A 576716-nucleotide genomic window follows, 5' to 3' on the forward strand; every position below is an offset into this window, starting at 1 on the left:
ACTAAAAGTCACTGCATTGTACACTTAAACATTTTAATTTTATGGTATGTGAATTTTACCTCAATAAAAAATATTTAAAGGATCCTTTGGGCTGCTGTGTGGAGAATAGACTGAATTGAGGCCAAGGCAAAAACAGGAGAGCAGTGAGGATTCCTGCAACAGTGCAGGTGAAAGATGATGGTAACTTGAACAGGCTGATAGTGGTGGAGGTGATGGGATGCAGGAGGATTCTGGATATACAATTTTTGTTTTTGTTTTTTTTTTGAGATGAAGTCTCGCTGTATTGTAGTGCAGTGGCACGATCTTGGTTCACTGCAACCTCCACCTCCTGGGTTCAAGCAATTGTCCTGCCTCAGCCTCCTGAGTATTGGGACTACAGGTGTGTGCCACCACAACTGGCTATTTTTTGTAATTTTTTTTAGTAGAGATGAGGTTTTGCCATGTTGGCCAGGCTGGTCTCAGACTCCTGACCTCAGGTGATCCACCCTCCTCAGCCTCCCAAAGTTCTGGGATTACAGGCATGAGCCACTGCACCTGGCCTGGATATATAATTTAAAAGAGAAGTTCCTCAATATCCTCTCTGAGGGACCCTGTGGGCTGTAGACCATCTGAAGCCCTGGTAGTTCTGGCTTCTTTCACTTAACATGTGTTTGAGTTTCACCCATGTTACAGCATGCATGAGGATATAATTGCTTTTTAAGGCTGCATAATATGCTATTGTGTGGATGTACCACATTTTGTTTATCCATTTGTTGATTAATGGACATTTGATTGTTTCCACCTTTTGACTTTCAGCTCTGAGTGAGACTAGATTTAGGAAACTTAGGTGTTCCCCACCTAAAGGCAACCACTGAGCTCAAGGATGGGCACAATGAATAAAGTGCTATGTGCCATAGAGACATTTTGTCAGACACAGCGTGTTGGTAGTCACATTCTCCTCAATGAAGGATTACACTCCACTTAAGAGCGGATAGAGTGTTAAATCTCTATATAAACTGTTTTCTTCCCCTCCAACAATAAACATTGCTTTGAGAGACAGCCAAATACACTTATAGATCTTAATTGTTCAGAACAGTGACTAAGCCCCACTTGGTCAAGCTTTTCTTGACTTAGCAGCTGTCTGGAAAGTGACAAATTTATGATTTGAGAGCAATTTCATTTTTCTGCCTGAACCACACAATAATTTGTGGGAATTAGCTACCTGATAAGATAAGGGCCGGGGGTGGGGAGATGTGGAGGGGAGGGGAAGGGGCATTCAATGCCCCTCAGTGTTCCAGGGAGGGCGTTGGAATTTTTGGAGCAGCCCTGGACACACTGCAGGGACCATTAAAGGATTAGCCAGGCCTGACGGAGCGACTGCACAGCGGTGAGGTTAGTAAATCATGGGCGGCTGGGTCATTATCCTGGGAATTAGCTCAAGTTGTATCCGCAGAGACACCAGCTATCAATAGGCGTCTCCAAGGAGAACGCCAAAACCCGACGCTGAACTCTAGCACTTGAAGGGCTGAGACTTCCAGGTCACAGGCTGCAGGCTTGTTCTCCATTTTTGGCACAGACCTTCTCCAAAATCTCAAATCCTGCCTTCATTATCAGCACATTTTTGTGGGGGCAATCCACTGCAAGTTTATTTCTCTCCCCCAAATTGTATTAACTGTGGCGTTAGTTCCTTTAGGGAAACAAATGTGCCAGAACGCAATTACAAGCACTTACTGGAAGAAAAGAAAGCTTTTTCCATGGCATTTGTCAACACAGAGATTTAGGTTTTTGCCTTTTCTTTTTCTTTTTATGTGGAGAAAAATTACTTGGTGGAGATGAGAAGGGAGAGTGTTATTTCATTGAAACACAGAACTACTAAAAAAAAACTCTGACTAATCCATCTGGCCTATGGAATATGAAGGTACTTGACAAAGGCAATAAGTGGAAATAAAAAATGTATATGAATTGCTTGTGTTTCGCTCCCCAGATGCCCAGCAAAACGGCAGCAAATCTTTTCCCCTGACCCTCTTCAAGACATTTATTAATTACGCTGCCGAGTGAGGCTCTGTCTGAGGAATCTGTCTCTGCGTCCTCATGGAGTCTGACCGCCATCTGAAAGAGCAATTTTGCAGAAATAGGCGATTTTGTGTTGCTGGTTTAAGGGATCTTAGGCCCCTAATGTGCCATGGCTGAAGGGGTGTTAACAGATGAGGTGGAACTATTCAGCCTGATGCAGTCAAGTAACCTGCTACCAAGCGAAGGTCTTGAGGGCGTCAGGATCAGTGGTGGGTTGCTTGATAAATAAATGGTGAACAGGCCCACTGGGAGAAGGGGACACGTGGTGGTTAGCAGTCCAGACCTCCGCAGTCCCAGGGCCTGGATGTAATCCCAGCACTGTCACTTTTTTTCTGTGATTGTGGACAAGTTACTTGATATCTCTGAGTCTCAGTTTCCTCATTTATAACGTGAAGAAAATAATGGTGACTTCTACTTGGTAGTTGTAAGGATCAGGAGGGGACATAGCTGTGAAGTGTTTAGAGCAGTACCTGGCAGAACATAAGAACTGAGAACATGCTTACTGACTATGGTTATCTTTGCTTTGGGGGGTAAAGGAGTCTTTTTTTTTTTTTTTTTTTTTTTTTTTTGCTATGCCCAGGACAAACACAGCTCATGCTCAGGGATAGTTTCTGGTTCAATGCTGGACTGTGCTTTGTTTGTGGCCACTTTTCTGATCTCAGCCAGGGGAAAGAGGGGAAAGAGCATTGCACTCGGGGTCAGAAAACCTGGTTCCAAGTATCTTCTCCTCCACCAATGAGGTGAGCAGACTTGGGAGAAATTTCTTACCTGCTCCAAGCCTCAGTTTCCTAATTTGTCAAGTGGGGACACTCATCTGGACCTCATTGATGTATTGTGAGGGTCACATTAGGTAAGTAATTCACAACACATGTGGCTGTGCTGTGTAGGCTGGAAAGTACTGTATGAATAGAAGGTGGCAGCAGTCATAGCTGGTAATAATGACATCATGGACTATCAACATCATAGACTGTCCCTCTGACAGCCTTGGTCCCAAGGAGAGACTGGGAATGGAAGATAGGAAAGATCAGAATGATTTTAACCCCATAAATGCCTTTACTCCCTGGCAGTGAGACAAAAGCATCACCCTTGCCCATAGAAGTCAGTTAGATCTTCGCAGAGAGAATCTCCCTCTTGCAGCAGCTCTATCTGCAACGCTGAAATCACACCAATCATAGTGAACCTGATCGCTTCATTCTCCTGCCTCCTCTGGAATAGCCATTTTGAAGTGCGTTGAATAAACCCCTGTCCGGCTCCAGTTTCAAAGGATGGGCCACGTGCACAGCAGGTGGAGTGATGCCAGTAAATGTCACTGGCCTCCGTCCCCCAGGTCCAGGCAGAAATGGAGCAGAAGCTGGCCCAGGCCTGCTCTCCACAGCTCATGGTTTCATGGTGAGAGGAAAGCAACAAAGACAGGCCGGACTTAGTTCAGAGGAATGCCCAGTCTCTTTTTTCCTTGCATGGCTGAACCCCCTTTAATACACTGTGTGATGTGTTAAGCTGTATGGTTTTGTAAAAACCCACCCCTAAAGCAGTGTATGATTTCTGAATGCAAAGTGCCCTATTTAGAACTTTCACAAGGTCTACTGCCTCCTTAGCAGGAACTAGCTCTGGGTCAGATGGGAAGAGGGTCATGATTTGGAACATGATATATCTGATTTCTATACCTTCCTACTAAGAATCATGCATGTGGGATCAAATACCTGCAAACCTAAGACTTCCTGGAACTGTACCTAGCCATGGAAGTTGGAAGATGGTTTATTGCTACCCTTTCCTGTTTCAGCTCTATTCCTCTCTTATGAGGACCCACCCACTATGGACTATGATCTCTGAAAACAGAGATCTTGGATAAAAATGCATTATGTTATAACACAGGTTCCAAGTTAACCTCAAGTGATCTAAGGAGGCCATTCTACATGGCCAATTTGGTCTTTCTTTATTTCAGACATATTTTGTCAGAAATACGTTTCCAAATTATTCCACTGCCACCTACTTGAACTCTTCTAAATCCAGCAACCCTGTATCTGAAACATCCTGAGCTAGACCTCCCAGATGACCTCATATTCTGCCCCTTATATTCTAACCCACACAGGCTCTCAATCCAGTACTGGTTCTCAATCCAGATCAATTGCCCAGGTATGGCAACCATATCGTCTGATTCAGACATGGCCATGATTTTAACTTCATTTTTAAAAAAACTACTATAAAAATAATGTGATTGGGCCAGGTGCGGTGACTCACGCCTGTAATTCCAGCACTTTGGGAGGCCGAGGCGGGTGGATCACCTGAGGTCGGGAGTTTGAGACCAGCCTGACCAATATGGAGAAACCCCGTCTCTACTAAAATATAAAATTAGCTGGGCATAGTGGCGCATGCCTGTAATCCCAGCTACTTGGGAAGCTGAGGCAGGAGAATCGCTTGAACCCAGAAGGCGGAGGTTTCAGTGAGCCAAGATTGCACCATTACACTCCAGCCTGGGCAACAAGAGTGAAACTCTGTCTCAAAAAAAAAAAAAAAAAAAAAAAAAAAAAGAAAACAAAAAAAGAAAAAAAAAAGTGTTTGCTAGATAAAATAATCCTAAATGAAGTCTATAGAATACAAGGTAAAAGTAATCCTTTCAGTTGATCCTCTACCCTCAGACACTGAATGCTCGTATATATAAGATTTAAAAGAAAAATGGAATCTTGTTGTATGTACTGTCTGTAATTAATTTTCTTCACTTAAAATATCTTGGGTATCTTTTCACAAATATAAATTTTAGAGCAGGAAACTGGGGTACATGAATCCCCAGGGGAACCCATGGATGGACTTCAGGAGTTCATGGACCCTGAAATTTTATGTGAATGCACATGTGTGCATTTTCCAGGGTTCACGGCATTCCACAGGTCTCAGAGGACTCACCCCCAAAATGTATAAGCAAAAACACCCCAACCATGTGCACAAGGCTTTTTTATACTGGCTGCTCAATTACAGCTAATACTTTTAGACATCATTGTTGAATTGCTATTGTGATATATTAGTCTAATGATGACTTTTATGAAATTGCCTTTAAATGCTAAGTAAGTTCAAGCACAGGAACTCATGTTAACTCAGTAACTTGCTCAGTAGACCACACTGTACCTCTCTTTGCTCTGTAAATTTTGTAGCAGCTTTGGGCCAAAAGCAATAAAATCTGACCTGGACAAATCTCTGTAGTAACAACTGTGCTATTATTGGGATCACTGTGCTGTAAGTCTGCATGATGTTCCATCCAAACAAAATGGAGCAAAAATAGAGCGAAAAATAATCCTTAGTTAGGATGATTTTAGAAGAGGAAGGACAAGAAGAACTTAAAATCTGTATTGCAGATCAGTTTCTAATTCCTTTCTTCCTCCAACCATAGTAAAGGCCAATGAGTTTAAAACACTCCTAGCAAGTACCTCCAGCCCTGCTTTATCACAACTGGAAATTATCGTGTTAATTTGTATGTTTCCTTGTTTGTTACTTGTAATCACAGGCATCCCTCAGAATGTAAGCTCTATCATTGGTCCTGGTTGTTGCTGTATCTTCTGTTGCCTAACAGGTGTGTGGCAAATAGTACTTAATCAAATTCAGTTAAATGAATGAATGAATGAATGAATGAATGAATGAATGGAAAGAATGTTGTCCTGAACACCAAACTCAGATAAGAGTTTGCCCATGCTTTCTGATCTCCAAAAGCTGTATCTTACCATGAGCCACAGTCCCAAGTTTATAAAGAAGGACAAACATAGAAAGATGCCAAATTGGAAGTTGCAACTCAGGACTGCAGCATCTCAGCCCTAAGTGAACCATTAAGTCCACTTGTTAAGGGGATAACAATGACAAACATCTTTTCCATTCCCTAACTGTGGAATGGGAGAATGCTGCTTTTTTATTTTTAACCTCATCCTGGGTTTTAGGATGACAAAATGCACCAGGGTGTACCATGCAGTGATTTCACCATGTGACACAGTGGGAAAGGTTTCGTGGAGACATGAAGCAGCTGCTATGCTGTTCATTGGTACCCTGACCCTGTTACCCAAAGCAGTCAGCAGCCTGTCCTCTTGGCCTGACCTGCAGCCTGAAGCTAGGTAAGGCAGCCAAGGCTCCCGAGGGAGAAGTGCTGCCCCACCCCCAGCTCCTACCCCGCCCCCTCTCTAGCACAGCCATGTCATTACTTGGACTCATAAATTCTGAACCAGTATTTGATCCCACAAAGCAAGATTGTGGTTATCTGGGTGGATAGGCCTGTCACGGGGCCTGTAGACAAACCACAGCCAGGCTGGGCCGGACTGGATCATTAGTCACCAGGACAGAAGTTCTGCACCGGGTCAACCCTAGGGCCAGTCCAGCTCTGGCCTCAGACAGGGCCTCAGGAGGACAGCTCATTATTGTTCTCAGGAACCCAAAGTCAAGCCTTCCATTCTTTTCAGAGGTGAGGGGGGAGGTAGGTGAATAAATACATCTCTTGCATCTGTCTGCAGTGCTTTTCAAACTCTGGTGTGCCTAAGAATGATCCGGAGAGCAAGTTACAAATGCAGATGATCAGACTCCATCGGCAGAGATTCTGATTCATGGATCTTGTTCCAAGATGACGCTTCAAACACCTGCAGGCTGTCTGTGCCACATCTCAAAGACTTGTTTCATGCTATCTAGCCATTGGTACCCTCACCTCCACCCATCTACCCAGCCCCTGTGTAGGAGAATGGAGAATGGTGAGAATTTAGGGTGTCTCTGGAATTCTGGCACAACTGAGTACACAACTTTCCGCTTTAGGGGACGGATGATAAGTGCATGAGCAGGACTGGGACCTAAGAGCCAAGAGGGCAGAGCCTGGAACTCCTGGGGCTGCCACTGAAAAATGGGTTAGCTTCTCTGATAATAATAATAGTGACGATTCATTGACTACTTCTGCCAGCCAGATACTGTGCTCAGTGGTTTCTGTGTATTATTTCCTAAGGAAACAACCCTGCTTGATAGGATCATTGTTATTCTCGTTTTTCAGATGAGGTACCGAGAGGCGAAATGACTTTCTTTCTTTCTCTTTCTTTCTTTCTTCTTTCTTTCTCTCTCTTTCTTTCTTTCTTTCTTTCTTTCTTTCTTTCTTTCTTTCTTTCTTTCTTTCTTTCTTTCTTTCTTTCTTTCTTTCTTTCTCTCTCTCTTTCTTTTTCTTTCTTTCTTCCTTTCTCTCTCTCTCTTTCTTTTTCTTTCTTTCTTCCTTTCTCTCTCTCTCTCTTTTCTTTTTTTTTTTTTCAGTCTTGCTCTGTCGCCCAGGCTGGAGTGCAGTGGTGAGATCTCAGCTCACTGCAACCTCTGCCTCCCGGGTTCAAGCAATTTTCCTGCCTCAACCTCCTGAGTAGCTGGGATTACAGGCGTACACCACCATGCCCGGCTAATTTTTGCGTTTTTGGTAGAGACAGGGTTTCACCATGTGGCTGGTCTCGAATTCTTGACCTCAGGTGATCTGCCCACCTCGGCCTCCCACAGTGCTGGGATTATAGGCATGAGCCACTGCCCCCAGCCTGGCTAAATGACGTTCTAGCAAGTGTCAGTGCCTTTACTCCAACCTCAACAGGATTATTTTGGACACTGTATTCTAAACCCTTCTCTCTCCAGACAGCCCAGATGTGGGCTAAGGACTAGCAGCAATGGTATCTGTGATGATTTTAAACATATGTCCATACATTTGTTGATTTTCTTCCTTTCAAGGGATGGGGCTTAGTTTCTCTCCCCTTCAGTGTGGGCTGGAGTTCATGACTCCCTTCTGATGAATAGAATGTAGTGGAAGTGATAACCGTCGCTTCAGGGATTATGTGTAAAAAGGCTACAGCTTCCATCTTAGCAAGAGCCATGATATGGGCAGCCCTTTGGAGAGGCCCACACAGCGAGGAGCTCCAGCCTACTGCCAACAGCAGTGGAGGGAGACTGGAGAGTGCAGCCCCTTCAGAGCCCATGGCCTGGCTGACAGCTTGCCTGTCATGTCCCAAGAAAGGCCGAGCCAGAATCATCCAGACAAACTGCTTCCAGATTCCCGACCCTCAGAAACTGTGTGATAGAATAAATGTTTGTTGTTTATGCTGCTAAGCTTTGCGGGTAATTTGTTATGCAGCAGTAGACAATGAACATGGCATAATTTTGGGGGCTTTTTAGAAATGCAGACCTCAAGCCTCAACCCAGATGTACTGGGTGGGAGGGAGCATTGGAGCCAGCCACCTGCCCCACCGGTGACTCACGTGCATGTTAAGTTTGGGAAGCACTGCTCTAGGCCACTCCAACCTCAGTCAAGCACAAAGAGAGAAACTCATATGTACCTCCCAGGGTAAGTCTTGAAGCCAGCTCATCTGTCTTTCCTCTTTCCCCCATTGCTCTCACTCTGTAAGGGAAGCCAGCAGCCTCTGTCCAGTAGCCCCTTCCTGGCTGCTCCTTTTTGCTTGGCTTACTAAGCATCCTACTCCTCCACCCCCGGACCCAGCAAGTGACAAATGCCTCCTTGTACGAAAATCTCAGTAATGATTTGCTGGAAACAACTCAAGGGAGTGCTTTAGATGAGAACCTGGGAGTGGGTATTCATGGATGCCAGATGACACACACCCGGGAATCACCCGAAGGATATGATGCCATGATATAAATGTGCATTTGATTCTTTTCCTTGATTTGAGGCAAGACCACTTCTAGGGTCTCCCACTCGTGGGGATTTCTGATTTCGAAGACCAAGTCAACATATTGGAGAGGGGAGTAGGGAGAAAGGGGAGTAGGGAGAGAGTGGAAGGGAGTGTTTTGGTTTTAAGTTATGAACAAATTGGGATGATTGTTTCTTTTTTATGTTGCTGTTTACAATGTATGCCTCCTCTAGGTTTTTGGGCACAGATACTTTCTGGAGGACTGAAACTAGTTAAATCGGCCTTCAGACTGGTGAAGCAGCCTTGTCCACAGTAGGAATTTGGGAGGAAGCTCTGCTGTTTCTCAGCTCCAAGGTGTGGAACACATGGCATGGTGCTGTTACCATGTCAAACAATTCTTCCTTTGCCATTTTTCTTGAGCCACTAGCCAGTATCCTTGGGAGTGTTTTGGGAATACTGCAGAATAGTTGAGCAGGTAGGTGATACATGGCTCCAGCCAACTTTTTTAGCTGTGTTTCTGGCCAGTCCCCACTGTCCACTGTGTACTTTTTTATGATAGCCAAATGGAGCATTTTTTTTTTTTTTTTTCGAGATAGAGTCTTGCTCTGTCACCCAGGCTAGAGTGCTGTGCTATGATCTTGGCTCACTGCAATCTTCACCTCTTGAGTTGCAGTGATTCTCCTGCCTCAGCTTCCCGAGTAGCTGGGATTATAGGCATCCACCACCACACCTGGCTAAGTTTCGTATTTTCGGTAGAGATGGGGTTTCACCATATTAGTCAGGCTGGTCTCAAATTCCTGACCTTGGGTGATCTGCCTGCCTCAGCCTCCCAAAATGCTGGGATTATAGGCATGAGCTACCATGCCAGGCCAAATGGAGCTACATTTTATTTTGCAAAAATATCGTGGGTTTCATACCTAGACCTCTGGGCATACTACTCCCTCTGCTTGTGGTCTCCTCCTCCCCTTGCATATAGCTGACGAATCACCTTAATTTTCGGCTTAAGAATCACTTCCTCTGGGAAGTCACCCTAGATTGGGTCTCGTGTCCCTCCTCTGTGCTTTGATGGCACCTTGTGACTCTTCCCTTATTCTTTTCATCACTCTGTAAGTGCTGATTTATTTTTCTCCCCTACTTGACTAGCAACGCCATTGAAGGGCTGTGGTTCGCTCATTGTTTCATTTATCAGAGGGTCTAGCACAGAGTAAGTGCTCAAAATTTATTTTTTGAACAGATTCATGAGTGATCATTCCCTGTAACTGGAATAGTGCTTGGCCCTGGTCTATGTTCAATAAAAGTTTATGGAACAAATTGTTGTCTGCCACTCATTTCTCTGGAGAGGTTAGAAAATGATGAAGCTCTTGAAGAACGGGGGAGACCTGGGGAAGGAAGGCCTTGAACATCTCTGGAAGCCCCTGGAAACCTGGAGACAGTCTGCCTCGGTCCCTCCCTCTTAACACTGGAGCTGACTGGAGACTCTGCGAGTGCCCTGCTTTCATCATGCTTGTTGCTTCTCTCACTTCTCTTGACTTGATAAACAGAACTGAACTTTCTGGTCTGAAAGGTGCTGCCTTATTGATTCAAAGGCTGGCAACAGTGACCCCAGCCTAGAAACATTTCCTGGGGATCAAATAACCAGCTCCTCTCAGCACTCATCAATCTGCAGCCTGGCTAAATGTCCACTTACTCTAGGACTTACTACCTGAACCCTAACCCTAAGTGCCCTAGGCCAGGGGATGGCCTGCATAATTTACTGTCATCTTTATTTCCCAGGGTTGTAATTTAGAAGGGCTTGCTGTTTGAGGCAAAACAAAGTAATACTTTGGTTCACCGAAGGTTCTGAGTGGTGCCGCTTTCATGGAATAAAAATAATAAGCCCCTATCAAAAATGCTTTTACATACATTTTCTTATCTAGCTTACATAAAAATCTGGAGATAACCATTAACATTGCCAAGTTGTTAATAAGGAAATAGCTCCAAAAAGCTGTACAACATCCTGCAGATTGTTCTCTACTCAGGGATGCAATGCTCCACTAGATGCTAATAATAAATATAATAGGAATACTTGTTATTACTAATTGTTGACATTAGTTCTTAGTTATTATTTATAATTCTAATTGTTATATTAATAATATAAATCATTGTATTACTAATTGTTCATATTGTTAAATGAGTTGTTTCTTTAGTGTTTATCATATATCAGGAACTATATTTAGTACTTTACATAGGTAATCTGATGACATTGTCACATCAACTTTGTAGGTCATACTAGTATGAGGATAATGGGAATACATAACTGCAACCATACTTGCAGATATTGAATCTTACAGAAGTTAAGTAACTTGCCCAGGATTACGAAGGAAGTCAGTGGTCGTGCCCATAGTCTAACCCTAGTCAGCTCGACTCCTGAATTGGCATCCCTACTTGCTAATCTGTGAACTCCACTGGGGTTGGGACCAGAGCCATGGAACCCACCACTCTTTCCTCATGGCCTGGCACAGACCTAGCATATGATAGGAACTCAGTGAATCATTGTAAGATGAAAGCGTGGTCCTGTTTCCAAACTTGATATTCTTTCTAATTTTCCATTCTGCCTCCAACACGAAGAAAGTAGCTCTGAGCTACGGGTCTGGAGGCCAGTTGGACCCATTTCCTACTCATCACTGAAGCTTTTCCTTCCCCACTGAACCTCTCAGTCAGCTCATGGTCAAAATGGTCACAAGGGTTTATGCCTGTGATCCCAGCACTTTGGGAGGCCGAGATGGGAGGATTGCTTGAGGCCAGGAGTTTGAGAGCAGCCTGGGTAACATAACAAGACCCTGTCTCTTTTAAAAAAGAGAGGGAGAGAGAGAATGGTCATAAGCCAGGCTGCCATTTAACAGGTACAAACGACATGTGCAGTACTATTCCAGGCACTGTGTGGGCATGAGTCGGATCTTCCACATGACCCTGCAAGGGAGGCCTTATTATCTCTGGTTTTCAGAGAAGGCAGCTGCAATTCACAATGTTTAAGTAACTTGGCTAAGTTCATACAGCAAGTAAGTGGCAGAATTCAAATGGGAACCCACATCTAATGCGGAAGTTAGGCTCTAGATAGTCTCTCTCTCTCAACAGCTTTAATGAGCCATAAGAAACCACACAATTCATCCATTTAATGTTTCCAAGTCAGTGGTTTTTAGTGTATTCACAGAATTGTACAGCCATCACCGTTGTAAAATCAACTTTAGAACATTTTTTTATTACCTGAAAAAAGAAACCCCTTCCACTTTGGCTATCTCCAACCACACTCCCTCAGCCCTAGAAGACCACCAATCTAATTACCATCTTTTTTTTTTTTTTTTTTTTTTTTTTTGAGGCAGAGTTTCATTCTTGTTGCCCAGGCTGGAATGCAATGGTGCGATCTCCACTCACCGCAACCTCCACCTCCAGGGTTCAAGCAATTTTCCTGCCTCAGCCTCCCGAGTAGCTGGGATTACAGGCATGTGCCACCACACCCGGCTAATTTTTGTATTTTTAGTAGAGACAGGGTTTCTCCATGTTGGTCAGGTTGGTCTCAAACTCCCAACCTCAGGTGATCTGCCCGCCTCGCCCTCCCAAAGTGCTGGGATTACAGGCGTGAGCCACCACACCCGACCAGTACTTCATTCTTTTTCATTGCATAATAACAGTCCACTGTATGGATGTCCCACGTTTTATTTATCCATTCCTCAGTTGACAGACGGTTGGGTTGTTTCTGGTGCTACTCCTCTTATCCATTCTATTTGCCTCCTAGGGATGTTCTGAAGACCAAACAGGAATGAGACAAGAAAGCATTTTCAAACTACGAAACTCTCTACAAGCAGGAGGTAGCATTTTTTATTGAGCTGGTGGAAACAAAAGAGGGTAAGTTGGCTTATGTTTGTTTATTTGTTTCCAGTGAGCATAGGCATCCCAAAGCAGTAGTTGGAAGTGTAGTGCTGGCATAAGAGCTGTTTGTGTTGGCCAGGCGTGGTGGTTCATGCCTATAATCCCAGCACTTTGGGAGGCCGAGGCGGGTGGATCACTTGAGGTCAGGAGTTCAAGACCAGCATGACCAGCATGGAGAAACCCCATCTGTACTAAAAATACAAAATTAACCAGGAGTGGTGGCACACATCTCTACTAAAAATACGAAATTAGCCGGGCATGGTGGCACATGCCTGTAATCCCAGCTACTCGGGAGGCTGAGGCAGGAGAATTGCTTGAACCCAGGAGGCAGAGGTTGCGGTGACCCGAGATTGCACCATTGCACTCCAGCCTGGGCAACAAGAGCAAAACTCTGTCTCAAAAACAAAAAAAGGAGCTGTTTGTGTTTTTATCACCACTCACGCCTCTTCAGCATACCATTCTGTGATAATAGTTTCTATCTCAACCTTTATATTTTGCTGTAAAACAAATGATAGCAAGTGGCTCTTTAAGGAAATGATTTTCCTTTGGAATGATTCAAAAGTCTGGCATTTAACTTTTATGGAAAACAGATCTATCTTCTACCACTAAACTAGAGAATTGTTGACTGGAAGTAATCTTACTAAACCAATTAAAAAACTCTTCATGGATCTTCCTCATCAGCAGTTCAGCAATTCATATATCTTTCAGATATCAGAAGAGGCTAATCTTGTGTGTGTTACTAAGGAGTCCACTGTGTATGTTTTGTAAACACACGTAGACAAATCCAAGAAGAAAACCAGGACAGTGAGGAAGCTTGCATCCTCTCTTCTTCCTTTTATCCTGGAGTGAAATGAAACAGAAGTGGAAGATTATGTTCTTTTCCCCATCTTAATTTACAAACTAGGAATTGTTTCAACTGAGTCCTATAAAGATTGCATATGCTGCACAAATATTTCCCATATATAACAGACTTTGGGGTTAGGTTTTTCAGCAGCGAGTCTGAAGGCAGTGCAAAAATATCCCTGTAAAATCTTTCCTGTTTCATCTAAAGGTTGCTTTCACCATTTTCAAAGGGGCCTCTACACAGTTCAACAGATGTATTGGGTATTGACTATCTGTCAAAGCACACAGGGACTGGCATAGAGAGGGGTACCAGTCACAGCATGAGGAAGGTGGTCATCAAGACAGGAAAAAAGGATGTGAGTGGGCAGGGCCAGAGTAGAGAGAGAGTCTGCATTGGGACAGCAAGTAGAAAAGTCACTTGTGGCCCAGGCTCAGTGGCTCACCTATAACCCCAGCACATCTGGAGGCAGAGGTGGCCAGATCCCTTGATCCCTTGAGCCCAGGAGTTTGAGACCAGCCTGGGAAACATGGTGAAACCCCATCTCTACAAAAAAAAAAAAAATTAGCTGGGAGTTGTGGTGTGCAACTCTAGTCCCAGCTACTTAAGAGGCTGAGGTGGGAGGATCGACTAAGCCTTGGAGTTTAAGGCTGTAGTAAGGCATGATCACACCACTGCACTCCAGCCTGGGTGACTGAGTAAGATCCTGTTTCAATTACAAAAAAAAAAAAGGAAAGTCATTTGTGCAGAAAACACTAGTAGCCAGTTACTAATAGCTAACATTTTGTATGCATTTGCTGTTTGCTAGACACTTTACATACTTTGTCATTGATTTATCACAACTGTAAGGTGTGGATACTGTTATTAAACTCTCTTTTAAGATGGGACTTCCTTGCCCAAAGCACACCTTTGGTAAATGATGGCATTAAGGCCTAAAATTCAGACAGACCCCAAATCCCAACTTCCTAACCACTGCCCTGACCCATCTCTTAATCAAGCAGAAACCCGTCTACTCAGGATGCTCTATATCTGAAAGTAGAAATGATCTTGTAAAGGAAAATGAAGTCTAATTTTCCCACTGCAAATTAGATAATTCAGCTCTGAAATCCGGGTGTTGGATATGAAGAGATCAGAATCTTACATTTTTCTCATTTGAATATCCCTGGGATGGCCATGTTATTTCAGTGGCCTTCAGTGAGGCTGGGAAGAGAGGGACTTTGATCTGTGACACTTCCACACCCTACCCCTTCTGCACTGTTTAGGGCTGCTACCATTTTCGTTACCATTCCAAGTTGCTATTTGATTTCTCTATCACTCCTGAGCTGCCTCATGTCCTAGACGTGATCTGTTTCTTAGTATTAGAGGAAGCAGGCACTAGAGCTGGAAGGGACTACAAGACATTATCTCGTCTAACACTCCCATTTTGCAGATGAGAGAAACTGAGTTCCAGAGAAGTAAATCATCCCAACTCACAGAGCTGGATAACAAGTCCCCGATGAATTGCTCCTTTTTGTGTGTAATAGTGGTGTTTTTCAAGAAAACATGAAAGGGGCCCCCAGAATTCCCCAAAGCCTGAGATAACCACTGGTGGTTCTCAAGATGATTTAGGTGATGTTCAATAGCATTTAACTTCTCTGTCAATCCTTCTAGCATGGGTCAAAGAGGTAATCTCCATTTGGCCCTGTTTTTCACACTTAACACTTGGTAATCTCTCTTTTTAACAAAGCTCAGGCTCAGAGTCTTTGACAGTCAGCGAAGCAGCCAGAGTCTAATAACCTTGTTTTCTTTTTATTGTTTTTATTATTATGCCTCTATTTATGGCACATGATACTGGCTTTTAATGTATAGTACTGATTTAAAGTTTCTTGTAAAATATCTCTATTTATGTTTTTAAAAATTGATCTAAACTGTTAAGGAAATAATAGTGCAGCTGGTTCATAATTGTGACAAGCATCTTGATAATGGCAAGCAAATGACTAAAAGCAGGAGGTATGGCAGTGAACCATTTAAGTGGCAAAGAGTTCAATGATTTGGGGCTCCATACAGGCCCCTGAGGTAGGCATGTCTCAAATCACACTGCTTGGGCCCCTGCCTACTTTGAGAAGGGTCTCTTTTGCATAAGAATTCGGGATGAATTCATATTGACCAATCACTTAGTGCCATCCATCCCTTGCCCCACAGTTCTACCACTACCACTGTCTGGCTTCTCATGGTGTGACCGTGGGAAGCACCCCACCCACAGCCCTTCCAGTCCCCAAATGACCTCCAAGTTCTCTTCTCTTCTCCCCGTGGATTCTGACACTAAAGATGCCCGGTAACTCCTAGAGTATTCCTTCACACCGAAGGTTGGTGACTCACTGTGGCCCCTGTGACCAGGCTTGGGTGGGAGAAATAATGCTGCGTGTGGCAGGGGAGCCATGCTGGTGTGGGGGTTCCCTGGGCCTGCCATCTGGGAACCCAATGGGCCTGGTGCGAGTGACAAATGCTTCTCTAGGGCCCCGTTTCCTCATCTTTGCAATAACTGTCACATTTGGCCTTGGACTCCAAGTTCAAATCATTCTGTCCTGGCTTGATCTCATCTCTCTGCCCACAGGGAAGGTGGCCTGAAGAAGGCAGGCGGAAGGGGAAAGGAAATGGCCAGGGAAACGGGAGTTTTCCCATTTGTGAAATGAGAGAGGTGTGTAGTGGATTAGCGTCCCAGATTCACAGGGCTGTTGTGAGGATGAGTTAATTAAGATAACATCTGAGAAATGTCTCAACACAATACCCAGCACATAGTAGGTGCCCAGACGTGCCAGCTGGTCTCACCATCATGAAGCTGCTGGAGGGGCGAGCCAGCCTCTAAGACAGTGCAGGGCTCTGAGAGGTTGCAGCTTCACCCAGGGTCCTTGTTGGTGGAGCCGTTCCACAGCCCAGACCAGCCTCTCCCAAGCCTGCACTGGAGAATGGGCTGATTCCCTGCCCCTGAGTCTGACCAGGGACAGAGGGCACAGTCAGAAAAATCACATCAGGAAGAGAGTGATGGGATTGGGGGCCCTTGTGTGGAAGAAAAAAAAAAAAATGACAACGAAGCAGTCAAAGGTCAGAAAATCAATTTTTTTCTCCTTACAGATCTATAAGTTGAGAGGCTTGTAAAGGTCAACGTTGTCCTTTTAAAGTACCTCTAGGATTTACATCCTGAGTAACACTTGGTTTCCTCCATGGTAAACATGAAGATCCAATTAGTTTTCCCTATAATTCAAGGAGATCCAAGAAACAGGGATTTTTCCGGTTGGGAGTCAGTTTGGCTATAAAGTTTCTTGCTACACTATTCTGAGGATGAACTTAAATCCGTATCTTACCTCCTGCTTGAAAATGAACATCCCTTCTCTTCTTATCATAATGTTTCTGCTTTCTTTTTCACTTCCCCCCCTTTCCTTTGGAGCCTTGGCCATATTCCTTTTGGCAATTAGAATAAATTCTTCCTACTCAGTTATTTGCTGCACTCAGTTACCTTAAGAATTTTTCTCCCTGACTTGACTCCAGGAGACATTTTAAGGTCCTGTCAAATCAGAATGTTGCTGGAACCCAAGCCTGCTGGGCCCTGTTTCTGTCTTTTACAGTGATATGAACTGGTGATCACTGAATATTTCTCTTTTTTATGGCATCCTTAAGCAAGGATGAAATCACCAATGCAGCCGTTCCATGAACCCTGTTTACAGAGGCTGCTTCTCTGTCTCCTGGTTTCTCCCTCTCCCTCTGGGCTTACCAATCCATCCTGTTCTTTCCTGGGGGATGAAGGGGTGAAGTGGGCAATAGCCCAAGATGAAACACCCCCCAGGGTAGGCTGTCTTCTCTTGCTGGGCTGTGGGGCTGTTGTGCTGTCAAGAACAGGGTCAGTTCTGGATTCCTGGGGTGAGGGGATTGGGAGGTGTCTTTCGCTTCCCGTCACAGAGGGTGAGAATCAGTCACATTGTAAGTACTCCAGGCCTTCCGAAAGGCAGGACTGAGCTGGGAAGAGATGTGTGTGTGACTCAAGGAGTGGTGGGTCCTTGGTGGAAATCTGGAAGGATCTTATTTTGCTCACTTTTGACCAAAAGAAGAGTGAACTAACTCTTCAGTAGCAAGAGGATACCCAGTACAAAGACCATTTGGAAGATTTGGCAGGGGACACTGGACCTGTCTGACTCAATCCCTAGTTGACTGGGGATTCCTGATAATCAGAATAACCAGCATTGATGGAGTGTAAATTATCAAAGGCCCAGTTAGAAACACTTTTCGTGCATTATCTCCTTTAACCTCAGAGCTTTCCTATGACACAGGTGCTATTAATATCTTCATTTCACAGATACACAAACCAAGGCTCAGACAGGTTAAGTTTCTTGCCCCAAGTCCAAGTGAGTAAGGATGAGGAACATTACATGTAATAGTTTGACACATCATTTTTTTTTTTCTCCAGCTTTGATGAGTGAAGGAAACAGTGGCTAACCACAGACCTACCTAATATGGTTGAGCTATGGAGGGGTATTTTAATGTTTGGTTCTTAAAAGATTCCTATTTGGTTTTCCTCTTTGCCTGTTGCCTAACAGTCCAGATAGGAAGTATATCAAATCAGAATGCCTTCTGAAGTTGCAAAGAACAGTTCAAAGAAATTCAACTCAAATTGACTTTAATAAAGGAGATTTATTAGCTCATATAACTGCATGTCCAAAACCAGGGTGATCTAGTACCTCGATGACATTATCATGGACTTAGCTTCTTTCTGTTCTTCTGTTTGCCCTTCTGTGGTGTCAGCTTCCTCCAAAGGCTGACTTGCCTCAGGGTGGCAAGATGGCTACAGCAGTTCCAGCCTTCACATTTGTGTAGTCAAAAAGGTGAGAGCATTTCTTTTGTCCCACATTCCAGGCAAGAATCCATTTACTCTGGTTGGACAACTTAAGTGGCAGCTAACCCTTGAATCAATCCCCATTCAGGGCCAGGCGAGTGGAATTTATTGACTGACTTAATCTAACCAGTGATCATCTGTGGAAATGGGGGTGGAATTCCATCAGCTACATAAGGTATATCAGGAAAATGACTATCCAGATAAAAATCTGGACAGTCAAGGAGAGAACATAGAATGGTTACTGGGAAATACTTTGTATCTTTGTGTTACTTAAAAATAAAACATATCTGTAATCCCAGTACTTTGGGAGGCTGAGACGGGCAGATAATGAGGTCAGGAGATGGAGACCATCCTGGCTAACATGATGAAACCCCATCTCTACTAAAAATACAAAAATTAGCCAGGCGTGGTGGTGGGCGCTTGTAGTCCCAGCTACTTGGGAGGCTGAGGCAGGAGAATGGTGTGAACCCTGGAGGCGGAGCTTGCAGTGAGCCAAGATCCCGCCACTGCACCCCAGGCTGGGTGACACAGCAAGACTCCATCTGAAAAACAAACAAACAAACAAACAAACAAACAAACCTCATATCTTTGGTCAAAAGTGATAGAATGCCCAATGGCTGAAATGCAGGACTTTATTAATCTCACTTAACATGAAATATGAAGGCAGGCCATTCCATTTAGTGTAGTGGCCCAGTGATGTTCTCAATGACCTGGACTCTTGCTGCTTTGTGAGACTCCGTGTTTCAGCAATGGTCGCAAATGGCTGCTAGAGCTCCAGGCATTACATTCTCAAATGTGACCCAAACAGAGAGGAGGCAGGAGGAAACAAAAGGGCTCTCTACCCATGCATCTGGACTTCTACTGGGGTGGGATAATTTTTCCCAGAAATCCTCCAGCCATCTCTCTCCTCCATCCATTGGCCTGAACTGGATCATATGACCCTTGCTAGCTACAGAGGATGCTGGGAAAGTGAATGCCTGGAGTTCTTCAGTCTGTAGTGGAAGTTAAGGAAAAAGTGAATTGAGAAAGGCCTTGGGTAGTCATTCAATAATGTCATGTTTTGGTAATTCTGTGCTAAAGAACTGGAGGCCACGTCCTAAGGACTTTTTTTTTTTTTTTTTTAAGCGTCAATTTAGAGAATGCTACCAGGATGTGACGTAAGCTCTCTTAGCAAAACTCAGGCTCACAAGCAGTTAGCTTTCAGCCACACTATCTTCAAATATGATGTGCAGTGTAGCAGTAAGTATTCAAGTGCTGACATCAGTGAGAAGTTTATCAGAAGCGAGTTTAGGCATCAGCCTACTTCACACTGTCAGCACTAAATGAACACCTCACACCTAATTAAAAATCAGAGGCCTAAAGTAGGCTTATAAAAATGAGAAATTCCAATATAGACTTTTAATTAATCTGAAGTTATTTTTTTTCTAAATGGCAAAAATATTTCCCTACTAATTAATTGCCTAGTCTTCAGGGCTCTAAGTTCAGTCTCAAAGTACCTTACAAATATTCTATCACTCAATAAATTGCGGCTAGTATCAGCAAAATATTTTGGCTTATTTGAAGATTGGAGCAACGGGGCCAAGAAAGTGACTCAATAGATTAGAGGAACAGTAGAGTGAAGGATGCTGAGAACAATCTGATTACACACACGCATTTATCAATTATGTTTTCAGTTTTGAGCTCTCCAACTTTGGATATTTTTTTTTTCTTCTGACTTCCTTTGAAAAATGACAAGAGCAAATTTTTCGCTGCAGTTGGAAGCAGACTCTGTTAGAAGACAGAGGCCAATTGGGGGGAAACTGTGACAAATGAATCTGCTAGGAGGAAAGAAAAACTTAAACCATTCGGAGAGTGAGGGATCCGGGAGTAATTGCAGTTTGGCTAGGCAGGGCCAATGCAGACTTACATTTTAGTACTGACTCACAACCAACATTTCATGGTGCTTTAGCATTTATGAGGCATTTTTACGTACATTGCCAATTGGCCCAGGCTGTAATAAATCTTCACTAGAGCATATTTGGTATGTACAATTACAGTGGGATGTAATAGGTATTATTTTTGGCAGTCCAGCAGTTTATCCCCCATCTTCTCTTTTGTGGTAGTTGACTCAGGCCTGGCCAATCATAGCACCCAACCACCTGAACCCATGGAGGACCAGTCAGGGTCTTCCCCTGGGATTTTAGTATATAGTCAAGTAGTTACCCATCTACTCCGTGCTGTAAAACTGGGAGAAAAAACTGGGGCCGTAGAGGAGAACAGTGGAGATGGAGAGAACTTAGCAACACTTTTGGGCCCAGGTTCAATCTGCCTGAACAAAGACCTTAGTGATGTCCTAGTTAAGTGAGCCAATAAATTCTGTTTCTGGCTTAGCTACTGTGAGCTAAGTATCTGTCACTTGCATGGAAGAGTCTGCTGACTGATATCACCATTGATGCAAGTTACAATCCATCTTTCCAGGTTCAGCTTAAACTGAGTCCCCTGATGAAGTTTTCCCTGTTGACCCTTCCTTTTTCCAATAGCTATATCACTCACTGACTGTAGCAAACAGTACAATGTTGGATGCAATCGCAATATTCTCTTATTTTTTAGATGTCTTTTCAGCTGGAAAGTCCTATGGGAATGGATAATAGGGTCCTCAACTAATAAACAGGAGGCATTCTGAAGATTTATTTTTGGAACTTTTTGGTTAGAACTTGAAATACATTTCTCCACGGAAGTAAGGTAAGCAATGGTTTAGTGCCCAGACTAGCTCACAAAAGCCTATTTTACGGAAGTGTCTGTACAATGGCAAAGAATAATAGAGGCGTCATGCAGAAATCTAGTGCTTGAAAAATAAAGTAAGTTTGACTTAAGAAAACAAGAAGGTCGAGGCAGATTTTTCTGGACTATTAGAAGGAAATTTAGAATTGTATTGTTCATTTTTTTAAGCATTGGTTTTGATTTTTACCAAACTTACACATCCATGTGGTTTAAAGACTCAAATAGTTCTACAAGATTTATCAGAAAAAGTAGCAGTTTCAGAAACACCCGCCTTCTCAACTTCCTGCTTCTTGAAGGCAACTGCCTTTAAAATTTTTAACTATTTATTTTGATAGTTAACACATAGGTCTTATTCACTTCCCGATTTTTTCTCTTGTAGGTTTTATCTATTAATTCCCATTAAGGAATATAAGAATTTAAGAATCTGGCTTTCATCCTTGCCTGCCCACTCCTCCACACCCTCCCCCGCATCCAGCAAGAACACACTGCTCATACACTATCTTCTTGATGTAGTTTTATCATGAATTTGGTTTAATATTTAATATTCTTGTTACTATGACTAGATATATACAATTCACTGCTGAGTCATGTAGTATCAAAGAGTACCAGGATTATTTTCCTTCAAGTTTTCCCAGGAATAATCTTACATTTTGCTTACTTGCTGAGATTTTAAAGTAATTATTAATTTAACCTCAAATTTACACCCAGCTGGTCTCATGTCTTTTCTATATGGCCAATACCCATTATGTTTTCTATCAATTTCATCTTTTTGGAGACATGGCTCTCAGAACCTTCTGACCTGCTCAATTTGGAATCACTGTTCTCTAGTAGCTTTTAAAGAAAAGTGTATGAGGTATATATATATATATACACACACACATATATATATATTAGAACATTCATATCTCAAAATGTCTTTATCTTCTCTTTAATGATAACTTGGCTGCATACATAATTCCAGGTGGAATGTATTTTTCCCTTTGAATTTTGAAGTCACTGTGCCATTATGATGCACCAATTACCATGGACTCTGGAGCTAGACTATCTGGTCCAAATCTCAGCTCTACTGTTATTACACGTCATATTGCAAAAGTTACTTTGCTCCTTTCTACCTCAGATGTGTCTTCTGTAAAATGGAGATAATGGTAGTAGCTCCCTCATAGGGTTACTGTGAGGATGAATTGTAAAGCACTTAAAATAGTGCATGGCATATAGTTCAAGACTACCCTAAATATTAGCTTTATTGTCTTCCAACTTCTGCTGCTGTTGAGAAGTCTGTTCTGATTCTTGATTTTTTTTTCTAGGTAACATTATTTGTCTTTAGAAGTAGTTAAAATCTTCAGAATGATGAAATTTCAGAATGATGTTCCTTTGTGTAGGTTCTGATCATTCCAACAACTCAAACTTGTTCTGGGTACTCAACAGGTCTTTTTTTTGTTTTTGTTTTTGAGATGGAGTCTCACTCTATTGCCAGGCTGTAGAGCAGTGGTGCAATCTTGGCTCACTACAACCTCTGCCTCACGGGTTCAACTGATTCTTCTGCCTCAGCCTCCCAAGTAGCTGGGACTATAGGCGCCAGATACCACGCCCAGCTAATTTTTGTATTTTTAGTTTCATCATATTGGACAGGCTGGTCTCGAACTCCTAACCTCATTATTCGACTGCCTTGGCCTCTCAAAATGCTGGGATTATAGGCATGAGCCATTGTGCCCGACCTCAACAGGTCTTTTCAATCAGGAGACTCATGTCCTTGAAATTGGGAAAATCCTATTGATTAATGAGCTAATTTTTTTTTTTTTTTGAGATGGAGTCTTGCTCTGTTGCCCAGGCTGGAGTGCAGCGGCATGATCTCAGCTCACTGCAACCTCCGCCTCCCGAATTCAAGCTATTCTCCTGCCTCAGCCTCCTGAGTAGCTGGAATTACAGGCATATGCCACCACGCCTGGCTAATTTTTGTATTTTTATTAGAGACGGGGTTTTACCATATTGGTCAGGCTGATCTTGAACTCCTGACTTCGTGATTCACCCGCCTTGGCCTCCAAAAGTGCTGGGATTACAAGTGAGAGCCACCTCGCTGGCCAATTAGCTAATTTTAATCTAATTGCTGGGCGTGGTGGCTCACCCCTGTAATCCCAGCACTTTGGGAGGCCTAGATGGGTAGATCATTTGAGGCCAGAAGTTTAAGACCAGCCTGGCCAACATGGAGAAACCCCTTCTCTACCAAAAACACAAAAATTAGCCAGGTGTGGTGGCAGACGCCTGTAATCCCAGCTTCTCGGGAGGCTGAGGCAGGAGAATCACTTAAACCTGGGAAGCAAATGTTTCAGTGAGCCGAGATCGTGCCACTGCACTCCAGCCTGGGTGAGAGTGAGACTCCATCTCAAAAAAAAAAAAAAAAAGAAAACAATTATTAATCTAATGATAGCCTCACTTCTATTTTTTCTGTCCTCTCTTTCTGGAACTTCTGTCATTTAGTTGGTCTGATCTGCCCTTTATTTTTATATATTTTTACCTACATTTTTTATCCGTTAGTCTTTTTGTCACATACCTAATGTTCAAGAACTCTGCCCTATTCTAATTTCCTTTTTCAAAAGACCAAACGAAACCAAACCAAAACGACAGCCTGTTCTTGTTTCATGGATGCATCTTTGTTGTCTCAAATAATTTTTTTTTTTTTTTTGAGATGGAGTCTCGCTCTGTCACCCAGGCTGGAGTGCAGTGGCCGGATCTCAGCTCACTGCAAGCTCCGCCTCTTGGGTTCACGCCATTCTCCTGCCTCAGCCTCCCGAGCAGCTGGGACTACAGGTGCCCGCCACCACGCCCGGCTAATTTTTTGTATTTTTTAGTAGAGACGGGGTTTCACCGTGTTAGCCAGGATGGTCTCGATCTCCTGACCTCGTGATCCACCTGCATTGGCCTCCCAAAGTGCTGAGATTACAGGCGTGAGCCACCGTGCCAGGCCAATTCTTTTGTTTAAATACATTTACCCTCTCCAGTGATTAAACCTTCAGTGTTTTGCTGGGTAAGGGGCTGTCACCCAGCTGCAATAACTTGGAGAGGCTATCTAAATGTTTCTTCAACAGACTTCCAATCAAAGCTCTGTTTTCTCCTTTGTTTCCTAGTTCTGCAGTGCAAACTGGGATTCTTCTCAGTGTTCACCATCATCAGTTTAGGATTCTGCTTCCATGGCTCTTCTGTCAGTTACCACTAGCCTTAAAAAAAAAAAAAAAAAAAAAAAAAGGAAACAATTGTTCATGTCACAGTTTTCAATTTACTCATCAAGAACATCTTTTCATGTCAATAAATATTCTCTAATAGATAATTGTGCATAGTTGTCTTGTATTCCTTCATATTTATGTATCATGATTTATTTAAACAACTTTCTACTGTGGGACAAATTTTGGTTCTTTCCAAACTCTTTATATTATAAGCAACAGTGAGTTGAACATTTTTGTTGCAAAAACTCTGTTTACACTGTTATTTCCTCAAATTCAACTCAGTGCTACTTTTGACAGTTCTACTTTTGGTTGCTTGTAATCCCATGCTTCGTGAGATAAAGTCTCTACCAATCTATATGTTTGGGAATGCTACAATTCTATACGGGTCTGGAAACCAATTTTAAAAGCGCCACACATTTCTTCTGTTGTACAGTTCAGTTTGGAAGTCATCATGGTTGTAGACTCAGCTGCCATGTACCTAAGGAAAGCTGTGCCGATAGAGGCCGGAGTGAAGCAGTAGAAGAAAAATTGGCAGGGCAGGGGATGTCTGGCTTAGAATGACAAACAGCCCAAGATTAGTAGAAAGCACATGACATAATCCACCTACTTAGCACCTGGATGTGCTTAGAGCTCTATACAGTGGGAAGTATTGCTTTAGGCAGGATTTCATTAAAAATACTCATGACTCCACTGAAATAAGGCACATTGATTTGGAAGCAAAACTTAAGTGTGGGTTTTTTTTTTTTTTTTTTTTTTTTAAATAAAAACAGTGTTTTACACTGCTGAGATTTTTGAGTGAGGGCTCCAGAAAACAAGTACCATTTCAGCAAAGTCAAATAAAAGAGTCTAGTAATTCTTAAACCAGTGAGCAGAAACCTCAGAAGGCAAGCTTGCTACAATGCAAGTTTCTGGTTTCTGGACTTCGTCACTTTTTTTTTTTTTTTTGAGACAGGGTCTTGCTATGTTGCCCAGGCTGGACTGCAGTGGCATGATCATGGCTCACTGCAGCCTCGACCTCCTGGGCTCAATCGATCCTCCAACCTCAGCTGCCCAAGTAACTGGGACCACACGCATGCACCATGATGGCCAGCTAATTTTAAAATTTTTTTTGTAGAGACAGGGTCTCATTATGTTGCCCAGGCTGGTCTCAAACTCCTGGCCTCCAGCAATCCTCCTGCTTTAGCCTCCCCAAATTCTGGGATTACATGCCTGAGCCACCCTGCACAGCTCATTCTGATAGGGATAGGAAGCAGCCAAACACCTAGATAGACAGGGGCGGGTACCCGGTGAAACCCCACCTCCAAACTGAAGACAATTTAAAGCTGAAAAGCCAAACTACAAGTTAAATCCTCCCACCAGATTGAGAACTTGTCTTCCTGTTTGGCGTGCTTTCCCGATTGGTCACCACCCTTCACCTATTTTACAAGTACCTACCCTTTCCTAATTGGTTTTCTACACTGTCATACTCACCTTTGAGTGGTGTCTTTGCTTTAACCTTTTTAGCATACTCACAAACCAATCAGCACACACTCCCCATTCTGAGTTCATAAAGGCCCCAGACCCAGTCACACAGGGGAAATTTCCCGCCTTTGGGTAGGGGGACCAACCCCACATCTCCTCTTTGCTGAAAGCCATTTTCATGGCTCAGTAAAATCTCCACCGTCACCACCCTCAACAGTCCATGTGACCTCATTCTTCTTGGACCTGGACAAGAGCTTGGGACTCACCGCGTGTGGGTACCCAGAAAAGGCTGTCACACTGGCCCTTGCCGGTAGAGGGCAGCTGCCCCAAGCCACCATGAGGCGAGAGGCCAACAGAGCTGCTAACTCACCGCCCTCCATGTATCTGCCAATGGAGGAACTGAAGGCGCACTGTAACACCCTCTCTGGGGCTTCGGGGCCATGTCCCCGCACAGAGCTTGCTCCTGTTTTGTGCCTGGAGCAGCCAGCTGGGTTCTGCTGGGTTCTCACTTGTTCATGTGCTCCCTCCTGCAAGGGGTTGAGCCTGGCAGGCCTGCCGAGTAGAAGGGGTGCCCCCGCTGGCAGGGGGGCCGAGAAAAATCCTGCATCAATTCCTCATAGTCTAACACATCAGCTATAGTGTCGGCCCTAAGTCCTGAACCTGTAACAAGGGCCTCCAAGGAATCTGATGTCAGTGGTCCATGGATCACAGTTTGGGAAACTGACTTAAGACTGTTTTGTCAGAAATCACCAGAGTTGCTTGAATCTGGAAACTTCTCTGGAATTCCCTTGTTACCTGTCACAGGATTTTAGGCTTAAGGCTGAGAAGAGTTTTTAACACCAAACAGGGCACAACCCTAGGTTGACCCACTTCAAAGCGGCTTTTAAGGAGCCAGTGTCAAGCAAATGTTTGGGATGGTAGGGTTTCCTTTTCTTTTCTTTTCTTTTTTGGAGACAGAGTCTTGCTCTGTCGCCCAGGCTGGAGTGCAGGGGTGCGATCTCAGCTCATTGCAAGCTCCGCCTCCCGGGTTCACGCCATTCTCCTGCCTCAGCCTCCTGAGTAGCTGGAACTACAGGCGCCCGCCACCGGGCCCGGCTAATTTTTCGTATTTTTAGTAGAGACGGGGTTTCACCGTGGTCTCGATCTCCTGACCTTGTGATCCGCCCGCCTCGGCCTCCCAAAGTGCTGGTATTACAGGCGTGAGCCACCGCTCCCGGCCGGGAAGGTAGGGTTTTCCAACCTTGTTCCGGCAGCTGTCTCTTTGCTAGGGGTACTTAAAATTCAGCAGTCCCTTCAGAAAGCAAGGGATTCTGTCAGGCCGGAAGGCTGTATAGAGCTTGGTAATGGGCTTTGAAAGCGGTAATCAGGGAAACTGAAAAATCAGGCCGGCTTGCTTTTTGGCCTCAGGAATAGGAAATGGCCACTTATACAATTTGGAAGCCCATTTTTTGAGGTTACTGTTCCTCTCTGCGCCCTTTTCGCCCTTTTCGTGTTCTAACAACGCCTCTCGTCCTTCTGAGGCCTGTCGCTCTACTTCGAATAATTCTAGAGTTCAATTAAAGACGCAAACACTCGAATGTTCGACCCTAACAAGTAGTCAACGCTCTCAACGTAGAGAGTCGGGCTGGGGCCTGGCGGTGTGAAGCTCTCGCAGCTCTCAGGAGTTAATTATTGGGAGTTCCATGAGGGAACGTCGTTTTCGCTGCAGAGGGGCCCAAATACGCTCCCACTTCGGTCCCTCCGGACCACAGGCTGCAGCGCAGGGCCTCTAGGGTCAAAGGTTGCGGGCGGCGAAGCCCACAGGGGCTGACTGGGCCGTCGCGTCACTCGCGACCTGTCCCCGCCGGACCCGCCCCAGCCCTGAGGCACCAGTGACTCCTGCTGCAGAGGGTAAGCGCTGCGGGGCCCCCGGACGTCCTGAACAGGGCGCCGGGTCGCGGGCGAGCCCCGAGATCTGCAGACTCCCGCCACCTCCTCCGCGCGCCCTGAGCGCGGGCCGGGGCGTCCAGTCCACCCGGAATTCAAGTTAAGATCCGCGGCGGCCTGGCTGCTTCTCTTCCGCCTGGATAGAGCTGTGGGTCCCGGGGGCCTTTCAGTGGTGCAGACACCGCTCCTGCGTGGCGGGGGGCAGCAGTGTCCATTGTCCCCAGCCGTGTACTCCCTCAGCCTCCCCTGCTGCCCTTGAACGCTTTGTCCTTGCGCAGGCGGGGCCGAGGTCTGTTTGCAAACCTCCCGCGTCTCCCGGGTCAGGAGAAGCCGCCTGCTAGCTCCTCCGCTCTGCTCACGAATTCCCTCTAGAAAACACGCCGAAAGGGGGAGCTTTGGGTCAAACGAAAGCTTTTCTGTTCCGCCTTCTGCGCACCTGGTTTTAATAAGAGCCTAGGGAGAAATACGGCCGGGGTGGGGGTGGGGGCTGAAGGATCCCCAAGAAATTCTGTCCAGAGAGAGAAAGAAGGGTGCACGTGGACTGTACGTGCGCAGACGCACTCACTGTACAAGGCTTTGTAAAGACCTTGTGCACTTTTCAACTTTAATTGTAGCCTGGAGAGGATGTAGGTTGTAGTGATGTTAGAAATGGGATGTAAACCGCAGTTAAAAACACATTTATTAACATCGAGGACAAGGAGACTGCGCAGTTGTGCACAATGTATTTTTTTCTTCCCAGTTTTCATAACAAAAAAGGAATATTGAAAAACAACCGCCGCCCCTTCCTATACTCCCACCTTCCTGATCCTCGTGCACACTTGTTTTTACATAGTTGCAATTAGAGGTACGCGGCATTCTTAGTTCAAATTCTGGCACAAGGGAGGTAAATTACATTCCAGCAGAGCGGAAGTCTTCATTAATTCTAAGAAAAAGATCTCCCAATACATGAACTGGAAGTTAAAGATGATATCATGCTTTCAACCTATATTATAAAAGTTTAAAGGATAAAGGACATGAAAGGCTTTTAAAAAAGACCTTTGTCAGACGTATAAATGTAAATATGTCTGCCCAGATTATTATTGCATGTTCTTTTAAAGCCAGGGGAAAGTTCTTTCCAGCAAAGGACTTTGATCTTTACACTCTTAAGAGGATATCTCTTTTCCTGCCTTGTACTAAGTTTTGAGAATACTAAATTTCCATGAAACATTTCTATCTTTCTTTCTTTTTTTTTTTGAGATGAAGTTTCACTCTGTCGCCCAGGCTGGAGTGCAATGGTGCAATCTCAGCTCACTGCAACCTCTGCCTCCTGGGTTCAAGCGACTCTCCTGCCTCAGCCTCCTGAGGAGCTGGGATTACAGGTACCCGCCATCTTCCCTGGCTAATTTTTGTATTTTTGTAGAGAGGGGGGTTTCATCATGTTGGCCAGGCTGGTCTTGAATTCCTGACCTCAGGTGATCCACCCACCTCAGCCTCCCAAAATGCTGGGATTACAGTCGTGAGTCACTGTGCCTGGTCTCCAAGAAACATTTCTTAAACTCCTAATCAGCATTTAATCAGAGCCCTCAGGGTCTTGTAATTCTGTTCCCTCTATCTAGAATGCTTTTCCCCTTCCTTTGTGTTGCTAGCTCCGCCTTATTCCGATCCCAGCTGACATAGCTGCATACCCCATGCAACATCGAGATTTTATGTACTTCAAAGCACTAACCACAATCTGAAATGGTTTCACTAGTTTCATTATTGCCTGTCTCCCATTCCCTGAATGATATAAGCTACACAAAAGTAGACACCTTGATGTTTTGTTTGCTGTTGTATTCTAGAACCCTATCCCCCCCAACACTACCAGCATCTACCAGGACTGGTATCTAGTAAATACTAAAAAATAAATAAATAAAAAGTTTGCAGTATGGAGTGAAGCCAGGAGAGCACTTGCTAAGAGATTGTGCCCCTTGAGGAAGCATCTTTGGTCCCCTGTCCCCCACCCTTGCCTTTCTCCTGGGTGGCTTAGGTGTAGTTGCTCACAGTTGCTGTCTGACTCGCTGGCCCTTCTTAGGATCCAACCTGCAGGGTCCCAGACCAGCTCCAGGAAATAAGACTTGGAGGCAAGCAGGGGCCTCGGGCAGTTTCTTCTGGGTCTGGATTTTGGACTGGAGAACAACTGGGACTCTCCCCCAGAGGCCTGGGAACTGCTGGCCCCACGAACCCTCTGACCCTTTAGCACTTCCCAGTGCTTGGCTGCGTGTGTGAGGTTCCGAGGTTCGTGCATGGTGGGAGCTGCTCATGAAAGATGCTGTGTTTATTTTGGACTCCAGGCACAGGGAATAATGAGGGGAGTGAGCTGCTGCTAAAGTTGAGGTCTTTCCTTGTGGGCTGGGCCATGAGGCTGCTGTCTGGCCTGCTTGCTGGCAAAGGCCATGGATTCCTGTGGATTCTTGCATGGTTCTCAAGAACCACGTCTCTGAGAAAACCTTCACGAGGAAGAGGCTGGGAGTGGCGTCAAGAAAGTTTGGACTTTTCCAAACTTTTGGACGATTCTTTGGGGATTGGTGATTGTTGAGCACCCCCTGGGCAATACTAAAGTGGAGTGTCTGGGCCTGCTTGTCCTTTCTCAAGGCTGCACAGAGATCCCAGGGTCTTACAGGCGCCCCTGCCTCCCCCTGCCGCTGGGGCCTGCATGTCCAGTGGGTGGAGTTCAAAGACCACAGCTGTGGAAGGAACTGGATATTCTGGGAACTGCCAGTTGCCAGGTAGGGAGCAGCTTTTCCTTAAGCTTCACAGTGCCCGGCACAATGCCTGGCACACAGTGGGTGTTTAATAAATGTTCATGCAAGTATGAAGCATGGGAGTGCCCTTCAAACTGGGTTTCTCGTTCAGCTGTGTCAGATTTTTTGCAAAAGTAATAGATTCAGTGAAGGTAAACCCAGGGGGCCAACTGCCTGTGTTCAATTCTGACCACTCCACTTACAAGCAGGAGATAATAATGTTATCCACTTCATGGGATTGTTATGAGGACTAGAAGTGAGAAATTTTGTAAAGCACTGAGAACAGAGTCTGACACATAGTAAGTAACAGGGTACGTGCTAAAACAAATTTAGAATAGAATGTGGAGAAGGTAAGAATTACCTCAGGAAGGAAAGGGGATGGAGTCAGGGAGGGGCATACTGGATATTTCAAAAGTAGGTCATTTTCTTATTTTTAAACTGGGTGAATATATTGATCTTGTTATATTGTGATTCTTTATCCTTCACACATCTTTTGTAAATGTTTTGGTATCTGCTCAAGATATGATACAAAATTTAAAACAGCAGACTCTGATGTGTCATATTGTTCATTTTAATGCACTGAAGACCTTGAGGCATTAACTTGTGTGACCTGTCTTGTTCTTTCACAACATTTTGAGGGAAATACTATTATTAATATTAAGATTTCCAATGCTTAAGGTCTGGACTATTAAATACTGGAGCCAGGATTTAAATCAGAGTCTGTGTTCTTAGTTGCTATGTATGGCATTTCTTATGTGTCATTGATATAGCAGGTTGTATCTGAGCTTTACCAAAATGAAATCCATTACCTGCCAGTGTACACTGACATGAAATTGCACATATGACTCATCTGTGTGAATTCGGATTTTTCTCAATGCATGAAACCAAGTTGAAAAGCAGAAATAAACTGGATACAGGAATGACTGACTGTAAATGGACACCCCTAATCTTCTATTTCTATTTAGCAAAACAGCCTACTATTCTCAGTAGTTCACTTGATGATAATAAGAAGTGCTATACATTTTCATTTAAAGTAAATATACAGACAGCCTCCCTAAAGTTATGATTATTCAACTTCACAATGATGTGAAAGCAATATGCTGTGCTTTGAATTTTATCTTTTCTGGAGCTAGTGATGTGTGGCAGGATACTGTCTTGCCATGCTGTTGTAGCTACAGGGAGCTATGACGTGTTTAATAAGGTAGGCTAAGCTAGGCTAAGCCATGATGTTCAGTAGGTCAGATGTGTGAACAAAAGTTCTTTGAAAAATAATTTAGAGGAAAGAGACTTTATTCCAGTAAACTGTTTGCAAACTGGGGAGAGGCAGCCTGTGATATAAAATTAAAGTACATTCTAGAAAACGCAGGGTGTGTTTTTTGTTTTGTTTGTTTGTTTTTTGACAGTCTCACTCTGTCGCCAGGCTGCAGTGCAATGGCGCGATCTTGGCTCACTGCAACCTCTGACTCCCTGGTTCATGTGATTCTCCTGCTTCCACCTCCAAGTAGCTGGGATTACAGGCATGTGCCACTACACACAGCTAATTTTTTGTATTTTTAGTAGAGACGAGGTTGCACCATGTTGGCCAGAATGGAAGTGGTTTCATTTATTTTTATTTATTATTATTTTTTGCCACGTAGTTTTGCTCTTGTTGGCCAGGCTGGAGTACAATGGCGCCATCTCTGCTCACTACAACCTCCGCTCCCCCATTCTCCTGCCTCAGCCTCCCAAGTAGCTGGGATTCCAGGCATGTGCCACCACACCTGGCTAATTTTGTATTTTTAGTAGAGACAGGATTTCACCATGTTGGTCAGGCTGGTCTCGAACTCCTGACCTTAGGTGATCCGCCCACCTCAGCCTCCCAAAGTGCTGGGATTACAGGCATGAGCCACTGTGCCTGGCAGTTTTTATCTTTTTTTTTTTTTTTTTCCTGAGATGGAATCTTGCTCTGTCACCCAGGCTGGAGTGCAGTGGTTCAATCTTGGCTCACAGCACCACCTCCACCTTGGTTCAAGTGATTCTCCTCCAAGTAGCTGGGACAATAGGCACGTGCCACCATGCCTGGGTAATTTTTTTTATTTTTAGTAGAGATAGAGTTTCACCGGGTTAGCCAGGATGGTCTCGATCTCTTATAGAGAACATTTCAGTCCAGGTTGCCATTCAGATCTGCTTATGCAAACGAAGGATTCAAGCTTGCTTAGTTCTGATTGGTTGGTGTTTGTTGGGCTCTGATTGGTCAATGGAGATAGCAGTTTATTGGTTGGTTCAGGTGGGATAAATATCAACATGTGGCTATGAAAGTACCAAAGTTAAGCAGAAGTGCAGGTTTTCTGGAAACTCAGAGTAGGTGTGTAATGTCTAGTCAGCAAATGGCCACTTGGCTCTAATCTAAATTTAGGCCCCATTTAGCCACTCTGGATTCATCCTCAGGGATGATTCATCTTTAGGCTTTTTCAGGGTTCACAAGTGTATTTAATGTATTTTTGACTTAATATTTTCAATGTACAATGGATTTATTGGGTTATAACCCAATCATAAATCAAGGAACATCTGTATATAAAATGAGATGCCACTTATATTTGTTTTAATCTGTAAATAAAACATATAAAGTCATCAGAAAAAAGGGTCTAGGGTGCAGGAAAAAGAATAAATGAAAATTTGCTATCACTGGCTTAAGAATATATTGAAGTTTGGGAATTCAATGGTGTGTGAAGTAGGACTAAATGTTATTCCTTAATTCAACAGACATGCATTAAATGCTTCTTATATCTAAAGCACTGTGTTAGCACTCAGGTAAAATACAGAGATGAATAAGACTTTAATATTTAAGGCTGTTTGCAGTCCTTTAATAAAGTAACACATTAATGTACAACTGACTGTATTGAAACATGACACTAAATACAAGCTGATTGTATTAAGAACTAAGAGATTTCAACAGTTGAAGAATTTTGAGGAGTTCAAAGCAAAGACTTATGACTTCACAAAGACTCAGCATTTGAGCTGGACTTGGAAGTTGGGTAGAGAAGAAGAGGAGGGAGAGAGCTCAAATCTGACAGAGGATGAGTAGATGTGCGGTGGCAGGAAACCTTGATATCTATTTGGGAAATGGGAAACAGCTGAGTTGACTAGACCATGAGGTTCCCTGAGATGGGAAATGAAGCTGGTTGAGGGGGTTGAAGCGACAAGTACGAAAAAATCTCACATGCTAGCTGAAGGGTCTGGCTTTCCTTATTTCGTGGGCCATGGGGAGCCACTTGGAGTGTCCAAGTATAGTTGCGGCATGCTCAGCATTGTGCTCTGGAAGCATTCTTCTGTTGGTGGTTAAGATATTATCAGAGGGAAGAGAGCTGAGGGATATGGAAACTCATGAGGAGGCTATTGGGATAGTCTAGTGGGGAGAGTCATGAAGACTTCAACTAATACGGCAGCAGAGAAGATAGGAAGAAAGGAGATTCATGGAAAAGGTATGGCTGGAGCCGAATTTACAGATTGATCAGTGATGGAATGTGTTGACAGAAGAGGAAATCAGAAAAGACTATGGTTTTGAGATTGGGTGCCACTGACAAAATAGAGATGTCAAGAAAGGAACTGCTGAGCACATAAAAAAGGGGAGATCAGTGGGTGTGAAGCTGAGAAGTGAGAAAATGGGACGTCAAATTTCTACACTGTAGGACTTCTCCGATTTTTTAGACAGAATGCATCATCTGGCATTTCCCAGGCTGACCTTAGAAAATTCTCTTTCCTCCTTCCCAAACATTTCTCAGAAGAGTTTGGAAATGTGTTTACAGGCCAGGCCTACAAGTAAGGAGAAAGCCAGGTGCTTTGGATTTTCAGGCTGTCGTCTTTAACAGTGTCAGGCCTACATTAGATAAAGAAAACACCTCACTGTAAGCCTGACGCCCAGGATGCTGGGTTCTGGAACCCAGATCAGCCTGCATTTGTCCTTGTCTTCTAGCTGCTATTCTAGGCCCTATTTCATCATGCCTCGGATCTATAGCATCTGGGGGAGTACAGTATCCTCTTTGAAAGAAAGTGAGTGAGAATTTCACACTCATGCCTGAAAGGCTGGGAATTTACTGAGAAAATTTGAATTTTCTTAAGAACACTGAAGGCCTGGAAGAGGTGGAGGCTGTCTTTCTATTATTGGTGCTTGGCTGCTGCTCTTGTTTAGACATTGTTCCCTTTAGATCAGGGCCCTTGGGTTTTGGGTTTTGAAACATCATGTATGTTATTTAACACTAGATCATCTAAACTGACTCATCTCTAGGTCGGCTGCAAGCTGTCCAAGTGATTTAAGGATGTAATTCCAGTTAAATCAAAGCCTCCCTTTACCAGAAAGTCATCCCTGTGATTTAAAAAAAAATGTGGTAAAATAAAATATATACAACATCAAATGTACCATGTAAACCATTTTTAGGTGTACATTTCATGGCATTAAGGACATTCACAATGTTGTGCAGCCATCAACACCATCTATCTCTAGGACTCTTTTCATCTTGAAAAATTGGAACTCTATACTAATTAACAATAATTCCCCATTTCCTATTCCTCCCAGCCCTGGCAACTAACATTCTATTTTTTTTTTTTTTTTTTTTTGAGACGGCGTCTCACTCTGTCACCCGGGCTGGAGTGCAGTGGCACGATTTCTGCTCACTGCAACCTCCACCTCCTAGGTTCAAGCGATTCTCCTGCCTCAGCCTCCTGAGTAGCTGGGATTACAGGCACCCACCACTACACCCAGCTAATGTTTTGTATTTTTAGTAGAGACAGGGTTTTACCATGTTGGCCAGGCTGGTCTTGAACTCCTGACCTCCTGATTCACCTGCCTCAGACTCCCAAAGTGCTGGGATTACACGTGTGAGCCACTACGCCTGGCCTACCATTCTATTTTCTATGAATTTGACCACTCTAGGTATCTCATATAAGTGGAGCCACACACTATTTGTTCTTTTGTATCTGCCTTATTTCATTTAGCATATTGTCTTCAAGGCTTATCTATGTTGTAGCATGTGTCAGAATTTCCTTCCTTTTTTAAGGCTGAATAATATTCCATTGTAGAGATACACCACATTTTGTTTATTCACCCATCTGTCCTTAGACATTTGGGTTGCTTCTATCTCCCTGTAACCTTAAGTTCTTTTTTGTTTTTTGAGATGGAGTCTCTCTCTGTCGCCCAGGCTGGAGTGCAGTGGCGCCATCTCAGCTCACTGCAAGCTCCGCCTCCCGGGTTCACGCCATTCTCCTGCCTCAGCCTCCTGAGTAGACTACAGGCGCCTGCCAACACGCCCTGCTAATTTTTTGTATTTTTAGTAGAGACGGGGTTTCACCGTGCTAGCCAGGATGGTCTCGATCTCCTGACCTTATGATCCACCCTCCTCAGCCTCCCAGAGTGATAGGATGACAGGCATGAGCCACCGTGCCTGGCCCAACCTTAAATTCTTTAAGTACTTCCCGCCACACAAGTTGGTGAAGCCTTTTGGGTGTGTTTTAATTACGTTTTAATTACGTTTGTGTTATTAATAGAAAATTAATAGACAATCACATCTCACTAACTCAAGATGTGAAATTGCACATCAAACTTTAGAGAAAAACTTTAGAGAAGAAACCACTTTTTAATCTCCATTTGAAGCGGATTTGAATAGAAGCAGTTCTGTACTTGACTGGAAGTCGTGGTCCCAGAAGCTAACCAGTGATTCCTGGCAGGAGAAGTAAATGCCTTTTAGTTCGGGAATTGGTTGTCTTACCAGGAAGCAGTTCAACATTGGGGCCCTTTGTGCTTCCCAGACCTTGAAAAGGCCATGGGCATTTGGAGAGAGAGGTGGAAAAGTCAGTAGGTAGGTCGGAAATCCAGTCCCAGACTCGTGCAGGAACGTGGGTGTTTCCCGGGAACTTGCTACTTTGGGAGCTGCTTGCTGGTTTAGTTTTGAGTGGGAGAGAAGAACAGAAGTAGAAGCGAAGAGCAGATTGGTGGAATGGAGGGAGATGGAAACCAGAGTCCTTTCCTCAGCCCACCTTCCCACACCATCCTTCTTTCCTCTTTCCCAGCGGAATTTGGCTCAGAGAAAACAAAACAAATTTTGAGCTATTAGGTGTGGCATATTTTCAAGGCTAGTTGGGAAGTAGACACTTGATGAGGTTTGTTTGTTTTTTGTTTTTTCCCTCTTGCCAGCCTCACAGGGAACCAGATTTTTTGTTTGTTTGTTTTGTTTTAAGACGGAGTCTCGCTCTGTTGCCCAGGCTGGAGTGCAGTGGCGCAGTGGTGCGATCTCGGCTCACTGCAACTTCCGCTTCCCGGGTTCAAGCGATTCCCCTGCCCCCAGCCTCCGGAGTAGCTGGGATTACAAGAGCCTGCCATCACGCCCGGCTAATTTTTTGTATTTTTAGTAGAGACGGGGTTTCACCGTATTAGCCAGGATGCTCTCGATCTCCTGACCTCGTGATCCGCCCACCGCGGCCTCCCAAAGTGTTGGGATTACAGGCGTGGGCCACCGCGCCGGCCACAGGGAACCAGATTTATCATTTGAATCCGCTAGTTCTCCAACTATGCCCTAAAGCACCTTGAGGCGCTACAGTAAACCCACAGAGATTCTGTGAGATATTTTTAAGTTTTTGAGGAAAACACAATTATTTTATCTTATTTATTAATTTTTTGAGATGGAGTCTCGCTCTGTCACCAGCCTGGAGTGCAGTGGTGTGATCTCAGCTCCCTGCAACCTCTGCCTCCCGGGTTCAAGCGATTCTCCTGCCTCAGCCTCCTGAGTAGGTGGGACTACAGGCGTGCGCCACCACGCCAAGCTAATTTTTGGATTTTTAGTAGAGATGGGGTTTCACCATGTTGGCCAGGATGGTCTCGATCTGCTGACCTCGTGATCCAGCCGCCTGGGCCTCCCAAAGTGCTGGGATTACAGGAGTGAGCCACCGTTCCTAGCCGGAAAACACAATTATATTCAGTATTTGCATGGGGATACGTGTGAACTACTAGCTTGAGGCGTTCATAGATTCAGAATTAGATCGTGCTCCATTCCTTTCAATAATATAATTTCTTTTTGAAGCTGGGATTTTGGTAGTTGCTGTGATAAAAATTGAATACCACATGAAAAGCAGGGTGGAATAGAAAATCAGGGTAGCAGTCAGTGTTCAATCTTATTCCAGAGTTTAAGAAATTTCCAAAATGACCAATGGGTTTACACATTCAATCAGTAAGTGATTGTGTTTAGTTAAGAATGGAATAAAAACTTTTTTTCAATGTGTGTGTATTAACCTTTCAAATGGCTACTCAATTGTTAGGACATAAATGCTTTTTAAGTCGTTTGGACTTCACCACTTAACAAATGGAACTGTTAGGTATTCCTTTCCTCCCTGGGGTACCATGAAAAATTACCAAGACCTTAAGGGCACTGTGTACCAAGAGAATTTGGGAATATCTGCTTTAATCTCTCAGAAAATACCCCAAATTGTATATTTGCTTTTAAATACATTAAACATGGAATTGGAGATGAGATGGCAAGAAAAATAAAATAAATATTTTGCCATAAAATGAAGATATTTCTAAAGTAAATACCTTTATTTTTCTGATTATGAAATTAGTATGTATAGGTTATTTTTAAAAATCCAGAAAAGTGCAAAATGGGAATTAAAACCTTCATATTCCCAACTCCCTGAGATATAACAGCTGCCAACTTCCAGGTTCCTCTTCCAGGCCTTTTTCTATCTGTATTTAAGATACGTATTTTACAAAAATTGAATCATATACATTCTACTATTTATTGTTTTTTTTAAAATTAACTTGTAACAGTCATCTTTCTGTGTTAACATGTATATATTTGTAATCATACGTAAGGCATATACGTTTACTTTAAACAGACTTACACTTTCAAGGGAGAAAAACCTCTCAATTCTAAAACCTTTATTACTAATTGTAGGCTGAGTCTACTATTAAGTGTAGCTCAACTGTGCCCCCTTGTGGCTTGATGCAATATTTAACATTTTTCTTCAAATGTATTTGCGTAAAGGCCCTGTATTATGTATGACATGAAGGATATAAAGATGAATGAAATAAGATCTACTCTAGGAGCTCATAGTCTACCAGGGGAGATTACACATATAATTAAATAACTATGACAGAAAATAAAAAGTATTTGGGAGGCCAAGGAGAGTGGATCACCTGAGGTCAGGAGTTCCAGACCAGCCTGGCCAATATGGTGAAACCCTGTCTCTACTAAAAAAAAAAAAAAAAAAAAGAGTTAGCCGGGCGTGGTGGCGGGCGCCTGTAATCCCAGCTACTAGGGAGGCTGAGGCAGGAGAATTGCTTGAGCCCGCGAGATGGAGGTTGCAGTGAGTCGAGATTGCGCCACTGCACTCCAGTCTGGGAGACAAAGCAAGACTCTCTCAAAAAAAAAAAAAAAAAAAAAAGAAAAAAAGAAAGAAAAACAAAAGAAAAAGTACTTAAGTATCATAAGAAAGCTATTGTTAAAATCCCATAATCCATCTATGAAGATTAAAGACTTCATGACACACTCACAACAGAGGCAGCAACAACAATAACAGGACGTTTACTGAGTGCTTATGATCTAGGAACTACTTTTTTAAATTTTTTTATTTTTTATTTTTTTGGAGACGGAGTCTTGCTCCGTCGCCCAGACTGGAGTGCAGTGGCGTAGTCTCAGCTCATTGCAGCCTCTGCCTCTAGGGCTCAAGCAATTCTCCTGCCTCAGCCTCCTGAGTAGCTGAGATTACAGGTGCACGCCACCATACCCGGCTAATTTTTGTATGTTTTTAGTAGAGACGGGGTTTCACTGTGTTGGCCAGGCTGATCTCAAACACCTGACTTTGTGATCTGCCGCCTCAGCCTTCCTTCCAAAGTGCTGGGATTACAGGCATGAGCCGCCGCGCCCGGCCCAGGAACTACTTTTTTGTGTTTTTCATATTTCATCTTTTGAAAGGTGGAATATTTCTGATCTAGGGCTTTAAACATGGATAGGAATCCCAGGCTAAGGAATGTGACCCTAATTCTGTTGACAGACGTAAGAACCAGTGATGCACATTTTTGATGGGGAGGTAATTTGATCAGAGCTGGAGAGATTAACCTTTCAGCAATGTGAAGGATGAGAGACTCAGAGCAGAGGGAACAGTTAGGAGGCTACTGCAGTGGTCCAGGGAGGATCTAATGCCGCTCTGAAGAGGTACCACAGAAAATGGAGAGGAGGGAATGAACTTGGGCTTTAATAGAACGTCAGCAATGACAGAATCTCTTTCTTGAGTTTCACATTTCATTCTGGTAAAGCCACAGTAACATTTGGTGAACTTTGAATGGAAGTGTTCATACTCAATGGGCTTGCTTTATGAGAACTAAGTCGATCGATTCACCAGTGTTCACATGCAGATTTCCCCCGTACTCCCTTCTCTAAGAAAATAGTTTAAGGATGGTCTCGATCTCCTGACCTCGTGATCCACCCGTCTCGGCCTCCCAAAGTGCTGGGATTACAGGCCATCCTGGCTAACACGGTGAAACCCCGTCTCTACTAAAAAAAAATACAAAAAACTAGCCGGGCGAGGTGGCGGGCGCCTGTAGTCCCAGCTACTCGGGAGGCTGAGGCAGGAGAATGGCGTAAACCCGGGAGGCGGAGCTTGCAGTGAGCTGAGATCCGGCCACTGCACTCCAGCCTGGGCGACAGAGCGAGACTCCGTCTCAAAAAAAAAAAAAAAAAAGAAAATAGTTTAAGGACACCAGCTGGTTTGGTGGCCTCAGCTGTTTGGTCTCAGCTCTGGTAATTTTGCCAGAGACCAAGTCCTATGTTAGGGCACACTATTCCTAGCTAGTCTCTAAATTTGCCATGGTAGCATGGTGTTTGGAGAATGACATTACAATATGTTTATTTTTTTCCCATTGGATAAAAAAACAGAGGAAATTTACTGAATTGGGGCAAATGGGATTTGGATGAGACCTGAAGAACTGATTTTGGGGGTGAGAGGTACTGGCACTGCATGATCAAGGGGGCTTCAGCATGCTGTTTTATGGCCATTTTATTTTATTTATTTAGTTCTGCTTCCCTTGCCCAGGCTGGAGTGCAATGGTGTGATCGTGGCTCATTGCAGTCTTGAACTTTTGGGCTCAAGGGATCCTCCTGCCTCAGCTTCCCATGGAGCTGGGATTACTGGCTCTTGCCACCGTGCCCAGCTAATTTTTTTTTTCTTTTTTGGTGCCCAGGCTGAAGTGCAGCGGCGCTATTGTGGCTCACTGCAACCTCCGCCTCCCAGGTTCAAGTGATTCTCCTGCTTCAGCCTCCCAAGTAGTTAGGACTACAGACGTACACCACCATGCCTGGCTAATTTTTTTGTATTTTTAGTAGAGATGGGGTTTCACCGTGTTAGCCAGGCTGGTCTCAAACTCCTGACCTCAGGTGATCTGCCTGCCTTGGCCTCCCGAAGTGCTGGGATTACAGGTGTGAGCCACTGTGCCTGGCCAATCCAACTAGTTTTTAATTTTATTTTATTTTATTTTTTTTTTTGGTAGAGACAAGGGCTTGCCATTTTGCCCAGGCTGGTCTTGAACTCCTACTCTCAAGCAATCCTCCCACCTTGACCTCCCAAAGTGCTGGGAGTATAGGCATGAGCCACTGTGCCCAGCCTGTGGCTATTTTAAAAGATGAGACAGTTCATTGAGATGATTGGAGTTTACTTTGTCTTCCAAAACAATCAAATTTTTATCTAATTTATGAATACTTATAAAAGAAATCCTGCCTTTAATATTATAAGCACCTACAGCAGTGATGATCAAAACAAGATCTGCAGTTCATTGGTGATCCATCAGAATATTCTTGATGGGCTCGAGCCTAACCCTAAAATATATAGGGCTTTATTTTTATAATAAAAGTTGGGTGTGTAAGCTTCCATTTGTCTCTGATAAAGCTAGTACAAAATGGTTCAGATGTCTTCCTCCCAGTTCTTTGTTACCTCCAGCTTTGTTACTTCAGTTCTGTCTTACCTTCCATGCCTATGTGACCATGTCACATAGGGGCACAGATGTGGAGAGAAGTGGTTATATTGATGTCTTTTTGTGCATTTCCCCAGTAACTAGTGAACTTCTTTGCACTTTAGGTAAGGGTCCTCTTAAATATTGTTCCCTAGAAACTACCTTGAGTTCTAACACCTTTTAAACATAAGTAAATTGAATGGGGAAAATTAAGTGAGGCATTTCTAGGGCATCCAGGACCTAGAATTGAAGAGGATTTACATGGCTTTCTCTTTCTCTGAATGTTAGAGAATATGCTTTTGCTCCTGGGCAAAGAGGTGTGACTGAATATAATATATAATGCAGTTCCTGAGTTTTGGATCACTAATTAACATGCTTGAGCTATTTCAAACTTTACTGGAATCATAATTCAAAACTGATTTGTCATTGGTATAGAGCAGTATCATATTTCAAACCCTATCAGATTAGAATTATGTACTTTATCACTTTTTAACCGTTCAAATTACATTTCTGTTAATAGGATCTGTGTTTTAACATCAACAGGCGGATGGTTGGATTGCATGGTTCATGTCTAGTTGAGTTTTTATGGCTAATTGGGCACATATGTACTAAAACCCCCTCTATTTAGAAATGACGGATTTTACTAAAAATGAGCAGATTTTTATAACAGGCAGCTTATTTTCATCTACTTAAGTAGCCTTTTAAACATGAACCATTTTTTAGTACAACTGTATCTTAATGTGTTAACTTTTTTAAAACACGGATTTCTTTCACTAGCTTAATGGGAATTCACAGAAATCATAGCCTTTTAATTAAAGCCAATATGTTTCAGTGCCAGATATTCTGAAGAATTCCAATGAACCAAAAAAGAACGCATTTCTGAACTGGAAGTGTGCATATGGGGCCCTTCAGAAGCCTGACAGAAATGCCTGATGGAAGCTTTGAAACTAGAAAAAGATTAATAAAAAGAACATTAGGGTGGTTTTCAGAATAGCTTAAATAATGTGTGTAGTGAAATCATTTTCTACACCAAAGGATGATGGATTGAAAAATTGAGACTCTTGCCTAGCCTTGATACTATAAAGTCTAAATTGGACTTCAGTCCATTTGAAATAATAAAGATGGTCTATGATAGTTGTATTTTTTGAACCTAAAACTAATATGAGTGACTGTATTTTCTTTTTCTTTTTTTTTTTTTTTTTTGAGATGGAGTTTCACTTGGTCGTCAGGCTGGAGTGCGATGGCACAATCTTGGCTCACAGCAACCTCTGCCTCCCGGGTTCAAGCGATTCTACTGCCTCAGCCTCCTGAGTAGCTGGGACTACAGGCACCCGCCACCATGCCCAGCTACTTTTTGTATTTTTAGTAGAGACGCGGTTTCACCATGTTGGGCATGCCGGTCTCAAACTCCTGACCTCAAGTGATCTGCCCACCTCGGCCTCCCAAAGTGCTGGGATTACAAATGTTAGCTACTGCACTGGGCCGAGTGACTGTATTTTCAAAATTAGTACAAGTGGTCTGACAAGGAAAATCTGGAAGGCAAGGGAACAGAGTATTAGAAATTGAATGAAACCTTGAAAATGTGGGATGTAGAGCCATTGTAATGGCAGATACAAGGAAGTCGCAGATTCATTTTGTTATGGTTTGGCCAAACAGAAACAGTCTGGGACCAGCAGATGATTTAAATTTTAATCATTGCCCTGCGCTTATCTAGCTGTGGGACTAGGCAAGTCACTTAACCTTGACCTGTTTCTGTTTCTCAGTTCTAAAATGGTGATTATATGTACCCTGGCCATCTTATGAGATTGTTGTTAGGATCCTAATGAGCTATGGGATACGAAAGTTTCTTGTTATACCAGTGGAATTATTTCTGTGGTTCTGAATAATAATGGCCAGAGACCATGCTTTATTCTCTATTGCCTCACTCAAGTGCTTAGCACCTGCCTGTACAAGGAATGGCTCGTGGACAGTGTGCATAAATGAATGAGTGACTGGTTCTCTTTGCTTCAGTTTTATTTTCTCCCTCAGAGGCTTAGGCCAAAAAATAAAACTAAACATGTGGTTTGGGATTCTTCAGAGTTTTACACAGGTGCACTGTGCTGGTACCCATCCAAGTCTGAGCCACATGCATAAACATGAACATATTCTGATAGACATCCTAGTATTACATGTGTACAGGCTGTTTGGTGGGATTTTTCCTGTGGTATTGGATTTGGCAACTAGAGCCCCAGCTGCAATGCAACATTTTAAAGAAAGCCAATGGCAGTTGTGGTCTCTGCCCCTTCCCTTCTTCACTCCTCTACTGGCCAGTCTACTATGGGCAGCCCACTCAGACCTCCTAGCTCTGGCTGTTGACTCAGTCGCCTCTTAACCTGAAGGCCTTTTGCAAAGGTGCTGGTGGGAGGCAAAGAGGGAGAGAGTTCTCATGGTTGCTCCCTTTTAGGGGAATAGTGTTCATGGTTTTCTCCTCTTTCCAAAGGGAGGGAATGACGATGGGCAGGGGAATTCCTGCAACAAATTAAATGAGGGGAGATATTTCTTCTTACTTGCAAGAAGGGAAAACTGGCTTTAGGTTTACCGTTGGACATGTGCTTGGTCGGAGGGCTTGTAGATCTGTCCCTTGGCCGCCTGGTGCAGAGAAGAGAACTGGAGACAGACGGCAAGGTGCAGAGAGGGCTGGCCCTGGGGCAGCCTGCACAGCACTGGTTGATGTGGTAAGGATGCCTGAGTGTGTCATGGTCAGGAGCATACTGGTGCAGAGCTCTCAGGTTTGAGTCTCCTGCTTGTTCTCCCACTCAAGGGGGTGACCCACGCGGTGAAGATGCACCCCAAAGAGTCACACTTCCAGCTCCAGTGCCCTGCCAGGGAGCGAGGGGATGAGACTTAAACTGAGTCACGATTGACAAAAACTGAACTAACTAGCAGTAAGTGACAGGGACCAAGAAGTGATGGAACTTGCCTGAGATCCACTACTCAAGGAGGGAAGGGAGATTTGACAGCACATAGCTGAAAGCAGTGATGAGAAGATCAAAACACAGAAAACAAAGCAAAACCCTGTTTCATGTCTGTAAGGCACTAAGCAGAAACTCTTCCATAAAATGATTATGCTGATTAGAAACTGCCTTCATGTGGTTTGACTCCAGCCTACTTAAGCACTGAAGCCATAGTCTGAGCAGAAAAGACCTTAGTGAGAATTCCTTCAGACTAGTAGATTTCAAATGCTATTCCAGAAGTCCAGGGTGGGCATGGCAGCCCACAGAGGTTGCTCAGGACCTCCTGGGGGAAGGAAAAGAATGAGGTTTAGGTGGTGGGAGTGTGGAGGAAGGTAAAATGCAGAGGACGTAGGACTTCTGGTCTCCCTCCCTTTATCCAGAAGTAAATTTGTTTTTACCTGCTTTTATATATCATGCTTCCTTGTGAGATGACTCTTGGACAAAAAAAGAGAAAAGGGCTTCCTCATAATCCATCCCCTTTATTTCTGAGATAAATAAACTGAAGTTTAGCCTGGGGAAGTGACAAGCCACAGCCCACAGAACCTTGAGTGGCAGGATCTGGACCCAGGTCATTCGGTTCTGTATCCCGTCCCACACAGGAGGGTAGAGTTAGCCTCATGAATTCAAGGTGCATTTATTGAGCACCTACTAGGTAGAGTCACACAACGTTTTTTTTTTTCTTTTCTCTTTTTCCTAAAAGATTAATGCAGTTATTGCATCCATTTGGTGCCTTTACTGCCGGAAAAATAACAGCCAGCAGGGGCTTTCTTGGGTTACCACGGTAAGAGATCTCTGCAAGTCAAACACTATTAACTTTAATGAAGCGGCTTTGATGGTGGGGAAGAGACAGCTGACACCCTATTTCCCTAACAATAAACCACTCTGACAGATAAAAACAAACAGGCTCAAGATAACATATAGCATTTTGGAGAACTGGGCCTATAATGAATGCAGACGGATGTGAGCCATACTTTCCTCTAAAGCTGTGTTTCTCCATCTGTTGTGGAAACTTCTAAAAGGCAGACCAGGATGACCTAATCTGGCTTTTACAGAAACCACCGCTTGGTGGTTATAATATAACCACCAACCAATAAAAAAGATTACAATTATTATAAGGATGGCCTGGGGAGGAATTTTTAAATAAACCTAGTTCTCCTGAGGTTTCTTTCTGAAGACCCTCTTTGCTCTGCATTAGCCGTGGGGTCTGAGCGCTGATGGTTTGTTTATCCAATTCTGGAAACCCGGGTAATACACTCCTCCGCCTTCCCTGCCGTGGGGTGACCTAACCTGCTGATATCCTTGCTATGGGAAGAGCTTCCTAGCCCCCAGAAACAATCCTGTTATCACTTATCATTGCACATGGAGCTGCCAGGGCTTATTCCGTCTTGGCAAATCCAATGGATAACTTGGCCTAAAACAAAATACAAACATAACTCCCCATGGTTAGACTAGGTTTGGCGCTAAAGCCTGTTGGAGGCCATGGAGATGGAAATGGTGTGCAATTTGGGGGCTCTGACATAATTTGGTCATTAGTCAGTAGACTCAGATTTCAGTTTCACTATGAGGAGTGACAAATACTAGCTTAAAAATGTTTATTTCAGTTCTTTGCCAGGCTGTGTCACTTAATGAAACACCCCATGTTATGTCTTTTCATTGGGGGCTATTTTTGTGTGTGAGGTAGGAGAAGGATCATTATAATTGCACTTTTGATTTTGTGAGTAATTTTTTACATGTATTTTCTCATTTGACCTTCACAACCTCCCCACTGAGGTAGTTTTTTCTGTAGTCCCATTGATTTGACTGGGATCATGGAGGAGTAAATGTCAGAGCCAGGATTAAATGGATTTCAAGGCTTATTCCACTCTGATGAAAAGCTCTGAGAGTTCTCCAATGCTCTTTCCTCTGGATTATCTTTCCTCTACTTAAGCAATGAACAAGTTGCACAAGTATATCTGCTTTCATAAAGATTATAATTATGTTAATATAATTATTATATAATCATATTATATAATGGACATAATATAAAAATATATAATATATAATATAAATGTATATGGGTCTTGCCTGTAACTATATAGTTATGCAAATACTTAATTTTATCTTCACAATTTGCATCAGTCCTAGTGGTAGTCTTATGATCTTCAGGGTGTAGATGTGGAAACTGAGGCTGAGAGACATTGAATAACTTTCCCAAGGTCACACAGCTGGTAACTGTCTGGCTGTTAGCCTGTGCTTGTCCTACTGTGCCACATCCTGCTTGGGTTTCATTATGAAAATGTGGTCAAAGGTGAATAGCAGGAGGGACAGGGGCCCTGAATTGACCAAACTTTACATTATCACTACTGCTACTACTACTAAAACCAATAATAACGTAATTACCATACCTGCCAGCCCCTATGCTCATATTTTTGCAAATCATCTCACTCACTTTGACAACAACCCTACCAGGTAAGGAGAGAGGGGTTCTCATGCCAGCTCCATTGCCAACTTATGGTGTGGTTTAGGAACAGCTGCTTGACTCCTCTAGGCTTCAGTTTCCTTGCCTGCAATATGGTGAGAATAACATCTCCTTCACAAGGAGGTTGTGAAGATGAATGCGATAATGCGTACAAAGCTCCTGGCACAGTGTCTGGTCTACAGGGAAGACTCTGTGAAATTAGTATTATGATGAGGTGGGCGTTATTGCTCTCTTTGTTTTACAGAAAAGGAAACTGAGGCCAAGAGAAGTTAGGTCACATGGCTGAGACCACATAGAAAATGGAGAAACTGGACTCACTCTGATCCCTCTGACCTGAAAGGCCAAGTTTTTTGCCTCTGTGTCCTTTTGGCACAATAGAGCCTCCCCTCACCCATCATTGTGTCTACCCCTGGATTCTTGGTTCTTAGCTTTGCGTGGAAAAATCTCCTCCCTCTTTCGTTATTTGGTCATGAAAAGAAATGAGATGTTAGAAGCATATAGCTTTGCCCTGGATACGCCCGCTCCCCTGCCATGTAGAGATGACTTAAAACTGGGAGAGGAGCAGATTCCATTCATGACCAAGCAGAGATTCAGCATGGTCTTACCAGACTGGAGCACTGCACTGAGACATCCAAGAAGAAAAATATCAAAATCCTCTTAAAGGACAGACATTCTGTTGGGGGTGATGAAGGCCTGTTTTAGGGATAGCTCTGGTGAGAAAGGTCTGGGGTTTTAAGTGTCCACAAGCTTAAGATGAGCCAGCCATGTCATAGGTCATGGGTCATGGCTGCAAAAGTGGTAGATGAAATCCTAGACATCATTTTGGATCATGGATTGTCCTGGAGCCCTAAGGGAATTTAGGAATGGTGTTGCTGCTTTGTTATTTTACAGATGAAGAAGCTGAGTATCTTTTTATGAGATCACAAGATGAGTATGGAGTCATTTTTAGGTGATGGGCAGAATGGACTTGCTTCTACTGAGGCCACAGCCCTTTATGTCCTAGTCTTTGGTGGGAAAGCTGGCCACCCCAGGAGATGGCAGCCTCCTCCCCCTGGAGATTTGCAGTTACAGACTGAAAAGTAACCAGCACTCAGGGCTTTACAAAGACTACCGCATTATCTCAGTCCAGCCTCTTAGTGATTCATCAGAGCTAATCCTACTCTCTCCTTTTAACAGGTTAGGAAACTGAGGCTTAGAGCAGTTCATCAGAGGCTGCCTGGAAGAAATTTTTTTTTTTTTTTTGAGACAGAGTCTCGCTCTGTCGCTCAGGCTGGAGTGCAGTGGTGCCATCTTGGCTCACTGCAACCTCCACCTCCCAGGTTCAAGTGATTCTCCTGCCTCAGCCTCCCAAGTAGCTGGGACTACAGGTGCCTGCCACTATGCCTGGCTATTTTTGTATTTTTAGTAGAAACGGGTTTTCACCATATTGGTCAGGCTGGTCTTGAACTCCTGATCTTGTGATCTGCCTGCCTTGGCCTCCCAAAGTGCTAGGATTACAGGCATGAGCCTGGATGAACGTTTTAGTCATAGGTGGCCTAAAACTCTAACTCCAAGTTTAAAAGAAGGGAGAAAATTCCTATTGCCCCTTCCCACACCCTTGGCTGAGATCAGATTTCTCTCTGCTAGACATGCTGGAAGGACTTGGGTAACAGGAGGGAGGTAATAGTCCTGATTTCCTGTCCTTTCTCACCCAACATTTTTATATGCAGATGAACCACAGTAAAAGGAACATCAGGGGTGTGGAGAAGGTGGGAAAGATTGCAGGAGAAGCAGACTCAGGTGTGTGAAGGGAGTGAACCCTGTCTGCCTAGGGGAAGCCCCTCCCCAGGGGCGAGTGCTGGGGCTGGTTCCACATCTCAGAGCCTCTGCTTCTCTTGATCCCTTTCTGCATGGAGGACCCCACTGTGGGCTGCCCTTTGTCAGGCAGTGATTGTGCCCCTGGCTGCCATAGCCTTGGTTTCCTTTGCCTAAGAGGATGATAGGGCCCTTCAGAGGTCTTGGCTGTTTCGCTTTATGTGGACATTGGCCTAGGGGATACAGTCACCGTCTTTCTTGTGATGACTCCTGGTGGTGGCTGCGATGACTCCTGGGCTGGTTGAGCAATTATTAATTTCAAAACATCACAAAGCTCTGCCCTCTAGTGGTTATTTGGGAAACATTCATATTCTCGGTGCGGGGTAGGGGTAGGAAAGAGAACTTTTAATGCAAACTGGGTTGAAACAGAACAGCCAGAGAGCAGGATGACTTAGAGAGAGCTGAATCCTGTGTTCGGGAGTCCGGGAATTCACAGCCGAACATCCCTTTCTGTCTCAATCGCTTCTTCCTGGCCATTGATAAGCTTGAGAACTGTCCAGTCCAATTTAGACTATTTTAATTAAAAAAAAAAAAAAAAATGAAACAGCCGGGCGCCGTGGCTCACGCCTGTAATCCCAGCACTTTGAGAGGCTGAGATGGGCGGATCACGAGGTCAGGAGATCGAGACCATCCTGGCTAACACGGTGAAACCCTGTCTCTATTAAAAATACAAAAATTAGCCGGGCGAGGTGGCGGGCGCCTGTAGTACCAGCTACTGGGGAGGCTGAGGCAGGAGAATGGCGGGAACCCAGGAGGCGGAGCTTGCAGTGAGCTGAGATCGCGCCACTGCACTCCAGCCTGGGCGACAGAGTGAGACTCTGTCTCAAATAAATAAATAAATAAATAATAAAACACCACATCCCTAAAAACAAAATTCAGTTTGGATTCCTTGCTTTTCCTCAGGGCAGTGCCTCTAAAGCCCTTTAACTTGTAACTGTTGTTTGTTCACATTACTGATAACACAGTTGATTCATGGATTGCATCAACCCTCCTCTTTATTTTCCTTATGAAACATCCCTTCGGCATTTCTCATCCCTTATAAAAGTATTCCTACTTTCTTGCTTGTTGATAAGAAAACGGCTTTAGTAACATACCCACCTTAATATTTGACTTTTTTCATTTCTTCAAAGTGAAGACAGATCTTAATTTAATATGGCAAGATGAACTGTGTGCTCCCTTCCTCAAGTTTTTAACTTTACCCTTAAGTTGACTCTTGCCTACTCAGTGACCTCGCACCCTAATTTTTCCGTTTACTTCCTGTACTGCATTTGAAGTGCCTATAAATCACTTCTTAGGTCAGCCCTTTGCTTAACATGAATAATATTTGTATTCTCGCTGTGCAATACAATTTTACAACAATGCCAATTAATTTTTTTGGCAGCCCGGACTTTCATTCTTTTTCTTTCCTCTTCTTTTTCTTTTTCAAAGTCCTATTACATTGCAAGCCTGTCTTTTAGTGTTTACAGTGATGACTGCTTTGAAGCACAAACTTTGCATTTTTCGAGGCATATCTGGAAAATGTCACATGTGATGTTCTAGGTGGGGTGACCCAGTTTGCTGTGGGTTCAGAGCAGAACTGGGCCCAGTCAGGGGCTGGAATGTGGTGGCAGAACCAGAAGAAGGGATTGGTGAGACAGAGACCATGCTAAGTAGATTCTCACCTGCTACTTGGGTTGGCCACTAACAGACTTACTGCCCCCCGCCCCGCCCCACCACATAGGACCCTCCTTAAATTAAAATAACACACTTTGATGATCTTGTATTCATTGGTTTGGTTCCAGAAGCTATCAAGTTGCATGTTGAAAAGCCAGTGAGGCAGAAAGAAGATCCTCTGACCTCATCTCCCAAGCCAGGAGAGAGGGAAATTCAGCATTTGGCATCGGAAGGGTAAAAACAGATAGATTTTTTATTTCAGTCATATCCTCTGAGAGCTTAGCTTCTTATGATAAACTCTGGCCAGTTCCCATCATACCATTCTTTCCCCTTGTGAAAACTCATTCAACTGTAGTTTGTATGCATCATTTGCTGGTGTCCTTGTGAGCTCTGAGTGTGTTGAATGTTCTCAGTTGGAGGGCTTGGAATTCCACTTATTTGTGTCCTTACATGTCACAAAATTCATCCAGCACTTGCCTGGGCAGTCAGCAGTATTCACAAGTTTATGGGAGCTCATAACTTGAAAGCATCATACCACTCATGAAATGGTGAGGGTGTGGCCCAATTTGCTTTTTGGGTAGGTGTAGGAGAATGACTGAAGGAAGTCCCTGCAGTCAGATGGCTTCCCTGTGTGGCCATGGGCACGTTACTTATCCTTTCTAAGCCTTGTTTTTGTTTTTGTGGTTTTTTTTACATCTGCAAAATGGGAATAAGAACAACATAGGGTGAGGATTAAATGAGGTGATGCATATAAAGTTCTTAGCACATAGTGTTTGATAAATATTCGTTATTATAGTTGTGGGGATGGAAGATCCATTCTAGGGGATCAGCTTGTGTGGTGTAAACTTGGAGTGTTGGATCAGAAATATAAGTGGATGGGCTGGGCACGGTGGCTCATGCCTGTAATCCTAGCACTTTGGGAGGCTGAGGTGGGCAGATCACGAGGTCAGGAGTTCAAGACCATCCTGGCTGAGACGGTGAAACCCCGTCTCTACTAAAAATACAAAAATTAGCTGGATGTGGTGGTGGGCGCCTGTAATCCCAGCTACTTGGGAAGCTGAGGAAGGAGAATTGCTTGAACCTGGGAGGCAGAGGTTGCAGTGAACCGAGATCGCGCCATTGCACTCCAGCCTGGTGACAGAGCAAGACTCTGTCAAAAAAAAAAAAAAAAAAAGGTAGAAGTGGATACTAAGCTCGGACCCCTGATTCATATGTATTGGTTCAGTGACTCTGGAAACCACCTGAGCTCCCCGTTGGGGTTATTGTAAGGCTCATAGAAGATATAGGATGTGCCATGCTTGGCACATAGAACTCCTTAACCAAATGTTGGCTGATTCCAGGTCTCCAGCCTTCCCAAGATGACTTACTGGGTATTGGCTCCAGTAGGCATTTCAACTGTAGTTTTACTTGACATGACTCAGACATAAAGAAAAGGAGACCCTTTAGATCAACAGCCTCCAAGTTAAAAACAACAATTTAACACTTCCTTTCAGACATCTTCAAAAAGCCAGGCACCTTTGGCTCCATTATTTAAAATATTAAGTTAAGTGAAACAAAAATTGCTGTTTTGTTAAAATTAAATGAATGCATGTATTGTTCTGAAACAATGAATTAAAGTTTCTCCTAATCATTCTCTTGTAGAACAAACACCCTGATTCGGTAGTGGTACACAGTGCCACAAAAGTTCTTCGGGACGCCAAGTGCTCTGAATGTTAACAGCTTGGCTGGAAAGATGCCATTGCTGTGTACTTTCCCCTGCATCTTATTCTCCTGGTTTGTACCATGCATCTTATGCTTGTTGGTTTGTACCTAGCATACTTCTGGGCAGAATTATTGCTTGAGTGCCCCAGAGGCCTTTTTTCTTTTGTAAATAAAGTCTTAAGCCTGCTGATTATATATTATTATATATAATCAGTGCTTTCTGGAGGCTGGAGAGGTGAGAGCAGGGGCTTCCATGGCATGGCAGCGATATGAAAACTTTCTGCTCTGCTCATACCTGGGGGCCTGCCTGCTCCGTGGGCAGGTCCGTGAGAAATAGTGACACCAGCTCTCAGCGTGAGCAGTCTGTTTTCTGCTTACATACACACACTTGATTTATAATCGCAGTCCGGACAGCATCTGAGTTTAATTACCTGGGTATATGAAAGTTCAGGAGATCTCAACTAAGTTAGCAATTCAGGGATGCGCTTTACCAGAAGCAGATGGAAAAAATAAAACACTTTAGTTTATGACTATTTTTCTATACGGGGGAAGGAGAGAGAACAAAAAGAGTTGCCAAATTGATCCTTGTCAAGCACTAATTAAATATTATTCATGATTAATTCTGATGTTGATGTATTCAGCGTTTTAGCCGTGTCATAAATATCTCAAAGAATGGAATAACTCACTTTGTGTAGCTATAATAAATCATGCATACTGCAGTCCCCACGTGGCCTCCTGAGCTAGCCTCTTATTATTATTATTATTTAATACATAAACTTCTTTTTTACTTTTCTGGAATGTTATTAGGGAGGTGAGGAAATGACTTCCTAATCATGCTTTGCTGTTGCCATTTCATCCAATTAAAAACAAATGCTTTAAAAATTATAAAAAATTAAGTTTCTATGATTTGTAGATAAACACTGATATATTTACAGATGAAATGACATAATATCTGGGACCTGCTTAAACAACATCCAGATTGGCTGAGAGAGGGGTCAATAGGTGGGGACATAGATGAGACAAGGTTAGCCATGAATTGATAATTCTTGAAGTTTGTTGATGGGTCCTTGGGAGTTCATTACAATAGTGTCTATTTTTGTATATTTTTGGAATTTTTCTATAATAAAAGATGTAAATGATATTTCCTTGAGAAGGAGCTCAAGTTTATTCCTTAAGAAAAATTATGGTAATAGGCCGGGCGCGGTGGCTCAAGCCTGTAATCCCAGCACTTTGGGAGGCCGAGACGGGCGGATCACAAGGTCAGGAGATCAAGACCATCCTGGCTAACATGGTGAAACCCCGTCTCTACTAAAAATATAAAAAAACTAGCCGGGCGAGGTGGCGGGCGCCTGTAGTCCCAGCTACTCGGGAGGCTGAGGCAGGAGAATGGCGTAAACCCGGGAGGCGGAGCTTGCAGTGAGCTGAGATCCGGCCACTGCACTCCAGCCTGAGCGACAGAGCGAGACTCCGTCTCAAAAAAAAAAAAAAAAAAAAAAAGAAAAATTATGGTAATCAGTTTTGCATGTAAGCATATGTTTAAGTTACAAATCATGGGTTAGAACATGTTAATCCAGGTTGGGATTGACAGACTGATGATGATGATGAAAATACCAATAGTAGCTTCTACTTAACTGAATATCAACAGTTTGCCAGATACTCTATTATACTAGGTGCTTTTACATACTTATTTTATCCTGAAGATGCCCATCGTGGCAGACATTGATCATCGACTGTGGCACTCCCCCACACCTTCTCAGAATCCCACTCAACATAGTGCCCAAGTCAGCTCAACTGGATCATAGTTGGCATTCATATGGAAGCCTATTCATCATGTCTCATCCATCTCACTACCATAACAGATGAGAAAGTGAGGCCTAGAGAGAATCAGGACTCACTTAAGGTCACACAGCTAATGGGTGACAAAGTACTCATTCCTACTGACATAAGTCCAGGGCTCTTTCCATCTCAATAGCTAAGTCTCCTTCCAGATGAAACTTTCTGTGATTCTGTATGTACATGTGTTAATACCCAGAAACTACTTAGAATAGTGCCTGGTACATGATAAGTACTAGATCAATGTTAGCGATTATTATTATAAGAAGGGGAGACTTAAAAATACACCAACTCTGAGATATAAGAACTGTGATAAACTTAGGTCAGTTTGCAAAATTATCTGCTAGTTTCCTAAAATGGCAACAGAACCCTGGGCAAAGTTAGCCTAAGAGCTGCAGCCTTAGGCCTTAGGGCCTCCAGTAGCACAGGCTCTGAGGCCTGCGGTCCCTGTCACTGCTCCTCAGGAATGTGCGTGGAAGGCTCCACTCTGTCCAGTCTAGATGGATGATGTCAAGCAGGCAACATTAGCATCCCCTTGTGTGACACCAGCAGTGACCCACCAGCCTCTCCTTGTCCGTGCCTGGCAGACCCATAAACCACTCAGTCAACTTGCAGAGCTCTGATACGGCATCCAGATTCGGGCTTCTCTCTTAGTCTCAGGTCTTCTTCTCTTCCTCTGAAGATTTTGAATCCTTGGACAACTTTGAGCAACATGATTTCCACCATTCGAAGGAGAATTTTCCTACCTACAGACAATGTGCTGTTCCTGAAAGCCTTTAATTCTTTGGTGCTTTTGTGGGTTGGTTCTGACTTCTGTAGGAGATCCAGGAATGATGTAGGTATTGTGAGTGGAATTTGTTTTTTTTCAAAATCTGCGAATTAAGCAGCTAATAGGAACCCATGTAATTTGTGTGACAAGTGACAGCTTGTGTGAAAATAGCCTACCCATATCCTGTTACACATTTGCATCCATTATGCTCCGGAAAGCCGTCTGTCACTGGTAGACCATTAAGACGTACTCACCAGTGTTTTCCTAGGTGAAAGGGTAATTATTTTTGCTGTTTGTTCGTAATTTATTAATAGTCAGTGAAGAACATTAAGGTAAGGGATTATTTCAAACAAAGTGACAGATCAGATATGTGGAAGGCATAGTGATCTAGTGGTTGATAAGAAAAGCTATTATTGTAAGGATAAGCTTTAGTTTGGGATCTGAATATGCTACTACTGATTGGCATTTCACATAAATAAGGTGCACGCAGAAGATGGAATAGACACCAGGGAGGATACCAGTAACTAGTTTTGCTTCGGAGGGAATCACCAGGCTCTGGAGTAAAAGCACAATATCCCGTAATGTTACATGCATGCTAGTAGTGATATGCAGAATGTTAAGTGGTATGTGAACATTTAAAAAATGGTTATATATTCATCTTAAATGTGTTAGGGAAAAAGTATAAAAAGATACTAAACCCGTGATTTCTTGGATTATTGTTTATTTATTTCACTTAGGCTGAGGTTAAATTAGATATTTATGTTTCTAAAAAGTGAGTTGGCTGGGCACTGTGGCTCAAGCCTGTAGTCCCAGCACTTTGGGAGGCCCAGGTGGGAGGAGCACTTGAGCCCAAAAGTTCAAGACCAGCCTGGGCAACATGACGAAACCCTGTCTCTACAAAAAATACAAAAATTGGCTGCATGGCGTGGTGCATGCCTGCAGTCCCAGCTACTCAGGAGGCCGAGGTGGGAGGATGGCTTGAGCCTGGGAGGTAGAGGTTGCAGTTAGCTGAGACTGCCACTGCACTCTAGCCTGGGCAACAGAGCAAGACCCTGTCTCAAAAAAAAAAAAAAGTGAGTTAAAGGAAAAAAAGAAGTAAATAATAGTAAAGTTGGTATTTCAGACATGACAAAAATGGAAACGATGATGTGCACACGAATGATGTTTAGGGAACATTGGACTAAAGACTGGTTCCCTTGGAAGCTTGAAATTAGCTTTTGTTAACTGGGGATAGCCCATGTCTTCACGTATCTTGTGATGAAACCATCTGGAGCTCTTACAACATTCTACCTTTTCCTTAAAATTTCAACATAATATTATTCTTTAGCTTGTGAAGCAAAAACCAAAAAAAAAAAAAAAAAAAGGAATGCAAGTCAAAGCAGCTACTGGGAGGAATTGCCTTGATTCTTCTGAGAGGAAAGGATTAAAGTTTTGAGTGAGTTTACAGATGAGCTGAGGTCTCAGCTGAACTCTGCCACCAGTTTCCTATTTGATTTCTGGGATGACCTCAACTTTCCCTGGACCTCCGTTTCCACATCTGTAAAAGGAGGAGTTGAGATATTTCCAACGTGCCTTCCAGACCTGATTTTTGATTCAATCAGAATGCTGGGAGACAGAAAAGATGATACCACCTTAGTGGCAGGATGTTCTGGGAAATTTTACACATTTCTGTGTCTCCCAAGAGGATTACTAACACCAGAAACTCATCTGATCTGTTAAGATGGACTAAATGACTTCTTTAAAGGGGGCAACACTTATTTGGAATGTAAATTCGTATGTGCTTTTTGTTTGTTTGTTTGTTTGTTTTGTTTTGTTTTTTGAGACGAAGTCTTGCTCAGCCTCCCAGGCTGGAGTGCGAGATCATGGCTCACGGCAACCACTGTCTCCCGTGTTCAAGCGATTTTCCCGTCTCAGCCTCCTGAATAGCTGGGATTACAGGCACCTGCCATCATGCCCGGCTAATTTTTGTATTTTAGTAGAAATGGGGTTTCACCATGTTGGCAAGGCTGGTCTTAAAACTCCTGACCTCAGGTGATCTGCCCCCCTCAGCCTCCCAAAGTGCTAGGATTACTGGCATGAGCCACCACACCCGGCCTGTATGTGCTTGTTAAAGCAAAACCAGGTCCCATTTCTTTTCCATCACACCCACAGTCTTTTTGGTAACTGGTGTCACTAACTCAGATCAGGGAGAGGGTCAAAGATGATTTCCCAAGGGAAGAGAACTCTAAAGCCGATTCTTGTAAAAAGGAGGAAGTTAGTGAAATGGAAAAAAACAATTCAATCAGAGAAAGTAGCTTGAACCAAGACCCACAGATGAAAATAAACATAGTTCATTTAGGGAAATGTAAGTATTCACTGATGTAGCAAATGATCATTGTGTTGCCTACCTTTGCCAGGCACTGTGAGGATACAACAGTGATCAATACAGACAGTTGTTGGGGCAGGCTGCAATGCTAGAGGTGGGGTGGGGATGGGGGAGAGGGGAGAGATTATTGAGTGAGGCTGGCTCATGAAGGGCCTCATAGACCTTGCCGGTCGTGTTGGACTTCTAGCAAGACACAATCCACTGTAGAGAGGCAAGTGGCTAGGAGAGCTTTGAGATCAGGAGAATTGTGGGAAAGACAGAAGAGGCTTTGGAATGTGCTCACCCTTATTTAAAGGGATGGTCTTCTAGATGTCTAACATTTCAGTCTACTCTGGGGGTTTTCCTTGAGGGAGCCTTTCTGAATTAGATGACTGGAAGGCCTTCTAGCCTGTATTTATAAACACCCTTGGCCCCCTGGCTCTGGGAGTGAGGGATGACTGTACCTAGCAGGTGTTTCTGTTGGGACTTCAGATGCTGATTCACAGTCAGATTTGGTGAAAGCTAACTCTTTTCTTTGAGCTTTTCTCCTTGGACAAGGAAGCTCTTGTTCCAGAAGATATTTCTGTAGATGGAAAAACATGGGCATGCTTGCCCTTGCAAAAATTCTTTATTTGTAGCTAATTTGCACAGACCACATACGGTATCATTCTAGAGGCAAGCTGCTTGTTCTTTCTGATTATTTTAGACACAAGCAGCCTGTTCCTTCTTATCAAGCAGATCTGGATAAGCTGGTTGCCAATTTGATGAAAGTGCAACATTGCAGTACATGAGACAGTGCTGAACGAGGAAGCCAGAGATGGGGACGAGCTTTCTAGAAGAAGTTAGCTACATTATGGGAGCGAGGATAAAAGAAACCTTGGAACACAGCATCTTCTAATGATTCACACAGCTATTTAAAACTGCAGTAGAGATCCTGCCACCGCCCCCCACCAGAAAAAAGCCCAAACATAAAAAAGTGTCCCACCACCACTATTTGTTTTAAGCTTTGTATTTGATATTCCTCCATTTGAGGAGTTAAAAAACAAAGGAAGATTGCTTGTCTGGTGGGATTGTTGGACTTAACCAAGTTCAAAATGTAGCTCTGCTGCTTACTAGCTTTGTGGCCCTGTGCAAATGGCTGAATATCTCTGAACCTGCCTTTTTTATATCTTCTTTAAAGGATTTTGGGGAGGAGTAAATTTAAAGAACTTGGCAAAGCTCTTAATAATGTTCAATGAATTAGCTATTGTTATTATCCAGCGGACATTTTTGGGTAGTAGCAATCATTCACCCCTCAACCGCAAGCAATATAGTAATGATAACAGCTTACATACATAAAGTATAGAATTAAGCAATAGAAACATATTTTTGTACAAATGTGAGCTCAACTGGGATGGGAAGGGAAGTAAGGTAACTGTTCCTTCCACTTTACAGGAGTGTAAATGAGAATTAGTTTACTGAAATGAGAGCAGTTAACTGATTTGACTAAGTACTTGGAGTGAATAGGAGATAGAACTGGCACACAAACGTTTGTTTGTTTGTTTGTTTGTTTGTTTATTTATTTATTTATGGAGACAGATTCTCATTCTGTTGCCCAGGCCAGAGTGCAGTAGCATGATCTCAGCTCACTGCAACCTCTGCCTCCTGGGTTCAAGCAATTCTCCTGCCTCAGCTTCCTGAGTAGCTGGGATTACAGGCATGCGCTAACATGCCCAGCTAATTTTTTTTTTTCAAATAGAGATGGGGTTTCACCATGTTGGCCAGGCTGGTCTCGAACTCCTGGGCTCAAGTGATAGTGATCCACCTGCCTCAGCCTCCCAAAGTACTGGGATTACAGGCGTGAGCCACAGTGCCCAGGCTGCTGCACAAACTTTAATCTTTTGCAGTACAATACTGTTTGCCTGAGATAAAACTTGAAAATCCAAAACCCAGTATTCTGTTTTATTTGAGCTTCTTGCAGTGTTGGAAAGGTTGTGTGCAAGTTAATATTGCTTGGAAAGTGAGTGTGATTAAATCTTTGCAGAGACAGCACACAGCTGTGGTGACATCCCCCAACAACCTTCTGCATCATCAACAGTGGATGTAAGGGTTGGACCTTGCATCTTTCTCAGAAGGCTCCTACTCAAGTCTGTATCTTCAACTTTGTTTTTTGTTGGTTCACTGTGGTTTATGGGGCTAGGTAACCTGTACATTGTAGATTCTAGTCTGGTGACCTTCAGGTTCCTTCTTGTTACAATGGGTCTAAAATTCTATGGTTTAAGTCATAGCTTAAATGCCATTCCTTCATATCTGCAGAGATTGATTTTTCTGCAGCTGAAGACCTCCAGCATAAGCTATTCTTGCAGAATGTCATATTACACAGCAGAAAGAGGACTGGATGGACTGTGGGCACACCTAACTGGGTTCTAATCCTGCAGCAAGATATTTCATCTCCGTGGGTGACATTTCCTCTTGTCTATTATGAGGGAGCTGAAGTCAGTAATATCCAACACGCTTTCAGCTTTTAAATTCTATGATATTTAAGAAGTAGTTTAGGAACAATTTTTAAAAATTGAAAGGAACACCTGACTGAAACTGTGAATTGGTACATTGTGGAGATGTAAATGTTTTTACCTTTTAAAAGTTTGTTTTGTAGCTATACCAGAGATCATAAAAGCATGTTATTAAGCAGTTTCTGTGTATTCGCCTTGCTTGAAAGTGAAAAGTTTTTTTGTTTTTTTGTTTTTTTTTTAATTCAAAAAGGCCTTTTATTCTTATTTTCTTCAACAATATTTTAAAATGAGTTGTCATCTGGTCCAGAAGTTCCTACACCTGGTTTATGGTCAGAAAGATGTAGAGATCTTTAGAAGGTATAGGATTCCTGGGTATCTCTTGGATCTATGGACTCAGAATGTCTGCATTGTGGGGTTCAGCAGTCTATGTTAAAAATCCAAACAGATAGTCAAATGAACTCCCTGGGTGAGTCTGATGAACAGCCAGCTTTGGGAGATCACTGCTAAGTTAGCTTGAGTTCTGTGATTTTGATGGGGTCAGTTTCTGATCACTGGCTCTGCCTTCCTCATTCCAATAGTTTCCCAGTGTCTGCAGACTTTTCCCCCATGGGAATAATCTGGGAGATGGATTATTTAACTGTAAAATGCTGGTATGTGTATATGAGAGGAAGCCCAGGCCTGTGTCAAGGTCTGGGGATGGCTTTTCCAGTTTGTACAGGATGACTGTTTGGGTGCAAATCAAACCCTGTCTTGGTGCCCTGCAATCTCACTTTGCCATCCTCTTCTCACTTGGATTCTGCCTTCTCACATGTTGAGAGAGCTGCCAGGGTTTATCCACATTGTAGCATGTGTCAGTGCATGCCTTCTTCATATAAGTCAGAAGTTCCATCATATTCAGATGGCATCCTTCTATTTTGGGGGTAACAACTTCATTGAGATATGATTCACATACCATAGTATTCACCCACTAAAATGTTCAACCCACTGGTTTTTAGTATATTCACAAATATATGCAACCATCTCCACAGTCAATTTTAGAATATTTTCATCACCCTGCAGAGAACCCTGTACTCTTAGCTATCATTCCCTTGGCCCTCCATTCTCCTGGCCCTAGGTGACCACTGATCTGCTTTCTCTCCTTGTAGATTTGCCTGTTTCTAGACGTTTCATATAAACTAGAAGTTTCATATAAATGAAATCATACAATGTGTGGTCTTTTGTGACTGCTTCTTTCACTTAGTATAATGTTGCCAGAGTTTATGCACACTGTAGCATGTGTCAGTACAGATTCTGTTTATGGTCAAATAATATTCCATTGTGTGGATATCCCACATTTTATTTATCCATTTATCCATTGATAAGACATTTGGGTTGTTTCCACTTTCTGGCTACTACGAATAATGCTGCTGTGAACATTTGGGTAAGAACTTTTGGATGGCCGCGTTCTTATTTCTCTGGGGTATACACCTATGAGTAGAATTGTTGTGGGCCATATGGCAACTTTATGTCTAACATTTTGAGGAACTCCCAGACTGTTTTCCAAAGTGGCTGCACCATTTTGCGTTCCCATCAGCAGTGTTGGAGGGTTCCAATTTCTCCATGTCCTTGTCAACACTAGCTATTTACCCTTTTTTGTTTTTTCAAATGATAAACATCCTAATGAATCTGGAGTGATAGCTCATTGTGGTTTGCTTTCTTCCATTTTTAAGTGGTTCCCACCGAAGGTAATGAATGTACTTAATTCTACCAGGGAATGTCTTTTTAAGATTAAAATAAACTCTTAGACCGGCCGGGCGCGGTGGCTCAAGCCTGTAATCCCAGCACTTTGGGAGGCCGAGACGGGTGGATCACGAGGTCAGGAGATCGAGACAATCCTGGTGAACACAGTGAAACCCCGTCTCTACTAAAACTACAAAAAACTAGCTGGGCGAGGTGGCGGGCGCCTGTAGTCCCAGCTACTCGGGAGGCTGAGGCAGGAGAATGGCGTGAACCCGGGAGGCGGAGCTTGCAGTGAGCTGAGATCAGGCCACTGCACTCCAGCCTGGGCGACAGAGCGAGACTCCGTCTCAAAATAAATAAATAAATAAATAAATAAATAAATAAATAAATAAACTCTTAGTTGTTCATTGTAGATAGACTAGAAAATAACAGACAAAAAAGTCCAAAACTCAAATCACCCACACTTGTACCATCTAGGGAAAACCAGTGTTACACTGTGGACTGCCTCTTTTTAGAATCCTCTCCTATGTAATAGTCACTTTTTAAAAGAGAACTTTTTAGATCCATTGAAATCAATTGGTAGAATTATGTAGCAGATATTTTTGAGCAAGAGGAACCCTACTCCCCATCTGAGATGAATCTGGGGTTGGGCCTCTCTACTATTCATACCTGCAAAGACTCTGACCTGGGCAGTAAATACTTTAAGAATTGCCTTTTAAAAATCGACCCGAAAATGTTGGGTCAGTCATCAGAGACGATGTTATGACATGCATTCGTCTTTGCATCATCTAATGAATCTAATATGATAAATATTTAAAAATAAAAATGTGAAAAAAACCCCACAAAACCATATGCCTCTCCCAGCACCATGTCAAAGGTTTTTTAGGTTCAGGATATGAGGGAATGTAGGTCACCTCCAACCTTCACTTCAAGGCCATATTCAATGTCTAAGTGGCATCAGAAATTTTCGTTTAGTGACAGGAAAACAAGATTGAAGAAGAAAGGTTTGCTTCTCTGGACTGCCTGAGCTGTGAGACATGTGAGTGCCTCCCCACCTCCCACTCGGAGGTCCCTTGTGTTTTCTGTTAGACATCACACATTGGCCGGCCTCAGGTCAGGGTCCCTCTCTCCTGCCCCTACCATTTGGAAAGAGGTTTAGAGTTAAGTGAGACCAACCTCTCCTGCAGGGGGCATCAGTATAACAGTAGCACTTTTGCTATTAATAATTATTCATTTTTCCTGTGAACGCCTTGGAAGAGTGTGAGGGAAGCTAGGATTGTTTTAACTCTCTTTTCTTGATCTCTCTCCTCCTCTGTCTCTCCCACCCCCACCCCAGCTACAAAGTCATGAAGGGATTTAAGAGCTGTGGGGAAAAAGAAAGCATAGCAATGTCATGGGGGCCCTGGGAGAGTGGGGCAGTGAACCCCTTCAGAAGATCAGGAGGAGGAAGCGTGGACCTGTGAGAGGTCCAGGATGGTGGCAGAGAAGTGTTTACTGCCAGCCCCTGATAAGCCAGTGTATTAGTCTGTTTTCATGCTGCTATAAAGAACTGCCCAAGACTGCGTAATTTACAAAGGAAAGAGGTTTAATTGCCTCACAGTTCAACATGGCTGGGGAGGCCTCAGGAAACTTACAATCATGGTGAAAGGGGAAGGAAACACATTCTTCTTCACATGGCAGCAGGACGGAGAAGTGCTGAGCAAAATGGGGAAATGCCCCTTATGAAATCATCAGATCTTGTGGGAACTCACTCACTATCACAAGAACAGCAGCACGGGGGCACCCTCCCCATGATCCAATTACCTCCCACCGGGTCCCTCCCAGGACACATAGGGATTATGGGAACCTACAATTCAAGATGAGATTTGGGTGGGGACACAGTCAGACCATATCAGCCAGGCACCGTGCTGTGCCCTCTTACATCACAAGCACTCTTGTCGCAAATAGCTAAGAAATATTTTATTCAGACTACTGTTCAGTGAAATAGGTGTTATTAGCTGCCTTAAAGCCTTTTTGGAACAAGGCTGTGTGTAAACAGTTAAACTGCCATCCGTATTTAATGGATGCATTTGAAGGCTCAGAGAGGTGAGATGACTTGTCTGATATCACACAATACACAACAGAGCCTAGGGTTGCTGTTCTGCCTTGATTCCAAAGTCTTGTGAGAATGTCTGTTTAATTTATTTTCTGTAGCTTAGTATTCTAGGTCCAGTGCTCTCTTTGCAGCCATGCAGTGGAGTCGGATGAGCAGGCTGCTGGCCTGCCTGGTAGAAAGGAGGCCGTGATCCCAGCCAGGGTGTTTGGAACCTTAGAAGAGGATCTGGCTGGGGAATGGTGTTCCTACCAAGCCCCCTCCTTGCTCAGCCCCAGAGGCAAGTGAATGCTGTGATTGCTGACTTTATGTCCCACCTTTTGCCCCCAAAATAACTGGAGTGAAAGAGGGGAGAGGTTTAAGCAATGTTTCCAAAGCTTTTACAAAGCCTTTTGTGGTTAGGGATTCGGGTTTAGAGTCAGGTCTGGGTTGGAGTTCAGACCCCTCAACCTACTGGCTTGTGACCTCAGGCTGCTTATAGCAACTCCATTTGCCTTCATTTATGGGGGATAATGCCATCCATTTTGTAGGACTGTTGGAAGGATAATGCCTGGCAAATAGTGAATGCTCAAGGAATATTCTTTATGACTCTTATCCCCCATCCCCACCCCCCGCCATAGCCTTTCTTCCTTCCCTCACTTTCTCATATACCTCTGGAAGGCCCTCCCTGCTACCCTTTGCCATCTACCCCCATGGAGACCCAGTAGACTCAGCTATTTTATGGAAACTTATCCAGGAAGTTCATTGATTCACCTTTTGTTTGGGGTTTCATGGTTGGCTGGGGGCTTTTAGGCTCTGGGAGACTCATTTGCTGAACACATTCTCCCAAGGCTGTGTGTAGCTTCCCCCTTGACACCTATCTGGGGCCAGAGCTGATCTATCAATTCTTTATTAAGACCAGTTATTTTTTATTTATGATGCTTGTGGGTTCATTAAAAATGGCACTCCCTGTTGGGGATAGCAGCAAGGCTTTTAGCCAGTTTTTATCAGGTTGTTAGAGTAGATATGAATATTTTAATAGAAAGAAAGAGCAAAGCCTTCAACAAACTTAATTTGTTCTAGAATCTAAGTGACAGGCTTAACAGGGGTGCCAAGTAATTCAGTATAATCAGCTCAGATAGTGGAATAAGGAACACAATTAAATGGACCAGGGAGCTTTTCCAGAGGGGCCACAGGGGTTTTTACCCCCCTGAGCAGCTGTAAATCACTATATCCCTGGATCCTTTTAGGCCATGTAAGATCTAGCATAGCCACAGGCAGCTTCTAGGCCCTGTTACGTTCCCAAGGAAGCCAGGAGAGTGTTTTTGCAGATTCCATTTTAACATTTATAGAATTCTTTTCCCAAGATGCTGAACTTATTAAATTATGTACAAAATGATGGATAAGCCAGGCCACTGCTGTCCGTCAAAAGCATATTTGAGGCCTCCATCTTGATTGCAATCAGAGAGATTCTGGCGTTTCTTCATGTAGTTTAAAAAAGTATCCACTTGGGGGAGCTTTATGATTGAATTTTAATATCCATATCAGATTTTATGTGCAACGTGAGATCCAGATGACTGCCCCCCAACACCCACTGCACTGACAAGCTAGTGAAGCAAGCAATGGTTGCAGAAATACAATGATAAATCAGTGTGAGTGGCTTTACTTTATTGGCAATTCCTCCCTCTGGATTTTGAAGTTATTCTTGATTTTTTAAAAGCTTTCCCTTCAAACTAAAATAGTTTAATAAAGACACAATAAAGAATAGCAGTACTTTCTGTTGTTTCCTGGACGAGTATTCTGCATATATATTCAGACATCAAATGCACACTTAAGTAAGTGCATGTCTCAGTTAAATAGCCAGAGCACTAGAAAAATCTCCTTTGAAGTTTTATGAAGATGGCCAATTGCAAGGAAGATAAAATCATAAAACCAAATGTCTGAGCAGGGAATGCTATTTTCTAGTGTATCCACCATGTAACTCTCCATCACCCTTTCTCTCTCTCAAATAGGTGGGGCATGGAGAGGTCTAATGAAGGGCAATCCACTGCTGCCCGGGCATAAGTCCAGGTTCCAGATGGTCTTTAGGGTCTACCCAGATTTGGACAGTTTTGAAATAATGGAAAGCGAGTTAGGGTTCCTAATTAGGACATTTACTAGAGAATGTTTTCACAATATGGACGCACAATTAACCTATTTTACTATGGACTAAAATGAAACCAATTAGAAAACCACATATACAAGTGTGCCTCTATGTGTCCACCTGCCCACATAGAGGGAGCTGGAAAGTGTTTCTTAGAGGGGGATGGCTTGGTTATTGTATAAATCTCAGTCTCACTCTGTTCTCTTCTCTTTCTCCTTTGTCCTCTTCTTTTGAGTTGCTGGAGCATTATATAGTCTCCTGTCATTTGCTTGATGTCCAGTGATTATGTTCATATGGCTTTGCTATCTTGACAAAGCCTCTTTATTATTTTTCCTGCTCTCTTTCTGGAAGAGGAAAGGAAGAGTCCATCTGGGCCACTTTTCAGCCTTTTGTCCTGTTGATGAACTTCCTGGCATCTGAGCAGCTCCTATTTCTTTCTACATTTGCTTCCTTTGATGCCATTCCCTCCCACTTCAGGGGACTCAGTCTCACCTTGCTGCATCTCTGTCTGTCTTATTGGACAGCCTGATTGTCTCCACACAAGCATCACACTCTCTGTTGTCATATGCCCTATGAGGATAAGCCTCAGATACCTGCTCCTGCGAAGATCAACCACCTGCCCTACCCACTTGCTCACTATCTTCATTGGTCACATTGAGCTTTCATTGTCTGCTCAATGGAGAAGAAATGTCATTTCCTCAGGAACCCTATGCTTCCTACCAGGAAGACATTTCTTCAAGAAAACAACAACAACAACAACAAAAAAGCCCCACATTCCTGTTTTCATGGTATTTTCTGGCCTTTTTGCTTAATGCATTGGTTTTCAAGCTTTCTCTTTTTTTTTTTTTTTTTTTTTTTTTGAGACGGAGTCTCGCTCTGCCGCCCAGGCTGGAGTGCAGTGGCCGGATCTCAGCTCACTGCAAGCTCCGCCTCCCGGGTTCCCGCCATTCTCCTGCCTCAGCCTCCCCAGTAGCTGGGACTACAGGCGCCCGCCACCTCGCCCGGCTAGTTTTTTGTATTTTTAGTAGAGACGGGGTTTCACCATGTTAGCCAGGATGGTCTCGATCTCCCGACCTCGTGATCCGCCCGTCTCGGCCTCCCAAAGTGCTGGGATTACAGGCTTGAGCCACCGCGCCCGGCCCAAGCTTTCTCTTTTTAACCACAGACTCTATGATTTAACTCTTATAACTAAATCATATGCAAAAGCCCAGCCCAGTCTGCACCTGTCTTCAAAGGGCACTGTGGCAGCTCATTTCCTAAAAGACAGCTGCACCAGCTCCTGCCAGACCCCTTTGCAATGAGATTCTGCTGCTTTTCCCATCAAGGTGGAGCCTGTTTCCCCTCTTCTTGATCTGGTGGCCTTGTAACTTGCTTTGACCAACAGAATGTGGTGGAAGCAATGCTATGCAAGTCAGGAGGTGTTGCAGCTTCCACTTCAGTCCTTTTGGGTTCTTGCCCTGAGCACCATGTGAAGAAACTGCTCTAGCTTATTAGAGGATGAGCGGAGACATGGAGAAGAACTGAGGCCACCCAACCAACATCCAGCACCGGGTGCCAGACGCTTGAGAGAGGAGGCATCTTGGACTTCCCACTGATTGTCGCAGGATGAGCAAGCTCTAGGGAAGGCATCAGAGGAACTGCCCTGCAAAGTGCAGAAACTGGAGAAATGGCCAATTCTTATTATTTTAAGCCACTCAATTTTGTGGTGTTTTGCTATGTAGAAATAGATAACTGAAACAGATGCCATTCAGGAAGACCCTACATTAATAAGTCTCTCTCTCTCTCTCTCTCTGTGTGTGTGTGTGTGTCTAAATCAGCTTAATTTAAATTGTAAAGTGAGTTAGTGGGTTTCTGCATGCTAACAATGTAAACACAGGCTGCTTCATGTTGCTGCCTCCTGTCCCCACTCCCCTGCCTTATAATGCCATACTACATTATGGCTGAGTTTACTGTGTATGTTCACATACCATGAACGTTTTATAGATGCTTTGTGGAAAGCTTATATAAAATCAGATTTATATTCAGTAAGTCTTACATCACTTAATGTCAGCTAAGAACGACCTGTATTTAAAAGCACAGAAAGGCTGATCGGCTCTGAAGACTGCAGTGGTGCTCCCTTGAGGCATTCTAATGAACCCCAGGACTGTGGATGGGAAGGCTGATCCTTTAACGCATCCCAGTGCCTGTTGGAAAATGTACAGTCATCAGGATCAGCCAAACTGAATAGGTATATTTAATGTGTGATATGGTTTTGCTGTGTCCCCACCTAAATCTCATCTTGAATTGTAGTTCCCATAATCCCTATGTGTCATGGGAGGGACCTGGTGGGAGGTAATTTGAATCATGGGGGTGACAGTTTTATGAGGGGCTTTTCCCCCTTTTGCTTGGCTCGCATTCTTTCTCCTGCCTCCCTGTTAGGAGGTGCCTTCCACCATGATTTTAAGTTCCCTGAGGCCTCCCCAGCCATGCAGAACTGTGAATCAATTAAACCTTTTTCTCTGTAAATTACCCAGTCTCAGGTGTTCATAGCAGTGTGAGAACAGACTAATACAATGTACATATGTTACTTTTCTCCTGAAAGTAGGTTGTTTTTAAAAGTTCTGTTTACACAATGCTAAGGAGACAGCTCCTAGGGCTGTTATTGCAATTAACCTGTTCCTGAAGGTTAGACTCAGTGTCCATTTTCCAAATACTACCTTGGTCATAATTGCCGTATTCTTACTCCGTACTATATGTCAGGCTCTATGCATACATTTAGTCTTCTGAAAGACCCTGCGAAGCAAAATGATTGGCATTGTTTTACAGATAAAGAAATGAGGACTCAGAGAGTTAAGACATTTGTCCATTAGAGCTATGGCACTGTACAACTCCAGGGGGTGCCATTCACATTGTTGTCTATGTCACACGATATCCCTGCTTAAGATAAAAATCTAGGGAATGGTGATGCTTTAATAACCTCTGACTTCCCCAACCTACTTTATTTCCTCTGTCTTTGTCTATCTATATATTTGACTAATGATCTATCAAATCATTGATTCATCTGTCCATCTATCCAATGATCCCTCCCTCCATCCCTCTCTCCCCCTCTATCCACCTACTTGCCTACTCATCCATTTGGTGGAATCAATGAAGGTGTTGAATATCCTATAAAAGGCCCGGGCTGGGCATGGCGGCTCATGCCTTTAATCGCAGCACTTTGGGAGGCTGAGATGGGAGGATTGCTTGAGCCCAGGAGTTCAAGACCTGCTGGGTAACATGGTGAGACCCCTTCCCTACAGTAAATAAATAAATAAATAAAACGTGTGGTGGCATGTGCTTGGAGTCATAGCTACTTGGGAGGCTGAGGTGGGAGAATCACTTGAGCCCAGGTTCAAGTTGGCAGTGAGCCATGATCATGCCATTGCACTCAGCCTGGGCAAAATGTACCTGGAAACATTAATTCTCTGCTGCCTGTTCTTATTTTCAAGTTCATTTGAGATAAAAATTTTAATTATGGAGTATTTAAAATATTTAGAAAAGAAAATAATTTTCCAGAAACCCATGCACCCACAACGCAAATTTCATATTGTACCAAATTTGCTTCAAATGTCCTTTGTCTCCCTTTTAAAGAAAGAGAGTAGAACAGAGTGAGAGCCCTGCCCCTCCCTTTCACTTCTTTCCCTAGCCTAAAGAGGGCATGTCATATCCCTGTCACATTCCCATGCGTGATCTTATACTTTTACTAAATCTGTATGCATCCATAAATAATATTTAGTATTGTTCCAAGTTTTTGTAGTTTGCATCAATATGTATACTATCAATATACTTTTACAACTTGCTTTTGACCTTTAACATTATATTTTTGAGATTGATTCATTTTGACACATATATATCTACTGATAGTTACATTTTTACTTCTTTTATGATTACAAATAATGCTGTGACAAACATCCTGGAACATATTTCCTTGTTCACATCTGCATGAGCTTCTGTAGGGAAAACACCAGGAGTGGAATTGCACATCCTCAGTTTTCCTTGCCAAAATACTTTCTAAAGTGGTTGTACCGGTTTACACCCACCAGTACTATATGAGTGCTTCTGTTTTCCCACATGCTCAGCTACATTCCATGTTATCTATCTTGCATCAAATGGTATCTCATTTTTGATTCCATTTCCCTGAGCATTTTTTTTTTTTTGGGCGTAGGTTTGTTGTACAGTTTTGTTTATTTGTTTTTTGTTTTGTTTTTTTTGAGATGGAGTCTCACTCTGTTGCCAGGCTGGAGTGCAGTGGCGCATCTCAGCTCACTGCAACTTCCGCCTCCCAGGTTCAAGCAATCCTTCTGCCTCAGCCTCCCAAGTAGCTGAGACTACAGGCGAGTGCCACCATACCCAGCTAATTTTTTGTGTTTTTAGTAGAGAGGGGGCTTCACCATGTTGGCCAGGATAGTCTCAATGTCTTGACTTAGTGATCCGCCTGCCTTGGCCTCCCAAAGTGCTGGGATTACAGGCATGAGCTGTTTGTTTTTTGAGACAGGGTCTCACTCTATCACTCAGGCTGCAGTGCAGTGGCACAATCTCAGTTCACTTCAACCTCCACCTCTGGGGCTCAAGCAATCCCCCCACTGCAGCCTCCCATGTAGCTGGGATTATAGGCACATGCCACCATGCCTGGCTGGGGTTTTGCCATGGTGCCCAGGCTGGTCTCAAACTCTTGGGCTCGAGCAATCTGCCCACCTTGGCCTTCCAAAATGTTGGAATTGCAGGCATACAGGCATGAGCCACTGTGCCTGTCTATGTTGCATAGTTTTATAGGTCATCCAGGTTTCCTCTTTTGTGAAATGCTTATTCATAATTAATATTGCTTACCTTTTTTTCTACTGGGTAGTCTCACCTTATTGATTCATAGGCGGTTTTCTTGTTTTTGTTTTATTTTTAAAGTCTTTTCTGGAAACAGGTCCTTTGTCAGTTAATTGCATTGTAAGTACCTTCCCCAGTACTTGCTTTTTTAAAAATACTTGGTTCTGCTTATTTCTTTTTTTTTCTTATCTTTTCTTTGTTCTTTTTTCTTTTCTTTTTTCTTTCTTTCTTTCTTTCTTTTTTTTTTTTTTTTTGAGACAAGATCTCATTTTGTCGCCAGGCTGGAGTGCAGTGGCGCAATCTTGGCTCACTGCAACCTCTGCCTCCTGGGTTCAGGCAATTCTCCTCCCCTCAGCCTCCCGGGTAGCTGGGATCACAGGCATGTGGGGCACCATGCTTGGCTACTTCTTGTGCTTTTAATAGAGAGGGGTTCACCATCTTGGCCAGGCTGGTCTCAAACTCCTGACCTCAGGTGATCCAACCGCCTCGGTCTTCCAAATTGTTGGGATTACAGATGTGAGCCACTGTGCATGTCCCAGAAGAGACTTTTAGAAAGACATTTATGGAACTCCTATTATGGGCTGTGCACTATGCTAAGCACTTCACGTGTATTGACCAATCCTTTAAAATTTTTTAATTAAAACATTTTTATTGTATAAATTTAAGAGGCACAAGTGCAATTCCGTTATGTGAATATACTGTGTAGTAATGAAGTCTAGGCTTTTAGAGAATCCGTCACTCAGATAATGCACACTGGTACCCATTAAGTAATTTCTCATTATCCACCCCCTTGGCAATCCCCTCTCACTCTCCCGAGTCTCCAATGTCTAACACTCCATCCTCTATGTCTATGTGTACACATTATTTAGCTCCCATTTACAAGAGAGAAGATGTGATATTTGTCTTTGTGAGTTGTTTCACTTAATGACCTCCAGTTCCATCCATATATCTGCAAATGACATAATTTCATTCTTTTTTATGGATGAACAGTATTTTGTTGTGTATATGTACCACAGTTTCTTTCTTTCCCTTTTTTTTTTTTTTTTTTTTTGAGATAGGGTCTCACTCTGTTGCCCAGGCTGGAGTGCAGTGGTGTGATCATGGCTCACTGAAGCCTTGAACTCCTGGGCTGAAGTGATCTTGAGTAGCTGTGACTACAGGCACATGCTACCATGCCTGGCTTTGTGTTTTTTTTTTTTTTTTTTGTAGTGATGGGATCTCAATATGTTGCCCAGAATGGTACCACATTTTCTTTATTCAGTCATCTGTTGATAGATACTTAGGTTGATAACAGCACAATGAGATAGGTGCAGTTATTGTCCCCATTTTAATGATGAGCAAACTAAGGCTTAGAGAGACTAAGTTATTGCCCCAAATTATGCAGCAATCAAGAAATGGTTTCAGAAGAACCAAGAAATTAGTCTCCAGGAAGTTAGTTCCAAGATTTGTGTAATCACTAAAAAGAAGTGCTTCTCAATGCCACAGTTCCTAAGCCTCAGGGCTCACTGGAAGAGAGACACATGTAAACAGGTCCAATCACACAGTGATCAAGCCTAGGAAAACGCATATTGCCCTAGGGGACTGGAGAGGGCTTCATGGAAGAAATGGCCTTTGAGCTGAGTGAATGAGAATGAGATGTTTGTGCTAGGAGCTAGGCAGACAAAGGGAATATTGTGTGTATGTGCGTGTGCATGTGAACATGCACTGTGAACATGCACTCTTTATGTGGGGAGGGAAAGGACATTCCAGGCAGAGGAAGCATGTGCAGAGGCCTGGAGGCTAGAGAGAGTACAGCATGTTCTATGCATTGTAAGCAGCTCGGTATATTTGGAAGGTGGAATTTAGGGGTGGAGTGATTAGAAATGAGGCCAGGAACAGTGCCTGGCACTTGGCTGTCATTATTATTTGTTGAATAAATGAATAAATAAAAGCTTTTAGTGTTACAAATGCAATCATGAGGCAAGCCCTTAATTAACTTGAATGTTCAAGGCATTGTCCCTTATAATTAACAGGGCTTCTCAAAAACTTTCTTCCTGAACTTATGAGGAAATGTCTGAGTCTTATTTCCCTATATTGAGAAGCACAGTTTAGCAAGTCCAATTCAGTCTTTTGTCACTAAGACTCGTTCAAGTCTCCTAAGCAAAAATTCAGAATGTTGTAGGTCATTACTTAAGACTGGAGCTGTTGATGCAGCTTGTTTAGAAGATTGAGTTAAATGAAACTATTCCCTCTAAGTTCATTCCCACAAGTGTTGCAATGTGGGTTATTTGCGTTATTTATGCTTAGGATGGGTTTGTTTTCAGGTAAGATAGACCTATTATTGAGCACGAACTCACTAATTAACCAGAGGATGGCACCAAGACAGTCATGAGGGATCCACCTCCCTGACCTAGATACTTCCTATTAGGCTTTGCCTCTAACATTGGGGATCACGTTTCAACATGAGGTTTAGAGAGATAAGCATCCAAACTATAGCAATGCTATACTTCTATAAAAGGCAGTATTTTTCAGACTATGTTTTTTCTTGCAGTGCAGCCTTTCTTTCACACACATATACAAGGAAGCACAATATATATATATAACAGCCTAATGCAGAACTGTTTGGGTTGAATGGGGATTGGGCCTTACAGGCTGAGTCTGGGTCCTTGAAATTCACTTTCCTCTTGGGATTGCTTCATTAATCACTGCTGTTACCACCCCTTCTGTCCTGAGGGGTCGCTGTACTCCTTACAGCTCCTTTGCAAGAGGGGATACACAGCTCTATGGTCAGTTCTCCAGAGGCCAGGTGGGTAACAGAAGGGAATAAACTTAGCAATGGGAAAAAGGAAAACTATTAATTTTTGAAAACTGGTCTATCCATCAGTGTAGGCTGGCTACATAAGAGTCACTCTGGAAATTGTTAAAAACCTGGGGTTATTCCTCAGAATTGCAGTTCAGTGACCCTAGGATGGGCCATGGAATCTGTACATTGAAAAGCTCCTGCGGAGGATTCTGATCTGTTGCTGTATTTGGAAATCTCTGAACTGGGTCATGTGGCTTTCTGAACACCACTTGGCCTTCAGCTGTTGGCTACCGCCTCTAGCAGGGGCATCTTCTTCTAACACAGGGCAGGAGGCAGATCTAGACAAGGGAAGAGAATACAAAGGAGAGAGAGGAGTTTCACATGGGCTTCTCATCTGAAAACTTGTCTCATTCCCATTAATTGCCAGTAGGAGTTTTTATAATCTTCTCTACATAAGGCTTTAGCCTCACCCTCAGGGCCTAATGAAATAAGTACAACAGAATCCAGTACTACACTTCCTCCGCTTCATCTCCCCCAGAGTGAAACCACGGTGAGGGTGGAAGGGATTTTTTTCTTATAACTAACCTGGGAGCTGCTAGATAATTTTTTCTTTTTGGGAAAGTGTGCTGTAAGTCTAAATGATCCATATAAAGGAACAGTCACAGCCACTAAACCTCTTGGATTAGAACCCTTAAGGTTGCATGTAACTCTGTCAAAGTAATCCTTCAGATTAATGAAATGTTCGTTCATTGTTATTAATTAAAATAGTAGGTTCCAGATCCTGAAGAAGGAAACAGAGGCTATTGATGGAAGAAATGGGAAAGAACCAAGAACTGGAGAGAAAGAAGACAGATTTAGAAGGATTAAGTATGTGGGTGAGTGGGATTTTGGGGTCCTAGGTGAGTGAAGAACATACTGGTTAATAATCATAATTATAGCTAATGCTGTGCTGAGTACTTTACAGAGTTCATTTCATTTGATCCTCACAGTAACCTCATAATAACCCAAGAAAGTAGATGCCATCCTTACCCCTAATAAACAGAAGGGGAACCTAAGGCATTATGAACTTAAGTAATTTACCTTAGGTCATATAGCTAGTTAAGTGTTGGACCAAAATTGGAACCACTCAGTTAAGTTATTGCAGAACCTACGCTCGTCTGTGCACATGTGTGTTGTTTTTATGGTTGTGATTGTGACTGAAGTATTTAAGGCAAATCCCAATCCTTATGTCACTTCACTCCTAAATACTTCATTCTGCATTTCTAGAAAATATTAATATTTTCTTATATAATGTTTATGTGCCATTATGATGCCTAACTAAATACTTCATTATGCATTTCTAGAAAGTATGGATATTTTCTTATATAACTTTTATGTGCCATTATGATACCTAACAAAACTAGCAATAATTATTTGATGTTACATATAATCCAGTCATATTCACATTTCTCTGATTATACCAAAAATGTCTTCAAAAATCTTAATTCATACACATTACGCTGCAAATAATGATATGTACATTGCAACATTTGCTACATCACTTAACCTTATTTTAATCTAGAGCAGACTTACCTTTTTAAAAAATGTCATGAACTTGTTGAGGAAACTTGGTCAGTTGTTCCATTGAAGTCCCCAATTTAGATTTGCCTGTTTGCTTCTCCATGGTCTCATTTAACTTGCAAAACCTATTTATTTTATCTTATTTTTATTTTTACTTTTATTTTAGTTGAAGGGGTACATGTAAAGGTTTGTTATACAGGTAAATTCCATGTTGTGAGGGTTTGGTGTACCAGTTATTTTGTCACCCAGCTAATAAGCATAGTACTGTATAGGTCTATTGTTCCTTTCTTTGTGTCCATATGCATTAAGTGTTTAGCTTCCACTTATAAGTTAGGACATGCAGTATTTGGTTTTCTGTTCCTGCATTAATTCCCTTAGGATAATGGCTTCCAGCTCTATCCATGTTGCTGCAAAGTACATGATATCATTCTTTTTTATGGCTGTGTAGTATTCCATTGTGTATATGTACGACATTTTCTTTCTACTGTTGATGGACATCTAGGTTGATTCTGTGCCTTTGTCTATTGTGAATGGTTCTGCAATAAACATATGCATACATGTGTCTTTATGGTGCAATGATTTATTTTCCTTTGGGTATATACCCAATAATGGGATTACTGGGTTGAATGGTAGTTCTCTTTTAAGTTCTTTGAGAAATCTCCAAACTGCTTTCCACAGTGACTGAACTAATTTATATTCCCACTGGCAGTGTATAAGCACTCCCTTTTCTTTGCAACCTCTCTAGCATCTGTTATTTTTTGACTTTTCAATAATAGTCATTCTCACTGGTGTGAGATGGTGTCTCGTTTTGATTTGCATCTCTCTAGTGATTAGTGATGTTGAGCATTTTTTTCATATGCTTGCTGGCTGCATGGTATGTCTTCTACTGAAAAGTGTCTGTTCATGTCTTCGTATACTTTTTAATAGGGTTGTTTGTTTTACGCTTGTTAATTTGTTTAAGTTCCTTATAGATTCTAGATATTAGACCTTTGTCAGATGCATCATTTACAAATACTTTATCTCATTTGGTAGGTTGTCTGTTTACACTGTTGATAGTTTTTTGTGTTGTGCAAAAGCTGTTTGGTTTAATTAGGCTCCATTGTCAATTTTTGTTTTTGTCGCAATTGCTTTTTGTGTTTTTGTCTGAAATCTTTGCCATGACCCATGTCCAGAGTGGTATTCCCTAGATTTTCTTTGAGGATTTTTACAGTTTTAGGTTTTACATTTAAGTCTTTAATCCATCTTGAGTTGGTTTTTGTTTATGGTATAAGAAAGGGGTCTAGTTTCAATCTTCTGCATATGGCTAGCCAGTTATCCCAGCACCATTTATTGAATAGGGAGTCCTTTCCCCATTGCTTGTTTTTGTCAGCTTTTTGAAGATCAGATGGTTGTACGTGTACAGCTTTATTTTGGGCTATTTTGTTCATTGACCTGTGTGTCTGTTTTTGTACCAGTAGCATGATGCTTTGATTACCACATCCTTCTAGTGTAATTTTAAGTTGGGTAATGTGATACCTCCAGCTTTGTTCTTTTTGCTTAGGATTGCTTTGGCTATTTAGGATCTTTTATGGTTCTATATGAATTTTAGAATAGTTTTTTTTCTAATTCTGTGAAGAATGTCATTGGTGGTTTGATAGGAATAGCATTGAATCTTTAAAAGCTTTGGGCAGTATGGCCATTCTGACAATACTGATTCTTCCTATCCATGAGCATGGATGTTTTCCTATTTGTGTCATCTCTGATTTTTTTGAGCAGTGTTTTGTAATTTTCATTGTAGAGGTCTTTCACCACCATGGTTAGCTGTATTCCTAGGTATTTTATTTTATAATGGCTATTGTGAATGGGATTGGGTTTCTGATTTGGTACTCAGCTTGAATGTTGTTGGTGTATAGAAATCCTGCTGATTTTTGTACATTGATTTTATATCTTGAAACTTTGCTGAAGTTGTTTATCAGATCTAGGAGCTTTTGAGCAGAGACTATGGTATTTTTTAGGTATGAAATCGTATAATCTGAAAACAGTTTGACTTCTTCTTTTCCTATTTGGATGCCTTTTATTTCTTTCTCTTTATTGATTGTTCTGGCTAGGACTTCCAGCACCACATTGAGTAGGAGTGGAATTACTGGACATCCTTGTCCTGTTTTGATTCTCAAGGGGAATGCTTCCAGCTTTTGCCCATTCAGTATGATGTTGGCTATGCATTTTTCATGGATGACTCTTATTATTTGGAGGTATATTGCTTGAATGCTTTGAATGTTTGCCCATTCAGTACGATGTTGGCTATGCATTTTTCATGGATGACTCTTATTACTTGGAGGTATATTGCTTGAATGCTTGAATCTTGAGGGTTTTTAACATGAAGAGATATTGAATTTTGTTGAAAGCCTTTTCTGCATCTATTGAGATGATCATGTGGTTTTTGTGTTTAGTTCTCTTTATGTGATGAATCACATTTATTGATTTGCATATGTTGAACCAACTTCACGTTCCAGGGATAAAGCCTGCTTGATTGTAGTGGATTAGCTTTTTGATATGCTGCTGGATTTGGTCTGATAGTATTTTATTGAGAATTTTTGAAGCTATGTCCATCAAGGATATTGGCCTTAAGTTTTCTTTTTTTATTGTGCCAGGTTTTGGTAGCAGAATGATGCTGGCCCCACAGAAGGAGTTAGGGAGGAGTCCATCCTCTTCAATTTTTGGAATAGTTTTAGTAAGAATGATATCAGCTCTTTATATGTCTGGTAGAATGTGGCTGTGAATTCATTTGGTCCTCGGCTTTTTCTGGTTGACGTTTTATTTTCTGGTTCATGGGCTTTTTATTACTGATTTAATTTTGGAAGTCATTATTGATCTGTTCAGGGTTTCATTTTCTTCTTGGTTCAATCTTGAGCACTTGTATGTTTCCAGGAAGTTATCTATTTCTTGTGGGTTTTCTAGTTTGTGTGCATAGAAGTGTTCATAGTTGTCTCTGTTCATAGTAGTTTTTTTGTATTTCTATGGGGTCAGTGGGAGTAATGTCTCCTTTGTAATTTCTTTCTGAGATGGAGTCTCGCTCTGTCACCTAGGCAGGAGCCTGGAGTGCAGTGGTGCGATCTCAGCTCACTGCAACCTCCGCCTCACAGGTTCAAGCAATTCTCCTGTCTCAGCCTCCTGAGTAACTAGGACTACAGGCGTAAGCCACCACACCTGGTTAATTTTTGTATTTTTAGTAGAGACAGGGTTTCACCATATTGGCCAAGCTGGTCTCGAACTCCTGACCTCAAGTGATCTGCCCACCTCAGCCTCTCAAAGTGCTGGGATTACAGTCGTGAGCCACCACACCTGGCCTGTAATTTCTTATTGTATTTATTTAGTCTTCTCTCTTTTTTCTTTATCAGTCTAGCTAGCAATCTATCAATCATATTTATTCTTTTAAAAAACCAACTGCTGATTTTGTTCATCTTTTATATGTTTTTTTACATCTGAATTTCAGTTCAGCTCTGATTTTGGCTATTTCTTGTCTTCTGCTAGCTTTGGAGTTGTGAGTGCTTAGTGCTATAAATTTTCCTCTTAACACTGCTTTAGCTGTGTCCCAGCGGTATATCTGTTACATCTTTAGAACCTGTTTGTTTAATCCCTACACTGTATGTTGCCTCTTTGGGACACGCGGTTCTGGGTCATGAACTACAAATCTCCTTTGTCATCTCTTTGAAGGCATCAGGAAAGATTTAACTTAATTTTCAATGCTTTCTCTTTGAAATTTTTGATTTATTTTTAAATATCAGCCTTATATTTTCTTTAGGGGTGAACCATCATTTATTTAGTATTATTTTCTCTACTGTTTCATATTTTGTTTCTTTACAGCATTTTTTGTTTTTAAAATATGCTTCCTTGGATATCTTTGCCAATGTAATAGTTTTTATTACCGAGATGTGGAGTGTCATAAGTTATGATCACTTTAGTGGATATTGAAATATAAAAAAAATTACGTTTTACAGGAATGCTTTTTTTTTTTTTGAGACAGGATCTCACTCCCATTGCTCAGGTTGGAGTGCAGTGGTCCTCCCACCTCAGCCTCCCTAGTAGCTGGGACCACAGGTGTGCACCACCACACCCAGCTAATTTTTGTACTTTTTGTAGAGACAGGGTTTTACCATGTTGCCCAGCCTAGTCTTGAACTCTTGATATCAAGTAATCCTCCCACCTCGGCCTCCCAAAGTTCTGAGAATACAGGCATGAGCCACTGTGCCTGGCTTAGGAGTGCATTTTATTTTTTTTTCACTAAAAAATTAGAAGTTTCTCAGATTCAGTTGGAAGAACCAGGGATTCTTTCATTAACCAGAGACTGAAGAGTGAATATATAACTGAAGAATTGTTCCTACAATGTTTTCTTCAAATAGAAGATAAAGGAGATTTGCATTGCATAACCCAAAAACACACACCCAAGAGAGGCAACATACAGTGTAGGGATTAAATGAAGGTGACTGAAGTCATGCCCAGACATACTGATGTAGAATGTCACAATATTATGTTTTGGGCTCACTTCAGTACACTTGTTTTAGAGGGGATTTTGCGTTGGTATATCTTAATGAATTTTAGCTGTGTCATTCTAATGCATTCTACTAAGAGCCAATTTATTTATTTATTTATTTTTTATTTGTTTTTTTGAGACGGAGTCTCTCTCTGTTGCCCAGGCTGGAGTGCAGTGGTGCGATCTCGGCTCATTGCAAGCTCCGCCTCCTGGGTTCACGCCATTCTCCTGCCTCAGCTTCCCGAGTAGCTGGGACTACAGGCGCCCGCCCCCACACCCAGCTAATTTTTTGTATTTTTAGTAGAGACAGGGTTTCACCGTGTTAGCCAGGATGGTATTGATCTCCTGAACTCGTGATCCGCCCGCCTCAGCCTCCTAAAGTGCTAGGATTACAGGTGTGAACCACCATGCCCGGCCAGATAGTTGTTTTTTGTTTGCTTTTTTCAGTTAGATGATGTTTTATAGGTGACTTTTGTGTAGAATACTTTATCATCTTTTGGAGTGAATAATGTATTACAATGGTGATTTCATAGAAAGGAAACAGTAATTAGAATATTAGTGTTACTGGTTCCCTTATGAACACACACCTGCTTTCTTCCACATTACCTAAGTCTGTAGTTTTTTCTTCCTCACTCATGAGATAGTACTTGTTGGCTGTGTTAGAGTTTGGCTAAGCTGCTGTAACAAAGATTCCCTAAGAGTACAGTGGCTTAAATAACGTAGAAATTTATTTTTCTCTCATATAAAGTTCCAAGGTGTGTGGTCTAGGTATATGGAGCAGCTCTGTTCCATGTAGCCATTCAGGAACTCAGGCTTCTGTACTTTTTTTTGTTTTTTTTTTTTCGAGACAGAGTCTTGCTCTGTCAGCCAGGTTGGAGTGCAGTGGCATGATTTCAGCTCACTGCAACCTCTGTCTCCTGGGCTCAAGCAATTCTCTTGTCTCAGCCTTCCGAGTAGCTGGGATTACAGGCGTGTGCCACCACACCCAGCTAATTTTTGTATTTTTAGTAGAAATGGGGTTTTACCATGCTGGCCAGGCTGGTCTCGAACGCCTGACGTCAAGTGATCCACCCGCCTCGGCCCCCCAAAGTGCTGGGATTACAGGTGTGAGCCACCGCACCTGGCCTCCTCTACTTTTTAAAATCTGTCATCCCTTAGGATATAGTCATTGTCTATAATGAAGAAATGCCTTGGCCATTCTGAATTCCAGTTCATGGGAAAGAGAAAGAGAGGAAGTCTGGGCAAAGAATTTCCTCTTGATTCAGAAGTTGCACATACTTCTACTTATATTCCTTTAGAGAAGACTTAATTAAATAGACATACCTCACTGTAAAGAAGACTTAGATTTGTAGTTGTAGCTTGGCAGCCTTGTTTCCAGGAAGAAGGGGTGAATTTTGGTGGGTGAGTAGCAGTCTGTGCCACATTATGATACTAGTTCTAGAGTCACAGACATAAATTCCAATCTTGGCTCTGCCACTAGAGTCAAGAACAAATGATTTACCTTCTCAATTTTCTATCAGAAAAATGGAAGTAATTTCTATTATGGGAATGCTATAAGAAGTAAATTAAATGTGCAAATACATGCAAAATGCTTAAGAAAAAAGCATTAATGGTTAAGCACAGAGCACAGGGAATCAGACTGATTGAGTTAAACTCCTGGCTCTGCCTTTGCTAGCTATGTGCCTTTAGATAAGTTACACAGAATTCTCTGAGATCTACTTTCCTCTCTTATAAAATGGAGATATTACTAGTGACTACCTCATAGAGTTGTAGAAAGGATTCAACAACGTCCTCTATGCTGGACTTATTAAAATTATTTATCCATGCATGGTAAATAATGATGGTCTTCTCATATTTATTATTTGTTTGTCAATTCCTGAGTTTATCTGCAAAAAAGAAGTAGTAAAATTGAATTGTGTCAAGTTACACCTGTCATGAGTTGCTGCATTCTTTCATACCCCTTATTACTGTTTCCTTCTACATTCTGATAACATGTTTGTTCATGTATCTTTAGTTTGTGTTCTAGTTCCTCTTTCATTTCTTGGGTAACCATCTACTGATGGCTTTATATATATACACATATATATGTGTGTGTGTGTATATATATACACATATATATATATATATTTTGAGACTGAGTCTCGCTCTGTCGCCCAGGCTGGAGTGCAGTGGTGCTATCTTGGCTCACTGCAAGCACCGCCTCCCGGGTTCATGCCATTCTCCTGCGTCAGCCTCCCAAGTAGCTGGGACTACAGGTGCCCGCCACCGTACCCGGCTAATTTTTTGTATTTTTAGTAGAGACAGGGATTCACCGTGGTCTCGATCGCCTGACCTCGTGATCCACCTGCCTCGGCCTCCCAAAGTGCTGGGATTACAGGCGTAAGCCACCATGCCTGGCCTGATGACTTTATATTCTAAGTCACATAGATGAAGCTATTTAGTGTGAATTCCACAGCCTGTCTCAGATGTTGAGTACATTTTTTTTCATAATGGCCTCAATCTCATGCAACCATTTCAAATGGCTTAAGCTGGCCAAAAATCTCTCTTTGGATAGCTAAGCAATGTAGTAAACACGGGAGATACAAGAAATGATACACAGCTGCCTATCCTCAGGGTTTACATCTTAGATCATTGCAATGACTCTGGATTACATTTTTCAGGTCAGATTTGGGGATTTATTTGCCGAACTTTACTTATCTGGTTTTATACAAATAACCTGAAACTCCTTGATTGTTCCTCTTCACCTTAGGGACCCTTCCACAAGTCCCACATGACTGCAGGTACACATTACCCATCTTGTCACCCACTACTTACAGAGCTGACATGCTGCCGCGTTGCCCCATTGTACTATCCTGAGTACTGTGGCATTCATCCTGGCTCCAATGATGTAAAATGAGGGGGTATGAATGCCTTTTTCAAACTCAAGACTAGCAAAAGACAAAACCCTCTTTTGTTTGAAGCCACTGGAAATATAGTCTTAGTTGTTGCTCTTTTAGAGAAACTATGGGGTGGGCCATTATATCCCCTATACCCTCACCCACTGGCAGCTGTAGTTTTACATGGAGTAATTGAGCAAATGAATATCCAACATATAAAAGGTAGCATTATCAAAGTGAATGAACGAATGCTTACCTAGCAGAACTGTAAGACATGGAAAAATAGGAAGACAAGTTAATGATCTAGAAATTGTATAGCTTTGCTGTCTTAGAATCATGGCAAATGGAACATATGGCATTGGGTCATTTTTTGCATTGATTTGAAAAGAAAATGAGTTTATTTTATAAATAAATGGAGTTTGTGTTTCTGTTTGCTATTCATGACTGTAATGTTTACTTCTCTTGAAATAGAAATATGTCACCTAAATATTAAATATAGAGAAAGATTTTTTTCAGCTATTAATGAAGAACTTTTCTTTACATGCCGTGCCTTCATCCACTTCAATAAACATTTTATGCTTTTCCCTTTGTTTGCTATTATTTTGTCTGATGAGGTTGTCTGTGAACAGAGGCATCTTAAGAGAAAAAAAGGAATTGGTGAAAAGATAGACATGTTAAAATTGTTATTTGCCTGAGCATTAGAATTTTAGATTAAGGCCTAGAATCAAATTCAGTTTATTTTCTCATAGATTTTATGATACATGTTGTTTTCATTTCCTATTTTGAGATTTAGGATAGGTCCAGAATTGTAATAAAGTTGCCATTTAAAAACCTACCATTCATTGTTGTCATCCTAGTAGACATTTAGTATTTTTCTCTTCCAAACATCCTGTATTTCAGATAACAGAAGGCCTCTTTTCACGTAGAAATGGTCCTTGCCCTGTTCTTAGTTTGTGTGATACAAGCCTAGTCATACAAAGTCTATAGTAATTGAGTTAATTATAGGTTTGTGTCTGAAGCTAGGTTAGTCTAAGTCGATTAAGAAACTTTTGAGAAAAATGGAGTTCTCTGCCCATTGAAATTGCTAGGCTAGAGAAGGAATTATGAAACTGACAGAGGTGGGCTTGGCTTCCACGTGGTGAGAGTCTGCCTGAGACTGAAGCCAGCTGAGGAAAAACTGACCCAAGAGATGCAGAAAGATTTCTGGCCATATTGTTTGAGCATCCACACTGGAAGTAAGATTTATTCCTGCCATTGCTTTTTTTATTTTTCCCCATCAAACTCTCGAATTGAATTTCTTTCTCTTGCAATTGAAAGAGTTCTGGTCAATACAAGCATCATCATTTTTCTCAGAGAGCATTTGTTCGATGCCTGGGTTATTGTGTGTTAACCACTTAAAAATAGTTTCACATGTAACAGGAAAATACAGTATTAATACAATGTTAGAATTGGAAGGGTGGCTGGGCACAGTGGCTCAAGCCTGTAATCCCAGCACTTTGGGAGGCCAAGGTGGGTGGACCACCTGAGGTCAGGAGTTTGAGACCAGCCTGACCAATGTGACAACACCCTGTCTCTACTAAAAATACAATAATTAGCCGGGCGTGGTGGCACACACCTGTAATTCTAGCTACTCCGGAGGCTGAGGCAGGAGAATTGCTTGAACCCAGGAGGCAGAGGTTGCAGTGAGGTGAGATCATGCCACTGCACTCCCGCCTGGGCAACAGAGTGAGACTCCATCACACACACACACACACACACACACACACACACACACACACAACCAAAACAACAACAACAACAAAACAAAACAAACAAACAAAAAACTGGAAAGGCTACCTAGTCCAGTCTCCCACTTAATGCAGAATTCCTCTTAATCTCCTTCACTTATAGGTAGCCTAGAATCAAAATCACTTTAATTTTCCAAGGATTTCAAGATACAACAATGCTTTTATTTTCTATTCTTAGTTTCAGAATAGGCCCTGAATATCATTATGGTCTTTTCTAAAAAATAAATTCACGACCATGTCAAGTAACTCACTCCCTTAGAAACTAGTGCATTCCAATTCTGGAAAGTTCTGATTCTCAGGAAAGTTTTCTCTTTTATTGAGTTAAAATATGTTTTATTTTACTTCAGTCATTGGTCCTAATTCTGCTTGGAACCATCCAAAATAAAGTGATGGCACGTCAGATAAGTGAAATACCAGTCACATTTCTACTGTGTCTTCTTTGCTGTCAGCTACAGAAGCCAAGTTCCTTCTCCCATCCTTCACAGAATGGGGATATCTAGACCAACTTGTTTGCCCTCACCTCAATTTCTTTCTTTTTGTTAAATGTGCCTTTTAACATGGGACCAAAACTGAGCTAACGCTTCCTTTGTTTTGCTCTAGACATTTACATGAGTACAGCCTTATACTAAATTACATTTTAGGGCTTCTGTTTTGTAAGAGTTTGCTGTGAACTAGTACCCTCTTTACATCCTCTCATTTCCCTTCCAACCAAACAACTCTGAAACCAGGTCTGTGTTTGAGTTTTGACTATTTGAATCTGTATTAGGACTTTGCAAACGACCATAAGCTTTGTTCCTCTAAATATCCAACACTGTGGGGAGGGTATTTTTTTTCCCATGGGTCTCTGCTTTATTGGTACTTTTACTGCCTAGAAGGATGTAAGACTGTGGTGAAAGAGTCAATCTGTTACTTGGGCCACCAAAATAGCCCACTGACCAGATAAGTGTATTCATTTTATCTATTAGGAACTGTATCCATGTGTGGGTAAGAAAGACCCTGAAAGAGTGGCCTAATCGAGACCATCCTGGCCAACACGGTGAAACCCCGTCTCTACTAAATATACAAAAAATTATCTGGGCGTGGTGGTGCTAATCTGTAGTCCCAGCTACTTGGGAGGCTAAGGCAGGAGAATGGCGTGAACCTGGGAGGTGGAGTTTGCAGTGAGCTGAGATCGCGCCACTGCACTCTAGCCTGGGCAACAGAGCAAGAAAAGGAAAAAAAAAAAAAAAAAGAGTGGCTTAAATATACATCGTAAAAGAAGTGTGGAAAGAGGCAGCCAGAGCTGGTATGACGTTTCCATACATCCATGAAGGACTAAGCCTCCTTCTGTATTTGTCTTCTACTATCCCAGGACCTGGCTTCCATGGCGTCATGGTCTAAGAGGGCTCTTTCTAATGTTTTGTCCACGTTCCAGACAGTAGTAGGGAAGAAGGTTGCTTCTCCGAACTGTCAGCTCCTTTTAAGGTGCTGTCCACAAGTCCCCACAATCTTTTCGTTTATATCTCATGGGGCAGTAGTTAATCATATGGACACAACTAACTACAAGGAAGGCTGGGAAATACGGCCTTTTGTTCTGGGCAGCTGCATAACTAGCCAAAATTTGGGGTTCTACAGCTACAAAAGAAGTGAAAATGGATCTTCAGAGACCACCAGCCACATTCATGGAAAATGATATTGAAGTATTTTCCTTCTTGCCTTGGAAATAAAGAGTGATAAAAGATCTACTTAATTTGGACAAATCTCTCCCCACTTTTAGATGAACTTTAGGTTTGGTTATGCCCTGTTTTCCTTTCCAGGAATTTCCCTCTAGCCCTATGTGAAAGGTTAAAATATAGCTGTTTTCAGTCCTTCTTTCTCCTCTCATTGCTGCCTAGTTAGCATTAATACAGGGACAATGATGAAAATTGTTGGAGCTGAGTGCACATTTGAATTAAATTGAATCCCTTCTTTCATGCACCAAGTATGAGGTCTAGTCTTTCCTTCCTTAATAACAACTGGCAATAGTTAAACCATATATAATGTTTAATATAGGCAGTTCTTGTTTTGTATAGTTCTGATATACACAAATTTCACTTATTACAGTTTAATTAAATAACACCAGTCCCTCAACAATATGACTCATATTTTAGTTACCACATATATTAGCTGTGAGCAATTGCATGAAGTACAGACTTTGCTGCTAGCTCTTTAGTTCCACCAAGTCACTATATAAGTAACAGATGTGCATCATGATTGGTAACTAATCCGTCACTTCTTTCAAAGTCTTTCAGTGATTGGTCACTGTGCATCTGTTGTTTAGTTCACAAACAGACAAGGAAGTGTGCAGTTTATTATCTTGTTTCTTAGTGATAAACCTGAGCAACATTGTACAAATGTGGAAAATTGAAAGAGGGAATTGGCCAAAAGAAAAAAAGAAGATGCAAAAAAGAAACGAAAAAATGGGGCTGGGCGTGGTGGCTCAAGCCTGTAATCCCAGCACTTTCGGAGGCTGGGAGGATCACAAGGTCGGAAGATCAAGATCATCTTGGTCAACATGGTGAAAACCCATCTCTACTAAAATACAAAAAATTAGCTGGGCGTGGTGGCCTGTGCCTGTAATCCCAGCTACTTGGGAGGCTGAGGCAGGGGAATCGCTTGAACCTGGGAGGCGGAGGTTGTGGTGAGCTGAGATTGTGCCATTGCACTCCAGCCTGGTGACAGAGCAAGACTCCGTCTAAAAAAAAAAAAAAAAGAAATGAAAAAATGGTAACACTGGAAATGAAGTTTGAATCAAACATAAATGTAGTTACAGAGGAAATAGCTGATCATGGGAATGTCAACACTACTGCCTTTTGAGAGACATGCAATCAGAAGAATCTGTTCAAGGCAAAGTTATTGACATAAATGAGGAAGGTGATTGTAATGAAGGGATCAACATATCCCAGAGGAAATGATTCTGGAAAAAATCTTCACATTAAAGGAACCCTTGGAGATATTTTGTGGCATTGAAAGTGTAAGGGATAAAATGTTGGAAGCTGACCCAAACTTTGAAAGGAGTATGACAATTTGCCAAGGCATAGGAAAGATGCTCACTCCATACTGTAAATTATATGATGATAAAAAGGCAAGCATTATTCAAACGAATATTGATAAGCTTTTTACAAATAAATCAAGCATTTTATTCTCAATGTTACTAATGCTTTAAATCAACATACTAAACAAACATTAGTTTTACTATTTCTTCCATTTTTCTTCATATTTATAACCAATAGAGAGAGAGTTTTTTAATGTTTTGACAACATTTTTAAAGGTCAAGGAAATATTATAATTTTTCCTGTTCATTGGCACAGTTTCAACTTGCATGGCCATTTTTATGATCCTGCACTACAGTGCAAAGTGAGGATTGCCTGAAGTTCACAGAGTTTCACTATTTAATATTCACAACAATTCTGCAACTCAGGGCAGACATTGTCACTCCCCTTTTGATTTTGAATGAAAATCACAGAGATTAAGTAAGTTCAAAATTACACAGCTAAGTAACCTGCAGGTCTGGAACCAAGGCACTTTCACTTTAAATTTTGTGCTTCTTATACCCTCATTACCACGACACCCACATTCTTTCCAATTAATCCCATTAAGATATGAGGTATAAACAAAGAGAATGTCCCAGATGTTAAGGCCTCAACGATCTAATGTGTTTTGTGTCACATTACACCGATTGTGGATCAGTTAGTGTCTTTATGTCACAAGCAACAAACACCAAGCCCAACATGGTAGATTACTTACAGTAAGAGTCCCCAGTGATTCATTTTTTCTTGTATCCACTTTTCTTGGAAAGGTTTCTTGATCACTTCTCCAATTAAGGTGGAATCTATTCTCCTATCCCTTGAATCGGGCTGATTTAAAAATTATATTTGACCAATAGAATGTAGCAAAAGGGAAGTGCAGTTTTTCCTTTCATCCTCTCAGAACATTTCTCCATCATGCAAAGAAGCCTTGTTTAATTTACTGGAGGATGAGCGGACACATGGAGAACTAAGGTGCTCCAGCCGGCACTTCATTTGGTTTCTACAAAGTGAGCGAGTGAGGCCATTTGGGATCAGTCAGCCCCCAGCCGATCTGCCCACTGACTACAGATGCTTAAGTGAATCCAGCTGACACCACATGGAGTGGCGATATACCATCCCAGCTGAGCCCTATCCTAATTGCCAATTCATAGAATGGTGAGTAAATAAATGATTATTATCTTAAGCTGTTAAGTTTTGGAATGGATTCTTATGTGGCAAACCACTAAAGTAAAAAAGGTAATTTACTGGAAGGATATGAGGTTGTTTGTAGGACTGAAGGGAAAGCTGAAGAACAGAAAACTTTGTAGAAGAAATTACTGCTTCTAGAGGGAATGAATGCTAGCTGTTTGTTTTGCTAGAGAATGCTACCTGTGTTGTTCTGCTAGAGAAGTCTTGGGGGAGAAAAGTTGGTAGGTCACATGTCCATCCTATGGATGTATTGATTTATGAAGGGAGAGTCTGGAAGAAGAAACTTTCTGGTTCTTCTTAAGCTTTGTAGTTTGGGGAGGCAAACACTTAGATTTATCCCCTCAAATTGAATGCAGAGACTTCTAAAAGAAATCAGGTGTTGTAAAGGAGGAGGAATGGATGCTGGACATCTTCAGAATGACAACTGTCCATTACAGTAACTTCTCTTCTCTGATGAGGGTTTAAAAACATTTTTTTTTTTTTCTGAGACAGAGTCTCCTCTGTCACCCAGGCTGGAGTGCATTGGCACAATCTCAGCTCACTGCAACCTCTGCTTCCCGGGTTCAAGCGATTCTCCTGACCCAGCCTCCTGAGTAGCTGGAATTACAGGTGTGCACCACCGCACCTGGCTAATTTTTGTATTTTTAGTACAGACAGGGTTTCACCATGTTAACCAGGATGGTCTCAAACTCCTGACCTCGTGATCTGCCCGTCTCGGCCTCCCAAAGTGCTGAGATTACAGGTGTGAGCCACTGCGTCTGGCCCTTAAAAACATTTAAAAGTCTACACAGTTTGTTATTTCATGGCAAATAAATTGTGGGAAATTGAAGCAATTTTATACCCACATAGTAGGCTTATAATTTAATATATGAAGAGAAATTGCATCTTAGACTCACAGAAAATTAAATGTATAAAGGACTTTAGAGCTCAGTGAGGCCAAGCCCCTCAATTTATAGATGAAGAAACTGATTCAAATGTGATTAGGTGAAGGGTAAATTAAGGTCATGGCAAAACCAGTACTAGAACCTGATTAAAAAAATAGCCTTAGTGGGATTTGGGAAGGAAAAGAAAATGCATGTGGTATGTTTGAAATTTGCATTACCTTTCTGTTTTGCTATTCTCAGAGTCCAGACTCTTTTGAAAGCCTCCCCTGACTATGTGTGGTGCTCTCCTATCCTCCCTTCTGACCCTCCCACTACCCATCATTTCTTTCCCATTCCCAAACTCATTCAAGAGTGTGTTTCAGACAAATATTGCTCTGGGACAATCTAACCCCGAAAAATCAGATAAGGTTGACTGACATTCAACAGCCAAGTCAGCTGGCACTTGAATTGGGGTAACATTGTCCTGTCAAGATTCAAACATTCTTAAAACTTCAGCTTGGTGGCAGCTTCACTGTATTTTCCATTTTTTTGAACCTCCTAGCTTTTTGAAGGATATTTTCATAAAAATGGCATTTTCGGCTAGGTGCAGTTGGTCACGCCTGTAATCCTAGCACTTTGGGAGGCCAAGGTGGGTGGATCACCAGGTTAGGTGTTTGAGACCAGCCTGACCAACATAGTGAAACCCCATCTCTACTAAAAATACAAACAAAATTAGTTGGGCGTGGTGACAGGCCCCTGTAGTCCCAACTACTCAGGAGGCTGAGTCAGGAGAATCACTTGAACCTGGGAGGTGGAGGTCGCAGTGAGCCAAGATCATGCCACTACACTCCAGCTGGGGTGACAATGCGAGACTCCATCTCAAAAAAAAAAGAAAAAAAAAAAAGCATCTTCACACTCTTGTCAGTTCCTGAGGAGTACTGTTCCGTGAGGCATGCTGATTAGACTGTATCAAGGGAGATTATGGCATCTGAGAAGAAATAGCTGGTTGGAGAAGCTGAAACTCTGTACGAACATAGACCTATCCAGGAAAAAACACTCTGATTGTTATTAATGAAAACCATTATAAGAAGAGGGTAATGGGAAAGAACATATAGATGGAAAAACATTACAAAATTGAGTTTAAAGAGTATTTGGATCTAAGATCTGGAAGAATAATAAGAAATCAGTAACAGTGGTTGCCTCTGGGAAGGAGAACCAGTGGCTGGAGATCTGGATAGGAGAGGTACTTTTCAATTGTGAACATGTCTCTAAATGTATTGCCTGCTCAAAAGGAAATCAATGAAGTAAGTATGAAGTGCTGCAAATAGTTACTTCACCAAAAGCAAGTATTCGGATTTGAGAACTTCCATTGTGTTCGTTAACATTTCAAGCAAGTTTCGTAAATGGCTTTGGGGAAGGCGTTTTAAAAGCATCTCATTTAGCTTTGTTCTCTTGACTAATTATTAAGTAATATGGTGTCTCCGTTTGTTTTGTGCGGCTATAACAGAATACCACAGACTGGGTAATTGATAAAGAACAGAAGTTTATTTCTCACAGTTCTGAAGGTGGGAGGTCTAAGGTCGGGGGGCCAGCATCTGAAGAGGACCTTCTTGCTGCATCATCCCATTGTGGAAGGTGGAAGGGCAAGAGTGTGGTAGTAAGGAAGGGGAAGGAAGGGGGCCAAACCACTCCCTTCCTCGATAACAAGTCACCTCTTAAATGTCCCACCTCTCAACACTGTTGCATTGGGAATTGTTTCTAACACATGAACTTTGGGGGACACATTAAAATAATAGCATATGGGGTTTTCTTTGCCTAAACATTTGATTGTTGCTACCCCTAAGGGTTTTCTTTTTTCTCTCAACAGATCATTTCAGCATTTTCTACTTTGGCATTAATCGATTTTTTAGCCCTCTTGAAGATTCCAACAAATAAATAAAATCCCATTTTCCATCTCTGTAGTCTTCTTGCACACTATTGGATAATTTAAAAATACTTCCCAACCCCCCCCTTTTTAAAAATTATATCTCCCTTCTCCTCTTAAAATGTGGTATTTTTATGTAATGGACCAGTTGTTCTCATGCTAAGGTAGATTATTTTGCCATTTATTGACTGTTTCAATGTGTAATGAGTTAAATCAAAGTTTGTGACTCTAAAGGTTCCACACTGGCAAATATGGAGATAGCAGTTCTCAGTGGGTTCAGCTTAATGGAGATTTTTGAATTTTGAAAGACATGATCTTTGATGTTTTTACCATGCTTTTCCTCCTCTAGAAATAATACCAGGGTTGCCTTTATTTCTGATAGGAGAGGGTCTATAGAAAGAAAGGATGTTGGCTTCAAGGTACGGGTTTTGGCAGATTCAGTGCCATCTCATTGGTTACAAAGCCTTCCTGGAAAGCATGCAATTATCCAGCTTGCACAGCACAATTAAGTAAACAATTCATTTAGTCTCTCTATTGATACTCCATTGCAGAGGGACTGGGGTGGCTTGGGAGATTGGAAATGGGAGCTGTAGCCTTTTCTTTTGACGTAGGTGATTTGGATCTGTTAGCGTAGGGACCACATAGTGTTTCCATCTGATGGCTGTGCGGCGACCCATGTAAAACAGACTGGTGGTTTCAGGCCCTTGGAGAGGCGGTCACATCTCAACATCCAGGATCCCAGCTGGCAGAAATATGTGAGGATTATACCGACATGATTCTATTCAGTTTGTGCCTTAGTGAAATTCGTATCTTGAAAATCCTACTTTAATCAAAGTGAGCTTTAGTGTATCTTCTTAAAGCTCTGAGCGAAGGTCTCAGCCTTCTACGTTTGTTGTATGATTAGCACACTTGGCCTATTTACTTTGGCTTAGAGGCTTTAGGAATCTTCAGGTTTTTAAGATTTCTTCCAGTTCTCTCCAACATTTGTGATGCCAGGGATAATATATTTACTCACAGTTAGGACAAACTGCTTGAAGAAACATAATATTTGGATATAGGATTCTGTTTTCAACTTGTAGTAAATCATGGCACATCTTGGTAGTTTTAGGCTGAATAAGGCTTCTTGTAAACTAAAAAGAGAGGCTTACAAACTGGAAAGTGCCATTAGGACCTAGGATATTCCTTAAACTGGCCTGGAAGGCCACATTATTTGATCCACTGGTTTTCCCTAGCATTTTTGTTTTCCAACCTTAGTATTTAACAGTCCTCTACCACCCAGTGCCCTCCCCCGCCACACAGACACACACACATGCACTTACTAATTCTATTGCTTTTTCTAGTTGGAAGAAGGAATTCATATCTAGGCCTCAGAGAGCATTTCAAAACTGAATGAGATACTTATACTAGGCATATATGTGTGTGTGCGTGTGTGTGTGTGTGCGCAAAATCTCGGGGTGCCATAGTTACCAATGACATCTGCAATATGCCATAATTTTTTTATTTTATTTTTTCCTGGTTTTAATTAATTATTAAATCTTTCCACTAATTTTTAAATTAAAATTTTTTTTGACGTTTAGTTTAGGCTCAGGAGTTACATGTGCGGGTTTGTTACATGGGTAAATTGCATGTTGCTGTGGTTTGGTGTACAAAGGATTCCATCACCCAGGCAGTGAGCATAGTACCTGATAGGTAGTTTTTCAGCCCACATCCTCCTCCCACCCTCCCACCTCAAGTAGTACCCAGTGTCTGTTATTCCCATCTTTATGTCCATGTGTATTCAGTGTTTAGCTCCCGCTTGTAAGTTAGAGCATGTGGTATTTGCTTTTCTGTTATTGTGTTACTTTGCTTAGGATAATGGCCTTCAGCTGCATCCATGTTGCTGCAAAAGAAATGATCTCATTCTTTTTAAGGCTGCATAGTATTCCATGGGGGTGTATGTGCCACATTTTCTTTCTTTCTTTTCTTTTCCCTTCCTTCCTTCCTTCCTTCCTTCCTTCCTTCCTTCCTTCCTTCCTTCCTTCCTTCCTTCCTTCCTTCCTTCCTTCCTCCCTCCCTCCCTCCCTCCCTCCCTCCCTGCCTCCCTCCCTCCCTCCCTTCCTTCCTTCCTTCCTTCCCTCCCTCCCTCTCCTCTCTTCTCCTTTTTTTTTTTCAGGATCTCTCTCTGTTGCCCAGGCAGGAGTGCAGTGGCGCAATTATGCATTACTGTAGCCTTGACCTCCTGAGCTCAGGTGATCCTCCCATCTCTGCAAGCACATGCCACCATGCCCAGCAAATTTTTTTTTTTTTTGTATTTTTGTACAGATGGGGTTTCTCCATGTTGCCCAGGTCAGTCTTGAACTCCTGAGATCAAGTGATCCACCTGCATCGGCCTTCTACTAAAGTGCTGGGATTACCGGCATGAGCCACTGTGCTGGCTGCACCACATTTTCTTTATCCAGTCCCTCGCTGATGGGCATGCTGTGATATTTTAGATAGTCACAATTTGCCTAAGGATTCTTTGAAGACACACAACAGGCACTGCAGTGTTGGGCAGAAATCTTAATAAAATATGGATAATAAAATCTTCTTAGAGCCTAAGAGGATGCCACAGCCTTATTCCCTGGACTGTCTAGGCCCTTCTTTTCCACCAACCCATCCATCCCTAATATTTTTGTCGTGGTCTAAAGGCTTTCCTAAGGATTGGATGTCTCTGGATGTGAACACCAAATGGGTCTGAGATTTCTGAATTGCGACTTGTCAATGTCATGCATCCTGTTTCAGAAAAACATGCTCCTCCCCTTCTCTCCTGGTAAACCCCACCCCCTTTCCTCTTCCTTTTCCATGCATGCAGCTGCCTGGCAGCCCACCTGGTAGGTGATAAGTGGAACTGATGGAGAAGTCCACACGTGAGCTAATTAGCCCTGTGGAAGTTGAGAGCATAGTGACGCATCCGCTGTGGTTCTGGGAAGCTATGTGTGGGGTGGGGGAATGGAAAGCAGGGGCAGGAAACAACCCTTCTCCAGAGTGGTCTGTGATTGGCTGCATGCCAGACCGTTTTCAACTAGAGGCTTCTTAGCAAATGAGATCAGTAGGCACCCACCAGTTCCTGTCTGGTGTCACCATGGGGCTATGAAGGTGGTGGGTGGGGTGGAAGGGAGTGCTGGGGGGAGGGAAAATGGAGTGGGTGGTTGGCCCTTAAGTGGTAAATGCGGCAATAAATGCATGTCTCTGTGAAAGGGGCATTCACCTAGTTGTCGCTAGTGGGCGTATTTATTTCTTTAATTTGTTAATTAATTCATTCATTCTGGGACAGGTTCTCACTCCATCACCCAGGTTGGAGTGCTATGGTGCTATCATAGCTCACTGCAGCCTTATAACTCACTGCAGCTTATAGTTCACTGCAACTCCTGGGCTCACGCAATCCTCCCGCTTTAGCCTCCCTAGTAGCTAGGACTAGAGGCTCACATCACCGTGTCTGGTTACTTCTTAAATTTTTTTGGTAGGCAGGGTCTTACTATGTCTCCCTCAGGTCTTGAACTCCTAGCCTCAAGCGATCCTCCTGCCTTGGCCTCTCAAAGTGCTTTATGGTATTTCTTTATTTTGAAGATGATCTTGGACTGTTATTTTCTTATGGGTCTCTGTGAATAGTAGACTGCTATGTTGAAAATATTTTTAAAACTCCTTTGCTTTCTTTTTTAGAGAAAAATTGACCAGGCTAAAGAAAGGCATGGATAAAATAGTAGGCTTGGATGTTTTTCCTTTCCCTTTTCTGCCCAGCCTGAAGGCATTGGAGGCCCATGATTCCCTTGGCTATGGACCGAGTCCTCACACATAGGTCCTGAGATAGTTTGGGGATATGGTGGGGTTGAATTTGTGACAGTTCCCTTTGTTTCTGACATAATGAAATGCCCAGGGTTGCCTTGTTTCATTACTTGATTAAGGTTTATTATTTAAACTGCAAGGTGTCACTTAAATACAAAACTGAATAGAAAGAGAGTTAAGTTGGATCTTTCTGTTGACAAGAAAATTATCAACTCTCATAAATTTATCAGTGAATCACAAAAACAAAGTGGGATGTTTCTTCAACTGCTTTGGTGAAGGCTGTACTAATTCCTTTTGCAAATTATGTGAGAAGAATCTTGTGGGAGGTTATAGAACTAATTCACTGGTTTGCAGGAAGACTGATTTGACTTTTATCTCTTGAGGCTGGCGGTAAGAGCAGAAAGGCTTTATCACCTCCTCTTTTCCATGACTCATAACTTTCTGAGCAGTCACATTGTGCTTTACAACGAGGGGTGCAGTGAGTGTTTGGGGGAAAGTGTTATCTAAATCAAGCCAGCCATTTTGAGTCTGAGAGCATGAAATAGAGGAAGAGAAACAATTGATCTTTCCAAACTTCACATTTGCAACGTACTCAGGCCCTAAGAACTAACTTTCCTGTTAAGAGGAAAGAAATCTGGTGAATATCTTAAAATTAATTCTAGCTTTAAAGCTTTGAAATAGACATTTTCAACTTGCACAGGCTACCCATAATTTTAGGAAAAGTGAGTAGCTTTAGGCTAGATTGTTTCTCTGTTGGTGAGTGCAAATATGTATGAAAGCTATTTGTTTCTCATGTAAAATTGAATCAGTTAACATAAGCATATTTTTTTAAAGCCTGGAGACGGAAGTCTACATGAAAAACTTTACTCAGTTGTCTCTTCCTGAGAACGGGAATTTAGTCAAACATGTTACTGTGAGATGAGGCACAATCTGAAAGAAATGTTTTACATTCATTTCTCTCTGAATTTGTATCAGAATGGGTTTGTAAAGCAGAGTTAGAAGTAAATGTCAGTAAATTGAGGAGTGAGAAGCCTCTCATGTTGAAATGTCATTTGGGAAGGGAATACTAGAGCTAAAATCATGATAATTTTGTGTTTTGTTTCTTCTCTTTGCATCTGTTGCCTCCTTCTGAATCCACAATCTGTTCCTCTTTTCACATTGAAAAAGAACTAGAATTGGGCCAGTAAGAAAATGTAGAAAGTTGAAAAATTACCTCCTTAGACTTAAGACATTGAAATAATAAAGTTTTCATATAGATTTCATTATCATTTATAGCCTAGAAAAGCAAAGGAGGAACCAGGGTGAACTAAAATAATGGTATTTTTTGAGTTCTGAATTAAGGTTCATACAGGGTCCAAATTTGTTTGTTTTCAACAACATAATTTGAGGTTAAAAATTCTTCCCTTCCTCTCCTTAAGTAACGTTTAGAGTTTTGCAGTTTAGTGTCCCATAGCATGTGTAGCAAGCTGTCTTCAAAAATTAGTGCAAAATTGTACCCTTCAATTTGCATTCAAATGCCATACCTCTTTCCCCAATGATCGGAGGAGGGAGGAAAGAAAAATACAAATATATAGCTATTAAGTACATGTAATTATTGTACCCATTTATAATGCTGCTACGTTCATATTTGTTCAATCAGAAGAATGGATTCTAGCCTTGGTTCTGCCATTGACTGGCTGCTTAATTTTGGTCATGACTCCTTAATCTGAGTCACATTTTTCTTATCTATTAACATGGTTGGAACAGGTGATCAATAAAGACCTTTTCTTAATTCCATACATATTCTACTTCCTGAGGCCTCTTTCTGGGAACATTTTAGTTTGTTTTCTGTCTGATTTCCTAATTAATGGAGGATTTCATCCATGGCTGGCAAGATGAAAAGAAGCAGGAATTAGGTTCTGCAGACTTTTTCTCAAGGCAACTGGAAAGCTGTTCTCTGAAAGCAAGATGGGTCAAGTTGAAGTGCACTGCTCACCAGGTTGTTAATCCAAACACATGGAAGTCATCCAAGTAGAAGTTATTTCCCTGTTGCCCTCCCTTCATCTTTCCCTCTCTTCACCTCTTTCTCGCCACTCCCATCCAATCACACCTGTCATTTCTATTTATAGTATCCTGACCAGGCCACCATAATCTCTTACCTAAACAACAACAGCAGCCTCATAAGTTCAGTCCTATTCTCTCCATTTTCATACAGTAGCCAGTGCTATCTCATTTTATTCCACTCTCCGATTCACCCATCTGCTTCTTTAGCAGCCTCCTTTTGGTTCCTATGGAATGCCAAGTTCCTTCTCTGATGAGAAAACACACTTCTACCTGGAGTACTTTTTCTACTTTTTTTTCTACCTTTTTCTACTTTTTCCATGCCTGGAACTTTCCCTTCCAGCATATCTCAGCTTCAATATTAACTCTTTAGAAAGATAATCCTTGACAAAGCAGTTCTCTATCACTGTCTCTCTCTCACTTTACAGGTTGTGCTACAGTTTGAATGTGTCCTCCAAAAAGCAGGTGTTGGAAACTTAATCCCCAGTGCAACAGTATTAAGAGGTGGGAACTTTAAGAGGTGATTAATGGCTCCATCTTCATGAATGAATTAATGCCATTATTCAGGAATGCGTCTGTTACTGAGGGAGTAGTTTCCTTATAAAAGGATGAAGTTGACCCCCTACTGCTCTCTCTCTTCTCTTGCCCTTTCATCTTCTGCCATGAGATTGTTAATACAAAATCCAAACTCTGTAAAATATTTTAAAGAGGTTTATTCTGAGCCAATATGAGTGTGATGTTCGCCCAGGGGAAAACACAAGCCCAAGAAGCCTTTAATAAGTGGTCCTCAGGCAGTTAGGTCACAACTCTGTTTTTTGAAATATACATTTTAGGGAAATAGAAATTACAGGCAAAGTCATAAACCAATATATGGAGGTTATAGGTTGCTTTGGCCCTAAAAGATGGTTCTCTTCAAGGAGGGGCTTACAGGTCATAGGTGGGTTCAGAGGTTCTTTAATTTGCAGTTGGTTAAAGGAATAAAGCTCTGTTTTACATGTGAGAGTCAACAGAAAGAAACTATCATGCATGTCCTTGTGAAGAGACCACCAAACAGGTTTTGTGTGAGCAATAAAACTTTTTAATCACCTGGGTGCAGGTGGGCTGAGTCTGAAAAGAGAGTCAGCGAAGGGAGATAAGGGTGGGGCCGTTTTATAGGATTTCGGTAGGTAAAGGAAAATTACAGTCAAAGGGGGGTTGTTCTCTGGCGGGCAGGAGTGGGGGTCACAAGGTGCTCAGTGGGGGAAATTTTTGAGCCAGGATGAGCCAGGAAAAGGAATTTCACAAGGTAATGTCATCACTTAAGGCAAGGACCGGCCATTTTCACTTCTTTTGTGGTGGAATGTCATCAGTTAAGGCAGGGGCAGGGCATTTTTACTTCTTTTGTGATTCTCCAGTTACTTCAGGCCATGTGGGCATATACGTGCAAGTCACAGGAGATGTGATGGCTTGGCTTCGGCTCAGAGGCCTGACATTCCTGCCTTGTTATATTAATAAGAAAAATAAAACAAAATAGTGTTGAAGTGTTGGGGCAGTGAAAATTTTTGGGGGGTGATATGGAGAGACAATGGGCAATGTTTCTCAGGGCTGCTTCAAGCGGGATTAGGGGCGGCGTAGGAACCTGGAGTGGGAGAGATTAAGCTGAAGGAAGATTTTGTGGTAAGGGGTGATATTGTGGGGTTGTTAGAAGAAACATTTGTCGTATAGAATGATTGGTGATGGCCTGGATGTGGTTTTGTATGAATTGGAAAACTAAATGGAAGACACAAGGTCTGAGTAAGAGAAGGAGAAAAAACAGGTATTAAAGGACTAAGAATTGGGAGAACCTAGGACATCTAATTAGAGAGAGCCTAAGGGGGTTCAGCATAATTACTTGCTTGGTTGGTGAGTTTTTAGGCTCTAAGTTTTTGGGGTGCAGTTCAAGTTGGTCTGGTATCAAGAATGAGACTGGTGCTTACTAGAAAGGAGTGTCCACACAGGAGCTCAAATGGGCTGTAACCTGTAGCATTCTGAGGACAGGCCTGAATTGTCAGGCCTCTGAGCCCAAGCCAAGCCATCGCATCCCCTGTGACTTGCACGTATATGCCCAGATGGCCTGAAGTAACTGAAGAATCACAAAAGAAGTGAAAATGCCCTGCCCCGCCTTAACTGATGACATTCCACCACAAAAGAAGTGAAAATGGCCGGTCCTTGCCTTAAGTGATGACATTACCTTGTGAAATTCCTTTTCCTGGCTCATCCTGGCTCAAAAATTTCCCCCACTGAGCACCTTGTGACCCCCACTCTTGCCCGCCAGAGAACAATCCCCTTTTGACTGTAATTTTCCTTTATCTACCCAAATCCTATAAAACAGTCCCACCCTTATCTCCCTTCGCTGACTCTCTTTTCAGACTCAGCCCACCTGCACCCAGGTGATTAAAAAGCTTTATCGCTCACACAAAGCCTGTTTGGTGATCTCCTCTCATGGATGCGAATGACATGAATTCTGAGACAGGAAAGTGGTAAAAGTATTGTCTAGTCCTTTTTAAGTTGGTGAGTGAGTTTGGTGAGGTGTGTTTTTAAAAGACCCTTAGTCCCTTCTACCTTTCCTGAAGATTGAGGACGGTAAAGGATATAAAGGTTTCACTGAATACCAATAGCCTGAAAAACTGCTTGGGTGATTTGACTAATAAAGACTGGTCTGATATCAGACTGTATAGAGGTAGGAAGGTCAAACCGAGGAATTATGTCTGACAGAAGGGAAGAAATGACTGCAGTGCCCTTCTCAGACCCTGTGGGAAAGGCCTCTACCTATGCAGTGAAAGTGTCTACCCAGACCAAGAGGTATTTTAGTTTTCTGACTCGGGGCATGTGAGTAAAGTCAATTTGCCCATCCTGGGAGGGGGCAAAACCTCGAGCTTGACGTTTAGGGAAGGGTGGGGGCCTGGGAAATTCCTGAGGAGTAGCAGAATAGCAGATGGAACACTGAGAAGTGATTTCCTTGAGGATAGATTTCTAGAATGGAAAGAAAATGAGAGGTTCTAAGAGACAGGCTAGCGGTTTGTAACCTAGATGGAAGAGGTTATGAAATGATGACAGAATAGAATGGGCCTGTGAGGCTGAGGAGATATTTTCCTTGGTCTAAGAACCATTTGCCTTGTGTGGGAAGAGATTGATAGGTGGAAGTTTCAGCGGGGGAGTAGGTAGGAGTGGCCGATGTGAAGGAGGAAAACTGCCGTGAGGGATAGAAGTTGGAACGCTAGCTGCTTTTTTAGCTAACTTATCAGCATGAGCATTGTCCTGAGAGATGGGATCTGATGCCTTTTGATGGCTGCTTTTTTAGCTACCTTATCAGCATAAGCGTTGTCTTGAGCAATGGTTGGGGGAAGAAAATAGATTTTGGAAGTTATGAGAACTGTAGAGAGTTGAGCATAGTTTGTGATGTGTAGGGCCTCTAACAGTATTAAAGCAGCGGCAGCCGCTGCACGCAGACATGAGGGCTAGGCTAAAACAGTAAGGTCAAGTTGTTTGGACAGAAAGGCTACAGGATGCGGCCCCGGCTCTTGTGTAAGAATTCTGACCGCACTAACCATGCCTAGGAATAAAAGGAGTTGTTTTGTAGAAGGGATTGGGGTTCGGGAGATTAGCCGGACACGATCAGCAGGGAGAACGTGTGTGTTTTTATGAGAATTATGCCGAGATAGGTAACAGATGAGGAAGAAATTTGGGCTTGACTGAAGTAATGGGGGCTGTCTGTGAAGCTTTGTGGCAGGACAGCCTAGGTAATTTGCTGAGTCTGATGGGTGTCAGGGTCAGTCCAAGTGAAAGCGAAGAGAGGCTGGGATGAAGGGTGCAAAGGAATCGTAAAGAAAGTATGTTTGAGATATAGAACAGAATAATGGGTTGTGGAGGGAGGTATTGAGGATAGGAGAGTATATGGGTTTGGCACTACGGGGTGGATAGGCAAGACAATTTGGTTGACAAGGCGCAGATCTTGAACTAACCTGTAAGCCTTGTCTGGTTTTAGGACAGGTAAAATGGGGGAATTGTCAGGGGAGTTTACAGGCTTTAAAAGGCCATGCTGTAGCAGGTGAGTGATAACAGGCTTTAATCCTTTTAACACGTACTGCGGGATGGGATATTGGCGTTGAGTGGGGTAAGGGTGATAGGGGTGCATGATCAGTCACCAAGGAGGAAGTAGAGGTATCCTATACTTATGGGTTAAGGTGGGGGGATACGAGAGGAAGACGCAAAGGAGGCTTTGGGTTGGGGAGAAGGGCGGCAATGAGATGTGGCTGTAGTCCAGGAATAGTCAGGGAAGCAGATAATTTGGTTAAAATATCTCGGCCTAATAAGGGAACTGGGCAGGTGGGGATAACTAAAAAGGAGTGCATAAAAGAATGTTGTCCAAGTTGGCACCAGAGTAGGGGAGTTTTAAGAGGTTTAGAAGCCTGGCTGTCAATACCCACAACAGTTGTGGAGGCAAGGGAAACAGGCCTTTGAAAAGAAGGTAATATGGAGTGGGTAGCCTCCGTATTGATTAAGAAGGGGACGGACTTACCCTCCACTGTAAGAGTTACCCAAAGCGTCTGTGATGGTCCAGGAGGCTTCCGAGGCGATGGGGCAGCGTCAGTCTTCAGCCGCTAAGCCAAGAAGGTCTGGGAAGGAGTCAGTCGGAGAGCCTTGGGCCAGAACTCCAGGGGCTCTGGGAGTGGCTGCTGGGCGAGTTGCACATTCTGATTTCCCGTGGGGTCCCGCACAGATGGGACACGGCTTAGGAGGAATCCCAGGCTGCGGGCATTCCTTTTTCCGGCACTTGTAGCAAGCTCCTGGGGGAGGAGGTTCTGGAGGAACCCCTGGCAGCTGCGGTTCAGGCATTTGGAGTTGTGTGCTGGAGATGTGGCTGGGGTTTGTCTCACAGTGGAGGCAAGGAATTGCAAGTCAGAAATAAGTTGCTACTTGGCTGCCTCTACTGTATTATTGTGTACCTTGAAGGTGAGGTTCATTAAGTCCGGTTATGGGGTTTGAGGGCTGGAATTTAATTGTTGGAGCTTTATTTAATGTCCAGAGCGGATTGGGTAATAAAATGTATATTGAGAATAAGATAACCTTTTGACCTCTTAGGGTCTAGGGCTGTAAGGTGTCTCAGGGTTGCTGCCAAACGAGCCATGAACTGGGCTAGGTTTTTAATATTTGATGAAAAAGACCCTAAATGCTAACTGATTTGGGAGAGGTCGGATAAAGAAAAGGGAGCATTAACCTTGATTATGCCTTTAGCTCTAGCTACTTTTTTAAGAGGAAATTGCTGGGCAGGTGGGGAAGGGGTAGTTGAGGAACGAAACTGTAAGCCAGACCGGGTGTGAGGAGGGGAGGTGATAAAAGGATTATTGGGTAGGGGAGTGGAGGCTGAGGAAAATTGGGACCTAGCTTGGCCTGGTGAGGAGGGAAGAGGTCAGATGGGTCTGTAGAAAAGGAAGATTAGAAGGACTCAGCGATGCTTGGGGTTGGGACTGAGGGGACAGGCGGGGAAAAGAAGGAAGATTTGGGAGGAGTTGCATTGGGAACAGAGACTAAGGAGGGACCGATGTGTAAAAGAATGCCTGGACGTCAGGCACCTCAGACTGTTTGCCCATTTTACGACAAGAATTATTTAGGTCTTGTAGGATGGAAAAATCGAAAGTGCCGTTTTCTGACTATTTGGAACTACTGTCGAGTTTGCATTGGAGTCAAACGGCATTGTAGAAGAAAATAAGGCATTTAGGTTTTAGGTTAGATGTGAGTTGAAGTTTTAAGTTCTCGAGAACACAGGCTAAGGGAGAAGAAAGAGGAATGAAGGGCGGAATGTTGCCCATAGTGAAGGAGGCAAGCCCAGAGAAAAGAGAGAGTAGAGACACAGAGAGAAGGGGTTCAGGGGTTCTTACCCTCCAGAAAAGTGGGAAAGCGGTTGGGACACAGAGATAAGGTGTTGGGGTGCAGAGATAAGGGGTCGGGGCATGGAGATAAGGGGTCAGGAGGTTCTTGCTCCCCAGAAAAGCGGAGAAGGAGTCGGGGGTTCTTGCCTCCCAACAGAAAAGCAGAGAAGGGGTAGAGACAGGGAGAGAAGGGGTTGGGGGTGCTTGCCCGCCCCCCAAGAAAAGAGGTACTTGCCGCTAAGGGTAAAGGACCAAGGCAGGCGTCCCTGCGTGGTCAGATACCTCTGAAACGTAGGTGAGTAATTGGGCAGGCGTCCCCGTGTGATTAAATCACCAAGGGAAGACTGTCTTCCCAAGTCCATGACCAGCGCCAGAGTTTTGGGTCCATGGATAAAATGTGTCTCCTTTGTCTCTACCAGAAGAGGAAAGGAACTGAAATTAAGAGAAGGGAAAGATTGAAGTGTGGCATCAAGACTGAAAGGAGAAAGAGGTTGAGGGATAGTGAGAGAGGTTGGAGAAGAGAGTAAAAAGAGAGTCCGCTTACCAGATTTAAAATTGGTGAGATGTTCCTTGGGCTTGTTGGTCTGAGGACCAGAGGCTGTAGGTGGATCTTTCTCATGGAGCAAAGAGCAGAAGGACAGGGGATTGATCTCCCAAGGGAGATCCCCCGATCCGAGTCACGGCACCAAAATGACATGCATGTCCATGTGAAGAGACCACCAAACAGGGTTTGTGTGAGCAATAAAGCTTTTTAATCACCTGGGTGCAGGTGGGCTGAGTCCAAAAAGAGAGTCAGCAAAGGGAGATAAGGGTGGTACTGTTTTATAGGATTTGGGTAGGTAAAGGAAAATTACAGTCAAAGGGGGATTGTTCTGTGGCGGGCAAGAGTAGGGGTCACAAGATGCTCAGTGCAGGGGGATTTTTGAGCCAGGATGAGCCAGGAAAAGGACTTTCACAAGGTAATGTCATCACTTAAGGCAAGGACCAGCCATTTTCACTTCTTTTGTGGTGGAATGTCATCAGTTAAGGCGGGGCAGGGCATTTTTACTTCTTTTGTGATTCTTCAGTTACTTCAGGCCATCTGGACATATAAGTGCAAGTCACAGGGGATGTGATAGCTTGGCTTTGGCTCAGAGGCCTGACAGAAATGTTTTAAGTTAAGGTAAGGATGCTACCAGGCAAAACTGATTGCCCGCAGGCATGAGTTAACCTTTGCCTTGTATGGCCTTAGGTCTTGTTTGTAGTTTGGTGTCTTATTGCCACAGTCTGTTTTGTCAGTCTTGTGAGTTCTATTTTAACATTAATGTTGGTCATTTGTTGTGCCTAAACTCCTAAAGGGAGGAGGTATAATTAAGTATTTCTAACCTTTCTTCCCATCATGGCCAGGAATTCAGTTTTTAAGGTTTTTCTGGGGTTCCCTTGACCACTGACAGGTCTGTTCAGTTGGTGGGGGGCTTAGGTTTTTATTTTTAGTTTACAGCATAATGCAGCAAAAAGGCCCTTGCCAGATGCTGACCCCTTGATCTTGGACTTCCCAACCTCCAGAACTGTGAGAAATACATTTCTACTTTTTATAAATTACCTAGTCTCAGGTATTCTTTTATTGCAGCACAAAGTGGACTAAGACAGAAAGTGGGTGCCAAGAAGTGAGCCTGCTGCTATCACAATAAATGAAAATGCAGAAGCAGCTTTGGAACTGGATAATGGGTAGAGGCTGGAACAGTTTTGAAGTGAATGCTGGAAAAAGCCTAGACTTCCATGAGTAGGGAGTTGAGGGAAATTCTGATGAGAGCTCAGAAGTGGAGGATAGCGGGAGGGAAAGTCTGAAACTTCTTAGAGGTTACTTAAGTGGTCATTTTCAGAATGTTGGTAGAAATATGGATGGTAAAAGCAAGTCTAATGAGGTCTCAGATGGAAATGATGAATGAGATATTGGAAACTGGAGTAAAGGCCATCCTTGTTATAAATTAGCAAAGAACATGGCTGAATTGTGTCCATGCCCCTAAGGGCTTTATGGAAGGCAGAATTTAAGAGCAATGGATTAGAGTATCTGGCAGAAGAAATTTCTAAGCAAAATATTGAAGGATCTGTGTGACTTCTTTTAACTGTGTACGGTAAAATGAGAGAAGAAATAAATGATTTTAAAATGGAATTTATAGTTAAAAGGGAAATAGAACTTAAGGATTTGAAGTATTCACAGCCTGGACAAGTAAGAAACAAGGAAGCATGCAGGGGTTCAGCTAAGAAACCCTTTGATGAAAGGATTAGCATGTATAGAAGGAAGCCAGGTGCTATTCCTCAGTGGGAGAATGACCCTGAAGGCACTTCAAAGATCTTCAAAGTAGCCCCAAAGGAACTGCCATGGTGCCTGCAGGAAGGTAGCCTTTGCTGCCTGCACTGCCTCAAGTTTCTGCTCCCTGCATTCCTATGCAATGCCCCTCAGCCTCCCTAGTGATTACCCCTCAGCTTCTGTAGCCAGTACCCCTCAAACTCCCCAGCCATGGCTCAGATAGGCCCATATGCAGCTTGTGCCACCACCCTGGAGGGCACAACTGGTAAAGCTGGTGAACTTGGCAGTATCTATGTGGTGCTAATTCTACAGGCACATGGAGTGCACAGGTTGTGGGGCTGTGGCAGCTTCCACTTAGATTTCAAAAGATGCATTGGACATACTGAAGGCCCAGGTAAAAATCTGCAGGAGCAGAACCACTGCAGAGAGTTCCCACTAGGACAATGCCTAGTGGAGCCCCAGGAGTGGGACCATAAAGACCCCAGAACTATAGAGCTACCAGTGTACAGTACCAGCCAGAGAAAGTTACCGGCATAAAACTCCAACTTGTGAGAGTTCTTCATGAGAAGAGCCCAGCAAGGCTATGGGGGCAGGGAGGCCTGAGGCTTTGGGGGCCCAACCCTTCTGGGTGTGTCCAGAAGATGGCACATGGAGTCAAAGATTATTTTAGACTTTTAAGATTTGTTGTTGTTCACCCTGTCAGTTTTGGACTACCATGAGACCAGTTACCTTTTTGTTCTTGCCTATTTCTCCTTTTTGGAATGGGTATGTCTATACTATGCCTGTTTCACCATTATATTTTGGAAGTAGATAACCCATTTAATTTTACAGGCTTGCAGCTGAGGGGGAATTTACCTCAGGTTGCACCATACCTTGAATCTCACCCATATATTTAGATGAGGCTTTAAACTTTTGAGTTGATGATGGAGGAGTTAAAACTTTTGGGGCTATTGGGATTGAATGAATGTATTTTGCATATGAGAAGGACATGAATTTTGGGAGCCAGGGATGGAATGCTATGGTTTGAATGTGTCCCCAGAAAGCATGTGTTGGAAATGTAATTCCCAGATGTATGAGTTAAGAGGTGGGCCCCTCCCTCATGAATGGATCAACACTCTTGTTTTGGGAGTGTTCCTTGTAAAAGGATGAGTCCAACTTCCTCTTGCTCTCTCTCTCAGTTTCTCTTGCCCTTCTGCCTTCTGCTGTGGGATGATGTGACGAGAAAGCCCTTGCAAGATGCTGGCCCCTCAGTGTTGGACTTCATAGCCTCCGGAACTGTGAGAAATAATTTTTGTTATCATAAAGTACCCAGACTCAAGTATTCTGTTATAGCAGCACAAGGTAGACTAAGACAGGTTGCAAAGCATTTATTTGCTTGTGTGATTAGTATAAATCTTTACAAAATTTAGTTGTGCAAAAATGGAATGTTATTTCTTTATAACTGAACCAACTTCAGCTCATGAGTTCCCAGTTTTATTGACTGATGACAATTAACAAAATCTTATTAATTCAAGGTAAATTGAGATTATTCTGGAGTTTCTCAGTTTTTTTTTTTTTTTTTTTTTAATAAATGCCCTATTAATTAAGAATGGTTTTCTTTCACTCTTCTTCTTTGCTTTTTCCTTAAGGCAATTACAATTCTGGAGGATGTTATATTTTTTCTTAGCTTCAGGGGTGCCATCTTCTGTCATCGATGGTCCCCAGTTGAAATATACAGAGTCTGAGTACCCCTCTTCCTCTCTCAAATTCTGATGAATTGAGATACAAGACAAAAGACAAAACTATACTTGCAAAGGCATATGTAGGCTGAAATAGCCCTATTATTATTATTAAAGCTAATATTAAAGAAGTTTTTTTTTTTTTTTTTTTTTTGAGACGGAGTCTCGCTCTGTCGCCCAGGCTGGATGGAGTGCAGTGGCGCGATCTCGGCTCACTGCAAGCTCCGCCTCCCGGGTTCATGCCATTCTCCTGCCTCAGCCTCCCGAGTAGCTGGGACTACAGGCGCCCACAACCGCGCCCGGCTAATTTTTTGTATTTTTTTTTAGTAGAGACGGGGTTTCACCGTGGTCTCGATCTCCTGACCTTGTGATCCGCCCGCCTCGGCCTCCCAAAGTGCTGGGATTACAGGCGTGAGCCACCGCGTCCGTCCTAAAGAAGTTTTATATCTGTAGGCAAGTAGATTTGCTCATCACTGCTTTAGCCTGAGGAAACATTTTGAAAAATAGTCTGTAACAGTAAATGCTGAGGTTATTTCAATTTGAAAAGAACAATGGTTGTCTTAAACTTTATTCTCCATGTGTCTCTGCTTGCAGGAGAAGAGCTTGGCTATAGTCTTGGTGAAAGTTTCCAACACAATTTTAGTTATTTCTTTCTTTTATAAAAAGTTTTAGAACAGAGTTTAATTCTATTATGTACTCTGTAAGTATTTGTTGAATGAATGAAAGCATTTAGTATACACAGGCATTTTACTTAATGCATACATTTAACTTTAAAGGAAAAATGTTGGAAACAAGAATTATTTTGTAGATGTTCATTTGTGTATGTGCGTGTGTCTGTGTGAGTATGCATGCATCCCTTTAGAAGCACAAAATGCAGCACTGCTGACTTTCTATGGTAGATAACGTCTAAGATGGCCCCCTGCCTTCTGGTATTTACATCTTGGGTAATTCCTTCCCCTTGAATGCAGACTGGACCTGGTGACTCACTTCTAACAAATAGAATATGGAAAAAGTGATAGACTTCACTTGTGGCATTAGATTACATAAATACTGTGGCTTCTATCTTGGAATCTCTCTCTCTCTCTTTCTCTTTCTGTCTCTGAAGGAAGCCAGCTGCCATACTGTGAGAGCAGCCCTGTGGAGAGGCCTATGTGTCAGGGAACTGAGAGAGGGCTCTGGCCAACAGCCAGCAAGAAACTGAAGCCTGTAACTGAACAGCTCTTAAGGAACTAGATCTTGCCAACAGCCACATAAGTGAGTTTGAAAGTGGAGTCTCCCTCATTTGAGTCTTCAGATGAGGCTACAGCTCCAGCTGATAGTTTGGCTGTAATTTCATGATAGAGATCTTGATCCAGAGACACCCAACTGAGCTGTGCCTAGATTTCTTACCCACAGAAACGGTGACATAATGTTTGTTGTTTTGAGCTGCAAAATTTTGGGGTCATTTGTTACACTATAAAAACTTAAGTAATACGTTGTCTACATGAAGTAGGAATAACAGAACATATCCTATCCAGCACCTAGTAGCAGAGAAAGAGCACTCAGGAGGTGCTCAATACGTGCTTATTAATGTTTACAAGTGGTAGACAACCAAAACATTTATTGAATTGTTCTAGGAATTACAATTTTCATGTTGCCTTAAAAGAAAATTAGGTCTTTTGGAGTGAAAGCAGACATACATAGAGAGATATTTATTTATCTTTCATCTGGATTGTTAAATGCAGGTGCCTGTATTTTTTTATTCTGAAGGGAGGGAGGGACAGAGGGGGACCTAAACAATTATTGCGCATCAGGTTGGGTGAGGTGGCACATGCTTGTAATGCCAGCATTTTGGGAGGCTGAGGCGGGCAGATCGCTTGAGCTCAAGAGTTCAAGACCAGCCTGGGCAACATGGTGAAACCTCATCTCTACAAAAAAAAGTAAAAATTAGCCAGATATAGTGGCACTCACTTGTAGTCCCAGCTACTCAAGAGTCTGAGGCAGGAGGATCGCTTGAACCCCAGAGGATGAGGCTGCAACAAGCTGAGATGTCTCAAAAAACAAAACAAAACAAAAAACAAAAAAAATTACAGCACATCACATTAGGTAGAATATTGAAAACTATACTTGCAAAGGTAACTCACATTGAATTGTGGATCAGAAGATCTGTTAGAGGAGGACAGCTAAGCCAATTTAGACAGACTTAATATTTTGATGGGGTTAAGTTCAAGGGTAGTCTTTATAACCTTTAGTCATAACAATTTGCTGCCATTGCCATATATTTGGAGTATTAATGCAAAATATTTTCATCATGTTCCTTTCCATTTTGGAGGGGCTGAGAGGATGCTGACATCATTGTATCTATCCTCTGAAATAAGATCATACACATAAGAGGTGGGAAAGCATAGTGGTTGACATAGGTTCTGGAGTCAGATGGGTAGGATGCTAATCTTGGCTTCATCATTCCACTTACTCATTTTGGGACCTTTGGCATATTGCTTAACCTATCTGAGCTCCAGTTTCTTCCTAATTACAGCACCTAGTGGGAGGAATACACATACCATATAAAGGTATATCACAGTATTTGGCACTTAACTGAATGCTAGCTGTCATTAATTAGTCTTATTATTATTACAAGTACTGAACATTGTGCCTGGCACATAGTAGCAATAAATGTTTCCTGCCTTTCTTTTTTTCCCGGTTTCCTAAAATCTAGCCCATAATATTTTCTGAGTTCTATTTTTTGATTGTATATATTTCTTCCAATTCAAGAAACATTTTGGTGCAGGAAATTTTTTTAATACGCTGCTTGTTTCAGCGTTCTCTAATTTCTCTTCTTATTCCTGAGGGTTTTAATGTTGGTGAAGTCTTCTGAGAGCTTTCAACATAACGCTTCAAGCAGTAGTTTGGATTCACCAGGTAACAGTAGATTTTTTTTCTGTAAGTTTAGAAATTCTTAGTAGCCAAATGAGCTAAAGGGGAGATTTTTATTCTCTAGTTATTCTAGTTATGTAGGATTGAGTGCCATTTTGCATGTTCTCCATGAGTATCAAATTAGCAGGAAGGGCTATAGTTGTCTCAAATTGTGAGAGAAAGACTAGTGACATCAGTGCTTATCAACAGGATGGAATATTGAAGGACATTGACATAAGGGAAAGCAATGGGGAATTGTTTTCAACAAAATGCTGTGGGGCTAACCTACATTAAAATAGTCTTTAATTTTTCCTATTACCTTAAATGAAACTAATTTCAGTTTAACACGTTTAACATTGCAATTATTTAAAAACTCAAAATAATTCTGCCTTTGTTAGCTTTTGCACTTAAAATAATTCAGTTAAAGGAGTAATTTTTCCCCTCACCAGTTCAATGCCTATGATCAAATTGAATTCATTACCCCATTTCTAGGAAAAGATTAAGCATATTGATGACACACAAATTAGAGTGTTGCCAAGGATTTGAGAAGTGTAAAAATTCTGCAAGATCAGGTTTTCACGAAAGGGAATGGAGAGATTGTTTAGGACATTTAGCAGTTGAGAGTTTAAATGCAGAATAAAGCTAACATAGGGAAATAGCACCTTGGGAGTTTCAATAGAATATAGGCGAATAGAACCTTGAACGTGAAACCCTCGAAATTCAGTATTTTATTTAAGTACCTTCAATTCTTCCCTAGTATGGACATGTTTTTGTTCATTTTTTAAAAATACAAATCTTATCAGTGGTCAGATTCAGGTGCCCAAAGATTATTCCTAAGCAAAGCCATTGGGAGTTCACGTCTTTGTTAATTTATTCATTCATGCAACAAGTATTAATGAGTACCGCTATCTGCCATGCCCTGTATTAGGCCCTGGGATATAAAACAAGCTTGGGTTTTGGAAAGTGGTGCCTTTTATATTGAATCCCATTCCCCTTCTGTAGGAATATTTACAATGTCTATTTGCACATTAAAGGCTCAGAGAAGGCCTGCAGGAAAGAAACCTATTTACCCTTTCTTGACGTATTTCCCAAACTTATTGAGGACAGAATGCTTTTTTCATGAGACACCTTTTACATCCTCAAGGGATTTTGTAAAAAATATATACTATGGGAAATCTAGGTTAAGATGAAATTAGCTGCCTAGAAGGACAGAATGACATTGAATAGAAAGGTTAGTGTAACACTGCTTTAATTCATACTCATTGATTGCAGGGACTCCACTCAACAAAGAGGGAGCACGTTACTGCCATGGTTTTGTCCAAGACCCTTTCCATTCTGTATGTTTGCAATAGTCACATTTTTCCAGCTTGGGAAATAATACACGTTTAATATGACCAGGAAAATTTTCAGTTCGTTAAAAGTGGCTACTAGCTGTTTTCCACCTCCTTACCCTTCATGGCCCTCCATTTTATAGAAATAGATAAAAATGTTGAATGTGTGATTCCATAGGGTTCTTTTAAAAACATTCCAACAAATCTAAGTGATCTCAAAGAAGAGATACTCAGCCTTTTTTGTGAATTCCATGTCTTCATAAGGCTAAAATACCTGTCAGAAGTACATTAGTGCACTGCAAAAATTAATACATGCAAAATAGTGTAAGCACATGGTACTTTTAATTTTTTCAGTGGTCCAGGGCACTGTTATCTGCTCTTTTCTGGGAAATCACTCATCATGTAGCTGTTGGGGAAAGGGAGCACTTCGACCCCTTTTCTGGGAGCAATCCAATGCAGTATGGATATTAATTAAATTTATTAAACAAATAACACAGCGACTCGGGGAAGCAGGGGTCCATCTGCCAGCTCTGCAGACAGATCTCTGCAGAGACGCGAGCTGAATGGTAGTTAAAGCGAAGTTGCCGAGCTCAGCAGATGGGCTCTTGTCTCCAGTGGGGGAGATTTGGTGGCGGTCCAGCAACTCTCTTCCCCCTCCAGGTTTTTGTTCCTTGCAACTGTGATTGAAGAAGCCCTTTTCTGTCTTTTCCCAGCCTTGTCTCTCTCTCTCTTCCACCCCACCCCCCTTTGTTTATGTGAGCAATGTTTAAATCTGAGTGATTTGTTAGAGAGGCAAGTCCCGGCTGATCTCATTTTGTGTATGTGCTGTAAAGCTCAAGCAGAAAATAATTAGGAAAATGTAATCCCATTGACTTTACACCCCACTTGTGTACATTGCAGCAGCTCAGCCTCATGCCCTGGAATAAAGTCTCTGAACAGATTTGAATTTAATCGGCATTCCCATTCACTGCACTAGGAAGTTTATATTATTCTGATGTTTAGAGACTTATTATTCATTGAATTATTCCTTAGATTGCTTTTAAACTTTTAAACTATGCAATTTAAGGATGCTTGTTTTGTTCATTTCTCCCTAACATCTTCACATTCTGTTGGCAAGTGTCTAGGTACCTTAAATCCCAGTGTCTCCTTCAGTTGCCTTCAGGGATGAGATGTCATTTACAATGTTAGATCAGCATATTTGTGATTTGCTGTGTCTTTTAGAAACCTGGTTCCCCACCTCCCAATACACTTCTACCCCAAAAGGTGGTGAATTTGAAATCTTTTGGTAATGATGGACCAGTTTGCTTTCAGTTGATTATTGCTTCTCAGCATTTGGTGTAATTTTCACAAAAGCCCACTTGGATAGAATTTAATGCTAGGATGGTACAGTTATGGAAACACCCTGCCCCCCACCTATTCTCCCTACTTGAAGCTTTGCAAAAATCATTTTGTGGAAGGACCTCTCATCTCTGGCTACGTACCCTCACTGGAGACTGATGCCTTTCCCAAGGGGAGCCACACAACCCTGCTAGGCAGATTGTGCGCTCTATTGATGGCAAAGTTTTGGACTAAATAGATACCACCTTGGGCTGAGTCCTGAAATGCCCTTGCCTTGGAGAGATAGGTCTGGTTCCAGCCAACCTGACAGTGGAACATATTTGCAGAGATAAAGGCTCCTCTGTGGAATAGAAACTCCTCCAATCCCAATGTATTCTCCACCTCCCCACAAAACCCACCATTCTCCGCCAGCAGAGGTCTCGGCTGGTTACAGAACCCAAAGAGAAGAGTGGATGAATCTGGGGTTATGATTCTCCCAAGGTGTATTTAATTTTATGGAAATGTGGAGGTCAGAGCTTTAATCTAGTTTGTAAGAAGAACCAACAAATGGATTAGTTTATTGAAGCACAAGGAAATCTTAGCCGCAAGCCTCTGTCCATCTGGAATGGTCGGTTCATTTCTGCTGCACATGAAGGTGTTCAGCCAAGTGCTTCCCAGATATTGGTCCTTGTTTGTGCTTTTGGAACGCAACTTGAAACCCGACTCTCATGGGGTTTAACCAGGAGATGAAATATTTTAGCTGCTGTCAGTCCCTGCCCCTCTCTGAGGTTCTAGTTCTCCCTCGGGCCACACTAATATTAATAATATAAAGGTTTTTGTTGTTATGGCAAATGGTTGGAATTAGGAGTAGATTTTTGTTTTTCATTAGAGCCCTGCCAAGGGTTATTGTGAACTTCAGAATTATCATTACACCCAATCCTTTATGGAACTGCAAAAGGCTCCATTCAAAAGACGGTCATGAAGTGGCTGGTGAAAAATGTTTGTTTATCAGCGAATCGTAGGTGAACTGCCAATTTATTTCTCTAATTTGTTGGAAGTGAAAATCTGCTGGGGTTGGGGGGAAGACTGCATTTTGAATTCATACGTGATTTACCATGGTGTCTGCTCTGCCTTTCCTTCCACCCCGGTGTACCTGGACTAATTTTGTTCTCTGATTTAAATCGCAGTCTAGTTGCTCTGGCATCTCAATTTAAGGGAAAATTGGACGTTGTTTTTCAAAGGGAATTGCAAGTGTTCTACTCTTGTCTGAAAACAGATTGTGGCTTCTTTCCCAAGGAGAAGCTTAGAAATTACATACAAGTCTCAGGATTTTATTCGTAGCAAAATGTTTTGTACCCTTTTGTCCACACATTAGTATAAATGAATAAAACAGAGAAAAATCCAGAAAACACCCCGACAGACAGTGTGTGCCTATTTCTGATCAGCTTCCTGAGCCTGCCATTCTGCTGAACACATTTTGTTTACTCTAGGGCTTCCAATTGCTTTATTGCAGATTTTGTGGGCAGTGTGACAATTTGAGACTAAATGCATAAAAAGGCTTTTGATTGGGAGTAAAAGTTAACACTCATCTGTAAGGAACTGAAAGTAGCTTTAAAAATAACAGTTTATTTTATTTTTATTCTTTTTATTTTTACTTTTAAAATACAGACAGGGTCTTGTTTTGTCACCCAGGCTGGAGTGCAGTGACCCAATCATAACTCACTATAGCTTCCAACTCCTAGGCTCAGGTGATCTATTTCAGCCTCCCAAGTAGCTAGGACTGTAGGTGCACTACCACACCTGGCTAATTAAAAACATTTTTTTTTTTTTTTTTTGTAGAAACAGGGTCTCGCTATGTTGCTCAGGTTGTTCTCAAACTCCCGTCCTCAAGCAATTCTCCCACCTCGGCCTCCCAAAGTGCTGGGATTACAGGCATGAACCATCATGCCTGGCCAGTTTATTTTTGAATTGTCTGATAAGGACAGGCATCTTTCACACATTGTTTTTATTTATTTGGCTTTGATGTCTCTTTCTTCTAGGATCTCAAATGCAAATGTTAAAAATATTCAGTCCAGGGCTTCCTCTGTTGCTCCTAGTTCTCTCCTTTTTCTGATGAGCATTTTGCAAGGCTCCCATGTTTGGGAATACCATCCCTACCGCTATGCTGCAGCTGTCCAGAAGTAAATGTGTGACTCCTCAAAATATGTACTGTATTGTCTAGGAGAGGGACTGAAGAATGTGGTGTCTCTGAGTAAATTCAAGTGAGACCCAGGCCTGTCCGTTTTTGACTGACAATATTGATGTTTGACCTGTGCCTAAGGGAACACAGCCCAGCTGCTGAGATAAAAGGAAGGTTCATGGTCATTGTCATCTTTGAGGATCTCACACAGTCTGTTTCTAATGCTTCAGTCTGATTTCTGGGACCAAGTCTGGTATCTACTTTACATTACACCATGGGGCTTTGCACAATTCCGGATAAGATAAACATTGATTGATTGTCGATTAGATTTACATTTGTTTTCCAGGAGCCAAGCAAAATAATCCAGCACTCTGTGTCTTGGCCTCTGGCCATCTGAGTCTTCCCTGGTCCAGGAATTCCTAATCTTTGCAGTGCTTCAGAGAACTGTCTTCAGTTCTGCTAATCCAGCCTTCTGAGGTCAAGCTGACTGGAGGGCCTTCCAGAGGCCAGCGTGATTCTTTTGTTCTCATTCTATAGCAGATTTGAATTCAAATTCAGAGTCTTGCAGTGAGAAAAGAATTATTTCTAAGCCACATAGTCCAACTCCCTCCCAGTCATAATGGGGGACTATTCTGCTTGTCCACTTGTGGACAATAGAGTTCACCCCACATTATTGAAGTTGTAAATTTTGTGAATTTTTCATTTTAGATGTTAGAAATGTATTTCTGATATTAATGAGAAAAATTTCAATCTAAGGAAACCCACAGTTTGTTGCTAGAGGTGATGATGATAAAATCACAATTCAGCTGGGTGTGGTGGCTCACGTCTGTAATCCCAGCACTTTGGGAGGCCACGGTGGGCAGATCACTTGAGGTCAGGAGTTTGAGATCAGCCTGGCCAACATGGTGAAACCCCATTTCTACTAAAACAAAAAAAAATTAGCCAGGCCTGGTGATACATGTCTATAGTCCCAGCCACTCAGGAGGCTGAGGCAGGAGAATCACCTGAACCCGGGAGGCAGAGGTTGCAGTGAGCTGAGATTGTGCTCCAGCCTGGGTGACAGAGCAAGACTCCATCTCAAAATAAATAAATAAATAAATAAATAAATAAATAAATAAATAAATCACAATTCAGCTCACTTCTGTCACTATTTCCTTTGCTATACTATATATCTTCAAATATACATGGATTTAATGAGAACTAGCTACTTACTATGTGCTGGCCCCTGTGCTAAGCATTTGGCATATGCTATGCCCCTTAATCTTCACAACATATTGGTGTTCTCAAAGATGAAGAAATTGATGTTAGAAGATGTTATATAATTTGCCCAAAGTCTGATCTAATAAATCTAAACTAAAGTCATATCCAATCACCAGATCTGGATTTGAAGTCAAGATAGCTAACTCTAAAACCCCTGCATTTAACCGCTCTGCTATATTGATGCCCTATAATATACTCATTTCTAATTTATAACTTATTTAGAGCCAAAAGGAAGTTGAGGTCTTCTCAAATAAAAGTGCACATAAAATAACATAGTTGAAAACTAAACTAAAAAGCTAAATCATATAGGAGCCCTTCACATTTTTGGAAACAAGAATCCTATCTCCTCTAAGTTTGTACTTTCTAAGTCAACATTGTTGGTTTCTTTAACTTTCTATCTATTGTTGGAAGAAGGCTGGGTTCGAGACCATGAACTCTTTGGGGGAAGTAGCCTTGTCTTATCACTGTAGCATTTCCAGTGCCTACTGGATGGTGTTAAGTAAATACTGAAGAAATGAGCCAGAGAAGATGAAGCTAAACACGTAGATTTGACTCGGGCTGCCATTGCTGAAGCAGGCCCACTCAGAGCAGATTCTGGGTGAAACTGAATGGTAGCTGTGACTTGGGAACCCCAGACAAAAAGGGGCAGGGGAAGGAGAAGAGGTAGAATAAGAGAATATTTCTCCTTCTTGTTTCTTCTCTACTGTGCACTATTTTCATTGTGTACATCACTGTAAGCCACCTTGAATCTCTTTTATTTATTATTTATTTATTTTTTTGAGATGGGGTCTCACTATGTTGCCCAGGCTGGAGTATAGTGGCTATTCTCATATGTGATCAAAGCACACTACAGCAGCCACAAACTCCTGGCCTCAAGTGATCCTCCTGCCTCAGCCTCCCAAGTAGCTGGGATTACAAGTGCACACCACTATGTCCACCTCTTGAATCCCTTTTAGAATGAGCAGAATATAAATAAATGCTTATATATTTATACAGAAAAACAGACATACATGTAAAATAGACCAAACTGACCTGTTGGTGAAGTCCTTTGTTGTCTGCTGAGATAGGTAGAGGAAGGGCGGTTTCACAATTAGGAAAAGGCTACTGATCGTCAGACTCACAGAAAAGGTAAAGAGGTACGAGCCAAGATGGTTGGGAAGGATGCACCTGCTGCTACTGTGGGAGCCATTCCTGCTGATCTCAAACCATGATCATCCAGATACCACAGTTTTTTGGCCTTTGCCATTCTGATCATTTTCCTCTGTAACTTCAGATAGTTTCCCTTAAGACCATAATGCTGTATCTCAAAAACATGCAGAAAGGATAGAACTGTTTCTGTCTTATTTATTGTAAACAGTTTTATATATGTTATTAATGCATCGGAGACTGTGTTTTTTTAACAACCACATACATCAGTCTGTGCATCATACTGACCTTGTAATCATCTAAAACCCCTGGTTCTCTTCAGAGATTCCCCAACCCATGTTTGTGCAGTTGACATTTTGCACCAAAATTTGGGACTTTATGTTAATCACTTCCATTTTATAGATGGAGAAGCAGGTTCAGGGAGGCTAAGAACCCTTCCCTCTCTTCACTCCTACCTTTTATCTACCTCCCTTGTGACCCTGTCATTTTTTATTTGTTTGCATCCAGTCCTCTGAGTTGTGCCTCTTCCTATGCTGGCTGATTTCTCTGTGGTCTTGACCAGATGGTACCAGGGCACTGAATGGTGGGGTTAAGGGGAATTTTCACAATGGTCTTCTCAGTGGTAATGTCTCCAAAATATGATAAACCATCCAGCGGTTGTCTCCCATATGATCATTATGCTAAAATGATTGTCATCCTCTGCCATCTTCATATGCTGTTTTCATTCCCAGGAGAAGGGGAGAAGGCAGGAGAAACTCTACAGTTTCATCAGAACCCGGCAGCCCAGTCATCACTGGGTGCCTTGGTATATGCTTGTTTTGTTCTCCTCAGGGAACATTTGAGGACGAGCTTAGTGGGTGGGCCGCTACCACAGCGTGGCATTGGCTCCCATCTCTAACCACCAACCCTGCTTGGGCACAGTCAGGATGCCCAAGTCGAGTGGTGGGGTTTTGTGATGTTAGAAAGGTTTACTGCAGAGGGGAGGGTGCAAATCACTTGTGTTCCAGCAGGAGACAGGGTTGGCTTACAGAGGGTTCTCTCTGCTCTCAGTCAGGCTTCTGCATCCGAGAAGTCTCCCAGGTATCAGAACCTTCTGTTTATGAAGACGGAAACAGAGATAAGGAGGAGCCTGATGAAAAGGCTTCTTTCTTTGAACAGGTCACAGCACAAAGAAGAAATATTTCTTGCCGTTTCCTATAATCCCATGGAGACCAAGGCTGCTGTTCCTTTGCTGGGAATAAGCATTTGCTGTTCCTCAGGGAACAAGAAGGTCTTGACCCGAATCATGGGTACCTGGTACTTTTCTGTCTCTGACAACTCTGTCCTTCTAGCCCTTAGCAGAGGTCACTGAGGTACAAAGACAAGTTTTGGTTCAGTTCCTCAGAACTTCACTGCTTTTATTTATTTATGATCTATTTATTTAAACCGACAAGTAAAAATTGTGCATCTTTATTTGTACAACATGTTGTTTTGAAATCAGAACTTCATTATTTCTAATACTCAACAATATTCATTCATTCATTAATCAAATATTTGTTGAGTGCCTGCCAGGATCAGGGCATATCATAAAACAAAAACAAGGACAATGGGTCCCTGCCCTTGGAGAATCCTTGTCTGGAAAATAAGACAAATATTATACAAACACACTGACAAATATATAATTACAAAAGGTGGTAAGTGATGAGGGAGAGGATGGACAGGGAGCCCTCAGCTAGTCTGGTGGTTACATAGAAATCCAAGTAATCCCACCCCTGAATGTGGACATCTAGATGTGGGATGGGGATTGGGGTGGAGTGAGGTATCAATGTGGGTGGACAGTAGGGAACAAGCCATTGAATCACGTGGTAATGACTATTTGTAAAGATAACCTTTGAAGAGATGAAGTTTTTATTTAATGATCGTCTATAGTGCTCGAATATTTTACCAAGTGCATATATCACTTTTACAATAAAGAGATTTTACAATAAAAGTGAAGAAGATAATGGGTTGTACTGTCTTGCTCCTGTCAGAAAGGTCATCAGTTGGTTGACTCTTTTGAGATGCCTCTCTTTATCTATACCTCATCATAAAGTTTATGGGACAAAGGAAATATCCTTGTGGTCTTTCCATTAAAAAAATGTAGATGTGGGCCGGGCGCGGTGGCTCCCGCCTGTAATCCCAGCACTATGGGAGGCCGAGGCAGGCGGATCACGAGGTCAGGAGATCAAGACCATCTTGGCTAACATGATGAAACCCCGTCTCTACTAAAAATACAAAAAAAAATTAGCCAGGCGTGGTGGCGGGTGCCTGTAGTCTCAGCTACTTGGGAGGCTGAGGCAGGAGAATGGTGTGAACCTGGGAGGTGGAGATTGCAGTGAGCCGAGATTGTGCCACTGCACTCTAGCCTGGGCGACAGTGCGAGACTCCCCTCAAAAAAAAAAAAAAAAAAAAAAAGTAGATGTGGAATGGAAAAAATATGCAAATGTTTGTGGAATGTTGAATGATCAGTCGGTATATCATCTAACGGTGTTTATAGAATAGAAAAAGGCATTTTAGGCAGTTGCCATGTTGTTTTCTGCATATAATTTCAGCCATTTGGAAAGCAGCAGGAAGAACATGTTTCCCACTGATATGTGGCCTTTGTCATTTGCTGTTAAATTATAAACCTCAAAAGAATATTGTGTTTTCTGGGTGTAGCGGCTTACTCTTGTAATCCTAGCACTCTGGGAGTTCAAGGAGGGCGGATAGCCTGAGCTCAGAAGTTCGAGCCCAGTCTGGGCAACATGGTGAAGTCCCATTTAAAAAATATCGCCAGGCATGGTGGCATGTGCCTGTCGTTCCATCTCCTCAATCACTTGAGCCCGGGAAGTGGAGTTGCAGTGAGTGGTGATAGCACCATTGTACTCCAGCCTGGGCAACAGAGCAAGATTCTGCCAAAAAAAAAAAAAAAAAAAAAAAAAGGAAGGAAGGAAGGAAAGAAGGAAAGAAGGAAAGAACAAAAAGGATATTGTGTTTGGCTGCATGTAACAGACACTTGACTTCAGTGGCTAGATTGAATAGAGTCTACTTTTTCCCACAGCCAGGGCTCGTCCTGGATGGTTCCAGACCCTTTCTATCTTTCTTCTTTTCCTTTTCATATGATGTTGCCTTCATGCCTGTTGCTTCATAGTCACAAGATGGTTGCTCTTGGTCTCACCTCAGAATTCCCGACCAGCAAAGGAGGGAGGGGTGTGGCCTATATTGGTAAAGCAAAAGCTGTCCCTGAAATCCCCAGCAGATTTTTACTTGCTTTTCATTGTCAAATAGGCATTGTTATCATAGGACACGTCAGCTCCATGAGGATTATTGCCCCTGAAGACCTTCTGGGGGATAAGATGGTGAAGGTGGTGATAGGTGGTGAAGACAGTGATACTGATGATCTTGACCCTGTGTAGGCCAAGGCTCATGTGTGTGTTTGTGTCTTCATTTTTTATAAAAAACTTCAAAAAGTTAAAAAAAATTAGGTAGCAATAAGGATATAGTCCTTATTCTTTTTGTACAGTTGTACAGTGTGTTTGTGTTTTAAGCTAAGTGCTATTACAAAAGAGTCAAAAAGTTTAAAAACGTTAAAAAGTTTATACAATAAAAAATTACAATAAGCTAAGGTTAATTTATTGTTGAAGAAATTCATACTTAAATGTTTAAAAATATATTTAGCATAGTGTAAGTGTATAGTTTTCTAAAGGCTGCAGTAGTGTACAGCGATGTCCTAGACCTTCACTTTCACTCACCACTCACTCACTGACTCGCCCAGAGCAACTTCCAGTCCTGCAAACTTCATGGTAAGTGCCCCATACAGCTGTACCATTTTAAATCTTTTATACCATGTCTTAACTGTACCTTTAAAATCTTTAGATAAGTTTAGATACATACATCCTTACCATTGTGTTACAATTGCCTACAGTATTCAGTACAGTAACATGTTATACAGGTTTGTAGCCCAGGAGCAATAGAGAGCCTATGTGTGTTTTAGGCTACACCATCTAGGTTTGTGTAAGTACATTCTATGATGTTCACATAACACTGAAATTGCCTAATGGTGCATTTCTTAGCACGTACCCCCACCATTAAGTGGCACATGACTGTTACCTTCAATCTGTGGCTTTTAAAAATGGCATCATTTAAAAGGCACTGGTCTAGGCTGGGCTCAGTGGCTTATGCCTGTAATCTCCACACTTTGGGAGGCTGAGGTGGAAGGACTGCTTGAGGCTAGGAGTTTGAGACCAAATGGGCAACATAGTGAGACCTCTGTCTCTACAAAAAAAAAAAATAGAAAAATAAAAAATTAACCAGGTGTGATGACGTGTGCCTGTATGTGCCTATAGTCCTAGCTACTTGGGAAACTGAGGCAGGAAGATCCCTCGAGCCCGGGAGGTTGAGGCTGCATTGAGCTATGATTGGACATTGCACTCCAGCCTGGGCAACAGAATGACACCCTGTCTGTAAAAATAAATAAATAATAAAACCACTGGTTTATATGTTTAGGAGTAGATAATAAACAATGTATGATCTGTTTATCAAGAGCCGCCCTGTCCAAGTGGGGATGCTACTGTCTAGAGAGAATGCCTCCCTTCCCTTAGGATATCCCAGGTGTCACTGTGAGAGTGTCAATTAAGCCATAGGTTATATTCTATTAACAATTTCTCTCTTAGTTTTGATACTAAAAAAATCAGCCTGAGTAGAAGTTCTAGTATTTCCTTCTTTCCTCCCATGCTTCTCATCAAGGGCTTGTTCTGTGTGGCTCCTTGATGTACATCACACACTTTAAAGATCACTGTTGAGAGAACAGGAAGATTATTTGGGGACCTGGGGATAGTTATTACATATTAAAGGTAAACAAAGTAAAGCACCGTTAAAAATGTTGGGGCAGGAGAAGTGACTGATTCTTCAACTATGGAGACTGTGAAGAGTTTCTTCCATTTGTTCATTCATGAATTGAGCAGTTCCTGCCAGGTGCTGTACTACATACTGGAAACAAAATGATAACTCCCTTAGTCCCTGCCCATGGGGAGCACCCAGCTTAACGAGGAAGACTGAAATGAAAATGAGAAATTGCAAAATGGTATGTGGGGAGAGGTAGTACGAAACGTTCAGAGGCCCTCACCTTCTGCATGTCTTTGTCACTTAATTGGATTAAATCCAACCCCTGCTTTTAATTACTACTCTTCCCAAACCACTCCCACTCACTCCCCAGTCTTACTGCAGTCTTTTTTTTCATACCCTTATCGATGTATAACATTCTATATAATCTAGTTTTTAAAATATTTATTTGTACTATCTTCACCCACAAAAATGTCAGCTTCCTATAAGGGAAGGGATATTTGTGCCTGTTTTGTTCACTGATGTGTCCCAACCCCAGGAGCAGTTTGCTTAAAGAATGAATGAAGGAGAGCAGTCATCTATCTCTGTCTGATTATTAGAGGTTGTAGACAGAGAGGGGAGAATGATCAGGGAGCATGTGACTAAGAAGGTGACATTTGAGCTGGGTCTTACAGGGCGAGTTGAAATTTTAAGAGGGAAAGGCATGCTGTGCAGAAGGCTCAGCACATGCAAAGCATGGAGGTAAGAAGAAGCCCCATTTGTTCAACCTAAGTGTAAAATGTGCCTTCTTCAGCCTGGGTTCGTAACCTCCAAGCTATGCATTGTTGCTTCAGGGTGCAGGTCTACTGTGCTTATATCTTTGTTAGTGAAGCATAGCTATTTTCTTAACACAGGTAAGACCAATTTGAATTCCTGAAAGACACAAGATGTGTGTTTTTTCTTAGTCTCCAGTGCCTAATGACTAATTTAAGCTAGGAAAATCATTTATGAAGGTGACTCAGCCATCCGTCTAATGAGCTCAGTAGTAGACTGTTCTCTTGTTATTTTGTTTGTTCATTCAAATGAACCTTAAAAAGGCCTACATGTACTCATTTAAATACTGAAGTCATACAGAGGGTAGGAAAAAGTGACATTTAATTTAATTTTAGTTACTCCTCTTTGTGATGGCAGTTTAGGTACAATAGGCATAATTTATGTATCACAGATCTAAAATAATTTTTAAAATTTCTAGCTTCAGATAAATATATAAATTTTATAATAAAAATGAATTGTAAAATCAATGAAATGATCATTTGAGTCATACCTCCATTTGAGATATCCCAAGCCAGATGCGTTAAAATTCTTTCTGGAGCTTAAATCAAGCATTTTGGGAAACGGCATCAATTTTTTTCAGGCTCATTCAGGATAATGTTACAGCAGATTAATACTCTGTGATCCAAAAAGCCCAAACCATCTGATATTCCTAAAAGTACTGGGCATAAGCCTGGGCGGCTATAAGTAAGCTTGATTCTTACATCTCTCCCTTTGCTTCACACAATTCCCTGGTTCTAGCCTGGCTCCAACCCTAACTAGATCTTATTTACATGTTGACTTTTGGTCTCACAATGGACTGAGTGAAATAAGACAAATTGTTTATGCAAATTCATCACTGCTTCCAAAAAAGAAAGCATGTCCCCCACCTCCCATGTAAACACATACCCCTTTGGTGACAAATTCACCAACTGTTCTTAGAGAGGAATTAACATCAGAAAATTTGAAAATTCATATCATGTGCTAGACTTTGACCTTTGTTTACTTAAACATTGTTCAACCTAAGGGTAAAACATACTGCTGGGACCCTTTTACTTTTTTTTTTTGTTAGATTTTTAATTCAACTATAAAGACAATTCAAGTGAGAAACTTCAGTACGTCGATTTTGTTCTTTGAGTCATTGCACTGTAATTAGCTGAGTTGAGTTTTAAATGCAGCGCAAGAACATCTTTCTTGTCTGTTTATGTCAGAAAAAAATGGCTAATGAGTACTTATCAAAAAGATGAACACTTTTTCATTAGATTAAGTAAAATCAAAACAGATTTATAATGTACTATTATGTTTCAGCTTGGAATAAATTGAGTAAAATAGCTAATATCTTCACAGCTTCCTGAGAATTTCTTTGCATGGCAGGATCCACCTCCCCCGCCCCTTCCCTCACACACTTAGACTTCAGGAAAGTGTCCATTTGTGGCAATTTTCTTTGTGGCATCAAGGCACAATTCCCAAAGGGTTTGGAATGGCTTTAATATTATTTGTAAAATCTGAATATCTATGAAGCAGATGTCAACATTGATTTTCCTTGGGTTTTGCCAGTGTGCTTTGGACAGTTCTTTAAAATAGTTTTAAAAAATGACTTCCTTCTACTTCCTCATGGTGATGTGTCAAAATGCCACCTGGTACTCAGTGTCATGTAGAACTTTCTTTATTTTGAAATTTTTACATGTGTTCAAGTGGATGAACATTAGCTTATGTGTTACCAAAAGATAAAGATGATGAAGGCTGATTCCTTAGGAAAGTTTATGGTAAAAATAGACATTTAAGAAGCTTCTCATTTCAAGTGTCACTTGGATGGCAAGTTATTTTCAGGTCATCAAGGACTCTTACTTCCTCTTCCACTGTGTGAAAGTTAAAGTCCATCTTCATCCCAGTGTCTGCTTATACTTATATAAATATGTGCACATCCACAAAGCAACTGGTACGACAAGGCTTTATGTGGGTAAAGAAGAATCTTGTGTGTAAGTTTTTTGAGTTTGCAGTAGAGTGAATGAATAAGAAATAAATTTCCTGTATATAAAAAATGAAAAGTAAACTGCTCTGGACACTAGAGACTTAACTCAGTGTAATCATATTACTTTTGTCCACATATCAGATTTTTGGGGAAAACATTTTCATTGAAGTATAACACGTTCATACACGTAAGAAGCTTGATGAATTTGAACAAATTTTGCAATGCAACATGCCTATGTAACATCCCCCAATGTAGAATATTAAATGTACTACAGAAGTCTTTATGTCCCTTTTAATCATTATCCCTCACTCAAAAGTAATCAACATTCTGATTTCCATCACTATAGATTACTTCTGATGTTTGGAACTTAATGTAAATGGAATCATATAGCGGGTATTTTTTTTTGTGGGTATTTTTTTTGCATTTAGCTCCTTTCCCTCAAAATTTTGTCTGTGAGATTTATTAGTGTGATTCTTTGAGGCAGAAAGTCATTATTTTTCATTGTTGTATAGTATTCTATTGTATGATTACAACACTATTTATTCATTCTACTAATAATGAATGTTTGTATTGCTTCCAGTCTGGGGCAATTATAAACAATGCTGCTGTGGGTATTCTTGTATGTGTCTTTTAGTACACATATGTATGTATTTCTGTTGTTTCTATATCAAGGAGTGGAATTGATGAGTCATAGGCTATGCATTTGTACAATTTTAGTAGATAACTGCCAAATAGGATTCTAAATCGTAGATACCAACTCATATTTCCACCAACACAGTGTTGAAGTTCTAGTTGCTCTGTATCCTCACCAACACTTAATAACATTTTACTCATTCTGAGGGGATTAAAAACTTAGTAATTGTGGTTTTAATTTGCATTATTTTGATGACTAATGATGTTTATCACCTTTTATTGTATTTATTGATCATTTGAATATCCTCTTTCATTCAAGCACCTATTCAAGTCTTTTGCTTGTTTCTTTTAAAGTTGGGTTGCCTTTCATTTTTCTCATTGATTTGTAGGAGTTTTCTATACATTTTGGATATGAGCTCTTTGTTTCACATTTGTATTTCATAGCTTTATAGTATCTTTTGATAAATATAAATTCTTAATTTTAAAGAAGTAAGATTTATTAATCTTTTATGGTAAGCCATTTTTAAAAATTGACAAATACAAATTGTATTTATTTATGTTGTACAACATGATGTTTTGAAATATGTATACGTTGTAGAATGACTACCTTGAGCTAATTAACATATGTATTACTTCAGATACTTATTCTTTTGTAGTGAGAAGCACAAAATGAGGCTTCATATTTTTTCAATTTTTTAATTTCAAAATTCATTTCAATTTTTTTGTTGTGAGAACCACTTAAAATCTCTCTTAGCAATTTTAATAATATAATACATTGTTATTAAGTGTAGTCATCATGTTGTACATTAGATCTCTTGAACTTATTCTTACTATCTAACTGCAATTTTATGTCCTTTGACCAACATCTCCCAACCCCTCTACTGTGATTTTTGTGTCTTATATTAAGAGATTACTTTGCTCACTTCAATGTTAAGAATATGTCCTGTGTTACTTTTGAAAGCTATGTTGTTTTTCCTTTTACATTTAGGCCTATAATGCATGTAGAATTTTTTTTTTTTGCATACTTTGAGGTGTGATAAAATTTCATTAAAATATTAATTATTAAAAATATAGTATTTTCCACCACTGCATTCTAACGGCACTTGTTTCATAAATTAGGGAGTCTTATATGAATGAGTCTGTTTACTAGACTCTCTATTCTGTTTCATTGATATGTTTTTCTATAATGTGCCAATATCACTATTTTAATTGTCCTGCATTTTATAATAAATCTTGATATTTGGTAATGTAAGTTCTTTAACTTTGTTTTTTTTTCATTTTTGTTTTGACTATTCTAAGTCTTTTGCCTTTCCATGTAAAATTTAGGATACGTTTATTAACTTTTATAGATACTAGCTGGGATTTTGATAGGGATTACATTGAACCTGTAAATCAATAGGGGAGAACCAGCATCTTCACACTACTTAGTCTTCCAATCCTTGGACATGGTATATTCTTTCATCTATGTAGATCTTCTTTAATTTCTCTCAGCAGTGTTTTGTAGTTTTTAGTACAGCTCCTGCACATTTTTTGCTTTATTTCTAGGTATCTGGTGTTTTGATGCTAAATATTCTTAGATATTATTACTTTGCATTGTCCTAATGCAAATGGTTTTGTTTTAAAATGTCATTTTCCAGTTTTTTCGTGTTAGCATATATAAATACAGTTGATTTTTAACTATGATGTCTGTATCCAGTGACCTTGATAAATTCACTTCTTAATTATTTTATTTTATTTTATTTTATATTATTTTATTTTATTTTATTTTATTTTTGAGTTAGAGTCTTGCTCTTGTTGCCCAGGCTGGAGTGCAATGGCGCCATCTCAGCTCACCGCAACCTCGCATGCTATTCTGTGATAGCAGTTTCTGTCTCAACCTTTATATTTTGCTATAAAACAAATGATAGCAAGTGGCCCTTTAAGGAATGATTTTCATTTGGAGTGATTCAAATATATTTAAAGGGCATCCAATAATTTGGATTTTCCATTTTTGTGTGTGTCAGTTTTGTTAAGTTAGTATTTTGAAAAACAAATTTGTCCATCTCATGTAAATTGTACAATTTATTGTCTGAAGTTATTCATGATATCTCTTACTTTTTTTTTTTTTTTTTGAGACAGGAACTCACTCTGTCACCCAGGCTGGAATGCAGTGGCAGGATCACGGCTCACTGCAGCCTTAACCTCCCGGGCTCAAGTGATCTTCCCACTTCAGCCTCCTGAGTAGCTGGGACTACAGGAGTGCACCTGGCTAATTTTTGTATTTTTTAAATTATACTTTAAGTTCTAGGGTACATGTGCACAACGTGCAGGTTTGTTACATATGTATACCTGTGCCATGTTGGTTTGTTGCACACTTTAACTTGTCTTTTACATTAGGTATTTCTCCTAATGCTATTCCTCCCTCATCCCCCATCCTACACCAGGCTAATTTTTGTATTTTCTGTGGAGACAGGGTCTCCCTGTGTTGCCCAGGCTGGTCTTGAACTCCTGGGCTCAAGTGATCCACCTGCTTTGTGAGGCCTCCCAAAGTGCTGGGACTACAGGCATGAGCCACTTCGTCCAGCCTTTTATTTTTCTAATGCCTTTAATATCATTATTATTGTCTTATGTTAATAAAGATATCTTATATATATTTCTTATATATTTTTATATTAGTAAGTTGTGCCCTTTGTTTTTTTCTTTATAGTGTTACTGGACTTTTATCAATTCTATTCATTTTTGTTCAAAGGACCAACTTTTGGCTTTGCTATATTCCTCATTAGAGATTGGCAATATATGGCTAATGAGTCAAATCTAATCCACAATCTGTTTTTGTAAATATAGTTTTATTGGCACATAGCCACATCCATTCATATATGTTTTATCTGTGCCTGTTTTGCACTACAGTGGCAGAGTTGAATAGTGGTGACAGATTTTATGATCAACAAAGTCTAAAATATTTACCATTTGTCTCTTTACAGAAAAAGTTTGCCTACTTCTGCTCTATTATATGTATTTTTTCTATTTCAGTGATTTTTGTCCTGATCCTTATCATTGCTCTTTTATACTTCCTTTGAGTTTAATTTGCTATTCTTTTTCAGGCTTCTTGCTTGAGATAGATCCTTATATCATTGATTTCCATCCTTAGATTTTTATTCAACCATTATGTGTTCTCTGAGCACAGATTAACTACATTCTATAAGTTTTTATATTCATATTTTCATTATCATTGTTTAATTTTTTTCTTATTTTCATTTTAATTTCTTATTTAGTTCATAGATTGTTTACAACTTGTCTTCATCTGTTTGTGTTGCTGTAAAGGAATACCTGAAGTAGGTAATTTGTAAAGAAAAGAGGTTTATTTGGTTCATGGATCGCAGGCTATACAAGAAGCGTGGAGCCAGCAAGTGCTTTTGGTGAGGGCCACAGGCTACTTCCACTCATGGCAGAAAGGGAAGGGGAGCTGGTGTGTGCAGAGATCACTTGGTGAGAGAGCAAGAGAGAGAGGGGAGGGAGGTGTCAGGCTCTTTTTAACAACCAGCTCTAGAGGGAACAAATAGAGTGCTAATAGAACAAGAACTCACTCATTATCTCAAGGAGGGCACCAAGCCATTCATGAGGGATCTGACCACATGACCCGAACACCTCCCATTAGGCTCCACCTCCAACACTGGGGATCAAATTTCAACGTGAGATTTGGAGGGGACAAACAAACCAAAGTATAGCATGGCTATATTGATTGATTTTCAGGCATTTGGGGATTAAGTTTTTTTTGATACTGATTTTTAGGTTAATTCCACTGTGGGAACATACTGTATTTGATTTTAATTCTTTGAAATTTGTTTAGACTTGCTTTTGGCCCAATATATGTTTTATTATGGTAACTGTTCTAAATGTGATGGAAAATAATGCATATTCCACAACTGTTGGATATTGTGTTATATTGTTCTATATTTTATTTTCTGCACGTTCTTTCAGCTGAGAGAGGTGTGTTAAAGCTGCCCACTGTGACTGGGAATTCATCTATTATACCTTTTATTTTTGTTAGTTTTTGTTTCACACATATTTTCTGCTATGTTATAAGAACTTCATGTTGAACTGATCATTTATCTTGATTAACAGTCTCTCTTTTAGATGTAGTAATATTTTTTGCCTTAACATCTATTTTGTCTTCCATTAGTATATCTACACCAGCCTTTTTTCTTGCTAATGTTTGTGTGGTTTCCACCCTTTTACTCCCAACTTTTCTGCATCCTTATATTTAATAAGCTGTGGTCTCTTGTAAGTGGCACATAGTTGGTTTAAAAAAATTCTTTTCTGACAATCTTTGCCTTTTATTTGGAATATTTGATAATAATTAATGGAATTATTGCTATATTTATTCAAATTCTCTATCTTACAATTTGTTTTATGTTTGTGTCATGTTTTTGCTCCATTCACCTCACATATTGCCTTCTTTGGGATTGAAAAATTTTTTTATTACTTTGTTCTCCCTCTGTTAATTATACGTTCTTTTTACATTATTTTGGTGACTATCCTAGAGGTTACAACATGCATCCTTGATTTGACTTAGTCAACCTTAAATTAAGATTGTTATTACTGGCTGAAAATTCAAGGACCCTACAACATTGTAACTGAATTTACCGTCCTGTTTTTTCTGCTACTCTTGAGGGATATTTTAATTCTCTCTGTATTTTAAACCCCATAAGACATTATCATTATTGCTTTAAACTGTCAATATTAATTTAAATTTACCCACTTGCCCACCTTTTCCATTGTTCTTCATTCTTTTCTGCATTACGATTCTTTCATTAAGGATCATTTTCCTTCTGCCTAAAGAGCTCCCTTCGGCATTTCCTTTAGCATAGTTCTGCTTGAGATGAATTCATTTTTTTCAGGTTTTTCATTCATCTGAAAATAACCGCTTTGCTTTAATTTTTGAAGGCTATTTTTCTCTGCATGTGGAATTCTAGCTTTGCAAGTATTTCAGCACTTTAAAGATGCCATTCTGTGGTTTTCTGTCTTCCGTTGTTTCCATTGAATAAGTCAGATTCTTGTTATTGCTTTGAAGGGTTTTTCTTTTTACTTTGCTTAATTCAATTTTTTTTTTTTTTTTTTTTTTGTCTTTGGTTTTTAGCTGTTTTGTTATCTTTGGATTTTTCTTTCTTTTTTTTCTGGGCAGTGGTCTCGCTCTGTCACCCGGGCTGGAGTGTAGTGGTGTGATCATAGCTCATTGCAGCCTCAACCTCCTGGACTCAAGCGATTCTCTCACCTCAGCTTCCTGAGTAGCTAGAACGACAGGCATGTGCCAGCATTCCTGGCTTTTTTTTTTTTTTTTTTTTTTAATTTTTTTAACAGAGAAGGGCTTTTACTATGTTGCACAGGTTGGTCTCAAACTCCTAGTCTCAGGCGATCTTCCTGCCTTTGCCTCCCAAAGTTCTGGGATTTCAGACATGAGCCACTGTGCCTGGCCATGTTTGGTTTTCTTTAGTTTGTCCAGCTTGGGTTCATAATGATTCTTAGATCTGTGGTTTTATGTCTTGGGAAGAATTTTTGTGTCAAGTTTTGGGAAATTCTCTGCCAATATCGCTTCAAACATTGTTTCTTACCTATGATTTCTCTTCTGTCTATCCAGAACTTTATTTACACCGATTATGTTGTATTTTCTAAAGTGGTTTCCTGTGTGTGTCTTATGCTTTATTTTGTATTTTAAAATTTTTAATCTCTCTGTGCTTCACTGTGAATATTTAGACAGACTTCTAGTTAATTCTGTCTTCGACTGTGACTGATCTACTCTGTAAAACTGTCTTTTAATCTAATATAATGATTGTATTTCATAGATTCCAGTGCTCTGGTAAAATTATCAAATGTTTGTTTTCTTAAACACATTAGTGGCAGCTTTTGGGGGTAACTTTTAATACTTTTGTACTTTCAATGTTAAGAAAACTTGTAGGAATGGTAGAAACAATTACTGTCTATCTACTGCTTAGATTCACCAATTTTTAATGTTTTTCCTCATTTGCTCAATTATCCCCCGCTCCACGCACAGGTATTCCTCTCTCCATTATTTCTTTCTGAACCATTTGACAGGATATTGTAGATATCATGCCTTTTTATTCCTAAATTCTTCAGTTTTCATTTACTAAAAACAATACATTTCTTTCATTATAACCACAGTACAACTATCAAAATTAGGAAGTTTAATATTGATACTGAAGGGGAGTATATATAAATTTTTCTCCATCCTCATAAGTTCATAGTTGGGACAAACTCTTGTAACAAAAGATTAACAAAAGAAAAATCAGCAAGTTCATTAACCCATGCAGTGCACACCATGTGGGAGAAAAGTACTCAAAAGTGGTGGCTTAGAGTCCTGGCTTATATAAGATTTTCAACAGACAGTGATAAATTTTAGGTGACAAGACAAGGGGGAAAGTAGTCCCAGGCTTTCAAAGGCAGAAAACCTGTGGGAAGCAGTAAAGTTTGCTCCCAAATTCTCCTGCCACCATCTCTGACCTGGTAAGTGTTATCTGTATTAAAGGAAAATTTATGTCCAGTCTTTGGGTGGGAAAGGGGTCGGCGGGGGGAAGTGTAGAAGACCTTTTTGTCTTTGTGTATCTGTGTCCTGCTTTCAGCTGAACAGAGAGAAGGCAAAGAGCTCACCTGCATCTTAATTGTCTTCAGCTCAATGATCCTTCATATTTTGGGGAAAAATAGTCTGATTTCCCTTAATATAATACTATCATCTGATCTATATTCTAAATTCAAATTTTATCAGCTATTCCAATAATCTTCCTTATAGCTACATATTTCCAGTATGTAGTCCAGGATTATGCATGCATTTAGTTGTCATATCTGTTTAGTCACTCTTAGTTGGGACAGTTCTTCAGCCTTTATTTGTCTTTCATCATCTTGGTATTTTTGAAGAGTACAGAACAGTTAGAATGCAGAATGTTCCTCAGTTTTCATTTGCCTGATTTTTTTCATCCTAATTAGATTCGGATGCATTTTTGGCAGGAATAACACAGAAGTGGTGTCCTCTTCAGTCCATCATATCGGGAGGCACATGATATTCATATGATAAGTTATTGGTGATATCAACCTTGACAACTTGGGCAAGGAAGTACCTGCCAGTGTGCTCCGCCATAAAGTTACTAATATTCATTTGTAATGAGTAAATAATTTGTGGAGAGATACTTTGAGACAGTTTAAGTACTGCGTTTCTCACAAAACTTTTACCCGCTGTATTTTAGCATCCATTGATGATTCCTGACTGAATCAATTATTACTCTGATGTTTGCAAAATGAAGATTTTCTAACTCCATGATCCCTTCTACATCTATTACTTGGCATGATGATGTAAATAATAACTTTTCTTTAATCCCATTTTTTTTTTTTTTTTTTTTTTGAGACGGAGTCTCACACTGTTGCCCAGGCTGGAGTGCAGTGGCGCGATCTCGGCTCACTGCAAGCTCCGCCTCCCGGGTTCCCGCCATTCTCCTGCCTCAGCCTCCTGAGTAGCTGGGACTACAGGCGCCCGCCACCGCGCCCGGCTAATTTTTTGTATTTTTAGTAGAGACGGGGTTTCACTGTGGTCTCGATCTCCTGACCTTGTGATCCGCCCGCCTCGGCCTCCCAAAGTGCTGGGATTACAGGCTTGAGCCACCGCGCCCGGCCTTTAATCCCATTTTTTAATTTTAGCAAGACATAGGAATTCTTATTTTATTCAAAGGGTTTTAATTAACTGATCTCATTCTTAAGTTTGATGTTCAAATATTCCAGATGTAGCCATTGGGAGCCTACATTTAGTAGGCTCCTGTGAAATTTTGGCATGCCCCATTGTTCTCTGAGCATTTCTTCACTTTCTGGCATGATATGATATTCCAGGATCATCTTTTGCTTTATCTGCTCCAACACTGGAGCAAGTTATTTCTTCAAGAAGTCCTGATTCCTTTTTGTGAAGAATGGTATTTAGAAATTAAAATCTGGTCATTAAGTGTGCTTGTTTTGCTACTGAAGTGCCATTGTGTCTAGGCTCAACAAGGCTAGGAAACCTCTCTGTGTCTCTCTATCTCTCTTTAATCCATGAGTTCATATTGAAATTACCAAATCCAATCTAACACCAGAAGGTTCATTTCAGTCTTTCTACTTTCTATACTTGTAAGTACCTTCTCCAGGTGAGAAACCTGGCTCACACTATCCTCATTGTATTTACTTATTTGCCCAGGCTTAGATTCAGATTTAGATCATATGCCGGGCGTGGTGGCTCAAGCCTGTAATCCCAGCACTTTGGGAGGCCGAGGCGGGCGGATCACGAGGTCAGGAGATCGAGACCATCCTGACTAACACGTTGAAACCCCGTCTCTACTAAAAAATACAAAAAAACTAGCCGGGCGAGGTGGCAGGCGCCTGTAGTCCCAGCTACTAGGGAGGCTGAGGCAGGAGAATGGCGTAAACCTGGGAGACAGAGCTTGCAGTGAGCTGAGATCTGGCCACTGCACTCCAGCCTGGGCGACAGAGCGAGACTCCGTCTCAAAAAAAAAAAAACAAAACAGATTTAGATCATATGAGAAAACAGATTTAGAATTGCTAATCCTGTCACAATTAAAAAAAAAATCCACCTATCTACTAACCTGTGTTCAATATTTGTTAACACATCTTTTTGACTTGAGGCTAAGGGAATATAGTTTTCAATAGTTATTTTCTTCCCTTCAGTGTGATTATGGTGTTCATTTGAAAACAGTTATATGTCTCTTTATATTCTATTTTAGATTTCTCCCTTCCCATTGTTATTAATTTAACATCATCATCATCATCATCATCATTTTGTGGATGTAAAATGTTAACATGGTTCCAAAACCCCAAATCACCCACAAAGGTACATTCAGAGGAGTGTTACTCTCCCTTCTTCATCACATCCATTTTGTTAACATACCTTCATTAGTTTCATGTTTAATCTTCCTGATTTTCTTTTTGTAAATATAAATAAATACATTTATATTATCTTCTTTTGTTTCTTACAAAAAGATAGCATACTATATATGCTCTTTTGCAGTTTTATTTTTTAGCTTGGCAACAAATACATTCTGGAAATCATATCATATCTTTTTAAGTTTTTATTTTTAGCTGCTTAGTCCTCCATTGTGTGAATGAAACATAGTCTATTCAACCAATCTCCTATGTATGTTTGTTCCCAATATTTTTTCATCAGAAAGAGGCATGCACCTTGTCCATTGGTATTCTTGTATTGCTGCAGGTATATCTCCAAGGTAAATTCTTAGATGTGAGTCAGGGGGTAAACTCACTTGTGGTTTTGTTAGATATTATCTGATTTCCATTTTCCCCCTTAATGGTGGGGACATTCCATTCCTACCAACAATGCATGATATGAGTGTCTCTTTTTTTTTTTTTTTTTGAGATAAGATTTCACCTCTGTCTTCCAGGCTGGAGTGCAGTGGTGTGATCATGGCTCACTGCAGCCTCTACCTCCTGGGCTTAGGCAATCCTCCCACGTCAGCCTCCCTGGTAGCTGGGACCTCAGGCACCACACATGGCTAAATATTTTGTATTTCTTGTAGATACAAGGTCTTCAAGTTATCCACCTGTCTCAGCCTCCTAAAATGCTGAGATTACAGGTGTGAGCCACTGCGCCTGGCCAGGCTTTATAATTTTTACCCAATCTGTTAATTGAGAAATTATATCTCAGCATAGTTATAATTTGTGTTTCTCTTACTGTGAGTGAAGTTGTCTATATGTTTAAAGAGCATGTTAAAATCTTTCTTTGTGAATTATGTGTTCGTGACTTTTATTTTTCAACTGGAATTTTGGTCTTTTCCTCCCTGTTTTAGAGTTATTTATATATCCAGAATGGATATCAGGCCTTTATCTGAGATGCATTTTGATCATTGTTATTTTGAAGTCTGAGTGTTTGGGACTATTTTTATTGTCTTTTTAAAAAATTCTTTTGGGTTTTGGTCATTTGTACCAATTTCCTGGTAAGTCTTAGTGGTTTTTTTTGTTGTTGTTGTTAGAGTCAAGGCTTTGCTCTCTTGCCTGTGCTGGAGTGCAGTGGTACAGTGACAGCTCACTGCAACCTCAAACTCCCAGGTTCAAGTGATCCTCCTGCCACAGCCTCCTGAGTAGCTAGGACTACATGCACATGCCACCATGCCTGGCTAATTAAAATATAATTTTTTCTTTTGTAGAGACAGGTTCTTGCTATGTTGCTTAGGCTGGTCTTGAATTCTTGACTTGAAGCAGTCCTCCTGCCTTGGCCTCGCAAAGCCCTGGGATCACAGATGCTAGCCACCGCGTTCAGTCTGACCTTGTAGTTTTCGATTGAATGCCAGGCTCTGTATATTAAATGTCACAGAGGCTTTAAAAATGTTATTTTCCTCTGGAGATAATTTGGCTGACAGGTGATATGGGTAGATAACCTTACTCAAGGCTGGTCAATGTCAGGTCTGTCCTCACTCCAAGGGAGTAGTGCTTCTCAGGTCACAACTGAAAGTCTGAGGTTTTGGCCCTCCTCCTCTGCAGCACTGAAAGCTATTTTTTTTTTTTTTTTAAATCCTCAGCACCCTAAGACTCCTATTTTCTTCTTAGGCTTTTGCCTTGTTGCAGTTGCTTTCTGTTGGTTTCTCTGTCCCATTCAGAGCAGGTGCAGCTGAGGAGTCAGCAGATGCCTTGAGGGGAAGTTGCATTATTAGGCTCACTTCTCTGCAACTCATTCTTCTCCGGGATGTTGACCATTCAATCTTTTCTTCTCTCCCAGCACAGCAAGACCACCACAAGCTCTAAGTTCCTGCTGTCTCTTCAGCCTTTATTCCTTATGTGGTGAATTGACAAATACCCCGAGGAGACAGAGCAGAGGCAAATGCAAAGCTCACCTTTGGGTGTCACTATCCCCAGGGTTGCAGCCTGTAAAGTCCTGCTGCCTTGATTATTTCCTTTAGAAATAATTCCTTCCAACAGCACTTCTTTTACATTTACCCTCCAACAGCACTTTTTACATTTTATCCAGCTTTTAGAGTTGTTCTCAAACAAAGAGGTTATTCTGATACTAGTTATTCCATCATAGCTAGTAGTGTCAGTCATCTTTTCACTTAGCACATTTTATTAAATTTCTATGGAAATGAGAGAACACAGTCAAATTGACAAAGCATTTTAAAATTGACAAGGAAATTGGCTTGCTCGTACATTGGTGGGGAGGGGATACATTGGTACCACCTTTCTGGAAGGCATTCATTTATATCAAAAGCCGTAACAATTCATTTGCCCTTTGACTCAGCAATTCTGCTGCTAGGAATTTACCCTAAGAAAATAATGGTGAATATATGTGAATATATGTTTATAAAGATTTCCATCCTATGACCAAAATTAGAATAAAAACCTTAAATATGCAACAACTGGGGACTTAATAACTTGTGGCGCTTCAATGCAATGGAATATAACAAAATTCAATGTTGCAAATAATGTAGAAGAATATTTCAATATATTAGTGATCCATTGTTAAGTAAAGAGATTATAAAACAACACATGCAGTACGACCCCATTTAAAAATATATATACAGACTAGAACAATGCACATGAAAGTGTTAATAATGGGTATTGTTTGGTTGTTGGATTTTCTTCCTTGTGTTTATGCATATTTAAAACTTTCCTAGGCCAGGCACGGTGGCTTACACCTACAATCCCAGCACTTTGGGAGGCCAAGGAGGGCGGATCACCTGAGGTCGGGTGTTCTAGACCAGCCTGACCAACATGGAGAAACCCCATCTCTACTAAAAATGCAAAACTAGCCAGTTGTGGTGGTGCATGCCTGTAGTCCCAGCTACTTGGGAGGCTGAGGTAGGAGAATTGCTTGAACCTGGGAGGCAGATGTTGTGGTGAGCTAAGATCACGCCACTGCACTCCAGCCTGGGCAATAAGAGCAAAACTCTGTCTCAAACAAACAAACAAACAAAAAAACCCAAAACTTTTCTATAGGGAATGACTTTTTTCCTAAAAAAAATTAATATGCACACACGCACGCACACACACACACACACACGCAAAACATATAGTCGGTAGGCCCCATTGATGTTTACTGGCAAACATTTTTTTTATACTGGTGGCCTGAGTCTATTTTTATACTCTTAGTAGTTTTACAGATTTCATCAGAAATAGTACTCTCCTTGAAAATACTTTGTGGGCCAGGCATGCATGGCATAAGCCTGTATTCTCAGCTACTTGGGAGGCTGAGGTGGGTGGATCAACTGAACCTGGAAAGCTACAGTGAGCCGAGATCACACTGCTGCATTACAGCCGGGATGAGAGTGAGACCCTGCTTCAAAAATAAATAAATACAAATTAAAAATAAAAAGTAAAATACTTTGTGGAATAAAAGACCTCCATACAAATGTACTTTACTTCTCCACTAGTCAGATTCAAACAAAGACTTCCCCTGTGTCTGGCAGTGTGTAGCAATACCTTTTTAGGAAAGAGTCATTTTAGAAAGTAAGTTTATGACAAGGTCTTAGATTATAAAGGAAGATTTGCTTCCTAGGAAAAAAAGAATTTGCTTTTGAAGCCAGTAGCCAACATTTAATGCAGTTGCTTTTGTTAGACTAAAATCAAGATTTCAGAAGAACATTCTTATCCGTTGTTGCTTTTTCCCTTGAATGTATTTTCCAAAGCTGCAATCACTACGACCTCTTGGGATCTAAAACTGCTTCCTAAGAATGCCCGTTCCTTGGTTACATCATCAAAGGACCAGACAGTTGAGGCCTACCATCGGGACCATGAGGCCTATGGGTACTTTGTGCCCATCCAGATGAGGTGGCAGGACAATGACCAGCATGGCCACATGAACAATGACGTGTACTGCAACTACTTCAACACCATTATCAACCTCTACCTCATCAGGTTGCTTGAGTTCTGCAGCTCCAGCCCCTCTCTTTGGCTCTCTGACATGCCCTTGGTTGGGAGTGCATGTAGGGAATTCTGGGAAGAAGTTCCTCCAGTTTTCCTCTGCTAGTGCACCTCTTTTGTTGAGCCATGTGAATATCAGACTCTCCAGAGGAGAACAGCAGAACTGACATGTGAGTGAGAAACGTGCCACCCTGTTGCTCCTGCAGTCTCAGGTGTTCATATGTCTTGGTCCTTTGCACTAAATTGCAAATGTGTAGACTTTGAATCTCAAATAAGCACCTACCAATAGACCACATAATGTTCAGCCCCTGTGCAACTTGAGCAGACATTAACATTAACCCTCAAGGCCTTTTTGTGGGAAAAGCAGCTGCTTCCGCCACAGAGGGCACACACACAAGGGGGAGGACAGAAAGCAAAGATGTAAAGATGTTTGTTATATCCTCTGGATGCCATGATGACATGATTGCCATTTTATAGGTATGTTTGCAAGGCTGGTTAGTGTATATCTGGTCAATATAATTCTGTATATGAAAGACTGTGTCATATAGAGATTGTGTAAATCCTAGCTCTACCCTGCATTAACTGGAAAGTTTTGATCAAATTGTTTAACCTTATAGAGTGTTCTGTAAAAATAACTCACATTTATTGAGAGCTTTCTCTGTGTCTAACACTGATGCATTTTACATGCGCTTTCTTCTTTTATCCCAAGACAACTCAATGTGAGAGTGGCAGAGCCTGTCAGTGCAAGGAACCTATTTTGCCTTTTTGCCTGTACTCTTTTGGGGGCACGCTGGCCTGTCAACTGCCATTAGCAACATTTCTTTGCCTAAGGACTTTCTCTGGCTACCAGAACTCCTTTTATAGGCAGAACAGAAGTTCCGAGGAATGAATGCCCCTAGAAGCAGTTTTCGACTACTGACTGATGAGAGCTGGTGTATAAATACCCCACCTTCCTTCCCTCTTGGGGGAGATGATTCTAAGGTGCATACTTTACACAGGCTCCCAGGTTTCCCTGGTGGGATTCAGCTCAAGTTAACCAGACTGATAGTTTTTATTTGAGATAAAATTTATATAGCATAAAATCCAGCATTTTCACTATTTTGAAGTATACAGTTCAGTGGTTTTTAGTATATTCACAATACTGTACAACTATCGCCACAATCTAATGCTAAAACATTTCTATCACCACTCTTCTCCCCAGCAAAAACACCCTTGTCTATTAGCAGCCACTGTCAATTCCCCTCTCCTCCCTTCCCCTGGCAATCACTAATCTAATTTCTATATGTTTGGATTTGCTGATTTTGGACATTTCACATAAATGGAAGAATATAATATGTAGTGTTTTGTATCTGGCTTATTTTACTTGGCATGAAGTTTTTAGGGTTCATCCATGTTGCAGCGTGTATCAGTACCTTATTCTTTTATATGACTGAATAATATTCCATTGTATGAATATGCCACGTTTTGCTTATTCATTTATCAGTTGATGGGTATTTGGGTTGTTTCACTTTTGGGCTAGTCTGAGTAATGCTGCTGTGAACATTTCATGTACAAGTTTCTTTTTTTTTTTTTTTTTTGAGGCGGAGTCTCGCTCTGTCGCCCAGGCTGGAGTGCAGGGACCCGATCTCGGCTCACTGCAAGCTCCGCCTCCCGGGTTCACGCCATTCTCCTGCCTCAGCCTCCTGAGTAGCTGGGACTACAGGCACCTGCCACCACGCCCGGCATTTTTTTGGATTTTTAGTAGAGACGGGGTTTCACCGTGTTAGCGAGGATGGTCTCGATCTCTTGACCTTGTGATCCGCCCACCTCGGCCTCCCAAAGTGCTGGGATTACAGGCGTGAGCCACCGCACCCAGCCTCATGTACAAGTTTCTATCTGGACATGTTTTCAATTTTGGGTGTAAAGGTAGAATTACTGGGTCATACGTTAAACTCTTTGTTGAACTTTCTGAAGAATTGTCAAACTGTTTTCTACTGTAGTTGTGTGTATTAGTCTGTTTTTGCACTGCTGATAAAGACATACCTGGTACTGGGTAATTTATAAAGAAACAGAGGTTTAATGGGCACAGTTCCACGTGGCTGGGGAGGCCTCACAATCATAGTGGAAGGTGAAAGGCACTTCTTACATGGCAGCGGCAAGACAAAATGAAAATCAAGCAAAAAGGGTTTTCCCTTATAAAACCATCAGATCTTGTGAGACTTACTCACTACCATGAGAACAGTATGGGGGAAACAGTCCCCATGATTCAAATATCTCCTATCTGGTCCCTCCCACAACACATGGGAATATGGGAGCTACAATTCAAGATGAGATTTGGTTGGGGACATAGCCAAACCATATCACTGTGCCATTTATATTCCCACCAGCAATGTGTGAGGGTCCCAGTTTCTCCACATCTTCACCAAGACTGGTTGTCATCTTTTTGATTATAGCCATTCTGTTGTCTGTGAAGTAATATTTCCCTGATGACTGATGATGGTGAGCATCTTTTCATGTGCTTATTGGACTTCAGTGTATCTTCTTTTTTATTATTATTATACTTTAAGTTCTAGGGTACATGTGCACAATGTGCAGGTTTGTTACATATGTATACATGTGCCATGTTGGTGTGCTGCACCCATTAACTCGTCATTTACATTAGGTATATCTCCTAATGCTATCCCTCCCCCTTCCCCCTCCCCACAATAGGCCCTGGTGTGTGATGTTCCCCTTCCTGTGTCTGAGTGATCTCATTGTTCAGTTCCCACCTATGAGTGAGAACATGCGGTGTTTGGTTTTCTGTTCTTGTGATAGTTTGCTGAGAACGATAGTTTCCAGCTGCATCCATGTCCCTACAAAGGACACGAACTCATCCTTTTTTATGGCTGCATAGTCTTCCATGGTGTATATGTGCCACATTTTCTTAATCCAGTCTGTCACTGATGGACATTTGGGTTGATTTCAAGTCTTTGCTGTTGTGAATAGTGCTGAAATAAACATACGTGTGCATGTGTCTTTATAGCAGCATGATTTATAATCCTTTGTGTATATACTCAGTAATGGGATGGCTGGGTCAAATGGTATTTCTAGTTCTAGATCCTTGAGGAATCGCCACACTGTTTTCCACAGTGGTTGGACTAGTTTACAGTTCCACCAACAGTGTAAAAGCGTTCCTATTTCTCCACATCCACTCCAGCACCTGTTGTTTCCTGATTTTTTAATGATTGCCGTTCTAACTGGTGTGAGATGGTATCTCATTGTGGTTTTGATTTGCATTTCTCTGATGGCGAGTGATGATGAGCATTTTTTCATGTGTCTGTTGGCTATATGAGTGTCTTCTTTTGAGAAATGTCTGTTCATATCCTTTGCCCACTTTTTGATGGGGTTGTTTGTTTTCTTCTTGTAAATTTGTTTGAGTTCTTTGTAGGTTCTGGATAGTAGCCCTTTGTCAGATGAGTAGATTGCAAAAATTTTCTCCCATTCTGTAAGTTGCCTGTTTACTCTGATGGTAGTTTCTTTTGCTGTGCAGAAGCTCTTTAGTTTAATTAGATCTCATTTGTAAATTTTGGCTTTTGTTGCCATTGCTTTTGGTGTTTTAGACATGAAATCCTTGCCCATGCCTATGTCCTGAATGGTATTACCTAGGTTTTCTTCTAGGGTTTTTATGGTTTTAGGTCTAACATTTAAGTCTCTAATCCATCTTGAGTTAATTTTCATATAAGGAGTAAGGAAAGGATCCAGTTTCAGCTTTCTACTTATGGCTAGCCAATTTTCCCAGCACCATTTATTAAATAGGGAATCCTTTCCCCATTTCTTGTTTTTGTCAGGTTTGTCAAAGATCAGATGGCTGTAGATGTGTGGTATTATTTCTGAGGCCTCTGTTCTGTTCCATTGGTCTGTATCTCTGTTTTGGTACCAGTACCATGCTGTTTTGGTTACTGTAGCCTTGTAGTATAGTTTGAAGTCAGGTAGCGTGATGCCTCCAGCTTTGTCCTTTTGGCTTAGGATTGTCTTGGCATTGCAGGCTCTTTTTTGGTTCCATATGAACTTTAAAGCAGTTTTTTCCAATTCTGTGAAGAAAGTCATTGGTAGCTTAATGGGGATGGCATTGAATCTATAAATTACCTTGGGCAGTATGGCCATTTTCACAATATTGATTCTTCCTATCCATGAGCATGGTATGTTCTTCCACTTATTTGTGTCCTCTTTTATTTCACTGAGCAGTGGTTTGTAGTTCTCCTTGAAGAGGTCCTTTACATCCCTTGTAAGTTGGATTCCTAGGTATTTTATTCTCTTTGAAACTATTGTGAATGAGATACATTTGGTGTATCTTCTTTGGAAAAATATCTATTCAAATCCTTTGCCTATTTAAAAAAAATTTTTTTAATTGTTCGGTTGTAAGAGTTCTTTATATTCTGGCTACTAGGCCCTTATCATATATATGATTTATAAATATTTTCTCCCATTTTGTGTTCACTTTCTTGCTATTGTCTTTTGACACACAAGAGTTTTTTATTTGGATGACAGAGTGGTGACTTTTAAAATAACAAACGCATTAGCCAGATGTGGTGGCTAACACCTGTAATCCCAGCACTTTGGGAGGCCGAGGCAGGCTGATCACCTGAGGTCAAGAGACCAGCCTGGCCAACATAGGGAAACCCCATCTCTACTAAAAATACAAAAAATTAGCCAGGTGTGGTGGAGGACTCCTGTAATCCCAGCTACTCTAGAGGCTGAGGCAGGAGAATTGCTTTAACCCAGGAGATGGAGGTTGCAGTGAGCTGAGATCGTGCCACTGCACTCCAGCCTGGGTGACAGGAATGAAACTCTATCTCAAAACAAAAACAAATGCATTATTGATTATTTTCCCTTCTCGTTTCTTCCTCCCTTCCACAGGAGTGCTTCATCTACAAAAAGTACCTTATAATTCTTACTCAAATTACAGATTTGCTATGTTAAGCAATAAACTCTTTTTTTTTCTAAAGGATAGGTATAAAACCACTTTAACTTTGAAAGTCCCTGTTTCTCTCTTGTCCTGAATCTTCACACTAATTTTACTTTACCTGCACCTGCCTGTAATTTCTGTAGAAGTAGCTTGCACTTGCTTACTTATGAATAATAGAGTATCTTTTTCAGCACTCATTTTAGCTTTTAGGAGAATGTATGCTTTCTACTTCGAAATCCACAGCAGGAGGTAAAAACAGCATTTGAGGTTATTTATAATTTCTCATCATTTGTCACATTGGGAAACTTGACAGTGAATTTTCCAACTCGCTCAGGGCTACCCACTCTCTCTTAGGAAGGACCAGCCTTGTAGCTTCTTTGAGTTGACTCCTCAATACAAGTGAGACCTAGTGCCATTTGGCTATTGTGGCTGTCAAATGTCTCCTATTCACGAAGGGGCTTGTGGAGAGACAATGTGCAGTTAATAATGGTTGAGGCCTTTATTCAGTGGAGAGCATGTCTGTGTGATCCCGTACTATAAACTGCTTCACCCAAGGTCAGCTTCTGCCAGTTTTGGGAGTAGAGATGGGGCTTGGCGGCAGGTAAGGAAGAATTCCTAATGGAATAATGCTGTGTCACAGGTAGAAGTCTCCAGGTGTTACACACTGACTCTTAAATTGTGAAAATACCCAGATTGTTGTGCCCAGGGACTTTGTAGTCATGATTTCATAAAGAAAATGGATTTACCTTTAAATGTTTTCTATGAGATCTGCAGACTGTTTAATAGGTTGTTCATGGACTGTTGGAAGCAAGCCTAGCACCCCATGCTCAGGTGTGAGAGCATGGAAAGAGCAGGTGAGGAGTGGCGAATTGCCTCATTTCAGGCAATGAGAGGAAGAGGAGGCTCGGGCCACAGTGATGGATCACAGCCTGCGTTGTCCTGTAGCCTCCTTTTCTCCTGGCATTCTAAGGGTGGCCAAACACCCATGGGGTAATCAATGAGCCACATCATTCCCTAGAACATTCCTTTTTTGGGGGGGGGGTTTGTCCAGGAGGGGGTGCCAGGGGGATGTGGAGGACTGGGCGGGGAGGGGAGAAAGATGGTGGAACCGGCCACAGCCTGCCCCAAGTTCCCATCACTTTGACACGCGGAAGGGGTTAAGTCATTCTTGAACAGTTTATCGCTCATCAATTGTAATTAAATATGTTTATATTAAATTATGTTCTGTAATTAATGTAAAATCCTTTAGCCTGTGCTGTTATTAGAACCAGATGCTGAAGTACCAACAATATTTCAACATGACTGTGCTGCCTCGCCAGCTGTCTAACTGTAATTACTTTAATCTCAGCTTGTTATCTAATTATCACCTTTGTAAAGGGAAAAGTACTCTCTAATGCTTCCTGATTGTTTCAGATGATGATGAAGAGCGGGGAACAGCTGTCAGAGATCGTCCGCCCTGCTTATCACAACGAAGGAACTTATCCTGAAGTGTATTCAGGGCCAAACTGCTAAAAAAATTAAAAAAAGCTCTGCCAGGCAGGAACGGGGGACTAGCCAGTGAGGGGAGACAGGTGGTGTGGTGGTGAAGGGTGCAGCCCCCACGGATAAACTATCAGGTGACACCTGCCTTCTCCAGCAATGCCTGGAAACAAGTTTCTTAATCTGCCTAAGACTCAGTTGCCTCATCTGTAACATGGAAACGGTAAGAATTCTAGACTCTACCTCACTGGATTGTTATGAGGATCAAACGGGATAAGGCACCCGAAGCTCTAAGTGCAGTGCTTGACAAAATGTGCAGGCTTAGTCATTGTTAACTCTTCTCCCTTAAAAGAAATCAATGTTAGTTTTCTCCATGTCCATCTTAGCCTTGATAGCCAAATCTGAAACAATGAAAATGGGCATCTAGATGCCAGCAACTTGGCGTCATCAGTTTGTTTTACAAATTATGTTTAAGTTTTCTTAGTTAGGGACTGATATTTAGCTTTGCATTACTTATTCTAAAATAGTTCACCAAATGAGCCCACAGTACACATAAATATTGTCAGGCAAATCTTGAAACTCCTAAGGAGGATAGACTGTTTTGGAATATTCACTGGTATGTATGTATGTATCTGCATGTCATGTGGTAACTGCAGTTTTTTCCTAAATAACCATTAAAGCAGATTTTTCATATTCTCTCATGCTTTACCTCTCAGGGCCTGCAACCCTATCAGGGGAGAGTTGGCACCAGATCTCCCTGCTGTGCAAATAGTGGAAGGCTAGACCACTTTTGGAGAAGGATCTACAAGTAGGAGGGGGCAGGGCTAAGGGGGGACTGAGCCAATGAGAAAAGACTAGGCCATGGGAGTTACTGGGATAAGCCTAGACTACTAGCAAGGTCTGAGAGAGTAGAAAATAATCCCCATCTTCAGGTACCAAGTAGTCAGAACTTAGTCCCTTTGAGGGTAGGAAGTAAGGGGCCTCTTAAAAGATAAACATTGTACTCAGGTATAGAGAGAAAGGAATAGGAGACAAAAAAAAAAAAAAGACGTAGGAAAGCACAGATCAAAGAGCCCAGAACAGACCTTTGCAAAAGAGATAAGAGAGAAGGCAGGAGAGTAGAGTGAAGTGCTTGGGCTACTTCAGAGGTGCCTCTGTTCGTATGTCGACTCATTCTCTTTGATAGCCATGTGATCTTAGCCTTAAGGTGTTTGTTTGGTTTTTTTTTTTTGTATTTTTTTTTTTTTTTTTTTGAGACAGAGTCTTGCTGTGTCACCAGGAGTGCAGTGGCATGATCGTGGCTCACTGCAACCTCCACCTCCTGGGTTCAAGCAATTCTCCTGCCCAGCTAATTTTTGTATTTTTAGTAGAGACTGGGTTTTACCATGTTGGCCAGGATGGTCTCGATCTCCTGACTTCATGATCTGCCCACCTCAGCCTCCCAAAGTGTTGGGATTACAGGCATGAGCCACCGTGCCCGGCCAGCCTCAGGGTGTTTAATTAATTTCTTTAAAATATTGCATTGCTTGGCCGGGTGCGGTGGCTCAAGCCTGTAATCCCAGCACTTTGGGAAGCCGAGACGGGCGGATCACGAGGTCAGGAGATCGAGACCATCCTGGCTAACACGGTGAAACCCCGTCTCTAGTAAAAAATACAAAAAACTAGCCGGGCGAGGTGGCGGGCGCCTGTAGTCCCAACTACTCGGGAGGCTGAAGCAGGAGAATGGCGTGAACCTGGGAGGTGGAGCTTGCAGTGAGCTGAGATCCGGTCACTGCACCCCAGCCTGGGCGACACAGCGAGACTCCATCTCAAAAAAAAAAAAAAAAAAAATTGCATAGCTCCCTGTGGTAGGCATGATGACTAAGTGTAATCATATTTGCAAAGTACATAATAAGTGGTCAGTAAACTGTGGGCTTTATTACTAGGTAGGACCAAAGCTAGGGGAGTATGCCCCAAACAGGACAATCAGGATGGTGAGGAGGAGTCAGTGAAAGTCCTGGAAATAGCTTTTCTAACAATTATGGACATACACATGGAGCATGTCAACTGGGGTCCAGTCAGGAAAACAGAAACTTCTCTAGGTCTTTCGAACAGGAGTTGAATACAGAGATTTGGCAACACGGTTATTGGAAGAATTCAAAGAGCAAACAAAAAGACAGTGATATAATACAGAGATTGGCAACTGCATAAAACCTTACTTTCAGTGCTGGGGGAACAACAGAGAGAACATAATATTACAAGAACCCAGAACTTCAGAGAACGGGATCCTGGGTGGGTGCTGGGACCCTGGAGGAAGGGCTGTGCTGAGTCAGTGCCGGGAATGAGGAGGGGATGCTAAGTGCTGGGGCTGGGATGGAGGAGGCCGTTATGAGCTGCGGGGGAAGCTGGTGCCTGTAGCTGACTGCTGCTGGAGGATTTCTGACACAGCTAGAATAAGGAAGGGTCCTTTCTTCCCCTCGTCCTGCCTTCCAAACTTCCCCAGTGTCTCCCACTGCTAGGACCAAATCGGAAGCCAGCTAGCAAGGGGGTTGGGGGGGATCCTAGTGCCCTTAAAATAAAAGCAGATCATGGAGGAGTAGGACTGGAACTGAGAGCAAGCAGGCAGATGACCTTCCTGTGGAGGGAGGCTGCGTGGTGTCCTGTCCGTTTCTCTGCAGCAGCTCCTCATACCATCCCTGCCCAATGTCCTTCAGTCGCTGGAAGAAGGAACACGAATTTGTCTTACGTGATTAACTCGTGGCTCTTACTAGACTTTCCAGGCCTGCCACTACCTACAGCCATTCTAGGGTGACTCAGGACAGGCTTACTCTAGGTCTCTCTTCATCCCACTAGCCCAATCTGGCATTTTGGAAGGAGGGCAGGTAGGCCGTTATTGATTTAATTAAGAGTTGTCTTAAAAAATTCTTTTCAAATGAAAAGCAAGGATTAGATCTATATTTTATTTTCCCATGGCAGCAAAGAGCAAGTCTGCTTTTAAATAAGTAAAAGCAACTCAGCTTTTTATTATTATTATTATTATTATTATTATTATTATTTTTTTTTTTTTTTTTGAGACGGAGCCTCGCTCTGTCACCCAGGCTGGAGTGCAGTGGCGCAATCTCGGCTCACTGCAAGCTCCGCCTCCCGGGTTCACGCCATTCTCCGGCCTCAGCCTCCCGAGTAGCTGGGACTACAGGCGCCCGCCACTGCGCCCGGCTAATTTTTTTCTGTTTTTAGTAGAGACGGGGTTTCACCATGGTCTCGATCTCCTGACCTTGTGATCCGCCCGCCTCGGCCTTCCAAAGTGCTGGGATTACAGGCGTGAGCCACCGCGCCCGGCCTATTATTATTATTATTATTATTATTATTTTTTTTTTTTTTTTGAGACGGACTCTCGCTCTGTCGCCCAGGCTGGAGTGCAGTGGCGCGATCTCGGCTCACTGCAAGCTCCGCCTCCCGGGTTCACGCCATTCTCCTGCCTCAGCCTCCCGAGTAGCTGGGACTACAGGCGCCCACAACCGCGCCCGGCTAATTTTTTGTATTTTTAGTAGAGACGGGGTTTCACCGTGGTCTGGATCTCCTGACCTTGTGATCCGCCCGCCTCGGCCTCCCAAAGTGCTGGGATTACAGGCGTGAGCCACCGCGCCCGGCCCTATTATTATTTTTTAATCTGTAGGAGGTAGCACCACTTAGCTGTTAAGGAGCATGGGCTGAAACTAGAAAGATGTATCTGGTCCCTGCTCTATAACTAGTGTGAACCAAGGTATTTATCCTTTCTCTGCCTCAGTTTCCTCATTTGTTTAAAGGAATGAATGAGTCTTTCCTTGTGAGGTCTAACTGGGATAATGTTTATAAATCTCTTAACACAGTGCCTGACAATCAAAGAATGATGGCCATTATATTAATGTAATTTTTTTCCTTTAGAGACAGGGTCTCACAGTGTTGTCCAGGCTGGAGTGCAGTGGTACAATTATAGCCCACTGTAACTTCAAACTCCTGGGCTCAAGTGATCCTCCCACCTCAGCCTCCTGAGTAGTGAGGACTACAGGTGCAAGCCACCATGCCCTGCTAAATGTAAAATTTTTTTATGTTGCCCAGGCTGATGTTGAACTCCTGGCCTCAAGTGATCCTCCCACCTTGGCCTCCCAAAGTGCTGGAAATAGAGGCCTGAGCCACTGCACCCAGCCCATTATAAACTGATATGATTCCTATGTCATCTACTGGATTACCTTCTCCATCCTCTTGGAGCTAGTCAACAAGTTTTTAGAGAGCGCCAGAGAGGAGCAACGCCTTATAACTGAATTCTGCAGCATCATGCTCTAAAGCAATACGCATATAGAAAACAAGAAACCCTCATTGGAGAAGCAGCATGACCTCTCTGACTCCAGAGGAAGCCAAAGCTCCAGAGGAAGCCAAAGCTTGCAGAGGGTGGGTGCTGACCTCCTTCATCAGGAGCAAGCAGCCTGGCCTCGTGTAGATGTTTAGATCCATTTTATTGGTTTTGTCTACATATGGGCAAAAGAAAAAGTGAGCTTATCTGAAATCAGTCAACCAGAAAGCTCTACTAACTGTTGTTTCTTCACTTATCAGTGCAGTAATAACTGATGTTTGTGGCAATGAACCTGGAGCCCCATGAGATGCTAAAATATGTTCCAGCTTAAGGCATTTGAGTGCCTTACAGTTCTTTGAAAATCAGACAGATGTGTAGTGGAAGTCAGGTCATGCTCAGGTGAGCAAACCATCATTCCAAGCATTTCCCCAGGTGAGACGCGTGATTCACAGCTTCTCGGCTTTGCACGTGCCAGGACTGCGCTGCCCCCAGGGCCTTCTGGGGAAGCCAGTTGAGCATCTTCTCTTCCCGCTTTCCCTGACCTTCCCACAGGCAGAGCCGTTTCCTTTCCTCACCCCATCGCGTGACCCAAGGAGTCATAGGGCAGCATTTCCCACTCTGGGGTGTGGGTTACGTTGCAGGTCGATCTCCCCCAGTAGACTGTGAGCCCCTCGAGGGAGGATAGTATCTTGATCAGTATATTACCTTGCCTGGCATATATTTTGGCCTGAGTAAATGTTCCTTGAAAGAACTAAACAAAGTAACTCACTGTTGACCTTGCTGGATCACCCAGGCCACGTTTTTCCAATGGTATAAAGAAGTGTGTTCACTGGGCTGTGCAGCAAGTCTTCCATGATTGTTCTTGCCACACATTACTGGATCCTCAGACCCGGAAACCACAAGGCAGGCCAACCAGGGAGACCTCATTAGAGCACCCAGTGGGGTCTCACTGCCATGGCCACAACTCAGCTGTGGCTGGTTTAGCAGCAGCAGGAGCAGAAGACAGGAGCTGGCATACCCCAGGCAGGCAAAGGGGTGGCTCTTTCATGTCAGGAATGCCCAGGTGCAAAGAGGGTGGCTTTAGGAGCAGGGGCTCCCACTGCTCATCAGAAGAACGTAAATGAGACAAACTTCACATAAACTCCCTTCAGTAAAAGGTACATACCAGGCTCTGGGGATATTCTTTGTTATAGCATCTTTGGCTATTGAAGGAAATATCCTAAAATGTGAGAAATAACCCAGCATCAGAGAACTTAAAGAAACCTCTGCCTGGAGCCTCATGTGCCATCACTTCCAGTGTAGTTTCTTCCTCTCCTGCAAGAGTAAACTGCCTGTGACCACCTGCTTCTCACCTCTCTGCCTTTGGTTAAACCATTGCCTCTAGCTGGAATATTCTTTCTCCTGTTCATCTACAGTCTCTTTTTACCTTTGTCTGATTATACCAACCACCACCCCTCAAACAGGATTGGGCCCATATCCTGTTTTCCACAGGACTCTGAATTTTCTATATCAGGAGTCCACAAACTTGTTTTATGTTTGGTTTGTTTTTGTTTCTTTCTTTCTTTTTTTTTTTTTTTTGTTGAGACATAGTCTTGCTGTGTTGCCCAGGCTGGAGTGCAGTGGCATGATCTCGGCTCAGTGCAACCTCTGCCTCCTGGGTTCAAGCAATTCTCATGCCTCAGCCTCCTGAGTAGCTGGGATTATAGGCATGTGCCACCACATGGCTAATTTTTTTGTATTTTAGTAGAGATGGGGATTTCGCCTTGTTGGCCAGGCTGGTCTCAAATTCCTGACCTCAAATGATCCTCCTGCCTCAGCCTCCCAATGTGCTGGCCCACACATGAGCCCCAGTGCCTGGCCGACAAACTTTTTCCATAAACAGTCAGATAGTAAATATTTTAAGCTTTGTGGGCCATACATAGGTCTCTGTTGCACATACTCAATTCTGTTTTTGTAATAGGAAAACAGCCATAGGCAACATGTAAATGAATAACATGGCCATGTTCCAATAAAATTTTATTGTAGGCTGGCATGGTGGCTCATGCCTGTAATCCTAGCACTTTGGGAGGCTGAGGTGGGTGGATCACTTGAGCCCAGGGGTTTGACACCAGCCTGGGCAACATGGTGAAACCCCATGTCTTCGAAAAATACAAAAATTAGCCAGGTGTGGTGGCAGGCACCTGTAGTCCCAGCTACTCAGGAGGCTGACATGGGAGGATCACCTGGGCCCAGGAGGTCAAGGTTGCAGTAAGCTGTGATCGTGCCACTGTACTCCAGTAGGCTATGATTGTGCCACTGCATTCCAGGCTGGGTGACAGAGTGAGACCCTGTCTAAAAAAAAAAAGAAAAATTGTTGTAGCTTCGTACAATAATTTCTGCGTTCTCTTCTCTTCACTCTTGTATTTTCATAGCTTCAGTTGATCTTTTAGCTACTTAATCATAAATTCTTATGCACTGTTACTGAATTTTTTCCCTTGTAATAATGGGTTACCCTAATCTGAACTCCTCAAACAAGGAACTGTAGTGTCTTAACCTTGATTTACCCCTAAAGCAGAGCTGAGCTAAGATCTTGCATAAAGGTTGTTTTTTAGAAATTGATTTCAAGGAAAAAGAGTGAGGGGCCAAGAAAAGTGAATGAGATGGATGAGGACTAACCTAGCACTCCTGAGCCAATGAACAGTGTGGGCCCCAGGGGCTAAATCCTGCTAGGATCTCTGAGGAGCTGTGTAGAACCGGCCTGAGAATTCTCTGCTCACAGAACAGAAATGGGGAACATTTATCTACTGGCTCCATCTTCCACTGGCCAAGGCTTGCCTCGTGGGTGTGAGCTCCCTCTCTCTTCCAAATGTGTGAACATGTCAGAATCATTGAGCAGATTCTGCCAGGCTCCCATGAAGGTTGGGAGGGAGACTCCCCAGTGGGGAAAGCCAAAGATTCTCCATATTGCCATGGCTGGGTGCTGGCAGGTCATACCTGAGCTGGCTGGTCGCTGCACCAATGGTTGGAGTGTAAAGTGGGGCTCAGAGGACGCCAGGCAGCTGGCGAGGCATCAAGTACGTGTCACTTACATGTTTTACTGCCTAGCCCGGTACATTGCATATGTTGAGGGGCAGTGGGTAAGAGGGCAGCCTTTGTGTCAGACTACCCCTTTAGTCCTGGTTCTACTCCTTACTGAATGTGCCATCTTGGGCAAACTACTTAGCTTTTCCATTGCCTCATTTCCTTATCTTTAAAGTGGGGATAGTACTAGTGCTTACGTCAGGGGGCTATTGTGAGACATGAAGTAATTAGGAAAGGACCCATGCCACGTGCTGACCGGAGGGCAGTTATTAATTAGGCACCTAGTAAACACTAAGGATTTGTTTGAGACAGTCTCTCGCTCTGTTGCCCAGGCTGGTGTGCAATGGTGTGATGTCAACTCACTGCAGCGTCCACCTCCTGGGCTCATGCATCCTCCCACCTCAGCCTCCTGAGGAACTGGGACTACAGGCGCAAACCATCATGCTTGGCTAGTTAAAAAAAAAAAAAAAAAGGCCGAGCACAGTGGCTCATGCCTGTAATCCTAGCACTTTGGGAGGCCAAGGCAGGTGGATCACCTGAGGTGAGGAGTTTGAGACCAGCCTGACCAACATGGAGAAACCCTGTCTCTACTAAAAATACAAAATTAGCCAGGTGTGGCCTGTAATCCCAGCTAATTTAGGAGGCTGGGGCAGGAGAATCGCTTGAACCTGGGAGGCGGAGGTTGCAGTGAGCTGAGATCGTGCCATTGCACTCCAGCCTGGGCAACAAGAGCAAAACCCCATTTCAAAAAACAAAATTTTTTTAGAGATGAGGTTTCGCTGTATTGCCCAGGCTGGTCTCAAACTCCTGCTCAAGCAGTCTTCCCGCCTCAGCCTCCCAAAATGTTGGGATTACAGGCATGAGCCACTAAAGGAATTTTAACAGTGGCTTTTTGTAAGTCAATGCTTCTATTTTGGCACATTTTAAAAAATAAAATATATTATTTTCAAATTGAACTTGAAGTGTTTTGTTAAATGATGCATTTAAATAAAGCTTTTCCACTTTATTGGAAAAAAAAATAAGGAAATAGCAAATAAGAAGGAAAATAGGTCCCAAATCCTAACTTAATGCAGCTACTGCCTGACATTCATCTCTGAGCTTCCAGGCACCCAAGAAAACAAGGGGAACAAGATGAGATGAGCTGCATAATTCTCATTATCAAATGAAAGAAAACAGTTTTTCTTCCAGAGAAACAGACTTTTTCTCCCTACCTCATATTAAATTCTAAAAGAAATTTACCAAGAAGTTTTGAGCAATAAAACCAGAAGAATGGAAGGAGCCTGGAACTAGGCTTTGTCTGTTTTGGGCCCGAGCAGCGCCTGGCACATGTGGGCACTCAATGAATGAATGAGGAGTGTTTTCAGTAGCAGATTTTCCTAAGAGCCAGTATCCTGCCTCCAATGACTAACATGAAAGAGTGGCTCCAATTGTAAGGTTTAGAGCCTGCCTGGAGGACAGAGGTGAGCTGGGTCTGCTCCTAGGGGGATGTTCTGGGGCGGTGGGGACAGGCAGTAGGTCTCCTGCACCCCTGCTTGCTCAGAGTGCTGGCCTGACCCCCGCCAGCCTCAACTGCTTTGCTTTTTGAGACAGAGTCTCTCTCTGTCGCCCAGGCTGGAGTGCAGTGGCGCCATCTTGGCTCATTGCAACCTCCGCCTCTCGGGCTCAAGTGATTCTCCTGCCTCAGCCTCCCGAATAGCTGGGATTACAGGCGCCTGCCACTGCTCCCAGCTAATTTTTGTATTTTTAATAGAGACAGAGTTTCACCATGTTGGCTAGCTGGTCTTGAACTCCTAAACCCAGGCGATCCACCCGCTCGGTCTCCCAAAGTGCTGGAATGACAGGCATGAGCCACCGCGCCTGGTCCTCCACTGCCTTTTCTTTCCAGCAGTCTCTTTTCTTGTCCCCCCATTTTAGACGTAATGAGCAGATTCTTCTGCAACCTCTTCAAGGGAACAGGTGAGAGCCAGGGAGTCTTCCCGTGGCCCTCACCCTGTGGGGGTGGCCCTGACCCGTCCCAGTTAGGCATACATCTCACAGGGTTCCATTTTCAGTTCTCCTGCTGAGCTTCGTCTTTGAGACCCTCGACAGGGCTTCACTCCCTCTTTGATGCATTTGTGTTTCAGGGCTTGAGTAAATGTATGGATGCTCTGTCAGTCTGAAGGCCTCAGTTAAAATATTATGATCTGTCTCCTTGAGCCCAAGGAAATCTCATTATAAATAAAGTAATCTCATTTGCGGTTGTGCTCTATAACCCACAGGCTCAGAAATATACGGATGCAGTGTGCCTGGGAAGTCGGGCTGTCAGATTAATACATTGTGTGAAAATTGGGGCCAGAGGTCACCAGTCTCCTGATACACAAATCTCCCTCTGAGAATCTCATTTCATTCAGACTATCAGTTAGATTAGAAATACCCTAATTATCCCACTGAAATTAAATTACTTTATGTTAGGGTGATATAATGAACAACCATAAAGAGGATATATACAACCAATCATCTTATTAGTCACAGCAAGACCGGCCCATACACTAAAAGGACCTTGTTGATTATTGTCAGCGAGGCCCTGTCACACAAAAAAAGGGGTGAGGGAGAGAGGAAGAAGACGGGGGTTAGTACTGACGCTGCCTCTGGCTGTTCTTGTGTTTCTCCTGGGTAGGTGTGGGGTTCCGGTTGTGTTCTTGGGCTGAGTTGCTAAGTTTTTTCCTAAAGGTGCTGCCTCCGGTCATGAAGAGTGAAAGAGCCCTGAACCCCCCGCCCCACACACCCTTGGCCTTTTTACCTCCATTGCCTTGTGGGCCTTGTGACTGAAGGACAGGGCCAGGCCTCCATTGCCCTTCACTTCTTTATTCCAGAAGCCTTCACTGTACCTGCCAAGTGAGGCAGCTGTTGCTAAGGGCAGGCTTGTCCTCCATGGAAAGATTAACCCCTGGTGATTGTGTTTGCTAAAGTAAATAATGCTAGCTGCTATAATGAATTATCCCTGAATCTCAGCAACTTAACACAGTGAAAGTTTATTTCTTATTGAAATTCCTAGCTCATACAGGTCAGTGTGTGTGTATGCGTGTGTGTGTGCCTACGTGTGATGTGTGTGCATGTATGTGTGTGCACGGGTGTGTGTGTGTGTGCATGCATGCGGGTGCGGCACTCTGCTCCAGGCAGTCATTCAGGAACCCACCTAGTGGCTCTGCCCCCTCTAGTTTGGTGTTCTCGATAGCAGTGCTGTTGACATTTGGGGGCTGGATGATTCTTTGCTGTGGGAGCTGTCCTGTGCACTGTAGGATGTTTAGCCACATCCCTGGCCTCAACCCACTAGATGCCAGTAGGACGTGCTTCTAGTTGTGTCAATGCAAAATGTCTCTAGACATTGCCAAATGCCCCTGGAGGAAGGGACAAAATAGCCCCTGGTTGAACTGAGAACTGCTGCTCTAAGTCAATGGAGGCTTCTCCATTTGTCAGGAGGGTGGGGGGATCGAGCAAGGAGGATTGTGCCGGAACTTTTTATGGGCCAGGCCTGGCACACATCACTTCTACTTACACTCTATTGGGTGGAAGTCACATGGTCTCACCTATCTGAAAGAGTAGATGGAATTGTCATGTAGGCATGTTCCCAGAAGGAAAAGGAAATAGGGTTTGCTGAGTATGTGTTTTTCCCTGCCACACCGATAAGCCAAGGGTAAGCCAAAGGTATACCAGATCTGGTACCTCCCATTCCTGGCACTTGATGCCTTTGAGTCTGCTAGTTGCCACTACAGGTACCCCTGGGTCTGCCTTTTTGTCTCTCTACCCTCATTTGTCTCCCAATCAAGGCTCATCTGTCTTCCCTTTCATTTGTGCAGATCCCTGATTTCTAAAATAATTGAATCTGTGCTGATACGGTCAAAGGATGCTGATGAGCTCAGGAGCACCTCCTTCTGGGTAGCATAATTATGAATTTTTAACAGAAACAATGGGAGAGTGGGCACATAAGTCACTCTGGCTGACAGGGCAGAGGGGGAAGGGGCAGGGTGTCTGGGTGGACTGTGTCTGTGTAGAATGGTTACAACACAATTGTTATAAATAGAAAAACAGAGTGATAACAGTTTAAACATTTATAATAACATTACCTTAAGTAGATATTTTAATTAAATGATTAGCAAGTGAGAAATAATTTAACAGAATGAGCACAATGTACTTTAACTCTTGAGCAAATAAATCACCACGAAAGTTGAGCCATAGTTCCTGTTCCTGGAATGTGTTCAGACAGCTTGGTCCTTTCGGTAACCTGCTTTCTTCCTCAACACAATACATAAGCACATAGGTAATGACTGGAGGTTAAAATTTTAAAATTATTATTATCATTTTTAAGAGCACACACTTAAATATCTCTCCTATGCAGGGGGTATGTAGATAGAGATAGCTGGAAAAGAGACTACCAGGTTGGTGGTGATGACCCCAGTATTGGGCTTGGTACTTGAAAGCTGATTATTGTCAGTGCTGTTACCTGTGTCAGGGGTTGCTTCCCAGAGAGGTGAAAGGATGTGCTGCCTGGTTTACCAACTTATTGCCCAGGTGATAACATGACATCTTGAAAATTATGCTACTACTAGGCAATGCTGTAGTAGAAGGAGCTCTGCGGTAGGAGACTGGTGCCCTGAATACCTGAGCTGGCTGTGTGATTGACGTTGTGATTCTGGGTGAATCAGTTCACCATCAGGGCAGGGAAGACTTTAAACATCTATTTCCTTCATGGGTTTTTGGCAAGCAGCTTATGAGCCCCAACCCAATACGACCTCCATGCTGCAACGAGAGAGACATTTTCCAATTGGATGAGGCCACCTTTCTGCCCTCACCTCCATTCAAAACTTTTCCATGCCATGCAATTTACATTGTAAACAAAGACAGACCTCCTTTGGGTGTCCTGTGGAACCCTGCGGGGTCTGCTGCTTCTGCAGGCTCCCCTCGCTCACTAAGCTTAATGCATGTGGGCTCTGTTTCCAGTCCTTACCATGCCCCTGCCACTCTACGGCTTTGCCCACACTGTGTCCTCTGCCTCAATGCTTTCCTCTTCTTTCTCCATTTGGTTAGCTCTTCCTTACCTTTTAGTTTCAGTTCAAGGGTCACTTTCTTAGGGCTGACTTGGTCTAATTAGACCCTGACCAGGTCTAATTCCCCTCTCCTGGGCTCTCTCAGGATTTCAATTATTGTCACAGGGGCTTTCAATTATTGTCGTAATTGCCATTTTACATGCGTCATATTATTTGAATACATCCTGTCTCCATCATTTGACTGTGACACCATGAGAACTGTGACTGATAGCCCCGCTTCCTGTTGTAACTTAGGACCTGACATGGTGCCTGGCACATAGTAGAAGTTAATACATTTTTTGTGCATAAATGTATTAAACATTTGGGCTGTTTGAAAATATTAGTCAATCAGATTTGACACTGAAATGCAACCTGCTTTGGTTGATAAGCTGCCAACAATTTGGAAAGATGAGTCTCACAGAGTACCCCAAGAAAGCAAAGGTGGTCGGTGAAAACAGTGTGGCATTCAGTATATATCTTTGTCAGCTTGACTTTATAATTTCTATTGGAAATCTTACTAGACCCCCAAATCCCATAGCTTTTCAAAGCCTTTTACTTAAAATGCATGTACCTGGGCAATCTGTTTGCAGCTAGCAACCCCTAGGAGCCTGACTGTGGTACAAAGCACAGTTTGCAAGTAAGTAGCCTGAGTTGGGGAAGAGAAGATTACTAACCATGCAGCAGGGACTCCAGTGCTCTGAGATGAGTAATTCCCTTCCTAGGTTAAGGGATGGGGGTGAGTTGTCTGCGAGCATCTAGATGTTGAAGTCAGAGGATGGTTCGGCAGCCCCACGAGAGCCTCAGCCTCTTATGATTCATGGCATGTGGCCACCTCTCAGCTCTGAACAGAGTGAGGTATGAAGTCATTTCCAAAGCAGCGTCTATGAAATTCCATTACACGGTGCTTTTCAATTTAAGGGGAAAGACCTTTGCTGAAACTAATTTGCAGTTGCTTTAATCACGGAGCTCAAAGATGGCAGCTTCCCCATTGCTGTGGCTAAAAAGGCTCACACTGGCTTTGCAGATTGGGTGCTATCCCTTTTCACCTCAGCTCCTGAATTCCTTCTGTGGTTGTTGTACATCCCCTAATTTTTGCAATTTTTGAGACAAAAAGGAAGTAATTACATTCAGTACTCCTGGTGAATGTAAATGTTTTGGAATCAGAACCCATTTGAAAACATTCAGAGTTAAGTCACAGAAAATCGAATGTTCCTAAAGAGGGGGATCATTCCTGGTTTGTTTATTCTCCCCTGCCAGCCTCCCAAGGACTTTCTCCTAGGTTCCTTTGTTCCTTTATTCACAACACCACTGGGATTTTCTCTACCTTAAAAAGGGCATAAAGAGCACTTGGCCAGGAATCAAGACACTGGGTCTAGTTTTAGTCTTATTATTGTTATTATTTTTTAGAGACAGGGTCTTGCTCTGTTGCCCAGGCTGTAGTGCAGTGATACAATCATAGCTCATTGCAGCCTTGAACTCCTGGGCTCAAGCAATCCTCTCGCTCAGCTTCTCAGATAGCTGGGACTACAGTCACACACCACCATGCCTGGCTATTTTAAAAAATATTTTGGGCCGGGCGCAGTGGCTCACGCCTGTAATTCCAGCACTTTGGGAGGCTGAGGCGGGCGGATCACGAAGTCAGGATATCGAGACCATCCTGGCTAACACTGTGAAACCCCGTCTCTACTAAAAAGTACAAAAAATTAGCCGGGCGCGGTGGCGGGCGCCTATAGTCCTAGCTACTCGGGAGGCTGAGGCAGGAGAATGGCGTGAACCCGGGAGGCGGAGCTTGCAGTGAGCCGAGATCGCGCCACTGCACTCCAGCCTGGGCGACAGAGCGAGACTCCGTCTCAAAAAAAAAAAAAAAAAAAAAAAAATTAGCCGGGCGTGGTGGCGGGTGCCTGTAGTCCCAAGCTGAGGCAGGAGAATGGCGTGAACCCGGGAGGCGGAGCTTGCAGTGAGCCAAGATCGCGCCACTGCACTCCAGCCTGGGCGACAGAGTGAGACTCTGTCTCAAAAACAAAACAAAACAAAACAAAAAATATATTTTGGCTGGGCACAGTGGCGCATGCCTGTAATCCCAGCACTTTGGGAGGCCAAGGTGGGTAGATTGCCTGAGCTCAGGAGTTTGTGACCGGCCTGGGCAACATGGTGAAACCCCGTCTCTACTAAAATACAAAAAATAAAAATAAAAAAAATTATGAATATTAGCTGGGCATGGCGGCATGCACCTGTAGTCCCAGCTACTTGGGAGGCTGAGGCAGGAGAATTGCTTGAACCCAGGAAGCAGAGGTTGCAGTGAGCTGAGATCATGCCACTGCACTCTGGCCTGGGTGACAGAGTGAGACTCCATTTCAAAAAAAATATGTGTATATATATATATATATATGTGTGTGTGTGTGTGTGTGTGTGTGTGTGTGTGTGTGTATTGTAGAGACTGGAGTCTTGCTATGTTGCCAAGGATGGTCTCGAACTCTGGACTCAAACGATCCTCCTGCCTTGGCCTCCCAAAGTGCTGGGATTATAGGTGTGAGCCTCCATATCTGGCCTAGTCTTACTTCTGTTTACCAAATTTAGTCCCTTGGGAAGTTCATTAAGCCTTTCTGGACATCTCATTTATCAACTGAAGATGATAACACCCTGAAGATTACATGGGGCTTAGGGGGAAGATCAGGTGAGATAAAGCGTGTGAAAGTATGTAAGATGTGCTCAAACCTATGGAGTTGACAAGGAGTTGGTGACATCAATTTAGCCAAGGTTATTTACTGAGTAGCAGTTGTGTCAGTCAAAAGACCTCCCTGTTGACCAAAAACTCCCTGAGGTAAATTTCACAGCTGCTTGAAATCCCTTTGGGTGGAAGTTCTGTGACTCCTGGAATCTTCTGTGAACACAGGAAGATGTAGAAAAGAATCAGACACCAACTAGAGCATTTTCAGTCATCCATAGTTAGCACACGTTTATCAGATAGCCATTAGTTCCTTGAGGAAAAAAATAAAAAGAGAGACTGGGATGTGGGGGCAGGTAGGTTTTATTGGGAAGTTCTGTTGCTGGGGGAAAGAGGGGGATGGTTATGAATATTTTTACAACGTGATCTTCTTTTTTTTTCTTGAGATGGAGTTTCGCCCTGTCGCCCAGGCTGGAGTGCAGTGGCATGATCTTGGCTCACTGCAACCTTCGCCTCCTGGGTTCAAGCAATTCTCGTGCCTCAGCCTCCCGAGTACCTGAGACTGCAGGCGCCTGCCACCGCGCCCAGCTAATTTTTGTATTTTTAGTAGAGATGGGTTTTCACCATGTTGGGCAGGCTGGTCTTCAACTCCTGACCTCAGGTGATCCACCCGCCTCAGCCTCCCAAAGTGCTGGGATTACAGGTGTGAGCCACTGCACCCGGCCTTTTTTTTTTTTTTAGAGACAAAGTCTTGCTCTGTTGCCCAGGCTGGAATGCAGTGGTACAGTCATAGCTCACTGCAGAGTCCAACTCCTGGGCTCAAACCATCCTCCTGCCTCAGCCTCCCGGGTAGCTAGGATCACAGGTACACACCACCATGCCTGGCCATTTTTGTTGTTGTTGTTGTTGTTATATTGCCTAGGCTTGTCTCGCACTCCTGGCCTCAAGCAATCCCCCTCCTCTTCTTCCCAAACTGTTGGAATTACAGGTATGAGCCACTAAGCCGGCCTGATGGTCTCAACACAGACTTGGGTAAAGTATAATGGTGAAGGATAACATATCGAGTACTGGGATAAATATTCCATTGTTTAGTGAATCTTAGTCATTCTCTTCGGCTGTTGGTAGCTGAACACACTTCCTCTGACTATAGGATACTCCTCACCAATGCGCACAGTCCAGAAGCTGAATATACCAGATAAGTTGCTTTCCCCATTTCCTTTGCAGCTAGGATGCTGGCATGAGACCCAGACTCTGCCTGTGGACCCACCCCAGGCTGTGAATCAGCAGCTGCTGATGGACCAAGGCTGCGACTGCTCAGGGTCTGTTCTGGCGAGGGAGAGGGGCCTATGGCAGTGACATCCCACTTGTGATGGCAGCCGTCACCGCTGCTCTGGAGCCAGTGAACAGTGTGTCTGGGGACAGCAGCCGTGGCTTGGCAGAAGTTTCTTCAGGGGACTAGCTCTGTGATGTGATTTTGGGTGTTATTCCTGGCAACATAGTATTCAAACCTGTTCTCCAGCCTTCCTGGAGATCTGGGGTCTCCAAAATCCTTTTAACAAGTCTCTTTTCTTCCCAAATTAGCCAGAGTTCATTTCTATGGATTGCAACTAGAAAGCCTGATAAAGACACATATATGCTTTAATCCTCACGACAACCCTATGAGGTAGCATATCCATTGCTTGCATTTTATGATCAATGAAACTGAAGTGCAGGAGTCAGGGGTCATGCCAGGCTGAGTAGCAGAGCAAAGTAAGGCTGTTGGACTCCAGCATCTGGGATCTGTACCTCTCAGGGCAAGGAAAGCATGAGGGTGTTCGGAATTAACCTGCTGAGAGGATGGGGGGTGGCCTGACTAAAGGGGTACGAGAGAAAGGAGCATGGTGACAAAGCCCCTCCTGCAGGCACTCCTCCAGTAATCCATACACAGTTCTTTGTGTACTATGGAGGAGGCTATAGAAATGTGCCATGCTAGTGTGTGATCAAGGAAGGTCTTAGTATTTTATTATTATTATTATTATTAAGATGGGAAAGACATCAACCTGTTAAAATACTGACCTAGTCACAGTCAAGACAGAGGGAGAGGCTGAATGATAAAAGAGAAGGGATGGTTGATAATGAGATTACCCTGAAGGGCAGGAAGGGATAGGACCCAAAGCCCAGATGGAAATCCTGGCTATGATAGGAAGAGGGATACTCCCATGGAGTTCCAGCAGGGATGGGAGGAGCAGGTATGTGCAGATGTCACCTAAAAAGGTTAAGTGGTTGAAGCTGAGTGTTCCCACATGCTGGCTTCTCTTTTCTTTCTGAAATAGAAGATCAGATCATATCATCTCCTGAGAGTGGGGTTAAGTGGACAGGACAAGTCAGAGATTCAAGGAGAGTGGGAAAAGTTTAAATATTGAGTGCAGAAACCAAGAGCATTAGTTAGAATGTCACTTAGGCTGCTGTAATAGAAGACACCCGAATATAGTGGCTTAAACAAGATAGTTTATTTCCCTCTCACATCGCAGTCCAGGGAGAAGATCTGGGACCAGCAGAGGAGCTCACCTGTGCTGGGTCCCCTTACCCTTTTCTTCCTGTAGCTCTGCTGTCCTTGGAGTGCTGTTCTCGCCCGTGTGGCTGCAGAGGATGTGCCATCACAGCCAGGCTTCCCTGAGAGGAGGGGGAAGAAAGAAGAGGGAAAGCTCCTGAAATTGCACGTTTCACTCACGTCCCATTGGCCAGAATCTCACCCTGTCATCACACCCAGCTGCAAGGGAGTCTCAGAATTGTAGTCTTTAGTGGGACAGCCATGAGTCCGAAAGGAGAAAATGGATACTGCGGGGTCGGTGCCAGGCTCTGCCACACCAGGATAGAGAAAAGCTGTTAGGTGCTCTGTGACCTGTATTTGCTGGACAAGGGATTCGCCTTCTGCTTCTGCTCTTTCTTCTCCCGCTTCTTCCCTCTCCTCTCCCTTTCCCCCTTCCCTCCCCTCCCTCCTTTTTTTTTTTTTTTTTTTTTTCCTTTCTTGGAAATCAATAATTGTTTCTTGCTTATTTGGTTTGCGATCGCACTGTTGCTCTGGATTGATTTGTCTTTGTTCTTCCTAGGCCATCCTGTTTGGGCCTTGCTTGGGCTCTTGACACATTCTTTGCTCAACCTCCCACCATATATAGCTAAGTCAAGTAAACATTAGACAAGCGTGACAAGTTGGTGGGCAAAACGCTAGAGATGTGTCCCCATGGGAACAGGGTGAGCATCAGCGCCGGCACAGCCCATCATGTCCTTTGTCTTCCAGAGTAAACACAGGATGCTGAGTCTGAACTGCCTGTGCCTCTTTTCCATGATGGAACTTGCCAACTCTTCTCTAGGTGATGATCTTTCCTTAAATATTGCTTTACCTGTGCACCATGGGGGCCAAATCTTTAGTTCTAGAGAAGTCATAGTTTCTGTGCTAGGGGCTTTGAGAATCTGGGCTAGCAGGTTTGAGGAGTCTGTGGGGGAACCAGAAATATTCTGAGTTTAGGGAATGAAAAGTAGGAAAAACTGAAAGCTCCCAATTCTCTTTCTACCACTGGAGGACATACCAAGAGACCAGGACTAAATTATGTGTCTTCTCTGTACCTCCTACAAGTTACACATCTCTTCATTAGAGAGTAGAATACAAAGCAAAACAGCTGGATTTCAGTGTTTGCTATATCCCTAACCAGCTGTGATATCTTGGACAAGGGGCCTTATCTTCCTAACCTATGAAATGTGGTTGGAGCAATGGCAGCTGAGGTGCATTCCAACATGAGAGTGAGCCTGAGAATATTAGTTGGAAGATGTTTTTCTTTCTTTTCTTTTCTTTTTGAGGGTGAGTGGTGTGATGCTGCATAAAGATAATGGCATGCTGGGGGCAGTGGCTCCCGCCATTAATCCCAGCACTTTGGGAGGCCAAGCCAGGAGGATCACTTGAGGCCAAGAGTTTGAAATGAACTTGGGCAACATAGTGAGTCCTTGTCTCTACCAAAAAATAAAAAATAAATATACTCCAAGATGGTGGCACGACTGTGGTCCCAGCTACTCAGGAGGCTGAAAGGGGAGAATGGCTGGAGCCTGGGAGATCGAGACTGCAGTGAGCTGTGATTACATGACTGCACTCCAGCCTGGGTCATAGAGCAAGACCCTGTCTCAAAAAAAAAAAAAGAAAAGAAAAGAAAAGAAAAAGGCAGATACTTAGGACTGAAAAGAAGTAGAAAATGACATTTTTCTGATAATTCTTGCTTAATTAGTTTGGGTCAAAGAACCCATCACGTATTATATTGTAAAACAGGGCAAGGGGATGCAACCTGGAGAATTGGGCGTGCATTTGACAGTGTTCATTGAGTGGCCTCAGTGGCGAGGTGCTATCTTACCTGCTAAGACAAGGGTGAGCGCCGGACGACGTCCCCGTCCTCACAGAGCTCCTCCTCTAGTTGGTGAGACAGGTAATAACGTATACAGACACAATGAAAGATCAGGTAGTGATAAATGCTGTGAAAGAAAATAAAGCAGGCTCAGTGGTCAGAGAGTGGAGGGGCTGAAGGGTGCATTTGGGCAAGGTACCTGAATACAGTGAGCCACGTGAATACCCAAGGACAGGCATTCCAGGCAGTGGGAAGAGTGAGGGCAAAGCCTCTGAACATGCTTGGGCAGGTCAGTGTGGGGAGAATGGTATAGATGAGGGCACTTGGAATAGAAAAGGTAAAGGGAGAGCCAGAGTCAGATCATGCAGGGTCCTGTTTGCCAGGAGGAGGGCTTTGGATTTTGTTCTAAGTGTGACGGAAGGCATTGGAGGGGATCTAGAGAAGGCAGTAGGTGGGCATCACAAAGGGAGTTGGAGAGGGTGCCGAGGAACCCATGTCTCACTAATGTCCTGAAAGCTGGGAGAGTCTGGTGAAGTGAAAAGGGATGGAGGGTCCCACACCTTTGCCCTGTGACTACAAGGGAGCTGTGGGCACTCGCCTGCATATCCCCAAGTGTTGCCTGTTAGCGGAGAGAGAGAGAGGAGAGAATTTGACTTCTGTCTGTGTCCTGAAGTTCTTGCTTCTTGGAGAGTTAATTGCTCAAGGTGTCTTACTTTTTATGTTAAGTAATCTACACACACACACACACACACACACAGAGAGAGAGAGAGAGAGAGAGAGAGAGAGATTAGGGGGCACAGGCCTCAGAATCAAGACTCAGATTTCAACCCCAGCTACTGTCCTTACTAGCTCATGTCCTTTGGGAAGAGAATTAACCTTTCAGAGCCTCCATTTTCTCCTCTGTAAAATGGTAGCATGAACAGAATACTGGTCAAAGAGTTGTTGTGAAGATCAAATTAGAGAGTACATGTGAAGCACAGTTCTTGGTATGTAGTAAGTGCTCAATAAATTGCAGCAATCATTATTAGGCTTAATAAGTAGCAGTATCATCATCATCATTATCATCATCATCATCATCATCATAATCTACCTTTTTCAAAAGATGTTCTTTATTGAAACAAAATGCCAAACAATTCGCAAGTTCCATTTGCACTTCGAAAAATGTCTCTATTTTGCGCCAACATGTCTTTTCCTTTCCAGGCCTGACCAGGCAGCCTGGAGCCTAGAGGGGAAATTAAGGGTGATGCTTTTGGATGGGAAACCACCTGTTCACCCTTTTATATTCTCCTCAGATAAATCTGTTGTCCTGGGAAGTTTTTTCTTTGGATGGCAATTTAGCCGCTAAAATGGAGCTGGGCTTTTTTGTGTCTGATCGCACACTGGTTCCAAGGCTCAGCAAGGGGGTGGAACAGCTTGTGTTCAGCAGGTGATGGTGAAGTGTCCTGCTGGCAGCCCCTTCTCCTCCCAGAGCCATAGGAAATCTGTGCCGTCTGTTAATGATCACGTTCATGTGTGTGTCTGTGTGTGTGTGTGTGTGCATGCACACCTGTGCACATTTGTATGTGTGGTGTTCCTGATGAACTTTCCCAAGGATCTGGTCTTAATTTTGTCTCCCACTCTGAGATGCTGTGTGGCTGTGTGTCACAGATATAGACAGCATCACCTCCTGTCTGAGCCACCTTCCAAGAGGTTAGGACATTTTGGTTTCCTCTGAGACTGTAAGATAGCTACAGATGAGGAGTTTCAAAGACTCAGGGACTCACACCTGCAGGATGTGGGGTACCCTGGCCAGGAGGCTATTCAGTGTGGAGAGTAAATGTTCAGATTTCTGAATCAGACATTATCAGGTTTGAATTCAGTTCTAAACCTTGGTAGCTGTCTAACTTTCGACAACTCACTTATCTGAGCCTGTTTCCGTTTCTATAAAATAAATCCTGGCAGATAGTAAGTGCTCAACAAACGCAAGTCATTGCTAAGACAGGGGTTCTTGGTTGTGTAGTTTGCTAGCTAAGTGGACTTACCTATGTGGTTTCACCTTGATGCTCTGCTGGTTAAAAAGAGCAGGGGCTTGAGAATCCTTTCGAGCTCTGGGGTTCTGTGATTCTACCCAGGGCTTCTCCAGAGGTCTTGGTTCCTTTGCCTGTTCCTCTTGAACTACTACCTCTCCCTCTCCTGTGGATCATTCTTGCCAGTGTAGACTCTCCCATCTTTGAAACAAATCACGCTTTGCCATATGTCTGTTGTCTTTCCCAAGAAATACCCTGAACACTTTATATACACACTTCTTTAGTGTCATAGGAGCAGAGATTCTAGGGAAAGCAGAAAAAAATGAATCGGGTCAAGAATGGAAGCCGTGAGGCAATCTGACTTCCTCCAAGGTCTTGGCCCAAGAGACGCCTTGAGATAACACCAGCTTTGTTTTCCTCCCTGCTTGTGATGGTCAATTTTATCTGTTAATTCGGTTGAGCCACGATGCCTGGATATTTAAAATGATTTCTGTGAGGGTGTTTTGGATGAGATTATGTTTAAATCAGTGGACTTTGAGTAAAGGCAATTGCCCTCCGTTATGTGGGTGGGCCTCACCCAATCAGTTGAAGGCCTGACTAGGACAAAAGGCTGACCACCCCGAGCAACGGGAATTCTGCACTAGATGGCACTTCAGACTTGCACTGTGACATTGGCTCTTTCTGGGTCTCCAGCTTAATGACCTTTGGACTTGAACTGCAACTCTTTCCTCAGTCTCCAGCATGCCGGCCTCTGCCCCCTCCAACATCCTGTTGGCTTTGTTTCTGGAGAACCCTGTCTAATATACTCCTCTAGGCCAGGCGCAGTGGTTCATGCCTGTAATTCCAGCACTTTGGGAGACCGAGGCAGATGGCTTACTTGAGGTCAGGAGTTGGAGACCAGCCTGGCTGACATGGTGAAACCCCATCCCTACGAAAAAAAATATAAAAATTAGCTGGGCATGGTAGTTTGCACCTATAATCCCAGCTACTAGGGAAGCTGAGACATAAGAATCACTTGAACCCGGGAGGCAGAGGTTGCAGTGAGCCGGGATCACGCCACTGCACTCCAGCCTGGGTGACAGAGTGAGACTGTCGCAAAAAAAAAAAAAAAAAAAAGAAAAGAAAAGAAAAAAAATACACTGCTCTACCTCAGCCTGCTAATGTGTGTCCTTCCCCCTCATTCTAGTTTCTTCTCTTCTGATAGGATTTATTTCCTAATGGCCATATAATTCGGGAGAAAAGGGACCTGATAAACTCAGTCATACCAAGGCATTAGAGACAGCTATGTGTTCCCTCCCATGTGGGGTCAGCCATACAAAAGGAAGAGGGCCACGCTTTACACAAAACTCTCCAAGAATGAACACTTAGGGATCAATGGGAATGTTGCCTCATTTTCCCAGAAAGCTAGATCAGTTAACAGTCATAGAGCTAGAAGGAGCAAGCCTGCAATGAGAAAGAGAACAAAGCCTCACCTGCCTAGTCCAGCCTGCTGGAGTGATGTCAGGGAAGAAGCATGGGCTTTGGCATCTGATGGACTCAGGCTTAAATCCTTTGTCTTTGGGCAAATCGCTGGACTTCTCTGAGCCTCAGTTTCCTCATCTAGAAATTGCAGTTTTCATGCTGCAGAGGATTGATGTGAAGAGTAATGCATACATATAAACTTCCCAGCACATGATAGGAGCTAAAACAATGCTAGCTTCTTTATCCTCTTAAGAGAGAAATTTATTTGAAGGTAGGCAGGGGCAGTGAGACTTAAACATGTATGTGAAGTTGCAGTGACCATGGTACAAAGTGTGTCCTTCCCTGATGGCATCCATCATTCTGGGTTTACAGAATTTATTTATTTATTTATTTATTTATTTATTTATTTAAGACAGAGTTTCGCTCTTGCTGCCCAGGCTGGAGTGCAGTGGCACCATCTTGGCTCATTGCAACCTCTGCCTTTCGGGTTCAAGCAATTCTCCTGCCTCAGCCTTCTGAGTAGCTGGGACTACAGGTGCGTGCCACCACACCCAGCTAATTTTTGTGTTTTTTTTAGTAGAGACGATGTTTCACCATGTTGGCCAGGATGATCTCGATCTCTTGACCTTGTGATCCATCAGCCTTGGCCTCCCAAACTGCTGGGATTACAGGCATGAGCCACCGTGCCCAGCCCAGAATTTATTTATTTTTAACCATTTGTGCATTTATTTATTTTTGAGACATGGCCTTGCTCTGTTGCTCAGGCTGGAGTGCAGTGGCATGATCATGTCTCACTGTAGCCTTGACTCCCCTGGGCTCAAGCCATCCTCCCACTTGAGTAGCTGGGACCACAGGCATGCACCACCATGACTGGCTTTTTTTTTTTTGTAGACATGGAGCTGTCCTTGTGTTGTTGAAGCTGTTCTGGAATTCCTGGGCTCAAGTGATCCTCCTGCTCAGCCTCCTAAAGTGCTAGGATTACAGGTATGAGCCACGTGCCTGGCCCAGATATGCATTTAACTGCAGGAGCAGCAAACCTATAATGAGAGCTGCTCATTTTTTTTTTTTTTTTTTTTTGAGATGGAGTCTCGCTCAGTCTCACAGGTTGGAGTGCAGTGGTACATTCTCAGTTCACTGCCACCTCTGCCTCCCGGGTTCCAGTGATTCTTCCACCTCAGCCTCCTGAGTAGCTGAGACTACAGGCGCCCACAACCAAGTCTGCCTAATTTTTTGTATTTTTAGTAGAGATGGGGTTTCACTATGTTGACCAGGCTGGTCTCAAACCCCTGACCTCAAGTGATCCACTTGCCTTGGCCTCCCAAACTGCTGGGATTACAGGTGTGAGCCGCTGCACCGGCCCTGCTCATCTTTGAAAAGTGGCCTGTAAGAGCTCCCCCTCTCACTCTGCGCCTACAGTTGCTTCAGGACACAGATTGGGAGCACGTTCGTCATCCCTTGTCGGCTTCGAGGGAGACTTTTTCCTCTTTTTGCTCTGTCATGGATCCCTGAGTCCACCTGATGACCTTTGCATTGATCTGAGTAAAAATGGCTCCAAAGTTCCCTTCCTTCTGTGGTTCCCTTGGAAAAATGGCATAGACATTATGAGAATGAAGAGTCAACAAAGGGGCCAGGTGCGGTAGCTCACGCTTGTAATCCCAGCAAGCTTTGGGAGGCTGAGACAAGAGGATTGCTTGAGCCCAGGAGTTTGAGACCAGCCTGGGCAACATAGCGAGACTCCGTCTCTACAAAAAATTTAAAAATTGGCTGGGCCTGGTGGCACACGATTGTAGTCCTAGCTACTTGGTAGACTGAGGCAGGAGGATTGCTTGAGCCCTGGAGTTGGAGGCTGCAGTGAGCTATGATCATGCCACTCTGGCCTGGGTGACACAGCAAGATCCTGTCTCAAAAAAAAAAAAAAAAAAAAAGTTAACAAAAGCCTCAGGAACAAAGAGAAAGGTATTTAATCTTACTCTTCTGCTAAACTAAAAGACACTTCAGTTTCTGGATAGATTTCAACCATGGCACCTCATGACCAGGTGGCTACATAAACTATCATCAGTAGTGGTGCACTTTCAAGAGTGAAGTGTTGCTATTAATAATTGCATCAGGACAGCAGAGATAAACTGAGCAATATGCTTACTTAGTGTTAAGTATTGTATTAAGTATTAATACTTAGTATTATGCATGCTTTTCTTATAGAACTTAGTGTTAAGAGCTCACTTAGCATGAAGAGCCATTTAGATGCTTAATAAGTCTGAATAAGGTTAATGAATGATGGCCTTGTACTGGTCAGGGTTCTTCAGAGAAACAGAACCAATAATATGTAGTTAGACATAGACATAGGTATAAATATGGATATATGGAATTGGTTCATGCAGTTGTGGAAGCTGAGAATTCCCAAGATATGCATCTTCAAGCTGGAGAACCAGGGAAGTCAGTGGTATTGTTCAGTCTGAGTTCAAAGGCCTGGAAACCATGTGCGGAGCTGGTACAGGTGCTGGAGTCTGAAGACCTGAGAACCTGGAATTCCCATGTTCAAGAGCAGGAGAAGATGACTGTGCCAGCTCTTGAAGACAGAGTGAATTCACCTTTCCCCTGCTTTTTGGTTCAATCTGGGCCCTCAATGAATTGGATGGCGCCCAGCCCCACTGGGTGAAGGTGGATCTTCCTGACTCTGTCCGCCGATTCAAATGCCAGTCTCTTCTGGAAACATCCTCATAGACACACCCAGAAATAATGCCTTACCAGCTATCTGGACATCCCTTAATCTAGTCTAGTTGACTTATAAAATTAACATCACAGACCTGATCTCTCTCTCTCCTCCTCTCTCTCTCTTTCATAAACATTCACTCATTTGGGTTGAAACTTGTCAAAAGTGATATTTTTCTCTACTTTTGCCAATTAGAAAGACAAGTCGGGGTGATGTGGAGTCACGAACCTAGGATTTGATCTAAACATTGGGCCGATCAGCATATGGACAAACTTCCATCAATACCTGTCACAACATGACGTGTTCTGGGCTAGACTGCAGCTGAGTTGGAATAAATTGTTCCTCAGCACTGCCATGGCTTAGAACAGTGGGCCTAGAATGAGGATGATTAAAAACAGCGGCGAGCTTTTGCTGAGCTCAGTGAGGGAAGAAACTTTCTGTGTTCATATGTTCTAGGAGAACTGAGCAGCTGGACCCCACTCTAAACTTAACCAGCCAAAATTTCCAAGAAGTTCAAGGAGGCCATAAGCTCAAGATATGTGTAGTGAATGGCTGGGCACTTCTCCCCCATTTTTGGATAACAGTTTTTATAAGTGACATTTTTGTTTCAAAGTCTTGTCCATCCATCAATCCTTGTCCATCCTTCTGTTGCCTTCCCAAGTCAGCAGTGCCCCTTCCCAGCCCACCTGGCACCAGACGTTCCGTCAGCCACCACTGTGTGTCCCGCATCCCTCCACGAGGCGGAATGCGAAATCTCAGGCGACAGTCACCTGGAAGCGCTTAGCCCTCAACAGCTGCAGCCCCTTGATTACCTTGCCCGCCTCGGCAGCTCCGTGCCGCCACCGTATCAATTGCTTGTCAATTCGGTTTAGCGATGACTTTGACTGACTGGAATGAGGGGAGTGGAAGTGGGGTGTAGGCGAATGGTTAAAATTAATTGCTACATAAGAAAAAATTGAAAGATAATTATTCCTGCTTTCCTGTCAGTGCTCGAGGGTAGATGACCTCATTAACTTGCAGCTTGTACACAATTCAATTACTAGGAGATGGAAAATACATTTTTAATTACCTCAGTGGCCTGCGTACCATTCATCTCCGTTTGCACAGAGGTTTTTTTTCTTTTCTTTTCTTTTCTTTTCTTTTCTTTTCTTTTCTTTTTTTTTTTTTTTTTAACTGTTGTGCTCTGAAGCACCATCTTAGGAAGGTTGCCCAGAAGCCAGTTTCCTGTTTCTATTATTTCTGTTTATAGTGGGATCAAAAATGTGTGAGATTAACCCCTAGATACCAGGTGAACTGCAAGGCAACGCTTGCTGTAGTAATGCCTTTTTAATTAGCTTGTTATGTCAGAAAATTCCCAGCTCTGAGTGAGACAGAATTAAGGAGGAGAAAATTGTGTATTTGGTTTTCAGTCATGGAAAGAAGAAATTAAAAGCTGTGGAAAGCATGGAAATCAGGAAGGTGGGCCAATACCAGTATCCATATGGATCCTGAAGGAGAATTCTGGGCCTATTTTCATGTCTATTTTTTCACTGATTGAGTTAAATGATGACTTAATTATCTTAAATGTATCTTTTGGCTTTTTCTTTTTTTAAATTCCAGGCACAATTTAGAAAACTCTGTATGCTGTGATGGTTTTGTAGCAATTCCTGTGTGTGTGTGTTGGCTTTTATTGCTGTCAGTATCAATTCTGAGAGTAGCTGTTGCCCTCTCTGCAATTGTCTCCCATTCCCAAAGTGCCCTGGCCTTAGATCCCTCAAATACTCCGAAACAAGGTAGATACAACACTCTCTAGATAAAAATCATTCATATAGCACCTGCCCCTACAATGCACAGCCACATGACCAAGGGTAGCTTGTTCTTCCCTCTATTCTGTAAGTACAGAACATAAAAAGCGGCATGTTTCTAGATCATACTTGTAAAGTATCTTTTTTTTTTTTTTTGAGACGGAGTCTTGCTCTGTCGCCCGAGCTGGAGTGCAGTGGCTGGATCTCAGCTCACTGCAAGCTCCGCCTCCCGGGTTTACGCCATTCTCCTGCCTCAGCCTCCCGAGTAGCTGGGACTACAGGCGCCCGCCACCTCGCCCGGCTAGTTTTTTGTATTTTTTGTAGAGACGGGGTTTCACCGGGTTAGCCAGGATGGTCTCGATCTCCTGACCTCGTGATCTGCCCGTCTCGGCCTCCCAAAGTGCTGGGATTACAGGCTTGAGCCACCGCGCCTGGCCGTAAAGTATCTTTAGCCCATATATATTTGGGGATTTGGGGGTCCTATTTGCAAAGGCAACTTATTTGTATGGATGAACCCCATGGTTATTGTTCACTAATCATGATGGTTGTGTGCTTTAGTAAGAGTAACAATTATATGTAGTCCATTTAGAAAAATCTAGGTGATCTTGTCAGTTGACTTGCTATTGTACATATATTTGGATATAGAATCACAATAAAGGTATTGCTCTTGAGCCATACAGGAAACACCTAAATAACACAATGAGATGATGCTAATTCTGCCAATGCCAGATTTGTAAGGAGATCCTGCCCCTCTCTCTCTTCTTTTTATTCTGTTATTGTTGAGACAGGGTCTTGCTCTGTTGCCCAGGCAGGAGTGCAGTGGTGCAATCAGCTCACTACATCTTCCAACTCCTGGGCTCAAGCAATCCTCCTGCTTCAGCTTCCCCAGTAGCTAGGGCTACAGTTGCGTACCACCATGCCTGGCTAATTTTTTTTTTTTTTTTTTTTGTTACAGATAAGGTCTTACTATGTTGTCCAGACTGATCTCAAACTCCTTGCCTCAAGTGATGCTCCTGCCTCAGTCTCCCAAGTAGCTGGGACTACAGGCATATACCACCATGCCCAGCTAATTTTTAGTTTGTCTTTTCATAGAGACAGGGATCTCGCTGTGTTACCCAGGCTAGTCTTAAACTCCTGGGCTCAAGCAGTCCTCCTCCCTCAGCCTCCCAAAGTGCTGGGATTATAGGTATGAGCCACTCTGCTGGGCCTCAATCCTCCACTCTTTTGTCATTCATACATGAGCTCAGGAACATGGGCTGAACTCTGGCTGGGCAAGGAAAGAATAAGAGATACTTGTGTTTTCATGGCGCCCGTGGTCAACACGGAAGATTAACATATAAGTTAGTAATTGACAATGTTGCATGACGGATACAGCAATGAAGTACTCACATGAAGAGAATGTGATTAATATTTTCCAAGGTTTCCAGGAATGCTTTCTGTTGCAGAAACCTTGTTTTGTTTGCAACTTGTGTTGCAAAGGAGGGTTTCTAATTCTATTGAGTGGTCTGTGGTTAGTTCTCTGAAAGATGGGCCCAGACTTCCAGTGATACTTAAGAAGTTGGGAATTGGGACAGCTGTAGTTGAGAAAGGACTAGGTCGGAAATGTCACTCACCCAGGGGTTCCTTGGGAATCACTGAAGACCTTGTCTATAGCTCTGAGAATTTCTGAGAATTTGTTGCTAAAAGAATCACGTAGGGTGTCCATGGTTCTATCCAGTGGTGTGCTTTTGATGTTTAACAGCTGACTCTCTGGGAAAAAAAGAAGTTTATTATAAAATTTACTGATATAAAAGATGCAGAGCTCACAGTTTACAAATAATGTTAACATATACAGCATGGATTTCCAAGGACAGGGAAAATAAAATATGAAATAAAAAGTTAAAAAATACAACATATTGTATTGTAAATCTCACACAGTCAACTAATTATCACAGGATTCTTCCACTGATTTTGACTGAACTCAAGTATCAATAGCCAACCTGTGGTTGCAATTCAACTATAGTTTGACAAAGTCAGCTATAAATATGTGCTTGATTACAGTCTGGTTCAACACAGAGGTTGCTCACATCATTGGTGAAGGAGTACAGTTTCAATATGAAGGACACATCAAAGACATATCAGAACTTCACTCATTTGTCAGTAATATAAGATAATTCTTTAGAGAGGCAGATAATAGTTTTCAAATACTAGAAGTATATCTCAATGTTGTGTGCTATTCACAATGTAAGAGCTACAAAGATGACACAGTTTAGGTGTAATCCACATTATTAACATTTTCTTTGTCACTTTCTTAAATCTGAACAATCAACAAAACAATCAGTTGAGCGCTGATTGGTAGTGTTTGCTGCTTTCCTTGGTGTAAATACTCGCACTATAGCCAATTTCAAGCCATAATGAGATGTTGTGAAACATGGAAATGGGAAGAGGGGTGTAGTAGAACACTATTAGATAGCATCTCCACCACACAGGTATAAAAGCATAGTTAGCAGTAAAATGAAGTCAATTAATTAGGAAGCAATGAGTTCTGAGTACTATATTTACTATCTTGTTTTTAATTTAAATTTAAATGTCTAGCTTTATTGGGATATAATTAACAAATAAAAAATTGTGTATATTTACAGTGTACAATGTGATGCTTTGATATTTGTGTATGCTGTTAAATGATTACCATAATCAAGCTAATTAGCATACCCATCACCTCACATAGATAGCTTACCTTTGTTTTTTAATATAATTTATTTGGTTTTCATAGTTGTCATCTATTACCTCATATCTGGTCACTTCCTACATGGAGGTTTTCATTTCAGTCCTAAGTCATTTGGAAAACCTCTTTTAACACATATGCATTCTCTATAAATATTAACAAATCAGGCCTTTAGAAGGACAGAATTGTATAGACATAAAGATTGAAGACTTTGAAGACTTTGGAACCAGACAGACTGCAATTTAAAGCCTGGCTCTTTCACTAACTGGTCATGAATGACTGGATGAATGGCTTATATCTCTTAGCCTCTGTTCCTTGTCTGTAAAATGGGAATAATGATACCTAACTTCCACAGTTGTGGAAGGGTTGAGTGAGATAATTGGAAGGTGTTTAGCATAGAGTCCTGCATGCAGGCAGTGCATAATAAGTGTTGCTCTTAATGCTAATAATAACCTACAAAACTAGATATGAATTGAACTCAAATGCTTTTTTCCCCAATTAAATGAAATAGTGATGACGGCATGGAGAGCTTGGGAGGTGTATGTTCCAGTGGGCAGGGGGCCATTGAGTATTCAGTATCTACTTCTGATACCCACCCTTAAATTCTGTGCCTAGGAATGATCTGGGTCACAGAAACAGGAATCAGGGATCACAGCCACACACCTGTCCCTGATCTTTGAATCTGGGGGGGAAGAACATTAAACAATGACTGCTTGGTTTTCTTCATGTTTCAAAAGTGATAAATGTCTATTGTAGAACCTTTAGAAAATATACATAAGTCAGAATTTCCAGTAATTCCACAGTCTTCAATAATCACATAACCTCTATAAACACTTTGGTGTTTTTCTCCATACATAATTTTTTTTTCCTTTTGCAAGGATCGAATAATACCATAACACTATTGCATAATTTACCACACTTGCCTTGGACTGTTCAGTGCTGTTGATGGTAGGAAGGGTGATCAGTGCTGGGTCTTGATGTCTGGTTTGTTTTCGTAATATCACTGCTGGCTCAGGGAACCTTGCACACAGTCAATCATTACTAGATGTTTATTTAGTGGAATTGATTGATGATTGGAGGAAGATAGGAACCAGATGTGGTATGGTATTGTGTTTTTGAATTCTTTTTATAAATTAAATTTGAGATTTTTAAGCAGTGGAACTCTTTTATTCTAACAAATCCTCACCTGGAGCTGTGTGTTATAAAACAGATGAAAATGGAGCACTGGCTGACTTGAGGTTGCAACCACAGCCTTGCCCCTAAGTCTCTGCTCTTCACCCAGGCACACCCATAGAACCCAGGGATTCCTGGACTTGAATCAGGAGACCTGGCTTTCAATCCTTGCCCTGCTACTGTGTCCTTGCACAAGTGTCATCTGTAAATCAGGTCTAGTAAGTCCCACCTCATGGGGTGGTTGCGAGGACTAAGTAATGCTACTCACCAAAACACATAGCATGGTACCTGGTGCAGAGTAAGCACTCAGAAAATGTGCTTTTCTGGTTTATTTCCCTTTCTCACTCGCTTTTTTTTTTTTTTTTTTTTTTTTTTGAGACGGCTCTGTCACCCAGGCTGGAGTGCAGTGGCAGTGGCACGATCTTGGCTCACTGCAACCTCTGCCTCCCGGGTTCAAGCGATTCTCCTGCCTCAGCCTCCTGAGTAGCTGGGACTACAGGCGCCCGCCACCACACCCAGCTAATTTTTTGTATTTTTAGTAGAGACGGGGTTTCACCGTGTTAATCAGGATGGTCTCGATCTCCTGACCTTATGATCCGCCCGCCTTGGCCTCCCAAAATGCTGGGATTACAGGCGTGAGCCACCACACCCGGCCCACTCACTCTTATTCTCCCACCTCCTTCCTCACTTCGCTCTCTCCTATTACCTTTTGCTTGGCTAACAGAAGTTTTTAGCCTAGGTTTATAGGTGGAATGGGCCCAACAAATTCAGGTGCTGCTGCTGTCCGACCTCCTCTTCTGCCTCTGCTGCAGGGAATCCCACCTCCCACTGTGACACTGTCCTCTTTCTGGTGCTGAGACTCTTCTGTGTCTGATTGAGGGGTTGAAGTGCCAGGTGGAGGCATGCGGCTTCCAATCCCCCTTGGGATACGTCTCTGACCCTTTCTGCTTTTATTCGAAAGGCTTAAGTGTCCCTTCTGACTTAGAAATCAAAGCCTCCATTAGGGGCTTGTGTACCAACTGCTATTTCTTTTGGGAGACATGAAGCGGCTCTTCTTACTGGCAGTTTGGTGTAGTAGTTAAAGATGGAAGATTTGGGATTTAAAACCCTGGGTTCAGACTGTGAACACCCCTCTTCGATCTGTGTCTTTGGGCAAGTCTCCGGACACTCCATGTCTCGATTTCTTCATCTTTAAAACAGGAATTATAATAGCAATAGTGCCAACCTCACCAGGTTGTTTTGGGACTAAAATGAGAACAAGTGTGTAGTATTTAAAAAAATTAACATTTTAAACATTGTAATGTCTTTAAATATTTTAAAATTTAATCATATTTCAAATGTACTCGTATACATTCCTTTTCAAACCAGAAGAGAGCCTTCACCTAACCAGTGGAAAACAGGGGTGGGATAAGTGCACCCATGTGGCTAGGAGGAGGTAGGACCACGCCAAGGTGTGCTTAGAACAGTACCTTGCACACAATCAGTGCCAGCTATTATTATTCTGCAAATATCTATTAAGAACTTGATAAATAATTATATAGTACAATACAATGCAATGAATATACACTACAATAATTATATATATTCAAGTGTATTTAATATGATGTAAATAATTATATTGTATAGCATTGTACAATAAACAGTCGTATAATTGCATTCACTAAAAGATGCTCTAACTCACTGGTAATAAAAATGGGATTAAAATATATCTTTTTTTGTCCTTTCATTTTGGCCAAGATTAAAAAGATGAATAGTGCTAATATTGGTAAGGACCCAGGGAAATAGACAGTCTTTTGCACTGTTACTGGGCATAACTAAAACCTACATGAAGTATATACCCTTTTGAACAAGCATACTACTTTTAAGAATTTATCCTAAAGAAATGATCATTTGTCTAAGCTGTAATTTCAAGGATTTTCATTGTAGCATTGTTTGTGATTATAAAAAACCTGAAACAATGTAAGGGTCCAACAGTGTAAATTTTGATATTTTAATACTATACTGCCATAAAAAATTATACTTTACATTTACACTTCTTTACAAGGAAGATTGTATGATTAAGTGAAAAGAGCAGGTTACAAAACAACATGTTATGGCCTGATTCTTATCTGTTTAAAAATATCTCTGGGGTATACGTATGTGTATGTGCATGTGTGTGCCCGTGTGTATGCATATAGTAAAAATTCTGGAAATGATACACCAAAAAATTAATAGTGGGGGAGTTTTAGAAGATTTACGTTACTCTTAAAACATTTTTATAGAATCTGGATTTTTTATAATAAATATGTACTGTTTTATAATCAGGAGAAAAGCGCTCATTAAAGAAAAAAGGAACTTACTGTTTATAAAGCAAAGTGCTGTGTGTGGATGATCACGAGAAGGAGTTGGCCTCAGGGATGGAGGAAAGCTATGAGATACACACATGGATGGGGAGCTAAGTGATGAGAGATTTATTCCAACTCTGCATGTATGGTGGGGAGGTTCAAGGAGGAAGTGACATTTGAACTTGACCTTGAAGGATGAGAATCAGCGGGACATGGAAAAAGCATCTGAATTGATAAGGCCAATGGTGATAAACTGCTTATAGTCTGAAGTTAACGGGATGGGTTTTCCCCCAAAATCTGCCTCTCAATAAAGAAAGAGTTGCCTTATATTCAAGTCCTTCAAGTTCCCCCACACTAGGAGATTCACTTTCAATTTTTTTACTTTGTAAAACTATATTAGCCTGAAATCACCTAAATCAACGTTAGTTTTCGATGCTTATACAGGTTCCCAGTACTGATTTAGGGATTATTTCTTTGAGCACGGCTTCACAATGGCAAGTGTTAGATTCTGTTATAAATGCACTTTTTAGAAATCATGTTACAAAGCAATAGAGTACGTGGTTACGAGTGAAGATCATGAATATATATACATATAAGTATGGAAGAAAGAAAGATACAACAGTTATAATGGTATGTGAAAATAATATTTGCAGCTTCGGATAAAATTTTTGTGTTATCATACACAGATTCAAAAGTGCTGCATCTCAAACGATTTAGATGGAAATGAAGATGAAGTTCTCTGGAAAACTGACTCAGAAAAGGTTCTGGTGATGAAAAAACAGATGTTAAAATAAAATTGCTTCATGAAATATGAATATAGTTTCTAAAGCAATATGTGATTTTTGTATACCATGTAATTCTACATGTGTATAGGCACCTAAGTTCAATTAAATATAATATGTTTCCATTTGGCTATTTCTATATCTAAAAGGATTTTTTCTCTGATTTTCTCATTGACAAAAAGGTGAACTGGCATTTAGGGTGTTGCCTTATATTCAGACAATATGATATTTCCTGTGTCTAACATACACATTTCTGATATTTATGTTATATTCAACTTGTGATACTCTAATAATTAATAATAGCGACAGTTACCAACTTTGCCACCTCCTATGAACTGTGGAATGTGTTTTTTACATCTTTTAAACTTTATTTTTATTCCTTATGATAACCCTGCAAGGCAGATGTATTAGTTTTTCTGAGTTGCCATAACAAAGTGCCACAGACTGAGTGGCTTAAAAACAACAGAAATTTATTTTCTCACAGTTCTGCAGGCTAAAAGTCTGAGGTCAGGGTGTTGACCAGGTTGTTTTTTGCTGAGGGCTGTGAGGAACAATCTGTTCCAGGTCTGTTCTCTGGATTCCAGGGGTTCGTTAGCAATCTGTGGTGTTCTTGTCTTATAGAAGCATCACTGCAATCTCGCCTTCATTTGCACTTGGCATTCTTCCTGTGTGCATGTCTGTCTCCAAATTTCCCCTTTAAATAAGGACACCAGTCCTGTAGGAGTAGGGCCCTGATCATCTTGTTTAAACTTGACTACCTCTGTAAAGACCCTGTCTCCAAATAAGGTTTCATTCTGAGGCACCAGGCCTTAGGATGTCAACATATGAATTTTGGAAGATACATAATTCAGCCAGTAACAGCAGGTATGCTGTTGTCCCTTTATGGGTGAGAAAATTAAGACTTGAGCCAGGCATGGTAGCTTACACCTGTAATCCCAAAACTTTGGGAGGCTGAGGTGGGAGGATTGCTTGAGCCCAGGATTTCGAGACCAGCCAGGGCAACATAGTGAGACCCCGTCTCTACAAGGAAATTTAAAAATTAGCCAGACATGGTATTATGTGACTGTAGTCTCAGTTACTTGGGAGAATGAGGTGGGAGGACTGCTTGAGTCCAAGAGTTGAAGGCTGCAGTAAGCTATGATCACGCCACTGCGCTTCCAGCCTGAAACCTGAGTGGAAAAAGAAAAGAAAAGAAGAAAAAGAAAATAGAGATTTGAAACTGCACAACTATAAAATGCTGGAGCCAGGGTCTGAACCCAGTGTGGTCTGAAGCCAGCGTATTGCCTGCTGTCTGCCATCCTGACTTCCCAGATCTGTTGTGTCCTGATGGATACTACCTTAGGGAAATGCTCTCAGCAGCCATGGGGTCTGCAAGGTTTTATGTGAAGAGTCGATGCCACAGTTAATCTCTTTCATTCTGATAGCTTTATGTTTAAATGTGAACCAGAGTAAAAGTAGATAATCATGTCATATTTACATAACTAGACTTCACTCTTAGAAAACCCAGTAGCTAAAACCTAAATTTGTTCCTTTGTTTGTTTACTATTTATTATATTAGGTACCTGTAACAGGTAGAAAATTCTGAGAAAACCTAAAAAGACAGGATACTTGCCCTCATCCATTCCTTTTGCTAGACTCAGATGTACATAATCAAATGAAAATTTAAAATAGGAAGCCCATATATGAGCACAAACTTGTTGTACAGTACAGTACAAATCCCGGCAGATTTCTGATTTTTAATTAGTTTCAGAAAAATGAACCCACCCCATTCTCCGTGCTTCAGAACTTCCTCTGCCTTGATAGTGCTTCTTTGAAGAACAGAGGATTAGGGTAGAAAATCATGGTACCTCTCAGGATTCTGAAAGAGCCACAGACTTGTGCTAGTTGTGAAAATGGAGATTGCAGCCACTTACTGAGCTGTGTGTCTGGTTCTGGGCTGTCAGCTTGATATGCGTGGTCTAATTTCATTTCATTCTTGCAATAACCTGATGTCCTAGGTGCTATTTTCTCTGTCTTATAGAGAAGAAAACTAAGGCTTACTGAGGTGAAACAGAGAAAGAGTGCTGCGTTCATTCATTCCCCAGGTTCTTCCTGAGCACCCTCTCTTTCCAGGCACTGAATGTGCAGTGGCTGATGGAACAAACCCTCCCAGAACTGAGAGTACAATCTGGCTATGGCCACCTCCAAAGCCTATGCTCTTAACCAGCATGAAGGCAGAAACACCATTCCGGTTAAAAAAAAAAGGCTGAATAGGATGTCAATGCAGCCCCACAGACTGGATTAAAAACGGTCAGACTGGGCCGGGCGCAGTGGCTCACACCTGTAATCCCAACACTTTGGGAGGCCAAGGTGGGCAGATCACGAGGTCAGGAGATTGAGACCATCCTGGCTAACATGGTGAAACCCTGTCTCTACTAAAAATACAAAAAATTAGCTGGGTGAGGTGGCGGGCGCCTGTAGTCCCAGCTACTCTGGAGGCTGAGGCAGGAGAATGGTGTGAACCCGGGAGGCGGAGCTTGCAGTGAGCTGAGATTGCGCCACTGCACTCTAGCCTGGGCGACAGAGTGAGACTTCAAAAAAAAAAAAAAAAAAAAAAAAGGTCAGACTGGCCAGAATGGCATTAGCTTGCTCATGGTCTCCACCAGCACTGTGGCAGGATGCTCAAATGCTGCTGTCATACCATCAGTGGGTCCAAACAACTCCGCCCCGTAAAATAAGGGGCCACATTATTGCCAAGGAGAGGTGAATGGAAGGCTGGGGTGTTTGCTGCCAGTTGTTGATCATGTTATATCCAAATCAGCATTAATATGGGGCTTGGGATGGGAGTTCACTAAAGTATATCTAAAATCCTGAGCAGCACTCAGAGAAATACAGTTCAACCGTTCTACTTCTAAGAATGTGTTGTTATTGTAATTGTATTACCCAAATCTTATTTCTTTTAAGTTTGTCTACAACTCTAGCACTGAGTCTCTCAACCTCCGCACTATTGGCATTTGGGGCCTGATAATTTGTGGTTGTGGAGGGCTGGCGCATGCACTGTAGAACATTTAGCCTATCCCTGCGCTGTGCCCACCAGGTGCCACTGGCACATTCCCTGCCCTCAATTGTGACAACCAAAAATGGCTCCAGACATTGCCAAATATTCCATGGGGAGCAGAATTGCCTCCTGAGGCTTGGGGTTAAGAACTACTGCTCTATAGAACTTGAGAAACAAAAAATAAAAATAAAGGATAAAATAAAAAGAACGACTGCTCTAGGTCTATTGTATTATAGGCCTATGGTATTATACTTCATATTATCAGGCCAGTTGGCCAGCTAGCATTTATTGAGTATGTGCTAGAAGGCACTGGGGTCACAATGCTATTGGAGTTATGTTGGGAGGTGTCTCCATCGGCAGAGGGTGAGTGTGGCTGGGCCTTGAAGGGTTGGGGTGGGGAGGAGGAGTGAGCAGGCATGCGCATGGCCTGTTTGGGGCCCAGGAGCATTATGTGTGGAGCAGGAGTAGAAGAGAAGGCAGGGCAGGTGGGTTGGGATTGGAGAGTCTTGAATGGCTGCACGCAGCCAAGGCAGAGACTCAGGGGATAGGGGTTTCTTGTCAGGCTGTGGGGGCTGTAGATGAGTAGGGATCCCATGGGATTCTTTCTCATCCTGGGTCTGAGGTCTCTTCCTCAGCCCCTGGGGTGTGAGCTCCTCACCTCTGTCCTCTGCCGACCGTGCAGATGCTGCTCCTCCTGTGTCCTCTGCATCTTGATGCTTTCTTACTCCTGCGCCTGGTTTCTGTTGGTTGGCTTCTCTCTGAAGCTCTCTGTTTACACGCTAGAGGGCGACTTTGAGTCCGTTTGGTGTAACAAGTTACCATTATCTCCTTGGGCAGAGTTTTTGCACTGGCTACATCCTAGGTCATGGTTAGCCTAGCGTTGGGCGGCTGTGAGGTCAGGTGCTCAGCTGTGGTCCAGTTCTCAGCTGTCTTGCTTGTGGATCTGATTTGGGCTGCTTTCCACATGACAGAGTGTGACGATGAACGGCACGGCACCATGGTTGACGTGTCTGGAATGACAACCTAAGGGGTTGAGATTCTAATTCTGTAGACATTGAGCAGGGTCTCTAGGGTTCTGAGGTAGTGAAAGCTAAGCCCCTCCCCTCTCCAGGGGCTCCATTTTGGAGAGGGATAGTCCTGAGGTTAAACCTGGGCTGGGTTCAAACCCTAGCCTGTTCACTGTTCACTTACTTCAGGCAGATTTAACCACTGGAAGCCTCAGTTTAGAGGCTGATGATGATGATAATAGTATCTACATCTCCAGCGGGCAGGGACTTTGTCTTTTTGCTGCTGGATCCCAAGCTCCTAGCACAGTGCCTGGCACATAGTAGGTGCCGAGTACCTATTTATTAGATAGGAATAGAGGCATTTATTGAGAATTAACAACACCCCAAGTGCTGTTCTAAGCATTTTACATGCATCAACTCATTACTTCTCACGCTGGTGGGAAGGGGTAGAAACTGTTACTAACCTCTTTTTACAGATGAGGAAACTGAGATCTGGAAAAGTTAAGTCACATAATGGAGGCACCTACAAAAATATTCAGACAGCCTGGCTCCAGCACCCAAGCTCTTTGCTACTATGTTGTGTTTTTTTTGAATCCAAGATTCACTGATATAATCTAGAAAAAGAGTAAGCCCTTAACAGATAGTAGTCACTTAAAAAAAAAGAAGACACTTCCCATTAAAGAGTAGATCCTGAAAACACAAGAAGGAAAGAGCAGTACCTCAATACTAGGTATTATGCAAGTGCTTATCAGCCGGACAGTCTCTCTGACCCTCTGTCTCTCTAGAACATAGGTATAGTTAAAAACAATTCTTAGTGATGGCCAGGCGCAGTGGCTCAGGCCTGTAATCCTAGCACTTTTGGAGGCCGAGGCGGGTGTATTGCCTGCGCTTGGGAGTTCGAGGCCAGCCTGGGCAACCTGGTGAACCCTGTCTCTGCTAAAATACAAAAAATTAGCCAGGCGTGGTGGCACATGCCTGTAGTCTCAGCTACTCAGGAGACTGAGGCACGAGAATCACTTGAACCCAGGAGGCAGAGGTCACAGTGAGTCAAGATTGCACCACTGCACTGCAGCCTGGGCAACAGAGCGAGACCCTGTCTCAAAAAAAATTTATAATAGTAATAATCCTCAGTGATGATGCAGTGTTTACTGTGTTCTAAGCCCTTTTTGTATATTAATTCTTCTACAGATCGAATGAGGCAGGCATTTGGTATTCTGTGCATTTACAAGAGAAACAAAAAGAGGCACAGAGAAGTTAAATAACTGCTCAGTCACACAGCTAGGAAATAGTGATGCTGGGATTTGAACCCAGGTGGTCTGGCTCATAACCAGTAGGCTATGCTGCCTGGGGAGACTCCCCTGGGTGGACTGATGATGATGATACAGTCTACCAGTCACGTGCAGCAATATTAAGACTTTTCAGAGTCTCTGTTCCTCCAAGCAAAGGTGAAGGTATTTTAAATCTCAAATGTGTGATTCGGAGTCAGGGCAGGAAAATCCCTCTGTGTGTGCTGCATCAGTTGTGTGCAATCTCTGCTTCATTTGGCATGCATGCTTGGAGAACATTATTTTTCTTTCTATTGCTTGGTGGCTTTTTAGTGTCTGGACATTCACCTATATTATCTCAAATACACTGTGAATTTCTTAAGAGCCATTTTCTCATCCAGAACTGCTTCATACCATGATCCTGACCACAATGGCCTCCAAACCCATATGGACCTATTTAAACACAATGCAAAACTTCTTTGATTCACTTGTCTCATTTGCAGTTAATGGAAATACGCTGAGTGTGTGTCACGCCCAGGGCAACATGGAGGATTACAAAGGTGGATAAGGCAGGCTTCCTGTTTTTGAGAGTTTGCAGTCTGCAGGGCCAGTTTGCTATGAAAACAGCCACATATAATGACGGGCAGAATAAAGGAGTGCTCACTTAAGATATAAGCTGTGTGTTGTGGAGATGCTGTGAACGGAAGAATTAATTTTGCTTGGAGAGAATGGAATATTTTATCTGGACTGAAAGGAGCAGGGATCATTCTGTTGGGAAGGAGGGCAAGGTGCTTGCAGCCAGGTGAGGTGATAAAAGTCAGTTGGGACTACATTGTTGGAGGATCCAAGTGGCAATGGAAGGAGTTTGAACATTATTCTGTAGGCAGTGGGGAGCCATTGAAGGAATTTGAGCAGCAGAGTGACATAATCAGCTTGTATTTTAGGAAGACAACTGGCTCAATGTGAAGGCCAGACAGGGGAAGGAGAGACTGGCTGCTGGGAGGTCATCTCCTAGGAGGTCACTTCAGTAGTCCAGGTGAAGGATGAAGGGGCCCTCGCTAAGTGGAAGTAGAAATGAGTAGGGGGAGATGGATATTCTTGACTGTGGAAGTGAGTTGACATGACCCAGTTACTTATCAGCCATCAGAGGCAATGGAAATGAAGGAACTGAAGTTAATGAGTTTGGTTTCCATCAAGATGAGTTTGTAGAGACAGAGGAGCCACTGAGTGGGCCAGATCCTCTCCTCCTTTCCCCTAACCCACAGCACTGCGCAGTAACAGCCTGATGCCACACACCTGCACAGGAGGTATTTGTCCTGTCTTTTGAATTATATCTGATAGAGAAAGATCCCAGGCCTTTTCTTCTGAAAGTTAAGTACTCAGAGGCCTGATGTAGGCCAAGGTCATTTATACCAGCACCAAATCCACAGCTAGGAAGCAATTGGGAATGGAGGCCATCTGAGGAGGTCAGGGTGAAGAAGATGTTTGAGGAAACTAATTCGGAAATGGAGAGGCGTGACTCAGGATTGTGAGAGATCTGGCCCAAGGGAAGTGGGAAGGCTCTGAAGTTAAAGCTTACCGAGGAGACTTGTCATTCCCCAAAGACCTGTCTCTGGCAGAGGACTCCTACCTGAGGACCACAAGGGTTTTTCTGGATGTCTCAGGTGAGTTTTCCTCCTTTGCCTGAGCCTGGCTCCCAGGTTAGTATCTGTGCATACAGTCTCCTCTTCTCCATTATTGCCATTCATTTCTCAAAGCTGTCTGACGCAAAATAGGACAGGTGCCTTATTTGGTGCTGGGGACAAAAAGGATGAATTTACACCCAGGCTCTCGACTCAAAGACCTCATAATCCCGTAAAGGAGGCAATTAAGGAAATTGGAATCAAAACATTAGAAAGGAATTAAACGTTACAGAATTCAAAGGAGGGAGTGATTCATTCAGCCTGGAGTAGGTGGAGGACATGATGTTGATTTGGATTTTGAAGAATGAGGAGCAAACCAAACAAGAATGTGGCAAACACACTTTAGGCCGGGCAACAACACAAACCCACTGAAAGTGTCCATGGAGATGGTCCTCAAAGGGATTGAGTGGAAGAGGAAGTCAGGGAAGGAACTGTCAAGATGCTGAAGAGGAGGGAAAAGTGGATTTGGTCTGGATTGTGGTTCTGAGGAGCTGGGTAGTGGGAGAGACATGATCACACTGTGCTTCAAGGCTGCAGCATGGAGGAGGGATGATAAGGGGAGAGGTGGGAAGCTGTTGTAGTAACACAGACCAGAGATGTTGAAGGCTGGCATTCTAATGCCAGGCACACAGAAGAGGCTGCAAAGCAGCTATTGCGGACACGGAGTTTGCAGAGCTTGGTGACTACGGATGTCAGGGGTAAGAAAGGAGAAACACCAAGGAGGTGATGGGCCTCTGTGTCCCCAATCTACCTCGTTCCTCTTTGCTGGGAAGACGGATGATGGTCCTGCGCTATGTCCATTGTGGGGCCGGAGAGCTGTCCCCAAACACACAGCCTTAACAAAAGCAGCCTCGTTACACTGCCAGAGAAAAGGGGATTTCGTTTTCTTTTCACAAATGAAACTTGCAGTTTCAAGAAGGCTAGATTTTAGCCTGTGGTTAACTGAGGAGTCAGGGATAGCTTTTGTAACAAGAAGAGGGGAGCTGTTCAGGACTGGCCCCATCCGGCCCCTCACAAGGCCACATGGGGAGGCTTTTAAGAGGATGCTTTTTTGGAGAAAAAAAAAAAATGAAGTGGAGGGTGGGGTGGGGGAGATGTCAAAAATCAGGAACAAAAAAGCTCAGGCACCCCTCCAAGCCTGGCTGAGCAGTTGCCAGGAGGCCAGGTGCTGCTGCTGGAAACCATGCTTCCCACTTGGCATGGCTGCCTATCATGGCGACCATTTCCTGAGCCTGGGCTGGGAGGGCTGTCTCCCTGCTGGTGTGGGCTCGCCAAGATGGTTTCAGAGAGGGAGATAGAGAGGGAAAGAGAGAGAGAGAGAGAGAGAGAAACAGACAGAGAGACACCAGAAGGCCCTCGTGGAGTAGTTCTGTCTGGAGACCCAAGGGACAGGCCTGCCTTTTTCATTGGTCCTGATAATTCACTTTCCTGCCTGGTTCTGTCTGGTTCTTTCTAGGGCAGGAATGCTTCAGTGTGAGGCTGAGGAAATTTTTTATTGGTTGAGCCCTTTCTGTTTCCAGCCCAAGCCGAATTGTCCCTCGGAGTGTCCAGAGCCTCTTGAAGGCCACCCTCTAAATCCAGTTCAGAGCTTGGAGCCATTGTCCTCTAGAATCAGAGCACAGGGCTGGCCAGCCTCCAGTTGCTGTTCCTTCCACGTTTTCAAGCCACTGTTGGTTCTATTTCATCTCTGTGAAGAATCATGAGGAAAAAATATGAATCTCTTTCCAACCACGTATCCCCCAGCAGTAAGGATGCACCTTGAAATGGTTGAAATGGGCTTCCTTCCTCAGCTGTGGGTTGTGTTCCTGGTAAACAGACTCCAGTTTAACCATATCTCTCTGGGGCTGCGTCTTCCAAGCATGGAGACTAATTCTCACTCTCATCTGGTAATTTTTAACCCAAGTCTGTGTAGTGGGATAGGAATGAATGATGCTGGACCAGGCACTTATTCAGCTGGCGTTTATTGAGTTCCTGCTGGATGCTGGGCACTGGAAAAGATGGGAAGTACACAGTCTATAAAGAGACTGTCCTAGTTTACAAAATAGTGTGACTTGGCCTCTAGGGCCAGATGACCTGGGTTTGAATTGTTGCATCATCTTTTACCAACTACAAGGCAGAGGACAAGTTGTTAGCTTCTCTCAGCCTCAGTATCCTCATTCATTTGAGGATCCCTGTTCCTTCCTCACAGGACTCTTACGAGGGTTATGAGATAGTCCCCACAAAGCACTGATGAGCACAGTGCCTCGTGCATAACATGGAGTCGATAGGTGGTAGCTCTTGTTATGAATGAGGTTAGCAGTAGGTCATTTGGGAATGCCAGAGACGACCCCAAAGATTGGGCTTTGCCTGGAGGAGGGGACACCAGACCTGAAGAGGGTAAGCAGGAAAGAGGCAACAGAGAGGTAGCAGAAAGCTTCAGTTTGGGGAAGGTGTAGTTAAAAAGCCATCTGGAAGCCTGGTCCAACATCAGTGTTACACTCACTGACTAGGTTTGAGAAGTGCATGATTAAACATTCTCCAAAAGGTCTTAGGAGGTAAGCTTTGCCTTTTGAGAACTGCAGCATTTATAAAATAATGAAAGGACTAAACTGGCACAAAACAGTAAGCTTTGTGGTGGTATTCTGGCTTGTAATTTGCTTTAGACATAATTACATTTCCTAAACATAAAAGGAAATATTTGTGATCTGCAGAGAGGGGGCTCAAACACACAAAGGCAGGTCTCTCTTGGTTCCCTGACCCATTAAGTGACAATTATGGTACCTGTGTTAAACATCTTCTAAGTGAAATAACTTGCCTAGTAGCTCTGTGCTACTAATGCATTTCCTCCCTCAGTTGCATAAATGCCAGCATTTGTGATTTTAAATAATAGCACATAAAAGCCTAGAAGGAATCTCTGAAGTATTTGCTGGCTTTCTTTGCTACCACAATTTAGAATTTCAAGTTCCTTTCTTCCTTTATTTTTCCCTCCAGAGTAACTGTTGACCCCACTGTAGCACAGAGGAATAGGAATGGCCATGTATAGCAGAAAATCTAGAATAACAGGGACTTAAGATTGCAATTTTTTTCATGCAAAAGAAGTCCAGAGGGCAGACATGGCTGGGATGACAGGCATCTAGGCTTCTGTCTTTCCACTCCACCTAGGCTTCCATCCTAAAGTCACCCATGATTTAGGAAGGTTGCTGGGAGGGCAGGAGGAAGGAGCAAGTGGGGGAGGACAGGTGGACAAAACTTCCAGCTGAGTCAGCTCTCCCGGAGAGCTTTTCTGGAACCCCACTTAATACTTACATACAACTCATTGGGCAGCACTTGGTCCCTTGACCACACTATCTGCAAGGGAGGCTGGAAGATGTAGTCTGTTAGTTGAGTGCATTGGCACCTGGGCTAATACTGGGGTTCTGTTAGCAAAGAAGGAAAGAATGGACACTGGATGGCAGTCACAGTCTTGTCCATGCTGTCTTCTTTGAGGTATTTTCATCTACACCAGCAGCCTGTAATTTTACATGTACCTTGCTCATGAAAATGTGGTGTTCTTTTCAGTGAAGTGACTTTTTTTGTCCCCATCTCTGGTCTGGCCCCATCAGGTATCTCAAAGACTTTCTACAGCCTGGAGAAAAATGCCAAGGCTTGCTTCAAAGGAATGTGAGGATGGATACCCAGCACTTCCTGTCTTGAATCTCAACTCTTAGAGATCTGTTCTTGGCTTCGTTATCTAAACTGCCTTCCTTTCAGCCTGTTACTTCTTCTGATTTAAGCAACTGCCTTGACTCTTTCTGTTTGATGAACCTACTGGCTGAGTCCACTACCCCAACTCTGCTTTCTTAACTGCTGGACTCCCTTGTCTCTAAAGCAGAGAAATCCCATGGGTGGTCCTTTAGGTGATGACTCCAAAAGCCCCCCTTACCTGTGCCCTGTTTTCAAGTTGGATTCCCCGGGAAAAACTGAACCCTAAGGGGGTACTCAGACATTCAAAATGACGGGGAAGGGTCAAGGTTATCAGAGCAGCTGATGGCCACTGGGGTATGGGATGAGGAGAGGGCAATTATGTGGGGCAAATCATCTTAGCTGAGAAAGGAAACTCAAGTAAGATAGCAGTTCCATAAAATCCAGAGATTAGACCGGGTGTGGTGGCTCACACCTGTAATCCCAGCACTTTGGGAGGCCAAGGCAGGCAGATCACTTGAGGTCAGGAGTTTGAGATCAGCCTGGTCAACATTGTGAAACCCTGTCTCTACTAAAAACAAACAAACAAACAAAAAACAAATAAACAGCAACAACAACAAAACAAAAATTAGCCAGGCGTGGTGGTGGGCACCTGTAATCCCAGCTACTTGGGAGGCTGAGGCAGGAGAATTGCTTGAACCTGAGAGGCAGAGGTTGCAATGAGCTCAGATTGTACCACTGCACTCCAGCCTGGGCAACAGAGTGAGACTGTGTTAAAAAAAAATCCAGAAATCATATTTATAATAAAGAGCAGGGTATCCCACGGTTGCATGGTCAGGTTTTTAAAGAAATCGTTAAAAATAACTCCTGTTGCCTTTTTCGTTTTACAAAAGCAGCACAACTCTATTGTTAGAAATTTTAGAATTGCAGATTAGCAGAAACATTGCAACTGAAAAGCACCGTGATTCCATTATATAACAGTAACTGCTATGAAGAGCATGGTAACTATCCTTCCAGACCTTTCTCTGTACATTCACATACATATATATATATACAGTTATGCATTGCTTGAGGATGGGGATCCCTTCTAAGAAATGTGTTGATGGGTTATTTTGTCATTGTGCAAACACCATAGAGTGGACTTATTCAAATCTAGATGGAATAGGCTACTACACACCTAAGATACACGGTATAGCCTGTTGCTCCTAGGTTACAAACCTGTACAGCATCTTACTGTGCTGAATATAGGCAATTGTAACACAATGGTAAGCATTTGCATATCTAAACATGGGTAGAGGTACCATAAAAATATAGTATTTTAATCTTATGGAATAACCGTCATGTATGCAGTCTGTCACTGACTGAAATGTCATTTTTCATGCATAAATTTATCTTTAAATAAAATGGGATTACACTGTAGTTACTATTTTATTCTATGCTGTTTTGATTTAATAATGTAGAATGAACACTTTTTCTCTCTGTCCAAAAATATTAATCTACTTCAGACTGCTGGTGTTCCACTGAATGGGAACCATCATTTCATTAAGGAATCAATCTACGGTTAAGCATGTTTCCAGCTTTTCACTAAACAGTCCTGGGAAGACTATCTATACAACTAAACCTTTGAACCTATCCACACTTATTTATTTGGCCTAAATTCCTAAATTGAGAGTCCTAAGAATGCATACATTTTTAAAGACTTTTGGCTAATATGCCAAATTTCCCCCAGAGAGTTTCTCCTCAGCGGTGTCGGTGTTGGGCACTGCCCTTTGGGTGGAGGGTCATCTACCCAGGGTGATGAAGAGCTGACATCTTTGGTAGCTTTGTAACTGCTCCAGCCCCAAACCACACGTTCTGCCCAAAGGCAGTACAATGTACATGTGCTTATTCTGCAGTAAAGGAGTGCAGTGAAGAGGGGCAGGGAGGGACCAGAGTACGAACCGCCAAAGCAAGACAGGATAGGATTGGCCACGTCTGTCAGGTTGTTTGGGGAAGTCATGTGCCCAATGAAATGAACCCAGCAGACAGACAGAAGCCAGAATTCAATGTGTGCGTATGAGAAGCTTTTGCTCACGTTCCCCTCAGCCAGTAGCAGAGAAACTTTCCTAGGAACATATTTGGCTTGAAGTGTCTGCATCTACTGAATCCTGTGGAAAAAGAGTGGACACCAGGCCAGATGCAGTGGCTCGAGCTTGTAATCCCAGTACTTTCAGAGGCCCAGGCGGGTGGATCACCTGAGGTCAGGAGTTTGAGACCAACATAGTGACATAGTGAAACCCCGTCTCTACTAAAGATACAAAAATTAGCTGGGTGTGGTGACACGTGCCTGTAGTCCCAGCTACTCGAGAGGCTAAGACAGGAGAATCACCTGAACCCAGGAGGTGGAGGTTGCAGTGAGCCAAGATCACGCCATTGCACTCTAGCCTGGGTGACAGAGCGAGATTCCGTCTCAAAAAAAAAAAAAGAAGTGGATGCCAAATGGTTAATGGAGAACAAGAGTCAGGAGGAGGAGAGGCAGGCCAGAGTTGTGGGGACAACAACTTGCCGACGATGTAGTCGAGCCTGGTCCCAGCCTGTGAGGCCACCGTGAAGTGTCCCCTGCCTTGCTAGTCTGCCCCAAGCGATCCTGACACAGCCTCAGTTCCCAGACCCTCGGCGCTTCTGCTTGGAGTTCCAACCCTGTCTCCTGCACTGGAGCCAACCGGATCCCTGTCTCCATCACTTTGACATGAGCCTGGTAGAGTCACCTGAGTCACCTGGTTTGCTTGTTTGGCTAAAGGACCAGGCTTTTGACCCTGGGCCTTCTCTGGCTGCAAGTGACCGGAGGCTGTTAGGGTCAAGGCATCTCTGAGGGAAGAGACTTTGTCATTTATGTTATCTGAGTTCTCTCCATCAGTCTCTTTTTCTGTAGCTAGTCCCATGGACCTGGTTTCCCTGTATCTCTTTGCTAGGCTTTTTTTTTTTTTTTTTTTTTTTTGGCAAATAAAAGCCATCGACAGACCTGATAAGGGATTGGAGAGGGGGTAGCCAGGTGGACAGACACAGAGAAGGAAAGGTTCTTCCTACAACAGCAGGCAGCTTAGGAGGCACACAAAGGCGCACAGAGAAGTGGCACCCTGGCACCCTCACCCTGGCATCTTGGCACACAGGCACTGTGAGCCTGGTGGGGGTGCTGCTGGTGGAGGAGTACCCGGTGATGTAGTTCTATGGCATCTGTGCAGTCCTATTAAGTGCCAGGCACCAGCAGCCACAGGAGATTTAAGAAAAGAAAAAGTGACTAAAACAGCCCACCTGCTACCAAGGAGCTGGCAGGGGAGAAGCTGACTTCAACATTCACAGGAAGCTGTGACTGCTTAGGGAAGAGGTGTGTGCAGGGGGCTTTGGGAGCAGAGGGCAGAAGGAGCCTCACTCTGACAGCACACAGCTTCCCAGAAGTCTAAGGTGCACTGAGTCTTGGGAAGGAGTTTGCCAGGTTGAAAGCAGAGGCTAGACAGTAAAGCGGACGGGCAGGCAAAGGACAGAGCGTGGAGAGCTGAACATCGGTGGAGATCTGGGGAAAAGGGGGAGTTCCACAGCCTGGAGGGCCTGGTTACTGTGTTAAGGAGGAGGAACATGACCTTGTAGGTGGTTTAAAAGCTATTTCTCAGGAGCAACAAAAAGGTTATTGAGACAGGAAAATTCGTCTTTGAGGAGAATGGGAAAGGTTTGGAGGAAGAAGAAGGATTTGAAGAAGTGGAAAAGCAGAGGAAAAGCAGGTCAGGGTGGGACGCGGGGGGGGGGTGGGCATGAGCAATGGAGGTGATATTAAACAAGGCTTGTGGAGGGCATGAGGAAAGACCCACATGGTTGGCTGCAGGGTGTGTCAGGGGTGTTGGGAGATGAGGCTGAAAATAGATCATGGGGAGAGAGGAGGCACTGGAGGATCTTTGAGCAAATACAGGGACATTAAAGTAAATGTTACAGGAGGATTCACTTCTTGGCCGTGTATAGATGGTTTGGACAGGGGGAGAGACGGAAGGCAATCAGGCCAGTTATGAGGTTCTTGTACAAATCCTGTAAATTCCATCTTGAGAACAAGTCCTCTTTGCTTCCTGGTTGTCTGGGTCCTAAAGTTACCATTACCAGAGAGATTGAAGAAGGATTATCAGAAAACATATATCTAGACTGTATTATTTTACCTCCCTACAGAAATGGCTTTCTTGAGTTTCAATTTGAAGCTCTGTGCTTGCCAGTTATGGAGTGCTAACAAAAGAATCTCTGAAGAACATTTCTGTATATTTTGCTAAGCTGTCATTAAACACACTGACAGGGGCGGGTGTGGTGGCTCACACCTGTAATCCCAGCACTTTGGGAGGCCAAGATGGGCGGATCACTTGAAGCCAGGAGTTCAAGACCAGCCTGGCCAACATAACGAAACCCCATATCTATTAAAAATACAAAAATTAGCTGGGCATAGTGGCAGACACCTGTAGTCCCAGCTACCTGGAAAGCTGAGGCATGAGAACTGCTTAAACCTGAGAGGCGGAGGCTGCAGTGACCTGAGATCACGCCACTGCCCTCCAGCCTGGGTGACAGAGCGAGACCCTGTTCGAGAATAAACAAACAAACAAACACATTGATAGTACTCTTACTCAGTGACCTTTCTGTAAGTAACTATACAATCAGTTCGTCTCAAATTTAGCATGAGGAAGGAAACATGTCTATGCAGTCAAACTTACACATCCCATTAAGGGCAACAGGTTATGAGAACCATATATCCTAGTGCACTTGGCACTTTTTCCTTGGCTGCCAGGAAGCTCAGAACTAAATTTGCTTTGTGAATGTGTTAACTGCCTTACTCTGTTGCTCTTTGTTCTTTTTCATTGACTATCTTTAAAAAAAAAACAAAACAATTCTTTTAAAAATGTATTCTTTTTAGTGTGTTTAAATAACATAATCTGCCTTAGATACTTCTGGGAAATAGACTGTATGTATAATATGATTACATATTAAATGAAATAATTTCCTCCTCCCTGGGCAGGCAGCCCTTACTGTGCTTTTCCAGGCAGCCAGAAAGCCTCTCTCTGGTCCTGTTGGCCCTGGCTCATGTCGACTCAGGATGCCCAGCCTGCCTCTCCATCAGTTCATCCCGGCCAACCTCCTTAGTGAGATACACTCGCTCTGAGCCCATCCGCCTCTGTTCGCTGGCCTTTTTGGCTTGAGATGTTTTCTATCTTTTCTATATTTCAAAGCTTTGTGGTAAATAATCAATTCAAACCAGCACCGAGTCTCTCTTTCTGTAATTCTAAAAACCCATTAAATTATATTGTTGGGAGAAAACAATAGCTGTGCTAATCATGCCCTGTGCATGCGCATCTTAATTTCCCCAGAGGCCTGAATATGAATTTTTACTAACATGTTAATTTTGTGTGTTAATCAGTAGCTGTAGGCCGAATGAATGGATTGACTATGTAAAACTGTTTGATATTGAAACAACTCCTTTTGACCCCCTCAAATTGGCTTCATTCCCCTAAAGACGGTTAAAGTTAATTAAGCACTCAATAGGTTTATGGTGTTTAAATTAAAATATATTACTCCTCATTGTGTAGTCATCAAGTGAGAAAGACATCCTCCTCCTGGCTGCCTGGCTGGCTAATGGGCTTATCAAAATTCATGATGTAATAAGAAGGCCGACAAGTGCATGAGAGACTCTGGCTGTCACTCAAGGAAAAACATGGACCACCTTTGTCCACTAGAGGGCACAAGAGAGCCATGGATGCCCATAGCTTGGCGGGTTGGTTTTGGGGATGGAAGTAGGAAAGGCCGTTTGTAGGCCAATTTCTGTCACTTGTAAAGAAAACAATTGATTCTTTTTTTTTTTTTTTTCCTTAATAAATGTGGAGCTCTCTTTATTTCTCTAATTCCCTTATTTCTTTCCTTCCTGTTTATATTTTATGCCCCTCTCCTGGCTTCTTAGATTTATTTGTGACTCCGTTCCTGACAGTAGTATGCGGTAGAAAATAGCCCACATGGCTTTCGGAAAAAACAAACAACAAAACGTTGCCATCCTTCCTCTGGATAACTCTTCCATGAAATTTTCATTGTATGTGGGCGGGGGAGCAGGAGCCTTGTACTTCCCGAGAAAATCACTGACAGGGTACAGAGAAAAATATATAAAATAACACTTAACTCCTCTTTCCAGAAAGACACATGAAAGCTGTAATTGTGCCTGCTGACTTTCCCTCTGGGCCTCTCAGGAGCTGGGGGTAGGGACTGTGGCTTTGCAACCTGCCGTACAGTTAGCATTTAGATGGGGAAGAATTGCCTAATGAAACCGGCAGAGTGAAGGGGGAGGTAGTAGGGAATCCTGCAGGAATACCAGCTCTCACTGAAAACAGGACCTAGCCCCTGAGAGCTGATCAGAGTGCTGCAACTCATGTCAGAGCCAAACCTGCCAGCAAATTCCATTCTTGATGATGAGGACATTAGTCAGCTGGGGACAATTGTCTGTGGTCATTTTTGGCAATGTGACTGGCGGTAGAGATTGTTGGGAGATTCAAAAGGATTCTTACCAGTGCATCTGTAGCTCATTTTTTTTAGAATGGTTTCAAGAAACTTGTACTTTTAGGTAGCTCTTAATTGTGTGTATGTGTGCACGCATATTAGTGTGTGTAGGGGTGAGTCACGAAATGGACATAAGATACCTCTTTTAAAGATAAGTAGCCATGAGTATCAGACAAGGAGAAAGCAGGTGACATGATAAATGAAATAGGAATCATTGCAAGGAAAACTTAAAGGATACTAGATTGCAAAAAAAAAATTGTGTTTAAAGAGGTGGGATCAGGGCCAGGCATGGTGGCTTATGTCTGTAATCCCAGCACTTTGGGATGCCAAGGTGGGCAGATTGCTTGAGCCCAGGAGTTTGAGATCAGCCTGGGCAACATGGTGAAACCCTGTTTCTATAGAAAATACAAAAAATTAGCTGGGCATAGTGGGACGTACCTGTAGTCCCAGCTACCCGGGAGACTGAGTTAGGAGAAGAATCGCCTGAGCTAAGGCAGTCAGGCTGCTGTGAACCACAGTTGTACTCCAGCCTGGGTGATGGAATGAGGCCCTGTCTCAAAAAGAAAAAAGAAAAAAAGAAAAGAAAAGAAAAAAGAAAAAGGGCCGGGCGTGGTGGCTTACGCCTGTAATCCCAGCACTTTTGGAGGCTGAGATGGGCAGATCATGAGGTCAGGAGATCGAGACCATCCTGGCTAACACAGTGAAACCCCGTCTTTACTAAAAATACAAAAAACTAGCTAGGCATGGTGGCGGGCGCCTGTAGTCCCAGCTACTTGGGAGGTTGAGGCAAGAGAATGGCATGAACCCGGGAGGCAGAGCTTGCAGTGAGCTGAGATAGTGCCTCTGCACTCCAGCCTAGGCAGAAGAGCAAGACTCCGTCTCAAAAAAAAAAAAAAAAGAAAAAAGAAAAAGAGGTTGGGAGACATTTGAAAGGCATTGTTTGGCTATCTTCTAATCTTCTATTCATGTTTTCAGTATTAGCATGGGACTTTATTTTCAAAACACTTTTGACTTCCAATGGTTAATAGTGAATATTCCTCAAGGGCAGTGGTTTTCCAGCAATGAGGTAGGGACCAGAACCTAGAGGGTATGGCCAAGGAGCTGGGAGCTCTGCCCCTGCTTCTACCAGAACCCTCTGACTTTCCTATCTTACATTTTGGGGCTCCACTTAAGATCTAATTTGGAAAAGAGGGCTCCACTGCTAAAAGAGTAAAAGAGATAGGGGCAAATTTAAAACCTCTGGTTTAAGGCTGGGTGGTGGCTCATGCCTGTAATCTCAACAGTTTGGGATGATGAAGCAGGAAGATCTCTCAAGCCCAGGAGTTTGAGACCAGCCTGGGCAACACAGGGAGATCCTGTCTCTACAGAAAAAAAAAAAAAATTAAAAATTCGCTGGGTATGGCGGTAATCTCTTGTAGTCCCAGCTACTCAGGAGGCTGAAGTGGGAGGATTGCTTGAGCCCTGGAGGTTGAGGCTGCTGGGAGCTGTGATCATACCACTGCACCCAGCCTGGGCAATAGAGTAAGACCCTGTCTCAATAAATAATAAGTAAATAATAACATAAAACCTGTGGTTGACTGCCTTCTGGTTTACAGAGTTTTCCCGCGATCTCACTTGGACCTCACACAAACTTCATCCTCCCCGATCTCTGTTTTCAGAAGAGGAAGCAAAGTTCAGCAAGGTGAAGAAATGTATTCCTTGTCACACAGTGAGTGGCAGAGCTTGGACTTGAACCTGAGCCTTCCAAATCCAAATTCAGGACTCCTCCCTTACAGCAGGATAGAGTAGAGTAAGAACCTAAGATCAGACTTGAAGAGGGACCCGGCGTGTGATGGCACCCTGGGTAACACAAGGAGAAGTCTCCAGGGAGAGATGGGTGGTGATTAGCCGGGTGGAAGGAGAAACCTGAGATTTAATAGGCAGGACAGCAGGAGGCAGCAGTGCCCCAGAAAGAGAAGAAGGCACCGGAGCCTCCACAGTCCTGATTGCCGGCCACAGCCCTCCTAGCCAGTCCTAGCCTCTGCATCTGGAGGGACAAGGGATCCTGCCACTGGGCATCTCCTTTCATTTTGGGATCGTCAGCCTCATTCCAGTCCTTCAGCAGGTGGGAAACTGAGTCACTGGGTACCTAAGCTGGCCAGGAATCAGTCCCGCAAATCTAAGGGCCCAGCCCACCGAGGCTCCCATGGCTTTCTGGGGAAACGATTGACTTTATGGGAGTGAAATGGGAACAACTGTGGCCCATCAGCCCTGTTGTGTTTAGGGACAGCCCCTCTGGGTAGCCTCCTTTCCCGAATCTCCCATGGATCCTTTGACCACAAAGCCGTGCACACGGTCATTTCATTTGCTATTAACGTGCGCCCTTCCCCTGGCGTGGCCAGCTCTTTCTTAAAGTTAACCAGTAACTGGTCTTTTTGTTATCCAATTTCAGTGAGAGGAGCCCTGCCAACAATTCTCACCGAGGGAGCACTTCTGATTTTTGTTTCCTTTCTCTTTCGGGTCTGCGGAAAACCTTTCATGTCCCTTTGTGTCCTAGAGAACGGCACACCGCCACCCAGAATGTGGCAGCCTGCTTGGCTTTTCTCAGCACTGCTGACGGCGCTCTCAACTATTCCCCTAGCATCACATTCCTGACGATCAAACAGGCCAGGGAGATTTAGAGCTCCTCGAATAAGTGGTACTTTTTGGAGATTCTCTTGGGAAGGAGTGACAGGCACAGAACAAGAATAATTACACTGGAAGTTTGTTATTTGTGTGCAGAGTTTTCTTCCTTTGTGTGGAGTTTATTCCCGGAAGCCCAAAGAGGGGCTTGATAAACAGTAGAAAGCCTACGGAGCCAATTGGCTGGAAAAGAAATGACAATAAAAGTCGCACAGAATGAAGTCTTCTGTCAGCACCCATTTAAGTTAAACAGGTTTACAAGTCGCAGCAGAGAATTAACTGTTTGATTTGCTAGAAACCAAGAGAATTTTCAGCACTTGGAGTGAGAAAAAAAAAAAAAAAAAGATTTTACTTTTAATTTAGGTCTTCACACCTCCCTCCCCTCCAAAACCAGGACCTAATTGCAATGATTTTCCCATATGGATCAAAGGGATCATTGGAAAGTCCAAAGGCAAGGCCCTCAGCCCTAAGGATCTGTAGTTTGCAGCTTAGGAGTACACTCTGTGATAGAAACCTCTCCATGTCATCTCTCCTAATTTGTGCGTGTAATTGACAGCTTGTTAACAGTTCATTAGGAACACTGAAACCCATGTGGCAAAAACAAATCTATCTAGCAGAGAGGATGTAGTCTCTTCTTCTGAAAGCCTGTTTATTAAAATTTTTGCCAGAAACAAAATAGCGTGGCAGGAAATAACCCACTGCATCCTTTCAAAACAAGGACTTTCAGTCCCTCTCTGTTAAACTTCTCGTTTCCTGGGACACAGTGTTGTCTGGCTGGGCTTTGATCAGGCAGAACGGGAACCTGTGGGCCTGTGATGGGGACATACTCGAAGGTCCTCAGGGCAGCAAAGGGAAGATTCATCCATCCATGAACACAGATCGGCCACTCTTTAAGGCTCAGAGGATTGGGACTTAACAATCCTGTGATCCTCCTGCCCTCCTACTCACTATTTCTCTGGGTCTCTGGAGGTCTTAAATATTGTCTCGGTGGAAGCTTCTGGTAAAACAAATTGCAATCTAATATAATATAATTTTTTATATTTCTCCCTGATTCCCCTGGGGAAAATTAATTGCCCCTTCCTCTCTGTACCCTAGCACTTCACACTTCCTTTCGTTATGTGTGGCCACATGTGCTCTTGCTACTTAGATGTCTCTCTTGCCCAGAGCATCAATGACCTCTTGTATTTTCTCCACCTCTGAATCCTCTGCACTGGGCATTGTTGCTTTTAGGCCATCTTTTAGCATCCCATTCATTCTCAACCACTCCCTCACCACCAACCCCTCACCTCAGTCCCAACCATCTAGGGGATTTATAGAGGAACACATGGACGAGTCTTCAGGCTGAGCTGTGTTGAAATAGGCAGGCTTCTACAAAATGCATTCAATCTCATTTTCCTTTCACTGCATCAGATATTTAAAGAGCACCTACTGTGTTCTAGGACTTGGGTACATAATGGTGAGCAGAATGGACCCAGACCTTATGGATGTCCTGATTGTTAACTACAGTAATTGCTACAGATGATAAACTTGGTAGGAACATTCCATCTTTCAAATGACTGTGGTATTTTAAAGCCCTATGGAGCAGAAACATACCAGGGAACACTCTAGTATTGAGAATGATTCTTTTTCAAAGTGCATTCCTTACTTTTTTAGCCTCAGATTCCCTGATACACATGGTGCAGTCTTATCCATAGAAAGAGCTTAAGAAAAAATTATTTGAAAACCCTTTCATAGAAATTTGACAGCACAAATTTCCTTGAGTCATGTTATTAGATCTTATTAGAAGATTTGCCAGCCTCACATTTGACATGGCTTTGTAAGGTACTAACAGAATACTCGTGCTTTGTTCCCAAAATCTTTCTGTAATTTTTAACTCTTAAGAGGTATCTGTGTCTTCATATCCCTGGATTATATTCAGGCTTTAAATGGAGCAGTCTGAGGATATCCCACCCAGGTCGGGAGGCTTGTTTTCTGAAAAGCATTGTGCTAAGGAGATTTTTCTCTAGCCAAAGGAGTCTAGTAGTTATGACAGTTCTCTGGAGGGATTGAAATTAATTCCATGTGACATAGTTGAAGTTACCAGAGAATTCAGCAATTCCCCAGTTGAATACCCACACATCAGGCAAGATAAAGTAACAAGTTTGGACATATTATGTTGATTGTGGTGGACATTTGTTGGGGCTTCTTCAATATCTACTCTTAGCTTCTCACACTAAGGGACCTTGAGTTTTTTCTTTGGTAATTCATCCCTCTCCATTTTCAGCCTACAGTTTGGGTGGGATTAACCCCTCTTCAACTCCTGTGGTGGGCCTCAATTGGTCTAACCAGTTAGGAAAGCCAGCAACCACTTGCACTGATTGGTTTGGAGGTGGACATGTGACTCAGTTCTGGCCAATGGCAAAGAGTGAATCCTAGGATTTGTGGAGAGCTAGCAGAAGGGGCACTTTCTCCTCTGCTGGGTGTGAGACCTGCCGTAGTTGAAGACACTCTGAGATCTCAAGTGATTTTCTGGAGCTGCAGGAGAGCACCGTGTGAAGCTGAGAGATTGTGCTGATGCAGAGGAACGCATAGTGGGAAGAGCATGAAATCAGATCCTTGGTGACGTCTAGTTACGTGGGCTGCTAAAGCATTCACATCCTCTGCCTATTGTTTGAGTTAATTTGAATTGGTTTTTCTGTCACTTGCAACTGAAGAGTTCCTAAGTGATAACTATTAATATCAAAGTGTCTAATACATTAAAATCAGTCACTTAGGCATCAATAATGGAATAGAATTTAACCAAAGACAACAACTGTGAAAGCCTTTGGGTAGGGTAGCTCAGCTGTGGGAACATCAACAGACCCTTTTTACCCTTTATACAATGCAGCTATAGCAGGAATCCAAGGATGGGGATGTGTTCAGGGTCGGGTAGTCTGAGATGCTGGTGATGCCTTGCACAGCTCACGCATGTTCCACTCTTTTGGGTCTGTTCCATTGCTTGGCATAGAGCAGTTTATCTGTGTGTGTTAAAGGGTAGCCTAAGGAAATTTGCCTGGAAAAGTCCTGGGCCATCCTCCCCTGGGTAAGGGAGGGGTCTGAATATCACTTTACATGGAGAGGTAATTAGAGATAATGGGAGCATCCTCTAGCTCCACTAACTGGAAGCCTCTAGAACTGTGCTGTCCAATACAGTAGCCAGAAGCCACCAGTGGTGATGTGCTGTAAGTGTAAAATCTACCAGGAATATGTAAGACTTTGTACAAAACAAAAGAGTAAAATTTTCATTTACATATTGAAGTGAAAATATGTGGATATATTGGGTTAAATAAATATATTATTCACATTAATTTCACCTGATTCTTTTTACTTTTATTAATGTGGCTACTAATATGGAAAATGTAACATTGCATACATGACTCATATTCTGTTTCGACTGCATAGTGCTCCTCTAGAAATTGAGATCACATTTTATTTGCTTTGCATGCTAATGGCCCAGAGACAGTTTTCCATGTTGTTTTTTGAGTGAATGAATCATGACTGACAGCTGCCGTTGAGAGCACCAGTCAGCAAGTACCCACAGCCTGTGCCTCTGCTGTGTGTGAGGGGCCTTTCTGTAGATGTTATATCCTGATGTGGTGAGTCTAAGGAAGGCCACACCCTTGAGAATAAAAGGCAATGTCTCCCCTGTAGAAAGTGACACTCCTAGAGTCGAAGTCCAGGAAATAGGTGCCCTCAGACAGGAAAGAGGGCCTTGGAAGGGAGGCCTTGGTAGGTTGGAGAGTGGAATCCCACCCATCTGTCCCTGAACTTCATCCCTTTGGACCTGGACAAAGAGGATTCTAGAGATGGCTGAGGACACTTCTAGAGTGGGAATAGGGAATGTGGTTTCTGCTACACAGAGGCAGGCCGGAAGCAGGTAGAGAAAAGATCTTAGGCATGAGACAGCACTGAGCCTCACAGTCTGGATTTGCTTCTGTGCATGTTACTCTGTGTTAATGTCCTCAAGCAAAGCCTGATCTACCTGGTATGACCTGGCCTTCGTTGGGTGGGGACTTCTAGTCCAGGCTGGGTTGAGCCAAGGTGGTCACAGCAGCAGAGCTTAGTGAGACCAGCTGCCCTCTGTGCATGCTTGCTGCATGCACAACCTCCAAAGATCAGGCTGTGATGCTGATCAGGGTTGTTTTTCAATCAAATATTTCTGAGATATGTCTGGCAGGACCACCCCAAACTGGAGGTGGAACCTAAAAGTGATCAGATGGTAAGAAAGACATCCTCCAGCCTGGGATCGCTCAGCCGGCCTTGCTGAATGACCTCCAGAACTTCCCTGCTCCCAGACTTCCACAGCCCAAATCCATGAATCCCTTCTAGGGTGTCTCCTGACCCCATCTCATCGGACAGAGGGGGTGTCTCCTATACCATGTGTCTACTGCAATTATTGCATCTATTATTTGCTCATGCATTTGTTAGTGCCCCTTTTCCCTGTACAAGATTGTACTTCTTAAGGGGAGGGTTCATTATTCTTGGCCCTGGCATAATGTCTGACACACAGCAGGCATTCAAGTAATATTTTTAAAAGAAGGCAAGTAGATGGTTAAGGACATGAACTTATATGTGTAAACATATATAAATGCACAGCTATGCCTGGGTTCGAATTCTAGCCTTACTCCTTTCTAGCTAGGGGACCTTTGTTAACCTTTCTCAGCCTCATTATACATGGGCATGATGATACCCACAGAGCTTTATTTCATTCATTCATTCATTCAACAAATATTTATTGAGCACCTTCTATATGCCAGGCTCTATGCTAGGCACTGGGATCAAAGGAAGTAGATAAAGTGCTTAGCACAGTGTGTGGCAGAAAGCAAACACATATATACATCCACATCTACTTAGCTGCATTGATGGCCACATTGTCCTTAATGTGCTGGGTCCTGTGTTCAATTCTTATTGAAAAAATACTGCCTTACTCCCTCATTGGGATAGACTGAGGAGACCCTGTATGTAAACATATTTGCTTTGCCTAGATCTAAAATAAAGATGATGAGTAGCTGAATTCAGGATTCTTTGACTTGGAATAGAGTGTTGGTTGAGGATGGAATTGTGGTTGAGCACTAACAGGAGCTTTACTTTCTGGCTTATCTGAACCCATCCACATTTTAAAGCTTGGTGTAGACAAGTGACTTGGGTCATTGCATAATCTTGGGAGCTGTGAAATCAAAGAATTCCCTATATTTTGTCCCTGAAGGAACAGTCAGGTTTGAATCCTTTTGCTGGCTTCTCCACAGTCCCAAAGGAGCTCAAGTGGACAGATGACACAGGAATTATCCATTAGGGAGAAATGATTCAAACAAAGTTACTGATTTTATCAAGGCCTTAATAAATTTCCAGCTTGCCAGGATGGCTGTTCCCACAATTTTCTGGAGAGAAAAATGCAGCCCCGAGGAAGCTTATAGGTTTGCGTTGTCTGGGGGCTCAGGAAAGCCAATACCAGCTCTTTATTTTGAAAATATTTTTCAAAATTAGACATTTTCTGCAAATTATTCATGAAGTAAACAATTCAATGTAGTTTCTTAGGAATATCTGCGGTGTTGTTGATGTCTTAATCAGTATCAGGGTGGTGCTAACGGCACCAGAAACACCAGAAACTCTGAGTGGAGCCTGGTGTTTACTTTTTGAGGAGAACTGTTGAAACTTGTAACGTTCTGGTTCACTGGTACATTCATCGAATCAAGATCTTTAGGAATGACACTAAGAAAGATTGACAGTTTAATAAGGAATTGGCATTGATTCTCAAGATCAAATCGAGTGCTGCTGTTGTTCTTTATCGATGCCAAAAGACTGAAAATCAACCCATACCCCAAATTCATTTTTGAGGCCCATTCTTCTCCTGCCAAAGACTGTCCATCTTCCTTGATTTGGTGTTTTAGCCTGTGTCCTTTTTCTCATTCAATCTGTCAGTGCCTTGTAACTGGGTGGGCCCTTTTCCATCTCCACCGAATCCCATTGTGATAACTCAACCACATCACATTCTGGAATAAATGACCTTGTTTTCTGATTTCTGATTTACAGCCTCAGAATCCTTAACTTACCTCCAAACTGTTACGATCTTGATCCTATCCTGATACTTTCTTCTCTTCTCTTTGAAGTATGTTGTCTGGTGCTAAATGTGGAATGGAACGTGGTAAGCTCAGTGTCTTTTATAAAGAATTTCCCCAGCTTTTTGGTCTCAGTTTTTGCTTAAGAGTCCTCTTTCTTTCTTAAATCTCAAGCCTTAAGCATACTTTCTAGGATGTAAGACTGAGTAACCTTGATCACTTTTTAGCTGTAGCCCAAGAATTTTGGCACTCTTTTTTTTTTTTTTTAAAGAATATTGTATTATCTTCACCCTGTAACTTCACAATTTGTTTGTTATGCTACTAATAATGCATGACCAGAATTGGAAAATGTTTACTCTGTATATAGTCTTTACCTTTCACTCTTCTTTGTCCTGGATAAGCTCTCATCTCCTGTGAACCCCCATCTTCTTTATTTTGAAGTTTTCAAACTACATATATATATATATTGGGGTTCAAGCGATTCTCCTGCCTCAGCCTCCTGAGTAGCTGGGATTACGTGCGCCTGCCACCAGGCCAGGCTACTTTTTTAATAGACACAGGGTTTCACCATGTTGGCCAGGCTGGTCTGAAACTCCTGACCTCAAGTGATCCACCCACCTTGGTCTCCCAAAGTGTTGGCATTACAGGCATGAGCCACCACGCCCAGCCAAACTACATACACTTATTTTTGAGAACTACAAACTGGTGACGAATTCTGCACTTTTTTTAGTGATTCTCCTCATATGTACTGTGAGAATGGTTATTTGTGTATTTAAATGTTTAGTTGTCTAGTGTAAATAGAATTGATTGGACTTCACACTTGTTTTGTTACTAGTTAGTTACACGACCTGACTTGGGCCACTTATTTTGCCTCTCTGAGATTCTGTTTCCATAGCTATAAAATGAAGATAATGGTATTTACCTCCTAGAATTATTCTGAGATTTACATTAGCATCATATTAGCAAATACCTGGGCCAGGTGATCAATAAGATTAGATCTATTCACCCATTTCCTTAATGTTGTATTCATAAGAAGCTTTAAGATGAAATAGATAATGGTAAGACAAACTCCAGACAGTCTTTAGATAATGAATTACTTTGTGAAATCTATAAACTCTTGATTACTTAGTGGAAAGAAAATAAAAACCAGGCCAGATATTTTAGATATTTTTATGGAATTTGCAAGCCATTTTGGATTGAGCTGTGCTACATAAATTAAAAATTTTAAAAATTTTTCAAATGTTCAGACAAAAAGCCAAACTGTACCATTTTGCAAGCCTGATTTCTTTTAAAGGCCTACTAACTTACTGAAAGTTGGTTGGAATCCTTGTTTGGGAACACTCAGGTTCATTTCACAGGTATCTGCAAATTTGCATTGCATATGAAAAACAAGGGCTAGTAAAGTATTGCCAACATACTTCTTTTTTAAAAAAGAAAATTCATCTCAAACTATCTTATACTACAGTATCTGCCTGCATCGCGCAAGGAAAATCACCCACTAACACTGTCACTCAGAGTGTCATCCGCTTACCACCCAGTCTCATGATGCCAGGCATTCGTGCAGTTGGTGAGAAATGTTGTGAAGGGACTTAGCAGGGCTGGCATTTTGCTATCCATGACCTGGCTCAGATGCCAGCCAAGGTTTATCTTGTCTACCAAGGAGCAGTTCGGGATGCATTTGAGAGGACCTATTTATTTAAAAAAAAAAAAAGACAAAATTACAAAGACAAAATTAGGTCTAGGACCTTGAAAAGGGCTTGAGCCATTGAAGGGCACTGCAGCTTAGGTTTCAATAGCCTCACATAAATCTCGTTCTTCTGATAATCATCCTGATACGTGCAAGGAGCTGAAATCCTAGAGACTGTGGGCAAGTTAAGTTTAAGGCTGGTAACATTTGATTGTCCCTCATCTCCAGTGCCTGAGCAGTTGTCAGATAACTGGGAACTGCAAAAGGTGAATTCAAGAATGAACACCAGGATGTTTCTAATTATAATTTGTGTTTCATTACACTGCGCAAAATGTCAATGCTAAAATCATTTTTAAACTAATAAAAATGCCAAGAATTACTACATAATTTGTTTTCTATGTTCTATTTGTCATTCGTTTGTAGAAGCATTTTAGTGCCATATGTGGTCTTTTAAAATAACTTGCAAACTATGCATGGAATATTAGAATATTGCACCACAGATCATGATTTGGGGGCTCACTGTTATTTCTAAGCTACTGGAAATGTCTTTGTAGAGGGTGGAGCATAACTTTCCTGTAAATTCTGATATTAGCATAAATATCAGAGGGCTGATTTGTGAAGTTTCTTTTCAGACGAGATCAGGTGCATTCAGGGTGGTATGGCTGTAGATGTAAAGTTTCTTTTCAAACTCAGCTTTGGAAATTTATTATTTGGCTAATTTAATCTTCTTGCTTAAATTGGTATTTCAACTATCATCCAAATCTTTTGACTGCTTTTATAACTTAAATTGTATATTTCCCTTTTTTAACATTCCTTGGATACAGTCACATATGGATTCTGGCATCTGAAGATATAGGATTTTAGATATAGGATTTAAGATATAGGATTTAGGGGTAACACTGATTTTTCTCTTTTACAGATTTTCTTGATGGAACAATTTGCTAAATATCCTGAAACAGTTAATTTGGTCCTGGGGCAGCACAGGGTCCTATTTTCTCTGAACGCCAAGATAAAGTTACCCTCTTTTTTCTTTTTGGTGTTTCTTCCTCTGGCCCTTCCCTTGCCTGGACCCTAAATAGCGGCTGTTCCAAACCCCACACTCTCCTGTTTGGCTCCCAGCTGCCTGCTTACAACCATTGTGATGTACAATTAGCACTGAAGCACACGCAGATAATAAGAGAATCATCATAAAAGCACTAAACAGAGCAAATAACATTTCAGGCTGGATTTAATCCCAAATACCTGGTGTTCTGAAGCAAGGAGGCAAGAAACCCCGAAGCCAAGACAGCACTCCAGTTAGGGGTGGAGGATTGGAATTATATATAAATGGCATACATACACTCTACCACGATGGTCGAATTCAGGCATTAATCAGGGCTGCATGCAGAGTGAGTAAATATGGTAAAATCAAAGCTTAAAAGGGCTTTTTTTTAAAAGTGATTTTTTAAAGTATGCTTTTTAGGTTTAACGTAGCATTCAGATCGTTCTCCTGGCCTAAGGATGACAAGGGAGACACTCGGATTATGTAGAAAGAGTAAAACTGTCATGAGGATGAGACCCTGGGGTCTTGGACAGAGTTTTACACCATGGACTGGAGTTACCATCTTGACTTTGGCATGGCCATTTACATCTCTATGCATCACTTTTCTCATTTAAAAAAAACAAAACAAAACTGTGACTAAAAGTACTTGCAGATGTTTCCCGGGTTTTCAGCTAAAAACTTCATAGTAATAACTAAGAGTTAAGTGGTTACTCTGAAGTGCAACTGAGGTTTAGAGAGGTTAAGTTAGTTTCCTAAATTTCACACAGCCAGAAAGAGCCTGAGTTTGAATCTGTTCAGTCTGATTCCAACTTAAGAATGCTTTGCTCCCCCAGGGACCGGAACTGGTAGCTGCTCCAGCCCCCCCACCCCCACCCTCCACCCTCCACCCTGCTCCAGGTCTCCTCCTCCTCTGGGATTTCTTGAGGTTGTTATCTCAGAAGGGTGCCTTTCCTTAGGCCCCGGAGGCCCCTTGAGGTATTTCTGTTCTTCAGCCTTCCCTTCCTAGCTTCAGGAGAATAAGGTAGGTCCAGGCTTGCAGATTAGATTGTTAGAAAGAGCAGGGCATTCTATGCATCAGAGGAGAGGGATGAGTTTCCCCATGAAAATCTGAGCACCTGTTTTCCTAGAGATCCAGGGGTACTTTAGAAGACACACGTGGCAGAGCTAGGGGCTGATATGTAATAAATAGATCTTAGATTTCCCTTCTCTTTCTTGTACGCTCTACAAGGCAGCGTGCAGAGCCGAGAACCAATGATTTATTAATTACGTTTTCCAGATGGAATGGCAGCCTAAGGGGTGGTTCTCTGCCTAAAATAGAACCGAAAATGCAGAGATGCTCAAGATCTGGTAACTGACCTTAATGTTTTCTTCATTGCAGCTAAGCTTCATTGCAGCTGCTGAGTTGGAGGGAACCGTTTCCTTTTCGGAGAGGTTGGTTTTACACTATGGATGAAATAGTTCTTTATGAACCATTTCCAGCTTCAAAACTTTAACTTTTACAGAATTTAATCAGCAGTCTAAGTTTTATTACCAACTTACTATTGCATGTATATCACAAGGGCTTTCCAGTTAATTTTTAGAGTTCAGTAAGAGTGAGGTGAAGATGGAGTCCTTTGTTTTAGTAGAAAAAATGATTTGAAATTCTGCATGGTATTTGCCCAGAGGGACATTTTTGCCCAGACAGCTTCTTCCCACCTGTAAGCTGGATCTGACTTCAGCACATGGTGTTTTTATACCCAGAGTAAATGGGAATCTTACAAAGCTTAAGTGTGTGGTTTTTATTTTTATTTTTGCATCATTTGAAATCTTCTAATAAAGCTTCTGAACTACAGAAAACAAATCACTGGTCTCCAAAGGATACTTGAAGTTATTAGTTTTGTTTGTTCAACGTGAACATAGCTAATCCTCCAACATGTCACATTGTGTGTGTTTTTTTCCCTCATGACATTAGGGTATTACTCCTCAGCACAATATATACTTATCAGCTCTTTTTCCACTTTGCATGGTGTGTATTTTAATAGCAGAAAGGGATTTGCTGATGATTAAGAAGGAAAATAGAAGTAGAAAAATTCTTATTACATAAAATGATGCTTTGCTTACATAAAGAGGATTCTCTCAGGCTTAATTGGAAAAAAGACAAACAGGAGATAAGTGGCCTAGATGTTTACAGGTTAAACATTCCATCAGTGGCTCTGAAATCAACCCTTCCCTGGCAGCCTCAGCAGCCTGGAGGTGGCTAATTGCTGGAGCATTGAAACCATTTGAGCGACTTCATTTTCCCCCGGGATCGACACTCACAACAGGGTAATGCTTACCCTGATAGAGGTGTCACAGTGGGGACTCGGCATAATTTGCTGATATGATATCAAAAATAGCATTAGCGTAATTACATTTCACACTTGTAATATTTCACAGGCAATAATACAGTAGAAAATTACATTTTTTTTTGGTAACCTGGTCATTTAAAACTTTTTTTTTAATGGAGCTGCAATGAAGCTGATGTATTTGATGGGTTGTTGTTTCTTAAATGTGTGATGAATTGATAAATGCATAAATGCAGTCATTAGTCCAACCATTTGACAAGGGTTAAAAGACAGAACTGTTTCAATGGCTATCAGAAAAGGTGTCTTTTTTAATTGCAGTAGCAAAGCCATGAGGAAGGATAAGAACCTCCTTGGCCAGGCGCAGCTTGTTATAGTGGAAACACTGCCTTGAGAGCCAAAGACTTGAGATCGAGGCTCCATTGTCCCACCCTTGCTGTGTGACCTCACGTGAGTTATCGAAACTCTAAGCTACTGCTTCCAAGGATAGTGCTGAATAGACTGATCTCTTGCAGGCCATCCCAGTTGAAATATCTATATATAAACTTAAAATAAAATCCTGAGCACCCCCTACTGACTGAATGGACCCCCTTGTGGCCAGTGGGACCCCAGAAAAACCTTAGCACTGAGTTCCTAGCCATGTCAGGCGGGAGGTCAGACACACATTATTATACCCTATCCTTTCTGGAGTTTAGACACAATCATTGACCAGCATTAATGTTAAAATAGAGATCCTAAGACGGAACAGACTCTTTGTGGTAGTAAAATACCAAATCATAAACAGGATTGAAGGCCATGGCGGGCAAGGTTTAAGTCACACATCAGCCCTATCCCCAACAATTAAGAATAAGCTATGTTCTACCTGCTGCAAGAGTTTTCTTTTTCTCTACGAGCTAAACAAGCACTGGCCTTGAGATTAGCAATATTAAAATAATTCAAACTCATCCAGCTCATAGACACTGACTCACTGAATCCCTGTTCCACCAGCCAGAACTACAGCTTTGATTGGACAAGAGACTGACTTCGGTAACATTCCTCCAGATAAGACCACCAACCACGGCCTGATTCTGGCTGGTTTACAGAGGATGCACACTTGCATGCCTTTGTATTCTGAAAAGACCTTTTGATGAATAGGGCCCAACTGTAATACATTTAAATGTTAAGTCTCCACCCCAAAGGAAACGTTATATACCTGTTTGTTCAATATGCATGTGTTAGAACTTTCATGAATATTCCTGGATTCTCCTATAACCCGTTGAATGTGTATGTTTAGCCAACCCGGTCAGCATAAAGCTCTAACCCTAATCACTACTCCTTTGAAGAGCCTGTCTCTGGTTTTGACCAGAGGCTGTGCTTCTTAGCCTGCAGGGTGGTCACCTTGCAGGCTATAACCATTTATAAAAAATAAATTCTCCTTCTCCTTTTCTAAATTTATAGATTTTTTTTTTTTTTTTTTGACAGAATCTTGCTCTGTCCCCTAAGCTGGAGTGCAGTGGCATGATCTTGGCTCACCGCAACCTCTGCCTCTTGGGTTCAAGCAATTCTCCTGCCTCAGCCTCCTGAGTAGCTGGGATTACAGGTGCCCACCACCACGTCCAGCTAATTTTTGTATTTTTAATAGAGACAGGGTTTCACCATGTTGGCCAGGCTGGTCTTGAACTCCTAACCTCAAGTGACCCCCTCATCATCCCAGAGTGCTGTGATTACAGGTATGAGCCACCATGCTTGGCTGAGATGTTGGGGTTTTTTTTTTTTTTTGTTGTTGTTGTTTTTAGTTAATATATCATTCCAGCAAGAATTCCAAATTTTAGCTTTGCTACACATTTTTTTTGGTCATTTTAAAAAATCCTACATTTTATTTCACCACTGACGTAAATTTTCTTTTCACCAAGGGAGCATCGTAAGCTTCTGAAAATTGAGGCTTACACTGTATTTTCTTATTGGAATTTTACCAATGTGTTCTGGTGAAAAATGTTACTGGTTTAATTTCACCCTCATCTTTCTTGGAAAAATTGTGCCGGATGGACTTGGTGAGGAATCTCAAATACTGGCACTTTCTTAAACCACTCATTTCACAAGTTTCTCATCCATTCATTTATTTGGCAAATCTTCACTGAGCAACTACTATGTGTGGATACTGTGCTAGGCTCTGAGCATACAATAGTACATGAGAACAAGCTTAATCACAACAGCATATTTTTGCAAAGAACAGAAATCCACTCACTAAAGCTAATTTAAGCAGTGGGGAATTTATTATAAGGACACGAGAACATTTCCCACAAGCCATAGGTAGGAAGTGGAGCTGGGTGTTTGCAGGGACTAGAACAAAGGGTTCAGTAGCTTTGAGGACTACAGGTAACTCTTTCCTCCATCTCTCTTGTTATTCCTCCCTGGGGCTACTCGTCTTGCATCCAGGCTGCCCATTTTCTTCATTCTTGTCTCTATAGGCCATCTCTGCACACTCATCTACTTGCACACAGGTTCCACTGCTAGCCCATGTGACACCTTTGTGCAAATTAGAAGAAGGTGTCCACTCCAGGGCACACAGTTTGGCAAGCTGAGTTTCCATGCTCACTTGCTTCTCAGTTGGATGCCCTTGTACATGGTGGTCCTGCTTGCACACGGCCTTCTTCTGGCAACCCCAAAATGGTATCCTCAGCCTCCAATTCCACATGACCTTCCAGCTAGGCTCTCCACAGGTAAATGACTATGTCTTCATTACCCAAATTCAACTTCCTCAGAGACAGAAGTTAATTAGGCCAGGTGTCCATCTTTCATCCAATCAAGTGAGCCTGAGGTGAGCCAGGAGCAGCCCCATGATAAACAGGGCTCTGGAAGGAGACTCTAGGAACCGTACCTCTGCTGGGCTAGGGCAGTCCCTAGAGGGGAGACATTGCAGGGGATGCATGGCATCTGAATTAGATGGAACCTAGTCCTGGTCTTGCCCGTGAAACACTCAGACCCAGTGGGCTTGGAAAAGCAAAATGTTGGATGTTGACGACAGCTGTGCTTTATCCAGTGTCAGAGGATTTTAGGGTCTTCTGTGGTTCTGATTTTCCACATCCTGCTCCTCTAATCTCATTTGAGACTGAGACGTCTGCCTTGGGCATTTCCATATATAGCAGTTCCCACTGGGTCACCAAGACTCAAGGAAGCAGGGGCACAGGTCACAGGGAAAGGAAACTGCATCCATTGAAATACAACCTTCAAAAACCTCCACCTTGCACCCCAGCATCCTTTAAATATGGGAGAAGCTCCAGTGAAATGTGCCAGGATCCATCAGGGTCTCCATTTCCTCCTGTCAGCTGCAAGGCTTCTAGATCTTTTCAAAGACCCCTTTGAGCTGTTCCCTTGAAAATACTTCTGAGAAAATTCAACCTAGAAAGTACTCTCATTATACAGTGAGTTGTGGGAAAGCATATTGCAAAACATCTGATATTTTTATCTAAAAAAAAATCTAAGAAATAATAAAACAAAGGAAAAAGAAATGGTTGAATTATGTAGACTCTGCTTATTAAGCATTTGGCTTGAGTGAAGGTGGACAGTGAGTTCATGTTTTGACTCAATATCTTTGCTTCAAACATATAGAGGTGAGAGATTAAATGTGAAAGTAGAAAACCAAAAAGGTATAAGAGGCATGGCTCAGGAATAAGGTAAGTCCATGAACCAGAAATGCAACATGAATGGGGCTTCCTCATTGGGTCTGTTGATTCTGGGTCTAGAAGCTCACAATGGTGACTAGGAGATCCACCTCTGAGGGATCTCAGCAATTAACAATGCTCACCAGACCAATATTAACAGGCCACATTCACTGCTTAAAGCTGCTTAAAGCTGAGAGCTGGAGTGTAGCTCCCTTAGTTGTGAAAGGAAACTGAAAAGGCTGATCACTACCTGGGGCTATGGCAGAGTTTCTTACCCTAAGGGCTGTTGACATATTGGGCCACATAATTCTGTGTAGTAGAGTTGTTCTATGCATTGTAGAATGTTTAGCACGGTCCCTGGCCTCTACCCATTAAATGCCAGTAACAACAACCCACCCCCTTCAGTTGTGACAACCAAAAGTGTCTACAGACATTGCCCAATGTCCCTTGTGGAAAAATTCAGAATCTGGGCTATGGCTGTAAGAATGATGGGAACCTATAGAGGCTGGAGAACTCAGAGCTTTTTAAGTAAGAATTCAACTAAATTGGCCACTGCCTCATGATTGGATCTATGATTTTGCCAACAACACATGGGACAGGAGCCCTGAAATACCATTAGCAGATCTGACTGGGGGTGATCTTTGTGGAGGTAATTGCAAAGCTGTCAAATAAGGAAGTCAGGCAGGCAATAAAAGGTAAAATAAACCAACAAATGAAATAAGAACTAATTAGAAATCTTGAAAATAAAAAATATAGTCACCAAACCAGAAAGGCAATAGTATAAACTTTAGAGTAAATGTAGTTGGAGAAAGAATTAGTGAACTGGAAGATAGCACTGAGTTAACATGTGCTTTAGTTAGTAGCATGCAGCACTAATAGAGAGGACATTTTAAAAAACAAAACAATAATTTTTTTTAAGTTAAGAGATATAATGTATAGATCAAGAACTCCAATGTAAGGAATAGCAGAGAATCAGTATCTGACAAGAAATTGAAGAAAGGCATGATCACCTTATGTATAGTGAATTCCAAGCAGTACATATGAAGAAAAATTCACAGCTAAACACATCATAGTAAAACTGAAATACATAAAGTATAATTTCTTACAGGCAACAGTAAAGGCCAACAGACACTGAAGGAATATGTTCAAAGTGTTGAAAAAAATAACTGTCAGCCTATAATTTTTCCACCTCACTAAACTATTATTCTAGAGGAGGGGCCTGCAAACTTTTTCTTAAAGGGCCAGAGAGTAAATATTTTAGGCTTCAGGGCCATATGACCATGTTTGCTCACTAAGATTTATGTCACATTTGGGAGGAAGATAGAAACAATGAGCAATTTGAGACTTCGTTGTACAAATGTAGAATTAAGTAGGTAGGTTAAAATACTAAGGATGGCAGGATGTGGTGGCTCACACCTGTAATCTCAGCACTGTGGGAGGCTGAAGCAGGAAGATGACTTAAGCACATGAGTTTGAGACCAACCTGGGCAACATAGTGAGATTCTGGCTCTACCAAAATTTTTTTTAAAAATTAGCTCAGTGTAGTGGCATGTAGCTGTAGCCCCAGCTTCTCAGGAGGCTGAGGAGGGAGGATTGCTTGAGCCTGGGAGGTCAAAGCTACAGTGAGCCATGATCACGCCACTGCACTCCAGCCTGGGCAACAGAGCAAGACACTGTCTCATTTTTCTGACATCTCAAAAAAAGAAAAAAGAAAAAAGATTAAGGATGGCCCCTAGAAGACTAGAAATATACTCTATAACTTCCAAAATAACAATGTAAACAAGAACAATTATAGAAAACTTTGTCAATCTAAAAGAAGCCAGAAAATGAGGGGAAAGAAGTCAAGAAGTGGATAGCCAACAGAAATACACAAAATAAGATGGCAGAAATAATTCAGTATCTCAAGAAATGTAACTAATCAATTAAATGACAGAGACTATCAAATTGAATCAAAGCAAACTAAGAAATAAAATGCGACAAAGTCCAACTAGATATTGGCCCAGAACTCTCCTAAAGGGCTGTCTACCACAATTGCATTAGAAGCGAAAGATCTTCAGGTTATTCCCTTGCTCCACCTAATGTCCGGTTCCTACAGAAGATTTAGTACCTTGTGGTTAGATAAATTTACTTAGTCCCTTCCATGAAATGATAGCTTAAATGTGAGTGAATTGGTTTGGAAGATATCCAAGGTCTTTTAAACTCTAAAATGCCAAGACATAGTGATTCCCCTGGATAGGCAGAGCTTTGTGCCTGCATTCAGGAGCATCAAGGACACTGTGGTTACCACCGACCATGTGATGGAGGCTGGCCTTGGCACTTGGGCAGTGAGCATTTGCAGTGCAATCTTGGTTTGCATGTTGTCATTGGCCTGTATTAAGAGTCTTTTGCAGATGGACAGACGCTTGTGATTACCATCGTGTATGGGCAACATGGAGATTGGCCTGTAAGAGGAAGGAGAGGGCTTTTTGCTCCTAATGTGTTATGAAAGTTTGATCAGAGTGGGAATTTTCTGTCATGGGTGATTAGTATCATCTCCTATTAATATTCACTTTCCCTAATTCAGTATGAAAAGTGCCAACATAAAAACACTTTGCTGTGCGAGGGAAAGAGGATGCAGAATGATGCCACATACAGGTTCTAATGTCTCCTTTCTTTAAGATGAGTAGTTCCTCCCAACCCCACTGCCACCCCGTTTATTCTTTTCCATGAGAGTTTAGCCTCTTTTTTCCCCACCCTCACAGTAATTCCTGAATTCATTGGGCTATCTATCCCAAGTCAGGGAGGAATGTCAGAGTTCCTCCATGAGTCCAATGACAAATACATAATAATAATAACAACAGCAATAACGTTGATACATAACTATTGTGCATTGAGTGCTTACTGTGTGTCAGGCATTGGGCTAAGTTCTTTATGGCTATTAATTCATTAAATTCCCTCCAACAGCCCTAGTGTCCCATTTTATATTTGTGGAAACTAAGACTTAGAGGGATTGTGGCTTGCCTGAGTTCCCGCAGCCAGTAAGCAGCCGTGTAAGGCTCCAACTCAGTGGGTGTGACTGGGATTCAACTATGTGGAACAGTGTCACCCATGCTGTGGAGGAGAAGACCATAACTTATTTTATTATTATTATTTTTTGAGGATTTCTTAGGCTCTGAACCAGAATTTCTCAGCCTTGGCCATTTGACATTTTGGGCTGGAGAAGTCTTTGTTGTGGGGACTGTCTTATGCTTTGTAGGATGTTTAGCCGCATCTTTGGTCTCTATCCATTAGATGCCAGTAGCAGCCCTACTCCTCACCTCCAAGTTGTGAAAATTAAAACTGTCTCCAGAAGTGTCCAAGTGTCCCTAGGGGGCAAAATCACCCCTGATTAAGAACAACTGCTGTGGACCAAGCTCTTCAACCCTCTGCCGCAGTGTCACATGGGAAGGAAGCCCTACTTCCTTCCTGCCCTCACACATTTGGCAGGAGCTGCTGTTTGCAGAGATGGGAGTAGTTCTGAGTTTTGTTTCAGGTGATAGTGAGTTTCCTGAGTGCTGAGCTTCTGCTCTCTTAAAGGCATCTGGTCTTCCACTAGTCCAGTAAAAATGCAAGACTCCTTTGAGTCTCACGGCAGTCACACTGGGTGACTTGCCTAGCTCCTGTTCCCTGGGAATGGCTCAGTGTGCTCAGGGGGCAGCCATGTGTCTAGCCAGAGCTGATGGGCCCAGGGTAGATTCTTAATCCACTTGAGGCAATGAGTTTTGTCTTCCAGGAAGCTGAGAGTGGGACCAGGTTGAGTCTCTCTTGGTGGCTATGACTGTGACCTGCAAATATGGCAGCTCCATTGACCTTCTTCCCGCCCTGTACACTAGCTGGTACAGAGAAATGGTTCTCAAATTTGGTGCCCACATCAGTAGCAGTTAGCATCACTGGGAGCTGGTCAGAAACACACATTCTCAGTTCCCATCCCAGACCTACAGATTCAGAAACTCAGAGGAGGTGTCCAGCAACCTGCAGGTTACCAAGCCCTCTGGGGGATTCTGATGTTCACTAAGATTTGCATAGAGGGTAAGAGAGACTCAAGGAAATATGATCTATGGAATAGAGAGAGGAAACTCCTGTTCCCAGTTCCAGTTCTTCCTGCTGCCCAGCCACATTCCTGTCCTTGGGTTTATGAGATGCTTTTATGTCCTAATTACAAAATCTACCTCTGACTTTCCCCCTGCCCTTAAGCTGACTGAAGTCAGTTTCTGTTGCTTGCAACTGAAAAATTCTTACTCATTCATCTCACAATACAATTCACATGGAGAGGAAATTATATGGAGCAATGTCACCCCAGTTGCTCAGGAAAATACTGTAATTTTATCAAGTGCTCTTGGAAATATTTAAAAGCTCCAGAGAAAATACCCCATGTTTATTTTCTTATTATCAAGAGCAAGAATTGTGTATTTGTGTGTCTATTTAAAGAAGCTTATGTACTGACCGCCTCTACCCCTTATCTTTCTTTGTATGTTTTATTCTTCAGTGCTAAAGGCTTGGTGTTTTCTTAACTCTGCCCTCACTTTTTTCTCCCGATTTAAACCTGGAATTAAGATAGATCTCAATCAGCCAACAAATATTTATTCAAGGCCTACAATATGCCATGTGTTTGGAGGGTTGGTTGGTCATGATTCCTACATAGTCTCCCCTCAAAAGACTGATAGCTTTGTAGGAGAGAATGCAATCATCCTACTCCTGTGACAGTAAGACGCACAGTGTGGTAAGTCCAGGATTAGGTCTGTGTTTAAGGTTCAGAGGAAACCCGAAAGACAGAATGATGAGCCACTAGGATGGGGGAAGTTCTGGGAAAAGAGCAAGGAAGGGTGGTAATCAGGGAAAGCTTCCTAGAGGAAGTTCCACCTAAATTAGACCTGCAACTACGACTAAATGTCTACCAGGCAGAAAAGGCAAGGGAAGGAGAATGTTCAGTTTGTGGTTCACAAGCCCCAGAGAGAAGAATTTGATGCTTTATTGCTTATCTCCTTGATCTGGCTGACTTGGATGGCTACAGTATCATATACATATTGACAATAAGGTAAGGACTTTTTGAAATTTCTCAAAGCCTCTAGAAACTATCTTTTATAGCACTGGCAGTGCCTCTTTTTGGACATAATTTATTAGCTGGACTTTCAGTGTGACATGGCTGAACATCACTGGCCTTTAAAGTCATCCTTGTAAGGAGAATAGGCTGTCTGTTGGTTTATCTCAACTAGAAGAAAAATAAAGAGTATGAAGGGGAAGAAAATTCCCTATTAAGTTTTATAATTATAATATGAAAATTCAGTTAATTTCTTTTATCGTAGTGAGTCATTAAAGACTGAAGTAGGTTCCCAGCCTTTTGTTTCCCGAACAATCCCCCAGAGGCTGAGCGCTCTGTCATTCAAATGGGCCTGATTAAAGCAAGGAGCCTCTATCTTCAGATTACTGCTCTTTGTCATTACCATTACGTTATCTTGCTCTTCAGACTGATTTTTAATTTTTATGCTTGCAATTATAAATGATTTACAGGGACATTCATCGCCCGACCTGTCCTGAGTCATTAAATTCACCTAGGTTGAATAGCACGATGTGCACCTGAAATTAACCAAATCAGTGACATTATCTTGCTGGATTTTTCAGAGGCTTTAGAAATAGGGAAGGGACTCCATTCTCTCTCTCAACTCCTCGCCTTAATGGGAAAATATTTTTAATTGATAAAAGAGGTAATTAGGCAAGGCTAAGAGGTACGCACTAATTATGCAGTATATCTCACACAGTTTGACCATGGTTTTTGGAATAGAAGAGTAGAAGGAAAGTGATTCAAATACACACTTGGCTGCAGTCACATGGGGCTAGTTTGAGTGTGTTTTATCCTCAATCAAGTCTAGGAAGAGAACTGTGAGGATTTTTATTGAGCACCTACTATGTGCCAGGAAGATAACTCTCCCAATGGTCTTTTTGCCCCCTCTGTGTTTTACGTTGCATTGTTCTGACATAAGGAATGGAAACTTCCTCAGGCTGGCTCAGATGAAATGGAGACTGTGACCTCACACAAGCTAAGGAAGAAGGAACCAATGGCAGGCTCTTTCATGCTCTTTCTCTGTTATTCAGGAGCCACATTACTGTTCTCATTCTGCTTCTCTCTCTCTGGTATCTGTTTTCCTCCCAGCTCTCTTTTTTCTTCACTGGCTTTCTCTACTCATTTATTTTGTGCTTGAACTCAAATAGCCCTTCCAACCCCCTTCACCCAGGACCTTGCACCTGAAGTGTCTACCACTGGCTGGTGGACTCTCCACTCCTTAATTGATGCTCCCTATACAATGTCAGTGGTTTCTTATTAGCCAGTGGGTTTTCTGCCCTCGAGTCAGGAATATGTCCCTGGTCTGCTGTGGCCAGAAGGGACAGGAATTGTGGGTGGAACAAGTAGAATGGGGATAAAAATATCTGTTTGGTGCATCTTTAAAAGAGGTATGATTTTCCCATTTTACAGAAGAGGAAACTGAGGCTAATGGAGGTTAAGTTACTTGTTAGAGGACAACTGACAGGTATCAAAGGCAGGAATTAGGGACAAGGTAAGACAGATTCCATCCTCTTGCTTCCACTTGATGTGCTGACTGCAACATCCATGCTATTTGTTGCATAAGATGTGTGAACAGGGGACACTCAACATCCAGGCTGAATGGTGGTTAATGTGGTTGGAGATCCAGTGACTCTTTGGGCAGTGTAAACAACACTAGATTCTGCCCCATTCCCATACCTTTTTCTGTGTCTGTCCAGGGACATTGAAATAGCACATCCTGCCCTCCAAAAATCAGAGATGAAAGGGAAGATATGTTGCTTCATTTGAGCTTTGGAAAGCATCCAAAGAAAATCTGGTTGAAGGGTCATGAAAACATTTTTAAGGCTTTGACAGTGAGGTATGCTAAGTGAGGGCACCTGAAATTAACCCTTTCCTCCCTGTTGGAGGATGGAGACCTGTGCCTCCCTCTACCAGCTCTAATATTTTCTAGCTGTATGACTTTGGGCAAATTACTTAACTGTCCTGACTGTCTATTTCTTCATCTGTAAAATGAGGATGATATAGTTTCAAAATTAGACCAAGCGGTGTGTACCAACAAGGAGAGGCCCTTAGAAACAGCAGTCATCTTGTGACTGTTCATTCTCCCTTTTTCCCTTTGCAGAGCCTGGCCCCTTCATAATGGTAGCCTTGGAGTTAGCTATTGCTCTGGGTCTGAGAATCCCCTGGAAAATCCTACTGATCAAGGAACTCTACCTTTCATTTTTCCAGCATCTCTTTCCTCTGTAAGGACCAAGGGAAACTTTCCCTTCACCCTCTGAAGGTTTGCTGAAAAAAATCAACTCAAAAAAGACAGATTAATTGGAAAAAAAGCATATAAACTTATTAACGGGTGCATGGGGAAATCACACTGGTTGCCTGTTCTTCAGCAGGTTCAGAAACTTATATGCCATCCTGGCAACACAGGTTATGAGAGTGGGGTGGAGAAGAGGGGCAATAAAGGATTATTAGGGAGAATGAGTGGATCCCTAGTAATCCACTCATTAGTGGATCAAAAACTCACTTGTAGATAGTTCTCTTTGACAGTGAAAGGGTCTGTTCAGGTATGGTTACATTCTTGGTGTTTCAGGGAAGGGAAAAAAAACAATTGTTCTCCTTGGTCGGTCTGGATCCTAGGGAGATAAAGGAATGTCATATTCTTTGGGAGAGATTATGAAGTTTGGGGCGAAGGTCAGAAAGACCTTGAAGCTTCTTCAGTTGATGATGTCAAAGTATCATTTTTGGGGGTTTGGTTTCCGATCCCCAACACCTCCATTACATAAAACAGCACCCCCTTACTTGGAGGGCAGTGCCGTTTTCTTCCAGTGTGGTCCTGACAAGGCTGCCAATTCAGTACCACCCCAGGCCTGGGCAATGATAAATGCCATCTGCCTGGCCTCCTTGATTGGGCCAGAGATGGGGACATGACTGAAGGTGTTACCCAAAAAATACCAAGGTGGCGGACTAGTCACCAGGCAGGCATGTCCTGAGGTCCTTCTCCTATTTCCCTTTTGGCAACACACGTGAGTTAGCCCAAGTGTGCTTCCTCAGCTCACTGCCTCACCCGTCAGCAGCCTATAAGGGATGCTAGCTCAGTCTACAGTCCCACCCGGCTTTGTCCCACCTGGCTTTACCAGATTTGTTACCTGAAAAATACCAGGGTTTCTTACCTGGTGAATAACAAACAACTCTCCACGAGTATACAGGTTTTGATCGATAGGAATTTTATTACTTGGCACAAGTAAGGATGACACTGGGAGTATTCTCCAAAGCAGCATCTCTCCGAGGGAAAGTGACAGTAGGGTTTTATGGGGTCGGGGAGAGGGAAGACAGGGGGTCATTGCATGTCGAGGAGGGGTCCTAGTTGCGTAGATGCAGTGAGTCATCATGTCAACACATAGGTTGCATGTTATGGTAATGAAGCTACAGCTCCGCCCAGGGTGGAGACTTTAGCATGGTCATGAGAAAGTTCATAAGAGTTCATCTGTGTTGCTGCATGTCTGTTGAGGAGCTGGTTTAAACCAACAAGGTGACTACATTCCAGCTAGGGTTTGGGGAAGAACAGGCTGCAGGGCAGGAGGCGGTAAGCCAAGCTGATGGGTGGTTGATTAAATCCCTGTTGTTCCTAGAGACCCTCCCTGTCTGCTTATAAATCTTCCCCCTAGAGATGTCATCCTCATTCTTCAGGGGTCTGAGTCAGAGGTCATTCTTCTGTAACTTCCTCATGCTGACCAGGGCTGCCTGTAACAACTGTAATATTTGTTTTGCATGCTTAATCTACTTATTGCCTGCAGTCAGGAGGCCTCTTTCTTTCCAAATTGCCCCATGGGCGTGGAGTACATAGAGGGCATAAATGACGTGGTTTGGCTGTGTCCCCACCCAAATCTCATCTTGAACTGTAGTTCCCATAATTCCCATCTGTCGTGGGAGGGATCCAGTGGAAGGTAATTGAATCTTGGGGACGGTTACCTCCATGATGCTCTCATGATAGTGGGTGAGTTATCATGAGAGCTGATGGTTTTATAAGGGGATTTACCCCTCTTCACTCTGCACTTCTCCTTGCTGCTGCCATGTGAAGAAGGATGTGTTTGCTTCCCTTTCTGCCATGATTGTAAGTTTCCTGAGACCTTCCCAGCCCTGTGGAACTGTGAGTCCACTAAATCTCTTTTCTTTACAAATTACCCAGTCTCAGGTATGTCCTTATAGCAGCATGAGAACAGGCTAATACACTTAGAGTCTGTGTAGAGGGTGATGGCCTTGCCGAGCCCTAAGGACAAGACTTCAGTCAGGGTTATTATTTCAGCCTTCTGGGCCAATGTCCTGGGAGGTAGGCTGTTAGCCTCCTTTAGCCTAAGTAAGCACATCACTGCACACACTGCTTTTTGCTGGCACATTGTTGTGAAACTACTCCCATCTACAAACCAGACCTTTTAGAGTTTTGAAGGGGTTCACTTTCTAGGCCCTTTCCACTGGAATATATTTTATCAGTAGTGGTTGAGCATTCATGTAGGAGGGGCTGGGAGGTGGGCAGAAGCATGGCAGGGTGAAAGATCTGGCACACCTTGATATGGATACTGGGGCTTCTCCAGGCAGGTTGTAGCCACTGCCCTGAGACATAAGGACCATTCCCTGGTGTTTCAAATAAATAAGCCACCACTCTTCTCAGTGGTCCTAGCATTTGGGTAAGCACACCCACAGCCATTTCCTGCCCTTCATGGACAAATAAGCAAAAAAGGTTTAGCCAAGTTAGGCAGGGCTAAAGCGGGAGCAGTGGTCAGTGCTTCTTTTAGTTTGTTGAAGACCCGCTTACATTGCCCACCTCATTCAAAAGGGTCTCACTCTGGCCCTTGTAGCTTTTCATGTAAGGGCTTTGATGAGACACCAAAATTGGAAATCCATATTCTACAGAATCCTACCGTTCCCAAGAATCCATGTAACTGCTTTTGGTTCTGAGGAGGAGGCATTTGACACATAGCCATTTTCCTGTCCTGGGGAAGACTTCTCTGTCCCTGAGAAATTAAGTAGCCCAGTATTTAACCTGATCTCTTGAAATCTGTGTTTTCTTTTTAGATACCTTATAGCTACTTTCAGCTAGAAAGTTTAGGGTAATGACAGTATTTCTACCAGATTCCTCTTTAGAGAGGCTACCGACCAAGGTATCATACACATATTGTAAGATAGTTCCCTTTCCTTTTTTTACACACCTTTTTTCCTTTTTTTATGGAGACAGAGTCTCTCTCTGTTTCCCAGGCTGGTCTCGAACTCCTGAGCTCAAGTGATCCTCCTGATCTGGCCTCCCAAAGTACTAGGATTACAGGTGTGAGCCGCTGCACTCAGCACCCTTTTCCAAATGTAAATATCTCAAGTCTTTCCTTAACACACTATCCAAAATAGGGGGAGAGTTCTTGAATCCCTGAGGCAAGGCTGTCCAGCAATATTGTTTCCTTTGATGGGACTCAGGATCTTCCCATTCAAAGGCAAACAACTCCTGGGATTCTGGGCTCAGGGGGACACAGAAAAAGGTATCCTGAAGATCTAGCATGGTATACAATTTGCTTTCTCCTGGAAGGTTAATCATAATGGTATAAGGATTGGGTACAACTGGGTGAATATCTTGAACAAACCAATATTCTTTAGTTCTTGGCTTTTTGACTGGCAAGATATAGGGCAACTGGCAAGCGTGGATTACACCTTGCTCTAGGAGGTGATGGAGCACCAGTAGAATGCCTCTCAGTGCCTCAGACCTCAGTGGGTATTGCTTAGCCCTGGGTCTCCCTTCTGGTTCCTTCAATTGTACTGATACCACTGGCCTGGCCGTTTTTGCTCCTCTGACCTCTCCCTGAGCTTACACCACAGGGTTAACCAAGTTAACCTTTTCTTAAATTGAAAAGATTCTCAATTTCTAAAGGAATCTCCTCTGGGTCCAGAACTTCCCCATGAACCAGGGCCAGCATGGTGGCTCCATGGGCCCAGAGAAACTCCACCGTGTCCTGTCCTGATTTAGAGCAACTGTAGCCCCAAACTTAGTCAGAAGGACCTCTCCCAAAAGGAGAATGGGGCATTCAGGGACATAGAGGAAGAAATGAGTCAAGGTCTTAGATCCCCTTCACAGACCAGATACTCCAGGAATCTTAGAATTTCTTTTAGCAGACATACTTTTATATTATATTCCCTCTTGGATAGGGGTTCCCTTTTAGTGAAACATAAAAAATGTAGCCCCAGCATCAAGAACTCAACTGGCTGTTCCCCTACTTCTAGGGTTACCCAGGGATTCTTGAGGGAGATATGGAGCTTGATGATCTAGGCGAGGAGCCCCAGCACCCCATTAGTTAGTTTTCTCTCCAGTTAGAGGGAACTGGTGCTCGGATTCGTCCTCTGTTTTCCCCCTCTGGGGAGAATCTGGACACTTCCTTTTCTGGTGTCCCTCCTGTTTGCAGTAAGCACATTGTTTGGGTCCCAGCTTAGGCAGCCTCTGAGTCCCATGGCGGGGTTTCTGCTTACTCACTCATGCTTTCTTCTTCCTTCCTCCTGGGTTACCTGGAGTAGTCTGTAGGGCTACTGCCAGAAAATGAGCCTGTCTCTCCATCTTCTTGTCCTCCCTTTTGTCAGATGCCACATCTCTATTCTTGTTGACCTTGAAGACAATGTCTGTTAGTTGGGAAGGGAGAGTGCCTGGATTTATCGCCAATTTTGGAGTTTCCTCTGAATATCTGGGGCACTCTGAGAGATGAAGTGGGAGCCAAGCACTACTCGGCTTTCAGGGTCATCTGGGTTCCAAAGGGTGTAATCCTGGAGCCATTCTCATAGTCTCTTTAGGAATACTGATGGATTTTCTTTAGGGCCTTGCTCTATTTCCCAGAGTTTTCCCCAACTGACCAGGGGCTGGCTAACGTAAGCAGCATGTTCCTATAATAATCTAGCTGCTTTTGATCCCTATTACCACTGGGGGCTCTGTGAGGATTGGCTGTTGGGACTGACACCTTAGCAGCCCAGTAGATTTTGTGACCATGGTTATCAGCACACATCTTGTCTGCCTCCTCCTTGGCTTTGGCCATGATGGCAGATTTCCCTTCTCCCATGCAAGGTTGCCATTAAGGTCTGCATGTCTGGCCACGTGGGGGTTATGTGTGGAGAATATTGCCCTTATGAGAGTTGTGAACTCTTCTGGGCTCACCCATAAGACCTTAGTATGGAATTTCCAGTTGTACAAGTCAGCAGCTGTAAAAGGCACATAGACCCATGCAAAACCTCCATGTCCATCTGCCTGAGGGGGAACAGCTCCCTTTAGGGTTATATGTATTCCCACTATGAGTGGTGCTCCCAGGCAGGGAGGGGTACAGTGGAGGAGGGCTTCTCTTGCCATAGTGGGAGCTACAGTCAACTCCTTAGAGTTTGGAGGGCCCAGCAAGTGATACGGTTTGGCTGTGCCCCCACCTAAATCTCATCTTGAATTGAAGTTCTCATAATTCCCATGTGTTGTAGGAGGGACCCAGTGGGAGGGATCCGGTGCTTTACCTGAGACTGGTAAATTACCTGGGGTTGGTAAAATACCCAAGACTGGGTAATTTATAAAGAAAAGAGGTTTAATTGGCTCACAGTTGTGCATGGCTGGAAAAGAGAGACTCAGCTTCCCCTAGTCAGGTACCTAGATGAGGCATGGTTCAGGTCCCAGTGATGACCCCTTCCAGCCAGAGCCATTCAGCCATTGGAGATCATAAAAGGCTCCTTGGAAGAGTGGTACTGCCACAGTGATGCCCCTTGCTACTGATCTTCCAGAAAGTAGGCATGAGCCTTGAGGCCCTTACACTCTCTTCTATCCTCACGTCCTAAGCTGTAACATTAGCAAAAATGCAGTGCACCTTATGATCAACTAGCACCATTCCCAGCCATGGCTCAGCACCTGCTATTAATCTCTGACTGCATACTGCTTGAAAAGCATGCCTCATTTCCTATCACAAAACCATTTAATTGGATTATAGATGCTTGCACTCACAATTTCTTCATGAGTGTAAACCATCATTGATGAAGTGAAATGTGCTTACTGTTGCAGCCCTGACACGAGAAGTCCCACATCTCCACCCCCATGCCCGCATGTTTGTTCTCATCCACATCTGTCATCTGTACCTGTGGGTGTGCCCCAGGGCAGCTTCCCCTTCCCTTAGGCCTGTGGGGCCTTCACCTGGGTGTTGACTCCTCTGGAATTTCTCCAAGCCTCCTCTTGCTGATTTCCAAGGTGAGCCTCACTAACAGCTTCCCTGTATTCTTCTGAATGGTTTCTAATGAGGCAACCTCAAGGGATTGACTTTGGAGTCAAATAGACTTATGTTTGGATTTCAGTACTATTAATAACTAGTTATACAATTCTGGATACGCCTCAGTTTTCTTTCTGTAAAATGGAGATGTCCTAGGATTCTCAGGCAGTGTGGGAGGAGATATTTGGCAACAGCTTCCTCCCCTTGGATCCATTTGCATCTGTTAAGTTGCATCAGAAACAGGTGCCTTCTGTTCGAAGGTATGCGGGTAAAAGTTTTTAACCACCAGCATATATGTACATACATAAGTTCATTATGCATTTACTGATAAAAAAAAAGATGCTTGGCACACAATTTACAAATTATAATGAAATATACAATCTTCTTTATTATAAACTCTTTATGGCCAGTTGGTTCTCACAAAATGTCTTTATTGATTTTTGGCTGAATTCTTCTATCCTTAGCCAACTTTTAGCTGCAACTAACAAACAATTGTACTCCTGGCATGAATGTTTGTTGATACTTTTGTGTGCATGTTAATGAGTAAGAAGTATGTTGTGAGCTAAAGATAATAGTTTTTGAATACTTAAAAATATTTCCTTGGGCTGAGCACAGTGGTTCACACCTGTGATCCCAGCACTTTGGGAGGCTGAGACAGGCAGATTGCTTGAGCCCAGGAGTTTGAAACTAGCCTGGGCAACATGGTGAAATCCCATCTCTATAAAAAATAAATAAAAATTAGTCGAGTGTGGTGGAGCACACCTGTAGTCCTAGCTATTTGGGAGGCTGAGATGGGATGATCACCTGAGGCAGGGAGGTCAAGGCTGCAGTGAGCCGTGATCGCACCACTGCATTCCATCCTGGGTGATGGAGTGAGACCCTGTCTCAAAAAAGATAATGATACTAAAAAAAACTTTCTTAATTTTTGGTGCTGTTTACACTGAAGACATGATGCACTTTTAAACTTAATCTGCATTTTTAATATGTTCTTTTTTTTTTTCTTTTTTTTAAATTTATTTATTATTATTATACTTTAAGTTCTAGGGTACATGTGCATAACGTGCAGGTTTGTTACATATGTATACTTGTGCCATGTTGCTGTGCTGCACCCATCAACTCGTCAGCACCCATCAACTCGTCATTTACATCAGGTATAACTCCCAATGCAATCCCTCCCCCCTCCCCCCTCCCCATGATAGGCCCCGGTGTGTGATGTTCCCCTTCCCGAGTCCAAGTGATCTCATTGTTCAGTTCCCACCTATGAGTGAGAACATGCGGTGTTTGGTTTTCTGTTCTTGTGATAGTTTGCTAAGAATGATGGTTTCCAGCTGCATCCATGTCCCTACAAAGGACACAAACTCATCCTTTTTTATGGCTGCATAGTATTTCATGGTGTATAGGTGCCACATTTTCTTAATCCAATCTGTCACTGATGGACATTTGGGTTGATTCCAAGTCTTTGCTATTGTGAATAGTGCCGCAATAAACATACCTGTGCATGTGTCTTTATAGCAGCATAATTTATAATCCTTTGGGTATATACCCAGTAATGGGATGGCTGGGTCATATGGTACATCTAGTTCTAGATCCTTGAGGAATCGCCATACTGTTTTCCAGAATGGTTGAACTAGTTTACAGTCCCACCAACAGTGTAAAAGTGTTCCTATTTCTCCACATCCTCTCCAGCACCTGTTGTTTCCTGACTTTTTAATGATCGCCATTCTAACTGGTGTGAGATGGTATCTCATTGTGGTTTTGATTTGCATTTCTCTGATGGCCAGTGATGATGAGCATTTTTTCATGTGTCTGTTGGCTGTATGAATGTCTTCTTTTGAGAAATGTCTGTTCATATCCTTTGCCCACTTTTTGATGGGGTTGTTTGTTTTTTTCTTGTAAATTTGTTTGAGTTCTTTGTAGGTTCTGGATATTAGCCCTTTGTCAGATGAGTAGATTGCAAAAATTTTCTCCCATTCTGCAGGTTGCCTGTTCACTCTGATGGTAGTTTCTTTTGCTGTGCAGAAGCTCTTTAGTTTAATGAGATCCCATTTGTCAATTTTGGCTTTTGCTGCCGTTGCTTTTGGTGTTTTAGACATGAAGTCTTTGCCCATGCCTATGTCCTGAATGGTACTACCTAGGTTTTCCTCTAGGATTTTTATGGTATTAGGTCTAACATTTAAGTCTCTAATCCATCTTGAATTAATTTTCGTATAAGGAGTAAGGAAAGGATCCAGTTTCAGCTTTCTACTTATGGCTAGCCAATTTTCCCAGCACCATTTATTAAATAGGGAATCCTTTCCCCATTTCTTGTTTCTCTCAGGTTTGTCAAAGATCAGATGGCTATAGATGTGTGGTATTATTTCTGAGGACTCTGTTCTGTTCCATTGGTCTATATCTCTGTTTTGGTACCAGTACCATGCTGTTTTGGTTACTGTAGCCTTGTAGTATAGTTTGAAGTCAGGTAGCGTGATGCCTCCAGCTTTGTTCTTTTGACTTAGGATTGTCTTGGAGATGCGGGTTCTTTTTTGGTTCCATATGAACTTTAAAGCAGTTTTTTCCAATTCTGTGAAGAAACTCATTGGTAGCTTGATGGGGATGGCATTGAATCTATAAATTACCTTGGGCAGTATGGCCATTTTCACGATATTGATTCTTCCTATCCATGAGCATGGTATGTTCTTCCACTTGTTTGTGTCCTCTTTTATTTCACTGAGCAGTGGTTTGTAGTTCTCCTTGAAGAGGTCCTTTACATCCCTTGTAAGTTGGATTCCTAGGTATTTTATTCTCTTTGAAGCAATTGTGAATGGAAGTTCATTCCTGATTTGGCTCTCTGTTTGTCTGTTACTGGTGTATAAGAATGCTTGTGATTTTTGCACATTAATTTTGTATCCTGAGACTTTGCTGAAGTTGCTTATCAGCTTAAGGAGATTTTGGGCTGAGACAATGGGGTTTTCTAAATATACAATCATGTTATCTGCAAACAGGGACAATTTGACTTCTTCTTTTCCTAACTGAATACCCTTGATTTCTTTCTCTTGCCTAATTGCCCTAGCCAGAACTTCCAACACTATGTTGAATAGGAGTGGTGAGAGAGGGCATCCCTGTCTTGTGCCAGTTTTCAAAGGGAATTTTTCCAGTTTTTGCCCATTCAGTATGATATTGGCTGTGGGTTTGTCATAAATAGCTCTTATTATTTTGAGGTACGTTCCATCAATACTGAATTTATTGAGCGTTTTTAGCATGAAGGGCTGTTGAATTTTGTCAAAAGCCTTTTCTGCATCTATTGAGATAATCATGTGGTTCTTGTCTTTGGTTCTGTTTATATGCTGGATTATGTTTATTGATTTGTGAATGTTGAACCAGCCTTGCATCCCAGGGATGAAGCCCACTTGATCATGGTGGATAAGCTTTTTGATGTGTTGCTGAATCCGGTTTGCCAGTATTTTATTGAGGATTTTTGCATCGATGTTCATCAGGGATATTGGTCTAAAATTCTCTTTTTTTGTTGTGTCTCTGCCAGGCTTTGGTATCAGGATGATGTTGGCCTCATAAAATGAGTTAGGGACGATTCCCTCTTTTTCTATTGATTGGAATAGTTTCAGAAGGAATGGTACCAACTCCTCCTTGTACCTCTGGTAGAATTCAGCTGTGAATCCATCTGGTCCTGGACTTTTTTTGGTTGGTAGGCTATTAATTATTGCCTCAATTTCAGAGCCTGCTATTGGTCTATTCAGGGATTCAACTTCTTCCTGGTTTAGTCTTGGAAGAGTGTAAGTGTCCAGGAAATTATCCATTTCTTCTAGATTTTCCAGTTTATTTGTGTAGAGGTGTTTATAGTATTCTCTGATGGTAGTTTGTATTTCTGTGGGGTCGGTGGTGATATCCCCTTTATCATTTTTAATTGCGTCGATTTGATTCTTCTCTCTTCTTTATTAGTCTTGCTAGTGGTCTGTCAATTTTGTTGATCTTTTCGAAAAACCAACTCCTGGATTCATTGATTTTTTGGAGGGTTTTTTGTGTCTCTATCTCCTTCAGTTCTGCTCTGATCTTAGTTATTTCTTGCCTTCTGCTAGCTTTCGAATGTGTTTGCTCTTGCTTCTCTAGTTCTTTTAATTGCGATGTTAGAGTGTCAATTTTAGATCTTTCCTGCTTTCTCTTGTGGGCATTTAGTGCTATAAATTTCCCTCTACACACTGCTTTAAATGTGTCCCAGAGATTCTGGTATGTTGTATCTTTGTTCTCATTGGTTTCAAAGAACATCTTTATTTCTGCCTTCATTTCGTTATGTACCCAGTAGTCATTCAGGAGCAGGTTGTTCAGTTTCCATGTAGTTGAGCGGTTTTCATTGAGTTTCTTAGTCCTGAGTTCTAGTTTGATTGCACTGTGGTCTGAGAGACAGTTTGTTATAATTTCTGTTCTTGTACATTTGCTGAGGAGTGCTTTACTTCCAATTACGTGGTCAATTTTGGAGTAAGTACGATGTGGTGCTGAGAAGAATGTATATTCTGTTGATTTGGGGTGGAGAGTTCTATAGATGTCTATTAGGTCTGCTTGCTGCAGAGATGAGTTCAATTCCTGGATATCCTTGTTAACTTTCTGTCTTGTTGTTCTGTCTGATGTTGACAGTGGAGTGTTGAAGTCTCCCATTATTATTGTATGGGAGTCTAAGTCTCTTTGTAAGTCTCTAAGGACTTGCTTTATGAATCTGGGTGCTCCTGTATTGGGTGCATATATATTTAGGATAGTTAGCTCTTCCTGTTGAATTGATCCCTTTACCATTATGTAATGGCCTTCTTTGTCTCTTTTGATCTTTGATGGTTTAAAGTCTGTTTTATCAGAGACTAGTATTGCAACCCCTGCTTTTTTTTGTTCTCCATTTGCTCGGTAAATCTTCCTCCATCCCTTTATTTTGAGCCTATGTATGTCTCTGCGTGTGAGATGGGTCTCCTGAATACAGCAGACTGATGGGTCTTGACTCTTTATCCAGTTTGCCAGTCTATGTCTTTTAATTGGAGCATTTAGTCCATTTACATTTAAGGTTAATATTGTTATGTGTGAACTTGATCCTGCCATTATGATATTAACTGGTTATTTTGCTCGTTAGTTGATGCAGTTTCTTCCTAGCCTCGATGGTCTTTACATTTTGGCATGTTTTTGCAATGGCTGGTACCGGTTGTTCCTTTCCATGTTTAGTGCTTCCTTCAGGGTCTCTTGTAAGGCAGGCCTAGTGGTGACAAAATCTCTAAGCATTTGCTTATCTGTAAAGGATTGTATTTCTCCTTCACTTATGAAACTTAGTTTGGCTGGATATGAAATTCTGGGTTTAAAATTCTTTTCTTTAAGAATGTTGAATATTGGCCCCCACTCTCTTCTGGCTTGGAGAGTTTCTGCCGAGAGATCTGCTGTTAGTCTGATGGGCTTCCCTTTGTGGGTAACCCGACCTTTCTCTCTGGCTGCCCTTAAGATTTTTTCCTTCATTTCAACTTTGGTGAATCTGGCAATTATGTGTCTTGGAGTTGCTCTTCTCGAGGAGTATCTTTGTGGCGTTCTCTGTATTTCCTGGATTTGAATGTTGGCCTGCCCTACTAGGTTGGGGAAGTTCTCCTGGATGATATCCTGAAGAGTGTTTTCCAACTTGGTTCCATTTTCCCCCTCACTTTCAGGCACCCCAATCAGACGTAGATTTGGTCTTTTTACATAATCCCATACTTCTTGCAGGCTTTGTTCATTTCTTTTTCTTCTTTTTTCTTTTGGTTTCTCTTCTCGCTTCATTTCATTCATTTGATCCTCAATCGCTGATACTCTTTCTTCCAGTTGATCGATCGGTTACTGAAGCTTGTGCATTTGTCACGTATTTCTCGTGTCATGGTTTTCATCTCTTTCATTTCGTTTATGACCTTCTCTGCATTAATTACTCTAGCCATCAATTCTTCCACTTTTTTTTCAAGATTTTTAGTTTCTTTGCGCTGGGTACGTAATTCCTCCTTTAGCTCTGAGAAATTTGATGGACTGAAGCCTTCTTCTCTCATCTCGTCAAAGTCATTCTCCGTCCAGCTTTGATCCGTTGCTGGCGATGAGCTGCGCTCCTTTGCCGGGGGAGATGCGCTCTTATTTTTTGAATTTCCAGCTTTTCTGCCCTGCTTTTTCCCCATCTTTGTGGTTTTATCTGCCTCTGGTCTTTGATGATGGTGATGTACTGATGGGGTTTTGGTGTAGGTGTCCTTCCTGTTTGATAGTTTTCCTTCTAACAGTCAGGACCCTCAGCTGTAGGTCTGTTGGAGATTGCTTGAGGTCCACTCCAGACCCTGTTTGCCTCAGTTGAAAATGCAGAAATCACCGGTCTTCTGTGTCGCTCGCGCTGGGAGTTGGAGACTGGAGCTGTTCCTATTCAGCCATCTTGCTCCGCCCCCCCTTAATATGTTCTTAAGTCTTTAGTCTGTCTCAGGAATCAACAAATTATGGCCCTTGGTCAAATCTGGCCCACTGCCTATTTTTGTAAATAAAGTTTATTGGAACACAGCCACGTCCATTCCTTTAGGTATTGTCTGTGGCTGCTTTCATGCTACAAGAGCAGAGTTTGGTGGCTGCGACAGAGACCAGATGGCCCACAAAGCCTAGAAGATTTACTATCTGGCCCTTTAACAGGAAAAGTTTGCTTACCCTCCTTCCCTGTCCCTACAACCAATAAAATAATACATTCAATCAATAAATCAAAACAATAAATCAGCAGTGTTTGCTGATTTTCTTGGTATTAATAGTCCCACCATGTTAAATTTCAAGTTCTAACTCTATGTCACTGAATACAGAGTGAGAAGGAGATTGACAGAATATAATATTCTCACTGCAGAGAAAGAGTAGATGTAAATAAGCTAAAGAGCATAGATAATAGTAAAATGTCATAAAATAATTAGGGATGGTAAGTTTTGAGTATTACTTTGTTTTAACATAATTTCTTTAATTGTAAATCTATATTGTTTAATTTTTAATAATGACCATCTTTAACCAACTCATAAAAAGTTCTGAGAATATAACAATTGGCTGTCATGAGCTGGTACACACCAGCTCCCTGCCCCTGGGGAAAAATGGGAACTGTTTCTATGCTGAGGTTAGAATATACAAAGGGTGATTTAGTTAGAGATGGGGTGGGCAAGGGGAAGGGCAGAGGTCAACAGCAGGCAAACGGCAAAGGAGCAGAGTAGACCCCTCTAAAGAGAATTCTTCCTGAAGAGCAAGTGTCTGATTCCATTCCAGAGTCTGAGAACCAGAGGAGATAAGCCAGGGTCCCCACGCAGCTGTTGCTTTAATCCACCCAATCCAGTTTTTCTGGTGGAAGTTGCATGCCTGACTAGGAAGGGAGCTATGAGTAAACCTAAAAGAGCTGAAATATCTCTGGATACATCAACTTTGCTGGGGGACCCCCCCCAAGTCAATGGGTCTCAGATAAATACAAAGCACTTCTGTACCCATGGTGCAGCTGGCAAAGGAGCACTGTTATCTGGGGTAGAATGGCAATGGTGGCCACCCAGACACTGGTTCAAGTGGAGCATTGCTTGGTTGCCAGAGCCATTCTGGTTACAGAGGTAATAATACCTCCTCACAGGGTGTTTTTGAGTTGAAAGTGAGATAATAACATGCCAGGCATCTAGCACAGCATAGATCCTAAGCTTCTGTCCTGTCTGCTGCTTGTTTTCCCCCTCTCTACTATTCCAAGACAGCTACCTCAACTTTATTATCTTGGTCCCTGATATAATTAGGTTTTGTGTCCCCACACAGAATTGTAATCCCCATAATCCCTGTGTGTCAAGAGAGAGACCAGGTGGAGGTAATTGAATCATGGAGGGCAGTTTCCTCCATGCTATTCTTGTGATAGTGAGTGAGTTCTCACATGATCTGAGGGTTTTATAAGAGGCTCTTCCCACTTCGGTTAGCACTTCTCTTTCCTACCACCTTGTGAAGAAGGTGCCTTACTTCCCCTTTGCCTTCCACCACGATTGTAAGTTTCCTGAGGCCTCCCTAGCCATGGTGAACTGTGAGTCAATTAAATCTCTTTCCTTTATAAATTATTCAGTCTCAGGTAGTACCTTTACAGCAGTGTGAGAATGGACTAATACTGTCCCTAAGTAACTTGCCTTGCCTTCCAGATGCACAAAAGGCATCCAGCCCGGGTAACTCACTAAGCATTGTTCGGCATGAAGCCTATATTTCAGTCAGCTCCTGCTGTGCAACAATTCTTCTCAAAATCCATGAAGATTCACAAAAACAATAATGATTAATGCTTGCTCATGAGTCTTTGATCTTTACTAGATAGTTCTTTTAGTCAGAGCTGGGCTTGCTCTGCACCTGTGGTCAGTTAGGTATCTTTATTGATCTTGGTTGTACTCTTTCACATGCTAGGTCTTGGCTGGGACAAGTGGGGTGACTTGGCACTGTTTCATGTGCTCTCATGCTGCAACAGGTTAGCCTGGGCTTATGCTCATGGCAGAAGAAAGATCTAAGAGAGCAAATACAAACACTGCAAGCCCTCTTGAAGCCTAGACTCGGAATTTGCACATCATTTACACTATATTCGATTGGCCAAAGCAAGTCAAAGGCCTGGCCAGAGTCATAGTGGGTGGGGACAATGAAATTACAGGTAAGGAGCATGAATACAGGAGGTCATTAATCAGGGCCAGCAATGAATCAATTCTTCACAAAGCCAAAGTGTTTGGTACCACCTGCATGACACTTTCCCATGTGGGTACACACAGGGATCCCGAACGGGGCTGCTTAAGGCTCTGCTTTGCTCTCAGGCTCCCTGCCTCTCCAGGCCTCAGAGGCCACCATTCTGGGCCCTTGGGGTTTCCTTTTCAGGAGATTATAATTTTGGCTTATTTTCTTATAAATGGCCTTTCTGAACATGAAATATTCAAGGAAAGTCCTTGCTATATTAAAAAAAAAAACTGTGGGAACTGGATATGTATAGATTTAGAATTTTATTACTTTTAAGGGTATGTGACTTACTTCTCAAGTATTTTCAGTGGAGTCCCAGCTCCTCTCTAATTTTCTTTTTCCTTGCTCCAAGGAAATAATTTATCCTGGTTTTACGCCCATCTCCAGACCTCTTGGTCTCATTCTCCCTGGAGCATCCTTCTTTGTGCACTCTTGAGTTCTCCCAGAAGCAGATGTTGAAACTAAGATTTGAGTGTGAGTGATCTATCTGGGAGGTGACCATAGGGCACACCAGCAGAGCCACAGAGAAGTGAGACAGGGAAGTGAAAGATGCAAGTACAGGGTATAGTAATGAGGAGGTAACTGCTGTGAGCAAGTGGGGCTTGATTCCACCAGGACCTCTGTGAGATGGTGTGGAACACATTTGAGTTGTCCCACAAGAGTCCCATCAACATTAGCTGAGGGCTGTTTACCCTGGCATTTCTGGCCTGCACCATGCTTAACTTAAGAGAAAGCCCTTGGATGGAGTTGCGGTAGGATGCCATTGGCATGCTTGGAAACAGTGAGTGCTGAGCAGATTAGGCAGGGCACTGAGGCTTCTGTCACAACCCATAAATGCAGGTTTTGCCCTCTATTCTCTTTTCTGCCTGACTCAGTGCTCTCTGTGTGCAATCTCATACACTTCATGGCTTCAATATGAATCCACATAACAATTTTTGCCAAATGTCTGTCCCTAGCCATACTCTCTTTCTCAGGTTTTAAGCTTCTATTTTCCACCACGTAATGGAATTCTCCACTTGAATGTCCAACAGGCATCTTGAAGGAAACACGTCAGAAGCTAAACTTACCACCCTTTTCTTCCTACCCACCTCCGGACCACACATTCCTTTCATAATCTCATTCTTAGTGGATGACATCACCATCTTCTCATCTTCCTAAACTAGAAATTTGAATCATCTTTTTGCAACATCTCTATGATTAGTCTTCCTGCTATCATATTTTCCTGCTCCAACCTATCCAATATTTAGCAGCCAGAACGATTTTCATACAGTGTGCTCATACCACTCTCCTGAAAGCATGTCTATCATTGGTTGTAAAAGACACCGTTTGAGATATCTGCCTTGCTCCTAATGGCCCCTGTAACTTACCTTTATATTCACAGAGATGGGTCTGTTGCAACCGTATTACCTTTAAGACTATCCTCATCTCCACCATCACAGTTAATTGTATGAGCTTCACTAGTCAGAGTCTCCCAGGGACTTCTAATTGGAGGTAAACGTTCTTGAATAGAGAGAAAGTAAAACTTGAGCTGGGAATAGCAATATTTCTTCTGCCATACTGACTGAAAACACAGAAAACTGGTCCGTAGAGAAAGAAGGAAGAAGCTGTGATGGACATGTTTTGACTGTCCATTATCTCTATGAGAAACCACCCTTTTCACTCTTAGTCCAAGGTTCATGTGGGTCTAGGCCCATCAGGGAGGCATGGCCAGATAACTCTGCTCCCTTGACTACAGTGATTGGCTTGAGGCTGAACACATGACTCATGCTTGACCAATCAGTGTACTCTGCTTTCTGGCTACAGTGATTGGTTCAGGAGTGGGTTTCTGGCCCAGCACCAGGCCAATCAGCCATTCCCAGAGCTTTAGCTGGAACTGTTAGGCAAGACTCTCTTTTGGCGGCAGTCATGAGGTCTACAGATGATTTAAGATGAGGGTGGCCATCTTTGCCACCAAATAAAGAGATTCTTCTTGAAAATGAAGCAAATAAAGAGGAAAGAACAAAATAGTGACAAGATGCACTTGAACTGTTGCATCTAACAGTGCCTGGAGTTGTATTTATTATACTTCCGGACACCTCACTTAAAATAAATTATGGTAACCTATACAAAACATTTACCATTTTAACCATTTTTAAGTGTAAAGTTCTGTGGCATTAGGTATCTTCACATTATTGTGCAGTTGTCACCACCATCCATCTGTGGAACATTTTCATCTTCCAACACTTCCCAGTTCCTCCTTGGCCCCAGCCTCTGGCAACCACCCTTTTACTTTTTGTCTCTATGAACGTACTATAGGTACCCCACAGAAGTAGAGTCATACAATATTTGTCATTTTGTGACTAGCTTATTTCGCATAGCAAAATGTCCTCAAAGTTAACCCCTGTTATAGCATGTGCCTAGACTTCCCATTTTTGAGAGTAAACAAATTCCCTTTCTGGCTTAAACTATTTTGAGTTATATTTCTGTCACTTATGACCAAAAGAACGGGTTAATAGAAAATAGATGTGGAGGGGTGGTGGGAAAAACAAGATAAAAGATAGAGGAGATCACACCTGTAATCCCAGCACTTTGGGAGGCCGAGGCGGGTGGATTGCTTTAGGTCAGGAGTTCAAGATCAGCCTGACCAGCACGGCAAAACCCCGTCTCAATTAAAAGTACAAAAAATTAGCCAGGTGTGGTGTTGCATACCTGTAGTCCCAGCTACTCAGGAGGCTGAGGCAGGAGAATCACTTGAACCTAGGAGGCAGAGGTTGCAGTGAGCCGAGATGACGCCACTGCACTCCAGCCTGGGTGACAGAAGGAGAACTTGTCTCAAAAAAAAAAAAAGAGAGAGGAGGAGGAGGAGGAGAGTTTCTTTGGCTTTCCAGTTCCCAATTTCAGCCTCTTTTTAGGTCTGACTACATAAAGCCCTTGAGTTCTCTGAACACTGAAGGTCATCTTTCTCACTTTTAGGCCAGTTCATTTGGTTAAAAGCAGAGTTGTAACCAACACACCACCAACACACTTCCTCATTTTATCTAGGATAAAGCCTGAACTTCTCCAGCATGGATAAAGAGCTTCCATATGCTTTAGGGCCTGTCCCCCCAAGGTGAATCCTATTCTAAATCCTCACAGAAGCTCTTGCCATTTACCAAATAATCTCCCTTTCTCCTGCCTCTCTGTCCCATGCTGTCTTCTCTGCCAGAATGTCTCTCTTTTCCTAACCAGAAAACTCCTACATAGCCTTCAAGACCCTGCTCAAATGTTACCTTCTCTTTGTAGGCTTCTCTGACTTCCTTTCCACTCTCCCAAGCTAAGGACACCTTGTATTGCAACTGTTTGTAGGTTTATCAGTCATTAGACTAAGAGCTCCATGAGGTCATCGGTTGTGTTTGCTTCTTTGTGTCCCAGGACCTGGCACAATTGCTGCCACTTAGTGAGTTTTTCTTGAATAAATTAATATAAAAATTACCTGATAATTTTCAATATTTGATATCCAAATAATGCACTGAAGGCTTTAAAAATATTTTATCATCTAAATGGGTTAAGTATGTCTCTGAAAGCTTTTTAAAACTTACTACTTCCACTACTAATAAAAAATTCAGAGTGAGCCTTCAGCCCAGTGCACACAGATTTAACAAACATTTCCAAGAGTGGAAACCCAGATTCATGAGACTTGACCATATTTAGTCAGATGGAGAACAGCATTTTCTGTGGACTGGCTTGTTCTTTGCAGTATTTATTCTTTTTAAGGACATATGATGCCAGTCACTTTCTAGTTATATTGGATTGTTCTTTAATCCTTAGATTCTTGGGTGAACTCCAGAACTGATGAGTCCTGACATCATGAAAAAATTCCACCTTCCTTTCCTGCCTAGCACTGTCTCTTTCTTTTTCTTTTTTGTTGCAATTGTTTCTCACCGATGTATTTTAAGGATATTTGAGGTAGAAAGCTCAACCAAATGATGCATTTTGCTAATATGATACCTTCTCCATAGATTTCTTTAGATTTATATATGTTCCTGTGTAACTTCTCATAGTGCCTCCTGGTTTACCATGGCTTTTGAAAGAATAGAGGATCTTTGTCATTTGAAAAGTTTCATGTCTTTGATTTTTTTTCACCCACTGTTTTTTTTTTTTTTTTTTTTTTTGAGATAGATTCTCTCTCTGTTGCCCAGGCTGGAGTGCAGTGACCGGATCTCAGCTCACTGCAAGCTCCGCCTCCTGGGTTTATGCCATTCTCCTGCCTCAGCCTCCCGAGGAGCTGGGACTACAGGCGTCTGCCACCTTGCCCGGCTAGTTTTTTGTATTTTTTAGTAGAGACGGGGTTTCACCGTGTTAGCCAGGATGGTCTCGATCTCCTGACCTCATGATCGGCCCGTCTCGGCCTCCCAAAGTGCTGGGATTACAGGCTTGAGCCACCGCGCCCGGCCTACCCACTGGTATTAAGATTCACAAGTACAGACTATTTTCTTCAAATTTCTCTGTTCACCTAATTCTTTTTTTCTCCAAAAAAGTAGTTTGTATGATTTTGATATTATTACATGTTCATTTGGAAACTTGGAAAAGGATAAAGAAGAAAAGAATCATTAATAATCTCACGGACACTAATTTTGTTAAGATATTGGTATATTTGCTACTTGCTAAGATACTGCTATATTCCTCTCCACTCTGTTCTTTCTTTAAAATAACTATACTGAGGTATAGCTGACATAAAATAAGATGCACATATTTAAAGTGTGCAATTTGATGAGTGTTAGCATATTTACAAACTTGTGAAACCATCACTACAATCAAGATCATGAACATCACTACCACTGCCCCCAAGTTTCCTGGTGCCCCCTTTGTAATCCCTCTCTTCTGCTCTACCCCCAGGTAACCATGCATCTGCTTTCTTTCACTAGAGATTAGTTTGACTTTTCTAGAAATTTATATAATTGGAACCATACATTATGCATTCTTTCTTTTTTTTTTTTTTTGGTCTGGTTTTTTTTGCTCAGCATAATTATTCTGAAATTTTACATGCTGTTGTGTGTTCATTCCTTTTTATTGATGAGTAGTATTCTATTGTATGGATATGCCACAGTTTGTTTATGAGCCTGTAGACCAACATTTGGTTGTTTCCAGATATTACAAAAAAAAAAAAAAACCTACTGTAAATTAAAATCACAGTGAAATACCACCTTACTCCTACAAGAACGGCCATAATTAAAAAGTCAAAAAACAATAGATGTTGGTGTGTGGTCAAAAGGTGACAGTTTTATTGCTGGTGGGAATATAAGTTAGTACAACCAATATGGAAAACAGTATGGAGATTCCTTGGGGAATTAAAAGTAAAACTACCATTCGATCCAGCAATTTCACTACTGAGTATCTACCCAGAAGAAAATAAGTCATTATGGCCGGGTGCGGTGGCTCAAGCCTGTAATCTCAGCACTTTGGGAGGCCGAGACAGGCGGATCATGAGGTCAGGAGATCAAGACCATCCTGGCTAACATGGTGAAACCCTGTCTCTACTAAAAAATACAAAAAACTAGCCGGGCGAGGTGGCGGGTGCCTGTAGTCCCAGCTACTGGGGAGGCTGAGGCAGGAGAATGGCGTGAACCCGGGAGGTGGAGCTTGCAGTGAGCTGAGATCTGGCCACTGCACTCCAGCCTGGGCAACAGAGTGAGACTCTGTCTCAAAAAAAATAAAAATAAATAAAAGAAAATAAGTCATTATATGAAAAAGACACATGCATGTTTATAGCAACAGAATTCACAATTGCAAAAATATGGAACCAACCTAAATGCCCTTCAACTGAGTGGATAAAGAAAATGTGGTGTGTATACACCATGGAACACTACTCAGTCATAAAAAGGAATGAAATAATGTCTTCTGCAGCAACTTGGATGGAGCTGGAGGACATTATTCTAAGTGAAGTAACTCAGGAATGGAAAACCAAATATCGTATGTTCTCACTTATAAGTGGGAGCTAAGCTATGAGGACACAGAAGCATAGGAATAACATAATAGACTTTGAGGACTCAGAGGGGAAGTTTGGGAGGGGGTGATGGATACAAGACTACATATTGGGTGCAGTGTACACTTCTCAGGTGATGGGTGCACTAAAATCGCAGAAATCACCACCAAAAATCTTATCCATGTAACCAGAAACCACTTGTACCCCCAAAACTATTGAAATAAAAATAAATAAATAATGAAAAAAGCTACTGTGAATACTCCTGTACAGGCCATTGTGTAGACATACGCTTTCATTTCTATTGGATAAATAACGAAGAGTAGAATGGCTGGGTCATATGGTAAATGTATTTTTTACTTTTTTAGGAAACTGCCAAAGTAGTTTCTCAAGCAGTTGTGTAATTTTACATTCTCATCAGCAGGATGTGCGAGTTCTAATCCTCCACATCTGTATTAGACCATTCTCATGCTGCTAATAAAGAAAGACATACCCGAGATTGGGTAATTTATAAAGGAAAGAGGTTCAATGGAGTCACAGTTCCACGTGGCTGGGGAGGCTTCACAATCATGGTGGAAGACTAAGGAAGAGCAAAGGGACATCTTACATGGCAGCAGGCAAGAGAATGTGTGCAGCAGAACTCCCCTTTATAAAACTATCAGATCTCATGAGACTTACTCACTATCACGAGAACAGCATGGGAAAGACCTGCTCCCATGATTCAGTTATCTCCCACTAGGTCCCTCCCATGACACGTGGGAATTATGGGAGCTACAATTCAAGATGAGATTTGGGTGGGGAGACAGCCAAATCATATTATTAACTTCCTTGTCAATACTTGATATATTCCACCTTCTTAAATTTTTTTTTTTTTTTTTTTTTTTTTTGAGCTTCATTTCCAGTTCCACTTCTTTCTTTTCAACTTTTAGTTGAGGTTCAGTGGGTACATGTGCAGGTTTGTTACATGGGTAAATTTCATGTCACTGGGGTTTGGTATGCAAATGATCCCATCACCCAGGTAGCACACACAGTACAAGACAGTTTTACAACCCTCACTGCCCCCCACCCCAAGATGTCCCCCAGTAGTCCCCAGTGTCTATTGTTTTCATCTCCATGTCCTTGGGTATTCAATGTTTAGTTCCCATGTATAAGTAAGAACATGTAGTATTTGGTTCTCTGTTCCTGCACTAACTTGCTTAGGATAATGGCCTCTAGCTGCATCCATGTGGGTTTAAAGGACATTACTTCATTCTTTCTATGGCTGCATACTCTTCCATAGTGTACATATATATCACATTTTCTTTATTCAGTCTGTTGTTGATGGGCATCTAGGATAATTCCATGTCTTTGGTATTGTGAATAGTGCTGGGATGAACATACGAGTACATGTGTGTTTGTGGCAGGATGATTTATTTGCTTTCGAATATATACCCAGTAGTGGGCTTGCTGGGTCAAATGGTAGTTCTGCTTTAAGTTCTTTGAGAAATCTCCAAACTGCTTTCCATAGTGGCTGAACTAATTTATATTCCCACCAACAGTGTATAAACCTTTCCTTTTCTCTGCAACCTCTCCAGCATCTGTTATTTTCTGACTTTTTAATAATAGCCATTCTGACCAGTGTAAGATGATATCTCATTGTGGTTTCGATTGGCATTTCCCTGATGATTAGTGATGTTGAGCATTTTTTCATACATTTGTTCACTGTATATATGTCTTCTTTTGAGAAGTGTCTATTTATGTAGTTTGGTCATTTTTAATAGGGCTATAGGTTGTCTGATTACTCTGTTAATAGTTTCTGCTGTGCAGAAGCTTTTTAGCTTAATGAAGTCCCACTTGTCAATTTTTTGTTTTGTTGCAATTGCTTTTGGGGACTTAGTCATCAATTATTTGCAATGGCCAATGTTCAGCATGGTGTTTCCTAGGTTATCTTCTAGGATTTTAATAGTTTTAGATCTTACATTTAAGTCTTTAATCCATCTTGAGTTTGTTTTTTGTATATGGTGAAAGGTAGGATTCTAGTCTCAATCTTCTGCATGTGGCTGCCTTGTAATCCCAGCACCATTTATTGAATAGGGAGTCTTTTCCCCATTGCTTGTTTTTGTCAACTTCGTTGTAGGCATGTGGATTTATTTCTGGGCTCTCTCTTCTGTTCCATTGGCCTATGTGACTGTTTTTATGCCAATACTGTGTCGTTTTGGTAGTGTGATGCCACTGACTTTGTCTTTTTGTTGTTGCTTAGGATTGTCTTACTATTCGGGCTCCTTTTATTGGTTATATATTAATTTTAGAATAGTTTTTTTCTAATTATGTGAAAAATGACTGTTAGTAGTTTGACAGGAATACCATTGAATCTGTAAATTGCTGTGGGCAGTATGACCATCTTAACAATATTGATTCTTTCTATCCATGAGAATGCAATGTTTTTCCATTTGTTTGTGTCATCTCTGATTTCTTTCAGCAGTGTTTTGTAATTCTCATTGTAGACATCTTTCACTTCCTTGGTTAGCTGTAGTCCAAGGGGTCTTATTCTTTTTGTGGCTATTATAAATGGGATTGCATTCTTTATTTGGTTCTTAGCTTGAACATTATTGGCATATAGAAATGTTATTAATTTTTGCACATTGATTTTCTATTATGAAACTTTACCAAAGTTCTAGGAGCCTTCAGAGTCTTTAAGGCTTTCTAGGTATAATGTCATATCGTCTGTGAAGAGAGAGAATTTCACTTCCTCTCTTCATATTTGGATGTCTTTAATTTCTTTCTCTTACTTGATTGCTCTGGCTGGGACTTCCAGTACTATGTTGATTAGGAGTGGTGAGAATAGGCATCCTTGTCTTGTTCTGGTTCTCAAGGGGAATGCTTTTGGTTTTTGCCTGTTCAGTATGATGTTGGCTGGGGGTTTGTCATAGATGGCTCTTATTATTTTGAGGTATGTTTCTTTGATGCCTTCATTGAGGATTTTTAACATGAGGGATGTTAAATTTTATCCAAAGCTTTTTCTATGTCTATTGAGATGATCATATAGTTTATGTTTTTAATTTTGTTTATGTGGTGAATCACACTTTTCTTGATTGGTAGTTTTGTTTATTACTGATTCAATTTTGGAACTCATTATTGGTCTGTTCAGGGTTTTAATTTCTTCTTGCTTCAATTTTAGGAGGTTGTTTGTTTCCAGGAATGTATCAGTTTCTTCTAGGTTTTCTAGCTTGTGTGAATAAAGGTGTTCATAATAGTCTCAGAGGACTTTTTGTATTTCTGTGGGGTCAGTTGTAACATCACCTTTCATAGTCCTTTCACAGTCATTTCTGATTGTGCTTATTTGGATCTTCTCTCTTTTTTCCTTTGTTAGTCTAGCTAATGTTCTATCAATCTTGTTTATTCTTTCAAAGAACAATCTTTTGGTGTCATTGATCTTTTTTGTATGGAATATCACATCTCAATTTCTTTCAGTTTTGCTCTGATTTTTATTATTTCTTTTTTTCTGGTAACTTTGAGATTGGTTTGCTTTTGTTTTTCTAGTTCTTCCAGATGCAATGTTAGGTTGTTAATTTGAGATCTTTCTGAATTATTGATGTAGGTGTTTAGCACTATAAACTTTCCTCTTAACATTACTTTAGTTGTGTCCCAAAAATTCTGGTGTATTGTGTCTCTGTTTTCATCAGTTTTAAAGAATTTTTTGATTTTTTTGAATTTTGAATTTTTGATTTCTGCCTTAATTTCATTCTTTACCCAAAACTCATTCAGAAGCAAGTTATTTAATTTCTATGTAATTGTATAGTTTTGAGAGATCTTCTTGGTATTGATTTAAATTTTTATTGTACTGTGATCTGAGAGTGTGGTTGGTGTGATTTCATTTTTTTTAAATTTGTTGAGACTTGCTTTGTAGCTGAGCATGTGGTCAGTCTTAGAGTAAGTGCTGTTTACAGATGAGAAGAATGTAGATTCTGTTGTTGGATGGAGTATTCTGTAGATGTCTATTAGGTCCAATTGGTCAAGTGTCAATTGACCAATTGGTCAATTGACACTTATTTAGGTCCAGAATATCTTTGTTAGCTTTCAGCTTTGATGATTTGTCTAACACTGTCAGTGGGGTGTTGAAGTCTCCCACTATTATCGGGTGGTTATCTAAGTCTCTTCTTGGGTCTCTAAGAACTTGTTTATGAGTCTAGGTGCTCCAATATTGGGTGTATATATATTTAGGATAGTTAAGTCTTTTTGTTAAATTGAACCCCTTATCATTGTGTAATGCCCTTCTTTGTCCTTTTTGATAATTATTGATTTAAAGTCTGTTTTACATGACACAAGAATAGCAACTCCTGCTCTTTTTTGTTTGCCATTTGCATGATAGATCTTTCTCCATCCCTTTACTTTGAGCTGTTACATGTGAGATGGATATCTTGAAGACAGCAAACAGCTGGGTCTTGCTTCTTTATCCACCTTGCCACTCTATGCCTTTTAAGTGAGGTGTTTAGCCCATTTGCATTCAATTAATATTGAAGTGTGAGGATTTGATCCTGTCATCATGTTGTTAGCTGGTTGTTATTTAGATTTGATTGTGTAGTTGCTTTATAGTGATAGTGGCTATGTATTTAAGTGTGTTTTTTTATGGTGACAGGTATCTTTCTTTCATTTCCATGTTTAGAATTCCCTTAACGACCTCTGGCAGGTCTAGTGGTAACAAATTCCCTTAGCATTTGCCTGTCTGAAAAGGATTTTATTTTTTCCTTTGCTTATGAAACTTAGTTTGGCGGGATAAGAAATTTTTTTTTGGAATTTATTTTCTTTAAGAATGCTGAAAATATGCCCCCAATCTCATCTGGCTTGTAAGATTTCTGCTGAAAGGTCCACTGTTAGCCTGATGGGGTTCCCTTTGCAAGTGACCTGCCCTTTCTCTCTAGCTGCATTAAATTTTTTCTTTTGTATTATCTTGGAGAATCTGATGACCATGTGTCTTGGGAATGGTTGTCTTGCATAGTGTCTTGCAGGGGTTCTATGAATTCCTTAAATTTACATGTTAACCTCTTTAGCAAGATTGGGGAAATTTTGTGAACTATATCCTCAAATATGCTTTCTAAGTTGTTTACTCTTTTCTCCTTCTCTTTGAGAAATGTCAGTAGGTTTGGTCTCTACTTAGTCCCATATTTCTTAGAGGTTTTTGTTCCTTTTTAAAAATCCTTTTTTTTTCTTTGTTTTTGTCTGCTTACATTGATTCAAAGGAGTCTTCAAGTTCTGAGATTCTTCCCTCAGCTTGATCTATTCTGTTGTTAATACTTCCATTTGTATTATGAAATTCCTGTGGTGATTTTTCAATTCTAGAAATTCAGTTTGGTTTTTTCTTAAGGTGGCTATGCCATCTTTCAATGGTTGGATCATTTCACTGTTTTCTTGGAATGAGTTTCAACTTTCTCCTGTGTTTCATTGAGCTTCCTTGCCATCCAAATTCTGAATTCTGTGTTTGTCATTTCAGCCATTTCAATCTGTTAAAAAAATCATTGCTGGGAAACTAGTGTGGTCATTTGAAGGTAAGAAGACACTCTGGCTTTTAAAGTTGCCAGAGTCCTTGTGCTGGTTCTTTCTCATCTGTGAGAGCTGGTGTTCCTTTATCCTTTGAAGTTGCTGTCCTTTGGAGAGGGCTTTTTGTTTTTATGTTATTTACCTGGAAGGTTTGACTGTGGAATAAGTTGGGTATAGTTGATTGGCTCCATTTCTGGATGCTTTCAGAGGACCAAGGCTCAGCTTGGCACTCCTGGGCTATGTGCTCTAACCCAGCAGGGCTGGGACCAGGCCCACAGCTTTGTCTTCTCGTTTCTCGAAATTGAGCACTGGCTGAGTTTGGGGGGTTGGGGGAGACAAGGTGCTTCCAAGCTGCTAGCAAAAGTGCTCCATTGGGAGTAGTGGCAAAAGTGCCCCATTGGGATGGCAGTGGCTGCTGGTGAAAGTGTTCTAGCAGGGCAGTTGGGGGAGCCAGTGAAAGTGCTCTGGCAGAGCAGTGGAGGCTGTGCTGTGTGCCTGCTCCCATGGCAGTGGTCAGGCAGGGACCCTGGGAGGTGCTGGTGGATGGGAAGTGCACAGGTCAGACTCGCCCCAGTCCTGTGGGAAAGATGGCCTTGCTGTCTTCAGGTCCAACAAATAACAAAGGTCAGAGGCACTTAAAGGAATAAGGAGAGCCTTGGGGGATGGGCACCTCTGGCTGTGTTCCTTTGCCTCTGTCCCCATGCCAAACTCCCTGGACTCCGAAGAGACTCAGGACCTATTTCTGCCAACACTGCAGGCAACCCCCATGCCAACTTAAATGTCCGTGATGATGTGGGATCTACTGCAGCTAGGACTCTGCAGGTGTGTGGTGAGAGTGGGCTGTCCTGCAATTATTTCACTTACTGTTTCCTTAGGAGCCATTTAGTGCCAGGAACAAGCCCCAGCACTCAGCAACCCTGTGCAGAGTTCTCAGCTTCCTCCCACTTCAGCCCCATTGTCTTCATCATCTCTTCATCTGCTCTCAGTGCTTCCTCTCAGAAAATCTGTTCAGAGTATGCTTGTCTGCTTGATAATCTGATCTCTCTCAGCAGGAGAAGCTCTTCCTGGCTGTATTTAGTCAGCCATCTTGTCTACCTTCTTAATTTTAGATGTTCTAGTGGATGTACAATGGATATCTCATTGTGGTTTTAATTTGCATATCCTTATTGACTAATGACATTGAACACACTTTTATATCCTTATTGCCATCCATATGTATTCTTTGATAAAATACCTATTCAAGTCTTTTGCACATTTTAAAATTCTACTGTATGTCTTATTATTGAGTTGTGAGTGTACTTTATATATTCTAGATCCTAGTGTTTTCTCAGATATGTTTGGCTACTATTTTCTCCCAGTGTGTTGCTTGTCTTTTCATTTTTGCAATAGTGGGTTTTGAAGAGTGTCTTTGTCTGTTTGGGATGCCATAACAAAATGCCTTAGATTGGGTAATTTATAAACAAGAGACATTTATTTTTCACAGTTCTGGAGGCCAAAATCAAGGTGCCAGGAGATTTGGTATCTGGTGAGGGCTCTCTCTGTGCTTCATAGATGGCATCTTCTTGCTGCATCCTCAGAGGGCAAAAGGGGCAAGGCAGCTCCCTGGGCCCTTTTTTTCTTTTTCATCCAAAGAATTATGTGAGGAGGGCCTTTTTCATAAGGGCACTAATCCCCACTCATGAGAGCTCCACCCTCATGACCTAATGACTTCCCAAAGGCCCACCTTCTAATCCCAATTACCAAGGTGGTAATTGGTAACATATAAATTTGGGGGGACATAGATATTCATTCAGACTATAGCAAAGAGAAAAGGCTGTTAATTTTGGTGGAGTCTAATGTGTTGATTTTTCCCTTTATTGCTTTTACTATTGTGTGTCCTATTTAAGAATGTTTGCTAAATCCAAAGCAACTAAGAATTTCTCCTATATTTTCTTCGATACATTTTTAAAGTTTTAGCTCTTAAATGTTGATGTATGATCCATTTTGAGTTAATTTTACATACGATGTGAGGTACGGATCTGATTTCATTTTTTAAGTGTGGTTCTCTAGTTGTGGCATTTTGAATAGTTTTGTATCATCCATTAGTACTCATACTAGGATGAACTTGCTATCTCTGTTGTGCCATTGACTAATTGTGCGAACTTTGACAAGTCACTTTGACTTTCTGAATCTCAATTTAAAAATCTGTAAAATAGGGATTATAGCTATTGGCTCTATTTATCTGACAGAGTCGTTACAAAGATCAATTTGAGATAAGTAATATCATATATGATTTTTTTTCTCTGAAGAGTTGGAAACTTGGGAGTTAACTCCTCCCTTCCCATCACCCCCACACTCAGGCACCTCTTAGAGATGTCTTGGATCTTTTGTCTCCTCACTGCTTCTACTCCCACTGTCCTGGTTCAGAGCAGACTCTTCTCTCACCCAGACTGTTGCAAAATCCTACTAACTTATTTGCTGCTTCCAGGGTCTTGTTGTCTTCAGACCTAACCTCTCTGATGACCCCAGGGTGATCCATCAAACTTTATTGGTCATGTTCTCTTCAGCTTACCCTGTATCACCTGCAGGGTCAAGTCCAAGCTCTAGATCTTGTGTCCAGGCCATTCATGCTCTAGCTCTGCCTCACCTCCAGCCTCATCTCTCACTGCTCTCAGCATGGCATTTTACCTGCCAAAACACACTCCTTCCACAATCCCTGAGCATGCCCGCATGCGCACACACACACACACACACATGTACGCACAAGCACACACTCGTGCTATTGTTCACCTCTATCAATCTTGACTCTAACTATGAGATTTGCTACTTCTCTATGTTCCCAATGTTCTATGGGCCTTCCTTCATGCCCACAGCACCACGTTGCCTTTACCACACTGCATTATAAGTGCATACTTGTGTCTCTCACAATAGAATGTAAGTGGCTCAAGAGGAGGACTATTGTTTTATTCATTTTTAATTCTTTACATCCAACATAGAGTCCTGCTCAGAGTAGAACCAAGAGTTGTTTGAAGATCTAAACATGAGACCAGGAAAGGAATGACTATTATTATTAAGAATTATAGCAGTTTGGTGCAGAAATGGCTTAGAAATCATTTAGTGGTATGGTTATGGAACTCCCCTTGCTCTTTGAAATACACACTGAAATATTTAGGAGAAAGTGGCATGACATGCACAACCTACTCTCAAATAGTTCAAAAATAATCAAAGTTAATAATAAAGCACATGTGACAAAATGTTAAAAATGGATGATTCTGTGTAAAAGATACCCAGGAGTCCACTGTACTGTTCTTGTAAGCCTTTCTGTCAGTTTGAAAGTATTTTAAAACAGAATCCGGCCAGGCATGGTGGCTCACACCTGTAATCCCAGAACTTTGGGAGGCCAAGGTGGATGGATTGCTTAAGCCAGGAGTTTGAGACCAGCCTGGACAACATGGAAAAAAACCATCTCTACAAAAAATACAAGAATTAGCCAGATATGATGGTGTGTGCCTATGGTCCCAGCTACTCAGGAGGCTGAGGTGGGAGGATCACCTGAGCCCAGAAGGTTGAGGCTTCAGTGAGACATGATCACACCACCACACTCCAGCCTGGGTGACAGAGTGAGACCTTGTCTCAACAAAATACAAAAAACACATAAATAAAAATAAAATTATTTTTAAAATTGCCTTTGGATTCATTAAATAAATGACGCTCTGCCCATACAAGGGCATATTCGGCAGTCATGGTAAGAAATATGTTTACTGGTATGGAAATGAATTCATGATATGTAATTGACTGAAGAAAGCAAGTTTCAGTATGATCTCGGTTTCATTAGAACAAAACAAAAATCTCCTGTCCTAAAAAAGTCTGGAAAGAGGTACACCAAAATGTTAATTCTGGTTATTTCTGACTTATGGAAAGGGTGACTTAAATTTTCTTCTTTTTACCTATACTTTCTACTTTTCTACAGTGTGCATGCATTAATTATGTAATAAAAGTTAATCATTTAAAAAACATGAAGAAACAAATGACAAACAAGCTTTAAAGCCACCCAAATGCTTGGACTGATGTTGGGATCCTCTTAGCTGGGGTACTTGACTTATTTAGTAACCTCTTTCTGGGGCAGAGATCCAAGTTCTTTCAACTTCCCAAATCACACTGTGGTGATTTCAAGAAAGAAAAACTCTTCATGCTCTATCCTCTGTCTCCTCCAATTTTGCCTTCTTCAGAGAGTTATTTCTAGCATATTTGGTATTCTAAATTGTTCTCCAGGGATTTTAAGTATTTTCTGACACTGGTGATTTGAAAGACAGTTTTACATTGCTGCTGTGCACATTCTCTTGGACTTGTCCATAACTAATTGCAAGATGCTGGACTTTGGGGACTTCACTGAGTTCTGTGGGTGTGGGAAGCATCACCACACTCTTCTGAGCTTCTGTTCTCACGGATTCACAACAGGTGCCCAGGAATGATTACTGTATCCCTAACCTGCTTAATTTTGAGGCTTGAAATATCCAGTAATCATTTTTCAGAGATGCTTTCTTAGAAATCTGTTGCTGAGAGGGCAACTCTAGCAAAGGCAAAAAGCACAACAGTTATGATATCATTAGTATGTAGATTCAATTTTTATCTAATCTAGTCTCTCTTTCAGAGCCATCTTTAATCGTTGATTCCACTTCTTGATGTCTGAAAAAGCAGATCATTATCTACCACATTTACCCTTTAAGACTGTATTTTCCTGTTAATTGAGCATAATGTCATGGTCTTCTTATTTTTACTCAAAATGTTTTAATGAATTTGTTTCATATCCATCATTTTTTTGTCTTGAATTTTTCATTAGCTCCTTTAACGTTCAATTTCTGAACACAGATTTAGAATTCTTTGCTTGTTATATATTGTGCCTCTTGAGACATGTTGGATTTTCTTGTCATTTTGACACTGATTTACCAGAATGAACTTCCTGTGAGAACACTGTGGCAAAGAAATTGTTCTTTCTGACAGTAGATGATTTTCATTATTTTTATTTTCCTCACTTTGGGAGCCCAATGCATGCACACTGAAATGTGAAGTAGCAGTGATCTGCAGCCAAGTGGGTCTAGCCCTTTTCCTAATGTGAACTCTTGCCAACTCGTTATATTAGCTTCTCAGATTTAGAGCTAGGTAACTTGGTTTGGAAATATTTTTAATATCAGCATATTGCCAAGTGGCAAGATAAACATAGCATGGGGTAAAGGCTTATTTTGATATTTGCTCAGCCTCACATCTTGCTAGAGTTGAGTTCTGAGAAATTTTTCTTATTACCTATATCATTTGTCCTTTAAAATAAAGCCAAATATACTAAAAAGCAGCATAAAGCTAAACAAAGGAAAAACACAGCATTCTCCAGGTCATGGCTCTTCAAACTATGAGATTGTCAGAAAACATCCCTTCCTGTTTTTGTCTTAATGGCCTCCAATATTTTTGGAAGCAAAACAGTTTATATGTTTCAAATAAATTTATTTATCTATGGGATCATCTCCTCTAGGTTTGGAAGTACTTGAGAAACCTAGACTTAAATTATACTCAAATAGAAAATGGGACAAGTTCACAGGTATAGCCATGCAGAATAATAGGCAACTGAGGCAGAAATCTACTTAGGGAGTGTGGTGTTTCTTTATAGTGAAGAACCCTAAGTTTCATCAATAACCTCAAAGCCTGGAAGGAGTTGGTGGAGGCACCTGGTTTTGCTGGAGGTGCCATTGCTACCAAATACTGACCTTGGTGAGCGCTGGAAACCAGTGAGCCCAGGAAAGGTCCAAGTATCTGTCCTTTAAGCCCTTCCCTGAATATCTCTGGAAGCCACAACTTTCATTTCCACTGTGGCCACTCAGCCCAGTTCTTAATATCTCAATAGTCTCCTAACTGGTGTCTCTGCCCCTACACTTGACTTCACTAATTCATTTCCTAGAGTGCTGATCTTGAAATAAAAAGATGGTCATGCCACTCCCTCCCCACAACAGAATAGCTTCCCATTCTCTTGGGATAAAATCCAGTTCCTATGTGATGTGGCCCAGCCACCTACTCCTGCCTCATCTGCTACCTTGCTCCCTTCCAGTCCTGTGGTCCAGCCACAGGGCCTCACTGGTTTTGGTTTCTCAGAAGCTCTTTGCTCCCACCTGCCTCTGTCTAGCTTAGGCTCTTTTGTTATTGCATTTCATACAACCATATACAGTTGTCCCTTACTTTCAGCAGGGGGTTGTTTCCAGGATGCCCTGCAGATACCAAAATCCAAGGACGCTCAAGTGCCGGATATAAAATGCCATAGTATTTGCATATAACCTATGCAGATCCTCGTGTATATTTTAAATCATCCCTAGGTTACTTATCGTACCTAATATAATGTAAATGCTGTGTAAATAATTATACTGTTTTTTAAAATTTGTATTATTTTAATTTTTTTCTTCTATTTTTTTTTTCCTGGATATTTTCTATTTGAAGTGGGTTGAATCTGAAGTAGCAGAACTGGCAGATACGGAGAGCCAAATGTATATAAACTTCCTGCAGAACACTCACATTTAATTTGTGATGAAGTATTCAATATCGTCTTTCTTTGATTAGTGTAGGGTCAAGAGAAGAGAACCTTTTATCATGTTGGTATCACCAGCACCAAACCCAAGGATAATGTTAATGTATTAGTCCATTTTGCATTGCTCTAAAGTAATACCTGAGACTGGGTAATTTTTTAAATAAAAGAGGTTTATTTGGCTCATGGTTTTGCAGGCTGTACAAGAAGCATGGTGCCAGCATCTCCTTCTGTTGAGGATCTCAGGAAACTTTCATTCATGGTGGAAGGTGAAGAGGAAGCAGGCATCACATGGCAAGAGAGGAAGCAAGAAGAGAGAGCAAGAGGTGCCAGGCTCCTTAAACAACCAGCTTTCATGTGAACTAATAGACTGAGAACTCATTCATTACTGTGGGAAATTCATGAGGGATCTGCCTCATGACCCAGACACTTCCCACTAAGCCCAATCTCCAACTGTCAGGGTTCCATTTCAGCATGGTATTTGGAGGGGACAAACGTCCAAACTACATCAGTTAAATTGGTAAAACTTAAGCCGAAGTCTAGATTGATTTACCAGTTTCTGTTGAGGAGTTGAGGAGATCTTAGCTCCACAAATTGATTATGCTTGAATCATTGCCACCAAGAGACCAAGCAAGTCTTCTGTTGTACCTCTTGAGCAAATTCCTGCTATGACAATGCAGTAAAAATTAGTTACGTTCTATAATGTTTACTATGCAAATTTCATTGTCTTAATATTCCTCTGGCTCAATGGCTGAACGGGTCCCCTCTCCCCTTTGAAGCATCCCTCAGCTTTTCCTGGAGGTTTCTAAAGTGTAACAGTTGCCACCCCCATCTCTCTGGCTCTTTCCCTCTTGCCCGCTCCCTGGTTTTGATGTCCGTGACACTAGACACCACCTGAAGGAACAACACAGTGGCCTTCATTGACAATCACCACTATCTACACCCTAGCTGGTTACCAGGGTCCTGATGCAAGCAGTCTTCTTAAATAAGGGAAAAGTCTGGCCCAAAGGTAAATGTAAGTCTCCACCCATAGAGACCAAAATCATTCGCAAATTTTGAAAAAAAAGCAAACAACAACTACCACAAAAATCTTTAGGGTCCAGAAATTAGCCAGGACATAAAAAATATGCATTGTCTTATTTAATTGCCACAAAATCTGATCAAGACTGTGTTATTATTTCCATTTTTAAAGATGAGAAAAACTGGCTGAGCACGGTGGCTCAAGCCTGTAATCCTAGCACTTTGGGAGGCTGAGGCAGGTTGATCACCTGAGGTCAGGAGTTTGAGACCAGCCAGGCCAATGTAGTGAAACCTTGTCTCTACTAAAAATACAAAGATTAGCCAGGCATGGTGGTGGGTGTCTGTAATCCCAGCTACTTGGGAGGCTCAGGCAGAAGAATCACTTGAAGCCAAGGGGTGGAGGTTAGAGTGAGCCGAGATCATGCCACTCTACTCCAGCCTGGGCAAAAGAGCAAAACTCCATCTCAAAAAAAAAAAAAAAAAAAAAAGAAAGAAAGAAAGAAAGAAAGAAAAACTGAGGCTCTGGGACATTGAGTGACTTGTTGAGATCACACAGCAGCAGGGCCATGAATCAAATTCAGATCTAATGACCTTAAGCTTTTAGCCAGTATTCTGTACTGCATGATAACAGTAATATAAATGGCTGATATGTCATTTATTTCTATTAGTCTTCCTGGGCCCTATATACCTGAATAATTCTGTAATGACAATATTAAAATAAGCTTGATTGAAGATAAACTATTTTCATAAAGACACACAGAGTACATTCTTAAGTGCTAGTTTCATCTTAATCTTTTAACGTTATACATGTTTCCATTTAAGGTATATTCTATTTCTTTTAATTTTTTGTCTTTAAAGAACTTTTTTTAGAGACAGTGTCTCACTGTGTCATCCAGGCTTGAGTGCAGTGACACAGTCACGACTCACTGCAGCCTTGAACTCCTGGGCTCAAGTGAGCCTCCCACCTCAGCCTCTCAAAGCGCTGGGATTACAGGCATGAGCCACCACACCCAGCCTCTATTCCTTAATGTGGGTATTTCTCCTTGTAACCACATAATCTTCTACCACCACACAGTCAGAGGCTTCTTTGTGTGGGGTCCCAAGGCCTGAATTGCCCTTCAGCTGCCCGTGCGATGCTTCTTGAGGACTCAGCAGAGTCTCAGGTTCATGCTGCCAAGCCTGTGTTTATTCTGATGTGAGGGAAGTGTGGGAGTGGACTTCCTGCCAGAATCCTGCCCTGATATTCCAGGTAACTGACAACAAGCCGCGGCCCATTCTATGCTATTTACAGTGAGTGACAAAAATAGGCTCACCCCTCTGAAAGGCATACCTGTGCCATCTGCCCACTGGCCTCCTACAACCTGACAGGCGCTTTCTCTCCCGACCTCAGGAGGAGGCAAGACTGTGTCCTCACACAGACCCAGGAGCACTGGGTCCCTCAGGTGCATGCCTTCTGCTCCAGAAGGACCCAGGGCTTCAGAAGACACCAAAGCAGGGCTTCAGCACAGGGGTCCAGGCAGAACCTAGTTATGGATGCAAGGAAAGAGGCAGGAACTTGGGGAAAGGGGAGAAGATAAGACCAAGCCCCATTGTTGGAGCTAGATACAAAGTCAGGCTGGGATCATGGGCACTGCTGGTCTGATTCTGAGCCATCGTTGCCTCGGAGATTCATTGTTCCTCAAGTTTGGGCTGGGGCTGATTCTCGGGGTGGGGAGGTTAATGAACCCAGCTGAAGGGGCTGGAGGGAAGTCCAGAGCATAGACTTCACTTGTCTTTCTCTCTTTCTCTTTCTTTTTTGTTTTTTCTCTCCTTCCTTCCCTCCCTCCCTTCCTCCCTCCCTCCTTCCCTCCCTCCCTCCCTCCCTCCCTTCCTTCCCTCCTTCCCTCAACAGAGTCTTGCTTAGTCACCCTGGCTAGAGCACAGTGGGGTGATCATAGCTTACAGCAACCTTCAACTCCTGGGCTCAAGTGATCCTCCTGCCTTGGCCTCCTGAGTAGTTGGGACTACAGGCACATGCTAGGCTAATTTTTAAATTTTTTTGTGGAGATGGGGTCTCGCCCTGTTGCCCAGGCTGGTCTCAGACTCCTGGGCTCAAGCTATTCTCCCACCATGGCCTACCAAAGTGCTGGGATTATAGATGTGAATCACTGTGGTGGGCCCCAATCTTGCCCCTTTCTGGCAGCGTGACTGTGAGCAACTGATTTCATCTCTCTAAGCTGTTTCCCTATCTGAGGGGTAGCGCTAGACAAGAATGTCTTATGCTCAGGTGTGTACATCAGAATCACCTGGGGAGCTGGTAAAAATAAAGATGCCTGGACCCTTCTGTGTAGGTTGATTCGGAAGGCCTGGCAGGATGATGCTGGGATCTGTAGGTTTGTTTCCCTAGGAGATTCTGACCCACATCAGTGTAGAAAGCCCCTGTCCCAGATGATCCCCAAGGCATCTGTCTTTCACATCTAACATTCCCTTATTCTAGCATATACTAAATCAGGGATAAGAAAGCATGAAGATAGGAATTCACCTCCTATGACAATTAGGCAGCATCAGAATCAGACACTTTATCAGTCACTTGTTACATCCCAGGAAACCCATTGGGAACTTATATTCAGAGCCAATTTTCTGTGTGGAAGGTTGAAACTCTGGGCTCAAGTTCATCATCCCCTCCTATCTTCTCTCCTGGGCAGTGTCTCTCTCCCTCATGGTTTGATGGCCGTCTGTCCCAGATGTCACGAACTGGAGGCCCACAAGGCAAACCAAGGCAGGCCATGCTGAGTTTTATTCACTCTGCCCAGTATTTTTTTAAAGTCTGAATTTGTCTGGTGTCAGACTGGTATTTGCTGGCCAGTGCACCACAGGCCCACCACAACTGGGTCACACCCAGCCAGCTTCAACTCTTTACATTGCCTTTCCGGACCCTGAGTTTAGACCTAATTTAGTCTCTCAACTCCTGTCTCCAGCCCAAAACTCTCTTCTGAGCTTCAGGCCCATCTATTCAGTTACCTCCTGGTGAGATCATCCAGTTTGTGTGCTTAAAGGAAGGCCTGGCCTGTAGTACATGTAGTACAGGGCTAAATAAATGTGAGTTAGTGACATTATTATTCCCGATGCTCACCTCTTCTTAGAATCTCACAGGCACCCAGCTCAACCTCTTCAAAATGTCACTTCATTTTTTTTTTTTTTTGAGACAGGGTCTCTCTGTCTCACCTAGGCTGGAGTACAGTGGCACAATCACAGCTCACTGCCTCCTTGACCTCCCAGGCTCAATTGATTCTCCTACCTCAGCCTCCCAAGTAACTGGGACTACCTGGCTAATTTCTGTTTCTTTTTGTTGTTGTTGTTTTTTGTAGAGACAGATCTTGTCATGTTGTCCAGGCTGGTCTCGAACTCCTGGGCTCAAGCCATCTGCCCAAAGTGCTAGAGTTATAGGTGCAAGCCAATGTGCAAAGCCGAAAGTTCAGTTCAACCTGTCACTTTCCCCCCTCATCTTCACCCCAAGCCTCCCTTCCGCCAATGAAATCATCAGCAAGATGCCTGAGACCGGAAGTCATCCTGGGCTCCTTCCTCTCCTTCATTCCAGTGTATCCCCAGACCTTCTGTAAAATCTCTCCTGAATCCATCCAGTTTTTTCCATCTCCTCTGTCAACACCTAGTCCAAGCCACCATTGTCTTTGGCAGGACTGTGGTAGAGGCCTAACTGCTGTCCCTGCAGATATTGCTGTTTCTATTGTAACCCACTCTTCAATTTGAAACCACAGATCTTTTTACTAAAATTAATCATTTAGTTTACTAAACAGACCATTTTACTAAACTGGATCTTGCTCTCCCACGCATACGACCCATTTATTGACTTCCCATTGCCCCAGGATAAAAATCCAAATTCTTTAACAGATCCTTCCCAGCCTGGCTCCCGCCTCCTCCCCAGCCTCCCCTGGCAGTGTGTGTTCCAGCCATCTGGGACTTCTGTTATCTCTGGGATGTGCCATACTCTTTCTGGCCTCCAAGCCATTGCATGCATTTCTCTTCCAGGAAGACTGTTCCCCCTACTATTCACTGGGATAGCTCCTACATGCTCGTCCTGTCTCAGCTTAGCTGTCCCTTCTCAGAAGGTCTGCCTGGACTTCCTACGCCAAGTCAGGCCCCTGCTAGATCCTGCAGAATCCCTGTGCTTTACCCAGCATTGCATTCATCACAACGCATCATAATCACATCCATCCATAATCGCATAATGCTTCCTCTCTAGACGAAGGCTACACGTGGGCAGAGACCTTTACCACCTAGCTTGTTCACTGCTGTCTCTTCCATGCCCACCACAAGCTTGGAATGTAGTAGGTGCACAATAAATGTTTGTGGAGAAAAGGAAGAAAAGGAGAGGAGAAAAAGAAGAAGGAAAGAGTGGAAGGGGGCAGCCCAACTTTTCTTTCCTCTGCAAGCAGAAAGTAACACAGCTAGCATCTACTTCTTGCCAGAGGAGAAAATGGGAGCTGATGCTACCCACACCCTTTATTGAGAACTCCCGAGGAAAGGCATTTTCCCTTGCCCAAAGATGTATCCTCAGCGTTTAACTAAGGGCAGGTGTGCAATAGAGATTTTTGAATGAATTCACTCCTTCTAAGAACTTACTGACCTAGACTATAACCAAACGTACAACTAGCCAGAAAAGTGGTGTTTTGTTTTTTTTTTTTTGTAAGAAGACTTGAACAACTATTTGACTTTTTAAAAGCAGGCACATATACATAAACTTTAATAAAAATTGAAACCTAAAAGAAAAGAATCAGGGGGGAACATTCTCACTCAGGAGCCTATTGTTACTGCCAACCAAATCAGGGCATGAACTTGCAAACACGGGGCATGTTGCCTAAATGCGATGACACTGTTTCAAAGTCCCAGAACCACTTAAAGAAAATGCAGTTCATCCAACTAGACTGAAATGTAGATTTTGTTTTCGCCATCTAGAGATCCAGAATGGGGGAGAAAATGAGAACTTTGCATCAAGAGAGCCCAAATTTGGGTCCAAGTCCACCACTTACTGCATGCATGCCTTTGGGAAACTTATTCCACCTCTTTGCTTTATTTTCTTCCCTGTAGAATGGGGAAACTGAGACCTGCTTTGCAGGGTTGTTTTGAAAGCTGAGTATAAAATGTAAAGCACCTAGCACTGCCCTGACACATACCAGGTGTTTAGTAGACTGCACTGTTTAAATGCAATTCAATTATTTAAAAATATAATTGGGCTCACACAGAAAACAGGGTGCTCATGAAATATTGCTCTCCTAGTGGGAAGAAGCATGATTTTTTTTTACTGTCCAAGAGGAAAACAGTGGCAGAGAATAGAAAAGAAAGGTAAGGGAAATAAAAGCAAGTGATTTTGATTTTCACTGGATCTTAGAGTCACGCTGAAAATTAAGCAAGGCTTTTCTTTTCACGTTTCTCCTTTCCCTCTGCTATAGACTAAATGTTTGTCCACACTCCCCATTCGTAGTTGAAACCTCATCTTCAAAGGTGAGTCCTTTGGGAGGTGATTAGGTTCTGAGGACAGAGCTTTTATAAGTAGAATTATTAGGTTGGTGCAAAAGTAATTGCAGTCTTTGCCATTAAAAGTAATGTATGATGAGCTGATGAGCCCAGCTTCCGTGTGAATTAAAAGTAATGGCAAAAACCACAATTACTTTTGCACCAACCTAATAGCACCTTTATAAGAGACCCCAGAAAGCTCTCTCACCTTCTTCTGCCATGTGAGCATTCAGTGAAAAGACAGCCATCTATGAACCAGGAGGCAGGCACACCCCAGACACCCACCTGCTGGCGCCTTGATCTTGGACTTCCCGGTCTCCAGAACTGCGGGAAATAAACTTCTGTTGTTGATAAGCATCCCCTGGGCTATGGTATTTTGTTATAGCAGCACTCTCGCAGTGCTCATGAGGAAGCCTTCTAAGGCAGGGAAGTGGGGGCAGGACCTTGGCAGAAGGAAGAAGGAGCCTCATTTATCCCACTGCTCATCCCTCTAGTGCTTCTTTAAAAAGAAATGATAAATAAATTTACACTCAGCCATTGAAAAAATAACATGTTCTCTTATTTCAAAGGCACATTATGTTCATTTGGGAAGATTCAAGTAAGCAAAAAGGAGAAAAAAATTATCCACAATTCCACTGCTAGATAACTACTGAAAACATTTTGCCGTCTAGCTTTTCAACGTTTTTTCTAGGCAATATGTACATAAACCAACACGTTCTTGTATAATGAGTGAGATCATGTGGGGTAGTACATGCTGTTCTCTAACCTGATCTTTTCCATTGAACATCTTTCCATGTTAGTCAGTGGACGTATCTCACAGCACTGTGGATGACTGTGGTGTACCCTGACGGGGGCTGGCTATGTGACACTCTTGGTGGGTGCCCTCCCTGAGCGGAGACTTGTAGCTTGTTTCTCTTTCCCTTCCACAAACAATGCATCAATGAATAACTTTGTAGTCAAATTTTATACAACCCGTAATTCTTCCTTCACAATGAACTCTCAGAGTCAATGTTAATTTTTGTCAAGAGAAGAAGACAGTAAGACTGTGTTTAAAATGTTTAAATCATCTGTGGGCCTCTTTGGTACAGAGGAGAGGGGGCTGTAACCCAGCTTGATGCTTTTTATTTCCGATTCTGTTCAGCCTCCAAATTTTATCTCAAGTGTCACCTTGTTCCTATTAGACAAACTTAAAAAGTGAACAAGACACAGCCCCTGTTCTTTGAGATTAATATCTAGCAGCAGAAATAAGAGACACAATAACTTATTATCACTAATAAATGAGTTTTCCTTCTCATTTAGCATAAAAGCACCTGACTTTTCATCATGAGAAGCAAGAGAACAAAGATGGACATAAGTATTAGGTTGGTGCAAAAGTCATTGTGGTTTTTGCTATTAAAAGGAATGGCATAAATTAATAATAGCCAATGTTTAAGAAGAACTTACCCTGTCTAGGAACAGTTAATATATTAAATGGTGTACGTTCATCGTTTAATTCTCACAGTCAGCCTATGAGGTAGGTTATGATGTTAGATTGTTGTAGAGACTGAGATAGAGTCTATTTTAAGGGATCATTCTATAGTTCATTACTAGAGATTTCTCTGAACATGAAGAGCACTGTATATTAAAAAGGAAAATAAAAAGAAACAGAGGTACAGGGAAGTTAAGTAATTTGCCAAAGGTAATTTGCTTAAGTGGCAGAGCTGGGATTTGAACCAAGGCCCTTGGAGGCAGAGCCCTTTGCCACTGAAACAGGCTGCCTTTGGGTTGGGAGACAGCATCATGGTGACCCAGAATAAGCATTGTGATTTAATCTTCCAGGTACTGTGGCCTGAAAACCAGCTTGCAGTCATCCTCCACGCTGGGGTTCATGGTGGCCAATCGGTGTACCTACCACACACCTATCGGGTTTCCTCAGATTCCAGTGGCTACCTTGACTGTGGAAAAAGCGAGTCACTCCAGTGTGCATTACCTCCTTGCTCTATTTCCACCTAAGCCCACTGCAGAACTGCCCTCTGTAAATCACCGTGACCTTGGTGATGGCTTTTTCTTTGGCCACCCTATGTTGGCACAGTTTGATGCTCTGGCCTGGTTCAAGTCTTTGTGAATCCAGCCACCGGCAAGCCAACAAGCCTTCCAGAAGACTTCCGGAGGGGCCTCCTGCCGCTGATGAGGCCCGCGTCCGTGTGAATCATACATACTGTACATGGAATTGTGCGTGTCGTAAAATAAACTTCAGATTATTCTCTAGACAATTTCTGTTGCTTTTTTTGCATATAATTTTGCCCTTAAAATGTCAATTCATTAATACTTTTTATAACAGAGTCATCTAGCTCCACTGATCAAGTGCCTTCTTGCATCAGGGCTCGGGGCTAAGGGCTTTCTTCTCTGAGCCCTTGCAGCCACCTTATGAGGTAGGTACTCTTCAGACCTCCCTTTTACAGAAGATGTAAACTTTGGTGCAGTAAAGCCAGCTTTCTTTATATGTTTAAAACAACAAACCAATAAACCTTTGACACTTTTCTGTTAAATCCATGACCTCAGTTGGTCACTCATGCCATAGATTGCAGTCTAGAAGAACCTATGAATAAAGTAAATCTTTGATGCTGAAATACATAAGGACCCTACTAAAATATGGTCCTTATGTATTTATCATAATAAAAATATCACAATAAAAATGGCTGCCATTTTCTCAATGCCAAAGACACAAAATGCTTTACAGTCATTGCTTCAATCGATCATCATGACTGTTCTATACAGCAGGTGTTATTATCACCATTTTCCAGATGAGAAAGTTGAGATTTTAAAAAAGACAACTGAGTCTGGTTCCAGTCCAAGGTCTGTCTCCACCTCAGTGCCACAGGGAAAACCACGGGTTTAATCTCTCTGGGCCTCAGTTTCCTGATTTGGAAAACGTAATCTCCAGTGACCATTTCCATCTGGATTCTTGAATGCTTTTTGCATGTATGGAGACTCTCCATCTGCTGTGGAATTGAGTTCCAAACCCCTGCCACGTATAAATATCTTTGGAATACCCTCACCATGATAAAAACAATTGCCAAGTGCTATTCCTTTGTCATTGAGGCCATTCAGTTCAACCTAGTGATAGATGGATTTTGAGGTTTTAAAAATGCTTCACATGAGTAATTCTAAAGCATGAAAAGATGATTAAACAGCACCCTGGTGTTTGCAGGCATTGATTACCTGAACTCTGGCACTTGACCTGCTCAGGAGGGTCAACAGGGAGCAATCCTTTTATGTGTGTGTCACTCCCCAGTCCTCAAGCTCCTTGCGCATACATTATCTCACCTTATCTGCACAGCTACTCTAGAAGCTAGATATTATGATGATGATCCCCACTGTACAACCGAACAGGCTCTTGAAGAGGAGGGTAACCTGCCGAGATCACAGCACTCCTGAGTGGCAGAGTTAGAACTCAAATTCAACCAGGACTTTGGACCTGTCTTTCCATGCTACCAACTCTACATCTCATCACAGTAGTCCTGAATTTTCAAATGACACCATGCTCTCCCACCAGTTTTCAAAATTGTGGTGATAGCCCTGTTGGTTCCACTAAGAGGCTCCTGAATCAGAGGCAGTATAGTGGAGTGATTAACAGACTAGGGTCTATATTAGAGAGACCTGTAGTTGTATCCTTTATCTGCCATTTATTTTATTTTATTTTATTTTATTTTATTTTATTTTATTTTATTTTATTTTATTTTTGAGACAGAGTCTCGCACTATCGCCCGCTTGGGCTGGAGTGCAGTGCCGTGATCTCGGCTCACTGCAACCTCCACCTCCTGGGTTCAAGTGATTCTCCTGCCTCAGCCTCCTGAGTAGCTGGTGATGTGTGCCATCACCCCTGGCTAATTTTTTGTATCTTTAATAGAGATGGGGTTTCACCATGTTGGTCAGGCTGGTCTTGAACTCCTGACCTCATGATCCGCCCACCTTAGCCTCCCAAAGTGTTGGGATTACAGGCTTGAGCTACCGCGCCTAGCCTTATCTGCCATTTCTAAGTAGGGGAACCACATGTCTCTGTTTACCCAAGACAGTCCTGGTTGCCCCAGCATCATGGCAGGCCACCCCTAATACTTGTGGGCCCCATTATGGGAATAAAAAAATGGAGGTCACTCAATTATTGTTCTTCCTACCAATGGGCTCCATGTAGGTGTGTGTGTTAGTCTGTTTTTGTTGCTGTAACAAAATACCTTAGACTGGGTCATTTATAAAGAATAGAAATTTATTTCTCACAGTTCTGTAGGCTAGGAAGTCCAAGATCAGAGCCCTGATAGGTTTGGTATCTGGTGAAGGCTGCTGTCTGCTTCCAAGATGGTGCCTTGTTGCTGGGTCCCCACATGGCAGAAGGGCAAAAAGGAGGCCTAGTTAGTTCTCTTGAGCCCTTTTATAGAGGCACTAATCCTATTTATGAGGGCCCTGCCCTCATGAACTAATCACCTCCTAAAAGCCCCACCTCTTAATACTGAGAGGAAAATAAAAACTTGGGATCCCAATTTGTTCTGCCACAAGGAAAAGTTAAGCTGAAAGCTGAGTCATGCAAGAGGCTGCCTTTCCTTTTGCTCCTGAGCAGATGCCTACCGATAAAGGTTAAATATTTCCACAGGTAGCTACTCTATATTCCCCTTACTGTATGTAAAATACCGATTTACTGAGCAGGAGAGGAAGACATAATTCACTATTCCCCTACCTGCTCTTTTTTCCTTGCAACCTGTGGATTTCCATATCCTCTCTCTCTCTTTCCCCTGCAGCCTATTTTTCCCTTTAAATATTGAAGACCTTGAAATCATCCTTAGAGAAAGGCACAGACCACAAGCTGTTTCTGTGATTCTGTGTTTTGTTTTGTTTTTTCCTCCCAGGCACGTCCTTAACCTTGGCAAAATAAACTTGTAAATTGATTGAGATCTGATGAATACTTTTTTGTTTACAGTATCATCGTCTTGGGTCTTAGGTTTCAGCATATGAATTTTGGGGTGATTCATAGATTCAAACCATAGCAGTGTGTGTGAACACCCCAGCCTGCAGGTTTACATCAAGTCCACCTCCCAACATTTGCCCATTGGCCATCGTTTGGGACTAGAGGTGGGTATACCTGCCACATTGCTTGCCCTTTGGAAGATATACCTGGGGAAGAGGCTGACCCAGGCTTTGGAAGAGACTTGGGGTCATTTGGGCAGAGAGTTCTGGAGTCATATGGAGACTTGGAGCATGGTCTGGAAGCAGGAGGCACTGGCTCTGAAAGGGCAAAATCCTTTGGCCCATGGACTTCTCAACCCTTAGGGAGGAACATAGCGAGAGGAGGAGTGGAATGGGTCTTTACTAGTCCCAAAGTGGGTAGGGCAGGTTGTCCAGGATTCAGGGAGATATTGATTAAAACTCCTCCCTTTCATTGGCAAAGGTGTCCTTGTCTGGACAATCAATTACACAGTCATCTCATTTGTGAGTTGTGTGGCTTTGGGCATTACTTCCCTTTCTAGTTCCCTGATTTGTAAGATGGGAAATCCACTGTGGTAACCACAGATGCTGCTCACCAGTCCTTTCAGCAGTAGGATCACATTCTCCTGTTCCCTTGAAGTTAGATGTGGCCACATGACTTGCTTTGACTGACCAATGTCAGTGAGCATGAGTGATAGGGGCCACTTTTAGGTGGCAGCATTGGATTGCCTGTGTGGGGTCTTCAGTGGATATGGGTGCTTGTGGAGATGCCTTGCTGAGCTCCCACGCCACAGACAACTGGCCAGGCCACAGCTGGCTTTGCAAAAGCAAAGACTATACCTCTGTTGCTTTAAACCACTGAGATGTTAGGGTTGTCTGTTACTGCAATATAACCTGGCTTCTCCTCTTTCCTACAGGTACCAATCTCAAGGGCTGCCATGAGGGTTACATGAGAAAGAAATGTATGTATGTGCTTGGCATAGTACCTGGTACAGAGCTATCAGTGTTTATCCTAGGAGCAATGAAATGTGTAAGTGCTCACTGCACAGACACCTTTGAGGTAGAAGGGAGCCAGTCCTTACAGCTATTTTCTTTGACAGACTTCTGTGGGAGAATTAGACTCTATTTTCTATTTTACGTGAGAAAAATTATAGAGGTACTAAAAGCACATGGGGTGGTGGGACGCATTACACCGAGGGTTTGTGTCCCCAGCCGCAGACCCTGGGACTGACCAGAATTGAGGATGGGGATGGCTTCTTTGGAAATAGCCCCAAGTTCATGTAAATCTCACGAGTTTACTGATGACACAAGCTTTCCAGCCAGTGCTGAGACTTAATACTTCAGTGTGAGCCAAAGTGGTGAACATTATAGCACTCATTGGTTTTTAGTGGGAATTCTATTGCTATAAACTCATTTCAGTACTTCAGAGACAGTCAAATCTCAATTGCATGTTCTTAGAGAAACCTGAGATTTTATTACGAAAGCAACAAAATAAATCTAGAAGGAAAAAAAAAAATCCCGTCAGCCACTCACTACCTCATTCCAGGAGACATTTTAGCTGAGCTGCTAACAAGCAGCCACACAGCAACTGTTTGCTGGGCACTTCTGAAAAGATACAACTCACGTGTTTGTTAACAAGGGAACAACTACCATATTCCAAGCAGGTGAAGAAAACCTTCAGGTATTGCAGATTTTCTAACTACATTTTTGTGACACTTGAATTCATTCGAAAACCTACAGTAAGAGACGAGGGGTGTAAAATGTGTGTTCATGTTTTGCTTGGACAGACTATGGCTCCTAGCAATTAATGCTTTCAGTCACATTAAGCATTAAATAATGCTTTGTGACATTACAGTATTTCCCATTACAGATCAATTTTGTAGCATTTGCTCATAATCAGACTTGAAATGTTACCTAGAAACAAAATATGTTTTCCTTGAAACAGTCAGACCTTATTAGAAATCTAAGGTTTTACAAATCACCATGTTAACAGTTATGTCCCCTAGCTAAGGTTTTCTTTCTTTAAATAGTGTTAAATTCAGCCCCAGAAGCTCTAGTATCTTTCAGGGTTAGTCTTCCAATGTGCACTGACTTGAAAGGAAAAAGTTAATGCTCCAAATATATTTAATGTCTTACTACATATAATAATAAATCAACTATATTCCTTTTTGGAGGTGAAAAATAATGTCATCACCTTTTAAGTTGTTGTGCTTATAATTAGGTTACACAATATTATTTTCTCATTTTTTAAAAAACAGCTTCTCATTACTTAAAAAAAAAAAAGCCATCAGCTTATTTATAGTAAAGCGGAGTTCTTCTCATTTCCTTACCACATTATCATATGCTGTGGGTGAGCAAAGAAAGATAAAACATGAAATTCTGAGATTTGGAGCAGCACAACTTAAAGCTAAATGGAAGAGAACTTCGGAGCCAGGAACGCCTGGAGTTGATGTCTTACCTTGCCATTTAATCATCGTGGAATCTTGGGCAAATCTCTCAAATTCCCATTTAGCAATTGTTAGCTATTTTAATATTTTTTACAGAATTATTTTCCTCTGCGGGATATTCCCTTTGATTAAAGCCATCAGCCTCTCACTCATTCAGCAAATAATTCCTGAGCATTTACTGCTGCTAGACTCTACTATTCTACGTCCTGGGAAGCAGCAGTAAATCAGAACTAACGAGACTGTTGGTCTCACGGTTTATATTCTAGCTTGGGAGAGACAAGCAATGTCCAAACAATATAATGTCAAGTGGTGTAGTAGGTTAGCTTGAATGGCGGCCCCCACCCCTGCAAAAGACATATTCACCTGCTAACTCCTGGAAACTGTGAATGTGATTCTACTTGGAAAAAGGGATGATATAATTAAGGACCTCAAGATGAGATCATCTTGGATAATCCAAGTAGGCTCTAAATCAAATGACAAGTGTCCTATAAGAGACACACCAAGGAGAGACACAGAGAAAGGAAAGGCCTTGTGAAGACAGAGACAGAGATGACGCAGTGGAGTGATGTAGTCACAAGCTAAGGAACTCCAAGGAGTCACCAGAAGCTGGAAGAAACAAGGAGGCACTTTCCCTAGCGCTTTCAGAGGCAGAGCAGCCCTGCTGACACCTGGACTTCAGACCCTGGCCTCCAGAACCGTGTAAGTTTCTGTCACTGTAAATCTTTGCGGCAATTTGGACAGAAGGCATGGAAATGAATATAAACGGTAATGCATGACAATAATAAAATGGGGAGGTTAAACCAGGATTCAAGTTGGGATTACTTTAAATAGTGGGGTCTGGAAGGCCCCCCTGAGGAAGCATCATGTTACCCGAGGGTGTGAGAGATGGGTATTCTGAAGGTGAGGGGGCAGCAAGTGCAAAGGGCCCAACCTGGGCATGACCTCGGTGTGTCTGAGGACTAGAAAGTCTGTGAAGCCAGAATATAGGGGATGTGAAAGGGAGAGAGGTGAGGAGATGATGATACTGCTGGTAGGGGCCAGATCCCTTAGACCTCCTCCTGCAGGGCCTTGTAGGCCCAGGGAAGAAGTCTGGATTTTCCAGTTGAAACCTTTTTCAGGAAGATTTTATAGTTAAAATGACCTACAGAAGAAAGGGCATTAAGCATATTATTAAATTAGTAAATACGAGTCTATTCTGAACATTCTAGTAACTGGATAAAAAAAACAGAACCTTTATAATCTTATTCACGGAATCCAACCCCACCGTTCTATACTATACGAATAATAATGTCACAAATAGCATCTGTGAAGTCAAACACCACAGGACACAGTAGAGAATCCTTAGGGGGATCCTTTATTTCATTCACTTTCTCCTTACAAGGTGAAATTTCAATCTGTACAGGTTGTGTCTGCCAGTTCAGTCCACAGCTCAGAATATCACCTTGTCCTCATTCCATGGTATAAGCTGTTCTGTGGGGACAGGTCCGAGGGTCGTGGATTCACTGGACTGGATGGGACATGATCCAGAACTCCGCTCTGTTTGGCTTCCCAAGGATCCCACCACCTCATTCTAATCAGTGATCATTGAGGAAATGCATTGTATTCCTATTCACTATTTCAAAGATCAGGCCTACCTCACTGGCATATCAAGAAAGTTTTCTCAAGTATATTTAGTGTTCATCATTTTACTATAGTTTTTCAAATGTCTGACATTCATCTTTTCTCTACCTCTAAATTCCTTTCTTTTTTCACATTATCTTTCTTGATTGCTTTTTAATAGAAAAACAAACAAAGACATGGATTTATTGTGCATATTAGCAGATTCATACTGGAAAATGCATGGAGGTTTCATACACACCACTTACAGTAAGGAACAGCTCAGAGTATAAAGTCGAGAAGAAAGAATCTGAAATATTAGACTTGTTCTGAAATAAGCTTACCTAGGATGATACCACTTTTGCTTAATCAGAATTTCCCCTTTCCAACTATTTAACAGTGGCAAATATAAAAAAATCTGGTAGTGAAAATACATAGCAGTCACTTCGTATCACTGCCTCCCCCAACCCACTCAACTTCTGAAGAACAGGGGTTTTTCAAGTTTTCTTCCCCTTTAAGTTTTAATGGGGGGAAAAAAAAAAACAAAACTTTTAAAAAGTCATGTTGTACCAAGATATCCCCAGAGAGAACTGCAATTTACCAAGGTTTTCATGTGTTTTGAGAGAAATCTTACTGAAAGAATAGTGATGTCCATTTTCCAGTAAATACTGAGCGAAAAACAATTTTTATACCCCAATCCGAGGTACAAACTTGCTTTTTGTGGGAACACAACTGCTGTAAATTAGACAATTGTAGCAACAATCCAAGACAATAACAGAATGCCTATGACAGTCTGCCATATTCTGGTGAGTGTCTATCAAAGCTCATCATGATTTTTTGTGAGATCTTCCCCATAATTGGTAGCTTGGCTTCCAACGAACATGTTCCAATTCTCCAATATTTCCTCTTTAGTTAGCTTCTCATCCTATAGAAGAGATGAAAGAGCTCTGTCACGGAAGCTCTGATAACTGTACTAGTTTAGCATGATGTTCATGTCATTTCATTGATTTGCAATGTTTAAAATACTATATTTAGTAATTCAGAAGCTACTGGGCACCTCCTTCATCTACCATGACTGCACTGCAAAACTCCAAACTGGAACAGCCTCTTGCTATGAAAACTGTGCTAACATGCGTCAGGGAAGTCCCTGAGTAATTCAGAAGCTAGAATCCATTCGTGTCCACAAGCAGTGTTGGTCTTCCCAAAATAGGCCCTCAAGAATGCCACTTCCCTCTTATGGCCTCACTGCCTAACCTAACTATTGGCATAACCTGAGAATTTGGGGGCAATCAGCAAAGCGGGGAATAGGCAGGAAATTTTTCTAAATTTATTGATTTGTTTATTTGAATGTTTATCAATAGATACCGAAGTACTAGGCATTAGAGCCAGAAACCTGAGTTTGCCTGAGGATGTCTGGGCTTTAATGGGATGGGCTTCCTTGTTCCTGACACATCACAGATGTTTGATAAATATCTGGTGACAATGAATGGATAAATAAGCTGATCCTAGGGCAACACGGGGTATACTTCTTAAATCGTGTCCTGCCCACAAAGTTCTGCAGTCCTAGCAAGTGTGACTTAATGTAAGTCTGTGGCTCATAGCTGACTTTCCAGGAAAGTTCGGGCCTAATAACTTTACTGTGGGTTATCATGGTATTAGCTCAAGTTTACAGGCCTCCACAAGAAGGAAAAGTCAATAAAGACATGGTGACATGGGTCAACGCTATCGCCGAGAAAAAAAACCAAACCAATCTTATGTAAACTGTCTCCCTTCAATCAGTGATTCCAGAAGAATGGGAAATACCTTGTTTTTGTCTGACTCATATACCAGATGCCTGGCCTCAGCCTGTGCATGATCATAATCTTGAGGGAGGATCCAGTGGCGAATCTCATCTTTGTCCAACTTCCCGTCCTTGTTCAGATCCCGGAATTCGTTAAACTGCTCCCGTTCTGATAAAACCCAGTCTGGCTCAGGGCCATTCTCCTCGTGGGAAAACATATCCGCTAGAAGGGAAGGTTGTTGTTGGTTACAAAGGAAAGTGGGAAGGTAAATCGCCCCTCCCCGCAAAAAAACTTGACCTCCTGAGCTTTAGGAAAGGCGATGACCAATCCAGAGACCTAACTCAAACAGCTGGTAGGCAGTTTCTTGGGGATAACGATGCAATAATTTATTCATGATGAAGGCCACGTGGTGGAGTAGAAAGAACCGAGTTTAGAAGCCGAAAGATAAATCCCGGCTTTTGACTTAGTTCAGTGACTGAGCCTGAAGTTTCCTTGTCTGTAAAATGGAGACGATAATTTATAAATCACGGGGCTATTATGATCAAATATGCCATTTTGACGTAAAAGCCCTCTACAATCCAAACTGGCACTACATAAGCGAAAACTAATAATAATGACTAACAGTGAACACTGTGGTCCAGATACTGTATAAAGTGCTCTACAGACATTTTTCATTTGATTTTCACACAACAACCTTACGAAGTGAGTGCTGTTATAATTCCCATTTTACAGATGAAAACAATGAGGTAAAGTCTTACCCAATGACCCACAGCTCATATGAGCTGGAGGCTGCACAGGAACATGGCCACTCTGCTTTCAACCCAGAGTCTCAGCCACTGTGTTTAGTACGATTGTTCATATCATTTCCAAAGGGCTTTCACTTGTCATTTTATTTCATTCTCATAACAATTCTACAAGATGGGTCATTATCCCCATTTTACAAAATGGCAAGGAAAAGAAAAAGGAAACGTTTTTGCATTGTGTGTGTGTCAGTAGCTCTTGGAAAAGAGAGATACTCTGCAGGCAGTTTCTCTGTAATGGAAGCAGAGCTTGGAAATGTCAGGTGGTGAAGGGAGCAGGTTGTAAGAGAAGGAAAAAAAGAGACAAGACCCTTGACTACACGGTAGACCCCTAACTGACATGTCTACATTGTTTTTGAGAAAGAGTTTAATATGTATTAGCTAATTCAAGCTTCATCGAATCCTGCAAGAATGGGCTAACTTTTTTTTCCCATTTTACAGATGAGGAAGCTGAGGTTTAAAGCCATTACATGATTATCCCAGGGTCACACAGCTAATTGGTTGAGAAGCTAGGGCTCCTAATTCCAGTGCCCTTCCTACTACACCCCCCACCACCCACTTTCCACTTGTCGCCTCCCCAAGAAGTGAAATGACGAGTCAATACATTGGGTTCCTCTGCCTGTGAGTCAGTACGTATTTGATTTTCAAGCGCAACGCCTCCACCTCCCTCTCTCTATTCAGTGTAAAGAATGGGATGCTGCTTCTAGGCAAAGCCACTCAAAGAGTTCTGCCCCTGACTTTGCACCACTTCAATGTACAGTTCCGGAGGGCTGGGCAGAGCACACACTTTCAATCAAAAGCACTACATTGTTTGTTTTAACCATGCAGTCTTTGCTGTCAGTCTCATTTCATCCCCAGTGCCATGGTGAAAGGTCTGCGCCTCTGAACGTGACCTCGCATGTGGACCCAGCAAGAGGAAGGCACTACTGCTTCCTCTGATGAGGGAGCTGTCAGCATATGTCATTCTATCAGGGTAGTGCCACCAACATCACTTTAATTACTGTGGCGAGAGTTACGTTGTCTGTTACCAATGACACACGAGGAACAGTGTTCGGCTCACGATCAAACATAATTTCTAATGATTAGAGGAAACTCTGCTCTTCATTGCTGAAGGCACTTGTTCTTGTGTCTGGGGTGGCAAAGTAATACAACCACAAAACCAGAGACAGACAGCAACTCGGGCTCTGGGTTTTACATTTAAAGGTAATTAATGGCTTCGATTAAAAATCTGTACAAAAATTATACATATTTCATTCCTCTTGTCATAGGTCAACACCTAAATCAAATGATTTTCCAGATTTTACTTTATCGAGACTTGGGAAAAGAGCTGCCATGAGAAGGGAGCCTGCAGCTGGAGCCATGTGCCATAGCAGGTGGTAAGGATCAAATGGAATTGCCCTTGTTGCCTGCTCTGGTCCTTTCCAGCAGGGGTTGGACTGGGGGGATTTGGAGCTACCAGGAAGCGCTCTAAACAGCAATGGTGGGTTCAGACCCAAATATATTAATTTGACTCTATGGGACTCCCATCCTTCGGTTGGGAAACGAGGGGCACAAAATGACAATATTATTGGGCAATTGTGCACTCTGTAAAACATTTATCTCTCTAAGAAGAATGCCTTTCTGCAAAGAGCTCAGACACATAAACAGTTCTGTTAATCACAGCTGCATCTACTCACACCTTTTAGGCCCCATTGAGCCCGTCCAATTTTAGAGTTTTTGCCCTGACACTGTCTCTTCTATCTTCACTGTAAATCTATGGGATCTCCAATGCCCTTTTGCAAAGGTAAAACCAGGCAGTGTGACGAAGGGCACCTCTCAGAGGCCTGGGGCCAACTGTTGGCCAGCCTTGTGTAGGGCCAGCCTTTTCCACTGAATAAGGTCTAATAATACTTCCCTGATACTACACCACTAGGGTTGATGGGACAAGCAGGCTGGAAGTTCACAGGAGTGACTTACAGACTTGCAGCTGTTGCTAAAAGAGACGTCTGGGGAAAGTAGCCAGACGTGTGGGTGGGGGGGCATGTGGCCCAGTCGGGAAGCTGAGCAAGACTCTAGGTCAGCACTCACCAATATACTCATCCTGATCCACAAACCCATCCCCGTTCTTGTCGATGTCCTCCAGGGTTTCCTAGGAAGCAAAGGGTGAAACAGAATGCAAGATGGCCATGTGCTCTAAGGAAGTCTGAGAATTCTATTGTCCTCCTTTATCCAGCTTTTACGGCTGAATGCTTGGTGACTTCTGGCTCATCTCCTTACTTCCCTGGGAACTAGTTTCTTATTTGTAAAAAACAGGCAATAGTTTCTGTTCCTAATCCCCCACCCCAATTTCAAGAGCAGAACACTTTCTTCAAAGCAAGATGTACCTGTAACCCCAGAGGTACTCTGATGATATCAGGCCCTGCCAGGCCAACCAACTCCACCATCCAACCAAAACACCCACTGGGGAACATGCGAGAAAACCAGTTTGAGAACCACTGGATTACATGACCTCAAGAATAGACTCCAGTGCTAACAGGACTATGAATACTGAGTTGGTGTCAGAGAAATGTGAAACAGTGGTCAACTCAAAAATAAAAGTATAACTGATTTTTTAATGTATTATGCTCTGTATTTAGTATACTTGACCTCTTATTTACATTTTTTGGATTGGGTCAATAATTAAATGAGTTTACTGTTCATTGGCACAGCAACTCAGAGGCATCCTGGGCCAAACCAAAGAGAAAACCTGAGAGCAGAGAGCCACTCCCAAAGGCTCGTCATCCACTGTGGATCATTCCCCACCTGCACTGTCCTCTGCCACATTAGCTATCACTACCTGGATGGTGAGTGGTAGAGGAATGATTCCTGGAGCCACCGCCCAGTCCTTACAGTCATGGCGATCACGAGGATGAAGCATGAGCTGACCCTTCCACCACCTGGATAACTAAAACCATCTACAGCTCGTGTAAACAAAAGCTCTAGCCATCTGTTTCCCAGGATTGAAACAGTTGGAACTGGCTTGGTGCATCTGCCCAGGAAAACAGGTGATGGCATTTATTTAATTGTCATGGAAAATGAAGACATTTGGGACCCAACAAGACACTATGGAAAGCAACTACATTCTGAGGCCTTACAAGCAGAGTCACTCCTCAAAGCCTAGGGCCTGATCCACCCACCCTCCAAAGACCTACCCCCTAAGGGTAGCATCCCTTCCAGCCATAATTTTTACTTTACATTTCCACACAGTTTTAACAATCCAATTCATCCCATTTCTTACTCTTTTCCCAAGTCCCTTAAAACTGAAAAATGGGGCAGAGACTAGCTAGTTGCTCACTTAAGCCATTTGCTCTTTCCTTTTTTTTTTTTTTTGAGACAGAATCTCACCCTGTCGCCCAGGCTGGAGTGCAATGGCACGATCTCGGCTCACTGCAACCTCCGCCTCCCGGGTTCAAGCGATTCTCCTGCCTCAGTCTCCCGAGTAGCTGGGATTACAGCTGCGTGCCGCCATGCCCAGCTAATTTCTTTTCTATCTTTAGTAGAGACAGAGTTTCACCATGTGGGCCAGGCTGTTTTAAACTCCTGACCTCATGATCCACCTCCTTGGCCTCCCAAAGTGCTGGGATTACAGGCATGAGCCATTGTGCCTGGCCCCTATTTGCTCTTTCTAGGCACATATCTAAACTGTATTTCCCAGCCTCTTCATATCTAGGAGGGACTAGTGTAACATAAGAGAAGGGGATGTGTCATTCCCTGGGCAGAACAGTAAACAAAGACTCTATCTTCTCATTTCCTCTCTTTTCCTTTGTCAGCCAGTTGGGTGTTGCCAGGATGACTTTGAAGCTACAAGATGGCAGAGCACAAGCAGGAGTGCTTAGAGGAGAACTGGGTACCCAACTGTGCTCAGAGAATAGCCTGGGAGGTCCATCTGACTGGAACAAACTTTGCTACTGTTAAATGGCTATAACTGGGGGCTATTTGTTACAGCAGCCAGCCTGACTTGACTAATTTACTGGGTAGACAGGTATTCCAACAAACTCTACTTTGGAATCCTTCTCCAATTCCCTTCAGGCTGAAAAATGTTCTCTCTTTGGAAGAGACAAGATTTGGAGGCAGTTTTCTCCCTGGTCTTTTCCCAGCCCAGGCCCTTCACTTATCTTACCAAAACCACAATTTCCTTCATGTGTTCAAACTCTTCAGGATGCAGAAAGGCAGTGAACTCCTCCCGCGTAGCTGTCAGGTCACCATCGAGGTCTGCAGCTTTGAATCTTCTCTCGTCACGTGGCAGCATCTTTTTAAAGGTGTGATGATCTGAAGAATCATGAAACTCCGCGGGGTTTCCTGCAGGATGTATATATGCAGAAACGTTTTTCAACTGTGCTGCCAAGAAAGGCGTTTCCTGCCAGATCACTCATCCTTCATGCTCAAATGGTACACACAGGGAAAAAAGGTCCCGACCTACTGAGTTCTTTAAAACATTTTATGTCAGAATGCCTCTAATATCAGTTCCCTCAAGCCACCCCGTAATCTAGGCCTCAGGGCATATTAGGGGAATTATTGCAAGTGGTTAAGAGTGCGGGCTTTAGACTATATCACTGCCATACTTCTCTTTGCAGAACTCTGCTTTCATCATCTCATTCTTTGATCTAGAACATACAGAGGTTCTTTGGTACCCAAAACATCTTGTCTCAACACTGTGCCTGGCTTTCAAGATCTCCCCGATTCTGGCCGCGTGCGTGCATCTTTGGTTCTCCTCGGGCCTGTTTCTTGGCCATCCTCACCATGCACCCAGCAGGTCTGCACCCCGTACCTCTGTAATCTCACTTCTTCATTCTCCCGGTCTTGTTCGTCTTGGATCCAAGCCCTTCCCATTACTGCATGCATTGCTGCATCTTTGCCCCTCCAGTTGACCCACCTTCTCCAAATATAAATCCATTCTCCAAGGCCCCAGTTTCCAAACCACCCATACCAGGAAGCCTTTCCTGACTGCTCCGGCCCGCTCAATCCTTGCTATCTGGAATTAGGCAGCATTTTGAAAGTGTACCACAGACACACTTCCCTTCTGCTTTCTTCTCCGTGTGTGCCTCTGAGATGAAGTTGAGATGGGGTCGCAATCTAAGGGATTCTTTTTATTAGCCCTCATGGTCCTTCCCTCCCACCTGTAACTTCACTCAGTGTAAGGAACTCAGTACATTCCGAGTTTGCAGAGGAGGGTGTTATACAAGCATGTTCTACTTAGGAGGCTGTGACATCTCCCTGAAGGGAGTGGATACGATGAGAGAGGAGAGAGTCTACAAAAAGCTTGTGACCCGGGCCCCCGCTGTGTCATCGCTCCTGCAGCACCTCTTACCCAGGTAGTAACCATAGGTGGCTTGTTTGTATTCTTCCCAGGAAATTTTATCATCCTTGTCCCTATCATAATCCTTCCAGACTTTGGCGACATTATCGAAGATGTATCTTTTCTGCACCCGTTTGATCCAGGTTTTCAGCTCCTCAGTAGTGACAAAGCCATCCCCATCATTGTCGATTCGATCAACAATCTTTCTGCAGTACAAAAAAAAAGAAAAAGAAAAAGAAAAGAAACCTACACACATGCACAAGGCTATTATTAAGGCTTTGTGTGATGCTGGTCCAGCAAAAGATCAAACACCTGCACAATCTAAAATGCACAAACAACTACAACAGAATCAATGATCTAAGGAGGCTGGAAGGAATCTTCAAGTTTAGGCTTTCACAGTTGATGTGCTTTCCCCCGACCAGTGCCGATGGCAGACACTGCTAATGGATTGTACCCCTCTGTCCTGATAAAACTAGAGGTGCTCTCAGAATTCTCAGCACTGTGCTCTGGTGATGGCCACTACCAATGCATCAGAGCTGATCTGTAAGATGAAACCTATTAATCTTCCCTGCTGTAGTCCAACAGCCTCATTTTGGAGTAATGGAAACTGAGGCCCAGAGAAATGGAATAACTTTTCTAAGATTACACAACCAGTATTTGGCAAAACTGGGGTGAGAATTCGTGTCTTCTGGCTTAGGTTCAATGCAAAAAGTGGAAAATTGTATGTAAATCAAAAGATAAGTGGGTTTTGTTTTGTTTTTTTAAATCCCACCACGGTGGACGCAAAAACTTGACACTTAAAGCAAGAGGACACCAGATGGTGGACACAGCACAAATGTCAGGGCTGAAGGAGCCTTGACATCATGGAATCTACTCACGAAACTTGACCAGCTGATCCGCTCTAGGAACCTTAAACCCTTTGCTCTTAGGGTAAAGACTCCTATACCAGCTCCACGGCTGGCCTAGGTTTCAGGAACTTCCCACTGAACTCCACTGAGGTACCCTAAATGCTAGCCCAGAGCAAACTTCAGGCTGGGAACTCACTTTTGTCATCTCTAGATCAGACGGTCCCAAACCAGGATAGCATTCCGGTAGGGAACTTCAAAAGCACCCCCAGGCTATTCCCAGTGTTTAAAAAAGTTTCACCCTTGTAGTCCATTTACCTGGGAGGAGGTCATACAGGCTAACTCTAGATTTCGTTCTTTGGGGCTGGAATTCTATCAGCTTCAGTGGCAAAACTTTCTCACTTTTCAACAGACCTTCTGATTGGCAATTAAGCTTTGATTAATAAAAAGTGGGAAACAAATTCATCAGTAGTTTGACAGAGAAAATCTCCTATAACTTTTTTTTAGGTGGGGGGAGGGTGTACACGAGACGGGGAGGAGTGAATAATCAATGTCTCCACCTCCTACCTGAACCCAAGAGCCCAAGCTCCTCTTTCTCAGGAAGGTGTAAACATCACTAACAGCTTGAAAGTGCCCCTTCATTTGCACGTTTAACAGGCCTCATTCCTAAAAGATAGGCTGGACATGTGATCCCAATGCTTCAGAAGGCTGAGGTGGGAGGACTGAGGTAGAAGGCCAAGAGTTTGAGAGCAGCCTGGGCAACATAGTAAGATCCTGACACCACAAAAAATTTAAAAATTAGCCAGGCACGGTGACACATGCCTGTAGCCCCAACTACTCAGGAGGCTGAGGTGGGAGGACTGCCTGAGCCCAGGAGGTCAAGGCTGCAGTGAGCTATGATTGCACCGCTGTGCATCATAGCCTGGGCAACAAATCAAGAACGTGTCTTAAAAAAAAAAAAGACTAAACCACTAAACTTCAAGCGTCTTCAGGCTTCTTCCCCCAGGAAATCATAGTCAGACACAGCAGAATTATTTTAACATTGTGCGGTGTTGAGCCCAGGTATGTGCCAAGCACTGCTCCAATCCTGGGGACACAGTGGAGACATGCCAACAGGTTACCCAAAGCCAACTGGGAAACAGAATCTCAGGCTAACGACATCAGACTACAATCCTCTTTTGTGGAAAGGATAGCATCTAGTCTATGCCAAATAAACATCTAGGACGTAGCTCAGCCTGACACATAGTAAGCACTCAATAAATATTTGTTGTAAGAATAAATAAGATCTTAACCTTCTCTTTAACAATCTCAAATGAGATCCTGGGAAAGGCAGCTAGGGTGGAGATGAAGCCCAGCACTTCCATCAGAACACCTGGATCCCCGTCCTCCCTCTGGTCCCCATTATCTGCGTGATCTTGGGCAAGTGTATTGACTCCCTGAGTTTCTCCATGTGTAAACTGAACACCTACTTCACAAGGAATGTTGTGTGGAATAAAGGAGAAAATGCATGCCTTTCCTCACTAAAGATGATAATCTAGATCAGTGGCGGATGGTAGCTGCTACACAGAAGCCATTCAAATGTTTGTTGCATGAATAAATTAATGAAATCAAGGTGTTGATACAAGGAGCAAACCCAGACCAACTCCATCATCATTTGTTCTCAACACCAACAGGTAACAGAATGAGAAAAACCTCTCAATAGGACCTATTGCCACTTGGAGATACCCTGCTAGCCGCCAAACAGGGCTGACCAACTCTGCTGCAGAGGATGACTGACACATGGGAATAAAGGTGTCAAGAGAAGCCAGATATGGGGGTCTGTATGTGAAATCATTCAAACTTTAAATGTGGGCAAGTAATTTACACTGTGTGGCATATTTGTGAATGCATGCAGCCTACGGGTTCCCACTTTGCAAACCTCTGGCCCAGGTGTCTTTAGGGGCCTTAGAGCTGTCACATTTTCAAGACTGACAGGTAATGGTGACAAAGTTGCCTAGATCCAGCCACACTCATTCCTCCTCAGCCCAATCATGGAGGGGACCACTGAAACAAGCTGTGGACAGAGGGGCAGCTTCTCACACACAGCCCCATCCCAAACTGGACCCATAATTTCCAGCACCTCCTACCCCGCCTCTACCCCAGATTTAACCTACAAGCGAATGGTGCATCCATCACTCATCTGGTGGCTCAGGCCAGAGACCCAGATGTCCCCTTGATTCCTACCTCCCTCCTCTCCCCCTTGCTGAGTCAAGAGCAAGAGCTGCCAGTTCTACCTCCCACTGGTGTATAGATACATCGCCTCCTGGAATCCGAAGAGACCAAGCCCCTTTGGCATTTACCCCCTCTCCCCTGCCACTGGTCTAGTCTATACCTCGATTATGTTCTTTGCGTACTGCCTCCTGCCAGCCTGACTTTCCCAGTGAATTTTGGGGATTATGACATTTTGACAACGTACAGGATAACATATCTCCATCTCACCAAGGTCCTTCCTGCTCTGTCCTTGGTTTCCCCTCCATTCCCACCTCTCATTTCCCTTCCCTGCCCCTTTGCAGACTCACCACCCCTCAGGCCCCAGAACACTTTTCAAACCCTTTAGAAATGGGCTGTTTTCTCTTCAGGAAGGCCTTCCCCTGCTGTACACCTGGCAACCTCCAAGTCATCCTACAAACTGATCAGGTGACAGCCCTAATCCCCTCTCTCTAACCTGCAGCCCTGGTGGCTCCTTCTCCTGGATGTGCTCACCATAGGTTTTATAGGCCATCATTGCAGCAATTGTGCATAATGGCTAGTTTGTGCTTCTCTCCTCCACATTTGCTTATAAGCACTTTGATGCCTAGAGCATAAGGTTTCATCTTTGTATCTTCCAGTTGTCTAAACTGGGGCCTGGTACACAGTAGCCATTCAAATGTTTGTTGCATGAATAAATGAATGAAGTCAAGGTGTTGATACAAGGATCAAATCCAGACCAACCCCACTGTCACTTGTTCTCACTATAGGCTGAACTGTCATGATGAAGGCATTAACTGGAAGCTGTAGGACCACACCTTATAAAGTTTTCCAAATCCCAAAACCTCTCCCTGCCTCCTCTCCAGTGACAATGTGGCTACCACTCAGGGCTCCAGAATAAATCAGTCTCCAAGTGCCTCAAAGCAATACAATTGACTGAACTCATCAATGGCCCCCATTGTTAAGTCCTAACCGAGAAGAGAAAGTACTGTGCAAGATAAAAGGTAATTGTTTGGAGGTGACTTTGAAGTTCAAAGGTCTTGTTATCAGAGCAGGCAGATGGTGCACCTACACAATAGGTATAATTATCCTCATATTCCAATGAAACACTTTGGCCTTTGGAGGGCCCCAGGAGCACAGGGATGGCTGTGTTCTCTTTCATGTGGCAGAACGTGAAGATCCTCCACCCCCAGGAATCAGGTTCAGGGAGATCTGAGACCTGGTGCCCAGTGGACAGGACTGCTGGTTTCTTCCCCAGCCCTGCCTCCATCTGGGACCAGGCTGCCTGCTGGGTCCTCTGAGCAAGGACCAGCAGATATCTCCACACAATGCCCAAGTGTCTCCTCAGGGGGACCCGGGGAGGGTGTACTGAAATGTGCCAAAGTTTTGTTTCCCGGGTTTGGTTCCTGACTCAACTGCCTTTAACAGCCCAAGTGAAAATCCTCCACCACCAAGAGCACCCTCCAGCTTTTTGCCCCCAACAAATCAGTTGCCAAAGAACTGAGTGCTTATGCAGACATCTGCTGCCAACAGAAACGTTTCAGGCCACCCGTTTCCATTCCTGCTCCTTCGTGTTTCCAATCGGAAACTGCGTGTCCCCGGATTTTTGTATCCCTACACTAGATTTTATTTTTTATTATTTTTGAGATGGAGTCTCACTCTAGCCTTGGCTGGAGTGCAGTGGCGCAATCTCGGTTCACTGCTACCTCCACCTCCCGGGTTCAAGCGATTCTCCTGCCTCAGCCTCCCAAGTAGCTGGGATTACAGGCGTGTGCCACGACGCCCGGCTAATTTTTGTATTTTTAGTAGAGACGGGGTTTCCCTATGTTGGTCAGGCTGGTCTCGAACCCTTGACCTCAGGTGATCCCTCCGCCTCGGCCTCTCAAAGTGCTGGGATTACAGGAGTGAGCCACCGCGCCCAGCCTCCTTACGATAGATTTACAGGGCGATTAGGCAAAAGGCAAGACCACCTGGCCGAGACTAGGAAGCAAGCCTGTCACTCGCCTGCCCCTTCATCTTTTATCCATTCATGTTCATCCCTGAGACCTTCTTAACGAGTGTCTCAAGCCCTTCTCGCCGGAAGTGGGGGATCAGAGAGAAACTGCGAGAGGGTAGGGAGGAACTCATGTCACTAACAGGCCACTGTGGACAAACTCTTCTTTTGTGCACTCTCTCCCTTCCCTTCTGATGCAACCCGGGGGAGGGGGCGGGCCCTCGCCGTCCTGGCTACCGCGGCCGCTGCCACGTTCTCGCCTCCCCGCGAGAAACCACCCAGGCCGGGGCGCGGCGGCGATCTCCACGCTGGGGTCCCGGGGCCCTCCGGCAACTCAGCCTGAGCCCCGGCGCCGAGTCGGGCAGGCCCCCGCCCTCGGCGCCGCGCGCGCGATTTCGCTTTCGCTTTGGCGGTGGTATCCCGCGTGGCTCCCGCCCAGACGGCCCCTGGACACCTGCGCCGCCCCCCGGGGGGACCTGGCCGCGGCCTCACCCCAGCCTCTCCTTGCTCTCGTCCGGGGTGAGCTGGTCGAAGGTCTTGGAGTCCTCCTTGCCCAGGAAGGCCTCGTGGTCGTACTGGAAGCTCTGGTTGTCCTCAGGGGGCCGCTCGCCCAGCTCCGAATCGGGCCGCACCACGCGCTCCTTGCGCACCGTGGGCTTGGCCCGCAGAACCCGCGGCGCCAGCACCAGCGCCAGCAGCAGTCCCAAGGCGAACCCCAGGCGGCGGCCACGGCCACCGCGCGCCATCGTCCGGAGGAGAGGGCGGCCGGGAGGGAGGCGCTGAGCAAGCGACAACAGCGGCAGCTCGGGAATGGGGGCTTGGAGCGCGGCGACGGCGGCGGGGCTGGGGCCGGGGCCGGCGCGGAGGAGGGGACGGCCCAGTCCCTCCGCCAGTGCCCGCCCCGAGCCGGAGCAGAGAGGCGCGTCGGGGCCTCGGGCTGGGAAGCTGCGGGCGGTCCCGCTCACGCGCCCATTGGTCGCTGCGCTGCCGGGGGAGGCCGGGGCCGCGGAGCCACGTCGCCAGCCGGGGTGGTGGGCGCGGGGCTAATGTTTCGCCTCGGCCCCTCCCCGCGATCTCGTTGCTAGGGGCGGGCCCGGGCGAACTGGGCTGGGGACTGGAGAGCTCGGAGGAGGACTGGGAAGAACTTCTTTGTCAAGCAACAGATGTTCAGGATAAAATTCTCTCTGACTTCCTACAGTTCCGGAAAACTGTAAGGAAGGAGGCACTGCCCCTCCTCAACTTCCAACTGACCCCTAGACCCTGCTCTAAAATGTGCTCTCAAACCCAGTTTAACCCCATTTAGCAAAATTTGGAGTCTGGTTACAAACGCGAGCCTGGAAGGAGACCAAGACGGCTAAGTCCCCTGGAAACGAGGGTCCCACTGTCAGTCGTCAAGGAGGGTCAAGCGGGAAACTTCTATATGACCGAGAGTCCCTCTAAAGGGAGCAGTACCGTGCGTTCCAGCTGCCAGGGGAACGCAGGCCCCACGCTGGTAGATAGTCCTGTTTCCCAAATGAAATCAGGATTTTAGATTTTTATGTTTTATTTCTAAATGTTGGCAACTCATTTTACAAAAGCACTAGTTGGATCCAATCTTACCTGTATTCAGGTGGTAATGCTACCAATACAGATATCTGTCCCATCAGACTTTCTGCAGTGATGGAAGTGTACTCTATCTGGTCTGTCCTGTAGGTCGTGGCTGTTGAGCACTTGATGTGTAGCTTAGTGTAAGTAAGGCACTGAAATTTTAATTTAAATCTAAACTTAAATTGCCACACCGGACTAATGGCTACCCTTTGGACAGTGCAGGTCTCCAGCAGTCTCAGCCTTTTGAAACTCATTGAAAGCCATGATCCTCTTCCAGAAAAATGCACATACAGCTACTGACACCGGTGCTTGATTAAACAGTCGGAGGATTCATGGATCTTTTGAAGCCCCACCTATGAGCCCCAGGTTAAGAATCCCTAGAAGGCTGGGCGCGGTGGTGTCTCATGCCTGTAATTCCAGCACTTTGGAAGGCGGAGCCAGGTAGACCACCTAAGGTCAGGAGTTCGAGACCAGCCTGGCCAATATGGTGAAACCCTGTCTCTACTAAAAATACAAAAATTAGCCGGCCGAGGTGGCAGGCGCCTGCAATCCCAGCTACTCGGAGGCTGGCGCAGGAGAATCGCTTGAACTTGGGAGTGGAAGGTTGCAGTGAGCCGAGATCATGCCGTTGCACTCCAACCTGGGAAACAAGAGAGAAACTCCGTCTCCAAAAAAAAAAAAAGAAAGAAAAGAAAAAGAAACCCTAGAAAATTGAAACCATAGTTGAACCATGACAGCTAGATAGCTGTACTCCCAGAAATTTCCTCCATCTTGCCCTGCCTCCCACCTCCATCCCTGATGTTTTCAAAAAGGTCTGGGATGTGCTTCTTGCCCTTGCAATAAAGATGTCGTTGCAGCATAGATGCAAGTCCCTTTCTTGTGACGCCCTCTTTCAGTCAATTAATGAATCATTACTCTCTTCCTACTCCAGCCTAAGCACTGGACTGGGTGCTGAGGATACAATGGGGAACAAGATAGTCATGGTGTCTGTGTATATGAACAGATGTTTGTTCGTTCATTCGTTCCATAAACAGCACCTGCTAAATATCAGGCTATGCTGGATTCTGGCTAACTGAGATCCGTGGATCATAAGTCAGCATGACAAGGTCCTGTATGAGCTAGCAGAGGACAGCTCCACATTTGAGGCAATGTCTTTGTGACCCTGTACATCCCCACTGGCTGGCAGTGAGAGCTGGGAATCCAGTCTTTGAATCCCCGCTTCCCTTCCTAGTCCCCTTCTTTTCCTTGGATCCCCCGCCCCGCTTCCCACCAGCTGACTTTGCATGGGACAAGAAGTACTGTGCCTGAGACCAGACATGCTTCCCACAGCCAGCCTCGAAGCCTGAATTTCTAGCAATAGAGGAGCATTACCTTGGGCGTGTAAGAGCTCCCTGCTGAAATGCAAGTGTCCTAAGGTAGGCGGCTTAGTACTTTCTGTGCTCATCAGGCAAGCAGGATATGAATTGTTGAGTGAGTGATGGAGAAGGAGGAGTGGGAGGAGGAGCAGGGAGAAAAAGATCGGGGCTAGAAAAAGAAGGGGACTAGGAAGGGAACGGGAAAGGGAGTGGAGACTGGTGACAGTTTTTGCATATTCACAACTTTGGCCACAGGCTGGCCTGGGTCCCTGGGATTGGTCCAGACTCTCCGAAACGGCATATCTTTTGCCCTTGTTATAGTTGGCTTCCTGCCAGACACTGGTGGTTTCCAACAGTTAGACTGTTTCAGAGGTAGTCTTGGCTCCTGTGGGAATTACCAGAGAATTTTAGCACTGCTGTGAATCCGGAAGAATTTACATAATTTCCCGTGGGCTTGCCTACACTTTTTTCCTTTATGTTTATTTTCATCTCTCCACCCTACCATAAGAGTTTAAGTCCTCCCAACCAAAGGACCAGGAAGGGTGATAGGACAGAATAGTCAAGGTATTGCATTGTGTAATTGCTTTCTTTCATTTTCAAAGTTGTTTTGCATCTCCCCCCATGTGTATGTTTGGAAAGAGTGACTAAGTGCATTGTCATGTCTTAGGTCTTAGGTTAACCTCCATTCTTGATGAAGCAGAGGAACCAGAACAAGAGAAGTAACATTTAGCAGAGGGTTGAATCAGTGAAAAGGAAAAGCGAGTTTCTAATGGGTAAACTGATCAGCTTAGGGTATGCTGGTCTCCTGCATCTGGCTGAAAGTAGCGCCATCAACTACAACAAAAATCCAACCAGAAGTTACTGAAACAAGAAGAAAACTTTAGCATCTCATGTAACAAGAAGTCATGACTTATATCAGTTTTAGATTCATTAATGCCAGTGGTTTCAGGACATCATCAAGGAATCAGGTGTTTTTGTTTCTCTCTCAGAAACAGTGGGGGAAAGGAATGTTCTCTCCCTTTCTTTGAAAAATAAACTTTCCCAGCAGACTTTCTGTCATATCTCATTGCCCAGAATTGTGTCATGTGCCTATGCCGGATCCAATGACAGGCAAAGGGAATATAAATTCCATGATTGATTTCACCAAATCAAGACTCACTCCTAGGGACCGGAAAGTACTGTATACAGCATCCTCTGAAGCACATGATTAGAGTTTTGTGGGCGAGGAAGAACAAGCCACATAGCTGTGTCTGCCACATGTTTAAAAGCAGTTTGAGGCCGGGAGCGGTGGCCCACGCCTGTAATCCCAGCACTTTGGGAGGCCGAGGGGGGCAGATCACGAAGTCAGGAGATTGAGATCATCCTGGCTAACACGGTGAAACCCCGTCTCTACTAAAAATACAAAAAATTAGCCGGGCGTGGTGGCAGACGCCTATAGGCTCAGCTGCTTGGGAGGCTGAGGCAGGAGAATGGCGTGAACCCGGGAGGCGGAGCTTGCAGTGAGCCGAGATCGCGCCACTGCACTCCAGCCTGGAAGACAGCGAGACTCCGTCTCAAAAAAAGAAAGAAAGAAAGAAAGAAAAGCACTTCGAGCATCTCTACCTCCCTCCTGCTTCTCCACCATTCAAAATTACATGAACTTTTCACGTCCTAACTCAAATGTCACCTTCTCCATGAAGTTTTCCCTTATGCCTTAAATCAGAATTAATTATTTCTTCATCAATATGCCCAGAGCCTTTGTATCTCACATACTTTTCACAGTCAGCTTTGTATTAATTTTTCTTCCCTCCTAATTCTGAATTCCTTGGGAGAAGTGATCACAGCTGATTCATGTCTATGTTCATCAATCCAGGGCCTAGCATGTTTACTGCTTTCTGGCAAAAGTGGATCGCCATAAGACAGATTTGTTATGAGGCCAAGACCATATTCTTTTGGCTCACCACTGTATACTCAACCTAGCATAGTGCCTGGCTCATAGTAGGTGCCCCTAAATTATCCTGAATGAATGATAATAATAGCTACTAACTTCTGCTTCTGGTCAAGATGGAGTGAAGGAGGGACTGGATTTATCCTCCCATTTGAAACAAACAAACAAACAAACAAAATATATGAAACAACAGTTTTCAAGACACTGGACACCAGGCAATGAACGACATTAGAAACAAACTAGTTGAGTCCTAGGATTACCCCAGAATTACCTTGGCAGAGTTGCCAGGTCACTGTGCAGAGAGAGAGAACTAACATGGATTCAGGCCGACTCCTGAAGCTGAAAAGACAGAGTTGAGTGTCCACAGAGACCAAGTCAGCCATGGTTCTACAGAGAGAGTTCCAGAGAGAAGACGGCTGCTCAGAGAGAGAATCCCAGAGCTCCACAGAGGATCCCCTTGGCCATTCAGCAAAGTGGCGAACAGTGCATGCATGTGAGGCTGAAGAATGAGCCATCTGAAAGGATTAGAAGGAACAGTGGGTGCCAGGCATGGTACCTGTTCCTACCAGTCAAACTGGAAAAACTTATCATTCATGGGGCACTGGGTACTTAGTAAGGTCTTGCCTCAGTGGTTGGGAATAATTAACCCTGGACTGAGCACTGCTCCAGAAAATGCCTCTCAGAGCACAAAGGCAAGACCTGAAAAGCTAAAAAAAAAAACATACAGGGGAAAAAAAAAAAATTCCAGCACCCAATAAGGTGAAATTCACAATTTGTATTATCCAATCAAAGACACAACAAGGCAGAAAAACACAGCAAGGAGAATAATCGGTCTGTAAAAACTGACCCAGAACTGACACAGATGTTAGAATTAACAGAGAAGAACATTAAAACAATTATTGTAATTGTGTTAAATGTTTTAAAAGTTCAGAAGAGCCAGAGAAAATACAAAAAAGACACAAATTGAAAGCCTAGATATCAAAACTTTGAAATCTGGGATGAAAAATGCACCATATAAGATTAGCAGAAAGTTAGACATTGCAGAAGACACTATCTTTTTACTAATTAAATAGTTTATTGAATAAATATAATAGCAAAGAATGCATTCAGCTGCTTTCTAAAAAATCAATTTTAAAGGCCTTTCTATTCAGGCTAATGATAAAGGCAGTAAAGGCAGATGTGCTAGTTTAACATAATTGGCTTATTTCATACAGCACTTTTATCTTTTAGTCCACAAGTATATTATTAAATGATAGAGAACATCTAATGCAACCATTTCCATGGGAGTAGGAAATACATTTCTAAGAAAGAAAGATGTTACAGATCCCATCTTTTATACCCACACCCACAGTCTAACTCTAAAGAAGATAAAAACCAATGACTTTCTTCACAAGAGCTCACAAATAATGTCACTTTGCTATCAAAATCTGTATCTCTGATCCATTTTGAGCATTGAGACAAGATTCAAATATTCCCAAAGAAAGAAACACAAGGCATATTGGGATCATGTATTCAGCAACAGCGAGCACTGCATCCAAAACTATCTCACTTAGGAATGAAATAAGGTCAGTCACACGCGTGGACATCTCTTCTGCTGTAGTATCATAGAAAGTCTCAGTGTCATGAACACTCTATTTGTCTTCTTCAGTAACAGTTTATATCCACACCTTTCCTCCCAAGTTAACCCCCTCTGCCAATTCTTCATTCTAATTGTGTGCTGTCTCACTTATGATTCCACATCCTAAAGTATGTCAATGCCATTTCTGAGTGCCATCTTGCCATCAACTGCTGCTGTCGACTCCTGTGAATACAGTTTTCACAATTGGTAGGTAGATCGCAGTTTGTAACCAAAGACACTCATTGTTCATCCATCCCACGAGCTGACAAGTCATTAGTGATCAGAAGACAGCTTGACCCTGATCAGAAATCCCTCATGCTAACATCTTTTTCCTTCTAGTCCATATCATCATGCAGAGCAGGAACTGTGAAGTCCCTGGCGTGCGTTTTCTCAGTGAGCCTGCTCACCTTGCATCTTGCACTGATAAAAATCACAGCCTGTGTAGTGGTCAGGGTTTCGTGGAAGTCACAAAGCATATCTAACTTTCATTCTTACAGTATTTCAAAGAGAAAGGTAACAGTCATTTAGTTTTCAACTTTCTTTTGTTAGACATTCATTCTGTTAAGCCTACTGATATATTGCACCAAATCTTAAGACAAAGATCACTTAAGAAAGAGATCCCCCAGTCTTTACAATCAGAAGAAAACATTAATGAACTCGGAGGCAGAGCAAGAGAAACTGGCCTAGGTAAAAGACTCAGATAAGAATGAATTTTAAAAATAAAAGAGCATTAGTTATCTCTGGGACAAACTGAAATTTCTGTCTTCCTTGAGTTGCTGTGCCTACTGCAGGAGGGAGGGGCTGAAGATGTGTTGGTAAATAGAGTCTCCAGGGAGGTAGGACTATCCCACTGAACCCAGGAAGTGGGATGTACCACCTGGAATTATATATATAATTAGACTCTGTGAAGGGGAAGCAAAAAATATACATATTTGAAAAAATGATGTGAAAAAATCTCCAAACTTTATGAAAATTATAATCTGCCGATCCAAGAAGCTCAATAAACTCCAAGTTCAAGAAACATGAAGAAAACTCCACTAAGGCATCTCATAATCAAATTGCTTAAAACCAGTGATAAAGGGAAAATCTTAAAAGCAGCCAGAGAAAAAAGATAAGTTAGGAATCTATTGTCAGTGTAACAAAGATAGCAACTTTGATATCTTAAAACAAGTTATTTTTATTTCTGGTGCTATTGACTGAACTGTGTCGCCCCAAGTTTCATATGTTGAAGTGTTAACACTCCCTCTCCTCTGTCCTCTGTGACTGTATTTGGAGACAGAGTCTTTAGTAATTAAGGTTAAATGAGCGGGCACGACAGCTCATGTCTGTAATCCCAGCACTTTGGGAGGCTGAGGCAGGAGGATCGCTTGAGCCGCCTGGGCAACATGGAGAAACCCTGTTTCTTTTTTTTTTTTTTTTTTTTTTTGAGACGGAGTCTCACGCTGTTGCCCAGGCTGGAGTGCAGTGGCGCGATCTCGGCTCACTGCAAGCTCCGCCTCCCGGGTTCCCGCCATTCTCCTGCCTCAGCCTCCTGAGTAGCTGGGACTACAGGCGCCCGCCACCGCGCCCGGCTAATTTTTTGTATTTTTAGTAGAGACGGGGTTTCACTGTGGTCTCGATCTCCTGACCTTGTGATCCGCCCGCCTCGGCCTCCCAAAGTGCTGGGATTACAGGCTTGAGCCACCGCGCCGGGCTGAGAAACCCTGTTTCTACAAAAAAAAAAAAAAAAAAAAATTACAGGCATGGTGATGCACACCTGTGGTCCCAGCTAGTCGTGAGGCTGAGGTGGGAGGATTGCATGACAGCATGTGAGGAAATTGTGAGAAAGTGGCTATCTGCAAGCCAGGAAGAGAACTGTCACCAAAAGCCAACCATGCTGGCACCTTGGTCTCAAACTTTCGGCCTCCAGAACTGTGAGAAAATACATTTCTGCTGTTTAAGCCACCCTGCCTGTGGTATTTTGTTATGCCAAACAGAGCAGACTAATACACCTGGTAATTATATTTCACAGTTGTCCATGGCCCTGGTACACCCAGGTTATGTGTAGATGGAGAAGTGGATACCAGTTGAAAGGGAGGGAGCCTAAAAATGCAAGAAAGAGAGGGTAACTGATAAAGCACTGTCCTAGATCTGTAGAGCCCTTTGGAAATTAAAAGAAAACTAGGGACTCTCACCTAAAAATTGACATAAAGATTCTGCATTGCTTTCTGAATATTTGTGGATCACCTGCAGGGCCTCATGGACTCCTCATGATCCCCTGGATCTGAACTGAAATAATCACTGTCCTAGGGAAAACCAGTTGGGTTAGGATCGAGAGCCTGGCCGGAGATGGGGGGTGAGGAGGGTGATACACTGGAAATAAACAGCAGGGAGACATTTAGAGGTAGATGCAAGGGCAGTTGTTGGGCATGTTCTGAGTCAATGCCTCCACAGAGTATGAGGAGGGTAGGGCAGGAGTGCTGGGGCATAAAAGTGTTGAAAAGATTAAGATCTACTCGAATTCGGGGAAAGGATAAGGAAGTAGGAATGAAGAAAAGAAGTGAGTGTTTTAGGGACAGCAAGCTGGGATCAGATTATATGATTCCATGAGACCCCATCAGCCTGATGGGTAATTTTCACCGGCTCTCTGAGGAGAGTTTTAGCAACAGCAGCAGTAGTGGCAGAAAAAAAAAAAAAAAAAAGTATTTGGGATTGATTGCAAATTGAGAACTGGTAAGGAGAGTGCAGGGATGGATCTACTTGCTTTAAACTAGGATTTATTTTAGGTAAAAGGCTAACTGCAAATGATGGATAAGAAAGGAAGGAAAGAGGAATAATGAGAGAGAGAAAAAGAAAGAAAGAGAAAAATAGAGAGAGCAAGGAAGGAGGAAATGCAGGCAGGCAGGAAGTCCTTTCATCCTTTATAAGGATTAAGGTGGTAGTTATCCTTGTCCTGCCCTGGGGCATTGAATTTCTTACTCTGAATATATGAAATTTGACTTCCTGTTAGTAGGAAACTTTAAAAGGTGTCTTTTGTTTTCCCAAGGGTCATAACTAACCTCTGTCGGCAGGAAGTTACTGGGAAGGCTCTACTCTGCTGTTAGGACAGTAGGGATCCACAGTGACCCCAACCCTTGCCTCCTCCGAGGTACAGGAGCTTTAAGGCTTCCGTGGCTCTGTGTGGGCTGGAAAGATGAAGCCACTGCCATCCACAGAGCTCGGGGTTGCCAGTGGGATCAGATAGGTGGGTTCTGCTACCTGCAATCCTTAGTGAATCCTGGACGAGCTGATGTTACCAAGTCTCCTGCACAGGATGCTACAAGAGCTGATAATGACTTTATCCACAAAAAATACTTGAAACACACTCAGGGTTGTTATGGATAAGCTAAAAGATTTTAAGTTTTTTAAATGCTGTACTCTATGGAAAAGAATTTTTTCTCCCCTTTGAAAATTGTACAAGTGACACATGTTCCTATAGGATAACTCGAAAACACAGACAAACAACAAATGAAAATTACCCCAAATCCTACCATTTGGAAATAACCATTTTCAGCATCTTGTGTATCAGACCCAACTCATTCATATGCAAATGTATAAACATATGTTTTATGAAAGTGGTGTCATATTACATACATTTTTTGCAACCTGCTTCCCATTCCTCCTACAATTTCTCAGTCTATGGTGAACATTTCTAGTCAATATACATCTGCATCAGAATTCTTTTTTTTTTTTAACCACCCAAACTGCATCCTCTCCTTATTCTCCTGGAAGAGAACAGTCACCAGTGAAAAATGGCTGTTTTAGTGATGCAATACCAAGAGCCGGCTTCAGGCTCAAGGAATAATGTTGTGCCTCCTCCTTGTGGTGTCCTGTGCTCTACATGTTCAGATAAACTTCTTTAGTAATGAACTATAGAAATGATCCCTGAAAGTATAGTCTTTGTATCAGCTTTCTTAATTGCTGCAAGGTATTGCACCATTCCTCAGTTGCTGGATGTTTAAACCGCATTTGTTTCCAGTTATCCATTGACATACTGATTCCTTGTAATGAACAACCTCAATAATTTGATTGGCGTGCAAGAATAAACTGTGTCATTTACAAGTGTGCTGGGTTTTAGCTGACCTGGGCTCAGCTTGGCTGATCTCTGCTGGGCTGGGCTCGCTCATGCCTCTGCAGTCAGCTGCCATTGGCTGGGCAGTCTTCCTCGTTTTCACTGTGCTCTCTTACAAGCTTGGGACTGGTTGGCTATTGGCTCTGCTAGGATGGCCACAGCTGGGATAACTAGGACAATTTGGCTGCCCCAGGTGAGTTATACTCCAGGAGGCTAGCCCAGGCATGTGCTCATGGCCACTCAGCAGAGCAAGGCCGAAGCAGAAATGTGCAAGTGCTTTTGTGAAGATCTGCTGTGTCACATTTGCTCACATCCTGTTGGCCAAAGCAAGCCATGTGCTAGTGACAGAGTGGACTTATGGGGCAAACAATGTGAACACAGGGAGGGGTGGAGAATGATGTATTAGGGTTCTCTGGAGGGACAGAACTAATAGGATAGAGGTATATATGAAAGGGAGTTTACTAAGGAGTATTGACTCACACGATCACGAGGTGAAGTCCCACAATAGGCTGTCTTCAAGCTGAGGGGCAGGGAAGCCAGTCTAAGTCCCCAAACCTCAAAGGTGGGGAAGCCGACAGTGTAGCCTTCAGTCAGTGGCTGAAGGCTCTAGAGCCCCTGGCAAGCCACTGGTGTAGGTCCAAGAGTCCAAAAGCTGCAGAACTTGGAGTTCAGTGTTCAAGGGCAGGAAGCATCCAGCATGGGAAAAAGATGAAGGCCAGGAGACTCAGCAAGTCTAGTCCTTCCATGTTCTTCTGTCTGCTTTTATTCTAGCGGCTTTTCCTCCCAGACAAAAGGGTGAGTTGGATTTCCCTAGGGGAAGACATTTAGCTGAGATTGGAAGTGAAAGAAACTAGAATATGTCATCCCAAAATATGCTTCTTTGACGTAAATATTTTTGAGCAAAAGGCAATTAAGAAGCAGCAAACAGAGGGAGAGCTCTTTCTATCCTCCTCCGCTTTTCCACCTAAAGACAGGATAAAAATTCTCCTTTACTGGGAACAGCTGTTGTCCACTCAGATATGGCACAGGAGTAATCTGGAAACAAACTTTACTCCATTACTTTACTCCCATATATTTGCTTTCCCACAGTTTCCCACCTCTGGAAACCTACAACTGCTTTCCTTTGTCTTGTCACTTTTCTAAAATGTATTGTTCTTTGTTGAAGATGCTGTATAAGCCAGAGTTCTAAGCCACTGCTTGGAGTTACCTTTGTGAACAGAAAATTTCAGGACCTTCAAAATTGATTATGCCAAAGGGAAAAGTTAAACCTTGGAAATGGAGTCATATAACATGCTTGTTTTTCTTCTCTGATGCATGGCTGTTTCTTCCTGACTTTTGTGTTGAGAGTTATATTTTACTAGACTTTCTGTTCTTCATTCAAACCTAGACTAAATGACTTTGGAGACAGAGACCCTTGTGACTGTTACCTCTTCTCAATAGAATGTTAAGCAAACTCCTTAGAGCATAATTAAGAGTAGCCAATCAATCTTATATTTCTATGTTAGCCTTTGGATGGAAAATATTGTAGTTCTGTTCAGTGCCTCCAGTTTTGTCTGTATAAATGATCTTCACCTTTCCCCACACCGAGAATAGAGGTCACTATTCTTTGGTGTCCATGTGTCCTGGGATGGCCAAACTCACACTTTTTACTTAAATCAATTCATTTGAACTGGATCCTGAGCCTTGTGGTTACGTTAGGTTGACACCTTGTATTGAAGTTTCTCCCTTGTGATGTGCACTGCACATGTTAATAAACTTGCTTGTTTTTCCCTTGTTAATCTGTTGTCCCAAGTACGAATTTATAAGGGTTAAAGAGAGATTAAATTTCCTCCCAGACAGATGGATGAGTTGGATTTCCCTAGGAGAAGGCATTCTTCAGGCAGGGCAAGCGTGTGCAAGGACTGTGACAGAAGGAAGCAGGTGCAGACAAGGATGTGAAGACTGCTGCAGCTGCAGTGGAGAGAGTTCAGAGAAGCTGGAGTGAGATCACCTGGAGAGGTATAAGGTGGGGGACACTGGACATGCCTCCCTAGCAGTGCCTACCCCCTTCTTCCTTCCAACAGAATCACTGTTTTGTTCAGGAATCCATGCGTCCCCTAACACAGCTTTCTGCATCCGGTGATGCTAACTTCACTCCCAGTTCCAGGTAGTAATTCCTCTCCCAGTTTATTAGTCCATTTCCACCTGCTGATAAAGACATACCTGAGGCTGGGTAATTTATAAAGAAAAAGAGGTTTAATGGACTCACAGTTTCACATGGCAGAGGAGGCCTCACAATCATGGTGGAAGAGCAAGGGATGTCTTACACGGTGGCAGGCAAGAGAAGAGCTTGTACAGGGGAACTCACCTTTATAAAACCATCAGATCTCACGAGATTTATTCACTATCATGAGAACAGCATGGGAAAGATCCACCTGCATGATTCAATTATCTCCCACAACATGTGGGAATCGTGGAAGCTACAATCCAAGATAAAATTTGGGTGGGGACAGAGCCAAACCATATCACTCAGTGATTGGTTTAGTTATAAGGGTGGGCCCCAATTCTGGCAAAAGAGAAATTAAGGAAAGTTTCACAGGGGACTTCCAAAAAACCTTTCCTTGCTCTCAAGAGCAAGTCACAAAAAAAGATGGCCCCTATGTGTTCCCCTGAGTGTTGTGAAATCTGGATGTGAAGCCTGGGCCTGCTGCAGCTATCTTCCCCTCTCAGGAGGAAGCCAGCACCGAGGATGGCAGAATAGCCATATGGAAAGAATCTTTCTCCTTGATAAAGGTTGGGTTGCTGAATCAGTCTGCCCTAAAGGCCACCCTACCTCAGGACTTCTGTTCTATGAGATATTAGAATTCCTTATTGTTCAAGCAAGATTGAGTTTGAGTTTCTGTTACTTGCATCAAAATGCTGTAAGAGGACAGACTGAGTTCCTGATACGGTTTGACTGTGTCCCCACCCAAATCTCATCTTGAATTATAGCTCCCATAATTCCCACATGTTGTGGGAGGGACCCGGTGGGAGATAATTGAGTCATGGGAGCTGTTTCTCCCATACTGTTCTTGTGGGAGTGAATAAGTCTCATGAGATCTGATATTTTGTAAGGGGAAACCCCTTTCACTTGGCTCTCATTCTCTGTCTTGCCTGCTGCCATGTGAGACATGCCTTTCGCCTTCCACCATGATTGTGAGGCCTCCCCAGCCATGTGGAACTGTAAGCCATTAAACCTCTTTTTCCTTATAAGTTACCCAGTCTTGGGTATGTCTTTATAAGCAGTGTGAAAACTGTCTAATACAGTTTCCTATTTATGTTGTAAGCTATGTTAAGGGTTTTTCTTTTTCTTTTTTTTTTTTTATCCCAAAATCAATGAAAAGTCATGAGAGAGTTTTAAGCAGAGGACGTAATTCACATTTTCACTCTTGCTGCTGTGTGGACAGCAGTTCTAGGAGGCAAGAGTGGATGAACGGAGACCTGTTAGCAGACATTTCCTTTAGGAAGAGAATATGGAGTATCTACCTTGGGCCCCACACTTGAGGTGAGAGGCTGCAAAATGCATCTCTTTTTAATGAACCATCATTAAAATTCAATTTTGAGTTTCTGTTTTTACCAGTATCTCCCAGAGCCAATAAAAGATGCCAGTGCCAGTACAGAGTAGCTCCCTTTTAAGGGCCAGTACTTTGGATAAACTCTGCACTGGCTTGAGTTGCCATGGGTACCATATTCTTCTAGGGATAGCCCCAGAGGGTGGCCTAGATAGAGGGTGACAGCAGTGGAGGTGGGGAAGAGTGGGCAGAAACATTTTAGAAGTAATATTTTGGTGATAGAATTAATAGACTCAGTCAGAGAGAGAGAGAAAGAGATGACCCTCAAGTTTCTGTGTAAGTGGAGGCAGTGAGGATGCCATTAGGTGAAATGAAGAAATCTGTAAGGGGCCCAATTTGGGTCAGGGGTCGATTCTGAGTTTAGTTGAACATGTTAATATGCCTTTGGAATATTCAAGAAGAGGTTTCTAGATGGTGGGATATGGTGCTCAGAGGACAGTTTTGGGTTGGAGTGAATAATAGTTTAGTCATGCCCATTTTAGGAATTAATTGAAATCATGGACCTCCATGTGAAAGGGCTTTGGGAGAGAAGAGGCTTGGAAGAGAAGAAATCTAGGACCAGGCCTGGAGGACTGGGCAGAGGAAGATGGGGCCTATGAAGACCACTGAGAGGTTTTTGTCAGAGAGGTAGAAAAGGAACAGAAAAGTGACTTGTTATGGGAGTAAGGGGTCAGAGTATTTCAAAAATCAGATAATTCACTGAGGTGCTGATAATTGTTGAAAAGTCAAAGGAGAAGTGTGATAGTCTCCAAAGATGGCCCCAGGGAACTATGCCTGCTGAAATTCATACCTTCGTGTAGTGCCCCCAACACTGAAGTGGGGCAGGACCTGTTCGTTCAATCACTAGACTGAAGCAGAGGGGACACTACGTGACTATCAAGGTCACAGAAATCCTTGCAACATCCACCGTGGTCTCTTGAAATACTTTCTCAGTGCGGTGCCAGCCCCCATGTAAGAGGTCTGTTTACCCGTAAACCCCCATGCTGTGAGGAAGCCCAAACGACCATGTGAAGGTGAAGGTACCCTATGTAAGGGCAAGGAGAGCGAGGGAGAGATCCCAGGCCCCAGTTGTTCCTGAGATCCAACCTGGATAGCAGCCTTGTGAAGAAAATGAAGCCTTCAGATGATGCCAGCTCCTTAAGAGGCCCCAAGTGAAAACTCCTCAGCTGATTCCAGTCAATCCATGGAACTATGAGAGACAAAATAAATTCCTGCCTTAAGCTATTGAATTCTGTAACTGGAATAAGATGGAAATTGATCAAAGAAATATCTGCTTGATTTGAAGGAATGGAGGTCATTACTGTTTCTGGGTGTGACAGGAGCAGAAGCCAGATCTGAAGAGAGGGTGAAAGCTGAAGAAATTAAGAAAGCAAACACAGCAGCTTTCTGGAGCCTCATTCAGCTATGGATGGGGAGGAGGAAAGTTGGAGCTGGAAGAGGATGTGAGGATGAGGGACAGATTTTCTGAAAGTGGTCTCCACCATGGGAGTATGTTTAAAAGTACTGCCTATGAAGTACTCTTGATTAAAAAAAAAAAAGGCAGAAATATGGGGGATAGAGACAAAAGTTATCAGTGCTTTAAGGATGTGATCAGCCAAATCAAGAGTTTGGGACACTCTATGTAACAAATGGCCCCAAAAAATCAATGGCATTTAAAAAACATAAAGGCAGGGAGACTATTAGAGGACAAAAATAACTTAAGAGACAAAACAATGAGATACAGTATGAGAACCTTGCTCGATCTTGATTTGAACACCCCAACTATAAAAAGACATTCTGGAAACAACTGGGAAAATAAAATATGGACTGAGAATTAGGTGATATTAAGGAATCACAGTTATTTAGCTGTGATAATGGCCTGGAGGTTATGTTTTATAAAATTGGCCCTTATCAATTAGAGATGCATAATGGGATGGCCCAATATATAGAATTTTCTTTAAAATATGGCCAGGCACAGTGGCTCATGCGTGTAATCCCAGCACTTTGGGAGGTGGAGGAAGGTGGACCACCTGAGGTCAGGAGTTCAAGACCAGCCTGGCCAATGTGGTGAAATCCCATCTCTATTAAAATACAAAAATTAGCCGGGCATAGTGGTGCATGCCTGTAATCCCAGCTACTTGGGAGGCTGAGGCAGGAGAATCTTAGAGCCTGGGAGGCAGAGGTTGCAGTGAGCCGAGATTGTGCCACTGCACTCCCACTTGTGCAACAGAGCAAAATTCTTTCTCCAAAATAAAATAAAATAAATAAAATACATACATTGATAAAATGGTGACAATTGTTGAGGCTGGCTGATGGGTAAGTAGGAGTTTATTTTACTAGTTTCTCTATTTTTGAATGTATTTGAAAATGTTTATAATTTTTATAATAAAAAGTTTAAATTTTTTATAATAAAAAGTTTTTAAAACTATATTGAAACACATTATTATTATTTAAAAAAGGATTTAAAGGTAACAATCAGGTTAACATTCTATTGTGGTAGCCAGGTATGTAGTATGTCTTCATTGATGTAATGATTCTCCTCCTGGGATATTGGAGAGAATACTCACACTAATTGCCACTAATGATACTCTACAAAGCCAAAAAGAGCCAAGGGGAAGGATTGATTGAAAGGAGGTGACTGAACACCAGGAAGACAGGAGGCATGTTGATAGTGTAAGGTTCCAAGAAGGAGTTGGGGTGGGATCCTGAGTCAAGGTGAAGGAAGGGGCCCATGGAGACAGGGTTACATGTGCTGGTGTCTGAAAGAGGAGAGACATCTCATTTGGTAGCCTCAGAATCTCAGAGAATTAGAAGTCAGGTCAAGTGCAAGAAGATTGGAGGATCGGCAATTAGGAAATTTTAGTTTGAAGAGATTTGACAAAGTTATTGAGGGGGATGGGGAGTGTGTTTACTGGAGGAACACACTAGAATTGCAAGGAAGTTTACAATATTTGCAAGATTTATTATTGAAACAATGGACCAAGGACCTTAAGCTGGATATGTTGAGAACAATTGAAGGAAAATGCCCATGGACTAAGAGGAAAAAGAGGTGTTGTTAGTGTGGCTACCCTGATGATGCTGACGACTAGAACTACCTCTGGCTGGGCTGACATGTTGACTCATGCCTGTAATCTCAGCATTTTGGGGGGCCGAGGTGGGCGGATAACCTGAGGTCGGGAGTTTGAGACCAGCCTGACCCACATGGAGAAACCCTGTCTCTACTAAAAATACAAAATTAGCTGGATGTGGTGACACATGCCTGTAATCCCAGCTACTTGGGAGGCTGAGGCAGGAGAATCACTTGAACCCGGGAGGGAGAGCTTGCGGTGAGCCAAGATTGTGCCATTGCACTCCAGCCTGGGCAACAAGAGCGAAACTCCATCTCAAAAAAAAAAAAAAAAAAAAAAAAAAAAGAACAACCTCCAGAGATTTGGACTTGGTAATGTGGAATGGGTATCATTCATCTGTGTGTTTAACAAGGAGTCCAGGTGATACTAATGCAGGTGCACGTGGTTCTTAGACCATACCTTGAGAAACGCTTCCCTGGTGGTTGGATGGACAGTGAAGCTGGCTTGGGGCTGGAGGCCTGTCATTTCCAATGGGAAGTATGCAGGATAGACAAGAGAACATGGATCTATTCGTTATTTTTGGTGGCTCTGTAGCTTTCTTGACCTGATGGATTGCAATTTGGGGGCCCAGTTTGTCCAAATGGGCACCTTTGCCAGGGTCCCGGGTGGGCTCAAGCACAAAGGTAGGTGGCCCTGAAAGGAACCCCATCTGTGTTCTTCCTAGGGACTTCTCATTCAAGGACTTTAACCACTGGGGGTTTTGTTGTTTGTTGTTTGTTTTTGCAATTTTTGATTCTAGAAATAAAATTGAGCTTTCAAAATCAACCAGCCAATCAACACTGTTGAGGCTGGCACATTTGGGCTAATTGTTTTCCTTTTCATTTAGACTTATTACCCACTGCGTGTGAGGTAGCACTTTCAAGTAAATCTTTGGTAATTCCCAGGAATAAAGCAATTGCCTTCATTTCCCAGCAGGGCATACTAAAGTGGGCTCATTTGCAGAGAGAACAGGAATAGCAGTTTTTATAGCTTAAGGCCTGGAAGAAACTGCTTTTTTTCTGACAATCATAATCCACTCATGCTTTAAAAACATGTTTCAAAATCAAAAGGACTCCAAGAGTCTGGGATATGCTAGAAGGATATATTAAGACATAGCTTGTTTGCCAATTCATCTCTAATCTAGATAAATTTACCTCCTATTTCTCCTCTCTTGCAGCTTCCACAGCCACAAACCCGATGAGTTGCCTGGATGTCAAAGAACTAAGCCTGCCTTGAATTAGTAGAAGCAACAGGAATCCAGAGGGAATTGACCTTTTTTCTTTTTTCCCTGGTCTCCACTGTGATTCTCTGATTCAAATTTGCGGTGGCAGAATGAAAGAAAGGCGGGCGCTCCTGGAAGGGAGCACTACCCCAGCAGAGCCCCTGAGGGGAGCAGGTCACGTGGCTGATGTCCCGAAGGCCTGACTGAAGCAGAGCAGAAGCAAGGCTGCCTGGGTTTGGGGAGTGCTGAGCAGAGGGGCTTTGAGTGGTGTCTGGGGAAATCCGAGCCATTTAAATGAGCCATTTAAATCTGACAGACAAATTGGTGTTTTAAGAAGATTTACCAGGCAGTGATGTGCAGGATGAGGTGGGGGTGGGGCCGAGGCGGGGTTAGGGGAGTGCGATGTTAACAGGGGTAGGAGGAGAATGAAGCTAGGAGAATAAAGATTCTGCTTTGAGTCAACAAACACTTACTAAGCACCTACTGTGTACCTTGCCTTGCACCAGGCACCACCTTCAGGCATGCGCCCTCTCAGTGAATAGAATCAGCATCTGCCCTTTTATCTAAGCCAGAACCTAGTTTCCTTGGTGATGCCTTCCTCTCCCTTTTCTCCCCAATGGATGGAGTCCTCCTGTAATGCCGCCTTTTACCTCTGCCTCCTCTCTCCTACGAGCCACTGACATCTCTCAGCGGATCCCAAGCCTCCAGTCTGCCCTCTGTAACTGCTCCACCTGGAACTTATTGGGGTGGGCTGGTGGGGGTGGCCTGAAACATATGGAGGCAGGCTGCCATCCCCAACAGGAGCCTTTCAGTGGGCTCCCCACTGTCCTCAGGGAGAAGTCCAAACTCTTTAGCAGAACCTGGAGGCCCTTGATATCTGGGTCCTACTTAGCTCTCCTTTGTTTTCAGGGCTCTTGCCCTGAATCTCGCCCTACCTTGAATCTTGTGACTCAGCTGTGCAAAAATACTGTCAGTACTTCCTCTGAAGGGTCACATTCTCTGTCCTCTCCCCTGTGGTGATAATATTCTCCTTTGTACTCCTCCCCTCTGACTTATTCTGCAGAATACATTTAGAGACCCCTTCCTCCCACAATTCTTCCTGGTTCACAGGTCCCTCCCAGTGACTTCAGGAACTCTCTCTGCCGCTCTCCTGGGGCTTACGACATCACATTGTCACTGACTATTCTCCTCTATATGTGAGTTTCCAGAAGGCAGGGACTGCCTCTTCCTCCTCACCCAGCGCCCTCCTGACACATAAAATGTGCTTAGCAAATATTCACCAAATGTGAATGAATAACTTTACCAGAATCTGGGGTGGAGGCAGGAGGGAGGTGTTGGTCCCAATTTACAGATAAAGAAAGTGAGATTCAGAGAGTGATTTAACCATTGTTCAAGGCCTCTCAGCTTCAAAGCTCAGAATCCACTTCAGGGTGCTGATTTCCTGACCAGGGCTTTTTCTTCCTCTTTGCAGCCACAGAAATGGAGGTCATTAAAGAAAAGAGTCCCGCACAGTGCATTCCAGTCTGGCTGGTCGTTCAGCAAGCTTCCTGTAGGGCCCACTGAGGGAATGAATGCAACAATAGGTGGAGAGTCTTTGATATATTAGGAAGGGAGTTCATAAACTGGAGTATTATTCGGGTTAGAGCTTGGAAGGGGCTAGGAGTCCAAATGAACCATTTTCCAACATAATTTGAACATTTATTTCACTATGTATCATTCAAAACACAAGCCCTCTCTGTTTCTGAAAGCTGAAGGATCTGGTTGCATGTGTTCATTACTCTTTTTTTTTTTCTTCACTCCTATAAATGCTCTTTGCCTACCTTTTTTTTTTTTTTTTTTTTGATTGACTGGAAGAACCACATTGCAGAATGATGGATATTGTTCATTTAACGCCAACATTTGCTTCTCCCCTAAACTGGCATTCTGTTTATGATTGATCAGACTTCTCCCCCATTTAGCACCCATGTAAAACATTGCAAAAGATTGGGTCTGCAGCTCGGATAACATTTTTGCAGCGATCTATTCAAGCCACAGCAGGCTTGCCGAGTGGCATGGAAGCTCTTAATGAAACGTCGGCGGATATTAGGGTTTTATGGACTGGAAAACAGTACAAATCAAAGCACTTTGCTTACTGTTTATCTGTTTAGAACATTTTTATTTTCTAAACCTAGCAATGTTCATCTTTTTCATCCAGCATTTTGGTTTGTTTCTTCACATATTGATTTTCCTGTTCACTGGCATGCCCTGATGAAGTCAGAGTACTCAGGTGTGCTGCCTATATGAGCATGGGACAGGAACAAGGGCAGTGGGGAGCATTCTCTGCCCTGAGACCCCTTAACTCCAAGGATAGGAGAGAGCAGTGCTCACTGTATTTTTTAAAAAGAAAACTTGTCTTTCTCCTGTGTGGTTTTCCCTTGAGCCATCAGGATAGCTAGGCCGATCATTTTAGTATCATCCCAACCTTCACATACAAATCCTACAGCAAAAGCTGTGTTCTCACCTTACATTTTATAAGGAGATGTAATAGTCAGGGTCCCAGCATGAAACCAAATCCATCAGGTGGTTTACCCAGGGGTTGGCAAATGTTTTCCATAAAGGGCCAGATAGTAAATACTTTTGGCTTTGCAGGCCACATACAGTTTCAGTCGCAGGTATGTTTAGACATACCTAAACAATGTACGTGGCTGTGTTCCAGTAAAACTTTCTTTGCAAAAGGAGACTGGGAGGGTGGTATTTGGCTTGTGGGCTAAAGTTTGCTAACTCCTGGTTTAAATGAAAAGACTTAAAGGAAAACATACAGATACCTGGTCAGGGTCAAAGGAACAAACATGGGATGCTGAGATGTCTAGAGACTAGCAGCAGCAGGAGACTATTACTCCCTCAAAGGCTGATAGCCACAGCGTGACCAGCACCCAGAGGGAGTGGGTTCTGGGGAGGCACTAAGACAAAGAGGATGCAGGGAAGAAATACCCCAACCTCTTCCTCCTCCCTCCTTCAGATCTCCTGCTGGTGCCTCCCATTGTCTAACTCAGTCAGGGGCCAGCCAGCAAGGGGCTTGGTGTTGGAGTCCTCCGGGGTCAGCATCTAGGAGCACAGAGCAGGTGGAGCCGAGTGGAGAACAGATCAGGGAGGGTGAACGCAAAAGGAGGCAGAGCCGCATGGAGGTCTATTTGGGGACTAATTTCTTAGACCCACTCCTTTTTGAAGTGAAATTCAGCGTGACTGGCAGCATCCCTTGACCCTGGCCATGCACCATGACTTTATTCCAAAGAACTAACCGTCCGCCTCAGGTGATAGGTAGATGATCCAATTCGGGCCAATGAGACACAGGCAGAGAACTTTTTGAGCTGTTGGGAAGTAATCGCTCCATCCAAGGTTTGAACTTTGGCAGCCAACTGAACACGTGGTGGGGCCCTCACCAGGGAAGAGCCTGTGGTCATTATATACAAGTGAAGGCAGAGTGCATGGGGGTGGGAGGAGCCCCGGTCCTGATACTGTCTGTCCCTGAACCCCTGGATCAAGTTGTACGTGAAATGGACACCTCATTTCTTAAATATGTGAGGCAATGCATTTCCCCCATCCCATCCCCATCTTTTTATATTTTTCTTTTGTTTTGTTTTCTTTCTTTCTTTTTTTTTTTTTAACCCAGACCAGTTCTCTGTTTCCAGTAACTGAAGGGATCCTGCCTAAGAGAGAAAATCTAAATCTGTCTCTGGAACCAAGGTCTGCCCATTCCACAGCTGTGTGAACTTCAGATGAGGTACATCTAATCACCAACACATGCAAGAAATAATGATTCTCCTGTGTGCATAAATATTTTCATGTGTGTGTGCAGCTGCGTTCAAGCAATGATATTTATTGCTAGCATGTTCATTTCTGAAACACATAAAAAATCTTTCTGAATATCTATGTGGTAGGAACCTCATGTGTCACAAAGCTAATACATAGGTATGGTGAGATAACCATAGCAACTCAGCAGGTTCTGCGAGATCATGTCATGTGAATCACTGCAGCTCAGGGACACTGCTGGTACCTGCCTAGGTCTATATCGTTTGGGTGACTTTTCCTTTGCTTGAACAGAAAGCTTCTTACCATGCCACACCTCCCATCAATCAGTAATTCATTCCCCAAATTTTGAATTTTGTGGACCAGTAAAATGTCCAAAATAGAGAACCGGAAGAAAGTTGTCAACTTTTTATTTTCCTAAGTGAGGACATTTAACAAAAGAGATAAAACAAGCAACTACCATCTACTCTCACCCTCATTTTGTGAAAGAAAAGACACTTTCAGTCTGAAATTACAGAATAAAAGAGAAGCCCTTAAACAGAACCCGTTTATCTTTAAGAAAAATGCACGACTTCAGGGATGCTGTCTGGATGGACGCTTTTGCACAGCTGGCACACCTGGATGAGGGGCACGCAGGGCCCAAATCCAGTTCTCTGCTTGCCAAGCCATGCTCCCTGCATGGGCTGTGTCCACTCGGATGAAGAGGCTTGCTTTTCTTTACACAAAAGGTCTCCCTGCTTGCCAAGCCATGTGCTGACAGGACTGTGTTTGCCCAGAAAGGGCAACCTTCTCTAATCTGTGCAAAACACTTTCAGAGCTGGCAGCGGCCCTGCACTACATTGTTCTGCCTTAAAAAATTTCACGGGGGCTGTGCTCTGACCAGTGCCTGGAGCTTAGTAGGTGCTCAATAAATATGTGCTTAATGGATGTTGAATGGCCAACGGGAACTCCATCAAGGACCTATCCTGGTCTGCAAGTTGACATTAGGGGCCATGGTGGTAGTATGCAGTGAAGCTATGGGAGTCAACTTCACATAACTTTCTTATCTCATCAGTGTTGAAATGGAAGGGAGTGGAGAGAAAGATAAGAGAAGCCCCTTCTGCTTCTTCACTCTTTGAGTGGACCATAAGGAAACCAGCCTTGTGCTTGCTATGTTCCTGTTATCTTATTTAACACATTTGGCAGCTCAGGCAACTGAGCCTTTGAAGGGTTAAATAACCTGCTCCAGATCACCCAGTGGCAAAGTGAGATTTTGACTGCAAAGTCACAAATATGGCTGGGATTTGCACAGAGAGTTACCCCAGGCTCTTGCATTCAAGGAGTGTATCTGTGGACGTCTGCCCTGTGTCCCTAGGAAATTGCTCAGCTGTGGTGTTCGTGGTCAGTGTCTCCCCATCTCACTTTTCACCACCTCGGTCACTGGCCACCCCTATCAGCTCCCTGTCCCATCCCATCTGGAGTCATGGATACCATGACCCAGAGAGGGTGTACTAGTTTCTTAGGATACTGTAGCAAATTCCCATGCACTTGGTAGCTTAAAACGATTTAAGTTTGTTCTCTCACAGTTCTGGAGGCCAGAAGTCCAATATGAGCTTCACCGGACTGAAATCAAGATGTCGGCACGACTGTACCCCCCAGTGTTTAGGGGGAAATCTGTGCTTCTTCCAGTTTCTGGAGCTACATTCTTTGGCCCGTGGCCCCTTCCTGCATCTCCAGAGCTAACAGTGTGGCATCTTGAGATCTCTCTCTGCTTCCGTCATCACTGCACCTTCTGATGTAGTGAGCCCGATACCCTGTCTCTCCTTTTTTAGGGACATGTGATGGCGTTCAGGGCCCATCCAGATAAGTCAGGAGAACCCCTTCATCTAAAATCTTTAATTTAATAATATCTGCAAAAACCTAACTGTGTAAAGTAACATTCACCACTTCCAGGGATTGGGACTTGATACCTTTGGTCATTATTTAGCCGACTACAGAGGGTAAGGACCTGCCCAAGGTCATACAGCAAGTGTGGGGTTCAAGCCCAGGCAGACTCCCTCCAACCTTGACCACCCAGCTGTCCTGCTAAAGGGATAACAGACCAAACCACGGTTCATATCAAGGAAGGGATGATTTAACATCCAGACATGGCTATTTGCATGAAGCTATTAAATTGCCTTGCATATTTTTGGAAGTGAAAACTAAATTAACCAACTCACCCCTCTGTGCAGCTAGGCCAGGTCTCTGTCATTTTTTTTTAATGGACTTGTGAAGAAACACAAGTTTGTTCTGCTGTTTGTAGCTCAGTCATTGGACTTGGGACTATTAATACATTTGGAATATCTGCTTAAGGGCCAGAGAGGGGAAAGGGAGGAAGGCACTTAAGGAGGGGGCAACATTAAATGCCCATGAAACTGGGTTTCTTCTCAGCCATAAGCCTGTCCTCCAAGCTGAAACCAGTGGAATCTGGTGTCTGCTAGGAGGACCCGAAGGCTGATGAGTGCAGAGGTTGAACAGAGGTGCCTGATTGTCTATTCACTGGTTGGCCAGCCTAAAAACTCTCCTCTATCTGACACTTTTCCTGCTTTGTCCTGTGTTTGCTAGTCATGGAACTGAGTGAAAAGAGTGAGCAGATGGTGTGAAATCTCAATGATCTAATGATTCCGATCTCAAAAGACCAGGGAATAGGTGAACAAATCCACGCTTAACATTTATTAAGAATCTACTACGTGCCAGACACATTACATAGTATTAATCTTCCTTAACCCCATTTATAGATGAAAGAACTAAGGCATAGAAAGGTTAAGTGACTTGTCCAAAATAAGACAGTAAAGCAAGAATCTGAACCCAGGTCTGTGTGGCTGCAAAAGTCATGCCCCATGTGACTGGTTTTAGAAGACCTGAATTCTCCCATTCTTTCTTCACCTGCTCTTTAATGTGGAGAAAGCTTACTCAACCTATGGCCCAACACGACTTTGAATGAAGCCCAACACAAATTCATAAAATTTCTTAAAACATTATGAGATTTTTGTGTGTGTGATTTTTTTTTTTTTTTTAGCTCGTCAGCTATCACTAGTGTTAGTGTATTTTATGTGTGGCCCAAGACAATTATTCTTCCAGTGTGGCTCAGGGGAGCCAAAAGATTGGACATCCCTGGTAGAGGTTTAAGATCTGGCCTCTGGAGGCAGAATACAGGGGTTCAAACTCTGATTCACCTCCAGGCTCTGTAAACTTTGCCAAGTAACCCAACCTCTCTGTGACTCTAGGACGTTGAGATTCATAGCACCTACTTCAATGGAGTTCTTATAAAAAAGTAATGGATTATTACAAATAAAGTGCATGGAACAGTAACTGGCTCATTGCAAGTTTAGCTGTTACTATTATTATTACTATTGGCACATCCAGTAACTTAGGCAAGAGAGATAGTTTATCATCAGGATGTCACTAAAGGTCATTGACGTCAAGCCAGAATTGAGTACAACTACTAGGTAATAAACAGGACAAAAATCCATCTCTTTACCTGGTAAAAGGCATGCAGTTAATACAAATAAACAAGAAACCCAGAAGCTGGAAGAACTGAGTAGTACAATAATTATAATACAACTCTGTTTTCTTTACTTTCTTGCAGATTTTAACTGAGAAACACCCCCTTAGTATCTGTGACGTGTTTTCCAGAACTCAGGGTCTCAGCAGTACCACAGTACAGGACCTGCACAAAAACAGTTCCCGAGTTATCAGCATGATTGAATGTCTATGCGACAGAGGCAGATTCTCAGTCACTTCCCCATTCGCTGTGACGGGAGCAGACCTCACCAACCACCTTGCACAGCCTGTGCATCAGAAACAGTCAAGAGGCTTCTCTGTGCCTAATGCTGGCCTGGGTGCTGCCAGGGAGGCAGAAAGCAAATAAAGCATTGTCCCCATCCTCCAAGGTGACTTGTAGAGTCAAATCATCACACATGAAGTCAGACAACAGTGTGAGCTCCAAGCGTTAGCACAGGGATGTAGGCAGGGTATGGCTATGGGTTGGCTGCAGAGGTGTGAATGTGCCCCATAGGAGGTGGGAACTGAGCTTGACATTTGAAGAATAGTTGGGATTTGGATAAGGAAAGGGAAAAGGGAAGGGCGTGCCATCAGAAGGGACTAGAATCAGCAAAAGTGCTGATGGGGAGAAACTCCCATTGAACGATCACCTGCTGATCCTGCGCACTGCACATCATCTCTTCGTTCAACCCCTTCCTCAGTGTTTCCCATCGGAAGCCTATGGTGGCGATCACAGAAGAAACCTTCTCAGACTGGTCTCAATGTAAAGATTTATTGTTTGGAGCTCAGATATGGGACTGCTGGCACACGTGGTCAGGCATCCGGCAGTGGAGTTGGGTTCAGGTTCTTTGGAGGAGGAGAATGAAGAAGGCTAGGATAATGGAGAAGTAAATTATGAAGGCATAGAGCTTGTTGAAGAATACAGAGGCCGAGAGTGAAATGGAGAATTTAAATAAGAAGACAATGAATAAGTGGAGTGACCCATTTTGCAAAAATCTTACTGTGGCTTGACTGCTTTTGCCTGGTGACTCTCTGTCCTCTCACCTGAGTGGAGAAATTTAGTTCCTTCATCCATTCCCTTTGGAGTCTACCTGTCTGTAGAGAGCATGTGCTTGACTCGGCTCTTGGCTGCAAGGTAAACGTGAGAGTAAAGGCTTTGCCCTCGTGCTCGGGAGGAAGCCTGTAGCTTTTCTAGTGATGCCTGTTCTAGGGGAACACATCTGATTAGCTTTGGAGTTCAATGCTGGGGGCCTGTGGTCAGAGAGCTAACACGTGGCCAATGACAGTTGAGCAGAGGTGATGGGTCACTTCTAAGTGGAAGTTCTGAGAGTCAATGTGGGGCTCACTATACTTATGCTTCCCTCTCCTCCATGATAATTGACAATGTTCCAGATAGTGTCTGTTCCAATTGCTGTGACTCCAAGTTAAGGTGCCATAGAACAGATCCTCAGCTGGGCCGCAGTGGATCCGTAATGTCATAGAGAACTAAACTTTTGTTTTTAGCCAACAAGACTCCTGGGCGGTTTGTTACCTCCCCTGCCTAACACGAGACCTACGGTTGCTCCTACACATCTAAGCAACTTTCTGCAGTAGCCCTATTAGTAGCAGATTGACATTTGCATCTCCATCTGCCCTACTTTTTTTTTTCCTTTTCTTGAGCTCTGTTGGGATAGAGGTTGTTATTATTTGGATTCCCTCATACTCTAATAAGTGCCCAGTCTGTGAACTCCAGGTAAAAATTAATCTTGCATCTCACTCTACAAAAAGGAAAGTTGGAAGCATCAACAGAAAATGTATTGGTGAGTTTTGATGCTGTGAAGTGAGTGGAAGATTATTTAGATAAATGAATTAATCTGATTGAAATGGTTCCCAGAAGTAAATGTCAATGACCCAGACGTGGTAATTTCTTGCTCATGAAGTACTGTTAGTATGCAAGTGACTTGAAGTTTATGTTAAAACACAAGTACCGAATTACCTCTTGGGGCATGGATGGTGTAGACAGGGCAAGTGGCCACCATGAATGGAAACTGTTTGTGTCAAATACAGTTAGCTCAGGCAGGATGATGGGCCAGACTCAAGGTTCCTAGAATTTAGTCGTGAATCATAAACAATAAGGCAAGGCCAGAAATACATCTTTTATGTAGAAATTAACATCAAGCTGTCTGTAAACATCTGCTAAGCAACATCCAAGTGGCTTCTGTGTGCTGGCGGCTTCGCTTCAGTGCTTCAGAATAACAAGTGTTGCCTTCAGAGGGAACAATTGCTCTCTTAAAATATGTGTGGGAATCTTAGGACATAGTTACCCAGTCATATACACATTTCCAAAAATGGGTTGCTGTTAAAATGTGTGCCTGAAAAAGGGATTAAACAAACAAAATATCAAGAAAATGCTGAGTTAAAGTTTTTATGTTTTGTTTTGGATTTTGTTTGTTTGTTTGTTTTACTGTAGAATCTTCTCAGAGGCTCTCCAGAAGGGGTTATGTATTAGTAGGAAGCAACTTCTTGAAATTTTTTAACCACAGAACAATCGAGCAGTCAATCAATCAACTGATAGATAGATAGATAGATAGGTAGATAAACAGATGGAGGAATGGAAGGATGAAGGGATGGATATGGGCATAGGTAAATAGAAATATTTGTCATTTTATTTGACTATTTGTAAATAACAAAGAGTATTAAGTGAATTTATATAATAAGTATACCTTTGACTAGATAAATAGACTTCCATTGATGTGAGCTCTTACAGTGAAAATTTAATCAACTGATCAATTAGGATGCTTTTGGGCACACAAAACAAATTTCCATATACAAGGGATTAAACAATAAGGTTATCCGTTATCTCACATAAGAAGTCTGGAGGCAGAGTGGCTTCAGAATTGGTTAATTCAGCAGCTCTACAATATTATTTGAATTTAAATGTTTTCTTTCTTTCTGCCACTGCTTTCCGAAGCGTGAAGGGAATCTCTCCCTGTTAGTTGCAAGATGTTGCTGCAGTTTCTGATTCCCACACAAAGCAAACACAATCTTCCACAAAGTTAGAGGGAGGGATTTCCTCCTGTGTGGCTTTTTTTTTTATGGAGTCTTCCTCTGTCACCAGGCTGGAGTGCAGCGGCGTCATCTCAGCTCACTGCAACCTCTGCCTCCTGGATTCAAGCAATTCCCCTGCCTCAGCCTCCTGAGTAGCTGGGATTACAGGCACATGCCACCATGCCTGGCCAATTTTTTGTATTTTAGTAGAGACAGGGTTTCACCGTGTTGGCCAAGAGGGTCTCGATCTCCTGACCTCGTGATCTGCCCATCTCGGCCTCCCAAAGTGTTGGGTTTACAGGCGTGAGCCACCGCACCCATCTTTTTTTTCTTTTCTTCTTCTTTTTTTTTTTTTTTTTTAGGAAAGAAACTCTTTCCCAATAGCCCCCAGCAAACTCCCCTTAAATCCACATGGCAAGGTTGGGGGTGCACATCTGTGCCCTGAATGCAGTAAAAGCTGGGAAGGGAAGTATTTTACATTTAAGGTCTACAGAGTAGAGGATGAGTCCTACCAGCAGGGGGGAGTGCGATGTCTCATAATTGTTGGTAGGCAAGCAGCCAGTAGTGTCTATTATACAACTGCACCAGCTTAGTGTATTAGTCTAGGTTGTCAGAGAAACAGAACAAATATGATATATATCTCTATCTGTCTGTCTATGTATCTAGCCATCCACCATCCATCCATCCATTTATCTATATATCATCTGGACATCCACTCATCTATCCATCCGTCTATCTATTATCTATCTAATATATCTATTTATCATATATCCTCTTGCTGTTTTCTGTCTATCTTTCATAAAGAATTGGCTCACAAGGTTATAGAGGCTGAGAAGTCCTGAGATCTGCAGTCATCAAACTGGGAACTCAGGAAAGCAGATGGTATAGTAACAGTCTGAGTCCAGAGGTTGGAGAAGCTCAATCAATATTTCAGCTTAAAGATAGAGAGAGCAAATTTTCTCTCACTCCACCTTTTTGTTCTGTTTAGGCCTTCAAGCGATAGGATGAGGTTCATTCACACTGGGAAAGGCCATCTTTTCTACTTTTTGTACTGATTCAAATGTTAATCTCATCCAGAAACCCTCTCATCAAAATACCTAGAATAATGTTTAACCAAATATTAGGGCACCCAGTACAGCAGTCAAATTGACACATAAAATTAACCATCACACTTAGGCAAGTTACCTCTTCAAACCTTAGTCACCTCATTGTAAAATGAGATACCTAATTGGTTGTTGTGAGAATTAAATAAAATAATGTATTTACTTAGCATAGCATCTAGCACAAAATTTGCTTTCAAAACAGATTTTTAAGCACAAAATTGAACTCATTGTAATAATACCAGAAATTTCGTCAACTCTCTCTCTCTTATGCTGCCTCAGGGCCTCAGCACCTTACACATGCTGAGTTAGTCATGTCAAGGAGTCCCAAAGGGATATCACACATAAACTTGGAAATCAGCCTATCCTCTACAATTGCTACACAGCCATGGTATTTTTCTCTTACCCTGGCTCATTGCAGATGTCAATTGCCTGCAAATCCACTTAAGATGAGAATACTAATGTCCACGCCACACATGGACAGTACTGATCCCGAGATGGTCCCCTTGAGGATTCCAGAGTTCAGCAAAGGTTGGGGGAAAAGCCCTCCAAGTTGCATAGAATCCTCCGTGAAAACCACTTCTGCTTCTTCCACAGCTCTTCTCTGTATAGCTCACTCGTTCAACAAATATTTATCAAGAATCTACTATGTTCCAGCACTGTGCTAGAGAGTGGCTCACAGGTGGTCGGTAGGTGAGCTGAACCAAAGGTGTCTATTCAGTTGGCAGTGAAAAGTTGAAGAGTTGGGGAAAAGAATCTGCATCTTTCTCAGACCAAGGATGCCAAGAGGTCACAGGGCTTGTGCCCTCCCTGAATCCTTGGCAGTTAAAGGGGTGGATGAGGGTGGGGAGAAGCATAAGAATTTTGCATCTATGGTCTTTGAGAGTAAAGACTATTGCTTCTCATTTTGTCTGATGTTTACGTCAGGTTTTCTGTAACTGGCCTGGCCAGGGTGCCATTTTGGAATGGGAGTAGACAAAGACAAATAGAGCTTCTCTGTCTTTCCTGGTTTGTTTGTTTTTGTTGTTATCATTACTCTCTTTTGGGATTTGTAAAATCCATGCCTGAAACTGAAAACACCAGAGAATAGGGAGCTGAATTTTCTTCTTCCTTCTACCCCAACAAGGGTGTGTGTTTTGAAGGCAAATTGAGGTTCCAATATTGGTCAACATTGCCAGTGGTGTCATAGGTTAAGCAGGTTGGATTCTAAGTCAGTCAAGGAATATAAATTGTTCTGTTTACAAACACACAATGCATGCATATGTTCATTGCAGTACTATTCACAATAGCAAAGACATGGAATCAACCTAAATGCCCATCAATAATAAACTGGATAAAGAAAATGTACATATATACCATGCAATATTCTGAAGCCATAAAAAGTAGTGAGATCATGTCCTTTGCAGAAACATGGATGGAACTGAAGGCCATTATTCTTTCTTTCTTTCTTTCTTTTATTTTATTTTATTCAAGACGGAGTCTTGCTCTGTCGCTTAGGCTGGAGTGCAATGGTATGATCTCAGCTCACTGCAACCTTTGCCTCCTGGGTTCAAGTGATTCTCCTGCTTCAGCCTCCGGAGTAGCTGGGATTACAGGCACTCACCACTACGCCTGGCTAATTTTTGTATTTTTAGTAGAGACAGGGTTTCACCATGTTGGTCAGGCTGGTCTCAAACTCCTGACCTCATGATCTGCCCGTCTTGGCCTCCCAAAGTACTGGAATTACAGGCGTGAACCACCGCGCCTGGCCAAAGGCCATTATTCTTAGGAAGCGAACACAGGAGTAGAAAACCAAATACTGCATGTTCTCACTTATAAGTGGGAGCTAAAGGATAAGAATGCATGGACACATAGAGGGGAACAATACACAATGGGGCCTATTGGAGGGTGGAGGGTGAGAGGAGGGAGAGGATCGGGAAATATAACTAATGGATACTAGGCTTAATACCTGGGTGATGAAATAATCTGTACAACAAACCCCTGTGACACATTTACCTATATAATGAACCTGCACATGTACCCCTGAACTTAAAATAAAAGTTAAACAAAAATAAATAAAGACAGTGAGCATAGTAAAAATTGCCTAACATTAAAATAACCCTTGAGAATTCGAAGTCCCATAGATATGGCTTTGTGGATCCCAAGCTAGAGCTTAGTATGTCTAACACAGATGCTTTTCTCTCAACATGCGAACAGATTGCTGCGCCTGTGTTTGAGCACCAGATGAGGTATTTGGCTTGTGTTCAGGGATTATGATGAATGCAAAAATGGTTTTGAGTTGTTTGTTTTATGTTGGTTAAGTGTGAATAGTTTGCATATATTTAAATAAGTGTATAAATGAGGGAAAATTGCTGGAGAGGACACTGCTAGTACATAGTGTGCTGGCCAATTCTATTAATTCAACACAAAAATGATTCAAACGATTTTTATATTTTTTATTTTTGAAAATTTCAAACCTAGAGAAGAGTTAAAAGAATAGTATAACGATAATGAATGCTTACATACCCAGCACCTAGCTAGTTTCATCAACTGTTAATATTTTACCATACTAATACTCTCTCTCCTTCTCTAACACACAGACACACACACACACACACACACACACACATAGAGTGTATTAGTTATAATGAGGTTTCACAAACTGAGTATGCACTTGTAACCAGCACTCAGATCAAGAAGCAGAACATCATTAGCACTCCTGGAATTCCCTCTTGGGTGCCCTTTCTGACATCACCTCCCAGGGATATCCATTAGTCTGGCTTCTAATGACTAAATTGGTTTTGTGTGTTTTTTAACTTGATGTAAATGAAATCACATTTTATATGCTCTTTTTAGAGTCTGGCTTCTTTTGCTCAACATTATGTTGGCCAGGTTCATCCAAGTTTTTCTGTGCAGTTCTCTTTTTCTGTTTAGCTCTGTCTTTGTGGCTGTTGCTATTCAAGGCACTGACTTTTTTGAAGCATCCAGGCAAGTTGTCTTATAGAATGCTCTGGGATCTGGATTTGTCTGATATTTCCCTTGGTTAGGTTCAGTGTAAGCATTTTGGTAAGAATCCAACAAAGGTAAAATTGTGTGCTTCCCACTGCATCCCATGACAGGGCACATAGCATCAGTTTGTCCCATTATTGAAGATGCTAACCTTGATTGCTTGGATAAGCCAGCATCTGACAGATCTCATTACTTGTTTGTAATTAACAAGTAATCTTTGGAAGGATACTTTGAGATCATGTAAATATCCTTTATCTGACCAACTTTTTACTCAGTCATTTTAGCATCTATTGATGATCTTTGCTTGAATCCATTGTTTTGTTGGAAATGAAATACTTATGAAATTCTCTTGTAAAACTAAGACACTCTCGACTACTAATGTTTCCTAACCTCCAGCCTCTGCAAAGATACAAGATAAACACATAGGCTATTCCCTTTTTTTCTACCGCATTCCGCTTTCTACTTTATCTGTTCTATTTTGTACCCTGAGAGGGTGATGCTGAACCTAGCACTATCCACATTCCCCTGCAGTCAGGTTTCTGGTTGGGTGTCACCCGTGAGAGCCTGCTACAGGCAAGACTTCCAAGGGCAGGAAGAGAGAGTAGTCGGGGGACCCTCCTGGCTTCCAACTTCAGCCCTTCCAGCCTTAGGAATAGTAATAGCTTCCTGCTCTTCCAGTCTCTGGGTGCCTTGATATTTCTTTGTTCACTTAACCCTGTCCACACCTTTATAAATAGTCATTTCATTTAAAAAAATATCTTTTTTAACCCATCTGAAAACTTCTGCTTCTGGCCAGGACTCTAGCTGATTCAGTAAGTTTCACTCCAAATCTCTAGTTTTGATGTGAAGGGTGGGGTTTGTACTGTATTTCTGTCCATCAATCAGTCAGGGTTTTTGGATAGAGGAATGAGTTACAAAGGGGAGGGCAAGCTGCAGGGAAAAGACAAGAAAGGAGTGTGTAGTACCTCAGGATTGGTAATACTGGGCACCATGACCACTCTGGATCTGAAGGGGCAGTGAGAGGGACCATGACTTTTGGGTAAGGGACATAGCAGACTCATGGCAACCCTGCAGTGAGAAAACCAGTAAACACTGACACTGCTGGCTTCTCTACCTCCTCTCTCCTGCTGTTGCTCCCACTGACCAGACTTGACACATCCACCCAGTTCCTCCCTCCTGGAACAGAGCATGGTGGAGAAGTGGGGGAGCGGGATCTGAGAATATCCAAAATGTGCCTTAGTTCTCCTTAGTTCCTGGCCCAAAATATGCCATTACACCCAAACACACCAAATCCTAAGTGCACTACAAGATCGAGAAGGCTCAGCCTGGTGTTTAAGAACCATTTTTGAGAGGTACTAAGTATTATGATGAAGAACGAGGTTTTCAATTTCAGCTGCATGCTTGGACCAGTAACTTGACCCATGCAAGCCTTATCTGTAAAAGAGGATATGAACAGTACCTGCCTCTAGTTGTGTTTGAGGATTAACCGAGATGATTAATACCTGTAAGGTGCTTAGCACCTTGCTAGGTACATACTGAGAGTTTCATCATGGTTTGCTTTTACTAGCATTGTTACTATCTTTGCACTTAGCTCTAGAAGACCTCAAGATGGATCAAATTTGTCCCCAGAAAATATCTTGATGCAGAAAGGGTACTGATTTTGAAGCCTGAACTCTTGGGTTCAAATCCTGCCACAAGATTCTCTTCTTCAATGTGGCCTTAAGTTCTCCGAGCCTCGGTTTCCTTGCTATAAAATGGAGCACAAACACCCACTTCACAGACTTAGATGAAGACCAAAGCAAATGAGATAAACGTACACGAAAAGTTTTTCTAAAGTGGAACGGCACTCTGCTAATGTTCGGCACTATAATTAATCAGCCAGCGAAGAGCGTTCTGTGGCAAGCATTTTTCTGATGATCTTCATTGCTACTCTCTTGTTGACTCAGGACATGTCAACAGATGACTTCCGTTCAACCTAAATGTCCCTTGCCCAAGCTAATTGCTAATTTAGACTTAAACTGTGCCCAACTCACCATTAGAATTCAAACCTTGGAACTCCATTAGGGATGCATAATGCTACATTTTCCTTCACTGAAATTAATCAGCTGCAAATGATTAAATTACTATATATAGTGTGAAACACAACAAAGCTGTAATTTTTATATAAATTCCAGAATGTTACATTATTTCCCTTCAGCACTGACATCAGAATAATTCCTCCACAATCATTGCTTTGTCTTCTGTAAAATAAAATTTTAAAAACCCATTGCTCTTCAAGCGTACCAAAGTCTGCGTTCAATATTTAATATGATTAATGTTTACTGTATTTGTTGTGGGGTTGTCTGCTAATTGTGGCGTTAAACCGCACCCCCTTCATCATCTTCGGGGGCTGAGGGATGTTGGTTCAGAACCACTGTTTGAGAAAGTATCAATTAAAATTCAGCTCCATTGAACACATGAATCCTTTTTGTTGTTTGTTTGTGGTGCCCGGCATATCTGGTGGCAACACTCTCCTTCACTCCCCTTCTCCTAACTACAAGAACAGATGGAGATTCCAGGCAGCTTCTGAGGAAGGATGTGGTGAAGCCACAGGCTTGCTCAACAGGCAAATGGGGGCCAGAGATATCCAGGGTACAATGCCAGCAATAGGCTTCTCTGGTGAAGTCCTCAATGCTGGAGCAGAACGAGAGTGATAATTAAAGCAAAGCCTGGATGTTGGCACTTCATGACCCAAGATTGTGTGTGTCTTTAAATTTGGTGTCCTTGTCACTTCACTCTTAAGGACCTGGCCTCTTTATGTTTTGTACCCCAGGCACCTTGTCTGCCTCTGTTTCCCCCTCTGATTGAGTACTGAATTGACAGAAAACATGGAATGATGACCCAGTGTGAATAGGCTCTGCCATGATGAACCTTGGGTAAGTCCCTTTACCTCTCTGGGAGTTGGTTTTCTTATCTACACAACAGGAATAATTATCTCTGCTGGGAAGAGTTAGGAATGAGACCTTGCTTTATAAATTGCAGGATGCTTTCCAGATATGGGGGTCGTTGCCACTGAGTGACAGATGTTCCTCTAGCCTACCTCCCTACTGTGGCAGGTCTTCCAGTTCCCTCCTCAAAGCCCTGCAACCCTTTTGGGAAAAACCCTGGGGAAAGTCTTGGAAATGACACCAAACAAGGACTCTCAGCCCTTGTGCGGCCTCCAAAGCCCAGTGAATGTCTCCCAAGTCTGCTGCTGCTGTCAGCTGCTAGGGCTCCATTCTGCTGCTGGCTTTGAGGCCACACTGTGTCAGCTATACTGAGGCCACCTAGCAGTGATGGAGTGATCTCTCCCATCACCCTCTCCCATTCTCATCAGTTCTGAAGGACAACTGCCTTACTCTCCCAGGGTCTCCTGAGGAATGTGTGGGCAAACCGTTCTTCCAGCTTCTCTTGGCAGCCCCTTTCTGTTGAAAGTCCATACATGAAACCATGGAGACTGGCTTCCAGGTCTCCTCTCTCCATGCCCTGAGCACCTGCAGATTTGTTTTAGCATTTTAATAACCTGTATGGACATGCTGGCGCACCCTGAAAAATATCAGCTCTAGGTCAAGATATGAGTTTCAGCCAGGCATGGCGGCTCTTGCATGTAATCCCAGCACTTTAGGAGGCTGAGGAGGGCAGATCACTTGAGGTCAGGAGTTCCTTCCTCTCATCTTCCTCACCCCTGTGAACCAAGCCCACCTCAGCAGATCCCTGTGTGTTAGTGGGTGATCCTTTCATCCTCACTAGAAACAGCTCTCTCCTGGACTCTCAGTATCTAGAAGGCGGGGTTCTGAATACTTAAGCCCCCACCAGCTACCCAAGAATAGGAAGCAACCATGTACCATTTTGACATTGAGTTGTCCTTCCAGAATTAGGGAGAGATTTCTTTCTACTGAATCAATTCGAACCTTCTCTTTCTTGCTGTGTCATCCCTGGTCCATCTCTAATGGACTAAGAAATGCTCAGGTCAGGGTGGGATTAAAATGCATTTTTTTTTTTTTTTTTGAGATGAAGTCTCACTCTGTTGCTCAGTCTGGAATGTGGTGATACGATCTTGGCTGTCTGCAACCTCGTCCTCCTGAGTTCAAGTGATTCCCCTGCCTCAGCCTCCCGAGTAGCTGGGACTACAGGCGCATGCCACCACACCCAGCTGATTTTTGTATTTTTAGTAGAGATAGTGTTTTACCATGTTGGCTAGGCTGGTCTCAAACTCCTGACCTTAAGTGATCCACCCACCTCGGCCTCCCAAAGTGCTGAGATTACAGGCATGAACCACTGCTCCTGGATGAACTCATATCTTGACCTAGAGCTGACGTTTAGCCAGGATGCACCAGCATGTTCATGCAGGTTATTAAAATACAGAAATATATCTGTATCAGCTGGTTAGTAGTCACTGCCAAATGCCCATCTGTGTCACTGCTGCCCATCCTCTTCTCTGGGTCCCCTGGACTTCCCGGAATCCAAGAGAAGGGGCTTGGCACCCCAGGGATGTCTAGGAGGCTGCTTTGGCTCTAGAGCCAGGGTTCTTTCTGATTGACTGGTTCTTGGGCCACATTGATTCATTAGTTTGAAGATCACCTGATGCTTTCAGCTAATTAATTACACTGCTTTTTACAGATAGCCACTTCAGACACCTGTGGGAAGAATGTTTTGGGTTCTATTTTAAAGCATACTGAAGCTCCTTGTAAAATGATTTCAGTGCCAAACAGTCTTGTCACTGGACATCACTGCCCTTGATAAAATTTCCTTTCCATCAACAAATTCCAGCCTGGCAATCCCTAACTGCCCATTTATCAATATGCTTTCAGAAAACAGCAATAGCCAATATGTACTGAGTGCTGGTCACAGCCAGGCACTGCACCAAGGGCTCTATATGCAAGATCTCATTGAACCCTGTCTGTAACAGTGTGACTTGTAGCCATTATTATCGCTATCATTTAACAGATGTACAGACTAAGATTCAAAGAGTTTGGGTAGTTTGTTCAAGATGTTCCACTAGAAGGCAGCAGAGCTGGCTTTAAACTCAGGCCAAGGGTGTCCAAAGTGCTTAACATTTAAGTTAAACTGGCTATAGTCTTGTATGTGTTCATTTTCTTGTTGCTGTTGTTATTGTGTGACATCTTAGTCTATTTTGTGTGGCTGTAACAGAATGCCACAAACCGGATAATTTATAAAGAGAAGAAATATATTTCTCACGGTTCTAGGGGTGGGAAAGTCCAATATCAAGGTGCTAGCATCTGAGGACTTTCTTGCTGCATCACCCCATGGTGAAGGGCAAGAGGGTGAGACAGGGAGAGGGAGAGAAAGCACAAGAAAGGGACAAATTCACTTTTATAACAAACCACTCTCTTGATAGCAAATCTACTCCTATGAAAGTGACATTAGTCCAGTAGGAGAGCAGCATCCTCATGACCTAATCAGGTGGCGTTACACAGGTTCATTGAAGATACTTTAGGAAGTGCACAGAAGTAAAAGGTCTTAAAGGTCCCCACACCCCCTACACTGCAGTGCCCTGGGGATTAAGTTTCCAACACATAAACCTTGGGGACAAATTTAAACCATAGCATGCATTCCCTACCACTGTAGCACCCCAGGGAATGTATGTGTGTGTGTGTGTGTGTGTGTGTGTGTGTGCATGCACGCATGTATGTCTGTGTGTGTGTGTGTGTGTCTGAGAGAAAGAGTTAAAATGAGTATCTGTAGGATGAAGGGAGAGGCACATGTAGTTACTGCCAGATCCCCGTTCCCTGTCATTGTATGTGATTCCTTCTGATCATCTGGATTGTCTGAAATAGAAACCTCCTGTATGTCAAGGGCTTTGATTGACTTTTCTCAAAACCTAGGGGAGTGCCCCATGCAAGCAGGTCCTCTGTGACGGCATCTAGATCACAATGGGGATGAATCAGTCAGTGAAAACTTCTGGGGAAGGAGGGAGGAGTCTGCTAGTTTCTTTCTGCCAAAATGAGCTGCGATTGTCCTTTTCCTCCCTCCCCTCCTTTCTTTCTTCCCTCATTTCTTTTCTTTTTGTCCCCTTCCATGTCATTACGGAGAAGGGCACTGGAGGCTTACTGAAGAGCTATGAGAAATAGCAGTGAAGGCCCAGAGCATTCCTTGTTTCCAGATGGTATGTGTACCTGTGGATCTGGGGGAAATGTGGACCATTTTGGTGGACTCTGGTGGCTTTTCCCCTGCTGGATTGTCTTTGGAGTGGTTTTCTTGGGAGTGGGCAAATTTAAGATTTAAAACAAAATTCAAAATGATGGAGTGCAGCTGACTTCTCTGAGGGTTTCTCCGCTTCCAGATCAAGCTAAGGCTGTACCCTGGCTATGAATAGCGCAGCCTCCTGGGGTGTCCAAGCCTGGAGAGATTCTGTCTCATTCACTCCTCGTAGACTTGTTAGCCTGGCTGAAGGCTCCCTTTGCCTTCAGCACTCCCCAACAGCTTATGGTTGGCCAGTGTATCCACCATCTTCATGCACAATGTGTACTCTACATTAAAGATCCTCTGACCAGACAGCATTGTGGATAAGATGACTATCTGCTTTTTTTCTTCATCTTTGAGCCCAAACTCTCACTTATCATGAGGGCTTGAATGAGCTGCAAATCCAATGCAATCTAGAAATGCCCACCAAAAAGACTAATTTGAACTTTGCCTAGGGCCAAATTACAGGGGATAGGGAGGGTAAAGGAGGAAGAGAAAATGTACTTCTTCTGCCTATGTCATAGCATTTACCCCAAAACCTTGTCTGTCCTACTGAGGGAAGAACTGAGCCATAGGGCCAGCAATCTGAGTGTGAGCAGCTTCTGGGTTTGAGTGTTTTCTTTCAAGTTCCCCCTCCCCGCCAGAGAACAAGCCCTCTGCTCCATGGCTGGTGTGAGCTGAGATCTGAGATTCTAATTGTGGAGTGAAATTCTCCCAATGAGGCAGACATTGCCATTGCGCCACCTGCTGGAAGATTGAAAAAGAATTTGAAACTCAGGGTTCAGCCATCCAACTAGTAGCTTCACAATCAAAATGATTATTTTTCATAATTCCCATTTTGTCTTATTACATAAGTTACACAGGTTCATTGAAGACAATTTAGGAAGTTCACAGAAGTAAAACAAAACAAAAGTCATCCATAATTCTGTCACCCAGCGATAACCATTGTTTATATTTTGTTGGCTTTCCTTCCAGTCTTTTTTCTAGTTGGATATATGTAAATTCATATACGCTATTGGTATCACTCAATATATGTTATTTTATAGTTTGCTTTTTGAACTTAACAATAAATCTTAAATATCTTTACTTATTATTAATTATAACCTGCAATGTGAGACTTGCTTAGTAGTTTTTTAATATTCCTGCACCATACACCTAGAGTCTGTTCCTATATATTAATTACAATGTTTCTATGCTTTGATTTTTACTGAGTCTAGTTTCTCCCCTCCTTTTTCCTCCTCTTCTTTCTTTCCTTCTCCTTTCTTCCTGCTTTACTTTCTTCTTTTTCCCTTTACTTATTTATTTCTCTCCCCTAACAAACATCTGCCATAGATGTTGTTTGGGGCAGTTCCTTGGGTCTATCTGCCTCACTCCATCATAGAAGGAGCTCCAGAGACTTTCACTTGGGCCCTAGAGCTCTCTTCCAGGTGGGCTCTGCTGTCTTGCCATGAAAATAGAACATTCTGCACTCTGAATAGAGACAGACAAGAAAGATGGAATCCCAATCTAGTGCCTCCTCCAGTGCCTAGTGAAAAACAGGAGGCTAGCAATTTGCTGATTGTGCACTCTGTACAAGCTGGACTCCATTCTAAGAACTTGATATGAATTATCACACATAAGTATCACAAAACCCTTACAAGATATAGTCTTTCCTTCCTTCCTTCCTTCCTTCCTTCCTTCCTTCCTTCCTTCCTTCCTTCCTTCCTTCCTTCCTTCCTTCCTCCCTCCCTCCCTCCATCCCTCCCTCCCTCTCTTCCTTCTTTTAAGCTTAGGACACCAAGCTTAATAAAAGCACACAAACTTGCCCAAGATCACCAGCCAGTAAAGCCTTAAACCTCAGTGTGCAATGACTACCTATTAAAACAAAACAAAACAAACCAAAATAATATTTCCAGCCTTTCTTGACAAATCGGAAGATTTGACAACACAGGTTTGCATTCCCCTGTAACAACCATTAGCTGGAGCTGAGTAGTGGTGCCCATATTCCATCAGCACAGGCTCTCCAGTTGCACTTTCTCCACTTCTCATACATTCTCCTCATGGTAGAAAAGGACTCCCTACTGCCAACGGCACAATGGGATGGACTGACTTCGACTAATAGAACAAGAGAGTTTACAGAAAGAAAACGACAGGCTCAGAGCTGTATATTCCTGGCTCTGTCTGAGAACCAGGATGTGTCTACGGCTGCCCTAATAAAATCATCTTTCTCTCCTATCCATGGGTGTGGAAATGGATGTGGAGGATGCTAGACCATGGAGGGAGGAACATAATTACAGTTCAGACTGAAGTCGTTGCTATGGGTGCCACTTCCAGAGCTACTAGATTAAGTACGCACATGGGCGGCTGGGAGCAGTTGTTAGCTTCATTGGCTGATGGTGGCCTGTGCTAAGTGAAATTGATATAATATAGAACAGGAACTGGAAAAACTTTTTCTGAAAAAAGACAGGCATAAAAGTTTTGGGCTTTGTGAGCCATGAGATCTCTGCTGTAACTAAACTCCACCGTTGGAAATGCTAGGGCAGCCACAGACAGTATGTACATGAATGGTGTGGCTGTGTTCCAATCAAGCTTTGCCTACAAAAACAGGTGGCAGCGTTATTTACAAAAGCAGGCCATAGTTTGCCAACTCCAACATAGAAGAAGGAATCTAAAGATTTAAGAATAGGGCTGTTGGAGTGGATTTAGCCTCTGCAAACGATTCCCTGTTTAAACTAGTTGGATTTTATTTTCCAGGGTAGATTCTGTTTTCTTCAACTGAGCCCTCACCCATACAGCATTTCCCCACTTTCCGTGACTTTTGAAAATGGTCAAAATAAGAAATTTCCCTGCATACAATTAGGGATTGGGGATGGGAATTCAGATTTGGATTCTCTGACTTGGGTTATTTTCTAAATTGTGTTAGAGATTGGGTTCCCAGCAGACCAGAACCCACATGAAGGCTCCTCTTTGGACCCAGAACTTCATAGGCTAATGGAGACAGCAGAGGCAGAATCACGCCAAATGGGATTGGACCTGTGGGGAGGTCACCGTCCTCAAAACGCATCCTTCAAAGACCGGGCTGACAATGTCATTTAACACAGCAATTTCCAGTCCCTGAGAAGAGATTTGAGTCAGAACGAGAGGGAAGTAAAAACAATTTAAAAAGAGAAGCTTGAGAAGTCTAGGCATCTCTCATAAGTCTGCAGTCTCTGGATGCAAGGGTTAGGCTCAGAAAATGAGAAAGTGGGTGGAGAAAAGGCCTGCCTGGAAGTGAAAGGCTGTCGGGGACTCCTGTGTTTGTGTTTTACTTGAAGCCTCTGGTGGTGTGGGTGGTATAGGGTAAAGGAGAAAAGAGAGGACACTTCTATGCTGGCTTAGTATAAATAGATACCATTCTCTAAAGTTGGAAGGGAAAGGGCGTCCTCCATTACAAGGAACTCCCTGTCCTGTGTCCATGGAGAACACGGCTGGGTGACAATGGTGCTCATTTCCAGTGAGCTCTGATGTGGTCATGGTTGGGATTCATAGGCTTGTCAGCTCAGCACTCTGGGCAGCCTCCTGCAGTCAGTCAGGGCAGACCTTAATAATAATGATTATAGTTCATACTTATAGGGCATCTATTGTGTCTTAGGCCCTATGCATTAGCTCCTCTAATTCTCACAACCCTATGAAATACAATCTTCTCTCTGTATCCATGAGGGATTTGCTCCAGGACCCCTATAGATGCCCAAATCCACAGATGCTCAAGTCACTTATAGAAAGTGATGTAGTATTTGCATATCACCTATGTGCATCTTCCTATATACTTTAAATCATCTCTATGTAAGTCTCATGACTTATAATACCTAATGCAACATAAATGCTATGTAAATGGATGTAATACTATATTGGTTCTTATCATTGTTATAGTAGTATTGCTAATTTTAATAGTTTTTCTCACGAATATTTTTGATGTGTGATTGGTTGCATCCACAGATGCAGAACCCACAGATACAGAGGAGTGACTGTAAATACGATTATTTTCCCCATTCTGCTCAAGATGAATTCCATTTTCCTGCTACCCAGATTCAATCCACATGGCTTATTTTACACAAGAAGAAACTGGTCACATCACAGCAAATTGTAGAACCAATGAGATCCCAGAGCTCTAACTAACCAGCCCATTTTCCCACACTGCTTCCTTGGTACAGGGTATGTTAGCATGAGGGCTAAGCTGCTAGAACAAAGAAACCCAGAAACACACTGGCTTTAATAAAAGAGAAATTTTATGTATTTCTCACTAGGCAGTCCTAAAGTGAGCAGTTCAAGGTATCTCTGCTCCATCAGATAATTCAGGACCCAGTTCATGTGGCCTTGCCAGATTCCAGGATTGGGAATGACCTAGGTCTGGCCAATCAGAGTCATGTTAATTGGTCCAGTGCTCCAAGCAGGATCAAAGAGAGTCAGCCTAGGATTTCTGTTGGAACCATGGGGAAACAGGCACTCCTTCTTACATGGGAGTGGCTAAACATGATCAAACATGGGCCTTAGAAGGCTTTTGGCTATTTTTACCATTGCAAGAGAAGACCCCAAGAGTGATGAAAATAACAGGGAAAATTAGAGCCAATACAACGAGAGAAATAGATTCCAATGACAATGTTTGAGACCCAGAATCTAGCTTTTATGCATGAAGCCAATCTACCTCTGGACTTTTAAATTTTTGTAAGCCAATAAGTGTGCATTTTCGACCAAAACTGTTTGTGATGGGTTTCTCTTATTTACAATGGAAAGAAACCTAATAAATAATGAGTTATTTCCTTAAGACCCACATTTCCTGCTCCTCCTCTAGTTGCTATAGTGGGGCTCACAGCAACAGCTCTGGGGGAAGAGGAGAGAAATTCCACTGAACAAAGAGGCCTGACACTTACCTTTGCCATCATCTCACTCCTTCCTCCCAAGCCTCTTCTTAGCACTGCTCACTACCTCCTTCTCCCAAACACCATCCACAGGCCGCTGTTATATGACTTCTTTTTTATTTAATATTTATTTTAACTTGATTTTACCTGAATGTGAGTGTGTGTGCCTGTGAACGCATGTCCAGGCATGTGTGACAGTGGTTCTCAAACTTCAGTGTGCATCAGAATCACCTGGAGAACTTGACAAACACAGTTTCCTGGACCCCACCCCTGGATTTCATAATTCAGCAGGTCTGGGTGGGGCCTAACAATTTGCACTTCTAACAAGCTCCCAGTGAGGCTGATGCTGCTGTCCAGGGACTATACCTTGTGAACTACTGGCATATGGGATGGGGGTAAAGAGTAACACCTGCCATTTCTAGAATGTTTTTCAATTTGTAAAGACTTTTGATGCAATGTATTTTAATTGAACCTTCTGGTTATCATGTAAGATAGGTAAGACAACTATTACTGATCTATCTATTTTACTCTGACCAGAAAACTCAGCCTCAGAGCGATTAAATGATTGACCAAGTACTCACAGCTAGGATTTGCAGAAGTTGAAACCAAAAATCAGATCTCCTGACTGGAGTTATTTTTTGCATTCCAGTATGCTATCTGGCATGAAAATATAATTCAATATTAAGAAATGGAGCAAGGAGAGAGAAAAAGAAGAGGGGGGATCAACGGTAGATGGGATGGCTAGAGAGAGAGAGAGAAGAGAGAGAGAGAAAGAGAGAGAGAACCTGGAAACTAAAATCAAAACCTTGAAAAACATGTGGCACACTGAAGACAATCATGGGCTTGGCATTAGTCAGCCCTGAATTTGGTCCCAGTTCTGCTACTTTTTCATCCTTGAACCTTAAGAATATTTTTTTGATGTCTTTGATCTCCAATTATGAAATGGAGATGATGACGCCTACCTTGAAAGATTATTGTAATTATTTGATGAAATAGCACAGTCAAGCTTTTAGCAAGAACCTGGCCCAGAGTTAGCTCTGCCCAAACTTTAGCCACTGGAATTTCATTTAATTCTTGCAATCCTTCCGCATGAGATGTTTTATTAGTGAAGGGTAGACTGAGTCACTGTAACACATGACATCTCCGGACAGCTTGCAGAATAAAAAGTGTATGTCTCGCGCATGTGACAATTTAAAGTGAGTGTTCTGAGTTGATGGGCAACTCTTCTGTGCACAGTCATTCCGGACTCAGGCTGAGGGCAGCTTTTTCAACACTTATCTTCCAAAATCTCTCTTGTCATTGCCATTAACCAGCAAACAGGAGGGAGAAAGAGGAATTAAATGAGGCATAGCCTGGTTTTAAGGTGTCATCCCACAAGGGACACATATCTTGCCCCTCATATTGTAATGCAGAGGTCTAAGTGACATGGCCATATCTAGTTTCAAAAGAGCTGTTGGGAGAGAGTCCTCCTTGGACCTCTTGCATTCCTACACATCTTGCTGAATATACCAGAACTTCAAGGACCTCACTGCTCTTTTATTCAGGCTGTTTATTAGGGTTGTTTATGCAGACAGTTACCTTAGGAAATGCAATTACATCTACTCATCCTTCCCTACGACACCACCAGGGACAATGAATAGGCTTGCTTATTGCTTACTATAAAAGTGATGGATTCCCCAAGCTTGGTGCTCCTCAGTTGCAACGTAAACCCACTGTATGCATAACATCCATCTGGGGCCATCATATTATCCCCCATGAGACCCAGGGCAAGAAGAACCAATGTAAATATGCTGATGCTCTTGCTGCTTGATGTGTCATGAGTACTAAACTCCTTTGTCTCTGACCTAAGGGTCTTTTGTCTTCCATTAGCACCAGTGAAACAGTCAGAAGCTAACATATTAGCTTTCAGTAAGGTAGAATCAAATCCCAGGTTTGGCAAGAAGTTGAGAAATATGGTTCCTACCTGGGTAGCCATGTCTTAGCTATAATCTTAGACCTATAGAAGAAGAACAAAAGGGATTTTGGTGATTAGCTAATAGTCTCTTTCATAGATGTTCTTATCTCCATTAGGAAATAAAAACTCTAAGAAGCAAAGTGATATTGATATATGATTTAGCTTTGTGTCCCCACCCAAATCTCATCTCAAATTATAATCCCCTCTTACCATGAGAGGGACCTGGTGGGAGGTGATTGGATCATGGGGGCAGTTTCCCCCATGCTGTTCTTGTGATAGAGAGTGAGTTCTCATGAGATCTGATGGTTTAAAAGTGTTCGGCAGCTCCCCACCTCATGGTCTCTCTCTCCTGCTGTCTTAGAAGAAGGTGCCTGCTTCCTCCTTCACCTTCCACCATGATTGTAAGTTTCCTGAGGCCCCCCCAGCCATGTGGAACTGTGAGTCAATTAAACCTCTTTCCTTGATAAATGACCCAGCCTCAGATAATATCTTTATAGCACTGTGGGAACAGACAAATGCACAAAGCAATTTGCCCAAGGTCTGGCAAAAAGCAGAGCTGTGATTTGAACAAGTCCGTTGAATTTCTTCCACTAAAATGAGAAGTCACACCACAGGAATGTATTATTGCAGCCATGCAAATGTGTACAGAAGCCCATTTACTGTGAAATTAGTGGTAACCCTAACCCCACCTTAATCCTTACCCTAACCCTTCCGAGGCTCTGGGAGTGGCCCTAGTAATGTGTTCACATACGATTGGATGCTGTGTTAAAGAGCTTGGACTTTAGCATATAGACAGTAGGGAGCCATATGAAGTTCTTGAGCAGAGATATAATATTGTGACTGCAATGTGGAAAGTAAATTGGATGGAGAGAAACACTGGAGGCAAGGATACTGAGTAGAAGACAGTGGTCATGGTGCCTGGCCCAGAGTAGTGTTTGATGTATGCTGAATGTATGGCTTTGGTGAAAAATGATAATGGCCTGAACCAGTAGAAGGACAGGATGTATGGGGGTGAGTGGCCAGATCATACATTCTTGCAACATCCCATGCTTGGGAATCATGCACATTACATTCAAGATAGCAGCTACTTCTAGGGGCAGGAAAGGAAATGTGACTGGGTAAGAAGTCAAAGGGGCCTCAACTCCACTGATAGTATTTTATATATTAAACTGGGTAATGTGTACTCAGATAGTTCCTAAACTATACATATTCTTTTTCACTTTTAACTTATGATCATGAAAAATTCTTTATACCTTTTGTGAGTCTTAAATATTTCCTAATAAAATGTGTAAAATACATTTTAGAGGCAGAATAGAAAGGGTCGTATTTTGAAGTGATATCTGTGTACAGCCCTTCTGAAAGATCTTTGCATTTCAACAGAAGACAATTCATTTACATAAAGAATATCTGAGGGAGGAAGATCTAGTTCCAGACACCTGTAGGTGGGAAAGATATTTTCAGGGGAAAGAGGAATTTTTGGGGCCAGCCTGCAGCCACATGAGTGACTGGCCCTGACTGTCCTACCCAACTGCATACAGGACTGGACCTGGGGGGCCCTTAGGAGGGTGAACTGTATCTACCTTCTGGCAGGGAATCTCCCTGGTGAGCCAGCCAGTGTTTGCTGAGCACCCCCCACCCTCCACCACCACAGGGAGCATGTCTGCAGAAGTAACACCTCTTGCCCCCAAATGCTTGAGTTCCCTTTGTGAATTTTTCTTAATTTTTTTAAAGCCAAGATGCGCATGCTAATCTTTCTCCTCTCTCAGCTTCACATGAAACCCCGGCACACAGCTTTGCATTATTCATGAAGGCTTACATTAATCAAATGCTTCAAAGTTTCATAAAGTTTCTATTTTGGAGCACACATTCTTTGTAGGGTGGGCACTTAGTGGACAATGGGATTGTATTTTGGAGCTCCTCCAGCATTCTTAATTCCCATCTGCTTTATTTGTTGCAGCTGTTTTATTTCTTCCCCAGAGGCCACATCTCAGAATTCTGTAGTATGCAGAGTGTTTTCAAATAAATGTGAGCACCAGGAAATGCTTTCTAGGTTGAGTGGATGCAAAAGAGATTCAAATTGTTACACTTGGTTTGTCTTCTCTGACTCATGTTTCCCTGTGATGCCCACATGTATGATTGTGGCAGAGGCTGCTGCATGCTCTCCAGGGCATTTTCTCTTTTTTCCTTAAAAATTGAAGCTGCCAACTTTTAGCTGAGCCATATAGAATAAGGACTACATTTCCCAGCCTTCCAGAATGCTGCCTTGCAGTGGCCATGTGACCAGCTTCTGGACAATGGGTGTAATGGAAGTGTTGCCCCATGACCTTGGGGCACGCCCCCATTTCCTCTTTGCTTTCCTGCTGGCTGGAATGTTTTATGATGGCTGGATCTTGGACTGTGAAGAGGAATCAATGTGTTGAGCAAAGCAACAAGATAGAAATTGCTGAAATCCCTAACTGTTGGAATGCCTTACCAGCCCTGACTTCCTAAAAGGGAGAAAACTACCATCTTTTATAAGACAATCTTTTCTAGAGGAGGGTGAAGCTTAAGGAGGTAGAGGAGGGTTGTGATGCACTTACTAATTCATCCCTGAGGGTTTTGTAAGAAATACTTTAATTTGCAAATTAGACAGTATTTTACTGGTGTAATATTGAAGGTCATAATGGAAAGGACTGACCTCAAGGTGCCAAATCCTAAAAGCATAAACATCTTCCTATGTAACATTAGACCAACTCTCTCCATGTCTCTTTTGCCAATACCCACAGTATGAGCATTAATGCACTGAATCTCCCAGGAGTATTCTCCATTGCACTAGAAGGAAAGAGGAGCTGACCCAGCTAAGCAAGGATAACTTGCCCTAACATCATTGAGTTGCAAATGGTTATTGGATTGTTGGTATATTTCTCATTATAAAAGCACAAGAATAAAAATCACCAATATAACTAAGAATGTAACTGGATTGTTTGTAACACACAGGATAAATGCTTGAGGGCATGGATGCCCCATTCTCCATGATGTGATTATTTCACATTGTATGCCTGTATTAAAGCATCTCGTGTACCCCAGAAATAGATACATCCACTATGTACCCATGAAAATTAAAAAATTGAAAATTAAAAACTTGGTAGTGATCCCACTACCAAGTAATCATTTCGATCTATTTCTTCTTAGTCCTTTTCTTTTTCTTGCTGTTGTCCAATATTACACTAAGATTTTTATTATTATTATTATACTTTAAGTTCTGGGATACATGTGCAGAACGTGCAGGTTTGTTACGTACGTATACGTGTGCCATAGTGTTTTGCTGCACCCATCAGCCCATCATCTACATTAGGTATTTCTCCTAATGCTATCCCTCCCCTAATCCCCCACCCTCCCACAGGCCCCGGTGTGTGATGTTCCCCTCCCTGCGTCCATGTCAATGCAAATATAGATGTTTATCTTTTTATAAATGATATCATAGTATATGTATTATTTTGTTGTTGTTTGTTTTGTTTTGTTTCTTGTGTCAGTCTCGCTCTGTCATCCAGGCTGGAGTACAATGGCACCATCACAGCTCAAGGCATCTTAGAATTCTTCTGCTCAAAAAATCCTCCTGCCTCAGCCTCCTGAGTAACTGGGACTACAGGTGTGTGCCACCATGCCCAGCTAATGTTTAAAAAATTTATGGAGACTGTCTCACTATGTTGCCTAGGCGGGTCTTGAACTCCTGGCCTCCAGCAACCCTTCTGCCTTGGCCTCCTGAAGTGCTCAGATTACAGGCATGAGCCCCTGTGCCCTATTTATTATGTATTGTTTATAAGGAATTATTCTATAATACATTTATTAATTATCTTTACTCCAGACCATCATATGGCTGTAGTCTAATATATTGTCCAATCCCTTAGTCTTTTTTTTTTTGAGATGGAGTTTCACTCTGTCACCCAGGCTGGAATGCAGTGTCACCATCTCGGCTCACTGCAACCTCCACCTCCCAGTTTCAAGCAATTCTCATGCCTCAGCCTCTCTAGTAACTGGGACTATAGGCGCCCGCCACCACACCTGGCTAATTTTTGTATTTTTTTGTTTGTTTTTTAGTAGAGATGGGTTTCACCATGTTGACTAGGCTGTTATCGAACACCTGCAATCCCTTAGTCTTGTATACATATGTTTTTTTCATTTCCTACCTTCTTTTTTGCCATTATAAATAATACTGGGATGAACATCCTTGTAGATAAGTATTTTCACACATCCTGATTTTTTTCTAGTAAATTTCTAGAACTGGAATTCAGGAGGATTTAATCACCGTTGCTACTATTCCTTTTTTTAAGGCCCATTTTGATGTCATTGATCTTTCACTGTCTTCTGTGGTTGGGCAACTCTCAGTCAGGTTTTCAGAACAATAGCCCTTTGTCTGGTTTATGTTAAACAATATGAGAACTTGAACATTTTCTGCGCTGAAATATTCATAGGTTTTTTTTTTTTTTTTTTTTTTTCGTCTTCTACCATCGCAAGCAGTTAAAAATACAGCCTGGAGAAATGACATTTTTCTTGCAGAAAATGAGTTGGTAATTTATTCGAATGAGCCTGGGTAGTTGTTTTAAATTATTACCTGATGGATACCACTAATGAAATGAAGTCCGTTTACATCTTTAAATAACCTTTAATATTTGTACAAGTAAAGATCTCCATTTGATGATAATGGAAATTGTCAGAAGTTTTCATTTTCTCACAATTTAGCTCACTCACAATGGCTGTCAGACAGCCGAATGATCTGACGCAGCGCGCTGCTAATCGTTTCAGCAGAAGACAGTGTTTCAAAGGTACGGGAAAGGAGGTGCAGACACTAATGAAGTTTTATTATCGGAACATAGAATTAGGATTGTGACAAGAGACAATGGTGGCAATGACACGTAGTTAGAATGTTACAGCTTGTGAAGTCGGTAGCTAAATCTCAGGAATGGAAATGTTGAGAAGGGTAGACTGATGACTACCCCTCAGTGGAAACAGACCAGATCTCAGCTTATCTGGCTGGAAGGAAAGCAAAAGAAACAAAGCAAAACAAACCAAAAAATCCTAAGAAACAAAAGACAGATTCAAGCCAATCTGTGATTTGTAAAATAAGCAAGGTGCAGGCTTGTGTAAGTATCTTTGACACATCCAAATGATGAGAGCGGCATGCTTCAGTAGGTTTGTTCTCAAAAACAAGGCGGTAAAAGCTGAATCCAGTGGATCACAATTATACTAAGGACTCCAGGTTTGAGTGGAGTCACCACTGACATTGGTGATTAGAAATTATTTGTGGGAGAAAGGGAAGGGAGGTGAAAGAAGGAAGTAGGAAAAGGAAGGTGAGGAGGGTCCATTGTCATCCAAAATGGAGCCCCCAATAACAATCTCAGTGAGATACCTCTTCAGAATAGCCCTTGCCATTTAACCTTCATTCATTAATATTTGATAGATACTTATTGTCTACTAAGTACCAGGCACTGCTCCACTAAACACCAGGACACAGTGGTGAATAAGACACATAAGGCCCCTATTTTCACAATTTGTAATCTTTTGGGGGTTAGAGAGAAAAGAAACAAATAAGAAAATATTACATATAGCACTATGGGCTGTGCAAAGAATTATAACAAAGTGAAGTGATATGCTGCTGGGGAGTCTGTTCTATAAAGTATGTAGTGTGTGGTGGTCTTAAGGCAACTCTTCAGGTATTTCGATACTCTTCCATTAGTAGGTAGAGTCTGTGTCCCTTCCCCTTGCACCTGAGGGGCCTCTGTACCTACCTGGAAGAATAGGACACAAAGGAAGTGGCTCTCAGTTTGAAAAGGCCATGCAGCTTCTGCTGATTTTTCTTGGGACATTCACTCTAGGTGCCTTCAGCTGAATGTAAGAAGTCCAGCTATCATGAGGCCACCATGTGGACAGATGACTCAGAGGAATGAGAGAGAGAGAGAGAGAGAGAGAGAGAGAGAGAGACCTGAGCAGCTAGCAGTGCCAGCACCTAGACGTTTGAACCTTCCCAGCCCAGATATATGGTGGAAAAAACTTCAAGATGCGCATTGGACAGCAACCACATGAAAGACACGGAGTGAGAACTCTTAAGCTGAGATCCCACTTTTTCAGACTCCAGAGCCAAATAAATAATTATTAATGTTTTAAGCCACTGTTTTTGTGTGGCAACAATGAAGGCCTGGAACAGGGTGATACAAGAAAGTTTCTTTGAGGAGATGACGCTTATGCTGAAGAGCTCAGTATCATGAAGGAGCCAGGGGAGAAAGAACATTCTGGGCAAAGGAAACGGTGGAAAGATCCTAATCAGAAATGGGTTTAGCAAGTTCAAGGAAGGAAAGCAGGCCAGTAAGGCTGAAATGCAACCCAATAAGAGTGGTAGGAGATGAGTGCAGGCATGCAGTAGAACTTCAGTTTGTGGGGAGGGTGTGCACTCACCCAAGTAATATCCTACAGTAATGCTGAGCGTAGCCATGAGAACCTTCCAGGTTTAACATTGGAACCCTGGAAGAGCTTGAATTCATTTTCTCTCCTGTGCCAGTGTCATGATAAAAAAGTGCTGACAAAACTTTCCCAAACCTCATCTAATACCACTGAGGTCCAAGAGAAAGGGAAGGGTGGGTGTTCGGGCACTGCAGTTCTCCCCAGAAAGCAGAGAATTTAACACCTTCTTGTTTTAATTAAAAACAAACTAACAAAACAAAACAAAACCTCCTTGGGCACGAATAATTAAAAACAATATTAATACTATATGGATATGTTTCAAGGATTGCAAGCATGCATAAGAACGCCTTTGAACTGTCAGATCACCTGGTCTTAAAAAGTCATTTTGCAGTTTCTACCTTCTTTAAACTGGTAGACCATTTTGTGGCTAATGTGGAAATCTAAGAAATGCAAATATTAATACTACCAGAAAGTGAAGTAGCCTGAATTTGCATTTTGTGGCAGTTGCAAATGTCCTTTAACTTGTAGACAAAGGTCTCTCTGATTGGGGAGCGCCAGTGAATGCATCTAGAAGGGCTGCTCCCAGTACAAGCAGGCAGAGGTTGCTTTCCACAAACTGGACAGAGAAGAGATGGAAGATAGCAAGATTATTTGATATTGTATTTAAGCATCCAGAAAAGGCCAGGACAAAAGAATGAAGAGTTAGCGTCCTATTACACTTTGCAAACAAATAGAAGAGGGCATAGCACGCCCCTGGAATCTTCAAGTCCTTTGCAGATACTAACTGCCAACTCCTCATCCCAACACTGAGTAGCAAGGCTCTTGGGTGTAAGTGACCCAAACTGAAATAAATTGACTTAAGCAAAAAAGGGGGCCTCATTGATTCACAGACTCAAACTGCAGAAAGTGTAGAGTGGAGCTGAGCTTGGAGAAGCTGGGATCCAGGAGCTCTGTCACCAGTTGGGTGCTCTCCCATTTCCTTTCTGTGTCTCCCTGCCTGTTGTCTTCATTTCCCTAGACCAGATCCTCCAAGTGATAGGCTTACATACTTACAGCTTCCTATCAAAGATGCAAAAGAGCTCTTTCTCCCCAACTTATATTTGGAAAAATCCCCAAGGATACACCCTGATGGGCCTTGGGTCATTTCACCACCTTCTTTGGTCAGTCATTGTGACCAGACAGTCGGGGGTTGTGACCGGCCCAAAAGGAGCAAGATCTATTTCTAGAAAAGGTGAGACAGGGGCAATGTTGGGCAGCTAAAAATGATATTATCTTCTTCCCAAAGGGAAGAATTAGGTGAAGTCTAAGAGCAGAGCTCACAGATCTGAGTGGTACCTCTTCACCCTACATATAACACTGCCCAAGGCATAAGATTTAGAGCTGGTGAGACAGAAAAGGCAAGGTTTCCATAGTTCAGCTCTTTCAGGGTATGGATTTCCCCTTCTAAAGAACTTACACTTTGAGAACACAGATCTCATGGAATCGTTGGCTTCTCAGATGGAAGAGAGTGTTTAGTCCGACGTCATTATTTCATACATATGATAAGATTCAAGACCTTCGTATACAAGAATTCACAGGGTTGGCACAGTGGCTCACACCTGTAATCCCAGCACTTTGGAAGGTCGAGGCAGGAAGATTGCTTGAACCCAGGAGTTTGAGACTAGCCTTGGGCAATATGGAGAAACCCTGTCTCTACAAAAAAAAAGTACCAAAATTAGCCGAGTTTGGTGGCTTGCACCTGTGGTCACAACTACTTGGGAGGCTGAGGTGGGAGAATCACCTGAACTTAGGAAATCAAGGCTACAGTGAGCCGTGACTGTGCCACTGTACTCCAGCCTAGGTGATGAGAGTGAGACCCTGTCTCAAAAAAAAAAAAAAAAAAAAAGCCAGAAATGGGAGCAGCTGTCAGGCTGAGTTGGCTCTGCTGAGACTCACTACAACATTGGCTGGAGGTCATGCTATTAGTTCTCCACTTTGGTAGTCATATGGGAGCCTTAAGTGTGTATTACTTTTTCAAGATATTTGTTTAGAATTGAATTTGTGTTCACACACATCACAATGTTAGCAGTGACCAGAAGCAGCCTGATTATATAGTATCTGTGATCTTCTTACAGTCCACCCCCACCACCTCCTACCCATACCCACCCCGACCCCTCACAGACACAGACACACCTGTACACTCCTGATCACCTACATGCCTCAGCTTTCACTGTGCCAGTGGAGGTAAAAGTGAGTAGGGGGGAATGGAGAGGCCAGCAAGGAAGCAAGATTTAAATTGGGAAAGACAGGGAACTACAGGATAGACAAGGAAGAGAGAAGGATGAAGAAGAAAGAGCCTCTTTAAGCCATGAGTTCTAGACAGAGTCTTTTGGGGTCCTTAGAGTGAGGGAAGGAAAGACCTTTGAGGGCCCTCCTGTACATGTGAGAGGTAGAAAGAAAGAGGAGGAGTTATGGAAAAAATCATTTCCAGATGTTTTGTTCTGTTTTATTTGTTTATTTATTTATTATTTTATTTTATTTTATTTTTTGAGACAGGGTCTCGCTCTGTCTCCCAGGTTGGAGTGCAGTGGAACAATCGTAGCTCACTATAGCCTTAAACTCCTGGCTTCAAGAGATCCTCCTGCCTCTGCCTCTCAAAGTGCTGGGATTACAGGCATGAGCCACTACGTCCAGCCTTATTATGTTTTTTTAATGTACCTTCTCACCTTCACTCTTAAGATACTGCGGACAATATGTACATTGGTTTTACTTTTTTAAATGTTGAATTTGTATTTCTTTGCAGATACTGGGCCACAAGGTGACTTGGATTTTTAAGGGTTACACACGTGAGACAACTACAATCCAGAGGAATTCGTGACTGTCCTCGGAGGCCACAGCCCTTTGATGTCTCTTTCACTCTGCCCATTATGTCCCACTGAACAACTTGGGTGTCAGAGCCAGCCATTTTGCTCTGTGAGGAAGTAATTTTGCAGTTGAATTGGACATGGTTGCATTTTCTAGTCTCTACTTTCTCCAAATATCCCAGTACTTAGTTTTTGCTCCAGTTGAAAAAAAAACTACACTAATGGATTAAACAGTCATTTGGAAAAGACAAGTAATTAGTCCAAGTGAGAGTGTGTGTGTGAGTGTGTGTGAGTGTGTGTGAGTGTGTGTGTATGTGTGTGTGAGAGTGTGTGTGTAAGAAGCTGTGTATGAGTCTAAAGAGGTAACAGTCTTGCCAATACCTAGGCTATCTCTTGAGAATCGTTCAATTATTGACTGACCTTTATATTTAAATTTCTAGTTTGGCCTCTGTCTTGCCCCTGCTATTCCTTACTTTAAGCTGGTATCAAATCTAGCAGAAAAATGTGAAGTGCAGTCCCCAGGATGCAGCGTAGTGGTCAAAATGGAGGCTTTGAAGAGAGCCAGACCTGGATTCAAGTCCAGGTGCTGTTACCGTTTAGTTGTGCTACCTTGGAGGAAAGTTGCTCAACTTCTCTGAGCCTCAGTTTAGTCATCTATGAGAGGGGACTAACATCATTCCCATTTTTTTGAAAGGATTTTTTTCTTAACGTTTTTGAGGTAATTTTGGAAAGGATCATTCAAATTAACGTATGTGAAGCACCTAACACATAACAGACCCTTGGTAAATGGTAGCAAAGAAGATTATGGTCATTAGGAACTCCTGAGAGAGGGCAGGTGTCACAGGAAGGGATTGGACCAGATCAACATTTCAGTGTCTTCTCAAGATTATAATTTCTGAAAGTTGCTCCCAGATGGGGAAAAGCTTTCATCCTATGGTCAAATATTGCTTAGAAACTCTCGATTTGCCTTTTAGAAATTTATTATAATATTAGCATATTAATAGCTCTGAAAAATCCTGAAGAAAAGAGCCTGTTTAAATTGGTTTAACCCAGTGATTCCCAAATACATCTGAGCAAAGAACTACTTTTTTTTTTTTTTTAAAAAAAAGAAGAGATGTTCTTTTGTTAGTAACATTCCATGAAATCAGTGTTCCTGAGAATACACTTTGAAAAACATTGGACTAAGCACTCTTTAAGGTTCCTTCTGAAAGCTCTTGGTAAGTGGAGGGATTCTGGGTACCTATCTTACTTAGCACCCACAAAGGTTTATTTTATGAGTTTCCCAGAGTGTAGAAAGGCCGGGGGATAAACAGAGCTGCTGCTGGAACCTCTAAAATCCACTTATTAAAAGATACTGAATTGCTGGTGGGATATAAAATGGTGCAACCACTTTGGAAAATAATCTGGAAGCTCCTCAAAAGAATAACATAAGAGTTACCAAATGCTGTGAACTAAATGTTTGTGTCTGCTGTCCAAAATTCATCTGATGAAATTCTAAACACTGATGTGATGGCATTAGGAGGTGGGGCCTTGAGGAGGTAATTAGGTTGTAAGAGTGGAGCCCTCATGAATGGGATTAGTGCCCTTAGAAAAAGAGGAAAGAGAGCTTGCTTTCTCTCTGTCTCTGTCTGCTCTCTACCATATGAGGATACAATGAGAAGTGGACCTTTTGCAACCTGAAAAAGAACCCTCACCATTACCTGACTACGTCAGTGTGATTTCTGACTTCCAGCCTCCAGAATTGTGAGAAATAAATTTCTGATGTTGATAAGCCACTCAGTTTATGGTATTTTGTGATATCAACCCAAGCTGACCAAGATACCACAAGACCCAGCAATTCCACTCCTGGAAATTGAAAACATATGGTCGTATAAAATCTTGTACATGAATGTTCACAACAGCATTATTTAGGATAGCCAAAACAGTAGAAATTACCCAAATGTCCATCAGCTGGTGAATGGATATATAAAACTGCATGTCCATACAGTGGAATATTATTCAGTCATTTAAAAAAATGAAGTTCTGATTCATGCTACAACATGAATCAGATGAGTCTTGGCAACATTATGCTACGTGAAAGAAACTAGTGCCAAAGGCCACATATTATGATTCCATTTGTATGAAACGGCCAGAATAGGCTAATAATTAGAGACAGAAAGTAGAGGAGTGATTACCTCGTATTAGGAGAGCTGGAAAGTTGCTGCTAAGGGATACAGGGGCTTTTCGTGGTTCATGAAAATGTTCTAAAATTGACTGTGGTGAAGGTTGTATAACTCTGTGAATATACTAAAAGCCATTGAATTGTGCACTTTAAATGAGTGAATTTTATGGTATGTGAGTAATAAAAGTTGTTACAAACAAACAAACAAAACAAAACCACACTGACATGTTGAGGGGAAAGAAATTGGTCTAGAATCGGTGTAGTTGTCTAACTACGGTGAGTTTGAATGAGCAATCTCTTTAAATTGCAGGATTGAGCAAGGCTTGGTTTGTGGCTTGCTGTGTTTGTGGCCATTGCTATCAGGCCTCAATGTGGTGGACCAAACTGGGGTGTCCACTAACACAAAAATCAACCTCACACACATCCAGAAACGGTCTTCCCCTGGCCTTTTTGCAAATTGCACATTCCACCCTGGACAATGTTTTACAGCAACCAATCATTTTACAAAGTATATGGTAACGTTTCTACAAAACCGTCTCATTTCTGGTGGTGGTGGTGGTAGTGATAGTGTGAAGGGAATGTAAATCATTTCCTCTTCCCAGAAGCAAAACAAGTTATCTATGGCACCATCCTATCCCATGGATCCCGTTCATGATAGAGCCAGATTTTTAGACCCAATATGAGGCTGCTACATAAAGCACTCACAGCAAGAATGAAATTAATTGTCAGTATTGTGCATTTAGTATGTAAAAAGATGTAGTGTTCTGTTTCCAAATTAAAATCTTGACTGTGTATTTGTCATTGGTACTCTCCTCCGCCATCTTTCTGATTAAGTGATATTAATGTCAATAGATTAACTGATAGGGCACAAATGAGAGCTTTAGTTGTATTAACTACCAAAAAGAAATAATTTATTCTCTTATTTTAAGTCAATGCAATTTTTCCTTTAATTAGAAGATTTGTACTCTTGTCAATTATTAGGAAGGAAAGTGTTAATGGCTAAAATGAAACATAAATATAAAAACCTGTAGTTGTACATATATATCTAATAATCATCTCCTCCTTAAATGACTTCAATATTTCTAGCTCCCAGGAGAGGAACTGACAGGGAGAGAATGTGGATGTGACTCAGCTGCATAAACATCATGTGAACCTTTGCAGGCTGCTTAACCTGGCAAGATTTAGTTTCCTTGCCTCTCAAATAAAGATCATAATTTTTGATCTGCCATCTTAAATGTGTCAATTGTTGCTTGCCCTGTCCAAACGCCCAGCTAGCCAGTAACCCATGATTTGTTAGTTTTTAAAGAGTGAAGCACTCAGACAACCAGGTTATCTCTTCCAGGAGTTTGAACTGAGACAAGGATGTTGGCCATTGTGATTCTAAGACATATATAGGAAAAAACCAAGGTCTTTTTCCTGCTCTCACACAGCCAAAACCACTCAACATAGAGCATGTCACCTCTGGTCACCAACAAGTGGGTGGGGATTTCTCTCCACCAGCAACCAATTCTTCAGCACATTTTCCAGCAGGCCAGGAGAATGTTCTCTGATTCCATTCAATTCTGACACTATCTACTGTGAAGAAGACATTTCACAGTATCACAGTGGTGCATGGTCAAACTGAGAAGTGAGGATTGCTGCCTTGTATGAAATGAGAAGGATGGGGAAATGATCAAGAAAGAGAAAAACAAAAGCAGAAAGCCTGCGAGAAGTAGAGATAAGGGGGATCATGTTGTCTATTGAGACAAAGTAGCGCTGGATCTCAGCCTTCCTGGTTTCCTGAGGTCTCTAAATGTTTATACTGAGCTGAGCTTCACTTTGACTTAGTTTGAATGTGTCTCTGTTTCTTGGGGCGGGGGGGGCGCAGTGGGAAGGTGGAGGGAGGCTACAATGTAGCCTCCCTGAAATCATCTTCCTTGCTACCTTATATATAGAATTGGACGAAGGTCCAGATGACTTCCCCTGATTGAATGTGGGCAAGCAGCACTGCCTTTCTAATCTTTGTGTTGCTGAAATATTTGCTTCATTGAACTGAAATTGGTTAAAGCGTGTAAAGATGCTTTGAAAACTTTGAAGCACGCTGCTGATGGAGAGAAGGGATTATTAACAATCTGACTAAGATTTTATGAAATCCCCATTAGTCATTTTTGTGTATCTGCCACAATGAATAAAGCCAAGAGAAATGGCTAACACGGAGAGAAATTGGGTGGATTTTCACTTCTTCATCTGAGCAATTTTAACTTCAACCCTATCCTAAAGTGAAAGCAGAGCCTAAGAGTGTTCTCCTTAACCAGTAAGCAAGGCAGCTCCTGCCTGGAACCGACATTTAGGTCCCTGTAAACAGGAAGCCTATTGTCCATTGTTGTAAATTTTCTAGCACAGAGCTGTCAGGGTCTAGGAAAAGACTAGATTTTCCATCACAGTGAAATTCCTGGCTTCTCTGCTGCAGATAGAGCTATAACATGAATTAAAGCATTAAGTTGACCAGTTTCACAAGTCTCCATTTCGTGCACATGGGAATTAAGACAATAACTAAATCCCCTGTTATTAAAGAAGTGCTTCGGTGGATGTTAAATTCTCTTGGCTATCTAGATTGACCCACTTCACTGGTCACTCTAATTTACCTGCATAACCCCCAGGCTACCTATTAAAACATGGAGAAAAAGAGAAGACACTACTATCCAAAGATTAAAGCAAGACAGGGAATGGAAGAAAAGGTGGACTATTCTCTTCACCGTGTGGCTATCTGCCATGTCCAAACTTGTAGCGGTTCTGCCTTCTGTGGGAGAAATTCTAGATGCAGAAATATTTGGAAGAGGACCTACACATTCAAATGGGTGCCTAGGAGACTAGGAGCTGACTGACCCTCCATTGGCCACCACTGCCACCCTCATATTTTACAAGACAAACACACCTGCCAGCTAGGATAGGAAAGACAGACCACCTTTAAAATGTCTGCAAACAACCTCTCCCCATCTTTGATACAAGCTTCTGGGTTTTAATTGCTCCCCGAAAGTGAGAGCCATCCCAGGATCCTTCGGTGACATTTTCCAGTTTCCTGTCGGCTCCACTTATGAGAAACAAATGGGCTGGCTGGCCTCCCTCTAGATTGAGTTTTTCATGAAGTCATTACTTCTGTCACGGGGAGTATTTTCAAATTGAAAAATCTGAAACAATAAATGATGGTGAAGCAGTTAATAACTGTTAAGAAATCACATTTGGAAAATTGCATTTAAGCAATAACCTTTCTCCCTGTAATTAAATGACAGAAAGGTCCTGGTTTTAATTAAGTCAGCAATTTATAGTTATGAAGCTATACTTCACTATGCAGATTAGCAAATGATAGGTCACAGAACACCCTGAGTGCATTTTGAGTGGGCCTGATATGGTAATTACTCCACTGTTCAGTGGTGACCACATTGAACCGTATCTCTAGATGAAACAATTTTCTTTTCCTTGCTCCATGATGTATAACTAGGATGAGTAAATGTACCACGAGCACTGTCTTGCGCATCTTTAAATTAAAATGGATTTTAAATGAGGGGGGCATGAGCGGAGGGAGCATGGTTGAAGAACAGCACCGGGAGTGAATGGGCCACTAGTCAATGCCTGAGAGCAGAGAATATATCATTGTTTTACAGGGCTTTCTATCTTGTGCCTGAGTATTTGCTGCAGATTTATGAGGAAGTAAAATGCTAATGTTAGTGTATTTATAAACATATGATGGGGGTTTCATCTATAATTTATTCACCAGCCCTACTCTTATCCTCCTTGGAAAGGAAAATGAAATGCTATGTTGGACAGCCAGAAGGGTCATTAATACGGCTTTCACATTTTATTTAACTAACCCCCGCTCATATTACACATTGATGATCACATTGTGAGATGTTTTTTGAAGTGCTTATTGTGTCTTGTATCTGCCTCAGCCTCAGCTAGTCCAGAATTCTAGCAGTCACCAATTGACTTCAAATAGCCAAGCAGGAGTCCACTAGTGGATGATCCTCTGTGTGTGTGTGTGTGTGTGTGTGTGTGTGTGTGTGTGTCTCAGGGGTCCTAGAGGGAAGAGAAAATCCAGTCCCTGAAAATCATGTCATTTTTCACTTCACGCTTAAAGTTTCGTGAGCATCTGAACCCTAAAAGATGACTTGTTTTCAGGTGTTTGGTTTCTTCTCCAAACCCCTTATTTTCCTGCCTCTCTCCATTAATGCATCTCTCCACCCAAACACATGGAGAGCGTTGGCTGCAGAGGAAGGTATTCAAGCATTGAGACAAGCATCCCAAGCTAAGCACAGCCCACATGGCAGAGGGGGCTAAGCACGAGAAGACCCCCTTATGTGATGCCAGTATTTCTCCCGGGCAGGAACCTTGACTGTTCTGTTTCTCAGCTCTGTGTTTTATACCCTTTGTTCCCCCTACTGCACACACAAGTAAAAACATGAAATGAATCAGATTTGATTTAAGCTGATCTGTAAATCACTCAGTGTGTCATAACTAATAGTGACTCCCTGTACCAGACAATCAGAAGCAAACCAAGATTCTCCTAAGTCAATAATTTCTCCTTAAAAAAAAAATACTGAATCTTCTTATAGGGAAAAAAAGATACAAACACACTTCTTATCCACCCTCCCTTAGGCATTTTGGAATTCTAAAAGAGGCTTAAAATTATTACATTCTCAGAAAAATTACCAAGATTATATTTAAAAGGAAAAAATATGACCATAGCATTTTTAAGGATTACATCATGCATGTTTAATTCAAATGTAGCTACACGGATACCCCCAAGTCAACCAGCCCGCTGGGACTGGTCTTAGAGATTTTTTCATCGGGAGCCCTCACCAGCATATGGAGGGAAACACAGTGTTCTTCTCAATATCTCCCAGTGATTCTTGGAGAGACTCAGGTTTCCCACAGACATCTCCAATCTGAATGCCAGTTTCTGCTGAATCCTACAGCTTTTCTGCGCGTTGCCTTCTGTGTCTACCATACCCTTTCTGTGCTGGGCCACTCCATTGGGCACAACCCCAATGTCTTTCATTCCCAGGATCTTCATAACCAAAGGCTCTGGACCAGCACGTGCTTCCTGAAGGTTTGAGACAATGACCTCACAGTTCAGCAAAAAAACTTAAAAGGAAACATTAGACATTATTCTTAAAAGCATTTCTTGGCCCAGCATGGTGGCTCACTCTTGTAATCCCAGGATTTTGGAAGCTGAGCCCAAGAGTTGGAGACCAGTGTGGGCAACATGGCAAAAACCTGTCTCTACAAAAAATACAAAAATTAACCCGTTATGGTGGCACACACCTGTAGTCTGAGCTACTAGGGAGGATCAGGTGGGAGGATCCATTGAGCCCATGAGGTCAAGGTTGTAGTGAGCTATGGTTGTGAGCCCTGTCTCCAAAAAAAAAAAAAAAAAAACAAAACAAACAAACAAACAAAAAAGCCAAATAAAGCACTTCATGTGTTCTCACTACTGGAAAATTCTTAGAGGAGAGCCCACTTCCATTGCTGTGTTGATGACAACCTCCCTTTCTTTATTTGATCTCCTCCCAGCTCCCAGCTTCCTGTTTGTTGCTGGATTGAACACTTGATCCTCTCTTTGTCCTCCTTTCCTTTCCATGTACTCCTGCTGTGCCCAGGGGACTTCATCCTCAAGACCTGCCTCCCTCTTCCTGAGAGGAATTCTGCTGTCATCGTTGAAACTACTACGTCGGGTTTTCTGCCACCACACAGAAACAGTGAAGCAGTACACTGAAGGCCACTGCCCTCCACCAGGAAAGCCCCTGGCATCTTGGGGACATGTGGTGGGGGTCAAGACACTCCCCAGCTCCCTTGGTTTTGACAGAACTTCTGAGATGCTCAGCGTCATTCACCATGGACTTTTTTTGGAAAACAGGTCATTCTTCAGCTGTTATATTTCCTGTATCTCACATGGAAGAAGCTATCTGCCCTCTGAGGTCAGATGTCTCCTTGCAGCCTCAGCCTGATACACGCATTGGGATTATGTCCATTCCCTGGCCCCCAGTTTAGGGCACCAATAGGAAAGAACCTCCAGGGAAAACAGGAAGGAAATGCTGGCCAGAATTTTTTTTTTGATTCACCCATAGGAGTGAGGGTCCTGCCAAAAGCCAGATGCCAGGACTGGGCCCCTGCTGGGCCATGGGGAGGGCAGTGTGGGACAGTGTGGATGGAGACAAGGAGGCATCCTCACTGATGCAAAGACTTGGACACGTGGCTTCAGAAATGAGTCCTTTTTATTTAACAAATGAAACTGTATGTGTCAAATCTGGCTGGGGATAACATGTATTGGGGGGAAAGCTTAGTGAAAAGTATTTTTGAAAACTGTTTCTTTTTAAATTTTATTTGCATTATAGTCTTGAAGATGTGTCACATCTGGATCACCTGACCAATATGGAAGATGTGGTGGGGGAATTTCCCAGTTAGGAGAGATGCAGCCTAGGGACTCCTCTGCTTCCTCTCTGAAGATGTGATAAGTTTTCAACCAGAATTAAAATATAGAATCAATACAAACCAGTGAGTCCCAGGAGGATGAGTTACCACTTGACTTTCTCACGTTTTCATCCATGTAACTTCCTTTCATTGGTTGAGCGCCTGCCATTTGCTATGTGCTATGCTGGGCAATGGGGATCTGAGAAGGGGTAAAAACCAATGCGTGGGAGGGAATCTCTTCTTCTGCCCCCGTGTTGGGAGCAGAGTCAGGAGAAAGTAGAGAGTCATAGACACAGGAACAAATAATGATAATATTGTAGCAAAGAACTTCAAGGCAAGGCTTGGCGTCAGACCATGTGGTATCAAACTCTACCTCCAGCACTTATTGGCTGTATGATTTTTCCAAAAAATGCATGACTTTAGAAAAGTCATTTAACCATGCCTTGCTTCATTTTCCTCATCATTAAAACAGGGATGACAAAAATATCTATCTCATAGGGTCATTAGGGAGACAATGAAATAATATATGCAAAATATATGGTGTACAACAATTATCCAATTGTTAGATAACAGTATGTGGGTCACATAGCAATAGAGAGATGCACAAAACATCATATGAGAGCACAAAGGAGGTGGGGTGGGTATCTAACTCAGCTGGGAGGAATCAGGGAAGGCCTTTTAGAGACATTTCTCTAACTCTTGATCAGTTGGCTGTTCACATAGTGCATTCCATTAAGCAGTGGTGGGTTAAGGAAATATGAGCACATTTGAGTTTCACCAGGTCACTAGGATTCTGATCCTGAGTGATCAGCAAATTTTGACACACTTGTTCTTTATTGGCAATGATTGATATCAAGGTTATTATCTTGGGCAAGGGAAAGCAAATTTCTTGGTGCTGGTTGAGGGCAAAAAACCATCATCAGTGCTTCTTCTCATTACTACATCACAAGCACTGATTCCTGAAGCCTCCTCCAATGCTGAATTCCATGGTTCCGCCAAGTGGAGAAATTCTGAGTCTTCGAGGCCACAAAACCTATCTTTTGTTCATGGGTTCCTGTCCTGTGTATTGCTATAGGAACTCTCCCAAAAGAGTTGCCAAGCCAAGAGAAGTTTAACTTCCTGATCTTCTTGAATACTCCAGTGAATTATTATCAAGTGGAAATGCATGTAATTAAGGTGGGTGGAAGGCGGGAATTGAATTATGATAAAACTCATGCCTGCTGATGTGTTTGATGACAGAGGAGGAAATCATAAAGGGAAAGATGATGAATTTCTGTCTTTTCTCTGGGAATAACTGACTTAGAATCAATGTAATGAAAAATTGTCAAGTGAACACAGAATGGCACAGGAGAAGGATAAGTTTCTGACGGAAATATATTAGCTCACAGCAGAACCACACTTTCAATTTTGATCTCTGGGGGGGAATCACCACCAAAAATACATTATTTGGTGAACAACTATGATCATGTCACTTTCCTACTGAAATGCTCTCAGTAACTTCCCATTTCCTACCAGATAAAGTTCAAATTCCTCAGCATGACATTCAGGGGTTGTCATAACTCACCTCAAACCCTTTCACCACTCTTATCTCCTGTTCTCCCTAATGTGCACAAATGAACATGTGTGTGCACACACGCACACACACGTACACATGCCACACCCTACATCATGTCAGACCAACTACATTACTCACTCTTTCTTAAATATGCTGTTATGCTTGCTCATGCCAGAATGCCCCTCCACAATCCCAGTTAGATTCCCACCCCACCTAAGGCCCGCTTCAAATACCATTTCTTCCATCAAACCTTTGCAAAGCTAGAATTAATCTCTCTCCCCTCATTACTCCCATGGATTCTCTCTAGGTGGTAATTAACAATGCTTGTAGCGTGCCAATATGCCTGTATTACTATTTTCACTGGTGGATTTTTTTCCTCATTATTTTTCAAACTCTTTGAGAGCAGGAGCCATGTCCTATTTATTTTTGTAACTTTCACAGAGCCTGGCACAATGCTTAGCATGATATTAGCTTTTAAAATAAGTTCCCTTTTTGCTTTGGTTGCCAGGAAGCTCAGAACTAAGTTTTTGAGCTCAGTTAGAGAAGCTCTTCATTTGGATTTTCTGGAACAATGACTGCCCACCTTCCTTATTTGATTCTTGTCCTTGAATTCTTTTTTATCGTTCTATTGTTTTTGAGGCTTTTATTTATTTATTTATTTGTGTGTTTTTTGTTTTTGTTTTTTTTTTTGACACTGAGTCTTGCTCTGTTGCCCAGGCTGGAGTGCAGTGGCACAATCTCGGCTCACTGAAAGCTCCGCCTCCCGGGTTCAAGCCATTCTCCTACCTCAGTCTCCCGAGTAGCTGGGACTACAGGCGCCCGCCACCACGCCCAGCTAATGTTTTGTATTTTTAGTAGAGACGGGGTTTCACCGTGTTAGCCAGGATGGCCTCCATCTCCTGACCTCGTGATCTGCCCACCTCGGCCTCCTAAAGTGCTGGGATTACAGGTGTGAGCCACCGCACCCGGCCAGGGGCTTTTATTATAAGCTACCCCAATTCTATTTTGGAAGTGGGCAAGTAGAAATAATATACAGCTTGAAATAGAGTCAGTACTACATGATTAAGTTAAATGTAGACTGAATTTATCAAATATTAGCATTGTCCAGTGGGCAGACTAGGGAGACAGAAAAAAATGAAAATCAAATCAAGATAATAATATCTTTATTGAGACTTGCAACCCCTTGCAGTTACTTTACATTTTATCTTCCTAAAAATTCTGTGAGAAATGTTTGAGATAGAAATCTTTTTTAACCTTCATTTTAGCTGTGAGCAGATTGCAGTTCTGAGAGGCTGTCTTTCTCAAGGTCACACAGTCAGAAACAGAGCTATATGTAGCTCTTTGAAGATCTTTCTAAGAATCTCTTATTGTAAATACCAACCCAGAAACCTTGAACCATAACTAGAAGTCAAGGAGTCAGATGGGCTTTGGGGAGGATTTCATCCAGTGGCATCTACCTCCTGTGATTCTCTTGAATCCACTCTCCTCCGTGTGTTGGCCTCACAGTCTGGTAGGAGCATGGTAGCAATCTTTCTGGGCCTCAAAAGAAGGAAGAGTCTCTTCTGGGGGCTCTCTCAGAGCAAGATCGCTCCTGGAAACCCCTAGCAAATCATCTTTGCATTCTATTGACCCAACTGGATCATATAACCATTCCTGAACCAATCACTGGCAAGAGGGTGGAGTTAGCCTCAGCCAATCAGACCTACCTGGGAGTGGAGTCAGTTTCTCTGAATCACAGGGATGGCAGAGGAGGTGGAGAGGAGGGTAACAGGGGATGGGAAAAAGTATTACTTGATCAAAATAGGAGTATTGCGGTTCTGTTAGTACTGTCTGCTAAGTAAACACAGCCTCACTTTCCTGCTGTCTCACGAGGCTATGCCTGAGACACTTCCTCTCACTACAGCTCTTCTTAGTTCAATGTATTTTCTTTCTCCTTTCTTTCCCCTCTTCCTTCCCTCTCCCTCTTTATTTATTTCTTCCTTTCATTTATTCATCAAATATACTTTGCAGCTGGGAGCGGTGGCTCATGCCTGTAATCCTAGCACTTTGCAAGGCCAAAGCAGGTGGATTGCCTGAGCTCAGGGGTTTGAGACCGGCCTGGGAAACATGGTGAAACCCTGTCTCTATTAAAATACAAAAAAATTTAGCTGGGCTTGGTGGTGCGTGCCTGTAATCCCAGCTACTTGGGAGGCTGAGGCACAAGAATTGCTTGAACCTGGGAGGCAGAGGTTGCAGTGAGTAGAGAGCCCACCACTGCACTCCAGCCTGGGTGACAAAGTGAAACTGTCGAAAGAAAAGAAAGAAAGAAGGAAAGAAGGAAAGAAGGAAGGAAGGGAGGGAGGGAGGAATTTCTTTGCACCAGAGGCTGTGCTGGATACTGGAGGTAACTTCGTGGTCAAGATGCCACTGTCCTTCACGTGGGATGCTCTGTTCTGACTTATGTAGGCCAGTGTCCTGCAGATTCAGAGAGAACCCCCCGTCAGGTGTCCTGTAGAGAGGATCATCAGACAGGAGGACACCGGGCAGTCTTGAGAGTTACGAGACTAATCAGGAAGTTTGTTTCATTTAAAGGAGAGAGCAGTGAGGCAAGGAAGACTGATTTTTGTCCACCCAGAACCGAAATACCACATTAAAATGTCTCCTAGCACCGAGAGAGGTTTGTCCATTAAATTTAATTAAGCTTTCTTTAGAATCACATGTCTCGGGAGATCTATGACGCCCAGGGGACAAAGCATTTGCTTTTGCCAGCCTTTGCCTTGCTCTTTGCATCATTCTTTCTGACCAGAAAACTCCCGTGCCTCTTTTGTTTAGCAGAGTGTTCACATTTAGTGGCCAAATACAGGCATGTAGATTGGAGAAATTCTTCCTGTGGGATCCTCCTGCAGTTTCTGGTTTCCACAGCCTCTCCAGTGAGAGCTTGGAGGTTCAGGTGCTTCATTTTCTCTCTTAAAATGCCTTTGACATGGATTTGTGTTGTTTCAAGAACGGCTTTGCTGCATCTCTGAGATTCTTGTATCTCTCAAGCAGCTCAAACATTCTGGAAGCTGTGATTCCTCCAAAGGGACCAGCTGGGAGAGGCATGTGCCCACGCCAGCCTCAGTGTGGGTGTGAATTCTTCAGTTCCAAAAAAGAGCAGTTCTGTCTGATGGGCTGTTTGTGCCAAAGCTTACCCTGGCAACTTTCTTGGTATTGAAACCCTGGCATGCGGTGGGGGAAATATTTCAGTGTGTTTCCCAGCCTTGGGGACCTGTTCCCGTCCTCCTTTGCTTGGAGGAATATGCCACTCAGAGCTGCCACATTAATGCTGCTACTGAAGCCAGCCACTGACACCCCAAGTGACAGCTTAACACATGCACACACACACTCTTTTTTCATCCCCCAAATCACAATGCAGAGAGTTGAAAAGGCGGGTGCTCCAATTCACAACTGCCATTTTCCCAAGGGTGCTTCCCAAAATGTTAATAGGTACTGCAAGGGCCTAAGAGGAGCCTCTGTGCTCAAATGTGCCTAAGAAATCGTGGCTCAAACAAAAATAAACAAGCTATTGCAGGGCTTCTCCAAGACTGTATTGGGTTAATTTGCACTGTGAAGGGCTGGGGGTATGAGAGGAGAACAACTATAGTTATTTGTGTTTTCCAAACTAATTTGACCATAGAACCTTTTTTCTTTTTGTTTTTGTTTGTTTTTGAGACAGGGTCTCGCTCTGTTACCCAGGATGCAGTGCAGTGGCACGATCGCAGCTCACTGCAGCCTCAACCTCCCAGGCTCAATTGATCCTCCCACCTGAACCTCCCTATTAGCTGAGACTACAGGCACATGTTATCCTGCCCACCTAATTCTTTTATTTTTTATTTTGTAGAGACAGGGTCTCGCTATGTTGCCCAGGCTGGTCTCAAACTCCTGTGCTCAAGCAATCTTCCCACCTTGGCCTCCCAAAGTACTGGGATTACAGGTGTGAGCCACCATATCTGGCCCCTTTTTTCTTGAGTATTACCTGGGACTGATATTCAAGGGAACATCCTTTTCAAACACACGAACCCTCCTTGATGTCTGCTCACTCTTCCTTCTACTATGAAAATTCTCTGTTTTTAGTGTTTCTCATTGCTTCTGCAACTCATTTTTGGGGATTCCTGGCCAACTGGTAGGCTGGATTCTCCCAAAGACTTCTTTGCAAAAGAAATGAGTGACTTCCTAGGAGAGAATGCATTGCAGGGAAGAAGGAATGAAATAGACAAGTTGGACCCAGAGGCAAAGCCTTGGTTATCAGAAAAAAAAGATGCATTATAAAGCATGAAATATCTCTTGACTGGTTTTGCCTTCTGTGCCCCATCGAATACATGCCTTAGAACCCAGGAGAAGAGCAGGGCTAGAAGTAACTCTTGAGCCCTAATGCATGCCAGAGAAGCATTCTGGCATGTATTAGGCTCAAGCAGCCCTGCTGTGGGGACCCCTAGTAGAATTTAACACAAAAGAGGGATAGGAGCTTTCTCTCCTATCTTGAACAGAACTCTGTAACTCTGGTCTGTGCCTCAACTGAGTTAGAATGCCTATGGGGAGGGAGCAGTACCCAGTGGAAGGAGTTGGGAGCAGGAGGGTCAGTAACAAATAGCAGATAGAGAGATAGCATGTGGTCACTGACAGGTGAGCTGATCCGTCTTGTTTGTACACATATGTGATGCTTCTGGGAAATCTTGAAGATATTGTTGGTCACAGTCCTATAGTAGCAAGTGGAGGCAAACGTCATTTAGGCATTATTCACAATGAAATTATTTTGTACTCCTAGACTTGGGAGGCATGGAGAAATCTGATGATTAGTTCTGATATTCATCTTTTAGCTTTAATAGAGACTTAAATAGCCATGTCTTTAAACAATAGAAAGCCTTGTGTCTCTGCTGCAGAATTCCAGGCCAGTCAATGCTCCAGGGAGGTAGCTTTGCCTTCAACATGTTCCAAGGATCAGGTTTCTTCTTTCTGATTGTTTCACCATCTTCTATAGTGCCTCCCTAGGCCATAGGGTCAAAGCTATCTCAGCACCACGTCCCCATTCCAGCTGGCAGAAAGGGGAAAGAAATAGAAGATAATCAACTTTCTTTAAAAACAGTTTTGAAAAATTCCAAACATATACAAAGTAGAAAAAAATTAATCTCCATATATGTATCATCCAGACTGAATAATTATTAAGATTTTAGTGCTTCCTTTTAAAGGCATTATTTGAAAATTACATATATCACTTCTCCTCATATCCCATTGGTAAAAATTTAGTCCATGGCTATATTGAGCTGTAGAAGACCTGGGACATGGATTTGGTCTGAGTATAATAAATGACTAAATAAAATAAAATAAGATGCCTGTAATATTGATTGCCCTATCGAGATCTGCAAGAACAAAAGTGCCTTATGCTTGCCACCTGAAATAAGGTTTCAGAGCTAGAATTCATCTCCATCAATAGGCCCAGTGTAGGAAGTTGCATGATTTTGGCCTCAATTTAGGCTGAACAGAAATCAATGCCTGTACTCTTCTGCATGGGCTGCCAATGCTTTAGAAACCCTCTTTGGACATATTTGGTGGCTGTGACTTAGACATCCTCATGGAGAAAGCAAGAAAGCTGAAACCCAAATAAGGTCATATTTCTGGGTAGGCTTAAGTCATCCGCCTTTTTTGATTTGGGTCTTAGTTTACTAGTTCATGGAATTGAATGGCTGCTGATGGTCTTGTTTCTGAAGAGGAGGTACTTACTGAAGACTTTTGTAACAGTATCATGGTAGAGTGGGAATTATGTTGAGGAAATGGTTGTGGTCAGTATTGGTTGGGATGCTTCAGCTACAGTGACAGAAATGAAAAATGGCTGACATAATAATAAACTGTGTTGGCAGGTGTAACAACACCCAAAGGCAGAGCTGGCTCCATGTTGGTTTAGTCTAGCAGTTTCAGCTCCTCTTTTCTAATATTCTCTTGTCTCAGTCCTCTTCTGCATCCTAGTGTCATTCTCTGGGTGTTATTGAAGTGGCTACAATTATTGCAAGTCTTGCATCCTAGGCCAGACAATGTCCAGAAGCCGAGAGACTGTTTTTTTCTATGGATATCCCTTAGGAGAAAGGAAACTTTTCCAAGGAGTCCCCATGGACTTCCTTAAATATCTTATCGGCTCAAATGAGATCACATGTTTATTCCGGAACCAGAATATTCAGGTGGCCAGGGGAATGCCGTGTTCTGTTTGGGTTATACCTGAGTTCCTAATTTCTAAACCAGCAGGAGAAGAGTTCCCCTGGTGGTTGGCTTGGACTGCTCAAAGTCCATCCCTGGAGCTAGAGTCAACTCCTGAAGCACCAGACTGCAACATAGTGGGGAGGGGAGCAGGGGACGTTCGAGAGAGCACCAAAGCACTTACTGCATGGTACTTTGATTTTACTTTATTAAAAAGATGTAAGAATCTAACTCAGAAAAAGATGTGCATGAGTCAACATCCTATAAGCACCATCATTAAGAGCCTCATCCCCAGTATCTGTAAATTATTCCTTATTGCCAAGAGAATATTATATCATAATGATATCCCTAGTGAATCACAAAAAAACGAATATTACAAAAGTCTTTATGCTCATCTATTGGTTGACAAGGGAAAACATGAATTTAGCAAAAAAAAAAAAAAAATAGTACGCATGCCTTTGACAAGTTATAGTTTCTTCCTTGCCAATAGATTTTTCTCCCTGAAGTGAACTCATTTGTGAAAAGATTTTGCTGCCTTAGTTAAAAAACTATCCAAGGCTTGTAATATCTAAATGTCAAAGAACAATGGGATGCATGCATCTTGATTGCTACAGTAATTTGTACAAACCAAGGGGGAAAATTTACTGATACTGCAGGTGAATAAGTAAGTCTTTGGTTATATTGAAGATTTTCAGAGAGATATTAGCTTTCCACGGTCATTAGGAAGATAGGACTTGAAGCCCTGCATCGAATAGCCTGAAAATTAGAAAACAAAGGCAGACAGGCAGAGATCAAGGTATAGGCTTTGTCGCTTGTGAGCCTATAACTTCAGCCAAGTTACTTAAGCATCCTGGGCCTCAGTTTCTTCATCTGTAAAATGGAAATGATAAAGTCCATCTCCAAACGTTTTGTGAAGATGAATGTTAACACATATAACTTAGCACAGTCTTTGGGACATAGTTGGTGCTTAATAATTGACAGATGTTATGAAAACGAAATGTCCAGTGCATTTCAGAGGCTATTAGATGCTCTAAGAAGTGGGATTTTAGGTGAACCTGGGCTTGCTGGATCAATTAACTGTTGGCAGACTCCATCAAGCCAGAGACTGAGATGATGTTCTCCCTGCTGCCATTGGTATTAACTACATATTAGGAAGCATTTCTGAGTCTGAGTTTCTCTGTAGATTCATGAGTTAGCTGAGTAATCAAGGACCAAGATTTTGTGTTAAGCAAAGCAGCATTTGATCTGAAAATGACAGCTAAGTCTAGAGCAGAAGAGTCTTTGGTCTGATATAATCTTGCTTTCATTTCTTTCCATCTCCTTAATGGTTCCTCAGTTGATGGAATGGAAGACAGCACATGAAGATTTTCTTTTCAATTTGTTCTCTTTTTTTTTCAATCCCTCACCAAGCACCCATCATTTTGTTCTTTTAAAAAACATTCCACTAAAATGTTGTTGAAAAGGCATAGCACTTTGCAAAAAAAAAAAAAAAAATGAAGCAGTATGAAGGAAGTTTAAATCCCTCCATGATCCAAATTCCCCCTAAGATTGGTTCATATCATATCACTCTTCCAGAACTTTTAAGCATATGTGAATATACAAAACTATACATATTTTAATGTTAATAGAAAATATTGTATATATATTTGGTTAGAAGGTTATTTTATATATATATATATAATTTCATTAGAATTATATATCTAAGGTTAGAATATATATATATTAGGTTAGAAGAATATATACTTTATATATACATTAGGTTAGAAGAATATATATTTTATATATATTAGGTCAGAAGAATATATATTATATATATTAGGTTAGAAGAATATGTTATACATATGGTTAGAAGAGAGGAAGACAGAGAGACACACTATTCTGTGAAGTGCTTCCTTTCCACTTGGTGAATACCTTTCCATTTTAATGCATAACGACCTATCTTCTTAACAACAATAGAATATTTAATCTCTTAGATTTTGGTTGTTTCCAATCTTTCATTATTAACCAAAAACAAAGGAACAAACATCTTGTGCACACAACTTTGTGTGCTTTTTCACTGTTCTTGTTTTTAACTAAGTTATCAAACTTAAAAATGCAAAGAGGTCCTTGATCACAATATAGCAAATGTGTCTGACAGGTTGTGGACAAGTTGCCAAAATGTCTCACAAGTTACCTATGTGAGAAAAGCAAACCAAGCTACTTGAGTTTAGCTGAAATCTTACCAGCTTTCGGGCCTTATTGTTCAAGAAGCCATCTTTGGGTGTAAAGAAGATCCTGTCCAACGTACTGAAGTTCCTGTAGGTTTCCATGGGTTCTGGAGATGATTGTCACATGGGTTATTTCCAGAAATACCCAAATTTTCTCCATTGGGATTAGTCCAGCAGCGGCATCAAAGTGGACTTGATGAGGCCAAAGGTTTTCCTGTCTTCCAGAGGTTTCACCCGGCTACATAACACAAGGCTGCTGTTGTATGGGAATTGAGGGAGAGAAATTCTTACTTCATTTTCTCAAACTGAGTTTTATTGGAGCAGTTTATTGTTGCTGATGCCAGCCCGTTAATTAATTTGGGGTATGGATATCTATGTATACATACACGTACACATACACAAACACACATAATATAATATTTTTAAATTTTTTTTTTCTGAGATTTCTACTGTTTTAGAAGTACCATGGACTGAAGAAAGACGTATTAACCCAAGTAAAAAAGCACAACCAAAATGGACTTTTTCTCCTTATTGGTTAAAGAATTTCCATGATATTCCCTTTAAAAGCAAGCCTCAGCTCTCACAATGTACTATACAAACGTATTATTTCCTTCTGGTACATTAATTTTTGGATTACTTTGGGGGACAAAACACCACCAAAGTAGTGGTTTGGCTATAAACTCCCTTGACATCTGGCCAAATCTCCCAATAGCAAGGATATAATTGCTTTCAAGCTCTTGCCACCGAGATTTTTCTGGCCACCCCTCTCATAAATGGAAAAGTTAACATGTATACTTCTGTGGTAATAAAAACCACAACGTATCATAATATTTACCAAGCTGTGATAAGATAAAAGCTCACTTTGGGGGCATCGGGAATAATTTTCGGCACAGTCAATTAGAAAGTGGTGAGCACTGCCAGCGAAACTGTTTATAGAGAGCTCAGGGGATTCCAGCCCCTTTCATGGCTCCATGGAAGAGGCGGAGACAGCTTCTAGGTTCTTCCACTCACGGCTTTCACACGTTAGTGCCTAAAGACATTGCTTACAGTGCATGGAAAATTCAGGGTGTGTTTGTGGGGACGGATTTGGGCTTCTCTTTGCTCCTTCTCGGGCTTTCCTATCTTCGGAAATGTGACCATCCTCCCACGGAGGCCCCTTCTCTGGGTTGTTATCCAGAACATGGGACACACACGTCTAGTGGCAGGAGAGAATGTTCTACGTGGCACCCAGTGCCTGGGCCTTAAGGAACATTGAAACATGTGGTGAGAAACGTATTCCCTTCATAATTCTCCTTTAAGCCTTCTGATTATCCCAAAGAAAATCTCCATTTTTCTTTATCATCCTCTAACACTTGCTAACCTCCCTTTTGAACAAAGAAGGCAGGATTCAGACTCAGCCCACCCTGTTTTCGAAGCTGTCTGTCTCTGTCTCTGTCTCTCGTGTGTGTGTGTGTGTGTGTGTGTGTGTGTGTGTGTTGAATTTAGTAGTTTGGAACTCTATTTGTCTTTATAATTGGCTTCCATTTCTAGCAAGAAAAGGTTATTGATTTTCTATTTATGGTAACAATGCTAAATTTCCTTTGAGGGTACATTTAAGTGGAGCATTTAACTGAGAAATGACTTATTAAAAATATCTTTAAAATAATAATACAGGTGGAACACAAATGTGGCAAAAGCCACCAAGGAAGTACAGAAATGACCAAGATCTGGGAAATTCTAGGGGAAAGTTCTGGGAATATTCCCAACCCTGCCCATCCCACCCTTTCTCTTCTCTTCCCTTCTGCCCTTTTGGCCTCCCTGAAGTTTCCAGAAGATGCCTTGTGACTCTGAGCAGCCACTCTTGGGGTTCCCTCTGCTGAAATGTTCTCCCCACCTTCTTCTGGTAATTTCTGCTTATCCTACAAGGACTGGCTCAGGATCAGGGTCTTCCCTGACCATCTCCCCTGGCCCAGGCCCATTATGTGCCCCTGTGGTGCTCAGCACCCAGTTTCCCCATCAAGGCACTTCTCCCCCTGTATTGTCATTGCAGGTTGGCATGCCCTTCCCTCCGTGAGCGCCTTAGGAGCACTGTGTCTGATTTATCTGCCTTCCCACTGGCTACGTGGTGCTTGGCACATGCTAGGAGCTGTGGCACATGGTTTCTTCTATAGAAGTGCCTGGCATATACAAAAATGTTTGGTGATGAAGAGAATGGAGTCATGAGTATTGAAGAAGGAATTTCTAGCACCTCAAAGCTTCTCCACTGTTTTAAAATCTGCATCACTGAAGATCCCATCCACAGCCACTCAGGGAATCCATGCACCTGCGTGTACTTGGGAAGCCACGGGGCTGAGGGCAGGCCCACCATGGTGGTGGCAGCCTTCCCACTGCTGCTAAAGGATCTCTGGCCTACTGGTTGTGCATCTTCGTGTCTGAGGGCTGCTGTCATCACCCACACTAACAGGGAGCAAAGTGTTGTCTCTGAAGCTACTATAAGGGCCTTGGGGGGAACCACAGAGTGAGATACCACCTGGGGGCCCTGCTGGAGATGCCGACACAGCATATAGTGGCTGCATGGCTTGTGCCTGCTTCCAGATGCTCTGGCCTGGTCTGTGAAGGATGCCCTAGTCCAGGTTTGGCAAACCGTGGAAGGCTTTGCATCAGGACAAGATTTTGTATCACAAGCCTCAGGGACATAGCGCCAGCCTGGATAAATCTTCAGAGGGTCGGCGGAGGCAGAACCCAACACGAGTAGCTTCTCATTACAGAATGAATTGGAGAACACAAAAGGAAGAAAGGAAGGAAGGGCAGGAAGGGCTGTGTGTAGAACCTGGCCTCAACATTGTGTGAGACTTCCTTCCAGGTTCTTTCCTGACCTTTTTTTCTGTTAAAAATTACATTTATATTACAAATATTGTTTTTACTCTGATTTTGTCCTTCATAGTTTATCATTATAACTTCCATAAAGAATAATTTCTATTACCTTTATTAGAAGGAAAAAAGTCATTGTCAAACACATAGTAAATGAAGAAAGAAAAAAGAGAAAAAAATGCACCTGCAATCCCCCTCTCCAGTATTAATATTTTGATATTTATCATTCCCATCTTCTCTCTCTCCTTTTCTCTTTCTCTCTCTCTCTCCCTCTCTCTTTCTCTCTCTCTGTCTCTGTCTCTCTCTGTCTCTGTCTCTCGTGTGTGTGTGTGTTGAAACCTAACCATAATAGGTACCATTTGCTGAATGCCCACTCTGTGCCAGGCACTTTGCAAGGCACTTTACTAACATATTCTTATTTCAGCTTTCTTCCAGCCCAATCAAGTATCATTACGCCCTTGACAGATGAGGAAACAGGCTCTGTAAGATGGAATGCCTTGTCCAGAGTTGCTCATCAGTCCGTGAGAGTTGAGAGTTGATTAGGAACTTTTCGAGGTAAAGCTGATGCCCACCTCATCAGCGTTACTATTTTGATATGCACCATTCCTGTCTTAACCCCTGCACCTGCTCCCTCCCAACTCCCACCTTGTTTTTGTTTTTGATTGCTTTATAACAGTCTAGAAGCGTAGATTCCATAGTAGAGGTTCTTAACACTAACCATGGATTAGAAATGACTGGGGAGTTTTGAGAAAATAAACACTGGGGCCAGGTTTCTACATCCAGATATTCTTATGGGGGCTGAATAACTGGTGTCTGCAAAGCCCCCCAGGTGATCCTTATGTGAAGCCAGGGCTGCACTGCCATGCTCCTTGGTTTACTCTATTGTTGGAAATGCAGTGCTTGAAAACCAGATCAAAGTTCCAACCTAACTACTAATACGTAAAAACAAAACAATGCCTGGCCACTATGCAAAGGCAACCTCCACCTTCATAAGCCCTCCACGAGGCACAAAATTGAAAGCAAACATCAGCCCCTTTACATATGATATCCTGTGAGGGTAAATAGGGCCAGGAGATGAGTGGAAACTGGTATTCAGAGTCCCTAAGTGTGAGCACCCAAACCCTGGACATGCAGAGAATTTCAGGTCACTGGTTCACGTGTGCCTGAGCAAATGCCTAATTTCTTTTTTCAGACTTCAGTAATTTCTAGCAGAATATAGAGAGTTCATGACACAAACACATCTGGATTTGCGGGTGTGGATCTGAAATATTTGCAGGCCAATATGTCAGGCGCAGATGTTGAATTGGCAACCAGGGAGGATGGGGGTGATCTCATTGGAGGCTCCATCTGGGGCTTTGCTTGGAGCAACACAGCCTTCTCAGCTGATTGCAGCTGCCTCCCATACCTGGGTGCTTCCTCGCCTGCCCAAAGGCATTTTGTAGCCTTCTCCCTCTCAAGGGGCACCCAGAAACTAGTCATGGCTGCATCTCATACAGAAAATGCCAAGAAAGTGAAAAATGGTAGCTTCTTAAAGGAGATGAGTGTGACCCATCAAGGCTAGTCTGTGTCAGACTCATTTTTGGTCCAGAAAGAAGTTCGTGGAGCCCACAAATGAGGGGCAGAACTTCCTTCCTCAGCATGGCCTGGAGGGTGAACCAGGGCCCTGTGGAGCCAGACAGAGCTGGGTCTGAATACAGATTCTACCACTTTCTAGGCTTTTGACCCAATTAAGCAAGTTGTCTCACTGAGACTCTGTTTTATTGTCTGTAAAATAGGGCCCATGAAAGCTACTTCACCAGGTTGTTCAGAGACTTCAGTGAGTAGCCAGCAAGCCCAGATAGTGGGCATTTTGCCTCTCCCTTCGTCTGCAAGCACCTGCTTCTAGATTGCATGTGATCATGTGAGATCCATTTGCTACAGCCAAGCTAGCAGCTCAGCGGAACTCAGTTCCACAGGGTTTTAAAGGCTCCCTCTATGGCAGGCACTGTAGTCTTCACAGTTTTGTATCTTTTTCCATCTCTTTGTCATCTCTCATGCTGTTCCCTCTACCTAGAATGCTTTTCTTCCTTATTTCTCCCTGTCTTCCTCCAGCCCATCCTCCAAGACCCAGTTTAGGTCTCACTTCTCACTTTGATTCTCCAGGCTGGACATCACCTCTCTCCTTCTAGGTTCCTGCAGTGCTCAAGCCAGAGATTTTCAAACATTAATTTGTGTTAGAAACACCCAGGATGTTTAATGCTTTGAGTTTGCTGTCCACGTCCATAAGACAGGAATAACTATATTGCCCCTCTGATACGGTTTAGCTGTCTCCCCGTCCAAATCTCATCTTGAATTGTAGCTCCCATAATTCCCATGTGTCATGGGAGTGACCTGGTGGGAGGTAATTAAATCATGGGAGTGGGTCTTTCCCATGCTGTTCTCATAATAGTGAATGAGTCTCATGAGATCTGATCGTTTATAAAGGGGAGTTCCCCTGCACACACACTCTTTGCCTGTCGCCGGGTAAGACATTACTTTGCTTCTCCTTTACTTTCCACCAGGATTGTGAGGTTTCCCCAGCCACATGGAACTGTGAGTCTGTTAAACCTCTTTCCTTTATAAATTACCCAGCCTCAGTCACGTCTTTATTTGCAGCATGAGTAGGAACTAATGCACCTTCTCAGAGTTGTTTGTGAGGGTCAGATGAGACGTCATGTATAAGATATTCAGCACAGGAGTGGGCACATAGTAGAAGTACAGTAAATGTTGGGTAATATAAATATTGCAATTTACTATAACAAATAATCATAGAATTCCATAATGAAGCACATTCTGACAATGAGAAGAGGAGGAGGAAACATTGTGGGACTGGCAATTGAAAACAGCAGGATTGCAGAATCCAAAGGCAATCCCAGACACCAGCTTCTTCTGGAAATGTGGCTGCACTGCTCAGAGTTAATGAGTTTCTAGAATAAGGTTCTGTATGGAGGGAAGAGGTTTCAAGTGCCAAGTTCTATCCACTCCAATTCTCATGCACTGTAACCCTTGGCAAATCTTCTTCACCTGAGAGTTCTGATTCTGGCTCAGCTTTCTAGTGTGGTACCAGTTAATTGCAGTAATAGGATAAGGCATTCCTGGGCAGCAAGGGGATGCTGGGCTAGTGTGGGACAGCAAGCAGGGGGAAAGGGATTTAGTATAAGCCAGATAAATGGCATCACAGACTCTAGAAGATGGCAGTGCCCACTGCAGTGGTCTAAGGGTAGGAGTGGGGCAAGGAGTGTTCATGAGGAAGGTGGGGAGGATGTCAGCGCAACTGTTTCATGGGGATAAAGGGCCATCCCAATGTGTGACCGTGGGAAAGAAAATGGGGAAATGTTCTGAATGAAGACAGAAGCAATGCAGACAAGATGAGACAATGTGGGTTTATATTGGGGCCATGAGTTATCCAGCGGCTTTTCTGGAGCAGTCCTCCAGGTACACTGAAGGCTCACATGGGTGCCCTTCCTAAGGCTGGATACAGCAGCCCAGCTGCTCTGGGCAGGGAGCCCCCCCCCCCCACCCTTCAGCAAAACAGCACCATCAGAGCCCACCCTGAATCCTCTCTACCCAGGGCCTCTGGTGACTCTGGAACATGCTTATGGATCCTGGAATCCAGAATTCCATAACTATGAGACGTCAAACACTAGCAGTCCTCCCTGTCTTTGAAATCAGCCCTGTTGACCCACAATCCTGTGGTTAGCACAAGATTTGGGTTGGAAGGTTTCAAGGTGAAATCCTAGCTTTGCTGCTCCTTTGCTGTCTCTTCTTGGACAAACAACCTCTGCTCTCTGAGTTCCGAGTTCCTCAGTCGTTAAAATGGGGATTATCACACTTATCTTACACGGTTTTGTTGGGATTGAATGAGAGACGTGGAGGTTGTGTGAAAGAATGGGGCTGGGGAAGCTGTGGTTGGAGAAATAAGGTCTTGGTGGGCAATGAACAATCTGAGAGCTACTTAGTTCATTTCATTTAATCCTCCAACCAAGCGCACATCTATCCCCATTTTATAGATGAGAAAATTGTGGCTCAGAGAGGGTAGGCAACTTGTCCCAGGTCACGTGAGTAGAAAGTGGCTAAGCTGGCATTCAAACCCAGGTCTCTCAGGCACCACTACACACCCTCCCACATCACTCACGTAATACATTTGCGGATTTTTCTGTTTCTGAACACAGCCAGTGTTGGCTGCTCCACGGGGCACAAAGCAGAAGAAACCTTGACTTGCTGAAACTCAAAAAGCACTGCTTCTTGTCTCTTTCTTTTCTCATTTATCCACAGACCCCCCAGATGGCCATGGAGGTAGCAAGATGGCCAAGAATTTCAGCTAAGGAAAACTCCATTTGCTTTCTCTCCAAGATGAACGTGTATTTTCCAGGTAAAGCTGGAGCCTCTGATGCACAGGAGCAGTTGAGAGTGGCCTGGGCCGCCCCTGCATTTCTGAGGCAGTCCCAGCAGAGAGAGCTTGCCTGTGTTGTTATGTGTCCTTATTCGTTAAGGATTCTCTGTATTGAGATGCAACCTAATTAGGGTTGAGCTCAAAGCCTGTTCGTTTGGGGGCTTAGTTCATAAAAGATTAATGTTCATTTTCCTTGGGTTTTGTTGCAGAATTCAGCTGGAAAAAATCCAGGGTGCACTTCTTCCAAGACAAGGAGCACTTTGGTGGTTTGTGAAAATCCCTTTTCCCTCATGTTAAAACCTTGATTTTTATGTCTCCCTCACCACTCCCCACACTCCGCACCCTAGCATTTTGGTTTTTGGTGATGTATGAGAGAAAAAAAATGAATTCTGTAATCAGGGAAATCTGCTGGAGATATTATTCAAAGGGAACATATTTACTTGCAGACAGTTTTTTTAAACAGGTGGCAAATAAAACAAAACACATAGGAAAAGAGTTCCTCATTCATTAATTTATTTATTCTCTCATTGAGCAAATATTTATTGAATACCTGTTATATGCCAGGCACTGGGCATTTACATCATATATTTCATCTGATTTTTCTTTTTGTGATTTGCTTGAGCAATTTAATTCTATCATTAGAGTGATAATGTGAAGTGCTTCCTACCTATGAATAGCTTCCTATAGTACTTCTGCTGAGAGAAAATCATATCTATCTAATTAGACAACTGTCAACTCTATCTTCTGATAACAAAAGGTAATATATGCTAATAGTAAAAATGCCAAACAATATGAGCTGATTACATTTAAGAAGTAGCCACCTTTCTTAATCCCAACTCCTAGAGATTTCCACTGTTAATGGACTGGTGTATATTCTTCCAGGTTTCTTTTTAAGCAACAAACTACAATAATAATACAATTGTATTTACAGAAATGGAAAACCGCACTTCTGTTAGGCAACATGTGTTAGTCACTTAATAACTTAACCTATTGTGGTGCACTTTCCACGTGAGCCCCCAGAGAACCTCCTTATTTTAAATGGCTGCGTGGTGTTCCATTGTGTAACATCTTTATTCCAGCAGTTCTCTATTCAGGATATTTTGGTCGTTTCTAATTTGCTATTATTACAAGCAATGCTTCAGTGGATCTCCTTGTAGCCACACTGGGGTGTTTCTACCAGTATTTCTGTGAATAGATTCCTAGAAGTGGAGTTAATGAGTCCAAGTGATGAGTGCCTTTTTTTGCGAATTTCTTAATTGTTGTATGAATTGTGAAGATCACTCACACAGAAGACATGTTCTCTTCTATAATCTTTTCCCTTACACTCCTCCTTTTCTCTAGTTCCACTCTTCTCAGGATGTTTTTAAAGCAAGGGTAACAGGTGTTGGGGAAAATAGCTCTCTAGTTTTGAAAGGAAGCAAAAGTAGAACATAGCTCAATCTTTCTTGCTCTGAGCAGCTCTAGCTCCCGGTAAATGAACAAAAATAGCCTCACAAGGAGGAGTCAACGTCCTTGTGAATTCTTGCTGACATGATCATTCCCCTGGGAGGGTCAAAGCCTGGATTTGCTTTTCTTCATATTCCGTAGGTGACCTGGCCAGCAGAAAACAATAATAATCATGGATGTCTGTAGGGGAGAGCATCATTTAAGCTTAATTAGTGACTGTGTTCCTCAAAGAGACAGTGGCAGTTTGAGTTTCTAATACTCCTTTGAAGTAATATTATCATTGCAGGATACAGCATCTTAGGTCAGTTAAGCCATTTCTGTGTTTGATAAACTTAGGAATAGAGTAGTTCTAGTCCCATTTCTTCAACTTTAAATACTTATTAACATATATATCTCCCCAAAACCTGCACTTTACTGTTATATTTTTTGACATTTCTCTCTTTGTTAAAACTGAAAACACATAGCTGGATACGTTGTAGAAATGCAAATCTTATCTATGTGGATGTCTCTAAAATTTTTACTTCTGTGTTTCTTGGGCCACATTTAAATGAGAGGTCTGTGTCATCACAATTAAAAGATCCCAAGGGGACCTTCTCAAGAAGGCTGAAGCCACAGCCACAGAGCTTCCTCTTCCGGCCCTGGCTGATTTTGCTATCTCTGTCCAACAGAGGGCAGTACATTTCTCTCATTGGCCTGTTCACGTTTTAAAAACATTCCATAAAAACAGATCATTCTCAGCATCTCAGAAGTCAAGCACCTTTCTCTTTATCGAAATCCTTCTCAGCACACTTCTAGGAATTACACACCAGTGAATACTCCAAACATAGGACGGACGTGGAGGTTTAAATATCCCTTTGGTTAGAAATAGCTCAATTGCTCAGTCAAAACTAGGAACAGAGCAAAATTCGTGTCTTAAATTTGTGTCCTGAAGTTGTTTCTTTTTGTGGCTTTGGTTTTCTGCTTTTGTTTGGTTTTTCTAAGTCTCACTATCCTGGCAGGCCAGGAGAGTTGATTTTGAACAATTTGGAATTATAAGTAGTTTAATCTCTTCCCAACACTAGTCATTATCAAGTTTTTGCTGTTATCAACTTGGATATTTCTCACTGGAGGGAAAAAGAGGTTAGAGGCCTGATGAGTCACAGGGCTGGGAAGGGGGCCGGGAGCAAGCACACTTTGTGTTGTTGACGGAAGGGCCCGCCACTCTTGGGAGAAGATGTGTCATCGATAAAAAACAACCCCACACCGTTTCCCTTAGCTGGGCACAATGATATTCAACATAATGAGACGTTGGGTCCAGTGCCAATCCCTCTCTGACTGCCGGTTAGAGTTTCTATCCTTTCAACTCCACCACAAGGAAAATAGTGCTGAGGAAGAAACTGTCCTAAGTCTTGGGGAAGAGTAGGGAAAAAGGCAGAGGAGAAGCAGCAGCACTCACTGCCAGGGTGAGAGCCTTGTCCCCTCTGGGACACCGTCCAGAGATGGAAACCTGCATCCCGACAGACCTCGCCAAGGCCACCTGCTTACTGGTGGAACAACTGAGACTCCAGCTGGGTTTCCGTTGCTTTCACTTCAGTGGTAGTTTGTCCCCCGGGCCAGTCCCCATGAAGCACTCCTGATGTTCAAATCCCTGTGCAGTCCCCTCCCACCCTTCCAAACAATCTGGATTGTACCTGTGACTCACCATAACCAACAGGCTGTGGCAGAAATCACACTGTGCTGGTTCCAGGCGGTAAGAAGGCTTAGCCGATTCCACTTGTATGCTCTCGCAAGCCATGTACTGTGTAAGAAGTCCAGCTACGTCACTGGAGAGAGATCCCTGCAGAGGCCATGGCGGGTGAGGCTCCCGATGGAGAGAGAAACTATGTGGAGGAGCATGGAGGTGCCAGGTGTGAGGAAAGAAGCCATTTTCACAGTCCCAGCCAGTGGAGCCTCCAGATAACTCCAACAGCAGCTGCCATTTGATTGCAACTGCATGAGAGGTCCCCAAGCCAGACCAGCAGAACTGTCCCACTGAGTCCAGTCAACTCACAGAATCATGAGAGACAATAACAAACTATTGTAAGCCATTCAGGCTTGGGGTGGTTTGTTACACAGTGTTAGATGACAGAAGCGCTCCACCTATTACTTTAGCACTCTCTGGCTGGATGGTCTTGATACCCTATGAGACACGGAGGCTGGTTGTCATGGGAACCAGGCTCCCTGCTCTGCTCCTGCTCACAAAGGAGGACTGAGTGAAGGCGGTGCATGTGGGGCAGAAAATAGGTTCTCTGCTGCAACCCAGGAGTCCTGGGTTCTAGGCCTGGCTCTGGCACCAACTAGTTGTGTGACTTGTGCAAAGAAATGTCCTTACTTTAAAAAGATGATAATTCAACTCTTAGGGTGGCTGCCACCTTTTCCTTTCTTTGTATGTGGCAGACGTCATGAATCAATTGTGGTTTTGCTGAGCCTAGACTTGGCTGCAGAATCCTTCTCAACACAGACAGCTCTCACCTTCTGATCAGAGTTGGCTAATCAGATGAATCCCGTTTGTTACCTCTGGACTAGATGATTTCTAAGTCCCCTTCTAGTACTTTCAAAAAAAAAATTAACTATGGAAAGAATATGGATTTGGAGGAGGGGAAGTCATTTATTAAAACTCCTCATTGGTTTCTCTTTGCTTCAGAAGAAATCTGTGCTCCTTAGAAGGGTCATCAAAACCTTGTGTGATCTGAACACTATCTGTTTCTTCAGCCTCATTTCCTGTGGTTCCCCATCTATACCCTATACCCAGACTCACAAATTTCATGCTCTTATAAGCTTATATGCCTGCTTAACTTGTCAACTCCTTGAGACCAGGGACAAAGTTTTCTTCATTGATATACATCTCTAGCACCCTGCATGTGCCTAGAATCTATTACGACTAATATTGTGAGGTGGGTGACTTACGAATGAGTTAAGACCTAGTTAATGACAACCACTTCACATATTAGTCTTTCCCAGGCATCCCAGCAAAGGGTGAATGCCAGCTTTGATAGGTTTGAGCTTTGCAACTAGAGTCCCTCCTGAAACTATGTCCAGGTGGGAGTAACCTAACAGCATCCACTGAGTCTTAGAAAATTCTTGATTAATGTTACCTTAGATCAGGGCCATAAACTCAAATGCCTGCAGGAGCTGGATGGATAAAGTAAAAAAGCAAAGTGGATGCAGCCCTACAAAGGTGCAAGCCCTTCTGGCACTCCTGCTGATGGTTACCACATGGGGTTATGAGTCTCCAAAGTGCCCTCTCTCCCCAGCATCTAGAATAATGCTTGGCATTTAGATGTTTATTGAACATATGAATCAACCTGCCCCCCTTTTCAGAACTGCTGGAAGAGTCAGTGAAAAAAAATGAGAAGTGAGGAGGGAGAGGCAGAGAAAGAGGAGATAGAAACTATATGTTATTGAAGGTCTACTATATGGGCAGTGTGAAAGGAGAGTTTTTACCTGCATTATCTTGCTAAGCCCTTACAGCAAGCGCATGAGCCAGATTTTACAATCTCTGTACAACTAACGAGAGATCTGAAGCTCAGAGAAGTTAAGCATATTGTGTAAGGTCACACAGCTAGGCAGTGGCCGAGCTAGGGTTTAAATTCAGCTCTGTCTGCCTTTATGCTTGTCTCACATTTAGATAGCTCAAAACTGCAATCTTTTATATATTTTACTTAATAATTATTTTGGAAGTCTGTCTTTTTGTTGTTGCTGTTTTTATTGTTGTTTGTTTACAGCTGGTTTTTAAATATCCAACTTAACATAGGCCAGCTGGTCAGAATCACATCTTCTAAAGCTGGACCAGGGGAGGGAAGATGCTTCACACATTAGAAATGGCAATGGTCTTGGAGTGAAAACACGTGGGTACAGCTAGCCTTGATTGGCTGCATGACCCTAGCAAGCAACAGAGTCCGTCAGAGCCTGTTTCCCCATCTGTAAAATGAAAACAGTAGTTAAGTGCTCGTATCCTTCTCAGTGCTGCTACTAGGATCCACTGTAGTGGTGCCTGGAGCTGCTCCACACCAGCTGCCAGCACCAACATGTGCATGAGGCTGGCCCAGGAGACTGCAAGGCCCCTAGGAATGGAGGCAGCCCTGGGGGCAGGCCAACAGCCCCAGAAGAAGGCCCAGTGTCTGAATAATGAACGTGTTCTTTAAATGGAGTCGTGGCCCTGTGGAGTGCTGAGAACTCATTTTCCACAGTTCACTATTCTCCTAGTCAATGGAGCTTGACTTGATTATCCTTCCTCCCAGCTTCAGGAGATGTGGGCAACATTGGAGATTTGTTAAAAAAAAAAATAGCTAAATAAAATCGTCGTCTCCTCCTTGGCAGTAGTTTCTGTGAGTGTGGGGCTTTCATAGGGTAATTTCATAGGTGGATGTAAATCTGAAAACAGAAAATACACCTGTCATATGTCTACATGTAGGACTGTGAATGTTGTGGATAGAACACTCATACTTGGAGGGGTAAAAACAAAACAAAGCACAGATCCTGAAGACGTAGCCCCCAAACCAGAGTTAACCTCATTGCTGCTTTCACAGTGGCTGCCAAACCTATCTCTCTCGTACTCACCCTCTCTGGCCACTGTCAGGCAGACGTTAGTACTGGCGTTTTTATTGTTATATATATATTAGATTGTCTTGAAATGTTTTAAAAAAATAACATTTAAAAATAAATTTATGACAATGTCCTTTAAAGGTGAAGTTTTCAAATAAAGGAATAATCTATTTTTTCAGCTTCCAAAAGTACACTGTGGACAATTTGTAAAATACAGAAAATAAAAATTACCCACCATCATCTCACGCAGAAATAACATTTCAAGCATTTTCTTGCCACCTCTTTTAATGTGTCCACATAAATCTACATATAAATGCATGGGCAAAATCGGTTAACACTGGATAGGTGATTTTCTGCATTGCTTTTTTTTTTTTTTTTAACCTAATACTGCGATGTGAGCATTTTTCTCCCTGTATTGTTGAATAGCTTTTAAAATCATGATTCTTAGTGGTTATGCTATTTCATCAAATGGATGGAAGATGTTTTATTTAAATACTTCCTGGTTGTTGGAAATTTAGGTTGAGTTAGAATAACTTTTCAATGAAAGAGAAAAAAAAAAAACAATGCTAGCTATTTATGAGGCAACAATGATTTCTCAACCTATGTGAGCAACCGGTAATGAACGTCAGCAACACCATCTAGCGTGTGATGAAAGTTCCAGAAATGGCAGGAAATGGATGAGGAACTCGTAAGGGATGAAGTGAGTTATTAATGTTTATTATTTATATGGTACAGTAGATATATACAGCACAGGACTGAGTATTTGCTTGTCAGTGACTTACAACCAGTCCACAGTGCTGCAGAGCTTGGACAATGCTGAAATCAAGGCAAGGCATCTTTAGATCAAGGCAGCATCTTTAGAGTACATGGTGAGTCAGCCATTCCTGTTGGAAGGGGCCCTTCTGAACCTTCTCCACACCAGTACATTTCCTTTGCCTTGGAATGACTTTCACTTTCAAGGACAACACCTCTAGTCCCCTGACAACCTCAGGGTATGTGCGTGCGTGTGTGTGTGCACGCAGGCATGGAAAGGAGGAGGGAGCAGAGTGAGGTGAGTACGGATTTCCTTTGTATCTTCCATAGTTTTGCCTCCTGGGATGGCAGCTTTCAATGGCCACGTCCTGATCCTTGTGAATCTGAGAATCCCAACAGACCAGAAAGCCTCTCCTGCTCGTGCACCTGAGACAGGGATTCTTACCTCCAATTTGCAGTTAAGAAAATAGAGTCAAAGAGCAGTACAACAACTTGATCAGGATTTCTCTTTTCAAATGACAAACCAGGACTCCAGCTCAACACCCTAAGTCCCACATCAGTGATGACACCCCAGCTGTCTCCCTAGGACAGCATTTTTGAGTGTCTGTTTTGAGTGCCTTTCAGGCTCTGTTCCCTTTTCCTGTTTACACTTATTTGAAAGTAAAGTTTCTTTGGTAAAGTAGGGAGAGGGAATTTAAGAAAGAAACTCTCTCTCATTCTTAGACCTAAAAATGGGGCTTTCCCCAGACTCCCCAGCCATCTCAGTCTCCCTTCCCTGCTTTATTTTTTTTTCTCTAAAGCATACCTCCCATCTAACATGGCATAGATTTTACTTCAAAACCAAAGTATTCCCCCATTAGAAATAAGCTCCCCTAGAAGCAAGTCCTTTCAAAATAGTGCAAAGACTGTAGAATGTAGTAGTAATAGCCACCATTTTCTGAGTACCTGCTAGGTGTCAACAACTTTCCAAACATTAATTCTAATTATTGGAATATTCTGGTGACAGGTAAGTATTCTTCCTGCACTTTTACAGGTGAAGAAAACAAAAGCTCAGAAGGGTGATAGGATTACTTCACGGTCACAGAGCTCAGATGGCAGCAGAGATGGGATGTGGTCCAAGTCAGCCTGAGTCCGAAGTCATTCCCCTCATCTTGCTCTGCTTTTAGAGGGACAATTGAGGAGGGACAACTGGGTCACTCTGGCATCCAACTAGAGATTTCCTGCCTAGTGTCTAAGTGATGGGGTGGGGATGAGGAGCAAGTCCTGGATCCCAGGACTTCTAGGAAGTTCTTCTAACCCCGACAGGCTTCTCAGACATCATTTTGTCCCAACTGGCAAATCCTTTAGCTTCCTTTTTTTTATTTGTTGATGCCTCGGCTCACTGCAACCTCTGCCCCCTGGGTTCAACCAATACCCCTGCCTCAGCCTCCCAAGTAGCTGGGATTACAGGTACCTGCCACCACACTGGGCTAATTTTTTGTATTTTTAGTAGAGACAGTGTTTCACCATGTTGGCCAGGCTGGTCTTGAACTCCTGATGTCGTGATCCACCTGCCTTGGCCTCCCAAAGTGCTGGGAATTAAAGGATGTGGGTCAATGGGGCATCATAGGAAGGTGAGCATCACAGGCGTGAGCCACTGTGCCCGGCCTAGCTTCCTTCTTTCTCTGAAACAGCTCCTTACCCTTTGAAGGCATAGACTTGGACTCTCTCAGAGAAAGTTGCTTGCAAGTGGGCTTATCTGATTCTGTTCTGGGGGCCAAGAGCCAAAGATCCCTTGGAACATTGGGCAACATCTAAGTCAAATTCACCCACTTCTACACAGCCTCTCGGCTAGAACCAAGCCTGTGATACAAACATATTCCGAAACAGAGACATGGAGAGTCTTTGCAAAACAGTCTAGAGAATCTTAGCTTGCATCATTTCTAGCAGAGGCACTGTCTATGCCCCGTATGCATTAACCCAGAGGCAGGCAGTTAACTGCCGCTTGGGGAACTGAATCCGGAACCATAGCTTTATTCTTTGCCAGCTCCTTTAGTTGTGTAGATAAATGTTTTCAATCCTTCCCCAAACCACCACTATTTTTTAAAATAGCACTTGAGGCTGGGCGCTGTGGTTCACGCCTGTAATCCCAGCACTTCGGGAGGCCAAGGCCGGCGGTTCACAAGGTCAGGAGATCAAGACCAGCCTGGACAACATGAAGAAATGCCATCTCTACCAAAAATACAAAAATTAACACGCGCCTGTAGTCCCAGCTACTGGAGAGGCTGAGGCAGGAGAATCGTTTGAACCTGGGAGGCAGAGGTTGCAGTGAGCCGAGATTGCATCACTGTACTCCAGTCTGGGCGGCAGAGAGAAACTCTGTCTCAAAAAAATAATAAAATAAAATAGCACTTGAAGGTGTTAATCAAACAAAACCTTACCTGGCAACTGAGTTTGCAATTCAAACAAGATGGGGATACTTGCAGAGGTGGAAGTCTCCCTCTAACAGGCCAGCCCAGCCTTTTTCTCTCTTTCCACTCCAGGCCTGTCTTCTTCTGACCAGATCCCCAGGAACTGCTGGAAAATCACTACTCTAGATCGTCTGAGCCAGGATAAGATGCCTGCTAAAAGCCTGAAAGCAGCACAATGTCACCCCACAAGTCCCCATCTCCATTATAGGTAGGAGATGGAACCATTGAAAAAGGTATTCAGGTAAATTCAGGTAGACAGTAGTTGTGACTCTGCAAAAGCCATATTTAAGCCAACATAGTCCCTTGTGTCTCGGACTGTCAGAAGCTACTACTGGCAGAAGCAACTTTACTGGATCACCAACATGGGCCAGGAGAGCACAAGAAGGAGGACTATTACCTGGATTTGGAATTGGTGGCTTTTCAATGCCATGGCCCTCATTTCTCTACTCTATCTTGCTATGAACTTCAAAATGTTTATACCAATTCAGAGCAAATAAAATCTTGGATTAAATTTTATAATTTATATAGCTGATTTTGTTCATTCATTGATTCTGCAAATAGAGAGCCTATAATGTGCCGAACTCTGTTCCAGACACTGGAAAAATAGTAGTGAACAAGACATGAAAATCGTGAACATTTTATAGCTCAGTCCTAGTTTTGACAATTACAAACAATATTTTTCTCTGGGAAATGGGGGGCATATATCACCCCATACCTTCTCCCATATGAATGCCCAAAAGCTGACCTTTCCTCTTGGAAGGAGACTTCTTATTCAGAACTTCTTCATGCCATCAGAATGGTTATTTTAAACTGCTCTTTTTAAAAAGCATATATTCAGATTTGCTGTGCCACTTAGAACACAAATTTAAAACAGCTTATGATCAAATGGCATTTTTTAATTTGTCTTGATTCATGTGAAAGTAATTTGAATACACATTAGTATTCTGGAAACTGATCATTAACACTTTTTAACTGATTTTGTAAACACATTTTGCTTCCAAAATAAACATAAACAGGAAAGGAGAACGCTCAGTGTAGCTGAAGCATGAAGACACACACCCATTAAAGGGTAAAGGCAGAATCCCCAGCGTAAAATGGGGAAGGCATTTGAGAGTCATTTCATCATCAACTTGCTTCATGAAAAATCTGCAAGAAAAATGTGAATAATTTCATATTTGCCTGGTGGGGGAATTTTAAGCTCCAGAGTTGTTTGTGTCTATCACGGATCATTGCAAATAATTAAGATGGGTTGGGAGGTGGGGACAGATAAACGTTTGATAAGGCAGGAGGGGAACTACATGTGGCAGGAATGAGCAAAGTGGCTGGGCTGCCTTCATGCTTAGCCAGAGCAGGAGATTTGGAGATACACGAAATTGGAAAGGTTTTGTGGTCCAACTCTCCTCCAGTCAATGCCTGGATCCCTACATTCACTGGGGTGCTGCCCAGCCTCCACTTGGATCCCTCCAACTCACCTTCCTATGATGCCCCATTGACCCACATCCTTTAATTCCCAGGAATCTGGCATTCAAATATGCACCTTCCAAATAAGCAAAAAATAATTGCATATTTACTGATTTAATAGGAATCTAATTCGTAAGCCCCCAGTAACACTCTTGTATCCCCTTTTCCTTCTCTTGGTCACCTCATATTCCATACTCTCTTGGCTTCCTTCTCTAAACTCTCCCTAAATGCCTCCAACCTACTTTAACTCCAGAACCTCTGGTGCTTCTCTGCCCCTCGTTTGCTAAAGTACAAAGAACCCTGGAGTCCTCCTAGAGGATAGGAGAGGAAAAGGAACTCCTTAAATAAGACCAGGCCATTCATTCTATCAAGCTTGTTTTATGGAATTGCAAGATGAATTAGTATAGCTTCCAAACGACAGAGCACACATGATTCAGGAACACAGATTTGGGAGTCAGCATACTTGGGTTTCAGCCCCAGTCCTGTCACTGGGTAAGATCCTTATCTTTCTGAACTTCTCTTTTCTTATCTGCATAATAGTGTGAATGATGTTTACTTTAGGCAGTTGCTATACAGGTGAGGTATACATCCAGCATTTGACGCAGTATGATCATTAAGTGGATGGCGGACCTATTCTTAACATTCCATCTTTCCTCTAAATGTCCAGCATATCCTAGTGCCAGAAATTTTCTGAGCTTCTCCTTCCTCAGTATTAATCCAGCTCAACAAACGTCACCCGAGCACCTATCCTTGCTGGGAATTGTGTGGGAGCTGCAGATTAGGTGACAAAGACAAAGTCCCTATTTCTGAGAAGCACTGACAATTACTTGTGACTTTGTACAGAATTCGTGGAATAAAACCAAGAACTAAAGTTTACATCAACAGAATAACAGGAAGATAATCTGCTTCAAGATGAGCCCCGTTGTTCTGCATCTCATTGCTTGAGTTTGGTGACTTAAAAGAAAAGGTCCTCTGTTACTGCTTAGCTATAGGTGGGTCCCTGTTGAAACCTCAGTTTCCTCATCTGTGAAGTGGGGATTGTATAACTTGCCTTGCCCGTACCTCTAAGCCTTGGTGGGGAAAGAAATAGGAGAGTGAACATGATTTAGAACCGTACTGTGCCATAAAAGTTTGCTGCTATTGTTAGTCCCAATTAGAGTGAGCCACCCTGCATCTCCAAATTCTCTTCCAGCCTACCTTGACATGCTAGAGAAGTAAAGCCCCATGATGCCCCAAACGCAGGAATACTCCACTGGTCCCCTGTGATGGTTAATATTGAGTGTCAATTTGATTGGAATGAAGGATGCAAAGTATTGTTCCTGGGCGTGTCTGTGAGGGTGTTGCCAAAGGAGATTAACATTTGAATCAGTGGACTGGGAGAGACAGACCTACCCTCAGTCCGGGTGGGCACCATCTAACCAGCTGCCTGTACAGCCAGAATAAAAGCAGGCAGGAGAACATGGAAAGACAAACTGGCGAAGTCTTCTGGCCTCCATCTTTCTCCTGTGCTGGATGCTTCCTGCCCTTGAGTATCAGACTCCAAGTTCTTCCACTTTTGGACTCTTGGACTTACACCAGTGATTTGCCAAGGACTTTTGGGTCTCCAGCCATAGACTGAAGCCTGCACTATTGGCTTCCCTACTTTTGAGGTTTTGGGACTCTGACTGGCATCCTGGTTCCTCAGCTTGCAGATAGCCTATTGTGGGACTTTACCTTGTAATCGTGTGAGTCAATTCTCCTAATAAATTATATACCTTAGTTCTGTCCCTCTAGAGAAGGCTGACTAATACATCTCCCAACACCTATGTTGTCCCTACTCTAATGAGCTCGACACTACTGTCAGCCGTCTGCCTGCAAGAGTCAGGACTCTTTGGTTTTGAGTGACATAAACACAACTCAAACTGTCTTGAGGGGAAAAGAAAAGGAATGCATTGACTTGTGACATCTAAGAAAGGGCTATGCAGAGCATTCATGAGACACAGGGCTGCTCAGAATACAAAGCCTTCTTTCGGGAAATGCTCCTTCAAGCCACATCGTTTCTGGAAAGGACTATCAATCATACGTTACTTCTCTCTGGCCAAGATGATTAGTCCAAGTTGGACATTGTGGCTGATGCTAATGGTGCCTTTCTAACCTGCACACTTGGCAGGCTGAAAGTGCCGTGGAGTTAACTAATGGTCCCTGAGCAACCACCTACCAATGAGGGCAGGAGTTGATGCATAAATGCTCCAGCATCTTACTCCTCAATGCGTGCATATTGGGGCTGGGACTTGGAACAAAATTTAAGAGAACACCAAAAAAAACTCAGTGACCAAGAATATGTCTGAAAAATCAAAATTAATGCAAAAATTCAGTGTGTATAAAATACTAGAAGTTTAAATAAAATCAGTACTGATATTTCTGATTTTTTCCTTTTGCCTCATGCTCTAGTATGGCTCAGCTGGGCATTTGTGTGTTTCTTTTAACCGCTTGTTTACAAGTTCAGTAGAAAACAGAAGTGGAAGCAGCCTTGAACAGAGGCTCAGATGTCTTCCTTGTCAGGCTTCTAAATGGGTCAACCTGAGTGCTGCTCCAGCTCAGCGTACTATGCCCGGTAAGTGCTGCCCAGAGCTCCTTGGGAGGGGCGAGGCAAGAGACATGTGAGCACAGTCTGAGGACGTATGGGCAGTTTATTCTTTGATGTCCTTGGAAGAGTGGTCATAATTTGCGTGATATAAGCCAACAACCAAGACAGATAAGCCTCAGGAGAGCTAAGGTCATTTCAACTAACAAATCACTTGCTCCATAATGGAGAAAGCAAACTGCAGATCCATACACAAACATGGTAAGTTCCTGGTAAAAGATTTTAAGTCAGTTCTCTCTCCGCCTGTCCTTTACATCTCTCTCTTTCTCTCTGTCCTTTACATCTGGGGGAACCTTTGCCAGGTAACTGAATGACACAAAGCAGCATCTAGGAGAATGGCTTCTTTCTTAAGCACGCCCAATCTGAGGAGATTACCTAGAGATGAGTGCTTCTTTTGTGGGGAGAATTTGATCCATGTGCCATTATAAACCAGGCTTGGGGGAAGCCAAGCCCACAATCAGAATGTAATTGAAGTATGTTACCTATAATAGGTTCAGATGTTTGTGATCTTCAGCACTTTATGAATTCTGCAGCAGATGGGCGAGGGCCAGGAAGCAGGCAAGAACAGACTGGGTTAGGCAGGCTGGCACTCTGACAAGGGCAGCCACAGCTGTGGTTCGGGTGTTATTCAGCACGCCCACCCACTGCACCAGCAGCCTGCCTTCTCCAGCTCACGGCCACGGCCGCCTTAATGAAGAGTGGAGGTAAGCATGAATCCTGGCTTTCCAGGGATCACAACATTTGAGAAACCCAGAAGAATCAACATGATGGAAATGGTGCCAAGTTCTTTTGCCTCTTGCTTTTTGACAAAAAGAGAAAGAAGGAAGGAGAGAGAGGAGAGAGTGAACCTGCTAATAAAATGCACATCTAAACACTTTCCATTTTTCCTGGGCTTTTCATTTCTTTCCTCAAAATTTCTGTGCTGGAAGAGGGAAAGCAGAGTAAGCACTGATAAAAGAACACTGAATGGGATACAAGCATTTAGGTGGGCCTGTGTAGTGGACAGGATGCTGTAGGTGCAGTTTCAAATCCTTGCCCTGTTCTTACCCCATTGTGTAACCTTGGGTCAGTTCTTTTTATTTATACTTTCATTTTTATTTTTTTGAGACAGAGTCTCACTTTGTCACCCAGGCTGGACTGCAGTGGTGGGATCTCAGCCCACTGCAATCTCTGCCTCCTGGGTTCAAGAGGTTCTCGTGCCTCAGCCACCTGAGTAGCTGGGATTACAGGCGCGGGCCACTGCGCCCTGCTAAGTTTCGTATTTTTTGTAGAGATGGGATTTCACCATGTTGCCCAGGGTGGTCTCAAACTCCTGGCCTCAAGTGATCTGCCTGTCTCAGCATCCCAAAGTGCTGGGATTTACAGGCATGAGCCACTGTTCCCTACCTTTGTTTAAAAATTTATTTTGTGGCAGTCTCGCTCTGCCACCTGGGCTGGAGCTCAGTCGTGCAATCATGGTTCACTGCAACCTTGACCTTCCAGGCTCAAGTGACTCTCCCACCTCAGTCTCCCAAATAGCTGGGACTATAGGCACAGGCCACCATACCTGGCTGATTTTTTGTTTGTTTTTTAGTAGAAACGGGTTCTCTCTATGTTGCCCAGGCTGGTCTCGAACTCCTCGGCTCAAGCAGTTCTCCCACCTCGGCCTCCCAAAGTGCTGGGATTACAGGCATGAGCCACCTGGACTGGGCCAGTTCTTAACCTGCCCCACTCTCTGTTTCCTTATCTTTCAGATAACCAAAATATAACACCTGTCTCACAAGCCCTTTGCTTCATGAAATAAGGTAACACGTCAGTAGCTAATATTTATTGAGCGCTTATTATGGGTCAGTTTTTATGTGTCAATTCTTTTAAATCCTCTTACCAACCCTGTATGTTAGGTCCTGTCATTATTCTCACTTATAGATAAGAAAACAGAAGACAGAGAATGTGAACAGTTTGCCCAAGAATCTAGCCAAGAAGTGGTGGACCTAGATGGAACAATGCCAGCTCTAAAGCACACGCTTGGAACTACTGACTCCTAAAAGTTGCCGGGTCCTTACCTACAATTCCAGACTCCAGAAAGCTATGAAAACCACAAGTGCTTCTCACTTATTTAACAGCAGACTTGGATTTGACCTGAATTATTCAGCAGCAAAAACTCTTCTGAACTGACTTGAGGTTACTTCTAGTTTTTATTTGTCCCACTTGATATAAATATTCATACATTTTCACAGCCAAATGTATCAGTTTGCTTGTTTGATCATGAGGCTCTTACCTAATTGCTGCTGGGAAACTAAATAAGATATTATTTATAAAATTTGGACGTCCTGAATTCTGAAACCCTTCTGGCTCCAATCGTTTGTCTGTGGCTTTGTGGACCTCTGCTTTCTTTCCGGAGTGGACTCTCAACAGGAGTTTGATGACATCAAGGTTGCTTTACAATACACAAATGCAATTAGTTTATCTGTTTCTAAATGTATTTGTTTGGGCATTCATTTAACAGATACTTATAGCATGCCTGCTGTGTACTAAGTCCCATTTTAGGTGCTGTAAGCAGAGTGAGCCAAATACACGTTTTCCTGGCCCACATAAAGCTTATAGTCAAAGAGAGATAATAATAGGGGAAAATAAAAGGACAACATATTTTCACAATAGGGTGCTATGAACCAGAGTGGATAAGGATGCCCTGCATTATCCTATGTCTCTAGGACATACAACAGAAAATAGTATAACCTTTAATAATGGAGAAATAAAAGAATTTGGGAGAAAAAACCACAACCCATAATTATTCTAAGAGAGTAGGAAACTGTGTGCCTTGAAATATTGAAGTAATTATCAGGTTAAATTTCTATGATCCCTGCAATTTCTATGAAACCTAGAAATGTTGGTAGCGTAGGCCTGGCATATCTCTTAAAGCAAAATTATACTTCTTTTTCATTCAGACTAAAAGGTCATAATTAAAGATATAATGAAGCTAAGTGAGTAATGGGATCTGCAATTCACTGGGGAAGTGCAGGATGCATGAAGGCCTCCTCCTGTCCCTGAATGGTGGTCACCAAGTCAGATGGCCTTGGGAGTGCCACAGAGCCTAGAACTCTCAAATAGGAGAATACAAAGTTGTCACCAAGGGCAACAGGAAGTGGCCCCTGAAAAAATTAGGCCAGAGGAGAAGCTTTGGAGTTTATTTTCTCCAAGGTTTTTTAGCACTATTTTTTGTGAATATTAAAGAAACATGTACTTATAGTAAAATATTTGGAAAGCTTTTGTTTAAAAAATAATTTTGGCCAGGTGCGGTAGCTCACGCCTGTGATCCCAACACTTTGTGAGGCAGAGGCAGGCGAATTGCTTGAGCCCAGGAGTTCAAGACCAGTCTGAGCAATGTGGCAAAACCCCGTTTCTACAAAAAATACAAAATTTAACTTGGCATGGTGGTGCATGCCTGTAGACCCAGCTATTTGGGAGGCTGAGGTGGGAGGATTACTTGAGCCTGGGAGGTCAAGGTTGCAGTGAGCCATGATTGTGCCACTGTACTCCAGCCTGCGTGACAGAGCGAGGCCCTGTCTTGAAAAAACAAAACCAAAAAGTCCTGAGAGGTATGAAGAACGTCACCTATACTCATCTCACTATTCCTCAGGCAACCACTGTTAGTATTTTAATATATTTCCTTCTAGATTTTTCTATGTGCTTTTCTTCACAGTTAAAATTTGCCTCTATCTAGTACTTAGTATCCTACTTTTTTTCACTTAAAATGATAGCAATAGCAATTCATTGACCACATGCTATGTCCTTTGTTTAAATCCTTAAAAGATCTTTTAAGATTTATTCCACAGTTGTCAATTGCTTGACATTTCTGTCTTTCAGTTTCCTGTCTGTAAAATGGAGCATTAATAGGGCCTATGGTGCCGGGTTGTTGTGAGGATCTTGAGTTAATACATCTAAAGCACTTGGTACAGTGCCTGGCATATATGGTAGATACTTGATAGTGTTACCTATTATTATTATCCCTTTTTGCAAATGAGGAAACCAAGGCACAGAAGGTTAAGTAGCTTGTCCAAGGTCGGTAACAAGTGAGGAGCATGATCAGGATTGAAAACAGTCAAAATGACTCCAGAGTCCATGGCCTTAAGTATAGTGAGAGCCAATTTCCTTCAGAGAAAAAGAACTGGAATTTGGTCCACAGCTGGGATTATGAGATACATAGATATACATCTGGTAGATTTACAGGGGCTCTAATGGAAGCCAAGTTGCCAGAAAAGACATTAGAGGCACTGAGGGAGAATCCTTCCTAAGGAAAGCTGGTGTCTCTAGGTTTCTTGAGTGAGAAACTGTGTCTATGTTCTTTGCTACTGTATCTTAGTTCCTAGAATAGTGGAATGCACCTGACACAGAGTAGGCATTTGATGGACCTGTTGATCAGCTAAATCTTTCATGGTGGAGTCATATATAGCAAGTTGCTTAAAGATCAGAGGGACTGATGCTTTCAGGGTAACTGCTGACATCAGAACTCTTCCTGACTTAGCCATCTTGGCAAAACGTCTGTTCCCTAAGAGAAAGATCCATGACAAGTGTACTATTGAAACGGTTCCCTCAACTCTGTAATGCTTGGGAGCCCCCACGGTGGGATTCTCATCCTAACTTAGCCACAACATCTCCAGCCATCTCCTGAAAACATTATTGGCCAGGCAAAACTTCAATGGAGTTTCAGCTTACATTGGAGTTTTACCTACCAGCTGGTGGTAGAAACATGGTTTCAGCATGACCTGCACAAATGTGGTGGCTGCTTAGGGTACAGTGGGAGGGGCAAAGGTTGAGTCAGGGGGAAAAAAGTAAAAAGAGCTTCAAAAAAGTAGAAAACTTATTGAGCCCTTGCTTTATGGTTCTACCTGCTACAGTATCCCTGCCTTCCTCAACTGAACATAACCCAAACCACGGGTAATCTTACTCATTTTGCAAGTAGGGGTAACTGGTGAGTAGTCTACAACATGGGAGTAGCAAGAGCAGGATCCTTGCTCCTTGGCATCCAGACACGGCCTGAGAGCTGCCACAACAGTTGAGTGGCAGTGGGGCATTCCAGCTCACCATGGGCCTGTGGTGGACAGTGGTTCTAGAGGACCAACTTGGCTAGACATGGCAGCATGCATTAATTTGGGTAAATTCATTTCAGTCCTTGGTAAGAGATCCAGAAACCATAGGGGAGAAGAATGCCTCAGGGGTCGGGACTTATAACATGAGTTAGTGGAGGCTTACGGTAATGGGGATTTGGATACTAAAATGCTAATGGAACATTTGGATTGCATTGGTAACCCAATTAAAGTGTAGTTGGGGAGGCAGGATGGAGTGGTGTTTGAGGCACAGGCCTTAAACAATTCAGATAGATCTGATGGCAAATATCAGTTCAATTTCCTGAGCAGGTTATTTACCCTCTCTAGTCTTGGTTTCCAAATCTATAAAATGGGTATGATAATACCTATCCCATTGAGCTCTCTTGAGGAATAAATATGCAAAGTGCTTAGCACAGGTCCTGGCATACATCAGCTATTGTGAGTAAAGCAGCCTCTTGCTTTAGCATAGGCACATTCATGCATACCATCTCATTTCCTCCTTGCAATAACTCTTTAAGACAGGGATATTGTTATCATCCCCAGTTCATGAATGAGAACATCAAACCTCAGAGACCTTGGACACTCCAGATGACATACACTAAAAGTGGTGGCCTCAAGAAGCTTGCAGCACACTTCTGGGTCTCTTAAGTTGTATTAGATAAGTAATTTAATAAAGACAATGAGCTAATAGACAATTTTTAAAAAAAAGATTGACCTTTTCGAGTGCAAAATAGTCTTGGGTTCTAGACTTAAGCTGAAAGCAGCCCCAAAATTTAAGGAATTGAGCTACCTATTTTGCAGGGAGATGGCCCCAAAAGGTGATACCTCCTCCCCTCAAAAACACCATCACGTTTCTCTGCTCCTCTGTTGCCTGAGAGTGTTCCAAAGTCTCCAGGAAGACACTTAGGACTCTGTGAGTGTGGAGTTAACTAGGGATGTGGGCAGATACTTAGAGATTCATTGTGGCATTATTTAAAATAATGCTCCGTCATAGGGGATCAGTTAATTAAATTGGGATACACAGACACAATGAATACTATAGAGTTATTTAAGGTAATATTGCCAAAATATGTCTGCCAGTAAGGAAAGTTTGTCATGGAATACTATTATAACACAGTATGTAATGATCCCTTTTAAATTATATATATATATATAGTGCTATGCATAGAAAAGACTCTAGAAGCATCTATATTGACATGTTGTATTAGTTGAATCTGAACAGGTTTAAGGGTGTTTTTTAAAGGCTCATTTTGCCTATATGATCTAATAGAAGACTATTTTAGAAAATTTAAGGTGAATTGAACATATTTACTTCGAGTATAGACATGAATAATTTACTTCCCCCCAAAAAAGGATGACTAGGTTCAGACAAAAAATTATCTGAATATTAGCATTCACACGCTCAGATGCTACATAAATCAGCAGTCACTGTTGCTCCTAACCCTTTATTATTCTTTTATCATCTTCAGAGCACTCATCACCAACCACTTTATATGTTTTGGTAACTTGATTGCACGCCGAAGCCCCACTAGGAACCTGTAAGTTCCTGAGAGCGGGGACTTTGGTCTGTTCACTTTCTTGCACAGAATTTACGCTTAGTACATATTTGTCGAATCACACATTTGTTAAAATAATAAACATGATGCAGCTCTTCCATAAAAGGCAAATCTTCCTCTTCCACTCTTGCCCCTCCACATCCCCTTCACTTTCTCTTCACCCCCATCATCATCCCCCATTCGTATTGTTTAGCACCCAAAGCGCCATGGAGTATGGCAGGTGACCTTTGACGTCGGGGTTTGTAATACACATCTCTTGTGCTGTGCAATGATTTCCTCTATATAGCATTTTCTCGTGTTTTCCTCTTTTTAGTCTTCAAGGTTGTGGCAGCTGCTTGGGTGCTGAAGGACAGCAGAGTGCTGAGCTTTCAGGGTGGGGCGCAGGGTAGGCAGTCAGGTTCCAGGAGTGAAGAAAGGCTCAGCTGCTACTTATCATAAGCCTTGCAGGTGGAGATTGTGAGCCCAGAGCCTCAGATGGGAAAATTAGGTGTGGCGAAGCTTGGTGACTCCCACTAAGCCCCTAGAACGTTGATAGGCCTCTCTTTGGGGCCCTGAGGCACCCTCCACCATTCCACCCATGCTTGTCTGATTCCCACTGGACCATCAACTCCTGAGGGCACAGTCTAGGTTTGGTCACATTTTTAGTCCCAGAGCCTAGCACAGCGCCAGACACATAGCAGCCACGCAGTGAACATTTGTGAACTCAACTGCCTAAAGTAGCATGGCCAAAATGCTAAGTGGTAAAATGTTAGCAAAGGCCCATGCCTTCTGATTACCTTTGCATGAGATGAAATCCTGGAATGATCCATTTTTAATGTAGCCACCTCCCTACCTCAGGCCTCTTTATTTTCCATTTCCCTGTTCTCAGTCGACCTTCTGTTTCCACCTTGCCTTCCCTCCAGCCACTCTTCTAGCCAGTCATTTCGTGAACTTTTACCATTTTGAAAATGGCCTTTGTTATAACGGATGTTTCTGGACAACATCAAAAGACATTTGCAAACTGAGTCTCATTCAGGACCAGGAGAGTGTGGGGAATCCAGGGATTTCCCAATGTAGTGGCGAAATGCTCGCCGCAGCATCTTTGGGCCTGTTCATCCACGTTTGAAGAAGAATACAGGAGAGTGGGGATGGGCAGCAAGCTGAAATTTTAAGGGGCTACAGAAACCCAGCGAGTAACCATAAAGCCCTAGGAAAGCAAGCTTTGAATAAAATGATTAGCTAGCAGTTATGTTTTATTATGCGCCAGGCATTGTGTTAAAACACTTCACATAGAACTTTCTATTTAATCCTCCTAGCAACCCTAGGGCATAGCTCTTATTATACCCATCTTACAGAAGACAAAACAGAGGTCCAGAGAAGTTAAGCGACTTGCCTACTACCACAAAGCTGGTTGGTTTTTGAACGGGTGTTAGAACCCAGGTTTATCTGTCTCAGGGACCAGTTATCCGTGCTTTGGTACGCCCCCGCAGGGCGGAGCCAAACGAACGGCAGCCTGCCTGGAAAAGAACTGACATTTCAAGCACACAGTTGAAGTGGCTGGACCCGGACCAGCCCCGAGGCGGCGGGAGGGTCTTAACAGCGGACCCCTCCTCCCAGCGCCCCCAGCCCCGCGCCCACCTCCCCCGGGCTGGCGCTGTCCGCGGTGCCGCCGGGCGGCGGATCCGGACTCGGGGCGCGGGGCGCGGGGCGCGGGTGGAGGGGCTGGGCGCGCAGCTGCCGCGGTTTCGGCTTCGCAGAGCAGATGGTGCCGGCGGGGGGCGGCCGTTTGACGTTCGTAGCACTTTCCTTAGCGCATATGTTGCGGGCGGGGACGACCTCGAGCCCGCTGTGGCGGCGGGTTTCCAGCCCTGGACGCGCGGACACCCCCGGATCCGGCTCGGAACCGTAGATCAGGCCCGCGTCGGTGGACGAGGGGGGCTGGCACCGTCCCATCGGGTAATGACGTGCGTATTTCCCATCCTCACCATTGGCCTACAAGAATGGCCTTAGTCCCATTTTACAGCTGGAAAACTGAGGTCTAAGAAGGAGCTGACCAGCAGTGAGGCTGGGATTCGAACCCAGAGTCGGCTGACTTCTGCCTGAGCACCTGGCGCTACTTGGTGACCAGCGTGTCTCCAGCCTAAGGGTCCCATCAAAAGCAAGCGAACTTTCTCGATCTTGCTTGTCTGTGTCCCAAAAACGTTCTTATTTCTGTAGGGCCTTTGCATATGATGTTCTTTGAACCATCTCCCCCATCCCCACAGACCGTTTCCTCCAAGGTCTCCTTTAGATCTTAGATCAGGGTCACCTCCTCAGGAAGCCTCCCCGGAATGCACCATAGCCCCAAAGATGGAGAAGATCATTTAATTAATGTGAGTGATCCTCCCCTCAAACTGTAAGTTCCATGAGGGCAGGGAGTGGGTGTGCTTTTCTGTTCAGCATTCTTTTTCCTGTGCATAATAAGCACTGGAGAAATAGTTGTGAATGAATGAGTAGTTAAATGGATGAATGAATGAATGAATGAATAGGGTTTTCTGAAGGAGCACCCGCTTCCTCACTAGCCAATGATCAGCTGTTTGGGGGTGGAGGGAGGGCTGTTTGGGAATCCCGGGCCTTCTCAACAGCAGCTTTTTAATTCACTAAACCTGCGTTGTGGCTGTTTCCCGGGTCCTCCACCCCCGCCATTGCCCTGTGACTGGAGGCCAAGCCCTGCCCTCCTGTTGACAGAATGGAGTCTTCCTTATGCTGATGAATGAAGTGACCGTTAATAAGATGAAACCAGGCCAGAAAAAGCCAAATGAGAAAGTTGGCAGCTTTGTAAGTGGTTTTTCAGGGGGAAAAGTGAGAAAATGGACACTAAAATGGATCCTTTAAGTTGCTTTTCTGACCTGCTTAGTGGGAGAGCTAGAGATTCCAGGCCATTGGAGAGCTTCCCAGATGGAAAGAGTTCAGATGCAACAAATATTTACTGACGCCTACTAGGTGCCAAGGGCTCCTTGGGGCTCCATGACAAACAGCTCAGAGGATGCTTGGCACTCTCAAGCCTCATTTGAGCCTCCCCAAAACTCTGGGAACAGAGGTTCATTGCCTCTGTTCTTCAGAAAAGGAAACTGGCTCAGGGGATCAAATGGCCTGCTGAAGATCACCCTGCCCAAATTTTTCATTGTTTTTTCAAAAATCCAAATGTGATATTTTTGTGATTAAAGAAAAAAAATCTCTTAAATTTGTTGATACTTGACTTGCAGCTTGATCATGTGGCTGCTTTTACACCATCTCCCTGACTGGAAAAATTATCTCCTCTTTGAGAGGTCTCAGATTGACAGAGCTCAATCTCCCTCATTTACTGAATCCAGTAACTCTTTCAGTTCAATGACAAGACTAATAGCAATAAGTCCTTAATAAGACTAATAGCTATAGCTTATGAGTCCTCATCACTTATTGACTAACTGGTACCACTAAATTAATGTTGAGTACTTTATATGCATTAGCGCATTTAAATCTCACAACTCCAATGAAACAGGCATAATTTCTGTCCCAATTTTGCAGATGAAGAAACTGACAGTCCAAGAAGTTAAGTAACTTTGTCAGGATTAAGAGCTAGTGAGTAACAAAGCTGGAATTCAAACCCAGGTAGTTAACTGCTATACATTGCCATATTAATGGTTTTCAGGCTGTTCTCTGAGGAACCCCAGGGTTCTATTTACCCAGAAGTGGAGGAGCTGGAAGCACAGGGACCTTTAGCTGGGCGGGCCTGAAAGCCTAGTCCACCCAACCAGGACAGCTCTGCTCTTATCTCCTAAAGAGAATCTGTAATATCTTGTCAGACGAAGAGTACCCAGTGCTAAAAAAAAAAAAAAAAAATTAAACATATTAAAAGTTGAAAGCTAACAGACAACACTCTTGGTCCCACAGTTGGTTGCATGGCTGTGCTGCTAGCAGAGTAGTAGTACCTGGAGGCTGAGCCTTGTCTCCTTTATGCATCACCCCACAGTGCCCAGCCCTGTGTCTCAGTAAATGCCACCTCCACTGGATGAAACATATCAGAGTGTATTGCAGTGGCTGTTCCACTGTACTTTACTCTTCACACTTTCCAGAACTTCCAAGGGTACCTGCAGCCATGCAGAGAAGACCCTCCTGGATCCACCTCCAGCTGGTGGATATGGAGAGGAAGGACTCTGTGCAGGTCAAAAGAGGGACTTAGTGGGCTGGGCCTGGTGGCTCACACCTGGGAGGTGTAATCCCAGCACTTTGGGAGGCCGAGGCAGGCAGATCACTTGACGTCAGGAGTTCAAGAGCATCCTGGCCAACATGTTGAAACCCCATCTCTACTAAAAATCCAAAAATTAGCTGGGTGTGGTGGTGGGTGCCTGTAATCCTAGCTACTCAGGAGACTGAAGCAGGAGAATCACTTGAACCCAGGAGACAGAGGCTGCAGTGAGCAGAGATCATGCCACTGCACTCCAGCAAGGACAACAGAATGAGACTCCATCTCAAAAAAAAAAAAAAAAAGGGGGAGAGAGTTAGTGGAGGTGGCCTGAGGGCAGCACAGAAAACACCTAGATGCTGTGGCCTCAATTTGTCCCCGGGGATTTTCTGGAGTTATGGGGAGTAGGAAGGGCAACAGCCTCAGGCTAGAGGAAATAGGAGCCTTGGGCTTTGAGGTCAGGGAAGAGCACTGTGCTACCTGTTAAGAAGGTAGTGACTCTGCCTTTGGGTGATAGTGAAGATTGTGGCACTCATGTGCATACGTCCAGCTGCTGGCTGCCCAGCCTAACTCCCTATCCATACCTCTCTCTGCCCATACCCACACATTTTTATGGTTAATGTCTTCATGATAACTCTTGATGTTTATCATTTATTCACATCCCACATGTGTTCTTCAATGTTAGACACACAATAATCCAGCATTAGCAAAAACTAAAACAAAGTCTAAAAACCATCAGCAAAAACTAAAAGTCTAAAAACCATCAGCAAAAACTAAAATCAAATAAAAGTATAAATTAAAATAAATACTTGAGTTAAAGAAGAGAGTTAGAATGCAGGTGTGCAGGTGGTGACACTGCAAACAGTTACTGGAGTTGAGCTTCAAAACTAATGTTTAGCTCCCTAGTGGCCAGAATGAAAACAGAAACACAACCCATTTTATGATTCGATTTTCTATGAGGAGATGCTGAGTTGCTCAAGGGATGATGAGCTTTTCTCTGAACCTAGAATAAAGAGAATTTTGTTATGCGGGGTTTCACCTACTAAGAAATGTAGATTGTAATGTCCCTTATAAAAGACCTACAGTCAGCTCAGTGTAGTTTTTGTCTGTAAGTCAAGCTGGCACCTTAATGCACAAAATTGGACCTCACTGAAAACAGTGCTTTGAGGGGCCATATAGTTTCTGAGGGTCCTACTGAATGGAGACATTAAGATCAGGTTTTATGGAGGAACAGATAGAACCACACGTCCTTCAAATAACGCTCCCTGAATAGTGCTTCTCTCAGCAGGGCTTTGGATAAGGCTTGGACAGCCGGCAGTTCAAGCTTGGAGTATGCTTACTGTGTTTTGCTGATTAAGTACAGAACTGGTTTCAGACTTTCTATTTAATTTATGCCCAAATGTATTTATGCAGTGAACAATCTTCAAATAAAAAGAGAAAGATGAATAAGTTTTATGAAGTGGACCTCAACAAAATATATGTTTTTGAATTTTTATAAATAAAATTTGCATTGATGTTGTAGTGTGCTTCTCCCATTGCTTCATTCCCAGATCATAGTCCAAGCAAATTCTGCCAGACTGTAGACCTGGCCATGAGATTGCTGGTTCATTTAGCAGGTACACCATTCATCTTCAAGGAAGGAAGAAAATAAAGATGTCATCAATAATATTCCTACAGAGCCTCCAAGCCAACCAAGTTCTCCTAGTTTGGGAGGCATTAATTTGTTCTCTGATATATGGGGATTGCTTTTCTTTGGTAGCTGAGACCCAATCAGTCTTCAGAGGTGGTTGTAATTAATAGGTAAGGAAGTGCAAATACATCTGAATTAATAGAGCCACTAGGTGTGACTAACTATAATATGATTACATGTGAAATTAACCCAGAGATCAAACCTAATCAATCCAGACTAATAACTGCCAGGACAACAATTTATGGTTTTAGATGAGTTTGAGAGCAACTAAGGAAAATGAACTCAGTTAAAATGTAAAGTCTGAGGTTTTTTTAAAGTGAGCAGCGTACTAAGATTATAAATATGCATGTAGATGATATTAATGTCCAGATGTCAGATAACCAAACCATTATTTGTATTGGCAAGTGAAAGTAAGCAAAATTAGAAAATCGGAAATTAGTAAAGGGAAGCACACATTTAAACAATGAAGCTGAAATAATATAGAATGTGAGACTGTCAAAAAGCTGCAACTTTTACTATTCATTTATCTGATTCCAGTAACTTTTTAAAAATTCTAAACAATATTTCATACACAGACTATATAAGCTATAAAGAACAAGATAATAAACAGCCATGTACTTACAATCTGGCTTCAGAACCACAACATTAACAGATTCATTGCAGCCCTTAGGGCATTGTTCCCTGATTCCAAACCTGCTGTCCCCTGGCCCACCAGTAAACACTATCCTGAATTTTGCCTTTTGTTATTGTGGTAGATTATATTACCAGTCCCAATTCTTCACCCTTTACTGTATCCACACCTTTTCCTATGTAATTCTGCAGAGACCTCCCACTGTGGAGAAGGCACATCTCCCCACAGCTTTGGGTTTGACCAATAGAAGGAAGCAGAAATGATATGTCCGTTCTGAGCCCAGGCCTCAATAATCTTTCCATTATTCCATTTGCTTTTTTGCACCTTTGCAATCACCACAAAAAGAACATGGCTGGACTAGTATGCTACTCAAGGAAGAGGATGAAAGACAAGAGGAGTGGGGCTGAGTCGCCCCAGCCAACCCCAGCCTAGATCAGCCAACTCCTAGCCAGGCCCCAGCTAGGGGTTGATAATACATGACTGTGGCTTTAAGACACTAGGTTTTAAGCAATTCCTTATACAATATGTCTGTGGCAATTGCTAACTTACAGATGCATTCTTCCTTTTCTTTATAGTTTTACTACAGACATGTACCTGAACATATCGTTTAGTTTTGCATATTTTTGAACTGCATTTAACAGGTAACATACTAGTGAATTCTTTTGCGTAGGTGGCATTAGGATTTAAAAGGTCCAAGTCCATGATTGAAAAGAGCCCTATATAAGCCAAGAGTTTTTAAAAAAATTACAATAGTTAGCAGGTAGACAGACTTGCAGGTGGGCATCTTGCCAAGAGGCATCCACAGCCAGATCAACACAAACAATAACACCAGCACACAGACAATAATGCTGTTGGGGGTAAAAAAAAGCACAGAAAAAAATGAAGAATTAGCCCTTCATTTATGGATGCGTTCCATTCAATGAAGACTGTGGTGAGACAGAAGAGCTGAGGAGTCAGGCAGACCTGGGTGACAGCCCCACACCCTCCCTTTACACTGGTGTAAATCTCAGCAATTATTTTATACTCTCTGAGCCTCAGTTTTGCTGTCTGAGGAATGGGTATAACAACCCCTCCGTACCCAGGACTGAAAGCAAGTTTATTCACTCCTCTTCTATTTCTAACTTGTATAGAGGAATGGGAAGTGATGGGATGAGTGCACAGATGGAAAGAAAGAGAAACTCTTTTTCTCCTGAAGCATGAGGAATTTGTGAGGTGAAGGAAAGGCATTTAAAGAATGTTCCTCTGTTATGACCTTCCTTCTTGGTAGAAAAGATGGCAAAGTCATCTGCAGGTTTGGGAGGGTCAAGAATAGTTAGGGTCCTGTGGAGAAAGCTATTAACAGCCAGAGGGAGTGAGGAAAAAGCCATTCACAACGCTTTATGTAAAAGATCTGTAAATACTTAGAGGATGTCATAGTATTTTAAATTATGTAATGATTTCCGAAGTTTTCTAGTTCAAAACGTTCATTTTACAAATGCAAGAACAGGTCTAGAGAGATCAAATCTTGATAAAAGTCATACAATGAATTAGAGTGTATTTGGGATTGCTGAGCTTCTGACTCCCATCCATTCTGGCATTTCTTACATTTTCCTTCTAGAATGTCTATTTCCTCTTGAGGAATGGTATGTCTAGTTGTCATACTAACTTCTGCAGCAGACTAAATGTTTTTGTCCCCCCAAATTCATATGTTGAAACTCTAATCCCAGTGTGATGGTATTTGGAGATAAGGCCTTTGGGAGGTGATTAGGTCATGAGGGTGGATCCCTCTTGAGTGAGATTAGTGCCCCTAGAAGAAGAGGCCAGAAAGTTAACTCTCTCTCTTTGTCTTCCACATGAGGATACAACAAGAAGTTGATAGTCTGCAACTCAGAAGAGGGCCCTCACCAGAGCCCAACCATGCTGGCACCCTGGTCTTGGACCTGCAACTGTGAGAAATAAAATTCTGTTGTTTCTAAGCCACCCTGTCTATGGTACATTGTTATAGCAGCCAGAACTGACTAACACAGCTTCCCTTTCAAAACTGAGTAAACCTAGTTCCAGTCATCTTTTCTTGTGAAAAAAAAAAAAATTCCATTGCACAGACTTTTAACCAAGTTTTTTGTTCTCATCTAAGTTCTCACCTCCCATTCTCTCCCGACCCCTCTTCAGCCAGGCTTTTGCCCCACCAATCCTCCATAATTGCTGCTGTGACCATCACCAAGACCACCATATTGCTAAATCCAGTCACCAATTCTCAGTCTTCAACTTAAGTTGTTAACAACTTTGTTTTAATATAGTTGGCCCCTCTTTCCTCCTTCAAACACCTTTCCCACGTGGTCTTCAGGACATCACACTCTCCTGGTTCTCTTTCTTCTTCACTGGCTGCTCCTTTTCATTTCCCTTTGATGCTTTATTCTCATGTCTCTTTCCTTATAATGGTGGAATGCCCAGAGCTTAGTTCTTGGATCTCTTCTCTTCTTTATCTAAACTCATTTACCTTGGTGATTTCATCCAATCTAATGTCTTTAAATGTTATCTATATGCTGATGAATTCCGCATTATATTTTCATCTGCTTCATTCCCCAGAGCTCCAAATTCATATATCCAGCTGCTCAACCACCATCTCTACTTGGATATAAAAGCTTTCTTAAACTGAATGCGTCTAAACCAAGCTCCCCATCTCTCCCTCCCCACACTGTACTTCCCAGTCTTCTCTAACTTAGCAAATGGCAACTTTACCCATTCAGTTGCCCAGTTCAAAACTATTAGCGTAATCTCTGACTTTTATCATTCTCTCACACATCGTATCTAGTCCATGGGACGTGCCTTTAAAATACATCCAGAATCTCACCATCTCCCATCCTTTCCACCGTTATTACCTTTCCCTTGGATTATTTCAATAGCTGCCAACCTAGCCTCCTTCCATCCATGTTGCTCAATGGTCTTTTCTCAACATTGTCCAGAGAGAGCCTTTTAAAACACATGTCATGTCATATCACTTCTCTCCTCAAAACCATCTAATGGCTCCCCACTTTACTCCAAATAAATCCAAAGTCCTTAGTATGACTGTGGAGACCTTCCACAGTCCAGCTTCAGGTTAACTCTCTGACTCAGCTACTCACTTTCCCTCTCACAAACATTCACTGCTTGTCCCCTTACAAATGTGATCATACTGAATATATCATTCAGCAGTTTAACTTAACACTGTATCTTGACAACCATTTTACATCAGCACAATCTACCCCATTCTCTTTAATAGCTTTTAGGAAAGTGCTTATGATGTAAAACTTAAGTGACAGAAGCAGTATATAAGTAATATGCAGAACATTAACTTAAATATGTGCAAAATTGAAAAAGAAAACAATGTGAGAAGGAAATATGTCAAAGTGTCAAACATGTTTGCCACTGATTGAAAAATTAGGTTGCGTTCTCCTCTCTGCTTCTTTCTGCTTTGTTTTTACTTTCCAAATTCTCTCTATGCAATAATTACATTAATTCATACAATGATTAAATACAAATGTGCATGTGGAAAAAAGGCCAGAAAATGTTCTTTGGCAGACAAATGGATAGATAAATTTTTATATATCCACTCAATGGAAACTACTCACCAATAAAGGAAGACCTGCTGGTACACAAACACAACACGGATGACTCTCAGAAAGGTCACGCTGACTGTAAGAAGCTAGATACAAAAGACTTCATACTGGATGATTTGATTATATAAAATTCTAGGGCCAGGCACCGTGGCTCATGCCTGTAATCCCAGCACTTTGGGAGGCTGAGACAGGCAGATCACATGAAGCCAGGAGTTCGAGACCAGCCTGACCAACATGATGAAACCCCGTCTCTACTAAAAACACAAAAATTAGCCTGGTGTGGTGGCACGTGCCTCCAGTCCCTGCTACTCGGGAGGCTGAGGCAGGAGAATCACCAATCACTTGAACCCAGGAGGCAGAGGTTGCAGTGAGCCGAGATTGCACCATTGCAATTCCAGCCTGGGTGACATGGCGAGATTCCATCTCAAAAAAATAAAAATAAAAATAAGATAGGCAAAATTAATCTGTAGTTACAGAAAGCGGATCCGTAATTGTCTGGGGGCTAGGGTGCTATAAGGAGGCACTAGGCATCTTCTGGTGGGTAATGCAAATTTTCTATACCTTGATTGTGGTCATGCCTTCAGGGGTATATATACAGCTGTCAAAACTCATCAAACTGCACACTTAAAATGAATGCATTTATTGTATGAAAATTTTATCTCAATAAAGTTGATTTTTTAAAGAAAACAAAACACTAAAAAGCAAACTACAAAAACGGCAACAGTCCCTGTTATAAAAGAATGGTGGTGAGATATGGGGCTGTGTGTTCTATAATGTTATATGAAGATACATAAGCATATGCAGGAAAAAATTCTTAAAACCTGGTTGAGGAATCAGAACTGTCTCTTAAGATTCAGGTTCCTTGAGGTGCCATTTTGTAAAAGGATCTGTCTTAGGGTTCCTCCCTGTGGCACATGGAATGAAACAAATGGAACCAAATTGCTCTGCAGAGTAAAGAAAGATGAATTTTGAGGCGGCAGGTGGTGAGCCCAGGAACAAAGAAAAGCTGGAAGAGATGAGAAGGGGCAGAGGATTGGGTTCTGAAAGATGAAAGGATCTGGGACCTGAGAGAGGAGAGAGCCAGGGAGAAGTTCTTGGGGATAAGTACTGCTAAAAGACTTAACTAGCCTGGGCACGGTGGCTCACGCCTGTAATCCTAGTGCTTTGAGAGGCCCAGGCGGGCAGATCACAAGGTCAGGAGTTCGAGACCAGCCTGGCCAATATGGTGAAACCTGTCTCTACTAAAAATACAAAAATTAGCCAGGTGTGGTGGCACGTACCTGTAATCCCAGCTACTTGTGAAGTGGAGGCAGGAGAATCACTTGAACCTAGGAGGCGGAGGTTGCAGTGAGCTGAGATCACACCACTGCACTCCAGCCTGGGCAACAGAGGGAGACTCCGCCTCCAAAAAAAAAAAAAAAAAAGGGCTTAATTACATTGTAATGTTCATCTTTAGGTGGTTCGCCATTCACTCCTGCTGAATTACCGTAAAAACTCTCCCCCACACAACCCCCTGTTGGGGATATCAAAGGAAAGAACTATCACTTATTGACTTATTTTCTTTTTTTTTTTTTTTTTTTTTTGAGACGGAGTCTCGCTGTGTCTCCCAGGCTGGAGTGCAGTGGCGTGATCTCGGCTCACTGCAAGCTCCGCCTCCCGGGTTCACGCCATTCTCCCGCCTCAGCCTCCCAAGTAGCTGAGACTACAGGCGCCCGCCACCACGCCCGGCTAGTTTTTTGTATTTTTAGTAGAGACCGGGTTTCACCATGTTAGCCAGGATAGTCTCGATCTCCTGACCTCGTGATCCACCCGCCTCGGCCTCCCAAAGTGCTGGGATTACAGGCTTGAACCACCGCGCCCGGCCCCCACTTATTGACTTATTGTGGGAGGCGGGGGTCAAGGAGCAGGTGAAGCTGCCAGGTCAGAGGAAGAGCAATAATTTAGTGGGAGAATCAGAGCCAAGTTCTCCAGTAGAAACACAACTGCGCACACATTCCCGGGGTGAGGAGGAGGATGCCCGGTTTTCCTTTGCGTGTAGCCTGGGTGTTCAAGCTGTTTTATGTAAGCACAAGTTCTCACCCTTAGGTAGGTTAAAGGATTAGAGTCAAGGGGACAACCTAGTGTTAAACATTAGGTTTTTGCTACCTACGTATACTTAAAAAAATAAATAAATAAAAAATAAAAAGTCACTGATCTTTGTTCACTGAGCTGGATTAACATTCAAATCCTCTTTTGAAAACAGGAGTTGAACTTACTTGTTCTGAGGCTCTCAGAGTTGGTTAAAAATAAAATTATTAAGTCAAATTGGAAAAAAAAATTGTATTCACCGAGCTCCTCTTGAGGAGAGTTCTTTTTTTTTTTTTTTTTTTTCCTCCTGGACTAATTTGATTTGGTTGTCACTGTTCACTTTTTGATACAGGAGATTCATTTCTGAGCATCTCCTTTAAACGTTTTTTAAGTTTTAGTTTACTTTAAGTTCTGAGATACATGTGCAGAATGTGCAGGTTTGTTGCCTAGGTATACATGTGCCATGGTGGTTTGCTGCACCTATTGGGAAGAATTCTATGCAGAACATTCTATCTGAAATTATTTCTATCTAGAATCCTATCTAGAATGATTCCTATCAGAAGGAATAATTTGATAAGTCCTTGGGAGTAATAAGAGGTAACATTTACTCATTACTTTTTATATGCAGGCCCTCACAAGCTTTTTTGTTTTGTTTTGTTTTGTTTTGTTTTGAGACAGGGTCTCGTTCTGTCTCCCAGGGTAGGGTGCAGTGGTGCAATCATGGCTCACTGCAGTCTTGAACTCCCAGGCCCAAGCAATCCTCCCTGCCCAGCCTCCCAAGTAGCTGGAACTTCAGGTGCACACCACCATGCCCAGCTACTTTTTCGTATTTTTAGTAGAGATGGGGTTTCACCATGTTGCCCAGGCTGGTCTCAAACTCATGGACTCAAGCAACCCACCCTGCCCCAGCCTCCCAAAGTGCTGGGATTACAGGTGTGACCTATGGCACCTGGCCCCTCAGAAGTATTAAATCATTTAATTTTCACTAGAATGCTATGAAGTAGGTATTATTATTACCCCTACTTTCTAGATGAGAAAGCCAAGGCACATGGAGGCTAGATCATTTGTCCAGAGTCACAAAATCTGTGAATGGGAGAGTTGGGGATTTATTCCAAGAAGTTGAGAAATCACAACTGAAGGTGGGAGATGTGGTGAAAGTGTGCTACAGGGATATAGCGGGTAGGGACCAGAGATGCTGTCAAACATCCTGTAATGCACTGGACTTTCCCCCTCCCCAACAAGAAAGAATGATCCAGCCCCAAATGTCAATAGTGCCAAGGTTGAGAAACCCTTCTTGCAATCCCACCCTGCACCTCATACTAAAGTCGAGGTTGGGGGAGCTCCCCCAAGATGTATGTTACATTACTGCTATTGGGGTCATACTCCCTTTTAAGGAGGTGGGCCTGGTTAACTGCAGGAGGTTTCTCTTACTGAGAGGAATGTGCAAATTAGAGGCCAGAGTTGAACTGTTTAGAACAATAAAGGCACAACTAAGCTTTTTCGTTGGAAGGGTGGCAGTGGAGAAAAACACAGGTGATGGTGGGAAAGAAGGTGACCACGGAGGGACACATACATCTGCTGGAAATGTGTGGAGAGTTTTGCTGTAAGGGGTGCATGTAAGCTCTCTTTTTCAGTTCTCCAACATCTTTATTACGAGCTGCATTGCTTGATAATGTTTTGCAGAATGAATTTTCTTTTGGAGAGAATAAAAAAGAAATACTGGCATACATGTTCCCTAATATACACATCACAGAGTAGAAACATGCTGTTTGCTCATGGGGGGACATGAAAGTTACACATTTCAGTCAATTCTGTGGCCTGCTCTGAAGGAAGAAGACAACATATTGTCCATAACCTGAAGCACTGTCTACAAAACCCTGGACAAGCTCCTCCACTCTCAGGGCTACATGTCAATGACTCCCAAATTTCTGTCTCCAGCCCAGACCACATTTCAGAGCTGCAGATTTCTCTATCCAATTCCCTCCTGGATCTCTCTGCCAACTTCTCAAAAATCAACATTTTAAAAAATGGACTCATGATCTATTTCTCTCTTTCTCCACCCAACTCCCATCTTCACAGTTGATGGAATTTTCCTGCAACCATTCAACCAGTAATCATCAGGGACCCCTATCTTTGTCTATCAACAGCTTCCCCATCCATCACCAAATCTCTCCCCAAAGTATCTCTTGACAGTGACCCCTTTTCTATCCACAAATTTCACAAATATATGTGTGCTTTTGCTATTAATGTTCAACAGGAAAGTGGAAAGACTAAAACAGAATTCCTCCAAATCAATATGTTGGGCGCTTTCTGCCTCCAGCTTTATAAATGACCCAGAAAAAAAAGAACAAATGTAAATTCATGGTGAGTGCTGATGATACAGAATTATGTGGCAAGCTGGGGCCAGGGGCAAAGAGCAGGAAAGATTCATCATGACTTAGATCAGCTCAGCAATTGAGCTGACACACGGCCAATTAAGTGTGTTCATGGGAAGCACTAGAGAAGTGTGCAGCGAGGCCCACGGAAAAAAGGCAAGCTTGGACCAGCTGATTCAGAGCCAAATCCAATCACCTCACCTGAAGAGAGAGCCTCAGCTCCTAAAACATGAACAGATAGGGTTGAAAGGAGAAGCTTGGATTCACCAATCCCAGGCAAGGATATTTGCCACTCTGTCCTTTTTAATATCAGAGCATGCATAATAAGTTTCCCTGGTTTTCCCAAGGATTTTTTTTTTCTTAGCACTGGGGAAATGTGTCATTTGAGGTATCTGAATATCCTTGTCCTGGTGAAGTGAGAATTGTAGATTTTGTTGAGCTCAGAGGCCACCCATGCTGGGTTCCCAGTTGTGGACTCTGAGCCTCTGGGGCACCCTAGAGCTGTTGCAGGGATGCCTGAACCAGCTTGTACATTACGTTTGTCTATGGACAGAATTAATTAGTCATGCTTCATCTTAGGGCCATGGAGCTATCCCTAGGTAATTTATAGTGAATTTTCAGCATCTATGAACCTTCTGAAATTGAATGCAAATATTTTATATGTGTGTTTATTTGACAATTTGCAGGGGGGAAAGGATCACTGTATTTTATCAGCTTCCCAAAGGAGGTCTGAAAGAAAACTTCCCATTCAAGTAAATGTCATGTATGATTTAAAAAATATATATATATATATGATTATGTTGTAATTAATACAGTCTTAATTTATTTAAGGCATTCATTTTAAAAGAACAACTTTTTGTTACTGTACATATTTTTAGTCAAAGAATGCTTTAGTACTATATACAAAGGATTATTTGCAAGTCCTTGAAATGTTTTTAGTATTTTTACTGAAAGAAGCCCTCCCAAAACATATAACTGATAAGGGGCTTGAATCCAGAATCTATAAGGAAAGCTTACAACTCAATGATAAGACAGAATTCCATGTGTATGACATTCTAGGAGAGACAAAACTTTAGGGACAGAAAACTGATCAGTGGATCAGGAGCTGGGGTTGGAGGAATGGGGATTCATTGCAAAGAGACACAACAAACTTTTTGGGGTGATAGGAAAATTCTATATATCTCACATGTGGTGGTGGTTAAATGACATACATATATGTCAAAACTTATCAAAGTGTGTACCTAAAAAGTGTGTATTTCGCTGTATATAAATTAGATCTGAATAAAGGTGACTTAAAAATAAAGGAGTCCTTACCTTTGAAAACATACTGATCTAGTCCAATCTTTTTATGTGTGAGGAAACTGAGATCCACAGGGGTAAAGGATGTGTCCATTTTCCAGACCATTTCCCCACATCTTTTTGATATAGCAGGACTCCCATTTGGCACGTCCACCACTTAGTGCAGCCTTGTATGAGCACGCCTGGCGGAGATTATTGCCGCAAGATGCTGAGGAGTCTCTGGAGAAAGAGCTCACCCCATGGGAAGAAGGAGCCAAGCATCCCAAGCTGACCCAGGAGACGCTCCTTGGTCCCCAAAGTGTTGAAACCTCTATCCTGGCATCCAGCCTCGGAGCTGTCTGTGAAAATCTACAAGACTCTGTGGGCACCAGCAACACTTTTGGAACTAGCTTACGAGTATGACTCACTGGGAAAGGGAGTTTGTTGTTTGTTTGTTTTTGATGGAGTCTTGCTCTGTCATCCAGGCTGGAGTGCAGTGGTAAGATCTTGGCTCACTGCAACCTCTACCTCCCGAATTCAAGCGATTCTCCTGCCTCAGCCTCCTGAGTAGCTGGAATTACAGGTGCATGCCACCACACCCAGCTAATTTTTGTATTTTTAGTAGAAACGGGGTTTCACCATGTTGGTCAGGCTGGTCTTGAACACCTGGCCTCGTGATCTACCCACCTCAGCCTCCCAAAGTGCTGGGATTACAGGCGTGAGCCACCATGCCTGACCAGGGAGCCTTTTAAGAATGATCACTTGGAATCTTTGGCACTAAGACTTCTGACTTTTCTATGGCAGGGAAAAAATGGTAGGAGGGTGATAGTCCTCAGGGAGACGCCGTAATATCTTGTGGAAGCCATGAGAAGTGGGAGTAGTATCCCCAGATACCCTAAAGACAGCTAACTTACGTTGTACACACATGAGACACCTTTGGGGAATTTTCAGTAGTGGGGCTGTGGTGGGTGTAGCATACAGGGGACTGACCTTTTGGCTGAGCTGGTGGGAGCAATTTGAATGGTTGCTGTAAATGTAGCCCATCAACATCCTCAGAGGCTGGGGAAATTCAGGTTTCCTATACACCATGAACTGGCTGGTTAGTGGCATGGAAAGGACTAGAACTCAGCTCTCATGGCTCCTTGCCAGAGTCTTCGAGTGAGTCCTTACTGAAGTCCTTGATTCTACTGTCAAGAAAAGCTGGGGATGGGGTGGAGGGGAAACATGTCTTGAGACTCTGTATAGGGGCTTAAGAGTTCTGTGTGTGTGTGTGTGTGTGTGTGTGTGTGTGTGTGTGTGTGTGATGTGTGTGATGGAGTCTTGCTCTGTTGCCCAGGTTGGAGTGCAGTGGCATGATCTCAACTCATTGCAACCTCCGTCTCCTGGGTTCAAACAATTCTCCTGCCTCAGCCTCCTGAGTAACTGGGACTACAGGTGCACGCTACCACACCCAGCTAATTTTTTTTTTTTTTTGTATTTTTTAGTAGAGGCGGGGTATCACCATGTTGGCCAGGCTGATCTTGAACTCCTGACCTTAACCTCCCAAAGTGCTGGGATTACAGATGTGAGCCACTGTGCCTGGCCAAGAGTTCTTTTTAAAGTGAATCTTCACAGCATACAGTTGATGACGTTTTTTTGGTTTGGTTTGGTTACTTTTTTAAAAGTGCTCAGACTTTGCTAAAATATACTCACCAGTATGACTGTTTCCCTGGGGCCGGCCTAAGCTGTGTGGGGAGCAGCTGCTGATGCAAACGCTACCAGGCAGACCCGCAGGCCTGGAAGGTGGCATCCTTCGAGGGCTACTTGTAGGAGCAACCAAGACAACTCATGGGAAAGACCTCATTCTGACTGAGATGGGAAACTGTGCTCTCCAGAAGTCCTAAGGGAAACCACAGAATAGTTAGAAGGAAAGATTTGTTGAGTCCGCTTAGGGTAAAGGAGAGGCCCCAGGGTGTGTTGGCTGGTGCCAATGCTTCAGAGGAGGCAGGAGAATTTAGACACCCTCCCTCCCACGTCAATCCAAGAAGGAAGAGGTAAAGAGCAGAGGAGGAAGAGGGAAGAAAGAATGTCCAAAGCTGTGTGTTCCCCATTGTAAGCCCTCTTCTCCCTGGGACCACTGTATTGACTCAGCGGGCTTCTCATGGAGATTGAGGAAGGGAGATGAGGTTTAGGCCTGCAGGGTGGCAGGGTAGTGGGTAGTGGGATACATGGGCAAAACAGAAATAGCATGTGAGGATTCGGGATCTAGACCATGTAACAGAAGCCCTTGGAGTTGGCAGACATTGTGCCAAGAACTTCAGACTGTCACGGGCCATAGAAATGACTGGAGTTCAGTTTCTGTATCTCTGAGGACCATAGGGGTACCAGATGATACCCGGGTTACACAGGGAAAGAGAGAAGCCAACTTGGCTGAAAACAATGGGTAAAGTTGCACCTTTGATATGGTCGACTTTCATCCTCCTCCAGCACCGAGGCTGAGGAGAAGTAGCAATGCCACATCACAGTGACCCCAATGCAGCCCACCAGCCATCTCTGGGAGGTCTGTGCCAATGTCCAGAGCTTTGAAGGAGGAATTGGTAAGGGATGCCTGATGGTACATGACAGTAGGTATGAGACAGCCCTGAGGACTCTCTGGACTTGGTGGGAGGTGTTTGAGAGAGGTAGAATTATCTCGCATTTATAGATGGGAAAAGGACAGAGAAATACTGTTTTATTACTACTGTTATATTTTGTATGCCCAGTTGAATACAACTAGGGTGGCTCACACCATTTTTGATGTGTTGACACCTTGGCCACAGAGCAGCCGTCTGGTAGGAGACTGCAGACCCAGCCAAGGTGCTCTGGTGATCTCCGTGGTTTAGTAACTGACAAAGGACAGAAGGCAAAAAGTGGGGAGAATGGGTGGAGAATGTGCTAGATTGGCATTCAAACATCTGAGCGAAAGCTCCTATCCTATTGGTGAGCAAACCACCTAGAGTTTGGCCTCAGATGACTCAGTAAAATGGGAAAATATGACCAATGCAGACCCCATCTGTAGCCTGCAACCCTGCAGCTTTTCAGCTGCTCTCACAATTCTTAAGAATGTTACATTCATTCTGCTTCTAGCTTTATAAATGACCCCGCAAATGAAAACAACTCTGAATTCATGGCGAGTTTTGTGAGCCTCAATTTTCTCATCTATAAAATTGAGCCAGTAATCCCTATTTGCCAAGTTTATTGTGAGGATTATTGAGAGAATAGGTGTAAATGTACTTCACAGACTGTAAAAAGCCACCCATGTGTAAATTATCATCATTAGGTTAAAACATACAATACGGCTAATAGTCAACCATTTTAGACCTATGAAAATGGCAATTTCACGTGGTTCAACCTAAAACTATCAAGTTTTTTTGCGATTATCAATGTAAGGATGGCAAATCATGTTTGTGGAAATTCTGTGGAAAGGTGTGGTCTAGAAATAGATTTGTGTCAAGCAGGGTATTGTCAGAAAATCTTGCAGCAAAAGAGAGAGGTGCCCTGGGCAGAGGTGCTCACAGGCCTCTATTTCTTTAGCCATTGGCCCCAGGGCTGTGGTGGTGGAATTTCAAGACAAAGGAGAAGTCATTCCTGGTCCTCTGAAGCTGCTGAATCTGTGAGAAGACATTTCAGTTCTGTTTGAAGAACCTGCAGTTCCCTTTTGTCAACCCAGGGCCACATTGGCACCGAGCTCCCTCTGGTCAACGAGCTGAAAGATTCTTAACCCCTGAACACAGAAAAGTCCTGCTGAAGCATGCAGGCATTTGAGAGGGAAAAACTGGCTTGGTCTCTCAGGTCTCGCTACCAAATTCTCACCCAGGGAATCAGCTTGTTTATTTGTACGTTAAAAGAATATTAATTCAGACTTTGTAAATCTTGCTGGGGACGTATGTCTCAATCCAACTTTTATGCATGATTTACATTATTGCAACAACAGCAATAATATTAATGGCTAATTTGCTAAATGAAGTCTATATACCAAAGCATAGTATTAAGTACATAAATTCATTCTTTCACACTTTTGAGTTGGGGGAAAAAATACTACTAAAGCCAGAAGGCCTAAAACACCTGTTCCAATCTTGCTCATATCAGAGAACTTTGATACGCGGGGTTAGTGGGCCCTGGCATGCCTGTTATTAAATAAAGCGATAGCATGCCCAGTGAATAAAGCAAATTGGAATATGGCACTATTGATTCCCATCTTCTGTAGCAAATTCATCCCAGTCATTTCTTTAATGTGTCACCACGTTTTATGTGAGTGATTTTTTAACCCTATTTTCAGCATTACGATAGGATTTTACTGTTTTCATTCAAGTGTAACTAGATTCTTTTTTTTTCTTAAAAAGAGGTTCCTTCACTGATAAGAGGAGGAGAGGTAATTGGAAGGGCGAGTCTTGGACAGTTCCGGTTCTCTGGCTTTAACACCATCGGGTTTAAACATGGACTGTCTCACACTTGAAGGTTTCTTACCACCTCTTTTGCACGAACTTGGTTTTATGGGTAGCGTTGGTTCAGCCAAAGGTAATCAATAATCAGTCATACCTCTGCAGCACAAATTACTTGGAGAGAATGGCCTGTTTGCAATTCATAATAATAGCATTTAATTTGAGGCCTAGACATTCAGTCTTGAAAACAAATGTTGGCAGCACCAGAGGATACTGATGGAAATTTGGATGATTTGGGAATGAGATCTTGGAAACGTGATTTTGCAGCTTTGCATCCTAAATCTCTTTTCCCAGAACTGTCCCCATTCTATATTTCTGGACCCCTCCATTCTATAGGAATTAACTGATGTCTCACAATTTGTTCAAATTCATCTTCAACAACATAACAAATAAGAGGTGATAATTAGCCAGGCATGGTGGCACAGCCTGTAATCCCAACTACTTGGGAAACTGAGGCACGAGAATTGCTTGAACCCAGGAGGCAGAGGCTGTAGTGAGCCAAGACTGCACCACTGCACTCCAACCTGAGTGACAGAATGAGACCCTGTCTCAAAAAATTAAAGAGTAAAAAATAATAATTAAAAAAAGAGATGATGCTAGAAGCAGTTCTTTTTATTTTTACTTAAATAAATGTTATTATATTGATGATACAGGTGAAGGAACTGAAGCTTCTCAGGTATATTGTAGGTTTCCTGAGATCTCATAGCTCATAACTTGCTAAACTTATGTCTGTGGGTTGTTCTAATCATTTTATCCTTAGTGTCTGACAAACAGCTGGACGCAAAGCAGACACTCAGTATTTGTCGAATCAATGAATATCGTCACTGGGAGGGGATGGCACAATGGCAGGAAGAGAAAAAGCCTAGGAGACTCCCAGTATGGCCCCTTATTCTCCTCCAGAAACTGGAACTTGTCTGTTTCTAATTAGTCTTCTCCACTCAGAGGTTGGCACCTTGAAGCGTAAGAGAAATGGACGTTCTCTCCAGACCAGCAATGAAACTTGTAGGTTAACACTTTGCCCACAAGTTCTTGCCCTGGCAGGATAGCAGTTTTTTTTTGTTTTCCTTTTTCCCCTTCTTTTTATAGGGTTACCATCAGAAGGGACGGAATGAGTTCTCCACAGTTCTCTAGACACGCCCCTTGTCTGTGCATGCTCTTCCAATGTTCATTTGCTTGTGGCAGGGCAGTAATGAGGCAAGATTTCCACTCAGAAAATCCCCCTTGTGCACTCAATAGCAGAAGGACTCACTCAGCTTCTCAGGAAAGTGGCCACCTAGGTGTTGACAGTCTCCTGCTACTCACCGGTGTGCTTAGACACTACACAAACAAATAACAAATCTTGTTATTTTCTCAGCAACATGCCAGTGCATGCATTGCTTCCACGGTGGCCATAATGCTGAGGACACTCAGTAATGGAACTCTCCCTGCCCCGGGAGCCCCTGCTCATTATTTTCTCTCCAGAGACCCCTTACCCTGAGCAAAGCATATGGAATGACAGCTCTGCAGCCCCTTAGCACGAGGGAGATTCCATTTGATTCACAATTTGCCTAGAGGGCCGAGGGGCCAAGAGGACACAGGGTTAATTCACTTGCCTAGCTTAGGTTCAAATCTGTCTACACGCTGAAATGGACTGGATGGGTGGCAATCAATTCAGCATTTTAACAGGCAGCTGTCTACCCCACCAATGCCTCCTGGCTTTCCAGGATGCAGATCTGGAACTGGAGAGAACAAGGTGGTACTGGGCGGTTGGAGCAATGGAAATATCCTATAGCTGAACCGCGCTCCTTGATTAATAAGCTTTTTAAAAATCACTCTTTTAAGGAGCTCTTCATTCCCGAAGAGAGAAGAAGTATGTCCTTCCACAGAGCAAATAAACCATAGAAATCCAGCAGTTCAGTTGCATTGGTGAGTCCAATCCATCCAAGTACAAATTGATCTGATTAATGACCCAGCTTTTTAAAGACACAAATTCTGTTATGTCATTCAAAGAGAAATGCCCTTCACTTCTCTGAGCCTAGTTGTGGTTAGGCCTGGAACACAGTTGAGAGCTTACTGAGTGTGTGTGTGTGGAATGTGAGGGATTCTACACCAGACAAAATAATCTGACTATGTGGGTGTCACTTTATTGAAGGCGGGAGAGCCTAGTGGTTACGTTGGGTTCTAAAGCCAGACTGCCTGGTTTAACTCCTGCCTCTGCCTCTGCCACTTGCTAACGATGTGTACTGGGGCAAGTTTATCAGCATCTCTGTCCTTCTGTTCCACAGTTGTAGAATGGAGATTAATAGCATTACCTACCTCAATTGGTTTTTGTATTAAATGAAATAATGTATGTAGAGTGTTCAGCACATGCTGGGCATGTAGTGGAAATGTGATCAATGTTGACTACTATTGATGGCAGTTTGGTGCAATCAGACATTTACAAAGAGGACAGAAATTAGGAGAAAGGAAGCACCCAGCTGTGCCTTGGCCTGAGTTTCCTTTGTCTCTTGTTTCTTGACTGTTTTGGCTTCCTTTTGTCCCTGTTTCTCCCTGCTTCTTCTCAACACCCCGGACTTCCTTGCCATTACCAGCACTTGGCAACAAAAGCTGCTGAGAATAAAGCACGTTTCTAAGTTGAATTTTATAGAGTTGGTGTCTTATCTGGTGTAATTTTCCTCAGGATGTGCTGAGTGCTTCAGTTGCTCCTGAGATCCCATGTTACAGTTCAGGGCTCTGAAGCGAATAGTCCTAGATTAATTATTCCCAGCAGATATAAGGACTGAACCCAAGAATGACTTGAAGGCTCTTAAGGAATGCGGAAGGTACTTCTCAGGCTCTGGAGAAGGTCACATTTTGCTTTTCCTCCTGGAATTTCTAATTGACAGGAAGACTGCCTCTAAGTATCATGAATGGAAACCAAAACAAGAATCTTCTGCTGAGAAAGCCCTGAAAGACTTGGTCTTAGTAGGCTTCCAGACCCAAATGATCTCGGACACATACGGTATAGAAGACTGGGCAGGGGTCAGCCGTTAGCCTCTTCATTTTACAGAGGGGAAAACTGGCTCAGAGAAGCGAAGTGACTTGCCTTCATCACAGTGACTTTGTGGCAGGACCAAGACTCCAAATCAAAATCCAGGGCTCTGCCTACACAGGCAACTTCTCATCTCTGCTGACCACCCCATTGCAGATCAACCTTTCTTCGGGTCTTGTCAAATCCAAACCTTCTCTTTCCTGGTAGGCACATTGACTCTGTTCTGAAGGGAAACACGGAGCTTTCACCTTCAGAGAGCCAACAATAAGGCACATCCGCCCATGAGTCCTGGCCATACTCTGCCCAGGATATCTGTGGTAGATAGCATTCTAAGAACTCCATGACTGAGAAGTGTGGGAGGTTGATACAAGACCCAGGGAGTATCCCAGGACTCTCTAGTCCTGAAAATGCTGAGACCACGGAGGGAAGTGTAGAACTCCCAGGCAAGGCTGGACAAAGCCCAGGAAATCCTGAGGTGGCTCATAGGTAAGACCGAGTAGAATTCATACCCATGATGCTCCATTTAAGCCCTAACACCAGCTAGCAACGTGACGTGGGCTCCCCTTTCCACATCTCTGAGCCCTAGTTTCTCCTGCAAAATAAAGAAATGGATGACCTCTGAGTCTTCCTCCAGCTCTAACAGCCTCCTCTGTGACCCTAAAGGTGTAGTGCTGATTGATCAAGTGTGTAGGTCTTGACATCAGACATGGGTTCAAATCCTAGTGCTACCATTGTGTGGCTTTGGGCAAATAACTTCTCTAGGCATCAACTTTTTCTTCTGTAAAGTAGAGAAAATGATACTATATACCTCCTAGGTTGTTGTGGAGTGGCACGTGCAGTTGCATAAAGTACCTGAACAGTGTTTAGCATGGAGATTAACAAATGTTAGTAGATGCTCCCATCAGCCAATTTCCCCTCCCACCATTCATCATGCAAAAATATCCTGAGGTCCAGTTAGATGACTCTTGCTTTAAACTAAGTGTCTATGACTTTCCCATAAAACTTCTAGGTGTCACAGCTGAATAATCTGATTTTTTCATATCCAGAAAAAATTATACCATTCTGCTTTTCATTGTAGGTTGAATTTAGTGGCTATGCAGGGTAGCAATAGTCAAAAAGCTCATTGATTGGCATTGGTCTGAACCCTCTACAAAGTACCTCCCTCAGTGAGTCCCAGCTTAGATGGAGCCTCCTGGATGGGGCCTTGGCCTGAAAAATCCCAGCATTCTCCCTGTGTCTCTACTTGATTTAGACCAAATGGCATTTCCATGCAAGACTCCAAGTGCCTGGAAATGTCGTTAAAGAATTGCAGAGCTGGCCGGGCGCGGTGGCTCACGCCTATAATCCCAGCACTTTGGGAGGCCGAGGTGGGCGGATCACAAGGTCAGGAGATCGAGACCACGGTGAAACCCCGTCTCTACTAAAAATACAAAAAATTAGCCGGGCGCGGTTGTGGGCGCCTGTAGTCCCAGCTACTCGGGAGGCTGAGGCAGGAGAATGGCGTGAACCCGGGAGGCGGAGCTTGCAGTGAGCGGAGATCGCGCCACTGCACTCCAGCCTGGGCGACAGAGCAAGACTCCGTCTCAAAAAAAAAAAAAAAAAAAAAAAAAAAAAAAAAAAAAAAAGAATTGCAGAGCTAGGTTAAGGACCAGATAAAGTGAAACTTCATCTTGCCTGCACATCAACACCATGAAATGCATTGTTACATCAACCACCAAAGCTGTCCGGTGATATCATTGGTGTCAACTGGTCAGTGAAAATGTTTTTTAATTGTGACTTGAATGTGTTTATCAACCTTGCTTTGATATCGAAAAGACAGCAACAGAAACGCAGGGAGCCACAGTCCTCCGGGGAAAACATTAGTCATCTGTGAGTGTGCAGGCCCTGGCAGATGGTCAGCTCTTCTCCTGAAGTCAGACTTCCAAGTGACCGTGCAGCATCAATGCCAGGAACGAAGAGTGTTATCTTGACATTGAACATCTTTATAATAAAATTACTAATTGATGTCTAATACCACGGGCTTTTGAGCTGGAAAAAAAAAATCTCATTGAGGCTGTTAAGTGGTCGGCTGCATATTCCATAATTTAAAACTACTCTTAAAATTCCACCAGTGCCGTACGTATTCCACGGCTTTCTTAGATACTCTCCAGGTGATCTTGATTGCCTGGAGATTTTTTAAGCACAGCCTTGAAGAGCTATTTTTAAATATTCAGTTACATCGTAATATCACAGCAGTTACATTCGTATTTTTTAACATCTTTAATTATACTATTTTGCATTACAGTTTCCAGGATTCCCCCACCCCCTCATATTTGGCAACTCCACAGCATCTGTCAAAACAAATTAGCACTTTGGGTGGTAGAAATATATTTTTTATGAAAGCAGCAAATGTGTCAGTATTGGACAGAGCTGAAACCTGATTTATTGGTTTGTTTTCTAGGATTTCAGACCCAATAGGCAGAAGCTTTTGAAAGAATTTTTCATTTGCATCAACAGCGTACTTGCAAAATATGTAAAACACATTCAGATTCCGCCAGAAAGCGTCACTAATTATGATATGTATTTGCATATGTTTAATCACATATATCTTATTTCATTTTGCCATTTCTGCAGGGCCCCTCGCTTCAGGGAGGGGGTCCTTGGCGCTGGTTCAGCCTGCACTCAGCAAAGTTCTCTCGAGCGAGCATTCTGCTGCCATGCTGTTAGTTTTTTGCGTTATCTTTTCCAATGAAATTTGAAATTTACAATTTTTAAATGATGTGTGTGAAATTATATGACTCTATTATGTCATAATATTATACATCCCAAAATATTGGTAAAGGGTTCTCCCCCTTCATTACCACCCTCCCCACCAGAGATCAGAGCATTACTGAGAAAATAATGATTAACCTTTAAAATCAGATTGGCATTTCTTTTTTCTCCAAATCTAGAATTAATACGCATTTTTTAATCATTAGTGTAATGTTCAGGATGATACTTTTGTTCTTTTGCCTGTTGAACTGTTACGGCTGCTAGTAACCCTTCAAATTGTTTGCTTCATTCAAGCATTCTTTCCTGAATAATTCATTAGGCATTATTATCCAAGCGTGGAACCCCTCATTTAGCACTGCTGATCTTTTCCTTATGTGTAGCTGACAGGCAATCAAAGTTTTTATCAGTGCAGAAAATTTGCAATTCAGAAATGTAGTTGCAGCAATTAGTAGCTATCAGGTAGCATTGGAAGGACAGCTTCATAAAAAGACAGAGTTGAATGAGCTCCACTGATGTTAGCACAAAAGTAATGGGTAAAACTAACCAGCTGTTTCTAAATTTACCAAATGGAACATTCCCTTCTTCTCAGAGTGGAGGCTTTAATTAACTTGGAGTTCTGTGTGGCTTCCCAGAGGGGGAAGGGAGTGGGTGAGGACCCTTCCTTCACACCAGGCTGGTGCCATTCTCCTCCCACTGGGCACCGATGGGAGGGAGCTCTGAGCTTCCCTCTAAGCCAGTCCTCACGGCAGAGGGGGCAGGTGAGGGGCACTTTTGCCAGAGGACTCCAGACGGGGAATGCCTAGGAGATGCCAGGGGCTCCTCCTCTTGGCATCTCAGATGGGAGAGTTATGGATGCTGCAGTTTTGTCCTGTTCTGAAATTTCCTCCCTTCACTCATGTGCTTGCCTGGGGACCCAGATTGAGGCTGAGGCCACAGGACTGCCCTGGGGCTTATTCATTCCTTCATAGGCTGATGGATTCATCCCTTTGTGCATCCTTTCATCTCTGAGTTCATTTTGATTCATTCGTTCATTAGTCCATGAGATCATTTATCCATCTGTATGTTCATCCAAACATTTACTGAAACCCTCGGTGGGATCAGAAGTTGTGTCCACCCGTACAGCTCCTTGTTCGAGAAGAGACTCCCCTTTCCCTGAGAGTCTGTGCAGGATTCTCAGGGCCTGAGCCCCAGAACTTGCTCTCATTTCAGGAAGAGGTCTAAGGAGGCCTTTTACACTAGAGGTGAAGTGCAGCTCCTCTGGGTGGGGCGGTTGCTTGGTGACTTATTGGAAGCAATAGAGGAATGTTCGGGAATAGCCCATGGGAGAGGCTTTGAGGGGTCTCTGAAGCCACAGCATGGAAGTGGTCTCTTCTCCATGCACACTTGAGGCTGCTACAGCAGGAGTTCATCCCAGAGATAGCCTGGGATGCTGAGAAAGGGGAGCCTGCTCTCCACCTCCTGCAGACCCCAGGACTCCAGAGCCAGCAAGTAAGAGAACCTAGGCCCCAGAGGAAAATCCACCTAGACCAGAAGGGATGACCAGGCAGCCCATGGCTGTCCAGACTCAGACCCCCAGGCCTTGTCTCAATTTCAGCTATGTCAAAAGGATTAGAGAACAGAATAGCACAGTGTTTTACAACCCAGACTCTGGAGTTAAACAGGCCTGGGATCAAGTGCCATTCTTGTCACTTATAAGCTGCTTTGTGGCCCTTTGGAGCCTTAATTTTCTCGTCTGTATAATGGGGCATTACTCTCCTCCTCATGGAGTTGCTATAAGAAATAAATTAAACAAGGAGTGTAAAATGCTTGATATAGTTGAATATGTAGGTGTTTAATAAATGGGAGGAGTAGTATCACTAGGCTGTGAGTCTCATGAGGTTGGGGACCCTAGAGATGGAGAGTATAGCCGTGAGCTAGCGTGCTGAGTTCCAATCCTGGCTCCTGTCCTTATTCACTTAGGCAAGGAACTTGACTTCTCTGTCTCAGTGTCTTCGTCTACAAAATGGTAATACTAACAATACCTACCTTATAGAGTCATAAAAGGTTAAGGGTTAAATGATTAGATATATAATATATCATAACAGATTGATGTATATAATATATGATTATATTATAAAATAATTATAATAATATAATATAAGGATTATATATCATGCTGCTATAAAGACACATGCACACGTATGTTTATTGCGGCACTATTCACAATAGCAAAGATACTTGGAATCAACCCAAATGTCCATCAATGACAGACTGGATTAAGAAAATGTGGCACATATACACCATGGAATACTATGCAGCCATAAAAAAGGATGAGTTCATGTCCTTTGTAGGGACATGGATGCAGCTGGAAACCATCATTCTCAGCAAACTATCACAAGAACAGAAAACCAAACACCGCATGTCTCACTCATAGGTGGGAATTGAACAATGAGATCACTTGAACACAGAAAGGGGAACGTCACACACCGGGGCCTATTGCGGGGTGGGGGGAAGGGGGAGGGACAGCATTAGGAGATATACCTAATGTAAATGATGAGTTCATGGGTGCAGCACACCAACATGGCACATGTATACATATGTAACAAACCTGCACGTTGCGCACATGTACCCTAGAACATAAAGTATAATAAAATATATAAAGATATAATATATTATTATAATTATATATTACATATCATAGTTATAATTATAATATATTAATATAACCATATAATAATTGTATCTTTAATATTATAATATATTTCTATTATAATATGTATAATTTATATAATTATAATATCTTTTATATTATAATATATTTATATTATATATAAATTCTTAAGGCAGTGTCTGGCATAGTAAATGCTATGTAAATGTTCACTTTTAAAAATTATTTCATCTTCAGGGGCTGAACAATGCCTACCTAGTGGCAGGCAGTTGGTTGAATATTGGTTGAACCAATGAATGAAAGTTCTTAGAAATCATACCTCCCAACTCCTTCATTTTATAGATAAGAACTGTAAAGCCCACTGTGACTTGACCAAAGTTGGAGGCAGAAAAGCACCAGGTTCCAAATCTCTGGATCACCGCCCTCCCCCAACTCCTCCTGGAGGGTACCTGGTCCTTGAGCCTTGGATGATGTTGCCAACAGAGCGTCCAGTCCTCTTTGCCCACAGCCCCAGCTCTGGCCAGATCTATCCTCTCTTTTCTATAGGACAGGCTGCATGCAGGAACTGGGAGGGCCCTGAGCCAGGACTGTGGCCTTTCTGGACCCACTCTGACCTTGGGCAAGTCAGCACTCTTCCTTGAGAATCAAGGTTGTGAGGCAGATAAGTTCTGCTCTTCTTCTAGTGCGACACCCAGCAAGCATGGATCTGGGTTCCCTATAATCTTCAGACAGCTCTATTGTTGGGAAAAACAGAAGTAGCTTTCCCCTGATGATCACTAAAGCCATGATGACCATACAAGTGCTAGACCATCTTGTGTTAAGTCCTCATCGAATCCAGACTTAATTTTGGTGTTATGAGAATAATACATCTTGTTTTGTTTGTTTGTCTTTTGAGATGGAGTCTCAATCTGTCACCCAGACTGGATGTAGTGGCGCCATCTTGGCTCACTGCAACCTCCGCCTCCCGGGTTCAAGTGATTCTCCTACCTCAGCCTCCCGAGTAGCTGGGATTACAGGCACCCACCACCATGCCCGGGTAATTTTTGTATTTTTAGTAGAGATGGGGTTTCACCATGTTGGCCAGGTTGGTCTCGAACTCCTGGCCTCAAGTGATCCACCCACCTGGGCCTCCCAAAGTGCTGGGATTACAGGTGCCTCTGTGTATTTTAATGTAGGTTTGTACTCTTACATGCATAATCCTGTTCCATTTCTAACAGAGAGAAAGCAAGTTACTTGCTCAAGGGCACACAATAAGTTTAGTCAAGAATCCGTCTTCCAACTCCAAGTACATTTTCTACCATGCCACACACCTCCTCAAAGGGGAATGAACACTTTGAAAGTTAGGAAACCAAGGCCAAGAAAAAGAGACTTCCAGGATATCATGCAACTATTTAAAAAGATAAAATAGATTAACATATTGACATGGAAGGATGTCCATTGTTGAGTGAAAAAAGAGGGTTATAGAATGTGTATAATATGATTGCATTTTTAAAATATGCATATTTTTAAGAAGACTAGGAGAGTATTTAACAAACTACTAACAGTGATTATTTCTGGGGACGTGAGATATTGGGAAACTTTTGCTTTGACCTTGATTCATTCCTCTGTGTTGCTTGATTTGTTTTACAAGGAGCATGCACTGCTTTTAGAATCAACAAATACAATAAAGATATATTTCTAGAGAGAACCACTAGACCAACATGGCCTGAGAAAATGAGATTCCTTTCAGAGTGGCTTGATAGACTTTAATGCATCATTATATTTAGTTCAGTCCTATTATGGGGCCACAGGGACATCAGACTAAGGCTCAAGAGAAGGAAGAGGTACTGGGTGGGGGGCCCATGCTTCTCGCTATGGTTGTGGATGTACATGTGGAAGGACAGCGACAGAGCTGGGGCACACACAGAGCAGGTCTTACCAACAAAGTAGGAAGTGCCAGGCCCAGGCCCACAATCACAGCAGGACCCCAGGGGATGGCTTGGCATATCCCTCCCTGCCAATTTCTTCCCTTTGGGCTGAAAGGGGTAACGACCAACGCCATTGTTCAGGGAAGAGAAGACAGACTCGATTCAGAAACAGCAGTAAAGTGATGAGGTCCATGAAGTGACAGAGCCTGGGGGCCTTAAGGTCATCTTAGTGTGTTGGTGCAACCCTCTTGGGGGACAATTTGCTACTTTTTGGCTATGTTCAAATTTATCACATCACAGGTTGTACAATTTTAGCCTCCCTGATAATGACCATTTTGTTCAACAAAAAAAGTCTATGTGGAAAGAAAAAAATTACACCCTTTGGCCCAGCAATTTGACTTCTAACAATTTGTCCTACAATGAATACTCAGAATACATTTACCTATGTAAAAAAACCTGCAAATCCTGCACTTGTACCCCTGAACTTAAAATAAAAGTTGAAGAAAAAAATAAAATAAAATAAATACTCAGAAAAATGCACAAAGATACATATGTCCAAGGAGGTTGATTAAAGCCAAGTAATAGCTGATGCACACCACACCTTATGCTTCAGGAGCTTTACATACGTTGATTCATTTAACCCTCGCAATAACCTTAACAGGTAGTTGTTATAATCATCCCCATTTTAGAGATGAGAAAACTGAAGCACAGAGAGGGTTAATCACTTGCCCAACATCCCAGAGCTGTTAGGCAGTAGAGTTGGAGTTTGAACCGAAACAGCTGGGCTTCAGGAGCTGCACTCATCATTGCTGCTACATGGTCTGTCATTGCTGGGTTTTTTTGTTTTTTGGTTTTTTTTTTTTTAAGTTCTGAAAATCAACTAAGTGTCTACTAATAGGAAGTTGAGAAGTTGTTTAAATTATAGTCCATTTATACAGTGGAATATTCTGTGGTTGTGAAAAGGAATGAGGTCGATCTATAGGGATTAACACAAAAAGACATCCAAGATAGATTATTAAGCGAAAATGTAAAAGTATGGAATGGCATGTATACTGTAGATATAGATAGACATCAATATGATTGTGGCTGTCTCTGAGAAGCAAGAGGAAGTAAGGAGCAAGCAGGTGAGTTTTGTATCTTTTCCTTTCTGTACCTATTCAATATTTTTACTATGAGCTAGTATTACTTTTGTGATTAAAAAAGTAAAATTAGGACTATCTCACACCCATTGGGATGGCTACTGTCAAAAAAAACAAACAAGTGTTGGTAAGGACATGGAAAAGTTAGAATCCTCGTACACTGTTGGTGGAAATGTGAAATGGTGCAGCCACTATGGAAAACAGTATGGCGGTTTCTTGAAACATTAAAATGTGATTACCATATGATCCAGCAATTGCATTACTGGGTACAAACCCAAAAGAATTGAAAGCAGGGTCTTGAAAAGGTATTTGTATACCTACACTCACAGCAGCAGCATTCACAATAGCGGAAAAGTGGAAGCCACCCAAGTTGTTCATGGACAGATGAATGCATAAACAAAGTGTGGCATATATATACAGTGGAATATTATTCAGTGTTAAAAAGGAAGGGAATTCTGACACAGGCTAACTATATGAATGAACTTTGAGGACATTATGCTAAGTGCTAAGCCAGTCACTAAAAGACAAACCTACATGATTCCAGTTATTTGAGGTACTTAGTCAAATTCATAGACACAGAAAGCAGAGTGATGGTTGCCAGGGTCTGAGGCGAGTGGAAAATGGGGAGTTGCTGTCTATTGGCACACAGTTCCCTTCTGGCAAGATGGAAATGTTCTGGAGATGGGTTGCACAGCAGTGTGAATGTACTTAACATTACTGGACTGTACACCTAACAATGCGTAAGATAGCAAATTTATGTTATGTGTATTTTACCATTAAAAAAAAAAACCTACAGATTTGTTTGTTTTTGTTTTTAGGGAGGAAAATGGCATTTCTCTAACTGCTATTCCTGAAGGGCTTAATTGTACCCCCTGGGGCCCTCCTCATTTTCTCTCACCCAATCAATAAACATCATAGAAAGATCCAGAAACTGAGAGTCCAAGTTTCAGGTATAAAAACAAGCATTCCCATTTGTACAGCACTTTACACTTTACCGCACTCTTCTGGTTTGGTTCTCCTTGCAATCCTGTGAGAAGAGCAGGCTGGGTTTTCTGTCATTCTGATTCTATGGATGAAAACTGAGGAGTGAGTTGTCCCATGTCAGAGGAGGGGTTCAGATCCCAGTCCTTTGGCTCCAAACTCTCTAAACCCTGGGAAGAATGGAAAAGGAAAAGTCTGGAGAATGGAAAGGCTCTGAGAGTCCCGTGGCCCTGCGCACTGTGGACTGGAGGCCCGCTTCCTGGAAGGTAGTAATGGCTGCTGCCCGTGATTACACAGAACAGCAACATCCCCTCCTTCCCAAAAAGCCTTTGGGTCTTGACTGACTTACCAACTTTTATATTTGACAAGTATATTAACAATTTTAAAAGCCAACTATCATCTGCTGCCAGCATTTTAATACCAAAAGAATAGTCCTTTAAATGGAATAAGTTTATTTTCAGTTAAAAATCGCCATATTGTCTTATCTTTTCACATTTCATGTAGTCTGGAGAAAAGTATGGCCCCCACCATATTTGAAGCCCTCATCAATATTGATTGTGGAGTTATTCACTGTATTTGTTGCTGATGATTAAAGCAACAATATGTGTGAATGAATTTTAAGTAATTTTGGCAGGTTCAAAATTATCCCATGTGGTTGCCAAAATATGCCCCTGCCATACCCACCACCACCCCCGGCTGCCAACCCCAAAGATGGCCACAATCCTAATTCTAGAACCTATGAATCTGTTGTATCATATGGCAAATAGAAACTGCAAATGGAATTAAGGTTGCTAATCACCTGATCTTAAAATAGGGCAATTATCCTGGATTATTGGGATGAACTCAGTGTAATCACAAGGCATCTTAAGTGGAGAAGTGTCAGAATCAGAGAGATGGCATAGGAAGAAAGACTCATCTGACTATTATTGGCTTTGAAGACAGAATGTGGCCACAAGCCAAGGAATGAGGTAGCCTTTAAAAGCTGGAAAAGGCAAGCAAACAATTCTCCCCTAGAGCCTGCAGAAGAAGCATAGCCCGGCCAACACCTTGATTTTAGCCCGCTGGCATCCATTTAGGACTTCTGAGCTTCAGAACTGTAAGATAATACATGCGTCTTGGCTTAAGTCAACAAGTTGGTGGTAATTTGTTACAGCAGCCACCTGAAGCAAATGCAGATTTCACGCAGCCTGGAGAAAAGTATGGCACCCATCTGCATTTGAGGACTTGTGATCAACATTGGTTATGGGGTCATTCACAAATAATTTGTTACTGATAATGACTAAATCTATGTGTGAATGAGTTTTAAGCAATTTTTGAGCGGATTCAAGATTATCCCTATCACAGTGTTACTTTCCAAATTGCTTCCCTGAGTAAAAAAGACAGGGTTATAACCGGGGCTGAAAATCATGCAGAAATCATGAACGCATTTTTTTTTCTTTTGGATTGAGCATTTACTGTGTGTTCAAGACTGTCCTCAGTGCTTTATCTACATGATTACATTTACCCACCCACCCCCTAAAACCTGGAAGGTAAGTACTATTCACATCACTCATTTATTTGCCCAAGATAATGAAAAGCTAGTGATCGAGCTGGGATTTGAACCTATCATCAATGAGGAGAGTGGGTTGGGCAACCTCATGCCACTGGATAGGTGTGTTGTCATAGCTAGAGAAGGTTGAGAACCCTAACCTAGCACAGGAAGCCACACTGCTACAGATATCAGGGCTGCCTGCACCAGCTGGGCCACACAGCGCATCTGCCACTATCATCAAGTGGTGGCACTCTTTTCCCAATTTATAAAAACAAAACTTTTTAAATAATAATAATTTCAATGGAGAAGCATTCAAGTTAGCTTCTTCTCTGATACATTTTTCTTAAACTTTTGTTACTTGGTTGCCATTGTTTGAGTGTCTAAGTGCCAAGCACTAGAGGGACTAAAACGTATCATTGTTTGTCATTAAGTCCTCACTCCAGTATTTTTCGTCCCTTTGACAGATGAGGAAATGGAGGTTCAGAGATGCGCAGTAACTACTGCAGAGTTAAATAACCAATAAGTAGCAGGAGACTCCAGGGCTCGACAGCCACTTGTAGCCCTAAATTATCTATTTAATCCTTCAAACTTAAAAAGTTAATGCTTCATGGTTTTCTGCAAAAATCCCAGTAACTTCCAGGTGCTCGACCTGAAGATTCCCGGTTTGGCATTTGCTCTTTCGATCGTGTGCTGTCCTCATACGCAGTTTATTTATTAGGCCTGAGACACTGCAACTTAGCTCCAAGTTGCCTTGAGGCTATTTTCTTGAGACTTTGGAAGTTTCAAGCAAATCAGGGATTGACTAACAAAACATTCTAAAACAGGTGAGTCACGGTTAAGTTTTACCCATAAGAGGAAGCCAAGTGCAAAGTCTGAGGGGATTCAAAGGGCTCTGCCTTTCTCTCCTTCCTCACCCTGAAACCTGGCTGCGCTCCCCAGACTCCTTCACAGTGGCAAAGTCATGGCTGTTTCAGCACATTAATGGGATGACTCCGGGAGTGATAAAGGCCATAGAATGGAGCCGCTGAGAGAAGCTTTTGTGTCTCCAAGACTCCAACCCCTTTGATGAAACAGATGTTTGGGCCAGGCCCTCCTTTACAAGGAAAGTTAAACCTCATTAAACAGCAGGAAAACTTCCTCGGTGGCCATGAACAGCCCACACACTGGTCTTCCCTAGCAGCAGACGGGCTGGGGAAGAGGTGGTCTCCTGTCATCGAGCCCTGTATCCCCCGCTCAGAGACTCCAGAGCTGGTGTCTATGACACGTGGTCACCTTGGAGGCTTTGATTTATGGTTGACTTTGGGAAAGACCAGCCTCTGACCTTGGCAGCCTGTCGCCTCACCATCTTTTCTGTAGGTTGGGAGAATTTTCCATCAAGATGGATGTGCATCCCAAGTCTGGCCCCATGAAGGAGCTTCCCAGAGACTTTCTGGTTCAAATGTAGCAGGAAGGCTTGAAATGAAACCCTTTCCTGATTTACCAGTGTCCCTGGAGCACTCTACAGGCAAATGTGGGAAAACCCAGGAGTTGAAGCTAAACATTTGAGAGTGCTGTATGTATCATCCACAGGCCCATGAAGCCTTCCTAGGTTTACTCTGAAGCATCAACTGCCCCAACTGCCCGGTCAGGCTGCTCGGGAAAAAAAAAAAAGTACATGGGAGTTCCCCAAGGATGGTTTTTCTCAAAATCTGCCAAGTAGTCCATTCAGTTTAGGGTGTGCATTTGTGTAGGGTCAATTATTTCAGCAAAATTGTGGATTTAGCATTATCTTCTTTGAACCAGAAACATCTGTATAGGACGTATAAGCCAACAGGCAGTTAGAAACGGCCAAACAGGTGGGTGTAAAGAAGAAAAAAAAAATGTGTGAGCTATGTTTAATTGAATACCAAAAGTAGCTAGTACATATTGAGCACTTACCATGGGCCACACACTGTGCTAAGCACATCATATATATCCCACTCAATTCTTGCAGTGACCCACTGAGGTTGATACTCTTATTATCGTTATTTTGTAGGAGAGGAAACAGACACAGAGAGGTTAAGTAAGTTGGCCAAGGTTGCACAGCTATTAAGTGCCAAGCTGAGATTTGAACCCAGGCAATCTGGCTCCAAAGTCCATATGCTAACTACTATGATCATCTTTAAAATCTGCCTAAAAGTAGATGGACGAGAGAGTTGCCCCTTTAAGACAAGTTAATCCTCGGTGTTCAAATATGTGCATATGTGTGTGTGCAAGACACATGACTGCACACACTGTGAACTGAAACGTTTGTAGCTCCCAGAACCCCGCTGTTCCCATCTCATGAGTGCAGACAGAGCTCTTCCCTCCCCAGGCATTTTGGCAGGCCAGAGGCTCGCTTAAGCCAGAGGCCTTGGCCGGCCAGGCTACCGGGAGGTGGCGCTGTGTCACTTTCCTACTCTGGAGCTTTTGTTTTCTGCGGGCTGCAGGCTGGAGGTGGGGAGGCCAATTTGAGCAGAGCCTGTCGCCAATTTCCCTGATTTGAAATCTCACTCTCTTCTGTCACTTCCTTCAAATGAACTGGGAGATGTTCATCAGATGACAGTCCTGAAAACGAGCCAAAGCTGTTCTCTTAATCCCATCTCAGGATGGATTTGAAAAGGGTGTTTCCAAACAAGGAGCAGATTTCATGTGTCAGAGTTACACTCACGCTGACCTCTTGGTTTTCAAAAGGAGAGAAGAAAAACACACCCAAACTCTCAACCACCTTGTAAGGACTCGGGTGATCATCAGGCCATGGGCTGAGGCCCTGTCCACAAGGAGGTACACAAATGCCCATTCCCCGGGAAATCCCAGGGTTAGCTGGAGGAACTCCCGTGCATCACATCTCTGCGGGCCTCTGTGGACTTGCTGGTCCAAGGTGGCCCACCTCCTGCCGCCCTTCAGGAGGCTTCTCTCTAAGGACCCGAATGCTCAAGGGCTCATGGCACTGTTGACATTTTGACATTTGCACATCAAATGAGCTGTACACTGACTTATCAAAGGAAGAATCACCCAGCACGGTGAGGCTTAGGCCTGGAAGGGAACCTCAAAGAACTTGTCTGTCTCCCAGTTTTCTAGATAAGAAAATTGAAGCCCAGAGAGAGGAAGTAAATCTCAACCTGGTAAATGGAAGAGCTGCAAGTGGCTCTCAGAATGCCCTGGCCGGGACAGCTGCCACCGCCTTAGGATAGAGTTTTAACCCTGAGGCACAGGAGGAGGAATGGAGCTTTGGAGTCAGACAGGCCTGGTTTGAATCCCAGTGCTTTAAGCATATCTGCATGACCCTGGGACAATCACTAAATATTTCTGAGCCTCAGTTTCATCTGGAAAATGGGACACTGTGCAATCTGATCATGCGATTGTGATGAAGAGTAAAACATACACGTAGATTTCCAACATATGTTGCTTCATCTGTGTTTGTTGTTGTTGTTGTTGTTTGTTTGTTTTTAGTGTTATTTTAACCCTAATTGGAGAAGCTGGTTTCAGATTGGGGCTGACCCACTGGTAGGCACGCAGGCACCCTAAGAATCTAACTGTGCTTTGTAACTATCCTGTCCTCAGACCATCAAGCTACCTTGATCTTGACTTGTAAATGTGGAGGACTGTCTTTTCTGTCTTTTGGGATCTGGAAACAAAGCCAGCCTTAGGCACAAGGTTTTAGGAGATCCGGGAAGCCTTCCCATTCCTAAACCTTTCTCTTATCTTTCTAATGCCCATCCCTTGGCAAACATGTGTGTCCTCAATGCACTGAGTAAATGCTCTAATCTGGGCACATATCTTTCTTTTTTAAACAATCAAATACCTCCATGAGTGTGATGGTGATACCACCACCTTAGCATGAATTTTTTCAATTAGATTGCTTACTTGCTAATATCTGCATTAAGGAGATAGAAACTTTTATGATGATGAGAGAATGGCTGAAAAATAACAGAAGTAATTTTTAAGCTAGCCAAGGCGGTACCCCAAGAAGAAGCCTGAGTAGCAGGAAAACAGTGTGGATGGAGAAAGAACACTGCAGGGAAATTCAGGGATCCAGAAATAATGGCAGGAGGGCTTCAAAGTTAACCTCATCAACCTGGAAAGTTTAGTGCAGTTGGTGTCTTTGTGGGTGAGGTGACTCAGGACTATTGAAATGCCCCAAGTCACCACTGTCCCCATATACACAGCATATGTAAGGGCCTGTGGAAACATCCTGCGCTTGGGCCTGACTTAGAGGCTTCCTACAAAGCCATGAATTTAAATTCTTCCTGACTCAGATAAGGTATGTTCCTGATGGCTGACTTGGAGGAAGACCTTCATTCAAGCCTATCATTTCACTCTATGCCAGGCTAGCGAGGTGGTGACTAAGACCCTCAAGAGAATCCCAGGCCGTGAGGGTATCCCGGATCTCAAGAGGATCCCAAGCCAAGAGGATCCAGTTTCCATGAGAGTACAGTGACATGTAGGTGACCTCTCCTCCTTAAGAATGGAGTACGTGTCACTGTACTCTCATGGAAACGTCTTCCCACAGCCTAAGAGGCCCTGCCTGCCCCACGCTCACCTCCCAGCCCTTTCTGCAGCTCTGGCCCAGCCAGGCTGGGCTCTTTCTGCCTGATGTTGGGAACTGCTGCACCAGCCGCTGCCTCTGCTGGGTACACTCCTCCCATGGTCTTCAAAGGGTGGGCTCCTTCTCATCATCTAGGTCTCAGCTCAAAGGTCACCTCCTCAGAGAAGTCTGCCCTGCCCCACAAACCCAGCCCTGCCCCGCCTACCCTTCACTCCCTCTCTATAGTGTCGCTGGTCACTAACTGTAAGCTTCATGAGGGCGGGAGCTATTCTGTCTCCACAGCTGCATTCCAGCACGTGATGAGAAGACACTCAGGAGGCTGGCAATAAAGACTGCTTTCTGAATGAATAGATTCCTCTCTCGCTTCACTCTCCCTCATCTGTTCTCTCTCCTACTTTAGTGAGGTGGTTGTTGTTGCTGCTGTTGTTGTTGTTGCTCTTGCCTAAATCATGCTCAGATTTCCAAGTGCAAAATAATGTTGTTTTCCCTCAAGCCCGATACTCTTTCCAGCTGCTATATCTTTTTCTTTCCTTCACATCTAAACTCCTTTGAAGGGTCACCCTCACTGCTCCAGCTCCACCACACCTCCTGCTCACACTTCAGAGGCTCTTGATGGGGCTTCTGCCTCCACCCCTTGGCTGATAAGATTCTCATGAGCAGGGTGTCTCCAGTAGCCACACAGGTTATACACTACACAACTCCAGGGTTTACCATCCCGCAGACAAGGGTGTAGATGACTCCCCCTGGGGGTGTGCAGTGTGCACAGCCATGCCTGGCCACCTTGCTCAGGAACTATCTTAATCACCAACCATCTCCCTTCCTCAGGCTTGAGCCTCCTTGATCTCCTGGCAACACAACAGTGTTGATCCTCTCCTCTCTGACCTGATGAAGTGCTACATTCTCCTGGCTTCTGCTCTACTCCTCTAAGGTTTCCCTCCAGCCTCCTTTCCAAATTCTTCTTGCTACTCCCTCTTGCTAACTGGGTGTTCTCTCAGACTCTCGCCTCAGATCCACGCAGCCTGCCTCAGAAATCTCCACCTCAACTCCTATGGTGTCAACTCCCATGGTGTCAACAAATGACCTGCCTCTCCCCTTGTATTAGTCAATTCTCACACTGCTATAAAGAATACTACCTGAGACTGGGCAATTGTATAGGAAAGAAGTTTAATTGATCCACTGTTCTGCATGGATGGGGAGGCCTCAGAAAATTTGCAATCATGGCAGAAGCAGGCACCTTCTTCACAAGACAGCAGGAGACAGAAGCATGAAGGAGGAATTTCCAAACACTTACAAAGCCATCAGCTCTTGTGAGAACACACTGACTCTCATGAGAACAGCATGGGGGAAACCACCCCCATGGTCCAATCACTTTCCTTCCTCAACACATGGGGATCACAGGTCCCTCCCTTGACACGTGGGGATTACAATTCGAGATGAGATTTGGGTCGGGACACAGTGCCAAATCATATCACCCCTCCTCACACACTGGCTGGACATCTCCACTTGACATGAGGGAGACCTCAAAAGCCAACTCTACCCAATGCCCATCCTTCCCAGGGTCTTGCTCTGTCTGGACCAGTATGGGGGCCATAGTAGTAGGAATGTAGCAAGATGTGGCACTGGGGATAACGCTGGCATCCTGTACCTGGTAGAATCCTTCCACAGCACCCGCTTCCCCATAACTGTCACCCAGGCCCACCTCATGCATAAATAGTTCCTCACACTAAACATTGGACTGGTGAATCAGAAAGGAAAAACCCCCAGCTGAAACCATCTCTGCTCTGAGAGACAGCCTGATTCCAGGGACTTCTCGGGTCACTGACACTGTTCACTGAGGAGGGAATCTGCCCACAGAGATATTGGAGGGAGCCAGCTCTGACAGGTACAGAATAAAGAGTTGGCAGGGACAGTGAGCATTTCAGAGAGAAGGGGGGAACCCTGACAGCCGCCTGACCTGGGAGTCGGAGCCTTCTATTTACACTTGACTTCCATTGCAGATGCATGAGGAGAATGAGTACAAGAGAAGAAAAGGGAAGGAAAAAGAGGGAACAGATGCTTGCCCAGGCACCCACCTGTCAAGCTGTGGAGAAATAATGCTAGAGTCAGGAACTTGGTCTGGGCCTTGCTGCCTCTGTCCTGGTTGAGGGCTGCCCAAGTCTAACAGACACATGTGATCCTTAAGCTGCTGTGGCTCACTGGTCTCACCTGGGAGTGGGCAAATTGCTCCCCAGAGACCATTTCAGTTGCCTCTGAAGCCCTTCCCATTTTCGTGCCCCTCATAATTAATAGAGGTCAAACCCCAAGGCTACTGTACCTTTTCTATATTTTTGTTTTTGAGTCTGTGGAAGACAGAAAGGAAGCCAGGGCTACCCTTCTTTGCCTTTATGTTTAAGGACCTATCTGGTTTTTACTGGACCCTTTCCAGAGATGGTACTACTTCCCAGAACAGCTGGTGTTTTCTATCAGAGTCCTTTATGGACTCTGGACATTCAACTCTTGCTATACTGGGGTAATGTCCCACATGCCTGGGACATTCAGCACTGACAGAGCTGCACTGTCTACAGTAGCTGGACACACTGCTCAGTGAACAGCTCAAACACAGAAATTCCAGTGAAAGGAAGTGGGTCTTATTGGAGTATAACCATACTTCATTTTGTTAAGAGGCACAGCCAGGTACTTAAGCGCAGTGCTACTCAAAGTTGGGCCTATGCACTGTGCCATAGATGGTTTGCTGCTGCACCATAACATGGCAAATAGTTACAAAATATGAAGGTGAGCAACTAGAGACTTTTTTAAAATATGAGACACACATTTAATATTTTCATGAATTGCTAAACAGTTTTCTATGCTACCATTTGGCATAATTTTACACCCCCACTAGTGATGTATGAAAGTTTCTATTGTTCTACATCCTAATTAGCATGTAGGCATTTTTTCAGTCATTTAAAAAAAATTTCCACAAGTTTTCGGGGTACAGGTGGTATTTGATTACTTGGGTAAGTTCTTTGATGGTGATTTGTGAGATTTTGGTGCACCCATCACCCGAGCAGTATACACTGAACCATATTTGTAGTCTTTTATCCCTTGCCCCTCTCTCACTCTTCCCAAGTCCTCAAAGTCCATTGCGTCCTCATAGCTTAGCTCCCACATATCAGTGAGAACATATGATATTTGTTTTTCCATTCCTGAGTTACTTCACTTAAAATAATGTCTCCAATCTCATCCAGGTCACTGCAAATGCTGTTAATTCATTCCTTTTTATGGCTGAGCAGTATTCCATTGTATATATATATACCATAGTTTCTTTATCCACTTGTTGATTGATGGGCATTTGGGTTGGTTCCACAATTTTGCAGTTATGAATTGTGCTGCTATAGACATTCATGTGCAAGTATCTTTTTCGAATAATGACTTCTTTTCCTCTGGGTAGATATCCAGTAGTGGGATTACTGGATCAAATGGTAGTTCTACTTTTAGTTCTTTAAGGAAGCTCCACGCTGTTTTTCTCAGTGGCTATACTAGTTTATATTCCCACCAGCAGTGTAGAAATGTTCCCTAATTACCATATCCATGCCAACATCCACTGTTTTCTGTATTTTTTGATTATGGCCATTTTAGGAGTAAGGTGGTATCGCATTATGGTTTTGATTTGCATTTCCCTGATCATTAGTGATGTTGAGCATTTTTTCATATGTTTGTTGGCCATTTGTATATCTTCTTTTGAGAATTTTCTATTAATGTCCTTGGCCCACTTTTTGATGGAATTATTTGTTTGTTTGTTTGTTTTCTTACTGATTTGTTTGAGTTTGTTGTAGATTCTAGATATTAGTCCTTTGTCAGATGTATAGATTGTGAAGATTTTCTCCTACTCTGTGGGTCGTCTGTTAACTCTGCTGACCGTTCCTTTTCCCGTGCAAAAGCTCTTTAGTTTAGTTAGGTCGCAGTTATTTATCTTTGTTTTTATTGTATTTGCTTTTGGGTTCTTGTCATGAAATCTTTGCCTAAGCCAACGTCTAAAAGGGTTTTTCTAATGTTATCTTCTAGAATTTTTATAGTATTGGGTCTTAGGTTTAAGTCCTTAATCCATCTTGAGTTGATTTTTATATAAGGTGAGAGGCGAGAATCCAGTTTCATTCTCCTACATGTGGCTAACCAATTGTCCCAGCACCATTTGTTGAAAAGGGTGACTTTTCCCCACTCTGTGTTTTTGTTTGCTTTGTTGAAGATCAGCTGGCTGTAAGTATTTGTGTTTATTTCCGGGTTCTCTATTCTGTTTCATTTGTCTATGTGCCTATTTTTATACCAGTACCACACTGTTTTGGTGACCGCGGCCTTATAGTACAGTTTGAAATCAGGTAGTGTGATGCCTCCAGATTTGTTCTTTTTGCTTAGTCTTGCTTTGGCTATGCAGCCCCTTTTTTGGTTCCTTATGAATTTTAGAATTGTTTTTTCTAATCCTGTGAAGAATGATCATGGCGTTTTGATAGGGATTGCATTGAATTTGTAGATTGCTTTTGACTGTATGGTCATTTTCACAATATTGATTCTACCCATCCAGGAGCATGAAATGTGTTTCCATTTGTGTTGTCTGTGATTTCTTTCAGCAGTGTTTTGTAGTTTTCCTTGTAGAGGTCTTTCAATTCTTTGGTTAGGTATATTCCTTTTACTTTTTACCTTTTTACTTTTTTTTTTTTTTTTTGTTTGAGACAGAGTCTCGCTCTGTCGCCCAGGCTGGAGTGCAGAGGCACGATCTCAGCTCACTGCAAGCTCCGCCTCCCGGGTTCACGCCATTCTCCCGCCTCAGCCTCCGGAGTAGCTGGGGCTACAGGGGCCCACCACCTCGCCCAGCTAATTTTTTGTATTTTAGTAGAGACGGGGTTTCTCCGTGTTAGCCAGGATGTTTTCCATCTCCTGACCTTGTGATCTGCCCGCCTCAGCCTCCCAAAGTGCTGGAATTACAGGCATGAGCCAAGGTATATTCCTAAGTATTTTATTATTATTTTTTCTTGCAGCTATTGTAAAATGGGTTGAGTTCTTGATTTAATTCTCTGCTTGGTCACTGTTGGTATATAGAAGAGCTACTGATTTGTGTACAGTAATCTTGTATCCAGAAACTTTGCTGAATTATTTTATCAGACCCAGGAGCTTTCTGGAGGAGTCTTTAGGGTTTTCAAGGTAAATGGTCACATCATCAGTAAACAGTGGCAGTTTGACTTCCTCTTTACTGATTTGGATGCCCTTTCTTTCTTTCTCTTGTCTGATTGCTCTGGCTAGGACTTCCAGGACTATGGTGAAGAGGAGTGGTGAGAGTGGGCATCCTTGCCTTGTTCCAGTTCTCAGTGGGAATGCTTTCAACTTCTCAGAGGGAATGCTTTCAACTTTTCTCCATTCAGTATTATATTGGCTGTGGGTTTGTCATAGATGGCTTTTATTACATTAAGGAATGTCCCTTGTATGCCGGTTTTGCTGGGAATTTTAATCATAAAGGGATGCTGGATTTTGTTGAATGCTTCTCTGCATCTATTGAGATGGTCATGTGACTTTTGCTTTTAATTCTGTTTATATCGTGTATCACATTTATTGACTTGTGTATGTTAAATCATCCCTGCATCCCTGCCTCCCTGGTATGAAACCCACTTGATCATGGTGGATTATCTTTTTGATATGTTGTTGGATTCAGTTAGCTGGTATTTTATTAAGGATTTTAGCATGTATGTTCATTAAGGATATCAGTTTGTAGTTTTCTTTTTTGGTTCTATCCTTTCCTGGTTTTGGTATTAGGGTGATATTGGCTTTATAGAATGAATTAGGAAGTATTCCTTCTTTCTCTATCTTGTGGAATAGTGTCAAAAGGATTGGTACCAATTCTTCTTTGAATGTCTGGTAGAATTCTGCTGTGTTGGTTATTTTTTAATTACCATTTCAATCTTTCTGCTTGTTATTGGTCTGTTCAAGGTATTTAATTCTTCCTGATTTCAGCTAGGAGGGTTTGATTTTCCAAGAATATCCATCTCTTCTAAGTTTTCTAGTTTATGTGCATAAAGGTGTTCATAGTAGCCTTGAATGATCTTTTGTATTTTAGTGATGTCAGTTGTAATATCTCCTGTTTCATTCTTAGTGAGATTATTTGGATTTTCTCTTTTTTTGGTTAATCTTGCTAATGGTCTATCAATTTTATTTATCTCTTCAAAGAACCAGCTTTTTGTTTCACTTATCTTTTGTGGGTTTTTTGGTTTGTTTGTTTGTTTCAGTTTCATTTGGTTCTGCTCTGATCTTGGTTATTTCCTTTTTTCTGCTGGGTTTGGGTTTGGTGTTTTCTTGTTTCTCTAGTTCATGAGGTGTGAACTTAGAATGTCAGTTTGTGCTCTTTCAGTCTTTTTGGTGTAGGCGTTTAGGGCTATGAACTTTCCTCTTAGCACCGCCTTTGCTGTAATCCAGAGGTTTGGGTAGTTTGTGTCATTATTGTCATTCAGTTCAAAGAACTTTTTAATTTCCATCTTGATTTCATTTCTGAAGCAATGCTCATTCAGGAACAGGTTATTTAATTTCCATGTATTTGCATGGTTTTGAAGGTTCCTTTTGGTGTTGATTTGCAGTGTTATTCCACTGTGGTCTGAGAGAGTGCTTGATATAATTTTAATTTTCTTAAATTTATTGAGGCTCGTTTTATGGCCTATCATATGGTCTATCTTGGAAAAAGTTCCATGTACTATTGAATAGAATGTATATTCTGTGGTTATTGGACGAAATGCTCTGTATATATCTGTTAAGTCCATTTGTTCCAAGGTATAGTTTAAATCCATTGTTTCTTTGTTGACTTTCTGTCTTGATGACCTGTCTAGTGCTGTCAGTGGAGTATTGAAGTCCCCCACTATTACTGTGTTGCTGTCTATCTCATTTCTTAGGTCCATTAGTGATTGTTTCATAAATTTGGAAGCTCCAGTGTTAGGTGCATATATATTTAGGATTGTGATATTTTCCTGTTGGACAAGGCCTTTTACCATTATATAATGTCTCTCTTTGTCCCTTTTAACTGCTGTTGCTTTAAAGTTTGTTTTGTCTGGTGTAAGAATAGCTACCCCCTGCTCTCTTTTGGCGTCCATTTGCATGAAATGCCTTTTTCCACCCCTTTACTGTAAGTTTATGTGAGTCTTTATGTGTTAGGTGAGTCTCCTGAAGGCAGCAGGTAATTGGTTGGTGAGTTCTTATCCATTCTGAGGTTCTGTATCTTTTAAGTGGAGCATTTAGGCCATTTAAACTCAATGTCAGTGTTGAAATGTTAGGTACTGTTGTATTCATTGTGCTCTTTATTGCTGTGTACTTTGGTTTTTTGGTTTTTTGTTTTTGCTTCTTAATTTGTATTTTTTGTTTTATAGGTCCTGGGTGATTTATGCTTTAAAGAGGTTCTGTTTTGATGTATTTCTAGGATTTGTTTCAAGTTTTAGAACTCTTTTCAGCAGTTCTTGTAGTGGTGGCTTGGTAATGGTGAATTCTCTCAGCATTTGTTTGTCTGATAAAGACTGTTTCTTGGCTGATAATTATTTTGTTTGAGGAGGCTAAAGATAGGGCCCCTATCCCTTCTAGCTTGTAGGGTTTCTGCTGAGAAATCTGTTAATTTGATAGGTTTTTCTTTATAAGTTACCTGGTTCTTCTGTCTCACAGCTCTTAAAATTCTTTCCTTCGTCTTAACTTTGGATAACCTGATGGCAATGTACCTAGGCGATGATCTTTTTGTGATGAATTTCTCAGGTATTCTTTGTGCTTCTTGTATTTGGATGTCTAGGTCTCTAGCAAGGCTGGGGAAGTTTTCCTTAATTATTCCTCCAAATATGTTTTCCAAGCTTTTAGAATTCTCTTCTTCCTCAGGAACACCAATTATTCTTAGATTTGGTCATTTAACGTAATTCCAGACTTCTTGGAAGCTTTGTTCACATTTTCTTATTCTGTTTTCTTTGTCTTTGTTTGATTGGGTTAATTCTAAGGTCTGTTTTTGAGCTCTGAATTTCTTTCTTCTACTTGTTCAGTTCTATTACTGAGACTTTCCAGAGCACTTCACATTTCTAAAAATGTGTCCAAAGTTTGCTGAATTTTTGATTGTTTTTTCTTTAAGCTATCTTTTTCCTTGAATATTTCTCCCTTCACTTCTTGTATCGTTTTAGAATTTCCTTGCACTGGGTGTTGCCTTTCTCTGGTACCTCCCTGATTAGCTTAATAACTAACTTCCTGAATTCATTTTCAGGTAAATCAGGGATTTCTTCTTGGTTTGGATCCAGTTCTGGTGAGCTAGTGTGATTTTTGGGGGGTGTTAAAGAGCCTTGTTTTGTCATATTACCGGGGTTGGTTTTCTGGTTCCTTCTCATTTGGGTAGACTCTGTCAGAGGGAAGGTCTGGGGCTGGAGGCTGTTGCTCAGATTATTTTGTCCCATGGGGTGTTCCCTTGATGTAGTACTCTCCCCCTTTTCCTATGGATGTGGCTTCCTGTGGGCCGAACTGCAGTGATTGTTGTCTGTCTTCTGGGTCTAGCCACCCAGCAAGTCTAACCTGGTACTGGGAGTTGTCTGCACAGAGTCCTGTGACGTGAACCTTCTATGGGACCCTCAGCCGTGGATACCAGTGCCAGTTCCAGTAGAAGTGGCGGTGGGGGCAGGGTGCAATGGTCTCCTTGAGGGTTCTTAGCTTTGGTGGTTTAACGCTCTATTTTTCTGCCGGTTGGCCTCCTGTCAGAAAGTGGCGCTTTCCAGAAAGCATCGGCTGTAGTAGTATGGAGAGGGACCAGCTGTGGGGGGGACTCCCAAGATTATATGCCCTTTGCCTTAGGCTACCAGGTTAGGTAGGGAAGGAGTATCAGGTGGGGGCAGGGCTAGGTGTGTCTGAGCTCAGGCTCTCTTGGGTGAGTCTTGCTGCAGCTGCTGTGGAGAATGGGGGTGAGATTCCCAGGTCACCAGAGTTGTGTACCTAGGAGGATTATGGCTTCCTCTGCTGAGTCATGCAGGTTGTCAGGGAAGTGGGGGAAAGCCAGCAGTCACAGGCCTCACCCAGCTCCCATGCAAACTGAAGGGCCGGTCTCACTCCCAACTAGAGACTTTTACAGCAATGGGACGTTGCTGGGTCATCCAAGTGCATAGCCATGAACTCAACTCATTGAAAGAGTTGAGTATCCATACTTGCACAGTAAGTGCACAAGACAAGAGCTGCTATTAGTCGGGCAATAGGATGTATTGATTTCAAAATCATGCATTGATTAGAAATTTTAAAATCTGATCCATCACCACAAACAGTTGAGAAACACTACTTTAATTTAGTCTATGAAAATATCTGAGGAGTAATGCCATAAATAACCTGTTTACCTTTGTTAAATTCAGTGTTTCCCAAACTTATTTAACCATGAGGTATTTTGGGGTGGGAAGGATTGCTACTAGCGTACCAAGGAAGTACTGTATCTCCAAATACGCTTTGAAGAAGACACTCTAAATGGTGAGAATGAGTAAGTGGGTAATCCCTTGGTCCAGAATCTCTAAACATTTTCCAAGCCACAGGTCCCACTTAGCTAGATCAGTCAGGGCCTTAGGTAACTACTTCATTTGGATTAACTGGAATAATTTAACGACTGCCCCTGATCACTTGGTACCTTGGAAGACCTTTTTTCCTGCTCCCAGGGGCCCAACTTTTACCCAGGGCGGGGCTGCAGGCACCACCAGCCCATTATCTCAAGCCTCCAGTTTTAATTAAATTACAAAATGGCACACCAGAAGCACAACAGCACAATAAGCCCCAGGTAAGTTGGTCACTGAGGGAGAGATACTAAGTCCTTCATGCCACAAGGGGCCCATTTGCTATAACTTAGCACTGGACCAGGGCACCTGGGATCCAGGAGTGGAGTAACTTCTAATTCTTTCCCCTCAGTCCTCCATACATTATAAATAAATACTTGCACATTCTCATCTTAATTTTACTAGTTATTTGCTGCTGTGAGTACCAAGGCATATAAAACCTTTTTCTTTCCTTGTAGTAAGTGGCACACGGGTAAGTGCTTAACAACCAGCTCTCTGTGGACGGTAGCAGGGAGCCCCACTTCATAGTGTTTGCCAATTTCTGTGGTGTAAATACTCCTACCATGACCTATTTCAAGCTGCCATCCTGACCCCACTGACTACCAATTTAAGAACTGATACACACAATCTACTCTCAGGAACCAGTGTCAGCCAGGCCAGCTTCAGCAAAATGTTGCTGTAAATTCTGACTCTCATCATAATATTATAGCCTGATTTGTTGAACCATACAATGTCTGAGCAGGAAAAGACCTCAGAGATAATCTAGTCTAAACTTTCCCATTTGAAGGATATGGGACAAGGCCCAGAGAAGTGCAGTGACTTGCCTAAGGCAACCCAGCAAGTTAATGGCAGATGGGACTCAAATCCAGACCTTCTGGCTCTTTCATTTACACTTCTCTTTAAACATATGGCCTTACTGATTCACAAAATAGTCACTCAAGAGTTATTGTATCCTTTTAATAGAAGGAGAAACTGAGAAAGGGTATTAAGAATTACCCAAAGCCACAGAGCTAATAAGTGTACTCACGTCTCTCTGACTTCCATTCCACTGAAACCTTTCCATTCCACCTTTTCTTGGGTGGATGCTACCACGAGACATGCTTTTCTACAATCTTTCAGCTGCTAAAGAGTTTTGACTAGCAAGTCATGGATGGGTGAATTGCCCTGTTGACTTCCAGTTTATTACCCATTAATTCTTTATCCTGAATATTACCTAGAGCTGGTTTTAAAGATACATCTATTGGCCGGGCGCAGTGGCTCATGCCTGTAATTCCAGCACTTTGGGAGGCCAAGATGGGTGGATCACCAGATCAGGAGATCGAGACCATCCTGGCTCACACGGTGAAACCCTGTCTCTACTAAAAATACAAAAAATTAGCCGGGCGTGGTGGCGGGTGCCTGTAGTCCCAGCTACTCAGGAGGCTGAGGCAAGAGAATGGCATGAACCCGGGAAGTGGAGCTTGAAGTGAGCAGATATCACACCATTGCACTCCAGCCTGGGCAACAGAGAGAGACTCCATCTCACAAAAAAAAAAAAAAAAAAAAAAAAAAAAAAAGATACATCTATGACTTACGTTAGCATACATGGTAGGCTGCTATAATAGAGAAACACCCAAATACAATGGCTTAAACAATACTGAAGTTTATTTCTTTCTTACCTGAAGTTCAAATAGAGAGCCTAGGTCTTTATGGTGGCTCAGTAATGCCAGGGGCCCAGGTTCCTTCTTTTCTGTTCCTCTGCTCAAAACATGGCTCAATATAAGGCTTTCATCTCATGGCCCAAAATGGCTGCTCCAACTCCTGCTATCATAGCCATGGGCCAAGCAGAGGAAAGGAGAAAGTGGAGGTAGAACAGGGTATGCTGCTTCTTTTTTTTATTTGCACTTTCAAAAGTTGCATGTATCATTTTTGTTCACACACCACCGGCAAGAAAAGAGACACATCGTCACATATTTGCATGGGAGGCTGAGAAATGTGGCTTTTAGCTGAGCAGCTATCTCCTCGGCAAAAACTTGAGGGTTCTCCTGAAGGAATAAGAGGAGAATGCAGACTAAGAAAAGATTAGGAGTTTCTGCTATGATGTCTGAGATGTAGGAGATAGAGAAGGAATGAAGCTAGGAAAGAAGAAAGAAGGAAGATATGGAAAGTAAAGGGAGCTTCACACACTGTCGGAGAGTCCAGTGTCAGGAGAAGAATTGCAATCAACCTTTGTCCTCTTCAAAGTCAAACACCTGAATCATCCTAAGAATCTGCACCGTTTAGGAAGTTTTTGATAACTTTTTAAAATTTATTTTGAATGAGATATTCAGAGGGTTTTTTGTTTTGCTTTGTGTTTTGGAGACAGTCTCCCTCTGTCGCCCAGGCTGGAGTGCAGTGGCGTGATGTCAGCTCACTGCAACCTCCACCTCCCATGAAGGGGGTTTTTAAATGTCCAAACATAAGTCCATGCTCTCTGATGTATTGTCAAATCCAGACTGTAAAAGATCATGCCCTGTGGTGACAATGATCAGGCAGGTGGTTCAGTGCTTGAACCTCAGTTTTATGGACTAAGTTGAAGTGCAAATATAATTTTAGTGTTATTGTCCATTTCTCTTTTGGAGAGCAGCCACTGGGCTCTGGGTTTTAGGCCCACTTCCACCCCAACACCTGCTTCTAGCCACCTTCAGAAGGGCCATAACTTGGGCATTAGTAAAAGGCCTCATGAAACAAACCACATTAAGAGGCATACAACTTTCTCGAGTCTCGGCAATGGTCTGCACTGTTCCTAATTACAGTGGCAGCACCTCTCAAGGCATCTGATTTCCTGCTTGGATGATGAGAACCTGCCCCCATTTGAGCTAAGCATAAGGAGTCAGGTAAGAGTTCACATGCCCTTCAGAGGAAGAAAGCAAACTCAAGATTCAGCATCTCTGGCAGGGGTTCCTTGGAGGTATGCTTTGAATTGCTTAATCCTTTTAAACACTTTTGAGAGTGCATTACCTCCTGCTTATCTGTTCAAAACCTCAGTAAAGATGGCTGTCTCAGGCTGGTGGAGTGGACAGGTGGAATGCTGGAAATCTTTCCAGTGAAAATCTTTCAGGAGAGCCTATTCTTCAGTACCTCTATTTCCTCATCTGTAAAATGGGGGTAACAATACCAATTACAAAGGGTTATCAGGAGGATTGATGAAAAAGTGCTGCCAGGTGCCTACCAGGCACATGGTGAGGGCTCAGTAAGAGCTAGTTTCCTTCCTCCATCCAGAAGGCAAAAGCCTTTGCCTGTAGCCTCAGAGAGGCTGCTCTGCCTCCAACTCAGAGCAGAGTAATAGGCAGCAGGAGCACTCCCTATGCCTTCCTGGGGAGTCTTGTCTCTTCAGTTCAATCCCACCAGAGTGCATTAAGTGCCTGCTGAGTGCAAGATTTTCCCCAGGAGACTAGAAGGAGGAGTCAGACACCATCTCTGCCTGAGCTGAGCATGTACACTACCAGCAGGAGGACCAGAACAAGAGCACACGTAAGTATAAAGCAAGGCAGACATTTGACACTCTGGTACTTGCCTCATTACCTCTGAAAGCCCCATCGCATAGCAGGGAGTTAGCAGGATGTGGTTCTCATAAACCCCAAAGTGGTGATTTCCATATTCAGTAACTTTGATTTTTTTTTTCCCCACTACCATTTATATTTTCTGTTTCAAGAGATAAAGCTCTTTGGAAAATTCTTGTGCATTCTCTTTCCCAGGCGTAGGGCTGCTTTGAACAGCCCAAGTTAATTGGAAATCTCTCCTAAAATCATGCTGCACTTTCTAAGGCCATTTAAAAATTCATGAACAGTATTCAGATTGCCCCCGTGAATCCAGCCATTGGGGTCTTCACACTATTTAAAGTCACAGCCTGGTCTCTAAGAGCCACATATCTAGTCCTATTATTAAAATGTCTATCTGCAAGTCACAAAAAAGACAAAGCTCTCAGACTGACAAAAGGCCTTCTCTTTGATTAAAAGCAAATCCTCCATTATGAGAAATGAAACTGCCTCCATAGATGGCACTAAACTTGACATCAAGGTACCTTCCTACCTGAGGAGTCCAGGGGAGGGCAAGGAGCCTCTGAAGATAACAGTATTTAGGGCTTCATTAGAGCACTAACCATGCAGGCAGGAACTCCACTTGCTTCCTAGGCTGTCTCTCTTGACCAAGTTACCAGGGCCAGAGTCTGACTCAGGGCCTGGTTTACAGTGGATGCTCAGTAAGTACTTATTAAATGAATGAATAAATGAAATAATAAAATATGACAAAAATTGGCATGAAAATGGGTGGTATCAAGACAAAACAGGTCATGAAAGTTCCCAGTGATCACAGCTCTATCACCCAATGACCTAAGAGACAGAATTCCCTAATTGTCAAACTATAATCACCATGTTTTCTAGTTTCGATATTTGCCGCATTGACATCTTGGGACCTTGATGAATCTTGGGGAACTGCCCTTCCCAGGGTCAGACAATTCTTAAGGATAGTGAAAAACTTAGGCTAGGTGTGGTGGCTCATGCCTGTAATCCCAGCACTTTGGGAGGCCAAGTTGGGCAGATCACGAGGTCAGGAGTTTGAGACCAGCCTGAACAACATGGTGAAACCCTGTCTCCACTAAAAATACAAAAATTAGCCAGATATAGTGGCATGTGCCTGTAATCCCAGCTACTCAGGAGGCTGAGGCAGGAGAATTGCTTGAACCAGGGAGGCGGAGGTTGCAGTGAGCCAAGATCGTACCACTGCACTCCAGCCTGGGTGACTCCAGCCTGGGTGACTCGTCTCAAAAACAAAACAAAACTAAACTAAACTCATCTACAAATGCACTTTTTGTATGCAAACACATCCATCAAGAGCCCATAGCCCAACCACCTCCTTTATAGAGTTTTCACATCAGGGCTAATACCTAACTGCCCTAATCGCCCCAGGGCCAGGTAACTAGAGACAGCCCCTGTTCCTCAGAGCACACTGAAATTACTCAAACTAACCAAGCCTAAACTTGCTTTTCCTGCCTTGCCTATTTCTTCCTGCAGAAACCACCATAAATGCCCTTGCCCATGTTTTCCCCTTGCTCCCTCTGCCTCTTGACCAACCCTAGTGCTTCCTTACGTGTCCCCAACCCGATAATGTGGCCTGTCCCCTCTTCTTGGGAGCCATGAGTAACAAACTCTCTTTGCAATAACCATCATCTCCTGATCTGTTGGCCTCATAATATCTGAATAATAATAAAATCTACATTTTAAAACACAAACAATAGACTTGGTCTTATAGACAGAAATGTTCCTACAGTAAGAAAGTAAAGGATAACAATGTATTCATTCATTCATTCATTCATTCATTCATTCATTCATCTACAAGCATTTACTGAGCACCCACTGTAAGCCAACCACTCTGATAGGCTCTGAAGACACTGACCTATAGCCCTCTGATATGGTTTGGCTGTGTTCCCACCCAAATCTCACCTTGAATTGTGATTCTGACGATCTTTAGGTGTCATGGGAGGGACCCAGCAGGAGGTAACTGAATCATGGGGCCAGGTTTTTCCTGTACTGTTCTCGTGATAGTGAAAAAGTCTCACGAAATGTGATGGTTTTGTAAGGGGTATTTCCCCTGTACATGCTCTCTTGCCTGCCGCCATGTAAGAAGTGCGTTTGTTCCTCCTTTGCCTTCCACTATGATTGTGAGGCCTCCCTAGCCATGTGGAACTGTGAGTCCATTAGACCTCTTTTTCTTTATAAATTACCCAGTCTCAGGTATTTCTTCATAGCAGTATGAAAATCGAATACAGCCTACAGTTATCCTGCACTGTGTTATATCTCTGTGCCTTCACTGGTGCTGTTTCCAGTGTCTTTCCTTCCACTCTCCTGCCTGGCTAACACCAAATCATCTTTCAAGCACAGCTCAAATGTTGCTTCCCCTGTTAAACCTTCCACCTGACTGCCTAAATTGGCAGACTTCCTGACCACACACTTCTTTATGCTTTTACTCTACCATCTGCATTCAGCAAGAGGGCTATGATGAGCCAGGCATGGTGCCAGGCACATGAATATGGAGATAAATTATAAAGAGTTCCTGGCCTCAAAGAGCTGATAGTCTGGGAAAGTATGTTGTACACAACTAATTGCAATAGAGTTTGCAGGCACCACAATTGTAGCACAGGTCTCCAGATGACCTTAGCTGACCCAGCTCTTCCCTCTCTTGCTTGCGTTTCTCAGGCAGGATGGACTGAGAATGCAACATCCTGAGATACGGAGAAAATGTCCAGAACGACCAGGGCTATGTCCTTATTCCTTCTAGAACTGGATATTCTGCAACACTGGTGCTCAGCGAGCCAAGTGAAGCCCAGAGTACATAAACCCAGGCCAGGGCAGAGCAATTTTGAGGCCCCTCAGCTGTGATGCAGCATGGGGCACAGGCAGATGAGACTCCATCTACCCTGGGCAGATTTCCTGAGCCCTGCTGGACCAGCTCACTGTGGAACCCAGGCTTCTGTTTATCCTTGATGCCTATCTATGAGTAATAAATCTACATGGCCTAAAAATAAGATTCAACAAGAAATAGAAAAGATAAGGCCGGGCGCTGTGGCTCAAGCCTGTAATCCCAGCACTTTGGGAGGCCGAGACGGGCGGATCACGAGATCAGGAGATCGAGACCATCCTGGCTAACACGGTGAAACCCCGTCTCTACCAAAAAAATACAAAAAACTAGCCGGGCGAGGTGGCAGGCGCCTGTGGTCCCAGCTACTCGGGAGGCTGAGGCAGGAGAATGGCCGGAACCCGGGAGGCGGAGCTTGCAGTGAGCTGAGATCCGGCCACTGCACTCCAGCCTGGGCGACAGAGGAGACTCCGTCTCAAAAAAAAAAAAAAAAAAAAAAAAAAAAAAAGAAATGGAAAAGATAAAGAGCCCTATATCCATTTTCAAATTTTCATGTGTAGTCAAAAGTGGCTCCACAAAGAAAATGCAAAGTCCACATGGTGTTACATGTCAGCACTACCAAAATTTCCAGAGCAGATTAATGCTAATCTCGCACAAATAGTCTGGAGGATGAAAGAAATAGAGGAAACACTGCTGAAATTATTTTATGGGGCTAGTTTAAGTGTAATGATTTTAAATCATGTCACAGGCCCTTTGAAACTTCTTCCTTGAAAAGGTGAAGTCAGCTGGGGATGGTGGTATGTGCCTGTAGTCTGAGAAGTTCACTTGAGCCCAAGAGTTCAAGGTTAACCTGGGAAATATAGTGAGAAAAAAAAGGTGAAGTCTTGGTGCCCTCCCCTGAAACCTGATGTGACTTCCTCAACAAACAAGATGCAGCAGAAGAGGCGCCATATGACTTCTAAGGTTTGAAAAGGCTATGCAGCTTCTACCAGTTTCTCTTGGGATATTTGCTCTGGAAGTCTCTGGGAGCTCAGTGACTTGGAAACTGCCTTGCTAAAGAAACCAAAAAAAAAAAAAAAAAAAAAAAATAGAGATAGGAAGAGATACCTGTGAGTCTCAGCTTTCCAACTCCACCTGTTTGAGTCTTCCCAAATCAGGCAGCAGGCAAATGAGCAAGAAAGCCTTTCAAGTGCTGCCCAGCCACTCTCTTGCTGCAAACACATGAGAGATCCCAATCAAGAGCCACTTAGTTGAGCCCTATCAATCCCCAGAGCCATGAGAGACAATAATAATAAATAATTGTTGTTGTTTTACACCACTCAGTTTGGGGTGTTTTTTTTTATGTACAACAAATACCTAGAATAAACTTTTATGTAGCAAAAGATAACCAAAACATTAACCTTGTTATCCAGACTAGACAAAGACAGAATCAAAAGGAAAGTGACGGGCTAATCTCATTCATGAACATAGATACAAAAGTCCTAGACAAAATATAGGCAAGCTGAATCCAGCCATGTATAAACAAAGATAATGCATATAACCAAGTTGGGTTTATCCCAAGAATGTAATACTAGAAAACTGATTAATGAAGTCCACTCCATTTACAGATTAAAGCAGAAAAAACATGATCATTTCAGTAAACACGGGGAAAAGTATTCAATAAAATGTAACATTAACTCATGGTTTTTTTTTAAAACAAATGTCTTCTCAAACTAAGAATGAGAGGGAACTTCCACACCCGATCATGGGCAACCTCAAAAACAAAAGAAAGGAAAAACAAAAAACTACCACAAACATCATTCTTTATGATGAAATGTTGAAAATGTGCCTTCAAGACAAGGAATGGGACAAGAATGCTCACTATTAACGTACCTATTCAACTTGGTACTGAAGGCATCAGTCAGAGAAGTACAACATGAGAAAGACTGGAAACAAAACAAAAACTGTCATTATTTGTAGATGATTTAATTATTTACCTGGAAAACATGCCAAATGATGTATAAAAATGTTAGAATTGGAGAGTTTATCAAAATTCTATAGAAAAACAATATAAAAAGTCAATTGCATCTCTAAACACCACCAAGTTAGAATATGCAATTTTTAAAGACACCATTTACAACAGCAAGAAAAATATAAAAGAGATAAAAAGATAAAGCAAATCCGATAAAGTGTTAACATTTAGAAAATCTGGATGAAAAAACATCTTTGTACTACTTTTATAACTTTTCCTTCAGTCTGAAATATAAAAAGGCCTTTTTTTTTTTTTTTTTTTCCTGAGATGGCGTTTCACTCTTTTCACCCAGGCTGGGGTACAATGGCACCATCTCAGCTCACTGCAACCTCCGCCTCCTAGGTTCAAGCAATTGTCCTGCCTCAGCCTCCTGAGTAGCTGGGATTACAGTTGCCTGCCACCACACCCAGCTAATTTTTGTATTTTTAGTAGAGACAGGGTTTCGCCACGTTGGTCAGAATGGTCTTGAACTCCTGACCTCAGATGATGCACCCAGCTCAGCCCCTCGAAGTGCTGGGATTACAGGCATGAGCCCACTGCACCTGGCCCAGAAGTTTTAAGATGTAAGAACTTCTTGCTCATTTTTAAAAATGCCCTGAATTAGCCAGGTATAGTGGTGCATGCCTGTAGTCCCAGCTACTTGGGAGGCTGAGGTGGGAGAATCTGGGAGGCAGAGGTTGCAGTGAGCCGAGATCATCCCCCTGCACTCCAGCCTGGGCAACAGAGCAAGACTCCATTTCAAAAAAATAAATAAATAAAAATATCCTGAAGAGAATAAAAAGACAAGCTTCAAATTGAAAATACATTTACAATACATATAACTGACAAAAATTAGTGATATGGTTTGGCTCTGTGTCTCCATCTAAATTACTCCCCATGTGTTGAGGGAAGGATCTGGTGGGAGGTGATTGAATCGTGGGGGTGGTTTCCTCTGTGCTGTTCTCATGATAGTGAGTGAGTGCTCACAAGATCTGATGGTTTTATAAATGACAGCTTCCTCAGCTCTCTTTCCTCTCTCCTGCTGCTTTGTGAGGAAAGTACTTGCTTCTCCTTCCCCTTCCGCCATTACTGTAAGTTTTCTGAGGCCTCCTCTCGCTATGTGGAGCTGTGGGTCAATTAAACCTCTTTTGTTTATAAATTACCCAGGCTCAGGCAGTTCTTTGTAGCAGTGTGAAAATGAACGAATACAATTAGCATTCAGAAAATATAAAGAACTCCAAATCAATATGAAAAAGAAAACCCGAAAGAAAAACAGGCAAAGGGGTTGAACACATATTTCATAGCAGAAGAAGCACAAATGGTCCTTAAATTTATGAAAAGGTGCCTAAACCTGTAAATTATCAGTAAATGCAAATTAACATTCTAAGAAAATACCACCAGAAGGGCGAAAATTTACAAATTGGTCAATATCAAGATGGAGTGATTGGAGAAGAATGTAAACTCTCATCCACTGCTTATGGGAATTAAAATTGGTACAGCCCTTTGGTAAACACTTTGGCATTATCATCAAGAGGAATCCATGCTTACACTAGACCCTATCAATTCCATTTACCCTAAAACACACACGTGTGCGTCGAAACAGGTACACACAAGAAAATTCACAGCAGCGCTGTTAGTAAAGCCAGGAACAATCCAAATTCCCATCAGCAACAAAATGAATTAAAAAATTGTGGCATAATCACAAATTGGTAAGCCAGGTAGCAGTAAAATTGAATAAACCACATTTACATGAATCAACTTGGATAAATCACTAAAATATAATGTTAAAGAATCAAGTCACAAGAGAATAGATAATGCATTATTCCATCCTATAAAAACAGGAAATACTGAAACATGTACATATATAGATGATAAAGAAAAAAGAACAAGAAACCTCAAACAAAATGATAGCAATATTCTGTTTCATAAGCTTGGTGGTGAATACATAAGAATTTGAATACATAAGACTTTGTTTTCTCATTATTCTTTAAACTACATAGACCTATACATAATATACTTTTTTTTTTTTTTTTTTTTTTTTTGAGATGGAGTCTCACTCTGTCGCCCAGGCTGGAGTGCGGGGGCACGATCTCTGCTCACTGCAAACTCTGCCTCCCGGGTTCACGCCATTCTCCTGCCTCAGCCTCCCGAGTAGTTGGGACTACAGGCGCCCGCCACCATGCCCGGCTAATTTTTTGTATTTTTAGTAGAGACAGGATTTCACCATGTTAGCCAGGATGGTCTCGATCTCCTAACCTCGTGATCTGCCCACCTTGGCCTCCCAAAGTACTGGGATTACAGGCGTGAGCCACATACATTTTTATGTATATGTTTCCTAATAAAAGTCTGTGAACATATAAAATACCTATGACACGTGCTCTTAGGGTTGGGAGTTGACCTCATTATCTATGGGTGGCACAGGTATCAGTAGGCGAGTCCTGTTATAGCCACTGTGGACTTCCTTGCTGCATGCCTTTGAGCAAGTTTCTTAACTTTTCCAAGCTGTGAAGTAGACAGCCACACCTACTTCATAGGGCAGTTAATGAGCATTAAATGAAGTCATTGCCATATAAAATACCTAACACACAGCGGGCTTTCGACAGGTGGTAGCTTTTTAAAAAGTGGTAACTCTAATAAAGTCACCAGGAACTTTTAAACACACTTTTATATGTTCTTTCCCTAATTACATTAGTAACAACCAAGCAGCAGCTCTCCAAGAGAGTGCAAGTAGGTCACAGTATTTTTGTTTTGGTGTAGGATCATTCTTATTTGTGGTGCCATGACTCCTACCAAGCCCTGCATCTCCTGCTTCCCATTCTTTAATAGAGACGGGGTTTCACCGTGTTAGCCAGGATGGTCTCAATCTCCTGACCTCGTGATCCGCCCGTCTTGGCCTCCCAAAATGTTGGGATTACAGGCTTGAGCCACCGCCCCTGGCCCCAAGAGTGTATCTTATTCATTTATGTATCCCTTCATGCAGGCCTGGCATATAGTAGGTGCTCAATAAAAGTTTTCTGAACTGAAATTAATTGCCTAAGAAAAAATTTGAGGTTCAGTGCGGTGGCTCATGTAATCCCAGCACTTTGGGAGGCTGAGGTTGGCGATTCACTAGAGGTCAGGAGTTTGAGACCAGCCTGGCCAACATGGTGAAACCTGCCTCTATTAAAAATACAAAAATTAGCTGGGTGAGGTGGGGAGCACCTGTAACCCCAGCTACTTGGGAGGCTGAGGCAGAAGAATCATTTGAACCCAGGAGGCAGAGGTTGCAGTGAGCTGAGACTGCGCCATTGCACTCCACCCTGGGTGACAGAGTGAGACTATTTGATGGCCAGTGTCTGCAGGTGGATCCAAACAACTATTTGAGGATCAGCAGCAGCTTTTTACATCTTTACAGGGTACATGGCACCATGAACTAGTTAACTGCGTGGATTAATTAATTGTTTGATTAAATAATTAATTTTTTTTGGTGGCTGGGAACTGAAGATTACTGGCAAACTAAAATCCAATACGCCGGCTGGAGCATGGCAGTAAATGAACTTCCCTGAACTATGAGTTCAAGGGAGTGAGGGTTGGGGTGCTGATGTCTGAAACAAGGACTGTCTCTATCTGACTTTACTATTTCTGTCTTTGATAGAAGTTATCTTCCAGCAGTCACTAAGGAGCCTTGTTGGCACTTGTAAATCATTCCCATGTCCAGGAGCAGTTCCTAAATACTCCCCCCTCCCCAATATCAGATATCCCAGATATCCCTGGATGAGCCAAGAGCATGGGGGCTTTTAACCCTGAACTCTGGCTATGACAAGAGCTAGACAAGAGCTCTGTTGAAAAGGACTTTCCTTGTTAAGTCAACTTAGACTGTAAACCAGAGTGCTGGGCGGAAGGTGCATTCACTTTAGTCACTCAGGATGCATGCCTAAAGCTGGGGTGGAACGAGCTCCCCCAAGTGTGGGAGTGGTAGATTTCCAAATAAAAATTAGGGTGCTGTTACCAATTGTAAGGGAAGCTGGGCCAACCAAAAAAGCCAGTGTGCACTACCACAATTGGAAATGTGTCTGAAGATGACTAATTTGGGGTGGGGAGGTTTGGGGTCATAATACCTCATCGGAAAAGGAACACAGCCCAGAGGCCTGGGGTGGCCACTCACTTGGTACTTGACTTTGAGCCAGTGATTCTCTTTGGCTTGCCATTTTCTCCTCTATAAGAGGAGGGGACTGAGCTAGGTCATTCCAAAGCCTGTCCAAGTCCTAACATTCTACAGGGCTCCTATTTCTCATTCCTGCCTGTCACCTGGGCAGGTACAGGAAAGAATAACTATGGACACTGAGACCACCCTTGCAGTGGTTCTTTTACACCACAAATATGAGTTTGTTTCTTATTACTTGTGAGGCGACAGCTTAATTAAGATTAAATTATTTTGTTGTTCCTTTTGTCTGATGTTAACGGTGGTGATATTCTTTTCTTATTTTTTATTTTATTTAAAATAGAGATGGGATCTATGTTGCCCAGGCTGGTCTTGAACTCCTGGCCTCAAGTGATCCTCTGCCTCAGTCTCCCAGAGTTCTGGGGTTACAGGCATGAACCACCACGCCCAACCTGGTGGGGATATTTTTAAGCATTGTTTGAAAATTTGGGAATTTCAAGTGTCTCTCTCTGCACTTCTCTCAAAACTTCTAGGTATGCAACTTCTTCAAATTTGGTAAACCGGACAAAAAAAAAATGCCTTATTTAGGAAAAACTATGAATACATGGAATGGATTAACCTGATTTCTTCCAGGGCAGGACTGTGTCTTAGCCAGTTTTGTATTGCTGGTATCTGCTATAATGCTTGGCATATAATTAACCATCTCATTTAGTGTCAGATATTTAATGAGCGCCTACTATGTGCCAGGCACCTTGCAAGACCCTTGGTATACAGTGATGGATGAGACATCCTTAAAGAGCTCCTGATCAAATAGGAAACAAATGAGTTAAAGACAAATATGACAGTAAGGTAATCATGAGGTGGGGAATAAGAACGAAGGGTAACAGAAAGCACCCCCAGCTCAGTTTTGGAGAGTCAGAGAAAATATTTGTGTGCTGTCATCCAAGCAGACACCGAAAGCTAGAACAGGAGTTACTCACCCTGGAGCTCCCCAGTCGAGGTACAGCATAAGGAGAGAGAGATAGACAGAACAAGAAAGAAATATGAGGGCTGGGGTGGGAAGGAAGCAGAATCCAGACAATGAAGGGCCTTGATGTCTTAATAAGCAGTCACCTTAAGGGCAGTGGGCAGCCAGCTGTGATTTTATGCAGGGATTAAATAGATGTGCATTGATTAATAAATACTGGTGTATTTTTACGCATGGAATTTTCCTCATCTAAAAATACAGGGGTTGGATTAGATGATCACTGAGATCCCTTCCAGTTGTGACATTCTGCAAGTCTCTAAGTTTCCACTATGATTCGGGTCAAGGTCTCTTGATTTTTGCCTCCTCTCACCAGCGGCAGAGGTTACCCTGAACAGCATAATGGAATCAACAGCACACGTGGTTTCCCTCTTGCCCTCTGCTAGACAGATGAGCACGTACCATTACAGAGGGTGAGACGGCTTCCTTCGTGACCAGCCTTGCACCAATCCATCCATCAGCCGATTAACGGTGGCTAAAAGCCACTTATCAGGAGGGCTCCTGCCCTTATCACTGTCACTGGCTGCAAATAAACATCGACTTTATGCCGAGTTTCCATATTTAACCATGTTTAAGTAACTGCTGATACTTTCATTACATGACATTTGCACTTCAGAATTCAAAATTAGACACATGCACGCAGCCCTTGCACCAAATAGGAAAGCCCAGTTTGTTTGGGGGCCTTCCTGCCATTTCTTTTCAAAAAAAGGAAGCCTCAAAGTGAATTCCATAGAACACAAGAATCTCTTGTACTCTAAAAACAATGTCAACAAGAAACAGATCAGGACGATGTCGTTTTATTTTTATTTTAAAATGTCGGTGCCTCATGTAAAAGCTGTAACACATCAATAATGGATGAGATGCATAAATGATATATCACAGTTGAAAAATTCAGTCCTCTGTGGAGCAGAAAAAATCTTTCTTTTTGAGCTGAATTTTACAATATAAAAGCTTAATACCACACACAAATTCATTACTTAATGATGAAAAATAGTGCTTTTCTAGAATGAACACTAATTAACAAGCATATTGTAAATGCTTAGATAGTGTGAATGCAAATTCTGGGCCTCCATGTTTAAAATATGGGGACAAATTTACTCCTGGGCAAATAAAATACTTTACTATGATTTTAAGCTTAAAAATGAGGTGCTGATGTTCATCTTGTGATAATATACGTGACTTTCCAATCTATCATTTTTTTTATATTCCCTTTTTTTTGTTCTCATTGGCTTGAAAAATTTTTATCTCTGTCCCTTAGCATAGCATCTGAAACAGGGTAGGTGCTCAATAAATGTGATTTATATGAATAAAAGAATAAATGACAATTGCTTAACGTTTTTGGATGCTTAGCATCTGAAACAGGGTAGGTGCTCAATAAATGTGATTTATATGAATAAAAGAATAAATGACAATTGCTTAACGTTTTTGGATGCTTACCATGTGCCAAGCAATGTGCTAAATATTCTACATGCATTCTCTTATTTAATAATCGCAAATAGCCTTTACCTGGGTATTACCAATAATCCCATTTTGCAGATAAGGAAATTGATTCCTAAAGAGGTTAAATAACTTCCTGTGGATATGTGGCTAGTGATGCTGGTAAGTGGCAAATCTAGATCTAAATCTGGCTTTGTTTAAACCCAGAGCCTCTATGCTTAGCCGTAATAGGACAATGAATGAGTTAATAAACTTGCTCTTCTGGGCCAGTGAAGGAGAGGAGAATATTAATGGATCTGATGGGTCAAAGTCACTAAAAATAAAAGGGACTAATATATTTTGCCATCATGTAAAAAATATAATACAACTATCATGCTCCTTCAAGGTCAACACCTAATATGGGCTCCATAAAGTGCTAATCTGCACGGTCCAATAATATGGTAGCCACTAGCTACATATGGCTATTTCAATTTCAATTGGCCAGAATTAAAGAAAATAAAAAATTCGCTATCACAGTTGCATTAGCCACATTTCAAATAATCAATAGTCACTTGTGGCTAGTGGCTACTGTATTGGACAGTGCAGACACAGAACCTTTCCTTCATCATGGGAAGTTCTGTTGGACAATGCCAGGTGAGAGTGCATGGACACAGATACAAATAGCACACAGACCCTGCCCTCCAGGCTGGTCTCGAACTCCTGACCTCAGGTGATCCACCCTTCTCGGCCTCCCAAAGTGCTGGGATTACAGGCTTGAGCCACCATGCATGGCTGATTTTAAAGTTTACATTGATTTCTGCCAGCTACTCGTCTTCTGACTGCACATAATATTGAAAAGAAGGAAGTAAGTTAAAGAATCAGCTGTAGTGAATTCAACAATATATTATAATGGGTTACAAAGTAGCATGCATTGTATGGAGTTAAAAAAGTAAGCAACAGAAAATACAAATTTTTGACAAATGTACAAAAAGTTATAACATATATGAAAATACATCCAAATGAGCAGAGCAGACATTACAATGAACTAAAAATAAATTTGAAATGAACAAAAACTTCAAACAACCTTCTGAAATGTCTAGATACTGTTTTATTATTCCTTTCGTGCTTTATTACTTAATTTTTTATAATATCAAAACAAGTATAATATCAAAACCAGTATATGAAAATCAGAATATAGCATTTAAATTATAGTTAAAATATCAGCTTCACTCAGAGACATCCTTTGTTGTTAATTCCATCATGTTCATCCATGCAGATACATTTCTATATGTATATACATAAAACATATGTATGTTTTAGTCAGACCATCCCTAACATTTATCACACACAGTATTAACCAATCCCCAATTTGATTACATTCAGGTTGTATATTACAAGCATGAAATGCGTAAATGAAAATAAATTTAAAAATAGAAAAATGAAAAAATGGCATAAATATATACAGCCACATCAAAGATGACAAAACCTTCCCATTGTGTACCAACACTGTGTGTGTGGGTTTTTTAAGTAGCAAATCCAATGTCTGTGGAAATTATTTTCACCCAAATCATTGGTTCAACATGGTCATCTCAACCCTCCTATTTTTGACCAAATTTTTTCCATTGACTTATTTGATATAGCTTAGTGTAACTGTTAGCTTAGAATAAAACCAACCATGAAGCTGAGCTCTAGTGAAACTGCTCTCCCTACTCAGCTGCTATGTGACAGAGGAGAAAGTGACCATCGCACCAGATTTGTACCAGGATAGTTTTTCTTTTTTTTCTTTGTTTGTTTTTTTTTTTGTTTTTTTGTTTTTTTTGTTTGTTTGTTTTTGAGTTAGAGTTTCACTCTTGTTGCCCAGGTGGGAGTGCAATGGCACAATCTCGGCTCACTGCAACCTCCACCTCCCAGGTTCAAACAATTCTCCTGCCTCAGCCTCCCAAATAGCTAGAATTACAGATGCTCAATCACCACACCCAGCTAATTTTTTGTATTTTTAGTAGAGATGGGGTTTCACCATGTTGGCCAGGCTGGTCTCGAACTTCTGACCTCAGGTGATCCAGCCACCTCAGCCTCCCAAAGTGCTGGGATTACAGGCATGAGCCACTGTGGCCAGCCGAGATAGTTGTTCTTAACCAGGAAATAGCCTTATTTCTTATTCAACCCAGAAGTAGATAACCTTGAGAAACTTTGGTTCTTAAAATTCTTAAAATCAGAAATATGATTATTAAATGGCTGTATGCTTCTAATTTGGTTGGATTGTAGGGTAAAGGTAGGAGATTCCTGAGAGTTTTTTATACTAGCAATTAAAAGGGACTTTAGGGATACCAGGGATTGCAAATGTGTGATATTCTCACTGATTCTTCGTCTTTGCCATGCACAGACATCACTAATCGATCACAGCACTCATCTCTCCAATTTTTCTCTTAATGTCATTTTCCTGTTTTGTCAGCTACTCTCTAGCTACCCTGGCTTTCCTAGGATCTTCATGCTATCTCTCCTGCTTTAAAAGCCCTTCTTCAGGTCTGTTACATAAATGTTATCTTCTCAGTATTCACCTCTTAGGAAAAATGTCTCCCTCTCTGAAGATTTAAAGACTTCCCCTACTTCCCGTCATTGTGTATTAGTTTTTCCATTTTATTTCCTTAATAGCAAATATCACTCTCTGAAACTATTATTTCTATATTTGTTTGCTTGTTTACTAATTTATCATCTGCCTCTCTCTTCACTAGAATTCAAGCTCCTAGCCAGTTAAAGTCTTTCTGACTGGTCATAGCTTGGTCCCAATCACTAGAGTGTGCCTGGTGCATAGCAGAACTCACTAAATATATGTATATATAAAATGAATGAATGAACTCAGTACCAACTGTAATAATTAAAGTTGTCAGCCAAGATAGCAATAACAACAATAACAGTAACCATAGCAGTAATGGGAAAAGTGACAGCTCACGTTGAACGAGGCATCCTTATGTGCTAGGCACTAGGCTAAGTGTTTTCAATGCAGTATCTCAAGTGTTTCTCACAACAATCCTATAAAGCACATCTCTTATAAACTCCATTTTACAATTGAAAACCCTAAGATTAGAGAGAAGAAACTCACCCAAGTCACACAGCTACTAAGTGGGAATAGGGAATTGAACCCAGGCCTCAGAGAGATTATCACCTGAGCTGCTAACCTCTTCACATTGTGGCCTCTTCTTTGCCTTTCCTGCCTTTCCTTCTCAGATTACAACATTAACAAAACGAAGCCTGAAAGACAAACGTACCTGCCCAGAATCACACAGTTGGTGTTTGTCAGTGAAGGGTTTCCAATGCAAGTCTAAAGTCTTTGTATTAGTTCGTTTTCACATTGCTATAAAGAACTTCTCTGAGACTGGGTAATTTATAAAGGAAAGAGGTTTAATTGACTCACAGTTCCACATAACTGGGGAAGCCTCAGGAAATTTGCAATCATGGTGGAAGGGGAAGCAGGCACATCTTACATGGCGGCAGGTGAGAGACAGAGAGTGTCAAGGGGAAAGAGCTCCACATTTATCAAACAACCAGATCTCATGAGAATTCACTCACTATCACAAGAACAGCATGGGGAAACTGTCCCCATTATCCAATCCCCTCCCACCAGGTCCCTCTCTTGACACCTAGGGATTACAATTTGGATTACAATTCAAGATGAGACTTGGGTGGGAACACACAGCCAAATCATATTAGTCCTACATTGAATAATTTGTCTACATCAGTATTTTTTCTTGGCTCAAGAGTACTCTCAGAACAGTGCCTGGCACATGGCTCAGTCAATATTTATTGAATGAGTGGACACTTATTCACTAATTTCAACACATCTTTTGGTCACAGTGTTCCATGGTATCATACTGTAGTGAGACGTTTCTCACTAAAATTTTGTTAGGATATTCAAGTAAAATTACAAATGACTATTATTCAAGTAAAAGTATAAATGACCAGTCTCTATTTTAGAGAGATTTAAACATGTGAATGAATAGTGGCAAAGATCTTAGTATTTGAAATGAGGTTATGCAAATACCTTCAAAGTCTGCATGAGAAGCTCTCTTATTTTGAGGGGATTTATTAGCCATACATACCTATTTTCTTTCACATGCCCTATTTTACATTTCTGCTGCATTTAAGCTGAATGCTTCATCCAGACAATCTTCAGTATAAACATAACAGCCAAATTAAAACTAGTAAAGAAGCAGTGATTTTTGGGGATTTTTTTTATAGTGAAGCTTAAGTGCCTGAGCAAATTATAGCCCAGTCAGCCAGAGTGGCAATGAGCCATTCCCATTGTAAACAAACACATGCATGGCCTATAGACAGTCAGGGTGCATCAGAGACATTTCAGGGAATTCATTAGCACCTTCAAAAGCCTAAACCAGATGGTGGGATTGGACAGGAATCTTTGTTGTGCCTCCAGCACCTAGATCTTTGGCAGCTAAATAAACGCTAAATTGATACATGGTAGGTGCTGCAATAATATTTGCCAAATGAATAAATGAAGAAATGGGTTTGGTTTTCTAGGAATGTCTTCCATGGTGGCCTGCCTACCTGACATTAACAGTCACTTGCTTCCTATAGAGGGTCATGGAGGCTCAGCTCCTTTATTTATTCAAGGCAATACCTTGTTTGAGGTTTGTATCCTAGAGGAAGAGTTCTAGAGAGCACTCAAAAAGAGAAATGCTTTTTGAGTCATTTTGGCTGCCATTTTGTTTCTTGACCAATGAATATAAGGCATGTCGTGGGTCCCATTGCTAGAGTAGAATATCAAATAGATAAGAGTATGGCAATTCTTGTGGAATTACCTGGACAGGACCTACAAGCAGAAAAAGAAATAGTGAAATGAATATTTGTCCCAGAGAAGAATAGGCACTGGGGAGGATTTGTCCCCTCACTCCTTGCACCTACCTGGGGTAAAATGGAGAAGCTGCAGGTTCTCGACAGAACTGTGAATGCAGCAGAGCCTGTCGCTGAGGTTTGGAGGCTCCTTTCTGAACCTTTCTTCATCTCTCCTCTTCCATCAAAAGCTGATATTAAGAATGACTAGCCAGGTGCAGTGGCTCACACCTGTAATCCCAGCACTTTGGGAGGCAGAGGCAGGAGGATCACTTAAGTCCAGGAGTCCAGGCCAGGCGAGGTGGCTCAAGCCTGTAATCCCAGCACTTTGGGAGGCCGAGACGGGCGGATCACGAGGTCAGGAGATCGAGACCATCCTGGCTAACACAGTGAAACCCCGTCTCTACTAAAAATACAAAAACTTAGCCGGGCGAGGTGGCAGGCGCCTGTAGTCCCAGCTACTCGGGAGGCTGAGGCAGGAGAATGGCGTGAACCCGGGAGGCGGAGCTTGCAGTGAGCTGAGATCCGGCCACTGCACTCCAGCCTGGGTGACAGAGCGAGACTCCGTCTCAAAAAAAAAAAAAAAAAAGTCCAGGAGTCCAGGAGGATCACTTAAGGCCAGCCTGGGCAACATGGTGAGACTCTGTCTCTACAAAAAAAATACAAAAAATTAGGTGGTAGTGGTGGTGCACACCTGTGGTCCCAGCTACACAGGAGGCTGAGGCAGAATGATCGCTTGAGCCTAGGAGGCAGAGGTTGCGGTGAGCCACGATCGCACCACTATATGCCAGCCTAGGTGACAGAGCGAGACCCTGTCTCAAAAAAAAAAAAAAAAAAAAAAAAAAAATCTACGGAAAAAAATAAATAAAAGAATGACTGATATCAGTCACATCAACCTCAGAATGACTTTTCTACTTGGTTATTGCTATATGTGTAGTGTTTGAAATGTCTGTAGCAGGCAAAGGCAGTAAATTTCACAACAGAGCAATGATCATTAAGCACTTCCCATGAAGCAGCTTATGCAAGGACTTTACATTTATCTAACTCTTATAACGACCCTGTGAAATAAGGATTATTAGCTGTAGTCTCCCCATTACCTCTGCAATCCCCCCCACCCTCCACTCTCACCCCCACACCCCCTACCCCCCACCTCCATTTTATGTTTGAAGAAATAAGGCATACAGAGTTTAATAAACTGCCTGAGGTCACACAGTTAGAAACTACCAAGACAATTAAAATTGTAATCCCAAAGTCTAAGCCCCTAACTTCTTTGCTTTCTGGAAATGTATAATTTAATCATACCCGAAACTAAAGCACAAGTTAAAAGGAAAACACAGTATATAAACTGCCCCGACAGCACCCTCAGCTCACCCAATATTCAAAACTTCTATTTTCAGTCCAGTTTCTCAAGGAGTAATGAAAGGCACCAGACCTTGCCTATCAAAGGACTATCAGATCCCGACTGCCAGACAGGAGAATTATTTGGGGACAGAATTTCTTCTAGGTGAACCTGAGATCTCACTCCATAGGCAGCCACCCAGGTCACTTTCATAGGAAGCCAAGGGAGGGGGCATGGGACATGCTATGAGGTCCACCAGTGAAGGGCCAGCAATGGCCTGTGTGTGTTGTGGGCGGGGGGACAAGGAATGGACCACCCCAACCCCTGTGAGTCAGCACCTCCAGCAAGTGAGTGTCCCTTCCAGGAGGCTTTTTGCAGACTCCAGTGCCCAATTTCTACCATGACAGCAGTTGTCTTTCCATATTCCCCAAGGTGACACTGCAGGTGCCTCTAAGAGACCAGGGAGCCTGGGGAAAGAGGAGAACAAAGTCTACAGGCCTCTTTTCTGCAAAGCTGGACCCTTCCACCCTGAATATGAGCAGAGGACGCAGGCCTCTAGACAGTTGCCTCTGACACCTTTCTTAGAACCCCTGTTCTCTAAAACAGGAGGAAAATGGCAGGGAGCTAAGATTCAAGGCATGAGAGTGGAGCCACCTAAGTAAAAACATTGTTCATTCCTTCCAGAGTCTATTTTCTTTGCTGGGACCCTGTCATGTCCATGGAGAGGAGCTGGGTGAGGGAGACTGACTGTCAGCAACCCAGGGGAGAAAGGAGGCGGGGGGCTGTCATGGCCCATGCCACAGTTGCGGTACCTCCTACCTGTTCTGACATTGCATTTGGCGAAAGAGGGGTTGGATTCTGGGGTGTGAGAAAGCAAGAAAAATGCCTTCGGGCATTGAGCAACCTCTCTCAGCAACAGCACTCCTCAGAAAGGGTAATAATGTAAACATTCACCCATCAGAGGAAAAAACTTAGCCTTTATGCCACCCTCTCCACCATTAACAACATTGGCAGTCCTATTAAAATACAAGTCAGATTTGTGTTTAATGATCTTGAAAGTAAAGTAATTGCTTGAGAGTTACCATTTAAATGTTCTTGGAAGTGCAGATAATATTTACAATTGGATTGTCCTTTTGGAAGGGGTAGGCAGGCAGCCTTCCTCCATCATTTGAAGCTGAGGCTGGGGAGAAGTGACTTCAACAATTGGCTTACGGGTCTAAAAGCTCAGCGTTTATTTTCCTTTCTTCTTTTCAATATCAAGAGACTCCTGAGCATTAACCATACCTCTATCCTTCAAGGAAGGAGATGCTGAGAGGAACAATTTGTGGTACAAGTTAAAGCACAACCAAATAGCTCCTTGGGAAAACAGCAGAAGGCATTTGTGTTGAGTCAGTATTTCAGGAATTTGGGAAGGCAGACTGTATCTTTCCTGAAAGGAGGGTAAAACCAAATCAAAGAGCAAGGGCTGGACACAGTGGCTTATATCTGCAATCCTAGCACTTTGGCAGGCCAAGATGGGAGGATTGCTTGAGCCCAGGAGTTTGAGACCAGCCAGGGCAATGTTGTGAGACCTATCTCTACAAAAAGTTTTTTTTAAATAAGCTGGAAAAAATATATAAATAAATAAAAAATAAATAAAAATAAGCTGGGCATGGTGGCATATTCCTGTAGGCCCAGCTCCTTGGAGGCTGAGGTGAGAGGATCTCTTGATCCCAGTAAATCGAGTCTGCAGTGAGCTGTGATTGCACCACTGCCCTCCAGCCTGGGCAACAAAGCAAGACTCCGCAAAAAAAAAAAAAAAAAGCAAGGATAAGGGAAAGATCAAAAGAAGTCATAATCAAATGGGTGGGTTTCTAAGCCAAATTGTGTGGCAATGTCAGTTTTCTGGTCTACAGTCATCTCTAAGACTACAGCATCAGTTTACAGATTTATGAAACCAACTTTGTTGCTATAGGAAACACACAGGTTAGTGCATGGAGACCAGGCAATAGCATATGCGCACAAACTATGGAGAGACTTCCCGGTTCAAACCCCAGCCTGGCCATTAATAGCTGTATGATCTTGGGAGAAAGTAATTTACCGTGTCTGAGCTTGAGTGTCCTCATCTGAAAAACAGGAATAATAACTGTATTCATCCCACAGGGCAAACACAGGGATCTGGAGAGATTCTGGAAGCACAGGGCCGGGCACAGTGCCTGGCAAAGGGTAGGTGCTGAACAAACGTCCTTAATTATTATTAATATCAGAAAAGGTGAGTGAGGCTGTAACTGCCAACAGTACCCAGCTATTTCAGTATTTGTGTATTTGGCACATTCAACATTAGTAGGATCTTGGGCTTCTAGCTGTTCTTGGTACTCCTGTGTCCAGGAGGAAGTAGGAAGCCATGGCAATTCTGCCCATTTTACAGAAGAAGAACCTGTTGAGAGCCTTGCCAAGGCCACAATTCCTCAGGCCGACTTCAGACAGGAGTGGGCTTGGTCTGGTTCAGCGCTCCCTCCCTCAGACCACACAGTCTTCCTATCACCACCTGCCATTTATGAACAAATCTGGCATTCACATCTTCCCTTTGAGCTATAAATCTAGGCTGGGAGGTATGGTGGGAGGGCACAGCTAGTGAATCACCATAGTGGGAACGGAAAAACCATTTTCCTCTGGACCCGGAAGACAAGGAAATGTGGCAAAGGAAAAGCATCTCATGATGGGGTGCTGACCTCAAGGAAGAGTCTGAAAACTGTCAGGTTGCATCATTGCTCACAAAACGACCTGCATGGTTTGTATCCTGTGTATACTTCCTGCAATTCCCTTTCCTCTCCCTCATCCCCTTGGCCTCTTCCTCACTTCATAGGATGGGCTAATGCTTTGCTGGAGAGGGGTGGGGGTGGCAGTTCACTTCTTTTCATTGAATAACTGCAAATTACAACTGCCTTCTTCTCCCAAATTTCATAATAAACAAAGACCTCTATATTTGGCACAGAGAGGTTAAGTGACAATGCCTAGGATGCACAGCTGGTATAAGCTGGGCCAGGTTTTCTGACTCAGGGTCTTAGCTTCTGAATTAACATTAGGTTAAGTGATAATTGAGGATTTGTTGAGGATTTGATCTAGTGTGTGTGTGTGCGTTTACGTGTCTATGTGTTGAATAGAGAACACTTGGCCTTTTTAGGGGGGAGTTGTGTGGGTATTTTGGGAATTATTGTTAGCCGAAGCATCCATAAGCATCCCCGGAAACCCACAAGACTTTCTTTGCTCTTCGTGCCCTACTTTGCTAAGTGAGGTTCTTTAACAGTACTTCTTAAAGAATGATCTTTAACCAGCAGTGTCAGCATTTTCGGGGTGCTTGTTAGAAATGCACACTTTCAGACCCTATAGGGGACCTAGAGCATCAGAATCTCTGAACGTGAGCCCAGGAATCTCAAGTTGACAAGACCTTTTCACAATTCTGTGTGTGGTCAAACATGAGCAGCACTGAGCTCAGACCCAACCCAGTGGTTATGGGACTGTACCATAGTCCAGTGATTATAAGCATGGGTTTAGAATGGCACAGACATGCGGTCAAATCGTTTTCCTGAGCTCTAACACTGTTCCCTCTTCTCAGATTTCCTTCTAGCCCCCTCCCTGACCTCCTTCGGGTGTTTGCTCAGATGTTGCTTTTGCTGCTATGCCAACTGACCACCAGATTTAAAGTAGCAATCTGCCTGCACCCCCACTGCCTCCACTTGTCTTTCCTCATTTGTTTTTCTCCACAGCACTTATCATCTGATGTGTTATGTATGCATGTTGTTTGTTTCTTATTATCTGTCTTCCCTGCTCCCTCCTCGAATGTAAGCTTCATGAGGGCAGGCACTTTTGTCTGCTTTGTTTGCAGCTGTAATCTCAGCTCCTAGGTCAGTGCCTGGCACATAGTAAGCACCTAACAAGTATTTGTTGCATGAATGGGTGAGTCATTTACTAACTAGATGAACTTTGAGAAAGTTACTTAACTTCTCCAAACCTCTGTTTCTTCATCCAGAAAATGGGCACAATAGTCATGTCACAGGGTTGTTAAGAAGCATAAACAAGGCCGGGCGCGGTGGCTCACGCCTGTAATCCCAGCACTTTGGGAGGCCGAGGTGGGCAGATCACGAGGTCAGGAGATCGAGACCATCCTGGCTAACACGGTGAAACCCCGTCTCTACTAAAAATACAAAAAACTAGCTGGGCGCAGTGGCGGGCGCCTGTAGTCCCAGCTACTCGGGAGGCTGAGGCAGGAGAATGGCGTGAACCCGGGAGGCGGAGCTTGCAGTGAGCTGAGATCGCGCCACTGACCTCCAGCCTGGGTGACAGAGCGAGACTCCGTCTCAAAAAAAAAAAAAAAAAAAAAAAGAAGCATAAACAAGATAGCATATAAAAAACAGTTGGCATAGTGCCTAACACAAAGCCAATTATCAAAAATAACTACACTATTGCCTGAATAAAGTGACAGCAACATGTCTGAATCTATTCCATTCCTATGGTGTAAGGTTCAGGAAATGGGCAAAGAGTTCAGTATTCATTTGTTGGTAAAAATTTTTTTTAAGCCAAACACTTAACAATTCAATTTCAGAGTCATATCATTAGGTTAAATGGTAATTGAGGATTTCTTGAGGATTTGATCCAGTGTGTGTGTGCGTTTACATGTCTGTGTGTTGAATAGAGAATACTTGGCCTTAAAAAAAGTCATAAAAGAGCTGTGAATGTCAGAATGGTCGTGTCAAAAGGTCATGCATATTACAATTATAACAAGACTGGACCCGAATGAGAGGGAGTTATTCTATAATGAGTTTACTGAGGATAAGTATTGGTTTGCAGAAAATTCCCATGGACCTTAGGAAATGAAGACGCGGTGGTCCCTGCCATTTTATCAGTCTTCACAGTTATGGCTGCTCATGGGGCCCACTCAGAGGGAAAAAGGTAAACACATTCCACATAAGAGCCCAACTTTGGAGCCATGGAAGTTTGACTTCTTTGACACTCCCTCCATTAAAGGCTAGTGTCCATCCCCTATCTCTTCAGTCTAGGCAGGCTTGTGACTGTTTTGACCAATGGAGTATGACCAAAGTGATGCTTTGTGACTTCTGAAGCTAGGTCATAAAAAGTCACGTGACTCTGCCTTGCTTACTGTCAGAAGTTTGAGTGGAGAGGCCAGGTGTGGGTTCAGGTCGCCAGTTCCAGTGGACCCCACCTTTGAAGCCACCCCTGCCAAGATGCAGACATGTGAGTGAAGCCTCTAAACTTCACCTAGATCCTTGAAACCAGCCAACCAACCAGCTGAATACCACCAAGAGACCACTTGGAGTTCAAGCCATATGGAGCAGATGAATCACTTCACCAAGCCTGAACTCAGACCCACAATATTGAGAGATGAAATAAAATAGTTGTGATTTTAAGCCATCATACATTGTGGTCATTTGTTACACAGCAATAGATGACTGGAACGGGCATCTCTGGAAAACAGGCTTGCCACCGTACAAGAGCAGAAAGTGTTAAATGAATAACTTCGGAACATAAGACAGATGAGAAAAGAACATAATCCCCTATTATTTTTTTCTTTGTCCTTTTGAATATCATTGATTTAGACTGATTTTTTTGAGTTGTTTGAAAATACTCCCTTTATGCTCGGAGGTCTGTTGTTAGGAAAGGTTTGTTTCTATGATCCAGGTCTCAGGCAGGTCTTTTCCTCTTTCCTTCCCTTCATTAGTTTCTTCCTTTCTTCTCTCTCACCCCTCCCCTGAAACTGAGGCCCACTTGCAAAGCTGACAAATATAAGCTCCGTAAAAGTTAAAAAATATAGAAAGAATATCAAAATTAATTAATGACAATAATAGAGATGAATGAAAAGAAATACAGCACCCAAGACTTGAGTTCAAGACCTTGGCTGAATCCCTTTTCCTCCTTGTGCTTCAATGACTTCAACCATAATATCAGAGGGTTGACCTTTGATCCCTAAAGGATCTCCCAGCATTAGCATCCTGAATTTCCAAAAAGCATGAAGGACCAATGAGAAGGCAACATGCTCATTTGCTAGATCAGGCCTCCACAAGGGCAGAGTATGCATTTGACTTTTTTGTAACTATGTATCCAGTATGTGAAAAAGAGCATCATTTAAAAATAATAGGCTGGACGTGGTGGCTCACGCCTGTAATCCCAGCACTTTGGGAGACCAAAGTGGGTGGATCACCTGAGGTCAAGAGTTCGAGACCAGCCTGGCCAATGTGGCGAAACCCCATCTCTACCAAAAATACAAAAATTAGTGGGATGTGGTGGCGCATGCCTGTAATCCCAACTACTCAGGAGGCTGAGGCAGGAGAATCACTTGACCCCAGAAGGCAGAGGTTGCAGTGACCCGAGATGGCGCCATTGCACTCTAGCCTGGGCAACAGAGCAAGAGTCTGTCTCAAAATAATAACAATAATAATAATAATATCAATAACAATAGGAAACCATCACTGAGCATTTTTCCAGACATTGCTGTATATACTGTAGGTGGCTTCTCTTATTTAATTCTCAGAACAATCTTATGAGGTAGGTACTAGTGTTACCCCATTCTACAGACAATAGTACTGAGGCTTAGGGGTTTATATAAGAGGCACAAAGGTACAGGGATAGTAAACAGTGGAGCTGGAATTGGAAGCCAGCTAGTCTAAATAGAAAGCCCCAGCTCTTGATTATAACTATTTCTGGAAAGAGGGGTGAGAAGGAAAGAGCTATGGCATTTCCCGGCCTTGGAGTATTTGCTTTGATTACAAGCGTGGCTCAAACACAGCAAAAGAAATTAAGGTAAGACCTTGCCTTGTCTCCTGAGCTGTTATTCTCCCAAGACTTTGCCCTAGCTCTTTCATTGGCCTTGCACCCAGGCCTCAGGTGACTTCCTCCTTGACACCTCTGACCCCCGGATAGGTACTTAGCTCCCTCCTAATCCTCTTGTAGAGGAACGGCCTGTAGCACTGGGCTCTCATCAATGCAACAGGAAGCTCAGTCAAGTCCAAGAGTTTGTGTCAGGGGAGCCGTCATTTGAGATGGTGTCTGGAAAAGGCCCAAAGGGAGGAGACACATCCCAAGTCTGTTATTATGAAAAGTATCTGAATTGTTTGGGGAAATAATTTTTCAGGTTTGTGAATGGGAACTGGCATGGTGTGTACAGGACTGTGTGGCCTGGAAGCCAGGAGACATTGGTCCCATCATAGTTCCGACACAGATTTCCCATGTAGACCTGAGCCAGCAGCTTTATCCACTGGGCTCCTGATCTGTAAGGTCCCTCCTTGCTCTGAGACATTCCATCTTGGCCCATGATTCCAAACAACCCCATGACGAGCTTATGCCAGAGCTTCAGCTTGCAGCACAGGGAGTGTACCAAAAGGCTCTGGCCCCTTGACCTGAACATTCAAACAACTCAGTAAGAAAAACACAGCCAAGGGCTGTGCTGTTGGGGCAGCCAGGGTGTGCTCCCTAAATGTCATCAGCCCCAGATCCCCTGCTCTGTCACAGAATTGTTCAATCAAAAGAGTATGACAATATTGTTCTGTTCATCTTGTCGAGGACAGAGGGATCTCTTGAGGAGGAAGTAGGAATTTGGAGGTTTGGTGAGGCATTATGGTGGGTGCTTACAGCCCAATACATTGTAAAATGCTCTCTCACCCCCTCCTCACCCCACCTCATTTGCTGCCTGTGCCTCTTCCTTTATCTCTATTCATATCTTTACACGAACATGTTGCTGTTCCCAAATGAAAGAAATCCATTCAAATGGGATGTTACCTGATGTCATCAAAACCATGCCTGTGTTGCTCTTAAACACCAGCAAAGGTGCTGGCAACACCACACCAGCCAGAACCATCACTCCCAAACCTGGTGGCTAAGCAAATTCTTTTCCTCTGTAATTAGTCCTCATGTGAATTAGGGTGGTCCTTGAACTATTGTCTCTCTAAACCAATGGCCTTTTTTTCCAAGAAATCCCATTTCTAACTCACTTTTCTTTCCTTTATTTCCCTATCTGTTTGCTTACCTGTTTCTGTTCCCTAAAAATCATCTTTGTGCTCTGAGAGTAGTCAGTGCACATTCCTCCCCACTAGGACTTTTAATCATTTCTTCCAGAGCCCAACCCCAAGGCTCTGAGTCGTTTTGGTTTATTTCCTTATCCTCACTGAGCAAGGACCCAGTGTGGCAAGCAAGTCTTCAATTCCCTAATGACCTCAGGGAGAGCTGTGGCAAAAGCAACCAGCTTGATGATCTACCAGGTGAAGCTGAAAAGCATCTCGCTGGTATGATATTTGGTCCTGGTGCCTGAGGACCACCATGGTAAATGACCTTCCTTGCCATGGGAGATTCTATTATTGTTCCTGCATATTTGTTGTCCCTTTTCATGAGAAGATTGTACTTCCCACCCACGTGACATCAAGCGTGCCTCTGTGACTTGGTTTGGTCAATGGCATGTGAGTGGCAGTAACATATGTCACAAACAGAAGTTGTAAGGGCCAACAGGCAGTTCTATCTTTGCTCCTTCCTCTGCCAGGAAAGCTCCATGACATATGTATCAATAGCCTCTTCAACCTGGATCCCAGAGGGAAAACACATGAAGCAGAGCTGCAGCTCATCCACCGCTGAAATGTGATGGAACACAAGGAATAGACCATTTTGTCATGAGCCACTGAGATGGAGGGCTGTTTGTTACTGCAGCACAACTGAGGAAAAGCAAATGCACCGTACTAAAAAGTGAAAACAGCAGTGCTGTTCTGGGCCTCTACAGGATGGTGGATTCTGCTTGTTCCTCAAGGGAAATTCCTTCTCTTCCTCTGCTGTTCATAAAGCTGGTTACTATGAAGACACTCAACAAGCAGCATCTACCAGAAAATATGCATGTAACTCTGTACAGCTTACCAAGGCCTTCATGCTTGTACAAGGTCTCATGTGATCCTAACCACAACCTGGTAAGATGCAGCGGACAGGCAACCCTGATAGAAGTAAGGAAGCGAGATGATTGGGGAGAAATGCAAATCCAAACCACAATGAGATACCATCTCACATCAATCAGATGGTTATTACTAAAAAGTCAAAAAATAACAGATGCTGGTGGGGTTGTGGAGAAAAGGGAATGCTTATACACTGTTAGTAGGACTATAAATTAGTTCAACCATTGTGGAAAGCAGTATGGCAATTCCTCAAAGAGCTAAAAGCAGAATGATCATTTAACTCAGTAACCCGATTACTGGGTATATACCCAAGGGAATGTAAATCGTTCTACCATAAAGACACATGCATGCAAATGTTCACTGCTGCACTATTCACAGTAGCAAAGATATGGGATCAACATGAATGTCCATCAATGACAAATTAGATAAAGAAAATGTATACATATACACCGTGGAATACTATGCAGCCATAAAAAAGAACGAACTCATGTCTTTTGCAGGAACATGGAAGTAGCTGGAGGCTATTATCCTTAGCAAACTAACAAAGGAACAGAAAACCAAATACTACATGTTCTCACTTATAAGTGGGAGCTAAAGGATGAGAACTCATGGACACAAAGAAGGGAACAACAGACACTGGGGTCCCCTTGAGGATGGAGGGTGGGAGGAGGGAAAGGAACAGAAAAGATAACTATTGGGTACAAGGCTTAATACCTGGGTGATGAAACAATCTGTACAACAAACCCCCATGACACAAGTTCTACTTTGTAACAAACCTTCACATGTACCCCCAAACCTAAAATAAAAGTTTTTAAAAAAAGAAGTAAGGAAGTGAGAACCAAATGATTAGGCACTTTCCCAAGGGGACATGGCTCTTCAGTAGGACAGCCAAAACTGGTACCCAGACCCTGTGCATCTCAGATCATTTCTCCTCCACTGAAGTGCCCAGTGCTGATGCTACCTGCAGGAGGGAAAACTGAAATGCCACCTAGGGTCTCCCATGTTCAAGTACCGTGGAACATCGTTCCTGCCCAACAAGATCAGGCAGAACCTGCGTGACTTGGTGTTCCCACTCAACTCATTCAGGTGGACTTTGAACACAACATGCAATATAAACACGTGTGGGTTGCAAGCTGGCTTTTACGAAAAAGCGATTGCATTTTGAAACATTTCATCTGCAAAATCAATGGATTGGGACCTTGTCAGATATTTGCTTAGAACAAATAAAAGCTATTATGTACTCTGTAGAATTTAAAACTTACACAAAAAAAGACTTGTGTAGGGATGTCTCTGGGCAAACTTTTGACCAATCAGATCTTGCACTTGTGGAACCAGTCAGAACTCACCCATGCCCTGAATGGCTCTTTAGATGATGCAACTCATGGTTAGTGACTAAAGAGAAAATTGTAAGTAACACATATTTATATACGTAATACATTTATGTTGGTATAACTATTACGTTTGCGCTAACATAGTTACTATAAAATAATTACTGATTAATAAACTGTTGAGTCCTACCCTTAACAAAGGTGAAAATTTTGAATCGGGTTATATAAAAAGTCAAAAGCAGGTGACTCAAGAGGGATGCACTTTGCCTTGTGGTGACTTGAGCTTCCTAAGGGCCTCACCGAGTTCAGAGCACCAGGCACCACAGCTCCCAACAGGAAACCCAAGGCAGCTAGGATCCAGAGAAACAATTACTCTAGCATCACTATCTGCAGAAATTGCTGTCAGTTTATATGTCCAGGCTACAGCCATTAGTGGGCAAGTCTAATTAATTTACATATGTATCAAATGGCTAGCATTGACCCAGTGATAAACTAGATGTTCAGAGATTTCTAAGTGAGAAATTGAGAGGTAATTTTGCCCACAACCTCCATCACTTAGAATTCACGCACTGGCCGGGCGCGGTGGCTCACGCCTGTAATCCCAGCACTTTGGGAGGCCGAGGCGGGCGGATCACAAGGTCAGGAGATCGAGACCACGGTGAAACCCCGTCTCTACTAAAAATACAAAAAATTAGCCGGGCGCGGTTGTGGGCGCCTGTAGTCCCAGCTACTCGGGAGGCTGAGGCAGGAGAATGGCGTGAACCCGGGAGGCGGAGCTTGCAGTGAGCCGAGATCGCGCCACTGCACTCCAGCCTGGGCGACAGAGCGAGACTCCGTCTCAAAAAAAAAAAAAAAAAAAAAAGAATTCACGCACTGATTCCATACACGTGCACTGTTATCTCCTCCCCCAGCATCCACTGCCTTTTCTAAGGTAGGGCTGCTACAGACAGGAGAACAAGAGTCTAATTCTCGACTTTGCCGTTTCAAAAGCCAAGTTTTTAATTGGCAAAAATCTGATTTACGGTCTTAAAACATAGTCATTTGACTGTACATCCCTCATGAGATATCTATCACCCAAAGGCAAAAAGAACTGAAGAAAAAAAACCCTAAACAATTTTCTATCATTACATCATTGATAGTGGAGTTGGTAGTCTAACATGGGTGTTCTAATATGTGTTATAGATGAAAACAAATGAGTAATTATGTTGGTGTCCTTGGGACCCAGAATTTGGCATACAAAGGAGAAAGAGAAGCAAGATAGATGCAGTTAAATAGAAACCCTGCCGTCTCGAATTTGAAATGATGTATCAGTATCGATTTATGTTGTATTTCTCTTTATCCTTACCTTTTCCACCAAAAAGATCTGGAAACATAACCAATTCAATACCCACCCCCAGTGTCAAGGCTGTGGTTTTGAATCACCATTTTCCAGTGAAAAGAACCAGGAATCCTTACAGAAATCGCTGATTCCAGGGCAAAGACAAGAAACATATTATAAAAGGGCTTGGAAATATTTCATCAAACCAAACAGCAACTACGGTAGCACAGGTTACTGGAGTCATGTCAAAAAGACTCAGGAACCAACTTAAAAGAAGATCTCATTGGCCAAAGATGGGAGAACAGGAGGTTCCATAAAAATAACCTTAATGGATGTTGACACTTCAAGTGTGTTTATATTCATGAGTTTTCAGTTATCCTCTTTTAAAAGTTAACTTTGGAGGATGCTAGGTGCTAGGTAATAATTATTCGGGAACTAGATTATTTTTAAAAAGGTAAGAATCAAGCAATCAAACATTGTCCTTTCCTTTCCTCTCCTCTCCTTTTCTTTTCTTTTCTCTTTTTTTTTTTTTTTTTTGAGACAGGTCTTGCCCTCCCACCCAAGCTGGAGTGCTGTGGCACAGGCACAATCGTGACTCACTGCAGCCTCAACTGCCCAGGCTTAAGCAATCTATCCACTTCAGCCTCCAGAGTAGCTGTAACTACAGTCATGAGCCACTGTGCTCAGCTAATTTTTAAACTTTTTGTAGAGATGGGATTTCGCCATGTTGCTCAGGCTAGTCTCAAACTCCTGGGCTCAGGTGATCCAGCTGCCTTGGCCTCCCAAAGTGCTGGGATAACAAATGTGAGGCACCGTGCGTGGTCTGTTCTACCTTTTCTGTTTGCACTAGATCTCAGCATAACCAAACGGTTGATAAGGAGGAGTTTCATTTTACTGAATTATTTTGGCTAATAAATAAGGAAAATAAAATTATAAAATCACCATTTTGTAACCACTAATGGAATAATAGATTTGACAATCATCACCAATGGCTGCTAACTTCACAGAAACAGAGACTCCTGGGGAATAGTGCCTCCTAATAGAAACCTACCGTTCCACCTAGGAAGTAGTTCTGCCAATCTAACCCTTCCTCTTCATCTGACTACCCATTTACATACAGAGTAGAGGAATATGTTAAAACAACACCACAGAGCTGCAAGCAGCAAAATCCAAACTGTGGGAAATTCTACCAGCAAAGTTAATGAAGAAAGGGACAAATAAGAAAGAGTGGGAAGATCTATAGATTGAAAGACACTTAAAAGACATTTACTACAAACTGAATTCTGTGTCCCCAGCATTCATATGTTGAAGCCTTAAGCCCCAGTGTGACTGTATTAAGAGACAGGACTTTTAGGAGGTCATTAAAGTTAAGTGAGATCATAAGGGTGGGGTCCTAATCTGAGAGGATTGCTGGTCTTAGTCCCAGCTACTCCAGAGGCTGAGGTGGGAGGATCACTTGAGGTTGAGCTGCAGTGAGTGTGTTTGCACCACCGCTCTCCAGCCTGAGCAGCAGAATGAGATGAAAGAAAAAGAAAGGAAAGGAAGGGAAGGGAAGGGAAGGGAAGGGAAGGGAAGGGAAGGGAAGGGAAGGGAAGGGAAGGGAGAAAAAAATCACCTGAGGTCAGGAGTTTGAGACCAGCCAGGCCAACATGGTGAAGCCCTGTCTCTACTGAAAATACAAAAATTAGCCAGGGGTGGTGGTTTGCAGTGGTGGAAGGAAGGGAGGAAGGAAGGAAGGAAGGAAGGAAGGAAGGAAGGAAGGAAGGAAGGAAGGAAGGAAGGACAGGGAGGAAAAAAGGAAGGAAGGAAGGAAGGAAGGGAGGGAGGGAGGGAAGGAGGGAAGGAAGGAAGGACAGGGAAGAAAGTAGGAAGGAAGGACAGGGAAGGAGGGAAGGAGGGAAGGAAGGAAGGAAGAAAAGAAGGAAGGAGAGAGAGACAGAGAGATAGAGAGACAGAGAGACAGAGAGACAGAGAGACAGAGAGATAGAGGGGAAAGAAGGAAGGCCATGCGAGTACAAGAGAAGGTGGCCATTATGAAGGCATTAATGCTGTTATCATGGGAGTAGGTTCCTGATAAAAGATTAAGTTCAGCAACCTTCCCCCTCTCCTCTCTCTTTCTGTCTCTCCCTTACCCTCTTGTCTTCCACCATGGGATAATGCAGCTAGAAAGCCTTCCTCTGATGCCCAGCAGATGGCCTTGGACTTCCCAGCCTCCAGAACCATGACCCAAAGAAATATCTATTTATTCTAAATTACCGAGCCTGTGGCAATTGGTTACAGCAACATGAAATGAACTAAAATACTTGCTCCTTGCTATTTACCCGCAAAAAGTTGAAGACAAAAGTCTGCACATAGATGATTATAGAAGTTTGTTTGTGTTTTGAGACAGAGTCTTTCTCTGTTGCCCAGGCTGGAGTGCAATGGTGCAATCTCTGCTCACTGCAACCTCCGCCTCCCAGGTTCAAGTGATTCTCCTGCCTTAGCCTCCTGAGTAGCTGGGACCACAGGTGCACACCACCACCCCTGGCTAATTTTTGTATTTTCAGTACAGACAGGGTTTCACCATGTTGGCCAGGCTGGTCTCGAACTCCTGACCTCAGGTGATATACCCGCCTTGGCCTCCTAAAGTGCTGGGATTTCAGGCATGAGCCACTGTGCCCGGACAATTATAGAAGTTTTACTCATAAATTCCTAACACTTGAAAGCAATCAATAGGTCCTTCAGTGGGTGAATGAATAAATAAACTGGTACATCCAGACATTGCAATATTATTCAGCACTACCAACAAATGAGCTAGCAAGCCATGAAGATGAAGACATGGAGAAAACTTAAATGCATATTACTAAGTAAAAGAAGCAAATCTGAAACAGCTATGTACTGTATGATTCCAATTATATAACATTCTGGAAAAGGCAAAACTACGGAAATAGTAAAACAATCAGTGGTTGCCAGGAGTTGGCAGGGAGGAAGAATGAGTAGGCAGAGCACACAGGATTCTTAGGCCAGTAAAACTATTCCATATGATACTATAATGATGGATACATGTCATTATGCATTTGTCAAAACCCATAGAATGTACAATACCGAGGGTGAACCATAATGTAATCTGTAGACTTCGGGTGATAATGACACTTCAGTGCAGGTTCATCAGTTGTAACAAATGTACCACTCTGGTGCAGGATGTTGATAGTGGCAGAGGCTATGCATGCGTGAGGGCAGGGGAGATATGGAACATCTCTGTACTTTCTGTTCAATTTGGCTATAACCCTAAAACTTTTCTTAAAATTAAAGTCTATTTTGAAGAAAACAAGAAATACCCATGCTCAGTTTTTCTTGTCCCTAGGTGAAAGAGGTCATAAGCTAGGGAAGAAAGAATAAGAGATGAAGAAGTAGTGAGAGTAGATGCCAACTGGTACCTGAGGAAGTGCACCGTGCCTTGGTCCAACGTTAAGGCATGTGACAAAGGAGGGACTGTGCCTGTTCTTGAGTAGAGCCCAGGAAAATTCCATGCTTCAGTGTTTCCTTGTGCCGAATCATATGCAGGTGTGGTAGCGGCTGGGGTAGCTGCAGGTCCTGTCTAGACAAGCAGGTCTGAGACTGCCTTCTTGTAGAATTCCCACAGGTTGCAGAATGTCGTGGGGTTGGAGGAAAACCCAAGACTGGCACAGACATAATACAGAACCTCAAACAGCTCCCTGAGGCTCCCACAGCCTGTGTGGCATGAAAGCCACTGAGAAAAAGACAAACTAGGAGAGCCTTGAAGTGCAGAAGTGACCCCCACAGACAAACATTCAAATCCCAGAGGAAACAAAAACTTCAGAGTGGATGCAAGAGAGGCTGCATGATGGTGGCTGAAGATCAGAGGTCCCCATTTCCAAACCGATTTCCCCTCCTCCACTCCCCACCCCAGAATAAAAACCCAATTCCTGCTTTGAAAGGAAAGGCCCTAGATTGACTGTGACTATGGTTCTTCTGTTTACCAGGGTGAGAACTCAAAGTACCAAAAAAATGTTTAAGTTTACTTACAGAAAAAGAAAGTTTTGTTTTATATGCATCTAAATTAGTTTGTTTTTGATTTTTCTTTTTTTCTTCTTTAGGCAATATTCGCTGATCCAACCCCGAATGCTTTTAGTGACAATGATAATGAAAAGGATTCTGAGAGATGAATGAGACTCAATATAATGAGAAGGGGAGGAGAAGGCCGTTTTATCATTTACCTTACGACAACTGGTAGCATATGTTTAACATTTTTTAAAGCATTGGCTCGAAAATAAGATACAACAAAGATCATATGTGATATGGTTTGGTTCCCTGTCAAAATAATAACGATGGTTAATCCAAGTGATTTATATGTATCATATGCCATATGGGAAGATCTCATGTCAACAAACTGTCACCATACCTCCTCCACAGACAGGAGCACTGGCATGCAGGAACAGAAGTAGCTTATTTGAGAGCCACACACCTAGCATTTACTGGAAATGTGGCAGAAATGCAAGCTGTGTGGCTACAGGACATAAGTTCTTGGCCCCCCTGATGGAGGGCCTCTGATGTCTTAGCTTGTAACTGTGTGCAGTCAACGGCCTAAGCTTTTATTAGCTCATGTCAGGCCTCCACTCTGATATGGTAGGTCCGCCAAGACTTGCTCTTGCTCAGTGACTTTAGAAAGAAAGACCCTGACTTCAGAGAATTGCCCGGGACAAGTTCCAGATGAGGCCTGAGTTTGCTTTAACAAAAAATATTTCATGAAGACAAGTGCTGGTGGCTGTTGCAGCAAGTAGGAGGCTCACTACAACTCGAGAGGCCAGCCAGGGTCACTCCTGCCCTCGTGGCTCTACTTAGGATTGACAGTGAAAAAGCAAAATGTACTTAGTTCATGGACTATTTTGGGCCCGCTCTAAATAAGCCATGTGAGAGATAGTGGTCAAAGTTAATTTGTTTTAGATGGAGTATGAAGAGAAAGTACGGAACACAACTCGTTGGGGTTAGGGCTCTTTTTTTGCTTTATAAATTGGCATTCAGAATCAGTATGAATAACATGAGTGAAGAAAGTCAATTAATAGCCCAGGTGTTATTGCTAATAAAAGAACGTGTACATACATAAAGCCCACCAGTCGATCTTCCCTGGGGGTGTCCGAGTTACTTGGCCTGAGGCCCAGGCATAACTTCAGTACTATTTGTCCTGCTGCCACCAAGCGCAACGTCCTCACCTGCTGCTGGGCACAGGGGATGGAATCTGACCCGCTTCTGGGTTATTGTTGGACAAAAAGTGGTCTGGCTGTAGATCAAAACAAATTTGGCCCTTTAAAGTCTCTGAGGGTTGGGGCGAGTCCTGAAAAACAGTGACAAGACCATAATAGGTTCTTTATGAGCAGTTCTGTTCTCCAACGACATTGAGCCTGGTGTTCACGGGCGCTGACCTCAGAAGTGCGTCTCAGAGGCAGCCTGGGGCTGCAGGGAGGCACGGCTATAAAAGGATGCTGTGCAGCTGTGAGGGGAGCTATTTTGGGATCCCGGGGGGTCTCATTTGTACTTCAGGTTAGGAAGCTTGCAGGTGAAGGCGTCTTATGTGGGAGTGGAGAGGGAGACCAGACCAGACCAGACATAGCCCTCCCTCCTCCTGCTCTCTTCCCCTGCTGGTTCCCCCAGGCCGTGTCCCCCTCTTTCTTCAAAGACTTCACCAGCACAGGGTCCTGGAGCCCTGTGGGAATGCAGGAGAAACACAAAAGGGAGAAGGGGGGAAAGTGTCTCCCAGCCCAGAGTGTTCAAGGAAATTGCCTCCGCAGCTGTGTTCTAGATAAGACTCTGCTGACCTTTGCAGGATGGGCAGAGGTGCCAAGGCCTCAGGCTCTGTTGCCTTTTGCATCCACTTCGGTGGCTTTCAAATTGGAAGTAAGCTGGGAGCTGACGTGAGAAAAGAGGGCGTCAGACCCACCTTCACAGTTCAGCCCAGGCCCACTCTGAGGGACAAAGGAGCTGGATCCTTCTTCCTCACAGGCCTAGTGCCTCTGGCTTCAGTTGATGTGACAGTAGAGCCCTCTGAGCAGTACAGCTCTGAAGGACATCTCCCCTTTCTCCCCGCTTCAAGCTAACCTGAAATTACCTCACTGGTCTTGTTAGGTTAGAGGCAATGGCAGATTAATGGTTTCTCCTATTGGCCCATGCTTAATGGATCAGATTAATGGCTGCCATTTTGAAGACAGCAGATGTAATTCAGCAGCTTACGTTGCTTTACGCATGTGCACCTCAGAGACACACAGATCTGGGTTAGAATGCTACATTGCTACATCCTAACTACGTGGCCTTTGGCAAGTCTTCATCTCCCTGAGACTCAGGACCTCACTCACAAAATGGGAGTAACTATCATTCTGCCTCAGGGGTCATTGTGACAATTAAATGTGGCAAAATACTTAGCACCATGCATGGCACATGGTCAGTGCTCCAAATAGGTAATTCATTTTTGTGATGGGTCTACTGTATCCATTCTTACTAATGGATGGGGAAAGAGAAGTGAAGAAAAGAATTCTTGCAGTTTGGGGTTACCCAAGACCCTAGTACTGACATACCTTGTCACTGTTGAAGGACCCTCCTGTGATAGACCAAATATTTCTGTCCCTCCAAAATTCGTATGTTGCAACCAAATCCCTGTGGGATGGTTTTTGGAGGTAGGGTCTTTAGGAGGTGATTAGGTAATGAGGTAATGGGATTAGTGTCCTACCATGAGAGACCCTGGAGAGCTCCCTTGCCCCATCTGCCACGTGAGGACTCAGTGAGAAGAAGGCTTTCTATGAACCAGGAAGCAGGCCCTTGCCAGACACTGAATCTGCTGATGCCTTGATATTGGACTTTCCAGTCTCCAGAATGGTGAGAAATAACTTTCCATTGTTAATAAGACGCCCAGTCTGTGGTAATTTGTTATAGCTGCCCAAAGGGACTAAGATACTTCGTGAGCTATGAAAAAGAGAAGTAACAAGGTGAGGAGAAGGGACCAAGAATGTAGTCCAACTCTCTCTGCCTTCTCATAGGCCTCAGGCTGGCCCTGCAGGCTGCACTCTGAGGAGCTTCTAATGTCTACAGCCCAGAAGACCAGGTGTTCTGAAGATTCCTGTCACCAGTGCTGAGATGTTCTGAACAAACAGCTCTACAGGAGAATTATAGCAATCAAACTACAAGGTACTATGGAATACAGTCCATATCCTCTCCTTCACATGAGGAGATAAAGGCTTAGAGAGGTGAAGGAACAACAGAGCCAAGACAAAGAACCAGTCTTTCCCCTCCCAGTTCAAAACGCATAAAGTGCTGTAAACCCCAGACAATTGTTAGACTAGATTCTTAGAAAATCACTTGAGTTTACCCAGGTGGCTTTTTGTTGTTGTTTTTAGGTGCTATCCAACTGAACATGGTAGAATGAAGGAAGTGATTTTTCATGGGAAATCTGTAGTTTGTAAATATAACATATGGGGGTCTAAATTGTGTTATTGTCTAAAAAACATCTTATTGGTAGATGGGAATGCACATTTCAGCCCACATTAAAGAGACTCATAAATCTATGAGGAAACTTCTCCAGCACCCCAAACAGATCCAGTGAAAACTCTGACCTCACCAGCATCTTGCAAAGGCCCACAGTGAGCAAATGAACCTGGAAGGGGGGCACTGTAATTGAAGTGTTTGGTAAATGAGGATCCTGGCAGCAAATATCAAGAGCCAGCTGGAGCTTCAGGAGCTTCTTGATGGTAGAACTTCCCCAAATTTGAGTTGATCCTGAGCAAATATGAAACTGTGTGCTGCTCAAAGAGTGTCTTGATTCTCAAGGAAACATAGCTTATCCTCATAGCCTTGGGCTTTCCAAAGGTCATATGAGGAAACTGTCTGCATCTCCTCTGTAAAGGCAAAAGTCATTATCTGTCATGTCATTCAATGTCCCTTAGAGTATGACTTCATAATATGTCATCCAAACCAAGACACATTGAATATTAACAATTTCCTTGGGACAGCAGGTATAAACTGACTATCCTGGGCACACCAAGGTGTGTGGTTACTCCCACTTTAAAAAATCAACATGCCCTATTAAAAAGAGCCAACATGGTGATTTCCTTTTGAAACATAAAACTTGGAGCTGTATGTCTTCTTTGAATAGATGCCTTTCTTTTTTATCAGGCAACAAGGAGAGGAGACAGAAGCTATGTAACCTGATCTTTTCCTTTTGCCTGGGCTCTGGGAAGTCCAGAGTGAAGTTTTATGTCAGTTGTCTTGGATTCCCAGTATAATTGTCTTCTCGTCCCTTTCTTCACCCCCATTTTCTGCTCTGAAGATGTTCCTAACACAGCACATCGAGATGGGATGCTGGTTTTAATAAATGACTTCCAAATCCTTCTCAAGCAGGTTGATACAGCAAGCACGCCTCCTGGATTTTGTGTCCGTCTGATATCACTCGCATATTCAGCCTTGCTTTCAATAAATGACTTCCAAATCCTTCTCAAGCAGGTTGATACAGCAAGCACGCCTCCTGGATTTTGTGTCTGTCTGATATCACTCGCATATTCAGCCTTGCTTTCCTGATAAACTATTTGAAGATCTAAGGACTTACACTTCTTTGCCTTCCAAACTGATTGCATTAATCAAACACTTTTTGAACTCCTGCCAAGCACTAGAAAGGTGACAAAGATATTATCAGTGAACAAAATAGACAAAAATTCCTCCCTTGGTGGAGTATATATTCTAGTGAGGGAGATTATGAACAACAATTGAAAAGTTCACCAAATAATCAAATTATATAACAGGTTACACAGTGATCATTGCAATGGAAAAAATAGGATAGGGTAAGGATAATTGGGAATGTCAATGGTTGGTTTGGAGGGTAAACTTTAAATGGAGTGGGTAGGACTCATTGAGAATACGACATTTGAGTAGGGTGAACATATAATTTATCATCCAAACTGAAAAACACTTAACAGGACAAAAGGAAGCTATTCATAACTGTGCTGGGACAACAGGTGCAAACTGGGACTGTCCTGGGCAAACAGGGACATATGATCACCCTACATGTAAGCAAAGACTTGAAAGATGTGAGAATCAGCCTAGCAGATACATGGGGAAGGAAGGGTTCAGGCAGAGGGAGCAGCAAGTTCCAAGGCCCAAGCAGCCTCACAAGGTGAGAAGATGCCCAGTGTGGCTGGAGGAGAATAAGCCAAGGAAGAGTGGTAAGAAATGAGGTCAGTGAGGTTCTGGGGACCCCAGACTGTGCAGCCATTGTAAGGGTTTTGGTTTTTCTCTGATAGAAACAGGGAGCCATTGCAGGGTGTTGAACCAAGCAGTAACATGATCTGGCATGTATTTTACCAAGATTCACTTTGGCTGCTGTGTTGACAATAGGGTTGGCATAACAAAGACTTGGAACCAACCCAAATGCCCATCAATGATAGGCTGGATAAAGAAAATGTGGCACATATATACCATGGAATACTATGCAGCCACAAAACAAGATGAGTTCATGTCCTTTGCAGGGACATGGATGAAGCTGGAAACCATCATTCTCAGCAAACTAACACAAGAACAGAAACCAAACACCACGTGTTCTCACTTTTAAGTGGGAGTTGAACAGTGAGAACACATGGACACAGGGACCATCACACACTGGGGCCTGTTGGGGGTTGGGGGGCTAGGGGAGGGATAGCATTAGGAGAAATACCTAATGTAGGTGATGGGTTGATGGGTGCAGCAAACCACCATGGCATGCATATACCTATGTAACAAACCTGCATGTTCTGCACATGTACTTCAGAACTTAAAGTATAATAAAAAAAAAAAAGAAAATATGGTTGGTGAGAAGGAAAGTAGGGAGGCCAGTTAGAAGGGAGCAGAGCAGTAAAAGGGATAAGAAGTCAGATTTTGGACATATTTTGAAGGTAGAACTGAGAGGATTTTTTGTTGATTTGGATGTCAAGTGCACAAGGCCAGTCAGGGATTGCTCTGGGGTTCAGGGCCTGGGCAAGCAGGAAGATAGAAGTACCATTAGCTAATATGAGAAAGACCACAGGTGAAGCAGGTGGAAAGGGGAAAGGCAGCAATGGTCCAGGACATGAGGAATTTGGGATGTCTGTGACATGGAACTGTCAAGCACGCAGTTGGACAGACAAATCTGGAGTTCAAGTGGAAGGCTCCTTCTGGAGATACCTGTCTGGCAGTCAGCAACCGCGAGAAGGCCACGTCTCCACAGATCTCCCAGACCACCTCAAAGCAAAGCAAAAACCCTTTTGCAGATCTAATTTTTGTTTCTGGCCAAAATAAATAAAATTAATCAGAATGCTCATCCTCTAAAGCCCACCACACGTCTTAATTTTTCATGAAGTCTTGCCTAATTACTGCAGTCCCTGTGGTACCCTCTTAATTTATACAATTGTCTGCTTCACTGACTCATCAATTAATAGCTATCTATTGAACAAATTTTGTGTACATGGCCCTGTGCTGGGTGCTGTGGGGGTGGGAATCAAGAACACCTGGTCCCTACACCCAGCTGAGCAAGCAGAATGAATGTTACCCAAAGCACAAGTTCCCTAAGGAGCCAGAGTCAGTGGCATGAAGGAAGTGCCTCTTGAGTTGAGTCTTAAATGAGAAAGGCAGATTCTGGAGACACATTTTTTTGAAATCTAGGTAGTTGGTCTCCCAAAAATTCTTCTAGTTCCAAATATTTGCGTTTCTATGCATCTAGAGGAACTAGGTTTTTCAAAAAGTAGGAGTGAAGTTCTTGTCATTATCTAGGCATGAGGTCATGAAGGCTTGACCTAGGGAATGGATGAGAAATGAAGAGTAACCACAGAACTAGGAGGCCTTTCAAATGAAAGAAAGGACAATGGGGTGACAGAGGAGAAGAGAAGCCAAGAAAGGGAAGCATGAAGCCAAGATTCCAGGCCTGAGAGGAGCAGTGGAGTCACTAGCTGAAGGGGGCGTGGAGATGGCATTGGTAGAGGAGAGCTCAGTTACTGTGGGTCAGTTGCAGTAAGAGTGGAGCATCCACAGCCAGGAGAGTGTCAGGTCCAACATGGAGCAGAGGAAGTCAGCCATGTGAAGCCTCCTTTATGCCATGGGGCAAGATAAGCCCAAGAGAGAATAGATACCTGTGTTTGGGAATTAGTGACCTATGCACATCTCCATATTTTATCTCCCCAGCTTGACATACTTCTTTCTTATATTATCTTGGTCTATTGAGAGGCAAAATAATGAGGCCGTTGAGCACACAGGGTCTGGTGTCAGGTTTCCTCCATGTAAGTCCTGGCTCTACCCACCACTGGCTCTAGCGTTGTAATCTTGGCAGGTTACTTGGTCTCACCAAGCCTCAGTTTCTTCATCTGTGAAATGGGACAGTCAATAGTTGTTGCATCACAGGAGTTTTGAGAATTAAAACAGATAACTTGGCACACAGAATGTGTTCAATCATGTTGGCATTACTACACATGGTCACATCTCAATAAATGTTCACTGACAGCACTGGAGGAAGGGCCCGTGGAACTAGTATTTTAAACTATACTAACTCTTAAAATAATTTACCAAGGGGAAGGTTAGGGGAAAGAATAAACCTTTCTTGAACCCTTGCTATATGCCAGCTATTCTACCAACTGCTCAATTGACCCTCACAACAATCTTGTAAGGTTGCTATGATCCCTAGTTTATAGACTAGAAAACAGGAGCAAGAAAAGGAAGGTTCCTGACCTTGTCCGAGGTCATACAGCTAACAAATAGTGTGTGTTTGTAAGCATTTAAAAATTCCTAAATGACACATTCTCAATTGTTATCTATACTTTATATAGCCCTATTTTATATTTAAATTTCAACAATATCTATTATTCCTATGACCAGCAAAAAATTTAATATTATTTCATTTTGAGGAGTGGGGGAGAGGTAGGAAAGGTGAACAATCCCAGATGGGTTTTCTAGAATGAAGAACCTTGGGGCTTCCTTGTAGAATGGCCAGCCCCAGCTGCGATGTTGCCCTGAGCCCCTAGGAAAAGAGTAAACTATGTGCAGCACTGAGAACTTAGGAAATAAGCAGAGAAAAGACAAAAAAGGAAGATGGGTAAGCGTGTAATGCATTTGAAAGAGATTTCTATCTAAGATTTTTAAAATAATAGAAAAGATTTCATGCTTAAAGGGATAAACTTCCTTAATCTGTCACATACTCTTAATCCCTAAATGAGATGTCTCTGTTCTTGAAGAATGGACACAACTTCCTTATATACTGACCCCTGGGGCCCTGGACAAGGCACAATGGTGGTTAATTCTGCAACCCTGATGTATTTTTATAAAAACACGGAGGACTCTAGAGTCCAGATTAACTCCAAGGTCAAAGCTTATTCTTATCACCTCATAACATCCCTATGAAAAAAGTACTAGAGAAAATCCATTAATGATGAAAAAACCATCTCTGTAGAGAGCTGCTTCAATTAATTGAATCCTGTTTTCTAAAAAGCACCTCATTGGTCAGTATCATTTATCATATAAATACATGATACTGATCAATTAGATGCTTTTTAGGAAAAAAACTTTTATAGAATCTGAATCTTGTAATATTAGCAGATATGTCAGATATGTTAGTGGAGGTTACTCCATTTTTAAAATAATTTTTAAATGGCTGTGCTATACTTCTAAGAATACTATAAGAGGGAATTCATCTTTGACAGGAAGTAGAGAGGAGGTTTGTCCAGACTCCCAGGGGAAAATAAGATGGTCTCTTGGAAAGCAAGATGAAGTGATTTAAAGGAAAGCTTTAGAAAAAGATAAATGAAAAGAGCATCTCTATCAAAGTTTATGTTTTACATATTTATTTCTAAAGAATTTTTATTCTGGCAGGTACATGAAAATGTACTTCAAGTCAACCAACAATTAATTACTGAACATCTACTTGGTTCCAGGCACACAAAAATGAAGGAAGATCCAATCTGTCTTCTCAAGGAGGTCATAAACTGATTGCAATACAATGTGATAAATTCTATTAACACACACACAGTGCAATGTGTTGAAAGATGGGGTAGCATTTAATTCTGCAGTGGGCCTGAAGGACATAGGAAGTCAAAGAAAACTACCAAGAGATGCCCTGGGTTGAAGTTTTCTAGCGTATCAATGATCAATTTAGCATTCATTTGCATCTTATGGCCCACAAGCTCTCCAGAGTCAAGGAATTAGTTCTGCTATTCCTAACTTTGCTTTAGGAAACTTACTTGCTATTCTTTTTTTGTTTTGTTTTGTTTTGTTTTTGTTTTTTTGTTATTTATTTATTTATTATTATTATTATACTTTAAGTTCTAGGGTACATGTGCATAACGTGCAGGTTTGTTACATATGTATACTTGTGCCATGTTGGTGTGCTGCACCCATCAACTCATCAGCACCCATCAACTCGTCATTTACATCAGGTATAACTCCCAGTGTAATCCCTCCCCCCTCCCCCCTCCCCATGATAGGCCCCGGTGTGTGATGTTCCCCTTCCCGAGTCCAAGTGATCTCATTGTTCAGTTCCCACCTATGAGTGAGAACATGAGGTGTTTGGTTTTCTGTTCTTGTGATAGTTTGCTAAGAATGATGGTTTCCAGCTGCATCCATGTTCCTACAAAGGACACAAACTCATCCTTTTTTATGGCTGCATAGTATTCCATGGTTAATTCAAGATGGATTAGAGACTTAAATGTTAGACCTAATACCATAAAAATCCTAGAAGAAAACCTAGGTAGTACCATTCAGGACATAGGCATGGGCAAAGACTTCATGTCTAAAACACCAAAAGCAACAGCAGCAAAAGCCAAAATTGACAAATGGGATCTAATTAAACTAAAGAGCTTCTGCACGGCAAAAGAAACTACCATCAGAGTGAACTTGCTTGCTATTCTTAACTTTCCAACAATGTCTGATAGGAAAACAGAAGAACAGATTGAACCATTAAAAAAAAAGAAATAAGAGATTGAGGCATTTTTCTCAGAAGTTAGACAAATTTTAAAACTTTCAACCTAGGAGAAAAGAGGATAAAAATCAGCTTCCTCCCTCCAACAGAAAGCTGGTGTTACTTGGTAGAGATGGAAAGGAAAGAGATAAACCATCCCACCCCACCTTCACTTTTACTCTCTCCAAAGACATACCATCACCCATCAAGTGTAAGATGCACTAAGACGTAGGGGATGGAGGATACTAGGGTCATCTCTGCATATTTAAACCTGCATCCAGCTACTTGTCTTGAATTCCACTCCTACCCTAAGGCGTTTGGCAAACTCAGGGAACTTAAAGTTATAATGGATTGACTGACAACCTCCCAGCTCACCTGTAATCCACCCTGGGCCCACATTCCCAAACACTGAGGATTTGGTTGCTCATACGTTCTTGTGTTGGTCTTAAGGACCCAACCCACATTGTCTGAGGTGATTAACCAAGCTTCCTGACTTGGCAGCAATGACCTGGATGATGAGGGTTACTGTTTGTTGTCCCTGAAGACTTTGGCAAGTTCGTCAGCATCCCAGTCCTCCCAATATGACCAATAGCATTCTTCTTTGCCTCCTTTGGCCACTTTTGAAACTACAAATCCTCAGGTCCTAGGGTGGGAACACTTTCAGTTTTTCCCTGTGAATGGACCACTGATTTCCGGAGTGCTACCTGATTTCTGGTCTTTCCATCTCACTTGCTGCTCCTCAGGCATTTAGATAATACTTGTCCTTATTTGACCAGAGAGAGATTAAAATACAACAAAACAAAACCTTAGAAGCCTTGGCCTTTTTTTGGTGACCTCTTAGTTACCATCTTCTCCTCTCCTTCTAATAAAGGGATGATGTGTTTCTTTTTTCTTTCTTTCTTTTTTTTTTTTTTTTTTGAGACGGAGTCTCACTCTGTCGCCCAGGCTGGAGTGCAGTGGCCGGATCTCAGCTCACTGCAAGCTCCGCCTCCCGGGTTTACGCCATTCTCCTGCCTCAGCCTCCCGAGTAGCTGGGACTACAGGCGCCCACCACCTCGCCCGGCTAGTTTTTTGTTTTGGTTTTTTTTTTTGGTAGAGACGGGTTTTCACCGTGTTAGCCAGGATGGTCTCGATCTCCTGACCTTGTGATCCGCCCTTCTCGGCCTCCCAAAGTGCTGGGATTACAGGCTTGAGCCACCGCGCCCAGCCGATGTGTTTCTTTATCAGCTCTTTTTATGAGGTTTACCTAAAAGACAGTTGTCTGTTGCCTGCATGTGTCTAACAACTTAAGCCTCTGTTTTGGGGGGGGCATTGTACAAATCCAACTGCTTGAAGAAGCACAAATTTCACCAAAATGGTGGACACAAAATATCACTGTATGACTGAATCCATACTTGTTTGTGTTCCTAGAAACAGCCTCTTTGGAGTTCATCCTTGTACACACGAATGATTTCTTTCCCCATGCCTTTCAGATTATCAGCTTTCAAAGACCAGCCCAGGTTCAATCTCCCCAGGAAACCTTTCCTGGCCATTCCAAACCATACAGAAAAGGCATGGGCATCACATGAACAGTAGACAACCATCATATGGTGGCTTCCACAGGGACTCATTAGGAGTGGATTGAGGGTCAGGGTAATTTGGGGGTCACATGGTAGCCAATTATCAACCACGAAATCTCTTCAGGGCCAGCCTGTCATACTGGGGATCAGAGAAAGGGCCCAGTTCCTGTGAACTGATGTGGTAAGAACAAAATGGGACAGGAAAGCCAAACAAAAATTCATTCCTGGGACTATAAGCCCATGGGGGTGAGGAGAGTTATAATTTATGGAGTAAACGGAGTTAGGAGATCATTACAGGACATAGACTCTGCCTTCAATTAGCATAAAAGATAACCCAAAAAAACAATAGAGAAGTCCAGAGGTTTAGCGCTAAAGGCGGCCAGTAGGTAATAATATGGGCTATGGAATCTGGGTTCAGGTCCTGGCACCACTCTTTACCTGTTTACTTAGCTCTTAGCCACAGCTTCCTTAACTATAAGGAACTATAAGGAACCCCTTAACTGGGTTGTTATAAGGATTCAGTGAGATGATGGGTAAAAGGCACTTTTCTCCATACTTAGCACATAGTGAGCTTTCAGCAATGTCAGCTATTGCTAGCTTTCTAGCTCATAGCATTTGGACACATGGATACTGGGCCTGAGAGAGAAACCAACACCACGCCTTACCAGAAAGGAAGAATGAGGGGCTGACTGAGGTATTCTAAATATGGTCTAATTTAAGCCAGAAACACAAGCAAAGCAGGGCAGAGGCCATGGCAAAGGCATAGAAAATGGAGCAGGAGAGCAACTCTGACACAACCCACTTGTTTCTAGACCACTACAAAGATGTTTTTGGCTTTTAGAGTGTAGCCAAGGGGCTTTGGAAATGGGAGGTATGAGGATAAACAAAGTAGCCTGGCATCAAATACAGAAAATACTACACAAATGAAAGGGAAAAATCTAGCAAGTGAGTCTGTCCACTTTTTTTTTTTTTTTTATAATCAAAAATCTTGACTGTAGCCATTAGGGAGGGTCCACCTGGATCAGATTCAGATGTAGAACCAGGATTCTTTACCTGTAGTTCATACATTTCTGGGTGATTCATGGAAAAGCTTTGGGGGACCCATGAACCAACCAAAATTGCATGCAGTCTTGTGTGTTTGTTTGCATGATCTTTTGATGGGGAGAAGGAAAGTAGGCTCAGATTCTCTAAATGATCCCCGACATTTTAAGGACCCCTGATTCTCTAAGAACACATGGACTCTGTAAAGTCAACAAAAGGATTTTTGGGAAAGATCCACATAAACGTAAATTATACAGCAATGCATAACTAAAGCATGATGGTTAAAATGACAGTTTTTGGAATATTCATTTGTCTTCAAAATCTGGCTGCATAACTCGGTACATTAGTCTCCCTTTATCTGCAGGAGATATGTTTCAAGACCCTTGGTGGATGCCTGAAACCTTACAGAGTATTGAACCCTATACATATATACTATGTTTTTTCCTTTATATATATAAGTACATATGATAAACTTTAATTTATAAATTGGGCACAGTAATAGATTAATAACTAATAATAAAATAGAACAATTATAACAATATACTGTAATAAAAGTTATATGAATGTGATCTCTCTCTCTCTCAAAATATCTTATTGAATTTTACTCACCTATTTTCTGACTGAAACTGCAGAAAGCAAAACCCTGAACAAGTGGGGACTACTGTAGTTGTGTGGCCATGGGCAAGTTAGTTAAGTCCTTTATATCAGTTAGCCAGTGCTGCATAACAAATCATCCCCAAATACAGTGACTTAAATTAACAATCATTTTATATTTCTTACAAGTTTGCAAGTCAACTGGGGTTTGGCTGACATAGGCTGGGCTTGGATGCTAAAGCTCTGCTCCGCACATCTCTCATCCTCTTCTCACGACCAGAGGGAGCCCACATCATGTTCTTCTCTTGGCAATGGCAGAGGTACAAGAGAGCAAGCAGAAACATGCAGAGTCTCCAAGACTTAAGCTCCAAACTGGTACATGGTCACTTTTGCCTCATTCCTTTGGTCAAAATAATGAGCCAAACACAGTATCAAGGGGTAAGAAAATACGGTGACAGAGTTCAGGACACACTACCCTAAAATATGGCAACTGGGAATCTGAAGAAACAACAGAAGAAGAAAGGTCACTCTCACCTTTCTCTCACCCTTCTGCCTTGAAGCAAGTCACAAAACCTAAGAACGATTTTCTAACCTTACCCTGAAGTGGGTCATGTAAGACCCCCGTTAGCAAGATGTCCTCCCTATACCTGGAGGAAAGAAACATCTTTATCTCTGAAGACACAGGGTATCAGAGAAGAATCTGAGCAAAGAGGCCTTGCTAAGTTCTCCCAGTTTATTACCATTAGATCATAACCCTTTTGTCCAATTATATGTCTTCATGACTGTCCATTCTTCATCAAACTTAGCATAAAAATACACAACTCTACCTGTTTCTTTGAGTCTTTCTTTCCTTAGAAAGCTCCTGTGTCATGTAAAACTTATCTTAAATAAATTTGTAAGCTTTTCTCTTGTTAAACCATCTTTTGTTACAGAGGCCTTAGCCATGAACCTAGCAACAGGTGAGGAAAAGATATTTTTCCTCCTGTACAATACCCTGGCCCTTTTGTGGAAAGAACAGCAAAGTTACATGGCAACGGCAATAGATATAGGGGGGAGAGAAGAACTGGGGCTACTGTTGCACTTTCCCACCTCCCCTACACCTTTACTATCCCATTTGTGAAATGGAATAATAATAGATCATGTTTCATACCATTATGAGAGGATTAAAGGAGATGACATATTTTTAAATACTTTTCATGGTGTCTGGCACATTAGTGTTCAATATTATGTATTGAACCTCATTATTAGTAATAACTATTGTTATTGTTCCACTTTTTTATTATATACTGAACCTCATTATTACTAATAACTATTGTTATTGCTCCACTTTTGTGCTCTAGCAAGGCTTGGATGCCCTTTCTCCTTGCCCAGCTCCTCCCCTTCAGATGTACCTTCTATGTGCCACGGCTCTTGCTACCATCTGCAGAACCATTTCTTATTCTGTTTGAAATTACTCAAATCCCTCATTTTAAAAACATGGGCTTCAGCACCAATAAGAGGGCCAACCATCATCATGGGGCCCTGCTATGAAGTACTAAGAAAAGCACATCACTTGTGTTATATTCCTGCTAAAATTATGTAACCTAAATTTTATTGCAAAGAAACATCAGGGAAAACCACATTGAAGGACATTCTACAGAATAACTGGCCTGTGCTCTTCAAGAATGTCAATTATTAGCGAGGCACAGTGGCTCACATCTGTGATCCCAGCACTTTGGGAGGCCAAGGCAGGAGCATCCCTTGAGCTCAGGAGTTCGAGACCTGCCTAGGTAACATACCAAGACCTCATCTCTTCAAATAAAAACATTAGATGGATGTGGGCCAGGCTTGGTGGCTTGCACCTGTAATCATAGCACTTTGAGAGGCCGAAGCAGGGAGATCACCCGAAATCAGGAGTTCGAGACCGGCCTGGCCAATGTGGCAAAACCCTGTCTCTACTAAAAATACAAAACAAAATAGTGGGGCATGGTGGCCCGTGCCTGTAATCCCAGCTACTATGGAGGTTGAGGCAGGAGAATCGCTTGCCAGGAGGTGGAGGTTGCAGTGAGCCGAAATCGCAGCACTGCACTCTAGCCCTGGCAACAGAGTGAGACTCCATCTCAAAAAAACAAAACAAAATAAAAAATTAGCTGGATGTGATTGCACATGCTTATGGTCTCAGTTGCTCAGGAGGCTGAGGTAGGAGAATCACTTGAGCTCAGGCGATGGAGGCTATAGCGAGCCATGATTGCACCACTGCACTCCAGGCTAGATGACAGAGGGAGACCCTGTCTCAAAAAAAAAAAAAAAGAAAAGAAAAAAAAGAAAAAAAAAAAGAATGTCAATCATGAAAGACACAGGTTTGATCATCCATCAGCAAACTATGGCCCTGTAGCCCTATTTGGCCTGCCACTCATTTTTTCAAATAAAGTTTTATTGGAACACAGCCGTGTCCATTCATTTATGTATTGTCTATGGCTGTTTTTTATATGACAATGGCATGGTTGAATAGTTGTGACAGAGACTGTATAGCCTATAACAATCTTGCCAACCCTTCCTGCATGCAGCCCAGGAAGGCTTTGAATGCAGCCCAACACAAATTTGTAAATTTTCTTAAAACATTATGAGATTTTTTTTTGAAGTTTTTTTTTCTCATCAACATCATTAGTGTCAGTATACTTTATGTACGGCCCAAGACAATTCTTCTTCTTCTAATGTGGCCCAGGGAAACAAAAAGATTGAACACCCCTGGCCCATAAACTGAAAATATTTACTATCTGGCCCTTTGCAGAAAAAAAAATTTACCTACTTCTGGATTCAATAAAAAATTTTGCTAAATTTCCTAGCTTTGACAATTGTACTGAAGTTATATAAAAGAATGACCTTGTTCTTGGAAAATCCACACAGTATATAGGATTAAAATGTCATTATGTCTACAACTTGCTCTTAAATTTCAGGAAAAAAAATTATAGAGAGAGAGGAAGGGAGAGGGACAGCATGATAAAGTAAATGTGGCAAAATGTTAACACTCGGTGAGTCTGCATAAAGAATATGTTTTGGGGAGTTCTTTGGATATATTTGCATTTTTTTCTGCACATTTGAAATGTTCTCAACATTTTTAAAGTCTTTTTAAAAAATCTGCATGGGCTCTGCCAAAAGTGACTCTCAGAAGATTCTCTCTCTTCCATACACTTTAGAAGCTGCCCAGTACTCAACCTGCACTCCTCTTTTGAACTGCCTCTCTCTGTTTGCTTGGCCCTATGGCTTTGTGCTTCCCTGTAACCTGCACATGTGTGCCCTGGCCCACTGCCCCATCCTATGTGGGACTACAGTTCTGTCTCCACATTATCTTCCTCTTCTCAGCTAGTTCAATAACTTTCTGATTGAGGTTTGATCTGAAAATTTCCCATACTGGACAGAACTAAGGACTTTATAAAACATCATATGTGTCATAACTAAACCTGCTGCAGTGAAGGAGTTTCTGTTTTAATAATTTCACCCCCACTGTCACGGAGGCCACGAGATGACCTAGTGAAAAAAATCATTCAAGCTATAAACCTCTCCACCCTTTTACCACACACCTCCTGTCTCCCTTCAGCCACATTGCTCTCAGGCTTCAGGTGGAGGAAGCTTGAGGAAAGGTGGTTGATACCTATTATTTTCTGCTCAGCAGGGTCTCAGTGGGACAGAATTTCATCTTAAGGTGTGGGATTTAAAAAACAAAAAAAACCCAACAAACTTCCCATACCTTGAGATGTGCTCATATGGAGTATAAACAGCTGATTTGTTACTCTAGAATCACACCTCACCCAGAGCGTTCTCTCCACACACTTAGTCATTCTCCCTTCCTTGATTGAGTTGGATAGAACTGGCCTGAAACCTTTAAAAAGAGGCAAGGAAAGCCTCTCTCCTTCCCTTTCTCACATATTATCTCATTTTGTCCACACAACAACCAGGGAGGGCAGTGGAACAAATATTGCTATTTCCATTGAATAGGTCAGAATACTGAGGTTATGAGAAATTAAACAACTACTAACTTCGGTCACATGAGTAGGAGCAGTAACATCAGGAATAGACAAAAAGGCAAAGGGTGTATGTGCGGGATAGTCAGAAGAACAGAGAATGAGAAGCTGGTCATCCTGGCATTAATCCCAACATCCTGCTAATTCCAGTTCCAAGGTTATGGAAACTTGGATTCTTTACTTAATGCCTGCAAACTTCAGTTTCCTCATCTGCAAAACCAGCATAATAAAATTTACTTCCTGATTTGGTGTTGAGGGTCCAGTGGAAGAGGCTTAAGGAAGGACATATGAGCACCTCATCCATTGCTACCAGACTCAAAATAACATAATTACTTCCCTTTCCTCGCCTTCCTCTATCTTTTTCTTTTATTTATGTATTTATTTATTTATTTACTCTGTCACCAGGCTGGAGTACAGTGGCATGATCTTGGCTCACTGCAACCTCTGCCTTCTGGGTTCAAGCGCTTCTCCTGCCTCAGCATCCCAAGTAGCTGGGACTACAGGCTCACACCACCACACCCAGCTAATTTTTGTATTTTTATTAGAGATGGGGTTTTACCATGTTGGCCAGGATGGTCTCAATCTCTTGACCTCGTGATCCACCCGCCTTACATGCAATTCTGGTAGTCTGGGATATGAATGAAAATCAGCACCTGGAGAGGGCGCTCCTGAGCCAGTTGATGTTAGCTACTGGGCTCCTTCCATACTAAGTACTGGGTTTACAGATGGGATTATAAGAGGTTTTACTGCCAAATAAAAGGTAGCACTCATGAGGACTGTATTTGCTAAGCACAGCTGGTGAAATATGTGCTAGTAAACCTGGGATAGCCTATTCATTTCTTTATGATTTTTTAAGGGCAGACTTGGGCATTATTTGCATTATCCTCCTTACTCTTAATGTTACTTAGGCTAAAGATCTGACATCTTGGTTCCAGACAGAGACATAAGGGCCTAATGAATGGGATAAATCAGGCTCATTTTTAAGAACAACAAGAGATAGAGTTTTAATTTTTTTTATTATTAGACTCATAAGCCATTAAATATTAAGAATTCATCAAGGTGGCCCTTTGCACCTGATAAATGAACCTTGCCCACCAAGCTGTGTTCTTTTACTACAGGGAAGCTGGAAGAGTCCTGGAGACTGGACCCAGACAAGCGAGCTGGTTGGATGGAGCCCTTAGTCTTCATTCATAGGCAAGAGGTTACACTAGTTTGCACCACCCTAAATTGAGGCATGCTTTGGGAAATCTTCACATCTGCTGATGGGTGTTTAAGGCACAAGTGCTGTAGATGGTACCTGACCACAGGCTGAGGTGCTCTCTGAGTTCACAGTGGGCGGGGGTGGGGGGGCTTGGTTTTGTGATGAAACTGTTCCACCTCAGATCATCATGCATTAGTTAGATTCTCATAAGGAGCATGCAACCTAGACACCTCACATGGTCAGCTCACAATGGGGTTTACGCTCCTACGAGAATCTAATGCCATCACTGATCTGACAGGAGGCGGAGCTCTGGCAGCAATGCTTGCTGACTGGCCTGCTGCTCACCTCCTGCTGTGCGGCCCAGTTCCTAAGAGGAACTGGTACTGATCCGTAACCTGGGGATTGAGGACCCCTGCAACAGAGGACTCAGGCCAGATGGGAGGGTCAGGGGGCTGGACTCCTCACCCAACCAGTCTTTTTATCAGAGACATGGTCCAAGGTCATGGCGGAGAATTTTTGCGTGTGTCGAGCAGAGACTTTCCTTAGAGCAACCACTTCCCTCACACCAAAAGACCACTTTTGGGATCATGGAGGCCATTTTTTAAAGTTAAAAAGGAACATGAGTGAAGGAAGCATTGTCCTGGGACACTCCCCAGCCTCCCTCTCTTCCCAGCAGCTTCCTGGTAGCACCGGAAAGCACCTGAGCTATAAAGGTGCAAGGGCAATGCTGGCCCCTCATGTGTACCAGGACAAGATCCTGGATCTGCTCCAGATGCAGCTTCTGACTTGTCTCTGACCTGGACCAGACCTGTAGGGCACCTCTGTCCATGTGCCTAATGAGGGGCCGGAGACATTCCTCTCCATCACTCCTGGGACAGACATGAACGTGTCTGTCTCTCCAGAAGGTATGCAACTTCGTGTGATTACACCTTTTCCAAGCCATGTACAATGGAATTGTTGGAAAGGCCCCATTGACTGTGGGTTTGCGAATCAGTAGGCTCCGACTGGGACAGCTGATAATGATAATGATCTTGCATTTATACAGACCTTTTCATCCAGATGGATCCACAGAGCTCAGCAGAATTTACCACCAATGGTAGAAGCACAGAGCCAAACTCTGCCCTCTGCGAGGTGCTGCCAGCTCCCACAGAGGTCACATTACTGCTGAAGGTCTTGGTCAACATTGGCCCTCAAGCAGGGGCATTTTCTGGGTCCATGCACTTGAACTACAGAAGTAATTTGCAAATCACGATAGCCCTAGCACAAAACAGGCTGTGTGGGAGCAGCTGGAAAGCTGGGGCCATGGGGAGCTGCACCTGTGTGAAGAAAAGCAGGATTCAGCCCTTTGCCACGTACAGAATTCCATTCCTGCATGCCCAGCATGATGGGTAAGGACAGGCCAAAGTTGGGGAGACAGCTGAGTCCCTAAAAAACACTCACGCTGCCTCAAGATCAGCATTTCCCAAAGTGTGTTCCACAAGCCATTAGTCCTTCCTGGAAGATGCTCCTCACACAGAAATACTTTGGGGGTCTTTTGAGAAAGGCAGCAGCTGGATTCCCCACCTGAAAAGTCATAACGCACACTCGCATATTAAAGGCTCTGAGGAGTCCTGAAATCAAGAAACCTATGTAGTCTTAACCTACGTATCCCAGGCTGATTGCACCACAGCACCCTTTTCTCCTTTGCAACATGCTGTAGAACGTGGTACGCACTTTGAATAATCTGCTACAGATTTAGACCAGTCTAAAATAAAGTTTTCCATCTCCATGTTTTTAATAGAAAATTATATATTCTGTTCAGATCTGAGATAATATCGAAGCGCTAACCAGTTGTTTATCCCATTTTATTTACTAACCATGGGGAAAGTGAAATCCAGGAGGACTGCCACAGGCCAGACAGCAACTTGGTAGCAAAGGGCATGCAGGTCATCAAAAGGTAACTGTATCTCCTAAATCCTGAAAGGCACGAAAGCCAGGACTAGCCTTAGACCTCAGTTTGATCCCACGACCCGTTATACATAATACAACTATAAATGTAATGACATTTTTTAAAACAAGATATACAGCGAAGAAATTCTACATAATCCCTGCGTTGTTTCCTAGATTCCATTGTATGTTTTCTTTTTTTCAGGTGAAAGGTAGATATGCAGTAGGATGCTCCAGCATTTTGGGTCTGAGATACTTGTGGGTTGAAGGTAAGCCTTTGGCACATCCATGGAAATTCCTGCAGCATTCCTGTGCATGATTCCCTCCTCTCCACAGACACACAGATACGTGCAAAGCAAGTTCCTGAGAAACCATGAGGTGAGTAGGAAAAGCACTACTGAAGGATATGGCCCTAGACCCATGCCGTCTAATACAGTGGCCACTGGCCATGTGTGGCTATGTAAATTTAAAGCTATTAAAATATTAAAATTTAAAGTTAATAAAATAAAATGATTTAAATTTGTAGTTTAAAGATATTAATATAAAATGAAATTTTCAGTTCCTCGATTGCACTGGTCACATTTCAAGTGCTCAGTAGTTGCATGTGGCTGGTGGCTACCACATCAGACAAGTACAAATTAGAACATTTCTGTCATCACAGAGAGTTTTCTATTGGACAGTAGATGCACCACCACCATTTTACCACAACAGTGCTAGGCTGAGGGCTCCTTGCTTCACTGTCTTCAGGTCAATATATAATCCTGACTTTCTTCAAAAAGCAGGAAACCTACATGCTGAACAAAAGCACTTGCAGATCATCAAAAGGTAACTGTATCTCCTAAGTCCTAAAAGGCAGTGATCTTGGAATGACCTAAAAGCATACCAATGAGGTGCAGAAAATGCAACTGCAATGTTTTTTGTCTACTTCCTCCCTCCAAGTTCCAAATTAAACTACCATACCCATCGAATGGACCGGACGACTCAGCACCAAGATGTGAGCAATTTTATGGTACACGAATGTTTGTGGGAACTCCTTAATCTCTTTTATTACATCTTCCTTGATAAAATATCACTATTTACTTAATATCTGATTACTTTGTCTTTATAGCCCTAAAGTAGGCTTTTGGACCAGACAATAAACACACATGGTTGATTTCTTTTCAACAGCTGTTCAGTAACTCTTTACTCAGCCCCAAGTTGGCAATATTACCCCCCAGGTCAATCCCTTTTGCTTTATTTTAAATAATAGACTTTTTTTTTTTAAGGGTAGTTTTAGATTCACAGCAAAATGAGGCAGAAAATACACGGAGTTTCAACATCCTCCCCTCCCTCCCGACATCCTCCCCCATCATCAACATGCCCCACCAGAGTGGTCTATTTGTTGCAATAGATAAACCTACATTGACACATCAATATCAATCAAAGTCCATAGATTACATTAGAGTTCCCTCTTGGTGCTATACTTCCTAAGGGTTTTAAGGATGTGTAATGTCATGCATCCATCATTATAATGTCACACAAAAGCTTCCCTGACCTAAAAATCCTCTGTGCTCCACCCAAACTCCTAGCAACCCAGTCCCTTTTTCTTTAATAATTCTATTCACTTTCTGGACATTCCTGAACCTAGCTGCTGCTGCTGTGTTTCCTATCTTCTCACTGGATAGACTGAAGTCCAAAACCATTGTGACTCTCCTACTATCACACAAGAGAGCAGTGGTAGACAAGAGAGGTGCTGGCTTTGCTGTGAGCGCCTGGCTCTGGCTGGTGGGCAGACTTGCTGCACTCCAGAGCCCTCCCCCTTCTCTCATTTGTCACCATGACCTCATCCTCCCCACTGTGCGGCCTCCCAGCCAGACCCGGGCTGCAGGAGCATCATCATTGCTGATTTTGTTCTGGGATTCGGATGTTCATTCTTTTCTCAGGATCCCCCAGGTTGCTCAGACAGAGTGGCTGCCAGTCAGCCCCAAGAGTCCTGGAATTTGGCCTCAAACCAAGTTTGCCTGGGGCCAGTGCTCTGCCTCTCCCCAGCCCTGGCTGGCAATCAGAGGAGAAAGACTGAACTAAGTTCCTCCGCTTAGGGAAGAGAGCTTCACACTTGGGTTTTAACTTCCAGCTTTCTTAAAAATTCCCAAGTGAATTTTGCATTCCTTGGGTGGCAAAAGATATACAGTATTTCCCTTTAAGCAGAAGCATAATTTTCTCGGAGCTGCATCATCTGGGGTCAGTCCAGCTTCTAGGGTCCTTTTCTAGTCCTGCAGTGGCAGAGCCTACTCTTCTTCCATAGTAATAAAACGTTTACCTGCGCACCATGATCACTGAGAATAACACTACATTTCTCCACTTCCCTTGCAGCTAGGTGTGACAAGCTCTGGCAATGAGAGTTGTATAGGCTTGGGGTGTGCACCTTCCAGGAAGACAAGGAGTGTGAACTTCTCTTCCCCTGTCTTTGTTCCTTCTGGCTGGAAGGGGTGCATAAGAGCTGGATCTAGAGCAGCCCACTTGGGCCATGAGGTGGCCTTGAAAACGGACCTATGAACCACAGATAAATAAGATAGAAAGAGCCTGGACTCCTGACACTAGGTAACATCACGCCAGCCTTGGACCACCTTCCTGGATATTTGCATGTGAGAGAAATAAACCTCCAATTGTCTTTAAGCTACTCGTGTGGGGTTTACTGCCATTCACAGATAAGCCTAATGCCAACTAATATAACTGCCCCAGGTATTGATAGTAATAACAATATGTAGAAGAAAGACAAGGAAAATAATAGCTGCAACTTTGAATACTTATTGTGTTCGGGGAACTTCACTCAGCATATTAAACAGAGAATATCATTTAATTCTCACAATGGCCCTACAAGGTGGATAGTACAATCACCATTTACCAATGAGGAAAGTCAGGTGTGGAAAGAACAAGTAACCTGCTTAAGGTGATTCATTAATAAAAATCAAAGATGAAATTCAAAATACTACTGTACAAACAGGAAGGGCTGAGGCCAGGAATTACGACAGAGAGAGCAGCAGCAGGTCAGGCAAGGGGAGACTGTGACCCAACAACACTGGATCCCGAACTGTATGATGAAGCATGCTGAGATGCCACAGAGAACCCTCAGGGCTGCCTCAGGAGAGTTGAAAATTTCAAGAGAAACATAGCAGTACTTGACATCTATGAGATCCAGTGCAAACCTCATAGTTTCAACATTATTTTATGTGTTACATTTCTTTTGATGTTAGAACAATTAGGGGAAAGTTTCACTGTTTCTACTGAAGATGCTAAGAAGTAAATCTGGATCTGCTGGTGACCACGCCTGATAAGGGAGCCAAAACAGGATAGAAGAGCCAAAAGACACCTAAGAGATATTTGGAATACCATCATGTGAGCACCCATATCCAGGCATACATGAAGTCTTGCTCATTCAGCACCATTAACAACTTTTGTAATTAAACCTCTGTGAACTGGATTTCTGCCACTTGTAACAGAAAGAGTCTTGGTTAATACATCAACAGTGGCCTTTAAAGATTGGCCAATGAAAAGGAACTGAGAAAAAAAAGATTTTGCATTTGAAGTAATTCCTTACAAGTGTAAAGAAGCCAATCTGGCTGGGCGCGGTCACCTGTAATCCCAGCACTTTGGGAGGCCCAGGAGGGCGGATCACGAGGTCAGGAGATCGAGACCATCCTGGCTAACATGGTGAAACCCTGTCTCTATTAAAAATACAAAAAAAAAAAATAGATGAGCATGGTGGCGGGCGCCTGTAGTCCCAGCTACTTGGGAGGCTGAGGCAGGAGAGTGGCATGAACCCGAGAAGTGGAGCTTGCAGTTCACGCGCCACTGCACTCGAGCCTGGGCGACAGAGTGAGACTCCATCTCAAAAAAAAAAAAGAGAAAAAGAGAAGTCAATCTGAGAGGTTCCCATTGTCAAATAAGAACTTGTAAGGATTTGGGCAAGGGGGTGAGATGAGGAGGTGATGTTATCCACTATGACCCTAAATCATTCTGATTCACTAAGACGTGGTGGTCTCTCTGGCGAAGAGGCGGAAAGTATCTCCTCACCTCTCCAATGTTGAAGATGTCCATAACCTTGCCCAAGATGTCTTTTCAGTCTCATGTCCTTACCATCAGTAATCCCTCCTATATGACATCTGCTATATAAATGAGTTTAGGGTAGTACTAAAGACTGTTGACTGTTACCTCAGCCACTTACTATCAATGCGATTTTGGAATAATTCCTTGTCAAGCCTCAGCTTCCTTATCTATAAAATGGGATAGTAATTCCTCTTCCAAGGTTGTCTTGGGAATTATACTATAACATATATGCAAATGTACCTACCACAGTACTCAACATCTGGTAGACACTGTGTAATTGTCAGTTCTCACCCTACATTTTTAATCTCACAGGACTGAGCACACAAGAGGGAATGATTGTTTGGTCCTTTTGGAGATCAGACCCAAATCTGCACTGAATTTAATTAGTCCATCCACTCTCTCATCAAAACAAATGAAGACTACCATTTAATATTTAGGTAAAGACATTAAGATTCAAGTGTTCTCTCAACCACAACCACCAGAATTTACTGAACACTTCTCATGTTCCAAGTACCATGGCTAGTCCAACAACACAGTAGTGACTATGATACAGCCTTGACCTCAGAGAATTCCCAGTCTAACCTTGGCTATGGGGTATGGATACATAAGGGTTTTTACAGAGCAAAGTCTTTTGTATAAAAGTCTTTGTAAAGGCTCTCACTTTAGAGGCTAGAAATAACATAAAGGGTCATTTATTCCAACTACCTCTCCTCTCTCTTTTGATGTTCGCAACCTTGACACAACATACCCATGATTGTTCGACGCATGCTTGAACACTTCTCCTGATGGGAGACTCACCCCCCTGCCCCCCACCCATAAAGGCTGCCTAGTGTGTCTTTGCACAGCTCCAACCATTGAGAAGTACAGATAGGAAGTTTTCTCTGACTTGAAAGTGTCAGCTATTCTATCAGCTCTCTGCCTGAATCTGACAGAGAACAAAATGGGAATTAGATACGTGTGGTGGTTTCAGCATGAGACAGTTACTCGGTTTAATGCCAAATACAAAACAGAGAAGAAGGGGGAATGCATTTGCCAAAGGGAGCCCTCCCCATGGGCTTTGGCTTGGCCCCAAACTGTTTGACAAAGAGCCACAAAGATGGCATGGTCAGAGCACGTCAACCAAATGCATGTGTTGCTCCAAGGGTGGAAAAATATTTGATCCATGAAAACCTTATTATTATTATTAATATTATTATTTATGAACAGTTCCTTTCAAATTAGAGTCTGCCTTTATTTTTACTTTTTATTTTTAAAAATCTCTCACTTTCCTGTCATTAAAAACTTTGGGCTGGGCACAGTGGCTCACGCCTGTAATCCCAGCACTTTAGGAAGCTGAGGCGGGAGGATCACGAGGTCAGGAGTTCAAAACCTGCATGGCCAATATGGTAAAAACCCTGTCTCTCCTAAAAAATACAAAAATTAGCTGGGCGTGGTGGCACACACCTGTAGTCCTAGCTACTCAGGAGGCTGAGGCAGGAGAATCGCTTGAACGGGGGAGGTGGAGGTTGCAGTGAGCTGAGATGGTGCCACTGCACTACATCCTGGGCAACAGAGTGAGACTCCATCTCAAAAAAAGAAAAAAAAAATTGATCTTCAACATTAGACCTTCTCTTAAATTAGTTCCTCCATCTAAACCTTTGCTGCCCAACATGTTAGCCACTAGCCACATTTAAATAAAATTTAAAATAATCCAGTGTCTCACTCACACTAGCCATGTTTCAAGTGCCCAGTAGCCAAATGTGGCTAGTGGTCACCATATTGAACAGCACAGTTATAGAACATATGCATGGAAGCAAGTTCTACCACACTGCCCCAGTCTGCTCTAGAGTGACTTTTACCTTGAATTGCTTATTCATATGGAGGAAACAAGCATGATTTTCTTTTAAACTGGACAGACCTACAGTCTAATCCTAGCTCCACATCTTAGTAACTGTGTGACTTTGGACAAGTGACTGGACCTCCCTGAGCATCACTTCAAATCCTCCTCCCATTGATGCCACTGGAGAGGCCCCATCCACATGCATTATTTGCACCTCTCATTACACCGTTGGCAATAGGCTGCCTTGGATCTGAGTTACCGATGCATGTTTCCGGCTTTCCCACTAGCCAATGAGCTCCTGGGGACACATTCATCTTGCTACCACAGGGCCGGACTCTTGCCAGGATCTCAATCAGTATTAGATTGAATTAAATCACCTTCTGTGTGATATAGGCCAATTTAAACAGCGTGCAATTCATGGTCTCTCCTGATGGCTCCAAGAAAAACCCAAGACTTGAATAACTAAGAAGTTGGTTGAATAGCTCATTAGTGGGTCAACATAATAACAGCGCAGTAACAAATGTTTACTGAACATTTACCATGTGTCAGACACTGTGCTAAGTGTTTTACATATATTTAATCTTCACTGAAATAAGATGGATACAAGTATCACACACTAGGTTGCAGATGAAGAAACTGAGACCCAGAGAGATTGGGTAATTTCCCTTAGGGCACACAGCAAGTCAGAGGCAGAGCTGGTATTAAATCTAGGCTGACTCCAGAGACCACAGGCTGGTCACTCTACTCAATTGCTTCCTGTGGGACACTAATGACGTCAGTTCTACCCTGAGGTGTAAGAACCCTCACAATGAAGCTGCAAGTGCTGAGCCCTAAACTACCAACAAGATGATCAGAAAGTTCCAAACTTGGTTTTGTACAATCAAACCAGCCTCAAGCATCAGAGAGTAAGAATATTTACAATGGGTAGGAATTGGGTCTGAAGCTGAGACTTAGCTTTCCAAATCATTTTTTACAAATTATAGTGGACACTCAGTGTCTCTGCCCTCAAAATATGCATGCATATTCACTTCGACTTAGCAATTTCTCTTTCAGTTGTTTATTCTAAGAGAGTAATTGGGAATGTGTGTGCACCACGATTTAGCCACAAGGAAAATCGTTATAGTATTCTTTGTGGGAGGAAAAAAAATAGAAACAACCCTGGTTTCTATTTTGATTCTGATTTGATTGTCCAAATGTCCAATAATTGAAGATTGATTAAATAACCAAATCATGTTTTACCCATAAGTTGCAAAACTAGTCATTAAGAAGACTGTGTTGGAGATACATATTTAATGCCATGGGAAGATTTTTTGGATTACAGTAAATGGCAGGGGGAAAGCAAGTTACAAAACAGTTTGAATCTTATGGCCCAATGTTTGCCAAGGAGTGATAGAGAGAGCTTTCTAGAAGAAAAAACACCAAGTGTTAACTCTGGGTGGAAGAATTCAGTTGATGTTTGCCCTTCCTTCTTATTTGCATTTTCTAGTTTTTCTGTAAGAAACAGGATTTCTTGTAGATTTTAACATTTACTATTTTAAAAATCATCTTAAGGAATCACTTTTGAAACTCCCATGTTTACTAGTGCCTTCACCCCCAGCTCCTGGACCATCTCCTAGAGGAGAGGCTGCCTCCCTGGAGGAGTGAGGCTCTGGGGATGATATGCAGTGGTGCACACAGCATTTTCCCATTCCTAGGCTAACAATTGGCCTGTGGTTTTTATGTGCAAAGCTATTTATTTTCCAATCAGAGGCATTGAGTCGGGACTTCTGGGGGTAAACTGGTAGCTCTGGACAGCTTTGAAGCATCACAAGTGGGAGGTTTTGTCCCCTGAAGATTTAGGAGAGCAGGCTCTCTTGGATAGTTTTATTTGCTTCTTTTACATATGTATAGCCCTGGAGTGGGGGTGGGGACATTGCTTGTTGGGGATGGACCTCCCCAAAGGCAAAAAACCTCAGAAACCAAGGGGAATGTTGGAAATTTCTCAAACATTGGCCCCTTGCCCCTTATGCAAACCATAGCCTTAGAGATCCCTTCTGTTCTTCTGTATTTTCTTCTGATGGACGTAGAACTTAGAGGTAAAGAACATCGTCTTTGGAGACAAACAGACATGGCCTGGAACCACAGGCAAGTTCCTGAATTTCTCTGAACTACGAATAAATTCCTCATCTGTAAAATGGGCCAATAATAGTTGCTATGTTATGTTATAAATTGTTGTAAGGAATAAATAAGAGAATTTTCATAAAAGTGCTTAGCACTGTTCCTGGCACATAGTAAACACTCATTCAATGGTAGCTGTTATTATTCCCCTTCCTATTCCTTCCTTCCTTCTGTCCTTTTTTCTTTCTTTCCTTTCTTTCTTCCTTTTCTCCTTCTTCTCATGGGTTAAGGCTGGGCTAACACAATCTTGCAGCTAGAAGTGAGGTCCCAGCACCAATAGACTCCTGTCTCCATTTACTGAATCTGCCTCAGAAATTTTGCAAACCCCCCAGCTCCATATGCATGTGTGCGCACACAAATACACACACACACACACAGAGAGAGAGAGAGAGAGAGAGAGAGAGAGAGAGAGAGCGCGAGCGCAGCAGCAGCAGCAGCAGCAGCTCTGAATGTGGTTTTCAGTGTGGCCTTCACATTTCCCGTTGACTCAGGCCCTGGTGCAGGGACAAATTGGAGGAGCAGAGTGTAAATGTTACCTCTTTGGCTCCTCCTCAAGAGGGGCTGAGCACAGATGTTTGCAGGGGCAAGCGCAGCCCCGTAAGAATGGGGGCATTGTGTGAGGGCTCACACAAAGGCCCAGTGGCCCCACTAGGCTGCCAGCCTCCCGAGCATCCTCTCTTTACGCATTGATTTATTAGGCCAGGGATGAATGAAAACGTAATTAATATTACTGAAGCATTAGAGTCTATTTAATTTAAATGCCACTGAATATTTCACTTTCAGCTGGGAGTGACAATGTGCTCAGGCCCCGCTGGTGAAAGCCAGGGCCATCTGTTACCCCGGCGAAGGAGAGAGACAGGGGAGGCCGAGAGTGCGGGGCTTTGTGGACATTCCAAAGGTCCACGATCATCATTCAACTCAAGGGCAGCCAAACTGCATTCCTCCGCACAAACCCCTCGGCCTGGAGGGGGCTTAGAGAATGGGCAGGAGAGAATTCAGAAAATGAAGAGACCTGTGCTGCACCAAGAAAGCCAGGAAGCTGCAGCAGGAGGAGGGGGAGGAAAAAACACACATACAGGACTGATCAGGAAATTGCAGCATTTGAGGACTAAGGGCTGACCAGCTAGAACCGCACTTTCCAGCAAGGTAACCTCCAGCCACATGCAACCCTTTCAATTAAAATTAAAATTAATTAAAATAAAATAAAATGAAAAATTCAGTCCTCAGTCCCACTTGCCACATTTCACATGTGGTTAGTGGCTGCCTACTGCATTGGGCAGGAAGATATAACATTTCTATCGCTGCAGAAAGTTCTGGACAGCCTGTTCTAGAAGGCGATTGTACCTGCATAATTAGAGGGAGAGTGGCCCCAGAAATCCACCTGAAGAATCTTAATTGTTTGATTTTTAGGGCTTTCTGAGCATCCAAGAATCATTTGATGGTCAAGAGCAGGTGCCACTGTGCTAGATCATGTCACTCAAATCCCAGCCCTATTGCTTGCCCCCAAACAAGTTATTTAGGATCTGCACAACTCAGTTTCTTCATTTGTAAAATAGAGATAATAATGTGACCTGACTGTATGTTATTGGGAAAAATAATTATCAGGTGCTTCCAACAGTGCCTTGCACACAGGTAAAGTCCAACATACATGAGCAATTATTTATGGAAGGGGCTAAAGAGGAGAATGATCTTGAACTAAAGGAAGGATGTTGCCCTGGTGTGTCTGAGCTGGAGGAACGTGCAGGTTTTGAATTTGAGAGAATAAATCTCCAAGCAGCCATCTGGGGGCCCAGATCCCAGTTTCTGGGTTTCTGGGGCTGGGGGAAGGGGTATAGAGATCCCAGGGCACTTGGTGCAGCCACAGCAGTAGCAGGAGCAGCAGGAGGGGGAAGGTTCCGTCCTTAGTGGGACGATAATTAGCCCGGTGGGTTCTCTCATAATTGGGATCATTTGTTCTCCTGGCTTTTTCTCTGACAACTGATTCCATGCCAGGGGAAAGCTGTGTGACTCACACCTTGCCATGCCAATTAGCTGATAAACATCAAACGTAAACAAAGATGGCCTAATTAAAACTAGTCACTGAACCTCTGTGAGCATCTTGTCAAAATTGCACCAACATTCTGCACCCAGGCTTGCGCTGGGTCTTGGGAGCTAAATGAGGGATTCCGTGGAGAATTCGCAGATGTCCCCTCAGGAGGGGCCCTGAAGGTGCCGGGGGAAGCAGGCAGAAGGCAGAGGAAAGGATTAGCTCAGCCACTTGGATTGGCCCCTCCGGCTGTTCCAGCTGCAAACTTCCACATGCACATGAGGTTCTCAAATGCACATGTGTCACGTCCTCAGCTGCCCCTTTGCACTGAGAAACTATCGCAGGGCTGATCTTTACTTCATGTATAGTTTTTCAATTGGGTCCTCTTGTCGGTACTTTGGATATATTTAATCCTGAAATTCTCAAATCACTCAAAATGAACCTCTCTGTGACTCAGTTTTCCTACCGAAAAAAATGGAAATTATGATACTTGACCAATTCTACTCAATATTATGGTAAGAATCAAATGAGCCTAGGTACATGAAAGCATTTTGTAGAGATAAAAGCATGATTCCACTTTCAGTTGTTCTGTCTGGCCCGGTATAAAGAGTGCCGCTTTTGGAATCGGATGCACTTCAATCCAAACGCTATTTCTGCCATTTACAGACTGTGTGAGTAAGTCACTTCACCATTCTGAGCTTCAGTTTCCTCACCTGGAAAATGGGGCTGGTGAGTTGTGCCAAAGTAAGGATTAAAGGGTGCAAAGCACTCACTATAGGGCTTGGCATGTATAGGTGCTTAAGATATAGTTTCCTATCCTTTCACTCCTTTCCAAAAGAGTAGGGGAGGGCTCATTAAACAGAAGAGAAGGAGAAAGAGGAGGAGGCTTCCTTATCCCCTAGGCTTCATCTGCACCTATACCCCTTACTCTCTGCTTTGGTTCTCTGTTCTTATAACTTACCTACATTTAAGTCCTAGCTCCTGGGACTTAACTATTGGCAGTTCTTCAAATGCACCAGCCAGCCTTATACCACTATGATTTTTCATATGCTATTCCTTCTCCCTGAAAGTACCTTCCCCACCAGGTGAAAACTTTCTCAGTTTTTTTTTTTTTGGAGAGAGAGAAAGAGTCTCTCTCTGTTGGCTGGAGTGCAGTGGTGTGATCTCACTGCAAACTCCACCTCCCAGGTTCAAGTGATTCTTCTGCTTCAGCCTCTTGAGTAGCTGGGATTACAGGTTCCCGCCATCATGCCTGGCTAATTTTTGTATTTTTAGTAGAGACAGGGTTTCACCATGTTGGCCAGGTTGGTCTCGACCTCCTGACCTCAGGTGATCTGCCTGCCTCGGCCTCCCAAAGTGCTGGGATTACAGGCATGAGGCACCGCATCCGGCCAACTTTCTCAGTTCTTAAGCCTCTGCTCAAATCTCTAAAGAGATTTTTCCAGCCACCCGCTTCTCTTCCTCCTCCAACCTGGAGAAACAATCATGTGGGCTTTTCCTTCACTGTATACCCTATGTATGTTCAACCACCATGTGGTAATGTAAAAGTGCATGAATACATGCATAAGTGCATGAATGCATCAGTGGTTGAAATATGTGGCTATACCAGTATTGTACCAGTCCCTGCCCTCAAGGATTCAAAACCTTGTAGAAGAATCAGACTTGCAAATTACTTTATGTCTTAACAAGTTACTAGGTGCTTAGTTGAAAGTAGCTTCTCCTCACCTCTGCCTCCAGACTATGAACCCCTGGAAGGTAGGGACCTTGTCTTAGGCATAATTATCCTCAGTACCCACTACAATGCTTAGACAGAGTAGGCTCTCCATGCTTTTTTGAAGCAATGAGTGAATAATTGAATCAATACATGAATGAGTTAATAGGCAAACCCCTCATGTTGTATCGGTGATATTGTCTGCCTTCTGCCCACCTGAGTCATAGGGTCTTTCCAAACTGGCTTTCTGTGGACACCCCTAGGAGGGAGCCCAGTACATTGTCCCATACAACACGCACCACTAAGGACCTGTCCTTTGGTCTAGTGTAAATCTTAACGTTTTGCTCCCCTCAAAACTTGTCGAAAATTAGGAAAGACAAATAAATAGGAAAGAAGAGAAATCACCTGTAGACAGACAGCATGCAGCCTTCGGTCTATGCCCCTCCAGACCTCTGCCTATGTTGCTTATCTGCACACAGAGTAATGATTATATGCCTAGACTCTGGAACCACACTGCCTGGGTTCAACTGCCTCTTCTGCACCTTAAGGGCTGTGTGGACTTAACTGCTTCTGCCATTTTCTCAAGTTCCTTCAGCTTGAAACATTTAATATATCAAGGTGCCATATTTGGGGGCAGCAGTGTCCTGAAGCCCATTACAAGGTTCTTAAACTCTCTATGCCTCAGTTTCTTCACCTATAAAATAGAGATAATAATGACACCTACTTTGCTGTTGTTAAAAAGGATCAATTAAGTTCATACACGTGAAGTGTTTGGTGGATAGGAATAGCTCAACACCTGTTTACTGTTCTTATTCGTACTCGTCAGTAGAAACTGCCAGTGTCCAGCCAGCGCCCTGAAGCCACTCATGATGACCAAAAAGGATGCGATCTTGTTGGTGACTCTGAGATGAATCACCCCAGGTTGCAGCTCTGAATGTTATGATTATTTCCGCCCAAAGCTGGTCTCTGTGTCAGTCCTGAGAGCAGACCTGAAGATGAAATGCAGTTCCAGCTTAAGACAGTGCTAGTTTCACTGAACCATCTCAACGTAAACAAAAGGATTAAAGCTGTTCCATGGCCCAGTTAACACCTCAGCTAGGCCAAGTTTGCCTGGATAAATAGAGATGCAGTTCATTATCAGCATTCTTTAAGCTGTGTCACCTGAATCAGGAAATGCCCCATCTCTGACAGGATGTGGGCCCTTACCATGGCACACCCGCCTGCCCAGCAAAGAGCCCCCTTCGGGTGTCTTAGAAAGGGACTTTATCACCAGCCTGGTCTTCTGGAGGCGGGACCCACAAACTGCCTAGCCCAGAACGGTGTGGGGCCCTCCTGGCACCAGGAACTTGAGGCTGGTTTTGGCAAGGGCCCTGTTTCCAAAACAATCATGATGGTATTTGGTGTAGTGGAAGGACTGGGGACTTTGGAGCCTGCCAAGCCGAAGTTTGAGTCCATGCTCTGCCGTTTACCAGCTGAGTAGCTTAGAGCCCACATTTCCTTATCGAATACAGTGATCCATGTACCTCCAGCTGCCAGGCACATAGAAGGTGTTCCTGATGTGAAAGCTGTCATTAGAAGCCCACCGAGTAGATAGCGGTGGTGACGGCACAGGGATCACAGGGAGCAAGCTTTAGTCCTGGCTGCCTTCCTCCCACTTGGCAGTGGACAGCGCTCCTGGATGAGGAAGCCAGAAGACCCCCGGCTGTGCAGATGGGGCCCTGGCTGAAACGCAATCCCCTTCCTGTCCCCAGGAGCAGGGGTAGCCCCAGCAAGTAGAGAAATAAGTCTGCTGAGAAAGTGGAGAAGAGAACTGCCTTCACGGAGGCGTAGAAGGGGTTGCAAGAATGCGGTCTGCCCCAAATCTCCCAGACTCCCACCACGAGCCTCATTGTTTGACTTCGGGCTCGGGTCTCTATTCAAATGCAAACACCAGGAGGCGCCTTTGCATTGTGGCCAAGCGCATAGTGATAGGATTGACAGCAGCAGCTTCCTTGAGACCTAGAGTTGATAGGGAGGGGGATGGCAGAAAGGGGCGTGGCAGGCCCTTGCCCAGGCAGCCAGGAGGTAATTCAGAGCCCGGCCGGGTGGGCAGAAAGTGCTCAGTTTTAGCCAGAGTTAGCTCTGCCCACAGGCAAGTCTGTCCCTGCTGCAGGACCTCCTCTCTCCTCCCGGCCACACAGGGAGGACGGGCTCTGGGGAGAGGGCCGGGGGGAACCTCCTCTGGGAAAGGCAACTAAGCAGGAAGCAGGCTGCCTCATGGGAGTCTGCTCTGCCTCTGAGTGACCTTGATCAAGCCTCCTACTTCTTTGAGTCTCTGTTTCTCCATCTGTAAAATGAGGCAGGAATGGAATACATAGGGTTAGGAGAAGGGCTAATCATTAAGCACCCAATCAATGTTAGCTCTGGATAATTTTCCAGCAGAAGTGTGCAACTCAACCCTCCAAGGAAAGGGCTGTAAGTCCATTAAAAAACAACTGGACCCAAGGTCACATGGTATCCTGGATTGTGTCCTGGAATAGAAAAGGGACGTTAGTGTAAAAGCTGGTTAAATGCAAATAAAGTTTGTAGTGTTGTTAATAATATTACCAATGTTAACTTGTTTGTTTTGGTAAATGTACCAAAGATGATGTCAACATTAGGGGAAGCTGAGTAAAAGTTATATGGGAACTCTTTTTTTCTTTTCTTTTTTCTTTTTTTTTTTTTTTGAAACAGGGTCTCTCTCTGTCGCCCAGGTTAGAGTGTAGTGGTGAAATCTTGGCTCACTGCAACCTCTACCTCCTGGGTTCATGCGATCCTCCCACCTCAGCCTCCCTGGTAGCTGGGACTATAGGCACGTGCCACCACATCCAGCTAATTTTGTGTTTTAGTAGAGGCAGGGGTCTCACCATGTTGGGCAGGCTGGTCTTGAACTCCTGACCTCAAGTGATCCGCCTGCCTTGGCCTCCCAAAGTGCTGGGATTACAGGTGTGAGTCACTGCGCCCAGCCTCTCTGTGCTATCTTTACAAATCTTCTATAAATCTAAAATAATTTCAAAATAAAAAGTTAAAAAAATAGCAACAAGTCTTGCCACTCTGGAAAGAAAGCATTCTATAGCCACGTATTGAGGGTAATAGCTTCTATTCCTGTTATTCCACACACATATTCTTCCAAATGATACATAATAAAATATAAAATAATGACCATTTGAGCACTTACTGTGTATCAGGCATCAGACTGGATGCTTATTATACATCATCCCATTTAGTCCTGACAACGAAGGTAGGTATTTCTGTTCTCATTTTACAGAGTGGGGAAACGGAAAGTCATGACATTGTGCAGCTAGGAAATGACAGAGGATTTCTAACCATTTCTGTCTGCTTCTAAAGCCCATGCTCTTTACACTGGAGGAAGGGGGGAAAAATGGAGATAATTGGAGGCTGCAAGCTTTCATCTCAGACAAAACAGTCAAATTTAAGAAGCTGTGCCTCAGTGGGACCAATCTTATGGCTTAGAAACTAATTATTGTCAGAGGGGGAGGTTGTATAGACATACCAAGTACTGCCTGAAAATTGAATTAGTCAAAGTACATCACTGTTGTTTATTATAGCAAAAAATAACAAGAAAGAAATAGACTAAATGTCAAGCAACTGGGAATTCTACAGAGTTAGTGATGGTATACCCATACAATAAAATAGGGAGCCATTCAAAGTAATTTTGTATAATTTTATGTGTGACATTCATCAGTTAGAATACTTTGGGCTATAAGCAACAGAAAAATGCAGCTCAATCAATTTAAATTAAACAATAAGTCATTTCTTATCTTAAAAAAGCTCAACAATATCTGAAGCTGCTGTAGTTCCAACTATGATGTGCAGGAATGACAATATGTGGTATTTGATAGATGCAAAAGTAATTGTGGTTTTTAATGGCAAAACTGCAATTACTTTTGCACCAACTGAAAAAAGTGAGGCTGTTCCAGGTTATTCCTTTCTATCATGAAGGACCCCATTTTCCCAAACCTGCCATCAGTCTTGCCATCACTTTAGCCAGAATTATGTCACATTCTGTCATCACCTCAGTCACTGGCCAGAGGAAGGGACTGCTATTTTAGCTAAGCCCAATTGTCTTTTACACTGGAAATTAGAAATAGTGTCTGCCTTCCTGGAAACAGGTTGCTACTCAAAGGAGAATGGATGCCTGAATTAAAACAGGGTTTTTGTTAGGAAGGTAGAAAGGGACAGGCCGGTGCAGTGGCTCACACCTGTAATCTCAGCATGTAGGGAGGCCAAGCCAGGAGGATCTCTTGAGCCCAGGAATTTGAGACCAGCCTGGGCAACACAATGAAACCCCGTCTCTACAAAAAAAAAAAAAAAAAGTAAAAATTAGTTGGGCATGGTGGAACAGGTTCATGGTCCCAGATATTTGGGAAGTTGAAGTGGGAGGATAGCTTGAGCCTGGGAGGTCGAAGCTGAAGTGAGCTGCGATCACACCACTGCACTTTGGCCTGGGCAATAGAGCGAGACCCTGCCAAAAAAAAGAAGAAAGAAAAGAGAGAGAGAAAGAAAGAAAGAAAGGAAGAAAGAAAGAAAGGAAGGAAGGAAGGAAGGAAGGAAGGAAGGAAGGAAGGAAGGAAGGAAGGAAAAAAGAAAGAGAAAAAGAAAAGAAGACAAAAGCTGCTGTGTGAGAAACCAGTAGTTTACTGCTGTGACTATTGAAATGGAAAAATGGGCTGGGCGCGGTGGCTCATGCCTGTAATCCCAGCACTTTGGGAGGCTGAGGCCAGTAAATCATGAGGTCAGGAATTTGAGACCAGCCTGGACAACATGGTGAAACCCCATCTCTATTAAAAATACAAAAATTAGCTGGGCGCGGTGGCGGGAGCCTGTAAATCTCAGTTACTGAGGCAGGTGAATCGCTAGAGAAGGCGGAGTTTGCAGTGAGCCAAGATTGCGCCACTACACTCTAGCCTGGGCGACAGGGCGAGACTCCATTTCAAAAAAAAAAAAAAAAAGGCCGGGCGCAGTGGCTCAAGCCTGTAATCCCAGCACTTTGGGAGGCCGAGACAGGCGGATCACGAGGTCAGGAGATCGAGACCATCCTGGCTAACCCGGTGAAACCCCGTCTCTACTAAAAAAACACAAAAAACTAGCCGGGCGAGGTGGTGGGCGCCTGTAGTCCCAGCTACTCGGGAGGCTGAGGCAGGAGAAGGGCGTAAACCCGGGAGGCGGAGCTTGCAGTGAGCTGAGATCCGGCAACTGCACTCCAGCCTGGGCGACAGAGAGAGACTCCGTAAAAAAAAAAAAAAAAAAAAAAAAAGAAAAAAGAAAAGAAAAGAAAAGAAAAGAAAAAGAAAAAGAAAAGAAAAAAATAAATGGAAAAATGGCTGTAGCGTGTTATTGAGTGTAAAAAGGAGAACACATTTCAGAAAAACTCAATATGATGATCCTATTTAAGTAAAACAATTCATACATTTATGCATGTAAATGCATAAAGAAATATCTTAAAGGATATTCTTCAAAAATTAACAATTAGTTATCTCTAGGCTATGAGGTTTTAGGAATATTTTACGTTATTTGGACTAGGCTTAATTCTTTGTGTTTAGCTGTATTGAATTATTTGCCATGAGTGTGTGCTTTTCTAACAAAAACAACAACTATTTCTTTGGGAGATTTTTGTTGTGTTTTATATTGCAAAGAACTTTGTGTGGAAAAGGTTAGGAACTGCTCTTTTAGACTTTGGAGACTTTTCTGATGAGTTAAAAATTATAACAGGGGGCTTGTTCGGTTTTGCCTTACAAAATTTTTATTTATTTTCATGCCAGTTTCAAAATAGCCACAAATTATTTGACATTCCTTCTATTGAAATGTGGAGTCTATGTCATTTCTACCTAAACCTGAATGACTATCTTGAACCATAGAGTATGTCAGAAATGACACTGTGTCTAAGTCACAAGATCATGCAGTTCCCATCTTGCTCCCTGGAACATGAACACATGGACTTTTTTTTTTTTTTTTTTTTTTTTTTTTTTAGTCGGAATCTTGCTCTGCCACCGAGGCTGAACTGCAGTGGCATGATCTTGGCTTACTGCAGCCTCCGCCTACTGGGTTCAAGTGATTCTCCTGCCCCAGCCTCCTGAGTAGATGGGACTACAGGCACGCACCCCCATACCTGGCTAATTTTTGTATTTTTAGTAGAGACTGGATTTCACCATGTTGACCAGGCTGGTCTCAAACTCCTGACCTAAGGTGATCTGCCCACCTCGGCCTCCCAAAGTGCTGGGATTACAGGTGTGAGCCACTGCGCCTGGCCGAACATGGACTTTTGAAGACTCAAGTCTGCATGTAAGAAGTCTGACTAGCTGCGACCATGTTGAGAGGAAGCCCAAGCCACATGGAGTGGCCACACGTAAGCCACTCTGGTCAACAGTCCCAGCTGAGTCCAGCCAGGTGTCACACATGTGAATGAAGAATGATTTTAATCCCCAACCATTTGAGTTACGTGCAGCCATTCAAATCTTCCCCGCTGAGGCCCCAGATAATCATGGAGCAGAGGTGAGTCCTCACTGTGCTCTGTCCAAACTCTTGCCCCAGAGAAACTATGAGCCTAAAACCATGGCTGTTATTTCACACAAATCAGGGGCCATTTGTAACATAGCAGCATACAATGGCACAATTTGTTTGTCCATGTGTTTATTTTTAATGCTATAGATCTGTTCTCCAAGGCACAGGTATGGAGCCCAAAGGTTTGTTCTTGAACATGTCAGAGAAGCTGAGGGCAAGAAGATGCAGCAGGTAGAAAGGCACTGGGAGTCACAAAAATTTTCCACACTCAGGCTAGAGGGATGGGCAGGATAGAGACACGCATCACTGAGACGCTACTCAGATGGGAGTAAGGCAAGAAGGATGAGGTCTGGCTGGGCACGGTGGCTCACACCTGTAATCCCAACACTTTGGGAGGCCAAGGCGGGAGTATCACCTGAGATCAGAAGTTCGAGACAAGCCTGGCCAACATGGCAAAACTCCATCTCTACTAAAAATACAAAAATTAGCCGGATGGGGTGGCGAGTGGCGCCTATGATCCCAGCTACTTGAGAAGCTGAGGCAGGAGAATCGCTTGAACCTGGGAGGCTGAGGTTGCTGTGAGCCAAGATCGTGCTACTGCACTCCAGACTGGGCAACAGACGACTTCATCTCAAAAAAGAAAAAAAGAAAAAAGAAGGGTGAGGTTTATGTCACCAGTGTTACAGGCAACAAGAGGGAAAAGGAGACATCTTGAGAAATGGCTCAGAGCAGCATGGGCTGCTGGGAAAATCCAAAAAGCACAAGAGTTGTCGAGACTGAGAATAATTTCCACCCATCAGCTGGGTGACTTTGGGCAAATTACCCAACCTCCTTCTAAAATAGAGAGCCCTGACAGTCTAGGGAATGTTCATGAGCTCAGCTCACGCGTGTGAAGTCCAGTGGATGTGTGCGCAAGGCCTCTCCCCTACCTGGGGGAGAGATGTGCTCCAAGGACAAACATCCCCTTTTTGTTTTTATGGTTAGATTTAAGATTGAAGATCCTAGTCACTTTAAAATACACACACACACACACACACATACACACACACACACACACACACACACATACATATATATATGTAGTGGTAGTCATTGGCTAGGTAGGAACATGGTGAAGAGGAAAGAGGAGGGAGTGTTGGAAAGGGAAGAAAGTGTCAGGAAAATAACAGCAGGCAGGAAAACAGTCCAGCCAGCATGGAGACTGGTTTGGAAGCCCAACCGACCCAGAGTCAGAAAGACCTTGGTTTCACCCTGGCATGGCTTCTTCCTGGCCAGGCTGCTTTGGAAAACCTCCCCGGACTTGGGTGTGCTCCTCTGTGAAAGGAAGAGGCTGATGAGCCAGACCTGGGAGGGCTGTTACCATGTTAGGGTGCTCTGAATTCCAGCACCTGTCACGCAGAGGGGCTGATGGCATGTCAGCACCTGCTTTCTGTGCACGCCTCCCTCATCCCACAGGCCAGCTGGACTTTTTATCTCAGCAAGAAAGGCCCTCTGTGAAGGCTGACCACTTTCCTACGGAGATCTCTGGGCATCAGCCACTCACGTTAAATTCCCACATGAACTCCTTCCCCAAACAACAAGAGGGCACTACCCATCTTCGCCTGTTGTCTTCCCTTATTGCCCCTGCCACCCCTATCTTACTGGTGGCCTCAGTTTCCCCACACACCCTACTGGCTCCTGTCCTCAATGCTCATGCTTCGGGTTCCCACCCCATGGCGTGTTCCCCTTAGCCTCACTTAGTTACATCCTTCCAGGCCCACCCTGAGCCACCAAAACAGCCCCTCACTGATCTACCAGCTCCATGCCTTAGCCCCAGGGCTCACTGCTTCACAGCAGCCAGAATGGTTTCTTTTTAACACAAAAATTATGTCATGTCACTCCTGTCCCAAGACTCTCCACCATAGCCTGCATCCTTAGAATAAACCCTGAAATTCCTTCCCCAGCCTCCAGGCCCTAGCTACTCTCTAGTCACTTCTCCACCACTGTCCCCTCCCTCACCGCTCTGCAGCCATGCTGGCCTCCTCACTCTCTAGAGGGCACACTGAGCCTGTGAATGTTTTTCCCAGCTCCCCAACACCTGCTATTTTCTCCTGGTTAAGGCCAAGCTTCAGATTCCTTCATCTCTTCAGAGAGGCCTTTTGGGACCACCATCTGACCCCACTCAGCTCCACTCACTTCCACCACTTTATCTTATCAAAGCTTTTTTATAGCTCATATCAGAAAATATCTGATTTATGGATTGATTATCTATGATTAACTGTACACACACACACATATATGCATGAGACAGAATCTCCCTCTGTTGCCCAGGCTAGAGTATAGTGGCACCATCACAGCTCACTGAAGCCTGGAACTCCTACACTGGGCTCAAGTGATCCTCCCATCCTGGGCTCAAGTGATCCTCCCTCTTCAGCTTCCCAAGTAGTAGGACTACAGGCACACACCACCATGCCCAGCTAATTTTTACATTTTTTGCAGGGACAGGGTCTTGCTATGGTGCGCAGGCTGGTCTCCAACTCTTGGCCTCAAGCAATCCTCCCACTTCGGCCTCCCAAATTGCTGGGATTACAGGTGTGTGCCACTTCAACTGGCCAACAATATACATTAACAGCAATCAATTATTAATATTATTGATTAACAAGTTAAATATTTCTATCTAGTAATAGTATTCTGATATTGGTCTCCCTCCACCAGAATGGAAGCCCCTTGAGGAGAGGGACTCTTTCCTGGCCATCTTTGCATCCCCAACACCAACAAAAGCTCATATGTGTTGATTGACTTCCAAGGACTGCCTACTTGAATACGCTCCTCCTGACTGTCTCCACCCTCTCCAACTTCTCCATCCTTGGAGTCCCTAAAGTGCTGATTTGGCACTACTCCCATATCACTTACAGTGGCACTTTGTGTTCAGATGTGTCCTGCCTCCCAGGTACATTTTAAGTTTCTCCGTCTTCAATGTCTCTCTGACCCTGCCCCACCCCCACATAGTTCCTAGCACAGGGCCCTTGCACGATGTAGATGCTCAAAAAAAATTATTTTTTATCTGGTTGGCTGGTTGGCACTTTTATCCTCTCTTCAGTCCCCATCTCACTCCCTTGAGCTGAAAGTTTATCCCTAATTGTTTTCCTCTTGTGGTGAGTGTCACGATTACTCCCTCTTGTTGCTTAGATTGTGATATGAACTTCACTCTCTGTGAAAGTATGTTCACGAGGGTTCACTTAGGAAGTGAGTTTCCTGATTTCATGTCCAATGTAAACAGAAGCAAATATGTAATTATCAAGCATTATTACCACTTGTAATTACCCCGACTTCTCAGTCAACATTGTGAACTAAAGAAATGAGCATGAAGAGTAGAGTGTTTAAAATTTGCCCTCTTGTCCCTTAAAATATTTATTTTTCAATCATGACTCCAAATAGTTTAATTATATCTGGTTACTTAATTAGTGCATGTGTGTGGAATTTACAGGCCATCCAGAGTAAAGCTTTGTAACTTTCCAAATGTCTGCATTTCACTGAGTGTCCCATCAAATATTTCCAAGTATTCATTTCCGAGGCGCTGTTCCTAGACTGCTAAACACCACCATCAACAGCATCTCTGTAGCAGTTAAGAAGCTCCCTGAGTTAATTCACTGAAGTATTTCCCAGGAGCACAGCATCGTGGAGGGCTCCACTTATAGACCAGAGTATTTTTTAGTGTGGCCCAAGGGCTGTCATCAGAATGACGTGGAATATTTTTCAAATGCTGATTCTCTGGGTCAGGCCAGAATTGTCAAATTCACATCCCAGAGGATACAGCTAAAGAATCTACATTTTAACAAACTCCCTGGGTCAGTCTCATTCACAGTGAAAAGTCACTGAGAGAGCCACTTTCCCACTCTATCCTGGACCTGTGTCTTGCTTCCATGTCTGCTGTGGAATAAGCAAAAGGAAACAAAAGCAAACAAAAGCACAGCTTCCTGTAGAACACTGCAAATCTGGTCTCTTGGAACTCTGAAATATGTCTTCCAGAGAATCAATAATGATACCTGTGCTAGTTAGAATGCCTGTTAGTTGGCTCCTACAAAAGTCAAAGTAACAGTGGCAGGCTGGGCTCAGTGACTCACACCTGTAATCCCAGCACTTTAGAAGGCCAAGGCGGGTGGATCGCTTGAGTCCAGGAGTTTGAGACCAGCCTGGGAAACATGCTGAAACTTCATCTCTACAAAAAATACAAAAATTAGCCAGGCATGGTGGTGCACACCTGTAATCCCAGCTACTCAGGAGGCTGAGGTGGGAGGATTGCTTGAGCCTGGGAGATCAAGGCTGCAGTGAGCCATGATTGCAGCAGTGCACTCCAGCCTGGACAAAAGAAGAAGACCCTGTCTCAAAAAACAAAACAAAACAAAACAAAATCACCAACAACAATAAAGTAACAGTGGCTTAAAAAGACAGATTATTTCTCTCTCCAGTAACAGTTTAGGTGCATGTATTAGTCCATTTTCACACTGCTATAAAGAACTACTTGAGACTGGGTAATCTATGAAGGAAAGAGGTTTAATTGACTCACAGTTCTGCATGGCTGGTGAGGCCTCAGGAAACTTACAATCATTGTGGAAGGAGGAGAGGAAGCAAGGCACGTCATACATGGTGGCAGGAGAGAAAGAGCACGCAGGAGAAACTGCTGCTTATAAACCATCAGATCTCATGAGAACTCTCTCACTATCATGAGAACAGCATGGGGGAAACCACCTCCATGACTCAATCACCTCCCACCAGGTTCCTCCCTGTACATATGGGGATTACAATTTGAGATGAGATTTGGGTGGGAACACAGAGCCAAACCATATCAGTGCAGGCAGGCAGGGCTTATGTGATGTTGAAGACTCTTCTGTCTTGTTGTGTTCCCATACTCAACACACAACCTCTGTCTCATATCCTAAGATACCTGTTCCAGATCCAACCACCATGTCTATATTCCAATCAGTGAGAAAGGGGAGTGGAGAGTATGCCTCTTCCCTCTAAGGGCATAATCCTGAAGTTGTACACATCATGCTCTTCTGGCAACTTCTAGCTGCAAGGGATATTGAGCAATATACACCCTGCTCTTTTCCTGTGCTCAGAATAAATTTGGAAGTTCTACTAAAGGAAGAAAATACATGTTGGATAACAACTAGCAGTCATTTGCCCAAGTACCTTCAATAAAGTAATCTGACTCATCAGGACGTTTGTGTGTGTGTCCATAGCTCAGTATTCCAGTACCCTTCTGACTACTTTAAAATTCAGCTACTTTCTTTCAGTGATAGGGTTGCCAGATAAAGTAGAAAACACCTAGTTATATTTTAATTTTAGGTAAACCACAAATAACTTTTAATGTAACAGTGTCTCGAATGTTCAGATTTAACTGATTATTCTGTATTTTTATTAGCTAAATCTGACAACATTATGTAGTCAGGGACCAGACATTGAGATACCAGGAAATAAACATATGTTTTTCATCCCAAAGGGTGGGAAGTGGGTCTTTTTAGCAGTTCTATGCCAAGAAGCCTGTTCATTCCCTCCTAAATAATCAGGCTTCTGCAGTGAAATAGTCCCTTCCATGGAGAAGAGAGTTAAGAGTTGGGAATGAACCATGAGGCAGCAGAAGTGTGGACAATGTGCAAACAGGTGGAAGCTGTCAATGCGAGCCAGGATGGGCACAAAGCAAATCAGCAGTAGTAGACAAAGAGAGCACCTGTGACCCAGAGAAGATGACCCAAATCAGAGAAATCAGCACATCTTGTAGACCAGGCATAATTTCCAGGGAAAACAGGCTGATTCCAGAAATGCAGGAGCACAGGCACAAGACAGAGCAAGCCATAAGATTCTGCAGCAAAGGCAACAGAGACCTCATAACAGAATAACCAGACTGCAGCTTTCTAGGGAAGAACCCCTAGTGAACAAAATTTTGTCACAATTTAAGTAGTTTACAGACCCCAAAAAACACACTGAGCTTAAATGAACCATCTAGTTCAAACCCCCAAGTTGTAGAGTGTGTCTGTAGGGCACCACTGTGGAGGCATGTGCTGGCTGGGACAGTAACCAAGCCATCCTGGACCAGCCATTTACAACCACTGCCAACCCTTGCCTTATTTCCTCCACCTTCATCTTCCCCAGGTGGGACTGACAACAAGCTGTCCTGAGTTCCCCAGCCCCATTTCTGACAAGGTTGGAGTGGATATGGATGGCCTTCTCCCTAGGCCTCACTCTGAAACTCTTGACCACGCCCCAGATCTTGCTGCAGAGTCCCAGCTACAGTGGCCACCATGGTTAGTTTCCTGTGCAGTTGAGCAGATCCTGTGTTTGAGGAACAAGCCGGGGGACTTGAGTCCCAGGGTTCCTATCAATAGTTTAGATTTCTGCTGGAAACCAAGAGCCTCGACCTGAATCCCAGCTGGGACTAGGCTCAGTTCCCTCCTGTAAGGCTAGACTCTGTTCTCTGAGATCCCCTACTTGCCTCTGCGGTTCTGCCACCTACAGACTGAGGTCATAGTGCACCTGCTCCCTCTGAACTGGACTCCTCTTCACATCTTGCTCTATGATGTTGTCTCTACCCACAAGGACAGTCATCAGAACTAAACCTGAGATTGCTGCACCAATCAGTGGTTCTCCGTCAACAGGGGCACATCAGAACTACTCATGGGGTTTTTTCAAAATCCAAATGACCAGACCACACCCTAAACCTACTTGCTGTCTTGGGGAAGGGTCCATGAGTATGTGTAGTTTTTGAAAGTTCTATGGATGATTCTGATGTGCTCCCTAAGTGAAGAACCCCTGCTCAAGACACTGCCTTGAACTAGGGAAGCTTCTGTAGCAGGCTTAGTTCCCTGACTCCCAAACCACCCTCTCTCCTTCCCCTCTGCTGCTGTGATGCCAGAATGTAAACATGCCTTGCCCCTGAGTTATGACACACAGCTCCCTGGGGATAGTAAGTGGGGGAAGGGAGATGTGCAAATTTAAATTAAATTTACACTTGTCCAGCAGGTTAGGTGTTAGCTAGCTCTTTGTTAAGAGCAGATAAAAACTTCCCATGGTGAGAGTAATTTATTCTCAAAAATATCCTTAATGAATTAAAGTCCTAAGTTAAGAACTATAGACAGAAATTGTTGGCAGTGACTGCAAGTGATCTGAGCCGTCCTACTGACAATCGGGGCTCAGGGACTCCTCACTATCCTCCATTTGTCCTGCCTGTTCTGAGCCCCCTCTGAAAATTGAGGCTAGGTGGGACAGAGAATTAAATAACTGGTATCATAGAATATGGTGATTACATCCATATAGCTACATCTATGCATATATTAGCTACAATGTACAATCATATTGACTATCGATCTCCTTGCCATAGAAAATGAAAAGAGAAAACACAATAGGAAAGCCACATTTCCTTTTATTTCCTCCCATCATCTCAAGCCTTACTCAGCATCCCCAGCCCTGTGGTGCACTCCTCAGACCCAATCTCATCTCCAATTCACACCCTTCTACTTGGCTGGGTCTCTGGGACTGCATATTGATGTACCACCAACCCAGTCATTCAATATGATTCTGTCAGTTCACTGCATGTTTAGTCAGCACAACACCAAACATCAAGTTTACCTGTTTTCTTTGAAATTAACCAGGTATTTTTCTGCTGGAGATATTGAATCAACATGGTATACGTAGACACAGCATGACCTTACACTATAATGAAAGCTGCCCCTGTGCTCTGTCTGGCAGGATCGAAGGCTACTTTTCCTCAGCCTTCTTCTAGTTGCCCTGCGCCCTTCACACTCAGCCCCTGGCTCTTCAAACTCAATTCATGTTACTGTCACCAAGGGTTTTCCCATTTCTACCTTGGAACCTAAAGAATTAGAGATTGCCCTTTCAGACACATCTACCCACTCATTCATCCATCCATTACTGAGCGCTTACCACATCCAAGATATTTCAAACACAGCACTTCTTCAGATCTAAAACCTAGATGTGGTGGCTCACACCTGTAATCCCAGCACTTTGGGAGGCTGAGGCAGGCAGATCATCTGAGATCAGGAGTTCGAGAGCAGCCTGGCCAACATGGTAAAACCCTCTCTCTACTAAAAATACAAAAATTAGCTGAGCGTGGTGGCAGGCACCTGTAATTCCAGCTACCCAGGAGGCGGAGGTTGCAGCGAGCCGAGATCACACCACTTTACTCCAGCCTGGGTGATAGAGTGAGACTCAGGCTCAAAAAAAAAAAAAAAAAACCCTAGAACCTGTACTGGGGTGCAGTGTCAATAAGGGTTTTTAGTTGAAGACTACAGAACCCTCTGTAGTGTAAGCACAAAGGAATTTACCAGTTTACTAGAGTATATGGGACAGCTTGCAGAATTTCCAAAAGAGTCAGGCTTGGATGTTACACACCCAGAAAAAAATATACCTTATGACAAACCCACAGCCAATATCATACTGAATGGGCAAAAGCTGGAAGCATTCTCCTTGAAAACTGGCACAAGACTGGGATGCCCTCTCTCACCACTCCTATTCAACATAGTGTTGGAACTTCTGGCCAGGGCAATCAGGAAAGAGAAAGAAATAAAGGGTATTCAATTAGGAAAAGAGGAAGTCAAATTGCCCCTGTTTGCAGATGACATGATTGTTTATATAGAAAACCCCATCATCTCAGCCCAAAATCTCCTTAAGCTGATAGGCAACTTCAGCAAAGTCTCAGGATACAAAATCAATGTACAAAAGTCTCTAGCACTCTTATACACCAATAGCAGACAAACAGCCAAATCATGAGTGAACTTCCATTCACAATTGCTTCAAAGAGAATAAAATACCTAGGAATCCAACTTACAAGGGATGTGAAGGACCTCTTCAAGGAGAACTACAAACCACTGCTCAATGAAATAAAAGAGGACACAAACAAATGGAAGAACATTCCATGCTCATGGATAGGAAGAATCAATATTGTGAAAATGGACATACTGCCCAAGGTAATTTATAGATTCAATGCCATCCCCATTAAGCTACCAATGACTTTCTTCACAGAATTGGAAAAAACTACTTTAAAGTTCATATGGAACCAAAAAAGAGCCCGCATTGCCAAGATGGTCCTAAGCCAAAAGAACAAAGCTGGAGGCATCATGCTACCTGACTTCAAACTATACTACAAGGCTACAGTAACCAAAACATCATGGTACTGGTACCAAAACAGAGAGATAGACCAATGAAACAGAACAGAGCCCTCAGAAATAATCCCACACATCCACAACCATCTGATCTTTGACAAACCTGACAAAAACAAGAAATAGGGAAAGGATTCCCTATTTAATAAACAGTGCTGGGAAAACTGGCTAGCCATAAGTAGAAAGCTGAAACTGGATCACCTCCTTACACCTTATACAAAAATTAATTCAAGATGGGTTAGAGACTTAAATGTTAGACCTTAAACCATAAAAACTCTAGAAGAAAACCTAGGCAATACCATTCAGGACATAGGCATGGGCAAGGACTTCATATCTAAAACACCAAAAGCAATGGCAACAAAAGCCAAAACTGACAAATAGAATCTAATTAAACTAAAGAGCTTCTGCACAGCAAAAGAAACTACCATCAGAGTGAATAGGCAACCTATAGTGTGGGAGAAAATTTTTGCAATCTACCCATCTGACAAAGAGCTAATATCCAGAATCTACAAGGAACTCAAACAAATTTACAAGAAAAAACAAACAACCCCATCAAAAAGTGGGCAAAGGATATGAACAGACACTCCTCAAAAGAAGACATTTATGCAACCAAGAGACACATGAAAAAATGCTCATAATCACTAGCCATAGAGAAATGCAAATCAAAACCACAATGAGATACCATCTCACACCAGTTAGAATCGCGATCATTAAAAAGTCAAGAAACAACAGGTGCTGGAGAGGATGTGGAGAAATAGGAACACTTTTACACTGTTGGTGGGACTGTAAACTAGTTCAACCATTGTGGAAGACAGTGTGGCGATTCCTCAAGCATCTAGAACTAGAAATACCATTTGACCCAGCCATCCCATTACTGGGTATATACCCAAAGGATTATAAATCATGCTGCTATAAAGATACATGCACACATATGTTTATTGTGGCACTATTCACAATAACAAAGACTTGGAACCAATCCAAATGTCCATCAATGACAGACTGGATTAAGAAAATGTGGCACATATACACCATGGAATACTATGCAGCCATAAAAAAGGATGAGTTTATGTCCTTTGTAGGGATGTGGATGCAGCTGGAAACATCATTCTCAGCAAATTATTGCAAGAACAGAAAACCAAACACGGCATGTTCTCACTCATAGGTGGGAATTGAACAATGAGAACACTTGGACACAGGAAGGGGAACATCACACACCAGGGCCTGTTGTGGGGTGGGGGTGGTGGGGAGAGATAACATTAGGAGATATACCTAACGTATATGACGAGTTAATAGGTGCAGCACACCAACATGGCACATGTATACATATGTAACAAACCTGCACATTGTGCACATGTACCCTAGAACTTGAAGTATAATAAAAAAGAAAAAAAATACCTTATCATCAACACCTCAGGACTATCCTAGCGGTATTCCTATTTCTGCACTCTCTGTTGCTGCAGGCTATAGTACCAGAGACTGAACGCTTGGCAAAGCTGCTACCTGGTTTCAGAAGAATCAAATGCCTCTACCCTCATGCTCGCCAGGACAGCCTCCCTGTATGTGGCCTCCATCTTAGTTTCTCTCTTCTACCTCCACGTGTCAGGTAAACAAAGGCATTTCCTGGAAACTTGGTCACATAAGCTTACTGCAAAAATTTCTCAGAACATGGTTTTGTCTTTCTATCCTCTATAGTAATGAAGAGTATAAAACGGGGAGTTTTGAGGATGTAGAGAGAAAGTCAGAGGAGACTTCATGGGTGACTAAATGTGAAACCTTGAAAGGGGAGTAGTTGTTCACCCAAAGGATAAGAAAATCCAGGCAGAAAGAAAAGCTTGAGATAAGGCATGGATGCGTGGAAGAATGGAGAGGTTTGGGGAAAGATAAGATATTTAGTATGGCTGGAGCATTGGTGAATGTGCTGAGGATGGGGTCGGGGGAGAGGAACAAAGACAGATGAGCCAAGAAAGTAGGCAGTGAGTAAACTGAGAGGGGTCCTGTTTGCCCTTAGAAGCGTGGCTTCTCCCTGACTAAGCTCAGATTCAGGTGGTTTCTCTAGAGCTAACCAAAGCCTGCAAATTGTCAATTAGGTGTTTCTGCCCCAACCATAGACCCTGACTTTAATCTTTGTCTTGTAAAGTAGCACCATATGTAAGTCCATTCAGGGTGCTATAAAAGACAAAACAAAACAAAAGTACCGGAAACTGGATGGCTTCTGAAAAACAGAAAATTATTTCTTACAGTTCTGAAGGTTGGAAAGTCCGAGATCAAGGCACCAGTAGATTCGGTATCTGGTGAAGGCCTGTTTTCAGATAGATGGCGACTTCTTGTTCTGTCCTCACATGGTAGAAGAGGCAAGGCAGGTCTCTGGGGCTTCTCTTTTATAAGGGCAATAATCCCATTCACGGGGCCCTGCTGTCATGACCTAATCACCTCCCAAATACTGTCACCTTGTGGGGGCAAGATTTCAGCATATGAATTTGGGGAGGACACAGGCATTCACACCATGGCATCCCCTAACAACATTGTACCTACTGGGCAAAACACAAACACATACATTCACAACACTTTCAACAGAGTTAGTTAGTTCCATAAACAGAGAAGTGTTCTCTTCATCTTTTCAGAATATTTCAGTTGTTCCAATATTCAAAAGTATAAAGGCAAAATATGATCAAGATGACTTTTCTGTTCAACCACCTCTACCTTGTCCCAATTTTACGACGCTTTCCCTAACAGGGCCATGTTGTTACACTCGAAAGGGGACTCAGCCCTCCATCAAGGCAAGGTAGGCATTGCTTCTTTTTCACCTTTTGAGGTGTCTTCTCAGTCACAGTGTTCTTTCCTTCTCTGAGAAACACATCCTTTCCTCCCACCAGGGCCCTATATAATTCTGCCTTGGGCCAAAACTGATTCAACTGGGTTATGAACTCCTTATCCAAGCTGAGTAAAGTGGATTCTATTTCCTAGAAATTTAGAAATCATTCATTCTTCCATTCAACAAATATTTATTGAACCCTGACTTTAAATTAAGCATTGTTCTAGGAGCTGGGGCTATAGTGGATACATTTTCTCCTGAGACCGCATTGCATCATTCTGGGTTCAGTTAGACATCTGTGCTTCTTTATGCATTCCCTCTCTTTGTTTCAGCTGACTTAGTAGGTGTCTATCCTTTGCAACAACAAAAGAATCCTTTCTAAGACAATTTCATATCGTTATTCATGATAGGAAATGCCTTATTTTCATTCTTTAGGCTTTCAAAGCCATTTTTTCACAGTAAAGAACCTGAGAAATCTCTCCAAAATTTTAATTTAGGTAAATTTTTGTTGATTGCTCAAATTTGGTCTAAAAAAATCTTTAATTTTGAGCTTGAGACTGTTATCCAATATAGGATACCATAGATGACATTGAGTAATGTATCAAAGCCTTCCACTGGTGAACATACACCAAAATCTCTGTCTTTTATTAATCACACAATAGACCACCTACAGAGAGAGAGAGAGATAGAGAGAGAGAGAGAGAGCACCTGTAATAGACTCTTGTGTAAGGAAGCAAAATAGAAAAGCAGAAAATTTGATTAGAAGCGTGTGGTTTGCAAGACAAATTTGAGTTTAAATACCCCTTCCCCTAGTGATCTTGGGGAATTTCAAATCTATAAAAAAAGAGACAGTATCACAATATTTCACAAGACTATTGTGAGAATTCAAGTAAATAAGGATGTGTATAAAGACCCTAGCATGTAAATGATCATCACTAAATAGGTAGTTATTATTTATTATTAGGATCTTTATTGAGCTGCAATGGATATGTAAATAAATATAGGTATGTACTCATGATGCACAGGTATCCACCTGTGTATAGCAGTTGCACTATTTCCCTTGCCTAAGGAGAAACTGAAATGGTAGTTTAGGCCAAGAGATGATTCAGACCCATGTGTATGACTAATTACAGTACTTAACAAGAAATTGTAATCATATCCAATGATGTAGCCAGAGGTGTGAGTTTCTGCTAACTCAGGATCTGGTGTCACCTTCAACAAACCCCCCTCATTCTGAATGCATCTAGAAGCTCTAAATGCTTTGCTGGAAATTGAAAGGGTAGTGCCTTAGTCCATGAGGGCTTCTATAACAAAATACCATAGATAGGGTGGCTTATAAACAACAGAAATTTATCCTTATGGTTCTGGAGCCTGGGAAGACCAAGATCAAGGTGCTAGTAGATTCTGTGTCTGATAAGGATTCATTTCCTGGTTCATAGATGATGCTTCTTTAGTGTATCCTTGCATGACGAAAGGAGGCAAGGCAGCTCTCCGGAGCCTCTTTTATAAGGGTACTAATTCCATCCATGAGGACTGCACCTTCATGATCTAGTTGCCTCCCAAATGCCTTACCTCCTAATATCATCACATTGATGATTAGGTTTCAATACATGAATTTGGGGAGGATGCAAACATTCAGACCACAGCAGGTAGGGAGGGAAATGGGATGGTGATTCCATTTCTCTACTACCCAAAGGCTGATTGATATCAAGGAAGGAGTGTAGAACTCTTCTTTACCCCCAGGGTCTTCGAAAATGACTATTTGGGAAAACAGTAATGATACCACGTGTGATCATCACAGGTACCGCACACTGGGCCAGCATTCACCAGTACTACTGTGGACTGTTAAGGGTCACCAGTTAAAAGTGCTGACTCTGAAGTTTGACTTTCAGAATTCAAATTTTGACTATGCCTCTTGACTTTGGTCTAGTTTCTTAGCTTTCCTAAAATGCGGCTTTCCCCTTATGTAAATGGTCATGATGATATTAATGTGTGCTGCACTAGTTTCCTGTGACTGCTGTAAAATATATTAGAATCTTGGTGACTTAAAACAACAGAAATTTATTCTCTCCCAATTCTGGAGGCCAGAGGTCCAAAGTCAATTTTACCAGCTGAAATCAAGATATCAGTAAGGCCACAGTCCCTCCAGAGGCCTTAGGGGAGAATCCATTTCTTGCCTCTTCCAGTTCCTGGTGGCTTCCCGAATTTCTTGGCTTGTGGCCTCATTATTCCAATTTCTGCCACCTCCATGGTCACGTTATCTTCTCCTCTTCTGTGTGTCAAATATTCCTCTACATCCCTCTTTTTTTTTTTTTTTTTTTTTTTTTTTTTGACAAAGAGTTTCTCTCTTGTTGCCTAGGCTAGAGTGCAATGGCGCGATCTCAGCTTGCTGCAACCTCTGCCTCCTGAGTTTAAGCGATTCTCCTGCCTCAGTCTCCCAAGTAGCTGGGATTACAGGCATTCGCCACGACACCTGGTTAATTTTGTATTTGTAGTAGAGATGGGATTTCTCCATGTTGGCCAGGCCGGTGTCGAACTCCTGACCTCAGGTGACCTGCCCACCTTGGCCTCCCAAAGTGCTGGGATTACAGGCTTGAGCCACCACACCCAGCCTTACCTCCCTCTTATAGGGATGTATGTGGTTGCATTCGAGTCCACCCTGATAATCTGGAATAATCTTCCCATCTGCAAAGACCCTTTTCTTTGCCTATAAGGGAACATTTACAGGTTCCAGGGATTCTGACATGGATATCTTTTGGGGGGCTATTACCACATCAGCCTTGTAGTCTTATTGTGAGGGTTGAATGAAATATACCAATAAAGCAACAATATACCAATATACCAACCGTGGCAACATTGGGAGTGTTTACTAAGCATTGTCTGCTATTACCAGGCAGATGTTGCTGACTGCAAGGTGATCTTGAAGGAATTTAGCCCAAAGAGGGATAGAGGAAGACAGGAAGGGAACTGGTTGGTGGTAGCTGATCTTCCTTAATTACACATAAGAATCCAAATGTTTTATTTTGATACTCTTTGCCTGTGACTTTCACAAACACCTCTGTAGGGCATAACTCCTTGTGTAATTGATAAGTTGGGGGATATTGAAAGGAATCCAGAAATTGATGCCAAAGGACTTATTTTCCTGTTCTTATTAATCCATATTTGAAAATAACGTATTCATAGAAATTTCATTTCTACTCAAATTCCAAAATGAATAATCTTCAAATTCTGAATAAAGAAAACCTCCTTGTTCTGGAAATTTTTTAATTTTTCATTTTAGTTTCTAATTTCTTCTGTAATATTTAAAACAACCTGGGCATATTTGTGCACTCAATATTCACTTAAAATTGTTCTTTGTTCTGTCACCCAAAATCCCTGTTGGTTTCAAAGGGAAAGAATAAAGATCAAGATAGAATATTTTAATAGCTTCTCATTTTCCCATAGCATTGGCAGGTAAGCCATCAACACTGAGAATAAATTGACAATTACAAAGCACTTTCTGAGACATTACTTCATTTAAACCTACAAATAATCCTACAGATGGACAAGTATCATGAGTCTCTAGCTCTCTTTTTTTTTTTTTTTTTTTTTTTAGATCTAGAAAATGAAGTAAAAAACTTAAGGCTCAGAAAGTGTAACAACTGAATGAAAGGCAGAACTGGACTGGAACTTGAAGATCCTGACTCCTAATGACACCATTGACAAAGGAGAGGAAAAGAGGATGGAATAAGGTAACCTTGAGCGAAGACAAAGGGTTGGCTGGAAATTCAAGCCTGGAGAAGTCTGAAAGAAGAAAGGCAAACATGTAAAATGAAGGAAGTCAAAATCCCAAGTCAACCTCCTGTTGGCTTCTGGTTTAAAAATGGGAAGATTAGATGCCAATGAGCCAGTGATGTGATGCATTTGACCATGTTCCCTTTGATTCCTTCATTGAGCCCAATGAAATTGCCTTCACACAATACAGGAAAGGGAGTGCATGACCTTATTTGCTAGCTCTTTTTCTTAACCACATCCTCTCACCTGAGCAGGTATCTGAGTAGGTGAGAGATTTTTCTCACGAAATGGATAATTGACTGCCCTTGTTTTCTCCCAGAAATATTTCTTCCAAGAAATTGAAAGCCAGAGCACATACAGGTTAATCAGGAGTTGAGGACAATGCTGGCCACGCTGATTTTAAATATTTATAATTATATAAGTGACAGTTATAGAGTAAGTATACCCACATATGTGTGTTACTCGGCTCCTTTTTCATACTATAATTCCCTCCTCCTTCCAGGAGGGTATCATTTTCCAAATCAACTGCATTTCCTGTTTTTCAACTTTTGCAGCATTGCTTGAAGCACAAGCTATAGGGCAGGTGATATTACAGTTACCAGTCTTTGCAATGACAGGACCATCAGCTTTGCATGAAGGAATGAATGGACTCATTGAAACAATCTGATGCAGAAAGAGAAATCAGGTGTGAAACTACACATTTAGGATCTCAAAATATACTCTAAAGCAGTGGTTCTCAAACATGGCTGCATCTCACAATTACCTTAGGGGCTTAGAAAGCAAAGCAAAACAAAAACAGAAACAAAAAACAACTGATGGGTCCCAAAACAGGTAATTGAATTATAGTTTCTATAGGCGAGACATTGGCATCAGATATCTCTCTGTAACCAAGGTTGAGAAACAGTGCTTTAAATAAAGGACTCAATGAAAAGAAACTAATACCAATGAAATAATACTCAATGAAAAGAAAATATGAATATATATTCATATTTACATTAAAATATAGCATAAGATTGTAAACAGATCCCACTATACATAAGACCTCAGTATGTCTCAATACATTATTCTGAGGTCTTAGCCCTTCTATTATTGCTACAGAAGATTGACTGGGGAATTCAAGTTCAAGTTCAAGATGACTGAATACACCTCTGTTTACTTTTCCTCTCTCCCCAAATTCTCCAACCGCACAAGTTCACTTTAAGTTTCTGCTTGAGTTTTGTCTGGCCAAAAGGAATCACATGGCCAGACTTTAAGATAAGAAATAGAGGCGTATACTCTGCCCACTGAGAGACTATGGCAAGGATGCAGGTATTAAAATTACCATTGGTAATGAAGAGATAAAGACAAAAATTCTGTCTACCATGCTAGATATCGGTAAACAGGAACCAGAAAAAAGACAAGAACTAGAACTAGTAGAATGGTGAGAATGTTATTATTAATATATCTAAATATATTTTAAAGATATTTTCAGTGTGTTAAAATTAGGGGAGGCTGGTGAAAGGTAACTGGGAACTCTCTATACTATCTTTGCAACTTTTCTATAGATTTAAAATTATTCCAAATAAAAAATTTAAAAAAATTTTAGGGCTTAATCATGATTTCTAGGAAAATATCGACATCTAATACTGTCATCATCAGGCTGACCACAGTACTTTGTATCCTGTGATTGTCATAGGATTCATAATATCACAATGAGACTATTTTTCCATGGCCGAACTCTGGGTAATATTTAGTAACCACAATAATAGTTGTTAATGTTACTAACTGCATGCTAAATTCTGTGCTAATCATTTATATGCATTATTTCTCTAAATCCTCAATGAAATTTTCTGTGTGGCTACCATTGTTATCCCCATTTGACAGATGAGGAAACAGTGAATCAGAGAGGTAAAATTACTTGCCTAATATCACACAGCTAGATGATGACCAAGGTGAAACTCAAACCTAGATCTAGCTAATTACAGAGCCTACACATTTAAGCTGTGTATTATGTCATCACCCAAATCTATTAATAGTAGGTAAAGCTCTGCTATAATTCCTACATCTAAGATAAGAGAATCTACATCTGTGAGATAAGAGAATATTTATTGTACATATCCAATATGTAGGTATGGCTCTCATCAGAATTAGTAGAAGTAGTAGGCTGTGCCTACTCCTTTCCCTCACTCTCCTCCCCTAACTTTCAGTGCATTGTCTTTCTCTCAGGAGTTCCATGTTGTCTGGTCATTTCCTGTTTGGAAATTACCTGATAGGTTAATTCACAGTAAGGTATGAATGATTACTAGCAGTTCCATATGTTAATCCTTCCAGGAGTAAATCAATTTTAAAAGAATATCTACAGACAGTAGTCGTTATCCAAAATCATAAAAATGGTAGCATTTACCCACTGTGGCACCTTAACAGGGGAGATATTTGAGAAAAAGGCCCTTAAACAAAAAAGCATACTGAATAAAAATCACCTACTGCATGTAAATTAATGTATACAGGGCACTAAAATTGACGTCAAAGAGAGTTGAGACCCAGGAAATAAGATTTGTCATCCCCTCTCTTCAGTGACTTATCATCTGGTCAGAAATACTGAAGAATCCAGGCCAGGAGCGATGGCTCACGCCTGTAATCCCAGCACTTTGGGAGGCCAAGGCAGGTGGATCACTTGAGGTCAGGAGTTTGAGAAAACCCTGGCCAACATGGCAAAACCCCATCTCTACTAAAAATGCAAAAATTAGCCAGGCATGGTGGTGGGCACCTGTAATCCCAACTACTCCGGAGGCTGAGGCAGGAGAATCTCGCTTGAATCCAGCAGGCGGAGGCTGCAGTGAACTGAGATTGCACCACTGCACTCCAGCCTGGGCAACAGAGAGACTGCCTCAACAATAACAACAAAAAGAAATACCAACGCATCCACAAAATCATATAACAAAGCACCCCATAATGTGGTACTCAGCATTTTCAAAGGAACCTTAGAGGAGTTGAAATGATGGACCAGGTTCACAGGTCCAAACACCAGCCTGATTTAAAATGTTCCTACTAAAAACAAGTGTGGTGGTGGTATGCCTTTTATTCGTACTAGGGTTGACTTATTATTACTATTATTATTTTAAATTTTAGAGACGGGTCTCAGTAGCCCAGACTGGAGTGCAGTGATGCCATCACAGCTCACTGCAGCCTTGAACTCCTAGGCTTAAGCAATCCACTGACCTCAGCCTCCCTGAGTAGGCAGGACCTCAGGCGCATGTGCCACTGAGCCCAGCATACATCTGGATTTTAATAGCACTGTTTCTGAGCTCTTATATTAATATTGATGTTGTCATTTTGATTGCTATTTTTGTTAAAGGAGGACTTATTGTGTACAAACTACCCTCCTCACACTTTTTCATTTTTCTCTCCAACACTCCTTTGACGTCTATTTAGATGAGGAAGCTGACTACCTTGGGTATGTGCCCAAGGTTTTACCACCAATAAACAGTGGCTCCGGGTTTCAAACACTGCCCTCCACATACCCTGCCTCTTCTCAGCTCCTATCAGTGTATGGCCCCCATGGCATGGATCTAATCAGGAGAAGCTACACGAGTAACATGAACAAGGACTATCTAATACTAAAAAGTTATTAACTAGTAACAGGGGATTAAGTACTGAGGGGATTTAGTTGTATACGATTGTTCAGTGTCTTTAAGGATTCCCAGCGTCCCAAGCCAAACTGTTAACTCAAGGCAAAAAAAGTGTTTGTGCTTCTGTTATATTCCCCTATGACGCCAAACACAATCCTGGGCATAAAATAACTCGGGCGTTTACACCCAAGTTCAAATCCTCACTTTGCTACTTACCAGCTGGGTGACCTTGAGCAAATCACTTAGCCTCTCTATAAAACAAGGATAATAATGCCTATATTAAAGGGTTATAGAAAGAATAAAGTGACATAATAAATGCAAATGACTCAGCTAAGTGGTGGCTACTACTGCTACTACTACTATTATTATCATTATTAAGATTCCCTAGTTCTTCTTCTGAAATGCTGCCCAGTGTAATAATTAGGATGATATTTGAAAATCAACAAGACATCCTTTGACCTCATTTGCAGGCAAATCTGTCCTTTGGCCTGCCGTAAGGAACTACCATATGTTACCCAGCCCTATTTTGAACATCAGCTTTTTTTCTTTCTTTACAACAATATTTAATGTTAGCGTCAGCTCAATATCCACCCTCCCTTATCAAAAACCTCTCAAGCACCAGCCTAGTGAAAGTTGGTTTTCTTTAATCCAAGGGTGATATTTCTGTGCCTGGTTAACTTTCCTCTAGCTTTCAACATGAGCCAATTGGCTTTAATCACAGGATGTTATTGAAAAAGATTGGGAAGATTATGGGGAGTAATAGAGATAATTGCCAAGGAGAAACAAGAAAAAAAAATGAATCTTCCATCTCAGGGAGAAATAAATGGCTTTATTATGGGGTCAGGAGGGATGATCCTAAAATTCCCTGTTCAAGAGAAAATGCATAATGGTAGTTTGGGAGTTGGAGAATTTGGCAGCAACAACATCCATGAATCAAAACAACTTTTAAGGGACAACCTCAGGGGATTGCATTTCTATAAAAGGAATGAGATGTTTTTCTTTATGCTGCTGAAAATGCAGAATCAGAGCCGACTAGAAACACTGCTAGCTCCTTTGTCATTATATGCAAAGGACAAGAAGAAACATGATGTTCCACTATAATAGGGCCATAGGCAAAAATCTCTCCAAGTTTTCTGAAACTATTTGGGCAAGTCTCAGGAAGCAGAAAAAAAATATTTTAACATAAAACTTTGTTCAGAAGGAATTTTTCTGGGTTATTGTCTCTATAATAATGGAAAGCTTTAAATTTGAGCCCCACTTCTCCTTATTCCAAATGCACAAAGACCAGCCGTCTGGAGTTGTGGTTGCTCTGAATGGCATTTTAGAACAAGCTGGGAATGTGAGTGGTCTCACACTATAGGGCACTGCAACTCTGCACAGAATGTCCCCAGGACTGCCAGTCAGCAAGTGCTTCAGGGACCTTGATTTTAAGTAGAGGAGCTGAGGTCTATCCTGCTCTCACTTAGAGCTGACCATGAGCTCTTAAAATCCTGATGATAGAGACTCACAGAAAGGCTCAGAGAGAAGATAACATGAATACTAAAAGGTTCATTTTCCATTTACACTGAAATTATTGTCTTCTCATCAACTGACTTATTTTAGAACTACCTCATTTCTCAGCAATATTCAATGTTATATTTTTCCTCAATTATTTATTCTATTCTTAAATATTAATATTTGGATGTCCACTTTGTGCAAAAGAAGAAAGCAAGGACCCAGAACTGATGTGACTACTTCCAGGCTCTCCCAATGTTGGGGGTGGGGGAATCTGAGCATCCCACGAAGCCCACCTTGGCTCTTCTGCTTCCCAAGGAAGCCTAGTCAGAGAGTCACCTGCCCTGAGACTGACACTTACGGGTTTTCCTGGCAATCTCCTGGGGAATGGCAGCTCCTTAATGGGAGCAATCTAAATCCAGTGCAGTGAACAAATGCTACCAAGACATAGAACTTAAAATGAGATACTGACTTTTAGGCCCCAACATTATTGCCCATGCCCCTGGAACTTGCTTCACCCTGATGAGTTTATTTATTAATATGGAAGGTTAAATGCTCACATTTTTAAAATGTCATGTGTCTTATCAGGATCTTGGATACATCTTCAGTTAAGGCCTTCAATATATAAAAGTTAGTTTCGACATTGGGAAATACTTGGAAGGCCAGCATTACAAGAATGAATGTGTGGATATAAATAATTACTGGAATTTGATTACATCACTCACTTTCCACCAACTCCTATTCTTAAAAGAACGGTATCTGATTGGGATTGTTTAAATATTTTCATTATTTTTCCTCAAGAGCAACTCAGACTTCAGGCTTAATTAGAATGAAATCGGTACCTTGAACAAATTCTATTCAATGTTAATTTACTAAGAGGCCATTAATACATAATCCATAATCCATAATACATATATATGTGTCCCTAATAGCATAATTTTTTTTTTGAGATGGAATTTGGCTCTTGTTGCATAGGCTAGAGTGCAATGGCATGATCTTGGCTCACTGCAACATCCGCCTCCCAGTTTTAAGGTATTCTCCTGCCTCAGCCTCCCTAGTAGCTGGGATTACAGGCATGCACCACCACGCCTGGCTAATTTTGCATTTTTAGTAGAGACAGGGTTTCTCCATGTTGATCAGGCTGGTCTTGAACTCTCAACTTCAGGTGATCCACCCACCTTGACTTCCCAAAGTGCTAGGATTACAGGCGTAAGCCACAGCACCCAGCCCCTAATAGCAGAATTTTAAAAAATTACAGCCCAAGTCATAACATTTGAATTTTAAAATCCACTACAAGGATGAGAAAATCCATTTATTGTACTAAACTCATCGAAAGCAAATACCTTTTTAGTAACCAAATAATGCATACCCTTGGGGAAGGTAAATTGCAGCTCATTTCCTACTCAGGTAATTACATTCTCTGCTGGTTTTAATTTCCTCCCAAGGTTCTGTGCCGTACGCAAGGCTCTCCCAGATTTGGCTTTGAACTTCCAGACTCTGGAGTCCATTAAAGAATCGTCCCCACTTTCTCTGAGCAGCTTCTTCCCAAATCCCAGGCAGAATTATTCTTATGATGGGTTTGACTATTTATTCATGTGTCTGCCACCCAGAACTGAGAGCTTCTTCCCAGGGGGCCCTATCTAAGAGCAATCACAGCTTATTACCTGTCTAAGATTCAAGGCTGGATGGCTTTTAATTTTTTGGTGCTTAATGTAGAGAAAATAGAATTGCTTTTGGTTGATCCTGCCGAACTCCACAATGCATATACCTGCCTTATTTTCCAATGGGTATTAGGAGGTTAGCAGCACAAAACTATCCAGGGAACCAGTGCAGTGGAAAAACTGGGTGAAGGGCCATATTCCTATATATGGCTACTAGCTCTGTGACTATCTGGTTAACCTTACCCAAGTTATTTAAGGTCTCTGAGTCTCAGTTTCCTTGTCTTTCAAAATGAGTTTAACACATGATTTTTATAAAAAGAAAATGAAACTATGGGTATAATATCATACAGATATACGTATGAATACAGGGTATTATGATCATTTAGAAAATACAAAACTACTCCTTGAAAGATATAGGTACACTGTGCATCATGTTCACCCATCAGAGCATTACTTTATTTATTTACTTATTTATTTATTTTTGAGACAGAGTCTGGCTCTGTCACCCAGGTTGGAGTGCAGTGGCGCAATCTTGGCTCACTGCAACCTCCACCTCAAGTGATCCTCCCGCCTCAGCTTCCTGAATAGCTGAGACTACAGGTGTGCACTACCATGCCCAGTTAATTTTTGTATTTTTAGTAGAGACAGGATTTCACCGTGTTGGCCAGGCTGGTCTTGAACTCCTGACCTCAAGTGATCCATCCATCCCTGCCTCCCAAAGTGTTGGGATTACAGGCGTGAGCCACCAGGCCTGGCCCAGAGTACCACTTTACAAACATTATGGGGAATGTTATAAAGAAGGTTGTGCCAATTATATCAAAGAAAGGTTTTTTAATTCTTAAATTGACAGATAAAATTGTATATGTCATATATAACATGATGTTTTCAAGTATGCATACATTGTGAAATGGCTACATCTAGATAATCAACATATGCATGACCTCACATAGTTATCATTTTTCTGGTAGGAACACTTTATATCCTCTTTCTTAGCAATTTTCAAGAATACAATATATTATTAACTAGAGTCACCATATGGTACAATCGATCTCTTGAACTTATTTCTGCTATATAAATGACATTTTGTATTCTTTGACCAATATTATAGAAAGTATATTAATAGAGCTATAGTGAAACCTTTAACAAAAGTACAAGTTTTTAATAAAAATGCAAGGCAATGCTCTCTTTTCCAAATTTTGGTCTATGTTAAATTGTCGGTAAAGGCCAATCTGGTTTCCTATAGTTGCCTGAGCCTGGAAGAAGCAGTTATACCTTCATTGACAAACAATTTCACTCTCTCTATAAATCAACATCATTTCCTCCTGGCCCCCTCCAAGATTCAGCAGGTGTCATAAGGTTGCCAGGTAGAATAATGATTCAGGACCCACAGACCACACTGTCTTATTGAACTGCTCCCAAGCTCACTGGCTCTGGGACCAATAAATCATTGCTTTACAAGTCATCTGGAATGCAAGGTACAGCACAGAGTCAAGAGTCAAGTTTCCATGGTTCTGTTAGGAAGTATTCATTATGGGGGTGGGTATTTTAATATTTTATCTTTTTGGTCACAAAATAATCTTTATCTTAATTCTTTGAATGGCTTTCTATCTGTATGTTTTTTATCCTCTGAATATTTAATCATCCCACATCAGTGTTCAGATACCACTGTTTTTTTCTCTTTATTTTGAAGCTCTTCCAGAGCCCCTGTCGTTTGTTAAAATGTAGAACTCAGGATTCTTTCTGGTGTGGCTTCCACTTTATTCTATCCCACTTCCTATGGAGATTACACACTCAGTAAAGAGTCGGCCTGTTTTTGGTGTCCCTAGCAGATGGAGACAAAGTTATTTCCCACTTTTGCTCCAAGAAACAAGGCAATGTTGTGTTGCCAAGTTTTTGCTTTTTTTTTAATTGAGCAATTAGAAAAATGGTAATACCAGTCTCTCCCCTTTGTAGGGCCTTTACCACTTATAAAGCTCTTGTCCCTCCGTTTGCTCACCACCCTGATCTCTCCTAAGAGAATTGACTATAAAATGTGCTTCTAGATGCCAGAAAGAGCATAGGAGAGGGATAATAACTTTGTGTTTTAAGCAACATTTCAGACTGCAGAAGTAATGAGATTTGCTAATGAAACTGAAAACACAACAAGCTTCTCTGTGTCTTGTTAATTTCTGCCTATTTAATCATCCCACTTTGTTGATGGTACCTCTTGTGTTATTTTTAACTGTCCCATCTTAATTTTCATAGGAAATATCTGAGCTGAAAACTACAATGGCCTTACAAATTAAGAGCTATGGTTTGACCTCAAAGTTAGGACTAGAAAAAGGTCGGGGGGAGGGCAATCCCTCATTTTCATTCCTCTAGGATGAATAGTCTTTGACGCATGAATAATGTTTCAGTTACTAAGAAAAATAAACGTGGACCTGGAACAGTGTCTCATGCCTGTAATCCCACTACTTTGTGGGCCGACGCAAGAGGATCACTTGAGCTCAGGATTTTGAGACCAGCCTGGGCAACGTAGCAAGACCTCGTCTCTACAAAAAATAAAAACTTTTAGCCAGGTGTGGTGGTGTGCACTTGTAGTCCCAGCTACTCAGGAGGCTAAAGTGGAAGGATTGCTTGAGCTCAGGAGGTCAAGGCTGCAGTGAGCTATGGTTGCCCCACTGCACTCCAGCCTAGGTGACAGAGCAAGAGCCTCTCTCTAAAGAAAGAAAAAGGAAACAAGAACTAGACTTCAAATGTCAAAGGAGTTTATGAACAAGAATTTGCGTTCTTTGTACAAAAGAAGAATCCATGAACACCATGATAATAAATGTAGGGCAAGCAAGAGCCACCAATGAATGCTAAAATAAGTGGGTAAAACTCTCAGGAGAGGCAGGACAGTTGCATAGCCTTGAAGTTAATTCCCTCAAAATAAATAACTGTGGTGATTCTAACATGTATCTACAAATCATTTGATTTTCCTTTCTCCAGGAGATGGAACTTAAACTCCCCTACCCTTGAGTGTGAGCTTAACCTAGTGACTTACTTGTACCAAATAGGCTATAGGAAAGGAATAATTATCACCTTACACGGCAAAATCTGGTAGACACTTTAACCAAGTGCCCAAGGTTAACATTGCTGTAATAAGATGCACCAACATTTTATAATGTGATGAGATGAGAGGAACATATCACTTCTGTGATATTCTTCCCCCAAATCTGTAACTCCAGAAATCATGAGAAAATGCAGATAAACCCAAATTGAGGGACATTCTACAAAATAGCTGACCACTAGTTCTCAAAATGTCAAGGTCATGAAAGACAAAGAAAGAGAAAAGAGGGGAAAAATTATAAATAGAGACTAAGAAGACAGATTAACTAGATGCAACATAGTACTCTGGATTGGATGCTGTACAGAAAATAAGACATTAATGGCAAAGCTGGTGAAATCTGAACAAAGTCTATAGTTTACTTATTAGTAATGTGTCAATGTTAATTTCTCAGTTTTGATAAATGTGTTATGGTTATGTCAAATGTTAACAGAGGAAACTGGAAGAAGACTCTACAAGAACTCTCTACCATCTTTGCAACCTAAAATTATTTCTTAAAACGTTCTTTTAAAATAAGCTGCATGTTTATGGGCACATTTAACATAAGCACAGGCAAAGCTAACATTCATTCATTCTTTCATTCAGTTTGTTCTATATATATTTATTGAGCACCTGTGCTCTGCCAGGAACCATTCTCGGCACAGAGGAGACCATGTTGAACATGACTGAGATGCCCACACTCATGGAACTTACAGCCTAACAGAAATAACAGGTATAATGAGTGATACAACAGACAGGTTGCTATAGGAGTATATAACAGGGTACCAAACCTGGCGTCAGGGAAGGCTTCCCTAAAGCAGCAGATGATTTCACTGAGATCAGAGGCTATTGTTAGATGGGGGCTAGGGCTGTCTAGACACAGAGGGGACCCTTCCAGGCAGAAGGAACAACATGACGAGGACCGAAGGAAGGATGGATCAGAAAGAAAGCCAAGAACTGGGGTTAGAGGGTAGAAAACAGGATCTGGATAGAAAGGCCAAGGCTAGAACATGCAGGGTCTGATAGGTCAGGAAAAAGGATTTGGGATTTTGTTCTAAAGTAATGAGAAGCCACTGGGAGAGTTTTAAGGAAATTATGTAACTGTGTTGCAATCTATTTCTCTTAATGTGTGTATTTGCTAGAGTACTGAGTCAGTTCAGTACTGTTCATGTTTGGGAGTGTGTTAAATTTCCTAATTGTTAGTAAACCTTCATAAGAAACATGTCATTTATTTTCTACTCTGACTTCGTCTCTGCTTTCAGTTCTTATTTTAGAGGTGGGGAGGGGAGTGGACATTTAACTAATTGTACCAGGATCTAATACCCCAGGAAACAAAGTAACCCCTTCATTGATATAAGTCATAGTTCAAGTTAGACCTTTGTTATCCAAGGACTCTTTTTGAGGGGGGAAAATGGCAACAGAAGGCTTCTTATGGGCATTTTTGCTGGTGCAGGGAACCTCCCTTCTGTTGCCATTTTTCCCCCTTGAAAAGAGCCCTTGGATAACAAAGGTTCAAACTGTTACTTATCCCAAAAGCTCTTTAACCTTCAGGCAATCAGTAGAGTAGAAATCTTTATTGACTGAGCCTTACTGTAGGTGAGAGGGAGTCTGAGCAAGTGAAGATATTTACCCCTTGACCCCTCGGAACTTTAACAACCTTCTTTGAGGGTGTTCTCCCCACTGCCAGGGTCTTGGTGGGAGGCAGGGCCCTATCTCCCACTGTAGATGCATAAGAATTAGGAACATAACTTAGGTTCAGCTATCTTGAATCTTAAGTAGATAATGAAAAAACACAAAGGCTAGAATTCTTCCTGGTAGGGATGGAGTACTGTCAATCCAGTCCAGGGACATTGGTGGTGGCAGTTTCAGCAGAGGTGTCCAGAAACCAGGTAAGTCCTATGGCATGATTTAGGCTACAGTTCTGCTGCCAGCCTCCCTTGGCTGCTGCACATTCATTGATCCTAATTCTCTGTGGGTGATCCAGTATCTTCTCAATAGGTTCTTTATCTGCAGGTCTTTTTCTGGTATTGGTGACCAGGAACCCTAGTTATAATAATAACTTACATTGGCATAGCTCTCATTATGTGTCACACACTATTCTACATACTTTGCAATATATACTATTGCCTTTAGTGCTAGTAAAAGAGAGAAATAGGTTTCTCTGCTGACAGATGGAAGCCATGTGGCAGAGTAATTTAATAAGAAAAACTGGGCCGAGTGCAGTGGCTCCCACCTGTAATCCCAGCACTTTGGGGGGCTGAGGCAGAAGGATTGCTTGAGCTCACAAGTTTGAGACCAGCCTGGGCAACATGATGAAACCTCATCTTCACAAAAAAATACAGAAAATTAGCCAGGCATGGGGGTGCACACTTGTAGTCCCAGCTACCTGGGAGGCTGAGGTGGGAGGATGGCTTGAGCCTGGGAGGTAGAGGTTGCAATGAGCTGAGATTGCACTTCTGCAGTCCAGGCTGAGCAATAGAGCCAGATCTTGTCAAAAAAAAAAAAAAAAAAAGAAGGAAAGAAGAAAAGAAAAACTAAAGTGGACTTTTATCAGCCTAGAGATTAAAAATACTTTTTTCTCTACTAGTAAGAAATTGGAAGTAACCTGAAATGTCTGAGAATGGGAAAATAAGTGGGCAAATTATAATGCCACCACTCAAGGGACTAGTATGCAGCCATTTAAAATAATAATTAGCAAAACTGAAACGTAAAATGAGAAAAGCTTGTGGTTACAGTGGAGTAAAAATGTGAAAGCAAATTGCCAAGGATTCGAAGGATTACAAAACATTCAAGGCTGTTTTGTTAGGGTGGTGATTATAGGTGAAGATACCCCTCTATTTCTAAACTCCCTCCAATGTTGTCATATTGTGTTTCTAATTTTAAAAGGAAACACACTTTCCCTCACTCTATATTTGTCCCAGTGCTCCAGGATGACTCTTCTCCAAGTGTGGGAAAATCCCTATAATCATCCCCTTAGCAGCCATTTAAGACAATGAACTTCAGGGCCACTTCTAAGTCTATGCAAACAGGGTGGATTTTGACCCCAATATTCCACTGAAGTTTTGAGTACCAAATCCCAGGATATACCAAAATTTCAATCCCCATCACCTTCTGTTCTGAGATTAAAACCCTAATACAGAAGTACATATTTGGGAATGTGAATCATCACTTCACTGACCCAATTATTTTTGATGGACTACAGTTTTCTGCTTCACACAAGGAGCTGGGAGATCCATTTCGGTTCATGTAAATTTGTAGAAATGAGACATCACTCCTTTAATTCACACTTTTACCTTCCATGCAGGTTCATTCCCAGAGGTCTTCTATACTCACAACTTGTAATGTTCTTGTCTACATTCCCAACCTTCCTTCCTATCTCTCTGCTTCCCAGGCTTGAAAACCTACCTTCTGTGTGAAATCTTTCCCAGTTCCCTAAGGAATTCTCCCTAAGACACCAAAAAAAAAAAAAAAAAAAAAAAAAAAAATCATAAAATAATATTAGTTGAGCTACTAATCGAATGAAATGAAAAATTGCCATTTTGGTAGGTAAAAACTAGTCTAATGTCTACAATTTCGTTTTTCTTTTTTCTTTTGAGATGGAGTCTTGTTCTGTTGCCCAGGCTGGAGTGCAGTGGCACAATCTCGGCTCACTGCAACCTCTGCCTCCCAGGTTCAAGTGATTCCCTGCCTCAGCCTCCTGAGTAGCTGGGATTACAGGTGCCTACCACCACGCCTGGCTAATTTTTGTATTTTTAGTAGAGACAGGGTTTCACCATGTTGGTCAGGCTGGTCTCGAACTCTTAACCTCAAGTGATCCATCCATCTCTGCCTCCCAAAGTGTTGGGATTACAGGCGTGAGCCACCGCCTATAATAATTTTGTATTATTCAGCCTAATTAATAGCAGGTGGCATTGAATACAGTGTATAACTTTGGTGGCCAGTGGGTCATACTCCAATGGCTCTGAGGTCTCTTACTGTTGCGCTTCAGAATCTGCAGGGTTCTAAGGTCTACCTTCACATTGGTTTTAACAGGTGAGTACCACATCTACAAGTTGGATATCTTTTTCACATGTTCCAGAGAATCATAGTTTGCATCTAGCTGAGACATTTCAAGAAAGGAACTTTGAAGTCACTTCTGACCTGGACCCTGCTAATTTATCTAACAGGGATATCTTACTAAAAAGGGCTACTAACTTGTTCTGCAGAATCACAGAGCCTGATTATCTTTCAAGATTAAAAATGCATGAGCCCTGTGATGCATCAATTCTACTTCTTGATCATTTGTCCAACAAATACACCCACATTCACGCAAAATGACTTAGGTTTAAGAATATTCATAGCCATTTTGGTTGGTAAAAGCAAAAGACTATTTTCAACTGGTTAATAAATTTGACACATCAATACAGTAGAATACAATAATGCATCTCCAAGATACTGTATTAAGTGAAAAAAGCAAGACAGTGTTATGGTATGTTTCTATTTCCATGAAACGGTGGAGCAGAGTGTGTGTGTGTGTGTGTGTGTGTGTGTGTGTGTGTGTGTGTGTGTGTATGCACACATGCATAATTGTATGAACACAGAATATCTCTAGATGGATATACATGACAATAAAGGTTGCCTCTGAGGAGGGGAACTGGTTGGTACAGGAAAGGGAAGGAGACATCTTTCAGTATATGTCATTTTATACACTGTAAATTTTCTACCATGTGGATCAATTACTTATTTTTAAAAAGTAATAACTTTCTTAAAACGTAGGTTTTTCCTTAGGTGCCTAAGACTGAGAATTAAAAGTATAATCCTGGCTTGATATTGACTGAAGGATAAGTCCCTATCATTGACTCCTCATATAGTTAGGATGACCCAGGCCTTATACTCCTGGTTCATTCCAACCCTCTAAGAAGAGGTTGAAGTATTTATGTAAAGGACCATGTCTTCACTGACATAGAACTCCAGGACCACCCTAAAGCTTCCTCAGTTTGCTCCTTCAAGGCTTGGGGGAAGGCAGGATTACATCAAGCAAATTAAGCATAGATATACATACAGATCTGTGTGTGTGTGTGTGTGTGTGTGTGTGTGTGTGTGTGTGTATTTATATTTAAAAGCACCAAGAACAGTGCCTGGCCCATAGTAAATGTCCACAATTTACTTTATACAATATTAATCCACCTCTACAACATAAAATTGCCAAAATTCTTGGAGGTAGAGCATTCTTTTGAGTAAGCAACATATCTCCTCTATAATTTTGAAAGCCATTTGAAGCCCAAATGAATAAAGATTTCCTATTCAAGTAGAATCATTTTTTAAGTGCTACAAAGCAAGCACAACAAAACCTGAAATAGTGTTTTTTAAGGTTGTTTTATTTCTGGTTTGGTTTCTTGCCTTTACCCTCTAATTGCCAAGTAAAGCTAAGTCAACATTAATCCTTATGCAAAGGACCACAATTTAATCTTCAAGCCGATTTTAGATATGAAGCCTTTGAGGAAAGAGCGGAAGAAAGCAAATTACAGTCAAGAAGGACCTGTCCCATTATGTTTTTGTTTTAGCAGCCATCGTGCTATAACCACCCAAACTCTCCCTGAAAACAACTCCTGTCTTTAGTAGCCTGAGCAATTCACAAAACTTGGGGAAACGCAATGGAAAAATAAGTGTGTGTTGCACTTAGATGTTTCCATTTGGCTTTTTTCTTTCCCTTACTTTTTGAAAACACATAAGCAAAAACTATTAGAATATCTCTAAATAAAGCCTCTGGCTGAGTAACTCCCAAGTGGATCCTCTGCATCTCAACCAAGGATGCCATCTGTCCCACTTTGCCACCTACCTCCAAGTTTCCTTCAGTCAAAGCTCTCTGTAGCATTACGATACATGTATCATTTCCCCTTTAAAAATACATTTTTCACTTTTTAAAGGGAAATGCAAAAATATGGTTGTTTAAATTTAATTTAAAACAGAATTTGAAAATCAACTTGGAAAATGTATGTAACATATATAAGACAGACAAATTGTTATTTTTAATAAATATTCTAATATCTCATTTTTTAATGAGCAAAGAATATAAACTGGCCATTAAGTATATGAAAAAGAGTTGGCCGGGCGTGGTGGCTCACGCCTGTAATCCCAGAACTTTGGGAGGCCAAGGAGGGCGGATCATGAGGTCAGGAAATCGAGACCACCCTGGCTAACATGGTGAAACCACGTCTCTACTAAAATACAAAAAATTAGCTTGGCGTGGTGGTGCATGCCTGTATCTCCCAGCTACTCAGGAGGCTGAGGCAGGGGAATTGCTTGAACCTGGGAGGCAGAGCTTGCAGTGAGCCGAGATCGCACCATTGCACTCAAAAAAAAAAAAAAAAGAAAAGAAAAAGAGTCAAATTTGCTATTTAAAAATGCAAACTAAAATCAGTGCTATTTCATCTACCAAACTGGCAAAGATCAACGTTAATGGTATTGTTTCATATCTGCTACCATATGGGGAAATAGCAGTCTCATCATTTGCTGTGAAATTACAATTCAGTATCTTTCTAAAGTACTTTAAAAAGTACAACTTTTCTCAATCCATTCATTTTACTTTCTAGCATGGGCAGTTCAGTGGTAGAATTCTCACCTGCCATTCATTTTACTTCTGGAAAGTATTACATGGAAGTATATAAAGACGTGTAAAGTTAGCTCTAAGGTTCATCGTAACAATATCATTTGCAATTGCAAGAATATATTAGAAGGATCCTAACTGTCCATCATTAGAACACTGGCTAAGTAAATGATGAGGCATCTATAGAATAAAATGTTTATCAATATTAAAGTAACATATATGAGAAGATGGATATTGTACATTCTTGAGTGAAATAAAAAGCAATTTACAAAAGATTATGGTCCACATATATGTATAAATCTATAGAGTGTTTGTAGAAATGTGTTTTGGCAAAAATGTTAATGTGATTTTTTCTGGGTTGTAGGATTTCACGTGTTTTTAAACTATCTTTCATTATATTTTTCTGCATTATTTGAATTTTAAACTTTAAATGTGTTGATTTTACAAAAACAAAAAGGCTCTTCTTTTCTAAAAAGGAGATAGTGAGTCTCCTTCGAAAAGCATCTACTCTATGCATAGAAAGATTCCGTTTTCTTGGGGACTTTTACTACCCATTAAAAAGAACTGCATATTATTTTTACTGCTTGAAATCCTCTGAATAAATTTGTAGCAATTCCTTTCTGAGGACTCAGTCTGGAAAGATTAACCAGTGATTTTGGTTTAAGAAATGAAGTCTATTAAATGGTCTTAAAAACAAAAGTGGGCATCATTGTTCATGCAAATTATTGGTACTTTAAAAGGTCCTGAGCTTCAGTGAGCAGTCTTTCTCTTCCTTTGCGCCCTAGTTTAAATCAGGGGAAAAGGCAATGGGGATGGAGCCCTGTAATGGAAGCATCCGCCTCTCCTACACATTTGGGATGAGGACTAATAGACCTTCTAAACTTTAGCGTCTGAGTGAGCCTTTGAAACGACAGCAGGGCTTTGATTTTGTGGTTAAAATTAAAGATCAAGGTGAGCACCCAGTGCCTGAAGACCTCCCCTGATAGAAATGAATAAACACTTGGCTCTAATACCTATATCCAGCTAGAATACAAATAGAGCATATTATCAGCCATCAGAGCATGTCGTCCCCGAGTAGCAGTGGACTGAGAAGCAGACTTTAAATCAAAGTGAAGGCGAGCACCCCAGTGCCCCTCATCAACCATTCCTCAGCTGGGATCCCTATGGAGCCCAGAGAGAGGGGGAGAATGGGGACCCCCTGCTTAGTCAGCCAGATCAGCAGAACCAACCCTGGGATTCAACAAGGCGTCAGGTGTATTCAGTGTACACAGATTCTCATTTGCCTCTTGCACTGTCTGGCAGATTGCTTCTTTACAAACCTCCAGAAGGAGGCAAATTACTGGGTAAGGTATGGGGAAAGAAGCACACTCATATACTGCTAGTCTGGTGCATGATTTGGGGAGGGGGACAATTTGGTAGTGTCCGTCAAATTTTAAAATGTACATTCAGTGTAACGCAGCAACTTTAGTTGTAGGAGTCTAGCTTCCAAATTTTTAGCACGAGGATATGTACGAGGAAGTATACCACAGTATTATTTATAATAGGAAAAGTTCCAAACAACCTAAATGTCCATCACTACAGAATGTTGTATCCATACAATGGCATAATGTATGTACTCTAAGAACAAAATAATATGACAGTGACTTGCAAAGATAATCTCTATTAAATGACCCTCCACCAGAAAAAAAAACCAGAACCTTTTTTCCATAAATGAGTATATATGTGTGTGTATGTAAATGTCTAGTTAGCATCAAAAGTAATTTGGAAGGTTATATAGTAAACATTATGTGGATTCTGCTAAAAAAAAAAAAAAAGATGTGGTTGGAACTGAAATGAAAGTAGGAGAAACTGACTTCCTACCTTACAAATTTATGTATTGTTTAGATTTAAATGTTTTCCTCATTGTGTGTACTATTATTTATTAATCTAAAGGGCCAAATCTATTTCTGTACACTCAGCAGTTTGTGCCAAAGTTCTGTTCATGGAGATAGATGTGATTGTGTGTGTGTGTGTGTGTGTGTGTGTGTGTGTGTGTGTGTGTGAGAGAGAGAGAGAGAGAGAGGAAGGGAAGGAGGGAGGGAGGGAGGGAGGGAGGGAAGGAGAGAGGGAGGGAGGGAGGGAATAGAATAAGTGGAAGACCTGAAAGGTAAATGAGAGGGACGGCAGAGAGGACAGATAAATAATTTGAATGACCAGAAAGGACTGTCCTATAAAAGCAAGAGAAGAGAAGCCCAGAGGGAGGGAGTAAATTAGAAATCATAAGAAATCATAAATCAACATTCATAGATGAACCAGGACCTGGAAGGTTCAGTATTCCATAGAATTCCATACATGCTCTAATCTGTCCCTATATCATTCCAGTGTGCCCTCGGGTCTGTCCTAGCACAATCACCTCTATCCTCTACTTTGAGGGACCTTCACTTTCTCTTCCTGACACTGGGCTGTTCCTCTGCAGCCCCTCAGGTGGTAGCTTCTCTCCACATCACTCAAACCACAGGGCCTGCCTTCTCTGGCACTTTCATACTTGTTTCTTCCTCTCTAAAATCTTCCAGCTTTGACTCTCATGCCATCAGACTATCCCACATTGGTGGCTATCCAGCTATCCCACACTGGTAGCTGAAGTCTACAGGGTCCCAGGTTTTTCTCACTCATTCTTCGAAGACTTTAGCTCTTGTCTCACCATCCCTCCTCCCAGCATGGCCCCTGCCTTAATTCTTCAGAATTTCAGTATCTATGATCCTTCCAGTGCTCTCGCTTTTCAGTTCCTTGGCCTCTGTTGCTCCAGCTACCACCCACTCCCATGGTCTTACTCTATACTTTGACATTAATTTCACCCCTCCATCATCTCCATTTCACTCTCCAACTATCACTTACTATCTTTCCTGCTCACTCCATCACTTCAACAATTCATTGACCCACTAAAATCTAAAATCCTTTAATCCTATCACTTCTCCACTGGCCTTTATCCCCTCAGGTTTTCACTTCCTTTTCTACCCAGTTTAGATTCCAAGGAATCACCCGTTTGCACACACAAGTAACTCCCTTGCCGCTTTCTCTCCCTTCATCATACTGTCTGTCCTTACGAAAGCCCAGTCCTAACCAAATCCAACTCTTAGCCTACTCTGTACCTGAGCTGACTGTGCCTAGAGAAAAAATATACACCAGTGAGCTGGACTGGGCCCCCAGAGATGCCCAGAAACCTTGTACAAGTCTCCTGTTATTTCACACACCTGTTCTCTAGATGACTCCCAATTTCCTGCCTCATCTCAAACCCACAGTGTCTCCTCCTCCATCTTCTGAAATAATGACCTGACTTAAAATTTTACTGAGAAAGTCAGAAGAGAACAAGCACCTCCACCACATCCTGCTACACTGTATCTAAGCTGTCTACCCTGCTTTGCCCCATTATTGTGAGTGGATCATCCATGCTTCCAAGTAGACCAACACTTACATTTGTGTCCTAGGTCCTATTTCTTCTTGCCTTCTCATGGACACTGATAAGACAATTCTCCACTCCTTCCTTGCATCATTACTTTTTCCTTCTCTAGTGAATGATTTCCCAACAGAATCCAAACATGAAGATTTTTTCTCCCAACCTTTAAAAAACCTTGATCTCTATCTACTGCTCCATTCTTCTGCTTACCTCTTTGCAACAAAAATCACTGAAATAGTTATAGGTATTTGTGTTGCCTCAAGTTTCTCTCCTTTCATTATGTTTTTATTCCAATATTCTATTCCTACTAGTCACTTTCCCCAACAATCCATGACATATTGATAAATCCAACAGTCAATTCTCAGTTCTCATCCAACATGACCTATTTACAGTATTTAACACTGTAGTTGTTTAAAGGTTGATCGTGTTCTGCTTCCTCAAACACTTTCTCCAACTGGACTCTTGTGTGCCAGCCTTTCCTAGTTATCCTCCTGCCTTTCTAGGGGCTCCCCTCAATTTCTCTTCATCTTCCAGACCTCTAAACATCAACATGTCCCAAAGCTTGATCCTTAAGCTTCTTCTCTTCCTATATTGACTTCTTTGTTGACTTTATTCATGTTTAGCTTTAAAACTCCAGACTCATATGCTCAACTCTTACATGACATTTTTACTTGGATTTCTAATAGGCATCTCACACTCAGTATATTCAACACCAAATTCTTTGCCTTTTTACAGAAACCTCCTCCTCAGTCTTCCTCACCTCTATAATGACAAATCTGTTTTAGTTTCTCAGGCCAAAACCTGGACATCATCCTTGACTCTTCTTTGACTCACAGCCTTATCCAATCTATTAGGATATTCTTTAAAATATATCCAGAATCCAGTTATCTCTCACAGCTACCACTGCTACCATCATCAGCTTTTACCTGGATTATTGTAACAGTCTCCTAACTGCATTATGCATTGTTGTGAATGCTGCTGATTGTTTCACCACATGTGGGTCAATACAGGTTGACTAATTGATCAATTCTACTTATAGTTTGCTGTGGACATGTGACTAAGTTCTGAACAAAGGAATGTGAGCAGAAGGAATGCGTGCCAGTTTCAAGGTAGACCATGGACCTAAAAACCATGGACACACCTCCTGCACTCTCTCCACTTATGAACCAGAACCTGGAGGAAACTGTGGTTCATGTAGATAAAGGCAATGGCCTAAGGGATAGAGAATCCTAGATATCTGGAAAACTACATAAAGCAAGCTGCCTGCTACCCTGAAACACACACCTCAGACTGTTAGATGAAAGAAGAATGAACTCTTATTCTCTTTAATCCACTGAATTTTTTTCTGGGGCTATTTTTTACAGAAATTTAGCCTTACCCTAACTAAAACAAGCACCTCAAATATAGAACCTAAAACCTACAAGCTCCTCAAAAGCTTGAAAAGATATTTGAATTCTTGCCCTCATCCCCAAAATTAGTAGCTCCAAAATATGGAAAAAAAAAAAAAGAAGTAACTGTGAAGTCAGCATTGGTCAGGTGCTGCGTTCACTCCTGTAATCCCAGCACTTTAGGAGGCCAAGGTGGACAGATCGCTTAAGCCCACAAAATTCAAGATCAGCTTGGGCAATATGGCAAAACCCAACTCTACAAAAATAAATCTAAAAATTAGCCGGGTGTAGTGGTGCACGCCTGTAGTCCTAGCCATTCAGGAGGCTGAGGTAGGAGGGTCACTTAAAGTGGAGGTTGGAGTGAGCCAAAATTACAGCCATTGCACTACAGCCTGGGCGACACAGTAAGACCCTGTCTCTCTCTCTCTCTCTCTCTCTCTCTCTCTCTCTCTCTCTCTCTCTCACACACACACACACACACACACACAGTCAGCATCAATAAATGTTTATATGACTAAAAATGTTGACATCATGTCAACACACCAGCTGCAACTCAACTTATATGTCATGTATAAATGTAGTAAAGTTTAATCATAAAAATGAAATGAATAATTCATTCCTAATGAAATTCAAATTTATCAAAATTATTTTAAAACAGTTAATAGCAAATAATTATGTTGAAGTATGGGTCATGTTATCATTTGATATGATGTGGGTAAGGCTCAAAGTAAAAGCACTTAGGTCCTAGCATGGTCTTAAATGATGCTACCTGACCCTGCTATTTACTAGCTGAGTTACCTCGGTCACTCAGAAGTTGTCCAAACTTCTGAGACTTTTTCAGAAGTTTCCATTTTCTGAAAAATGGGAAGGGGACAGAAAATAATACCTGTTTTACAGGGTTGCAAAAAGAACAAAAGTATATACTAGTTTTGAAAATACTTTACACACATTGTAGGAACATATGGGATGAGTAATATTACATTATATATTTCCATAAAATCTCAGTGTTTGAAAGAAGTCTAAAAATCACTTACGTGCACACATATCAACAAACTTATCTGGAAAGATTTTTTTAAACACTGATAGCAAAGCCTCTGTCTCCAAAGAGTCTCATTAAGTAGGCCTTGGGATTCCATATTTTTAAAGCTCCCCTATGCATAAGATACTGATAGTGTTGGTTGCTTTCAATAGGTAAGAATGGGGTGGCTGTATGACTGGATAGGAAGATTTTCATAAAATATTTTCTGAACTATAGAATTTTGAACCACATGAATGTATTTTCATTTTGACAAGTAATCATATTTAAATTATTTAATAAATTAACCAATAGATAAAATAAGTGTTTCTGGAATGATTCTGGCCCTGATACAGTTTGGGAAGTAGGTTAATTTCCCTAACTACTCCTTCATGCAGGTTTAGTCTTCCCCACACCCCAGATTCCACATGAACATTCCCAATGTCTTCACTCCCCTTACCTTACAAAGCAGCCCAGGCAGCTGTTAGCATATTGTTCTGTGTATGTCTGTGTCAAAGTGAGGGATGCCATAGACATCATCACATAGGTGGGAGCCACAGCACAATCTCTGACCCACAGCATAACTGAATTCATCAATGACAGTGAGAAATTTGATAACAGGATTTACTGGATATAATTCTGGTGGGTCGCTGTCTGTCACCAAGACAGAAAACTGACATTGATTTTATCTTCAGATTTTTGCTTGACCTACCAATGTGATTGTGGCTCTGGTTATCAGGGAGCTCTCAAAATGGGATACGAGCCCTTGTTTAATCAGCATTGTGTCCGCCTTGTCCCTGATTCTTATTATCTAATGCAAATGGGCTTCCTTATTACCTAACATAGTAGGTTCAAGCTGGGAGAGCCAAACAAACTGAAGCTACAAAATGCAAGCAACTGAGCACTGTCTTGTCCTAGGGACAAAGTAAATAAATGTGTCAATTCCCCAACCCAAATGCACTACAATAACCAAAGAGAAGAAATCACTTCTAAAGATTTGAATGGAAAGTGTTTAATTTTGTACTTGGTTCCATGATTTTGGAATGGAAACCAGTCCTTTCAACTCAGAAGACTATACCAATTGCCCCTATTTTCCCCACCTCCACTACCAAATTCCTATTATTTGTTCTCATTTGAATGGTCTGAAACTGTCAAGTAACAGAAAGGTTGTTATCAATACTGCATCTGCCCCAGATGGATTAGAGGGAGAATGATGTTTGTGGCTCCCTGTAATCCCTCCATGGACTCCAGGACTTTGAGTTTCTCCAGGGAATGTGGCAAAGCCACAGGAAATCCCCAAGAGCAAAATGTTGCAGGCTGCTCTCTGGTTTAGCCACCAAACACACAAAAAGTAATGCAGGGAAAAAAAATTAGAGAAAACTCTTCCTTGTCTGCAAATCAGAGGCGGTTGAACGCATGAGTTGTTTTATTCCTCCTGAGGTCCACTGTTGCCTGTCAGTCTCTAAGGAACACATACCTTTATGCATGTCTTCTATTTCCAGAGTGAACCCCAAAGCCACCTGCTTCAAGTAACCTCATATGGAGTCAGAGATGTGTACTGATGTTGCCTCCAGTCTCATTCTGTTTCCAAGCCCACAAATAGATTTGAGGGAGGCTTTGAACAACATCTTTATATTCTCTGTGCTTGAGTTCCTCTAAATTGAATGGCATTTGCCATTCACTTTCATCATGGAATTGAGGGGAAGTAGCTACAATGGGATTTGTAAAAAAGATTTTTGAGCAGATTGTAAGGAGAGAACAATGAGTCATAAAGTAGCCATTCTTTACTCTTTTAAGCAGTAATTTATATTTATTGAAATTCATAGTGCACACATAAGCTATGGGAAGACAGCAAGGGAAGCAGAGCATAGGTGAGTGTTCTAATAGAAACATAGAGTAAGAAAACAGAATAATATTAGCTGAAAAATTCAAGTTCCTTACATCAAAAAATTTAGGATCACAAGCAATATTATAAGCAATTCTGAAAATATTTTCTTTTTTCTACTCTGATGCATTTTGTTGGCATTTGTTGTATTAAAATCTCAGCATATGCTTTATTTATTAAAATGAATTTGGTATAAAAAACCAAAAATTTTCAGCCTATTTGTCACAATTGTAGAGTATTGGATTTTTAACAAAGGACTTAAGGATGCCCAAAATATTTTATTTAAAATGCTCCTTACATTATAGGTGAATTGGGCAGAGAAATAAACACATTATAGGTGGTCTTCCTAGAGCATCCAGGCCTTAAAATAACCTCAATTGACATTAGCAGATAGGTATTTTTAAATCAAGTATAATTTACTGTCATTTTAACAACAACAAAGACAGAGTTGAAACTAATGTTTTTATGCCATATTTGTGCCTAAAAATATTTTCAGACTGTAAAACCATGGGTACATCAATATTTGGGGAATATTTGTTTTTTTTTTTTAAAGGCATATTCAGAGATGCATTTTGCCTCCTGGCAATTTTTGCTTCTTTTTGGATGAAAAGATGCTATACTATTTGTACTACCTACAGAAATTGAGGAAACCTTGATGCTATTTGCCTCCTAATTTTAGTTTCTTTGAAGTCCGCTTTCTGTTCCAACATATCAGCCTTGTATTAAACACCAAAACAGGAAAAGAAAGAAACCCCTATGTCAAATACACAGAAGAGATAAACAAGGTGTTAATTTTTTCAAATATTATTTCTAGAGTTTTGCATACTACCTGCATACGACTCACAGCAGGGAGGGGCCTAAGAAGAGGTAAGCCTGGAGCACAGTGAAATGTGATCTTGCCGCGACCCCATCAAAGGTCTGTTTGATTGATTTTTCTTCCCTGCAAACGATCGGAAAGTAGCAGTGACAGAAAAAGTCCTTAAAATTCGACAATCACTAGGGCATACTTCATTTCATCACACAAATAGGGAGTTGAAAGGTCGCAACTAGTTCTATGGGTTTCCTCTTGCAAGACAGACTCTTTGACACCCAAGTTTTGAAACTATGAACTACAGTATTCCACAGATGATTGTGCCTGGTGTTTAAAAGGCCCCTGCAGAGGTCTAGTCAAAATATTTACATTCCTCTCTGAAACTGTAATGCAAAGGAAAAGGGAAAAATCGTGAGAGGACAAATCAAAAGAAAAACTTTCCTTCCCCGGCAGCAAGAAAAGATGTCAGGTCGCTGGGTTTTCTGCAGACAGCCCTGCTCTCTTCGTTTAATCAGGTGCCCATCACACACCTTTCCAACGGACGTACATCTATAGCAAGGTGCATTAACTGCATTCTGTGTCAAAATTAGGGCTGTATCCATTTCTGAACACATGTGGTTAACAGAAAGCCTCATCATCCCGCCGTAAGTGGGTGTGTTTAATTGTCCATGCGTGTTCCCCGAGGCGCTGCATGGGCGCTGTAAATAGATGGGTGAGTGATGGGCCCGTATATTTTCTCCATAAAGTGCAGCCACTAGCTCAAAGTGAGTCAGACTCTGGCAAGGAAAAGTGTTCGAGGCTGGGTGGCAGCGAGGATGGGATGGGGGTGGGGCGGAGGAGCAGGAGGGGGCGATGATAATAGCGAAGGAAATGACCCAACTCCCTCCCTTCTGTTTTCACAATCTGCGTCACGCTCCTGTGCGCTCCCGGCCCGCGGCGGACTAGCGGGCGGCCATGCACGCCGGGTCAGGCCGGTCACCAGCCTGGCGGTCGTTTCCCAAGCTCCGGGTCCGCCAGCCGCTCGGCTGCCCGCAGTAGGCCCCCTAAAGAAGCCGAGGTGGGCACTCGGCCTGGCGCCTGGGGGCCGAGCCCAGGACCAACAGAACTTCTCCCAACCCAGCGCCCCTAGACGTGGGACCGCCTGGCCTCACTGGGCGCGGGGCTCGGGTCGGCAAGGAGGCGCCGGGAGCGCGGAGTGGAGACTCCTTAGTCTCCCGGGCTGTGGCGGTGCAACTCCCGCCGCCTGCGTTCTAGACAGAAAAGCCCCTTCTGACCATGCATTAATAGTACTACTCCATTATTCCTGTTAGAACAAGTTAAAAGTAAGGGTTGAGCCCGAAGGCCCCGGGAGGGGGGTCATGTGCGCCCCCGTCACTCTGGCTCCCCTCGCTTCTCCGGTTCGAGTTATGCCATCAAGCTAATATATTGTGACTGCTCTTCTCTCCTGTGACAAAGGCTTGCAGCTGCCTCCAAATCAATAGATGTCAAAGAAATATGAAAACAATCATGGCACAAAACTTAAATCCTGGCTGGAGCCTACACAATCAGAACTGTGCTTCTGTTCTTCAAGCCACCGATTAATTTATCCCAAACTTTAGTCAAATTTTTATTCCGGTACCTTTTTCCCAGCAGATCCTGCTACATCTGTCGGGTTTGTAATGTAATTTGTAATTACTGCCCTTCATGTGGTCCGGTGCCTTGAACCATCTTTAATTAAAAGCATAATTAAGGGAAGATCTAAAGAAAGACAATTACCAGATGGTCTTTTTTTAGAGGCGGTAGTTGCGCAGAGAGGGGCTCGGGGTCTGTCCCCGGGACCCCGTGCCTTGGGAGGGGGCGGCGGGCCCGAGCGGCGCCTGCGCACTGCAGAGGCCTTGGCCTGGCTCGTACCCCGTGTCCCTCCTCCACCCCACCGGGCCACACCCCGCCACACCCCGCCCTGGCCCTGAGGCTCCACCGAAGCCGCGCCCAGAGGTGAGCGCCAGGGTACCCGCGGTGCAAAGAGACTCTGGCTTTCTTCGCTTTTTCCCGGGGGTCGCGGGATGTGGGGGTGATTCCCTAGCAGAGAGGCTGGGACAAGATCAAGGCCGAGGCAACTTTCAAATCTGCGAAGGGGCCCCCGGAGCCGGGCCCATCCCGCCCTGCACGCGAGCCTGAGAGCTCTGAAGCAGAAAGAAGGAAAGGACGCGAGGGCTGGAAGGGAGGGGAAAGAATGAGAGAAGAGCGTTTGCCCCGCCAGGTGACAACCTTGCGAAGAGGCCCTGGCCTAGGTCCTCCCTGACTGGGCCTGACTAGGGTGGGAGCTGGGGGATCTTAGTCCTGCGGGCCTGGGAACCCCTGGGACAACAAGACAGACGGGGAGCGCCGTCGCCCGCAGCCCCGTCGGGCAAAGTGGCCCCTTGACAGCGATTCTCTCGGCTTTCGGCTCCTCGGTGTCCTTTGGTCCCTGGGATTTTCAGAACAAGTTCCGGGGGAGAGGAACAAACCCACTCTCCACTCCTATCCCATCCCCACGTCCCCGAAATGAATAATGCAGGCAGGAGTCAAGATTTCTCCATTAGCACCGCTTTGCCCCGGCGGCTGGCGCTAGGATCCCGAAGTCGGATAATGGAAATTAAACTGTTGTTGTGTGGCGGGGATGTCATTATGTGACTGTTCATATTCAAAGTCAGGCAGCAATGAATTGTAATCATTTCAATTATCTTCAATACACTTTCTTTAGGACACAAGTTGTCAAAGATTAAAAAAAAAAAAAAAAGTACATTCTTGCGGCTCCGTGGGTCCATTTTCCAGATGGTTTGTTGCTCTTGCTGCCTGATTTAGTTTCCGCTTTTATTCCCCAGCCTCAGATTCTCTTGCAGAGACTCCGCCGGAGTGAGCGAGCCCCGGCAGCCCTCGCGGCTTCTCTGGCGCTGCGGGCCGGCTACACTGGTCGAGAATCGGCCTCCTTGGGCCTGGCGCGCGCATTTTGGTTGCTTTCAGGTTTAATTAACTTTAAACAACAAATATGCCTGGAGCTTTGGATCTGGTGTCGCCTTGGGGAAGGGGGCCGTCGTATTATATTCTGCGTTCTTCCCAGCCTGGGGCGGGGTGGGGGCTGGCGGCAGCAGCCTGCGCCCACCTCCCCAGGCCTGCGCTGCGCGTCAGAAAGGCACGTGCTGACTGCACCCACGCCTCCGACAGAGCCCGGACCGTCTCCTTCCAACCCAGAGAAGACAGGGAAAAGCCGGGATCCCCGGAGCCTGCCGTCCTTTGTTGAAACTACCCTCTGCCCGGTGGTCGCTCCCTCCTGTGCCTGAACATGGGGGTGCGAAAAGTTGGATGTGGTGTCCTTGAAGTATCCTTTCCAGCGCCCTCCGCTCCCAGACTGGGCAAAAAGAGTAGGGGTCGCCTTTGAAGCCCAAGTCCGCGGCTCCTGTTTGGATTAATCCCGATCTTTACACTAATATCGCCTCTCGGGTTTTCATTATACTCATTTGGGAGGAAATGAGCTCTTGCCGGGCAAATAGCGCCCTGCACCCCACTTCTCATAGCTGTGCAGGCCCGGGGCCTGAACAACCCCGCAGGCAATCCGGGAGCTGCCGATATTATATTTGTGAAATGTCCTTTTGTTGAGGCTTTTAACACCTTCTTATAACGAATCATTTGTTCTTTTCTCTTTAATTTTGATAGACAATTAGCCATCAGAGATACACCAGTTGACTGTAACCGAGCATTAAACTCGCCTTTATGTAACGCTAATTTAGCATAGCTGCTTTGTTTAACTTTGCTGTATAAGAACCAGGTTTTGTAGCAAAAAAAAAAAAAAAAAAAAAAATAGGTGTAATTTTATGTGGGGCTTCATTTCTTTTGGCCCTGTACACAGTTAGCCCTCTCCTCTTTGTGAAGCGTTCTGCTGGGGCCTGACGCCATTTCCCGTGCCTAGCACCTGCAGGCTGGGGGGAGAGAGGGAATTAGCATTGATATAGATTTAGTTGAAATGTAATCTCTTAAATCTGTCCAAGATTCGGGGAGATAATTACACTTTCACTGAATTGCCAGGGGTCAGCGTCTCTGAGGACCTGAGGAGTTGATTTACTAACAATAGTGTTACATAAAAAATGGCGTTTGAGATTATAATGTTAATGGCTGTGGTCGCTGGGGAATGCGCCCGCTTCCAACTAATTCCATGTAACTTGTTTTTTTGCCTCCCTTTTCCTCCCTCCCTTTCTTCCAGGCTCAGTCTTTGCAGGGATTCAAAGCCTTCGCGGTGTTTAATTTGGTGGCAGGCTCCAGTAAGCTAAGACCAGAAGCTCTGGAGCTTGGGGTCGAAGCTCTTGTTCTGGGAGTGTTTGTGGTGACAGGTTGGGGCCTCGACAGCAAGGTTGGCCTCTATCCCACGAGGACGAGGACTAGGATGCGGGGTCCGAACACCACGCAGCCAGGCTGAGCAGCGGAGGGTGACGGCTGCACCCAGAGGAAGCCCTCCCTGGCCTGCAGGAGACTGGACCTCCCCGGCCGGCGGCAGCCTCGCGCCTTCGGCCGCGTTCTGAGGCTGCCCCGCCTGCCCGGAACGGGCCCTCCCGGCTTCCTGCGGCCTCGAACTTCCCGGCCCCGAAAGGACCAGGCCCTGTTTTGCGCCCTACTCGCCCTCCTAGGCCATGCTTCCCACCCAGCAGCCTCAGACACCGGGACGCTCACTTCCCGCCCAAACTTTCCTTGCCAGCTGGACTTCGGCGGGAGGACTAGACCTGAGTTCAGACAGCCCCTGCAAGTCCAGATTCTGCTTTGGGATGGGGATTAACTTTAAAACCAAAAAGCCAGCCTCCTTTGGGGTGAAGACGGTTGCAGAGTTTATAGTCCCTGCACACTCTTCAAACCTCACCCACAGCAGTCCCCAGTCACAGTCACAACACCTAGACTCCCCCAGAAATCTCATGGCCTCCCCTAACTTGTAGCCCCGCAGGGTGACTCCAGCGCTTTGCTCCTCTGAAAGTCTCACTTGCTCTAGGTAAATGGCCTCAGATTATCAGGGACCCACTGGCAAACTCGTTCTTACCCATGGGTCAAGGAAGAGCCCTGGGAACTGTACCAGAATCAAAGTCTGAAGAGGGAAAAGCAGCTCTTCCTAGGTAGGACACAGGACCGGTTCCTCGGCGGCATTGGGCGGGTGAGTCAGAGGAGTTGAGCGCTCAGGAGCAGCCTCAGGCCACACCAGGTTTCAATGGCCTAGACCTGCCCACAGGATGTGACCATTGTTGATACCTTGTGTCCAGGAGCTCAGATTTTCCTATGAGGGCAAGACTTTGGAGCGCGAGAGGGGGTGCCTCTGCCCTCTACCTCTTACTCCTTACATTGGACTCCAGGAGAGAGAGAGAGCAGAACTTGTCCTGTCAGACCTGGGCACAGGCCTCACCCAGAGTCTCCCTTGATCTGGGAGCTTTGCTTCCATGAAGAAAGGGTGCTGGACCTGTGAACTGGGGGTCCCAGCAAAAAAAGCAGCTGCACTTAGACTATTGCACTCTCACCCACCTTATGGAGCCCCAGGCCTACAACCTGGCCATGCAAACCCGGGTGCCCTCCGACTTGCCAGAATGCGAGAACACAGCCGGAGAGACCCTGATGCCCAAGCCCAGATGCCCAAACCCTTGGCGCTGGGGGGGGGGGGGGTCGCTGCACTCCACACATGTTTACATCGGTGCCCCCTTATCTTATATGTAACAGCAATATATATGTTAATTGAAAACTTCTGAATTTAAAAAGGTTGTGACAAGTTATAATTTGTCCTGTCAATGCCTGGAATCCTTATTTATCTCTTTAGCTTGCCTCTCGCTCGCGCCTGTCAGCTAACAGCTTGCCTAACTCGTTGACTTCCTCACTCATGGCACGGAAATGACAAATGTGCTGTTTTATCCGTACAATTTATTTCATTATTGTTGCCAGCACGAAGCATCACAATCAATCATAAGGAAGTCCAGTTGGCAGGTGTCAATCTTGGTGTGTTTTTGTACGTCTCAGTCTATATTTAATCCAATTATAAGGGTCACGGAGTAAGTGCCAATCCTCTTGTTACAACTCACATCTTATTTAAGATTTAAAGTAAAAAAGTCAACTCGATCACATGGACCTTTTGGGGGAAGGGAGGGGACTCAGTTGAAACCCCCTCATCTCCCTCTCTCAGCCTTCCGCTGGCCTCCAATTTAAATTATGCGGCCATTCTTTTTTATTAAAGGGTTGCAGGGAATCCGAGTTTTATGAGCATTTGTGTGCAAATGAAGGCTCTCCTTATTTTGCTAAAGTAGAAGCAAGCTTAATGATGAGAGATCTTTCCGCTCATTGCCCATTCAAATACAATTGTAGATCGAAGCCGGCCTTGTCACGTTGAGAAAAAGTGAATTTCTAACATCCAGGACGTGCCTGTCTACTTTCAGTGAATTGCATCCAATCACCCCCAGGGAATTCAGCTAATGTCTCCATCTCTACCCGGACAAGGGAGAGAAAGAAATCAAACATGGTGCCACAAAGTGACTTAATATGAAAATGTTTAAAAGGAAAGGAAAAGCAGAGTTTTCTCAAATTGATTGTTGTAGAGTTTTTTGCTTTTGTTTTTGTTTTTGTGACAAAGCAAACTGGAAGGATTGGAGATTTTCCACAGAGGTCCAGGAAAACTTTTTATAGTGTGGCAAAATAGTCAGAAGAGAGAAAAAAGTAAAGTAGTTCTTTAAATGAGAGCAGGAAAATAAGTTAATAGCAGGGAAACCACAGAATTGCACATAATCATACCATTATGCAATCCTTGAGACCGGGACGAAGAGATGGCAAATATTATCTTTGCTAAATAGTCCCCTTTTTGACGCTAGAATTCACAAAACCTTCCTTCAGTTTTGATTTAAAATAAAATTCTTGTTAAAACAAGTTTTCTGTTTAAAAGGGAGGAAGTGGAGAGGGAAGGAAGAGCAAGAGCCACAGGTACTACCCAGTAAATTAGATTCCTTAGATGATATATTGATTACTGGCTTGTACAGCTATTTGAAATGACACTCAAATATACACAGTATTTTAAATCAATTATTTAGGGGCTTTTTCCTCTCCTATTAATTTGTATATGGAAAAACTTTATTAAACCACTTTAAAAGTTAGCATTCACCCTGGAATCCTTTATTAAAAATACTGTAGAAGTTAACAGGATGCATTATCTTCTAGATTAAGTAAAATTAAATTTTAAGAGGAAAATTCATTTTTATTTTATAATTGATGGGAGACTCAGTGCCCATTCTCAATAAGAAGACAAATACTAAATCATTTCCCACCCACCTGGTAGCACAGATCCAGCGGGAGGGGCTCCTCCAATCTGGAAGCGGCTTTATTTGCATAAAGTAGTTAAGGGGAGAGAGGAAAAACGACACAGGTCGGGAGGGGCAAAACATACCTTTACAAGAACAGATCTCAGCTACAGTTCAAGCCAAGAGCCGATTTCTCTGCCTTCCTCTCCCTCCACTACTTCCCCTACCTCAAGGCCTCTCACCCCCATCCAGGCTCTCCACCCACTCTCTGCTGGCTAATGGTGAAGTTCTGGGCTTCCCGGCAGTCGAGGGCCGGGGCGACCTGGGAGCCTCCGCAGACTGGGCGGCTGCCGAGCTCGCTCACTGTGCATTGGAGAATTAGAGCCTGGAGCTGCCCTAGATGTCGGAAAATTTCAGTGCTGAGGGGAGGCCTGAAAAAGAGGTTTCTTTCCCGCTTCCGGTCCTTTGCACCCCACCTACGGCCTGCCTCAGGTAGCACTCGGCATTTGGGGCTCTTTGAGTCGTCGATGATGCCCCCGGGCCGCCCGTGGTGCCCTTCTGCCCGCAATGCAAGCCAGTGTGGCCTATAGAGGATGCCTCTGCCCGGGCGAAGCGAGGCGGGACCTCGTAGGCTGGGCACCACGCGGGGCCCTGCCCGGCCTCCCCCAAGGCTGGTGGCAGGCGCGGAGAGGAGCCCCCAGCACTGGTCTGCAAAGTGCTCCGAGGTCGAGAGCTCCTCCGAGAATCCAGCTGAGGCAGCGGCTAAACGTGCACCTTCTCCCGCGGCGACCCCAGAGCCGGCACCCTCCCTCCCAGCCTCCATGCCCGGGGCAAATGGAGAGCGGCTCGTGCGTTGGCCCGGAGCTCGGAAGGGCCTAGTTCGGGCCTCGCCTGCACCACCGGCGCTCCCGCGCAGCCCGAACGCGCCCTTTATTGACAGGCAGATAAGCAGGCGGGGGCCGTGGCGTTTCCAGAGTCGCTCTCGAGCACCCTGCTGGGTTGCAGGGATCTGCGCACACTTAATGGCCTGGACTCCAAACAAGCCCCGAGCAGCACTCTCGGCGGCCTCGGGTTGGAACAGTGTGGGGAGCGAGCCCCGGACAGAAACTGGCCAGCTAGGAAGGCCTACCCAGGTCCGAGGCCTATCCGCAGCCCACACGCCAAGGCGGACGGCAGAGTCTGGGAGACCTCAGGACATCTGAGACTGGAAGCTGGGCCAGGTCCTGGAGGGGAGCTAGGGGCTTACCAAGAAACTAGGTCACTGGAGATGGCCGACCGCAACAGGGAAACCAGAACAAATGCCTCTCTTAGCGTCCCTTCCCAGCCGAGCAGGGCGACAGGACCATGGTAAGGTCTAGGCCCAGACTAGAGTGGCCAGTGGGAGGTGGGCGCACATAGGCCTTAAGACAGGATGCCCAGGGCGTTAGGATGAAGAAATAAAGTTTGGAGAATGTAAATAAGTAAGAACATGCCGCGGAGACTTCTCAGCCAAAGCTTCCATTCTCCTCCCCACCTTCACCGCCACCCCCAACCTCTACCCCTACCCCCACTCCCACCCCTACTCTGCCCTCCAGTCCTCGACGGGCTGAGCCAGACAAAAAATCAAGTCTGGCTAGGAGCTATCCGGGCTAAGAGGAGTGGGCAGACGGTCTGCCTGGAGCTGCCTCTTGGCCGGTTGCGAGGCCCCGCACCTGTCCAGGTGTGCCAGGGGCGGGAGCGGGAATCGCTAGACCTACGCCTCGGCACCATCTGTGCTCGGCTCTCCCTTAGTCGCAGCCCGATCAAGACGCGCAGAGACTGGCCCTAGAACCCTCCTCCTGTCCAGGCGTCCCCCTCCCTACTTCTACACACACACTCCTGGGTCCCCCCGGGCTGGGTCTCCCGCGAGCTGCCTAAAGGTAATTCCACGCCCCGCCCCTTCTCCTCCTGCAAACTCCTCAAGAGACCCCTGCCCCTCTGGGCCCGACCTCTGTCGCTTTCAAATTGGAGAGCCGGATGGAAGCACAGTGGAAGGAGTTGAGAAGCCTCCTGCTTTGAGGGATGGGGGACGGGAATGAAAACGTGGGCCTAAATCTCCATTCCAAGATAACCAGGCCTAGCTCCGCTAAGCCATCTCGCAGTCCACGGAAGGTGTGAGGGAAAAACAGGCACAGACCAACAAGTCAGTGTCCTGCAGACCCCGCCCCAATTTCTGTGAGTCTTATCTTCAGAATCTGGGATTTTCCTATTTTCCTCCTCTAAGTCACAAAGTCAACAGTTAATTCAAAGTCAAAGATAAATACAATCTCCTGCATTTTCTATGTGGTTGGAGCCTTTCAGCCAGGGGGCAAGGGAAGCCCGGGCAGGCCCCCTTTAGGGCTTCCCTCTCTTGAGAACCCAGCAGGCCTGGAGAGACCTTTGGCCTAGCCCTGAAAAAGGGGTCGCTGGTCCTCTTCCCGGAGCGCCCGTCTGTGCCCAGCTAGTGACTTGCGGGCTCGAGGGCCAGGTTGGGGGTACTCATCGAGCCTCGAACTCCTCCTAAAAATGATTGCTGCCAAAAGTGCCTCTCAATCCCGGCGCGGCCTTCAGGTCTCTCCGATGAAGTGATTCCCTTGGGATCGGAGGGGGGGACAGGTTGGTTACCCAGAGAAGCAGCTGGCCAGCCTAGGGGCACAGATCTTGGGGCCCTCGTGCCCGACGGTGCGGAGGAGCGCACTCGGCAAGACTGGTTTCCTGGGGATCAACTCTGCGCCCTACAGGAGGGCGGGCCAGGCCGGGCCGGGCCGGGCCGGGCTAGGGCAGTCACAGGCCGGGCCAAGGAAGGCCAGAGCAGGGGTTGGAGCCGGCCGGACCCTGGGTGGGGAGGAGTAGGCTCCCGCCCGGCAGGAAAGCCAGTCTGCGCAGAGCTGTGCCCAACTCTAGCTGCCATGACGTCACGCGGACCCGGCAGCCAATGAGGACGGCGCTGGCGTGGATATTAAGGAAAGTTAGCGCCTGCCTGAGCACCCTCTTTTCTTATCATTGACATTTAAACTCTGGGGCAGGTCCTCGCGTAGAACGCGGCTGTCAGATCTGCCACTTCCCCTGCCGAGCGGCGGTGAGAAGTGTGGGAACCGGCGCTGCCAGGCTCACCTGCCTCCCCGCCCTCCGCTCCCAGGTAACCGCCCGGGCTCCGGCCCGGGCCGGGCTCGGGGCCCGCGGCGCCTCTCCGCTGCCCGCGACTGGTGTCCCCAAATCAAAGCCCGCCCCAAGTGGCCCCGGGGCTTGATTTTTGCTTTTAAAAGGAGGCATACAAAGATGGAAGGGAGTTACTGAGGGAGGGATAGGAAGGGGGGTGGAGGAGGGACTTGTCTTTGCGGAGTGTGCTCTTCGGCAAAAGTAGCAAAATGTTCCACTCCCAAGAGTGGACTTCCAGTCCGGCCCTGAGCTGGGAGTAGGGGGCGGGAGTCTACTGCTGCTGTCTGCTAAAGCCACTCGCGACCGCGAAAAATGCAGGAGGTGGGGACGCACTTTGCATCTAGACCTCCTCTGCGTCGCAGTTCACGACATTCACGCTTGGGAAAGTCCGTACCCGCGCCTGGAGCGCTTAGAGACACTCCGTCGCGGGTCGGGCGAGGTACAGCAGAAGTTTCCCGCGGTTGCAAAGTGTAGATGGCTGGACCGCAACAAAGTCTAGAGATGAGGTTCGTTTCTCAGAAAGACGCGGAGTACGAAAGAATGCGGCCCACAGAGCTGAGCAGCGCGTAAAGCCCCAGCGTGTGATTTGAGCTTCACTTCGGAAGACCTAATAATTAGCGATTCTCACTGAGCTAGAACGCGGGCTCGGGTTACTGAGGGCGCTGCGCTGGCTGCCTAGGCGGGAAGCGCGCGGGCGCCATGGGAGCCGGGCCGCCAAACCCGGGAAAGAGCAGCGCCCACCACCCTGCGGCCCCTGGAGGGCCGGAGCCGGGGGCCGGAAGTGTCCCCGAAGTAGGTCAGGGAAGGGAAGACACAAACTTAGACTAACTCGTGGTTCAGCCGGGCGAAAGTCCTGAGAGCCCAGCCCTAAAAGCGGCTGGAGACGCCCAGGCCGGCTTAGGCGGGGCACCGGAGAACCCCGCCCGGGAGTTTGGGGCGGCCTCTGGGCCAGGCCCCGGCTAGCCCCCAACCCCCCACCCCCACTCGCGCTCCTGCGCCCTCTTTCTAGGTCTTCTGGTAGCACCTTCGGAGCTCAGTCACCTGTGACAGGTGTTTGGGACCGCCGCCCGACTCCGAGCGGTGGCCGCCCCCTGCTCACCTCACCTGGAAACGGGGGACGAGCGCAGTGGCCGTCCGGCCGCGCGCCTTACCTGGCCGGGATCCTCTCTTCCGCGGGTTCCTCTCCCTGGAGCTGGGCGGCGAGCAGGTTGCCCGCTTCGCAGTGGGAAGTGGACCTTCTCCTCCAGTCATAAATCAAACCCAGCCATCCTCGGGCCTCCTCCCTCATTAGAGATGTTTATTGGAGATTGTGTTTATTCGGCTGTCACGGCGAGAAAACGCGGTGACATAATTACCTCTGACCAGAGTCCTCGCCCCGCGCCCAGGGCGAGCCGAAGACCTCTGTCGCTTTCTCATGCCGGTGCCCTTCGTGATCGGAGGGCGCCCGTGATAGGCTTGTCTTTTTTTCCTCAGACCCTCTCACAGAATTTGGTTGATTGGAATTACTATTCAGATTTCCCCAGGGCCCGGAGTTTATTTTAGAACTGGAAAGGAAAACCGAAGGCAACCCAACGCCCCTCCGGGGCAGAAGGGGGCAGCGCGCGCGAGGCGGAAGGAGAGTCACTCTCGCTGCACAAACTTTCCTGCGGGTCGCGCCGCGCGTGCAGGGTCTGGACACCACTCGGCGCCAGAGCCGGGCCTGAGGAGCGGGGTCTGGCGGGGAAGGAGGGCTGCCAGCCTGGGTGGTGTCATTTGTTGCTTCATTTTTCATTCCCTTTCCTCTCGTGAGGAATCAGAGGCATCCGGGCCGCGGGCTGAGGATTCTTAAATTCTCCCCTGCCGCACTCGGCCGAGCCAACCCGCAGTTCCTGTCCGCCCCTCTGTCCCCCGGCAGCGGTTTTCCCCGCTAGCCAGGTTTGGAAGTCACCCTCTGTGAGACTGGGCTAGGGTTAGGAAGTGATGAAAAGCGCCGAATTGTTTTCTAATTGAAAATACTTTTTTTTTTTTTGAGATAGCGTTGACAAATATATGGGATCCCGGCTTTTTTGATCCCTGGCTGCGGCCTCTGTTCTCCTGTCGCTAATAAAACTCGCATTGAGCCCCTTAGTGCCTTGATTAACAGGCAGATTAACTCTTACTGGGGTTGGGAACAGCTTGTCCTAATCAATGTCATTTTAAAAGCCCGTCAGGATGCGCTTAGCTCCGGTTCCCTGGCTGCTCCAGCGAGCCAGCCATGACATTTGCTCCCTCCTCCTCCCCAGCCTCAAATCCCCCAGTAAAGCTCCCAGTTCCCGCCTGCCTGGTCCCAGGTCCACAACGGGACAAATCGCAGGACCGGGTCGTTGGCCTTTAGAACGGGCAGCGGTTTAGAGAGGGGATATCCAAGGAGAAGGGACTGAGGTGGCCTTGGCTTGCTTGCTTTTCCTTTGAAGCTGAACTCTTGCTTCTTGGGGGCAGAGGTCACAGGGAAAAGAGAGATGAGGGGGATCGTCTCAGGGTGATGAAATGGAAAGCAAACTTTCCTAGGAACCCTATTTGCAAAAATCGGAGAGTGCCGCTGATTCCAATTGTTCTACAGGTCAGGAATTTTAAACCTAGCTCCTATCTGGACAACAGCATGGAGGGACTGGGAGGCAAAGCCTTGGGAGTCTAGCCCGCTGGGCTGCTAGGAATCCCTTTGGTGGGAGACTCCACTGGACAATGTTATTTTAAAGGTATTTCGGGGGTGGGCAGGGAGAAGACAGAGACAGAGAGAGAGAGAGAAAGAGAGAGAGACAGTGAGAGAGAGACAGTGAGAGAGAGAGAGAGAGAGAGAGAGAGAGAGAGAGAGAGAGAGAGACTGGCCTCCCAGAGTGAATGGAAGAGGACTGAGGACGGAACCCAGGGAGCCCCTAGCACTGGCCATTTGGCAGGAGGCAAGGAAGGGCGAGGGCACAGCGGCTTCCACCGTAGCTGAGCAGTGGCCACAGCCTGGAGGCGCCACGGGGCGTCTCTGAGATCTTCTTGGATTTTCTAGGCTCTGGGATCAGTGAAGCTGCCGGGTTAGCGGGAACCGGCAGGTTGCTGGAGAAAGGAGAGGGACAAAGGCCTGGAAGCGGGGGAGGCACCTGGGACTTGGCGGCCAGGGTGGGAGCCTTTGCTTTTAGTGCTCACTGGACCCGTTTGCCAGCTCCGCGGACCAGGGATCCCACCTTCCCAGGGTCTGCAAAGAGAGAGACGTTTGGGGCACTACAAAGTGACGCAGGTGTCTGCCAAGACTTTCCTCCTCCAAAGAAATGCCAGTCTTCACCCTTTCCAGCGCGCCGGCGCTGCGCCTCTGCTTGGCCGGGGAAAGAGAGAGTTCGGAGGTGTCAGAACTCCGGATGGGAGACTCTTGGTTCTGAAGCTGGGAGCTGGAGGCATATCCCCCCAGAAGTGGGCACTTCTTTGCCTCCCCGAAGGTCTGATGGGGTGGGCACAGGGGAATGCCAGAGACCAGTGCGGGTGAGATGCTTGCCTGACCTTATGTTGACGCATCAATACTGGGTAGAAGCTCTGGGCAGGCTCTGGCGAGCCACAGTACCCCAGCGGGACTCCCTCCACGCAGACAGCCCCTCTACCGGGTGGGAAGACCCCGGCGGCCCCCGCAGGAACGCACCCTTCGGCCTGAGAGGTCCTCCCTCTGGCCACAGGGGGCGGAGGGTGGGGTGGGGGTTACAGGGGCATGTGGAGAGGCGGGGAAAGGCGAGACAGTACCTAAAGCTCAATCCCCTCCGCCCACCGCGCCTTGGAGGACAGCAAGTGGGCCTCCGGTGAGTTGGTAGCCGCAATTAAAATGGCGACCTGCGAGTTGTCTCGGTTTTGTACACACCTCTGGCGACCGCGTCCGCACCTCAATCTCGACCCCCACACCCCCAGGCCGCGTCACCCCCGGAGCGGGTACTTGGCAGAAGGAGTGAGGCTACCCACGAAGCAGAACAGCACCCCCACCCTTCTTGAGACCAGTCCAGAGAGAACCAGGAAATCTCGCTCTCAACCCTCTCTCCTTAAACTTTGAAAACTCGGCCTCTTTCTGGGGTTGAGCTCCCCTCCCCAAATATTGACACATGGGAAGCGGCCAAGTCCTTTTTGTTTTTTGTTTGTGCGGAGGAGTTTCCAGGAGTCTTTCCCCGAGCCCCCTTCCCCACCCAATGACGTCAGTGGCATTCACTCCTCGCTCCTTGCCTTTTCTGATTTTTTGTTAAAACTTTTCTCCGCAGAGAAGGGTGGGAGAAGGAGCTGATTCAAAGAGCCAGTGCCCTGGGGGGAAATAGCAACAAGATTACGGCTGCTTCTTTCCGAGGCAAAGCTTAAGAAGGTGCTAATCCACTCGGTCGCTAATTGAGAGGTTGTAAAAATGATACTCGCCTCCAGTTCGGACAGAATCACTGCCCCCACCCCTCCCCCCAAGTCCCTCGCTCTTGCACAGCGGACTTGAGTCTTGAGTCCAAGCCTCTTTAATGCTCGCTTGAAACGTAAAAGGAGAGAGAAAGAGAAGACCGACTTTCGCTGGTCTGGGACTCAGGGCCGCGGCCCCACTTCCCGGCATCCTCCGAAAGTCGCGCTCCTGCGAAATGAAACCTCGCACAGGAGGCCGCGGACCTGTACACCCGGCGCCACCTCCTTCGCCTCTGACCCGGGTTTCCTCCCCGCGCTGCGAGCTTCTGGGCCGCGGGAAGGGTTAGAGCCGGCAGCCCTCCCCGGCCTGGGGAGGGGAGAGGGTTGTGAGACCCTAACTCTGACTAGGGCCTGGGAGGCCTCTGCTTCCCGCCCTACCCGGGCTCCTTGGTCGCGGCGCTGCTGGGTCCAGGGCAGGAACGAGAGGGTGAGGCCCACACGTGGCCCGGCGGCCCAGGGCGGCTTGCAGCGTCCTCACTGTCCCGGCTCCCAGGTGCTGCGGCGACGCGGCCTGTCAGCAGCGAGTTCAGGACGCGCAGATTTTATTGATGGGCTTTGACTTTCAGCACTTTCCCTAAGTCAAGAAGAGTCTAGCGTACCCTGCGGCGGCTTCATTTCAGCCTCCCTGCCTCAGCTCTCCAGCCCCATTCCCCCTTGCCCGGTCCTGGAGTGTGTACTGCAGCCGGCTCCATGGCCCGAAGCTGCCGAGAGAGCTCCGGACAGTGCAGGACCAGGCATTCGCTCGCTCTCCTGTCACCTTAACTGCAGGCTCCGAGGGGCGCCTTTGGAGTGTACTGAGGTGTGTCCTAATCGTGCGGCATTCAACAAATGGACTTCTGGTGTGTGGTCAGAAGAGAAAAGCCATTTACTTACTTTCCTCCCCGGTTTTCTGGCAACAGCTGAAGGGGAGCTGCTTCCGTGGACTGCGCAGACCCAGGAGAGGGAGTCGTGGTGCGGAGACACACGCACCACACACAGATGACCGGTGGCACACACGCTGACATACCGACATCGCCGGTGGGACACACACACACACACACACACACACACACACAAACAGAGAGAGAGAGAGAGAGAGAGAGAGAGAGAGAGAGAGAGAGAAAGAAAGAATCTCTCCCAGCATTGGTCATCCGCCCCCCCACCCAGGCTTCCACTCCCCCTCCCCTCTCATCTCCCCTGGCTTCCCCTCCTCTCGGGCGCCGCGAAAAGCAGCCGCACTTAGTCAACAAATGGCACGTGGGAGAAGTTGGTGAGTGTTTGGTGAGGACTCTTCAGGGCTTTTCACAAGAACCCTCTGTACACAAAGTAAGTGGCGTGTTTACTTGGGCCTCTCCAGCCGGAGCTGTCCCTCCGCTCCGCTGCGCACCGCGGCTGCCGAAAGGAGAGAGAAGAAAGGGCCGGGGGAACGGGGTGGAGGATTGGACAGGCCCTGGAGGCTTGGGCTGGGGAGGCCGCTGGCCTCGTTTAGTTCTCGGCCAGGCAACCTCCTCTCGGCCTAGGCTTCACCGCGGCCTCCGCAGCTGGAATGGAGCTGCCAGGACCCAGTGACGCTCCCGCCTCTTTCTTCTTCTTCCAAGGGGCCAGGTGGGCTGGGGTGCGGGAGCCGCTGTGCTCTGCGTCTTGGGGCCCAGGCCGGGATGGGGTGGGGGCGGGCGGGGTCGGGGCGGCAGGCCACTCTGTCCTGGAGTTGGCAAGAAAGGACAGCGCAGAAACTTGCGCCCTCCGTGGGCTGGGAGTCTCGCGCCCAGCTTAGGGGGAGTCGGGGCGCGACCCCCAACCCAGAAGCCTTCACTTCATCGCTCAAGTTCGCGACAGCAGGGCGGGCCGCGCCGACTCTCGGCGTGCGCGGAGCGGGGAGATGCGGGCGAGCGCCAGAGCCCGGGCTCGGGGGCCCTGCGCCGGGGAGAGGAGTCGGGACCCACCGGCGGAGCCGAAAACAAGTGTATTCATATTCAAACAAACGGACCAATTGCACCAGGCGGGGAGAGAGAACATCCAATCGGCTGGCGCGAGGCCCCGGCGCTGCTTTGCATAAAGCAATATTTTGTGTGAGAGCGAGCGGTGCATTTGCATGTTGCGGAGTGATTAGTGGGTTTGAAAAGCGAACCGTGGCTCGGCCTCATTTCCCGCTCTGGTTCAGGCTCAGGAGGAAGTGTTTTGCTGGAGGATGATGACAGAGGTCAGGCTTCGCTAATGGGCCAGTGAGGAGCGGTGGAGGCGAGGCCGGGCGCCGGCACACACACATTAACACACTTGAGCCATCACCAATCAGCATAGGTGTGCTGGCTGCAGCCACTTCCCTCACCCACACTCTTTATCTCTCACTCTCCAGTCGCTGACAACCCATTTTATTGTCAATCTCTGTCTCCTTCCCAGGAATCTGAGAATTGCTCTCATACACCAACCCAGCAACATCCGTGGAGAAAACTCTCACCAGCAACTCCTTTAAAACACCGTCATTTCAAACCATTGTGGTCTTTAAGCAACAACAGCAGCACAAAAAAACCCAACCAAACAGAACTCTTGACAGGAACTGTGACAACCAGAGAGGATGCCTCATAAAGGTGAGTCCGCTTCTTTCTTCTCGCTTTATTTTTATTGCAATATTCAGACAGGTCTCCCCCTTCCTCCCCCCTTCCTTCCTCCCCTCTCGCCAGTCCCCTCCCCCACTGCTACGCCGGGAGAGTTGGGCCGGAGAAGTTTCCACGCAGGAGCCCAAACTTTCTACTTCCAGCGAAAGCCCGCGTCGGAGGGCGACTGCCGGCGAGCGGGAGCAGCGCAGGGCTCGGGGCGGGCGGCCAGCTCTGCCCCAGCGCCAGCTCCAGCGCCAGCGCCAGCGCGGGCTGAGCTCGCGGGAAGAAGGGAGACTCCAGGCGCGGCAGCAGCCGCGGCTCCCGGCCCCATCGTCGCCCAATGCTCCCGACCCGCGGGAAAAGACGAAGAGGCTCTGTGGTGTCCAAGGCCCTGGAACGGCCGCAGAGAGCAACCGCTACCGGCTGCTTTGTCCAGCCCGAGGCCCAGCGAGCGCGCAGAGAGCGGGCGCTCCGAGGAATCGCCGAGGGAACCGGCTTGCCGCGTCTCCGCCCTCCCGCCGACCCTCGGGCTTTGTGCCGCACTGGGCTCGGGCGCAGAAGAGTCAGCCTGCACTCCAGCGCCGAGGGGGCACCGCGCCCGCCACCAGCCGGAGCGGAGTCAGTCGGCAAGACAGCCGCACGCTGGAGGCAGAAGGAAGAGCGAGCTAGCGCGAGCCGGGAAGGAAGCCACCAGGCCAAGGCGGTGGGACGCGCGCTCCGAGGGAGCTCAGAGCCGAGCGGGAGGACTTGTCAGCTTCCATCCAGCCCCCGGGCTCTTGCCCCCAACTCCATTGGAGCGCGGAGCTCGGAACTTGAAAACTCTCTGCTCCCCAGGCTTCCCCAGACTCTCATCTCCCTCGCCCTGCGGAGGCTGGGGCTCTTCCCTGTCCTCCGGCCCCCTGCGCTTGGTGGGTATTTTTCCTTGTTTTCCTCTGATCCAGTCGCACCAGGTGTTGGGATTTCAGCAGGTTTTGAGGTGCAGAGGTGGTTTGCTCTTTTATTTGTTTTACTCCGAATCCTCTTATGTTTTTCTAGGTAAGGCCTTGAAAATAAATCTACGTGAAAGCATTGGCTTTCCCCCTCGTCTGATCACTTCCTCTCCCAGCTAATTAGTCGGAGTAATTTGAGAGCTTTCGATTCTAAGATCCCAGGAGGAAAAGTGTCTTTTCAAAGTTCATAAAGTTGTTGCCTCTTTCCTTGTGCAGATTTTCTCAGTCTCCCTGCGCCATAATAGCCCTGAATTTTAGCAAGTGTAATTGGGGGAAATGGAGTTGAATTTCAAGTGGAAATGCTTTCTTTTTCGAGTGCTAAAACCCGGCTCTTCATTCATGAGCGATTTCTAGAAAGTTTAAAAACAAAGTGAACGTGGTTTCTTTCTTCCTTCCTTTTTATTTTCCTTATACTCTCCCAAGCTCCTTAAGGCATTTTGGACGTTTAACTCGAACTTGGGAAGGGTTTGGTAGGGGCTGGGAGCAGAAAATGAAATGAAAGGCAAAGAGCTTGAAAGCCTGACGAGTTTACTGAAGAGAAATAATAGTTGTTGCCGTTGACATTACATTTTTTATAGCCAGTGACCTTTGCAAACGTCTGAAGGCAGTTTGATTAGTTGTTATCTTATTTGGCCCTAGAGAGTAAAACTTTGTCATCTTAATTGCTAATTCCTCTTTTGGCTGGGAGCGGGAAGACCAAGAGTGAGCTCTCCCCTTTACCCCAGTTAAAGAGTTTGGGGATGGAATTTGAGAATTAAGTAATTAAAATAACAACAGCATTTGAAAACTGAGGCTTGTGTTGGGGACAGAGAGGTGGGGGCAGTGGTCCAGCGGTCTCGTGGTCCAAGGCCGGGACGACTCCAAAATGTCTGGAGACGCCTTCGTTCAGAATGTGGGTCTATGGCCCCAGCGAGGCCGTACAGAGCCTCGGGCTGAGCTGGGGGGCTCAGGCTGCAGTTGGGGGTCTGCCCTCTCCGGTGCACAGGACTGCTTCCGGGTGTCGATGTGCCCCACTTCCCGGGTTGCCTCTGCACTTAGTGTTCAGGTTAACTTAAGTAATTAGATAGCTTCTTAGCGAGAGGGAAGGGGGAATGGAGCAGAACTGGAATTTGAAATACTACCACCTTCCCAGCTGCTTCGAAAACTAATCAACAAGGCCTGTCTGGGCTCAGCTACTGAATTTTTAAAAATGGTATCAAGAAGTTACCAGCCAGGATGGGGGCATTCTGTTGTGATTGTGTACAGCATGGGTTACAAAGTGGAGTTCAGGAAGTTTTACCCCTCCTAGGGGAATTCCATTCCCCATCTCCCCACCTGCTACTCCTTTGCAGCTTCAGGGTCCTGCATTGGGTGGGGTGGGGTATTCTGCGTTGGAGTTGGAGATTTTGCCTGTCCAGGGCATGGCTATGGGTGCGGGGACTGAGAGACAGGAAGGAAGCATTGGGGAACCAACCTAGATAAGGGTAACTAGTAGCTGTCTGCTGTGGCCAGTATTTACCCAATGCTGAGAAAAAGTCCTCATTTTCGGTTTATTTTTATGGATTTAAGCTATCTACCAAGTGGTTAAAAAGTAGACCAGGAATGGCCTTGTAGAGTAAAACGTGCTTCTTGAAATTCTTTGCTTGCAGGCAGGCAGATCAATAATCACCATAGGTAAAACAGAAAAAATAATGCATTTTTTAAAAAACGGAGAAATGATGCTGTGACTATTTTGTTATTTTACCTCTTTTTGGGGGGCAGACCTCTTGAATGGGCTCTTTATTGTAACTCTCTCTTCCCAATTGAGCTCCCCACGGTGCCGTTGTATCTTTTTACAGCCCCTAACAACTCACACCAGTAACACAATTACCTCCAGATATTTATAACAAGAAATTACTTTTCTATTTTCTCCACTCGCCCAAAAGCCTTTTTTCTTTGGGGGGGGGAAGGCAGGGAGGGGTTCGTACAGGACCAGCCTCCGGGACCCTGCACTGGGTCAGGGTTTATGAAGCTAGGAGTGTCCCTCAGTTCCCTTTGTGAGTTGGTGGGTTGTTGGTACGTTTGGTTGGAAGCTGTGTTGCTAGTTAGGGAGACTCGGTTTTGCTCCTTGGGTTCGAGGAAAGCTGGAGAATAGAAGCCATTGTTTGCCGTCTGTAGGCTTTGTCGACCATGCTCACCCCCTCCTGTTCGTACTTTTTAAAGCAGTGAGGCGAGGTAGGCAGGGTGTGTCACAGTACAGTAAAAGGGGTGAAGATCTAAACGTCAAAAGAGAAGTTAATCACAGTAAGTGAGGTTTGGGATAAAAAGTTAGGCTTGCCCCTTTCAAAGTCCCAGAAAGCTGGGAGGTAGATGGAGAGGGGGCCATTGGGAAGATTTTTTGGTGTAGGGAGAGGAGAGGAGGATAAAGGGGTAAGCAGAGTGTTGGGTTCTGGGGGTCTTGTGAAATTCCTTAAGGAAGGAGGGAGTATGGCCCTGCAGCTCTCCCAAACTGCTTCAGCCTATACTCTCTGGCACCAGGAAGTTCCAAGGTTCCCTTCCTCTGCTTTCCAAACTTCAGGTTCCTCTCCCCTCACACCCCCTCAACCTCAACTCTTGGCCTCTACTCCCTTTTCCTGGTTCTTAATATTTTTGCAAAGTGGGACCCCAACTTGTCAGATTTGCCAATTCTCCCAAGCCAGACCAGAGCAGCCTCTTTTAAAGGATGGAGACTTCTGTGGGAGATGCCGCTGAGAATGTGGGTGTAATGCTGGGACTTAGAGTTTGATGGCAGTTTGACTGAGCCCTAGATGCATGTGTTTTTCCTGAGAGTGGGACTCAGAGAGCCCATGGACCTATGCTGTTGAACCACAGCTTGATATACCTTTCTCTCCTTCTGTTTTGTCTTAGGGGGAAGACTTTAACTAGGGGCGCGCAGATGTGTGAGGCCTTTTATTGTGAGAGTGGACAGACATCCGAGATTTCAGGCAAGTTCTGTGGTGGCTGCTTTGGGCTCAAAACCCACAAACAGTCAAAACAAACTATTTCAGTATGCTTCTTCACTATAGATCCGATAGAACAAAAAATTCAAAATTGGGGCATCGGTTCTACTGATTAAAGGGTTAACTGCTAAAGAATGTAGGGGAAAGAGATTGGGGATATTCGAGTATTTTGTTTCAAGTCCCAAAGGGTAGCTTTTGCATGCACTGCAAGGCAGAGCTGGGTGACCCTCAGATTGCCCCAAGCGGTTGCGTAGATCAATTCCTAAGGAACGGAGATTCTCCTGTCCTAGCCCCAGGTCCACCTCGGTTGGAAGTTCAGGCCTACCTGATGCAGCTGCCCAGGGATTAACTCCTATTTTCTAACAGAGCCCCGTATTCGAGCCCCGTGGAATCCCGCGGCCCCCAGTCAGAGCCAGCATGCAGAACAGTAAGTGCCTCTGATTTTTCTGGGACTTTGGGCTCGGGGTGCGCGGACCCGAGGGTCAGGGGAGGACACAGGCTCGCGACGCCCGAGCTGGCCCGGCCACCGACTGACTGAGGCCCGGGGCCTGCGGCGGCTGCTCCCCACTCCGCGCCCGGCAGCCCAGGAGGGGAGGGCGTTTGCTTTGCTCTTCTCGATACTGAAGAAGCAGGGGCTGGGCCCTTAAGAACAGCCCGCCCGAGTTTTCGAAGCTGCGGTAGAGAAACCCCATCCCCCCCAAATCCTGTAACTCACACCCCCTCCCCGCCCCTGCCCGGGCTCTGACCCCGGAGAGAGGGGCTGGGCTGAGCAGGGCGGGGCGAAGGCTTCTTCTAGTTGCGCGAGAAGGAGGCCCCTTTGGGCTTAGCCAAGACTGAAAGTCTCCAACTCGGCGTGGTGGGGGGCTTCTCTCCCCTAGTCACTCTCAGGGCAGCTCCTCCCCTCCTTACCCCACCTATGGACCTAGAAGGGTTGGGAAGAGGAGCCCCCAGGCCTGCAGCAGGGTAGGGGTGGTAAACTCGCTGTTACAGGGCGCGGGAAGAGAGCGCGGTTTACTGGGTCTGGGAAGGAGGTGCCCAGGAACTGGAAAAGCCCTGCCCTGGCAACTGCAATTGCTTGGGTCCTGATAGTCCCAGGCCCAGAGCACCTTTGATACTTACGGCTCTTCTACTTCCCTGCTTTCCTCTGCCCAGACCCCCTGGGCCCCCACCCACCTTCCTGTTTAGTTGGTGGGTGCTGGTACGTGGCAGGGCTAGTCTAGAGCTCCGACCTGGGAGCCTGGAGGCCCAGCGAAACCAGGCCGGGTTTGAAGTTACGGTTGAGGCGTCAGGGCTCAACTGAACTCGGAGTGTGGAAAGGCCCAGGTCTTCTAGCAGCCTTCCCTGGCCGAACCACAAAGGCTTAAGAGGGTCCCCAGCACCTTATCCATCTGTTCTGGAAACGCCGGTCGCCCCCTGGTGCTTCCGGGGCTGGTAAGCGCGTAGCTGATGAAGGGGCACAAAGGTGGCGAGCTTTGCGGGGGTAGTTGTGCAGAACCTGCCGCACCCCAGGGCTTGGCCGGTAGGCTCCCTTTCGGCGGCTGGGCTCTCCCCTTGGAGCTCAGACTCCCCAACCGCAGGCTCGCTCTCGGGCGGGCCCCAGCCAGGGCTTGCAGCCCTGAGCGTTTGCCGCTGCGGCCCGGCTGGCAGGCCCCGAGGGGCGTGGGGTCGCGGGCCGGCCCGCAGGGCTTGTGCCGCTCGTTCCCGGGTGTGCGCGAGGCGCGGAGCGTCCAAATTGACACCATATGTTTTCCTATTAGTTGCTTCGCGGTCGAGTTCTAGGCGCATAATCATCGCCAGTGGGCGAGAGCGCCAGCCGTCCCTAGGGAAGGGACACAATGATTGAGGCTTAACCTCTGAAGGGGAATTTGGAGCTGCTCTTCCTCGCTGCCATTTCGATGCTGGGAGTGGCGCTCTGGCCCTGGCGTCTCCTGGGCGAGCACCCAGCGGCGATAGCTGCGGAGGTGGCGGGCACGTTGTTATTTTTTGAAATGGGTGAGGAGGAAGGTCTGGATGTAGGCTGCCTCACGCGCCCGCCTTGGCATTCGCAGACTGGGAATTGCTGTGTCTATGCGTGAAGTTTGGAAAGTCTTTCTCTGTCTCTTTCTGGGACAGCCTTTCTTTTTCCGGGAAGCTCCCTGTGCCTAGAGGTGGGGCTCCGTAGCTGGAGCGGTGAATGGAACTTGCGAGGCAAAGGAAGGCAATAAAAGGAAGTTAGGATAAACCGGAAACGTGGGCCAGGCCTTGCTCTGTTGGAGAAGCGGTGTCCCCGCAATGTCCCTGCTTGCGCTGGGCCCGGCCGGAGCCCAGATCCCCCAAACGCCTGTCACTTCTCATCGAGTTGAGGCTCCGGCCCCCCACCCCCACCCCGCCTCGGTGAGGGGCCCCCCCCTCAGCCCCAAGCCTTCGGCTACCCTGAAAACGCGGCTCCCCTCGAAGGGGAAACGAGTGCAGTTCAATCTCGTCTGAGTGATCTACAAATAGGGACGGAAAGGGTCGTTTTATCACGGTCCCGTTTGTCGTGACGATGCAATTTCCCGGAGCGGAGCACTGTCACAAAGTGACAAGGCTGCCACAAGCGCCCCGACTGATCTTTTCAATTAGCCTTCCATGCATGATCCGGAGCGACTTCCGCCTATTTCCAGAAATTAAGCTCAAACTTGACGTGCAGCTAGTTTTATTTTAAAGACAAATGTCAGAGAGGCTCATCATATTTTCCCCCCTCGTCTATATTTGGAGCTTATTTATTGCTAAGAAGCTCAGGCTCCTGGAGTCAATTTATCAGTAGGCTCCAAGGAGAAGAGAGGAGAGGAGAGGAGAGCTGAAAAGGGAGCCACGTCTTTTCCTAGGAGGGCTGCTCTCTAGAGTCGGGGCTGCAGGTTGGAGATTTTTAAGGAAGTGGAAATTGGCAATTGGCTTTATTTTGTGTGTCTGTGGTTTTGGGGGAGGGGGGCTACAAAGGGGCTAACTCCCTCTCCCTGTTCTCCAAGGTTGGACCACAGGGATGAGGTTGTGAGATACAAAGATAAAGGAGGGATGGGGAACACTATGACGTGGTCTTTTCTTTTTCGTTTCTGTTTTTGATTTTTGCTAATATCTATCCTTGGCTGAGGGGAGGGCGGAGTTCAGCGGCGGAAATAAAGCGAGCAGTGGCCGGTGCGAAACGACTCCCGGCTCTAAGCCTTACTTGCGGTGGCCGGACTTGTCTGTGGCTGAAGCAGAGCCGGGGCTCTGACTCTCACGTCTACACTGGAGGAGCGGAAACCTGGACTGGGGTTCGCCAGCCACAGACTGGCTGCTCTGGTTCTTCTCTCCTCTTCCTTCTTCTGTTCTAACCGAACAAAACCAAACTCGGTGCTTGTGCCAGGCCTTGGCCAGTTTGGACTGTAATGCAAACATTTCTGGATTTTAGCTTCCAAGGGAGCACTCAAGGGCTGTAAGGTTTGCTATCACTGTTCCAACACTGCAGAGACCTTGAAGGTTAAGTGTGGGATCTGTAGAACCTATGGTTTGCGGTGACACTCAGAGGGGATCTTTGGGAGATTTGTAGAGCTGGTTCTTAGCGCTTTGTGGGTTCAGAGGCTGGCTGCAGTGTTTATGAAGAGGGGCAGTGGGCTGGGGACACTGCTGGGGTTATGGCGGTAGAGAGGTCCATGTGTTCTTGTTCCTTGGCATGTGTCTGACTCTGTTGCTGCTGCAGTCCAGTGGGCAAGGGCACGGCTGTTTGGGGCTGGGCTGCCCAATGTCTGGCATGGTTGGTTGTCCTGTTGTCCTTTTTTTTGATCGATAGCAGGAACCTGATCGCTGAGGTTGGCACAGGTTGGCAGGGGGATGAGGATGCATTGTGGTTGTCTCCTCCTCCTCCTCCTCTCTTTCTTCCTCTTCCCCTTCTTTTTCTCTTTCCTCTTCTTCCTGTTCTTGTTCTCCCTCATCTTCCTCTTCCTTCCTCTCCCTCTTCTTCCTCTTCATTCTGCTCTCCTCTCTTCTTTTCCCCTTTGCTCTCCTCTCCCTTTCCTCAGGTCACAGCGGAGTGAATCAGCTCGGTGGTGTTTTTGTCAACGGGCGTCCACTGCCGGACTCCACCCGGCAGAAGATTGTAGAGCTAGCTCACAGCGGGGCACGGCCGTGCGACATTTCCCGAATTCTGCAGGTGATCCTCCCGGCGCCGCCCCACTCGCCGCCCCCGCGGCCCTCCACTCTCAACGCCCTCTCTTCATTTCTTACTGTAAACGATGCTAATTATGGACCCCCCACCCTCACCCACCCCAGTCCCCAGTCCCCCACCCACTCCCCTGCCTTCCCACTTTTCCCTCTCCTTCCACCATCCTTCCCTATCTCTTTCAACCTGGGTTGAAACAGATAACTCATCTGCTTCAGAAAAATACAGTGTGTGGATTTTTTAAAAAAATCTTTCTCTTTTTATTTGGTAAAGACATTCATTGTGGGAACAGTTTATGAACTGCAATAAACTTAGTTATATAAATCGGCATAATTTCATTCTGCTCTCCCCAGCCCATGCTTACCTCAGATTTTGAGGTATTTGCTTATTCTTCATATTTATGAAGAATACATATTGATTTTAAAAGGCAAGTGCTATTTACTCCTCCCTAACTCATATTTACTCAGTTGGGCATTTTTTAAAGAAAAAGAAGTAAAAAATCAGGTTTTTTTAACCTTTGCTCTTTAAAACCTGGCACCACTTTAAGCAAGGTCAGCACAAAAATAAATTAATCTGACTTCGTTTTGATGCATCTTCAGGCAGTGTTTAAGAAAACAGTTTTTTTTAAAAACAACTTTTAAATTCTTTTTTTAGTTCAAACTGTTTGAAAGTATCATCATATTTGTAGTTTTTAGGGCTACAAATGTAATTTTAAGAAAAAAGCTCTCTACAGTAAGTTCTCATACCATTGAAGGTATATTTTTGTGTTATAGACCCATGCAGATGCAAAAGTCCAAGTGCTGGACAATCAAAACGTAAGCTTGTCATTGTTTAATGCATACTTAAACAATTTTATTTTTGTCTTGAAATTATTAATAATGTGGTTTTCTGTCCACTTCCCCTATGCAGGTGTCCAACGGATGTGTGAGTAAAATTCTGGGCAGGTATTACGAGACTGGCTCCATCAGACCCAGGGCAATCGGTGGTAGTAAACCGAGAGTAGCGACTCCAGAAGTTGTAAGCAAAATAGCCCAGTATAAGCGGGAGTGCCCGTCCATCTTTGCTTGGGAAATCCGAGACAGATTACTGTCCGAGGGGGTCTGTACCAACGATAACATACCAAGTGTAAGTTCATTGAGAACATCTGCCCTCCCTACCCTAAGCCCAAGGCTCTCTCCTCTTTACCTCCTCCCACCCTCTCTCTCCACTGTCTCTTAGTCTGTGTCCTCTCCCTGCTCCACATTTGTCTCCTTTGTACCTGGGGAAACAGAGAGGAATGCCCTGACCTTTCTTTGACTGTCTGGAAAATGGGAGTCAAGTGTGGGGAGTCGTTCACTTCATTTGCATGCTGCAAAACGGAGGGCGGAGGCACCAGGGAAAGGCACTTAAATCAAGAAGGAAAATGAGAACCAGATTGTAACTTCGTCCCAATCCACCTGCCAGAACTTTCCTTCAGGTGTCACACATCCATTTCCATCCTAATATTAAACAATATAATGAAAGAAAGCTTTACACCAAGTCTAAATATATTTTATTTTCGGGCAGTCTTTTAACAAAGCAAAGCGACCGTGTGAGTTAGGTCACCAGAGACACCAACCAATGGTGAAGGACCTCCTCCCCTCAATTCTCTATTCAACTCAATTTCCATGCCCAAAATGATAGCTATCATTTTTTCCACGATGTATCTGCAAATCCACTGTCCCGGGGTGGCTGGGAGCTTTTTAATGGGTTGAGAGTTGCTTTTTAAAGTGGTGGGTGAGCTGAGATGGGTGACTGTGTCTTCAGGAGACACTACCATTTGGTTTGATTTTGGTTTGATTTGCAGGTGTCATCAATAAACAGAGTTCTTCGCAACCTGGCTAGCGAAAAGCAACAGATGGGCGCAGACGGCATGTATGATAAACTAAGGATGTTGAACGGGCAGACCGGAAGCTGGGGCACCCGCCCTGGTTGGTATCCGGGGACTTCGGTGCCAGGGCAACCTACACAAGGTAAAACTCCAGCAGCCATCCACGCAGCTCTCCATATATGCAGCCCGTTGCCTGTCCCCTACTCTCCCAACCTTTTCCTCCCGAGGCTTCCATGCTTGGGGAATGTCATGGGTGAGACTGCATTTGAAGGCCTGGGACACATCGAGCATATTGTATGTAGGTGGTGTTTGTTGAACCATCTTGTTGGCCTGGGAATGTGAGGGTTGTGTATGTCAGGAGTGGTATGAAGGTGGCTGGGGTGTGTGTGTGTTTGTCGGCAGCACTGTGTGCATAAGAACGAGCTGCGTAGTGCACTATTCAAATCTGACATTAGAATGCAGGGAGAGCCCCCTTGTAGAAGTGTGACAGGTTAACACACTGACAGACTGCGAGGTAAACATAATTGTATCGTGTTGCTTTTTGCTGTAATTGACAAATTATGTGACTATGAGTAGGGTGCACATGAAAGGGTGAGCAAGGAGATGCAGGGCCGAATAGGGGTAGGAGCGTTAGAAGTGGTGGTCTCCCAACTAAAACCACCCCACTATCCTTGCCCCTCTGGGCCCCACTTTCTCACTCTCTGTGGGTGGCGACTATGTGGAAGTGGTGAGGTGAAGATACTGTGAACAGGACGGCGGGGTGCCGGGAGCTGCTCCGGTCTGGGAGGAGAGATGGGACCTGGAACACCCTAGGTTCTGTGAGAAGGGCTGGAGGAAGAGGAGCGGATGGGGGAGGAGGGTCAGTTGGCTTCCCCTCCGCCCCCCTCCACACCCCGAGGTAGTTTGGTCAAGAATAGGAAACAGTTTACTCCTAAGATTAATCGGTATTTGTTGTCCTCGTGACAAGGAGATAATATGCGGGATAATGGGACGTGGCGTCTCACTCCCGGGAGCACAACGGAGCCTGGGGGCTCGGGGCCGGGGGTGGCGCGCGGGACTGCGAGGAGGCTGCCGGCGCGTCCGTGCGCTCTCGAACCGGCTCCGGATGCCCGGCGCCTCCATGGAGTCGGGCGAGGGAAGGGAAAATCGGTAACAGTATGCGAAATATCTGGTACAAAGGATGCTTCTGTCACTCGCAAGAATTTGTTATGGGAACAATCCTGTCGCTCTGTAATTGCTCATTAGAGAACGTTTTGTTTCTCATTAAGGCGACATGAATAAGCGTCTAGTTGAAGGAGACAGCTGTAGAAATGTTCCACAAGAGACCTCTGGACACGATTCGGCACCAATTGCCAATTAGACATGTCAGTTTTAAGAGCAGAAAACAATATAGGACGGACACTGGGAAGATAGGGAGCAAAGCGCTCGCTTCTTGTTTCCCAGCGCGGCCGCTCGGCCGGCGGAGGCCTCCTGACGCGCGGGGCCCGGGCTCCCCTGGGCGACCCCGCCCGCGCGGGCCCCAAACCTGTCGCCTCCGCGAGCGCAGAGGGCCCCCAGGCCCGCTCCCGCCTCTGGTGAGACTAGCGATTGACCCCACAGAGTGTAGGCAACCCCACCCCTGCCTGACCTTTGAAACCGTAGGATTCCCACGTGTAGACACTGGACACACCCAAGTGATACCCGAACTTCGCACTCACGAGCGTCCACCCCTCCGCCCCCAGCAATCTGAGATCCTGGTGATCCCTCACCTGCCAAGAGTCTGGCCCACTTAGTCCCAGAAATCTTGGGGAGGGACGCAGGGCACGGTGGCCTAGGCCTGGGAGGGCTGAGCCCAGAGCCTCCACTCCCGGCTCTCCTCGGCGCGTGGGCTCCCACGAGCTTGGGGCGCCGGAGACACCCGCCTCGCGCTTCTTGGAGTTGGGACAGAAGCTGAGGACAGCAGCTTCCACCAGAGGTGGCGCCCAATTCGGGCGGATTTTCGTCCCCGGCAACCTGAGGGCGGGAAGCGAGTCTAACCGGCTGGGGTCCGCGGGTGATGGTTGGGGTCGGAGGTGGCGCTAGTCCAGGGGCTTTTCATTTGCTAGAAAATTCTGGGTCAACTGACAATCACCACCCCTCACCCTCAAGTGAGGTTTTTGGGGGGTGATTGTCACCTCAGGCACAGGATCCTCGTCCCTACTTGCGTGGGGAGGACACGTGGGCCAAACGAAGCACAGAGTTGCCGGTGTCGGGGTAGCGGGCACTGGTGGCGAGCCTCGCTTCACGTTCCCGGGGAATCTTCAGGCTTTTTGGCGCTAAGAGGATCGTCCTCCCTCCCTAGCCCCCTTTCCCAGCCCAGGAAGCCTTTCTTGGGTTTTAAAGAGTCCATTACTCCAAAAGCATAAG

At 43.3% G+C, this 576716-nt stretch overlaps 2 protein-coding genes, 5 long non-coding RNA genes and 1 other non-coding gene across 31 annotated transcripts in view; 4 read left to right on the forward strand and 4 right to left on the reverse strand.

The window, feature by feature from the left end:
- The first annotated feature begins 27417 nt into the window (after positions 1 to 27417).
- LOC139357481 (uncharacterized) lies at positions 27418 to 198633 on the forward strand. Its single transcript, XR_011610712.1, has 4 exons — positions 27418 to 27609; positions 105974 to 106072; positions 197363 to 197448; positions 198199 to 198633. It is a non-coding gene; the product is annotated as an uncharacterized lncRNA (long non-coding RNA).
- Positions 192903 to 207278, reverse strand: LOC105471507 (uncharacterized). The gene is made up of 4 exons (XR_011610713.1): positions 207209 to 207278; positions 206034 to 206190; positions 204497 to 204567; positions 192903 to 193330 (listed from the first exon to the last, which is right to left on the reverse strand). It is a non-coding gene; the product is annotated as an uncharacterized lncRNA (long non-coding RNA).
- Positions 207279 to 207437: 159 nt separating this feature from the next.
- LOC112424911 (uncharacterized) lies at positions 207438 to 254048 on the forward strand. Its single transcript, XR_003015876.2, has 4 exons — positions 207438 to 207577; positions 208610 to 208662; positions 209874 to 210002; positions 253395 to 254048. It is a non-coding gene; the product is annotated as an uncharacterized lncRNA (long non-coding RNA).
- A 14415-nt stretch (positions 254049 to 268463) lies between these two features.
- LOC105471505 (reticulocalbin 1) lies at positions 268464 to 282558 on the reverse strand. Its single transcript, XM_011723995.3, has 6 exons — positions 282176 to 282558; positions 276632 to 276825; positions 275444 to 275622; positions 273373 to 273433; positions 270528 to 270727; positions 268464 to 269649 (listed from the first exon to the last, which is right to left on the reverse strand). The coding sequence occupies exons 1-6, from the start codon at positions 282427 to 282429 to the stop codon at positions 269542 to 269544; spliced, it is 996 nt and encodes a 331-aa protein (XP_011722297.1). The 5' UTR covers positions 282430 to 282558; the 3' UTR covers positions 268464 to 269541.
- Positions 282559 to 291882: 9324 nt separating this feature from the next.
- On the reverse strand, positions 291883 to 292089 carry LOC112424919 (small nucleolar RNA U3). The gene has a single exon (XR_003015884.2). It is a non-coding gene; the product is annotated as a small nucleolar RNA U3 (small nucleolar RNA).
- A 28457-nt stretch (positions 292090 to 320546) lies between these two features.
- Positions 320547 to 321115, forward strand: LOC139357482 (uncharacterized). The gene is made up of 2 exons (XR_011610714.1): positions 320547 to 320726; positions 320904 to 321115. It is a non-coding gene; the product is annotated as an uncharacterized lncRNA (long non-coding RNA).
- Positions 321116 to 347965: 26850 nt separating this feature from the next.
- On the reverse strand, positions 347966 to 369615 carry LOC105471500 (uncharacterized). The gene is made up of 3 exons (XR_011610720.1): positions 365872 to 369615; positions 355499 to 355739; positions 347966 to 352122 (listed from the first exon to the last, which is right to left on the reverse strand). It is a non-coding gene; the product is annotated as an uncharacterized lncRNA (long non-coding RNA).
- Positions 369616 to 557217: 187602 nt separating this feature from the next.
- Positions 557218 to 576716, forward strand: part of LOC105471502 (paired box 6) — a 29264-nt gene continuing 9765 nt past the window's right edge. For 2 of the 24 annotated variants that reach the window (XM_071074926.1, XM_071074921.1), the window contains exons 1-7: positions 563166 to 563391; positions 564184 to 564371; positions 568235 to 568311; positions 568693 to 568753; positions 572343 to 572473; positions 573392 to 573607; positions 574308 to 574473. In XM_071074926.1, the coding sequence (XP_070931027.1) occupies positions 568744 to 568753; positions 572343 to 572473; positions 573392 to 573607; positions 574308 to 574473 (523 nt within the window). In that variant the 5' untranslated portion in view covers positions 563166 to 563391; positions 564184 to 564371; positions 568235 to 568311; positions 568693 to 568743. The other 22 variants (XM_071074918.1, XM_071074916.1, XM_071074925.1 and 19 more) reach the window with 20 other exon arrangements.

Source organism: Macaca nemestrina, chromosome 12 (assembly GCF_043159975.1).
Source record: "Macaca nemestrina isolate mMacNem1 chromosome 12, mMacNem.hap1, whole genome shotgun sequence".
Lineage (NCBI taxonomy): Eukaryota > Metazoa > Chordata > Mammalia > Primates > Cercopithecidae > Macaca > Macaca nemestrina.

Coding starts and splice junctions, on each gene's coding strand:
- LOC105471505 (XM_011723995.3), bottom strand. CDS start 282,429: ATGGCGCGCGGTGGCCGTGGCCGCCGCCTGGGGTTCGCCTTGGGACTG. Junction 276,826..282,175: donor GAGAGCAAGGAGAGGCTGGG/GTGAGGCCGCGG, acceptor TTTGTACTGCAG/AAAGATTGTTGATCGAATCG. Junction 269,650..270,527: donor ATGAGTCAGACAAAAACAAG/GTATTTCCCATT, acceptor TCTCTTCTATAG/GATGAGAAGCTAACTAAAGA.